Consider the following 487,587-nt stretch of genomic DNA (forward strand, 5'->3'; position numbering starts at 1 on the left):
AACAGAGCTGGAGAAACAAGTGTCAAGGTCTAGTGCCATCCAGTTCAGCTGACCTGTCACATCAAACTAAAGCTTCATTGCTTTTGATATAACACTTTCAAGGTATTTACCATGAGACCTGTTAGTGCTACTTAGCCTGTCTTTGCAAAAGATGCCAAAATTTGGCTCAAATACCTAATGTGTCTACCAAAGAATTAAGGTAATTCCTTAATTAAATGTATTAAATGTGGTTTATATGTGGAAAGGGAGGCCTCTGGGACAAACTGCAGGGTTTCTCAAAGGTGTCTCTAAGGCAAGGAAAAGGTGAAGGAGGAGATAAAGAATGAAAGACCAAGGATGACAGCAGGGTAAGATGAAAACATTAAACTTGCCAGATGACCTAGCAGAAGAGAGACAAGAGGTAACTGAATGGGATGTGGCTGTTAAAAATGCCAATTGATACAAAGGTGTTATGGCAGCTTGCAAAGGTGAACAACCTGACTCCATGAGGACAGGCTCTGTCAAAATTGGTGGCTGCTTCCTATCTTGTTCTTTTATCAACACAGAAGTTGTCAACAGGTCCCAAACCTTATTTGTGTCAGCATGTAAGTGATTAAACCACCAGCAGGTATTGTGCTGGCAAGACTCAGCTGTCTCAGCTGTTTAGATCGGAAAGTTGGGTTGCTGTCATCTTGCAGCAGCCCCGGGGAAGGCAGTCTACTCACAGTAGCTTTGACTCCATTGTGGTCAAGATATTCTCTTAAATTCTCTCTTTTCCTTAATTTGAACTTCTACTGTTAGCACAATGAATAATATCTGCATCACTTGATAACGCCTGTGCCGTGTACTTTAAGCATAAAGTCATGTCCATGAAATCCCTCCAAACAATTTCCTGGAGGAACACAACAGACAGTGCTGTCCCCTCTTACCAACACAAACACTTTCTAGTCTATTGTGGGACAGGCAAGAAGCTGTTGAGCTGTGCAAAGCTTTCATTCTCTGTGCTATGAAGCATATGCAGTCTCCCTCTCCCCTCAAAATCTTCCACAAGGAACCTGGTAAGGTCCCAGTTCTCGAAGTGGAGATCAAATTACAATTTACAGTAATCAACATATGAAATTCAATGAAAATACAAAAAAGTGCCCAGATCTACTCTCCCACTCGCCACCATATGCACACACACAAGCATTCACAATTGTCAAGTGCTGTTCCACCAGTTTAAAACTCATAAGGACATCCAGAGCATGAAAAAACAATTGCTCTACATCTCCTCCACAGCAGAAGTCCACTGTGCCCCATCCTCAGCTTATGGGATGCTGTTCTTTGGGAAGGGGCAGCTTAAGGCTGCTCCAAGTATCTCAAGGAGCTCTCCACAGTGGAACTGGGAGCTGAACTAGGGGTGTCCCTGCCCGGCACCACTTTTTTGCTCATCCACATCACAGCCTGGCACCCGTTCCCATATCATGCAGCTTCATACAGCGGAGGCTTCTTCAGGAAACAGCTTCATTTGCCCTTCTTGGGTAGTCTCTACTTGGGGGCTGTAGAGAGGGAGCCAGGTGAGCAGAGGCAGAAAGTCAGTGACAGGGCACTGTGGGATTGGTGCTAGCTGGCCACGCGTGCTCCTGATGCCTGCACTGTCCAAGTCAGTTGTGTGCGGGGGTGAGATGGACTGGCATAGCTTCATATCAGATCCATGAGCATTTTCCTGATAGAAGAAATACCTTTTAACTTATGCAGGACTCAGAAAAAGATCAGGATAATGCCCCTTTCCACTGTGGTTGCTTTTTTCCTCTTTGATTTGAGTTTAGCCTCCTTGCCAGTCCTAATCCTCTGCTGGAAAAGCTCCAGAGTAGTCTGATGAATGTGCAATGCCCGCTCTACCAGTCAATGCACCAGTCAGAGAAAGGCAGCAGGCAATTTTTTGAAAGAGAATATTGTTGCCATACTGTCATGACTCTTAGCCCAAGTTTGAAGAATGAAGCATTTGGTGCTCCTCTATTGCCGCGCCTCTGAGGATGAAATGTTTTTAATACTTTCAAGAGAAAGTGCAATGTGCAAAAAATTATAAAAGCTCAAGGGCTGTGCCACACCTCAGATTCTTCATATATGTGTTGATAAAAAATTCCCTTCTCTGAGCCATCTATAGCTGTAAACAGAAATCCACATATCCTTGGAACCATTCAAGGTCAGGTTGGAGAGGGCTCTGAGCAACCTGGTCTACTTGAAGATGTCCTTGCTCATTGCAGAGGTGTTAGACTAGATGACCTTTATAGGTCCCTTCCAACCCAAACCATTCTAGGATTCTATGATATTAAGGCAGTGATATTTCCTCTGCCCATAAATCCCAAGTATCATTACAACTTTTCTGTATGCACAGCTTTTAATTCGGTTGCAGAGCTGTGTAGCAAGGATGTTTTCTATCTGTTATTACAAATGCATATTTATAATAACATATATGTTATCTAAATGCATTTTCCTTTGGGCTTAAAAATCTAGGTTTCAGGTTGCATGTACCCCAAATTTCCATAGCTACAGGATAAGAAAATATTAGTGTCTTTCAAGCAAGACATCTGTTTAGAATGTTTTGTGGCTACGCTAAGTCTTAAATCAATTTGGTTATAAAAACAAATATTCTTTACAGTATTAAAATAAAAGAATGGGTATGATTTATTGCTTGTTTTGAGCAACTGACTTGTCTGAGGGAAGATGGAACATACGGAATGAACTGACTTAAAAATTCACTGACATGATGCAGCTATTTATTGATTTTTATAGACAGTAATGACCTGTAAGGGCTCTGCTGTGCTGTTTCCCTGTTGCTTTAGCACCCTCTTTTAATGCTTAAGGAAATCAAGTCCGTTTAGCTGTCTATGTGCCTTCTCACAATAAATGAATAATATGACAAATCATAGTCTGGTATCTCATAACATGCTGTTATAAATATTTTTTCATAATTTTCTTTCTGCTTACTCCCATTGGGAAAATACAATTAGAATTTAGATGTCTAAACATCCTTTCTTCTTTCTCGACTCTCTATACGAGCGTGCTAAACATTTCCCCCTGCATTTTGCAGTAATTGCCGGTTCATATTGACTTCTAGGTGAGAAAGGTCGGGGGAATTGCTAGAAACAGAATTGGAGCACACAGAAGCGTGCAAAAAAGTATGCAAGAAGTATCTTGTTATAAGCACTCATTCTTCTTTTGAGCTCTCTGCATTTATTTTGAAACACCTCATTTTTCTTTTCCATCTCTTTTTCTCCCATGGTTTGTAAAGGTGGTTCTGTTCCTCAGCCACCCACTGACAGTTTCTGGGCAAGGGGTCCTACCCCGGCCTGAAGTCAGCCTTCCCCTTGGCGGGGAAGCGATGACAAAAGTGACTGAGTTTCCATACCGAGGTCACTGTCACTTCCAGGGTGCTGTTATCTGAGATCTCGGATCTACCACTACTCCAGGCAGCAGCGAGTACGGGTTTCAGCCTTCTGTCCCCTACGGCTGCCAGCCCGGCTTCTCGCTGAGCAAGCAAGCAATCAAGCAGCAGCCCCTGCATGCAGGCAGCAGCAGCAGCACAGCAGTCAAAGTTCCTCTTTCCTCTCTGCAGCATTCAGAAGCCTTCGCTGAAACGTTAGCACCAGGCAGCCGTACCAACCTGCAGTCCTCTGAGCTGTAGGAAGAGGAGAATGGAAGCAAAAGTAGCTCAGAGGATGAAATTTTGGTTGCTGTGTAACACAGTCAGATAAGGTTAGTAGAGACGACCCTTAGAAGTATGCAAGTTTAGAGAACTACCAAGACCAGTTAAGTACATCTTGGAAAATTAAAAAAAAACCCAAACAAATAAAAAAACCCAGTTGGTCATCAAGATGCTCTTTTGAGCTTCAATTTGACTTCTGCATTTATTATGGACAGTTGATTAAATTAGGGCTAAATCCGGAGTGAGGACAGCTTGCAGTTTAACAAGAATGTTATCCAAACATCTTACACACCTTTTTTTTTTCCCCCTGTGAATAGGATATCATAGCTCTGAAAAACTCTGTTCAAAGAAAAGAAGGTAACCTGAAATTGCTAGCTGCAGCAACCCGGATACCTAGTGCAATTCAATCACTTTGGACTTTAAGAGTTTATAAAAGCAGTATGGAAGGAGTAAGAAGCAACCAGTATTGCTTCATGAGGAAATGCTTGTGTTTATGAGAATATTAAGAATGTCTGTCTCTTTTTTTCAAATAGTGTGTGTCATTTAAAGCATCAAGAAGAAAATTGTATTGGCTTCCAACTCCCTGCTAGTTTCCTGCACACGATCACCTCTTTTCCCGGTAGTCTAAAAATAATGGGAAGTATTAAAAAATGAGCAAAAGGATACAGTTGAGAAGCCAGTTACTTTCAAGAAGCAATAATACTGGAGATAAAATGAATGTTCTGAGTGTATAGGGGCTTGAAGTAATGATGACCATAAGAAGACAGATGACAATTAAGGTCTATAATTATTTTCCAGAAGTGAAGTGGCATTATGTGAGAAATTGATGGCATGTGATCTTGAAAATGAAGGTGTGGATAAGAGTCTAGGTTCAGTGTTCAAACCAGCCCTTTGAATGAACGTGCATTTTCCACCAAGTAGAGGGAGTCTGAGGTGAAAGCAGACTGATATTTCAAAGTTTCTGCTTTGAAATCCCATGCAGGCACAGATTTGCTAAGTGCATCAAGGGTCTATAAGCCACCTAGTACCACTATCAAGAACCTGCTCTCCTGGTCACACAACGAAGTTGATACTGCGTGGGTCTGTAGCCTCCTGCTCTATGTGCACTGCAACCGCAGCGGTTTCTGTGTCTCTACCTATAGGTGTGTGTTTGTGCATGTGAGTCTATAGATGATCACACTGCTAATATAAAATCAGTATGTACTGATAACCTTGGTCTCAGCCCTGCGAAACACTGAGCTCTGTTTCCAGTCCTGCAAAGCATCTAGATGCATTCCTGAACTTAAATGCTTATGCCCGTGGCTAAATGCTTTGACAGCTCAGGTCCCGATTCCTCCACATTCCCCTGCAGGAGGGAGCAGAGGAGGAGTAAGGAGGGTGCTGACCCCCTGCCTCTACGGTGAGTGATGGAACTTACTGTTCCATTTACAGTTCCATTTTAAAAATAGATGCTGGGCAAGTAAGCAATTAAAATTCAAGAAGGAAAGCAGAACTATCTGGCAGTTGTTCAGTAAGCCTAACTTGTATAAAAAAGATCTGCACATAGCTGGTATAAGTATAAACAGTCAGCAGCATGAGATTATGAAAAACAATTCTTGCCTGGCAAATGTAATTACTTTTAACAAAATTTAAAAACCAGGGAGTGAAGAGAACACAGCACAAATATTCTCTCTGCAGGCTGGGTCATTCAGCTGTACATGGAATAAGCTCCCGTAAAACATCTGAACCATCGTCTTCAGGCGTATCGATGCAGACAGGTGCAAAAGGGTCCAAATTCCACGCTGGACATATGCTGGCTCGGCACCATTCCCAGTCAAACAAACTCGCTAAGAGGTATAGTAGAGTGGCCTGAACGCCACATGGTGACACCGCTTCTGAGTCAGAGCCGGTTCTTGCCTGGTCAATGAGCTCAGACGTGTCTTCATGCACCAAGACACCTCCTATCTCCTCTGTGGCATTGCATTCACCAGGAGAAGTGATGAACAATAGCTGTCCCGTGACTGTCTCACCATTATCCAGCGCTTTCTGGGCTCCACCCCCTCCCCCTCCCCAGTTCTCTTCTGGGTAAATCACTCCCTGTCAATGGCCTGGCAGCAGAAGCACCATTGTTCCATCTAGTGGAGAGCTATTCAGTGTTGATGGCCTTTGATTTCTCTTTCCAAACATAGGCCTCGCCTCTGCCAGATAGGATTTTGCTGGTAGGGTTGTGCTGGCAAATCCTCCTAACATAAGCACAGTCTGCAGTCCCCGAAGATTTATTGTGGCCTGAATTGGTCTAACTTCCATCAATTCTGTGAATATAATAAGTGCAGACAATACCAAATTCTCTCAGAAAATGTCCGATATAAAATAGATACACTAATTTACTGTGAAGGTTACATTCGTAAATAGCATTCAGAAGAACAGTAAATAATGGCATTCATAGTTTGGCATGGACACGCTGCCAATGTGTCACATCCTGACGGATTGGGGATATGTCTGTGTCAAACTATGAATTCCGTTTTTGCTTTTTGAATGCCGTTTACAATTGCAACTGTCCATGTGGATTATTGCATCTATTTTTATAGCCAAGGCTCTGTCTGGGAAGATGTAACAGAGCAATCAACAACACTGACTGGTTCTATTTTGCTGGAACAATAGTGTTCCTGTGAGCTGGGCTCTTCAGTCTTCATGCACAGGACAGGAGGGCTGGGGTCCGGGCATCCCCTCATATTGAAGAACACGTCCAAAGAGGAACAGAAACGTTCTGTGGAGGAACATTTGCCAAAGTGAGGTCCCCCTGCTAAAAGCAAGACAAGAGCAGTCAAGCCAAAGACTTGACAGTGATCATGAGGTCGGGTGGTGGGGCACTGCAGAGAGATCCAGCTCTGAACTACTGGGGAAGCTGGGAAGGCACACAACTGCAGCCACAGAGACCTGTCACGGAGCTGGTGCCACCCTCTTCACTGCTGTCCAGGGTGGGAGGGGAGAAGGGGAGGCTCAGGTGCTCGCTCTCTAACACTCCTGTTCCTCTCCCCTCCCTCCCCAGTAAATTCTTGCCCAGGCACTGCAATTTCAATCAATCCGTACCACAAGCAACCTGCGAGTAAAGCTTCATACGGTCGGAACATCTATTAGCAAAAGTGCTATTCTTTGCTTTCCTATACATTATTCCTGTCACCTGTATCTTGATAATTGGGCTCTCCCGGAAGGATTGCCCTTGGATATAGAGCTAAGCCAGCTGGGGCCCGAGAAGGTGCAGCAGTGTCTGGGGCGGCAGTGCTGGATGCTGCTGTCTGACGGGTGGTACCTGCCACAGCGTCTGCATCCCAGGCGATACCTCAGCAGTCCAGGGCTGAGGAGCAGTAGACGGTTCCTCCCCACAGCAACCAGTCCCAGAAGCCTGCTGCGGGGGTTCAACATTTGCATATCCTTGCTAAGTGCTGGCATCCCGCCAGGGAGAGGACTGTTTTTCACTTCGTTACCTTGGATTTCCCACATCAGCCTGCTCAGGGTTTGTCTATCCTCTCCTTAAGCCTCCCGTGCAAGAGCCGCTTTAGGGGCTTATCTAACACCGGCATCTAACGCCACTCGCAAAAGGCCTTGCTGCTTGACTGGGATCCCTTGGCACTTCCAGTACGAACCAGAAATCCGTCGGCCAAACGTTCTGGGGAAAAACAGCCCCGCTAGTTAAAAAGAAAGATAAAAAAAATCGCAGCTATTACCCAGTTTCTCGGTGAAGCCGGTAAATACGGTGCTGAACTGAAGGCACCGGTGTGCGGAGGGAGACGTTCTTCTGCCACGCGAGGCGAAGAGGGCAGAGGGGGCCACGCCGGGCAGAGCCGGGGGCGGGCAGAGGGTCAGGTGGGGGGCAGAGGGTCAGGTGGGCGGCAGAGGGAAGCCCCCTCCGGAGGCACCGATGCCGGCGCGGGGGGAGGCTGAGGCCTTGAGGCTGCTGCAGACATCCCGGAGCCGGGGAAGTACCCGCACGGTACTTTTCCCTTCCAACTTTTCGGGAGAGCCGGGCTCGGCAGGTGCACCGGGGGATGGGGGGGAGGCGGGGAGAGGTCTGTGTGCCCGGTTCGGGCCCTCCCACACCCGGCGGCGGAGCGACGGGCGGCACCGGCGGGGAGCGGGGCTTCAACGCTGCGGCCCCGTCCGGCGGCTCTCGCCGGCCCCGGTCCCCGCCGCGGCGGCCGCCGCCCGCCCCCGGTCGCCGGTGCCGCCGGTGCCGCCGCCGCAGCGCCCTCTGCCGCCGTCGGAGGGGGGTGACAACGGCAGCGGCGGCGGGCCGGGGATCGCGTGCGAGCGGGGTAGCCGGCGGCTCGCCCTGTCACTCGGCCGCCAGCCCGCCACCTGAATCACGAGGGAAGCGGCGGCCGAGCATCCTCCCCACCCCCGGCCCCCTCCGTCCCGCTCCCGCCGCCCCGCTGCCGCACCTCCGCCTCGGCACTGCCGCTCTGCGCCGCGGCCGGGGGGCTGCTCCTCGCCCGGAGAAACTTTGCACCCCCCGGGTCGTGGCGGGGACCGTGGGGTAAGTCGTTGCATCCCGAGAGCTCGCGGTGGGCGGGCGAGGCTTCAGCCCGGGCTTTGCCGGGGGAACCGGGGGACCGCCGGCTTCGGCCACTTCGCCCCCCAAACCACCACCCCCCTCCCGGGGGTGTCGATGCTCCCCCCGGACGTTTCGGTGGGGACCGCAGCCGCGTAGGACTACCCGGCTTCTTCCGCCCAAGAGCCGGTGATGGTCCGCAGCTCCCAGGCGAAAGCCCCGGGGGGTGCCGGCTGCCCCGGGGGATGCCTGGGGTGCTGCCCCGCCGTCCCGAGGGTTGAAACCGGGGTGGGGAGGGGGCAGAGGGCTCTGCCGCGGCACCTTGGCCACATCTGGTTTCAGCCATCCTTCCCGCTGATGCCTCGAGAGACCTTCGGGGTTGGAAAGCAAGTGAAATAAAGTTTCACATCGCCACTTTCAAGCCCGAATCGCGCTCGCTTGGCGTGGAAGAGGGTGGGTATGCTTTGGGGTCAGTCGGGACTTCCCCTGAAAATCTTTATTTTCAGCGGTTTATAACTTCAGAGCTAAAAATTCTTGTTGTGTTTCACTTTGACATACTGAAGGGGGAAAAAATCAGTGAGAGAAGGACGAAGTGTGTGTACGGGCTCTGGTGCTTTTTTCGACTTTGCATTACTTTGTTTAGTAAACAAGAATTTTGTACGTCTTCGGGTGAAGCTGTAGTTCTATGTCTTTACTAAAGAATAATGCAAATAGTGTAAAACCAAGTTATATCACGTAAAAAAACTTTTTTTTTTTTTTCTCTGAAGACGGGCACAAACCATGTTTGTGCGTCATTTAGTGAGTTTCTAGGAGATAGACTATTAAGACCAAAAAAGAAAAAAGAAAAAAAAAAACCCACCAGAAAAAACCAAGAATATGCTTGACGTTGTTTGGTAGTTGGAGGTTTCAAAAAGACGACCGGGACTGGATTTAAATAAAACTGACTGATCTGGTTGGGCTCAGAAGTAGTCTGTTGAGAAGAATGTTGATGCACATATGTTTGCAGTAGATAAAATAAAACAGTTCTCCTTTATGAACCGTAGAGAGTGTTGCTATCCAGGGCTAAGACTAAATTGTTGCATTTAAGTGAGAGACTTAGTGACTGACAAGATCAAAGTCACTGGCAAGACACTTGGTTAACTTGCAACCAAAAGCAAGAATTTATTTCCTTGAAAAACAAAATACCTAATACCGTAGATGCTAAGATCCAGAAAGAGTTACCAGTTAAGTTAAGGTTTGGATAGTAACTTTAACGCCGCTGCTCCTGCCGCCACCCCCTGCCTGAGCACACACTGAGTCCTCACTTTTCACTGCGTATCCGCTGTGTCTCTCCACCAGTAGATATGTTTGTGACAACCTTTTTTTGTCTTCTTTTTTTTTTTTCAGTAGGTTACTGCAAAAGTGTATTTGGGTCTCGAGGAGAGGATTTAGTTTCTAGGGGCTGCCTTGGGCTAGTGTGTAAAAACCTCCAGCCTTCAGCTCTGGAAGCCCAAGGCTCCGCAGCCCCGTAGGGTGAAGGTGTACTGAGGGGGACTGTTTCGGCAAAGAACGGCAGGGAACGAACACTTGTATGCGGAAAAGCCGGGTTGTCGTGGTTTCAGGATTTTTATTCCAAGTGAGCCGTGGGAGGGGGAGGTAGGTTATTACCTCAACTTGTTGTCCATTCGGATTTCTGCCCCGGAATCGTATGGAGGAAATGCAGCGCTAGGGCCTGTTTGCAGTGGGGATGCTTATGAAAACCAGCCAGCCAGCCTGATATTGATTCATCGGCTTCAGTGTATAAACAGATTTAAACGCTACCATGGAGGATTTAGTAGTCAGAAATTATTTTTCCATTAGATTTGCCTTTCTGTAGGTATATCTGAAAAGAGAGTAAAGACACTTTCAGCATCAGGAACTGCCAATACGTAGTTGAACTAGACTGAGAACTTGGTACAGCTTTTGCCATCGTGTTTTTAAGGGGTTCGATTTAACCTGAGACCCCCACTAAACATGGGGGCTCTGGTGTTGAATAACCATGGTCCAGTGCCAAATCTTTCCTTAATATTCCTGGTAATTACTGCTGACTCATGCTGACATGTGAGTTCAATTAGCCCCAACTGGAATGTAAAGGATGTGGGAGTGTCTCTTTGTGCCCAGAGACAGCTAGGACAAAGCAGATTTTGGAGGAAAAATTAAGGAATTGCCAAGTTTGGGTAGGAAGTGTCAGCCAGGCCTTTTTTTTACAGTAATGTTTGAATAACCAATAAAGTTGAGTCCTGGGATGGGGGTGAATTTGGATAACACGGGCTTGTCTTCACTATGGAATAACTGGAGTCCTAACTCAGACATTGCTTCTAATTTGACTCATGTCCACACACACACAAACTCGTTGCTGAAGAGTGGTGATGTTTTCAATTTGAGTTGGCTTACCCAGGAGGAATAAGCTGTAGCTCAGATAACCACAATTCATCAGCTGCTAACACAATCTGCCTGAACGGCACAAGTGCGATTTCACTCGACTCTGGCTGCTCCCACTTGAACGGGGTTACCTGGAGAGCAGGCAGCACCTGCCTCCTTCCCTGCTACAGGCGCAGCAAAGACATCATCGGTTTTGACCATGAGGTAGGCAACAGCACGTTTGCTGATGGGAACGTTCCCACACCATTGCTGCCTAACTGCCGTGTTTGTCACAGCTCGCATGGCAAGCAGGACAGGAGGACTTTGCAGCAGTGCAGCGCTCGCTGATGCTCAGAATGGGGCACGGCTGCAACAAGATGTTAAAAAGCAAGAAATTGTCTTTGCCCCAGAAATACATTTCCTATCAGTTACCAGCTGGTAGGAGAAGGTCAGTTATAGGTCAGAGGTATATGCTAATATATATATATAAATAAATCCAGGCGTACTTGGCTAGCAGTAGAAGGGGTGCTGCTTTGGGAGAGGCAGTTTCTTTGTTGGCCCTCTATGCAAATTGCTACCAGGAAACACAGACCAGAATTTCTACAAACATTTTGAGGTCCAAGCAAAGAAGGTGGATGCAAGAGCAAATATGTATCTTAAGTGTACCAAGGGGATCCTTTTTTAAGAGGAAGATGACCCTAATGCAGACTCCTGGGTCTGTGTGAAGAATGCAAATTTCAAGGTGCTTTGCAAAGAATTTGACCCAGGGTTAGGGACCAGCTGAACATCCTGAGATGGAAATGCTTTAGGAGTATGTCTCTGTTGGTCCAGCGTTCCCACAGAGCTGTTGGCATATCATTTTGGATTTAGTTCAACTTACCTTCAGAGTCGTGATCTTTGAGGTTACTATAGCAGTTGTGGCTGTGCTGTGCTGTTGTCAACATAACAAATGTGACATGGGTAACTGCAGATTTTGAATGGATGGACTTACAGGATTGCACAGACGAGGTGAACAAAATGACGCCGACATAACGCCAACTAAATGCACCCCAAATACTTATGAACCCCCAAGGTCCCCAGTGCCAATGTGCTATACAACCATTTCAGTGTAGACAAGGTAGGATCTGCTCACTCAAGTGCAATCCTCAGGCACACGGAGGCGCAGCTCCAGTCACGAGAAACCCAGTGTATCTCTTTTACCTTTGTTTTGGAAACCTTATTCTGGATCTTACCCTTTCCAGCTGAGAGCTGCCTTCTGGTATGCAGCAGCAGGGCCAGTGCAGGATGGTGGATTTAAAACTGTGCAAGACAGCAGTGCTTAGCAGCCTGTGGCAGTGGGACACCTTTAATAGGAGTGTATATGAGTGAAGCATTTAGCGTGTATGGCATCACATTTGTCAGTTGGTGAGATTGCTTTGGGCTGGACCATACTGTCTACGGTTCTGAATGAAGGCTGCATCTTCAGACAACGAATAAATAATTTCCATGATGCAGTCTATTAAGCTGGGGCTGCAAAACATGTTGTTTGCAATAATGTATTTGACGTGTGCTGTGATTGCAGTGGTGCCTGGTGCACCAGAGTTATCGCTCTGTATTCAACAGCAATATCCATGCATGGCATTAAATATATTAAATATTTATTCCTTACTCTTAAACTTTATTTGTATTGATGCTAAATGGTGGTCATTTCAGTAGGTTGAGCTTGCTGAAAACATAATATGCTAACATAAAATCAAATTTTGTCACTTGTTAGGACTGTAAAAATCCACTGTTATTGGTTTTCTCCTTCTTCTGTAATACTGGAGCTGAGACAGAGTGAAGTTGAATTTGTGGCAGTTTTGGGATCATTGTCTTGCTTTCCTGGGAGCTGTTTCCTACATTTAATAGTATACTGATCCCTGGAAGTCATGATGCTGAGCAGCTTCTCGCACTTTTTCCTTTGCTGACACTTCAAATATTAGGCTCTCACCTGGCAGTCAGGGCAGCATTGTTTGGAAAGCGGGCTCTTCTTGGGCTCGTTGTCTTTCCCAGGGATTTGCTTCTCCCAAATGTGTTTTTCTGATGTCTGAGAGCTCCTAGTGCATTTGTCAGTTTGAGTCTTCCCCTCCTCATCCTCGAATGAGGAATCCTTCCATAAACATGGTGTTTTCTTCTTGTTTCGGGCCATTTCTAGAGAAGCAACATTTGCCGAGGTTGTTCTGTGGGCGAAGAATACAGGCACTAGAGATTTTGGAGGGGTGTATTGAAGACTGTCATTCAGATTGGGACTCCACAGGGTCTGTCAGAGCTGTTCCCTATTTCATGAGTGGCTCGAATGATGGGTCAGAGCATGTGGGTGTTCAGCCTGCAGATGTCACCAAGCTGAAACGGTTTCAGGCACCCTGGAAGACGAGAGGTAAATTCAGAGTGTTTTTTGACAGTCACAAACTCCAGAAAACCAAGCGGGGTGTGAGTCTGTAAGGTTTTGTGCAGAAGTTTATCTTTGTGCAGGAATAATCATGTATTCAAATACAGCATGGGGAAAGGCTGGCTAGGCAACACGAGCTAAGGAGAAAAGGATGTGGAAATTTGATGGATCACAAATTAACCATGAGTCAGTAGCATCGCACCGTTGTGAAAATGGTAAATGGAAAAATGAGGTGTAAAAATAGGAGTTTTTTTCTAAGAGATAAGAATAATCTTTTCACCTTACTCAGCCCAGGTAGGTCCTTAGCTGGAGCATTGTACTCATGTGGGAGCAGGGTACTTGAGGAAAAATACAGACCAAATTAAGCATTCAGAGGAGAGCAACAGGAATGATCAGATGCCTAGAAAACAACACTTACAAAAAACCACTAAAATAATTGTTTGCTGCAGGGATGGGAAGAGTAAAGGGAAAAAAAAAGTTAAAAATCTTTAGAAATACGGGGTTAGCGGCAAACTTAGTTGAACTTAAACTGTTGTTTTAAGTTCATGTCAGGGCAAGAAATTACGATCATACATTACAGTAAGGAAAATTTAGATTAAGATGCATAGGAAAAATTTTGAGATTTTAGTAATAGTCAAATGCTGGCATAAAATCTCTGGGGTACTCGTAGAAACTATACTTCTTCAGTATCAGCAGCTTTTGGGAGTGGTTTAACAGCTGTGTTGTTACAGCTATGATGGCCTAAGCCTGTAAGAATGGAAAAGACTAGAAAGATGTGGTGCTTTTTTATTATATCAATTGATTTAGCTAGAAAAAACAGACAAGGCTTTCATGTTCACAAGCCATTTCTCGGATCTGAAATCTCTGAATGGTTTTGGTACAGCTGCTTCTGTATGAAACAGGGAAGGATGTTCTGTATGATCTCTTGAGGGTTCTTACAGCCCCATTTGCAAAGATGTAATGATTAACAAAATCTTTCTGTCTTGGGATGGATGGGTGTTCAGGGACTGGGGAGGGGAGGCATGCTATGAAAGCAGATAAAATAGCTTTCCTCTACCCTGCAATTGGGGACATTCCCTAAAATTTTCTTTCTATGAAAAATTCTGGTTTATTACTTTTCAGAAGTGGATGAGAATCAGTAAGTGTTAAACTAGCTGCTTTATTAGTGACAGGTGGTTTTGTATGGTAGCAAATGCTTTATGACAAATTATATCGTGGTAGGATGTATCCACAAAATGTTTGCCTTTTTACCTTAGAGACTAAAAAAAATTCTGGGGGTTTTGAAGGCAAGAGGTCAAATTTCCCCTTACCTTTTACCCTAATTATATACAGTGAAATACTTGCAGCCGTTACTTGTTTATGAAAATGAAATTTAATTATTTTTAGAAAGTCTAAAAATACATGATGAAAAATTTACTGAGCATATAGAAATACTACTGCTGGGGATATTAGTAAGAATAAATTTGTATATATTGATTTCTTTGGGGTAGTAACAGATATAAATAGTATTAAAAGACACAGTTGTACTGCAGATAACTTGCAAAGGTTTTTAAATGTATTTTTTCCTCTGGAGACATATCTCTAAACCAGTAAAAGTATTTACAATAAAAAGTCCCCAAAATTGTCAAATAACATACAAAAAAAAGGTAGATATGTCCACAGATCTCAGAAGCAGAACGGGAATAGATATGCTATACTGATTATAAATGAGAAATATGTGTTCCTGGAGAGGAAATCGTATACTTATACATCCATAGTTAAGGACTTGCAGTAAATTTGAATATGGATCCAAACCAAGGTGCTAGAGTATTGCCTTGTCAGCGTAGCAGACAAAACTAGGCAGCCTTTCAAGCAGTATAACTTGTTTAGCTACTTTTATAATCTCAAAAATAATAGCTGCATCAGTTTTTATTTTTACTTTTGTCTTCACATTCTGTATCTGAAAGAACAGGAACTTTTGAGTTTTCATTCTGATTTTCATGTACTTCATTAAACTTGCAAGCACGGAGCAAAATCTTAACAACTTACATGCCAGTCTGGCTCTTGGTGTACATTTCTAAACTGCGACCTGCTGCTTTCAAATGCTGCAGTGTTTCTTACACTGTTAGCAAAAATATTTTACAAGACTGTATTGCAGCAATAAAAATAATATCAATGTCAATTTAAGCATCAAGCTAATGTAACTCACTCACTTCTAAGAGAAAATATTTCATCTTTCAATTTTTCTCTGCATTCCCATTTTCCATCTCAAACTTTGAGAAAAACACCTTCTTTTTTCCATGAAAGTTTTTGGTTTTTTCCATGAATCTTTAGACATCTAACCTCTGCTGAAGCTCTGTTATGGGGCACTTGGCATTTCATCCTCTGCCTCTCCTTTTGTTCCATGGAAAGACCAGGAAGGAGGAACACAAAAGACCAAAGCCAGGAGAAGAATGGGTTTGCGTCTTCCCAACAAGCTGATGTCACAGCACGGTTTATAAGTAATTTTGCTCCCTGCTCCTCTACTCCCATACACGCACATTTCATAATAACTTTTATAATAATAAAGATGTCAGTCCCCATTTTTTTGGCCTTAGATTGAGCCATCTTTTTCTTCTTTTCTTGGGGAAAATGCTGTGCTGTGTTCTCCTGGTGTCACAGAAGCTCCTCTGAGGACAGGCTGTGACTCTGAGCCAGAGACAACCACTTCTTTCTCTGTCCACAGTGTCCTGCTGTATATGGTGCTACAGAAATATGCAAATATATATGAAATATATACATATATGAAATTATATATATATATGCTAAGTATATAAGCTGTCATATATTTTTACTCCTATTCTGCACTGGAGTGCAACAAAAACCTTTTAAGAAGCCTTTTGTGGAAAAGAAGAGGGACATGAGAGTACAGCTGGATTTTGGCCGACTCGTAGTAGGGGTTCACCAGCTTATTGGCTACTGTGGAGAGTCTCCCTGATTTTCATAAGCAATCCTTTCCTGATAAAGATTCCATTTAAATTAGCACCATTTTGGCTTTACAGTAGAAAACTCCTAAGAATGATTCTTAATGTTTCTCTCTTCCTGTCTCCTCTGTTCAGTCCTCTGATCTATCTGTAGCCTCCCTTTGTGTAACTCAGGGTTTCTCATCATGCTGTTAGCATTTGCTCCAAAATTGCACCACAGTTCTAGTTTGGCCTGGTGGATGCACGATGATAGTCTTATCAAAGATCGTTCTTCTACTATTTCAAAGAGAATCCCAAACCCCAGACGATCAAAGTCTGATGAAATGACAAGCAAGGTATTAAAACATAGGTGGTTGGGAAACTGGTGAATTTGTAAGAGGGTTTGGAGGATCAGCATAGCTTTATAGTTCATAGTTGCACTTGCAACCTGTGGCTAGTTCTGCAACTCAAAACGAGGTGTCTAGTTCATACTGTCACAGTGGTGTATGGGTGCTGGACCATGGACCACCTTACGGTGGAACAAGGGAGTGGGGAATGAGGGTAAAACAACCCAAAAAGCAGCCAATGCAGGGCCACGTGTGTTTGTTGTGAAAAAAGTGACACAACCCATTCAAAGTTATGCTGTTTTCCTTTTATCTAAGGGCATTTATTCCTCACTTACAATTGCTGAGTAGTGTAGGCAAACTAATGAACTAGACACACCTGGTGAACTATCTAGCTCTAGCAGCCTTATCATAACAGCAGAGCTAAATCTGGGCAGAACCCATCTGAAAAGTTATATATACACTTGATAAATATGCTTGAGCTCTGTGTTGCCAGCATAAAGCTGCGCCCAGAACCTGAACTAGCTAAAGTCTGAATACAGCTGAACTAAAGCCCTGCTACACATTCATGGCAGAAATTGATCTATCTTACTGTCTTTGGTCAAATTTGCTATGGAAATGATGCTTATGCTTTCACAGCCTCTGCTTTTCAGTCTCCAGAAGTTACTTCTTTTGACCTGTTAGTCAGGTTCCTGCAAACATAACAGAGGGACAGAGATCTCAAAGATATGAAGTTCTTGAGAGTTTAAAGGTGAAACATGCTACACTGATATCCCTACTGAGGGCAAGATTGATAGGTAAGATTGAGCGTCTCGTTAATCATCAAATAACCCATATGGTTCAGACAGTATTTTAAATGCCCCAGCTGTAGCAAAGCTTTTCATCACTGCTCACACCTCAGTATGGAAAGGGTGATCCAGCTGCTGTGGCAACCCCATATTCTCCTCAGACGGTCTGTGGCAAAGACAACGGAGGACCAAAGTCAAGCCTGGTAGAAGAGATGCCACTTGGCTAACTATAAAGGATTATACCACACATATGCTCAATCTCATTTTTTTTTGTGTGTGTTTTTATACATGCTATGGTCTGTATCCTTCCTGAAGTGACACAGTGTACAAGTTAGAAGTTCCAAAACCAGCCTAATTTTTAAAACCACTTAAAAAAACCTCCTGTATCTAAGCTTTTTAAAGAAGTTAGTTATTTACATCCTCAAAGCTCAAAAAAAGTTTCCTTGAACTTAATTTCAGGATTTCTTATATAAACAAATAAAGAAAGGAGGGCTGATGACATAATTTAGTCCCCAAATGAACTTGTTTGTGAGGGAAGAATAGTGACTGAAATTATTGTTCTGCTAGAGATTCTTGAAGAGTGTAGCTGCATAGCCGCCCTGTAGCAGAGGGCTGCCATATTTCAAAGCCAAGCACTTGCAAATTAGGAAACCCGGGAGTTAAAGATGAAATGTGAATTCCTCACCTATGTGGACAGGCACTAAACTTAATCTCATACTAAAAATAGAAATCACATATTTTGTTTTTACCATCCTCATTCACCTTGTGGTCCCAGCTCTGTACGATGCACTGTTCAAATCCCTTCCTGAACACAGCGCTATTCATTTTGTTACAGACTTTTTTGTGATAATTGTGACTATAATATCTAAGTACATCAAAACCATTACTGAATTAATAATCTTTATTATACAGCTGAAACACATGGACTTGTAGATACAAATAGGAAAGACGTATTTTCATTTACTCAATGCCAAGCATTCAGGAGGTGGTTTTTCAGATGATGCGATGATGCAGCCTTTGGTGTACATTCATTCGGAGCACGGTTCCTGGTGCCTTCAGCTGCGGCACTCAACGCTCATCACTTTTAGAAACCAGACCAAGGCTCCCAGAAAATGAGGGTTGATGCTTCTGATGTCACTGGCCATAGTTTCGTGCCTCACATCACGCAGGCCTCATTCCTACAGCCCCTGCATGGCCCCGGATCCTTCCGTCAGCTCTCTGAGCAGGGCAGGGGTCTGGCTTCGCGTGCTCAGACTTCTTCCTGTAATGCAGGCAGCGACGGCAAAGGAGCCCGCAGGGGACCTGGGTGGGAGACTGCAATAGGCAGGTGCAGGCCACCTAATTTCTGGGAAATTCTCAAATTTTGGATGCTTATGTTGAAGTCCTAATGTTCAGTTTTGGGCCCCTCACTACAGGAGAGACATTGAGGTGCTGGAGTGTGTCCAGAGAAGGGCAACGAAACTGGTGAGGGGTCTGAAGAACAAGTCTTATGAGGAGCAGCTGAGGGAATTAGGGTTGTTTAGCCTGGAGAAAAGGAGGCTGAGGGGAGACCTTATCACTCTCTACAACTACCTGAAAGGAAGTTGTAGCAAGGTGGGGGTCAGTCTCTTCTCCTAATCAACAAGCAATAGGACAAGAGGATGCCTCAAATTGCGTGAGGGGAGGTTTAGATTGGATATTAGGAAAAATTTCTTCACCAAAAGGTTTATCAAGCATTGGAACAGGCTGCCCAGGGAAGTGGTGGAATCACCATCTGTGCAGGTATTTAAAAGACATGTAGATGAAGTGCTGAGGGGAATGGTTTAGTGGTAACTGGGCAGTGCTAGTTAACGGTTGGACTTGATGATCTTAAACATCTTTTCCAATCTAAATGACTCTATGATTCTATAATGCAAAAGCAGTGCTCCCCAGTGGTCCCCTTCTGGAATGTCACAAAGCACAGTGTCTATCTGCAGCTCTTAGGGATGCCGAGACTCAGGACTACAAGCACTCTGCTTCTGTCCCCTCCCTGCCTTGTCTCAACCTGCTTCCCAGTACTTCCCACCGCCAGCTCCTCATTCCCGTGCCTTATATTTGGAGTCCCTTCTTTCTGGGCTGCAGCGGCTGGAGGAGGGAGAGCACCCTGGGACGGGGAGGAACAGCGAGAGGGAAAGTCTGGCTCTGCCTTTGCTGCTCCGAGGGGAGGCATGTAAAGCACATGGGGATGCATATGTATAGTGCAGATGCCTGTGGGAGGAATGAAGGGGATGACGTGTGCTCAGCTCAGGCAGAAACTATAGATAACTGTCAGACTACAACAAGTCTCCCGAGCACACGCAAACTGGATTTTTTTTCCAGAAGCTCCAAACATAGCCAAATTTGTACATATTTTCTTGAGAAGAAATTAAAAAGAGGTTTTATATGTGCCATGTCAGACAACCTTAGCTATGCTGTAAGCCCAATATCTGATGCCTGGTATTTGCAGAACTACCCTCTGTAATTAAGTCAAGTGTTATATAGCTTTTTATTAGTCAATTAACATTTGTAACAGCTCTTCAGGTTTGTGAATTAACTTTCTTCCTTTTTCACTGGAGAGAAGATTGATGTAGAAAAGTAAGTTTTAAGGCCAGAAAGAGCCACTGTGATCTTGTTACGATCTCATGTATAACATGGAGCATCAGACGTCCTTAAACAAATTCTTCACCACACAAGTCTAATAGTTTTCTTAAGAAAAAAAAATCTTGATTAAAAAAATGCTCAGTGATGGAGAGTCTTCTACAGACCCAGGCAAATAGTTATCCTCATTAATTGTAATTTGAATTTAATTAGCCTCAAATTCTGCAAATTGGATCTTGTTAGAATTAGCTTGATCTCTGTCACGAAATGTTTGTTTCTTACATAATGTAGTTACTTATTGTGAGGAAGTTCTCCGTTGCTGTTCTTCATGATAACCCAAGCAGTTTGAGCTCCTGGACTCTGACTGCGGAGCTCATTTTCTCAGCTTTTCATCATTTTTGTGAGTTTTTGCTCCAGTTTCTCTTGAAGTGGGGCTGTTTCAGCTCATCATAGTATCGCACTCTATTTGTAAAGATAATGTATCTAAAGCCATTATAATCTTTTCTGCTAAAACATGGCTGTTCAAGTGGAAGTCTTTGTTCCAGAGTCGCTGCCTCCCAAGGTAGAAGTGAAAAGCCAAGCAGTACTTCAGCACCATCCCCTTCTTGCTTTGCTGGTGAAGCTGCTGGTGAAGCTCCACTGCGGTTCTGTGGTGGGGCAGGGATGAGAACACAACTTCCTTATTCCCAGGCTGCCTCTTCGAAACCTGCGCCCCTTCGAAGCTGTGGTCTGCGCAGCCCTTTTATGTAGTTCAGGCATTGAATGCATGGTATGTGATCACATTCGGTCAGGAAATGATTCATAAAATTTAATGAAAGGAGAGATCATTGGATAATGTAATTTGACCTCCTATAGCTACCAAAGCTACCAAGTTATTGTTTTTTCTGAGTATGCCTGCATTCAGCCCAACTGCTTGTATTTAATTTAAACATAACTTCTGTTAGGGTAAAGTGCACGTTACAGAAAGACACCTAACAGTGACTTCAAGAAAGCAGGAGGTGGAGGATCCATTAAATCGTTTGTAGTGTGCCCCAGTGTTTAAATACTCACAATGTTACAGATTAATGCCTTATTTTTTATTCGGATGTATCTGACTTCAGCTTCAGTTTCTCAGTGCTTGCTATGTTTCAGATCAAAATAATTCAGCACCAGTATCTTTCCCATGATACTACTTCACTTTACTCAAGTTGCCTAATTCTTTTTTCTATGCAAGGCAGTTTCTTCAGCCTGCAAGTACTGTTTTTAGCTTTTTTTCCTTGCCCTTTCCAATTTCTAACAGTTTTTGAAAAACACTTACGTGGGAACTGTACACGCTGTTCCAGCATCAGTCTCATTATATCTGTAAACAGAGGTAAAATCACTTCACTTAGGTCAGCAACTGCATTAGCTGCCTTTGTAGCAGCTCCTCCCTGGGAGCTAAGGATATGGATTGTATTCAATTTTCACTTTGATTCCTAATCTCTTTCAAGAATCACTGGCATTTCAGGGTGCAGTCCCCATTCCCTATTCTGACTTTTTTTTTTTTTTTTTTTGTGGTTGGACTTGATGATCTCAAAGGTCCCTTCCAACCATGAAGAATCTGTGATTCTGAGTGTTTGCATTTGGCTGTATTAAGATCCATAGTGGATAAAGAGAAACAGCCTACTGGACACTCCAGATTGCTCTATTTCACTGTGTTTTCTGCATAATTTACCACTTTTATAAGTTTGTATAACTTTGCAAATGTTATCACCAATGGTTTTGTATTGAACCTTGAAAAACGTAAAGTCTATAAAAACCTTTCTATCTAGCAATGATTTCTCTACGATTACTTTTTTTTTTTTGTCTTTCTATTGACCAATTCTTTACTTATGGCAACTATGCACTATAATACTTCATTGTAGCTTTTAAAAATCAGAATGTTGTGCTGCTAAGTTAAATGATTTACTAATACAAGTGAGTTCCTTTATCAGCTAGAGGTGATAACTTCTCCATGCGTAAGTTTCACTCCGAAGAGCATGATATTCCATAGAATTCTGCTAAGTGACGTCATTTGTCTTTCTTATCAGCTTTTCTGGTATTTTGCTTGAGGTGGATGTCAGTCTCACCATCCGGTGGTTAGCTGGATCATTATGTTTCCCTTCTCTGAAGATTGTCATATAGCAGCTGTCTTTCAGTCCTTTGGATTTCCCCAGTGTTCAGAGATTCATTATGACTTAATGTCAGCAGTGATTAAAAGCATCTGACATAAGAAAGTGGATGATCATGGCTCATATCTGCCCTTTCCCAGAAATTATGTTCTTTTCAGTTCTAGCTCCCCTTCTCCTGCAGCTCCTCAAGCTTGTAAGTCCCCTCTCCTGCTGCTGGAGGGATGGAGGGTTGCTGCTTTGGGTTCGTCTTCGTTCCCCCTCAAACAGGGGGAGAGCATGTGAGGACTCTCAAGTGTTACAGAGAGAAAGAGAAAGAGAAAGGAAAGAGCGCAATTGTTGTGAGCAGCTGAGTACCGTCCTCCCAACTTCTTCCTGTTTCTCATTCACACATGAGGCTGGTAGGCCCCCAGCCTCCTGCAGTGTTGGAGATGGGCTCTTCCTTCCCAGCAGTGGAGAGCAGAGCGCACAGATGATCAGAAGAGGGCACGCTCCAGGCGGGACCACAAATATGTGCTCTTCTCCAGATTTTGAAGGCAGTGTTTTCTTGGTGTATGGTCCTGTGCAGCTCAATGACTTCAAGTGCTGTTTTCAGCCATATTTTTAGAACCATTAGCCATGAGCCTTCTGACTTGGTTTTTATTCCTGTACATTCATTCTCAAATTCATTTTATCTGCATGCCACTATTGACATTGGTGGTAGTAGCAGAAGCACCTCTTGGCTGTATGCATATCTAGGACGTTGGTGTTCAGTTGCTGAGGCAGTGCTTCATACCATGTTGCTGTGGTAACCTCTTGTCCTAATTCTGTAGAAAGTTCCTGCAGAAAGCCTGAAGAGTGCATGGTGTATTATTTGATGCAAGTGCATGATTCTCCTTCTTTTCAGAGACTAGAAATAAATCTGTTGAACACTCTTACCTTTTATGCAGTTCTAGCATACAGCCATCTCCATATAGTAAGCACTCTACACACTTTTTAGACTTCTTTTGTTCACAATATTCTTCTAAAAAGCACACTATCTTTTCTCTTTAGCGCTGCAACTTGTGAATTTTCCTTTGGGCCTTTATCTTTCTTAACCAGAATTTTACACTTCATAAGTTCTAGCTCATATTGTTTGCTGTTTATTTCCTGGTTTTCAGTTGTTTGAATACTGGTCTTTTGATTTATTTCTATTTGCTGTCACATATTAATCAACTGAACCAGAATGGGTTTTAAAACAAAGTGGTCCTTTTGGGAAATTGAATGAACTCTTAACTTTCAGTTTTCAGTTGAATTATGCTGTCCAAGTCTTTCTCCTCCTTGTAATTTTGCTCATGAAGGCAAGAGAAGGGAAGTCTAGCATGTGACACTGTTTTGAAACATGAACTATGAGTCATAGATTCATATTATGGATGGGAAGGACTCAGAACACAGAAGTATTACAATATAAAGAAAATACCTTTTAATGTAAGGTCTCACAAGAAACTGCAGCAATTCTTTTGGCTTCTTCACACCATTTCATCTTCCCACTGGAGCAGAAAACACACCAGGGTAGATGAAATCTTAAAAATTGGGAGATTGTTGCAAAAAATGAGCTTGAGACTAGCCTAACCTAACAAGGTCTTTGAAGGTGGCAAGAAGGCTTTACTTAAGCAAGTCTGTGGGATAAACAAACTTTTTTAACCCAGAGCAGTATTTATTGCACTGTAGACTATCCCTCATAGACTTTGGCCAGGTAGTTCAGCATCTGACGTCTCATGAAATTGTCCCAGTAATAGTGAAAAAAATGATATTGTTTATTTCTGGGTGAACTCTATACCTGAAACTGCTCCAATTGGAGAGTGACTGGTGTTTCCACCATCAGCTATAACTGAGGCAACTACTGACCTATTTGTCTGATCTCTATACTATGCATCATTTTACAGTGAATTCTCAAGGAAAGAACCATTAATGTCTGTGGTTAGTTGTGTGATAGAATAAAAATGGAGTGTAGATTTACATGACTTTGAAAAAATAACCTGATAGCTTTCTGTTGATACAATAACTGATTTTCCAGATCAGGGAAATATGGTTCACATAATCTATCTGCATTTAGCAAAAGATAGTGTGCTGCTGAGGAGCAGTAAAGAACTTAAAGGGTTGGGGGAAGGAACTGGGTCAACAGCACACGCTGAAAGGAAAATGACTGATCAGAAGGGAAACAACAAGCAGAGTTATTCAACTCTCAGTTTGGAGACAATCATATTTTTACTAAGAAATTTCATGCAAAACCAGGAGTGTAGCAATAAACTTAGTTGTTTGCACCATCAATACTGAAGAGCATACAATTCTCACATAACAAAGATGAACTGGAAATTAATTGTATGAATGGGATGGCTGAAATACTTCTAGATTTCACTTAATATACTGTGCATGACTATGTGCTAGACAAATTGGTTGAAATGAGGTAGAAGAGGCTCCTAAGATGATGGGAAGAATACAGAGCTTGTAACATGAGAGACGAATAAATGAGTTTGGGTTGTCCTAGAATAGAAGTATGAAGGCTGACTGAAGATATGACTGATATTTAAAAATACACCAATGAGTAAACACAATGGAGGAGGAAGAGCTATTTAAACCAAAAGACAATGTTGGCAGAAGAACAAATGGGCATAAAATGACCATGAACAAATTTAAGCTGGAAAGCAAAAGGTTTCTAGTTATCAGAAAGCTGTCTTTCAATGAAAAGCAAAGTTCCTCTAAATGGTTTATAAATGAAGTTCAGTAAGTTTATGATTTGCATTATATGATATAGGTGTCTTCAAAAGCATAGGATTTGATTCAGTGATGTAGGAGTTCCTCTTAATTTTACATCTTACATAAAGCACCAAATACTCTTGAGATATAGTAACCTCTCAGGCAGCGTGCACCCACAGTTGAACAGCAACTCTAAAATACTCTTTCAGACAGAAAATCAAGAGACTTTGTTATTTGGCTAATCACCAGAAGATTTAAACAGACTGAATGCAAAGACTTTTTTTTCAGAGCTTGCAATGTATGTCCCTAGAGCAATAAGGTTAAGTTTTCTCTGAAAATCATCACCTCCATCAGCACTGCATTGGATCCTAGTGCTAACCACAATACTGTGTGTCACTTCTTGAGCTGCCAACAGATATACTTTCAGTCTTTAAAAATGAGGATGTGAAGACCAGGAAAAATGCTGATTTGAATAAATGCATCCTACTTATCACAGTGTCAGTAACGGAAGACAATATTTCTGTATATTTAAAAAGCTGTGAAATCCTCCAGCAGAAGATGATGGGCAGTATTGTTCATTCTTATTCGTTTAGCTGAATTTAAAAATGAGCCTAGAAAGAAAAAAAATTAATTTTTAGATATTGAGTAAACAGGATGTATTTTGTACCCATTTTTATACCATGTATAGTATGCTTAATTTGAAAAAATGAAAATTGAATATAAACATCAATATTCTAATAATATTAAGGTAGGAAATTGGAATAAGCCTTAAGCTTCTATCTTAACTAATGCCACTGTGCTTTTTAGTGTTGTTGAATGCCACACTGAAGGAACAAACATTTTCCTCAGTTGAACTTTCTTGGTGCTGTCATTTTGTACAGTGGTATGAAACGCAGAAACCTCTGAACTAAGAAATCTATTCCTTTTGTTTTTCAGCATCAAAACAATGATTCCTCCGGGGGAATGCCTATATGCTGGGAGAAAAAGGAGGAAACCCATTCAGAAACAGTTAAGTATCATATTCATCAGGAGACATCTTCCTCCAAACATACATGCTAGCAATGAGGTAGAAGAAGGAGTCCCTTCCTCCTATGGTCCACTGACACAGGAGAGACCTAATCTCTTTCTCTGCAGTGAGAAACCCCTGGTCGGGAGGCTGGCTCTTCATGGTTAAGACTGGTTCCTGAAAGGATGCTGAGCATGGGTCAAAACATCCCTACCCATCACTTGGTGTCCCAGGAGAAGGCCAGTGGTGGCTGTGGTGTGTACCAAAGTGTAGTACAGAGTACATTTCTGTGAGGAGTGGAGAGGGACAGTGCTTTCTCATAGGCAGGAGATACTGGTGGACCAAATGTCAGCTGGGCAATGGGCTGGAGGGGTGGCTTCCACCTCCGCCCTTCTGTGTTCCCTGCTGCTTGTTGAAGGAGCCTTTTGAGAAGCTGTGTGTCGAGTGGCACCAGTGCTTTGCGCTGGCCCCCTTCCCTCTTCCTTGGCTTAGCCTTGCTTGGGGCATCGCTAAGTCCACATGTGTGAGCCTGGAAAGTGGGTCAGTTCAGCCAACTGAAAAAGCAGGCTGGTGACTCACTTTTTGCATAAAGAACATATAATTTTTGAACCACTATTTACTATGGGATCACTTTCATTAGAAGAAAAATGGGAGAGAGGAATTGTATGTGTGAAGACAAAGCAGAAAAAGAAAAAAGGCAATGGGAAGTTGTTACTACAAGATGCATAAAATGGGAGGCAAGAAAGGTTGCTATCACTCAAATGTAAAATGATTTCCAGATGTCATAAATCACTCTGTGAAATGAAGCTTTTTAATATAATCATCCCACATCTTCTGTGTTACACTTGATTATATGGTTATGAAACACACATTTTTACTGTGTTAAAATTATGAACTAGCACTGGTGGCCTTCACAGACAATTTAAGGATGAGAAGGTAACAAAAATAGATTTCCCTATTTTCATTTGTTCAGACATTCTAAAAATAACCCACTTGGCTTAAAATTGTATCTAATGGTCTGAACTCAAAGGGAAGTTTCTCTGAATGTTTGGGTGAAATCTGTTGATTTTGTTTGGATTTTGGAGAGTATTTGCACATGAACCACTTGTTCCCACTTAAAATATATTTCTTTTACTGTAAAAATATATTAGGTGACAATTTCAATAGGCAAAGATAATGACATAAGAAAATGATTCTGCAAAACCTGAGTGTTAAATCCAAAACGTATGTAGTATTTCTGCACTGCTGTTCAAGTATGGATGTGGATATTTAACTTTATTACTGCATGAGATGTGGAACCGCTCCAGTACATGAAATTACCTCTGTGCAGAACAGTTTATGGATCATAACTTTTGTGAGAAAGGAGGGAGAGTTACAGTGGCTTTGAGAAACATTAAGCTTCATGTTTGGAGAGTATATAGCTAGCTAGAAGAACTTCTCTCAAAGATGACTTCTAGATAAATGCAATGGTTAAGGAAACTAACTGCTAACAAAGGACAGAAATGTCCTCATTAGCCTTTTTTGAAGTTCTGGTTTCAACAAAATCAGAAGCAAATTCTCACTTTGATGGAACCAAGTTTTTACCTTGGAAGCCATTGCAAGTAATGCTCCTTGAAAAGAACTTTGCGATGAGACTGTAGTCCGGGTACCTGAGCATGAGCGTGACCAGCCAGGACAGAGACAATTTTGATTAAGAAACTTAGTTTTGGTTCAAACAAAGGGAATCGTTTAGATTAGTAGAATCCTGAGTTCCCACACTGGAGATAGCCCTCTGTTTTCTGTGGTTAGTTACTTATCACTTGCTGAGGATGATTTCTTAGTTGCTAGCAACACTTCCTCAAACATCTGTTTGTGGGCTTGGTCTTTGGTGAGCCTTTCCTGTGCTCACTCCCTCACTTGGGGACTTCCTAACTCTTATCTAAAGGGGCTCTGAATGCCCAAGACCAACTGGCTGACAGAGCTCCTTTCACGGTCTATGTCCTTCAGTCCTACAGATCTTACTGACATTTCAAGACTCCGAGGTATCCTTACTGTTATGCTGCCTCAAATAATTTATCTTGAATTTAGAAGGGTAGACAAAGCCTATTAATGGAACAGTATATTTAACCATGATTTTGATCCATGTTGTACTGTATTTGTTATAGTTTTTTTCTCTTGTTTGATAGCAGAGCACATTTTCATTCACAGCCTTGTTCTACTTTTTCCCCTATCATTCTGGTAATGAATCACACTGTCACCTGCTCTGGGAGGGGTATTTGTTCTGTTGAAAAACCTAATTTTTCACAGGAAAAAAGGCTGATAAGAATTTTTTGGCCAGTCCTAGTGATGATTCCTCTCTTTTTAACATTAATAGCCTCTAGAATTTAACTTTGTCTTGGCAGAGGTATAAGTGAGCTCAGGTGCCAGTCTGAGGAGGATACTTGGATTTCTGTAGGGATTCATGGATTAGTGCTTTCAAAGGTCATGATTTAAAGGACAGAGGTGCAGCTTTCCCCTCTGCAGAACAATTGGAACGTTCACATCTACCCATACTTAGTGCATCCCAGAAGGCCAACTCTGCCTCTTCATCAGGTTTTTGTGATCAGGCTGTCAAGCCAGGTGGTGATCCTGCAGCTGGCTTTTAATCCAGTCTATCACAGAATGATATTGCTCATGAACATGATCATTGCTCATGTTTTTTTCAGGCACAGAAATTCTATTCTGAGGTAGCTTTATAGAGTAAAGATGAAAATGTTTGAAGAAGCTCCACAGGAGAATGCAGACACCCATAAGACTGTGGAAGAATGTGTGGAAAACTTGTTTTATCAGGAGGAGCTAATATGTTTCTGTCATCTTCTCTACACTCAACTAGGAGATACTATTTCATTAGGTTGCCGTTCTTCAGACAATACATTGGGTTCAAATTCTACTTTTACACATGCAAATAAATAAAATCCCTAGCTGTTCTCCTTTTGCCCCAGAAAGCTTCCAAACAAGCCTCATTAGATGTGGTCTGCACTAAAGAATTTTGGCTTTTACGGACTCTGTTCAAACACCTGGAGCTCAGACTGATTGAAAATTTTCCATCAGATATGCTTTTCAGCCAGAGAACTAGAGCTTTGACTAAAGGAAATATTTTCTACCAAGTGTTTGCTTCCTGTGGAAATCTAACATTTTACTGGTAATGCAAGCATCTGAAAACTAAAGAGATCTTGTTTTTAACCTCAAACTAAAATCACTGTGCTGAAATTAATATTTATACTAGAAACGCTAAGGCAATGCTTCAGGACAGTTACCATTTGAGAGCTTCAGCCACTTCTTCGTCTCAAACTCTGGCATCTTGTAAAACTCCCTCTCTCCACAAAATGTTTCTTGTAATGTTTTACAGCTCCAAACTGCCCACTTCAGCCAGAACTGTACCAGTGCCAGGGTAAACAGAGACCTCAGGAGGTGCAGCTCTCTTCTGCTTCGTAGTTCTCATTTTAAAGCCCTCTGTGGCATAGCCCTTCCTCTTACTTGGTATCACACTATCCTACCTCTCATCTGCTCTGCCAGTCTGATGTCTTGACCATTAGTTCTGCTTCCTCCTTTCATTGCTATGAAGACCCAGAAGAGTTAGAAGGTGGAAAAGGGCCCTCTTTCCCTCAAACAGCTTTCTCTCTTTCAGTCCTTTTCGCTTGTAGGAGATGGTGAACATCTGCAGATGCACAGCTGGCACTGGAGCTCAGCTCTGCCAGGATGCCAGTGCAATGCCCAAGCGCAGCTGTGTGGCTGCGGGTGCTGGTCAGTACCTTCATGGTAATCATCTTGCTGTTACTTAGCCTATCTGTTGCATCTCATGATCTCCCTCTTCCCTTTCCCTTCTTACTGAAACCTTGCCGTCATAGTAAATGATTAGATTTTCTCAGTTTAGATCATCTGCTGGTTTAACACTTCAGCATACTTTAAAAACTTGATTCAGAGTGAACTTTTCGTTAAGAGGGTAGGGCTCCCTCAGAGGGTAGTGAACATCAGAGAGATGTAACTGCAGGAAATTCCTCTGCAAGCTCACCAAACTGGTTTACACTAGTGGCGGGTCTTTGTGTCACACGGAATCATTAAAGCACAAATGGCTGAATGCCTTATGTACCACCAAAACAGAAAATGTTCTCTGCACCAGCTCCCACAAGCAGTTGCTACCGAACGGGGACTGGTGAGGTGGGTCTTGTACGGGTACAAGTACTTGTTACTGCAGAGCAGGATTTGGGTGGTTTAACAATGCAAATAAGGAAATGCCAGCTTTATTGTTTTAATTACATGTGCTACTTTATTGTAGTCGTGGTGCATGAAAAGCAGAGTAAAAGAGGTATTACAGAGTGCCAAATGGCTTTGCTTCCATCTGGTTTACACCGACCTGGTTTACACCGTTTGAGAATCCCTGTTTTAAAACAAACATAACAGGCACCTTCTCCTTGCAGCTCAAAATAAGGGCTAGAATTTCCATTTGCCTCAAAACAGCTCATTGAAGAATTTCCCCGCCTGCTCTTTTCTGTTTATGGATAGCTAAGCTAGCCTTTCCATGGAACTTACATTGTTTTAAATTGCATCCACTTGGCACCTAATTACCATTTACATCAAACCCCTGTTTGTTTGGATTCACTCCCTTACTGAATCATTTCCTTGAGTTTTCAGGAAGACTCTGTCCTGTAGTGTTTTTACACGGCTCCCTACAATCTCCAGAAAACTGTTCCTTATGCTCAGTACAAATGCAGTTCACATAATTGCCTCAAACCATACCTCTCTGGCACAGAACAGTCACTATTTTTGTGTGGTAAATAGGTTTGAACAATTTCTGTTTCTATTCCATGTTATTCTTGACAATTTTTAGCCCTTGAACTCATCAGTCTGATTTTCCTTATTGGAATTAATTTTTTTTCTGTCCTAAATTACTTCCATGCTTCAGCTGTTTTGTCAGATGTAAAAAGCAATTAGTAAAAGCTTATGTTCTTTAGCGTCTACTCAGCCATAGGCTATATTCCCACAAAATTACTGCTCTCCACAGGTCAGACACCCTTTTGGTGTCGTAGTGAGGATGACTGAACTTTGGGGTTTACTCCAAAAAACTTAGTGCCCAATATGTACTCAAAATTAAAATTATGATTGAAAAATATAGTAAATGTGTGGAGCATGGAAAACCAGTAGTAAAGTGCTACAAATAAATAGTTTTACTCTAATTCTCCACTGGAGCACCAGCTAAGCTACATAAGGTTATGACCCTTGCCTTTGGTGAGGTGGAAACTGTTAGCACACTCATATTTTCCTTGCCTACCATTTCTCATTCTTGAGTATTTTTCCGTCTTTCTCTCCTTGGTTTTTCTCTCCATGTGTCTTATTCTGGAGAAGGTGCGCCAGGAGGAATGTGTCAATGTGCTACACTAAGAACTTGAACATGGACATTACACCTATTTTAAAAAAGGGTAGAAAGGAGGACCCTGGGAACTACCGACCTGTCACCTTCACCTCTGTGCATGGCAAGATCATGGAACAGTTCCTTCTAGAACCTATGCGAAGGCACATGGAGGACAGGGAGGTGATTCAAGACAGCCACCATGGCTTCACCAAAGGCAAGTCCGCCTGACCAACCTAGTGGCCTTCTATAATGGAGTGACTACATCAGTGCTCAAAGGGAGAGCTATGGACTTCTGTAAGGCCTTTGACACGGTCACCTACAACATCCTTCTCTCAAAACTGGAGAGATATGGATTTGATGGGTGGACTGTTCAGTGGATGAGGAAATGGTTGGATGGTTGCATCCAGATGGTAGTGGTCAATGGCTCGATATCCAGATGGAGATTGATGACAAGTGGTATCCCTCAGGGGTCTGTACAGGAACCAGTACTGTTTAATGCAGACAACACCAAGCTGAGTGGTGCAGTTGATGTGCCTGAGGGACAGGATGCCCTCCAGAGGGACCCGGACAAGCTCTAGAAGTGGGCCCATGTGAACCTCATGAGGTTCAACAAGGCCAAGTACAGGGTCCTGTAGTTGGGGTGGGGGCAACCCCCAGCATCAATACAGGCTGGGGGACTGAGAGCAGTCCTGCTGAGAAGGACATGGGTACTGGTGGATGAAAAGCTGGACATGAGTCGACAATGTGTGCTTGCAGCCCAGAAAGCCAGCTGTATCCTGGGCTGCATCAAAAGCAAGGTGTCCAGCAGGTTGAGGGAGGTGATTCTGCCCCTCTACTCTGCTCTGGTGAGACCCCACCTGGAGTACTGTGTCCAGCTATGGAGCCCTCAGCACAGGAAAGACATGGACCTGTTTGGAGCAGGTCTGGAGGAGGCCACAAAATTGATCAGAGAGCTGGAGCACCTCTCTTATGAGGACAGGCTGAGAGAGTTGGGGCTGTTCAGCCTGGAGAAGGGAAGGCTCTGGGGAGACCTTAATGGGGCCTTCCAGTACTTAAAAGGGGCCTACAGGTAAGATGGGGATAAACTTTTTACCAGGGCCTGTTGCTATAGGACAAGGGGTAATGGCTTTAAACTAAAAGAGGGAAGATTTGGACTAGATATCAGGAAGAAATTTTTTACTTTGAGGGTGGTGAAACACTGGAACAGGTTGCCCAGAGAGGTGGTAGATGCCCCATCCCTGGAACCATTCAAGACCAGGCTGGACGGGGCTCTGAGCAACTTGATCTAGTTAAAGATGTCTCTGCTCATTGCAGGGGCGTTTGAACTAGGTGATCTTTAAAGGTCCCTTCCAACCCAGACTATTCTATGATTCTATGATTATGGGAGCAAATGGAGGACCAGCAGGCACAGCACTAAGTCCCCTGGGAGATGCTAGCTCAGCTATAGCGCTGGGCTGCTGCACTCCCTCTGAGATCATAGACCCATGTAGTTTAGGGCTCCAGTGGCCTGTTGTTCATTCCTGGGTAAAACATTTTTTGACTACTGCTGGGTCCAGCAATGGCTGTCTGCTGGAGATAACCACCTTTTCAAACTTACCACTCAGGTCTTGTTGCTTAATTGACAAGTCTGTGCTTCAGCACTGACCACCACTTGTGCTGGAAATCAAGTTCCCATGACTGTGTGCAAGTGCACCAGCTTTTCCTTTTCTCCCTCTTGAGAACAGCATCTTACATGTTCTGTAAGAAGTGAAGACACCCCAAAATTGAGCTTCCTCATTTGTGATGTATTTCATCTTAATGCATTTTCACAATAGGCCTTCTGAGGTATCTGGTCCTGTCCACTGCATGAGAGGGACATGAAGGGGGATGGACTAGGAGTGCTTGGCTTAGAAATCCAAGTAACATTGGTCTTTATGTTTTGAGAGGAATATCAATGTTCTTAAAAGAGAAAACAAATTCTTATCTTTGTTATTACTGATGTTGGAAGGTAAATGTGAGAATTTTCACAGAGGTTTTGAGCTTGAGGAAAGAATGTCTTCTCACCTTTCTTCCCATACTTTTTAAAATCATGTCTATAGACAGGCTCTTTTCTTAATTATCTCCTGACCCACAGGTTAACTTTGAGTCATTAAATGGAGGAAAAGAAGATGCTTTGAATGAATACAGTGGGTATTGAATGGGTTCATGCATTAGTCATGGTAATTTTCCTCTGCTGTTCTGACCCTCATTTGTACAACATAGATGAGGAATTGTTTTTCCTGGTATTCATTAGAACATGAAGACAGCACCCATTCCTCCCCTAAAGTGAGAGGGTCCTGAGTAAGGGATATTAGTTCTTGGTCTGTTTTTCACTGGGCAGATGTGAAGAGAAGCCAATGTCGGTGTCTTTGCACTATGGCAAATACAGTATGATAACCTCTTTTTGGCAGGGGACAGGAACATTAAAAATTTGCCTAGAAGCTAGGCTAAATATGCCTGTTGTCAACTAATTGCAGACATCATCTCAGTCTCCAGTTGTACTATGTGGAGGTAAAACAGGTAATCGAAAGTGTGTTCTCCACCACAGAAGGCCTGCAGTTGGGAATGAAAAATCAAATCCTTCGAAGAGACACAGGGACCGTCTGAATGCGGAACTGGACCATCTGGCCAGCCTCCTGCCTTTTCCACCTGACATCATATCGAAGCTGGACAAACTTTCTGTCTTGCGCCTTAGTGTCAGCTATCTCCGAGTCAAAAGTTTCTTTCAAGGTAGGTCTCTTTAGGATATCAATATCACATTAAAAGTCTCCCTCTAATTTATTGCTGTTTTGTACTAAACCTGAATAAAATTAACAAGCAGTATTATATATTGGTAAAGGAATTAGAAATAATCTATTATTGAACTTACTTTTGTGCATGGGATGTTGCGTTGCAAATTTTGTGCATTTCCTTCTTTGCCATTTGTGTGTTTTTCACCAAATAATTGGATAACCCCCAGTCTTCCTCAGCAGGCTTTAGGAAACAGGGAAACATGACTGTAAAATCCCTAAACCAGCAAAAAGTCTTGGGGCAGATGTAATGCCTGTAGATATTCAAAGGAACTCCCTTTTTGAAGCTATTATTGTGCATGTTCACAATGCCTGTTTAAATATGATGTGAAAGTCAAGCAACTGCCGTATTACCTGTGTTTGCTGTATGCCAAGAGGAAATGGGCGTGCTTGAAAGGCCAAAAAGATCGCTTTCTTTCAGGATAAGTGGGATCCAAAGGTTAAAGTGTTGACTAAAGCTGTACTAGGCTACACTTTGTTTTTGTAGCTGCCTGGCACACCACACAGTGAAAGCCAAATGTGCATGTTCAGATGTACATAACAAGAATTCTTCCAAATTTGCAGACATTTTTAGTTTCTTCTGTTGCTGAAGAGTTCACAAGAGGAAAATCCGGATTAGGGATTTAACAATGAAAATCCTCTCTAGAGTTGCTTAAAAAAAGAAAGAAAAATACCTACCTGAAGGAGTATAATTGAACAAAACTTCTCAGTGGACTGCAGAGATAAACAGAAGTATTTTTTTTTATGGACATTTTTCCTTTACTACTCTTTACTACTCCTTCCTGTTACTATTCCTTATTATGCACAGTGTATACAAGGGAGCCCTATATTTTTGGTGGGTTGACTGGAGAATAATATCTGTTGGTTAGTGTCTTGCTTTTAAAATATATTTTAATGTAAAAGAAATGCCAGTATGAAGAGGCTTTGGCAGACTGCAGAGCACTTTACAAGCTGACATCAGATTACAGATGGTGACATTACTGATAGCAGGAGCCTCCCATGTCAACTGTGGCAGCTGGTTGCCCAGCCGCCAGCATCCTGCAGTTTACAGAGTGCCTCTCTTTCCCTTTGAACACATACCTTAGTCTTACAGCCCCTTCCTCTGAGCTTTACTTTCATTTCTCGTGGATTCACAAGCAATAAGCTGTCTTCAGCTGCCTCTACTGCCCTTCTGCCAGAGTTCCTAAGATCCATTGTCTCCTTTTTTTTAAAGGGATGGGATAAGAGGAAAACAAGTAAAACCAGACTTCATTACTCTGAAATGTTCCATGTTTCGAGAGATTTCATTTAATTTAATCCCCAAATTACCTAACTGAACACATAGTTTGTGTTCCCTTCATTCTTATTTTTAAATGTTTATATCATGAAACTAAGGTTACAGAGAGCATTGTTTATAGTAAAGGAAGGAAACTACATGCCATTTTAAGATGAGAGAGCAGGCTGGAGCTTCAGAAGGGTGGAGTGGAGGAGAGGTGAGCCCTGGAAACAGAGCTGGGTGAGGAATGGGTGCTAACCTTTGGGTAAAAGCAGGATCTGCAGCCTCAACTTTATAGCACATCACGATCTACTTCCTCGTAGTTGTGGAGAAATAAGGCAGAATCTGGTGTTTTTTAAACAAATACTTTGGTAGGAAGTCACCTAAAAAAAGCAAACAAAAATATCCATCCCAATGTTTTGATCTTTGTAGTGATGAAAGAGGACAGAAGAGCAGAAATGGCTTGTTTGTGGCTTTTTAAATCAAAGGATGGTACTAAGTTGTGAGCTGTTATAAACACTGTGAGGATAGAGAACAGACCAGTGGCGTACAGAGATATTATAAAATTGGATAAAATAAAATGTATCTGGAAAAACTGACCTAGCAAATCCGTACTAATTCACTCAGGGAAAATTAATCCAAAGGAACTGGTGTTCAATAGAAGAGACAAACCTGGATTAAAAACAATAATCAAAGAGGGACAGTGGTCAGCAAATTGTTCTATGCTTGTAATACGATATGTTGACATAAACAAGAAATCCAAGTGTGGATTTTGGTCTGTTTGCCCAGAGGCAGCATGTCACTACACAGGAAGGTTATAATCCCTCTCTGCATGAGACCAGCATGACTCCATCTGGAATACAGCTTTCTGTTGTGGGCATCTCCTGGTCACAAGGGCATTAGTACATATTAAGGGGTGCGGAATAAACACAGGCCAGAAGTGACTATAAAGTTGAGTGGACAGAAAAAAAGAAAAAGAGTGAAATTAGCTCAAATGTGTACAGTTTATATGCTTCAACTGTTTGTCTTCATAGGAGAGAAAGACAAGAACGGAGGAATTGCTTCGGATATTTTACAGTGGCACAATAGAGGACCCAAGGAATGATGGTGGAAATTTGACTTGAATATCACGCAAAACATATCTGTAATGAGTTCTGTTCAGCTATCTGATATTCATAAAATTGATGCAGTGGGGATTCATGACATTGAAATTTGTAATCTATGACACACAGGCATGTGTGTCTTTTGTTTAAAAGCCTGTTCTGTGAGTTTTAAGGAAGTTAAGCTTAAATTCCATGTTTTTAAAAAGTGCTTGTAAGAATGCTGTATGCCATTTTTTAAAAACTGTGAATAGTGCTATTTGGCACATAAGTTCATATATGACATTTCAGGCAGATTTAACCCATAAAAGTTCAGCAATTCCCATAACAATTACCATTACACACCTTCAACAGTCCCCGCGGTTTCTAGACATACTCGTTTACTTACCACTAGGTGTCCTTTCAGTAGCTACACTGCAATACTCAGTGTGTAGCACAAATATTGTATTTATAAAGATCAATAGCCAATTGAAAGGCATGGAGTGACCTTACCATATTGATTTCAAATATGAAAATAATTTTGCAGAGAATTAGGTATTAGGGGATAGAGAATATTCATCAGCCATCTATTCCCTCTTTGGTGACCATTACAGGTTAGTACCTTGAAGCATGGGGCCAGTTCATCTTAGTTAAGTTGTTTAAGCAAAGCCGTGGTTCTTTTCCAAAATTTAGATCTGGTTTTTGAGACAGATTTTTCTAGTATTCGATTTAAGTCACTATGTTGGATTCCCTCCCTCATTCTTAGAAATGTTTTCCTTTGGCTTCAGAACAATTCTTCTGTCTACCTGATTTACAGTCTTTGTATCTCTGTTATCAGTTGGCAGTGGCTCTATTAATAGCCCCACTCTCCCCAAGCTATATGCATTTAGTCATTTTGCATTTTTCTGATAAGCACTTCAAAATGGCTCGCAGCAGTAACCTTCCAATCTCACCAGATCTCTTGTATCAAGCGGCACAGATCTGAACCAGCGCTTAGACTGAGAGGCGTCAACTGCTACAGGAAGCCGTGCTGGTCATTCGGCCCTGACCAAAATTTGCCGTGGGTGGGGCTCCTGTGGAAGTGGAGTGGTACTTAGTGGCTGTGACCACTTGAGCTTGCTGGGCCCCTGTCTTGGCCTTATTCCATCTTGGTTAATTGTAGTCTGTCTTCCTTTACTACTCTTGACAATACATCTTTAGCACCTCTTATTTCTCAGTTTTTCCACTGGTGGAAATATGTCGGTCTTGCTCCACTTCAAAACCAGCTCCCGTTTGTTGATCGTTTAAATTGTTCCCTTCTAGTATATGCATTAATTCTGTAAATTTATGTAAAAAGAATAGCACCTTGTTCTTTTAGCATCTCAGATCCTTTCTGAGAGACAGCTAACTTAAGCACCCCAGTACCTGAAAGAAAAATAGTTATGACAATTTAGATAGACCAATAGAGTTACAACTAGGGCTCCTCATCTTTCAGTTCTTGGTGTAACTAACCTTGTACTGGGAGGCCGCTCAAATTTTCCTTCAACATACCGTTCATTAATGTTAGTCCTTTTAGCCATAAGTATTCCTTATAAATGATAACTGATGTTGTTGAGTACAGTCTTAGATGGCAAACATAGACTGGGGGTATTTTAAATCCTTCACTACATAATTTATGTAAAAAGTAATTTCATTTAAAAACTTGCTATTTTTCCCATCTGGTCATTTTATGCATGCAGAAATGTGTATTTTGTTTTTATACACAAATACACATAGGCAAACACAGAGACATGCATGCACACACAAAAACAGTGTCATCCCAACAAAAAACTCCCTTGTAGTATTATTTTTACTCTCTGTGTTTATTTCAAGCTTCAGTGCTTTCTCTGTAGTTTCTTACTTCCAGACTTCATTTCATTTTGAAAGCTGAAAAGCTGATAGATTTAAGGATGACAAAATAAGGAATGTAGAGAGTCATAGATTAACTCTGTGAATAAATATATTCAAAGCTTCTGTAAATTTATTTTTAAATTGTAATCCAGTTCTTTCCAAAATTAATGATAGTCAAGCATGGAGATGTTGTTTGACCTGCCATTATACATGGATTTTAAACTGAATTACAGTACAGTCTAAGAAATTTGTCTACAAATGTTAGTTCATCTGTTTCCATGCAGAATTTAAGATTTTAGGAAACAGGCCTGTAATGGACTTTCCTGGGTAAAGAATCACCTGTGCCTAAACCTGAGGGTCCTTTGTCTAATGCTTTTGTAGATCTGCAACATGAGTGATTCCACATCTTCCCTGGCAATCCCCAACATCCAAGCTGGAGCTCTCTTACTGAGTTTAAGCCCTCCTTCTATGGAAGAACAATTTATTCCCTTTTCTCATGGCACCTGAGCTTTTACAGCAGGGAAGGTATTCCATGTTTCCCTCAGTCTTTTTTTCTTTAGACAAGACAGCCCTGCCTTGCTCCTTCATTTTTTTTTCTCAAGGGCTATATTTTCTTTAATCATTCTTGCTCTGTTTTTGTCTTGTTTTCAAAATTAATCCAGAGTACATGCAATGCATCCTTCCATTGTACAGCAAATGGCTGATATCTTTTCTCAGATGATGGTTTCTAAGTAAGCTTGGACCCCCTTCCAAAAGGTTCTTCATTTTACTTATGAAAACATTGTGAGACAGTAGGAATAGCTTTTTTAAAGTTATAGACATGTAATGTCTATTCTTCCCATCCACGTGTCCAGTTGTAGAAGGTAAATAATTCAGTGTAACATGGCAACATATCCTTGACAGATCTGTTGATTTCTACTTCTTTTTTATTACCTTTACATCTCTACAGATAGGCCGTCTGATATTTTTCTTCAGTAATTTTCCTAGGGATTAAAGCTCAGTTTAGTGGTCCTACTATTCTATGGTTTCCTCTTCCCATGCTTTCTAAAGATAAGCTCCATGTTTGCCCTCTTCTAGTCTTTCAAAATCTCCCCTTTCTGTCATGATTTCTCGTAGACTAATAGCTAACAGCTCTGAGCGTGCTTCAGCTCATTCCCAGAATATGCTGCAATGAGTCTCACCAGATACAACTAACTTGCAAATATTAAACTCATTCAAGCACCAGAGGTGCTAGTCTTGATGCTGATGTTTAGTGGCAGTATCTGTCTGATCCTAGCTGATGGGAGCAAAAAGAGGCAATAAACACGTAATCTTCTTTTTTCTGCATTATCTGGAGCTCCCCCTCTGCTGAATAGCAGAAAACTCTTTTCCCAACCTTGTATGGGCAAAGGACTTCCAGTGTGCTTTTTATAACCTTCCCTTTCTTGCTACATTTTATTTTATGCATTAGCTTTTCTATTTCTCTTCTTATACACTTGTGCTCTGTTTTATTAATTTTAAAATATATTTTCTGTGAGCTTCCAGTAATTGAAGAACTCAAGATTTTGTTAAGATGGTCTTTTCTTGTATTTCCCACTCCTCACTGCCACCAAGATAGTTTATGCTTAACCCCTACACATTGGTTTGTTGAAAGAACATCCAGCTCCTACTTTCCTTAGATATCTGAGGTTTTGCCTTCCAGTTCTCCAGGTGTCTCCCTTCTTTAGGTTTGGTGTCTTCATGTTGCTGTGCCTTGGATTGCTGCTGTGGAAGAACCAATGGTTCCAGGACTTCCTGGTCACTTTCACCAAGCTGTCCCCCCTCCTTCTGTTCCATTTCTCTCCTTCAATTAAATCTCTTTTATATATTTTTTTCCCCAGTTCTGTCAGGATAGCACACACTGTGTGGCTTCTGTCTTTCTTCTGATTTAGCATTTATATTAGTGGGTCATTTCCTTTTACTCATTTATGTGTTTGGTGTCATCCAATTCCCACCAATGTTTATCTTTAATGGAAATTGGATTTATCCCTTTTAAAACGAAAGAAACAAAGGATTCCTCCCAGCTGGCCTGATTTTCAGTATCCTCAATTACTTGTAGTCTGTTCCAGCTTTCATATCCTCCTACTGTGTCCATGGCTGTTGATCTCATTGCTCAATAACAAACATGCGCTTCTTGCTACATTGATTCAGATTCCTTAGGTTCATTCATTAGATTCTTTAGATTAGGCTGTCCTAAGGAAGGACAACTATTATTATTGTAGTATTTGAGTATTTTGTGCAGCAGTCCACACTCCATACCTTGCAGATGTGTTTCTGATGTGACACGCCTGTCACTCCAGTGACACTCACAGAAAATTAAGAAATTAAAATTTGAGGTGGGTGGGGAAACAAAGAATGATCTTGCTTTCAGTTTATTATTGGCACCATAATGCTATTCAACACTGCTTTATGAGTGCTGCTTACCTGAACCAAAGTTCCTGGTCTGAGCATCCAGGATTCTACTGTAGTGCAAGCAGAGCGGTTATCAGGCATCCTTTCCCCCCCCGCTGTCTGTCCCTGCATTTCTGTTTTTCCAGAGTTTTCTTTTCAAAATCTCTCAGCTAAAGGTTTTTCTCTGGATCGACAAGTTCTGCTCTTTTAGTATAAATATGTTTTTCAGATTTTACTTTATGTAAGCAAGGAAAATTTTTCCACAAGATTTAACTGATTTTGAAACTAAACTCATACATTTGAGTTTATTGTTACAATTATGGCCTATACTGGATACATTTCCATGGGAAAATTTCTTCTCTCATTTGTTAGCTGGTTCCAGTAGCCTGAAGCTTTCCCTTAAATTTAAAACCATTGTCTTAGTGAATCACAGAAGGTTTGAAGTGGGGAGGGACCTCTGGAGGTCATCTGGTACAACTCAGGCAGGGCCACCTAGCGCCAGTTTCCCATGACCATGTCCAAATTTGCTTTTGAATATCTCCAAGGATGGAGACTCCACAACCTCTCTGGGCAAACTGTGCCAATGCTCAGTCACCCTCACAGTGCAAAAGTGTTTCCTGATGTTCAGACAGAGCCTCCTGTGTTTCAGTTTGTGCCCATTGCTTCTGATCCTATCACTGGGCACCACTGAAAAGAGCCTGGCTCCCTCTTCTTTACACCCTTCCTTCAGGTATCTATACATGCTGATGAGATCCCATCTGAGCCTTCTCTTTTCCAGGCTCTCAGCCTCTCCTTATAGGAGAGATGCTCCAGTGCGTTCATCATCTTCATGTCCTTTCATTGGACTCTCTTCACGTCCTTTGTAATGGATATATTTAGAACAGATATAGGAAAGGAAAATAATAAAATATCTGAAATACAGTAAAGATTATAAGAGAGGCTACACTGAGAACAGGATAAAATGCCTAAATCAAAAATCATGGAATTATACTTCCTTGACTCCATCTCTTCACTTCCACTTATCTTTTCTTGGTATGATTTATATATTGGGTTCCATTATGGAAATAATAAGAGGCTTTCAGATTATCAACAAGCCTCTAGTTTTTGATGAAACCTGTACTTTGAATTATAAATCTAGGATTCCAGTTGTGGTTCTCTGCTTAACTAACGTTGAAGCTGTTACCTTGAGTCAAGAAGTCCCCAACATAACTGAACAGTTTAACAAATTTGTTTTTTAAAGACATATTCTACTGATTTAGAGCACTCCCGGTGCTGTCCCCTGAAATGGACTGCCTGAATGATTTATTTCTTGAAAGAGAAATAAGGACTTTTCTTTTTGCATGTACATAAAATGTCTTTCGGGTATGTGTTGCTGTAGTGCACAGTCATAGCTTATTAGATTGTCTATAAGCATTTAGGCTGTTTAAGTTTCTTAGGGCAGCATATTCAACAACTTGCATTGAGAAGGAATCTTCATGGTCAGAGTGGGTAACAGGTAAGGTTATTCCTGTGGCTGGATTGAATCATTGTATCCAAATTACCACAGAATTCAGAGTGTTTCAGCCAAAAAGGGAATGTTCATGAAAGAAACCTTTTCTGCTCTCTATTGCTCTCTAATTTTACCATCTTCATAACAACATAGCAATTGAAAAGAGGAAAAAGTGTTCTGGTGCATAAGTGGTACGTAAGTAAATCTTTGAAGGAAGACTTACTGTCTGCAAGTCATTATCTAATCAAGTGCTAAAATACTACATTAGTGAAATTTTTGTACAACTGTCAAGACTTTAGGCAGGCTAGCTGCATATATTCATTCCTAGGATCTGGCAGGAATCATTTCTGGAGAAGCAGCTGCACATTGACTCTCCCCTACGTTACCCATTTTCAAACAGTGGATTATTTTGACTAGATTTTTTTGACATTTTTAATTGCCAGAGAGACTATTTTATTGTGACATATTGCTTATACCAATGCTTCACATTTTTCTTTTCCCCTTGTTTCTTGGGGACACCATTCACTCCATGTAACAAACGCCTGAGGCTGTTTTGAGCTACATGTCCTCTTGGATAACCTGGAGATCTCTCTAACCCTTGGGATACCTTTGATGACTCTTGGAAGAGGACCATATCTCCTCTTTGTGCATTGTTGTAAGAGGATGGACCTCCTTCTGCTAGCTGGCTTTCTCTTTAGTTTCACAGAATCACAGAATCACAGAATGATATGGGGTTGGAAGGGACCTCTGGAGATCATAGATTAATAGATTCATAGATTGGTCCAGGCCAGAAGGGACCTCCAAAGGTCATCTAATCTGACCTCCCTGCAGTCAGCAGGGACATCTCCAACTAGACGAGGTTGCCCAGGGCCTTGTCGAGCTTCACCTTGAATATCTCAAGGGAAGGGGCCTCAACCACCTCCCTGGGCAACCTGTTCCAGTGTTCCACCACCCTCATAGTAAAGAACTTCTTCCTAATATCCAATCTAAATCTCCCCTTCTCCAACTTAAAACCATTGCCCCTCGTCCTGTCACTGCAGGCCTTTGTAAACAGACCCTCCCCAGCCTTCCTCTAGGCCCTCCTCAGGTACTGGAAGGCCGCTATGAGGTCTCCCCGGAGCCTCCTCTTCTCCAAGCTAAACAACCCCAGCTCCCTCAGTCTGTCCTCATAGCAGAGGTGCTCCAACCCCCTGATCATTTTAGTGGCCCTCCTCTGGACCCGCTCCATCAGGTCCATGTCCTTTCTATACTGAGGGCTCCAGACCTGCACACAGTACTCCAGGTGAGGTCTCACCAGAGCAGAGTAAAGTGGCAGAATCACCTCTCTGGATCTGCTGGCAACACTTCTTTTGATGCAGCCCAGGATGTGATTGGCCTTCTGGGCTGCAAGTGCACATTGCCTGCTCATGTCTAGCTTCTCGTCCATCAGCACCCCCAAGTCCCTTTCCTCAGGGCTGCTTTCTAATACCTCATCCCCCAGTCTGTATTTATACTGAGGATTGTTTCTTCCCAGGTGCAGGACCCTGCACTTGCTTTTGTTGAACTTCATGAGGTTCATCTGGGCCCACCTCTCCAGCCTGTCCAGGTCCCTCTGAATGACATCTCGTCCCTCTGGTGTATCGACAACACCACACAGCTTGGTGTCATCTGCAAACTTGCTGATGCTGCTCTCAATCCCTTTGTCTATGGCGTTGATAAAAATGTTAAACAGTACTGGTCCCAGCACGGACCCTTGAGGGACACCACTTGTCACTGCTCTCCACCTGGACTTCAAGCCATTGAGTACCACCCTCTGTGTGTGACCATCCAGCCAATTCCTTATCCACCGAACAGTCTACCCATCAAATTCGTATCCCCCCAATTTGGCAAGCAGGATGTTGTGAGGGACCGTGTCAAAGGCCTTACTGAAGTTCAAATAGATCATGTCCATAGGTTGTCCCTTATCTACTGACCTAGTCACTCTATCATAGAAGGCCACTAGGTTAGTCAGGCAGGACCTGCCCCTAGTAAAGCCATGCTGGCTATCTTGAATCATCTCCATGTCCTCCATGTGCCCAAGCATGGCATCTAGAAGGATCTGTTCCATGATCTTCCCAGGCACAGAGGTGAGGCTGACAGGTCAGTAGTTCCCAGGGTCCTCCTTTCTACCCCTTTTAGAAATGGCTGTGATGTTTCCTCTCTTCCAGTCTGCAGGGACTTCACCTGACCACCACGACTTTTCAAATACCATGGAAAGTGGCTTGGCAACTACATCAGCTAGTTCCTTCAGGACTCTGGGGTGTATTTCATCAGGTCCCATGGACTTGTATATCTTCAGATTCCTCAGTTGATCACCTACTATGTCTTCACTTACAGTGGGAGGGACTTTGTCACCTTGGTCACTAACTTGTGGGCCATCAACATGGGAGCTAGGAGGAAAGGGGTTGCCAGTGAAGACAGAGGCAAAAAAGTTGTTGAGCACTTCCGCCGTCTCCTCATCCATTGATACAAGTTCCCCACTGTTGCTCATCAGGGGGGGTACATTTTCTTTGACCCTCCTTTTCTGGTTAATGTACCTGTAGAAACCTTTCTTGTTCTTTTTCACATCCCTTGCCGAATTCAGTTCTTGCTGTGCCTTGGCCTTCCTGACCTCATCCCTACACAGCCGGGCAATGTCCCTATACTCTTCCCAGGATGCCTGTCCCTTTTTCCATTTTCTGTGTAGCTCCATCTTGCCCTTTAGTTTGACCAGCAAGTCACGGCTCAACCATGGTGGTCTCTTGCCGTCCTTGCCCAATTTCCTATATGTCAGGATTGAGATCTTTTGTGCTCTATAGAGAGTGTCCTTAAAGATCTGCCAGCTTTGTTCTGCTCCCTTGTCCTTGAGGGCCATTTCCCACGGGGTCCTATTTACTAACTCCTTGAAGAGTTGGAAATTTGCTTTCTTAAAATTCAGAGTCCTAATTCCATCATCTAGTCCACACCCCCTGCCAAAGCAGGTCCACCAAGAGCAGGTTGCTCAGGAACGTGTCCAGGCAGGTTTTGAATGTGTCCAGAGACGGAGATCCACCACCTCTCCGGGAAGCCTGTTCCAGTGCTCTGCCACCCTCAAAGTAAAGACGTTCCTTTTCATGTTTAGATGGAACTTCCTATGTTCAAGTTTGTGACCGTTACCTCTTGTCCTGTCACTGGGCAGGGCACTCATTCCTTGGGTACTCATGCCATGTGCTGTGGTTGTTCATATCATCAGAACTTGCAAGCTCAGATCTGTTAGGCTGAGCCAGTCATCTGCACGAAGGGGGCTGGACTCAATAGACTTTGTGCTGTCTTTGGGAAATACACCATCATGATGTTCTTGCAGAACTTCCTCTTGTGACTCTGGATCTATATCTTATACCACTTTTCTATTGTTGGATGCCATTCAAGTGAACATCCCTGTAAGTCTCAATGTTTCTCCTGGTATTGACAAGACTGATTATGAAACCAGGGAGTTGGAAATGACAAGTGATGGGGGAAGAATCTTTGACTGTTAGATTTCTCCTGTAGGCATTTGGCACTGGAAGAGTTCCACTGTTTCAAGCAATAGTAGAAGAACGCTCAGAACCAGACAACATGGTCACAGACACACACAGTGACTGGTTTTATAGGTGTTCCCACAAACCACAGCTGCTACATTTGTCCAATGCTAGGGGAAGTCCCCAAAATACTTTGAGTCATTAAGTGCAGGTCTTTAGCTTTCTCCAGCTTACTTAGTAATTTTTAACCATCCTGATTTGGTAGGCTTTTATGCTGGGTTGCATTTGGTTAGCTCACACTATGCATCTCATGTAGCACTGATGTAAATAAATGCCGGTATGTGGCTAGGAAAAAACTGGGCCCATCTAATGCAGTAGACTGATATATGCACTGTCTTTTGTATTCAGTGATGTTCATCTTGCTCGAGCACAGTGCTTCCTCAGTCCTTTCTCTGCAGCTAAGACCCTCCTTGGCCCAGCCTGGTACCAGCTATTGAAATGCCTTTATACTCCCCTGTGGATCAAATTCTATTATCCTACATTATAATGAACGAACTTTTACTGACCTCATTTTCTTGAGTTAAATTGTGTTTGGATGCTGGAGACTGAGGAAGAACTTAGCATAAGGTTTAGTTCGACTGCAACCCAAGTTTTCCTTGGATATGGAAACAAGATTGGTTTTCATCATAGAAAGATTGCATTTTTACTCCAGAAGTTGCTAGCAATTGCAGTGACTGTAGTCCTAGCAACAATTCTAGGCAACAATTCTGTCCTAAGCACTGCTGCAGTGGATGGGAAGTAGGAAAGCACTCCCTCAGACATGAACTTTGGCTTGGTTTACACTTGTTCTCAGCTTCATGAGTGATTACCATCTCTGAGAGGAAACGTGTTTCTTTACTGTCAAGAAAATGATTTACTTTGTTTCTTATTTTAAACATAGATATGTTTTAAAGGAAAGACAATACCTCTTATCCAACACAACAAGGAATTTAGCTGGGCATAATATAATTGCATAGGGCTTTGAAGACAAATAGGAGAAATAGTTCTAGGCTACAGAACAGTGTGGGAGACTGTTCTGGTTTCTCTTCTCACTTTGCTGCCACCTCACTTCTGGCTTACAGCAAATAGTGAAGCTCTCTTCAGAAAACTCTGAAACAATGCAGGTGTTAGAGCAGGTCCTATAGCAAGAAGCAGAGTGGCTATGTCACTCCGGGGATAAGCCCACATGAATTAGTCCTTCTGAGAGACACAGTTTATTAGAATATGTGCCTTGCCATCCAAATACAACCACACTGTTTTCCAAGCTCCTGTTATCTCTATGTAGCAGCATAAGACATGGTGTGCCCATACCAATACCCTTAGAGCTAGCTCAAAGACCTCTGGACAGCACTCCATCATGTCCAGTGCAGACATACCTCTCTGGTGCTTGCCAGATCAGGTAACTCTAATCTTTTGAATCTGTACAATTATATTTGCCATGCCAAAGTAGAGCTCAAGATGACACTTGTGGTCCATGGAGGTGGAAAGCTGCAAGTGTAGGCTCAGACCAAATGAGAGCACATGTTTCAGTGCATATAGGTCCCTCCTGCTTGTCATTTATCACATTTTCAGGCAAAACTCATCAAGCTGTCCTAAGACCATTTGCCAGTTAGCAGCATGGATGTAGAGGGTGAGAACCATATGACAGTATTATCACAGCTCCTGTGAAGGCAACTCTACCAAAGTAGTGTAAATATAGTCAGGAATTATTTCTGAAGAGACTTTTGGGAAGGCAAATCCATTAATATCTTGAATTAAGAGCTTGCTATTCAGATGTAAATCTAAAACACTGCTTTCTTTCTAAGACTTAAAAAAAATAATTTGAATTACAAGACTACTATTTAGCTTTTGGACTTTGTAGTGCTTTTATAGAGTCAGTTTGTGAAGTTCTGAAATGCTGCCTCATATGCCTCACTAGCAGTACATGGTGGTTGCTGGGACCCTGAGAAGTTCTTGAGATGCAGTCTGAAGGCTAAACATGGAAGCAGGGGAAATGTGGAGGTTGCAAAGATGTACCAAGACTAGACAAAATGATATTATTTTTAATTGCACTTACCAGCACTCTTCCCTATTATGATTTTCAACTGGATTTCATACCTAATATCGATCAAGTCATGTGTAAAGGTAGGTTTACTGGAGGTAATCAAGCTGGATGGGTGGAGGGGGTAGGAAGGTGCAGGGTAGGCTGGAGGGGAGAGGGTAAAGATTAATAGCCAGATCCTTAACTGGCTTCCATCATCTACTTACTAGATTTTCATATAAATGCTGTGTTGTTTCTGTCTATTAACCACTCACAGATGTTTTTTATTATCTACTTTCAAGAGTTTCATTTTAAAAAATGTCTGTCTTGTTCTACTCCCCAAAGTCCTGCTAATTGTTAGGCCACTGAAGCCCTGGGACCATTGCCTGCCATGTGCATCAGTGTTATCTCATTGGGGTTTTGTATTGCTCCCTCTGCATTGTCTGTATGTGTCTGTTATTTCCTGTCTCATGCTAGTGTTGAATGTACTTGGGGTGCATGGGGTTTTTTTTGCATACTGTGCTTGGAGTTTTAAATTATTTCAAAACAAGCAAATGAAATACAAATTAAATGCTAGCATTAAACAAAATAGCTCATTAGAGTTCAGGTAGGCAGTCCTGGTTAACCTGGTTACTACTCCAGAAAATGTGTCCCAGCGACTGGAAGCTCTTATTTTATGTCACGCAACACTCAACGGTGACATCTTCTCCAAGTAGCAGTCTGAGACATTTGTTCAGTGTTCACATGGAAAGAAGAACATTATCAGATGACCCACAGACACGATTTCTCAGGATTTCTTTAATAATTGATTGTCCACATTCTGATCAGTCCTCACAGTCTTGGAGAAGACTGAAGTCTTTTCAGTTCATGCCTTTCAGTCTTCCTTGTTGCATAATTTCCAAAACAGTTTGCCATAATTTTGTCTGAGTGTTGCCCATGGACAAGATTGGTGCTTTGTTCCTTTTCTCTTAAACCTCCATCTGTTTGGTTGCTGACATCGCTGCTGCTCCAGCATTCCCTGTCAGAAGCACGTGTCAGGGTGCCTTGAGCGATGGCTGCTCCAAAAGGGATGGAGGCTTCCCATCAGGTCCTCCCAGCCAGGGCCTGTCCCACCACCGCAGCCACAAGCAAAGCAGCCAGGGTGCACTGGGGACAGCCCCAGCCCTGGGCATCAGGCATGGCCCTGGGAATCATCTGGGGCCACACTCTGCCTTCTCTCTCTGTCTTACCTCTATAGCTGGGGACATCTTGTCCCCCTCCACCATTTCTGGACAGTAACTTCATTTCTGAACATGATGCAAAGACTGTTGTCCAATTCTTGTGTCTTCCTCATTTTGTAACCTGTGTATTGCAAGCCTTCCTGACATCACTGGCATTTGTGCTCCACTGAAATCATAGCTAAAAACTTCTCTTTCTTGCCCATTTCTCTGAATGAGCAACTTGCTCTACCACCTCTACGGGCATCTCTATGCTCAGATTTTTTCCATTAAGGACATGTAATTGTAATAATCCTTGCCTATTAAGTCTATATTCTTATCAGTCCTCTCTCCCCTTCCCGTAGTTTTGATTCTTTCTCCTACATCCACTGTTCCATTTTCTTCATGTTGCCCTTTATGGATGAAATGCCCTTCTTGAAAGCATGCCTGGATCACCCACCAATTCCTCCTGCACAAAAATATTCTTGGTTGTAAGCAGAGCTGCAGATGGCTGGGAGATTTATAGAAATATGGAGTATACATTGATGATTTTGTCAAACCCAAAAGTTTATGATTTATCACAAGATTTATACAGCTGAATCTGTGCAAGACATCTGTCTTTCTAAGCTGTGACTAGATCTTATTTAGATGCTTGGCAATCATAAAACATGAGATAGGAACTGGTATCTGCAAAGCTTACCTCATTTTGCTATATGATTAATCCTACAGTTTGGTTCACTGGTTTACTATAAAGGACTTGTTTCCATTTAATTATATTTGGTCTAGTGTCTTTTTTATGTTATCGGAAAAAAAATCCCAACTGACTAACAGAGATGCTTTTCTTCTCTATCTAGTGTAGCGGTAGCAAATTAGTGCGCTCTGAACATTCACCACCATGAAACGAAGTAATTTTTTTAGATGAGGCACAGCAGATTTCCCTTTATAAATCCAGTTTTCGTTTGATTATAATTTTTGATACAATCATGTAGATAGCACAATTGATACATTTTCTAAAATCTTGACATCTATATGACTACAAGTGGAAACAGAATGCATATCAATAAACTAAATTAAATGCTTATTAAGAGAAGTTAAAACATACTTTAAAACTTCCTTCAAAGAAGCTCATAATTTCTTCTGTGAAAGTTCGATGCTATATAACAGTCTTGCCAAACACATATCACATGGATTTGCTATGTCCCTAAAATTCCACTGAAATCCCCTCAATGCATTCCCTTTTTATATCTGTATGGAGTATATCAAGTTGAAGGTATATATAGGAAGTAAATCTCTGCCTGTGGTTTTTTGTTATAATAAATAAAGTGTCCGCTATTCCCATTTACCTCTGAACCTGCAACATGAATTGGCTACTTACATATTGGAAACAGCTGAAAGAAGCTGAGACAAGAGGATTGAAAACAAGCAAAGATCAGACCTAAATCAAAACCCAACATATTTTAAGTTTTCTTTTTCTAGTCCACTAACAATTTCATAACCACCTTACTAATTGTATAGTTGCAAAATATATGCCACCTTATATTAATTTTACATATTCCCCTGAGTGTTTCAACATCTGTACAGAAAATTACATCTTCTGTGTTAATATTATGTTGTATATCAGTGTCACTGAAAACTTGTCACAAAAACTCTGTATTTGTTCCCAAATAATTTATTAAAATGATACTGTGCCATTAAATGACCCCTATAACCCTTGTATGGGAAAATGGCCCAATAAATAATACTTTATGAAAACATTTCTTGAGAGAAGAAGTAATCTAACCTAGATAATACATCTTGAACTGATGAATGTAAGGATTTATGTGGAAAATATTCCAATATGTTATTATGAGGGCTAAGACAGTAAGTAGAAGAAAATGGAATTGCATTTCTTCTTTCCATACCTTTTTATGTCTTAATTTACATCGCTGCATATAGATAACAGCTGTACATCTGAAAGCAGCTAATATTTGTATGAGGAAATTAGAGATGTTTAAAATTGCAGGAATTACTTTAGTAGTTACTAAAGGCTCAGTCATGCAAGGTGCAGAGTGCTCTCAAATGACTATGTGTTCAACAGGAATTGATTGTTTTCAACACTTCAGAACCACCAGAACTGTATAATAATTAAACTCTAGCAATACAGCTCTATACACCTGTTTAAGGGAAGAGTTCTTTCTTGGAAGCCAAATATATACTTGGTGACATGGCAGAGAGTTTGAAGGTATAACGCGTTGCAACATTCAGTCTTCATTCATATTGATGCTAGCAAGCGCTTTAGAAATATTTAATATATTTGGCAGTAGGTGGCATATTATTTGGGGACAGTGGTCCACCCTGCATTTGTTGCTGCCGACTTATGTCTAGGAAAGAAGAGATAATGTCAGTTTGAAGGTTTGCTTTGCGATCATACCTTGTAAGTATGATGGAGGTAACTGATAATGTCTTTAAAACCAGTAGTGTGACTGAGACAATCACCTCGGGCAGAATGAGGTGGGAGGAGAGGTCAGTTTCTGGACAGAGGATGTGCCCCTTGCAGCAACACTGCAGGGGCACCAAATTCAAAGAGATCATTTGAAAAAGAGGAGTTTCTTTATTGTTTCTTTGTTGTCTTTATCTAGTCAAGTCACTATCTCCAGAAACAGGTCTGGAGCGTGCTTACTTTAGATATTCTAGCTTCAGCAGATATTCCATCTTCTGAATCTTTGAACATAATGTTCAACTAACTTAGTTTTAGTCCTGGAAATAAAGTAGAAGGGTTTTTCCAGCTAGAAAGAAGCTGCAATGGCAAACTACAATGTTTTAACTCTCCATCGCTCTTTTGCCAAATGATACATGCAGCAGCATATGAAAAACATGTTGGGGAAGACTTTAAACCCTGAAATGCCTGTAGTGGAGACTGAGAAATGCAACAGAAACTTTCCAATGATGAAGAGGACAGTGGGAAACCTAATCTTCCCACTGAGGCAATCTGCCAGGAGACACCTACTCTAGGCAAAATCCAGGCAAAAAGCCTGTTATCTGAAAATAACAGGTTTGGTTGGTAAAGGTAAAGGTAAAGGTAAAGGTAAAGGTAAAGGTAAAGGTAAAGGTAAAGACAACTGGTCAAGTCCTTGATTCCTTACTATGTTTCACTTAACTTTGGCATTAGTAGAGTAATGCAAGTCAGGCCTTCAGAAGCTGGCCCAGTGTTTTGAAAACTGCATTGTCTGAAGTTAAATGTATTTTTAGGAATCAAAGCAAAAATTCCATTGAAAAGGTTGAAGCCTGGGAGGGGTGAGCTCACACCTTCACCACTCCAGTAATTTGGCTGGAGAGTGTTTCGTAAATTGGGCACCAGCTAGCCATATTGCAGCCAGATTCACAGTGGTAGCAGGCTGCTGAAGGGAAAGAACACTGGAAAGTGAACTCAGATCTACACAGAGATAATGGGATACATGTGAACAATTGGGGCGATTTTATCAGTGTACTTTCATGTCAAGCTTTCAATTAAATCTGCCAATTTTATTTTTCCTGAATGTGCTTTTGCTGTTTACCACGGTGACTTCCCTTCCCTGTTTCAGTGTCTGTAGTTTGTTAATCTCTTTTCTTCTGAAACCTTTGAGAAATATTTTCCACCTATTTTTCTCTAGGGGCCTTTTTAGAGATAACCCACCACACCTCTTTTTAAACGCTTTTCTTTCTTGCACCTTCCTCATCTGTAGATTTTCTTGTTACCTCCATATAGGTTATTTTCCCCCTTTTCCTATCTTTGCTACAATATTCTCCCTTTTCCCTGTATTCTTCGCTTTATCCCCAAGCTTTTTCTTACATCTGCCCTCTGCCGTTGCAGAGCTAGATCTCCATCTCTTCTCTCTACTAACAGACTGACTTTGGTGGGAAAGCGATGCTCTCTCTCTTTTTTTTGCTAGTAAGACATTGTTCTCGTCTCCTGTTGGGTGAAAGAAGGACCAGGCAAACCTCTTTTCCATTCCCCTCCATGAGGCCCTTTTGCCCTATGTGGTCTGGGTGTGGTGAGCTCAGATAGCCCGCTGATGCTTTCATTGCATGGGCCACAGGGAGGGGATGTACCTTTCATTCCCTCCCCTACACAGAGCCCTACCACAGTGTCAAGATGATGAGAATCACTGCAGCGGAGGGATGAAGCCTTAGGGCGGGAGGGGGGAATAAATAATGGATTGTTGTCAACCCTCCCTACTGCATTAGGCTGCCAGATGATTGCTTATTCCTTTGCTCCCACCCACACGCTTCATGCCACCACCAGCATTCTTGGTCCTTTGTGGCTGATGTTGTGGGCTAGTCAGCTGATGAGTCAGCTCTGCTAACCAGTGCTTTTCCAGTTCCCCATGGCAGGGACAGCTTTGGCGTAAGAGTTTCAGCCAGGATTATCTCTGTGGAAGGGGAGACCACTTGGGCACATAAATTGATTTATTTAGAAGTTTTACCATTCTGCATATAAAGAGCAGGTTTCCAGGGGTGTGCAGCTCAGCTCATCTTGTTCTCTTCGCATACGCTCCGATGCAGGGAGTTTTGAAACTACACCCTGTATACCATCTGTTAGTATGGGAGTGTGGAGTTAATGGGAAATTCAAACTTTGAATAGGTCAGGAAATTCTAAGTTTTGTTCTCACAGCAATTAACTACATGTTGGTCTCAGATGGTATTTTAGCTCATTGGGTTAATGTACGAAACGAATCTTGCATCACAGCTGAGTTCCCGCACCACAGCTGAACTTGGCATGGGGACCCGAGTGGGAGAAGAGACGATCAGAGCTTCAAAATACCTTTGTGCCTCCTCGATGCCGGGCAAGCCTGGGCCTCTTTAGCGCTTCCCAGGGGTCAGAACACCCTCCGGGACTGGCGCATCCAGTGTCTCGCAGCTCGTGTCAACTGGGGAACATCTGGGCAGTGGAAAATACATCAGGCGTAAGAATGTTCCCAGCCTGCCCCGTCCTGCCTTGACTCCATCCACTCCTGGCTGCATTGCCTTGGCCGGAGCGCTACATTTAGGGACTGCAGCTCCTTTTCTCATCCTGCACATCAGGCAGAGGCTGCACCGTGCTGGAGGAGGTTGTATGGACCACCACATGCAGAAGGCTCAGTCACAGCAACTTGCTTTAAACTAATTTCTGCAGCTGCACTATTTGCTGTCCTCTTTAATCTGCCTTCGACTTAGATAGTGCCAGGTATCCTTCAGGAGTCCTCGCCAAATGAGAATTTCATTTATGTTGCAGTAACAGAACACTTCTTTCCTCCACTTCCAGACAAAAACTGGCTGGAAAGCACTGGGCCATTGCAGAAAAGTAGCTGAACTTCAAGTATGTTGGGGCAGCAGAAAGAGGGTGAAGGTTGAAGGGTTTTTTTGAGCATGCTTGCTATAATTTTTGTAACTGAGTTACTCAAGAATCCTTAAAGCGTGATTGTAATTACTTACTTAAACTTATTTCTAATGAAAGAATACCTCTTAGCAGCTATTTAAAGTCAATTCATTTATTAAATAATGATTTATATTTCACTAATCTGAAATTGTTTTATTTTAGATTATTGGAGTATAAGTGAGTTGGATTACATTTCTCTGGGTAATCTTGAAATTGAATAAACTTCACAAAAGGAATAAAAAAAATAATGCAAAGGCAGATTTACAGCTAATCCAAATTACTGTCTGCAGTACTGTTCTCGTATATATAGGTGGTGTACAGATCTTTGACTGTCAAATGCAAGGTTTTAGAGCTGTGGGGGGAACGAGGAAAGCTTGTAGTAATTATTTGGCAAATGGCATATCAGAGGTCATTGTTTGTCTTGATTTCACTATAGTAAAGTACCGACCAATTATTTCTCTAGAATTGCAGATCCAGTGACACTTAGGCACATATATTACATGCTTTCTTGGATCTCTTAGAAAATGGAGCAATTGACCACACTGTCTTTGAGCAGAAGAGATCATATTCTTGAAAAAAGATCACAGATATTTTATCTTCATATGATAACGAATATAAAACAGACTCTCAGTAAGGCAAGATGTTTTAGGTACCAGCTCTGTGGCCAGACTGCCATGCAGAACAGAGCTGAGCAGCAAGCATTGTAGCAGCTGTTTACCCTGATAGACCCATATGTAAACTCATTCCTGCTGTCACCAGTGACTTTTTCATCAACTGCCCCCAGAAGAACAGTATAATTTGCTTCTAAAGGTAAAGTAGCACAACAGCATTCTTATGTATCTCTTTCCATAACTAGAAAGGAAAAATTGCCATGTTAATTAAATACTTGCATTAGCATCCAACGCGCTTTCACTTTAGATAAACTTCTTGTGGTCTAGCCAAAGTTCATAAATAGGGACAAAGTCACATCTCTTTGTTTAAGTAGGAGTTGACCTTGTATGTCTTTCATTTCCATGGGAAGTTGTTGTAGTGGTAAGTGAATGGGCACAAGTCAGTTACTTCAGACTTAGGGCAACATCTTCAGAAATTTCAGAAATCTTTGAAACTATGGCCTATCTTCAAAAATGCCTGCGGCCTTGTCTACACTGGTACTGTTACCCTCAAGGTCACTCTGGAGACTGTCAACACCCTCCCTTTATAGATCAGCATCTCTGTCTCACCACCTCCACCAGCACTTTGTCCGAGCTGAGAAAGTGTAGTGATGCTTGGCGTCTGAGGTTGAGCTGGCCTCGCTGCCCTGACTTTCCATTCACGATGTCAGTGCACCAGGCTGTGACAGCGAGGGCCACCAGCAGTAAACTCATAATCCCTCGTCCAGTTTCCAGCCTAATTCCCCTCCATAAATATAGGCAAGACTGGAGCAGAGACAAGGCTGATTTTGGGGTGTCATTAGTTGCATATCAAAGCTAGAATAGGAGGTCATCTTTTGTGTAAATGGCAAACTGCAGTGCAGATGGGAGGGGACATGTCCCATGGCTTGAGGTGGGTGAAGATAAACATCAAGGTCAAGACTGAATATCCCTTTGGATGAAGCCAAGGGCACTTCACAACCTGTGGGTGCATCTCAAGAGTCCCTGAAGCTGTCTGTAGCATATGTGGGCGCACCTTTTCACCTGGCTAGCATGGCTAATAATAACAATGAACTTGCAGGACAGTGTGCAAACAAGTCATCTCGGCCCACACTGTGAGTCCTCGACAGGCTTAACGCTGTGTCCTCATTGCTATTGTTACTTATTTAAGCTGGATTATAAAGCTGGTTTGGGCAAGCCTGTTTGTGCTACCTTTAAATGAAATGTGTCTGTATACTAATCCTCTTGAAATGTCAATGAGCAATACATCCAACTTAATTTTTTAAATTGTAGGCTCCAAAGTAATTTAACAGCTTTTAGAAACTTTATTTCAGGTAATTAGTGCAAATAATTCATGATGGAACAACGGTTGCTTTCATAGTGCTAACTGCTTGTGAAAATAGGCCAGCCCCCTCACCCCCCTTCACTGGGCAGAGGTGACTTATATGAGGAAAGATATTTTTAACTTTTTTCTTTAAATTTCCACCTACCCCCATCAACCAAAGGCCATTCCAGCTACCACCTACAAGGCACGTCCATACAACAGATTAGTATGTGGCTCATTTATGGGACACTGTCAGCTAAAATATAAAATAGGCTTCTCTGTCCTAGAAACAACCTGTAACTAGTAGTCATTATTCTTCAGAATAAATTTTTGATACTAAACCCGTTTCCTGATCTACCATTTCTCTCTCGGTGATGTTTCCAACACTGCAGCAACGCAGTGTTGAATTCAGGGAAACAGTATCTGTTGTTTATTGAATCTAATGTTTGTTTGACTGTTTACCATGACTTCTAAATATCTTAATTGGCATAATTCGCAGTAGCACATGGTTGGCAGACATGGACCTTTAAGATAATAAAAAGGAATGGGCTGAATAAATATTTGAAAAAGGTGCCAGTATAGCTTAAAAGAATTTTAGAGCTATTGATCTTAACTTTTTATTTGATTCTACTCAGGCAACATGACTCCATCCAGATAAAACTCCAAGCCGTACATTTCTTCCCTGCTCTGACTGAAATAATATAGTCCCGTGACATGTTTGGGGGAAGCCTGTGCGTTGACATGCATGTGCCTTCTTTCTGCGTGGGTCGAAAGGATGGGCTGCCTCTTTAAAAGGTTTCCGTGAACCTGTATTGTTATAGTAAGCTCTGGTAGGCGAGGGGTTGCGTGACTGCAGCAGACTCATTTGTGACCTCAGAAAAGTGGTTATGAAAGTGATCTCTTGATCAGAGGAATAGAGCTCTGCTGCCTGCCAGACCAGCAAGGCAGAAATGAGTCTCCTCCCTGCAAATCTGCCCCGGCAGGAGAAAAAATGTTCCTCTTTTGGATGCAGCCTTCATAGATAAACTCTTTAAAAGATTCCTCTGAAAAATACTCAGCTTAAAACAAAATAGGGTCTAGAATATACATTTTCTCCAGTTAACTTGCACGTTTTTAAAGAATATCTGCAAAAGCATCTTTGCTTTCACTTTTTGCAATTTGCAATGCTCGTTTTCTGCCTTAAACCTTTTCATATTTTCCTTAGCATAGAGCTCATAAGTTTTGTTTCAGTGGTTATTGGACTAACTCTGGCAGCAAGTTGCAGTGTATATCCAATGAAGATCGTATTTTATATATATATGTAATATGTATAATATATATTGATAAAAAACCAACATAAATCGATATTTATGTCACATAATTAGTGTAAAATAGATCTGATCAGTCAGTAGGTAAGAAATCCCCAGTTTTGATCCAGAAGACCTTCACAGAACAAGAAGCATGGGAAGTCGTTTATTTATCATAATTCTCTTTATACATAGTATTCACCTAGTATTGATCACATGGTGAAAGCTGTAATTAACTCTAATTGCCTTGAATGTTGAGGCCACAATCCTGTATGTTTCATGAGTGGGAGACAAGTTCCCTGCCCTTATCCCATAAGGAATACTTGCTATTTCTTTAGTAGCTTGCTATGAGTCAAGGTAGCAGGCACCTTCACAGGAGTCAAGACTTGCCTGTTCAAGTCAATGACACGTATGCAGAAAGGTTGAAACTGGAGAAAAGGTTATATTTTATTAGCTAGAACTTTGTTTCTGAAATACAGAACATTGTTTGGTTGTTCCTTGTCTTCACATGGGACAAGTCTGATAAGAACTCTGTGGCTGCCTTTTAATTTTATCACTGTATGTAAGTAGTTTCTGTTTTTAAAAATTGAAAAGCAAATCAAAGCAGGGCCACAATTTACATTCTTAGAACTTTAAATATTATCCTTCCTACCTTTTATAAAGATAGTGTTTTTCATTATGCTTAGAAATTTTGAAGGTCCAAATTCTGGGTATTGACCTAGGGACTGTGACATTTTTTTAAAATCCAATTTCTCTAGTACTAAGGGGGAGAGAACGTGGAGGCCCACTACTGACCTGCTTAGGGTCTTTAGGATCTGCTTGGGGTCTTTAGGATCTGCTTGGGATCTTTTTCTGAGCATGGAACCTGTCTGTGAAAAAAGGCAAAGCAAAACAGTTGTGAGGAAGTGAAAAATGAAGGTTCTTGTAGTAATTGAACACATCACGTGCATGTGTTTTCTAATTCTGCAGAAGGTTCCTGTTCTGCAAAGCAATTTATTTTTGGACAAACCATAACGTCTTCCCTGCAGGCCTTCTGACTTACAAGGGATTCCAGTTGGGAGCAAGGTCTGTCTGTTTGAATAGCTTTTTAGGACTAGTCTTTAAATGCATCATTAAAAAATTAATGTGTATGAAAACACATTAAACGTATCCAGGGGTAGTAACATTATCAAGTTAGGGTTCCAGTAGTTCAGTTTTTGACTTCTGTTGTGGCTTGTACTTCATTCTGAGCTTTTAGGTAAGATTTTTGGGTTATTAATTTTCTTTAGCATTCTAAAAAGTTCTGGATTATAGTGCAGTGTTTTAATATTATCCTGAAAATTTATTCTGAATTTTTTTAAAAAAACTTTTAGATACTGTTGCTGATGTTTCATTTGCCTGTATTTTGTCTCGGCATATTCTTTTACTTCCTGAAGTAGAAAGGCCAAAGCTCAAGGACCTCCGCTCAGGCATATTTTTCCCGCAGCTCGTTAGGTTCATTTGACCTCTCAAGGCAGCTCTTCATACGGTCTATCTCATCATAGAAGTCTCCACAGATCGCAGAAAAGACCAAAGCAAAGCATGTCTGCCTCAGAAAGAGAGTGCAGCGTTCTGTGGGGTGTGTGTATTTATTGGTGATTGTGCAGCAGTGTGCTGTGGTATCCATCTGACTCAAAGGTGGAGATCCTTGCATTTACCCTGTCAAGTGTGTTTGCTTATTTAAAGTACACTGGAAAGCAAATGTGGCTGTGTCTTTGCCTTTAATAGCAGATGCAGTATAGCTGCTGTATAAAGCAGATATTAAGGAATTGTTCTACAGATATTTCTAACTCTGAAACTGATGAAGCCAGATTTGGTTTTCTGGGTAACATATGCACATCCTGTGCACTAAGGTCTCAGCGTGAATATTTTAGATGCAATGTTTATTTCATCTTAAAGGTTTCCTTTATCCTCTCCAGATCGTGTGTTTTGGCTATTTTTAAACAGTCTCTTGGGTGATATACTGGCCTACTGACACATGCTCTTTCAACTCTCTTCTAAGAGATAGTGACTTAAATTCCCTCTTGGAGCTAACAGGTATGAATTTAGCCTGTGCCATTCCATGCAGAGTGGTGCAAATGCAATTTTAAAGGGACAAGAATGCTATAGGAGCAGTAGAAATTGAGGAGTGGAAGCTCAGGAGAAAATCTATTTGGAAAACAGGCCTGGAAAAGAGGTTATCAAATCCAAAAAGGCAAGAAAAAATCATGTAAATCTCACATAACTCAGTCATTGTCAGGTTGATTTAATCAGGAAGGGGGGGAGATGCTTTCTTGTTCACTTTCCTAGTTGCGTTTATTTTCACGCTTGGTCTTTGATTTGATTTCAGTCTCCAGGGATTGATTTACTAACTGTTCTAAACTGTAGATCTAAATTGAAGAGGGTAAAATGGTGCACATCTTCTGCAGCCAATAAAGACTAAACATGTTCTGATATTCTCAAGATAAATCTGTTATCAGGACTTCATTGCGTTTCTTCTGTGAGATGCAATTCTTAAAGTCGCCTTTTTTAAAGTGGGGAAGATTTCAGTAGACTGTAGTTGCTTACTTATCAACACACATAGCTTTTCTCTTAGCTGTCTTTTCAGTAAAAATGGATTTTGGTGTCATTACTTATGTTTCTGAAAAATATTACAGACTCAAATTTATTTCAATAGGCTGTTTATCATAAAATAATTTTTTGTTTGTTTGTTTGGATGCAATTATTAGTCACAAGCTGGTCTTTCACCATATGCTTAAATTTAGTCACACACAGGCTTTCTCATAAGGTTCTGATTTTTCTTATTGTCGCTTCTGTGATATACTTTGTTTCGCGTCACAGATGCTGCTCTTGTTCATCTGTTGTTTATTTTCTGTCTGCAACAAATTTTGTGGACAAGGTTGTGGCATTGCAGTGAGAATACAACAACATAAGAAATACACTACTGTGTCACACCAGTGGTCCATCTAGTCTGGTACTCTCATCTCCAAAATTGCTTTCTTTTGTCTGCTTTAAAGCATTCCTGTACTGGTGTCATTGATCACTTCACTGTCCTCGTATTGCAGGGTTGGGTGAGCAGTAGTTCTGCACTCAGTTTATCCATTGCCTTTACAATTTTGTAAACCTCTGTTACGTCTCCCCTCGTCCTTCTCGCCTCAGTAAACAGTCACAGCCATTTCAGCCTCTCCTCAAAGGGCAGCTGCCTCTGCTGTGGACCCCAATGTCCGTCGTTGTATTATTTGCATTGGGAGAATAAAATGGCCTCAGGAAAATGAAATAATATGAGCCATATCAAAAGAGGACTACATTCTTGGACCATGGAGAGATGAAGTGCTAGGAATTCAGAGGCTATAGAGAGCCTAAATTTTATTTTGCCTGTACAGATTTTTTAAAATATCAGGACAAGGGCAAAGATGAGGAGCTATTCAGCCAACAAGCCATCATGAAGGACACATGGAAGAACTGGAAAACTCTGCAAGTTCTTTTGATAGGCCCATCTTCTTTTGATAGGCCCATCTGCTCCATAGATCCCAGAATCAATGTGTCCTGACGTGCTATTCCTCTGAATATGTGTGTATATCATGATCAGTGGGATTTGCTGAGCTCCCACTCAAACAATCAGGATGTGGCAGGTCAGAACATGCTACAGTACACTTAAGGTTAATGTGGATTAGTTTGGTGAAGTCTGAATCCGTCTACATTGGCTTAACATGCAGTGTTACAGAGTCTAGCACACAGGAAAATGGAAACTAGAGTAAAACAAACAAAACTACATTGGTTATACATTCTGAGGTCCTGAACTCCAAAACTAACCAATGTTAAGCAAGTTTCTAAATAAAGTTGTCTTAAATTTCTTTTTTTTATATACTAAACTTAGGCTGTAGATCTCGATTCTGATTAATGGACATGTAATTTACAAGCTCACGACTTAAGGGGCAAGGAATTTGTTGGAATCATCATAATTTTTAGGAGGCATGTGGGTATTGATTTGAAAGTGGACTAAGTGGTTTGCAGATTTCTTACTTGAGGTTGCCAATAATTCAGGGTTGCAATCCATTTTGTAGTTCAACAGAATAACCAGTTTGTATTTATCTTTTATGGATTTATTCAAAAGGGTGTGCAAGCAAATACACACCCAGACAAGCTAATGTATTACAGCTTAATTAAACTAAGACTGGAATAAAATTAAGGCCCCGGGACTGAATCTATAAAGCAATAGGTTCCCATCATCAAATCATCATATTTAAAGTAGTAGGTAATCAAATGGAATTATGAAGATGAAACATAATACCATTGCTTGGAATGTCTTGCATCTTGGGATAATTTAGGACTGTCTTTGGCAGTCTTATAGCCAATATAGTCTACCAGACCAACTGATAACTCAAATATTTACTCACCGTGATGCAAACAGATCTCTAAAATGTCTTCTTTGCCAATGCATAATGTGGGGTTGTCTGTTGGGGAGATCATCTGTTGAGTCATACAAAGAGGGAAAGGTTGCAACAGTAATCTGCAGAGAGGAAATGTACTTTCTAGACAAGTTCTTTTGAGTCTGTTGTTTGTATACTTAGTGCACAATCCAGTTTCACATGGAGGCACAGGTTTTCTTTGGATCTGTGATCCCTCAGAAGTCATGTGATAAGGGAGATGTTACAGTCCCAGGCTACATAAAAACGTGACATTCAAGTGTGGTTTCTTGTGAGCCAGTTGTGTGAGATATAGATAGAATAAACCATCAAAAAACATTATAAAAATAGCTAATAACTTAATTCACACATTCTCCATATACACACACTTTTAATGACAGCCATTTAACCATTCTCAGCATTTCTTAAATTATTCTACACATTTTAGAGACCAAGAATTGTGGAAACGGGAAGTGCCCCTCCAGAACTTTTCCTAATGCCCATTCACCTAAATCCATAAGCAGCTCTTACCTTACAAAATTAATCCTCTTTGTAATTAAACAATGAAAGTTTTCCTAGAGGGAATGTGAAATATCCATTACTGGGGATACTCAACAAAAACCCTGAGCAACCTGCCTAACTGAAGTCAGGTCTGTTTTGATCAGGGTGGGTTAGACCAGATGACCTTAAAAGGTCACTTCCAACCTACATCTTCCTAAGTTTGCGTGATTCCCTATCCCGACTCAATAAATAGGCCTGGGTTCCCCACAGGTAAAACACTTTTCTGAAGCTTCGCAGAACACATTGCACCACAGCATAACTGAACGTGAGCAGGTAATTGTTTTCAGCTTCTCAGCTTGCCTCATCTAAACTGTATTCCTTAAAGGCACACAGGTCTCTTTCTCACAGGCAAGAGAAAGTTCTTGGGGTGTCGCCACCCCAAGAACTCCTCGGTCTGTGTTTCTTCTCTTCCACCTGCACCCTGGCTCTGATGCTGCCATTTTGCTGGACACCAGTACTGCCTGCCCTGGCTGGGACGCCAGCTTCATCCCAAAGACTTGGTCTGTCCATCATGACCTCCTACCCTGAACTGATTCCCTTCCTGACACAACCTTGCTCAACAGTTAGGGCAAGAGGGAAAAGATAGGACTGACGGATTTTAGAGGGCATCGTGAGGAAGAGGGGGTTCTGGGAATGGGGGGACAGTGTATCAGGACTTGCCCAAGGCAAGGGGCTCACCCTTCTCCCTTTCTCACCTGCTGGAAACCCTCTCTGATATCTCATCCATATTATCTTGTCCGATCACCACTAAATATTTTAATGAGCCAGATCTCTCAGGGCTGATGTAGAAAAACTAGAGGAATGTGAGCTTTTTCCACCTTTTCTGTTTTTCTGTTGAAATAATATCCATGTGTACCCTTACAGACATAGACGGCAGTGGCAGCTGGATCGCCGTTTTAGAAAGTTTCTCTCATCTGCAATAATTTCTAAAAATACAAAACCGGTTGTCCAGTGGAATATAGCAAAACCAATCATTTTTATGATCGCTCCAGCTGCATTTTTTACCATTTGCAAGAGGATCTGACTTCGGGGAAACACTCCTCACCTCTCACACTGCGGGTTTTCTCTCCTCTCCCTGCTGCATGAGAGTTATTTTCTGATCCTTTCCTTTAAGTCCCTTTGCTTTTTTTAGGCGACTTCCAGATATCTGATACAGTATATAATGAGGAATTAGGTTCCATTACACGAAGGCTTAACCTTCTCGAAAAGCATTCAGCGCTTGCCAGGAGTCATCAATATTTAACAGCTGTTGTTATTATGAAATACTTCATAGGGTAATGCGGCTCCTCTGCTCGCACGCAAGGGTTTGAACGGGCGCCAGGCCCCTGTCAGAGCCGCTGGGGAGATTGACAGGCGGCGAGGCTTGCGTGACAGCGGGGCCGGGGTTAGTCAGCAGTCTGCCTCCTCCGCACCAGGGACTTCTCCTCCCCTTCGCCTCCCCTTCAAAAGGGCTCCTCCGGGCGGGGGTCCTGGGGGGGGAGAAGGGGGGGACGGGACCGAGGTGGCCCCATCAGCTCCCAGCCAGGGCGGTGGGGAGAGGAGGGCTGCTGGGCGGTGGCATCTCTTTCATGCCCCTCTCTCACGCGCCCGCGCCTGGAAAAATGGACAAGGCGCGCTGGGAATGGGGGAAAGCGGTTCTGAAAGAAAGAGGGGACGGGATCTGGAAAGCAAACAGTTCGGCTTGTACCTTAAATAAATGTCATGCTGTACTCGAGAGACTTCAAAGGGCAGTAGGATTTCAAAGCATCTCTTAAGAAGAAGCAGACTGAGAAAACCGCTAAGTTGAGAAGAAAAACTTTGCATTATTGCAAGCATAATTTCATCTGGCATTCTGGTAGCCTCCACAACAGGACTGAGCACCATACATCTTTTATTCAGAGGGTGCATTTTGGTGCTGATTTCTTTCCCGAAGCATTTGTGCAACCTGTATATTGTGGTATTTCAGAGTGCAAACATCCTTTTTATATCATTCAGCGACGTATAATAACTGTTCTTTATGTTCTATATGTTCAGCATCCACCTAATGAGCCCGGTCCTTATTGTCACTCAGTGTTCTCTGTAACACAGCAAGAGGAAACAGACCGTTTCAGTTCATGGCTGTAGGTTTGTTAAGCAGAATTGCTCATACTGAGTGTTTCCTAGTTGTTTTGTTTTGTTTTCTTAGCATTCAGGGTAGCACGCATAGCTGATCCTTCCTGCAGCTAGAAGATCCAGGAAGAAAGACCCTGTTTTCACTTCCTTTCAACTAACAGTTACCAAAAGTAAGACTTATATTCATAAAGCGGTATCTCTGAACCTGCAAGCTAGATTCGGGTATTTTCATCTGCCCATTTTAAGAAACAATTTATCCCCTGGGTAACACTGGAGAGACCTGGTCTCACAGGTACTCCTTGAAGAAGGACTTGAAACTGATACGCCTGCAGCATACTGAGTCTGAAAAAGACAGTACTGTCCCCTTCTTACACCTCAAATGAAACCCAGGCAAAGTGTTCAGATAAGAAACAGCATCCCTTCACTGCTCATTTCTTGCCTGTGCTGTTGCCTGACTCGGGCAGCCTGAACAGTGGAAGGTCCCTGGAGTCGCTGGGGTACATACAGTTTGACTGTGCGTTAGTTTGTTACAGAGCTGAGCTTGGCAGATAATTTTGCTAATTATTTTCTGAAGAAAGAAGGTTGTGCTTGTGTGGGAAGAAGTACAGAAACACGTTGGAGAGTGTAATTCCATGGGTTTAAAAAGTACATTTTTATGACAGTCCTGATATTTCCATCCCTCTGAACTAAAGAGTATTCTGCAACGAATAAATGTTCTGTTTTTTCTGGGGAAAAGAGAACGGCTGGTTTCATGATACTTCTATAGACTTTAAAGCGTCAGGCAGCTTTTCTCTTCTTTACAACATTCCAGATTTGATTTTCAAGCCAAGGGGTTTGCAAATGCAGATAGCAATGCTCATATCAGAACTGGAGGCTCAAAAGCGATCTCAGCTTTTTACAGTGTCCTGGGGAGAGACAGTGCAGCTGTGAGGGGTTCAGCAGCACCGTCTGAGACAGTCCCATACTCCAGTCAGCCAAACATATCATCCCTTTTGTAGACTTTTTTCCCTTGCATTAATTAGCTGTCAATACCAACTCTACATTATTTTTTGGTTTCGACTCCTTTTGCTGCTTTCAGATCAGAAAGTGGAACAATGTCCTCAGATCTTTGACATTTCCTTCAGGAAATCTCACTGGCCATGTTTCTTCATTTTTTCTCCCTGCTCTTCTTCCTCCCAGCCTCCTTTCCCCCACTGCCTTGTATATTTCCACAGTGTTGCCCTTCTGTAGGACCCAGCATTTCCAAAACTGGCGGCTTTTAATGCTGCCTGGGATTGCACCATGCTCACTAGATCTCATGACCGTGCAAAACTGTCAGCCCTGGTGCTTGTATATCTTGTATTTATCACCCTATTGTATCAATATGCTCATTCATCTTCTTTGGCAGAACAGCTCCATCTTCTGTTTTATTTCATTTTCTGGAAGCGCAGGCTAGATAAGTTGTGCTCAGAAAAAGGTCTCTGCTATTCCTGTTTCCCATCTCTTCAGCTTGCCATCTTTGAACCTAGTAGGTGAGGGCTCTATGCTGAATTGCTGACAATCTAGTCCAAAGAGTTGCCTCTCCCATAGAAAGCAGTCCAATGCTCCATAAAGCTGAAACTTTCCAGTTTTTTACAGCCAGCAGCATTCATCAGGCTGCCTGCAATATCAGTTCTTTTCTTGCCCCATTCTTGATATATGGGAACTCCAGCAGCCACAAGTTTTCCCCTCAGGTTACTGAGTCATGCTTTGCTGTTTGTTGTTCTTTATCTTTCCACACTTTGCTCCTCCCTGCCTACTAGACACAGTACTTCTGCATTCTTTCATCTTTTGTTTGTTTTCATCATCATGGGCTTCACCTTTGCTCCAGAAGGCTACCATTTAATGTAATGTCTAAGCTTGATCACAGCTGCCTTGGCATCAGGGCCCTTGCTATCAAGCCACCCATCATAGCCGATGCTTACTTTCCTTCAGTTCCCTCTCTTGATTCTTGCTGGTGACAGAGCCATCGTTAGGCTGGTCCATTTTCTTTCCCCTATTTCTCTGCCTACTCAGATAACATCTTGCTAGTTTCCCTCCTCACCCTGCCAAGTCTTGCTTTTCTTCCTCCTCCTCCTCCTCATTCATTTTGGGGATCTGTGTGGTTTTCTGCCTGTCTTGCTCTGCTTTCCCCAGGTGACAGGCTATCAGCAGCAGTGGTATCTCCTCTGAGCCGTCCCTGCAGTATCAGCCAAGGCCTGTGTGGATTAATGGAGTATTTCCAGGGAGGCAGAACAAGAGTGAACAGTGAGCAGCGGCTCTGCTGCCTCAGGTGCAAGGAACAAACGTCCCTGTCTCTGAGGAGCTCTTGCTTCTTGGCACGGAAGGGTGTCATTCGTCTTTGATGGTGCAATGGGTCCCCTTGCAGTCCAGGCCAGTGAGTAGGGTATGTTATGAAACGGATGTGTGTGGCCTAACATACGGGTAACTCTAGCTGGCAAAATAACATTAAAATACTTTCCATTTGGAGATGGAATTTATAGTAGCCAGACGAGCCGCGGAACAAACATCTCTTGTGCTTCTGCTGCTGTGTTTGTGTGAGCCTGAAGGCTAACAAACAGGCAGGGAGCTCTGGCTCGCTCAGTCGGGTAAAATAATAGTTTCCACTAATGATGAAGTTCGAACTGGTGGAATTTTCACAACACCAGAAGAACGCATCAAAAAAATAAACCTTCGTTTCCTCTCACCCCTCCCTGTCTGTCCTTTAACCTGTACAAAGACTACAAACCACTGTGTCAATAATTACAAAAACATCTTTTCTGAGGGGGGAAACTCTGGAAAAGACCATTGGAATAGGGGTTGGGCTTTTAAAAATTATTGTCACGAGTGCCCGTATGTCTGTTCTTATGGGCAGGCATAGCAGAAGTCTTGGCTGGTCAAGGAGGAAAAAAGTGACCTCTTCCAGTTAGTTCAAAAGGTATACCAAAATGAAAATGCAGATTGAGGAATCTGTGTATCCTGTGTTCGTAGCAGCCTAGCTTACAAATCTGAAATTACAAAACTGTTTTTGCTGGAAAACGTGGATAGGGATCTGGTTTATGCAGCTTAGGATTTTCCTGATGTGTTTTCCCATGCCCAGGGGAGGGATTTATTACATCTAATTATACATTTGAGATGATTGCTTTGGGGTAATGACCAACATTACCACTGGCGGCAAATATTTACAATGTAAGCTAAAAAACATCACGGATATTTAGTCAGTGTGGTTCTGCGTTGCCATCATCTGTTGTAAAATGCTGATGTATCTTGCAACAGTCCCTCACTAGGCTGTTAAATTGATAAGGGGCTCTTGCACAGACCTTTGGAAAGGAAGTGAGTCCATTTAGATCATATCCTTGGTCATTTGCAACAGATATTATTCAAGCCATTTAAAAATGTCGACCTTTTTCTTAATTTGGTGTCTTACTCAAAATTTAAATCCCATTCTCATGGCTTTTATGAACAAGCTCAGAATCATTAGAGGCTTGCTGGCTGTCTCCTCTTCTTATTCTGATTTGGTATAAACTATTCCTGTCCGTCTCAGCCCTTCTTTTTTTGGATTATTGACCATCTCTGGCCGTGGCTGCTCCAGCTCTCCTTTAGCTGGAAGGGACAATGTGTATCAAATGTCCCAGCTAATCTCGCTGGTATGTTCTCCTCTCTCCTCTCCGTGGAAAGGAGAATAAACAGAAAACAGAACCTCTGTTTGCTACCGGGATATTTGTATGACCCATCTCTGGGTGAAGCTGACTCCTTAAATTTTACTGACCAAATGATAAAGACAGGTTCCTGTCATACTCCCTAAATGATACAGAAGCCAAATGTATCAACTGATGTAAGCCTTCTCAGAAATTCTTTCATTATCCCCAGAGATGGGATTGTATTACAGGGGTTTTTCTATGGGACATATCGATATGAAAACTTTAATCTGAGTACTCAAAGATATTTCAGATCAAGCAATGATAACCTGTGTGCGGGAAGACCACTCTCCAGTTTTGACTCCTGAGAAGGTTTTCACTATTATCAGGAAAAATATATGCAATTTCAGTCTATAGTGAGAGAGCTTCATGGATTTCATGTAGTAAAACCTGCTAAAAAAATCTTTAAACTTCTGTTTAAAACTGAAACATTTTAAGAACATTCCCTTGAATCTTACAATCAGGCTCAGACTTGTAGAAGTGAATTGGGTAAAGTGAGACTGAAAATAATCTGCTGCCAAGAAGGTCAGCACTGAAAATAAGAAACTTATTTCAGTCCCTTGTCTTCTGAGCTATACAGGCATTTCTTTATATTGTCATAATACATATTTTTATAAACAAAACAACTTGCTAACTTTCTTTTCTTTCTTTCCTGTGGGTTTTGGATGTTGCTTTATGTAGAGTACACTAATGGAAAAAATGTGTTCAATAAAAAATGTGATAGATATTTCATATAAAAAACATCTGGACTGCCAAATATGTATCTATCTCCCTCACAGCAAAAGAAAGTTGTCAGTAACTGAGATCCAGACCACAAAGACAGTAACTCCCAATTAAATCAATGCATGTTAAATGACTAAATAAGAATTTTAGTCTAGCAGCCCTAGTCGTTATGATTTCTAAATTGATAATAACTCTTTCCAACAGCCATTCAAGAAAAGCACTTTAAGAAGCAAGTTGGCCCAACGATAAAAGAAGACAATGTATCTAACAAGACTGCTGTACAGGAAGGTGGACTTCTACTAGAAGTGAGTGAAAAAATGCTATCTTTTCTGGCTCTAACTTATTCAGTTTGATGATATATTTGGGTTAATGCTTTGTGGCAACTTCGAACAAATGGTCGGTCTTGGTGTAAGTCGTTCAAGAATCACACTTGTGAGTGCTTCTTGCAAGAGCAAAACCGGCAGTCGTGGTAGTCCTGCTCGGTCTCTGTTCGGGCAACTGCACCTTGCACCCTTACATCCTCGAAATTACCAGTGAACTCCAGTGGGCCAGTTCACAGCTCTTTTTCACTTGGAGTGGTAGCAGAGCTTTATTTTACTTGGCCCATATTCTGATGGTGCCAATGGGAGCTTGCCCGGTTACTGATCTGAGTTGAGAGTATTCTGGGATATTTTAATTTATCCTATTTCCTCAACTCTGTGCTGTGAGGGAAGAGGTGTGTGCAGAAGTTATTCCTTCTATGTATTTTTATCCCCTTCAGGATGACTTTATATTGGCAGAGCAGCATAAAGGGGCCATACTGTTACTGAGAACTGGATCCATTAATCTGTATGAAGAATTAATACTGCTGTGAACTACTGAACCAGCTAGAGCATAGCAGTCCATCCCAGATACATCTGCATTTCAAACACATGATGTAATAATGGCTTTTATACACTGAGGTCCTTGGAAATTCCTGTGTGATTAATAATACATATGTACAGTTGTTTTGGATAGGATAATATTCGTGGTATAAAACCTGTGTTTTAATGACAGCTCTGAAATACATGTAAATGTAAATTAAATAGTAGCCTCCAGCAAATAAATGCTGTATACTATTAAAGAAGAAGGACATCTTATTATATCGTAAATCATTCAAATCTATGGAATGGAAACTGGCACTCTGCTTTCCTTCCTCTTAATACTTTAGAAGATTTTAATTTTGTATTTCAAAGCAAGTAACACAGAGACATCTGATTAGTTCGTGCTACTGTAAAAATGAGATGTTTGGCTCTCAGGTATTATTTGCAATCATTGCCATTCTCAATGAACAGGGAGTACAGGGCGTACAATAAATGATAAATATAGAGAGTATCTAATTTTTAATGAGGCTTTCCTATCATTAGTTAGTGTTTTATTGGGTGTATATTACATGTCCACAAGTTGTAATCATTAAGGATCTTCAAACAATAGCCCTACCGCTACGAGCACATGGAGAGAACACTGATATGTAATTTCAGGTAGGTTACAAGAGACTAATAGTACTGTATATGCTAATGGCCTGCTCACTAGTGGGTCTATAGGAGTCACATTCCTTTTGAATATATGGGAGATATTATGTTTTTTTGTCCTGGATCATACATAATCTGGATCATTAACTAGATGATTAAGCACATTTTAACATGAATGTATTCACCAGGCTTTGCTTATGGGCATGCTTGACCTAGAATAAGAGGGTGAATTTTCCTTAGGCCTTGCTGGGAATGTTTCCTGGGGACTGAGTTTGGCTCAGATGCTCATTCAACGGCCATAACGTGAACAAAAGCAGGTTTTTCAGTTGTTCAACAAAATGCACCATGTTGGTTATTAGGGATTCTGGGGTTTTAACTAAATAGTTGCTTTTGTGATTCCTTCCAAGGAGAAGCAAACAACCTTGCTTTGCATATTGACTTTTGAATCTGGCCACTTTATTGGCTCTCAAAAGATATTTTTCAGCTGTCAAAAGCCGCTTTCCTTCTTGTGACACCACCTTGCATTGTGTAACCTCTCCTAGATGCTTTATATAATACAAACCAGAATAATCTGAATCACCAAAATATGTGTGAACAATGCTGTCCTTGACTGCAATGTTAATGAAAAACCAGGGATAATTGCATTTTTTTTTCCTAGTGGGCATGATCACTGTGCTCTATGTATAGATAGATATATGGAATAACAAGAAATCTAATTACTGGTAAATAATGTATCTGTGACTCTCCAGTCTTGGAATAATGCAGCACTTCTCCTTTCAGCTTAAAAGAAAACAGTGGAATTAGGCTGTCTTCAAAGTATGTTTAAAATGCTTTTTATTTCTAAAGGCCTCTGCCACAACATGTGTTTTTTATTTAAGATTTTATAGAGATTTTTTACAGCTATAATCAAATAGCTTTCATCAGCAATAATAGAATAAACAATGATACCAGTTTATCAAAGACTTCTTAGTGGAGCACAGCAGGTAACTAAATAAATAATTTCTTCCAGTGTTTTAATGTTTAAGATCACTTTTGGAGAAGAGAGCTTTTTCTTGCCATCTTTCTGTTTCCCTTTGGAGGGAAGACAGTCAAAGCTCTGACAACCAAAGTCCAGTTGGAGACTTCAGAACTGTTTGACTGCAGTAATGATTTTTAACTTTGCAATTTCAAAATATTTTCCAAGACAGGTGGTATTGCAACCCTTGTGCCACATGCCTTCTGGCAGAAAATGGCCAGATCCAGTTTCTGAAGCCTGTTACTGAACACTTAAAGAACACTGGGCCAAACCCGTAACCAGAAAAGTGGGAAAATAAATTGTATTGGCAGTCAATAAATCCAGACAGAATTTATGGGGTGATGGGGTGGAGAAACACAATAAAATGGTGACTTGGAAAAATAAGAATGAATCATTGGTGGGTATCTAGGCAATAGCCTTGATTGCAATAATCATTTCATGGCTGTTAGCCACCTCCTACTCTCCCCCCCAGCTATGCTGCACTCACAGTCTCAAGTCCAGACTCAGAGCCTACACTGTTGTGCAGGTAATTTCTCATCATGCATGTGTAATTTCCATGTGTTATACTATCCTATCTGAAGAATTAAATGTCCCTTGTTGAGAGGGAGGCCCTCTCTGGACTTGTTTTCTCAATGACATGCAGCCAGGCAGTGGCTCCATCATCATCACTGACACTGCTTCTTGTGTAATCGTCACCCACATATGAAGCAGTGCCCTGCTAAAATTGTCACTTGGACTTTATTGACCACCTCACAGTTGCTCCTGCAGTTGTTCTGCTTGTTATGGAAGAATCACTGATGTTCAGATTTCTGTTTCAGTCCTTGCTGCTGAAGGAGGTGTCTTGATGGTCTTTCCTTCCTTCTTTGTTTTGTCTGTTGGTCTTTTATTCCACTATTGTAGGCTGCAGCATAGGATTTATTTTATTTCTGTCTCCAGATGTACTGGACATAATTCTTTTCAGGTGTGAAAATAGTCAAATGTCACAACCCAAAATGTCACAAAAATTAGAATAAAATCTGGGTGAACCAGGCAGCTCTCAAACAGATGCTAATGGAGTAAGAATGCCTGGTTCTGTCATGCCACATCTCACTGATGAATACTGATAAAGGCCAGACCTGGCCTGTTTTGTCATTTCTGTGCTCACCGGCAGCTCATGCTCTTTCAGGGAAGGTCCATGTTGTTTTCAGGATATTACAAGCCACTCTTGCCCAGTTCACAGACAGATTTCCACATAAGTCTTCTTCTCTTAAGGCTTCAGGGCACAAGAATCACATTTCTGTGATTTCGTCTCATGTTGTTCTTTATGGCTGCACTGAAGATGTCAGTCATTATACTATCTTAGTATTTCTTATTCAGTGACACTGTACATTTACTCTTCCTGAGCAGAGGTAGTCAGCTATGCATGCCTGAGTTACCTTTTTCCTGCTAAAAACAAATAATGACATATGGTTGAATAAAAAGGTATTGGATTTGGTGGTTCTTTCACTATAAAACCCATGCGTGGGAGCGAGAAATGTGAGGACCTTTCAGGCATAATTTTAATTACAACTCAGAATGGTGGCTGCAGGCTCAACATGTCTGTGTGCTGAAGAGAAAAAAACCCATAGCCTATTTTTCTGTAAGTAGTTCAGAGTGATAACAGGCTCCCTTACGAAAGCCTCCACAACATTGCTCAGATGCTGAAATCACCTGCTCTTTCAGTGGGAACATCTGCACCTCCCTGGTTCTGCCCACCCCACCCTTCCGGAGCATCTGGTGGTAACTACTCTAATCTTTATTCATTTCAGCCTGTCAGGAGACTATGCCCAGGAGACCCGTGCACTCAGTGTACATCCTTAGCAGCAGGCTGTTGAATGCTTTGGAATCTCCTTGTGCATGTGAAAGAGACTTCATTTCTTCCGGCCAAACACAAGACAGACCTCTTAGTTTTCACCAATGGCAGAAAAAGCAAATTATTGACATTTTGTATATTAATCTATGGCAAAGATCTCATTCTCCACCCTTCCTAAACAGTACTACAGTTACAACTTATTTAAATTTTCAGGCAAAGACTGTCAGATGCCTGGCATCTTGAAAAGTATCTTAAAAACAAAGAAATTACTTCTTCAAAATCACATCTGTCTTCAGAAGCGGAGAAAAACAGTGAAAGCTAGTTTTGGTGGTGCAGCCCTTATAATTCTCCCCTGGTATCAATAATCTTAGCTTCATTACATTAACCACTTAATCATCTGAAGTTGGATTTTTTAAACTGAGCTTCTGTTTTTTTGTAGGCATACTTTTGTTCTACCATTTAGCAGATGAATTTTGCTGATTTGAGTTGTAGCTAACCATGTTGTAGGTGAAGAAACTCAGGTATCTAGCTACTGAACCTGCAGCATTTGTGCTTGGAATTGACTGTTGGTGCAAAGCGGTACCATAATCAGGTACAGGCACTTTATGACACGGACAAGTCCTTTATATTCTTAATTACATAACACAGATTTGGGCACTATTGTGAATAGTAAATTTTGATTCTTGCTTGGTAGTTCCCACTGAAGTCAGTCAGACTTTTTTTCATTAGCTTTAATACCAAATAGAGCCCAAGACTTCTTAATCAAAAACAATGAAAGTCAGACTTAGATTATCTAAGTAAAGGATTCAGGATTTGATACAATGCCAGCTTGAAGCATATTGTTTAACATTATGTCGTTACCTTAAAAGTGCCTGCAAATAATAAGCTTTCTGGGAGTTACTTTGGACAGAGAGGTGCATGTGCACATTTTGGCACTGAAAGGTATTTCCAGGTGGCCTCTACTAACAGCTTGAACTAGAGTTCAAGTTTCATTCCAAAGGAGTTGGAAAATGATACATTAGAAAACATCCTATTGGTGGTGTTCTTCACTCTGCATAAGGAAATAACATAGGAAACCCTTTTCCCACTTGGTTTCCTGTAATTTTTTTAAACTTGTTAGTGTAATTCCACTTCCTCCTTCCAAACTGATTTATGTAATCAGTACTTGATAAAACTGTGCTCTTGAAAAAGGTACTCTAGTTTGAATTTCAGTCTGAGAGCAAGAGATTTTACTCTTCCTGTTATTTTTTAATTTAAACTTGAAAAGGAAAATTGGGAGTCAGACAAAGTGCGTTGTTGACCAAGGCACAGACTTCAGAAATCAAAAGCTGGTAGAGAGACTTTTTGATTTATTCTGGCCTTGAATTCCTTTTCAGCAATGGTGCTGACTCTCTTAGCACAGTCCTCCGAAAGTAAATCCTGTTAGATTTTGGTACCATGCTTTACCCTTTAATGTACTCGTTTGAAACGGGGCCATCAAAATAGGAAGTTTTATAAAGAGCTCATAGTCTCAGTACATTTTCTTTTTCAGTTAATACAACTTTTAAAAGTTACCCAAACAACCCTTTTGCTTTCCTTTGTTTTCAAACATGAACCTTCTCCCAGTAATTCAGATGACATGATTTAAGCTGACATTAGTCACTTGGGATGACTTACAGAGAATTTAGCCATGAAAAAAAAGAGCCATAAATAGGGTCAGGAGTAACTTGCCATTTTATCACATGCGTACATTCACTTTCTTCTTGCCAGGCGCGGGCAAAACATAAAGGAACATTTCAGAGGCCCTGGTCCCTCTTTTTTTTTCTTTGCAAATAGGCATATTTCTAAAATCCAGACTTGAAATTTGGCATGGCCACAACTTTGTGCAAAAAATATCCTTTCTGTTGCCCTTTAAACAAATAACTAATGTTCTCGCTTATTCCTTTCTTCTTTTTTTTTTTTTTTCTTCTTCTCAAACAAATGCGGACAGAAAAGCCTGTGACCTCTAAATACCACTTGCTCTCTCCTCCAGTCCTTAGTGCTCCTGTTAGGACTGTAACGATCATGATGCTGCTACAGTGCTGAAGGTTCTGAAATACAGGCGGTGGCACCCTCCAGCTTGACAGAGGGGCAGAGCAAAACAAAAAGAGGTGATCCTCTCCCTTCAGGTTTGCAGCCTAAATATGAGACAGTGATGAAAGATGCATTTTGATGGGCAACAGAGCGCATGGAAATTATGAACAAAGTGGTAACCACAATTGCCAGTGCTCATAGTTTATGAGCAGCTTGACCTTTGCCAGGACTTCTGCAAGTGTTTTAACGAGGGATTTGAAGGAGAGGTCAGGTACCCCTGCAGAAGCTTGCAGGGAGGCTTTTAGCAAAATGGGAAACACTATTAAGGCGTTGTTTTCAAATCTTACATATGGGTGAGGGGAACATGTTGAACTGATGGGAGTTAGTACTTAGCTTCTCCAACATGAAATGACAGATGATAATTGAGGGGGGAGCAAGCTGTGAGTAGTTCGGAAAATCAGGACAAGCAGCTTATGGTTAATGCAATAGAGAAGGGGGAGCCACTGCCAGCACAGGTGTGCAGTGAGGAGAGACAGTTGGCATCCTCTGTGGTTTGCACTGGCATTGGAAAAGTTGGCTTCCATTTGTCAGGGCAGAGGCAAACCTGCTGTCATATGAGAAGGCCTCGCTGAGAAATTTTAGGCATACCAGTGAACGGAGAAGCTGTCCATCTTCTTTAAGGTAAAGAATCAATAAGCTGTGCCAGTCTGGCACAGAGCAGATGTGGATCCAAATTTGAGGCTGCTGTTGCTGTCTCCAGACTGTTCATCACAGCCAGCTCCACCCGAGCTCACTTTTCACAGCCGCTTCCTCTGTTTCTGCTTGGGCTATTTCGGTGCCTCTGGAGACGGTCCAGCGGCCACGTGACTTCCTCCCCAACAAAACATATTCTCCCATTTCAGCTCAGGTTTTTTTTTCCTCTCACTGACTTCAGAGCTAACCCTTGGCAACCATCGTCGCCGATCAATAGGTTCAATATCTGTATGTGAGCACTGTGTCGTACAGATGCACCGGGATTTAGTCTGCTACTGTAACTGGACTTCTTGCATTCAAGTAACAAAGGCAATGATAACACGCTGTTCCTTCCATACAAGTTTCTGCATATGCATTCACTTTTGAGTAAGCGTCCTGGTTTTGAAGATGGCAAAGTCATGTATTGTAAAAAAAAAACCCAAAGAAATAGAATTACACTTTAAATAGTGCCTATTATCATAGATAATTGCAATCTTACATTGTTTAACTGGTCTTCAACTGGTTGAAGTGAAATTACAAATTAGTAGCCTGATCTGTATTTACAGCTGACACTTGCTTCCAGTATATTCCTCATTGTCAACTCAGAAAAGCTAATGAGCTGCAGCTTTGCAATCTTCTCAGTAAGGTGAAGTGATGAGCAAGAAAGCAGGGCCAGACAAGACAAGACTGTGTGTTGTCTTAAGAATTTTTGCAAATTTGCAGTGATTTTGTTTTGTGTTTATGAAGGTTTCAAAAGAAAAACTTCCATATTTTACTAGAAATATTGAGTACATTTCAATTTTACTTTTTGCATACCTCAGTTAACAAAACTTGAATATACTGTTTGACAGGTTTGAACTGAAAAGAAAACTGCTATTAAAAAGCATGTTGCTGACCATTAAATATACTGTTTCCTATTAGCAAGGATATAGTATGGATTTGAGACAGGAGGACAGATAGGCAGCCTTCAAATAGGTCTGTTTCTGTTCCAAGAACTTCAAGAGAAATCACCATCGTCCTGATTTTAACAGTTCCTGATATTTTATGAGTAGAATAAAAGAAAACGACATAGTTTTTGTGTCCCATTGTAATTGCAGTTCTTCCAGAAACTCCTAGTTGCAAAAGCTGATGGTGGAACACAGCAGGCATTTTCCCTAATGTGTTTTGCACCTCCCAGCCTCCTCCCAGTACTGCAATGCCCCCAGAATTCTTCAGTAACTGAGACTGAGCTTTTTTAGCAATAAGAAAACAAACGAAATGTCAGCTCAACCTAAAGCAGGGGCTTGCAGAAGGGCCTTGGGGAAGGGCTCATCTAGTCTGTAACTCAGCCTAAGATCTGCAGTTGTTGCTGCTGGTTAGAGGAATTGTCTCTAACTTTCCATTCTCACCTCTTTCCAGATGATCCACTGGCATCCACTTGATATCTAGATTAGAGAGGTGTTGCTTGCCTCTTTGGGTCAGCGTAACACATTAATAGCAGAATTCACTCCTGCTGCCAGTGTGGGACGGTGTATTTTATACAGGATAGTTACAGGATACAAAACATGTATAAGATGATAACTAGCATGGTAAGACAGTTCCCAGAGTCAAATTCAGGAATGCCACACTCCCTAAAAACTCCACTGAGCTGAAATGGTGTTTTAAAAAGCTGTTTTAGCATATATTATTGAACAGAATGTGAAATACAGATTGTTTTGCTCTTCTCCCCACCCCCAGATATAGTTCCATGTTAGCAAATGTAACCTATATTGCTAAATACAGAGAAAAATAGTGCTCTGAAATTAGGACATCACATTCTGTTTACAGTATATAGACTGCAACATTGTGTCTTCTAGATTTTGATTTCTTACAGTAAGAGATGTCTGCCATTCATACTTGTAAACAGTTTGCAAGTACAAATAAAAGTCAGCTGTGGATGGAATATTATGATGGCTTCTTCTCTTCAGGACTTGATGCGCTTACATGTAAATAATGCCAGAAAAAAAATCCAGACATTTGGTGCTTACATATGTCTAATTGTGCAACATGTTGGATAAATATTACTTAAGACTCTTTTCAGTAAGTTATTTCTGTGGAAGATAATGGGTAATCTTACTACATTTGTTATTGCAAAGGCTACCTAACTAAATTTGTTATTACAAGTGCAGAGTAGCGAGCAATTAATGCTTCATTTTGAGTCTTCTTAAATGGAATTAATCAGGCTTGCATTTTCTATATTGAAATTGTTGAAGAGAAGACTGAAAAGCCCCGAGCAGCTGCAGAATTCCGAAAGAATGAAGGGCTGAACCTGCACTGAACATAAGATACTGCCCCAGCTTTGCTTCCATCTGTGAATACAACATCTGCTTTTGAGGAAGTGAAATGAGAAACTGCATAAATCAATATAAAGATTGTTTCTATTTCCAAGTGTAGTCCAGGGCATAGTATTTGTGAAAGAGCATTGACAGTAGGGTTCCATTGCTGGTAGAGCACAATTTTAAATTCAGCATCATGATTAATGAGGAGGCTAAAGAAAAGATATACAAGATTATGTCATACTTTAGTATCCTTTCATGATAATTGCTAAGGTAAATGACACGCTACTCATCCAAGCACTCACTAGCATATCCAGTAATCCTGATACATACATCTATGTATTAATAAAAAAGTGCTTTTTTTCTGACAATTTTAGAATTAATGATTTGAATATTCTTCTTCTTTAGATTACTATAAATAGTCTCCAGTACTTGTGTAATTTCCATTAATCTCAGGCAGTATTCATACACTCACTTCCCATATGAAAACCCAATTGGTGATGCAAACAAAAGAATAAAGGACTTTTTACAATTAGACATGAAAAAATCCACCAAACCTGGCCATCAATAGCAAGCATTGTTGGTGTTAATAATTTATTAAATTCTCATTTCCACTGTTTAGTACTTGTGAAGACAGTAGGGTTCAATTGGCATGTATCTCTTTCTAGAGTGCACCACATAACTTTCTGCACACGCAAAGTCAAATGATGCTTCAGCTCTTCTTTCTCAGTACCATCTTGGGCAGAGTGGTTGGCTTTGAGGCGGTGGGCTCATCGGAGGTCAGCCATTCATGCACACAGTAAAGGAGAGGCGCGCTATCCAAGGACTTGAGACAGACTGAGCAAGCTTTGTTACAAAAGCTTAGCTTGGAAGGAAAGTATAAGGGAAGAAAAACTACATTTACAATTTTGCATCATGCAATCAAAACAACTTTAAAGGCAAAGCTGTTCTTGGTTGTGTCCAATACTTATTACATATCAAGCGTATAAAAAACAACATCACCATGGTTTAAAATGCACTTACTTGTGTGCACACATTACAGTCTCACCCTCCAGGGAACTACTAAGTTTTCTTGAAAGTTTATAGCTCACAATTACCAGAGCCCAGTGACTTACATTTTCCTAACGGATTTCCAGGAGGCCAGTGTTGTCTGCTGCCTCTTGATGAGCCACAGCACTCCAGCTCCCTTGTCAGACTGAAGACACGTACATAAACAAGTATTTCCAAAGTTGCCGTGATTCCTCGGTGGAAGTGATGGGATACTGAAAAATGAAATAACAAGAAAATTCACCAGTTGAATGGCTCATAACCATCCATGATTTTCACATGGCACAGCTGTTCTCTCCGACAGAAAATGGGAGGGCCAGGGCTCAAATTCTTCTGGCAACGTGAATGATCTTTGAAAATTTTGCCAGGCCCTGCTCTGGGAAGCATGGCACTCGATGCTGAATTTCCATACTGTCTTTAGGGAGCCTGAAGTGATATCCAGGCTTGAGGAGATAGGCAGGAAAGTGAAATTCATTTTATCTGGGAACACAAGAAGAGTGAGATGAACATAATGATCATATATGCATATTCCTTTGTATTTGAAAAGAAACATTTCTCTTATGAAAACAAATCAATTAGATCAAACACTTTCCCTCCGAAAAGCTTCCCATATAAACCCATGGCTGCAGGCTTCAGCCTGTAGGATTTACTTCCTCCTCTGGCTCAAATGATGGGAATTCATCTTCTGTTTTGTTTCTCTTGCCTGAAAACTAAGCAGTACACACAAGCCTTTGATCAAAACTGAATGCTAAAAACAATTCTACCACTCCCCTTTTGCACGAAATAGTGCTTACTCACAGAAATATTCCTTTTGAAGTTGCTTTGTAGATACCAGAGAAATACACAAGAGTCCGGAGGGCTAAGAGATACTGTACTTTTTGAGCAAAGGCCATATTCTGATGTCACCAGATACGGTATTTCTGAATAGTCTTTTATGCAGGGTTTTATTTCAGGGTTCTGTAAGAGTTCTTTTTTTTTTTTTTTTTTTTTTTTTTTGGTTTATAAAGAGAACCTCAGGGATTCCAGAGGGATTTTTGAGAAGGGCAATTATGAGTCCTAAAAACACCAGTGGAAAGAAATACTGATTCACTAAACAATACAGTTAAAGACAGAAGACACATTAACTGTCTGCATTTTCCTCCTAATATGCATAAGACAAGAACGAGTATATCATTTCCAGAGTTTTTAAATAGCTACTTATTTAGATCACCAGAAAATGGCCCCATCCCACATAGGATGCAACAATCCAGTGATCCACTATTAAATGAAGCTGTTCCAGATAAACTGCGAGCCAACTGACCCTGGAAATTTAGTACCCAAGTTGCGTGACTCGAAAATCTGTTCAAAGCAAGGCATGGCTGCAGGCCTTGACTGTTGTACTTTAGTAACCATAGTAACGTGGTCTCTGGAGACCTAATGCTAGTGAATTTTCCTTTATTTCAAGGAAGAGTAATAAGAGAAATGTGGCTTGGAACTTGTTCTCTCTCTCTCTCTTTTTTTTTTTTTTTACCCCCCCCTCCTTATTTTTACTATGCCATGACCTTGACCAAAATATCTTTGAAGTATTTGCTGGCTGATTTTCTGCTATGGGACCAGAAAAAAATATCAGGATATATAAAGGTTCTTGCCAAAGGAAGTCCTATCTTCCTCAAAATATTTGCCTTCATTCCCAAAGAGAACCTCTTGACTAATAATGTTTCAAAAACTTCTTAATGGAAGGAACTGATAACTTTCATCTCACAGCTACTACGGGCACCAGAATAATGTTGTACTTTCTTTGAACTGACAGATTAATTGTTTTTTGTTTCAGTAGCAGGTGCAGCTTTTCGTGAGTACATAATTGGATGTACATGTTTTTTCAAAAGAACACAGGCCCCTGTCTGGTGCCAAGCTCTTTTTAAATTTTTTTTCCGTTTGGGAAAAAAACCCCACAATTTCATTTTTTAAGTACAATGTAGAAAACTCATGTAAGTGTTTTTAAAAAGCTAAATACAAACAAACAAATGTTCACAATACATACTTAAGTCTGTCTCACATGTTTCAGCTATTATCCTGGATTAGAAATTCCATCTGTCATTGAATCCATATGGTTTACCAAACGGCAGTTTACAACCATGTATTTTTTGCGATTCGAACTTAGTTGTTTTTTGTTGCAAAACTTTTAATGTCCATGCTAATATCTGTGTGTGTGTTTCTATGTGTGTGTGTCCCTGTATGCTCGTGTAAGTATATGCAAATTGCTAAAAATTCTGATAGGATGCAAATGGACTTTGTTCATTAGAACCCACCAGTTGTACACAAAGCAAATAACATCAACATTGAGCCACGGAGCTTGGTTATTCCCTCCTCTAAATCCAAGAACTCTATTTTAGGCTTTCCATTATTTCTACTGAAAATAATAAAATGAAATGAGGAGAGCTGCCTTTATTTCTCTGTGCTGTCCTCTCTGTGTTTTGAGCAGAAACGTGGCTACATTAGGGAGTGCAAACTGCACAAGTATGAGGCTGCTCCAAGTCCTCTTTCCCTTTTCCTTCCCCCAGGTTATCAATAACTCAGGCAGATGGCTGCTGTGGTTCTGACACAGCACACCAGTGGAGCCTCCTGTTCACTGGGAATGAGAGAATGCTATCACCAACAATTTTATTTCAGTAACTGGGAATGTTTAAAATCATAAGTGGAGCCATATACTTTGTTGTGCTGTTTACTGTGACACCCAGCAACTTAGAACAAAAAAGCTGGGAATATTTTTCGTTTGTTCTCATGGACTTAAGCTGTTTCTCCCTTCCACTCAGTCTAACAAATCACTAGGATTCTGGCCAGAATAATGTTAAAATCTCTATGCAGTGTTACTGTAAAGGGCTTGAGTATAGAGTTGGAGATGATACTTGAGAGATTTATCTGAGAGGTCAGAAGATGTCTTTTCCTACTAATTTGCACTCGCCACTACCCAGTTCTGGGGTACCAGACTTGTGGTAGCAAACACCCTCCTCCTTTTCCCCAGCTGTGGTAAGTAGGTAAGAAAAGTATAAATCTCAGCCCAACTCTGACTCTATTCAGAGTCCTCTGTGCTACAGATGTCAGATTTCACAATGAACTGCACTTTAGGGTAATATAGCGAAAACAGAAAAAATTGCAGTCATGGGTTAGGCTCGCTGGTTATGAAGTTTTACTCCATGTCCAGTTCGTCTCAGTGTGGTTGAAACAGCAGGTTTCCCAGCTAAAATGAGGTTTAGACACACAGAATTTGTGTTAATCCCCAATAGCTTCATGTGGCTCCGTAAAAGTTGTTGTTGCATCAAAGTGGGTTTTGCTTTCCCTGCCTGCAGGGCAGAGCATCTGATGGCTGTTTGGGGTCATGAAAACCAGGCAATGCTTACTTAAGAGATCTTAACTCAGAAAAGGACATCAGCATTTTGAAAACAAAACAAAAACAAAGCAGGGCAAGTTTGTGATTCTCTTCTTTTACATACTTCCCTCAAATCCATACTTGTTTCTGTCTTAACTTAAACACATGGCTCCTTGAACTTTTCCTCCACTTCTTTCCTCTTGCTCTCTTCCACCCTTCCTTAGTTTGTCCTCTAACCTCACAGATGTAGTTGTCAGTCCACTGATTTGAACCCTTAGAAATACACATGGTCCCATTTCCCCTTCCCATTTTTACAAAATGCTGCACCTGGTCCAGCCCAACTTTGGATTTATGAAAGAAAAACTTGTGTAAAGAAAAAGCTGCCTGTCTTCCACTGTGGGGGAGCAAGCTTTACATCTTAAAGGTAGAAACTGGTCTCTTAAGGCAGGTGTCTCGACCCAAAGAGTATGTAGCCATATGTTGGATGAAGAAGATTCATTTTTGCATAGGGGTACTTATTTCTTGGTTCATAAAAACAATCCTTGGCAAAGGCAGGTGCTCCCCCATCTATTTCCTACAGGGGCTGAACAAGTCCAGCTTGCCTGCAGGACAACAGAAGGCACATTTTAAGGATGTTCAGCATAATACTGTATGAGATTCTTTGATCATATTCAGATCTTGTGGTCATTATCTAAGCCTTCCCAGATAGGGATTGGTGCATGAATTTGTGTAGGTTAAGAACATTTCTTTATTGTTCTTCGTTTCTACTTGCCACGGCTGCACGGGCAGTCTTTTGGAACACGCATGGTCACAGCCCGAGACATGCGCATGAAGGAGCTCCCTTAAATGTTCTATCTTTGTGGAAATTTTTTAGTCTGTTCAAATTAAAAGGCCTGCCAGATGTTCAAGATGTAATAAAATTCCTAACATCACATCACTGATGGTTTCATTGCTGTGAAGATGAGTCCAAAGAGACAAGATGCCAAAAATGCTTTCTTGTCTCCACTCGACACTGGAAATGGGTATGACAGATACCATCTATGGAGGCTCCTCTCAGCACAATGAAAGGCACAGATATGAAGATGTAGAAATCTTGACACATCTTTTGGTTGGTGAGGTGCTGGGATGAATTTGGGTATTATTTAGAGCAGAAAATAGCACCAGTCCAGCAACTCCTTGTGCTTGAGAGCCGACCGGGATAACTAGTCTTCGACACAAACCCAACTAGGCAGAGATAATGCTTATTCTGGAAAGCATCTGTATCTATGGAGCTGACCTGAAGTTGAACATGGTTTGCCCTTGACTATTCTTAGTGATGCCTCATGGTTAGCATTGACTTGATTGAATCATTTGCTGCTACAGCTCTTTCCAAACGTAGGTGATCCATTGCAGTCTCTCCACTCGATTTCTCCAGTCACCGTTTCACAGGTTCTTTGAGGTGCAGAGCCCTTGGCTACGTATGGTCCCCCCGGGCCACGTTTCCAAAGGTGCTCCACATTTATGACTGGGGCCAAATCTTCTCAGGAGGTCAGCCTATTGTGCACTGAACTCTTGAAATTCTGCCCACCATTGTCACAGTGGGAACAGGCTTCGAGCAGTCTTGGAAATCTGGTCCTTATTTAGGAACCGAAAAGAGAACCAAGCTCACAAAAATATGTCAGTGTATCTGGTTACTGAGCAATTGAAAATCTGCCCTCATTGTGCTTCAGGATTAACTCAGGATTAATAGGCACATCACTACAACAGTCAGTTGAGAGAAAGGTGAAGGAAGAATAATAATAATATAGCAGTATTTCAGCAGCAGCTATTTGAACTATAATCTCAAAAGACCTCAAAACCATCACATGAGAGGATCATCTAAACTACCTTGGAATGCAAGCCTGCTGGAGTGAAGATACATTACTGAATCTTTATCAGGGGAAGAGAGGCAAAATTAGTCAGTCTGCACGCAGCTTGATGGATCTTAGTGTTTATGTCATGCATTTCATTTAATCCTTACTTTTATTTTTGGATTTCTCCGGTTGCTTTCCTTGCATCACTGAGTCTATGGGAATTAATTTAGCTTTTTTCTAGACTAAACACTGGTCTATATCAATGAAGTATTTATTGCCTACTTTTTATATTCATTGCATTTATGCAATTATGCTATGTATGTATTTTTATAGAAGCTTAAGAAAATAGCCATACTTTAAAATATACATCCAGTTTTAAAGTCACAGCTACAACAGCACATGTATTTGATTTTCTTGTTGGGAGGTCATTATATTATCTATATGTATCAATGCATATACTTTCAAAGCAATTATTATAGAATGTAATGTTCTAAAAGCAAAAAAGTAGTCAACACTTGTTATTAAATGTTTAATTATATGAACTAATGACAAAACAAAATTTAAAGTGATAACAAACTAGTAATATAATATGGTAGTTACACTGTAATTAGCTATCCTAACTTTTTTAAAAAAGGAAAAAAGCATGTTCCTGATTGTTGTTCATTTCTCACGTTAGGAAAAAAAGACTTCTGCAAAAATGTGATGTCCAACTTTTTTGCAGTGATTTTTTCATATCTAGAATATCCTTAAAATTATTACATTGTATACCCATTTTACTCTTTATTTTCTGATTGTATTTTTAATTATTTTCTTTTCCCTTCTTTAGTCACTGAATGGTTTTGCATTGGTGGTGAGTGCAGATGGGATGATATTTTATGCCTCATCGACGATTGTGGACTATCTAGGGTTTCATCAGGTAAATATATTAAAAAATATTTAGAATCCTTAGTCACTGTCATTGTAATGACTTTCTTGTAGTCACTCCTACTAACTGGCTTTGTAAAATGCATTTTGTAAAATGCAGCACTTTATGTTGTTTTGCCTTATCCTTCTACTGCTGATTAGACATACACTATTACTGAAATTAAGTTATTTCACTGTGCCATTTCAGACTAATGGTCTCTTTTTTGTGTATGTGTGATCTGACGGAATTCCTTGTAATGTCGACCCGTTTGTAAAGTTTTTGTTAACAGAAACATGATCCATTATAAAAATAATAAACTAAAAGTTTCCTTTCAACTTCAGTATAAGAAGCTGCTATTCTAGACTGGTTGCCTATGTATAATAAATATATTGTAAAGTCACAGAATAACAGAACCATGTAGTTGGAAAGGACCTCTGGAGGTAATCTAATCCAACTTCCATCTCAAAGCAGATCCAGTTAGAACAGGTTGATCTGGGAGTCATCTAGTCAAATTTAGAATTTCTATGACCCCTCTGAAAGATGTGTTCCAGTGTTTAACCACCTTGACTGTAATTTTTTGTTCCTTATATCAAGTCCCAGTTTCCCATGTTGCAAGTTGTGTCTGTTGCTTCTTGTCCTCCCACTTTGTTCTTCTGAGTCAGGCTTTGCCTTCTCTACATCTGCTCATTCAGTTGATGTAGACAGCAGTAAGTTCTTCCTGAAATTTTCTCTTCTTAAGGCAGAGCAAACCCTGTTATTCTCTCCTCTCCTCATATGTCACGTGCTCCAGCCCTCTTAAGTGTCTTGGTAGCACTCTCTTGGGCTTGCTTTGGTATGCTGATATCTTTCTGTCCTGGGGTACCCAAAATTAGAGAGAACTTTGCCTTTGTTGAACTTCCTGAGGTTCCTGTCACCCCACTTGTAGCCTGTCAAGGTTCAAGTAGCTGCTCTGCTCTCCCCAGTTGGTACCCTCCGCAAACCTGCTGAGAGCGCACTCTATCCCATCATTCACTAATCAAGAAATTAAACAGGGTTGGTCCCAGCGTGACTCCCTGGAGGATGCCACTAGTCATAGGCTGCCAGTTGGACTTTTCTGTGACTTATGTTTGCATATGCGCAAAAGACTTCAGAATAAAAAGAATCATCTTAGGATGTGAAGTTAAAAAGCAGATGTGAAAAACAGAGGCCTCTGAAATAACTTTCCTCAATCAATCTTTGCTCTGAAGGTATCTTACAGCAGTCACTATTTTAAGGAAAGTATCAACCTAAAGATAAGTGCCTGCCCCACTACACTTGCAAATTAAACATTTCTTGTTGTAATTGTTTCAGACTGATGTAATGCACCAAAACATATACGATTACATTCATGTGGATGATCGCCAGGATTTCTGTAGACAACTGCACTGGGCCATGAATCCTCCCCAGATGTTGTCTGGACAGCAACTACAGACAGAAACAGGTGGGATTGTATATGTTGATTGGAAACATAGGCACCACTGCATAAAGTTAGAATTGCGCTCCACCTACGCCCATGCCTGTTCCACATCAAGTCTTCACGGGAAAGCTGCATAGTGGCCATTTATAATGTTTTCATCCCATAGATGACAACTCTTCCCAATCCTTGACATGTGCAAGGTAGTATGTGATATTGAGGTTAGAAAGTTGATGTTTCCTTTATTATACCTACGGATATTCTTATCCATGCAGAATGAACACCATTGTTGCTCATGCTACCAACCTTTTGTTCCTACCGATCAGGACATTAGTATTGCTATCATTAATGCAAAACCCCCCATGCAAAACTTTTCTGTACAGTATCACAGCAGCCACGTCATTTTTTGCCATTTGTTTTCTCATGCAAGGTTATACGGATAGGAATTTTCAGAAGAACAAGTAGGTTTAGCAATGTATTTTTTCCTCTGAGGCTGTGAATATGGGTTCTTAGGGTTTCTCCCACATGAGTCGTTAAGCTGAAATCACGAGTACGGAAAATACAATGGGGTTAAAATGGTAAACTTTATAAAGAGTTATTGATCCCAGCAAAAACGTATGCATTTCACCAGAAAGTGAGGAAGTATCTGAGGAAAGAAATTGAGGAAGCACAGTCTCCAGAAGCGTGGGCATAAACTTGCAAGCAATCCTTCAGCAGTCTTTATTAAGTCCTCAGGAACATAGTCACGAAACTTTGGCAGAATCTCTTGCAGTTTCTGTGTTTTGCAAGAGTCTTAGAGATATCTGAGGAAATTTGCAAGATTTTGTAGGAAGTACACAGAAAACAATACAATGTGCATGAATATTTCAAACTACTAAAAGTTACAAACATTTGGATTTTTTGTCCTAATATATACAGTGGAGAATTTCAGTTCCTGAGTTCATACTTCTGCACAAATACTTGTGTCTTTTGGGAAGTAAGTGTTTCAAAAGCTATGCACTTGTAGTCCAAAACTGGAAAATGCTTCATTAAAAATCAAGGAGGCAACAGCTGAACTTTAGCTAATCAGCCAGTGTTCATTTGTTTGGTTTTTTTCTTTTCTTGCATTAGCACTTTTCCTTATTTTGTTCCTTTTTCTAATGTATCTTCTGTGATCTCTGAACTCAAAACCAGCAACATCTGTTACCCTGCTTTGCATCATTAAAAATCACAAAAACTCAGGAAATAAAAAAGTCAAAGTTTCTGAATAAACTCACCTGAATCCCATTGTAGAGCTTTTCTTTTTTCTTTTGGTAGACCATGTGCAGATGTAACTATACATGCTACAATTTAATATTTCCCCTTCCATAAAGTAATTTTTAGTGATTTCCGTAACAGCTTCTTCAATTGGCTACAGAACATTTTCATTCTTTCTTAGTGTGATCTGATATATATATTGCTTCCACTGTTGTTCCTAGGAGAAGAGTATATTCTCAGTAAATTGTTTAAAGCACAGGAGAATGACAGCACAACAGCAGATTATTCTTCCTTCCTAACTCGTTGTTTCATCTGTCGAGTTCGCTGCTTGTTGGACAGTACTTCTGGCTTCCTTGTAAGTATAATTTCACTTAGAGAACTGTAGTCATGACATACTAGATTTTAATTACTTCACATGAAAAATATTTCAACATAAATATTGTGGACAGCCACGGACAGGATACACTTTTCATTTGATGTGCACTAACACCTAAGGACATTTATTAATATGTATAATATTAATAAATATGTATAAAAATAGTATGTATAAAGAGTGATGGTAGAAAAGAAGGCTGTAATATTTGAAACTGAAAGAATCTATAAACTTCTGTGTTTTAAGCTCTTTTGGACAACAGCTGTCCTCGATTTGTACTGCGCCTAGCACAAAGGTGGCAAGCCTCAGTTTCAACAACTAACGTTTAAGCACAAAGTATTTGCTTTACGGAACAGGAATAATAATGATCCATTTTCCCCTTTTGTAAAGGGTCCTTTAATAATAAAAACCAGAATTAGAAAGTCTTTCACACGCTCCTCAAATATCTTTACTCGGAGTGGCTCATTTCTAGCAATCGCTTCCCCATTTGCTTAGTACAGACCAATACAGGTTCTCCATATGACAAAATACGGCGCGTGTGAAGAAAATGAGAGGATCAGCACGAGACAGGGAAATGCAACTTCTGTCTCAGATGCTCATTTGCTGGAAGACTATGGGTCTGAACAGCTGTACCAGTTAGTCATTTCTACATCCCTGTTATAATCTTGTAGCTCTGGAAAATGCCCAACTCAAATGGACTGATTTTTTTCTGGTCATTTTGTGGTAGGTAATTTTTTCAGCAAGAGGCAGCAGCTTGCTATTAACTTGATCTCTGCCTTCTGATTATATGGAGATTTGAGGCAGGGATGGATGGTTCCTTCCAAGCTACGTACTTTGAATCTGGCTGTCTTAGGTATATCATAGAATCATAGAATCATAGAATGGTTACAGTTGGAAGGGACCTTAAAGATCATCGAGTTCCAACCCCCCTGCCATGGGCAGGGACACCTCCCACTAAAGCAGGTTGCTCAAAGCCCCATCCAGCCTGGCCTTAAACACTTCCAGGGATGGGGCAGCCACAACTTCCCTGGGCAACCTGTTCCAGTGCCTCACCACCCTCACAGTAAAGAATTTCTTTCTGGTATCTAATCTAAATCTCCCCTTTTCCAATTTAAAACCATTACCCCTTGTCCTGTCACTACATCTCCTGACAAAGAGTCCCTCTCCGGCTCTCCTGTAGGCTCCCTTCAGATATTGGAAGGCTGCTATAAGGTCTCCCCAGAGCCTTCTCTTCTCCAGGCTGAACAACCCCAGCTCTCTCAGCCTGTCCTAATAGGGGAGGTGCTCCATCCCTCTGATCATCTTCATGGCCCTTTGCTGGACCCGTTCCAACAGGTCCATGTCCTTCCTGTGTTGGGGACTCCAGAGCTGGACACACTATTCCAGGTGGGGTCTCACCAGAGCAGAGTAGAGGGGTAGAATCACCTCCCATGACCTGCTGGCCACACTTCTCTTGATGCAGCCCAGGATGCGGTTGGCTTTCTGGGCTGCCAGCGCGCACTGCCGGCTCATGTTGAGCTTTTCATCCACAAGCACTCCCATGTCCTTCTCAGGGCTGCTCTCCGGCCATTCTCTGCCCAACCCGTATTTGTGCCTGGGATTGCCACGTCCCAGGTGCAGGACCCTGCACTTGGCCTGGTTGAACTTCATGCAATTTGCACGAGCCCACCTCTCAAGCCTGTCCAGGTCCCTCTGGATGGCATCCCTTCCCTCCAGCGTGTCGACCGCGCCACCGAGCTTGGTGTCGTCAGCAAACTTGCTGAGGGTGCACTCTATCCCACTGTCCATGTCTCCGACAAAGATGTTAAATAGCACTGGTCCCAGTAGCGACGCCTGAGGAACACCGCTCGTCACTGGCCACCACTTGGACATTGAACCATTGACCACAACCCTTTGAGTGCGGCCATCCAGCCAGTTCCTTATCCACCGAGTGGTCCATCCATCAAATCCATGACTTTTCAATTTTGAGACGAGGATGTCTTGCGGGACAGTGTTTTGGAAATGCTTTGCATAAGGTAGATGACGTCTGTTGCTCTGCCCTTGTCCACCAAGTCTGTGGCAGTATCGTAAAAAAATATCTTTTCCCTTGGTGTCTGCCTGCACAGCCCTTGGGTTGGGCCAGTCCATATAATTCCTACAGAAAGAGCAGGGCAAGAGGAAAGTAACTCAGGAACCATCTCACTGGCAAGAACAGAACATGGAAAAATAGCAGTTCCAGCTTCACAGTAAGGCATAGAGGAAATAGCTGCACCGCCATACGCTGCCTGTCTCAGCAAACAGAACATAATGCAGAACTTCTGCTTTAAGTACACAGGAGATAAAAAAACAAAAACCAGCCTCAAATGTCTCATTTTACTGTGTGTAGTACCTCCACTCCCATGCCTCTGAAATGGCATGGTTTAAATTATATGAAGATAGTGAAATTCCTAGGGTTTTTTCCCTATTTTAAAACTGATTTTTTTGTGTGAAAAAACATGGTCCTAGGTTGCATTTGCATTTTTAATGTTTATACACTAAATGCTTAAGATAATTCTATTGTTTTTTTTGTATAACAGACAATGCAGTTCCAAGGCAAACTAAAGTTTCTTTTTGGACAAAGGAAGAAGTCCTCATCAGGAACAGTATTGCCACCTCAGCTGTCCTTATTCTGCATAGTGGTACCACTTCTGCTCCCTTCCATGACAGAGATGAAGATGAAAAACCTGCTTGTGAAAGCAAAACACAAAGCTGATGATGCAGCAGCAGTGAATACAAAGTATTTTCAAATTAATCTTTTATCAATTAGTAAAGTATGCTATGGGCTTTACGTTGATTAAGCATGTAAAAAGTACAAATCAGGCTAAATAACCCTCCATTTTAAAACTGTTTCTTAGAAAAGTGAATAATTTATCTGGATTTAATGCTATAATACATCATAACTATGATAATATAACACAACATAACATAATATTTATATTGTACTTTATGTATAATACATATTAAATATTATATTACCTTATATATAATGTTACATACAGAAAAACTGGAAAGTTAGGATATCTTCCTAACCTTCAGAAGTTACCAACACAATAAGTCACTCTACTAGTTGTAAAAGTGGAAAAGCAAAAGTATTTTTACTGAGAGTTTTCAAATTTTAGTATCTTCAGGTAGCACAGTTATTTGGACTAGAGCATTTTGGTAGCAAATGAAGGAAATGAAAAACTTTAGAAAGCTGAATGTGCATGTGGGTGGGTGTTCATATAGAGTCAGATGAGATGTATTTGGTGTATGTATTTGTCTTACAACAGAAGGCTTATGAACACAAAAGTCTACAATTGCACTAAATGGCCTGGAGCTGATCACTCGGTAGCAATCACAGAAGATCAGGACAGATTGTGTTCAGACTCATTTCCTTCCTAACACTTATTTTCGTTACTCTTCTATGATTGGATTGTAGTCGATGTTTGGGGCTAGGGCTATGTTTTCCCTCATTTGGTTAAATATAACCTTGCAGCAATGAGGTCCGTTGGTGTGAAGCAAAATGCTCATCAGTGTGACTGACAGCATCATAATTTGGCTTTTAATTAGAATATGTTTGTGTATGTGTGGATTTACTATCCAGACGTGTAATGTGTTTCTAGCACATACAGCCTTTTGACGAGAATGAAATTACTGGAAGGCTGATATAATGGACTATGCAGGCTTTTGGAACAGAGTTGGAAAGTCTTTTCCACTTGCTAGTTTTTAGTGGCCTGAAATTAATTGATGATCAGACTTCAGCTCCTAGAAAGAGGTGTTTTACTTAAGTTTTATTAACTGACTGGACAGTGGCCAAGGATTTGACAAGAATTAAGTGGGCGTTTAACTTCAGCATTTCCTTTGGTTCAGACCTGAAGCATGCTGGCCACGGATGGCGGGCAAATTTATATAGTCATTTCTTTTCTGACGGTCTTAATAAAACGAAAAATTTGTAAAGCAGTGTTATGGACTTTGCACCCTTTCCAAGCCCTAATATACATTTTGAACTAAAGACTGGATGAAATTAATTCAAATCATATGATGATTATTGGAAATTGAAGTGATGCTAACTCTTAAGTGCATTACTGGTCAGTGTGATGTATGTACCTTGAATCTACCTTGAACGTACCTTGAACAGGGAGAGCAGACTATACACAGTGTTTGTCTCAATTCAAGCTGAAACTTATTATTCCAGATATAGTTTCCATGAGCAGAATATTCCTAAACATAAATATTCCTCTTAATTGAATGCAGAATTCCAGTCATACACTAGTTTGACCAAATTAATGATGCAGGAAACATAGATAATTATTTAGTGTTGGTTACTATATATTTAAACCGTAAGTCTTTGCTGACGGTCAACAGCTTGAAGATCACATCTTTCAGAGTTTGTCACTTTACTGTGTTGTCATTCACTAACAAGGAATTTTCTGTCCTCTACAGCTCCAGTTCCAAAGGTAATTCAGGTCTTTGTGAAGCGGCAGAATTATATGGAAGAAACAGTCATCATGAAGGTGCAGCTTTCACTAATGTGTTACAGATCGCTGAAAACCAAATCAAAGGTGTGTCTGCTAAGTACTTCAGGATTATATACAATTTATGGAGAAAGAATCTTGTCTTTTCTTTTCTCCTGTTAGGTTTTCCAGATTTTGGTCCAATGATCCCTTTTTTCTTTTCTCTAAAACCACTTCTGTAAAAAAATGCAAAAAAAAAAATTGACCACCTCAAAAGACAGTACTGGATTAGTCTGCTATTTTGGAGTGGGCAGAAATATTGTGATGCTGAGTTTACAGATACATAAACAATCATAGTAAATAAGAATACTCAAAGTATGCTTTCCTAAATATGGTAGCACTGAATTTAACAAGATTATGTGAAAGTCTTAATAATAAATGACTGCATCTATCCCTCTCTGCGGAAAACTGGAAAATATTTTACAAATGCTGGTTTTTCCCAAAGATCAGAAAACAGAGGAAAATTAGTATATATTGTCTTTAAAAATCATGAGTTGCTTTTCCAGCGTTTGCTGTGGCAGTATTATGAGAATCTATGCTGTATTACAGATTTTAAAATGGATAAAATTTTGATGGTGATTTTACCCCAATGGGCAACTTCTTCTGGAATAGAGTTGTACTCAGCCTTCTGTCATACCTGCTGGAAACCTTTATCTTCTTTAAAACCATTCCTCTGTCATAGCCCCATTTTTCATTAACATTTTCTTGTTAGTATAGTACTACTGCTGAGAGGAAAAAATTATAATGAACTAGTAATACTGAAAAATCTTTGGTTACAGTTTAAGTGCCTCATTAAGCTTTTCAAATTTTATTTTTTAAATGTTATTTGCCTAGTTTTGTGACATACTTTAGCTTGTACTTTCCTATGCTGATGGTTCCAGGGCAGCAAACCTGTGAACATGCACCTGTAGTTTAGGTAAGAAAAAATGCTTGTATTAAAATAGATTTTCTTTTAAATTGTACAGCGAAGAATAATGGAGAAAATGGCATTTCTCTGGTCAAAGTACAAACAAATGAAGATCACTGGGTCTGGGTTCAAGCTAACACTCAACTTCTGTATCGAAGCGGTTGTTCAGAGTATGTTCTTGCCCAACAGCAAATGTTAAAGTAAGTATATTTTTCAATGCTAAAAAAAAATCTATATTTCAGAAAAATGGATGTATTCTTTATGTATGAGATCTTTAAAAGGACTGTAGTGACCCAAGAGAAGAGCTGAATGAGAAGGATTTAGTTTACATACAAAACGTAAAATCATTTTTGTCTTGGATCATATGAAATGGCTGTTATAATCCTAAAAAATATTTATTTCTTCAGTCAGAAGTTGAGTGCACCTACATACTAAAACAGTATACTTCAAAACCAAAAATGCTTGATTATTAATACGTTTTGACTTTCTTGCACGAAAATGTATTTTGGGGGTTCATTTTACTTTGCAGCTGAAACTCTTCACTGGTTTAGCATCCTGTTTTTTCTATTTTTTTAGCATTTGAGTATGTTAAGCTTTTTTTCTTTTTTCTTTCTGAATGACAGTTGAGCTCATGTTTTCAGTTGTGGGTGTTCAACATAATCTGAACAGGGATGCTCATATGCATTGTATGTTTGTAGATAGATACATCTAGTCGGCTGTAGGCTCAACCTTGGAGTGGAAGCTAATCTCACAGATTTGCATTCAAAGAGGACCTCTGTGCTGGGTTTTAGCCTTTCCTCCCAAATAGGCTTTTCTTCCTTCCCCCATGGGATTGTCTGTTCTAGTTCCTGTGGGCCTTGTTGAGGTATCTCTTCAAGCTGGTCTGAGGGAAGAGATAAGAGAGTGGAATGAACGAGCAGGGGCCAGGAGGTGTACACAGCCACCATCTGGCCAGTGGAAAAAATGTGGCTGTTATCACTGTTTTTTATCTTTAGGGTGCCTCGCAGGTGGAAGAAATAAATGAAAAAGTCTTTGAACTTCTGGAGTAGATATCGCTTGCAGGCAGCATATCTCCCATGATCCACATGAATAGCAGAGGAGCTCCCACCTGAAGGTGGTGGAACTCTTCACCTTTACTGGGACAGCACAAACATCATTGTGCTGTGTGAGGGATTGAACTTCTATTAAGAAGCAGATTAAAAGAGCCTGTTTCTTGTATTCAAGTCTTCTTCCAAATTGTTTTTTTGTGTAATTAAGTGTGCACTTTGATGTTTATTTAGTTATGTTTTTACACTCTGAGTGGCTAAAATCCTTCCTTTGTGCTTGATAGTTCCTGCAGACTGAAGTGTTTCAAGAGTTACCCTTGGAGATTATGTTCAGTTCTGTCGTCCTGCCTGCAATAGACTTCATCTTTACTACTACTTTTTTTGCTAAAATGTATGCTCTCTTCCTCGAAGCATACATTCTTTTGGAGAATTTTCACTAGATACTATCTCATTGTAAAATTCTTAATTTGGGAGTCTAAGCTTTTGTGACTATTGCATTTTGTTCAGTCCATTGCTTCCCAATTACACCATTTCTTGAGAAGCTAGTTCTACAGCAAACTTATAGCCTACCTTTTGCATCTCAAGACTATAAATAATAACAATAAATATTTAGCAGAGGACTAAAACTATTTAATAACTCATGGAAAAAAAGAGAGAAAATATTCTCCTTTCTTGGTGTACATTTATTACAGTGGGATATTCTCTCTTTGTAACAACATGGACTCCCTCTACTGGAAAAATCCTATACTTGCACATTGATTCCATACCCAAGGGAAAGTTCTTAATAGTGAGCCTTCTAAAAAAGCCTTCTAAAAAAGAGAAAAAGCCTTCTAAAACTAGCTACCCAGATGTTCATGCTCGGTTTCTTATTGAGATGTCCATGTCTTGTTTGGGGTGGAGGGAGGGGCAGTGGGTTCATAGCACTGATCCTGCCTGGTCAGGAATCAGCATGTTACTGAATTCCAGACAAATCCTGAACCGGAAGATTTGGACCCCAAGTTCTGAAAACTGCTGCATTGGGCACAGAAATGATCAGGCAGCTTTCTCTGCCAGAGCTCTCCACTAGCGTTGAGTACTTTTTAGCTGGAGGTCATGGAAAGAGAATTCACTGGCCATCATAAAAAACGAAAGACAGCATGAATTAACTTAGACATGTAAAACAAACTTATGCCCAACATGAACGTCTGTGACTATTCTGGACACATAATTCGGGCATTTTATTTCCTCTCAGCTAACTCTGAATTCTCAAAATATAAGACGCCCTTGGTTCTCCCTCAAATCACTTTGATCAGAAAGTTCTTATGTGTCCAAATAACTCCTTGTTAACAAAATACATCTCATTTAAAATATTCTTTGCATTTTATCTCTAGATTATTCTGCACACAAATTTTATTTAGATATATTTTAAAGGAAGAACAAAAGTGTAATGTAGTTTCCATACTGTACTACAGTATTTAAGGTCTCTGTGAACTGTGTCCCTGAAATGGAAGAGTAAATGCAAGTCAGAATTTAAATGAAACAGTGCCACAGAAAGGAAGCTGTGTGCACACATTGAAGCCCAGATGCTTGTACACTTTTCTCTCAAACAAATGCAAATGGTGTTTGGACAAGAGTGTGAGAGTTCCATATTAAGGTAAAGACAAAGTATTGCTTGTAATATACATCAAGCGACTCCATTTGTGTCCCAGAAAACATCCATTTAGAAACTTCTGATTGACTTATTTTTTTCTACTGTTACTGAAAGGGAAGAAGATGAACAACTGAAGATACCAAGTGGTTTTGCCAGTTTGAAAGGAAACCTGGAGGGAATTTCCTATAACAGCGCCATTGAAACTCTGGGCCAGTGGAAGCATCTTAACTGGACAGCAGTAAAAAATGAACAGGATAATGTAAAAGTGAAGTTTGAGCCTCATACAAATGGTGAGTGTTTTATGCAAGAGGAACCTCTCAGTTCTAACACATCTGTTTTAGGTGTTCAGAACAACTGCACCACAAACAGTAGCTGGACTTTAAGAAACTCAAGCTCTTGTTCTATGAGCCAGCGAATGAACACATGTTCAAACAGGAGAGCTGGACCATTCTACAACAGAGACCAAAGTTTCTTAAATTTAGCATCAACTTGCCCTTCCCATTGGGGGAGTGCAGAAAACTGCCAGTCTTACTCGAGCGTACAACAGCGTTGTGCAGAGAACTATGCGACGGACCATCTGAAACTGCAGAGACCGTTAATACCCTCAGAGTCTCTCTATGACGCAGCCTTTCCCTTAGAGATGCCTGTCAAAACGGAATACGATTCCGATTCTGAAAACATTGCCGATAACTACCTGACGTCGCAAAACCGAGCCTGGTTGGATGAGAACGGCTCGGCAAGAAGGCAGGTGTTTAGCTACCCCAATAGAGTGCACCTCAAAACAGAACCGGACCTCTGTGAGCCAGCCTCACCTTGCCAGAAGCCAAGGCACTGCCTTTATACGCCGCATAATTGGCAATGCATCGTAGCAAATCACCCCAACAACCTAACCCTGAACAGATCTTGCAAGGGTTCACGTAGCAAGGAGGTGGCCCCATTTTGCCCTCAGAACTCCTCCGGGTGTTTGGAGAGTATGCCTGACCTGCCGCACACGGCGTGCTACGGCCACTTCTACAGCCCCAGCCCAGGGGAGGAGAAAGAGCAGAGTAACGAGGTTTTTAAAATGTCGTGTGAATTTAAAAACCCCTGCTTGGTTCAAGCAATCAAGCGTGAGCCCCTGGATTCTCCACCATTGTCCAGCAGTGGACAGAACAGAGTACATGTGAGCTTCCCTGAAAATACATTAGCAGGTCCTGTGCCTCATAAAACCACTGAATGTACATTTTTACAGTAGATTTAATAACATTTGGAATATTTATAATGTTAAAAGCAAGAAGTTGTAGATTCTCTCCCAGTTGGGTTAAAGGAGTTACTAAAATTAAAAGTCAGTGGAAAGATTTTGAGTGTGTGTGCATCCGTGTGTGAGAAAAATCAGACACAGACACACGCACCCTTCACCCCGCATGCCCCTCACTGCCCTGCTTTTAGGGATCCTTGGAAAGAAAGAAAGAAAAAACTTCAGGCACAGAAAAATAATCATTATTCACTGCACAGATATACCTGCTAATTTGTCTTTATCATTTTTCCTCTCTTGTCTACAGTTCATTACCAAGGTCTAGCTATTTCTATTTCCTGCCTTTGTTCTGTTTGTTTTTCTCAAGCTGATGTGATGCCTCTGTGCAAAGAGAAAATGTTTATGGTCTTCATTGTGGGCAGTTTACCTTATGAGTTTTTGTATTTTTGGTTTTTTTGCTGCTCTAATAAGAAGCATCAGCTATTCCTTTATCTCAACATAAACAAATGGCAACAGGCAAGGGCTTTCCAACACAACTTCTAAATTTAAAAGCATAGCATTAGTTAAAGCAAATGACTTCCATAAAATGCATTAGAAATTCTTTCACTTCAAACTGAAGTTCTTCCCAAGTTTCCTTGATAATACTAATGTTTTAGTTCACATATTTTTCCATTTTAAAGCCATCAGCCTTTCATGTTGCTGTTTGAAAAACTGAACAATGGGATGTTATACACTTCTATAATGAGTAACAAAGTGCTGTTAAATGTCCATGACAGGAAAATATTTCTCCAGTTATTTTCCTTGCCCTTACTTGTAACATCAACAAGGGAAATGCACTTTTTAATTTGATGGTATCTCATTGACTGCTAGAAGCTTGTTAAACACGACATCAAAACCAAGTCCCACACTAAGGTTCGATGTGTTGTTTTCAAAAGCATCCTAGTTTCATTCTCAAAACAAAAGCTTAATCTCACCGAGAGCTAACTGGAGGATGTATACCTTTCAAAAGCACTTTGGTGCACTTTGGCGCTTTTGGAAACAGGTTCATATGCTTTCCTTTGAACCCAGACAGTAATGTATTTTCACACAAAAAATAATCTACAACTTCTGTTTTGGTTTATGTTGTTGTTGTAGTTTGATTCCTGCACTAACTTTTGTTTGAAAATTGCACTATTTCAACTTTATATCAACTTCACCTATATAAAAACCACAGCATTTAAAAAAGGCTTAGATGTATATGTGCTTTCTGAATGAAGCCCTATAATGAATGTTTTCTTTTTCAAAATGTTATAAATAAATATGAAGTCTTCATTTCTATATCTACTAGCCACTTTACATGTCAGCAAAGTGGCATAAACTTCTCATGAATGCTATAAATAAGAAGGATAAATGTAGTTTCCAGGTAGGGGAACGGTTCTGCACCCGGGAGGCTGCTATTCTCCAGGACTGTCTTCTCCAATAGAAATTACTGCCTGTACGTTAGAGTTGGCAGATGTAAAGATATACATACTCTGCATGTCAGGTAAGTGCTTGTGAACAATGGTTTGATCTGAAATGCTGCACTTTACACTTAAATGGTTGAGATAACACAAGTCCTTTTTGATGACTATCCTGCAGAAGGCAGTATTCCCAGCAGAAGGGCAAGAGTGGACAGTAAAGAAGCGCAATAATGTCTTACTGTAGCTCAAGTTGAATCTGCCAGAGTCCAGCTGACCATACCCAAGTGATGAGAAATCTCTCTTTTTTTTGTATCTGAGGTAAATCAGCTCCCTGTTGGCTATGTGCTGCCTCTTATTTGAGACAGCCTTGATATCCTCGGTTTAATACTCTTACCAGTGGGTGCAATGCAACATTAGACCCTTTTCAGACATGAGACCGTAATGGTGGAATTTACACAGCTCTCTGGCACACCACTGTTCATGTCACTTAAATTTAATCCCAATTGCAAAAATACTTCTGGACAAGCAAACTGGGTAGTCATGTAGAGTGAAACTGTCAGGTATCAGTGGTAGTGCACAAGTCTGCCTTGTTGATTCACTGTCTACAAAAATAAGAGCAGCAGTTCCTTTTATACTCTCTCAGAGTAGTTCTCATAGACCATTGCTTGGCGTGCAGCGTGGCACTGCTTATGTCCCGATGCCAAACACTCTGCTGTGGCAGCAGAGCTGCTGGTACGGTTGTCCTATGAACCCTGCAATATTCTCCAGTCCAGCTCCCTGACAGAAATGGGATAGTGTGGAGGCAGGGCAGTGTGGGCACAAGTGGAGAACACACCAGCACGACTGCTGAAAAGCTGCTTGTTTAATTCCATGCTTGGACTCCCAGTCATACTGCTCTGAATGAGAGCACCTGGGCCTGGTTTCACACTACCTTGCACCTTCTCTCATCATTTACATTGATGCAACACTATTATCCCCATCTGGATGTGCTGGTACCATTTTGCATGGATGTAAGTGGTCGCACCAGGTGCAACTCTGCAGAGGACTGTGCCACTGAATGCCTTGTCTCTGCCTAGAAATATTTCCTGGCATGACTACAGTAGGAGAACTATATCAGCCAGATTTCTCTCTTCAGTGCAGAAGTAACTCATACTAACAACAGAAGTCCTCTATAGATCTCTCTGTTGCAGAACAAAGGCTATTTTGTTGACATAACTCTATCTACTCTCAGGCTTTCCTGATTTATTTCAATTTGGATGATTTTTCTCATGTTCCAAACAGAGCCCACCCACATTTTATGCATCTTAGTTGATATTATAGAGGTAGATGAAGCATCTGCATGTAAGAGAGTCTAATCTGATATAAAAAATGTAATGGCCTTCTAGGAGGGTGGATGAAAGTGTGTCTCAGAAGTGAGATGTCACCTTCTGAGTCCCCCCTGTGTAAATGCAGTCAGGTTTGCCTCCTTATTGTTCCATAAAGTCTGAACCCAAGAAAAACACACTTATTCTGTGCATCATGTTTGAATTTGTGGCCAAGTTGTTATTCCTGGTCTCACATGAAAAAATGTGGTATCGGTAGAATTCTTTCTAGTTTAAATTATCACACGCATGCAGCAATCTCATAAGAATTGTACTTATAAAGAGATGAGCAGCTTATCCTCCTTTTGGACAATAGCTAACCACTGTTGATAGTAAACAAAGACTAGTTCCTTCTAAGTCCTTGGTATATCACACCATTTTGAAAGAAGGAAACAAGCACTAAAAATTAACCTCTTGCTATCTGCTTTTAAGGCACATATATTCCTTCCATCTCTCGGCACATGTGCCATGGATTGAGTCTGGACTGAAATCTGACATTGTACTGTAGCCTGTTAAACTGCCACTGATTTAATCTTATGAAACCTTTTTGCATGTAGATATTAATGATCCCCTGACACTGATCACTAAGTAGCATGAAAGACAGAGCAGTTGTTTTAAATGGTTATGTTTTCTTAGTGGTTGTTATTGCTTTGGTATTATTTTAAAAACTAGCACTGAGAAGTAAGGTTTAAGATGTTTTCAATCACTGGTGTTTAGCTTTTATCCTTAATGAGCTGGTATTTGTATCCCCTAAGCACAGCCCTAAAGTCTCTTTTAGGAGCCTCCCAATGCATTTATTGGAACAACAGTAAAAAAAAATTATTCTTGTAGAAGAAATGCCTAATCAAATGGTTGCCTGATACGAACTAGGAGCACTCAGGCTGAAAGAAATGCCTTTCTTTTTCCAGTGCGTGCCTCTAACACTTGAATGATGAAAACATTCAAACTTCTTCAGCCATAAACTCTCCAGAGGCTGAGACAGAACGACCTCATGAATTCTAGTGTTCGGGGAGGGTATTGTTTGCATGGAAGGTGAGAAGTTCTAAAAGCTCTGAGAATGTGTCTTCCTCTGAGATGCTAGTTGGTGCACAGACAGCAGAGATGATTATCGATGCTAAAGCTGCTGATTAAAGTCATCTTTACTGAGAATGTGGCCTGATTTTAGCTATCACCGGACTGCTGCTGAGCACCATACAAATGCTAATCCAACTGAAGTACACCATTGTAAGCCACTATTTTTACTGAAAACCAACCTGATTTGAGCTAGGGGTAAACTTGTACACCAAAAATTTTCCTGCTGCTTCTAAGGTTTGCTTGGATGCAGTTACACCAGTGGCAGACCTCCACTGTGGAAAACACTACCAATAATTTATATTCACTTTTGATTCTTTATATACCAAAGTAGACCCTTGTTTTGAAAATCTGAAGTTGAGGGCAGCAGTGTGCAAGGGGTAAGCTTGTTTCAGTTGGTCCTCAGTTTGGAGATTTAACTAGTGAAATGAAAGATCAAGGGACTGTACCTAAATTCTCTGTAGGAAAGACTGACTTCCTGCTCCTTGATTGTAATGTGAAGTATCTCTATGTTTTAATCACCCTTCATTAGAACACAGTGATGTAGTCTTAAAGTCCTTAGAACTGAATCTCCTCTGGATGGCACAGGGAGGTCTAACCTTTGTGCATCAGCCAGGTTGGTAAGACTTTAGGTGCTGATCCTTTGATACAGTATTGAGATCAACAGGGCATGTGCAATTCTTCCGGAAATTCCTCGTACTTAAAATACTTAACTGGGAGACAACAAGCCTGAGGCCAGGAATATTCTGTGTGATAAGACCAGCTTCTGCTGTCTAGAAGCCTTTCTTAATTCTCTGTGTTGAAGCCGTATTGGAACTTAAGTAGGACAGCCTCTCCCACTATGGTTATTTCAGAAAAGCCATTAATTTTTCTTATATGTGTGATGTTTTAATTGAAATAGTTAAAAGACATCATTTTCCCTACCTATGAACACATACATTGCCTTAGATAGTGGGAAAAAAGTTAATGTACTCATTTTCTTTCATCAGTGTCATGTAACTAAAAAACCCAACCTCAGAATGATGGAGGTATAAAGCCGTTGTTCTATTTGTCTTGTATTTTCTTTCTGCTCTCTTCCTCTCTTTCTCTCTACTGTCTTAGTGTAAACACTCAAAATGGAGAGACTGTTCTGAAAAGAAATTCTTTTCCATGGAGTTTCTTCCTCTCTTTTATATCTTGTGAAGTCATGTGTCACAACTGAAGCAGTATTCTGTAACATGGGTAGTGAGCAAGGAGATTCCGCAGGTGGCCAAGCTCAGGTTGTAGTCACAAGGTTTTTATCTTGCTGATGGAGACTCATACAAGAGGGCTACCCGTACCTTATGTTCATAGACACTACCACCCTGGCAAACAGATTTTCATTGTGTTTGAATACTCGTGGCATATGTTCTTGTCATTATAAATACGCTTCCCTATCATGCTATCAGAAAAGCTTCTGAACAAAATCATCAGCGATAGGCTGAAAAAGATACTAAAACCAAAAAGTACTTTTTAAAAAACAACAACACATGGAGATCCTGAGCACTTGTGTGGGCTTAGGCAAAGATTTTCTTTGGGTGGAGGTTTGGATGGAAAGTAAAAAAAGATTGTTAAGACAGATTTTGGGGAGAAAAAAGATCACCTTGGTTGTCAAGGTGTTCTTTTTCTGTGACTACAGCATTAATTCTCCACCCACTGCTAATAACTCTGTGCTCTGAAATCATGTCCTTATTTTTTTCTCTAAAACTGAATTTATAACTTTTCAGGCTGAAAATAATTTCTTGAAGACAAGGATTGAGGTAATTCAGTGCTAAGCTCTACTTCTCAATCAGACTGAAAATATCATTCTAGGAGGCATGAAGTGCTCCTGTTCCTTTCCTGGGGCTAGCCTTTGAAACTCTGGCAAATTCAGTATCTGCATCAGTTCTCTTGCTGCTGGTCATTGTAGCTCAGCCGTGCAGCTGGTGCTCTAATGTGCAGTCTGAAGTCGCTCAGGATTTCCTTGATGCAACAGAGCTCCAGGGACAGCTGTGCAACAGCCAAAATTTCCAGTTTCACATTTGTATTGGTAGAATTATGGTATTCCAATGACTAATACAAATATGTGGCAGAAGGTAATGGAAAGAACATCAGCTGCTTAGCTAGTCTCAGTAATTGTATTTAACTAATTAAAAAGCTATGTTAAATCAGGCGAAGTTCTGGTCTAGACGTCCCCATTTTGCGCAGGAGGGTGTCAGGAATTACACTGCTTTTCTCCCTCTTCTTAGGTCACACCTTGGTCTGTCTCTTCCTTATCCCACTAACCACCCTTCTGAAACTCCTTTTTTTTCTTTTTCTAAACTTTTGGACTGCATATATACCCCCTTTGTTCATTTGAACTGTGAGATAAGGAGTTCTTATGATAAGGAGTTCTTAGTGATCTCAGTAACAGTATTCTACTCTTATCACAGCCAAAAAGATTCTTTGTCTACATGGTCAATGAACTTCCCTCTTCTGAAAGGGTCCTTCCTCACACCCCTTCTCCCCTACACAGCTTCTTAGCAAAACCAAAGAAGACTTCTTCCTTAAAGGCAGTTGTGTCCATCAAAAAAAACTTTTCCTTTTTCTTCCTGTAGCTTTTCTACCCTTTGGTACATTGTGGCCTCCACCCTTTCTGTTTTCTGCGTCTGTAGCTTTATTTCCACTTTAGGCGTACTTCAAAAGCTTTGCCAAAAGAACAGTGTTAGGCAGAAGTGCAATCGCCCGTTTCCCCCCTGCCCTCCTTAATAAGACTGCGGTACTCACTAATCACAGCTGTACTCCTAAAAAAGAAAAAAAGGACACTTTGGTGGTGAAACATCCTCTCTTCAGGAGGCTGTCCTGCCAAGAAACTCTGAGCTACCACCAACAGTTTAGTTCCACAAGTATATACACTGCCAAATCTTTTTGTGTTTAGACCTGGTCTCTCTTTCAAAAAATCAAGGAACCCATTTTCTCCATTTTTGCTTCTCTCATTTTTTCTACACGTGTTTATTCTTTCACTGTGCAATTGCACTTTTAATTTGTAATTCTTTTTTTTTTAAAAAAAAGAAGGCTATGGAAGCATTATGCAACATATACAGTGCCGTGTTTTCAATTAGTCCATTTTGGGTTTTGAGATGAGAGCCACAAAGAATTATCAAGCATTTTAATGTGATTCCATGTAAAGGCCTCTGACTGTTACAGAAATGCCCATTCTATGAAAAATACTAGTACAAATAATATCATTCATCTTGAAAAGGTGTATAATCCGCTGATAATCCTGTACTGAAGGTGCCATTCCTGCTCCTCCTAAGGAAACACAGTGGAGGACAAGATTAAAAAAACAAAGGTGCGTGGAGATCTACCAACAGTTCTGCCCAAACTGGTATAGCGCGATCCCAGGAATTTAAGGGCATGTTTCTGGAGGGAACACCGCAGCCACCTGAGCATTATTTGAAAACGTACCGGTTTGTGCACACAAAACTTCCCTGAAGTTTTCAGGCTGAAATTGGTGGCCCCAGCTCCAGCCCCGGGGGGACACCAACACGGCAGCTCCCGCGAAAGCAAAGGGAGGTAGCCAAAATACCCTTGGTAAACACGTAACCTAACCAATATCGACTCTGCTGCTTTGTATATGAGTATAATAGACGTCAAGATATATCACTAGCGGGCTAATTAAAAACGTGGGTTTGATATTTTGGAATTTTGTTAAAACCGGTGCACTTTTCTGTTGGTTTTTTTTTTTTTTTTGTACTGTTTTCTGTCTGCTTTTAGAAGGAACTTTCAAGTGTATTTCTTAAATTATATTTTACATTTATTACCAGTCTGAAGCGTAAAGTTAAGACATTTTAAAATAAATATTTGCATTTAAATTAAGACCGTTGCCGTGTGTGTTTCCTGCCCTTTTTTCCTCCAAGGCCCGGAGGTTGCAAACCCGGCAGCCGACCCGCCGGTCCCGGGCTGCCTGCGACACTGTACCGCGGCCGGGGCCGGGGCCGTTACTTTCTGCCCCGTTCCGCTATCGGCTCGCGCTGCCTGCCTCCCGCCCGCCAGAGGTCGCCAAGAAGCCACCGGGGAGGGCGGAGCTGCCACCCCCTGAGGGAGGGGGAGGGCCTAGCGAGGCGGAGCTGGCTTTTCATTGGTTGAGACGGGAAGCTTCTTGCCTATTGGTTGCTTGCCCCTCGTGGCGGGGGCGTGGCGCTGGGGCGGTGCTTGGTTTCGCTGTGGAGTAGCGGAAGTGACGAGTGTGGAGGGGGAGTTCAGCTCCCGGATGCTGTTGGGTGCGTGAGCTCTCCGACGCCGTTACCGGCCCGCCTGTGGCCGTGCCGGCGGGGCGGCGGGGGTGGCGCCGGGCCTGGGCGCCCCGCTGGAGCTAGGCGCTGGGGGGCTGCGGGTGAGAGCGACGCTGAGGTAGCGCCATGTCTTCAGCGGCTGGCGGGGGAGGCGGGAGCAGCGGCGGGGGTGTGCGCGGCCGGAGAGCTGCGCTCCCCGGGGGTTGGGGGAGGGCGGCTTCTCCGTGAAACCTCTCCAGAAGGCTTAAGGCTGTAAAGGTGCCCTAGTGACAAAGATGTGGTTTCGTCTGGAAATGCGTTGTAACAAAATGATCAACTCAATTCATCCGACTAGCGCTTTCTTCCTGCCCCCAATTGTTTGCTGAAAAGCATCCTATAAGCAAGAGTTGGATTTTATGGTGTTTTTTTTTTCATTGTGTGCAGTGAACCAGTTTTGCAGGATGAGCACTGTAACTGAAGAAGTTAAGCCAGAAGATGGCAAACCCGAATCTGAAAAGAAAATATTTTACTGTGAAGTGAGTGCGTTTCTTGATGCCTTTTCAGACTATGTACTAAAATGCAGGCCCAAGGTATTAAAAAAACACGCTCTTAGAAATGGAGACCTAACCTAGATGCAGTGTGGCAAACTTGTAAGTGAGAGGAACTGTTAATATGTGGAGAATCACATGATCAGTCCCTGGAAGAGGTGCTTGTTTTAGGATTTGGTGAATTCAGTTTGTTTTTGAGGAGTCACAGCTGCAATATAATGGTCCTTAATTGTAGTCTTTTAAATCTCTGGTAAATATTCTCATAGGTGACTGCAAAGGCTCATTTATCTGTAAAGTCTACAACTTTGGGTCAGAACATGTTAAATTTGTCAATCCTACTGCTCTGGCAGTAATTTTTTTTTTTCTGGTGCTTTAAACTTCTGGGACAATATGTCAAGGGACTAGACAATATTAGCATATGTTAGTCATCGCTTTTTTTAGCTAAAGATAGTAAGAAACAATTGTAGATCTGTATTGCCTTCCATTAATTATTGTAATGGTATATGTGTATCTGTGGAATCTTAATGAAATGCAGATGTCTTCATTGTTTTTTTGATCCCTTTGATGTAACAATGAATGGAGTTCCTGTTATTCTAGGGCATAATTTTGTCTCTGTGCCTTTTTAATCACTGCATGATCATCCCTTTTTGTTGTCTTTCCAGCCTGCACAAGTTTAGAAAACTTAAGAATCCAGGAAGCGCTGGTAGGAGGGAAGGGGGAGGCTCTTAAAAGATTCATACTATCTGATATATTTAAACACATATTTAAGTATCATTTGAACAGATTTGCACACTGATTCTGGTCACTTTAGTGGTGTGCCAATTGTACTCTTTAAGCCAAAGAAGACCCTCAGAATTATGCTGTAGAAATGGATGTATTTCCAGTTTTTATAACTCACTAACTACAGAATATCCATAGCATAACTGAAGATGTGCTTTCAATTTATCTTTTTAGGTTTGTAAGGTTCCGTGTATGAGTTCTATAAGTCTTCAGTCACACTATCGTGGTGCAAAACATAGAAAGGTAACCTTTTTCCATATTAAGTCTATATGCAAGTTTAATCATAAATCTGGGATTCTTGTAAAAATCATTAATTGATTTCATGTTGCTTCAAGTGCTTATCTAATTCTTTGATAGATCTGTAGCAGTAATTTGCTTGGAAATTCCAAGAAAAAGATGAAGTGTGAGTCTCACATCTCTGTTTTGTACAACATGTAACTTGAAATATCAACTGTAGGTGAAGGTAAATGTGTGTTAATTGTGAAATTAATATTTGAATTACATGGAAGTCACAGATGGTGAAGGAACGCAAACTTCTGTTTTGGATACAGTTGGTAAAAGTACTGCTCTGTTTTACAAGTCTACACAACTCACCTGTACTTTGAATAAAACTAGCTTTCCTGTTACTTTGGTAGTAACATCAATTCAGATTTCCTGCAGGAGTTACGTAGGCTGAGCTGTCAACTCATATGGTTCTGTTTATTTGAAGTATCTCAATAGTAACTTCCTGGTTTAGTGCCTTGCCTTGTTTTGTGCTTGAGTTATTAGACAATGTTCTGTGAGGACGTACTTAGAGCCGAGGCTTTTATAAATGTTGTTTGACAGAACTTTAGACTGTTGATTGGCTGGTGATTATCTTTTGTTAAAAATTCTACATTCTCAGTCTAAGAAGTTGAGACATACTCAGTTGTCTGTACTTTCCTCTGTTACTTATGATTGCTGTCAGCAGATTGTTTGTATTGTTGTGGCACTGAAGTGCCTCCTCTAATGTATTCTTAATGACATTTTATTTTTTCCTGGAACACTGAAGACTAACAGCAATCTTTAAGTGTGTGGGGGCCCCTTTTCTTTCAGCTGTAGATGAGGGGCATCTCCCCACCTCTTGGTTTTCAAGACAGATTAATAGCATTTTGTTACCTGTTTTATGATCGCTTTAATAGTGTTGACTATTATTTGAGTCATTGCCTTCACTTTCTGCAAACACTTTTTTTCCCCCGAGGATTCCGTCTCATTTCCTGTTGGTCCAGTAGAAGTGTACAGAAGTGTACAGTTCTCATGTCCTGCCAAATATGCAAGTTTCGTTTGGTTTTATGGTTGTTTCTTTTTATTTCCTAGCTAACCTTCATCGCAATCCAATTATTGCTGTTTCTTCCTTTTAAAGTGGAAAAACTGGTGATTATTTTCTTAGAAAATCTGTAGTTTTCCTTCTGTTTCGCTCTGGGAAATCAGTATATGCTAAGCTACATCTGTTAAACTTTGAGTTAATGAAGGACTGCAAACTGATAGTGAACAGGAATCAGGCAGATGAAAAACTGGATGCTTGTTAGATATTGAATGTTAGTGCTGGTGTGTGGAGTCCTGGTAAGTCGCATGACTGCATTTCTGTAGAAATAATTCTCCAAGATTGCATCATCATTGTTTTCAATTACCTCTAATTCCTCAGTTTAAATTATGAAATCTAGTGTATGTTTTGTCAGAAAAAGGACAGAATTGAGTTATCTCAAGAAGTTTTTGTTTTACCAAATTTGAAGTAACTGTAAAAGTTCTGAGCTTATGTTCCTTTTTGATGCAGGATGGGTGCTGATAGTGAATAGCTTAGTCTGCTCCTTGTCAGAGGAGTTCCTCTTCAAAATAATTCCAAAGGATGCCCTGACTGCGCAACAAAATGAAGAGGAGATACTAGTTCTTTGACTACATTGCAACACTAGCCAACCCACCAGCCATTTCTTATGACTTTAGTCAGATTACTTTTTTCTTACAGCTACCCATTTGTTTTTAAAATGACTTTCATAAAGGTCTTTTGTGCTTGTCCTCCACCAGAGGAAGTTTCAAAAACATCAGAAGTGATCCTTCATCAGGAGAAGGACAGTCACTCAGAAAATTCCAAGAAATAAGTGTAAACATTTGCTACGTGTGCAAAATGGTTCTCGTATCATTGACCTTTATTTCCTATAGCTATTCACAGTAAAATGTATTATTTTGAGTAGCTGTAGTAGTAAAGCTTGACTATCTGACAGATTTGTAGGGATTCTTAGGTGGACTTTGTGCACTTGGTTATTGTATCTCTTTCTTTTTTTTTTGGTCACCTGGGTGGTTTGGTTATTCTGGGTTTTGGATAGGTACAGAAGGTATTTCTCTCAGTTACTTCTGCATACCTTTATTTCTTCTCTATATGTTGATTGGTTTGCTCACCTGTATGTCAGTACCATTGACTCCAAATAAATTATGCAATCTGATACTATTGTTTAGACAGAGGCCACTTCCCAAACATCAAACATACTTTTTAAGTAAATTGTATCAAATGCATAGCTTCCGTAAAACTAGGGAGTTTTTTATTAGTGACCTACATATAACCAAGGAATTAAGACATCTGGTTTTTTTGAGGAAATCTAATTCATACGTGCTACTCTTTTCAGACTCAAGGAATATTGCTTTTGATGAGTTAGAGATATTTTTTTTAGGGTGTTTTTCGTGTGCTGACTATCAGCCTTGGTGTTTGAACTGACAGTGCCTAAATAATTTGCTGCTGGAGGAGAAAATGTAAGTAATAGCTGTCTCTTCATGGGACCTTAGGCAGACTACCCACATTTGTTATAAATTGGACAATTTTACCCAGAATATTTTACTTCCCAAACTAAAAGAGCATACCTAAAGCCTTGTGGAATTTGTTTGACTCTGTTGGAGGCTAATAATCTGGTGCATTAAGCTGAGTCTGTTCTTAAAAGAAAGTGAGTCCTGAGTTGTTTCATATATATATTTTCAGGCTTTGTGTTCTCTAACCCACTGGGTTGATGAGATTGTCAGTCTATTTCTCTCCCTTGAAATCATATTGCATCAGAATATAAAATAGAAGTAATTTTAAAATATTTCAAGCAATTGATTAGTCGGTGCAATGACTTTCTTCCTAGTTTGTTACTAGATTAGATTTTGTTTATTTGAAGCCTTTTCCATTTGCACTTCAAAGTTTATGTGAATTTTTTTCCAAATAAGTCTGAGTAGTTACTTTATTCAAATAATAGATGATCAGTTATCTAGTTAGATAAAATTGTTGCCACTTGCATTCTATATGAAACTTAAACCTAGAGGTTGTCAAGTCTTTGAATGCCTAATTTACAAAATACTATGTAAAATTTTAAGTCTATACGAGGTACCTCTTTAGAGTTCATTGAGTTTCTCTCCCTGAGAGTTGATTCTGTGTTGTGCCAGGATTTTCTATTTCTCACTGACTTCAGTGTTCATGACTATGATGCTTTGATGTCATTGAACTGGAGCTTGAGTAATAAGCACAATGCATATCTGATTTTTTTCTAGTGCTGGTAATTCATGAGGCCAACCCCCTGTAAACAGTATGGATGGACAAAAGATTGTGGGGTTGGGATGAGAAGGCTGTTTATCTCGTACATTTGGGTGCCTTTTGACCTTTTGCATACTGACAGGTTTTGTTGCTGAATAGATGTTGATGGGAGGTGTGGAAAATGACTTAGACAAAATAGCATTCATACATGTGCATAGATTCTTAGCTCTTCAGAAATAGGAATTAGCTTGTATTATATACTTGGAAAAACAATTGAATGTTACTTTTAGCCATTATGGTAAAATGGTTAGAAAACAATGTTTACATAAGTTCGTTAATGCTTTTCATTGAACCAAGTCTATAAGAGCAATGGGGGATATACTGCACGGAAGCTGGGTTTGGGTTTGGTTTGGTATGTTTTTTTTTTTTTTTTGACAGCTGAGTAAAAAGCTAGGCCTTTTCTAGGGAGCAGTCCTCAGATAAAATATACCTGCTGTGCATATACCTGGAATATGGTTGTATGTGGTATATTTTACTCTAATTTTGCAAATACGCATTAGCTTTATTGCTCAGTTTGCTAGAGAGGAAATCCTAGAGCGAAATATCTTTTTTTTTTTTTTTTTCATGTGTTTTTAAATAGCCCTTTGCAGGTATGGCACCAACAGAAGAGTGTTGCTTCTTCTGGGAAGTATATTTGGAGTACAGATGAAGGTGGTTCTGGTTTAGTCATGCATTCAAGGTTGCTTACCCTCCCTTCATATCTGGGGATGGATAGGGTAGAAATACCTATCGTGTTCCAAAAGGAAAGGAATTTGCATTCAGGGCTCTGCAACCTCGTTAGAAACAAGGAATGTTCAGATCTGTGAAGACACTTGTTAGTTTTTGTCTTCGCCGTTTCAGTGTTCTCATTTCTGCTATACCTCTTGCCCTGGTTGCTGTGCATCAGAACTTGTGGTTGAAAATACCTGATGTACAGGCAACTTTCTGCCCTTTTGTAGGGCATTAAAATCAAACATGGTGGAAAAGCATTTTAATTGAACATTTTTGTGTTGATACCTGGAATGTTAACATACTAGGTTTCAATTGCAGGAAACTAGCTTTGCTGTTGTCTTGTTTGTGTTTGGTCTCAAGAAGTTAGCTGTTATGTTCTGCAGGTCATCTTCAAAGAGGCTTAAACTATAGAACTTTTCTTTTGTGAAAAACACTTGATTTCCTTAGTATGAGCTTGAAGAGTAAAAATATATAGATTTTCTGTGTATGGGCTGCTAATGTCTACCTGATATGATTTCAAGAGTGTATATATTTAGAAACAACTAAATTCTGTGATTCTGTATTAACATAATACTTAATTATGCACGTGAAACTTGTCAGATAACCTGTGAACTTGAATTTTGTGGAAAGCTAATCTGTAGCTCTTACAAATCACAGTCTGTGTGGCAGGTTTGAACCCTAAAAAGCAGCGGTTTTTGAGCTTTGGCTTCTCAAAGTTAGATACTTTGTTAAAAGTTACTCTAACTTTTCATAGCCTTAACTCACAAACAGCTGTTCCAACTTGCTTGCAACACTTGACCCAGAACAGAGAATAAGTTTCTTACCTTATGTGTGAGAAACCTCATTCCTGATGTTGTTTTGGGGTTTTTGCTTCTTGCTTTTTTGGTTTTTTGTTTTTGTTTTTGTTTTTAAAAGTAACCTCAAGAAGGGTTCATAAGTAAAATGGATCTGTTAGCTTCAGTTGTTGAACTGCATTTCTAACATTAACAAGAGTAGTAATCCAAGTGCAATCGAAATCAAAGTTGATTGTCTGAAAATGGTCAGGAAGAAATTCTTTTTGAGCAGTAACTCACAGTTGCTAATGTTTTCTTTGTTTGTTTGAAAAATTAGGTATTAGCAGCTGTTTGTTGTAAAACTCTGTAGAATGACAAGTAATGAAAACACTTGCAGCAGCATAACTAGGAAGGGAGACTGTCTGTATTCTAAGCTTATAAAATCTTGCTGAGCTCACACAACACCACCTACTATCTGTGGTGATACTGGGATTTAGGTAACTTCCTTTTTTATAACTGCCATGAAAGAACAGTTATTTGGCTTCTTTAACTATTCTGTCAGTCTTGCTTCCTACTGAATTGTCACACTGATGTGCAGCATCTCTTTCATGCCACTAAATACTGAAAACAAAGGACTCAACTGCATGGACTACTCTGTGCAGACAGCTGCCTTACTGGTAGAATGATCACACTTATTTTTTCATTCTTGTGAACGGCAATTTGTGTTTATTTGCCAAAAAGTTTCCAAAATGAGTCAAGATTTGTTTTAGCCGTGTTCTGAAATGAGAATTTAAGTTCCTCTTTTCCTTAGATTCTGCCAAAAAGCAATCTTTTCTGGATTCAGCTGATGAAAGCCACTTTTGTTGTTCAATGATATAAATGAAGTTTCAGGAGATTTGGCTAGTCTGAAGGCTTAGCCAAATCCACTCAAAATAGTGAGAGAGCTGCTTTTTGTTAGTTTCCTTTGGGGGCGAGTTTTCTTTTTCTTCTTTTTTGTTGGAACCACAGCTCTTGAAAATGTAGGAGCTGCGATCATGCAGAACTCAAGGTGATGTCTGGCACCCTTGAGATGCTGTGTTTCAAGCTGTAATCATCTCTTTAAACTTCATTAATAACTGGGCTTTCTTGAAATTAACCTTGTATTAACTCTACATACACTTTTGTCTGTACTTCCAACTTTTGCAGAAAATCATAAGGGCCTTAATTTTTCCTATTTGACAATGGAAACTTTGGTCTGTAATGTAATTCATCTGCAAAGGCTTCTCGGGAAGTACAGGGTTTTTCCTTCAAATGGTGCAGCACATTAATTTCTTTTTCTTATTTTATTTTGGGATGACTTGCATCTTCATAATTAAAGAAAGAGAAAGCCCTGAGACCCAAGACTGTCTATTGTAAGTATAACCCTTTTTTCTTCCCAGCCTCTTAGGATAGATATTGCTTGGGGATTTTAATGTTTGTTGCTTTTCTAGTAGTTTGGGTACTTGCATTTGCCAGATTTATGTCTATAACTGTGTTTCTTTTTATATGCTGAACATTCTTCTGAGATTTTTATTTAGTTAAATGCTGAGCAAAGAAATATTTTTAGAGGGTGAAATCTTAATTATGCCTTTCCGTGTCTAAATATTTTTGTATCTATCTAGTGGAGGGATGGATAGCCAGTATTTTAGCTTCTTACTTTTGCAGGCTAAACCGTCTCCTTCTTGTCTGTCACCTTTATGCACTCACTGCTAAGCTTCAGACAGTATGCTAAGAAGCTGAATCAGCAGGCTAACACAGCACTGTTGCAGATGCAGCTCTGACAGTGTTGGAGTTGCCTAGCTGCATCACAGGAACGTTCTGCCCCTCTTTATTGTAGTGAACTTGGACTAGTAAAGACCTATTAAAGGTAAATTCAGTTGCTGGGGTATCTTTTTCCCCAGAACCTGAGAATGTGAATCCAGACTGTTGTATGTCAATGAAAATAAGAGTTGTGAAAGGATGAAAATGTGGGATATAACTAGCTCACAGTGGAAATGGAAATCTTGTTGTAAAGGCACTGATGATGACATACAAGATTTTTGAAGTACAGGAAGCAGACCACATTGGCAGGTATGGGTGTACTGATGAGAAAAACAATAAGAAGATTCAATCCCCAAATGTTTATACAGTCAGTCATCACAAGAAATAAGCCTTTCACTTCTACTTTGTCTTCTTAGCCTGTTCTCCTAAGAAACAAGGCTTATATTCTGGCTTTGTCATCTGTTCCCCAGTATCTTTTGAACCTCTCGGCCTTTTTGAACCAAGTTGATCAAGGGTTCCTGAAAATACACATCTGCGCAGAGAAGAGTGATGGTGTCAGTCCTCTACTGAGGGAAGTGCTGCAGGCTGAGCTTACCACTTACTGGACCCTGAAGAGTCAACGCAAGAGGAAGATTTACAAGAGCACTGGTCAGAGTCCATTTTCTAAGAGACTGGCCTTCGTTAGTTGCTCTCATTGTTTGTTGTTGACGAGAATATCAGTGCAAGACACATCATTCAAGCATGCGAACAATTCTGAGACATTTTGCCTCAGCAGACATGAGTACTGCGTGCAGATCTTCTCTTTTTAGAAATACTGGTAATGAAGTTCCTGGAAAGAATTTCTGCAAAAGTTCTGAAGAATATAGGTCTCCTGAAAATCCTATGTATTTGAGCAGTCCAAAATTGTATTTACACTTCAGCAACTACAACAGATCTGTTTGGCTTAGTGTTTTTAATGGATGATGATTTCTAGAGATTTATTTGTATTTCTTGTCAGAAACAGCCATTAACAGTAATACTCATTAGCTGAAGAGATTCTTTCCTCAAGACCATAAAATCTTGTTTTGGAGGAGTAATGTAATGGATACATGGGATAGAAAGTGAGACTTGAATAAGAGGACAGAAGGTGTGGCAGCAAGACTGTAAGAAGAGTAGTGGAATACAGGAGCCTGTTACAAAGACTTTGGAAAACAATACTACATATACTATAAGCTCAGTGTTCCGTGGAGAATTCAGGTTAAGAACCTATGGTCGTTGTTAACATTGCATGTCTGGAAATGTTACAAGTTAGAATCTTTCAACTGTGATGTATTTTATGGAACAAGAATACATAAATTGAAATATCTGATTATTAAAGTGAAGAATCTAGACATGAAATTTTGGTAAACAAGTTGGCTCTAACTTACGGAGGGGTCCCAGCGTCACAATGTACCATCATACGTCAGAAGCACTGCAAGATGTGCTTTAATCCAGAAAGTTCTGTGCCTCAGTAATCATTCTGAAGCAATCAACATCTTTTAATTCTAATATGAAATGATTATTTATACTATTGATGTCTCCTTTATTCTACTTTCTCCATAGTGAATTCCGCTTCACTGAAGATTCAGACATGGGAGGCCAATTTGCAAGCCACTGTTAGGGTTTATTTGTCCAAAAGAGACTGAAATTTGGCCTGATGAAGCTTATTTATATGTTTTAGTTGTGTCTTTTGGCCTTTTTTACAGATAGAAAAACTTTCCACTTGAGTAACTTTTTGAAGATGGCAATTCAGGTTTCATTTTGGGGACTGCAATGCATTGTATTCAGTATATATGTAGAACTTCTGGAAAGTCTCCCATGAACATATTACCAACTATGAAAATAATTCTCCCTCAAGAGCCAGCAGATCCAGGAAATTCATTGTATTCTGTCACTGAGACAAGAATAAATTCTGAATTTGCTTGGCCTGTGTTTTTTCATTTAAAATAGCTGATAATCTTTTTTGTACAGTATACAGTAAGCATGAACAAAAATTATACTGCCTTTGTGGAGTTTAGTGAAGTCTTGTGAATGAGCATGGAAAGCCTGGATATTCTTAAATTAGGTACAGTGTGTAAAGTATGAGTCTAGTATTATTTCAGGATATAAATGAGATGTTCCTGTTATTTCTGCTGGATCTGCAATCTTGTTCTAATGTTCGTGTTATCAGATACTCCGGTGAGAGTGAAATGTGGCAGCATGTTCACAGAGCTGGAGTTCAGTCAGGAACAAAAATATATGGATGTTACCAAAGTGAAGGATGAATTTTCTTGGAAATCACTTAGGACAAAACCTGACAAGTATTTAAAATGTACACTGTCTGAAGAAGAACAGGTACTTCAGAGGGTGAATTTTGACATATTTAAAATGTTTTACACCAAGATCTGCAATTTCTTCCTTGCTGCAGAAATAAAACAAAGTTCCTTTGCCAGTAGGGAGAGCACCATTAATCCTGCTATCATTTGTAACCCAAAATTTAAAAAGACAAATTATTTGGATTCTGAGTGTTTTCTAATGAGGCATGCCATGTACAGTATCCTCTCTGAACTCATCAAAAGTAACTGTTCATCATCCAGAAGTGATGAACGTGAGTAACCTGACTGTTAAACTGTAGAATCTTGTTGGCTTTGAAGTCAGTTAAGTCAGGAAATGCATCTGTTTCCAGATGCTTGTGTTTGGAGGAGTACCACTTTCTGTAAGAAAGACATCTGGATACCATGCAAGTTTCCATATGGCAAAACTATCAACAAGTTATTTTTGTGGTAATGACAAATTGGATATCTGGGGTGGTTTTTTGTCTGCTCTCCAGCGGTTCAGAGGAAAGCAGCTTAGTAGAAGATGTGGGAAGATAAGATGCTGAAGTTCTAGGACTTTACTCGGAGAGGTAAATCAAAGCTCAGTTAAGTATATACACTTCAGTTATGATTTCTTTGTACAATAATATAATTGGACAGATGGAAGATTTCTTTCAGCTCTAGTTGAGGCAGTTCATGTTCAGGGGTAAGGAGGGGAGGAGATTGAATTGAGATTGCTTTCTTTCCTGTGACCTTTTGTCCAAAGCAGACGGAAGTTTGAAAAATGTTTTGCTTTGAGCAAGAGGCATTAAATGATGGGGGAACGCCAATATACATGTTAGGCAAATGTTTCCTGGGCAACAGCAAAATACAGTAGTTTAATACTAAAACAAGGCAGCTCAGGTAGAAGGCATGTATAGAGGCAGTATAGAGCATGAGCCCTATAAAGTCCATTTCTGGGCTGCCTAGCTTTATTGGTGAAATTAATTTGGCGCAGAGTGGGTTAATGGATTTTTTCTGCGCAGCCTGTGGAATTTTTCTAGCATCACAGGAAGATACAGAGTTAGCTTGTAGTACTTCTCTTACACTACTACAAATGAAAAGTATTGAAAAGTGTAATGAGAGATGTTGTAGCTGTTTAGTTGCTGGATCTAGCACCCTGTGTCTACAATCTTCAGCTTAAAACCTCTAAGTAGCACCATGATTAAAGAAGGCTTCATTATGATCATTCTATGAGGTGTGGAATCAATGGGAGGAATCAGGTCTGAAGATAAACCGCATTTATTTAACAGCACTGGCTACAAGTTCTTCCAGTGAAAGCACAAATGTCATATATTCTGCCTTGGGTTCACCAATTGCAACCTTATCAGTACCTTGATCAGCATTTCAGCTTTATGATATAAGAAAAATTTTACTTATCATAACATGTCCCTCTGTGCTCAGTGTCTGTCAAGCATCGATTTGTACCCATGAGGTTTTGGGGTGTAAAACTACTACATTTTTAGAGAAAGGGAACCTGGAACTTCTTTTCTGAGTTACAGACTAGAAGAGAACATGATTCAGAAATCGTAATAGAGCTATGAAGATCGAATGCTACTCAAACTCCCATAAACACCTCTCTTTTGGAGAGTTCCCCTGTACAATGGAATATAGAGTCTTTGCGCACTTCACCTCTTGTGTTCAAAAGTGAATCTGCAATGCTGAGTCCAGTACCTCTTTGTTGCCACTGAATAACTGAATTGACAATGTCTGAAACTGTCCTGAAGTTTTGAAACATAGCTGTTTTAGTTCTGGCAGTCATTAGGAAGAATGTGTGTGCATTACAAATGCATGTATTGATGTAAAAGGTGGAGAACAAAGAAACATGTTCAGGACTGTGTCACTGAATATTGAAAGGAAAGGGTTTGTGGTTTTTTTTTCATAACTAGTATCTAGAAAATATCCCTTACTAAATAAAATCATTATTTGGAAGGGATTTCCTGATACTGATTAGGTGATTTCTGAACTTCCTGATTGAAGCAGGGCAACTGCCAGTGCTGGATCATCACTTGCTTACTGAAGCTTTCAATATCTCCCAGGGCAGAGAGCCTGCTACCTGTGTTTATCAGTCTGTAGTTGCTCCTGTCTTAAAGAAGAATTTTATACTAGCATTTAATCTGTGCCTCCTAAGCAACTATTTCTGGCTGCTGCTTGTTATGCTGTTGTCACATCCCCAAAGGGTTTGACTCATCTTTGTAGCTGCTATTCAGGTGTCTGTGCTATTAGGGCTCCTTTCAGCTTCCACTTTACCAGACTAAATAAGTCCAGCTTTTTTTAGTTTATTTGCCCTGGGTTGTTTGTCTTGATAGCCCTTCTACTGGACCTTATCTGGTTTCTCCACATCCCACTTGAACTGGAGAAGGATGGAACTAGATAGCCTCGCAAGTTCCAAATAATGGAGTATAAAATATTCTGAAGTATGTGGCCTGAGCCAGTATCTCAGTATGGGGTTTGCCTAGTTTATGGGAGATGTGCTCTTGACCAATATTTAGCTTTGCATTCATCATAACTCTGAGGTTTTTTGATAGTGCAGCTGTGCGGTCAGCCAGATCTCAGCCTGTACTCATGAATAGGATTATTTTAGCTGCAGGGCTCTACACCTCTTACTACATTTTTTGAGGTTTCTTTAATCCCTAATGTCCCTAAAGTCTTGCTCAATTGAAGCTCTGACATTGGTTGTATCCCCTAAATTACTGTTGTCTGTGGATTTGCTGAGTGTGTTCTATGCATCCTCAACCGGGTTATTGATGGTGATGTCAATTGTTGTGTGCCCTGGAATCAGTCTTGGGGTGCTCTGCTGCTTACTGAACAGCAGGAGGCTGGGCTATTGGTCGCTGCCCTTTGAGCCTGGCAGTCTAGCTGACTTTCAGCTCATTGATCAGTCTGATATGCTTTAAGGGAAAATACTGTTGTGTTTGGGGTTTGAGATGCTTAAGAAATATGACTTACACTGTTAATAGCGTTACGAAGCCATGTGGCTAGTGAATGTGAATTAAATGTTAGCCTGGAAACCTGCTGTTGCTGAATGGGTGAGTGTCTTCAAGATCATAATTGCTTTGTTAAACTTTTGCAGGCAGCAATGATAATTGCTAAATTCCTCCTCCTTTTTTTTTTTTTTTCTTTTTTATGAAAAAAAAATGTCAAAACCCCAAACTGCTACCTTTGGTGATAGTAGTAGCAGCTACATCTTGATTTTTAACTTGACCATATTGGTAAACCTCAACCATGTTAAGGCAGACTGCACTGTGAACTGAACTGCTTCTGGTGCAATTCTCTGCAAATACAATTTTTTCCTAGAAGCAGGCAGAAAATAAAGCACTAAAAATCTTATTTCACAGTGTCAAAAGTCTACTTGCAGAGTACCTGGAGATCATCTTTTGTTCGTGCTACCAGAGACTTTGCAGCTTTTTACTGAAAAAAGATGGATTGCTTAGCATATCTCCCTTGATTTCTTATTATTTCTCATACCCCTCTGCTATACTAATATAGCAGAGTTGTTTGCAAAATGTTTACAACTTTCATTTGATTTATGGCTTTGATACATATCTCTTAACTGCCTATCTTGTGCAGAAAGGAGAAAACCATTGATGTATACAACATGTTGTATTTGCCATGACTATGGAAAATGACTTCACTTCAAAAATAGAAACTACATGGACAAATATATAGTTAAACTTTCACTTTTTCCAGTAAATGAGTACTGGTGTGTCATCTTGTTTTAATCTTGAATGCTGCAACTTACAAAATATTGAGAACACTATTAAAGCGTGCTTGTGGTGTGTCTGTGTCTATGGATGTGAGGGAAGAGGGGGGCAAGGGAAAGGAGTTCCAAAGGGAAGGAGTAGAAGTACCTTTATAAAAGCATGTCTGAAAATTACTCCAAAGCTCTGAGTCATTAAGAATATATACAGAACCCTATGTACAAGAAGATGCAGTTTTAATGACTTTATGAATTGTCTCTGGTACTGTATTTAGGGTCTAAACGTTTAGACTGGAAGCTTTCTGTCAGGTGTCTGTAACAGATCAACTGTCGTGCGCAATAATGAATAGTTAAAATACTGCTTAGTTATTTTAATTATGAAAAGCACTTAAAAATCAAATAAAAATTGAATACTCTGTTTCTGTGACGTTGATGTGTTTGGTATATTGGTGGGGAAGGGGAGTGAAGACTTTTTCTTACTTAGAGCAGTAAAGTTACAAAAGAAAAGTGTACCAAGATGAAATACTGCTATTACTGAGCCTATATTAAACTGTAAAATGAAGATAACTGTTCAGCTCTTGAGCTTGTTTGGATGATCTGCTGGGTACTTAATAAAAGCAAGCGAGAGGAAGTAGTCTGACTGTCAAACTATTATCCTAGGTCCTACAGCTGCAGTCCGAACTCCGATGAAGTATGAAACACAGAGACCAGGTAGCTGAATATAACTGAGCTAATGTCCTTTTCAGGTGCAACTTTGAAATCAGTGGGTTCGTTTTTTTGGTGACCAAAGCAGGTGGTTGATTATGGTTTAGGAAGAAGCCAGACAAGTTACCAGACATTTGAACCATTGCTTTTCTTCTGTGCACTGGTTAATTTATGAAAGAAAAGATCTTGGGAGACTATGCAGTTTCATATAGTTTCTATTTTCTTGATTATCTGATATCAATTAATCTAGCTGGTGATGTCTTTAGCAGAAGATTTTGCAGCACATGTGTATATACATACAATACTGTCAAAGTCTGACAAAACAAAAGCATATAAAACAAGAACAGTATGGGTACCAAGAGTACCAACAGTATGGTACCAAGACAAGAATATTTAGTTGTATGTTATGCAATGAGGACAAAAAGGTCATTACCTTGTAGAGACCTTTAACTTCAGTGTGGCTCTTTCCATATCAAGCCCAAAAGACCACATGCCTATGACTGTCAGCGTGGGAGCAGCCAGCGCGCACTGAGAGCTATTGCACAGACACACAAATGCATGAGAACGGCATAATACGTTTATGTTTTGGTAAAAATCTCTCTATGGAAACTCGTTACATGGCAGCAACTTGTTATATACCATCTCTGTCATGCTATGCTACTGCTGCTGCATGTCACCTCAGACAAAAAAAACAACAGAGAAAGATTTTAACAAGACTGAAGGAGGTGCCACACCACCTATGGCAGGAGGTGTCCCATCAGCTATTTTCTACCACAATGAAATTAGAGATTTTCTGTATAAATTAATGCTTGAACTTTGTGAATATATATATTTTTTTTTTTGATGTGTAGCCCTGGAGTTTGGCTTAGTAGCAGCACGAGCATATTCCTAATGGAATAAGTATTCAGAACAAGCATGGAATGCCCTATCCTTCAGAAGTTTTGTTAGTTTTTTAAACCATAAGCTGGCATCCTAGGAGGAAAGAATACAGTAACATACTATTCAGTGCTTGTGGTATTTCTACTCGTTTGCTCCAATTTGAAGAAACCAGCAGTGTTTATGACTCATAAAATGCATCAGTCAGTTAAAATACAGCTGTATGTAATTAGGAAAATGAGTTTTATTTCTGCACACTTTTTTCTCAGATTAAAAATACATATTTTAACACTTCAGCGTGCTCTTTTATAGTGGCCAGCACTTGAAATACGCTGACTGCCTCTTTCAGATTATTTTGCAGATACGCTTAGCTCATCTCTGCTGGTGCTCCGAGTTGACCAGGAATACTTTAAAAATGTTTTAGTAGTGCAAAAACCAAGCTATTAAAACCCAGTGAGGAGCAAGACACAGCCCTGTTTGAAACACTTTTAGTTCAGGCTCACAAGCACACTAACTGTGGTTGTGCAGCTTCTGGTCTGCCCAGGGTACAAGAGGAATGTGCTGTATTGGTGAAGATTTAAAGTCGTCTTTATTAGACTTAAGGCAATATGTTTCTTGAACTTCAGTTTTCAAACAAGCAGTCTCAGTATGCTATATGAGTATTAGGGTTTTAAGAGGAGGAGATGGCTGGTGGCTTGGCTTTTCTTCTTTCCCCTTTTTTCCCCCCCTCTATTTCCCCCCTCCTTTTCCTTCCCTTTTTTGTCGTCCCCCCCCCCCCCTTTTCTTTTACCTTATTTTTTCCTTTTTCTCCCCCCCCCGCTTTTTTATTTTCCTTTTTTTTCCTTTTTTTTCTTTTTTTTTTTTTCCCTTTTTATTAATGAGAACTGACATGGTCTGTGATATGCTATGAACATGCTACGGTATCTTTCCTCAGTAAATTGGATTGTGTTAAAAGGTCTGTTTTGCTTATTTGGTTATCTTCTTGAAGACATTAATTCCTTGTGTGTAAAAGTGTTACAGAAAACAGAGAGTGTTGGAATCTTTTTGTGACTGAGATCTTGCCCGTTTTCCTTACACGTTTTAGTGTGGAAATCAATTTTGTCCTCCTAAAGTCTCCAGTCTAGTCTCCAGTTTCGAAGGAGAAAGTCCCCTTAGAAACTCCTTTAAGGTCATGGAAGTGATGTGCAAACTGTCTAATATCTCTTTGAATATATTTTCTGCTTTAGTGAAGAGAGGGCTCACAAAGGACATAACCTGTCTGAAGGATTTTATGAACGATCCCAAAAGAGAAGAACCTCTAGTTGGTATGTTTTTTGTTTTCTAAATGGTATGTCTTTTAATTTGTAACCAAATGGCTTTTGTTTTGAAATAAAAGGTGTAATTTTAGATGTTGTTTAATTTTCTGTAAATGTATTGAATAATTATGGGATATATCTTATCTCTTACACCTTTCTGAAGTTTAGTTTAATACACTGAGTGTTATAAAGGCTACCTCTTATAAACCTTAATTGTTAGACAACTCATTCCTGAAGGAGCCATCTTAGTAAAGAAGCTTTTCGCAGATCACAGAGTGGTTGAGGTTGGAAGGGATCTCTGGAGGTCATCTGCTTTTAACCCCCTGCTCAAGCAGGGTCACCCAGAGCAGGTTGCCCAGGGCCATGTCCAGATGGCTTTTTAATATCTCCAAGGTGGGACACTCCACGACCTCTCAGGGAAACCTGTGCCAGTGCTCAGTCACCCTCACAGTCAAAGGTGTTTCCTGATATTTAGGCAGCATCTCCTGCGTTTTAGTTTGTGCCTGTTGCCTCTTGTCCTGTCACTGGGCACCACTGAAAAGAGCTTGGCTCCCTCTTCTTTGCATCTTCCTTTCAGGTGTTTATACATGCTGAAGAGATCCCCTCTGAGCCTTCTCTTCTTTAGACTAAATAGTTCCAGCTCTCTCAACCTTTCCTCATAGGAGAGATGATCTAGTGCCTTCAGCATCTTCATGGCCCTTTGTATGTCCAAGTGTCTTGTATTAGGAAGGTGTAGCCCTACTGGCGCTGAGTAGAGAGGGTGGACCATCTTCAGCCTGCTGGCAACACTCCAGCCCAGGATACCATTAGCCTTCGTGGCCACAGGCGCCCATTGCTGGCTCATCTTCAACTTGGTGTCCACCCAGTTCCTTTTCAGTCAAGCTGCTTTCCAGCTGCTCAGACCCCAGCATGTACTGGTACCTGGGCCTGTTCCTCCCCAGATGTAGGACTTCAGTGATAGTTTATTTTCAGAGTTAAGATTTAGCAGTATAACACTGTAGTGGGTCTGAGATGGAGCTGAATTTCTCCATAGCAGCCTGTATGTTTTGGATTTGTGACTAAAACAGTGTTGATAATATACCAGTGTTTTGGCAGTTGCTGAGTAGCGCACAGCATCAAGATTCTATTTTTTTCCACTCTGGGTCCCTACCCCTCATCCCTTATGTAGGCTGGGGGGCTGGGCGAGAGGCTGGGAGGGGACACAGCCAGGACAGTTGACCCAAACTGGCCAAAAGGATATTCTGTACCACATAATATCATGCTCAGCAATCACAATGAGGTAAAGGAAGAAAAGGCGAGGGGAGCAGGGTTTAGCTTCCAAGGTGACTGTTCAGAGACTGTCTGGGTATTGGTCTGCTTGTGGGGATGTGACTGGTTTTCATGTGTGGGCTTTTTGCTTTTTTTCTCTCTTTTTTTCACCTATTAAACTGTCTTTATCTCAACCCGTGAGTTTTCTCGGTTTTACTCTCCTGTTTTCTCCCGATCCTGTTGAGGGGTGTGTATGTGAGTGAGCAAACAGCTGTGTGGTGCTTGGCTGCTGGCTGGGGTCAACCCATCACAAATACACAAATATTGGAACTTAGGATAATATGGAACAGCTGCAGGATTTTCCTATTTGTTTTAAGGTGGTAATTAACTTGTTGCATTTAAGCTGTTCAGAGTAAAACTTTCCATGCTAGTTATAAGCCTCAAACTTAGAGTAGTATTTCTAGGGCATAGTCTTTCAGTCATTTCTGTGAAAAATGAAGAAAAAATCCCATTTCCATTCCTGTAATTCTAAAGTTTATGGAAATTTTTTAGATTATGGACTCAGTTTTGTGAAGTGTTTATTGTCTTTCCTACAGGTGCTCTGTGCTACATTGACACTGTCCAAATTATGTTTAAGTAGTTAAAATCCTGCTTTTTAATACAGACATTTGTGTGGCATTTCGTGTTCTCATCCTCTTTTTTGTATGCACTTTTCCATGAATTCTCTTACATAACTGTACTGAATGGAAGGCTCTTTCTTAGTTTATTAAACATACTGTGAAATATTTTGTTTTGGTGGGCTTGCAAATCTGCCATAGACAGTGTTTTTCCTTTCAGAATAAAGCATCCTAAAGAAAGAAATTTCATACAGGTAGTAAGTCCTATCCTTGTGTTCCTGAAGACACTTGGAAATTCTGAAAATGGAATACTTTATTAATTTTGGCTTTTAATGAGCAATATTGAAGAGAATACATTTGTTTCTAGTACTCTATACTAAAATATAAATATTTGCAACTCTTGCTTTTACAGGTTTAGAACATGTGGTTGAAATCAGATTTGAAGGAAGAAAAGAGCCGCATTATGAGTGCAAGCTGTGTGGGTTTAATACAGAGATGGCACCTATGATAGAACATCTTAGTGGATATAAACACAGAAGAGCATACATTGTGAGTAATTTTGATGCATTTTGATCACAATTTCTTTATGATACTCCCCCCTTTTTTTTTTCTACAAATACTTGCATCAAGTTTGAAGTTTAAACCCCCATATGATAAATCACTAATACTTGTATGGCTGACTCTTCATGCGGCAGGCCAACATGAATAGCTGTGAAGCTGTGAGCTATTGAGGAAGGGCGATCCAGCGGTGCATGTCTTTATCTGCTCAAAATCTCTTCCTAAGTGTTTTGATTGGCTCGAGGATCAGGTTCCTAGAATGTTGTGGTTCTTTCTTATTCCTCAGCAGCCCTATAGCGTTGTTGGATATGGTACAGAGCATGTTACCTTTTGGTAGCAAGCTTTGCATAGTATCCATCTTTTGTTTTGAAGACTACTTAAAATACCTTTAATACTAAAATTTAATTAGTTATGTTACAGAGAAGAAACTAGCTCATAATGTTCAAAGCAATGTTTACTAGTCTTTTGGAAGCTTGCCTAAAAGGTGAAATGTGCCAATTTTTTAATATTGTGGTGAGTTTTGATATTGACCACTTCAAGCTGTTTTTGTCAACAGTCTAAAGAATTTCCAGATAAAATGAAGAGGAAGACAACAGATGTAAAAGAATGCAAAGTCTCATTTCTCAGACGAATAGCAGGAGAGCTAGAGAAGACTGAAGGATTAAAAATGTATAAGGTAAATGGAAGTAAATATAAAGTATCCAGTAATGTGTCTTTTATCGGTGTGTTTATGTTTGACCTAGTAAATTTTAAAAGTACTGGTGACAAAGCTTGTAAAATTTCTGTGTGTTTCTAGCAAGTGCAGTATTGAAGTGGACTAAGACTTAACTTAAAGTTGCCCTAAAAAATCTGAGGAAAAGAACAGTAGTCTTGAAATTCCTCTGAAAAACCAAAGTTGTTTATTTTTAAGAAGTTAGGTTTTTTAGGTAGAAAATGTCTAGTCCAAATTCAGTGGTTCAGAAATCTTATTGCTTTACTTCAATGTTTTTTAATTTTTGCAACTTAAATTTCCTCAAATGTAATTTTTCTTTCAAATTTCATTTATATTTGCAAGATTATTTATCTGTCAGATTATGGGCTTCACTGTGCTGGGATAAATAAAAGTACTTGTTCCGTTTCTGAAGGCAGTTGCAGTAGAGACTGTTGTTAGGAAATTTTAATCAGAAAATCTAATATGAACTATTTCTATTCCTAGATTGAAGGTTACGTAAGACCAAGTACCTCACGTAAGTCTATGAATTACCTGAATATGATAGATTTAATGTAATTGATATTTGACTAATTTGAATTAGTAGTTGAACTCAAAGGGTTTGGCTGATTTAAAACTTCCAACTTGTAATAGCACAAAATATTTTCAGAGATTTTCCAGTTTTTGTGAATTTGAAATGAGGGAAGAAGGTTAATTGCCAGACTTGCAGTGTTTCTTAGACAGTTTTTAACTGCTTGTTTCTAGAGGTATTTAAGATAACTGGTTTGCTAATCAAGGGAAGTGAAAAAGTATGGAAAAATGATGTTTGATGGATTTCCCTGATAAAGCCTTCTCCAACTCGTTTCAGTCATCAAAAGGTATACATGCTGAATCACTGGTAAAAGTGGAAGTTACAGTTCTTTAGCAAGTCCATTGGAACAAGCAATGAAACCCAAACCCTCAAGTGTAATAAAAGGATCTTACCTCATACAGTACATTTGAGTTATGTCCTGTTACTGTAGATGTGCTATTGAATGCTTAATGATGCCAACTTGAAGAAATATCTACTTGCTACTTTTTGACTCTGGTACTATTATCAGCGGGAAGGTAGGTTTGATTGAAATGGCTGAAGGTTGCATAAATCAACAGAGTTTGTCAGCGTGAATCCTGCTGTAGGTGCCTACTACAACAGTGCTTTTTTTTTGATTGATCGTTGATGGCTTCTGTGGATTGTACCTTTTAATGCTGGTCGGCAAAACAAGTTGGCAGAGACTCTTTTTGAGATCTGTGTGTCTCTCTTTTGAAGAAGAGGGAATGTGACCCAGTAATCTAGCTCAGTAATTCTCTGTCCAGAGTAAATTGACATCAACACTTGACTTCTGTAGAACCAGAAGACATGCTCAGATATCAAACCAGAACATCAAAAAGAGCGATCCCACCAAGTCCTACAGGGTATGAAGAATTGGAGGAATGGACAAGGGTGAAGTCAGCTGCAAAAGTGTTAGGTCATTCAGCATTAAGGTTTGCTCTGGTTAGGTGGTAAGGGCAATATCAAGTGAATTCCAAAATAAAAATACTAATTATTTAGAAGAAAATCGCGCTTACTGCTTTAGCAGCCGTGTGTCTTTAGACTAGATCATATTGCCAGAGAATGACTTCCAGCTTCAAAGCTCCCTTCTGACAGCAAGAGTGAGTTTGAGGATATAATTAAGAAAGGCTACTTGGTGGCAAGCAGGCAAGTAGTGGCAAAACAGGCATTAACACCCAATTTTGGCTGCTGCAGAGATCATACGCAAAACTAAGATAAGGTTGTGTATTCTCTTATATATATACACATACATATGTATGTATGAGAGGCCTTGAAGTGATTGATTTATTGCTTTTCTTAAGGAAAAATTGTGGTTTTTCTTTTTTCTAAGGAAGAGAGATTATCTGTATTTTGTCTTGGGCTTCAGATTAAAAATATTATCTTATTAAGGTAATTCTTACAAGCAGTTACTCAAAGTATGGAGCTGAGCTTGAAGGTCTTATGACATTGTGTATAAGCACAGTGTAGTAGTATAACATATGAAGGTCTAATTTAGTTCTGCCTGCATAATTTTTTTTTTTTTTCCTTTCTAAAAACTATTCTTAATGCTGCTACGGAGTAGAGCAGCAAACTGGAAATAAGTCCACTTTGCTATTTTGGACCAGCTTTTCAGCTTGAATTATTGCTTCCTTGAAGTTATAGCAGATACCTGGAGAAGCTTGTCTGTATCTTCAGAGGGGAAGTGATAACTCCATGCATCAGTACAGGATGGGAACTGACAGACTGATCAATCTTGCTAAAAAGGACTTGTTGGTTATGGTGGGTGCCAAGCTGAATATGAGCCAAGAGAATGCTCTCATTTCACATCAGGCAAATTGCATTTTGTGGTACCTTGGGAGGAGCGCAGGCAGCAGACTGAAGAACAGTCTTATCCCCTGCTATTTGATGCTGGTAAGACCAAACTTGGAATACTGTGTTGAGTTTTGTTCCTTCTGGTTCAAGGAGAACTAGATGGAGAAATCGGAGAGATTCCAGCAGAGGATTATGAAGATTCTCACGGGTCGAGAGCATGTACCTGGGATGAGGGCTAGAGGGAGCTGTGCTTGTTTAGAATGGGAAAGAGGAACGTAAGGGGGTGGTCTGCCCTTCAAGCATCTGTAGACAGCAACAAAGATGACAAAGCCAAAGTTGTTGGTAATTGCAGGCAACGTAACAAGAGATGGCAGCCAAAGATGGCAGCCTGAGAGGCTGATCTCAGGAAAAACTTCTTTCCTAGAGGGTAGTACAGCACTGGAACAGATTATCTGTAGGTAGTGAACCCTTCATCCTTGGAGGTTTTCAAGACCTGGCTATTCAAAACTAGAATCTTAAGTTGGCAGTAGTCATGCTTCAAGTGGGAGGTTGGACTAGATGATGGAACTGGAAGTTACTGTGTGGTCACAGAGCTATGACGTCATCAGAACTGCAGAGATGTAAGGCAGTAGCTTGTATGATTGGAGTGCTGTAATGGATATGCTTACCTTCAAAAGCAAAACGTGGCTACAGGCTGTCCCAGACCTTATAAAAAATTATGGGGCAAGTCTTCATGGACATCATTTAGTGTTGTGTGAAGGTCAAGAAGGTGACTGGGAATAGCCGATGTGGATTTACCAAGGACAAACTGAGTTTGACCAGCCTGATTGTGTTTTGCAATGACATGGGCTGGCTCAGTGGACAGGGGAAGAAGGATGGATGTCATTTTAACTTTAGCAAAGCTTTCAGCACAGTCTCCCATGTTATACTTCCAGCCAAACCGAGGAGATTAGTCTACAGGTAGTCTACAGGATAAAAGGTGGCTGAACTGTTAGGCTCAAAGAGTAGTTGTCGATGATTTTAAGTGTGTTGGCCAGTTAGTCGTGGCATTCCTCAGTGGTTTCTCCTGGGGCCAGTATTGTTTAACACGTTCATTCATTACCTGTATAATGGGATAGAAAACACCGTTGTCAATTTTGCAGATAATGTCAAATTGGGGTAATGCCTGGTATGTCATAGAACAAGACTGCCATTCAGAGGGATCTCAACGAGCTGGTGAAATGCACTGTCAGAAACCTCTTGAAGTTCAGCAAAGGTACATGTGAAGTCTTGCACCTGGGATGGAACAACGCTTTGCTGGGTACAGTCTGGATACTATTGGGCTAGGGCGCAAACCTTATGAACCTGCAGGTTTTGATATACAACAGTATGAGCATGAATCAAGCAATGCACTCGTGATGTAATGAGGCTGACAGCATACTGGACTCCATTAGCAAAAGTGTAGGCAGCAGGTTGAGGGAAGTGCTTATTCCCTTCAGTTAAGGACTCATTAAGCTGCTTCTGGAGTACTGTATCGTGCGTACATGAGAAATTTTGGCAAACCGGAAAGAGTCAGCAGGGGACTCGCCAGCTACAAAAGATCATGAGGAGACTAGAGCATATGATGCGGAGGATAACTTTAGGGGGCTGGGCTTGATTACCTTGGAAAAGGCAGCAGCTAAGGAAGGGATCTAATTCCCATCTTCCACAACTTAGAGCATAGCTACAGAGAAGGAGCCAGACTTCAAGGTGTGCAGGGAAAGAGCAAGTGGCAACATTTACAGGCTGCAATAAATGAAATGCTGATTGAACATTCGTGAAGTTCTGCACAGTGAGTGGTCAAGCACTGAAACTGCCTTCCCAAAGAGGTGGGAAATTGCCATTCTTGAAGACTTACAAAATTCAACTGCACTTGGGCCTACGCAGCCTGATCTAATCTTGAGGCTAGTCTCTGTCAAAGTGAGCAGAAAGCCAGTCATTAGTTTGAGTACCGCTCAAGTTCCAACCACTGAGTAACACTCCTTCACCCACCTTCTTTTCAAACAGGGAGGATTTTGGAGGCTTACTGGAAAGACAGCACAAATTGAATAATTCAAGGAAAATTATTCTAATTGTCAGTGTCCTCATCTTACAGTTAATTGCTTGGTTTCTGTTACTTACCACCTCTGTGGTACTTCTCTCTTACCTCTCAGGCTGAACTAGATGACCTCCAGAGGTCCCTTCCAACCTAAACGTTTTTATGATTCTGTGATTCTACCTGCAGAGGTCCCTCCCATCCTACATTTCCATGATTCTTGCTTCATTGGGTATCTTCTGTGAAATGGTAGCAGTCCTTTTCTCTCCTGACATTCAGAAAACTTTGGGTCCTACAGTGCAACTTTTTGTTGTGACACTCATGATGTGTTCAACACCAGGTGGTTAAATCAGTAACAGGAGTCTTTCAGCTCATATTATAGGGGCAAAGTTGTCATTTGTCCTGAGAATTATTTCTTGTCCTGTTGCTTATCCTGGAACACCTGTTCTGATAAATACTTAAGAAGTGATGAGTTACATACCATGCATTAGCTGATTCTCTGAAGCATAGCTACTGTCTTAAATGGATTACTTTGTTCTACTGAGCTTTCCCTCCTTCCACATGCTTACACACTGTACTGGCAGGAAAGATGATTAGACATTCAAATCTCCATAACTTCTTGTTGGAGACTAGTTGCACTAGAGCATGTGCAACTTTGAGGTACACTAGGTATGTTCACAGGAAAAAACCCAAAACACTTCTCACTTTTTGCATCAAGGAGGCACGGCCACTTCAATTCAGTGCATATTGACTTCTTGTGCGGGATTCAGCTGCCTGAACATAGATTCCATAGAGTACGCTGCAAAGCTGTTGGGGCACATCACCTGTAGACCTTTTCATCGAGGATGCCTGGTGGTTTCTAAAGTGGCTGTACATGCATAGGTTTAGGCTGCTGTATCCTGCCCTTTAAAAAACTGCAGCCCTTTAAGACCAGTAAGTGTTCTGTTTGTGTAATGCTTCTATTGCAATAATACAGTGGAAACCCTATGATGTTGCTAATAATTCTTTTCAATTTTCTAGCCCCATCAAAGAAGAAAGCAAGGTGAGAATATAACCCCCCCAGGGGAATCAAAAGAGATTTTTTTTTCTCTCTACTTACTATAAAGATCTTATTTTCTGTAACAAACATTGTCAACGTATGGGGAAATATTTTATATTGTCTTTCTACTGTACTTCTTTCTCTTGCGTAAGTTGTTCCTTTCTGCCTGTGAGGAAATAACCTGAAATAAAATTTGCTATTCAGTTTATAAGTAGTATGGCTTTTGAAATACTGCACTGGTTATGCAATTCAATAGCAATCTGGTGTACTCATGCACAAAAAAAATTGCAGTTCAAATTTCAAGGTGTTACGACTTTCTTTGGGATGTCATTGCCCAAGTAAGTTGTAGAAAAGGCACCCCTGGTCATACAGGAAGAAAAAACCCACCAGTACTTTAGTCATCTCCTTTAGCTGACCTATAAAGAAGTTCATCAGAACTACTGATCTCTGAGAGTCACTCAGAGTAAGGACCTTTAAGAAATATAGTATTTTAAATATGCCATAGAAAAAGATATCCTGTATTGGTAGGTGATATAAATATTGAAGATTAAATATTTTTATTCTAGATACTATGAGTAAACCTAACTTCGTAGTAATCTTCAGAATGCATCTTAATATTTTCATTTCTATTCTTTTAAGGTGGGAAGATGATTATAAGCATGAGGTATGTAGAAGTAGTAATTATTCTGAAAATGTCTTATGTTGTAACAGTTTCCTTATGCTTGCTTTGCATTTTTCTGAAAAAAAATTTCTTATTAGGCTTCATTTGCTGTTTTATTAATATTATCCCAGAAGCACAATAACTGATCTAATGACCAGAGTTTTGTGTTCATCACAGCAGAAGGGAAATGAATACTGTACATCGGGATGCTCATCCACCTTAGTTCTCAGAATTCCTCTTCAAAGTCACTGAGAGTCTCAGACCCGGTGTTTGCAGACCAGGTCTCCCAGCCTGTGCTGCAGTCTCCACTTCTCTGTTTTGCCCCTCTTCAGTTCAAACGTATTCTATGCTGAAGGTTTGGTTTAAATATAGCTTACCTTTTTTCTAACTCAAAGGTGAAACTCAAAATGCTCCCTACTATCTCTTCTGAATAGCACTGTGCACAAACACTGAGAACTGCCTCATTTTTATCTTAGTGGCAGAGATTATTTTTTATATCTAATGTATTCTGTGGTGGTGTCTTGCTCTTTTAGGCCTTGGGTACTATGCTACCCAAGCATGCAGGTGGGCACTTGACTGTTTTTTTTCAAAAGGGGTTGGACCTGAGAGAGGAAGGCCTGGAAAAGATTGCTTTTCCTGGTATTGGAAGTAATGCAGTTCTGTTTGTAGTAGCTGCTACCTGATTGCTATCCTAATGTTATATGTTTATGACTGTGACCTAAAAATTACTATCTTTTCTTTGTGTTGACTTTTGTTGCTGGATAAAAGATTAAAAGGTCTTGCTTTGTACAAGATGATGCAACAAATACTGTAGTATTCAGTCTTTCGATTTTTCTTCCCCTTTCTGCAATCCAACAGAATGATCCTGTTCGGAAACAGAAAGCTCTGGAGTTCTTGGTATGTATGTAAAATGATTGTGATAAGAGTCATGCAGTTTCACCAGTATGATGCAGTGAATATTGTGAAAGAGCCTCTGATTACTGATCAAGCTCATTTGACCACAACATTAATTTCTAAGTTCTATTTTAATGGACTTTGCCCTTTTGAGAAGCTAGTACAGCTGTAGCATAATGTCAGCTCAGAACAACTTGCTGGATTAAATGTGAGCACTCTGCCTGTTCTCTGCATCATTCTTCCCTTTGCTGAGGAGCTACCCTGACAAGCACCATTAGGAGCACTGATGTTGTTCATGTGCTGTTGGCTGCCTGTATCTAATGGGATCACTGATAACGCTGAATGAGAGGAGCCGGTCCGGTCTGGCTGCCTGTGGTGCTGTGGCCAGTGCTGCTGACGCAGGACCAAAGAGCCAAGTGAAACTGGCTGATACTAGAGCATAGCTGCTGATGTTGGACTGGAGAGGTTTTATCAGTTCACTTGCTGTTAGCAGTGGCATAGTAAGCCTCGGTTTGTCTTTTGGTTTTATGTTGTGAAAATACCTGTCTATATTCACCATTTTACTCCATTGCCAGCTACTAAGGCAATTGCAGATTTTCATTTGAGTCTGACTTGTTTAGAGACAAGTAGAGTGTTTTGAGATATGTGCTTCATTACCAACTGGAGAGATGTTTTTCTCTTTCAGTTTTTCTTCTTTTTTTTTTTTTCTTTTAAGCTGTGGTTACTTGTGACTTCAGGAGGAGGTGGAGAAAAAGCAAGTCTGGGGATAATCAGTAAACTACCCAGGCTGCCTATATTCTTTTAACTCACTGTAATCACTTAAACTTTATATACTTACTTATCAGTCTCTTTGGACGTTAAAAAGACAGCCATAATTGTTCTGTGCTTTATAGAATTATGTCAATGTCTTTTGGTATCTCTCATTCCCAAAATTATAAATAGGAAAGTTATAATGGAAACTTTCAACTTTTTGTTACTAAAATGGAGGAATCAAAGGCATTTAACGATGGTGCTGAAGCTTACTTTTTATTCGATTTTCTACACAGACAACATAAATTTCGGACTTGTGCCTTTCTCCATTTGCAGCAAAATGTTCATGATTGACAGTATGGGAGTGGCAAGGTTTTGTTTTACCTTCTATCAGGCCATAGTTATGTTCACAATTTTATTTTTTCATACATATGTGTGTATATGCGTGTTATATATGTCTTATATATAAACTAACAGTATAAACTTGGTTATACCAAAATCGAAGTGTAACTTTGATCTGTTTGTGTATATGACCCTTCAGCATCCTTATGACCAATTCGAACCATGTTTTTCAACAGGAGACTTTTCACATCACCTCAGACTCCGAAGCAACACTTGTTGTTCATATTACCCAGGAACTCACAGAAGCTTTGAAAGCCTTTTGTGAAAAGAAAGCAGCAGTAAGTAACTTAATCTTGACCAGAGTTGTTTTACCATTGGGAGGAAAGAAGTTGTTGAACTCATTGTGTTAACACGCTGCCAAACTGTAACAATTCAGGCATGGATCAACCCCCCTCTCCCCAGTTAAATGTGTGTTTTAATTTTTTTTACAATTTCGAAGCACCAAATACATTAATTGCATGGTGCATTTCTATTAGTTTTCCATTGTCTTCCATCTGTTTTGGTTTTATTTTGTATGCATTCTCCCCCTGTTTTGGGCACCATTTTGCTTCATGGTGTCTGGTTGTCATCCTTCCTTTGCAGTTGGTCCTTTGTGTGATACCTTTTCTTCTAAGATTAATCAGGCTTTAAGTGCTGCCCAAATGTGTCACTTCTTTCTTTTGTGGGCATGTGGATAAGTCTTTCTTACTTGTGACTTGTAGCTCTGCTCCCACTTGAGAGCTTTAATCTGTTCAGACTAAGGTAGACAAAATGTTCCTGTTTTTCTGTTGACCCTTACTAACCTCTATAGCTTTCTTGCATAAAAATGGAATACCTGTAGAAAAAAGGGTCTGAAGAAGGACCAGAATCTGTACAAAAATGGCTCATCACCTCTGGCAGCTACTAGTTTGCAAAATTCAGCATGTGTTTTTCTGAAAGGTATTTCATACTGGTTTCTTAGGGATTAATAATATATTCTATGTCAGCTGAGTTATGGTAACTGTCTTTGTGCAAATGCCACCACCTTTGTGAGAGCTACACTTCCAAAATATCATGCATTTGAGTATAATACAGTTCTCATGAGCTAGTTAAAAGTTGTTGTCATAGCTTAATCTCAGGCAGAAGCTGAACCTTCCATTCTGCATTCCCCAACTACGGACAGGGTTTGCATATGTACCAGTTTTATATTTCAGCCAGGTGTTGTTGAGGGATATGGGGCCTCATAAGATAAAGAAATTTGAAACGGGTACTGTTGTCTTCCTGAGACACCTCATTCTGTTCTCCAGACATGTACCTCTTCCAAATAATACTTTTGAAACTCGTGGTTTAATGTGGTAATTGTGAACAACAGAACAACACACCCTTCTATGGAGTTTGCTATCATCTAAAGTTGTACTTTGCTGACTTTCCATGGGGAACTTACTATTTTTTTTTTTTTTTGAATGCTCAAGATTTGAGTTTAAAAACCGATATTTTGATCTTTTGCTTTATCTAGGTTAATTATACTAACAGTCTGAGGCCACTGATGTCAATATCTCAAGGTGAATTTCCAGGAAGGAAAAGCATCCCAAAACACTATAAGCCATATGGAAAACCCAAAGGTAATTTAGACACTTTGTTCTTCTAGTTTAAGTCCACTCTTAACATTGCACAGATTGCCAAAATTTGGCAATTTGTGGCCAGCCATAATGCTTCTTTGCTAGAGTACTGTGTGTCTTTGCCCTCTGAGTCAGTTCAGGGTATCATTTTCTGAAGCCTTAATGACTTCAACCTTGACTGTCTAAAAGCACTTCTGTCTCACTGAATGATATTACAGCAGTAAAGGTTATTGGAAATCCAAGCAGTAACGCCCGCCTGGCTTCAGTGTGAAGACTGGTGTGCCAAGGTATCTTCAAAGGAGTATTTGCCTTTCGTACATTGAAAGTGAATGTACCAGTACCGCTAAGGGATAAAATGAAAGAGATTTTTAGCTTGTTTCCTTAGACTGCTGGCTTTCTAAGTAGTTGTCCCCCTGTACTTCCCATAAAACTTAGGATGAAAAGAAGCTCAGTAAGAAAGGACATAAGGATGAGCTGCAAAAGTAGAGCTTTGGCAACTTTTTGGTTGGCTGTATTTCTAAAGGATTTAAAGACTTTAATTTTGTAAAACTGTTGGTTTTTCTTTCACCCCCTGCGAACTGCATAACTGATGTATTTAATAAGAAAATAAGCACTGACAGGGAATTTTATGATTTAAGCGTACCCATTTTAGTTCATATCCACAGTGGATTAAGAGCACATGTGCTACCACCATGTGTCGATCAGGTGTGAACTTCTAGAGAGATGCTAACTTTACTATTTATAATGGTTCATATATACTGTTAGTGTATCCTGTTCTCCATGAACTCTTAGGTACATGTTACTTTAGAGGCCTTCAAATGGCCTGGTTGATTTTCAAGATGCTTTGACAGTAAAGCATAATTGAATTCAGATGATGTATTAGTTCAAGCGATTAATTGGTTTGAGTCAGTTGTTCCCCTCCTATTATTCTGTAATTTTATTCAGCTTCACAAATGCAAAGAAGTTTGCTAACACAGTATATATGCTTTAAACACCATATATATAGTCAGACAAAAACCAAAGGTTTATACCGAGTTAAGTTATTTTGCAAACAGTTGCACCAGTTGCATTTAACAAATTAGTAGTGCCCTTTATTTATTTGTTTGTTTGTTCAGGAAATAACTGGAATCAAGGTTTTTTGTCTCAGTATGAAGAGTGTTCTGCAGATGCTTCTTTTGCGCCTGCTAACTCATACGGTTACCAAATAGATGATGGATCATCTTCCTACGGACTGAGATCTAATGACTTTGCAATGATGTCTGCACTCAGGGACTCTTTTGCTCTTCAGACTGGAAGTCCTACCAGTGGTATCAGTGAGTGGCTGAGACAGTTCAGCCGATCTGCTTCTGGCAGTAATTCAGCTGGTGGGGCCTCTTCCTATGAGACAAGTCCAGTGAGTGAGTACTCAGCAGAATACAGGACCAACGATGTGCATGGAAATAAGCTCCCTGATAACAGAGTCTCTTATGGTGGGGAAAGTACAAATTGGAGGAATCAACAGGCATGTTCAAAAGCAAGGAGTATAAGTGATCAAGGATTACCCTATCCCAATTCTTCTGCCTCATATCCTTCATCTGGAAGATATTCCACAAACTATCCTTCACAAAGCTATTCCTCTTACAGGAATGATGAGTCTGTGAATACTTGTACCTCTCCAAATTCTGCTCCTTCAGGAAGAGGTGGCTCAAGGTGGAGTGAGGACTCAAGGTGGAATGAGGACTCTAGATGGGACGAGAACTCTAGGTGGAACCAGAGTTCTAGCTGGAGCAAGGAATCTAGCTGGAACCAGGAATCTAGGTGTCAAGGATTCAGGCATCAGAAGTCAGGCTACAGGAGTGATTGGGGTTCACAGCAGTACTCGTTTTCTGGCAGTGGTTTGTACAGGGATTACCAGCAATTCAGAAGCTCAGATAAGATGTTTGATGACGATGCTGTTGGTCTTACTCCCAACATTTTGAATAGACTGCGAGGAAAAGATATACCTACAATGACCAGGATGCTCAAACAGTTGGCTCCGTATTATCCAGCACTTCAAAGTAAGTTTGTGATTAGTTTTCATGTAAAATGAGTTACATCAACACAGTTGCTTTAACATAAGCAGGAGCCTGTGTGTTGCAGAGATAGTGCACTCCATTCAGAAGAGCCGAGTTAATTTTGCTCAACATTTATATCAGTTGAAGAATGGCATTAATTGGTTCTCTGAGGAGACTTTGCCTCTTGACAACTAAGCAGAGATGTGAGTGGGAGGAAATTTTGATAGCACAAAAATTTCCTGAATTGGAAGGTTTGTCCTAGGTCATCTTGCTAGATGATGGCATCTCATGTCATGATCAGTTTGTACTGTTTGGGTAACAGCTATGGGGAGAGCATGTATTGGCATAAAGAAAAAAATACTGGTATGTGTGCAGAACCAAACTTGGATGGCATTATAATATTGAAAATACTCCAAATGGATCAAACTCATTGGGATGACAAAAGAGAAATGTTATCAAAGAGCTGGTTTGTTATATGACAAACTGTTTTTTCCAATTATTGCAAAAATATTCCTTAGTGTTAAAAATAGTGACATACTATTCAAAATAAAAGATTCTCCTTTGGAAATAGATCATAAGAGGGATTTAAAGAGAGTTGGGCACATGCTACTGTACAGCTGTCACTGGGCGTGAGTTTGGACAAATGTGAACTGTGCTTATGGTACTAGAATAAGGACAGCTACTTAACAGTAAGACTTGCATTTTAACATTCTCTCTGCTGTATTATGTGAAATAACATGAAATAGAAGTAACTTCAAATGTTTTTATCTCCCCTTTCTAGAACTAAATATTCAGACATTAGTCAATGTGCTAGTAGGAACTAGAGGAAAAGATTAAGGAGCAACAACAGCTGAACTGGAAACAGATGAACAGATTCAAGAATCTCCATCTCTTGGCTTTCAGGAAAGAGACTGTGTTTAATTCTGTGTTTGACTGGTTTTGGAAGGGGAAAGGGAGGTAGGGTTTAGTTTTTTTAACATGGGAAATGTAGCTGGAACACAAACTTGCACATATCAGGGGTGAACATACTATTTTGTTTAGGCTTTTTTAATGTATTTGTTATATCTTAGTATATTATAGAAAAAATCTTTTGTTATTTTTTGAAAATATGTTAATGTTATTCTGTCAGCAAAAAGCTAATCACCCTTTTAACACCCTTCCCAACTCAGAGAAAAAAAAAGAAAGGTTTACTTTTGTGTTATTTACTTAGGAAGAATATTCACTGAAAATACAGGTCCGTTGCATGCAAATACAGGTTTACTTTTCTTCGCACAGATTTCAGGTCAGTTCAGTTATTTTAAGGCTTTATAATAAGGATATTTTTAGAAATTGATACACTACATTGCTGTTTAGACAAAGAAGGGAGAATGTCACAGCAAAGGTATTCTCTGGCTTAATGTGATGTAATATGAGAAAAATGTAATCTATTCTAGGGGATTGGTACGTAATGGGGCATATTACTTGCTTTTGTTTTCGCAGAGTAAAAAGAGATGTGAAATACATGCACGTTTTTTTATCATGTTGTCCAGAATGAAATTGTTACAAATCGACTTAAAAACTCGTTTGATTAATTGATCCACACTAAAATAAAAATTCTTGATTCTTTCTACTGGCAAAAGCATATTAAGAAATAATAGAACCTATAAGGCAATCAGATAAAAGAAAAATAAATAATCAAAATGACATATTAACTGAGAAATACCAGTTCATGATGTTTATCAATGGTCCTTTGCTTATGTTTTTTTTTCCCCCCATTTCCAAGCCACACGCTCGTGAATGCCTGGCTTTAGATGTCTGCTTTATCTAGTCAAATCCAGCTTACGTGGAGCCAAAGAAAAGGAGTAAAATGAAGCGAGACAGTTCACTCCCCAGATCCATTTCCCTTCTCACTGCTCTGTAGTGGACTATCATTCTTCTTCTCATCCGTACCTGAAATCTTTCTCTGTCTCTGTGCATTAAATATTTGTGCTAAACCAGGATTAGTCTTCAAGAGCTGTCATGTATCCTTTTGCATTACGTTTTCGTGTAAACTTTAACACAAAGGCAACAAAGCGGTTAATGATACAGCATATAAACTTGATTCCCTGAAATTCTTCTTCTGTAATTGTTTTGTTTGTGCATCAGAAAGGATCCACTTTCCTTTCCGTTCCTGTTCACTGTTTCCTTTTGTCCTTCTCGTGCTTACTGAAGGGTTTAAGCAATTTCTAATGTCCTGGACTCAGTAGTTGTTCCATACACTTTTATCCATTGTATTCCAGAGTAGACTGTCTTGCTTAAACGGGAAGAACATTATTTTCTACTGCAGGTGTCTGCCAGAATTTGATTTAAAGCTCTGTGGGACTGATCAGTTATTATCTACACTTAAAAGTTATCAGAAATTATTTCTACAAATGTTACTACCATAGTTTTTTCCCACAGAAAGTGTACTGCAACTGTAAGTCTGAAACTGTAGCAAAGTGTTACTAGAAAATGTTATTGCTACAACTCTTGTCAATTCAAATTAAGGCCTTTTCTTCCAAGGCTTTTGTAGAGAGCTTTGTTTATCCCATTCCTGATTCCCTTTGGGATTTTACTGCCATGATGCTAGGAAAATGAAAAGATACATCCACACTTCTGACCTTTTTGGCACCTGACCAGCAGTGTCCACAAAGGCCCCAGGTAAGAAGACCTCATGGACAAAAAGGTAAAATGTGCCTTGGAAGTTGTGTCATCCTACCAGTTACTTCTTCCACAGGCTTGCATGAGCCGAGACCTCCTGCTGCTTCTGTTTTCCCATCTTGGCCAATTTCCTTCAATCAACTTTTGGCTACTCCTTACTCCCAAGAAATCTCTTTGCGTTATCTTGCTCCCATGTAGTAGAGAACTGGAGCAGAACGAGTCCACTGCCTGTTCCTCTCTTTCTAGGCTCTGGTCCTTCTTCAGGGAACGACCTTCACAAGGCAGGTATCTGCTGCCTGCAGAGCAGCATCACTGTAAGTGCTTGCCATCCTACAGCAGCAATACAGCTGCACCACAAGCTCTGGCACTGAGGCGAGAGCTTTGAGGCTGCACCAGAACCCCTTGAACCAATTTCACATTTTCTTAAAAAGCCATTGATAAATATCCAGACTAGAACATGCTTTCGGGGGGGATAAACGGTCTACTTTCCAGCCAGTTTCTTGGTCTGTGGTGTACCTGCTTTCACACCTTCAGAAGCATCCATTTCTCACTGAGACAAGAGTCATTCCAGTCCAGAGCCACTTTGGTTATTTTCCGCAGCAGTAAGACTCCTTTAGAAAGTGCTGGAGCCAGTTGTTCTACACTAAGGACAGTGAAGTATAGTAAGGGTGACTGGAAAAAGGAGACATCCTTCACAGAAGGCACAACTTGGGAAATTTCTTGGGTTCCAGCTTTTTTTAGTTTTGTACCTTGAACCTATTAATGATCCTCAGAATGCTTCCCAGGATGACTGGATTTCATTTGGGTGGATGCATGATCCAAAGATGAGATTCCTTAGTGGGAAAGGAATGGGGAATCTGTTTTGAATGGGGCCATTTAATGGAGAAGCTCTTTTGAGCCCAGAACTCCAGGGCTCTTTTGTTTTGTTTCTGAAGAGAACATACCTAGTGATTGTCTCAGCCTTCTGGGGAGGTGAGGTCCAAGCAGGAACTGTTGGAAGTCTTTCCCCCTTGTCTTCTTCAACATAACTTTCACAGTTCATCCAAGGCTGTTGGGTGACATGGTCTCAGACATCAGTCATTATTGCTGCTCACCCGGAAACAAGGCATGGTCCTTTGGATGCTGATGCCCAGAGTGCCCTGGGAGAGCCCCTTGTTTCTGTGTGCTTATGCTCTGGAGACCATCAGTCTCTCCACAGACGTTTCACACCAGAAAAGCGTTTAGAAAACATTGTTGAACTGTCACTAAGGGTCTGCTTGCTTATCACTTGACAACTAGTAGCAGCTTCTCTGCATGACAGATGTTTAGCTGTTAACTGCATTTGCCCCTTGGCTGTCTGCACCCTGACACCAGCTACTATATTCTGGCTGAGACACTTGGAAATAACATTTTAGTGTTGCTTTTTTTCAAGCTCTGCATAATCTCTTGGAACACTACTTGGTATTGGTGACAGCATCAGTTTATGCGTAGGCACTCCCATCAACCAGAGCTTACTGGCCTGGGGCTGTGTGTGATTGCAAAATTTGAAAGAAAAGGGGGACTTGGGAATAAATCAGTATTGCTACAGTTTAAGAAAAAAGTCATTGGATAGAAGCTAAATGCTCTTGCCTGGAAATAATTAAATGAAAAGTAGCAGTTACAGGTAAGTAATAGTGCTGCTTGAATGTTTTTAAGTGCTTTGGATAGTGCTGGCGTAAGATTTTCTTAGAGCAATCTACGATAACTTGTTAACTTGTCATTGCTTCTTCAAAGTTACTGCAGGAGATGGTGTGTGACAGGAATGAGTCCCTACTTTTTTTGGTTCAGTTTTGCCATCAAGTCTTTCTCCATCTGCAACTGGTGAGTTGGAGGGTAAGGTTTTGAGAATGTCTTACTGTCAATTCAAGGCCACTTCAAGTGCTTCAGCACAAAAAGGAAGACTATGGGTGTTAAATGAGCCCACCGAGCAGAGTGAACTATATATCCACAGTAGTTTATTGTTGTAGGGAAGTCACTGAGGAAGATGCAGAATAGGACACAGGTGTGAAGAAGTTCGATTTGAAGGTGTCCCAAGGATACCCTGAAAGAAGACAGCAGCTAGAAAATAAAAAGATAAGGCAAGGGAAGTGGGAGGGACCCCTGAATCTTAGAAACCTAGAATACAGAAATAAAACCTCTGCCCTCTTAAATATGCTGTACAAAAATGAAGTAGACTAAAAAGTTGATCTAATAGTTTTACTTAATTTTAAATTCTGTATTAAAAATTAATACATTAAACTCTTATAAAAGTAAGGCACATGCAAAACATGTTGTGCAACTTCTGACTTTCAACTCTTATAAACTAACAAGCATTATTTTAATTTGGCATTTCTAAAGAGTCATTTTTCCCCATGCAGGATATGTGGAAGAAAGTTAAGTTTGACATCGCACCAGTTAAATCTAGAGTCTGTGCTTTCTGTACTACAGTAAGCAGAGATGGTCATATCGTAGTTATACAAAATAAAAACCAACTCAAGTACAGATTCCGAAGGTGACGACCTACATACAAAATTTAACGATGTGAAGTTATATCCATTATAATACATCAATAATCTTATTCAGTACAGGATGATTTGGCAACTCCAGTCTGTGTAATGCCAGTGTGCAATTCCTAGTTATCAGTGTCATACGATGCTGAAGACCATGGAAAGATATTGCTCATAGGACACCTGAATCCAGCCATCTTGATCAGTATCGTAACGCCGGAACACATCAGTCAGCCTCTGAAAAGGGAGGAAAAAACCCGGTTTTGCACATCAGGAAAATTCAGACTGCCATGTATTTCCCTTGACACTTAAGTTTCTGTAGCTTTATGAACACTTCCGTCCTATTTGTAGACACTTTACAGTCTCCTGCAAATAGAGGTAGCTCTTTGCCACATCTCACACCTGAGCTGTGTAGCAGAGCTAATCCTAAAACCGCCTTATGATACAACACCTAAGGCTATCTAAGCACTCTTTATAGACCAGTCAGCTTTTTATAACTGGCTTGAAGGGGCAGAGGTGGAGGGAGGAGACTGCCCAATTCTCATGAGACATTTGGGAGTCATCTGGAGGCAGAATCCAGCGAGTACCTTGTCCATTTCTCATCTTCTAGCCAAATAGACTTTATGTATCATCAGTATCCGAGTTGTGGGTTTATAACCCCAGAGCTGCCAGGCACTACGGACCGGAAGAACTACCAGCATGCTGTCACTAACACCACCTGAATGATACTCCATTTCAGAGCCCTCTTTACCAGAATTAAGTTTGTAACTAAGTATAATCGGCTTGTATTACAAATGAATATAAAGGCAATTGATGTTTCAGCAGACTCATGGTTATAGACGTAAAGCTAAAAGGAGGAGAATGAAACACCTGTCTGCGAATAACAGAGGTACTACTTTTACCAGGCACTGCTTTCTCTTCATGTTGCATGTTGGATGATATCTTAAGATACTGTTGCATTCCTGGCCAGTGTAAGAAGAGCAACCTTCTTCTATCCTACTAAAACTCAGCTTGCCCACTGCTACAGTTTCCCAGCTTTTTCCCAGTCTTATATAAATTTCAGAAAAGTCAGACACACTTAGAGAAACCTTAATGAGGTGAGGAATCATCCAGTGATTGATCTTCAAACAAAAAAATACACCTGTAAAACTACAGTTCTCTCTCTCTTTTTGTATAGATATATATATATGCATTTTTATTACCAAAAGGGGTTTTTTGTTTGAGATGAGAGATGTTTTACTGCCATTGCCCCTGCAGGAACAAAAGACTGAATAATTCAGCTGCTCACTCAAATTGCTTTTACTTTGAGCCTTTAACAGAGAGATATACAAAAAACTCACACTTCAGATTATGAGAACTGTGGGCACCTCGGGACGTGACACACTCCAGTTTTAACACCCACAAGATCCAGACGAAGTGCATGTATTAAACTAATAGAAATAGTGTTAAGTGTTTTCCTTTTAAAACAGACTATTTTACATTTTTTTGCCCCCTCGAAATTGTATCAAATTTGCTTGTGATGCAAATGGGTAACTAGTGAAGACCAATAAATGAAGCTGTTTCTAGCACCTCTCGTACATTTATTCAAATGTGTTATTATAAATTCATTATAAAATTGTAAAAGCAAGTTCTAGATACGGTATTATAGTTAAAATGAGAACCATAAAAGCTTAAGAAAAGGTGATTATTATTTTTTTTTACAATTGACATCAAAGTACATCTCCTTTCTTACCTGTAAAACAACACAGCACTGAATAAAGTCATCAAAAGCAACCTGTCCTCTTCCTTGTCTGTCAAATTTCCGAATGAGGATATCATAGAATTGATCAGACAGACGGTAACCTTGGAAAAAAGAGAAACGCTTTAAAAGGTTTCAATTACTACAGTCCTTCTATATAAAGAACTAGGCTGTTTAGCAGGTGTGTATAACAAAACCAGAGAACAATAACGAGTTAGAAGAGACATTTTTTTTCTGCTAAATATCTCTTGTATTTAAAACGCATGCAATAAAACCCATGCTTAATTATAGACAGAGTCACAGTAAATATAATTACTGATTAAATTAGTTGGTTGAGGGAATGGTTTAGGGCCGCAGCTCAAGTTTTTATAAGTGAAGTCAATTGCATGGAAGTTCTTTTGCTGTGAGAATGGTACCGTGGGGCAGACAGCTGCCTGCATTTTAAAGGCTGTATCAAGTACCTTGCAAGTTCAGACATTTTCCTGACATATTGGCAATGCTCTCAGAGCAGGTAACAGAGGAGACTGAAACTGGATGTGTCAGTACATGAGTGGAATGTTTTAATTTCTTCCATTAAAGGAAATAGCTTAAAGAAAAGTGCTTGTGGCATAGACATCTTTAAAAGGTACCTTATATCTAACAGGAAAATGCATTTTACCTGCTTCACTTTTACTCACATTTGTCAGAGCAATACAGCCCTAACAATAAGCTCATTGGATGACGTAGCCCAGTCATAAAAACTGTAATTACAAATGAATTACCAAAACCTGTTAGTGCTTGCTTTAGTTCATTTTTGTCAATCATTCCAGAATTGTCTCTGTCATACGTTCGAAAGACATTCTGCCAGTCCGAGATGTACTTCCAGACTCCTGTGAATTCATTGAAGTTCACACCACCTTTGTTTTCTCTGTCAAACATGCCTGAAATAAAAATTGAGAAACTTATAAAGCTTAATCACACTACTCCTCAGAAAGATCTGCTGATATTTCAAGAAGGCAGCAAGAGTGCTTTGTGGAAGGTACTGAAGACAGAAATTACTAAAATACTAGTGGTATTTTGGAAAGTTCTGCCAAAAAAAAGCAAGTAGTCATCCACTGAAGGAGGAAAAGATAAAGTGAGATAAAAGAGTACCAGCATGAATCACAGAATGTTTATTTTTCCTGGGTTTTCTTTTTCAGTTTGAAAATACTTAGAGCTTCATTGATCATCCAGTGACAAAAAGGGCAAGGGGGCGCGGGGGGAGAAATGTTCTTTTTTAAGGACACATGAAAAAGTCTGAGTCTATTGACTGCCAAAAGCACTGGGATATTCATCTGCATTTGACTTACTGACACTGTCATCTTTATACAAAAAGCACATCGCACAGCGATAGAACTCAGACTGCTGCTTGAGTATTTACTAAAAACAATGCAAAAAAAATAGTCCTTAGATTTATGAATGGTATGATAGAAAAGATGTTTTTTGTGCTCGAATTTTTCTCCTTTCCTACTACCATCTTCAACTACATCGCTGGAAAGCTATTTTAGGACACTAAAGAATTTGGACACTTTAAATATTGAAAAGCTTCTGTTTGGTCTTTTTAGAGCAGAATATTGGATTAAAATGCAGGACAGGAAAAACTAGTTACGAAGACAAGCTATATAATATCTTTTTAGATTATTTAAGCTGACAATTTCCCCACTCATAAATGACATTTGCTATCTATTCAGTTGTACAGTAACATTTTCTCAGGCTACTTTGACAAGCGCACGTGTGCATGCAAGGGACAGTCCTGTATTATTCAAAAGGGAAAATATTTGAGTTTAACTTACTGCTGGGCTGTCTGGAGGAAAAAAAAAAAGAACAAAGATGTTGAAACACACCATCTAACAGTGAAAACCCAGCTTGTTAACACTACAGCCAAATTAGTTCAAAAGACCTTTAAACAGGCATTCGTTATTACAGTAGAAATACACCTTGTATATGTGTTGTAATATTGGTAACATATTTCTCTAAAACGGTGCAGCAATCGGTAGCAGGCTCAATTGTCTGAACAGACTGCAAAACAGCGTTTTGACTATTTCACATCACACAACTGCACTCACCAAGAATTGACCTGACTGTTGCTGGATTAAACGGCGTCCACGTGCCTGAAACAGAAAGACTTACTTAGTTCCTCAATACTAGGCAACATTTTAAAAAAATGCAACCAACCAACAAACCAATCAAAAAAATAAGATAAGAATTTAAACAGTGAATTCAGAGCTAGAAGACATGGAGCTAGCATATTATAAAATAAGGCTGCTTTGAAGTAATTACGTTCTTGACCATTCAGAGATTACATCAGACCAATGCTTTACAGATAGATACTACACAGAAACCAACATTTTTTAGGCTGCACCAAAAAAACCCCAAAAAACTAAAACCTTGGAAGAACTAAAGGATTTTTTTCATCCCAGGTAGTCAAGAGGTATTGGATAAAAGGCAAGATCAAAACTGAAGTCCCATTTTTTCTGATGGGAGCAGAAGAGTTTTAAGTTATTACTCAAACAAGGTCTCATATCTATTACTCAGTAAAACCCCATCTGCTTATTTCCTGTTTTACAGGTGGATTATTCCAGGTTGTTTAGTTTCTTACAACTGAAAAGGTTCCTAACGTGGCACAACCACACAGTGCAACTGAGAGTTTAGTATAAATCCCACCCCACTGCTAAATCAATGGTTAGTTTAAATTAGTATTTTCTGACCAAGAAATGTTGCTGCTTAAAAGGGCCTGAGCAGTAATCATCTGATGAAGAGCTTTGTACTTCTCTGAAAATTTAGAGGCGAGGCACTTTGGAATAGTTTTCCCTTGGTTAGGAGCATTCCAATGTGCTAGGAAGCATTAAGCTTTCAATTAAGGGAAATACTGTGCCTCATCCAGAATTTCACTACCAATTCTCTAGAGCCTGTGAAGGAACCGGGAAGACCAAGCAGCATATATTAAATTAACTGTGGCTGAGTGCAGGGACCACAAAGGAACCGGTAAGACTATGGGTACTGTAGAGTCATTTGCCATGCTGCAGTTAGCTGACCACAAATACCTAATAGAGAGGCTGCGCTGGTATTAAGCAGGCTTTGTGAAGGCATGGCTGCTTTGCTGCATCAAGCTGCAGCGGTGTAAGTAATGCTTATACTAGTGCTGAGCTTCTTCCAGAGAAGGGAAATGGTACAGAGGCAGCAATGGGGAAACAACTTATACTGTGGGCAGGCCATGTGACCATTTGCACATACAGAGAAACATAAGCAGACAAAGAGTAAAAATGGGTCTGAAAATGCTTAAGCAGTATTTTAGACAGAGAACATCAGTACCTTAGAGTTGTATGTCTCCTGACAAAAATAAAAAATAATGGAATTATTAATAGGGTGCTAGCATTTAACTTTGAATAGAATAGAGGAAAAAGTGAAAATGCAGTTTGAAAGTTAACTTATTTCATGTTGACATTTTCAAGAAACTCATACAGATGCCACAGAGTGAAATCTGAGCAACTCCAGTGCTAAAGAACAGTACTGATTTCAGCCTGTTCCAATAAACAGTGAAAGACTGTTCCCTCCTCCTCCCCTGACTCTACTATTAACTTTACATGACAGCACAGAAAAAAAACAAAAAAAAAACCAAGAAGGAAGCATAGGGTTTTATGGTGCAAACAACTAGAGGAAGTGATGATTAGTCCCTCCCAGATAAGTACTCTGTTATTTGCATGAACTTGACATGTTGAAAAGCTGAACGTCAAAAACACATGGAACTTCAAATTTTGATGAGCACTATGCAGACTTTTAAAAATGTTTTACAAATAAACACATAACATTATTTTAGCCCATGTTAGACCGCAGGGCAGCTACACACAACCATCCACTAGAGGATATATTTTGAAAAGAATGTAGTGAATTGTTAGTGACTTTGGTGTACAAAATCTAGAATCTCTCAGAATGAAGGAAGCTTACAGTTCTGTAAATATTTTGTCTAATAGTGAATTCACTTGGTGTGGCTTCTTCATAACTGCAAAGCACTGAAACTGCTAATCTACACTGTAAATAAAGAAAGAGTTCAGATAGTCATCACTGCCTGTTACCCTTAAATTCAATCAGATGAGAAGATATTTAAAATATATGAAGTTTAAAACAGCAGGTAAAGCCAGTTTCCCACATTGACATAAACAGCACTGTAATCTTAAATGAAAACAGTGACTTAATCAATTTAACTTAGCTTTTGCTGAAGTTGTTACTCAAAATAGTATTTTAGGTATGGATCAGGTGCAGCAGCTACAATGTATTGCTTTTAATTTATCAGATATACTATTAAACAAATATTCTAGTAAATCCAGTTTAGTTTCAAAACCGCAATTTTACTAAATAGAGCCATCTGAATTTATTTCAAGTCAGGTGATTACTGACAAAAAGGAGCCTTTCAGTCTGCGTGCACTGCAGCTCACAACATCAGTGTAAGCCCTTCTCAGTCACAAAGCACAGGAAGGATAAAGGAAATAAACCTTCGGAGAAGGAGAACTTGATACAGACTCAAAGGTGCACAAATTGCTTCAATATGTGCTTTTTCAGATTTCTAAGTGGAAAAAAAACCAACCAACCACAAAGTACAACCCTACCCACCCTAAGTCACCAGAGGAAAGTAAAAATAGGCTACTGGAAAAATTTTTCATTTTTTATTTGCTTCCATGAGTTAATTGACCCCACCCTCATAACTCTTTAAGCATTATCACAGGGAACAGACAGACTGCTAGAAAGTTTTAATACTAGATCTAGAGTGCATCTTTATGTGGGACTAGAGAGCAACTTTGCCAGGGGAAAAGACTCCAAACGTGCCTCATTTGGGGAAAAAAAATATATCATATTCAATTCCTGCACTGTACTGTATGAAAAGATTTTATGTGCAGTAAAAAGGCTGGTTGTAAACATCTGATCTTTGTCCAGGTTATTCACTGATTCTGGCTAAAAAACAAAGGTTCAGTAGTGATGAGAGAGGAATACATAAATCACTACTTTTTTTCTTCTAGGAAGCAGAGCTGGAAAAAGATAAAGGGATGTGCATGCCTTCATTCCCCAGAATACAAACCAGTAATTTTAACAATAGGTACACAGTTTATAATGTATTATTACTAACATTCACCAAATTCAGAAAACTTCCCTTGAAATTCAAAAGAAACAGGAACAATGGTATCAGCAAAAAATAAATCAGGAGGACTGTCCACCTTTTTCTTCCCCTCCATCCTTTTCTTGTATATTAAATAGTATTAATTGGTAGTAGGTACATTCTCCCTGCCCCCAATCAAAGAATTATGCCATCAAGTAACCAGTCTCACATGAAGTTTAACATTAAGTTTACAATGTTATTAAACTTAACTAACAGTTACCTCACTGCTCATTTACACTTACCATTGGATAATGCCTGCTGAAGTTCATTATCAGATATTATTCCACTCCTATCTTTATCAACCCTGGGGGAAAACAAACAAACAAACAAACAAACAAAAAAAAGAAAAGTTTTAAATGGCTGGGCTGAAATTAACAGGTTCCACTGACAGAAGACTTCCAACATTCTGGTTCTTACTCACCAGATAAGATTAATCTTTTCCTGAAAAGTCACTAACTGCATTTTACTTGGTAAACCATTCGCAGTTTCTGCAAATTAAATGCTTCATTCAGACTGATGAAGACATTCTGGAACATGATAAAAGCTACAAAGAAAACTGCATGACCTGCTTAAGAGCGAAGAGACACACACAAACACACACTGGCAATAAAACAGTCCGGGCATAATCCACACACACAAAAAGTATTTTTATGTATTTATGTTTATTTTTAAAAGAACTGCAGAGCACACCATGCTGGTTAAATCCACAAAATGCCTAATGTCGCTGCAGTAAGCTGTTGGGCTCCCAAACTGGAGCCCTAACTTTGGCACCCAGTTTCTCTCATTAAGATGCTGGCAATGGAGAGAAAACCACTAATGTGACCAGTGCCAATACTGAAAGAATTGACTGCAGGGCCTTGACCCCTTTCAAAGGGGTTCAAAAAGTGAAAAAGTGCGGGCAGGTGCCAGCTTCCATTGAGCCTTCACAGTCTATTGTCTTACAGAATGGAGTTTTATCATAAAATTAATAAACTAAGTAGTTTCTGCCCAAACAAAGCAGAATTGTGCCTTCTTTAGAAGGGTATCTGAAGGTAGTGGGGATTTCCTTTATTTCCCTTCAGTTACTACCATTCCAAAGCAGAGTCCTGCTTAGTTGACCTCTCTGCAGAGGCTGGGCCCTTATTGTCTTTTTCTACACCTTTTCAGTTCATTCTACTAGATTCCTTCCCCATCACAAAACTTATATAAACGGCATACAATGTTCAAATTGCAAGCATAAGTTGCATAGACTAAAGTAAGGAAAAGATACTCCCCTTTTATTATTTATTATTTCTTTTCTAGGTATTCTGAGCATTTTTTACCTTTTATGAGCTGCTACTACATGCTAAGCTGATATTTTCATAAAACTGCTTATAACTGACTTATCTTGCTCCTGAGCACCATCAGTCAGTTTAGAGCACATTCATTTTATATACAAAATGATACAAAGTTAAAGCGGGTCTTTATCATGGACATCAGGTGTCTACTCTGGATTTCATCTGACTGTCCCAGGGCGATCATGATCTGGCCATGACAGGGTGATATGACCCAGTCATTCAGGACTCCTGAGGGGGTCCTTCAAGTCTTCATAGGCCTGACTTACTGCAGGAATTGGTCAGCGTAACCAACAAACTTCATCTGATCATTCACCTTCTTTTCCCTCCAGTTGTTCCTGAACATACTGAATGAAGATCTTGGAACATCTCCGTCTGTCAGTGTGGCAGATGACCACACACTCTTCTTTTTAGTCAGTTATCCAGCAAAGGACCTTCTCTTTCATTCTTTGTCTACCGGGTTTCTTCAAAGGCCTTTGATACTTCTGTATATTGAGAGCTTCTCTGGAAACTATACAGATTATATCAATGGCACCAGCTCTACCTATATCCATACCCAATCCTTATCCAACATACTCCAAGACTTACACAGTAGTTTGCCAGACAGGAATACTTTCAACAAAAGCCATGCAACGCTCCTGACTAGCTACATTATTTAAAATGGTTTCTACTGGTTTGTCTGGTGTGGAAGACAGATCTGTTTCTTTACAGACACCTTTAAAAAAAGAAACAGTATCATGTGTGCCTCCTCCAAGTTCGCAGATGAAGTGGTTTTCCAGAAGGCTGGGTAGGTAAGCTGCCACATTCCTGAGTCACTCCTGAGTAACTAAGTAAATACTATCCAGCTTTAGCAACTTACTACTGTTTGTCTATTCCTTAACCTCTTCTTGCTGTCACTTGAGTCAAGATAGATCCTCTGACGCATCTCCCATAAAAATGGAACCAACGTAGGAACCTCCCAAGTTTCCTCGACATGACACAAATGTGAAAAACCCCTTTGGCTTCTTTAATACTACGGTCTCCACAGCGTGCCTTTTTAACACAGGCCTGCTAACTTCCTTACAGGTTCCTGCTCCTGATGTATTCAAGAGAATATTTCTTGTTAGTTTTTAAGTTTTCCATTAAGCACTTATCAGATTCCTTTTTATAAGCCTTCCTGTATTGCTACATTGACCCTCCAGGCCTTACAATCCTTTATGGATTCCCAGGTCAAAAATGATTACAGGTTTTCAAGGTTACCTTCTCGCTTCCATTAGCCCCCTTCCCTTACTGTAAAAAGCAGCCATGCTTATTCCTCGTCAACCCTTTCCTAAAGCTTCCCCTCAGATTCCTCCTACAGGGATATAACCGCGATGTTTACCCGCCCGGCAAGGCCCCAAGGCAGCCAAGTCCTGCGCTGGATGCCCAGGGCCGGTGACAGGCTCCCCACATCACCTGGCCGTTTCCGTGCGCCTCCCAAGGCCCGCTGCCTCCCGGTGCCCCCTCAGGGAGCGGCAGCCCCAGGAGGGCCCGGCCCGCCCAGGAAGACTCGGCAGCGCTGCCCGGGAACGACCGAGGGTGGTGGCGGCCGCCTCGGCGCGGCGGGCAGGGAGTGCCTGGGCCCAGGAGGGCCCTGCGGTGGCTACAGTATAAGGGGAGCCCCCGTCAGCCCCCCCTTCCCGCGGACGTTAACCGTTAAGGCGGCGCGGGTCGCTCCCTCAGAACTCCCCCAGGGACGCGGCGGCCTCACCTCTGGAAGACGTTCCACAGGAAAGTGGGGTCGGGCAGCGCGGCTCCGCCGCCACCGTTGGGCCTGTACTGGTAACCCGCCGCCATGGCCCCTCCGCCGAGCCGCCGGGCAGCTCCGGCCTTCCTCACCGCGCTTCCGGCACCGGCCGCCTGACGCGGTGACGTCGCTGAGCCGGGCACGCGCAGGGGCCCCGCCCCGGGGGAATCCCCAGAGAAGCCGCTGCGCCCCCCGCCCGTTGCCGCGGCGACGGCTGCGGGGCTGGGCCGGGCCCGGTGGGGCGAGTCGCTCTCCCTGCGCTAGCCGGCACGGTGGGCGGTTGTCCCCGCCGGCACCGAGCCTTCAGGGGCTCCCCAGGAGAGTTGTGCGGACTCCGGCGGCAGGGCAGCCCCTCGGGACGCCTGAGGTAACGGCCGGCCGGAGAGCGCGCTGCGGCCGCTGCCCGGGGCCGGCGGCTGTGGCTCGGGCAGGGCACAGGGACCGGCGCTCGCAGGCCCACACAAGGCCTCACTCATCCGCCGTAAGGGGTGCTGCAAGGGCGTGAGCCTGAACGAGGGCGTCCCCGTGACCGTTCTGCAGGGAGAGACTAAGAGAGAGCGGGTTACTGCTACAGAGGGGGCTACAGGGAGAAACAGAAGCCCAATGAACTGACTTGCCTGGACAAACTGAAGATTAAAAGCACCTAGGACAAGAATTTCAGGTACGGCCCAGAAAACACAGGATTGAAATTGAAGTACAACCCAAATTTGTATCACCTCTGAATCACGGAATTGTCTGGGCTGAGGGACCTTTAAGATCAAGTCCAACCATCAACCTGACAAAATCACCACTAAACTATGTCCCAACCCATCCTTTAAATACCTCCAGGGATGGCAATAAGAACACAACCCTCCAAAAATCAGCCTAATTCCCCTTCCCCGAGCTGCAATTTCTAGGAATTTCTAGTGTAATAGGACCTGGAGTGGCTCCAGACCTTACTACAACTCCTCGAGTAGAACACTGTGCTCTACTGAACCATCCTCATCCTTTGGGACATGCTCCTCCTGTCAATGAAAAAAAGCCAGTCTTGGTTTTGCCCTTTGTCCAAACTGCTGACCTTGCATGTATCTCCTCAGGGTAAAGAGGAGTCTGTGAGAGGGGTCAAATGGCACAAGGTCTGGGTGTTCACAGGCCAAACAAGTTACATACACAAACTCCAGAACGTTAATTAGAACAAAGTAGGCTTGTGTCTTCCTTGTACTTACCTCTGACAACTATGTTCAGGTAGTAACAGATAATGCCTTGTGTCTTTCATCACATCATTTTAAATTCACAATTTTCTAGTAGTATTTTATAATTAGAATAGATAACACTGAAATTTAGCTTTAAGCATTGATCTGAAAATACCATGGAAATAAAAAACAGTATCTCATTTCCAGAAAACTATTAAATTCAGAGTTTATTCACACTTCAAACCAACCAACCAAAAAAAAATTACTTAAATCTACTGTAAATCTATAAGGATGCAAAGAATACATAGACGAAGGTAGCAATGATTTAACATTTTATTGAACTGGTGGTGCTTTATGTGCTGCTTTTAGTAAATCAATACAAAAAAAATAATTGTACCTCATGTGTCTTTATTCACCCTATAATCAAATTGCACGGTAGCAATTTCATTCAGTCCCTTAGTCAGGAAACTGATCTCATAATTAAGTTTTCTGCAATAAACTATTTTACACCAAAGTAAGTACATACACAAAGCATAATGTGAAAGTGGATTGAGAACGTTAATATATATGCTCAAATGCAGTGCCATACAAAGACAGTTCTAAAGGAGTCTGCTTAGGTATTGTAAGAAATATATGGTAGTATACCCAGCACTAATACAGCTCTGTTGGTTTTCGTATAAGTGTCTTTATACGGCACTGCAGTGCACCGTGCAAACATACTCCACAAGAAAAATGTATTTGCTGACAGCAAAAATGGCTGTAACAAATGGGTCAGTAAAAAGCCCATTGGCCATTAGAAGCTTCATTCTTCAAACATGACCTCTACATCCATCTTCTTTCAGAAATCTGATTACGTTTTCCCACATCCCAGTCTTTAGAAAGAAACATGCCTAGCAAGTATCAGTGTATATTGGATTTTACTCAAAATAGCACTGCCAAATTTGCCCTCAAATATTTCAAATCTGTTGATCCCAGACCAGTAATGACACACAGAGTTGTCAATTACTTAAGAAGTTTTGACACAGTTAGAGTAGGAACTGTAATTTCTTTAAAAATTGGCACATAGTTTGGATTCGGTTGGCTTGGACCTTGATCCAAAGTCTCAATGATAGTCTGCTTCATATCTCTGCTGGCATCGCCTCTCACTGTCAGCAAAGCTGCAATATGGTCATCCCTGCCAAATGAAAATGGTAAAACTGGCATTAGTAGGAAACTTTGCACAAGTAAGATTTTTCCAGAAATATCACTTAGTTTCACTCAGTGTCGGTATGTACTTTAATTCTTAATCAGATCTCTAGTCACTCAGAACTGGCTTCTCCAGCTCAATACAAAGCACTATTTTGGCTGCTCTTAGGACTCTCAAACATATTTTACCCTCCCAAAACACAGAATGGAAGTATTTTCATTATTGCTTTGCCATGCCACCAAGTACTGAATCACATGCACTTTCTAGTCCAGCTCACATACATTTTATATTAGCATTATTTTTTCATAAGAAAGTGGCTATGTTCTAAAATATAAAAAATATGAGCACATTCATACATTGTTTTAAAATTTGCCCAAGACTACAAAGAAACCGTGACGTTTTCTATCTATATTAACTGTGAGGGCAGAAAGAATTACCTGATATCTGGGTATTTACTAACTAAAGTTGAAACTTCCAAATAGAGCAGTGAAGGATCAGTTAGCTTGATAACCTCTGCAATGGCTTCAATGATGTCACAGAGTCCTTCAGTGTCCTCTCCAGAGCCCTGCAAGATCAAAAGTAAAAAAAAAAAATAAAAAATCCCCAAAACAAAAACAGTCCTCCCCCCCCAATATCTACAAACAATCCTTTAATTAGTATTTTGTCTGACAATGCTGTTGAATTGCCCAGCAGCTGGATTTTCAGACATTAAGAAAACAAAATATTTGTGAATTGTCACCATAAGCCTCTTCCCTCTTTCCCTCTTCTTCATTCAGAGACTTACCCCCAGAATATCAGTAAAGTCATGTCTTACAAACAATATGTTGTTTTTATTCACATAGTGATATATTCCAGTCTTTAACTTTTGATGATTTGCCAAAACCAGATCTCCTCTGAAACACTGCTTAAAAACTGATTCCGTGTTAGCTTCCTTCTAGTCATCTGGCCAGCAAGGCAGCTTTCAACAACTGATCAATTGAACTGTAATATCTATTTAATCTCTGGACTGTTTTAGTGCTTTTAGTTCCAGGTCATCCGGTCCTGCCAATCTGGTATTGTTCAACGCATTTATTCCATAACCTCTTCTATCAATGCCTTAATCTGAAACAAATCTAACACAAAATCCCACATAATGAAGGACTCTGATGCAGGAGTTGCCCCAACACCTGCTACACTGAACAGAGATGAACTTCCCCCTCCCCACCTTCCCCAGTTTTTCAGGCTTTATCTTTCTCCGCATTCTCTTTGTATTTTGACACCTGTTGGCCCTCTGAGCTTTCTGGCAGATTCCTGCTCCTTATGCAGTTAAAAAAAGATTTATGTATTCATTTCAGGCCTATCTTGTATGTTGTTTCTCAAAAACATTTTTTGGCTCGTCTTTTCTATTGGGGTCAACATACTTGTCTTGTTGATTCTAAACGAATACACTGCATGCTACTTAGGTAATAAGTAACTACCTCTGATGCAGTATTGCCCTTTCTTCCAGCCAGAAAAAGCAAAGCCCAATTATTTTTTAACAAACAACCACTTTTTTTTCTTTCACTTACTACTACAAATTCAGGGTACCTATCTCTGTGAGGACATTCAAACATTCAGTTGAAGAGAGCTGTATAAACACAAAGCAGTAGAAACTGGGGGTCAGGAACTTCAGCAGCAGGTCCATGTGTGTTCAGAAACTGTCTGTACCCTCAGCTGGCATCCTTGATATTCACCACGTCACCCAAAACTTTGGAGACATGGAGATCTAACTCCAGCCGTTTTTCCCAAGCAGTAAATGTGTGGTTTATTCTAAATTACCAGGTTAACAGCATTACCCAAAGCAAATACTTACAGCCGCAATCTTCTTAAACAGAAATCTGAACTGTTCTGCTTCTTTGATCATTCTTTCTGCACCCTCTTTTCTCTCTTCTGCGTTCTTGAAAGATATACGTTTTAACATGATTGCTCTGATGTATTCCACAACCACTCTTCGATGGGCCTCAGTAGTCATTGTCTGAAAGAAAAGAAAAAGCGGGTGGATTATGCCAGTGATACCTGCAAACGTAGCCATTATTTTTAGTCTTTGAACAATTAGGAGGCTTTGAAACTTGTATTTGCACTTAATCACCAGTGCACAATTTTTGTTAATGCTACACATTTTGAGTGGCTTTAGATGTTCACAATGCTAACAGAAATGAAACCCTGTCCTTCCTTAATGAAAAGGATGTGCCAATTACGAGAACAAGACAAGATATCTCTAATGACACGTCTGAACTATTTCTGAGGAGCACCAAAGATAGAAGAACAAACATGAAATAATTTGGATAAGTCTTTAGAACAGACCTATGCTTGGCCTTGCAGCCTTGCTACTTATAGATGGTCAAGGAATGACTCGCCATCACAGAGGCTTCTGCTGGAGAACTCCAGTACATTACATAAAGCATTGCAAATCTCGCCGACATTGTCTGTGCTCTGTGTCGAGTCTGGTAAGAAGCCTGGGGAGCAGCAGCAACCACTTTCTCAGATGTTCCTTGACTGGTTTGCTGTTCTGCACTTTTCTTTTTATAGGAAATACCCACTAGTGACTAAGTGAAGCATCTAGTATTGGTGCAAGAGTAATGCTGAGGTTTAGAAAAAAAGAAAAAACAAAAAATCCCACAACTTTATGTGTTTTTTCAACTCTAACATTCGGAGAAACCTTAAATTCCATAAGTCCTCAGGTGGTGGGTTGTTTTTTTTTTTTCATTTCTTTTTTTTTTTCCCCTCCCCCCTAAGCACAGTGGCTAAGTTACTTACAATTAAGAAAAACCCTGCATATATCAAACTTTAGTTTCATTCAATATGTTCTTCAGTCAAAATTTTGGAGAAAGATTCCAGGAAAGAGAGAAAAAAAAGAAACAAAAAGAAAAAAGAGAGAGAACACAACACATTACAAAGCATTGGAAGTCTCAGCTCTCATCCAGGACGTTAAAAAAACAAATGATTTTAAGTCCTGCTTTCAAGACTGTGCAGAGATACCAGAGTTTACTGGTTGTTCAGGGATGGCTTCTCTTGCATTGGTGGAATTGATGCCAATCACACAAAGGAAAATTAACTGCACAGAATAGACTGTGGGACACTGACACGTATGCCCCATCCCACTGAAAAGTAAGTGAAGAACAAGCTCTACTACAACTGAGAAAAAGAATGCTCAAGGAGAGCCCACAGTGTGACGACAGCGCATTCACTTTACATGAGAGAAGAATGACAAAGGAGAATGACTGTAAGATCCAGATCCTCCCTGTTTCAGAACAGTGTCCTTCTCACTGGGCTACAGTCTTTTTGCAGGTGCTCTGTTCGTGTGGCTTTTAAAAACTGGATTTTCAAAACAGGGTTAACCAAGATTATTTTAAAAACAGAAAAAAAGTCCACCCCAAACCAGGGAAACAAAAGTGTGTCCCAGCCAGTGCTAGAACATATGGCATCTTGTGTGGGAGATTTTTTCGTGCTGGGAGACAGTGGAATAGCAGGTACGATGAATGCCAAAAAATGTGCTTATCATCTTTTTCCCCATAAGGTGGCAATAAATGCTACATGATGAAACACATGGGATTGCAGAGATTGGCATTAACACTTAAAAAAACCTCATGGCGAGTACTATTACCTCAGCAACAAACCAAATCTGGAAAAGAAAGCTGTTCCATGGATATAGTTCTGGGACTGAGCTAACTTCCTTTGTGTACTTTTTCTGGATTGAAAACAGGTATTCACTTAGATAATAAGGCCTCCTGGATCTGCAAATACTGATGGTTAAGAGGTCATCAGAGGAACTTTGAACTGTCCCCTCTATCTCTTTAAGTGTCAAGGTAAGAAAGAATAAGTCTATGATTTTCAGACTGTCTTTTAAGCATTTCTTAGTAAGGATTTGTTAAAAAACTTCACCTAAATCCTGATCTTGCTAGCTTCAAATATATTTCCTAAATCTTAGGGAATCATTTAAGACATGCTATCTTAACTACACAAAATTGACTTTCATTCAATAAAGGATAAAAACAAGTACAATAATACTGAAGATTAAAGGATAATAGAGAAATCAAGGTATCATTTGACAGACCGCAGGAAAGAAAGAAAAGAAAAAAAGAAATGACCTAACCTAGCACATTATGTTTAAAGTGCTGTTACAGCAGCATGAGTTATGCATTTATTAAACCTTATGGCACCACTTGAACTATAACACATTGTACATTTTAAAGTAGGAATTACAGAACGTGCATTTATAAAAAAAGTAATTACAGGCCAGACTATTAAAATTAGTTTCAGAAGAGCTAATATTATCTGACTACAAGCTTCTCAGAAGAGGTAGAAAAGTAAAAGCTGGTAAGAGTACAATCTAATAATATGCCAATACGTTTTCTGGACTAAATTCTGCAACTCTGATCTGTCTCTGACAATATTATATGGCTGTGAACAAAAAAAGATGAGAGAACAATATTAGATTTGGACTTTTACAATATGATTATGAACATTTTTTCATTTCCAGTGACGAATCAATTCCAATTTCTGTATTCCAATTCTGAGTTCCATTCAGTGTTCAGAAATTCCAAACCAACATGATATTCAGATTACATTAGCACAGTATTATAGAATATTTTGCACCTACCTTTTTATAAGGCTTTTTTATTTTTGCAAAGTCATTGAAATAATCCTCTACAGTGACACAGATAGTCCCCACTGCATTAGAGCCCATCAACCACTTCTTTGTCATGAGCTCATTGAGATGTGGCTGAGAAGGTAACAAACAATTGATCAGAACAAATTTTTGACTCTTTCATCGTATCAGTGCAGTTACAAAAAAATAGGAGGCAATTTTAAGCGTCATACATTTCTAAGCTACACTCCTTCAAAAGGAATAAGCAATTAATGTAGGAAAATGATGCAATCAGTTGTCGGAATGATAGTTGCCACAAACTGCTACCCTAACATACACACTGGGTGTTTACGTAAACCAACTGCACTAATCTGAGCACTTGTTTCATATGAGTTCTCCAAAATCCTTTATTGCATTCTCTATTTAAATGTCTATGCTAAACAGAAAAACTAAGGTCCAAGGATAAAATAAGCGTAAGAGCTGATGATTCAAATTTTAAATATGAGGCAGTTTTAAACAGTTGTGATAATGCAACTTCATGTTTGATTTCTTGCACTGCTACTGGGCACTCAGTTGCTCCTCCCTAATGGCCCCACAAACTTCCTACACTAAACTTGGTGGCCTGTATGCTTTAGTCCTTTCCCAGAACTCCACAACGCATAATTGCAGTATTCTCTACATCTACGTACCCATCTTGCTTTGCTCTCCCCAGAGAGAAAAATTCTTTACATCTTAGAGCACAGTATTTTATCAATGATAATAGTGACGTGAAGCTTGAGGTTAATGAATTTCAAAGAATGGTGATTAGAGTAGATGGAGTGATTTCTCATAATCAACGAGCATAGTTAATGAGATATAAAGGTTTTGCTTAAAAGCTCCAAGTCTAAACACTGCTCCCACATCTTTCTTAATGCGAGTCATTCAAGGTGTTTACAATAATTCAAAGTATTATTACAAATCTAACAAGTCCCAGAGCATCTTTCTTCACCCCTGCTATTTCTCTAATTTCCTTGCCTCCCTCTCCATACTCCCAATTCCTTTTTAGTAATAAAAGTAATTATGTTTTTTCCTGAGGGATTCTGTACAAGAAGCTAGATTCTTAAACATGGAAAACTATCAGTCACAAAGGGTACACCTTTAGAATCAATTAGCTATCTTAATTATAGGAGTAATGCACCTGTACAAAGATCATAACTTAATATCAGCAGTAGTTTCCCAAGTATTTTTTAAAACTCAACTATGTAAGACTAAGTACAATCTGCTAGAAGATACTCATTATATACAAAGTGCCTGCCTGAAGTCATCCTGTGAAATATAATTAAGCAATCTTTCAGCCTCCTACATGCAAACTATACCAGTGAAGAACAGTACCGATATTTACTGGCATTTTGCTAGCACATCACCTATAAAATTTGTTTAGCAATCAAAAGGCTTCATGACTACTTCATTCCTGAATTATTTTTCCTTATAAAATAATATTTCTGGTTTTTTTGAGGGAAAAAGCTCTAACCTCTAAATCCATGAAGACTTCATCTAGCAGGCTAGAGCATCCTTCTTTGGCAATGATGTCTAAAGTTGCATCCATGCTTGTATGGCTGCTTGACAACGCGTCTTCCATTTCAATTTTCAAGTATTTTCTTTTCAGACTGATTATAGATTCTCTGTGACAAATAACAATGCTTTTCATCATCCACTGATGCACAACTGCATTGCTACTAAATTTTTGAAGTGCATACATGGAAAGAAACATACTAAACAGTCTTATTTTTGGCAAGGGGAAATAATGCCTGCAGCTAGCTTTGGAAGCCTTAATTTACTCTCCACATGATTTTAGAGTGATCAATCTAGACTGCTTTTATGTTGGTAACAAACTACTGCTGATCTGTAGACCCAAGAATGGCAGCAGGTATAGATGAACACGGGGTTGGATTGCTGACCACTAAAACATAAGCAATGAGGATTTCTTTCTCCTGTTTTGATATTCTCAACAGATCAAGCTCTACCTTTACTTTTCTCCAGTTCAGTTCACCACACTGCTTGAAGGTGAACTGTGAGAGATCAAATGGAAGAGAAGATGGCAGGCCCCAGACAAACTAACTGAAATGACTTCTTCAGATTCTGAAAGTTGAAGGACAAATTTTTCTTTGGCAGTGAAATTCTTGGAATAACAAGGACTTTCATCAGTGAGGGACAATGGCTTGGCTTACCAAAGGCAAGAGGAATCACAATATCTGCCTCTTAAAACAGTAATATATTTACACCTGTTATCTTTGTTTAGTCAGCTAAACTATCTTAACTGAAACTCTCTTTGTATACAAAAGAGGAGGAAGGTCCTGGGAACATGTAGTATTATAAATGAAATATCGATACTTATTTTTCCTCACAATATGCAAGAACATGCAGACTTACTTAAAGGTCTGACAGTTGTTGATGACTGCAATCATGTATTGAACATAGCATTGAGGATACTGACGATTTTTAAGATGTTCTTCTTTATAGAACTGTGCTTCATCTTTGTACCTGTAACATATACAAGGAATGGCATTAAACAGACAGAAATCTGTAATAACTTAAGTGCACCTGTAGGACCAAATGCTCCACGTAAGGGCCCGTCAGGTATTTAGAGTATTTTATAAAGGGCTTGTTGCTCATTGATATTTAGTTTCTCTGTTCTGGGCAGAATCAAGCCAAGAAGGTGTGTTCTGTCTTCCTCATGAGAAAGAGATATAAATTTGAGATACAAAAGAAAGTGGAACTAACTCCAAAATTTAGAGCCATTTGGAGAGAGGAACTGAAAATGCCACTCAATAGGACAGAAAAACTTCTGTGGTGAAACTGGGGAAGGAAGGAAGCGAGAAAAGGAAAGGTAAGAAAAGCTTGGTTGGCATGCATGTGACAGGAGAAAGAAAATAATAAGGAAACATCCATAGGAAAACCAAGTATTGGAACTGTAGGAACAAGGAGAGGCTGAGGCAGGATAAAGCATTTATATTTTAAAAATTATGTTACCTCGTTAGAAATGAATTCATTTGTTGAAGACATAGAAGGAGTACCTTTGTTTTCAAATCTTCGTTTATCTGAGCAGCCACTTGAAGATTCTGCTCAAACATCTACATCAAAAATGGTTCAGTTACAAAGAGAGACCTTTATCACTGGTAAACCAAAGACAGAACTATCCTGTTGGAGATTCTCACTAGCACCAGCTCTACATATGGTTTTTTGTTTTCTTTTTTATACAAGTCCAGATAATTGCTGCTGACTAAACCAGAAATCACTATTTTCACAAGTGTAATTAATAAATTATTGACAATCATTAATGTATGCTGCAGTTTTCTCCTGATACCGAAAACAGTTGCATTCTTTCTTCAGCAAAAAAGGTACCTTAATATTCTAATTCAGTCAGAATTTGGCTTTACAATGGATCAAAGTTCTTGGGTCAACTCCTGCAGCTAGTAATGAAAAATCTTAACTCAAATTCCTTTGCTTTCCCCATATACAAAAGTAGTAAGTTCACATTAGTGGAGTAGAAGGGACCCCTGAACTTCAGAAACACAACTAGGCACAAGACCTAGGTGACCTACAGAGAACGGTGTTTGTGAGGAGGGGAACTGGAAAGGAAGGGTACAAGGGAGGTGGAAACATGAGCTGCTTTTATGCTGAGGTGATTTTGAAAGTTTCACTGTTACATGAGTCTCAACACTGCTGCCTTTGATAGCACAACACTAGAGCCAATCAGCCACCAGTTTCTTTGACATTACACACTTTCTGAAAAGGACTAAATGAAGTCAACCTTGTTGCTAATACAAATGTGCGAGAATGTAGCAAAAATCCTGGTATAAGACAGGAAAAAAATGAAGTGTGAAACAAATAAAGGAAGAAGAGACCATCTATCTTTCACTGAAGGCACCTAACACAACATTTGTAAAGAAAAATTAGAAAATGAGCATAATAAGCTGACATTTTCTGGTTGATAAAGATTGCTTGAAAAACTTTCCATTTCTACTACCAACAACAGGGTGGTACAGGTTGGGTTCTTTTGTGGCTTTTAAAATTTAATGATCTTAGAAATATCATTTTCTGATTTGAGGCTCTTTAATAGTTTGGACAGGCATTAATGTTAGTTGAAGTAGTGTTTAAACAGCAACATTTTTGATCTTCAACAGAACTTTTCTTTCCAGTATTAAGGTGTTTGTATAATGAATAATTTACAGGAACAAATACATCCCTAACTACCTCAGCACCATATTAACAAACAATATTCTAATAACTTACAAACATCTCATGTGGTAGGCTTATACTACGAATTTACATGAAGTGACCTAAGTAAAAGCAGTTAACTAAATACAAATATCAACTAAATAGGCTGGGGAAAACAAAGGTTTCTCCACATAAATAGAACTAAGACTTTAAGTGTTAAAATGAAAAAGGCAAATAAAAACCTCAAAAGAAACAACCCCACCAACTAACAACTCTACAGGAAAAAAACAAACTAAACTTCAATAGACATAGAAACAATGGCATTCCGAACAGTTTGGTCGCCCCCCTCCCCCATCCCTCCATTCCCCCAAATTTATGTACTGCTACGCTCTGACATGCTCTGGGGCAATCCTGCTTCAGCAGGGGAGTTGGACTAGATGATCTTTATGGTCCCTTCCAACTCTAAAAATTCAGTGAAATTCTGTAGATTTTTCTAGAGTAACCAAATTCTCGTATACCTGAAAAACAATGGCTGGGAGCGTAGTCTGGTAGTAGCCATCTTGATCTGCTTCTGGTTCAGTTTCTTTTATCCAGTCTTTTTTATCTGTCTCCAGTGCTTTCCGTAGCCAGCCAATGATGTTTGACTACATTAAATAAAGCAACCAAGAAAAAGAAAAGATTTTTTAATTTAACACAACAACAAAAAAACCCCACTAAAATATTTAGAATAGCAGCCACTTCCATAATGAAGAATGGCATAGTTAACAGACAACGTTAACCACTCTTGTCATCCCTACAGAATATAGGTAGCTTAGACAAAGTTTAGTACTGGTAAACTAGCGATGTAGTTTCAATCAAGCCTAGGCATGTTTTGGGAGTGCTCCAAACACAAACAGCAAGTCAGTTTTGTCAGAGTCAACATGTTTACTAACTTTGGAAGCATTTATTAAGCTTTAGGCTTCAAACTGAGTTTTTCAACAACTGAAAAAATTAGGATAATACTTGATGTAGGAAAATTAGCATATATCTACTTGTAGTTCTTCTTACCCACATTTTAGGAAACTGATGCTTGGTACCCTTGGGGACAAAACCCCAGGATCAGATTAAATGAGTTTTGTTTCTTGGAACTTAAGTGCTGCAGAAAATAGTGATGGAGATGCAATAAATAGTTGGCTCTCCTTCCATCTGACAAGCATATTATACAGCAAACAGACATTAAGAACAACTGGCTTTAGAACTAGATTAAGTCAGTTTTCTGATCACTTGCATGACACAGATACTCTTGAAAATATGTCCACGGTAAGTAGTAAAGACCAACATGTTTGCTAAGTATGTAACTGGATTCTTTGATTTCTGTCTAACACATTATCCCCACATGTTCAAACGGTTTAAGTTTTCTGCCTCTTTTCTACTTTGTTCCCATTTAGTTAAAACCCCTAGTAATATAAAGGTTCATACTTCTTTCCAATGTATCCCAGGTGTATTAGTGTGTCCTACCATGAAAATTAAACATGACCAGGAGGCATGTACAGAAAGGGTAAAAAAGTCTAAAATACATACTTTTCTTTTTTAATGTTTACATCTTTTAATGAATTAAATCAGTACCTTTTGGTCAAAATTCCCATCAGCAGATAGGATAAAGAAACTGAAAGCTCTACAATCTTCCTGCACAAGAAAGGCTGTTGACCAAATGCAGACCTGTAGTTTTCTTTTTCTCTTTTTGACTACAGTGAATGGCCTGTCAAATGCTGTATCTGCCAAGTACATACAGTACCATCTGCAATTATGTGAAACAATGTACTATTTTTTCCTCATAAGCATGGAACTGCTCTGATGAGACATGATTTGTGAGGAAGAATGAATCTTTTAAGCCAGTAGGCCAGGAGACATCAACATTTTTCACCTTAAGATCATAATTTACAAGAACTTTTTTCCAAGTTGAGGTGCTTGGAAAAAAAAAAATCTATTAGAAATCCGTTAAAATGTATTAGTATTTTATTTCTCATGAAAATGAGACTTTTTTATTGACTTAAACATCAATATTTATTTCGTAATCGTGACTATGAACTTACTTTCATTTACCCAAACAGAACTAGCTACATTTTGTATAAGCAGTTTTAAACACAACATCAAAAGAAATAAAGTGTAAGTGGGGATGTGTAGAAAATTACATCAGGCTGAATCCTGTGAAACAAATAGGCAGTTTCAGTATTTTCTGCCTTGAGAAGAAGATACAGCCAAAAATCAAAATCAACAAAAGAAAACCACTGTGTTTAACAGAATACAGTTTTGCTTTATTTTATTTATAGAATATAAGCACAACAGTGTTCTGTATATAATGTTTTTCAGTAAGTAGGGAAAAAACATTTCTGAAAAATCAATGTACATACATTTTTTCATCTTAAGAGGGGACAAAATTAATTCAAAGGCATTTCCTGAGTCAAGCCAAAAGTAGCTTGAGAAAACAAACCAATGTTCTCTTATCCTAAAGGTAAGTGCAGAAAAATAAACTTGCATTAAAGTCCTAGTAAAGTTCATGTGAAGCAGAGCCTCTACTGGCAACTTCCTTGAGACAGAACAAGATCGGTTCATATTATTGTGATGAGCATCAAGTCCAAGCAGTTGCTGTTGCTGGACATATTTTAGTGGCTGACACATCCAAAGAAGCAAGAAATTTCCCTCCTCTGCTTGGCAGAGCTCCTAAACTTAGGAGGAATAGGAATTCAATTGAACAATGTAAGAACAGCAAATCCAATGTTCCAACTATCCCTATCCAGTCTCAGAGGCAATCTTTAAAGAAAAATACATTTAGAAACCTGACAATCACATACTGATTCCTTTGCCATGTAGTTGACCACTTTCCAGGGACTCTTCGGATAACCAAGTAGCAGTGTCTTTCTACTTAAGGTACACTTGTAACGGCATGCACAAAAGGAAATGATGCTCATGCAGTTGACAGGCATGAAAGGAAAAAGACTGTTAAAAGAATCGAACTGGCAAACGTGAACATCCTGATTACCTTGAAACTATGACATCTGTACCAAATGTTGGTGTAGTTACTGTAGGTACCAAGCTGCGTTCAGTGGCTTGTAAGTGCACTAATACCTAACATACTAGCACTATGAATTTAGATGTACAAACACTGGAATTCCTTCCTTTCTACTAAAATATGATTAATAGTGGTTAATACTTAATACCGAGTTCACATTTGTCACATTAGTTTCCTCTGATGGAGGAACAGCACTGAGGCACTAATGCAGCTATAAACTCATCTGAAGGTGTCTTTTTATTATTATTACTCACAGTAAGTGTTGACATATACTTGCTGAGCAGCTGGTCTACCACATTTTGTGAAATCAGGGGATTCAGAGAATTTACATCCACTTCGGGAGACAGTTCTGAATTTCCCATCATCTCTGCACTAAGTTTAAAAAAAAAAAAGGCATTGCAAATTAGTAAACAAAAATGAGATAAAAAGTTAAAATCTATACAGCTTTTATTTGTATGACCACAGTAAAGGGCAATTTTCTAATACCTATACGTTTCAAACAGTTCTTAATAGTAACTGCAACAATAAATGCATTTACAAGGAATGTAAATAAAACTATATAAAAGAAAGAACAGGATGTAAAAGCGATAGCCTAGCATATATTAAAAAAAACTAACCATGTTACAGACATTTTAAATATCCAACCCTTTCACGTGTTTAACTTTTATGTACAAGAATTAGCTATTGCTTAAGACTGAGTAAAAGCCAACTGGTTCAAACTGTCGGCTGTTAGTAGAAGACGTTTTTATATATCTTTTAAATTTCAGAGGTGATGACAAATCTTCCCCATTGTAACTGAGAAGGTGTAAGAGCAGTGAAAAGTACTAAATACTCTCCTTAGAGTTTCTCAAAAGAGCTTCTGTTTTGCTACTTGTATCAAATCTATATCAAAGCTAAAATAGATTAAAAGAAAATCTACTAATGATTCCTGTATTGGTAGAGAATACACTTAATATAAGATGAGGAGGCCAAATCAAAGACGCACTTCATGGGTACTGTATTATAACAGCACCATTAGCTACAGTTGCTTGCAAAAGCAAATTCTTGATTTTGTAGGATTAGAAAGAAACTAGAGCAACCCTCAAAATATTTTGACAAGGATTATATAAAATCAGAATGATATTTTGCATCTATATATAAGATTATATGAGTTGCTTGTGTAACTAAAACAAAAATAGCTATGCCAAAGCACAACATAGCAAGAACTCTAAATATTTCATGCTCAAAAAATCAATAACTCAAAACCACACTCTTCAGAGAGTGCTTTGTTAACAGTTGATGGAAATATATTCAATAACAAAATAAATTGTTTTGAATTCCATTTTTAGTATGCTTTTCAGAAGGAAACAACAAATTCTATTAAAAAAATCCTAAACAAATGTTTAGTTTGTATATTTCTGCCAGTTAAAGTTGTTTTCTGGGTACACTCAGTGAGTCAACACAGTGGTGCTTCCATATAATGAAAAAAAAAAATCTCAGAGCACTAAAAATATCAAACAATACTATGGCTAACTACTTAAGAAACAAAATGCTTGTCTTTGAAACCCTAAAAGCTACTGTAACTGAACACTTTACATTTGTAGTGTCTTCCTGAGCCTGTAGGAAAAGAGACCGAAGATATTTTAAGTGGCTCGAGCTATTCAGAAAACTGAATTCCATTCTGTTGCTGTTTACATAAAGAACACACGTACTAGCCGGACCTGCTCTAGGCTTATTCATGGGAAATGTGAGAAGCTGATTATGGCACTGTGCCAATTTAGAAAATATGTCTAGCCTTATTATACCATCATTATCTCTGCTTCACAAGGCCACAGAGACATTAAATCTTTCTCAAAGCTTATCAACTGAAACCCCAAAATAAAGACCACAAGGTTCTACCTCCAGCCCCCAAATACAAAAATTTTTCCTTACACAAGTTCTCTTTCCCAATTGCCACAACCAAAGTGTCGGGGGGAAAGGAAGTGATAGACAACCCTCTTAGAGGTGTCAGGAGCCTTCTAACTGTAGGGAAGAGTTATTTCCCTTCAACAGAAAGTTTATAGTCCAGTTGAAATTTCAACCAGAAATTATCTGGAAACTAACATTTTAGAAAGCTTCTATTCTGCCTCCTATGCCAGGCTCAACACCAATCCTGCTCTGTCTTGTAAAAAGAGGTACTGAACCCAGAGACAGCATTCAGCTAGATATATAGTACCATTCCTTCTGTTCTTCAGAGTGAAGATTGTTGACACTGTAGCAATGTTCTTGAACTCTTACCAGTTCTGTCAACACTTGATCAGTATCTGATAAAATGATGTCATAAATATGGGCATCAGGATCTTACAAGACTTGTATTTTCCCTGAAACACAGATTAGGGTCCCGCTCCCAAACCAGCAGTATGTTTTCAAAGCTCTCATTGACTTGAATACATCTAGCACAGTGAAAAGTGCATCCCACTCAAAGGCTATTATTCTACATGGAGCATCACTTTATTTCTCAGCTATGAGCTGAATACAGTTCTAAAAACAGCTTCCACCACATGCTCTGGTAAAGAACATGATTCTTTTGAAACTCCTGTCTTGCAAATACTACAAGCAGAAATTATGCATGGTTTTCTTATCAATTCATTACATGGAAAAAACGGTCAATGCTTCTCTTAATTGGCCAGTATTTTCCCAGCTGGTTTTGAAGTCTAGCTGTAATATACAAATAGAAATTTATATGTTTATATTCAATTACATTTAATAAAAATAGAGAAAGATTATAAAGGAAAACAACTATCTTCCACCATGCAATGTTCCATAAATGTGGACAAGGGAATATAACTGCAGTTTAGAACCTATTTTTCATACAGGGAAAAGAGGGCGAAATATCACAGAAACACAGTGCTCATGATGTCATATAGCTCATCCTCCCTCACAATTTATTATAAACACAGCCCTATAAAGAGTTGTTTATTGTGTTGTTAAGAAATGTCCAGCAACTGAGATTTGGTATGCTCTGCAAGTCTCCTGTTTGAGCACTTTTCTGCACTCACAAGCCTGAGTTTATTTCTGCTTCCGCTGTCCACTACAAACATACAGAACAGCTAATTATCATCCATCCTCTTTATAAAAGTTTATCTATAACACCACAATTACTGCACTGCCTTCCCAGGCTTTTTTTTTTTTCTTAAATTTTCTTTCAAGAAGACAGAAACTCAAAGCCTTAATTTTTTTCCTGAGATATTTCCTCTAATTCCCATCACACTTGCTACATGGATATATAGGGGAAAAGTGCATTTTCGGATACCTTGTGCTGTATCTACTCCTCTCACTGTTTCACTTCCTTTCCAAGGCTTCGCCATCAGATGCTACAGGCCACATAACTTTCTTTAGCAGAAGTGATTCCTTTCTGATTTGTTTGCTTTGTAAATAAATGCAACGCTGGCTTTGCTCCCTCCCTTTGCCCTTCCTACGATGGAGTACATTGAGAGATTTTTAACTTTTAATTGTTTAACTCAATAGCAATCTGCTGTACTTTCTGGAAGACGGGCAATTTTAAGACCAAGAATTGTCTTACTGGAACATCAGCCCAGGACATAAATGAAGAACCTGGGTACCTATGCCATGCCCCTATAGGTAGAGGGATTCACATATTTCTGATTATCATTCATTGTGGAGCTATTCCTCTGGCCTTCTATTAACAAAGAAGAAAAGGCCAATGAACTCAGCTCCTTTATCTGATCAGTAGCTGTACCCTTATTAGTGGCCCCATCTCTCATATACCCTGCACAGGTATGTAAGTATGCATTACTGGGTGCTTCTGATTGCTCCTTGCAGGCAGGAGAAACAGGAGAACTTTGCAGTGTAGACCAAAGAACAGAGCTCTAAACACAAAATGAATCTTAAAGCTGGTTATAAAAATTCTACAGAGGAGTATCATCTCCTACTTATTTGCTTTGTATATATATATATACACACTCTAAACCTATGAAGCATCCGATTTGTTGAATTAGTGGGATTGAACAATCGAAGACGACAAAAGTGTACGCAGACTCTGGGTCAATGCCAGCTATTGAGAACAGGATTACAGTCATGAGCCACAGAAAGGCTAGCATTACTTTTTCCCAAACAAATCAGTTGCCCTAGTAACTACATGCCAGCAAAAACTAAACAGTTGCCATTTGAGTAAAAAAAACCAAAACAACGACATAATGCTTGTTATCCCAACAAATCACACCACTCAAAAGAAAAGAGTTTAAGAGTATCACAGGAGACAACCTGCAAGCAGAAATTCTTCTAAATAAACAAATCACCACACAGTTCTGATAGAAAACCTGAAGGAAGTTACTACATTCTTTCCATTTAACAGTAATGAAGCAACACTGAAACAGTCCCAACCCCTGTAAAAAAAGAACAATAGAAAGTTAATAACCATACAAGTCTTCTGGGGCTGTGGCCAACAACAAACATTTTGTTCACACACATGAACTCTCAATCTCTTCTGCTCTTCCCAATACTTCAAACTGGCACACAAATACAAGGTGACTGTAGCTTCAAGCATGTCTTTAACTATGTTAAAAATTTCAGCCTTCCAAGCAACTCAAAAATCACATATTAGAAAATGCCAACAAGTTTTAAGGAGCAATTTCCAGAAAGCAAAATGCATAATAAATGCCAAGCCAGCAAGTTCTTACTGTTATTCCTCTTTTGTTTTATCTTCTTATATGTTAACAGACATACAAACACTAGCACATAGCTGTGTTTTGCATGCTTATTCTCAACTATTGCTTTGCAGAAAAGATAAGGGGACCTTACCTTTTGTATGTATTTAAAACCCAAGTTAGAAGGCTAACAATCTCATTTGCTTCCAGATCCTCTGCAGCAAGCTCTTGCATGCGGGTGGACAAAGCTTGATGGTACATGTTTAGCAATTTATTGAAAATGTCATAATGTGGAGGAAAACACTGATCCAGTAAGGTTTTAGCCACAAGCAGGTCATCCAGGACGTATTTACGTATGATTTCTAGATGGCGCACAAGCCACATTTTGTCAGATTCTCTAGTATCTGCTTGAGTGCCTTCAATTCGTGTGCTCACAGTTCTTTCTAAAATGTTGAACATTTTTTCTTTCCACTTCTTTGGTCTGCCAGGAGGTATGAACCCAGTTTGTTTTTTCCGGTCTAACATGCGCCTGTCAATTTTCTCCTCCCTCTCAATTATCCTAACAACAGAAACAAGCAAGGTTGGGTCTCGACGGACTGTAACAAGAGATCTTTGAACCACCATCCAAAGTTGCTTTGCCAACTCCTCAGAAAGTTTCTGCATATCCCCAAAGTACGTATGGATGAGGTTCATGTCATGTGTGTTTTTGCTGTCCATGCGATACTGCTCATACATCAGGTTATCACGAGAACACTCTAAATCCATCAGTTTTCGATGAGCTTGCAGAAGTTCCCCTCGCTCAATCAGATCTTGGGTCTCCCTGACTATCTCTGGAACTGAAAGAACAGCAAAAAGAAAAAAAAGAAAGTAAAACAACACAATCAAAATACAAAAAATAAATACAATAAATACAAGACAATAAAAGCACTCAGAAACAATCTGGGCTGTAGTAATTATTTTGAAATAATGTAAAGGAAATGATTTTTAAGTATTAAAAATGACTAGTAAATGCTATATATCTTCACACTTTATTAACTATAATGCTCCATTTTGATCAGTGGCTAAACAAACTAAGATCATAGTGTCAATGGAACATAATCTCCTTTCTCTCCCTCATTCCCCCCTTAAAAAAGTAGAAAAAAAAAAAAAAGGCCATGAAAGTCTATCACAAAAAAAATTGCAGTAAAAGCCTTTTGTATAAGAAAGCTAGTAACTTGCCTGACTAAAAGTCACTTACCCTGTTGAACCTGAGGCTGCATATACCCAACAAATACTGAATTTTACCTCCTTCTTGAAGAAACAGTTTTTGCCTGTGTAAGGCACAAAGGAAGAATAGGAATGATTACCTATGCTGCTAAACTAAAAGATTTTTTCTTTATTATTTTTCAGTATTTGAGGAATACTATAGAAGAGAATTAGGATCCTGTGGGGGAAAGAACTGAGAATCTCAGCAGAAAAACCGTCACTACAAACAAGGCAGCTAGTGATAAAACTGTCACCCCAAAAAAAGGTTTGAAGAGACAGTTATACACAATCATTAATCATGATGGAAACCACTTGGTTTATAAAACATTTGTTTTGCTCAGAGTGACGTTATCAACAACTGTACTGTTTAACAATCCTGGGGGCAGATGCTTCACACTAAAAATCGTTCATGATGCCAGAAAAGAAAAGGCTTATTGTCTCAATTACACTCATCAGCGTAAAAGAAAACAACACCCCCAAAATAAGTCAGCATTGGAACATAGAGAATTTTTTTGTTCTTTGTTTTTTATTGCTAGACATAGCATGTAAACAGAAATACTACTCTTAAGTTGCATACCGTATCCCACTTTGTTACTGTAGCAGTTAGACATACTCTTAAAGAGAGAAAACAAATCAGCCTGCTATGATTGGGAAACCATTTTTCTTCATAGCTACATTTTGTGAGTTACTATCAGGAGAGAAGAGAAGATAAAAGACTATTTAAATTAAATCAAAGGGGTATGATAGGTTCAGCCCCCATTGTGGGGATAAAATTCTTAGAATTACTTATAAGCAGGAAAGCCCTGGCAAGGAATTCACCCTGATTCAAGATGGAATGGAATGTGCACCAAAAAGCTTGCATAAAAGGACAGAGGTAATGCCATTTTCTTTATCTTTACAGTATTCATTATATCATACTAATATTATTTAATTTTGCAAACCTTCATAGTTATGCAGTCATGCAAGGAAGAACTGTATAACTTCTTTATGCATGCGATTTTGCTGCGTGATTCTCAAGCAAGGATTGTGCACAGTTGAAACTAAACTTCGAGTAGTTTATACTTATGCTTGTAATGTTAATGGAAATCCTTGAGGCTCTTAACTGTTGCGTGAGAAAGATGGTCAGGGAATCTTTGACTGGAGATCTTGCTGTTTCCTGTTTTGCCTTTGTTGGTGAAAATTTTCACTTCTTAAAATGATTTGGGACTATTTTTACACAACAGACCTGCTGTAAATGCCCAACTCGCAACATTCCAGATCCTCCCAAATTTTCTCTCTGCACGTGCTGCTTGTATATTTTATACTAAGCGTGTTATCCCTGCTACTGATTGTTAACAAGAAGCTTCCTTATGACTTGTGTCTGATGATGAGATAGCCCAGACTAGAAGTTTGTACAGTGCAATTTTGACTCGATGTATATTAAACGGTTACCAGCTACTTCCCTGAACATGACGTATAGGCGATTCTTCCTTAATTCTTCATTCCCAGTGAAGTTTTAAGTTCTTGACATTACTTGATAACCTTATAGCTGTCAGTACCATTTTAAAGTGTTTTCAGTATGTGACAGATTAAAGAGCATTACATTACCTGAAAAGATGTTCTTGAGATTTTCTACAGCAGCTGCCAGTTGGCTATGTTGCACTACAGCATCCTTAACATCCTTGAGGTTTTCTATGGTGTTGATGCTCTGTCTCCAGTCCTTATTGACGTCTACCAAAGACTGCTGAATGTCCTTTACATCATTCAGTGCATTGTGCAGTTGACTTAAACCTGTTCGTACTCCATCTAACTGCGACTGGATTGCTGCCTTAAATACAAAAGGCAAAGAAAGACCTCATACTACTCATTATGTACTTTCAACATCTCTCAAGAATTAATTTTCATTTTAGTATCTAACATATCTAAATGAAAAGGCAATATTATAGCTTACTAAAAACGTGTAAATTACTGTGTGTGCACACATTCTTTTTTTGAAGTTCTGAAGCTGTATCTAGTTTTAAAGGACCTTCACCCACAAAGCTAGCATAGGAGCTTAGACAGATCATCTTTATATATCTATATTAAACCAGGATCATGGGAACGCAGAATGAGATTTCTTTGCGTTTACTTCATAAATTCATTTCAAAGGGGGATAACAGAAGAAAACTGATCCAGATGTTTCAACAGTATGCTTAGTATGTACAGATTCACAACATATTTTACTAAAGCAATTACAAATTTTGACCAGCAACAGAAAATATTCTAAAAAAACAACAATTCTGAAGTGTTCTTAAAAAAACCAACTACCATCTAGCCTGTGGTGCCAGAAAGCCAAAATAATAAAAAGGTATCCAGTCAAAACAAAAAACAACAAAACCCCAAACAGAATAAAATTTTGACATTGTGAAACATCAACAAGCAGACCAACAATCCAGCTACTAGACTATTATGGCATAAAGAAAGGTTATTGATACAGATATCTCTTGTCACAGGTGACACTTGAAATAATGACTCTTCAAATAGGCTATTAGTCCTGAATATCATTCTACAGTCCAGACACCTTACAGAACATACATTATAGTGTGTACCTATAGGAAAGAAATCAGATCACATCCACAGCATGTCTTTTATGTATGTGTTTTTAAAGAAAAGTAACTAAGATTAAATCAGGTGAGTGGAAAATGAAACTGGAAATAGCAGACTTCAAAAGACACACCAAAGGCCAGACATCAGTGAAAACTCAGTTGCACACCTCAAGGACTTGAAATAACCAGCAAATAGATGAGGCACTAATGGTTTTGCTAAGCTCAAAACACATTTTTTGCCATACTTTAGAAGCCAAAAAGCTTGGGCGGTCATGGAACTTTCTGTCTGTTACTAGAAGCCAAAGAGGAAATCCTGGTAACTATGAACAACATTTATTGTGTTTTAAATGTACTGGGAAAGTCCCAGAAAAATGCAGTGATTCTTAAACTACAGCTATTTATGTACTTCCAAATTATGACATGCTGATTTTATTGATAAAAATGTATTTTCCTGTCAGACTCAGTACAGTTAAGCAGTGGTAAGACATTTTTACGCAACATTTATCTACAGAACTGCTGCAGTAACATATTTTTCTCCTACAAGAACTGAGGTAATTAGGATACCGAAATTCAATGATACTTAAACATTCAATATGATACTCACACACAATCTCCTGAAGCTCACCATTAAGTATTTTAAAGAACACATGACCATTAAATGTTCAACACTCATGATCTGATATTTTGATTTCTTCAAGGCAGATCTTCCAAGTATCACAGAATATTTTTGGTTGGATGGGACCTTTGAGATCATCGAGTCCAACCAACAAAAAAAAAACAACCAAACCCCAACAAAAAAAACCACACCCAAAAAATCCCAGAACACCAAACACCAAAACCAAACCAAACCAAATGCCCACAACCCCACCCCACCCACAGACACAAACCAACAATCTCGGGCACTAGAGCATGCCCTGAAGTGCCATGTCTACATGTTTCTTAAATACCTCCAGGGATGGCGACTCCACCACCTCCCTGGGCAGGCTGTTCCAGTGCCTGACCACCCTCTCAGTAAAGTAATTCTTCCTAATATCTAATCTAAACCTCCCCTGCCGCAACTTCAGACCATTTCCTCTGGTCCTGTCATTATTCACTTGGGAGAAGAGGCCAACACACCCACCTCTCTACAACCTCCTTTCAGGTAGTTGTAGAGGGCAATGAGGTCCCCCCTCAGCCTCCTCTTCTCCAAACTAAACACGCCCAGTTCCTTCAGCCTCCCCTCATATGACTTGTTCTCTAGACCCCTCACCAGCTTGGTGGCTCTCCTCTGGACACGCTCCAGCAACTCAATGTCCTTCCTGTAGTGAGGGGCCCAGAACTGAACACAGTACTCGAGGTGAGGCCTCACCAGTGCCGAGTACAGAGGCACCATCATTTCCCTACTCCTGCTGGCCACGCTATTCCTGATACAGGCCAGGATGCCGTTGGCCTTCTTGGCCACCTGGGCACGCTGCTGGCTCATGTTAAGCCGGCTGTCCACCAACACCCCCAGGTCCTTTTCTGCTGGGCAGCTTTCTAGCCACTCTTCCCCAAGCCTGTAGCGTTGCCTGGGGTTGTTGTGACTGAAATGCAGGACCCGGCACTTGGCCTTATTAAATCTCATCCCATTGGCCTTGGCACATTGATCCAACCTGTCCAGGTCCCTCTGTAGAGCCTGCCGACCCTCAAGCAGATCAACACTCCCACCTAGTTTGGTGTCATCTGCAAACTTACTGAGGGTGCACTCAATCCCCTTATCCAGATCATCAATAAAGATATTAAACAAGACTGGCCCCAAAACTGAGCCCTGAGGGACACCACTGGTGACCGGCCGCCAACTGGATTTCACCCCATTAATTACAACTCTCTGGGCATGGCCATCCAGCCAGTTTTTTACCCAGTGAAGAGTACACTTGTCTATGCCATGATTCGCCAGCTTCTCCAGGAGAACGCTGTGGTGGACGGTGTCAAAGGCCTTACCAAAGTCCAGGTAGACAACGTCCACAGCCGTCCCCGCATCAAGAAGGCGGGTCACATGGTCATAGAAAGAGATCAAGTTGGTTAAGCAGGACCTCCCTTTCATAAACCCATGCTGGCTGGCCCTGATCCCTCGGCTGCCCTGCACTTGCTGTGAGAGCTCACTCAAGATGATCCTCTCCATGATCTTTCCCGGTACCAAGGTCAGACTGACAGGCCTATAGTATTACATATTCAAATTTTTGCCTGTTTAACTTTTGCAGAAACTTGATTATGTTAAACAGAAACAATCACTAATCTTAGTCACTGACACAAAAGGCCAGGGAAAATTCAGAAAACAAACATCCACCCGTGTTCAGTTTGTCTCCTAACAGTCAGTTGGGGCCAGGGAAGGGGGTCGGGGAGCAAGGCATGTCCTAGCATTGTGACTTTGCTTCCTAGAATGCATATTAATCTTAAATTGGACTGACCATCCCTGTATTAAAAAAATGAAAACAAAACCAAGCCATGCTAGGAACAGGTCTCAAAACTTCAAGTTTTCAAGTGACAGACCTCAACACTAAGCCATGGAACCAGGATCCAGCTAGCAAGTACCACTGAAGGAAGAAAACACAGAACTCTGTAACATACAGACACTAAACACAGGATGACCTTACTCTGATTTCAGCCTAAGTCTGTGTGTGTGCATGCGCGTGCCTGCACTCACATGTACAATTGTGAAGGAGGGGAAAAATCATGGGGTACGCTTCTGCTACAGACAAGAATGTGACAGATTGTAGCTACCTTCCATGAACTCATGTAAAAGTCAGAGACTAAACTGACTGATCTTTTTCGGATGCAATCATCAATTCTGTGTTACAAGTTCAGTATTCAATCATTAAGACAAAGGTTTGTTGGCTGCCAGGCTGTAGCTGTCTATGGATAAACTGTGGAAGTTACAGGACATAACATTTCAAATGCTCGAATAAAATTTCAGTAAGATATATACATCAGTTTGTCACTTTCAGGATGCAAAGTTTCTTTTTTGCAAAGAGAGCAAAAATTAAAGTCCATGGTTTAAAACTATCTGGATGAAAATGTACAAGAAAAAAACAGAAGGAAAAAAAATAGAAAGTACATTCATGCTGACCGTGGACGCTCAGGTTTATCAAACTTTGTACCTTGAGTCGAGCTTCTACTGAAGCCTTCTTACGAGCTTCCCTCCTGCGATACTGCTCCACTTTATCCAGCTGATCAGGACGTTGGAGCATTCCCGCTACTCTCTGAACAGCCGTTGCAACTGCTTCCCTATCCGTTTCCTCCATTGTTGATTAGGACTTCAAAATGCCTTCATAATTTAACAGTACTGAAAATAAATATGACATTTTTAGAAAACATATTTTCATTTGATGGCTGTCATTTCAAAATTAACAATTTGAGAACTAACTTTGGCAATAAAAACTGCACCTTGACAGAAGCATCACTAGAAAACATTAGAAACAGCAGTAATTGGAATTCTAAAAGAATCACATTTGAAATCACTTAGCTTTATTTCATTAGTTTACCTGAAAGGTTCTTTTTTTTTTTTCATTTACCTTGCTCTCTGTAAGTTTGTTTCAAAAAAAAGAACAGCAGATCTTCATTTAAAAAAAGAAAAAAAAAGATTTTATCTTTCCCTAGAGTAGGTTAGCCTATTAAAAGGGGGATGAGATAACCATAAAGAAATCTTGTGGCAAGTCCAAGCAAAAATCCTAACTCTTCCTGAACTAAAATCTGGTGGAGCTGAGAGAACCACAGTACCCCTGCAATAGCTCAAATTTGGTACCAAAAGTGTTGAGAACATAGCTGTGAAAGTTTCAAATTCAGAGACTTAACTATAAAATATTTTCATTTACACTTTTCATGGATGATTTATTTTATTTTTTTTGTCCTACTCTTTGTTTTCAGTTCTTCTCACAGCATCAGTCTATCAGAGGTTCAGGTCTGCAGGGAAAAAAATTAATCAAATATTTCACCTAAGTCTCCAGTGGCATTTCTAGAGAAGTTGAGACATGCAGGCAAACTGGTATTAGATTTAAAATACAGAAAAGGTAAAATTTGCTGGCCATCAAACCAGACCCGATCTCTCAAGCTTCACTAGCTACTAATAGAAGGCAAGGAGGATCTCAGTCAACAAGGATGCAAAAACATGATGTCCACAGAACTCCAAGGGACACATCCAGAGCTCCTCGTTCCTTCCAAATGGAAAGGAACGTTTCACGTCTTCACTCATGGAATCAAATAGAACATTTTAGGTTCTACTGCCATGACTACAGAGTATACTTTATCATATCCATATGATTCCTTGGAAGTATCACTTTCAAAGCATCTCTTAGTCACAACAGACTAATTGTGTACCAGGTGCACAGAACTGGAAGAGCAAAAGCGACAAAACTAATGGGTCAAGAGAAAGACAGTTAATAGGTGAAGGAAAGATGAAACAAATAAACAAAACCCCTCAAACCAAAACAAACAAAACCAAAAAACCAAGTGAATCAAAGGAAATTGCTCACCAACCACCATACGCAAACCAGTGCCCCAGCCAGTCTCTGAACAATGGCCACTCTGGAAGCCACCTCTCCTGCTTTCTTCTTCCTCTATCCCATTTTTTATTGATGATCATGATGTTATATGGTAAGGAATATCCCTTTGGACAGTTTGGGTCAGCTGTCCTGGCTGTGTTCCCTTCCAATTTCTTGCCCTGCCCCAACCTACTCAAGGGGAGCGGAGGGCTGAGTAGGAAAAAAGAGAAAGCCTTCACGCTGTGCAAAGCAATCTTCAGCAACAGCCACAACACTGCTGTGTTATCAACACTGTTTTAGCTACAAATCCAAAATACAGCAACATGCCAGCTGCTATGAAGAAAGTTAACTCCACCCCAGCCGGATCCGGTACAACACTATCAGAATTAGTCATTTTAGAACTTAACAGGGTTCAAAAAGATTCAAGGCAATGGTTACCTGAGAGCTAGTCTGTAAGACCATAACTCTATCTCAAGTTTCTTCATCCTGTATCTCAAGATCTCTATCTCTAGTATTTTCAAAAGTTACACGCATAAGTATGCACTTATTCCAGAATTATGTCTACAGTATAAACTTTATCTACTTTATGGCCTACTTTACCTCCTCTGCTGTGCAGCCATACCCATCACTTCTCTACTAATGGACTGTTTACTTCAAATGAGGCTTGATCTCCTACGCTACATCGCAAGGACCATAATCTATTCCCACCACTCACATTTTTGAATGAATACTCTGGTTTTGTTTAGCTCAATCCATTTCCTACATCTACAATTAAAAGTTAGTTGTTTTATAATACGGATTTATTACAGAAATGGTGTCTTCAGCTGATAGTTTTATGCTGAATTACTGCCTTTATTAACAACTCTGGATATATTCAACAGAGTTATGAGAGCTTTAACTCATGCAGCCACTACCCAGGCCCATTAAGTAAATCCCATGAGCAAAGTTAGTCACTACACTGTAATCTCTTAACCAATTACATACTAACTTGCTGAGGTAAAGAGGCTGTTGCACAATTACTAACCATTCAAAAGGAAGCACAAACTTTAAGAAACCACACCAACTTTACACAGAAGCTGCCAGCCAACACCACAAACATCTTCAGAGCTATGCACTGGAAGATGGGAACAAAAGAAGAGTCCCGTGGAGTCTTGGAAAGGCTTCAGCTGCAAGTACACCCTCCTCCTCCTCCTCCGGACTCGAGCTCCGGCCGGGAGCCGAGAAGCGAGCCAGCGGGGACGACAGTGGGCGGCCCACGCCGGGACCCTCGGCGGGAACGGCCCCAGCCCCCTCCAGAAACGAGCCTCTGGGCTAGAGGCGCTCGGCGACACGCAGGTGCGGGGGCACAACCCCTCACAGCAAAAGTCCGAGGCAGCTGCGGCAGCCCCCGGCCGGGAGCCCCGGCTCCGCCCGGCGGCGCTCCCCGACAGAGGTGCCTCAGCTCGATTTACCCGCATCGACGCAGGTGCGCGTCCCTGCCGGGCAAAGGCCGGAGACCTGCCGCCGGGCAGGGAGGCAGGCAACGCTGCAGCCCTGCCACGCCGAGCTCCTTCAGCCCCGGCAGGGTCCCTCGGACAGCGGCCGCGCCGGAGGAACCCTCAGTACCCGCCTCGGCCCCGCCATTCCGAGGGGCTCCCCGGACCGGCCAGGCCCGGCCCGGCCCAACCCAGGCCCCCTTCGCTTCCCCGTTAGCGCCAGACTCGCGTCGCTACCGACGCCGACGGAGCTCAGCCCGGCCGGGTGGCGCTGACCGGCCAGGGCGCTGGCAGGGAGCCAGCGGCGGGGGCAGGAGAAGCCGCCGCCAGCACTTACCGGTTGCCGCCCGCCCCTCGGCAAGGGGAACTGACAGGCCGCCAGCGCGCAGGCGCTGGGCTCACACCGCGGCGCAGAGAGCGGGCGCGCAGGCGCAGAACGAAGCCGCTCCCGTCGCGCTCCCCTCCGGGGTCGGGGGGAGGCGCGCATGCGGGCTAGGTTCCCTCACCTGTGCGCGGGAGGCGGGCTGCGCATGCGCTTAGTCGGGAATCGGGGACGGGGGCTGGGGATCGGAAAGTCTGTAGAAGAGCGGTAGCGGTTCAGGGTGGTTTACTGGCTACGGAGCACCGCTGCTTGCTTCCCTGAGGAGCTTCGTCCCGGTGGTGGGGCGGCTGTGTACGCGCAAGGCGTTGCTGGGTGCGAGGGAGAGGTGGGGGTAGGGGGGAGGCCGCCTCTCCTCAGAGCGGACTCCGGGCCGCGGCTGCAGCCTGTGGGGATACCGGCGGCGCAGCCTCATTTTCCTCCCTTCTTGTTTTTTTTACAGTCCCTCGGTGTTGAGGGCGCTCTCAGTGCTTTTGGGGCCTGGTTTGAAGTCACTGAGATCGCTTAAAAATAATGCAGAAGTCCTTTGAGGCAGCAAGCCTTTGGGGTTTAGTGGTAACCTATTGCTGCGAAAGCCTGGTCACAGAATGGTAGGGGTTGGAAGGGACTGTCAGGGATCGTCTTGTCCAGCCACCCTGCCAAAGCAGGTTGGACAGGAATACATCAGGGTGGGTTTTGAACATCTCCAGAGAAGGAGATTCCACAATCTCTTAGGGCAGCCTTTTCCAGTGCTCTGTCACCCTCAAAGAAGTTTTTCCTCATGTTGAGATGGGATTTCCTGTGTTCCAGTTCGTGCCCAATGCCCCTGAGAAGAGTCTGACCCCATCCTCTTGGCACTCACCCTTTAGATATTGATAAGATGATTGTTGGGTTATCATCCCATTTTTGGTCTCAAAATTGGAAAGTCATGGGTTTGATGGATGGACCACTCAGTGGATAAGGAACTGGCTGAATGGCCGCACTCAAAGGGTTGTGGTCAATGGTTCAATGTCCAATTGGCGGCCAGTGACGAGTGGAGTTCCTCAGGGGTCGGTACTGGGACCAGTGCTGTTCAACATCTTTGTCGGAGACATGGACAGTGGGATAGAGTGCACCCTCAGCAAGTTTGCCGACGACACCAAGCTCAGGGTGTTCAGCCTGGAGAAGAGAAGGCTCTGGGGAGACCTCATAGCAGCCTTCCAATATCTGAAGGGAGCCTACAGGAGAGCCAAAGAGGGACTCTTTGTCAGGAGATGTAGTGACAGGACAAGGGGTAATGGTTTTAAATTGGAAGAGGGGAGATTTAGATTAGATATTAGGAGGAAATTCTTTACTGTGAGGGTGGTGAAGCACTGGAACAGGTTGCCCAGGGAAGTTGTGGCTGCCCCATCCCTGGAAGTGTTTAAGGCCAGGCTGGATGGGGCTTTGAGCAACCTGCTCTAGTGGAGGTGTCCCTGCCCATGGCAGGGGGGTTGGAACTCGATGATCTTTAAGGTCCCTTCCAACTGTAACCATTCTATGATTCTATGATCTGGAGAAAGGAAGCACGTTCAGTAAAGCTGCCACAGGCGAAGAAGCTGTGAATCATGCAGTGCCTTTCAGATCTATGTGGCAGTGGCTTTACCTGGTAGGGGAAGAGGGAAAATCCTTATTCAGCTTGTCTCGGCTGTTCGCATGTTGCCCAGAACCCAGGCTGCTGCTCTGCTGAGAAAGGCTGTGTTGAGGAGAGTGGTGTGGCCGCCAGGATGCAGCTCACTGCCGCCTCCCCTGGCTCTGCATGTCAGAAATGCTGAGGCTCAGGGAAGCTGGTTGCTTAGGATTTAATTTATATGTAAGGGAAAACTCTGGTGCATTTAGAAAGACAAGTAGTAGTTATGAGATTAGCACTGGGTTGGTGGATGCAGTGGGAAATGGGGACAGACGAGGTGTCTCCTGGGGACTGGGTTGTTAGTTGGGTTTGTGTAGGGGTTGCCATAGCAGCTGCCAGCAACTCCCGAGTGCCCAGGCAGACCGAAGGCTTAAAAACCCGCTTGAGATAAGCAAGTGTCTCAGCCGACACTCTGTGCCCAGCGCTTTGTGGTAGGACCTGCAGCTGTCCTGTGAGAAGGAACTCAACCTGTCCCTTAATGCGTGAGTTCCCACCTGCAGCAGCCTGATCAGAGAGAAAGGAGAGTTACGCAATTAGAAATAAAGTTTTGGTAACAGGTAACCTTAGAGGAGCTTTTATAATTTTGTAAACTGCTTAGATCTTCTCATTTTAAATTAGCAACCAAAAGTAGCAAATTTTTTATTTCTTTTCCTTCCTAGTATATCATTGGTGCTACAGCAGGGATAAAAAATACTGAAGGTGTGGTTGGTTGTTACAATGTTATGTTGCATGATCATTTTATGTATTGTTGATTTAGGTTCATTTTTGTGTTGTGGTGGAGATGGAGGAGACTGGGGGAGATGAGACTGAGTTAGGGGGAAGAGTCGAGCCTAGTTCTTCTGGTCACTCTGCACCACAGGAATCAGAACGACTGAGAGCAATGCAACTTTCTTCCAAACCCGACATTGATCTCTGTCCACCTCTCATTGCTATAAAAAAAGGTAAGGAAGAAAATAATGATAAGTACTTGTGAGTACTTCATGTTGGCTTTGTATGGAAAAAAAATCCAGGTACAAAATGATAAATCAATTATTAAGTAGAGTGTTTAAGTTTATAACATATGTAAATATACTGGGTGGGTATGTGCTATTCTGAATGTGCCGGTGTAGGGACTGCAATATGCAATTTTCAGCTTTATAAATAAATATGTACATATAAATAGACAAATGCATATATATATGTGTGTATTTACAGGGTCATGCACAATGCAACTGTGATCCCTTGGCAGATGTCCTAGCACTGAATCATAGTAACCTGATTAGAACCATTTTTCTGGAATTAAAATGAGTAGTACTCTATAGTACGGTATATAGTATGGTATCTCTTTTCTGGAATATATTAACAGTGATAATATATTGAATAACTAGTTCAAAGATTACTGAACATGGCTTTGCAGTGACATCAGCCAGCTCCCTTCGTGCTCGTAGGTGCATCCCATCAGGGCCCATGGATTTATGGATGCTCACTTTGCTTCAGTACTCTCTAACCCCATCCTCTTCCACAAGGGTAGGGAATACTTAAGCAAAGTGAGCATACAACATATGTTTGGTAAGGCTTTTGACATTCTCCTGTTGGGAATTTTTTATTGTGCTCCTTGAGGAAAATTAAACACACTTTTGTGCTGAAATATAAAAAAAATAATGACCAATGCATTGCACAGTCCTACAGCCATAACCGCTCTATAAGAATTCTGCAAAGATACTTCACAAGGCAATTCCTTATATACGCTTGCACCAGCACCTGTTCTGTTCCAACAGCACGGGGCACCTCAGTCCAGCCTTGTGTCCATCCCCCAGCACCAGCTCTTCCGCCTAAAGGTAGACCCTGAGCCTCAAATTCCAGGATGGTAAAGACAATGCTATGGCTGTTTCTTATCTCATCACCAAGGGAAACCACACTCCCTTACTGGGAGTTGTTGTTGTTTCTGGCATTCCTGCTTCCAGCCATCTTAACCCTGCCTGCAGTTGGGCCTTCTTGCTCTCCATGCTGGATAGTTCCTGTGTCACAGATTACCACTGCTGAGCAGTTAAAATTTGAATTTCCACTTCACTCCTGTAAGATCCTCATAGAGAGCTCATGAAGCGTGGGTTGGCTGAGCAGAAAGTGAGATGGACTGAAAACTGATTGAACAGACAAGCCCAGAGTGCGGTGATCAGTGACACAAAATCCAGTAGATAGTGGTGTACCCCAGGGGTCAGTACTGCATCCAGTCCTGTTTAACATCTTCATTAATGATCTGGATGATGGGGCAGAGTGTACCCTTAGCAAGGTTGCTGATGACACATAACTGGGAGGGGTGGCTGATACACCAGGGCGTTGTGCTGCCATCCAGATGGACCTTGACAAGCTGGAGAAATGAGCTGACATGAACCTCATACAATTCAACAAGAGAAAGTGCTAAGTCGTGCATCTAGGGAGGAACAAGCCCATGCACCTGTACATGCTGGGGTCTGACCAGCTGGAGAGCAGATTGGCAGGAGAGGATTTGGGAGTCCTGGTGGACACCAAGTTGAAAATGAGCCAGAATGGGCCCTTGTGGCAAAGAAGGCTAATGATACCATGGGCTGGATGATGAGGAGTTGCCCACAAGTAAAGGGAGGCGATTCATCCTCTGCGCTCAGCACTGGTGAGGCCACTCCTGGAGTACTGTGTCCAGTTCTAGGCTCCCCAGTAGAAGAAAGAGAGACATGGACATACTGGAAAGAGTCCAGACCACAAAGATGGTGAATATACTGGAGCATCTCTCCTGTGAGGAAAGGCTGAGAGAGGCTGGAGAAGAGGAAGATCGAGGGGGATCTCAACAGCACGTATAAATCCCTGAAGGGTATAAGGGGGTATAAATTCCTGAGGGTACAAAGAAGATGGAGCCAGGCTCTTTGCAGTGGTACTCAGTGACAGGACAAGAAGCAATGGTCACAACCTGAAACACAGGAGGTTCTGTCTGAACATCAAGAGATTCTTTTCATTGTGAGGGTGACTGAGCACTGGCACAGGTTGCCCAGAGAGGTTGTGGATTCTCCCTCTGTGGTGATATTCAAAAGCCATCTGGATATGGTCCTGGGCAACTGGCTCTAGGTGGCCCTGCTTGAGCAGGGAGGATTGGACCAGGTGACCTCCAGAGGTCCCTTCCAATCTCAACCGTTCTATGATTTGGTGAATAATACATTATAATCAGGGGAAAAGAGACACAATCTGTAAGAAAATTTATTAGGAAATCAGTGCCATTAGAATATTAATTTTAGGTAAAATCTCATAATTTATTTAGAACAGATTTAGCAGCAGTTCCTGAAAGTTTAGTATGCCGCTTATTAGCACTACTGTATGCTCCACTGAGGATCCTATTTGCTGTCAAGGATGGGACCTTCTGAGAAATAAAATTGTTGCTTTTTCGCGGGCTAAAAACAAGCTGTAGCAATTACAAATAGCATTGTTCAGTGCTTTCAAATAATTATCTTTTTGAAGCTAACTAAACCAGTATTTCTCTTAAGCAGCGATAAAGCAGTATTTAGGAATGCTTTGTAACTGAATTTTTTAAAATAAATAGCAGCTGGCTGGAGATAAGTTTTTGTACTTAGTATTGGGAAAACATAAATACTCTTACTTGTTACTTAAATTACTTAAAAACATTCAAATCTTAATTTCTGGGAAAACCAAAGGCATGTGATAAATTTTTTTATTAAATAACTTAAAGGGTTTCAAAAGCTCTTAAGGAGGCTTAAACAACCAACAGAAGATAGTTACACACTCTAATGATATATGTCCTGTTTTTATTGGAAATATTGGCAATTTTTATTCTTCAGATATTCCATGTGCTCAAGTTATCTTGCAAGTCTCTGCAAGTAGCAAGTTTGTCAGAAATGCGTGAGACCAACAATCAGAATTTAGATAAAGAAGTAAGAGAAAAGGAATAACTGTGTGACAATAGCAAGTGTGTAAAGTGACAATATTTCAGAGTCTCTATTTTTTCCAGAACTGATTTCTTCAAGCTAGGGCCTTAAATTGCTTTTTCTTACCTCTGCTGCTATCAGTAAGGATTGTTTGCAATTGAATATGAGATGAAAGCCATTATAAGACATCTTTCCCCCCTAACAGATTCTAAGGCTTTCTGCTGAGGCACAGGTTCTCTAATGTTCCTTTCATGTCTCATTTTCCCCAGCCTGAGAAGAGGTTAGCCAGCAGATATTAAGACACAATACTGCAGGTCTTGTAAATGCGTTTATTGTGCATATACCTGAGTAATTAGAACTTGTTGCTTCTTTTATCTAGACACAGAAAGTAAGTATCGTAGACGTGGAGGGGACCTGAAGACAAGGAGCACTGAGCTAGGGTCTGCTGTCACAGGATCACCTTTAACTCCTGTTCTTCCGGCAAGTGTTATGCTAAAATAGGTGGTGAGTAGGAGGCGAAGGTGGATGTTGGCCAGCTTTGTTTGTTTTTTTTTTAATCTAGGAGTAAATCAGGATTGACCATCTACAATTCAGTTCAGACTACTGGGAAGATTATGTAATTTATCTTTCTTTCTCTCCAATAAAAATTGTGAGGTATGGAGACACTCCAGACATCCCCAGACTCCACATACTCATGTCAGCGGGAGCGGTGTCTAGAAGGAAATCCTCAGTGTGATGAATTTTTTACCCAAATCTTTCATTTTCTGTATAGCTTCTGAAGATTATCTGTTGACTTAAAAATGTTATTCACCATATCTATTTCCAGTCTTGTTCACACTGTTATGAAGACTCTAAAAAATCCTTTGTCTGCATAAATTTCCTTCTTTATCATTCTGCTACTACCTTTATATGGCCTGTGTATTAAACATCAATTGTATACTTGTTCCAGTGGTGACTGATTTTAGAGTAGATTTGTTTTATTTATTTCCTTTGATAAAATAACTTGATACTATATATTAAAATGCTGACAGTATGGAGGTAGATCTGATCCCAAATCTGGAATATGGACATACAGAAGTTTGGAAGCTGGATACACAAAGTTGAGGTTTGAATTAGAGCCTTTATATTGCTAAATTTGTATTATGACCTTAGCCTGGATCCACATCTGTCTCTGAGGTCCTGATCTGAAGTTTCTGATCTGAAGTTTCCATCGTAGCAGCTTTATACTAAGAAATAATTCTGGCCTAACCAGTTAATTAGTGACCTTTTCCATCTGCATTCCTTAGATGTAATTTTTTTATGTTCCTGCTTAAAGTAGTTTATGACACCAGCTTAAAGATCAACAATATAAAATGCAATCCTTAACTGAGGAAAAAGAATCTGTAACAAATTTTTATTTTCTAGACAACTGGTAAGAAAAGTATAGTACTTTCCAGTGAAACTAGAAAAGAACTAGCCAAGCAAGCCAAAGTCACCAAAGAGGAGAGAAGAGCTCAGCTAGATGAAAGATACAAATATTTGATATCAAGATTAGCAGATGGTATAGGCTTAAGTGAGCAGCAAGTGGAGGAGGCCATTATTGCTGATGACAAGGTAAATATTAATGAAACTGTGATGATTAAATATATTTCCAAAATTTCCAGTCTTTTGAAACTGCTTCACAATTAACTACAATTGTAATTTTGTTTTTAGTTTCAATTTATAGAACAATTCTTTGCCCCTAGTGGACTTAAAAAGTTGCTCTTCTTTTACCAAGATGTACTGCAGGTATGTTTCTGTTATTACTTCTGCAAAAGTTGCATTTTTTTAAAATATCACATGAATGCTGCAAAATACAGAAAATCTCAACAAAGATTTTTTTGTTATGCATGCCAATGTGGAAAGAACTTGGATCTCATTCTTTAGATACTGCCATCTTGGCTTACATGAGAATGCTCTGCGGCATGTTTTGGTACTGTTCTTGTTTTCACAAAACTTTAAAAAAGCCAAGTAAAGTAAAAATTCAGATTTCAAAAATGATAAAAGTAATTGAGGCAAAGTGTTCCCAGTATTCAGAGTTTAAAAATACTAGATTAGCTAACATAAGTATTATAGAAATGGGGGGAACTGTCTGTATAATGACCATTTTGTCTTCTTTTGGTTTGAACTGCACCAGCTCCACTATGGACAAAGCACTGATTCAAGAGGGTGAAAAATGATACAATTTATTTCCAAATTAAGGTGGCTTTGTGTTCAGGTCTGTCCCATTCTGTGGAAAATAATCTTAAACTTGGAAAACTGTAACTAGAAATAAGATAGTTGTGGGTCCCAAGGTGTACTTCTCTCATTTCAATTTTGAGAAGAAGCCTCTTCATAAGAAGCAAAGTCATTTCTTCTACTTCCACTGAGTATGTGATATCAGAAGGTGCCAAGCGACTTTGAAGTTGCCTAACATGACTGTTGTGGGCTTCCTGGACTGCAGAAGTCCTTCCTCACTCCTTTCAGGTTATGCCATTGGGGAGCCGTATTAGGGTCAGCTAACTCACCGTGTGGTGGAATCTAAAATTCCACCTTGTTGGGGAGAAAAACTAATTAATAATGCTTGATCGTCAGTTAAGTGCAAGAATGAATTACAGATTCATTATAACCTAGATAAGTTAAAAGAAGTTCTGAGTGTTACTGGAATTGCTTAGAGACTTTGCAAAGCTCAGCTGTCAAAACAGTTTAATCAGTTTTTACTTTAACTGGGGCTGTGCGGGCACATTTCTGGGATGAATATGTTGTTCTCTGTCTTAAATCCAAAAGAAACTAAAAGTCTTGAAATGGTTTTCCATAACTGACAAGCCAGAAATAAACGCTCAGCTTGGGTCAAGTGAGACATTTCATTCCTGCATTTAATTTTGTTTTATTATGGTCTTTTTAACCATTAAAATATGAATTTATGAAAAATTAGTTGCAAAAGCAGGATAGGATAAAAATGTTTCTGGTGGAAAGTATCAATGCCATCTCTAGTATCTTCTACCCTGTTCTGATGAGTCAAGAGATCTCATTAAATTGACTGTTCTGTCAGCAGTTTAGTTTCAAACATATTGGAGAACTGGAGATTAGTCAGGGGCAGTATCATGCATGCTTGCCCTGTTGTTAACCATTTTTGGCCGTTCTCGGAGACAAAATACTGGCCAGGGCAGACCATTGGCCTGACCTAGTTAGCATGTTCTTACGAAGGATTGTCAAAGATTCTTTCTTCGGTGCTGCTTATCTCTCTTTTTCACCAGCTTGGGTGCGTGATGTTCACTTGAGACTCTGCGTAGGGGTTAGAAGATGCTGATTCGAGACGGAAGTGAGGAGCCACCGCTGTGTATCATACGTCACACATTTAGTCTGGCAGGAGCTTAACATTTGACTTTTTAGGAAGAGGTGTCCCCTCAACTTGAAAGAGAAATTTACCTGAAGGCTTCTTCCACATTATTTTCAGTTACATTCTTCCAAGTTTCACTTGGAACTTCCACGTTTCAACAGATTATTTTGCAAAGCATGTGACAGAAAATGAGAGGGAAGCAGGTCTTTATTAGGCTTAAATTTTTTGTTGCTTCAAAGAGAAGAGATTATAGATACATCTTAGTGGGGAGGGACCAGTGGCAGCAAGGCTTCTCAGAGAGAAAGTTGTTCAGTGGTGTATGGTTAAAGACACGGGCAGAAGACTAAATTTCTTTGCATTGTTGGCAGGATCTAGCTGACAGTGTTCCTTGCGAGTCCTGCTCACAATTACATTATAACTTTGAAGACCAAGCACATGACTCTTTCTCCGAGACATACAGTTTGTTTCCATGGAGGAATTTGCTCTAGGAAACTTCAGATTTAATTTCATTATATTTTCTGAGATTTTTTCCCCTCCTCCTTTGAGTGTTTTCTGAAAGAGCAGGGCTATGAACCTGTTTACTAGGGATTGTGAGATTCATGCAAAGCTTATTCTCCAGATAAAGCCAGCCTCACAATTTCTGTATGGGAATTACTGACTGATTCAGAATGACCTTAGTTATAGTTCAAATAAGATGACGTATTTGTATGATAATAGTTTTTATTTTATTAATGTCTTATTTATAATTTAATTGCTAACAGAGGTCGAATACATCATTGAGGTCAGATGGGTCAACGAACAGTTTACTTCAGAAGAAGTTATTTATTACCATGGGTTCTACTGAGGTATGGTTGAAAAATTCATTAGATGACATTTGAAAAGTAAAATATTAAAAAAAGGTAACAGTTGTGCAGTGTTAAACAGCTTTCTGTAATTCTTGGGTAGATATTTAAGCATTTAATCTATGATCTCATAATGCAAGATCTTCCAACGTTTCTTGAGCTGAGGTTGGAATTCACCAGTAAAGAAGTAGTGATTAATGGATTTCACTACCTGAGAGGAGAGCATATCAAATAAACCCTTGTTAAAAATCACAGATCCTAACATTTTTGTTAATGACTGCATGTTTAAGTATTTTCCAGTGCTTGTACACTTCTAGTTTAAAAGCGTAGTTCTTCAGAGGTTTTAATAATACTGCACATTACTCCAAAAATACCTTTAATAATTCCTTTGTTCTGTTCAAATTCTTATAACAACCTCCTCACTGTAAGGTCTAAGCATTATGCAGCAGTGTATTCCTAGTAGTCATTATGATTTCTGATTAATTTTCTTTCTTTTTATCTCTTTTTGGGGGAATCGTGTGTACCATATACAGTTTTATTTCAATAAGGCATGATGATGTCTTTTTTTTTGTTTTCCAATGAGCTTATATTAACATTGTTACGTTAGAAAACACATAGCTGAAAAATTCTTTCTTGCTTTCAGAGGAGAAATGAGGTTCATTCCTCTGCCAATTGGACCAATTGGAATGGCTTTTCAAATGTGTTACAGCTGAATTATTATTAGACTTGATAATTAGATTATTTATTAATTAATAATTTAATAATTTAGATTAGATTAAAAATAAGCATTGTTGCAGTACTGATTTGAAACTTTTACATTACTGCAGTGCATCAAAAAGATGAAAATACATGTCAAAAAGTATTTGGATCAGAAAGTTTTGGTAATTAAAAAAAAAAATTTAAAAAAAAAAAGTTCCCTTTTAAAAAAATGAGATAAATGTCATTATAAGATGAATTCATTCTGTTCTAAGTATCTATTAAAAGTACTTTAAATATTTGAAAGCTGAGGGTATCTTTAGTTTTCTTCTGTGAATTTATGTTGGCAGAGTCAGAAAGTGATTATACAGTTTCATGGATAGGTCCATAACTGGATACTGAAATGACTAGACAGGAGTATGTCATCTAACAGCTCTCACACAGCAGTTGCAGGTGGTCAGGGAATGCAAGAGGAATGGAGCCCAGGAAGTGGCCTAGCTCGCAATCTCTCCTGGAACTGTGCTTTCTGGGTAGAGATGCAATAGTGGACTGATCTGACCCGAAGGGTATTTTTGGTGTTCTTATGTCAGATGGAGAAAAACCAGTATTTGATTTGAGAGGGACAGGCTCAAACAGTTCACTCCTTTTTTGAGTAATTAATTTCTTACAATTTTGTTTTCTGCACATTTTAAAGTTGTTAAGTAAATTTTACTGTACACGTATTCTTTTTAACTGTATGCATTTTGTCCGTTTTACAGAATGCTACAGGGACTTGTGCATTTTTTCTAAGGACATCAGAGAAAGTTATAACTGCATCAAATATTTTCCAGGTCAGACCAAATTCATGCAGGTTGTAGTGTACTTAATATTTTCTTAGACCACTTTTATTCATAAAACTGGAGTCAGAAAAAGAAGTGGAGAGTGCTTTCATGAAATGTCTAGTTCTGTGTTTAACAAAAGTGCTTTTTCATCTGAATAAGTATTTATGATAAAGTAATGTTCTAATGATTTGGAAATTAGCTACTGCAATATTATTAAAAACAAGATTTTAATTAATTGAAATTAATTATTAATCAGTCATGAAAATATAATTTTTAATGGCAATAGGGAATAAAGACCTAAACCAGGAGATTTCCTTTTAATTAGTGAGGCTAAATTATGGAAATACTGCACTGTATCTTTTAAACTTTTAAAAATTTACAATAACTGTGAATTAGATACAATTAGATTTTAAAAAAAGGATAAAATAACAGTATCTTTTAAACTTCTAAAATAAAGATCATACTTTGAACTAACTAAAGTAAGCTTTTCCTGCCCTTTATAGCTTTACTTGTGTGTAAGAAGAGTCCTGTAACAGCCTTTCCTGACTTTGAGATACTCATGTTCTTGGGAACAATATTTTTTTACAAAGAGCATCCGGATACTAACATCTAAGAACAGACATTAAATAGACATTAAAGAAAAAATATAATAAGCCTTAAATCACATTCTCAGAAATATTGATGCATTTTTTTATACTGTACAGATTTTCTCTCTATTTGTCAGTAGTAGGTTGATGGGTTCCATTTCAGCAGGCCAAAGCTGTAGTAAGTTTGTTCTCCAGCTACAGTCATGGAAATTAGTACTTCAGTGTCTGTCAGTCAAGTGTAATGACATTTTCACAAATACCTCATCCAGGGGTGTGAAAGTAATTTCTAGTCTTCCTCTTCTCGTGCCCTGCTGCGCTGCTTCAGTTGGATACCTGTCAGAATGGTTGTCCAAACTCTTCAGTTAGCTGCCTTGGTGCCTTCTCTCTGTGGTTTTCTTGAGATCACCTTCTTTTGGCAGGGCCTGTCATGTAGCTTTCGTCAAAGTTCATTCTTTATGTGAGGCAATATTTTTAGATGCTATAGAAGGTAAAACAAACCCTACTTTTCAGTCAGCCGGTCTTCACACTGATGAGGCTTGAAGCTCAGGCTCAGACTGGTTTGACAAATTTTGGTTTATCCTGAAGAGCTGTGTAAGAACAGTTGGAAGGAAAATCTGAGAACCACCTAGAAATACATGGATTTGTCACCTATTTCTCAAGAGAAACAGCTGAATCTTCTGCACCCTGTGGAAAGAAATGGATCAGTTCATATGTCGATCTTGTCCTAGAGATTCTCACGAACAGACAGATTTGAAAGACTTAATTTTCCCTGCCTCCACTTCCTTCAATCAAGTGCAAACACTCTCTTATGGGAGTAAGTGACATTGTTAAAAGCATCTGAAGGGGAATAATAGCGGTCAGTTCCTTCCTCCATTACCCTTCTGTCCTTTCCTCCTGCTATTTCGCTAACACACCCTTTTGCAGAAGGAAGTATTTTAGGGGCATTTCTTTACTAAAAACCTTGTGGACATGGCCTCCCAGGGAGCCGGTTCAGACATGCAAAGAAACATACTTTCTTCCTTGTGAGCACTTCCTCAAGCATTTATTGTCATCCGTAATTCCTCTACTTTTTGAGAAGGGGCTTTCTACCTTCTTGTACTCTAGTGGGATTAGGAAACTTTAATATTGTTAGCAAATAGTATTCCATCCATGCGTAACAACTAATTGTCTTAAATGCTCTGCCTTTGCATGCAAGTGTGAAAGCAACTAGCAAGTTTTAAACGTCAGTGATATTTAGTAATCAAGATAGCCAAGAATGTCAAAGCCTCTACAAAAATTCATTTGTAGTTGCCTTTCCTAAAAAACTCTGGAATTGCTGTCTTTGCACAGACGGAAGCTGAGAGCAGAAGCTTCTAATGCAGAACTCAGTACGCTTTCCCCTGCATCAGTGAGGCATTCTTTATGATGTAGGCAAAATCGGTGTATATTTGTGCAGTTCAGAAGTTCTGAATGAGACTCCTTCTCTTCTAACAAGAAAAATACCCAGAGCTGAAATGGCTAGTCAGTATGGGTCATAGAAAGCACATGATCCATATTCAGAATGTATATATTTGTAGGCAAAAGGCCAGTAAGAGAAAAGCCAACCAGTCCATAAATGAATAGCATAGGGAAAAGATGCAATCCTTCACTTCCTCCAGTTTATGCTTCAAGTTCTGCAGTAAAATTCCACTCTCCAGTATTGTCTCTCCTTGTCCCCAGTTTCAGCAATTTACTGCTTCTTGCTTCACATTAACAATGAACTGGAGAGGACTGAGCAACTGAGAGAGGATTTTCTTGCCTGATACATTTGTTGTCATTTTTTAGGCATTTATGATAGATGGAAGCTGTTCCTCTAAAAGAGAAATATAGACATATAATTATCTTAAGATTAATTAATGCATTGATGTTAAATGGTTCATTTTAATCAGTTGCCGCGGTGTTGCTACAATATGAGAATGATGTTTCTGGTGACTCAGACTTGAGGGCAAGTCTTAGAATTTCCAGTTGACTTTTACTCTATGTCCAATCCAAACTCAGCAGCTGGGGGGCAATATCATGATGGAACCTATGTAGTTACGGACTGTATATGTGTCTGTCATGTGTCTGAATTTCACTCAAATATTATATTGTTTGCAGAAGTTTACATGCACTCTGCTAACTTGTGTTTCTTCCTGAAGGAGGTGAATTTTGGCATATTTGATTGTACTAATGGAAATATCCTTCAGGGCCTGGAATTTTTCTTGTCCCAAATCATGGTACCAGCACTGAAATCCCAACAGGTAATCTATTAGTTAGTCTTTTTCCTCAAGAACACTTGGAATAAAGGCAAGTGATTGCTGTAGTCCCTTTGTGCATCAGGTGAACAAAAAACAGAGGATACAAAAAGATACAAGTCTAATATAGGCCTTTATGAAAGTCATGCAATTTGTATATGTCTTTGAAATTCATAATTCATACAGTTATTTATTTTCAAGCAATAGCACCAGCTGTAATGCTCATCATAAAGGACAACATAGCATAGCAGCCATACTAAGGCAAAACTGTGATGATTTAATTAAAACTAGATTAAGCCTGTGTTGAAAGAAGAGCCAAGTTCTTCTGGCAGCACAAAAGATGAGTCCATTATTTTATTCTAGAGTGTGGACAGCGAGCAGTGTATCACAGCCAGGGTATCTAGCATCTTCAAGTTGTCCTTGCTCTGTGGCACTCACAAAGCATCACAGTCGCTTCTGTTGCCTCTAGAAGTACATGTTCAGAGGTAGGAAATATAATAAACCTCAGTGTTAGTTGAGGCTGATGGTGTCATACGCAGTTAACCATATGCTACCATTTTCTCTGACCCAGGAGCAAAAAGGGAGATTAGAATCTGTTTTCTCTGTTCAGTGAGAACCAAATCAGACTGGAAAAAAGACAACAATTTGGTGTGAGGACAGTGAGAGCAGGGAGATATTTTTATTTCTTGAGAGCCTCGTGCTTGTTTGTCTCTTCTTGTCCAACAGAATAATTAAATCAATGCACACTTTAATGTAATTGTGCTATAGTACTGATGAGTGTATTTTAAAGGGCATACTGGTAAATATATACTGCCATGAATAAGAAAGGCCTTTCTAATGAAAATAAAATACCTTTTGTGTTCAAAAAAGCAAAATGTGACCCTTGTTTTAACTTTTTTTTTCTTTTTTTTGGCATGCATCATAAAATAATCAGAACTGGGGAGCTGTGAAAGAAGGCTTGAAGAACAGCCAGATACAAGACTTTCTGTATTCAGTGGATAAATTTGTGGGTACTTTGTCATCATCAAGACAGAATATAGAAGATAAAATTCAGCTCACAAAAGTGGATATTGATATTTATATCAGCAACTTACAGAACCCATCTGACTACATAACTGCAGGTGAGTAATTCCTACCACAAAGCAAACACAATGATGCTGTTTATAAAATAAATGTTATGTCATTAGTAAAAATTTACCTTTAAGAAATAATTCATCTTCCTTGAGCTATATAATTTTTTCTGCTTACTCTTTCCAGGTTTCTGACTGTGTAATCATAAGGTCATCAATCATTTGCCTGTCCTTTAATTCATAGATCTTAAAAGATTAAGTAGTTCCTTGTCATATCATGTACACACCTGCTTGTTCTCTGAATTTGCTGGCCAAGTAGTTGCCGAATGACGCCAACTACTAGTGTGTGTACTCTTTGCTTTCTTTGATATTAGGGAAATCTTATCTAATATTAAGTCTGGCTCTGAGGGCTGTGAGTCAAAACAAGATATATTTATATAAATTTTTTTATATAAGTAAGAAAAAGAGGAGTTATGTCTCTTTGGACAGTAGCCTTCCACCATTTCTTACCACCACATGGATTTTCAGGCTGAAATAATGCCAAACCAGGCAATACTTCTGCAGTCCCCCTCAACCCTACATGAGCCTGTGGCAGGACAGCTTCCAGAGAAGAACCAGTGGCTCTTAAGATGAGGCTATAATGTTGTATAGCTGAACAAGTTCTTTAGATCCATTTAGCGGTGTAAGGTCCACGAGTCCTAAACATAATGCATGAAGCAAACTGGACTCTTTCAGCCACTAGGACAATCTAAAAGATGTGCTGACTTAAAAATGATAGGGTTTTTTTGTGACTCTTAATAGTGGTGTCCTTTACGTGATGCTTTCAATGTGGAATAGGCTGTAATGGCAAAAAGAGAAATGTGGAGTATAAGTCTTTACTTATCAAATACAGGCAGAAAAATACAAACATCATAGGTAATGTGTTTTTTGAACCTCTGAAACATGATTCTCCCAAAACCATGTTGCTGTATTTTTTTTCCTTATGAACTAACTGTATTTTTAACTGTTTCTATTGTAAAGCATACCCAATAGTAGCAGGGTAAGTGGATATAAGTTGTATGTGTTTGCATCTTCTTGCTATAGTCTTAATCTTTTCCTGGGTTTGGTTGGTGAATTGAATATACCCAGTTTACACAATCTCAGCTTACATCTGCCAATGACATTTGATTTCTGTAGTTAAAAATCTGTTTTTATTTCTTCATTCTTATGAGACTGTCTTATTCTGTGATTTTGAAGGCAGTAACACAGAGGTCATTGAGAAGCTTGAAGAAGCAGTAATGATTTGGATCAAACAGATCAAACAAGTTTTAGTGGAGAGTGAACAAATGAGAAGAGAAGCTGATGACATTGGTCCATTGGCAGAGCTGGAACACTGGAAATCAAGAATGTCATCATTTAACAGGTTAACTTCCTGCATTATTTCTCACAGAGTCTAAAAAAAGCTTTTTAAAAATAAATTTAAACTTTTATTCTAAAGAGATATTTAAATGTGTTTCTTTCTTCAAAGTCTTTTAGATGAGATCAAGAGTTCAAGAGTAAAGAAAATTATAAGCATTCTTCAGGCAGCGAGATCAAAGACATTAAAGCAGTGGAAAGAGCTGGTAATTACTATGTTTTAATAAAAGTTTAAAATGAATACAGTACTGTATTTGTAATGCACACAGAATTGAGCACACAATGATAAAAATAGTTTTGAGTGTTTATGCTGTTTTCATACCGTGGTTTATTAATTTGTTTGTTGAAATGTTTAGCACGGAAGATTCTGAAGTTAAATAGGTAACTTGAAAAGAAGTCAGTGCTCCTGTAATGTGTCTTTCATTAACATAGTGGGTGGAATAGTTGTGCAAAAGTAAAGCAATGCAGCAATACAACATTTGTCTCTCTCCAGCTGTACCCTGTGGTGGCCAACGGTAGAGATGCCTGAATTTTTATCATATTGCTTGTAGGATTATTGGGAGCTGGCTTTTTTAGCATAACTGCTACTTCAGATAAGTCGACATCTGTAATGTAAACTTATCAGCTAAAAATGTGGGCAGTCCAGAAAATTAGCTGCAGGCAAGGTACAGGCAGTTGGACCCCCCAAGCCACCAGAATGCAGATCTTATAGCAGTTACAGAGATACTCTGCTGTTTTGAAAATAGAATCACAGAATCACATGGGGTTGGAAGGGACCTCTGGAGATCATCTAGTCCAATGCCCCTGCCAAAGCAGGTCCACCTAGAGCAGGTTGCACAGGAACTTGTCCAGGCAGGTTTTGAATGTCTCCAGAGAAGGAGACTCCACCACCTCCCTGGGTGGCCTATTCCAGTGCTCTGCCGCCTTCAAAGTAAAGAAGTTCCTCCTCATGTTTAGATGGGACTTCTTACATTCAAGTTTGTGCCCATTTCCTCTTGTCCTGGGAGAACAGTATCATTTTACTGAGTTTTCTACTTTGTGCTTAGCATACTTGCAGAGTTTTATGATAAATGGAATTTGGATGATAGTGTCTGTACAGAGCCAGTACAAATCAGAACTAGATTCCTTTCTTCATACAGAATTCCTTCCTAAGTACTGCATAGTTCCATCTGTTTATTAATAGAAAGATGATACAGGCATTAGTTGTGAACTCCTTTGCCCTATTGTTTATTAAAAAATGATGAGAAACACTCTAGTATATTTCAAGGATCTTGTCTAAGTTCTGTAGAACTGCTAATTTAAAAAATAGTTGTGCTATGCTAAAACCATTCTAAACCATTCTGAAATCTAGGTTGGATTATCAACCCGATGCTATTGTACTTCCATCACAAATGAAAAACTTTGGGGGTCTGAGTGAGGAGTTCCTCTAAATCACATCCAAAATGTTGCTGATTGGCAGGTAGAGCTTACCAATTCTTGCATGTAACAGCAGTTATTTCTTAAGTGAAGAAGAAATGACTTTTTGGAGAGAACTTCTGTCAGAAGATGTTTGCAAGATGGAATCATAGTCTTGTGGTAGCATGCACTGTAAAAGTGCAACAGTTTTTACAGTAAATTTTAACAGTATGAATTCTATTTCCTTTCAGGATGGTAATATAACAGTTGCTGCCAATGAAGCTAAAGACAACGTGAGATATTTATATACATTGGATAAATTTTTTGGTCCACTTGCCAAAGCTTCACCTGTAAGTAGTACTCTAACAGCACTTAATGTGAAATTCAGAAAAGAAAGGAAAGGCTTTTGCTGCTGAAGTAAAGATATTTCTTCTTTGCTTAATGATTAGTGGACAACCTAAGTCTTCTGGCGTTAGTGAGTTGAGTTTACAGATTTTGAGTAAGCCAGAGATAATACTACCTTTTGTGTTGGAGGCAGTTGTCCTTCCAGAAGATAATTGAAGGACATAGGAAAAATAAGCAAAAGATGATGTTTTTCTAAAGCTGATATTGAGCCAAATTGTCTATGTGAGATTAGGCTTCACATATGGAACCTTGTCCTGTCTCCGTGCTTCATGTAGCGGTTACTCATGATTGTTTTAATGCAAATATCATAAAATGATCCTAAGCCTTCAGTTGAGCTGAAATTAGGGGTTTTCTTATTTTACAGTTTAAAGCTGTTTCTCTCTGAGGTGGCACATATTTACTTTCATCCTGGTTCAAATGATAAAACTTACTGGCATAACCGTGTGGGTCTCAGATTTCATTTTTTAAGTGACAGGATGAATTTTGAAGATACAGCCACCAAGCAAAGCTGTCTAAACTTATATGGTTCAGAAGATTTACACATAATCCAGCTGCTTACAAATTTTCTAAATGTTAAAGCTTGAACTCTGTTTGAATCCCTTGTGCTATTTTACATTGCTTTTGTTCTGCAAATATTCACTGTTCTGCCCTATTGGACTTGACTTTTAGATACCATATTTTTTAAATCCTTTTCCAGACCTGTCACTGTCTCTCCTGTTCCTGTTCCAAACCTGTCACTGTTCTAGGTTTTCAGTATATCTGGCTTGCATGCATTTCTGTGGAGTCTTTCTGTGGGACAGAAAATGCTATAGTTCAGTATTCTCATATTGTTGCCTTGCCTCGCCCTTCTGGGTTTCTCTTCTGGAGAGCTCTAGGCAAAATGAGCAAAGGCCAGCTTTCTTCTTGTCCTTCCTACAGCAGCCCAACTCTTTTGTAGCAGTGTATGACAACTGTTCTTCAGGTAGCGTATTCCTTTCCAACGCAGACTGCAGCACCTTCATATACTGGATGCCAAGGCTAAAAAGAGTACAGTCTCTATTTTTCCTCTGGAAAATCCCACTCTGGAAAAAGACCTATTAATTTCTCCATTACCTGTTCCCCATTTTTTTCTCTTGGTCATAGTATGTTAGGTCCCTGCAAATGAATTGGGTGGTCCACTTTGTAATGAGATGTCTACAAGAGCTATGTGTTACAATCAAAAAGATGCTTATCCCCCGAGAAGCATATTCCCAGAGCTGTCACATTTTCTTTTGTGTTAATTTTTAGGAAATGCAAATTGCTGACTTTCCCATTTTTTCCTGTTGTAGGTAACAATGATGGAACACGTACCCAGTTTAATGAATACTGTCTGTATGATCTACTGTACATCACCATACTACAACACATCAGAGTGCATGACATCTCTTCTTCTTAAAATCACTAATCAAATGATTAACACGTGCAAGACATATCTATGTGAAGGTGTTTCAAAAATCTGGGATCTGGACAGGTGATAGAATGTTAATAATTTCATTTTCTTTTGTTAACACTAGAAGTAAAATTGTAGATTAATCTTCAAGATTACTAAAAGCCTAGGAAGAACACACACTATAAGAACAAGTCAGTTATTTTCATGCAAAAAAGAAGGGGGAAACCACAGAGAGGGGTTAAGATGAGCATGACATCTAAAGTTATCAACTGGAAAAGTAATGATTGGAATAGTCTCTTGAGAGTATAATTGGAGCAAGATTATGGTTACTGAGGTGAGAAGGAAAAGGTGTTACAAGCTTCATCAAGACATAGACAGTTAGGGTGTCTGTGCTTAAATTCCAGGCAAGTCAAAGGTGACACTGAGGTAACAAGCTAGGAGACATAAAAATAAATCTAGTAAGGAATTTGGATTCCTTCTGTATTTTGGTGTGGCTACAGTTTGATTATCATTTTAATTTCTCATGATCTTTTTGGAAGATGAAAGACAAAGCCAAAGTAGAGCAACAGTCTTGGGTAAATGGCTTATGGCTAATTTCCATGCCTTATCTATGCATTTAATGTACCTCAGGGTTAATGAACAACTGTGTATAAGATGTAACTGTTCGTGGCCTCAGGAGCCAAGATCTTCCTGGTGTGTCTTTTTAAAGAAAAAAGACTTTCCTCATGCTTACTGTAGTCTGGAAAAATACATTTCTAGTCTTGTCTGCTTGGAAAAAGAAGAAACAAATGAAGGAAAACCCATCAGCCATACTGAGTTTACAGAAGATGAGAAATGCCCAAATTGCAGGATTCAGTAGCCAGGGTTTACCTGGTGTAAGTTTTTTCCAACTATGCTGCGAAAGTTTTGATTTGATGACAATAAAACATAACTAAAAATATGCAATCTAGGTAACAAATTTAAACAAAAACTTTTAGGGTAATCCTCATATTTTGAATGTTTTGCAGGTAATGTATAGTTTTGTGTTCTTATTTTGCGAAGTTGCATATGTGACTGAAATGTTCCTTTTTTATTTATACTCTTTTGAAGACCTCCTTAGGATGATTTTATGTCTTCTGTGTTTTCTTCCTCAGGGAAGAATTGCTAAAGAGGGTACAACAATGCATTTCCCTCAAAGAACAGTACCAAACATCCTTTCAGAGAATTAAGGAGGAGCTAAAGGAAAATCAAAGTGACAGGCAATTTGATTTCAGGTAAATAATTCACTCTAATATTGAACCATATTAATTTATACAATTTATGAATGAGATATCATTCTATCTGCTGGCTAGCAGAAAATACTAAATTAAATAGTATACTAAACACTAAATTAAATAGTAAAAAACCTAAATACTAAAAAATGGTAAATATTCAATTAAAATATAGTATTTATTATAATCAGAACATGACCTTGCAGAGTTTTTTTTTTTTAATTCAGGAATATATCAGTGACAGGTTTTTGCCAGTCACTTGTTGACTTTGCAGATGTCCAAGGGGACTTCAGGGGAATTTATGGATGTCTTAATTTAATACACCTGTTTATGTATGCTCTGAAACCCCAACAAATTTGAATCATGACTGTAAGTGAAAAGACTCAGGGGAATGTAGTCAGGTTGGAGATGGGTTGTCTATCCCAATGCCAAGGTAAGTTTTACCCATATTGGCACTTAAAGCATGGGGCATTTCTTAGTACGTTCATATTTTAATCTCCTGCAATGTCTTATTTAAAGGAGTAACTCCTGTGAAATGTGGTACAGGCTTTTAATTGACATATATAAGGATTAAACATTTTCTGGTTTATATCCATTACTTTAAAATGGTTTTAACTTGATTTATAAGTCTTACAGCACAGAATTTTTAAGTGGAACTTCATAGCAGTTCTGGTAGAATATATGTGGGTTAAATAGAAAAAATCCATTACAAATAGATTTGCATAACAATCTGTTGCTTTTTTATTGTTAGTGAAAACTACATATTTGGAAAATTTGATACATTCTGTAAACGTTTGGAGAAGATTTCAGATATGAGCAATGTTATGGAAAGTCTTTTAGAACTCCAGCGTATAAAAATAGAAGGTATCGAAGAGATCAGTACTCATTACCAGAGCATTGCTACAAACACCAAATCCAAACAGTATGATGTTCTGGATCACAGGAAAAAAGAGGTATATACATTCAGCACTTGTCTGACAATCACTCCCTTAATTCTATGCTTTTCACTGGAGTTATGCAAAGAAGATTAAATTTTATAACAATGCGTATAGTATTTTGCTGTAATAATAATACTTTCATATCTTTTAATAGAATTTGAAAACGTTTGGGTAAATTTAGCTTTTACTTCAAATGTTTTTGTTAATTTTTGATAAATTAGGTTTTGTGCGATTAGGTAATGCTACAAACAACTTTTCCTAAACTTGCTTGTTTTGAGATGCGTATGTTTTGAACTGCAGACTGAAAACTAATTCATGCAGGTCAATGCATTAAATAGAGTTCATCTGGTTGCAAGAGTTACTCAGAAAATACTTAGTGCAATAGTAAAGGCAGTATTATAGTAAGGGTAGTAAAGGCACTTCAGATCAACATTTTAGAGGGAAAGTGAATGATATCACCCTCAGCACTGAGCAGGGTGGTAGAAACTAAAGTGGCTTTTCAAATGCTTCAGACTCATGTTTTCATACATCTTCTACATGCTGGAATTGAGCTGCCTTTTTTTGAGCTGTAGCCTGCTTGCTTTGCAGGATTAATAGCCTCACAATAGAATGCTCTAGCAATACTGACTTACACTCATGCCTTCCTGGACTGTTTGCAACTGCCAGCAACTTTCCTTTAAACATTTAAGTGTGATGTACCTTTGGCTTTCTTTTAACTGGCTGATGGCTAGCTGTGTGGATCTTTTCTGAAAGAGAACATTTACTGTTAACTGGATTTTGGAGTTGTTTAAAAATTGCATGGCTTTTCCACACCTAAATGGGAGGAGCAATATGTATTATGGACTATCTTCCCAAGCTTGTGGAGTGCTTTCTTTTAGAGGAGGTTTGCATTGAACTCTTTCTGTAGGTCCTCAGTATTTTGGACCTTTAAGAAAAATCATTACAGATAAGTACCCAAATTACTTCTAATTAGGAGCTGCCAAATTTGGTAGCCCAAAAGCCCATGCAGTTCCATGTCCCCAGGTCCACTCAGCTGCAAAGCTGAGCATGTAATTCCCAACAGGCATGCATGCATATATACACACAATACAGTTATACACAGGTCTGGCCACACAGCTCAAAACAAGCTGAAAACACAGCAGTCATTCAGTTACAAACAGTATTAATGACCTCACCCTGGACCTCTCTGGCTGAGCAGGAGGAAAGTCTGTTAGTAAAAAATACAAATACATGTATCGTTCCAGTACCTGGTCTTACACAGTCGGTCTATTCAATAACTGGCCCCTGAATACCCAGGTCTCCCCAGTTTCTGGACTTAGAACCTCACCCCAGGGTCCACAGCCCCACTCCAGTTGCTGATACTCAGACCTATACCCCTCCCCCCCCCCAGACACGTGCACTATGGGTCCTTCCAGTTACTGGTCTTATGCAGTGTACCCTCCGCTTGACCCCTGGATCCCCTTGCTCTCCTGTTTGCTGACACACAGACACACACCTTCAAACAGTTCTTTCTTCTAGTTGGTCCAGACTTACAACCTTATCAATATTTGTCCTTCAGACCCTACCATCTCTCTGGTAGCTGACTTGGGCCTCCTGCCCCTCTGGTAGCCAACTCTTAGACCACCCTGGTCTTTTCAGCAACCTGTTCACATGTGATGAACTCCTTTTATCCCATCATGCCTCCATTTTCCCACACCACATTGATCCCTGCCTTTGCTTCATCCCTAACTCCCATAATATGTTTTGTATAGTCCTAAAATGCTCTTCCCTAGTGAACTGTAACAAGTTCCTTATCTCCTAAGCAATAACTTCCCTTAGTCTGTAAGGTGCTGTAGAGAGCCTGCCAGTTTGCTTATCTTGATGGGTTTCATACTTGGACAGTGAGCTGAGTGCTCTCCTGTGGCAGTGCCAGGAGCAGCTGGTGAGTGTGCTCTGTTCGCTCTGATTAGGTTACTAGATTTCGTTTGCCTGTCCTTCCTCTGTGCTCCTTTGTGTTCATGAAGATTTAATTATATAACCTAGCACTTTCGATTTTTTGTTTGCTGTGCTTAGAATGTAAATGCCTTTGTTACTGTTGTTGTCCCTGTTCTCTTTAGTTCGGTGCTGAACACATGTACAGGGCAAATAAAGAAAATTCCCCAAAAGCTTCAGGGAAAGAATTTTGGATTAAATGAAAGCAGCGCTATAGATTTATTTTTTTACCCTTTTCTAGTTTGAGAAAGATTACCTTGAATTTAAGAACCAAATTGCAGCATTGTACGAGTCCATACAAGAATTTGTGGATTCCTGGTTTGAGAAGACTCTAACTGTAAGTAATTTTACAAATGGAAACCTCTTTTTATGGTGCTCAGAAAGGCTGAGCACCCACAGCTCCTACTGGACTCCTTCATTACTGCCAGCGTTCTGTACTGTGCTGGTGGCTGCCTGAGATAGTGTAGGAGGACATCAGGCCTGTTACAAGTGTTCTAAAAGTCGCCTGCAGAAGCGCTGAAAGATGATGTTCATTGTTACTTGGTGTCAGTTTTATGTGCCAGTTTTATGTTCGATCTTTCCTACCAATTTTACAGCCCTATTATTTTGAAGTTTATTTTCTTCTTCATCCTGGTGTTCCCCATGCTTCCTGTTGCATTTCTAAGTTATTCCTGTTGGACTAGCAGGAGTTTCTGCCATCTCTTACATTAATGTCAGTACTGTTCATTGGTTCAGGCCCTGATCATGATATAAGATGTTAATGAAGCATGAATAAAGGTGTAGGTGTTTTACCACAACTGTTTGCAGAAAAAAAAGAGTGATGATTTGAGAGTCAGAAAAAAGTTAAGTATTCAGCTATACTGTAGTGGTAGCAGTTTCTTCATTCATACTATGGTAAATATATTATATACAGGACAAAATACAGAAGTAAAATTCACTGACTTGTCAGGATGGACTTTTCTGTATTTCTTAGAAAACAACTTACAATCTTACATAACATATTATAAATTAGAAATAACAGTTCATGAGCAACAACTTTCTGAACTATTAAAATTTTCTGTAGTAAATGCTCCATCTTCCTTTTTAGACTGAACAGATGCTTGGACTTCTGACAAAGCTTGAACAAATAGGAGAAAATCATATTGATCTTAATGAGAAGTATACCGTTGTCCTTCAGCATTACAGCCAAGACTTAGAGTTTGTTCGAAAACTCTACCAGAAGCAAAAAGAAAATCCACCTATACCACGTAATATGCCACCAGTAAGAATAAAATAAATGAGAGAGAAAAAAGACTATGCTTCTTGACTGTTTTTAAGTTAATGGAAATATAACCTCATGTCTTCTGTGTTTTAGGTAACGGGGAAGATTATGTGGGCTCAGCAGTTATACAGAAAAATTGACCGTCCAATGACATTCCTTAAAAAGAAAACCACACTTTTGAAGGTTGGAAATTAGCAGAGGACAATTTATGCTAAGCTTTCAAGCAAGTTATTAATGGACACAGATTTATTTTTATACTCCTAAGCTCCATTTTCTAGCAACTTGTATTCAAGCTCATCCAACAGGATAGGTGTTAGCGTTTGCTCCAGGGTTTGAATTCTTTTTTGCAGCTTTATTATTCTGCAACCTAGGACAGTTACTTTCCTTGAGACATTAAGCTGATGACTTAGGGTGGTCCCTTCTGGGGCTTGGCTCATGCTAATCCTGATAGCAGCACTGCTGGCGGTGTACCTAAGCTTAGAGCCTTCTGTCTGCTATGCTCTGTAATGAAGAGGACTGGGATATTTAACCTCAAACACTAGCAACGCTTCATGAAAGAATGTAATTTTTATAGCTTTCCCTATGGGACATCAGTGCCCTGTACAGGTCATAGCATAGTCTTTGTTTATGGGCAAGACTGGGAGGAAAATCAGGAAAAGAGTTATGTTGTTTAAAGCAGTTAAATACTTCTTAATAATTAAATTCCTAAATATATTTTTATGTTTCTGTGTCTTACCTTATCTCTAAAATAGCTTAACTAAAGCTCTCTATTTGTTTTGTTTTCCTAGTTCCTAGTGGAGTACATTTCTACCATGTTGTTAGACTCACTGAATTGATTAAATGCTGTTTGCTTTTTTCTTTTTTTTTTCCCTTGAATTGCAGACACTGGAAATGAAAAAGGTTGTTAAGAGCTACAATGAAATGGCTGCAGTTCTTTTGGAATTTGAACTTATTTATCATAGAGCCTGGTGCAGGTTTGCTGACCAGGCTAGAAATGCTCTGTGTGCTTCTTTACTTGTCAGGCACCCAGAAACCAAGGTAAATATGATTTTGCATAAATTAATTTAGTATTACACATGCTACTTTAATCATATCATGGAGTACAGCATTAAAATAATAGGGTTAAAGAAGTGAACTACTTGAATTGATACATATTTTTTTTCCTTTTTGTGTATATTTATGGTAGAGACTTCATCATGTCTCTTCTTTGTAAGGTTCCTGCCTCATTCAGGGCATAAAAGAGGCAGTACCAAGCAAATACCTATCTATTATTTACTTATCTACATCTTTTTAGATATTGTTTCAGGTTTTATTTTCTATGTTAACTAAAAATTTTCATCAAGGAAGGAATTTTTAATTAGATCATGGTGTTTTCTGTAGTGATCAACATCACTGTGTTGAGTATATATCAATCATTCATTAGTTTGCTTTCAAAACTGCTTGCTGAGACAGAAAATCTTACCATTCTTACTTCACAGATTGTTTTTCTGCTGTAGTGCAGAGAAATGATGGTTAAAATGTGGCAGTTTTTGAACTAACGATTCCATAATGGGCAACTAGAACCTATTTTTCAAATTTATTTAGCATCTTAATAGCATTTAGTGCCCAGAAAAGTGTACAGAGATTAACCTTCCCAACATGTCTCCCTAGTTTACTGATGGAGAAACTGAGATAAAAAGGCAAATTAGTTTCCACAGAGTGTAGCTGCAGAACTAGAATTAAACTTAGGAAGTCACAGGAGCCATGTGGTTAGGGAACAGTGAAGGAGTCGCAGGAAATTGAAATCAGTGCAAGATATTGGTTGATTGACACTTTAGAAAATCCAGATATTTGTAGAGGACAATGAAGATCTGCATAGAAACATAGGTATCCATTTAAAAAATCTTCTCTACTCGTCTACATCTTGTGATATGTTCCAGTTAAATGTAACCACCAAACTACTGCCTTATTTTCTATTTCTTCTTTTCCCCCACCGTACTGCTACATGAAGGAATTACTTGTAAACTTGGACCCAGTGGTCCTGGAAGTACTTTATGAAACAAAATACCTGAAAAAAATGCATTTTGAAGTTCCAGATGTTGTCTTTGGCTTATGTGCAAATGAAGAACAGATTAAAAGACATCAAATGGAGTGAGTGAACACTTTTTGGATTTGATTCTCATCTGCAAATGGGAATCCCTAGCTTTGAGTCTCTTGCATATGCTTTTGATTTATTATAGTTTTTCGCTTTGATGGAGTTTAATTGAAATTTAATTGCTTTCCCCTGCATTTCCATAGTAATATTGGTAACAAGCAGTTGTTCCTATTTCCACAAATACCTCATTACTAGAAAACGCCTACATGCTTTTGTTTTGTTGCTGCAACAGCTGCTCCTAGGTACTGCTAAGTGGGACTCCTAAGTAGTGCTAAGGCATCTATGCACTATAACATAGGCATAAATATTACATTTAATATCATAAGCTCTTTTCTGTTAGGAAAACAAGCTGAAATTTACCACTCGATTAAGCCATAACCCAAACATTTGTATAGATAATACATCACCTAAGTTATAATTTGTTCTCGTGTTGAATATCTGAGGTAACTTTTGTTAATTTTAAGTAATTTCTTTCTGCTTGTTGTAACAGTCCAATTTTGTGCTGGAAGAGTTCTTTTCATTCTCAGGGATGCTGATTATTAATTCTCTAACTGTTGTGGTTTAACTCCAGCTGGCAGCTAGAACCATGCAGCTGCTTGCTCACTTCTTCCAGTTGTGGTGTGGGAGAAAATTGGAAGAGTAAGTGAGGAAAAACTTGTAGGTTGAGATAAAGACAGTTTAGTAAGTAAATCAAAAGCCGCGCACAAAAGCAAAGCAGACCAAGGAATTAATTCGCTGCTTCCCATCGGCAGGAAGGTGTTCAGCCATCTCCAGGAAAGCAGGGCTCTGTCACGCATAATGATTCCTTGGGAAGAAAAATGCCATCACTCTGAACGTCCCCCTCTTCCTTCTTCTTACCCAGCTTTATGTACTGAGCATGATGTCACATGGTATGGAATATCCCTTTGGTCAGTTGGGGTCAGCTGTCTGGGCCGTGTCTCCTCCCAACTGCTTGTGCCTCCATAGCCTACTTGCTGGTGGGGTGGTGTGAGGAGCAGAAAGGTCCTTGATTGCTTGGCAGCAACCAAACCCACCAGTGTGGTATCGCACTGTTTCCATCCCAAATCCAAAACATAGCACTATAGCAGCTGCCAGTAAGAAAGTTAACTCTATCCCGACTGAGACCACGACACTAACTCACTAACAAGGATAATAGGTCTTTAAAAAGTCATCCTTTGTGAGGAGTGTTCTTTAGGTACATTTTAAATAGAAGTGGAAAAAAGGGAATAAAGTTCAAAGAGTTTCATAAACACTTGAATTCAATCCCTCCTCATTCTGTTGTTAAAGCTTTCAGTCTTTCACTTTTACAATACCATGTTTTTCATTAATTATCTATGGGGTGTTTTAGGACAAACTATTCTGAAATTTCTGATGTGCAAGGCAACCTCTGTGTGCTACAGTCCTCTAAAAAGCAACTGCCCCAACCTTTGCCATCCAAGAGAAACAAGAAGTACACAAAATGTTTGCAATAAAAAAGTAATCCAAACTTACTTTCTACTTTAAAAAAGACTTCACACTGATTCCCCAAGCAAAGAAGGAATATTCAGAGACTGTAGATTTTTGCTTAAGGAACACTGGAAAATGGTTTATCTCAGTGTACGGTTTGTAACAATGATGTTTAAAGTTGTGGTTTTAATCTGGCACAGAACACAGCTGTTACTTTTTTTGCGGCAGTTCTTGAACTCATTATGTATCTGACTGCTGAGTTGCATTTGCTTCTAATTCTTGTTTATGCAGCTTCATTATGTAGCTCCATTTTCATGGAACTATATTGGTAAGTCTTGATTCAGAATTTGGCCTCTTTTTCTTTGGGATTAGGTGTCCTGAGTGGTTTGGATCTTGCTTTTCTTATAAGCAGTGTCATTTCATACTATGTGTTGTGAGACAGGAAGAAGGGAACAAAAATATCACGTTTTCAATTTCCTGGGGATTTTTACAGTAATTAATTTTCCTTGGAAGGAATATTCTCTAAATCAATCAGTTACTTTACTGGAGGTACTTATTTCTCCAATCTGGTTCTGCTCTTAGTGGGGAGAAAGAGGCTTAGTTTGATCTAAGAAGAGCTGGGAAGAGTTCTTATTTTTAACATGGGGTCAGAACTTGCAAATTGTATTAACAGAAAATGTGTCCAAACTTCCATATGTTTCAAATATCTGAGTTAAGACCATTCTTAACATGATCATGTCTTGCAGACTCCAGAATCTCTTGATCAATTACAAAGAGCATCTGAATAGGATTCCTGTTATGCTGAAACCACTGATGAAACCATTCATAGGACAAGTTGAGGATGCCCTTTCTCCGGGCCTGATGCACCTGTCATGGACTTCTTTGAACATCAATAAATGTATGTAGTAGGAGAAGAAGTGGTGAACTGTTGATGCTGTTTGGTGGTACTGGCCAGATATTTCCTTGTCAATTTTAGGAAGAGATCTTCACATGTCAGGTCCCTCCGTCTTGATTATGGAAGTAAGTCAGACATGAGTAAGGTGAAACTGGTGGCCTGCTCTAAACTGTGGTGATCAAGTTAGGGCTGTTTGACAGCTGTCTTTTAACAGCCCTTGTTAAGTCATTTGCTTTACCAGACTTACCCTTTTTCCCCTCCGGTGATGCCCCTTTACCACTCTTACATGGCAAGATAAACAGGAGCAGAGGCAGCCTAAATGTGAACCTGAAATTGGGGCATGGGTTTGTGCAGCTGTTCATTTGTGACTGTGCCATGTGGCTCTGAACAGTGCTTAAGGCAGGGCTGGCTACTTTTTAGCTTTACTTGACCTTTGCCTGACCAGAGCACAAAAAACAATGGCAAGTGGTTTTTCATGTTTGTTTTATAGCTCTAAAATGAATTCTTGTGTTTGGTTTGCATGGTTTAGTAACACATCATAAAGAATGTCTTTACAACATTAGTAATTTATTTATTCATTTAGGTACTCTCTTGCACTATGTTAAATATCTGAATAACTATAATTCAGGTTTTAATTGTTCTTTAGATCAGTATTTGCTCTAGTGGAAACTGGCCTTTTTTACAAGGTAGAGGTTATGCAGCAAGGGTATCTAGGCTATCTCCTGTTTTCTGCTGCTGCAGCTGGAATGGAATCACCCCTGGAAAGGAATACTTTTCTTGAGTGTATGCATCATATCTTTTTGAGGATGTGCAATGTCTGGCACGCCCAGAATGTATGTTGGACACTTACAAATAAGCCGTTGGTTCAGCGTATACAAAATAACTCTGACCTGCCAGGGGTGCGCTGAGCTCACTATGTGTGAGCTTAATGTCTTAAATACCTTATTTCTGTATAATATGTAGAAGTATGGAGCCCCATTGTTGCCTTTTAGACTAAAACTCAGGAGAAAAGGTGAAAAAATGGATTTAGGACTACCTAATTTATATGTTAAAAAAAAAAAAAAAGCTCAGGAATTGGTTGGATTATCTGTCCATTTTAGTCAATAAAAAGACAAGCTCTATCGTTAATTTCCTAATAGGAATAAATGATGTTTTCCACTTAAAACATCAGCAGTTGGACGCCACTGTCACACTGTTGTGACTTAGTTATCATAGTGATTTCTTTCTACATACAGTAAGAAAGAGTGTTGGTGATTCAAATGATACTGTCTGGTAATAACAAAGACAAAGGTGTCAGGTGACATATTTCTTTCTTTTTTGCAATGTTAAGTATGAAGGACAGGGAAAGAATTTATCCACTGTATTCAGAAACAGCTGTTTTTACCTTGTTTAATATACACATACCTCTTTCCAAAGCAAGTTTCATATGCATGAAAGAAGAAATCTAGTGGTTCAACCAGTATGTAATCTTGGCTGGAGGAATTTTAGCCATTAAATTTATAAGTTAATTACAATGATATAAGTACTAGATTTCCCTGGGGATTTATGGAAAAGGGCCAAAATAGTTTTTGGTCAATTGTATTCTTTCTGTTTTCCACTATGTACATTACATTGTTCTTTAATACACAGAAGAAGACATATTTTGAAGGCTATGGTACTATTTATTGTAAAATGGTTTCATTTTATAATAGTAGATTATACTACTAAAGTGAAGTAAGTCCAACATGTTTTGGTTCCAGGCCTTTATTGCATATTTCACTGCCGTTAAATCCTCATTTTATTGTAATACCGTGTGTGTGGGAGGGGGCAGGGACAGGAGATGAGATTTAAGGGGTCTGTATTTTGCATGATTTGTTTTCATTTTATTTTCTTTGCTTAGTCATCGACAAAGTTTATAGTACCCTGAGGGAGTTGGACCTTGTAGTCAAAGAAGCAGCTGATACCCTGGAATGCAGAATTGAAAGAATTCTGGAGGATATGTCGAACACTGCTCTGATAATTTTGCCAGAAGATGAACCTATAGATGTGGTTTCTTTCCTGGAACAGACAGAAAAGCTTGCTATCTCTACCGCTCACAAACTGTCTCAGTAAGTTTATTCACTGCGTAGATTTGAAGGCCATATTTGGGAGGGATTATTTAGGCATAACTTTTTTATACATAGAGAGTTTACTTTTATAATTTTATTTTAACAGAGTACTAGTCTAAAGCAAAATTATAGTCTTAGGATCCAGGGAGAAACTGCCAAGTATCTTGAATACAGCAGATATAAGATTGCATCTGTAGTGTTTAGCATTTTGTATTTTTCTTCTACGTTGTTCTAGTCAGTAGCAAGAAAAATGAAGATGGGTAAGACTTGAAATCTCATCCCCATGTTAAATGCTTGATTCTTAATGCTAGTTTAAGACTTCCTGTTCTGGTGCTGCAATTTTTTTGGCCTATGCTTATTTTCCAGGTCATAGCAGAATAGTTGTTCTGATATCTATGAAGATATCTATGCTTACTGTGCAAAATAAGATACCTTCTATTTATTTTTTTGTTTTTATTTTACTAATTCTGATTTCACAGATTATCTCACTGTATCAGCGTGATAAACCTGTTTTATTAACTAGCTGGAAAATTCTTTTTCTTTAATTATTATGAAGTACAGTTGAATCAGATATAATAGTCTGACAAATTGACAGTCTGCATATCTTAATGTCTTACATTCTCTGTATGCCCAAGCAATAGGAACAAATTGAAGAGTATAAGGGTATTTCCCTGCACCTACAATTCTTCACAGTGCAGTGCGAATGGGGATTTGTGCCTGGAAAGTAGCAAAGAGTATTCTTTATGTTTTATTCCCTGTGAGTGACTGTGAGGTTGTTTTTGTAGACAGAGTCAGCAAGTGGAATGCTCTGTGTATGAACTGGTAGATACTCTTAAGCACAGGCTGAAAGCAGATGCTGAGAGAACTCTGGAGGTAAGACCCCTACAGTGTAAAAGGTAACCTTTTATAACATAGATACTTTATATTTTATTTACATAGTGGATAATATCATTGTTTTCCTAAGAATTTACCTTTAACTCTTCAGGATTCATATGCCTGTACACATCTTGACAAGAAGCAGAAAACACGCTGCCAAGAATGCCGGTCCTGTAGTTACTATAATCTTATAGGACAGCTTTGTCAGAAGAATACTGACTCTTTGGTCAGATGTGAGTCTGTCTTTTTTTGATATGTTTAATTTTTTAATATAATTTTAAGATTTTTTCCCCAAGCTTATTGTGGTAAAAAATATAACCTCACTTAAATATTATTTTATTTAGGCATGAAGATTTCTTTAGAGTCCTTAAGACATCGATTGCACGTTGTTGACTCTAGATACCAGGTGACCAAGTTTGTACAGACACAGAGGGTTCCTTTGTTCAAATCTGAAATTCAGCTGGCTATTCCAAATGTTGTCTTGAGACCAAGTCTTGAAGATATTCAGGTAACAAAATAATTGCACTTCTCAGTCATTTATGGTAAAACATTTGTAAATTCATTTTTTAAAAACAACATGTGCAAGTTTAATCTGGTATAAGAACTAAAAGGAAGGGGAAAAAGGGTTAAAAGTCACTTGATTTCATGACATCATTGGGTGCTAAGGACATGAAGCCACTGATGAGGTTTGTTATGCAGGCCAGTAGAAGCAACTGTTTTACTTAAAAGCTCAGTAACTCATGTTCACAACCCTCTACCTAGAGGCAGACATTTCAAAGTGAATGCAAGAATAAAAATGAATGCCATTGATACAGCCTGATTTGACTTCCTGGTCTCCTTAAATTCTTTCAGAGTATAAAATGATGTTATCAGTTTAAAATACCATTCATTCTGCAGTAATGAATTGTAAAGAAAAATATTACCAGCCTGAAGCTCTAAACTGTGGGAAAATTTGAACACTCATTTAAACTTATAGTAATTCAGCAAAATTCTTACACATATACTTACAGTCTCCTATGATGTCTGAAATTATTCACAAAATATTGTTTGTTTATGCTGTTGATTTATGGACTTTTCATTTTGCGTTGTCACTGTCAAAATTAGAAGTTGAATTCTTTTTCTGATTTCGTTTGCAGCCTTCATGGTGTTGTCAGTAAGAAATCAGACCGCAAAGCATAATTTAAAAATACCACAGACAGAAGAAGTTATTATATAATAATATATAGCTGCCTGTAGAGATTATAGACTATACCATCACAAATTCAGACAAATGTATTCAGGTGTTCTGATGTGAATGTGAAAACTATTATTATTAATAATAAATAACTATGTTGATAACCAGTTTAAGGGGAAATTGTACTGTAATTAAGTTATGATCCCAAATGATTCCTGGTTACTGTTCGTAAAGGGCTCATGTTCTTGTTTGAAAAGCACATGATCAAGCTTTATGGAGTACTTTTTCCCCTTACAAAATGTATTTTGAGTGATCTTATGTCATGCTTTTTTAGAATATTTCCTGTAAAGACAGAGGTCTAGTTTTTCCGTTTTGGTATTGTTTGGAGGATCCCTTTTTTTCCTTTTTTCTTTTTTTCTCTTATTTGTCATAATCTCTCTGTGTGCTCAAGATAAATGTTTTGCTGTTTTCAGAGTGCTGTAAACAAAGCAGTAAATATCATATTATCAATAGCCAAAGATATCCCCTTGTGGAAATTTGCTTACTTACATCATAAACAGCAGCAGGTAAGTATTTTATTTTAAATTTTAAAAAATTTTAGTATTTTGGTTAACATTTCTTAATCTCATAAGAATATATTCTGTACCAGTACTCTAATTTGTAATCTGCTAGATCTTCCTGTTAAGCGAAAGCCTAGTTTTTAATCTCTATACTAACTAATTGAACATAAGAGCAATAATTCATGAACCTTATCTTTGGTGGTTTTTTATATTAAAACCAAAAGTTGCTTTAATAAAAATATTTTAAAAATACTGTTCAGGTATGATGATATTGTAGAGAGTGTGTGAGAATTATCCACATGTACTACTAGCTGAGTATAGATTATTATCAGTCTTCCCAGGCAAAAACTTTATTCTAAGTTAAATTCCAGGCTGCATACAGCACCTGTAATGCTACAGTAAATACAATATAAATATTTTAACTGGCATTAAAATGAGCACTAAAACCTTGGGAAGGTCTGAGATAGATAGAAACCAAAATTTGTTGAAGCAGAGAAATGCACAGTAATGGTGTTCAAATGACCTTAATCCTCTCCTTTGGTAATGAAATACAGATCTGTGTAGATCTTTGCTGAAATGTGTCTTTGTAAATATATTTTCCTATTTTGCCAATCTGACATGAAAAACAGATCAGCTCATTTCAGTGAAGAAACCCCATTCATATCCTGAAAATAAATAATAAAAAAAAAACTAAAGTAGGAGAAAGGTTGAATTCAATTTCCTTAAGCAGAATTGTTTGCTTATTTCCAAGCAGCCAGCCCTACACTGCCCCAAAAATGAGTATGGATTGTAATTCCATGCTTAAGAAAGCAGGAAACAGCACAGCTGAATTTGTATATGATGGGTATTTGACAGATGTCATTCAGACGTGATTAATATAGGGCTCCACATGGCATTTTTTTATAAAATTGGCTTTAACATTAGAACTATAGTTCTGTAAAAATCCAAGCTAGGAATAGGGAGTCTCCTTGTGGATGCTTTCTCTGCACTTTCTATCTATTCTTAGAAGTACTTACTGTGTGTACGTTGTTGGGCATACCATAATTTAAAAAATTAAATAAAACTAGCAGACATATGTTTTTTCTTGTTTAATTTATGCCAGATTGAACAAGCTGCTGTAGAGCTAGGTGATGAGAGCAAACTCACCAGGATGGTGGCACTGAAACCTTTAGACAAGCAGATCATCGAGCATAAGGATGTAAACAAAGTGGTGATCCAACTAAATACAATTATTCTAGCTCTTAAAACTGAAACATTGGATCTTCTGAACAGCTTTTCTGAGTTTTCGGGCATCTGGAACAAGGTTAAATACATATTTAATAAAATATGTTGCTATATTGTGAAATCTTCTAAATAAAGTGTTTTGGGTTGCATTAGGAGACTGTGTGCTCAGTAGGAAGTATTAGTTACATGGTAGAATTCATATACCCATAATACTTCCTCTGTCTATTCTTGTGTTGACCAGCAGTTGTCATTCGTTACCAATTAAACCATCTGAGGAAGAAAGCGGAAGAACAAAAAATGTTGGAGCATAAACAAGCTTATGCTCTCATATGCTTTTGCAACTTTCTCACAGCACCTTATCTGCATAGGTTATAAAAAAGAATAATTTAGCAGAATCTACAAAAAATTGCAGGCTACAAAACTGCTCTTGAATATTAAATTGACTGCTTCCTTCTTCAGCAACCACTGCTGAAAGCAGCTTTTCTATTTCTTCACAAAAATGATAAACTAAATCTAAGAAATCTTTCCAGTAATAAGGATTCCAAAGCAGAAGAGAATCTGGGCTGATGGAGTTGTATCCATTAGGAAGTGGGTCCAGTCGCATAAATAGTAAAGATCCGTGGAGTGTTTTGGCAAGAGATATTTTATGAAATGAAACCTTACGTTCATTCTGACTTGTGAAATTCAGATCTGTGTGGATGGACAACTACTGGTTGATCAAAAGATCATCTTATCAAAGATGTTTTAGTCTGAGAAACAAGCAATTGAAACAACAGTAATCTTATCATTGTAACTGCTCACTATTTTTAACTTCCCCTTCCTAAACCACCTCATAGATGACTACATTCCCACTCTAAACTCTTTTGCGGTTAGAGTTCAGGCTAAGACAGGGAATTTTCACTTCTTCATGGCTTCTGGGGTTTCAATTCTTAATGCTTATTTACCTTAGTTTTTGGAGAGATTGTTTTGAGCTAAGCACGTATTGATCCCATGTCATTTTACTCAGACAAGGCGCAATCAGAATGTATGATGGAGTAGCATGATCATGTTTCCTTCTTATTAAAAGCTTCTAAAATTAATCTTAATCTCTTTAATTAATCTCCTCCTTAACCTTAAAATTCCTTAGGAGTTGGCACTGTTTCCCCTGTCTTTATAACTTCTTTGGGATCACTGGGAACTGTCACTGGCAACTCATTATTGGCTAGAGGAGCTGTAATAACTTCTCAGAAACCTCACAGTGAAGGCTGTAGGTGAATGTCACTGAGCCAGATGAAGATCGTTTGTCTGTAATTGAAGTGAGAATCTAACACATTTATTGAGCTGGTGACACTGAAGTTCTCACCTCTGCAGAGACCAGCCTACCTTTTGAAAAGGAAGGATGTGCAGTGCTCTGTTCCCTTTAAACAAGGTTCAACAAGCTAAACGCTCCCTCTTCCTTTTGATCCATCCTTCCCTGCCAAACTGTTTGTGTTCCAAATAGCCAGGCCATTTTTAGCTAGAAACTGCAGTTAATTAACATTGTTTCAGGAAGTGTGAAGATGGCTCTGAGTACAATTGCTACCATTTAAATATTTGTTAGAGGATGTAAGCTGCTTTTGGGGGTTTGCAGACGGAAGGTAGACTGCGAAGGAAATATTTCCAACGAAGTTTTAGCAGCTGCGTTGTAAATTTCATGTTAATATTTGGATAGATAAGGGATATCCTGATCTCTGTCAGTTTTTAAGTCATGGATAGATTTCAAGTCGTTTAGGGAGTACTGTGCGAAGAGTCAGGAAAAGCAGTTCAAGTGCAGTAATTTGATCTTAATGCTTATATCTTAAGCTCTTTTAGAGAGGGATAATTTGTGTTTGCACAGTACATCAGGCAGCTGTGTCCTCCATAGGTTATTGTAATACCAATGGTAAATAATAATTAAAATAAACTTCTTTTATATAGGATCCAGAGGAAAAAGTGAAGGAATTTATAGATACTAAACCAACAATGGCTGAATTCCAAACTCAAATCAGACACTTTTCTGTAAGTATTAGGTCTTTAATAAAAATGAACTGTTCAGAGAAATTGTAGTGTAATTGAAAGCTTATTGTTTTTGTTTGTCTTAGCAATTAGAAATGCAAATCAGAGAACTGCCAAATCACTGTGTACTGGAATCAGTGGATATTGCAACAGAGTCATTGAAAATAGCCTTAATTCAGGAATGCCGCTCAAGACAAAGAACATTTGGATTAGCTTTGAATAAGAAGTCTGCCACAGACATGGATGAAATTTATTCATTCATTGAAAATGTTAGCAAGAGATTAAGCAGACCTATTCATGACCTTGACGATGTACGGGGAGCAATGGAAGCCCTAAAGGAAATTCGAGAGAATGAGATTAAAATTGACATGACAGTTGGACCTATAGAAGAATCTTATTCTGTGCTTCATAAATACAATCTGCTCTTTCAAGATGGAAATACAGAAAGAGTTGATGGATTGGCTTATGCCTGGAAGAACCTAAACACACAGGTATCATAGGTATATTATTTCTCAAATCATGTGTATAGCAAAGTTATTGTCAGCCTTTTAAATGTCGAAATACTAGAACAAAACTATTTTCTTAAAAAGCTGTGATTTTTTTTTTCCTACCTCTTTTATGCCTGTTTTTCCTCTTTGTCTGCATGTAGGCATTGCAGGTTGAGGACTTGCTGCTGAAGGTACAGCCAGACATGAAAACAGATTTGCTGAGTGGTGTTCAAAAATTCCAGATGGATACTGCAGAATTTTACAAAGATTATGATGAAAAGTAGGTAACCTGTAGTGCAATACAATTATGCTTCATTAGTGATTGTTAAAAAATGATATATCTAAAGGGCTTCAAAAAATAAACACAGCACAGCCTCAATGTATATATGATAGCTGATAAAAAAGCCTGATTACAGAATAATATAAGATGTGCAGATACTCTTTCTGTCGCAGATTCATTCCCATAATTTCAATGCTGGAGTCGGTGAAATTCCAGAAGAGTTAATAGGTTGGGGGAAAAAAATAAAATTCTCAATCCAGGTCCAAATATAAAGTATTTTTGGGGTTCTAAACCCAACAAAGCAATTGAGTGGATATTTAATATTAAGTATATAAGTAGTGCCTTGGATGTGAGTGGAGATTCCAGTTCTGGGTGTTTCTAAGCAAGACTTGAGTCTTACTCAGTCTTACTTCTAAGCTTACTTTGGCTTATTTAAATTTGAATTGTGGGGTATGTGTGCTTCGTTGGACACTTCTACATTAGCAATGGAGGAGGAAAGACCAGAATTTGGATTCCTGTGATCTGTTATGGTTCTAGGACAATACATGCAGAGTGTGTGCTTTTTGACAATGAAGTTCACATCAGCAGCTGACCCTGTGCACCTATACCCCATGGACAGTGTGAAGCAGCTTTATGTACCCCCTCTACAGGCTGCTTTGCTGTTATGAACAGAATTCAGTGCGTGCATAGAGCACATACTCCTGGAGGGCCTTGGAGAATATATACTCTTCTCCCAGGGCAGATGCTTTTGCATCGGTGTTATAAATAGCGTGGCCCAAATGGTAACTGGGTTTTTGGCTTCAACCTTGGCTTCACCAGGAGTGAAGCTTGTTGAAGGCACACTAGCAGGGCATTTGAGTGCAAGCTCTTGAAGCTGCTTGAGTTCTTGAAGCACTCCAGCTATAGACAAAAGGTGAATTTGCACCTAAAAGCAACCTGCTAGAGTACCAAGTTGCCAATGTGGCCTGCAGTTCTGCTCTTGGAGTTGTTCAGAGGAATTAATGGAAACACCCTCTGACTGCTACCAGTTGTAGGGACCCTGAAAGCATCCCCTTTCCTGGAGGTTCAGCTGCCTGGTCTCAGGGCCCGCTTAGAGCTAGTGCATCTGAGGACTTCCCCCTTCCTTTGGTGGCAGAGCACTCTTACGAAGCTCTGCTGGGAGGCCTAAGAAAGGCTGACAGTCATTCCTGGGGGATTTTCTTTTAAGCTGAGACTTGACTGCTTGGTCCTCTGATGTACAGCTCCAGCTCTGTTGCAGCCATGCCCGTGCCTGGCCATGGATCCTACCGAGCTGAACCCTGATCCTAACACACAGACTCACTTCTCAGCCTCATCTCAGAATAGCCTGGTAACCACTGGACTGTGTCTCATCCTGGTTACCTTCACCAGACCTGATCCTGATCCTGAGTTGCTTGCTGAGTTGCTAATCCTGATCCTGACTCGCCTTTCCTGTTTGACCTTGGTCCTGTGTAATTATTGGGGGCTTGTCTAAAAATCTGGACTCTCGTTTGAACCTGACTACCATTGCCAGGCCTGCCCTGCTCTCCTTGCTCAGGTACTATTGAACCAGGCCCTGGCTGCCTCTGCTGACTGTGTTACAGCTTTTGTCTCCTGGTTCCACTTTCCTTTCCAAGGAGCCAGGCTGCACTGCTCTCTGATGTCCATGTGTCTGTATTTCTTTCTGGAAATAACCATGATACAACAGAAGATGACGTACTTACAGTTCTCATCACAAAATATTATCATGCAGCCAAGAAATGGTCCCAGGTGCGAGCACTGGGGATTGCACTCAGTCCTCCAGCTGAGATGTACTCATTAGGGCAAAATCATATTTTTTCTGTTATTTTTCTGAGTGCTTAATTATGGTTCTAGTGCCAGCTACCACAGTTTTAACCTCTGAATTATATATGTCCTGTCTTTCCCTTTTGAATAATGTAAATGAAAATAATCATTAAAATGTATTTTACAGGAGAAAAGAAATGGAAAATAACAAAGACAAAACATTTGTAGATCTTTTCAGCTGTTTGTGATATATATGGTAACCTGAATGAATTTTATTATTGGAAAATAAATCAGGTTTTCTTTCAAGAACTACTTGATGTGTAATGTTAGGACACTGAATATACTTTGCATTTTCTCTTTTAGTGTCTTTCGTGAAAATTTCCAGAAAAAATGTTAAAAAATATTAAATACTGTTCTGGTAGCAAAGTCTGGGTTCTGTTGTGCTTCTTTGTGAAGCCTGTATGGCTGATACTTGCACTGAATTTGTGTTGTTTTTTACAGGGGCCCCAGTGAGGAGAGTATTCTTCCCCATGAAGCAAGTGATAGGTTACAGATCTTTCAAGCCAAATTTGATGAACTGTGGAGGAAGTATATTTCTCTTTCTGGTGGGGAAGAATTATTTGGTCTTCATATCACAGGTATTTTCTCAGGGGATATAGATACCTGGTCCTAGGCTGTTAAATTTTTCTTGTAGGTCCTGCTCAATGCATTCAGTGATGGATTCATTGTAGAAAACCTCGTTGCAGTAAATTATTATTGTCTTTCCTATGAAAAGCAACTGTGTGAAAATGGTGCTCAGTCTGCACATACATAAACAACAGGTGGAAAAATATTGTGTTGTTCAGTGTATCTCAGAGTGCAGCTGCTTAGCTCTCTTGCTTTTTCTGTTCAGTGCTAAGTGCATCTCCTGTCTGTATTCTTCCATGTCCAAATTTGGGAAACGTTGCCCAAGTGCTCAAGTTGTCCCTGCTCCAGATATATAATGAATTCCCTTGGCCTGTGCAACTCATCTGTAATATCCTTATGTCTGCTACTCAGACACACTTCAAGTGTGGAAGACTGTGGTGTGAATTTAAGGTACAGCAGAATGTATGAGAAGCACTTTAATTTGTACAGACTAAATTCAGTATATTTTCCTGTCTGAAGATATATGCAATAATCATGATATATTTAACTAGGAATTCCTGAAGATGAGAGAAACTAAACAAAACATTTCTGTTAAGGAGGTCCATTTTAAATACTTTTATTGTGTAACATATTCTATATTTTTATTTTGAAAGCACACACCTCATCCCTGACCTCTGCTTCTTCAGTAAATAATGCAAATTGAGATAGGGGATATTTTAGTTCCTGTCTAAAACTATAGTGCGTTCCTTTGCCATTTCAGCTACTTTTTCAACATTAACTCCCTCACTTATAAAATTACATCTACCATTACAGAAGAAAGTTTATAAAAAAATCAGCAATCTAAACAACTACTGGGCATCAAAACCTGATGTTCTGACATAGTGTAACTAGAAATATTTGTCTTACTAGTCACTATGTAAAAGACTGCAAGTCTGATATCATACATTTATTGAATACCAATTTTAGAAATACATAGATTTTTATGTTCAAGAATAGTTGTACCTAATTAACATTCACAAATTTCTTTTTTTAAAATTTGAAACAGAGTATCCTGAGCTGCACAAAATTAAACGTGAGCTTTCATTGCTTCAGAAACTTTACAGTCTTTATAATTCAGTTACTGCTAGTATCAACGGATACAATGAAATACTTTGGAATGATTTAAATATTGAAAAAATTAACAATGAACTTCTGGATTTTCAAAACAAGTAAGTTATTGTTTGTTGAATTGGATACAATTTTTATTTCTCACCTCTATGTTAATTAGCTTGTGAAAATTGCTCTGAGGGGGCAAAAATCTGTTGGTTTATTTCAAGCTGAGGCTTGCTCAAATGCTTGGTACAGCTGCATTAGTTGCTAACTGTGGTGCTGGTGCGTGACCTTACTTAGCTCACTCTCTGAGTCACTTTAGGCTTGTTGGGGTATACCAACACAGTAGCTTGTAGCTTATTTAATTAATAAGGTGCATAAACCTGTGGCAAGGTGGTTGTAAGTATAAATAACCTTCAGAGCTGATGTTCATATATTACTTTCTCATTTAGTCTACAGCCAATGTGATGTCTGTGATGTTAGACAGAATTTTGATGTTAATGTCTACTTCTGCACATTTGTATGGATTGAAATTGGATAACAATATGGATTGTTACTAAAACAAGGGTAGGTAGCCACACTAAATTCTGAGGTGTTATTTGTAAGGTTTGAGAGGAAGAATATTTTCCACATTACATGCAAAATAACTGTTAGGTGAAACCATGCTTTGCTGAAGTCAGAGGAATTTTTCTGCTGTGTCGGTAAAGATGCACCTTTGGTTTTTCAACAGCTGTGGTTGGACCTGCAAGACTTCCCTGACCCAGTTTGTTGTTCCTGTCAGAGGCAGGGGCTCATGAACCGACAGTATTTGGATTGTTTCCCCTTTGCCAGCTTTCTTTGAATTCTTATTCCTGGCACTGGAGTATGGACAGAATTGCTAGAAAAGGGGAATATTGTTACATGCAAAAATGGAGAGTCTATACGCAGATCTTAAGTATTCTGTGCATCCATTCCTTAAAAGTAGTTACCTCTACCACTCTATGTTTTACTCAATGGAAATTACAGAACATACATAAGAACCAAATTACATGCAAAAGTTGGAAAATTAATGTGCAATATTTTAATCCTGTGCATATCTATTGGAAAAAAGATGTGAACTGTCCCTCTTTTCTTTGCCCTTTTATTATTTTTGTAAAAGCGTTTTCTTCATATCTTTACACAGTGGCTCTGATTGCTTTTTCAATGAGTTCTGTCAAGACCAGTTCATACTCAATATAAATAGCTTTCTCTTCTGCAGAGTCTTTCTTCTGGAACAGCCAGTGTGTGTCTCTCTTTGCTTCACCAGTAGTTCTGATCAGCTTTTGATTTTGGATTCTCCAATGTGACCTGAGGGAGACTTCACTTATATTTGGTATTATGCAAGAGACTGAGATCAAAGCTGTGTTTTTCATCTCATCCTGAATCTTTAAAAAGCATAGGAAAAGTTACTTATGCTCAGGCTTTTTAGTCATATGGTATTTTGAGTGTGTCACCATTTTAGCAGGGTCCATTTCTGTACACACTGAAGGAGCGAGGTGGAGATTTTCTTCTTTTTCTGGAAAAACTGAGTGAACTGTCTTCTAGTCATTAATTTGGAAAAAAAAAACCCAACCTAATTTAAAAAAAAAAAAATAACAGTAAAAATGAATGTATGTAAAATATATATACTTTTGCATTTGGACAATAAGTCTTCATATCATTTCAGTAGAATTCTGGAATCTGCATCGTCATTTTTTCTATAGTTAATTATATTTCACAAGTTAGTAGGACTCTCTTTATGCTTGCTTCTCCTAGAACTCTGAAGGAAGCCATTGTGTGACAACAGGATTTAAAGTTTTATGTATTTCTTTTTTTAGTTCATGTGTGACTTTTTTTTCCTCTCAAGTGTTGAGCTATATTTGGGGCAAAATGACCACCAATAGGCAGTAAATATTTCTTTCTAATAGAAGTCTAACCCAGTACTATCCTTCCTTTGGCAGACTTGCTTGCATTATTGCATCACGTTTAAATTGCATTTAAATTTCTCTTTAAAGCTGGAGAAATTTCAACACTGTATAGGGGATACCCACAGAAATAACTAAGATGTTTTGAAAGGAGCAGGAATACTGGAAATGCCATTAGTGGTTTAGCATAATTGTAAAGATACACATAATTCTTCAATGTTCTTTTTTGCTACCCCTTTTAAAAATAGTAATAGAATAAGAAACCTAGAATCATGAAAATAAGAATCATAAGAACAACCATAGGTGAAAATAAATCAATTTAAAAAGAGATTAAAAGGATAAATATTTAGAGAAAACACATGTAGTGGCGAACATTATAGAAGTTTATAATAACAGCTAGACAGAAGTTTCCCTTTATGTTTTACTGAAATATAGTGTAAGGAGAATGTCCAGTAAATTTAAGAAGGAAATTTAAACCTGACCAATGGAGTAGTATTTTAACATAGTATGTAGCTCATGAAACTTGCTGTTAGAAGATAGTACTGAAACCAAGACAAAGAAAAAAGGTATTTATATAAAAAGATTAGCAGTTTTCATTACCAAGCTAAGAGATCCCATTCCAGTTGCCAGCATATGACCAAGTTTGTAAGAATGTTACTTCTTGTACCTCAGCATAGAAGTAGCCAGGAACTGCCTCATAAAACCTTATCCATACATAGCAGGGTATAATTTTCCATTCCACAATGCTTTTCTCTGGCATATTTAATACCGTCTATTGTTGGATTCAAGATGAAAGACTACAGAGATTATTGCAGTGCTATGACAGTATGCATATGTTCATCTACCTGTTACCAGCAAGCAGTGAAGAATTCACACATGCTCCAGCATTATGTGACAGATCTGTCTGACTTTGAGCTGTGAAAAATGGAGAATTTCTTTGAAGGAATTTTTCATTATGGGTTGGTTTTATGCAGCTTTTTTGTTTCTGCCATTGAGCTGTAAAAGAACTGCTGTCAGTCTTTGGTCCATAGCTTTGGCAGATGAAAATTGGCATTACTTGTTAGAAGCAAGTGGAGCTGTGACAGTTCGTAGTACAAGAGGTTCTTACTTTTCAATTTTTTTTCATCTTGAAATTGTGCATAAAGGAAGATTTTTCTTTAAATATCTTTTGTACAAACTAGGTATAAAATAGGACTTGTTTGATTGAAACAGAAGTATTTTTCTGTTTGCAAGCAGGTCAGTTTTGTTTTAGGATGTACTTTATATTGCTTGAAAAAATGTATGTTGTTTAATGCTTTTTCCCCTTTACAAAATCGGGTGCATTTTCAAATTTTTGATAAAACAATGACACTGCAAAGGCTTAAGTTCAGACCTGAGTTTTCACATGAATTTAATCTCCTTTAATTCAAACTGAAATAGAAAGCAAACTATTCTAGTGTAATTTTTACTGTCGTTAGCAGTTTCATGCCTGCAGTCAGAAACAATAAGCTATATATTATGTTGCCAGCTTACAGCTGGATTTTTATTTATAGTCTACTGGTCAATTGGTTGAAAAATGAGAAGATATTGTACTATTAAACGATTGATTGTGATTATTAAGAATAAAATATTTGTTCTTTTTTTGTGCTTTTTAAAGAATCCGTAAGTTACCGAAAGCATTGAAGGAATGGCAAGCTTTTCAACACCTCAAAAAAAAAATTGATGACTTCACAGAGAGCTGTCCTTTGCTTGAAATGATGGCAAACAAAGTATGTTCAGCATAATAATTTGGAGATAAGATTCACTTGAAAAATTCTGTTGAAGACTATGTTGTATGACTATAAGATGCTTTCCATAATTCTTTTTTTATAGATAAAAGCAGCTATATTTATGGCAAAAATCTAGTTAGGCTTAGTTACAGAAGAGTAAAGCAAAAGACTTCGTAATGTGATTAGAAAAAATATTAATGCTTTCATTGGAATGAAAATCCAGACTCTTCTATTTGTTTAACAGAGGCAGTGCAAAAGTATGTGATCATTCTAGTCCTAAATATAATACAATTGAAAAAAAAAACTTCCCTAATTCCTATGGACTTTTCTAGGCAATGATGTCACGACACTGGGAAAGAATTGCACAAGTAACTGGGCATCACTTTGATGTTGACTCTGAAAATTTTGCTTTGAAAAACATAATGGATGCCTCTTTATTAAAATATAAAGAAGATATTGAGGTACGTGTACTTTTCTGTTTGTTTTTAATGAATAACTTGTGATCGGGAGCTCTGTGCTTTTGGAATCCTGTTTCTAGTCAACTTTGTAACACTAAAAAATTTGGCTTTAGTTGGAAAATTCTTTTGAAGAATGTACTTTGGTAGCTGGTATTAGCAGTGATGGTTAGTTTATTTCCTTTTTATTCTGGAGAAGGATTAAATGGATAGATGGTATTACACTAATCCTTCCATAGAAGGAGTTCGTTTGTTTTAAGAATACTGTGATTCTGTCATGCTTCTGGTTTAGGGTCTGCCTACTTACTGTTTTTTCTTCCTTTTAAATGTCTTATCAGAGAGAGAAAATAGTTGATGTAAGCCTGATCCTGTTTAGTGCTCAAAATCCTTGGAACATAGTAGAAGTGGAGGATATAGGATTAAAGGAGAACAAGGTTCTTTTGTCTTTCAAAAGCAATTCTTCACAAGAGCACAGAGTATTGAGAAGACTTACGTAATGAACACAAGCTACAAAGCTATTGCCTCCTCCATTTTGGGGACAGTAGTTACCTAGCAAGTACATTAGCTTTATGCTCGTTACCTTTTACAAGAGGAAAGTATAGCTAAAAACAAAGAAGAAAACCGCCAACAATTTCTAACCTCAGTTCTATAGTCACTTAGCTAAATCTGTGATCCCTCCATAGTAGTGACCTGATTTCAGGGCTTTGGGAGGGTTGGTAAGGGAATCTGGAGCACAGGTTATGTTTTTTTCTCTCCTCCCAGTTGTGGGCAGTGACATTGGAAGAAACAGATGAGCCCAGTCTATTAATATGTGGCTCTGTGTCTGGTGTCACCACTACGATTTTGAGTTTTCAATAATGGGGTGGCCTACACGGCACCAGGCCTGCTGGCATCAGATGGGGTTCACCTTTCTAAAAGGAGGAAGAGGGTCTTGGCTCATGAGCTAGTGGGGCTCATTGACAGAGCTTTAAACTCAGCTTGAGGAGGGAAGGGGGCAATATCAGGCTTGCCCATGACAAGCTGTGGGATGACAGGCAACGATTAAAGGGACAGCATGCTAGCGAGGGCCTGCAGCCTGTTGCTCTGAGACTTTGTGGCTACACTGCAGCACACTGAAAGTCTTATGGAGATGAAGCATCAGTGGATGATCCTACATCAGTGGACAAGGGAAGAGCTATGGATGTTATCTGTCTGGAGTTTCTGTAAGGCCTTTGACACAGTCCCCCACAGCATCTGTCTCTCAAAATTGGAGAGAGATGGATTTGATGGTTGGACTGTTTGGTGGATGAGGAGTTGGTTGGATGGTTGCATCCAGAGGGTAGCGGTCAATGACTTATTGTCCAGATGGAGATCGGTGACAAATGGTGTCCCTCAGGGGTCTGTACTGGGACCAATACTGTTTAATATCTTCATCAATGACATAGACAGTAGGATTGAGTGTACCCTTGGCAAGTTTGTGGATGACACCAAGCTGAGTGGTGTGGCTGACATGCTGGAGGGATGGGATGGCATCCAGAGGGAACGGAACAGACTTGAGAAGTGGGCCCATATGAACCTCATGAGGTTCAACAAGGCCAAGTGCAGGGTCCTGCATCTGGATTGGGGCAACACCCGGTATAGTGAAGATGGAGTATAGCCATAGAATGTTCCAGTTACAAGTAATACTATAATATAATCTAGTTTGTAAAATAATAATTTTGAGGTGTTTCAATGTATATTTTCATTAGCTAGATTATCTTTGTAAGCATGCATTATATTAGCCTTAGAGGAACGTAATTTACTAGTTTAATTTTACACAGGATATCTGCATCGGTGCTGTTAAAGAAAAGGATATTGAAGCAAAATTGAAGCATGTCATCAGTGAATGGAGTACTCATGCTTTCAGTTTTGGCCAATTCAAAACTCGAGGAGAACTCCTTCTGAAAGGGTCAGATATATTGGAGAAAATAGCTTTGGTGGAAGACAGCCTCATGATATTGGGGTCCCTAATGAGCAACAGGTACAAAACTTAATAAATGCACATATTCTGTAAATGTAATCAAACCCAAAAGTAAACGATTACCTTAGGTTCTTTTTCCCTTTAACTCATGTTCATACAGGTATAATGCACCGTTTAAATCCACTATACAACAGTGGGTTCAGAAGTTGACCAATACTGCAGAGATAATTGAAAACTGGATTACTGTACAAAACCTCTGGATTTACCTTGAAGCTGTGTTTGTTGGTGGAGACATTGCAAAACAACTACCTCAAGTACGTTGATTTGTGATAACAATATGCTAATAGCCATATGTTGTACCAAGAGAGTAGCCACATCACAGAGTTTACTTTCCAATGCATATAATGCATATAAGTTTTGTGGGCTGTGCATCGGGAGTTCAGTAGAAGTTTTGCCAAACTGAGGTCTGTCTGGTTGAACTACTTAGAACTTGGTCAAACCTACAGCAGCAGGATTGTTTGTAATTCAAGCTCAAATGGTCCTGTCAGCTTGCAATATTAGTGAATCATATGATAGCACAGGGCTTAGGACTACTTAATGGTACAAAACTGATGTATCCCTTCTCCCATATATACCAACATTCCTTTCTTCCTGTGCACACGTGTTTATAGGTTTTAAGTTATATTACAGTAGAGTGACAGATTTTCTGTGTGCATTCTGTACTTGCTAGGACTCAGTATAACTAAGTCCAAGACAGATGCTGCAAGACTTGGGCAGCTGCATATGTGCTAATCTGTGTGGACTATTGCAACCTCTTCAAAAGGCAATTAAGACCTTCCATGATAACAGCTGCAAAAGAGCTAAGGACTGATCTGACTTCCTCCAGGAGAGAAATACAAGAATACGTCATACTCTCCTTTGTGTCTCCTAATGAGAGATTTTCATACAGTTCTAGCATAGCACAGTTTAGTAGCACTGGATCAACCAGTGCTGTAACTTGGCAAAATCGTGATTATTGGGAAATTATTAAATATGAATTTATTTCAGGTCACATCTTTTATAATTAACAGCTTACAGTTTCCAAAAACAACATTAATTTTTGTCAGTTAAGTAAATCTTTCTTGACTGTTATTTAAGATAACAATACTTTTTTTTTTTTTTTTAGTTCATGAGATGTTTATATTGTTAAAGTTTATTAGAGAATTAATAAGCAGTTTTTGCAGATGAGCAAATGCTGCAGCACAGCTGAGGCATGTGATAACTGCTAAAGCTACTTCTTACAAGGATGATACATGAAACAGTATTCTGGAAACAAGCAAATGTGGTGACTGTCTTTAAAGAAGGAGGGGAAGGAACAGCTTGTTGGAGGAGTAATGATAGATGAGTGGACTTAATTGCAATTCCTGGATGAATACTGCAACAAATAACTGTCTGTAAGCATCTGGAAGTTAACAAGGAGATGAGTAACAGTCAGTGTGGATTTTTTAGGAGCAAAACTTGTCAAACAAATCTGATTTATTTTTATAGTGGGCAACAAGCTTTGTGGATAGTTGCTGTATATCTTGGATTTTCACACTGTCTCTTGTAGTAGTACTATCAGAAAATGAGTTTAAGATTGTTCATGTGTAAAATGCAGGCAGAAAAGTGGAATGCATAAACAGCAATAACTGGTAACTAGAATATTGTACCTGGTTTTGGCCAAATAAACACATAGACAAATTTGAGAGAGCATAAAAGAGGTGATAAGAATAAGGAACTATCTGGGAAGGATGACACGCAAGAAAGCTTCAACAAACTAGGCTTATTTGGCTTGAAGGACAGGAAAAACTGAAAAGAAGGGATGGTAAGTTTTAACAAGAATAAGGGTTGTTAAAGAAGAAAACAATATGTTCTCTGTATCTATGAATATGATGAGAAGTAATTGGTGTACACACAAGAAAGATTAAGCTTACATATTAAAAGAGTCACCAGTAGCAAAGATTGCCTAGGGAGGCTTCTGAATCTCCAGCATTGAGCATCTTTAAACACTGGACAGACAGGTGTTTTTCAAGAGTGGCATGGGTATGATCCTGTCTTGTGACAGGCAAATGGCTTTGGATCGTCTCTTGAGATCTCTTCTAGCTTTCAGATAGTTTATAATCCTATTAACATTTCATTTGTCATAGGTGAAGAAAGAGTTTTTAAAGTCAATATATCTACTGTAGAAAAGTATTTATTCTCCAGCTCCCAGTATTTGGGATTTTGTCTCCCTTTACCTACAAAAACTTACAAGTGCAGCAACTTCAGACTATTTATACTATTCTGTTTGTCAGTTATTACTACTAACAACTTACTCCTCGTAACCTGTGTGGAGCAGCCATTACAAGACATTGTGCATTGCTATTAGGAAGACTGTAATTTCTGAGAAGGCTGCACTTTGAGTTTTCTGGTGTATGCTGGAATCCTTTTATATGGACAATTTTGGTGCCCAACGTGAAGTAAAAGACATTTCCAGAGCTGACCTACTGCACTCTTTCTCTTGCAGTTTGAACTCTGGTCATTATAAGCACTGATCATTATAAGCATGTCTATAAATATTCATACACTAGTCCTGCAAAGAAGACTTGAACACCAAGGGAAATATTAAACTATTACCTTGTCTCATGGAATTCTTTAATTTTCAGAATTTGACAAACATGAGGAAAAGCTAATGCATTTTTTATGTACTCCAGGAAGCCAGAAGATTTCAGAACATTGATAAATCATGGCAGAGAATTATGCAGAGAGCCCATGAAACATCAAACATCGTGCAGTGCTGTGTTGGAGATGAGACTTTGGCACAGCTATTACCACATTTACTGGAACAGTTGGAAATCTGTCAGAAATCACTGACTGGGTATTTGGAAAAAAAACGGTTAATATTTCCAAGATTTTTTTTTGTATCTGACCCTGCTCTTCTGGAAATCCTTGGTCAAGCATCTGATTCCCACACTATTCAGGTACAAGTAATAAAAGAGTAAAGTTCTTATGGTCAATATTAGGAAGTGAGGACCATGGAGGATTTAGTTGTTTAGTTGAGGGAATTTCTTTCACTTATGGAAAGATTTGTAGAATCTTCTAATACAGAATTTAAAGGAAAAGTAATAATGCCATATCAGATCAGTTTATGGAGCTTCTTTTTTTTTCTGATTCTATTGTAGGCACATTTACTAAGTTTGTTTGACAATGTTAACCGAGTGGGATTTCATGAAAAAAACTACGACCAGATTTTATTGTTTGAATCTCAAGAAGGCGAACAGGTCAATGTTATTGAACCAGTTTTAGCTCAGGTAAAGTATATATTGCAGTTTTTCATGACTTGATTTAAAGTAGGTTTATGTTTCAGGGACAGACAGTATCGCATCATGCTATTATTTGACTACCTGAAGGAAAACCTTCCAATGTGAACAGCGAAAGCAAAGGCCCGAAAGGACAGGACATTTGCGTCATTCTGTAATGATTACTTTACCTGTTTTTTCAGCAGTACTGATGTGAAGTGCCAAATCCATCACGTATCTCTAGAAGGCCAGTGGAGCAGAAGGAGAGGAGCCTTTAAAAGATTAGAGAGTAACAAAGAGGGAAATGGGAGTACGAAGGACTGGGAAAAAAGTAGCATAGGGCTTTTTCTCCTTGTGAATTATTCATAAACTAATTATTTAAAGGTACTTTCTTATTTATTTCAGGGCAATGTGGAATTCTGGTTAGGTCAGCTGCTGAATGGGATTAGGAAAACAATCCACACCATCATTAGACAGGCATCAATGGCCATTAGCGATTCAGGATTTAAGCTGTATGACTTTCAGGCAATGTTTCCTGCACAAATAGGACTTCTGGGAATTCAAATGATCTGGACCAGAGATGCAGAGAATGCACTGAACAGTGCCAAAACAGACAAAAAGGTAGTATTTAATGAATCTTTGGGGATTAATTAAAAGCATTGTTTGGAACAGTGCACATTGTGGAAAGTTAAAAGTCACGTGTAGGAAAAAGCACAAAATACTAGCTAAGTAACTAGAATAACAAATAAGCTAACAGGAAAACAGAATGATAAAAAATGTGGTAAGAGGTCACACCTCTTCATCATCCCTCAGCATGTGCTTTAGAATCCTGTGATTTTCTCTATTGTTCTGTCAGTGCAGTCATCTTGGAAGGGACAATTTCTCAGTTTGGGAATATAGGGAATCTTATCCTATTACTTTCCCAAAATCAAACTTGGAAAGAAATAAGAGCTCCCAAAATTTTGGGAAATAACTGTGCTTCATGAGCATTGGTCTGCTGTAAGAGAGTGTATTAGATTCCTCAGCTGATGAGCTCTTTTTTTAGGGAAGGGAAAGAATAGAAGCCATTTGAGGAGGTGCTGGTTTAATCTCAAACACGTAGAGAAGATACTGTTAACACCAATGTGTTATTATTAACACTCAATCTATAAAGGAGGAAGGACAGGATGTGAACTAAAGAGTTTCAAATTACCATTAATCAAGAATATACAGTGAAATTGGACTAAGAACTAGTAACACCATCCTACCATGAAAGTAAATGCAGGGGAATGGTGCCATGCTATACTTTGGTACTGAATGAAAACAAAGACTTGAGACTATGAAGAAGATCACTTAGTGCTACATTTTCTGTGTTGTACGATTTTTTTTTCATTTTTTATTTTTTTTATTCGAAAAATTAGAAGAAAAAATGATGTTTGTATTAATAAGGCTGTTCTTGCTATGTGGAAAAGGTAATGCACGCAACAAATCAGAAGTTTTTGGAACTTTTAAATGATTTGATTGACATGACAACACACAATCTGACAAGAATGGAGCGCACAAAATATGAAACTTTAATCACCATTCATGTGCACCAGAAGGATATCTTTGATGATTTGGTAAGTTTTTGAAAACCTTTAAGGGACTTGCTGTATGTAAGTAAGTTTTTGCATCTATAAAAAAATGATAAACAAATCTTACAATCTATTCTCTTTGAGTAGCTCTGACATTAGTGCTGTGATACAGCATATCAGATTTTGTTTGATTTCTTCTAGATGTCATGCAGAGATAAGGGTGAATTATATAGAGGTATGTTCATAGGTTCAGGCTTCAGTTTTTAAAACAGCTGTTGATACCCATCGTGCACAAACTCACTGTGAGCAAAAGAGTTTAACTTTTAAAATTAAACTACTCTCAAATTGAAAATTTAATACATTATTTACTTGAAATGTAAATGGAAAAGAAGTCCATTTAGTATTGCTATCAATCATGTGATTTCCAGGCCAGCCTATGTGTTGATTTAAGGTAATAGTTATTAAAAGATTAAAGTGAAAAGTGTAGCAACCAGAACCAGAACAGATATTTTAAATGTTTTTATAATTGCATTGCATCAGACTTCCTTTAGATAAGTATCTTGAAAACTTGAAATTATAATTATAAAAATGGAAGTAAAATAACTTGCAAAAAGCTTGCAAGATACAAAGGTCAATAATTCAATACTGTGTTGTTTAATTTATGCATATATGTTAGAAAGATAAGAATTAAATGCATGTGTAAAGAGAGATAGAAAATCATAAAGAAAAATACTGTAATTTTGAAATAAAACTGCCAGCTTCTAAGATAGGCATGGGGTTTTATCCTTTGCCTGTAATTTTTAATTTATTTTCATAATTATTTTCTTAATTGAACATTTAGTCATCAATTAATGTAATGTCATATTATAATATTATAATAAAATTAAATCACAGAAAATTGGTTAAATTTAAAGGGTCTGTATGTGAAATAAAAAATCAGGGGCACGTCCAAAACTGGGGAAAGGATTCTTAATTGATACATATATCATCCTTTTCTCTCAAAACATGATATTCCCTGATAAACACGTCCTTTTGTGGTTGAGAGAAAGTAGAGGGAAGTGGCTGTGAATCCAGAACGTCCTCTTCATCTTACACCATGTCTGCAAGGCCGATAATTGGGACTACATATTCCATAAGAGGCCAGTGGTTTTGAGTTGAAGTGTCAAAAATAATGAATCAAGATCTATTAATCTGCCACAAATCTAAATATGTGTGTCAAGTTTATACTGGAAAATATATCCCAGATAAACACATAGACGTGTACAATGTATTCAACTGTTGTCCACGATCTAGTATTTCTGTGACTAATGGCACCAGATACCATGCAGTGTAACCAGTATTGTTACTTAGTTTTTTATGAAGTTTTCCATCACTGTTCTTCAGTATCTCTGTAAGACACAATTCACAATCTCTGTACACGAGTCAAAGGAAAACCAAAGTGGTCAAAAGGTTCAGAGCATGTCATAGACGGGTTTGAAAACATAATTCTGGATGTCTTGACTCCTGACAGATTCTGTGCTCATTCTTCCGGCTCCTGAATTTACGCACAGTAGGCTTTTTTCCTCTATGGAGTTTAAGATGAATTTGTAATACTGTTTCATTTCTGTATTAATGATTTTTCTTTTCCATTATAGGTCCGTATGAACATTAAATCTCCGTCTGATTTTGAATGGCAAAAACAGTCTCGATTTTACTTTCTTGAAGACTTGGATAAGTGCATTATCCAAATCACTGATGTAGAGTTCACCTACTGCAATGAATACTTAGGGTGTACAGATAGGCTTGTTATAACTCCCTTAACTGACAGGTAGTTATAAAAAGAATGCAGTGGATAGTACTGGAGCTAAGACTTAATTCCTTTGGCTTAATTCCTTTAACTTTCATGAGTCGGAATTCTTTAGTTGCAGTGTAATGCTGCAATATCACTGGTGAACAGCAGAGGCCAGTGCTTATATATTCAGCTTGTGAAAGCAGGCAACTCTAGGAGGGGTCTTGAATTCTCTTTGAGTGTTTCCTTGAGCTGTATGTGCTGTGGTAGGCATTGAAAAACGTACTTGTGCTCAAGATAAATATAGCTGAGTGCCATACACTTCACCAGCCTAAACCGAGTGGATCTGAAAAGCAAAATACTGCTGCTTTCAATAAGCTAATAGTTGCATGAGAATCTGGGATTATGGCGAGTGATTTGTTTGAAGTCACCACAGAGGAAAAAGCAGTAATGCAGGACATAGCGTTGAATAACTAGTGTCAATATGGTTTTAAGCAAGGCCTGTTGAGAATTACAGGACTACAAACACAGAAAAAGCTTTGAGGGCAAAACATAAGGAGAATTTATTATTGCTGGAGTGTTAGTTATACAGTACAAACTCCATTAGATGCGTGTTTTCCTAAAGTACTTGTTAGTGCTTCAGCTATATAAGAGGCAGATGTATTTGCTGTGCCGGAGCTTTTTCTTTTAAGTGTGGTAGAAATGTCAAAATACTATGGATGTTCAGTCATTTGCTGTGTAAAGAATGGCTGCAGGCTGTAGAATGCATGTTGGTATTGTCTTTGCACTCTCTGTGCAACTACATTTTATTTACTAGTGAAATTTCAGACATTTATCAATTTCTGAACCAAAATTATGCCCAGTGAGCTATTTAAGAGAGCCAAATCTCTGTGCTTGGATACCTGGCTTTTAATACGTAACACACATCTACCGAATTTTATGTTGTGTGCCCTACTATTCCTATGCTGGATAGAGATCTGTTTGCAGCAGTAAACGTGCGGTTGATTAGTGGGTACGGCAGCACTACCACACAGACAATATTTTTGGGAAAGACAATATCAATAAAATGTTGTTATTAAAAATTTTTTCACAGAATTAAATGCAGTCCAATTGGTAAGAGATTGATTCGGGGCGCTATGTCTCACAAGACTGAAAACTAGCGCAGGGTGACATTATTGAAGAAAGTAAGTCTTTTGAACAAGTTTAAACTGTAATGATAACAAAAAGGAACAGAGTTATCAGTCTTTGGGCGAACCTAGAAGAGCCAAACAGCTGCAGAGATTGGTGACTATACACTGTCATATACTGAAAGAGTATTTGAAGCAGAGATGTTTTCTAGTGTTGGCATGGGAAACTTATGTACCTAGGCAGCGTTGCATAAGAACAGATTTTATTCCCCTCATAGGCTTTTTCCATTTTAATACTGCTTTATGGACTTGTATGAGCTTCTGGCAGTTTTCAGGTAATGATATCTTTGCTTTCCATTAATCAGCTTGGAGTCAAGTGCTGTTTGGCTAATGATTTTGTGTTCAGAAAGATTCCCGAAGCACATGATAAATACACACTGGCAGTAGTACATTACATTACGATAATGGGACTGAAATTGAGTGCTCCTGAACATCATGTCAGACACAGACCATGTCATGGCAGATAAAAAGAATGAAATGCAAGTTCTATTTAGGATTTGTCATATGTATACAGTTTGTCCTTCATTTTCAGTAGCAGAATCGTTAGGAGTGGTATTCTTTCTGCATTAACCAAGTGCCTGTTAACTGATTAATGAGTAACAAGGTGATAAAGCATTATTACTGCTATCATATTAGAACGAGTACTGCATTATTTTATGGAAAGTGATAGTAGCCAGTATCATTTGGGTTATTTCAGTGCCCATTTTCTCTCCCCAGATATATCATAAAGCTATTGAGTTTCAGTGTTAAAATGGGCCTACTGGGATTTTGGAGGATTGTAGGTTAGAACAAGTCTTCCTACACCCTTGAGTAGTCTCCACACCGTCTGGGGAGGCTGAGACTTAAACTTGAGGATATCAATCCAGGATGGAGGCTGAAGCAGGAGATGGTCCTAGGATTCATGGGTTCCTCCTTTCTCCATTGCCCATTACAATCTTCCCACTCGTCCATTCTCCTCCTGGAACTCAAAGGTGTCATGTGACTGGCAGCACTATTCTGGTTTGGCATGGTGGTAGGGAAATGGCAAGAACAGGAGCTGCGTGCAGCCTCTGTGCCTTCATATTGCCAGGTCAGAGAGCCCATCTTGTGTGCCTCTGGGTAGAGAGTAGGAGGATGGGAAAAAAGGCAGAAACCCAGTGGGTCTGGGTGCTGCAGAATGAAGCTGAGTCATTGAGGGAGGTCGTATGATCAGTGTGAGAAAATCGCAATACCACAGTATTTTGGTATTCAGCATTAAGAATTGGCCTGGGTGTTTCCTGGGCTGTTGCAGTCATCGGTGTGCTGGATGCATGCTTTTCTGCAGGTGGAGCAAAGGTGGTACCTGGTAACTGAGCTTCACAGTGTGCAAAGGGGGGGAGTGAGGACTTGCCACATGGAAGCACCCTCGTTTCTGCCCCTTGGCTCATCTCTATAATACAACTACTGTGGTTACATTAATGGACTTAAGTAATTAATAGTAGAAAAAGATTAATAGAACTCTTTTTTCTGTCTCTAGGTGTTACATCACTCTGGCACAGGCCCTGGGCATGAGTATGGGTGGTGCACCAGCAGGACCTGCAGGGACAGGGAAAACAGAGACGACTAAAGACATGGGCAAATGCCTGGGAAAGTATGTTGTTGTTTTCAACTGTTCAGACCAAATGGACTACAGAGGACTTGGCCGTATCTATAAAGGTAAGAAATAATCTCGTGTTTTCATTTTAGAGTCATAAGTTTTTGTCTCTTCACTAGTGAGTTAGCAATGATTACTAGGGGATTTTCTTCTCTGTTGCCTCTTATTTCCAGATGCTCATCAACTTTTCCTGATACATGATTATTTCTCCTTATTTTTTCTCTTCTTCTTCTTGTATGCTTTCCAGTCTTTTTTTATATTCTGGGAGGGTATTTCCTATCTATGTCTTCTTTTCCTTTTCCCTTTTAATCACTTCTACTGATTTTCTTTATGCTTCTGTTCCACTCATCCCAAGGGGGAGGATATTTAGCCCACCTTTGCTGTTTTTTATCAAGCAAGACAAACAAATACAAAGCTCAATGATGTTGTGCAAGGCTGGGAAACATGCAAAGTGCTGCAGTGTCTTATTTCAAACTCTAGAAATTTTGAAATAAGGAAAATGAGATAGCGATCAAACTTTGATAACTTTTCATGATAAGCAGAGCTTTGAAGTCAGTTTTGCAAACAGTGATCAAGTCTGTGGACTCCATTATGTTTGTTTTCTAGTATGTAACCACTATTGGTTATAGGGAGAGGCAGACCACAGATCACCACCATTTTCTGTGAGTGATGGGCTCTTAAATCTAATACAAGGTATCATAAATATAATTGTCACTGTTTTGGTATCTTCTGAAGATTAAAATGTGACTTGGAGATCATTTCTAGTTTTAATTAAGAAGCCAGCAAAGCTGGCCAAGATTTTAATAGAAGTAACTTTTGTCTTTGGCTTCTTTATTTAAGAGTTTAAGAGTATCCAATTAGGCTTTGTAATAGAGACAGAAAGCCTGAAAGGTATGCCAGGTTTGGATTAAAGTAATTTTGTATTTAATTGTGAAAAGATTTTCCATATTTCTCTCATCTCTTCTGTGGTCTTACTGTGCTTGTTTGTGGCTGAGTTGGATCAAGATGACCAATAGTATGTATTTGGGAAGAACTGAGTTAAAAGCACTACTTATACTGACTTCATTTGACTACTGTTCTTCCTCCTAATCCTTTTGTACTTTTACAGATATTTTTAGGCCTCATTAACTTGGTAACTTTCTTTAATGGCCATATCAAAAAGAGGGAAATGGGAAGAAGTGGAGCAAAGAAAGAAAGAAAAAGAATTATTTAACCAGTCAAGTTTTGTAGTTCTCTGTGCATTCTGCAGAATGCCCACCTCACTAATCAAACACATTAGCTCCATTTGTAAGAATGTGAAAAAAGATAAGAAAGAAACATTTCCATTCGTGCTTTCTCTGCCTCAGCCAGCCTCCATCCCCTATTCCTCTGAGCCATAAGTGAAGAGATACACTGAACTTTGGAAAGGCACTGGAGTCTCTTACCTTCTCTCTCCCTCCTCTTCTCCTCCCCAGCCCCGAGGCATGCTCATGTCTGTTGCCTTCCCTCCCATTGGGGATTTTCCTAGTTGGAGCTGCAGTAAAGGGCCGACCTGCAGCAAGCAGGAGAGCTGGAGAAAACAGTTGAGGAGACACTGCTACAAAAAGAGAGGGTAAAGTGCTCCCTGCTAGAGCAGCCCTATCATTTCCATATCAGGAATCTGAGGTGGTGTGGTGAATATGGAAGCAGCAGATGGTAGAGCTAGTGACCATCATTAGCTCTTGTGTTTAGTCCCCAGTCCTGAACTGGTCCCATGAAGAGCCCACTCTTCTAGCTAGAAGTTCTGCTAATGCCACAAGAATGGAAAGTTTGATCACAGTCTTCATTTAAAGCATTAGACAGTCTTTTTAGCTAGTCCTTTAGCTTTATCTTTCATCTTCTTAGGTGAATGCAGGCATTCACTGCCTTGGAGAAGGCTGAAACTGGCTCGATGCTCCCATGAGCAGTGAGAACCGAAGACAGGTTTCATAGTATCCCATTAAATAATGCTGGGATGTGGGTTAAACTTTCATAGAGGCAGTGACTTCTTTACTGAATGTATTGTGTTACTGAGGTAAATGCTATGTTTATAACCAAGGCTAGATCTTTGCATATCAAGAGAGGAGATAATTTCCTAGTCCCTTTTCACTTCATCTGGTGCTGTGCGTCAAGTTATCAGATATTAGCAGATTTAGCAGCGAGGGGAAAAAGAGGGTGGGTGTGGAGGTGGTGTTGTCATGTCTGCAGCCATGTTTTTTCTGTAAGGACAAAGTTTGATCTTCAGAATAAAGAAATAGAAAAATATAGCATACTATACTATACATAACAATATATTGTATACTATAAAACTATAATTTAAAGTTCTTCTGATTGGCTGAGAGCTGAGCTTCTATCTCCCTGTTTCTCTGTCTTCCTGTCTCTTGTTTCCCTGTGCCACTCCAGCTATTCACAGGTGGATGGTCTAGTCAATACGTCCAAGGCCTGGGCTTTCATCTTTGATAGTTTTATTTTTGAAATTTGAACCAAAAAGTAGGTTCAGATATAACTGGTCATCTGAATTGGACCAGAGGTAACCCATGACAGTAGCAGAGAATTAAGTGAGAAAGTGAATTTCCAAGTTTTCTGTTATATCAAATTCAGTATTAAAATTGCCCATGAACAGCAAATCAGGCATACTTCATCACTGTTACTGAAAAGTGTTAGTGAATACCCTTTAGGAGACCTTTTGTCTGTGGTTATCTGTAAATGAATATAAAAGTTGTGTTTGCTTTTGTTCTGTTTTCTATAGTTACAGTCAAACAGCTCCGGTCTTACCCGAGGTACCTTTTTGTGATTTGTTATGTAATGCAATATTTAATATAAGGTTTGATATGTATCTTAATTCAGAAAGTGAATAAACGAGTATGGAGCCCTGTGAATTCTTTCAGGACCAACAAGTACCTTCTAGTTTACTGCTTCTGGGCTGCACATTGGCTAGACAAGAGTTCTGTTTTAGTGAAATTTGCTTTGAATTCTGGCACTATAGTTCTACCCCTATGTAAAATCTTAAAAGATGTGTCATTTCAATACAAAAGAGAGTTTACAGGTGCTTTGTCATAATTAATTACTGCACTGTCACACTATTTTTAGCCAGACCTCCCAGTGTTGAACAGCACATAGGGTGTTATCACCTGGCCTGCTGGATCACAGGGGCCCCAGTACCTGCACTGGGGGCTGTGGCCACAATGTAGTGTTCAAGGGTCAGGTCACCCATCTGTGTATAGATCATAGGGTCACTGGCACGGAAAGGAACATGGCACTGCATTGCAGAGATGCATTTTGAAGTCTTTCTGAGATGGAAGTAGCTATGCTGTTTGATTCTTATGTCATGTGAGGACTGGGTTTGTAGGATATCTGTACTGAGTGGGAGGGGTGGGTGGGTGAGTCTTAGACATAGTTAAAGAACTCTTTAGTCCTGTCCTTTATTTTCTGTTTGTACTCCATTTTTGTATTTGACTACCATACTATGTTCGGTGTGGGGACAGAAAGTAATGCACACTATGGTAGTGCACAACAAAATTACATTGTCTCTAAGCTGTTATGCAGCTGACAGTTTGCTTGCTGTGCCTTCGCTTATGTGTGTGTGTGTATGTGTATTTTCTTTCCTTTTTCTTTCTAAACACCACCAGAATGAAATAATTTTGCAAGAATCTAATTTATTCAAAGCTGTGGGGTATTGGCCTTGCCTGAGAGTCAGTTTTCTTTACTCCATGCAGCAGGTGGCATTACAGAACAAGTGATTTTTTTTTTTCCCTTTCCCAAGGAAAAATTGTTTGGTTAGAACCTCACCTCACCATGCTATAGAGAAAGTAATTTCAAACTCCTTTAATATACAGATAGTAAGTGTAAGAGACCGTATTATATGGAAATAGTCAAAGAGTTTTCTGCCTTGGTCTTCACTGGCAAGGGCTCTAGCCACACCAGCCAAGTTGCAGAAGGCAAAGGCAGGGACTGGGAGGAACTCTTTATCAGGGAGTGTAGCGATAGGATGAGGGGTAATGGTTTTAAAATGAAAGAGGGGAGATTTAGATTAGATATTAGGAAGAAATTATTTGCTCTGAAGGTGGTGAGGCACTGGAACAGGTTGCCCAGGGAAGTTGTGGATGCCCCATCCCTTGAAGTGTTCAATACCAGGTTGGATGGGGCTTTGTGCAACCTGGTCTAGTGAGAAGTGTCCCTGCCCATGGGAGAGGGGTTGGGACTAGATGATGAGCCAAGGGTGACCACCACACAGGCAGGGCAGGGACTTCACTGACCAGGGCACAGTCCCACAGTGCCTGAGTGGGGCAAATTGGTGATTGGTTCCATCAGCTGTCCGGTGACCGTTAGACAAGGTGAAATAACAAGCTGGGTTCAGGGTCCATCTAGGAAGTTCAGTCAGAAACAGTAGGAGGCAGGGGCAGAGGTAAGACTATGGATAGTTCTGGGGTCCTCCAGGAAGTGAGCAAGTCAGGGTAACAGGGGATAGGACTGTGCCCAGCCCCATGTACAGCATAGCTCAGGCGAAGACTGAAGACTCAGACCTGCCTGAGCTGAAATGGAGCTCCTGAACTGGAGGAGAGAGAGTATGGGTAGAAACTGCAGGTAAGGCTGGTCAACGCAATTAAGGCCTGTTGGTCCATCCAGGACCCTTATATCCCACATACAAGAGGGAGAACATAAGTTAAAGGACTTGCTGCCACACCACTGAAGTCCAGGAACATTCTTCATTTGTTTTTAAAGACAGTACGATCGAGACTTTCATGTTTTAAATTTGGTACCTATCTATAGAACTACTTTTATCTTTGCTTCATTATGGCATTGTGATATTTGTATATATTCCATTTGCTTTTAAATTTTCTAATTATGTCCATGTGACATTTTATTGTCTTAAATTTTTTTAATTTTTGGAGCATATTTTTCCTTATAGTATCACAGAAATTAATTAGAAGCAGTTTAGGAAAAAGATTGCTCTGCATATGAAATTGAACTGAATTTCATGGGAGATCTGCAGTATTGCCCTCGCCGAATCAAATCTTAAGGAGCCAATTTTGGCTGTGCTACAACTGGTTTTGATCTGTTGTGACTCCACTAGTTTTGTTTAAGAGTTCTTCCAAGATTAAATGGGTAAAAACGATGAATCAATGGAACAATATTAAAAGAAGTGGTTAATGGGCATGAGAAAAGGTAAAAAATGAATGTAAGAATTATTTTCATTTTTTTAAATCTTTTTTTCTGTCTGCAAACACTGACAAGTATTGATTTGGCTATGATAGCTGATCACAGTAGAAGATGGGACAGAGTAGAAGAGGGGCACAGAAGAAACATAAAAGGGGCCTCAAGGAGATTTGGGGTAAGATGAGAGTTGCTAGAGAACATCTTAAAGAGCAAGAGAAGATCAGACAAGGAACAGAAGGGACGAAGGATAAAATAAGCAGAACAGGCCAGAGCAAAGACAAGGGAAGAGAAAACAAACCGAAGTGAAATAGTATGTATTAATAGTATTATTATGGATTTTTGAGTATTCTCTTCCATTAGCTTAAATGTCTTAAGGAATTAATATTACACATAAACCACCCCTTGATTTATTTTACCAGTGCTATAGGCATTGCCATACAAAGTATGGGGATGCGGGGGAGGTCTGGTCATAGTTGTTCAACATTGCAAACACACAAATGCCTTTTCTTGGAGATGGGCTTTATTTCTGCATTTAGCACTGCCTTCAAACAGCTTAAGCCAAACTGACCTCCAGCAGTCCAGTGGAATGAATTGAACCCCTCTGAACATTTGTTTGTAGTACCAGTTAAAGTACTGGTTCAGGTCCTTGCTGCACCCAGGCAATAGGAAATACTAGTCCAGAGTGGGCTTTGGGAAGGGAGGAGATGGCACCCATGAAGTTCCTGCATAGACTTACTAGCTTTTGTCTCTTGTGAAATGGACGTGGAATAGTGGGGGATTACGTAGTTTTCCCACTACTGCTCTGGAAAGGTGCCACTGTAGACTCTCCTATGTCGATCCCGCTAACATGATACAGAAGGAGAAGTACTTGACTCTCCCAAAAGACATTAATTTCATGATGTTCATGGATAGTAACGTCTGTCTAGAACTCCGTGGCCTGTTCCGAAGAACAGTTGTAAGTGTGACATCAGATTCCTCTTTGTTGAACAGACGGATGTCATTCTGCAACAATTTTTGACCTATGAATTAATTGTTATAAAATGCTACAACACTTCTGTCACAAATGTAGTGATTTCTGAATTTGATTCTGTGCTTTTCATTTAGGTAGGGGTGTCTCAAGCTTATCATTGACAATTTCACCCCCTGTATAGATGAGTTTCCATGCTATATGCATGTTTATGCCACTAGGTGCTATATTGAACACTTTCTACCTCATGGTTGCTGTAAAGGTGTAGGATTCTTTATAAAGAAGTTTGTATATCTTTCTTCCAAGGGGTAATTCTTTTTCTGGGTGTCGTTAATGCACAGCCCAATATATTTTGAGTTTTTCTCATTTTACTCTGTGTTCATACTCTCTGTTCTTCTCATGTTACATTAACTTGTATAGAACATGCTATATTTTATATATAAATTATTCTTGTTTTATCTGATATTTTAACAAAATATTTTTCTTCTTGCTTTTTTTTAGGTTTAGCCCAGTCAGGTGCATGGGGTTGTTTTGATGAATTTAACCGCATTGAACTCCCAGTTTTATCAGTAGCTGCTCAGCAGATATATATTGTATTGCAGTGTAAGAAAAATAAGAAACCTCAGTTCACCTTCACTGATGGTGATGTTGTTGACATGGACAGAGAATTTGGCATATTTCTGACTATGGTATGTATGTGAATATGTATAAATGGCATCATTATGAAAAATCTTTCCTGTTTCCCATTGAAATTTCCCTGTTGAAATAATTGGAACTGTCTGTTAGAAAACAGTGAATACAATTTGAGCAATAATCAAATAATAATGCTGATGTACTCTCTTGCCCATATGTTTAACTGGAACTTAGGACTTGAGGTATGTAATTATCATTAACTACATATTTTAAGGGCTTTTTTAGTTGAATATTTGACAGACTTGAGACTAAACCAAACACTCTCATATTTTTGGTCAGAGTCTGTCAAAAGAAAGCAGAAGTAATTGACTGCTGTAAGGACTACTGCAGTTGTTCTGGTCGGTATTTCACCACCTGTGAAGAACTTGTGACCATGGTCCTTCTATATGACAGTATGAAGGAAACCACCCTCACTTAAGTGCTGGAGCATGTCCAGAGGAGAGCCACCAAGCTGGTGAGGGGTCTAGAGAATGAGTCATATGAGGAGAGGCTGAGGGAACTGGGCATGTTTAGTTTGGAGAAGAGGAGGCTGAGGGGAGACCTCATTGCCTTCTACAACTACCTGAAAGGAGGTTATAGAGAGGTGGGTGTTGGCCTCTTCTCCCAAGTGAATAATAACAGGACCAGAGGAAATGGTCTGAAGTTGCGGCAGGGGAGGTTTAGATTAGATCTTAGGAAGAATTACTTTACTGAGAGGGTGGTCAGGCACTGGAACGGCCTGCCCAGGAAGGTGGTGGAGTCACCAACCCTGGAGGTATTAAGAAACGTGTAGACATGGCACTTCAGGCTCTAGTGCCCGAGATCATTGGGCTGGGTGTTCTGTTTTGTGCTTTTTTTTGGTGGTTTTGGGGTTTGTTTTGTTTTGTTTTGTGGAGTTTTTTTGTTTGGTTTTGTTTTTTTTTTTTTTGTGTGTGTGTGTGTGTGTATGATTGGACTCAATGATCTCAAAGGTCCCTTCCAACCATGAAGATTCTGTGATTCTGTCTCAGTGAGGTGGGTACTGGCACCTAAGCAAACAAGCTGCACTTGTTTCTGTGGTACTGGTACCGGTACCTGAGCTGCGCTCTGGTTCACTGGCCTCCTAAAGGCCAGTTTGGTGTCTGTGGACTCCTTCTTGCAGTGCAGGAGGCAAAGAAGCAGGAAAGCGTAAGACTACCTTAAAAGCCTCTTTTTATCTCCCCCTCCTGTTAAGGCTACATACCCATAACTCAAAATGGAAGCATTTGTTTTCATTTTAAGGTTTCCTATGTTTGCAAAGTTGTTAATGTTATTACTTTAATTTGAAAAAGAGGACAAATTAGTGGCATACAAAGGCCAGTGAGAAGGCAGTTTGGAAACAGCTGGAAGTATTTAAGAAGTTATCACTGCATGGCCAGCAACTACTGTTCTCACAACTGAGCCATGCAGTAGTCACATGGATGACTTAGACATCTTCAGTGAAAGGTCAGATCCGTTAGTTTAAATTATATTCAGTAATGGCTTGCACTGCTTGACTGACTTTGCTCTGAAATGGTCTGGGAATGCTCACAAGGGACAGTAACCTCCAGCTCTGGAACACTATCAAGAGCCTGAAGAACTAACCATTTAAACCAGCTCCAGCGATATCTGTAAGTGATTGTCTGTCTTATGTCCATGTATCTTGGGCATCACATGTGATACCACATACTTCATAAAGTGCAGTATTTAGGCAACTGTGTCCTAATGTGTAATTGTGACATGCTCGAGTTACCAGATTACCATTGTAATCTGGCATGTGCTCCTGTGTTTGCCAAATAATTATCAGAAAAGATAAACCTTCCTATTCTGCTTTCATTATATAATATTTTATTCTATATTTTGAATTTTTCAGAACCCTGGCTATGCAGGACGACAGGAACTTCCAGAAAATCTGAAGATTCAGTTTCGCACAGTTGCTATGATGGTGCCTGACCGTAGCATTATTATGCGTGTCAAGCTGGCAAGTGCTGGTTTCCGAGACAACCAAGTCCTTAGTCGAAAATTCTATACACTCTACAAACTCTGTGAAGAGCAGTTATCTAAACAGGTAAAATAAATATTTGTCCAACCTTAAGCTGTCACTGGAAGGGAATGCAGAGAATATACTTTCATAGAATACATAATTATTTTAACACTCATGAACCTATTAATTTTTTAGGGTTTTCAGTTTCAAGTTCTAGAAACAGAGTCTGAAATCATCATGTCGTTTTTATTTTTCAAGCTAATTTGCATAGTAAAGGCAGTTTGATTTGTGATTTTTAAACAGCGTGCAGTTATTGGAGAAGTTATGAGAAACAGCGTGTATTGCTATGCTGATCTTTGTAGAGGACACATTTTTCAGTCTCCTCACTTATGAAGGCTAGATCTATTGGAGAGGCGGTGTAAGAATTGTAAATAACTGAAGAGTGCCTAGAAGGTGCTGTCTTGCTGAGTGCTACCAGAAGAGTGCTATTCTGGGGATATGGGATATTTAATTAGAAATAAAGGGTAAAGGTGCTATTAAGAGCAGAACTAGTTGTTGCCCTGTTGCATTTTTGGATGCCCTGTACTGGCTGTCCACTAGAGGGCCTCAAAGAGAAATCATATGAATGGTAGGTAGGTTGCAGCTCAAATACCTGCATTGGTTGGATCCTAATCAACCTAGACATATTGACTACGTTCTCCATTGTATTATTTCAGCTCTATACCACATATTTATTAATAACTGTTGAATTCTGTGTAGAAATCTTGGACTACACCAGAATGAGATAATGGCGCATCATGTTGCCTTTATTATTTCAGAATTAAAACAAAAAAGTACAGATTTGGATTTTCTCTTCCTTTCTCCATACATCTGTAATTTCACTCTCAATATATATAACCAAACTGGATTCCAATTTTAGTTTCTCTCAGGTTTCTTTTCCTGGGAGAGTTTTACTCGCCAGCTTTATGTTGTAGACTGGCTTCTACAGGGTAATATTTGTTACTGTCTTCCTTGTAGTATTGCTCAGGGTGTTTCCATTGGCCTTCAAATTATTTTTTAGGCAAGCTGAATGACCCTATATTGATCTAGCATCACTAGTGTTAGTCCATTTGTTGCTGTCCAACTTACTCTCCCAATTCTGTCATCTGCCTGTGTTTTATAGTTAGCAGGCTTCAGGCTGCATTTCTCAGAGGATCAGTTTCCAAGAGTTGAAACTGATTCCACTCTTAAGTGGAATCTGTGGACATTGTTTAGGAAAATTTGTGTATGCACAGTTTCAGCAGTTAGCAACATAGCTTGTCTCCAGAGTATTGAATACAGATCTCTCTTTTTTTTCCTCAGGCTTGACCTCAGTAGGATTACATTTTCTCATTACCTTAGTTTGCGTGGTCATTTTTGTCCTGGACATTATTCTTTCTTTCACGGTGGAAGAGTTATTTAAGCAGGCATCAATCAACCTAATCAATAAGTTATTTCTTCCTGAAAATTCTGGGTTGTACTCAATGTATTGTTCAAATTTCTCTGCCTGGGAAATAGGGGTGGGGGCTGGGGGGAAGGTATTGTTTTAATTTTGTCTTTGTTTCTCACCATCCAAATACATTATAGTTGGCCACAAATTAAATTAATTTTCCCCAAGTCAAGTCTGTTTTGCCTGTGATGGCAATCGGTAAGTGAGCTCCCTGTCTTTATATTGACCCATGAGCTTTCTTTTCATCTTCTTTTCTCCCTCTGTCCTGTTGAGCAGGGGGAATAGAGAGTGGCTGGGTGGGCGTTTGGAAGCTGGCCGAGGTCAATGCACAACAGATAGCGTAGAAAAGAGTCTATGCACTTGGTCTCAAAAATATTTCTGATCGATCAGAGGGAGCAGATATTCTCCAAATGTAAGAATATCTTTATTATCTCCTTCCATGGCTGTCTTTATCACTTAGTTTTCCAAGCAGCTGGCAGTAGTGGAGACTTTAAAACCTTTATCCTGGTAGCTTTGCTTCTAGGATTTGCACCAATGGTTGAAGAGGAAAAACATTATAGAACATTTGCCTATATTTTCAAATCTATGTTAACTAAGACAGAATTGTATGTTCAGGTACAGGTCCTAAAATTAATTGAATATGTCTGTATGGCTTTGCACGTATGCAGCTATGCTCGTAGTGAAAGGGAAGATATTTACCTGCCAAAGTCCAAAGCTGGTTAGATTCACCTCTAAGGTGCACGTGGCTATTGGAAGTAAATCCTTCCGTTCTGAAGGATTTGAGACCATCCACAGAGCAGAAGTACAAGATAGGATAGGCTTACACATAACAAATTGTATCTGAATGATTTCATTGTATTTCTTTATACCAGCCAACAGGATGCTAGTTCCATCAACAAGGGCATCAGCAGCAGAGATGAAGTAATTATCCCACTCTACTCTACTCAGCTCTTGTCAGGCCACACCTGAGATACTGTGTTCAGTTTTGGTCCCCACTATACAAAAAAAGATGTGGACAGGCGAGAGAAGGTCCAGAGAAGGGCCACAAAGATGATCAGAGAACTGGGAAGCGTGCCATATGAGGAAAGGCTGAGAGAACTGGGTTTGTTCAGCTTTGAGAAAAGGCTTAGGGGAGACCTTATCACCATGTTCCAGTATTCAAAGGGTGGCTACAAAGAAGATGGAGACTCCCTTTTTACAAGGAGTCACTTGAAAAAGATGAGGGGTAATGGGTGAAAGTTAGTCATGGGGAGATTGAATGAAGAGATTGATGAAGGGCTGTAAAATTAATCATCTTTAAAAGCTCAATAGCATATTTATTCTTTAATGAATTTAGTTTTCAGCCCTCTGTTGATTTTGAAGTGTATAATCTTTGTGATACCAATTGTGTTTTTGCATTATTTCAAGGTTCACTATGACTTCGGGCTTAGAAATATCCTGTCTGTTTTAAGAACACTTGGAGCAGTGAAAAGGTCTAATCCCAAAGAGCCAGAGAAAACTGTAGTGATGAGGGTTCTGCGGGACATGAACCTCTCCAAACTGGTACTGTAGCACTGGTGACTTTCCCAAAAAGAGTATTTTGTTTGCATTTTTAAGTGTATTTATTGTGCACTTTGAAAAAGATCTTTTTCTTCAGCAGTTGCATACATTATTTTGCAGTTTTTAATATGGTCTATCAGTGAGTTGAGAATCAGAACAGTTACAGTGTGAGCGCTATTTGTCTTTTAAAGAGCGAAAAACACATCAGAAGCCTTAGTTGAAAAAATAATTGGAAATATCATTAGAACTTAGGGGACCTAACCTGGTCTTCTAATTAGCTCTTGTTTTTTCTTCCTTCTGCCCCATCTATGGATTGAAAGGAAGAATACATTGTATTAACTTTTAATAATGGCATTAAATATCCTTCTTAATCCAGAATTTCAATTTATAAATTTCTTGGGAGTATATTGCCTTTTTAGAACATCATAAGAATTGCAATGAGTGAGGTAATAGGAAGCAGCTAACACCTACTTGTATAGTATAATCTCTTTCAATTTTACTATTTAAAGTATTCATCTTCCTTTTTATTGCTATTATTGAAAGGTTATAGCATGTCTAGACTGTGTGTATTTACCTTGGGAGCCAGTTTTGTGATGGAACCAATTACTTTATTTCCGATGTTAATCTATTCAGCATGTTGGTACATGCGTTCAAATCTATAGGTGTGCTTCATTGATTTACAGAAGGAAAAATAATAATTAAAAAATCCAAGGCAAAATACAATTTGAATACATCTTGCTGGCTTATGTAACAAATGAAGAAATGTGTGTGTATATATTGACGAAAATTGTATTAGGGTGTTAACATTTTTATAAGCTTTAAGTATTTAATTTAGATATTACTACTTGTGATTGCATTGTATGAAATTCACTTAATAAAACTGATTCATAATTATAATATTTTCTTTGGAAAAGATAAGGATTTCTACTGCTGTCTTTTAAATGGCATATTCTAGAAGATTGTTTACAGCTATAATAATAATTTAAATGAATAAATAATGTATTTTCCCCTACTTTATTCTTGACAGGTGGATGAAGATGAACCTTTATTTATGAGTCTCATTAATGACCTATTCCCTGGAATTACTCTGGATAAAGCTGGGTATCCTGAACTACAGTCAGCCATTCAGGAACAGACAGAGAAAGCAGGACTTATTCATCATCCACCGTGGATCCTTAAGCTCATTCAGCTGTATGAAACTCAACAAGTCCGACATGGTTAGCATGCTAGATGAGGTTTTGAGACTGCATAAAAGCAATAGTTTTCTATATTATCTACTACAGATTGCAGATTATTTTCACAAAAAATACATTTTAAAATTGAACAGATGTCATTTTTAAAGCCTATGTGGGTATTTTACTAGGAAACTGTTATGACTTTTTTTGGTGTGCAGTGCACACATAGTGAGATTTTAGCTTTGTTGTCTTGCATTTTTATGGGAAATATGAATGAGGTCTTCAGTGATTGAAATTTCTGTGGAACAAGTTAAAATGCAGTGGTCATGCACTGGTGGAGTTTGCAGTCCTGAGGGATATGGGTCAGGGGAAGAGTAAAGTCATTAGGAAAGCAAAATTCCCGCTCTTTGAGGAGTTAGTCAATAGGACCCTCTGGGAAGCTGCACTCAGGGACAAGGAAGCAGAACAGACCTGGCAGATTTTAAAGGATGCTTTCCACAGAGTGTAAGAGCTCTCGATCCCCAGGTGTAAGAAATTAGGAACAGAAGGCAGGACATGGGCATGGCTGAGTCAAGACCTGCTGGTCAAACTAAAGGGCAAGAGATGCAGAGGCAGCGGAAGCAGGGACAGGTATCTTGGGAAGAGTATAGGGATGCTGCCCAGTTGTGTAGGAATGGGGTCAGGAAGGCCAAGGTGCAGCTGGAGCTGAACTTGGCAATGGACGCAAAGAGTAATAAGAAGGGCTTCTACAGGTATGTCAACCAGAAAAGGAAAGTCGAAGTGTACCCCCCATGATGAGCAAGACTGGCAAACTGGTAACAACGGACGAGGAGGAGGATGAGGTACTCAACAACTTCACTGGCAACCTCCCTCCACACACCTCTGGAACAGACGGAACCACAAGGCAGGGACTAGTGTAGAAAAATCCATCCCACTGTAAGAGAAGATTGGGTTCATGACAAGATTTATCCCAGAGTCGTGAGGGAATTAGCTGATGTAGTTGCCAAGCCACTCTCCATGATATTTGAAAAGTCATGGCAGTCAGGTGAAGTCCCTGGTGAATGGAAAAACGGGAACATTGCACACATTTTTTAAAAGGGTAGAAAGGAGGGCCCCCTGAACTACCGACCTGTCAGCCTCACCTCTGTGCCTGGCAAGATCATGGAACAGTTCCTCGTAGAAGCTATTCTGAAGCACATGGGGGACAGGAAGGTGATTCAAGACAGCCAGCATGGCTTCAGCAAGGGCAAGTCCTGCCTGACCAACTTCATGGCCTTTCTATGATTGAGTGACTACATCAGTGGACAAGGGAAGAGCTACAGATGTCGTCTATCTGGACTTCTGTAAGGCCTTTGACGCAGTCCCCTATAACATCCTTCTCTCAAAATTGGAGAGATACGGATTTGATGGGTGGACTGTTTGGTGGATGAGGAATTGGTTGGGTGGTTGCATCCAGAGGATAGTGGTCAATGGCTCAATGTCCAGATGGAGATTGGTGACAAGTGGTGTCCCTCAGGGGTCTGTATTGGGATCAGTACTGTTCAGTATCTTCATCAATGACATAGACAGTGGGATTGAGTGTACCCTTGGCAAGTTTGTGGATGACACCGAGCTGAGTGGTGTGGTTGACATGCCAGAGGAATGGGATGCCCTCCAGGAGCTGGACAGGCTCGAGAAGTGGGCCCATATGAACCTCATGAAGTTCAACAAGGCCAAGTGCAGGGTCCTGCACATGGGTCGGGGCAACCCCTCGGTATCAATACAGGCTGGGGGATGAAGGGATTGAGAGCAGCCCTGAGGAGAAGAACTTGGAGGTGTTTGTTGAAGAGAAGCTCAACATGAGCTGGCAATGTGTGCTCACAGCCCAGGAGCCCAATGGTATCCTGGGCTGCATGAAAAGAAGTGTGGCCAGGAGGTCGAGTGAGGTGATTCTGCCCCTCTACTCAGCTCTGGTGAGACTCCACCTGGAATACTGCATCCAGCTCTGGAGTCCTCAGCACAGGAAAGACATGGACCTGTTGGAGTGAGTCCAGAGGAGGGCCATGAAGATCATCAGAGGGCTTGAGCACCTTTCCTATGAGGACAGACTGAGAGAGTTGGGGTTGTTCAGAAGAGAAGGCTACAGGGAGACCTGATTGCAGCCTTTCAGTACTTAAAGGGGGCCTACAGGAAAGGTAGGGACAAACTTTTTAGCAGGGCCTGTTGCAATAGGACAAGGGGTAGTGGCTTTAAGCTAAAAGAGGGAAGATTTAGACTAGATAGAAGGAAGACATTTTTTACAATGAGGGTGGTAGATCACGGGAACAGGTTGTCCAGAGAGGTGGTAGATGCCCCATCCCTGGAACCGTTCAAGGTCAGGTTGTATGGGGCTCTGAGCAACCTGATCAAGTTGAAGATGTCTGTGCTTATTGCAGGGGGTTTGGACTAGTGGACCTTTAAAGGTTCCTTCCAAAACCAAAATATTCTGTAATTCTAAATATAGAGTATACATTAAAATTCAGAAACAGCCGATTTTGTTCAGTGTTCTGAACACAGCATTGCCCTCAGACACAGTTCAGTCATGAAGCTCATGTTTAATGTCACTGTGAGATTATGATGCTGAGATTACAAAAAATAGTCTCTCAAACCTTTACTTTCATAGATTCTACCAAGTGTGCAGGGTAATTCCAAGTGTTGTTCTTTGTGTTCAATTATGGCCATTTCAACTGAGGAGAAATAAGTTTACCTCATGCTGGACCAGGGAAGTTGGACAAGATGGCCTCCAGAAGTCTTTTCCAACTTCAATCTTTCTGTGATTCTGTGAAAATACATTTTTACAGTGCACAAAAGGCTAATGAGTAAAGTTATCCTGTCTTAGAAAGTAAAGTACTATCAAAGACAGTAATAAAATCAGGTTTACAATTCAAAGCTAAGTGGAAAAAAAAATTCCCCTACTTTGAGATGTCCCCCACTCCCCCAGCCCCTTACAACTAAGGATTTTTTCATATGTGAAGGACAAAATATAAAGGAAATGTAACTTAAGTAGCAAAGATTTGTGAAGATGTCATCCTTTTTATTCTCCCTTTTAATGTCATAATAAGAGAATAGTAAGCTTAAACTAATAGAACAAATAAAAGGAAATATTCATTTACATAGCACAGTCTGAGACCTTAATGCCTTAAAGGTTTAGCTCAGATTAAGCCAAAGAACTGGTTAATGCTGTGCCGAGTTAGGAATTTACATCCAGATCACTGGGTTCAATATTCCATTTCAAATCATAACACCTACATCTATATAGGAACCATGAAAATTTTAATTATTTCAGTCACATGTCTCTTATTAGAAGAAGCTGTTTGGTCTGCAAGACAACACAGACCACTGTTTCCCCAAAATCTCATGGTTCCACTGTGATATTCTGCTTTGATGCCTCTTCTTTCCACACATCTCTGCTATTTCCAGAGGTCATGCAGCTCCGATTGGCCTAACACTTGGACACCCAGGGCCTTTCTATGACACAAGTTATTGCATAGAGGGGAAAAAGATCTCTCTTTTCCTGACTTCCATTTGTCCTACTCATGGACCCTTGGATTTATGGAGAGGTCACCATGGGATTTCAAGTAACGAGGAAAAATCTGTAAAATGCATGACTTCTCTTGGTTGAACTAGAGGCAATAGATGCAAATAGTGTGCTCATGCACGCGCGCGCACACACACACATATGCATGGAGATTTGGTGCATGGATCCTGAAATCTCTTTTGCATAACAGTTTTGATCCAAATGCTGTTGAAACCAGCAGAAAGGCTATTGCATTAACATTGAGGGGCTTGGATTAGATCTCCCCATATGCAACATATGGCATGAATAAGTGATTGTCTTGATGCCCAAGCTGTTTTTGGGAACATTCAGCTCCCTGTATTTTGCAGTCTGCATTATACTGGATTAGGTTTGTAACTTGGGTTTGTGATTGTTTGTTCCATACCTTCGTTGAAGAGGTTTTCAAAGCCAGCTAAGGATTATGTTGTCCAGTTTCCTCTAAGGTGAATTGGAGTTATCTAGCTCCCTTAGATGACTTTGGAAGTCTCAGTTCAAATGTCCCATCCACTTTTGGACAGACTCTGGGCCTCTTGAATAGTTGATTTAGAAAATATAACTTAAAGGATCAATTGTAGGCTCTTTTTTTTGTTGAAGACATGGCTTCTTTTCCTGAGGCAATATATGTACACACTGATAAAATTAAAGGTGTAGTTACTGTTAACAGTTTTTAAAATAAGAAAAGTGTATTAAAATGTCAGCATGGATGGATGCAGGTACATATTTTTGCTTCAGAAGTCACACTTGATTTTGTATATCATTGGGAACTACTCATTCTCATTAAATACATTTAGAAATTACTGGTTTTGTTTACTAGCAGTCATGTCAATGTCATTGCCTGCGAACATCAAAAGGCAGTTTTGTTTTCCAATTAGAAAAAGGAACAGAACTGCCTGAGGGAAGATACAGACCCACATAGGCTTGCCTATCATAATAGAGCAGACATTTATGGAGGCCTTTTAATAATATTTTTAAATTCCATTTCAGTCAACATTGAGTAAGTGAAGCAAGAAACATCTTTTTTGTATTGGCTTTTAATAAAAATAAAACAAGGATCATTGATGCAAAGAACCATTAAATGGTAGTGTGACATTTTGACATTTCATTTTAAACCATGTTTGTATTGTTTTAAGGTATGATGACTCTAGGTCCAACTGGTGCAGGAAAGACAAAATGCATTAATATTTTGATGAAAGCAATGACAGATTGTGGTGCTCCTCATAAAGAGATGAGAATGAACCCAAAGGCAATCACAGCTTCCCAGATGTTTGGTACCCTTGATGTTGCTACAAATGACTGGACAGATGGTATTTTCTCTACATTATGGAGAAAAACTTTAAAAGCAAAGAAGGTAATGGGTATTGCATCATGACAATTAATAAGGACATTTAATACTGTTTCTGTAAGATCTCACTACCTGTCATTTGTGTGAAAGATCTTCTATTATAAAATCAAATGGGAAAATACAGAGTTAGTTTTGCTTTGTATCTGAATAGCTCAGTGTATGCCAGAGTCACAATTCTGTGTATATGCCAGGGGGCACTAGGCTTCCCAAGCACTTGAGGTTCCAGAATTAAATTGGAAAAGATTTTAAGGGTTTTGCTTCATTCTGTAAATCAGTAGTCCTACCATTCAAATACAGAAGCAAGGGATGTTCATGCTTTGAAATGAGGACAGGAAAGTTAATTTTCTCCTTTCTGGTTTTGTGTCATTGCCACTCTATTTCACTAATAGTATCAGCATGTAAGAGGATCTGGTAAGAAATCTGTATAGTCATTTCCCAGTTCTCTTATCAAACCTGCAGATGATGTTTCATGGAATCATAGTTACAATTCAGAGTTTCATTCAGTTCTTGCTTGGAAAATGGGAAGCCTTACATGAAATACTTCAGTAACATCCCACAAGGACTGACTGTATGCCTACATGTGTCTACGACTATATTTAATGGGAAATGTTTTCGTCCACCTTGGTGATGCTGGTATGGCTGATGTACTTTTGTAGAAGAAAGAGACAGCCTAAATTAATTTTTGTCACTTTTCTTAATATCCTTTTTGGTGTGACATGGGATAATATAAGAAGGATTAAAATCACAGAGCAAATTATAAAAACTGTGGTTCATGCTGAGCTAATCAGCACCAAATTAAGACTCATTATTTATATCCTAGAGTACATTCTTTGAGATTAAAGAAATGTGTATTTTTGGTCAATGTGTGTATAGTTGCATGTGTGTGTGTGTCTCCTTTTTTTAGGGTGAGCATATCTGGATAGTTTTGGATGGACCTGTTGATGCAATATGGATTGAAAATCTGAACTCCGTTCTGGATGATAATAAGACCCTTACTTTGGCCAATGGAGATCGTATTCCGATGTCCCCCAGTTGCAAAATTATTTTTGAACCTCACAACATTGACAATGCTTCTCCTGCAACAGTTTCTCGTAACGGGATGGTCTTCATGAGTTCTTCGGTGTTAGATTGGAAGCCTATTTTAAGAGCTTGGCTGCAAACGCTTCCTGTTACATACTCTGATGTCCTATGGAATTGCTTTCATGCTGTATTTCAGGTACTTCATTCAACAATTTGAGAAAAAAAATATTGCATTTCTTATTCTTCATTTAATGAAGCATTGTTTCTTCCTCATTGCTTTTTCAATTATTTACTTCTCTTTGTTTATGTAATAAAATAAGGATGAAGAATTTAAAAAAGAGAGAAAATTATCTCTAACATTAATGAGTGAAACTATAGCAGATGAATAATTTGGATGCTTGTTTTGTCTGCATAGGTTATTTGGCAATGAATTGTTAAATCTGTAATTATTTTATAATGTATGTTGGCAAAACAGATATTCTCTTTGGCTGTAATTGTTGCTGAAATTTTAGTTCCTGTTAGGATACATAAAGGGATTGGATAAACTTCCGTGTTTTTTTTAAATATAAAGAAGTAAATTCAGAAGGAAATTAAGCTAGATTAACTATGGTGGAATCTTTCTCAATTTTGGCTGCAGCAGGATTGCATTTGGCCCATTAGTTATTTTTAAAAGACATTCTGTAGTACAAAATAATTAAGGGCAGTTCTGTGCTCTGTGGTGTTCTGAAGCTCAGCACAGGTGACTGCAGTGGTCTTGTCTTTATAATCAATTGATTTTATAATCAATGATTCTGTTCCAAAGGAGCAGAATTGTTTTGAGATGGTATCTCTTTGATACATTCTCTGACTAAATCAAGTTCAATCAGTAGATCCAAAGGGAGAATTCTGAATGTTTTTTCCCCTCCGTTTGGCCTAAGCATACCGAATCATTAAAAAGGTTTCATTAATATTATGGGTGGTTGTACTCAATAGCGGAGCTAAAAGCATAATCTCAGTATACTGTTTTCAATTACACTAAAATTCTTATTTTTTCTTTGGAATTTTTAAAAGAAATAGTTGTTACTTTCAGTCTTTCAGTGTTGTTATCTTCTGATTTCCTCAACATCTGTGGAACAAATGCGACTTCCTTATATACCTTGCTGTGCCATTGGCTGTCTCCTGCCAGTTTTCTTGTGTAGTTGGTATTGGATTTTGCAGGGGTTTCTCCTGTAATATTTTTCATTGCTGTTGGATTTTACAAATGCAGTTTTTAATGAACTTCGAGTGACATTTCAGAAAGTTTATTTATAAATCATGATAAAACCAATGATTAACATAGTTTTGGAATGCCTTGAATGTTAACAAATGTCTTCTTACAGATATGTTTCATTTCAGTGCCCATTTACTTTAAAGCCAATGTTTAACAAGCTATTCATTTTGTTCTACCTCCAAAACATAATGATATGACATAGTATTTACTGCAGCAGCAAGAGAAACAATTCTGATAATGAATTTTAAAATATGCTTCCAAAGTAATGTATATGTGGGTCAATTTACTGCTGCTTTGCCACAATTCTATTTATATTTTATGCTACAACTTACTCCGAAAACATAATAACAACATTTAAATACCCTTGCCTGAAGCAATAGCAATAAAGTCCAGAAAAATATGTATTTTATTAGATTGAGAGATGAAAATGCAGTGAAATATGAAGTTAGTTCTGTGCGGAAGGCTGCATTTGGAACTACCGAAATGTAAATGAAAGCTGTCATGCTGTCAGTTTTCTTTCACTTTTAATGAGCTATCTTTTCTTCTCAAATAATAGAAGCGATAACAGTGATTTTACAGATGAGGGTAGCACTGCTTTTGTATTCAGGTGGCTCTTTTCACAGTTGTTATTTTCCCCCACATTAAAAGAATGGGTAAATAAATTCTAAAAAAAAAATTGGTGAAATAAAATGCATCAACAGTGGTAGTCAAACTCCAAATACAGACTGGTGAATTTAATGCTAGTATTAAGAAAAGCATGGCTATAAGCAGCTTAAAAATATCTGAATTTTAGAAGACAATGAAGATTAGGCTATAGATGGATATATAGTAGGTAAGAAGAATCAATCGTTGAGTATACCTATAAAGACCTCTTGAAATCAAACCTAAATTCAACCAAAATAGATGTAAGACAACTGCGATAGTAATTCCAATTTGCTTACAATAAACATTCATTATTTACGCTAATAAAAATAGTACTTGTCACTGAAAATCTGCATGTTGGATAAAATCATTATTAATGAAGGTACATCAAGTAACAATAGTGTAGGAGGAAGTACCAGATAATAATAGCTGTGAATCAGTGGAAAGAATATTTTATTTTTTCCATGTATATTATAAATTCGACTGTAAGTCATTAGTTTTTATATCAAAGACAGGAGGTAGTCCGAAAGGTAAGGATAAAATAAAAAAATAAATAATACACAAAAAATCCCCCAAAACAACCACCCCAAACCAAACTTATTTTTAATTGAGATTATCTCTGAATCCTTTCTATCTCCACAGGATTTTTTTAAAACGGTGACTGAGTGGTTGGATTTTCACCCTCTCTTTCCCTCCTTAGGAGTAATTTCAAGTAAACTCCCCATCTAAAGTCTCTACTCTCTTAAATTTAGAAGCTATACTGCCAATTTCTTGTCTGTGAATGATGCTGCTACCTGTAAGCAACAGAGTTGCATAGCTGCTGGAAGTAACTATCTGAGACAGTTTCAAAGAACTGAAATAATTAAAATAATTACCTGAGTGATGTTATTTATTTTGTCTGCAAAGTCTGAAGCTTAAACTAGTGATGGATGTTATGTGAGTAACCTAAGTTTCAGCATGTCTATGTATTGTTTAAATGCAAAAAAAGATAGTTTTAAATCACATTCGCTTTCCTTTTTTTTTTTTTCTTTTTTTTTAAATAACATCTGGTGTCCTGGATCCCTTATTGACCTATTATGGAGACTTCACAGAAGTCCTAAAAACAGCAGAGTAGTCAGATGTGACTTATTCCTCCCTCCACATTAAATCTCACCCTAATCTTTTTTGGGTAAAGGCTGCTATTGCCCCTGGAGCATAGTGTTGAATATATCATCCAAAGAATTTCTTAGCTTTAATATTTAAATGCTGATCAAATTAATATTACAAATACTAATAACTTTGCATTATTTAATTGTTCTTGTGCTTGTCTAAACCCTTTGAGTATGTTGCCAATTTCTTGTCCTAAAGAGCATCCTATAGTCTGTGAGTTCCACAGTGACTGTACGCTGTGCAAAAGAGTCTTTTCTTATATGAGTTTTTACTGTCTGACTTCATATTGCAGTCTCCTTTTAAGGGATAGCAAATTCCTGATCCAAATTCTTTGCAATTTGTGTGTATTTGTCACGGCCCAGTTTCTCCAGACATCCTGTCTAAAAAAACCCACCATAATAAGTAGCTAATTCATGCTAATTGCTATCGTGATCTTGCATCCTTCTTTCTGCCAAGTATTGTTTTAAAAATAGTAGAAATAAAGTATTGGTGTATTTGAACCTGATTTTTTTTCATAAACTCATAGAACAAGAATGACACAAATCTCACTGGAATCATAAGTACTGTAAAATTCATTCTGGTGAAAATTGGGCTCTTGAAAGTACAGACTACTTTGACTCATGAAATATCTTTATTCCGAATGTCTCAAATCAATTATTAAACAATTTGCAGTGCCCCATGAGACATCTAGTCTATTGTACAGATGAAGAAACTGAATCTCCGAGAGATTTAGGTCCAAATTTTAAAAGTTTTTGGATTCAAATCTCCCACGCTGTTTTAAGTGACTTACTTCTACCCATTCCTTCTGGAACCCAGAAACCCCCAATTAGTCAGTTGAGTAGCCTATGTATTGCTTTGGGCAAAACACACATTTTAGAGGGTGAACCACAAAAAGCAACACACAGAGGTGGAAGCACTTTTGTTAGTAAACAAGAAATAACATAAAAAGGGATGTTTTCTAAGCCTCCCTCCTCTTATGTGCCCACATTCAGACTGTCTTCTTTCTGAGACCACTTAGCCGTGAGACTTATTCTAGTTTAAGATGCTTAGGTGAGTTTTTTCTTATAATGTTTATCTTTGTTGTGCGTGTTACTTACTAGTCTCGTGAGATGGAACTCAGGAGGATGGGAAAAAATCTTGATTCAGTTTCTGTGCCAATAAATACTCAGCATAGGGTATTTAGAAATTAATGGCAAAAAAAGTAAACTGAAAAAATTGAAACAAAGCTGGTGAGTGTGTGGGCAAGCAGCTCACAGATTTTTCAAAAATATCTATGTGATTGTTTACATCTTTGGCTGATTGAATGTCTTCGTTGTCTTAGCTTTTTCACTGACAGGACATGGGAGACATAAATGGAAGTCCTCCAAAATAGTCTACAGACTATAGACACTATCTCCCATAGTGTCCCTGTTGTACTTTTACTTCCCAGAATGAGTAGGCAGTGTTGATTTCCAAAGATTACGAAGGCAAATGGAACCCACAGGGAGGGAACTATATTAAAAATTGTTAAATGCAAGTGAAAGTAAGTTATAATCTACATCAGTCTGTACTAGGGATGGTAATTGATATTTCAAAATAGTTCTGTACTGCAATGCTCAGAGAGGACTTTACATCAATTTGAAACTTTGCTAAAGATGTTGCAGAACACTTGGCAAAGGCAGGCATGGTGGCCATCACTGTGGTGTAACCTGAGGAAAGTCCACATTCCATTAAAATCAATTGCAAAATTCCCTTTGGATCCTGCCAGGATTCTGCAGAAAACCAAGAGTATTGGTTTCAAGAGGGACAGGTACATTATGGTGCAGTCAGAACAGATCAGATAGAAATTTATAGTGGTGAGTTTGTGCATTATATACATATCATCACAACAATTCTAGTGCTTTTATCTTCCCACTACAAAAATTACAATGGTGGATTAAAATCACCAGTGGAGAGCACAAATGGAAGATCCCTGATGTAACTGAAAAGCAGTCTTCAAATTGCTTTTCAGGAAATTACTATATGAGCTCATATGAATAATTCTGCTAACTGTGGTGCATCAAAATTATTTTTCTAATATGTTATTGTTAGCAAAATTTCATGGTCTAAGTCTGAATATTTATAACCCTAGAAATGGGGGAAAATGTTGTTTGGAATGAAGTTTACAATATACTTGAAATTAAGAAACTGGTCTCATCAAGGAATAAATCATACCATTGAAACTGGTAAACAGATTCTTTAAATGATGTTTTTCCTTTCCAGGATGTGATAGATTTTGTTTTCTCTGCTGTGACACCAAAAATGCCAATTTTAGAATGTATGTACATCAAACAAGCTATTGACCTCCTACAGGTAGATATGACATTCAGTTTTTCTCTCTCTCATTCTGTTATTTGTGCTGGGACGTTATTCTAGGAGGGCAATAGTTACATATTGCATCTGCTTTGCAGGGTTTATTGTCTGACCGAGATGAGAAGCAGCTCAGCGAGGAACACATTGCTCGCTTATTCATTTTTGCTGTAATGTGGTCAGCTGGAGCTCTTTTGGAACTGGATGACAGGCTGAAAATGGAGCTGTTCCTACGGAAGCACTCTGCAGTGAGAGAACTTCCAGCTGTGAATGGAGAAGAAACCATGTTTGAATTTGGTATCAATGCCTGTGGCCAGTGGGAGCACTGGTCAAAGAAGGTTTGTATGCTGCAACATGCTAGGCTTTCTTAATAAGTATATAAGAAAGATATATTTGGTAAGAGGCATATTATTTTGTTATGTAAATCCTTGAATAATTTTGTTTGGGAGATTAATCTTTTTTGAAAGATTTATTTTCTTTTCTCCATAAATGTCTTTGGCAGAGGATAGGAACATGCATTTGAAATAGCTCTGAAAGTGAAACAGAAGTGATCTTAGTTTTGCCTACAGTCTATTGCCCTACTATTTAAGAACTCCCAGGAAGGAAAAGCTTTCTTCATGTGACAGAGAATAGTGGAGGGAAAATATCCTGTTAGTCTAACATCCTTTTAGAAAAGCTTGGCAAGGTACTGATTGGTTATAAATGGATGCTTGGCTTTCAGGAAGAAAAGTTTTGCTAATGTACATTTTGTAAAGTACTTTTGGTTTTGTGTTGTGATGCAAAGTGATTGTGTGGCCAGGTAGAAAGTCTCAAACTTTTTGCATGTCTTTCTTATGCAGGTCCCTGAATATATTTACCCTAAAGATTCAGTACCAGAGTATACTTCCATTCTAGTTCCAAATGTAGACAGTGTCCGAACAGACTTTCTAATGCACACTATCATGAGGCAAGGAAAAGCTGTTCTGCTAATTGGGGAACAGGGAACAGCCAAAACAGTTATGATTAAGGTAGGTGGAATGGAAAAACATGTCATATCTTCATATAATAACATTGCAATAATTGACATTGGCACAAATGTTAAATTGAAGTGTAAGAGTAATTTGATTTTACTTCAGATTACATACTAACATTTTTACTAAGGCATTTTGCCAGTACTCACATGGCCTACAAGCAAAAAAAATGTATCTATACTTTAGTATAAAGGGTTCTTTTAAACTTTGCTAACCATGGCCACAATGTCATGTGATAAATGCTCTTTCATATGCTTTCTTTTCTTTTGAGAAGTCAAACTGGAGATTTTGCTAAGAAAATATTGATCCTTGGAGGATTTTTTTATTTCCTTGTGCTTTGTTGGTGGTGCCGTGTGTGAACTGATTTTTTGTACACCCTTGTTACACAGACTTTCTTCACAAGCCAAACTGAAGAGAAATAAAGAACTTCCATCTTTACTCAGGGTGATTTTTTAGAGGGTAAATTTAGTGTTTATTGTCTGCTCTCTTAATTACTTCACTGAAAATGACATATTGTTCTTTCTGTAGAAGAAAATAATAACAGGATGTCTATTAAATTAACAAATTAATGCTTTCCATATTATAAAATGGTGCAGGTTAATTATAAGACACTTTAAAAAATTAATAACTTACTACAGAAGAGCTAATCATCAAAAGGCCGAACAAACTCAGATGTCATACCAAACTTGGCATCCCTTATTTAAAAAAATGCAAGTGTAATGGTTTTCGGCATGGTGTCTGTGATTTCCAGGGGAATCTGTAGACTCTTTGATCAATGAAAGGTACCTAAATAAAACTGATTGACTGTAGGGACAGCTGAATTTGCTGTACAGGCATCTGTACCTCCTCTGGCAGATTTGCAGAGGTCTTGAAACTGAAAATAACTAAAAAACACTGGCCTAAATTGACCTTTGGCTTTCTTAAAATCTGGAGCCATTTTGTGTTCCTCGTCCATCTGCTTTCTGAGCCCTGACATAAAGTGAGTTGTACCAATGCCAGCAGCCTTTAATACTACTTTTTCATCTTAGGTGTTGATGCCAACGTGCATGCCGGTGTAATGTCAACTTCTGTTCCTGGCACCAGCTGGCGAACTATTTTAGCAGAGTGAAGAGGCGGGGTCTGGGTGGGGGTCTTGATATTCTGCGTGCTGGATTTTGGCCATATACTGGCAACCTCCAGCCTTCAGCTGCCATTCCTGCCCCTAAAAATAGTTGGAACTGATTCTTGGGAGCTGCTTACCCAGTGTCTATTCTATAGAGCAGGGTATGTTCCTTACACAAGGGAGTTTAATGCCAGTAGATAGTTGATCTCATTTAAGGTTAGGAGTGAAAGTTAACTGCCTTCACAACTGTTCCCTTTCTGCTTTCACCTTCTGTAGAATTTTGCTTTACTACACCTCGTGGAAAAGACATTTCCAGACATAAGCAGCTGGTTTCATGAAAAAGTAAAGAAACTTGAGGTAGTAATCTGAATTAATCTGAAGCAAACTTCAGTGTTGAGTAAGATATCAGTATATATCAAAATAAAGAACTTAGAGTGTTATTTAAGACCTTTAGTCTCTGTATTGTTAATTTATGAATTGCAAAAAATCCAGAATTTAACATGAAACTGGTAAGGTAGAGTTGAAAATGGCACCCAGAATCCGACAGTTTAACTAACAAAAATAATCCCGTTAAATAACCTCTTCTTTTTCAAATATAGTTCTCTTTCATGTCCTGTGGAATATTACTGTTACCACGTAAAGTTTCTGAAATGCTCCAACAAATAGAACACAAGTGTATTTTGTGAATGGTTGTGTATTCATAGTTGTGGTGGGTTGACCTTGGCCAGCTACAAGACCCCACCCAGCTACTGGTTCCCTCCCCCTCCTCAATAGGACATGGGTTGAGAGAAGAACAAGGAGATCACTCACCCTCAAGTGCAAAACAGACTCAACTTGGGGAAAATTAATTTAATTTATTGCTAATTAAAAATAGAATTGGATGGTGAAAAACAAAGACAATACTAAAACCACCCTCCCCTCACCTCTCCCTTCTTCCGAGGCTCAACTTCACTCCTTCACTCCCGACTCCTCTACCTCCTCCCACCCTGAGTGACGCAGGGGATGGGGAATGTGTTGTGGTCAGTCCATAACAGCTCCTCTCTGCCACTCCTTCCTCCCCATGCTGTTCCCTGCTCCCACATGGGATACCTTCCACGTGATACTGTCCTTAATGAACTGCTCCAGTGTAGGCCCTTTCCATGGGGCACAGTCCTTCAGGAACAGATTGCTCCAGCATAGGTCCCCCACAGGCTGTAGTTCCTGCCAGAAAACCTGCTTCTTCATTGGCTCCTCTCCACAGGCCTCAGCTCCTGCCAAGAGCCTACTCTGATACGGGCTCCCCACATACTACAGCTTCCTTTAGAGCACATCCACCTACTGTGGCACGGGGACCTCCAGGCACTGCAGTGTGGATATCTGCTACAACATGGTCCTCCGTGGGCTGCAGGGGGACAACCTGCACCACCATGGTCTTCTCCATGGGCTGCAGGGGAATCTCTCCTGGACCACCTCCTGCCCCTCTTTCTGCTCTCACCTTGGTGTCTGCAGGGCTGGCTTTCTCCGATTTTTTCTCACTTCTCTCTCTCAGCTGCCAGGCAGTATTTTACCCTTTCTTACACGGACAGAGTGGCTCCGGTGGGTCTATTGCAACTGCTGGAACTGCCTATGTCTGACATGGGGAAGCCCCGTTCTCTTCTCACAAGGGGCAGCCCCACAGCCCCTGCTGCCAGCACCTGGGCACCTGCACCAGTACATTATTTTTGTATAAACTGTTGGAGCCCTGAGGAGAGGTCTGAGCAGTGACCTGCACCAACCCATCAGCTGTCAAGTGTATTCACCAAATACAGGACTATTGCATGTACATTTGCGTGTGTAGATGGTCATTTGTGTGGTGTCTGAGAAAATCTTATTTCTGAAGGGTACCTTTTCTTAAGTGGAGGTCATTGTATCAACAAAATCAACCATTTAACACTATTCATCAAAATATTTTGGGGGAGCTTAGCTGTATCTTCCTTGCTATTGTCACAGAGTGTATGTCTCACTGGAGTTGTTCTTAGAGCATTTAATCAGCAATGATACAGGTGTGTTTTTCCGAGGTACCAAAATGGGAACATTTCTAGTCAACCCTGTTATAAAGATAAGGATTTAAATTGTATTCAACTTTGTCATCATTGCACAAGAACTGAATCTTTAAAAAGAAGTTATGTTGGAAATCTGGAATTTTTAATACCATTTTTATGTCTCAGAACTCTTGTTAAACAAAATATTTTCCATGCTTTATATATATGCCTTGGTGTTACTCCAGGGTTACATCTTTTTCTTTCCGGTTCTGTTATAAAACCTCGCTAAATGCAGAAAGTGGAACTTCGTTGCTTCAGGGCATCAGCAGTAGCCGTGGGAGTTGTATGCATTTATAAAACCAAGTATTCCTTCCTTCATTAAGAAAGGATAACTATCAGTAAATGCAATGTAGCTGGGTTTAATTTTACACTACCGTTCCTTCACACTGCTTTTGTTGTAAGATATGGTGCTGTAGTGTAAACGTGAAAAAGGATTTGGTTTTTCACTTGTTCTTTGCAGACTGCTGTAATAGATCATCACTAACAGCTTGAATTTAGAAAAACCCTGACAATCACTGATGCAAAGTTTATTTGCATCTTGAGTTGTCACATGTCTACTTCTTGTAACACTTAGTGAAGTCTGTTAAAAGCTTACAAATTTTAATACTTTGAAACTTTATGCAAAGCATTAACTGAGAGTTTGTTTGAATTTCAGGTTAGAGATTGTATATTTATCTTGAACAAACTGCTGTTTGACATTTTGAATTTAATAGCAGGACTGAGATTTTGTATATGCCTGATTTTTACAGGGCTTCTGAGCATCTGCGTCTCCTTTTGGCTAAATTCATCTGGAGTTACCAGTGCACTTTACTTAAAATTGGTTTATCTTGCAGGATTACACAAGCAAGTATGATCCTGACGTTCACTTGACCAAATGCCTAAACTTCTCTTCTGCAACTCTGCCAAATATGTTTCAAAGAAGCATAGAAAGTTACATAGATAAAAGAATGGGCACCACATACGGTCCTCCAGCAGGGAAGAAAATGACTGTCTTCATTGATGACATCAACATGCCTGTGATTAATGAATGGGGTGATCAGGTAAAAGGAAAATGTTAACATTTGGGATTTGGTGGTCTTACCATTGCTGCTGATGGGAATGCTGATCTGCAGGTTGCAAAAATAGGAAAGTTTAGGAGAAAGGTATCATAATATGGACTAGAACAAGTACATCTACTAAAAATTATTTCCTTAAACCAGTTTTTCCGAGAATGATAAACTGTAAATACCAAAAGATTAGGGTCAGCCTCAAGCCACATGATGCAATCATTGTAGCTTTAATCCTTTTGTTTTGGTTACACACAGAGCTTTCAGAATTTCCAAACTAGTTGTACTAAGAACCAGTCTGGGAAAGGAGACTCCTTCCTTCTTCCATCTGCTCTGGGCTTTAAAATACATTTATTATTAGGTGAAATCTAACATCACAGTTGACATCCAAGACTAGTGAGATGTCTTGAGGTTCTATAAATGAATACTTGTAGACTTATACTCTGAAAATCTGACTTAAATTAAAAAAAAAATTACTGCTGAGAAAACCTAATTTCCCTGCTCCCAGTATAGCTCTGTAATCCTGTTCTCTCACTGCCTCTATACAAGTGAATGTGTGACTATACTTTGTGCTAAACTAACCATTCTTTGTCACTATCTAAGTGCCTGTGCCAATCTGAATATGTAGTCTGGCATGAAACTTTAAAGTACTGAATTTTCTTAGATTGATATTATGGAAATCCAGTGGAATGTCTGACCTCATGTCCACAGCTACTTAGCACGTGAAGCTTGCATGCAGCCAATCCACTGCATCAGATTGCTTCAAGCCATGTTGCAAGGCTTTATAAATTGCTGAAGCGTCCAGCACAATACCTGAAATTAAGAAAGATAAGGGACGTCTTTCCTTCTGTCTACTAATCTGTTATACATGAGATTTCCTCTTTTTTTTTTCTTTTTTTTTAAGTTGAGAACCCTGAAATAATTAACTGCTCCTTTTTTTTTTTTTTTTTTTTGGTGATAACTAGATCACCAATGAGATTGTAAGACAGCTGATGGAACAGAAAGGTTTCTACAATTTGGAGAGGCCAGGAGAATTCACAAATGTGGTTGACATCCAGTTTGTAGCTGCTATGATTCACCCTGGGGGAGGTCGGAATGACATCCCACAGCGCCTGAAACGCCAGTTCACCATCTACAACTGCACACTGCCTTCCAGTTCTTCTATTGACAAAATATTTCGAACAATAGCTGAAGGCTATTTCTGTGAACAGCGAGGTTTCCCTGCAGAAGTATGTAAACTGGCTTCAGCATTAGTATCTACAACTCGAAAGGTTTGGCAAACAACAAAAGCAAAGGTAAAATTATGTCTGTTAAGAAACCTTTGAAACATCTGTACAATGACCCAGGTCTGACGTACTGTCATGTGTGTTCATACTTCATGTTGTAAAGCTGTGACCTGTATGTATAACTGCTGGCTCATGCCTCTATTCTGAATTTGTTGCTATCAATACCCACTTAGCTGACTAAAAACACAATCACGTGCAGTGCCTTCTATAGCTAATATAAGAATTACATGATGGAATTATAATATATAATTGTAGCTGATAGGAAGATTTAGGTGTCTTCTGGTTTAGAAAATGTCAAGGGCATAAGGAACCATAAATTAAAAATTAAATAGGAATCCTCTACAAAGATGCTTTGGATTATGAGAAACTTTAAAGATCTGAATTAAAGGAAAGAAGTCCAATTTGGCAGAGAGGCAATCAGTTAAAAACAAATGAAATCTGGTATTTAGTAAATTCTAAATATTTACTACTTGCATTTCAAACAGATTGTAAAAACATTTATCTGCAATTCCTAAGCAAATGTTTCTTTGAAATAGAAAATAAAATTTATGTGTAGAATGAATTTTGAAGAGTTAAGAGTAAAATTACAGCATAGAAAAGTATGCCAAATTTTATCGTCTAATGAAAAAAGGGGAGGAAATGGTGGAAAGATAGGGATAGGCAGGGATTTGATAAATGATATTTTCTAGTCCAGAAATGGTTGGTCAGAATTTCCCGAGCAATTCAGCTGTAGACATAAACTTGGCTCATAGAGAAATAGAGAGAGTTCTAGTGAAAGTATTGATCGGTCAGCTGTTGACCAGTATATTCAACAGAAACGATCCTTATTACTGCTAATTAACTGCCTACAGAGAAAATACCGCTTTTGCCAAGTTGTTATTTTTTTTTTTAAATTCTCTTTCCTCATCTTTCTGCTCTCTTTTCTTTGCTTTTCCTCATCTACTTTTCCATGTGAACTTTTCCTCACATGTTCTTGGAAAGGACAAAAGAGTGACAGAAGTCATCTAGAAGAAAGGGCAGGAGCAACACCACAGGTTACTCAATGCTGACATTTTTACTGTGGCCTTTAATGCCATCATTAACTAACCTGTCTTGGCTACCCTTCAGTCCATGTTCCTGGGACTTGAAAGATTCTAAGAAACTCAAGTGAAATCTATGTGAAATTAAAGAGCTAGTCATTGCTACTGTCATTTCTTCACTTTTACCTTTGCCTCTTAAATGCCAAGCATGTATTTCTGCTTTAATGCAATATTGATTTTGAAGTTCATGAAAATTTCTATATTCATTGAATACTATATAGAAAATATTTTTATTTAGTAGTTATTTGAATATAGCTTATGACATTATTTTGTAGATGTTACCAACTCCAGCTAAGTTTCATTACATCTTTAATTTACGAGACCTCAGTCGTATTTGGCAAGGAATACTTACAGTTACTTCTGAAGTCTGCCAGAGCATCAGTGTTTTGGTAGCCTTGTTCCAGCATGAATGCAGACGTGTTATTGCAGACAGATTCATCAGCCAAAGTGATAAAGACTGGTTTGAAGATATGATGAAAAAGGTAGGCTGATAGTATTCAAGTATTTGCCACAGAAAGAGGCCAATGAAGTGTTTCATTACTAAAGTAATCCTTAATGTATTGTCATAGATTGCTGCTGCAGAACATGGTCAAAATCTATTTGAAGATGAATCTACAGAATTATACTTTGTGGATTTCTTGCGTGATGTTCCAGAAGCTACTGGAGATGAACCTGATGATGCAGAGTTGAAGGCTCCTAAAATTTATGAGCTTATCCCTTCTTTGGATTATTTAGCTGAAAGATTACAGATATTCATGCAACAGTACAATGAAACAATCAGAGGATCAAGGATGGATTTAGTATTTTTCAAGGTATTAGTGCCCGTAATTATATTAATACAAAATTTTTGTATTTTGCACTTACTGAGACATAGATCTTGAATGTTTCTATCAAATGATCTTGGAAATAGCTCATAATGGCTAGCCCTGTATCCAGCGAGCCTTACAAATAAACTCTGTAAAGCTATGCTGCTGTCTACCATCTGTCTTCTCTCCCATAAATTATTCCATCTCTTTGCAGTTCCCAACTTTTCTTTCTCCTGCCGTGCATAATGCAAAGCATAACTCGTTTGTTTCTACAGTGCACATTGTAAATCTTATCTTGCATCTCTGGATGTTACCTCTTTCTTAAACGTGTCTTGATGCATGATGCTTTCTTCAGCTTTAGACCGGGTGCTTTAACAGATTATTAGGGCATTTCAAATTACTTATTTGTCTATGATAAATACAGCAGTTGAATAAGAAATGTCTATAGTGTACTTATATTTTACTTTTGGCAGCCTATTTAAAGTGCTTGTAAATAGCTCAGCTAAAAGGTTGGGGAAGAATGTTAATCTACATCCTTTCTACTTTTCCTTCCATCCCCTAAGGGGCATGCCCTCAGCTCTGCCGCGTACAAACACTGCATATGACATTGCTTCATCTGACCTTGATACAAGGACATTTCTCATGTGCTAGCCCTGCTGCCCAGTGAAGTCAGGGGGAAATCTCTTACTGATTTTGATGATACAGCACTGACGCTTTGGCATAAGCTCCAGAGAAGGCATCTGGAAATGTCCAGATCAAAAAAAAGCTCAGTGATGTGCTTCCAGATGAATATAGATTATATTATTATTATATCTTTTCATCCTTTTTTTTTTCTCAATACACAGGATGCAATCATCCATTTGATTAAAATATCACGGATTATTCGTACTCCGCAAGGAAACGCATTGTTGGTGGGTGTGGGTGGATCTGGAAAACAGAGTTTGACCAGACTAGCATCATATATTGCTGGATACGAGACCTTTCAGATTACTTTAACAAGGTAACACAATGCAGCGTACATAGCCATTTGCTCCTTAATTTGCCATAGAACAACTTGAAATGCAAACCTGTCAAACATTTTATCCCTCATTGTAAACTACATTTTCAATCAAAAGCACCCATGTAAATGCAGTCTATAGATGACATATCCTTGGTCTTTGGTTTGGTGCCTTTATGCTATGGGCAAGAAATCTGCGTTTCCTTCAGCATTTGAATCTGCAATGTACCCCTGTGAAATCCCACTAAAAATACCATTTTGCACAAAAAATAACATGGTATAATCTGCTGATGTACTCTGCATAGTGGGGAAATGCTGATGGCCAGGGGAAAGAATAACTTTTTCTATAGCTGCTTATGTATCCAGACTGTGTTATTACAACTGGTATTAATTACTTAATTGTAGTTAGTGCTGGAATTTAATAATTTGTAGAAATTTGGGGGGGACAACTTTTTTTTAAAAAAGGTTAGAGCCCTGTATTTTAAGTTCCATTTACTTGGTTTCTTTTCAGAGAGAGAAAGAGTTGGAGGAAGACAAGTATAGAAAGAGGACAAGCACAAGAGTGCTTGTTTTCTCTGTCTTCGTACTCTGGATGTTGTTTTGAAACTGTCCCTGTCATTCCTGACAAGAGGACTGGAAGAGATCTCTCTAGGGCTTGGTCAGCATTGCCACCTAATTGTCTGGAAGGCATTATATTTAAACCTTCCTGAAGTGACTGAGAGTAACCACTGCCTTCCACCTATTTCTTTTTTGACATAGGGTTTACAGGGGTGAGCGCTGAGGGCTGGCAATGCGTATTTCACCCTGCAAACTACTCAGTACACTGTGAAACCTTCCTTAGCGAGATATATCAGGTCTTTGAACAATGTCATGAGGTTTCTGATGAAAGGAAGGAGAAAGACAGACATGTCTTGCCCTCTTCCTGTGTCCCAGAAGCAGAAGGAACAGTGGGAACAAAAACAGGAGGGAAAAAAGAAAGAGTAGATGCACAGAATACAGTCCCTAAACTTGCAGGATTCAAAATGCATTGATAAGGCAAATAATTATTTCTGTCACTTAGGAAGTGTTCATTTGCTGAAGCTTACTGGAGGTGGGCTAAAAGAAGGTAGCTGGAAGCGTGTCTTCACAAAACAGTCATCATTTGTAATTTGCCACAGGAGGCTGTGGAGGAAAACAATACCAGCAAGTTCATAAAAGGATACCGAAAGGACAAGATGGACATGCCTTCTAATATTCCTAATACAATGGCTGTGAACATGAAGGGGGGAAGAAAGAAATGAACAGTAAAGGGAGAATGCTGACTCATGTTTTCTCTCTAAGTAGCATTTCCTATTGCCAGTGTTGAGTATTGAGCTAGGTGGCCTACTTTTGACTCAGTAGACAAGTTCTTATGTTCTTGAGACTACCGCAAATCACTTTAATAACTGTTTTACAAGTTCTGCAGTGCTTCCTTTAGGGGTATCTATAGACCAGTGGTGAGATGGAGCTGGGACAGAACTGGGAGACTTTCTGTATGGCAAATTTAGTAGAAAAATTGAGTAGTGTCATGTGTGTATTGCAAGTATTACTTATGACTTTGAAGAGACTCTTGGAAATAAGAAACTCGTTTCAAAGAAAAGAGGTTCCTAATTTCAGCTTTAATTGGCTAAGAACTTAATGGACACAATTTGCCATTTTATTAACCTTACTTTACTTCTTTTTACATTCCATAATCTGAAATCTATAATTTAATTTGTGTGGACTTGATCTGAATCTTACTCGTGCACCAGCCATAAGCGGCATAATGACAGAACCAGTAATGGTGTCAATTTGCAGCAGAGTTGATCAGCCCAAGTGATAATGTTCAAACAGCATTTATGGGGCTTGATTTCAGTTAAACCAAATAACACCATAAAAACCTCAGTCTTGGTTATTCTTGCCTCTTAATGATTTCCTTTAACCTGCTGTCAATATCTTTGAAAGATAATGCAGCTGTATTTACATAAGGGTGGCAGGTATCAGAACCTACTTGACAACTTAATCCAACTGTATAACCTACAGTTCTAATAAAGAGTTTACATCTGCAAACTGTATGGATGCAAAGCAGCATGAAAATTCACTTAGACATAGTATTGTTTTTACCATCCTTTTTTCCAGCATGTTTTCCTGTTGATTTCACCTCCTTTCCCGTGATTTGTAGTACTGATCATTCACTTTGGGAAGACGTTTAAGAGAAAAACCCTAAAAAAAAAAAAGAAACCAGGAGATATGGTATTAATTTTTTATGTAGTTTTTTTCTTGCCTTAAGGAAGCTGAGCCAGATCATAGATACTTACTAAACTGATCTGTAATTTTTTTTTCCTCTCTTTCTTTAATCCTTTTCTATCCCAGAACATATGCCACCAATAACCTTTTGGATGATCTGAAAATCTTGTACCGCACTGCTGGGCAACAAGGAAAGGGCATTATCTTTATATTCACAGACAATGAAATCAGAGATGAATCTTTTCTTGAGTACATGAACAATGTTTTGGCTTCAGGTGAAGTTTCAAATCTTTTTCCACGAGATGAAATAGGTGAAATCACTCAAGATCTGATACCGGCAATGAAGAAAGAGTACCCAAGGCGTACTCCCACTGGTGAAAATCTTTATAATTACTTTCTTGCTCGAGTTCGTAATAACCTGCATGTGGTTCTTTGTTTTTCTCCTGTTGGGGAAAAATTCAGAACTCGTGCACTCAAATTTCCGGGTCTGATTTCAGGCTGTACCATGGACTGGTTCCAGTGCTGGCCTAAAGATGCTCTTGTAGCAGTTGCACAGCATTTTTTAGTTTCCTACCATATTGAGTGCACAGATGAAGTGAAACAAAGTGTTGTTAACACCATGGGAACATTTCAAGATATTGTAGCTGAAAAATGTGTTGAATACTTCGAACGATATAGGCGAAGAACATTTGTGACTCCAAAATCATACCTGTCTTTCATTGGAGGCTACAAAGCTATTTACAAAGAGAAGTTTGCCAATGTTGGAAGTTTGTCTGAACGCATGAGAACAGGTACTGTAAAATATGCTTGGTTTTTGTTTGATTGCTTTTAAAAAGGTAAGAAGAATCTGAGCAAAAGAATGTAAAAGTATAGATTCTTAGACACCCAGAGATTTAACTTATGGATTTAAATTGTGAGCTCACTTTCATATGGAAGCAGACTCCTATGTTTTCAACTGTGTTGTGTGTGGTTATATGGAGGTTTTGTTTTAGTGAACTTTGTGAATGTTGCAGATTGCAAGTGAGATTTGGAAACACTATTAGTTAGCGGTTAAAATTCCTGAAACTCCTGCTTTGACATGTATGCATACCAAGGAACTACAGAGATCCTGGTTTTCACATTTAAACATACTAAAAGTAGATATGAGGGAAGGTAAGTAAATGTTCAGATTCAGTCATTCTGAAGAATCTTTTAAATAAACAGTTATGTGCCAAATGTAGAATTTCCAAAATATTGCACTGCACAAGGTCATATGCAGTAAACAATTAGACAGTTTCTGTAACTGAATAGTGTTTGGAAGTGAACGTGAACTTAAATGGTTTCTTCTACCAATTGTAGAACTGAGTTATGTACACATGTTTCTGTAGGCAGAGGGTGGCTGGCTGCCTGGAAGGAACATATGTGCTTTTTTCTGAGGGTTAGAAAGATTTACATGATGCGTTTACATTACATGCGTGCATTTATATATAAAGACTTTTATACTTATAACTTTTCTAAGTGATATTCTCATCAATTGATAAAAGTGTTAGAGCACTGCACTACTCAAAAATCTTTAGTTTCTTTTATCCCCATATCATCTGGACATTCATGTAATGTTGAATTTAGAAGCTCAGCCTAGTGTCCTTGTGTCTTCACTTATTTTGCTCAGGATGCCAGCTTCCTCCTCTTTGTTTTGTACAAAGAGTACAGTCTAGTACTTCTTATGGTCTCACAGATTTCTGAAATTGAACACATAATTCTTAAGAGTGCAATTCACAATACTAATGCTTCTTGATATGTGTTTAATATTTAGTGTCCCTCTCATATATAAGAACATAAACAAGTGATCAAGTGTCAGATGCTGAAGACTCTTACCCATTTAAAAAAAATAAATAATGAAATTAAATAACAAATGGATATTACCCCTGCTAAGTTTTGGTGTTCAACAAATGGGATCACTCACTGGGGTTCCTAAACATGAACCTGAGTGACTTATTCTCACTATCCAGACTGCTTCACTGAGGTGTCTGAATAGGTCTTCCTGTTGCTTCAATGGAATTTGTTCAACACAGGTCTTGCAAAACTGATGGAAGCTGAGGATTCAGTAAATCAGCTCTCCAAAGAGTTGGTGATGAAGGAGAAAGATTTGGCTGTAGCTTCAAAAAAAGCTGATGAAGTTTTATTGGAAGTAACTATGAAAGCCCAAGCTGCTGAAAAAGTGAAAATGCAGGTGGAAAAGGTAAAAGACAAGGCTCAGGCCATTGTGGATGACATTGCCATTGATAAAGCAGCAGCAGAAGAGAAGCTTGAAGCTGCAAGACCTGCACTGGAAGAAGCTGAGGCAGCCCTGCAGGTCAGAATCAAAAATGTTCTGAACATACATGTAGTTAACGACTGTTTTTTGTAATAATGCTTATGCTTCTGACTTTAAAAAAAGTAATATTGAAAGGACTAGCATTGACCTGTTAATCCTTATAGAAAAAACCCTGAAAACTGAGGCAGTGCAGAGGCAAGATGGACAGTACCTCCTCTACTGTTGGGTAATAAAGCAGCCATTGAGTGGTACTACCTTTAAGGACTGCAGTACTGCTTCTCAGTGACCTGCCAAACTGCAGCAACTGCAATACATACACAGTCCTCCCAAAAAACATCTTTCTCTACCATCAAGTGATTGCTTAAATAAATTATTTATTTTCTTTTTTAATATTTCAGACAATAAAACCTTCTGACATTGCCACTGTTCGAAAACTGGGTAAACCTCCTCACTTGATAATGAGAATTATGGATTGTGTACTACTTCTATTCCAAAGAAAAATAGACTCAGTAACACCTGATCAGGAACGGCCATCTGTGAAGCCATCGTGGACTGAGGCTCTGAAGCTAATGAATAATTCAGGATTTCTTAGCATGTTGCTTACTTTCCAGAAGGTAAGAAGTTAATAGTGTCTCTGTTACCCCTACAACTACATTTAAAGATCATGTGAAAGTGTCTTCTACCTTTAAAGGTAGTTTGAAACAGATGAGACTTTTGTGTACCTATAGTTGTGTACCTTTGTGACTGTATTTCTCTTCATTTTCATGGTTCGTTATTTCAGTAATCTTTCTCCTGGGCCATGCAGTTTTCATGGCAGTATCTTGAGAAGCTTAGTGTTATTTTTATTCAGGCAGCTCCTGTTTCTCAGTAGGAATTTGCCTTTAAAAGACTCACTGTTGATTTTTTAAATGGCTTACCATCTCCAGTGCTACCAGGCCTTTTTGCATATAAGGTGCTCTAGAACTCCATCTCCAGAATTATTTGATGAGGAGCTAAGAGGAAATACAGAAGAAAATGAGCATGCTCTCAGGAAAAATATTGAGAGATTTGGGAACTTTTGGGGTTCTGTCACTAGCAAAGTAGTGAAATGTAGAATAAACTGAGAACCTTGGTATCAACCGTAAGAAAAATAAGCAAACACAGGTTTTTATTTCTGTCAGGACAGAAACTTGTCCTGTTTACAGCAAGATTCACTGAACTGTGAGACAAGGGAAGTTTCTCTGCAGGGAAGAGAAGAAAGGTGTAACAGGTGGACCAGAAAAAGAGCTTGGCTGGAATATGGAATGGCAGAATCGTGGCCCAACTTTGAAATCCAGAAAACCAAGCAGGTTTTGGCAAAACCTGGGTTTTCTGCAATGTTGCAGAACATACTCTTTCATATGTATACTGACTTTTCTATCTGCTTGAGCTGAGCGTTTTGCTGGTGCCTTTTCTAAGCTGCTGGAGTGGTTTTGTTGTGCAGATGGGGCTTTAAACCGTGGTTCTTGCTATCCCCACGAGCTACTTCTCCCAGTGAGCCATAGTGACAAGGCACCATGTGGAAACTTGCACTGCCTCTGTAGACAATCTCTTCCCGGGGCTGTCGATCTGTCACTTTTCCAAGTGCTATCTTCACTAAACAGAAAGAGGAAATTAGTTTAAAGATAATGGGGACTAATTATGCACCCCTTACTCAAACTTCTCTCTAATGAAGCTTCCAGTTTTGGCACTTATTAGTAGTGTATGTGTTCCTGCTGGTAGTTTGCAACACATTTAACTTTACTCAGAGGAATCTGAGTTCTTGCAGGAAGTGATAACTGATGAATGTGTTGAAGAACGCTAGGCTACCTCTATCCCTGATAAGAGGGATTTTCACATACAGTCCTCCTGCCTCATCTTGTTTCTGAGATTAAGTATATATGAGAAGAAAGTTCATCGTGTCTGGAGTTCTGAGTAGACTACACTGCTTACTTGTTTGTGAGATTTTTGTTCTTGCCTATTTTTTTAGGCAAGGAAGATTAGTGGATGAAATAGTTACTTGGTTTCAAAATTCATTACTTAGAAGGAAAAGCATGACATTTTTCAAGCTCTTGACCAGAGATTTAGGCCACTGCTGATTGGTCTTTGCTTCACCTTTGCCGTCTTGCTAGCTCATAATTTTGAGTAGAATGAAAAAGTCAAAATATTTGTCCAGCAGTATTTTACATTTTAGCATCACCATGTCTGATCTTAGGAATAATATAATGAATGCCTTTGTTATTACAGTAGCTAGGGATCAGACAAGTACAAGGCAGTCCTTTCTGCTATGCAGAAAAGCAGGAAAAAGGTATATCACTTGACTATGAATGGAGGATGATTTTCAGATGCATTAAGAGAAAGACATTAATACATTGCCAAAAAAAAGGATGATTCTTAATGCCTCTATTGTTAAGCAACCATTGTTACCCTGTATAAGCTCTTCTACTCTCTACGTTGCTTAAGGAGATGAATTGCATTTTCTTCTGACACTTACATGATTATAGATTAACACCACCATCAAAGATTTGGCTTTTCATGTTCTCAACAGGTTGGTTAGGGTGGAAAAAATCTGAGATTAGAATAATGAAGTGAACAGCTGAAAGAAATTACTTTTATGGTTAGGGAAAAGGGTTAGCTTCAGTGAAGTCAATGCCTTGCAGTTTCACCCTTTTCCTTCCTGAAGCTGCACGTTTGACTCTCTCAGCTGTGTTCACATTGGTGCCTGCTTGATGCTGTGGTGAGCTTGTTCAGGGAACTAGCCTAGAAGAAAACTAATCACTAGGTTGCTGAGTTAGATTTCTGTCATATTAGCTTCCAAACTAGCTCACTGAGCATTGGTGATGGTGTTAAAGGTGGGGCAAGAACATCTGGTTGAGGGGGAGAGGAAAGAAGGTAGGTACAGTGCTGCAGGAATAGCTTAGATAGCTTAAGTTGTCATGGAGCTACGAACACAAGTTATGTCTGTAAATCTTATGGGTCAAATAGGGATATTAAATGCAAACTCAAGTCAATCTGTTGTGATGCAAGTAGGAGTTATTTTCACTTGAGTTCACAAAAAACAACTAATCTTCTGTCCTTTGTAAGAGTGAAAGGCAATAGTGTTGTTTTGTTCGTTTCTTCTGTAAGAAGTGGTAGCACCATGTTTTTAAACAGAAAAGTGTGAAGCAGTATTTATTCTAAAATCCATTTTAAAAAATAATTTTTCCTTTCCATTTACTAGGACTCAATTACAGGAGAAACTGTGGAGCTTTTAGAGCCTTATTTGGATATGGAGGATTATAATCTTGAGACTGCTAAAAAAGTGTGTGGAAATGTAGCAGGTCTTTGCTCATGGACACAAGCAATGGCTTACTTCTATGGTATTAATAAAGAAGTTCTTCCTCTTAAGGTATTTCACATTACTTGTTTTATTTTTCTGACAGATGGCTGTAGTTGAGTGGAAAAAGTGTTGCATTATTTTGGCTAAAAAAGATCACGAATTACAAGAGATTCTTGTTTATTCACATCCAGTTGTGAAGTCAAGCACACAGAGGTTAAATGTCCTGGCAATTTTTTCCTCTTACACAGCTACCCTGTGGTACAGTTGTTAACTTGCGTGAACGATGTCAGTTTTCAACGGGAGCTTCAGTACACAGGTTCCTTATGGAGCCTGGCTATCTGCAAGTGCGAGATACCGATACTGTCTCTACTCTCGGACTTAATGCCCAAAACCGCTATGGTTTCAAGAAAACTTCTCCTCAGTCATACTGGCCTGGGAAGGACCATACTCATTGTGGTCTTGGTAGAAACTGGGAGAGGAGAGACTGTTCTTGGCACCGAGGTATTCTTTAATGAATTTAGCTGGAATTCAGCACTCTCAAACTTTGGAGTGTCAAACTGCTACATGTGAGTGTATGTATAGTAAAGTGGTCTCCTGGCATAGAACTCTGTTGTAACATGAAACGACAGTAGAAATGGATCAGCTACCATTGTCTGCATTCCTACAGATACCTTTATTGTCTTGGAAATGTTTCATTTATAAGCATATTGGAAAAAAAAGACTTTGAATATTTATATAGTGATTTATAATCGTTGCTTCCACAGGGGATTTTATGGCTCTTTTCTGAAGAAATATATTCAATTGGTTATGCTTCCACTGTACTTCTGTTCAGTCTCCTATTGTATAACCACTGTATCAATGGTATATTCAGAACTCTTGGCATATTCTTTTAGTATATCTAGGCAGATCTGATTCAAATTTGTTAAAAGCATGGTATTTTTGATTCAAGTAACTGATAGAGAAGACTATATTTCTGTGATATATAAGTAGCAATTCCCTTTTCAAATAATGGGCTGTTCACTAATGAAAATAGAATTTGAAATGTGGCTATTGAGAGCTATAAAAGAGAGCAAGACCTAGAGGAAATAGGGGCTTTATATGCAGATGCAACTCTGAAAGCTGCAAAAGCGCTCTTGCAGTTTTTATTTGAGTATATATGACTTAAGATTACATATAAATTTAACTTTGTATTCAAGTATTTATGTTCTTGTCGCACTGTAGCTGATAAAAAAACTGAACATCCATTTCTTGGCAAAGTGGTGCCTATTGTCAGGTATAGCAACAGTCACAAATATTTTAAAACTGAAGATGACAGAGGGAGGAAGTGTTTAAAGTACGCAGGAGATATTGCGGGAAGCACTGGAGTGATGCTAAGAAAATAATTGAAAATAAATGTACAATTAAACTGCATAAAGTACTAGCACAGGCTAAATCATCCAGTGCTAAAAGCAGTTTTACTGAATGAATTAATCAAGCTGCTTTATCCTAACTGCTGTTCTAGGACATAAACCCCCTTCAACACCTGCAAAATCCATCCTATATATATTTCTAAATTGCATCTTAACTGAGACTCAGTGCCTCATTTATCTTAAATGTGACAACTTGTGAAAACTAATTAATAGTGACTTATATTTTAGTAAATATAGGGTGCAAAAATGAACTCATTCCTAGAAATGGATACCTACATTCTTTAGATATGTGGCCTGCAGCCTAAGGGTCATTAGTTACAAATACAGACAGTATAACCAAATGTTGCCTGCAAATACAGTGCTGTGTTGTTGCTTATCATACTGTGGTCGCCATGTGTGTGCTACTTTCCTATAAACCTTCAGCACGACCATGAGCTGTTCCTCTCTAGCTTGTTACCTAGTAAACAAGCCTGCTAGATTAACCTGATAATGCTGAAACACCATCTGCTATTTATCCATTAGTTGAAGAATGAAGAAGCCCTGGCTTTTGCTGTGATTCTGGTAGCCTCCTTTTAAAATACTGTGCACAGGGGTACAATTTCCCTCAGAGGTGTCTCCAGTGATTTCAATTAAGTTCTTAGGCCGTTATGATGATCAAGGGAAGTTTGTTTATGCTTTATAAATTCTGTTTGATACTGGGGATTCTTCCTCTCAAACTCAGTTTTAAATATGAGACTTTATTGCCTTTTCTGCTTTCACTTGTCTCCATGCTGAACTAAAAACCACAGCAGGCAATAAGAGGAAATCTTGCACCTCAGAAAGAGGTAATAGTGAAGGAGTGTCAAAATTTGATGGTCATCCATTTAAATAAGTGTGTCCTTGTCAAGGTAATACCCACTGGGCAGGAAAACAAGCATTCAAGTCTGAATTCAAGGCCCACAATAATTGTGGAAGGAAAGCATATACCCTGGGGGGTGAAGGGGAGGATTAGATCACCTAACACAGATTGAAGTCAGGACATGTAACTGAATGGAAAAAATGGAGAATCTTTCAGGAGCTAGCAGAGGCTGCGAAAAGCAGATAAGAGGCATGATCTCTGTGTCTTTCAAAGGTTGTTTTAATCCCAAAGAATGGTCAGTGATAGCAAAGAAATTGAGGCCAATACTTTATTAATGTCACTCTGCATGGATCTGTTTGCAAGTGTTCATATGTATATATGTATACTTCTGTGTGTATATATATATATTTTAAATTGGTGAAGTGAAAACATTATTTTTGGAATGTCTGCAAAACCTGCGTATGCATTTGCCTCTCTTATAATGTATCCCCAAATAATGATGAATCCAAAGTAATCATGATTTTGAGGCTCTGAGGAAGCTGATACATGTGAAAAATCTGCAGTGATGGGGGACAGGAGCAGCTTGAGATTGCACTGCTGTGAAGAGTTGTCAGTCAGATGCTATGTGCCCAGGGCAGAATTGAAGCAAAAGGCAAAGGTGGTCACACAGGTCATCCACAGAGGTTCAAGAGCAGAGTGACAGTGTCCAAGTACTTCTGGCCTGGTCCAGCAGTAGTGAGTGCTCAATTGGACTGTAGGAGCAGTAAACTTGGAAAGCTAAAATTCCTGAAATGAGAGATGCTAGGAAAGCTCCAAATCTTCCTTACCTGTGATGGACTGTAAAGTTTCAGCTGCTTTTTTTTTTTCTTATGGGTTTTCCTACTTCTAGTAACATTTCCTGAATTTACTGAGCAACAGCTGGTCTTCAGAGTGATTTGGGGTTGGTCTGGGCATTAAATTCAAGAGCAGGGATAGCATTAAATATGTGAGGTTTTTTAATGGAGAAGGCATTTTTATTTAAATGCCTTCTTGGATCAGGGCCAGATATACTTGCTGCTTTGCAAAATTGAGTTTGCAATGAATCAACAAGAAACTTACGGCTATGTCAATACTAATAAATTAAACAGTGCTAGGGAATTTTTCTAGACACTGGAAAGTGATCATCTGCACTGTTAAATTGTTAGAATGATCCCTAGTGTGAATTTGGTTTTGGCCAAGCAGCATTTTCTCAGCAATCTCTGGGCACCTTTCAGGTACTAGCTTGGTCCGAGGGCCATTTCCATGAGGCTGTTTGCATGCAGCTGTACTGTTTTAGAGGCTGGGAGAGCTTAACGTGGGCTGCTTTATGCTAGTTAACCTCAGTGCCAGAGAAAGGTCCTGAGCATGTTTAATTTAATAGTATAGCTGTGGACTATAATTATGTGTTTATTTGTCCTGGTCTTATGTGGAATGCAAAAAGGTTAAAAGGGGCAGGATCATCTCACTACCTGCGATGAAGTCCTCTCTGAGGGCATCCCAGAAGAAGGCAAGATAGCTGCTTAACAATTTAGTCTGTGGCCCTGGTTGGCACAGGTACCATCTCCATAACGTGCCCCATGCAGCCAGACGCAGAGAGCAGGTAGAGGCACTGTGTGGTGCAGACGTTGAGAGGATTCTCTGTGTGGGTCCCCACAAAGCCAATGGCAAGAAAAGGCTGAAGCTGCTGCTCTCACACAAGCCTAGGCATGTTCTAGCGTAGCCCCCCCACCCCGTTTCTGGGAGCTCTGGGAGATAAGAGTGTGGATCTCATGTCTCGAATCCTCATGATTCATTCACATAAAATCCATTTATTCAGGCTTTCACACTGCATCCAACTGGAACAAATTGTGAATCCTTGCTTTGCTGCGTGACTCATAGGGATGAAATGGAGGGTGTGAAGCTTGTTCACATAGCAGTGCCACTAAAATTAGAAAGGCCACAGTGGTTCTTTGTGGTTGGGAGACACATTCTCTTCCTGCCTTTAATTGGCTGGAAATCTTTCTGTGAGGTTGCTTGTGACTGTAGTAGCCTTCTTGTGCAGAAGATTCTCCTTGGCAGCAGAACTCGCCTCCTGCTCTCATGGCAAAGCTCTGCAGAGGAAGCTGCCAGCCAACCTGCCAGTGCTGTCAATACAAAAGCAGTGTTTGTACCCATGTAATTTTGAAAAATGGAGTTGGAAAGAAAAGACAGGGAGAGAGCAAATAGTGATGTTTTCGTAGGGTAATCTGAAACAAGTAGTCTTTCTGCCTTTGGGAATCACATAGGTGGCTCATCCTGGTATGTTAGCAGTCATTCTTGTGGTGCAACCAACCACTATTCATCATATATTATTAAACAGCCTACAAATCAAACTAATACCAAAATGTATTGACTGTGTTATGATTACCCTAAAATTGGCTGAAAACTTTGGTTAAATTTTCTGTAAAATAATTTCTTATTATACTAGAGATCCCATAAAATCTTGTGTAAATAATTTTGGGTTTTTTTCATGTTAGAGTACAATATATTTTTTCTTTGTCCCTACGTCTTCAAAGCTGGTAGCCTTTTAAGAGCTTTTAAGAACTAGGAAGTCTTTTTACCAGTCTTTTGCACCTTTCTAGGTAGTTTATTGCTGCACAGAGGTCTGTTTTTCACATTTACAAGGCATCACTGGTCATATGTATTGGGGATTCACATGGCCACTCTTTTCCGTTGAGGTTCACATCCTGCTGTGATAAATGTCAAGGTGAAATATGAATTTACACAGCCAGGTGTAAGTTCTCTGTTGTTCCAGCTGTTCTGCCTACGCTGTTCTTCCCAACTCTCCAAGGATCTTGTTCGCTGTTTAACCTCACAATTTGCCAGCTGGGGGTGAAACAGTATGTCATAACTTGGTTTTACTCCTGTTTTTAGCGCTCACAGAGTTTAAGGATAAGAGGATGGTCTACCCTGGGGAAGGGGTGACAGGGGTGAGGTAGGAGAGAGAGGGCTGGTGCAGGGCTCTTTCTGAATCTCAGTAAGAAAGGCCTGACGGCAGTGGATTAATAAGGTAACTGCTTCAATACGACAAAATAGTAAGAGGAGTTTTTAAAGCTTGAATGCCCAAAAGAGAGAACTTTCTCTCCATAGACAGGATCTGCTGATTTTAGCATATTTTGATAAGAATTAAATGTATATTTTTAGTTAGGATCTGATGTAAAAACCCAACCCATGGTTATACTTTTTACTAAGAGTCATCCCAGAGATTCGTTGTACTGTTACTCTTCTGGTGTGATATGAGTGTCAAGTTTTGTATTTGTATTAAAACAGTTTTTACAGATTTTTGGTTCCCATCTGCATAACTCTTATAGCAGAAAAAAAATAGAAATAAGAAACATGATATTTAAACAAGTGTTTTAAATATTCAGAGTAAATGGAAGCAACCTTTATCTGTAAGTGTGAATTTTGTGAGAACTTTGTCAGTCTCTAGCCCTTTGCAAACATGTATTTGGAAACACATTCTGAATTCACAGAATACTCCCCCCTCCCCCCCCGTTAGGAGTATACAAGTTAAGAGACCATGTTTAAATGACTGACAACTCATAATTTTAATTTATATAGAGATGTGAGAAAAGTCTCTAGAGTTGTAGTTTCCAAAGGAGCAAAAAAATGCATTTGTTATATTTTTATTGTAGAAATACGTGATGGGAAAAAAGAGGAGAAGAGTAGTTTTCATTATCATTATTATTATTAATTTTCTTTTGGACTGAGAATATATTACAGAAAACATTGTAGGGATTGCCTCGTATATCTAGTATACAGCTATTTCAAGTGTATTGTGATTTCAAATCATTGATCATTGTGTGATCAATAGATCATTCTGAAAATATTATTAAAACATTTTGAGGTTGCACTGAATAACTTTAATGTTATGTTTGTGTTCTGGTTTTACTTGAAAAGTAATAAAGGAAAAAAATGCAGTAATCTTAAACATGTTGTTTTTAAAAGTACCAAATACAGTACAGTATATGCCATTAAATGAATGTAATTTGCTCTTGCTAAATAATAGGAATTAACTACTTTTTACTTTTAAATGTTTGTAGGCAAATTTAGCCTTGCAAGAGGGAAGACTTGCAGCTGCCCAAACGGAACTGAATAATGCACAAATTCGGCTGGATGAGAAGCAAATGGAACTGGATCGAGTACAAGCCATGTATGATACTGCTATGAAAGAGAAGCAGGCCTTACTCGATGATGCTGAGGCATGCAGAAGGAAGATGAACAATGCCACAGCTCTGATTGAAGGATTAGGTGGAGAAAAGGTACTAGAACATATGAGTAGGTTTCCAGCGCAAAGTAGGTGCACAGTTTTGAGAATACTCCATAATGTTCATTAGTAGCGCTCAAGAAATTCAAGGCATGGTGACATCTTAATATCATATGACACTTTGTTTTAGTTATATGTATGTTTTTTGCTTGAACTTAATGTATCTGACAAAGTAAAACAATTTCTTGTCTTAATTCTTCTGTATGACGATTTATGTCGTATCATACTGCTCATATTGGGATAAAGTTCAGATTTAAAGCCAAGGAGCCAAACTGCTTTTAGCTTTAGTAAGAAAAGGAATTAGGCTTAACCTAAATAATTGCCCTAAAATATTTATAAGAAGGATTACTCTCTTTTTCTCACCAAGTATACAAGAATAGGAATTTGAAGCTTGACTAATTTCCTGAATTATATTTGAAGTTCAGCTTTCTGTTGGAGCCTTTTACAGAATTATGAGCTAATCATTATCTTCTGCACTGAGCTTGAAATTTACCTTTTCTCTGCAGATTTTTCTGGCTTCAGCCTGAAGGTTTCCTGAGGAAGCAGGATACTCTTTTTTCTCATCTGATTGTTTGCTTTGATAATTCCTTGGTTGATATCACACAGAGTCAAAACTGATGAGAGTTTTGAGTTCAACCATTGTGTTCTGTGGGGCCAGGACTTTAGCATTTATTTGCATAGCTGCACTTCAAAACATATCAGTCAAAAATGTTTGATGCTTTATCATATTTTTCAGTGAATTTCTAAACTTAAGAGCAACACCAAAATAGGAAGTTACAGTGCCTTATTGTGGGTTTTCTGCAGCCTTGTGCTATGAGGTCTTGGAAGAGCTGTTATTCCATTCTACTTTTGAAAACTGAGACAAAAAATTAAAAGACTATATATGGCACTTGGAGCCTTGACCAAAACTGACACTAGGTCAAATGTGTATTTTCTAAATTTAAAACATGGAGGTCTTGACCAAGATTGCATGCAGAGTGATTGGAAGGGAACAGAAGTCTGGAGAGGAAGGAATGAATAAAGCTCAAAAAAAATATTCAGAAAATCACAGAATCATGGAATAATTGAGATTGGAAAGGACCTCTGGATATCATTTAACCTAAACCTCCCTGCTGAGAGCAAGGTCAAATAGAGCAGGCTGCTCAGGGCATTGTCCAGTTGGGTTTTGAATATCTCCAAATATGGAGACTCCACAACCTCTCTTGGAAACCTATTCCAGTCCTTGACTACTCTCACTGTAAAAAAGTTTTTTGTGTGTTTAATTGGAATTTTTCATATTTCAATTTGTGCTGGTGGCCCCTTGTCCTTTTACTGGGTATCACTGAAAAGAGCCTGGCATCATCATCTTTACACTCTCCAATCAGGTATTTGTACACATTGATAAAATTCCCCCTGAGCTGTCCGTTCTCAGGGCTAAACAATCTCAATTGTCTCTGTCAAGGCTGCCCCCAACCTTTACATCCCTAACCAGTTATTTCTTCTTTGCAAGTCAGACATTCAGCAAACCGCCTTCCCTCATTGGATCCTCAGTTACCTGTGCTAAGAATTTTTTGTCAGTGCACTCCTTAAAACCTCCTGGATTGCTTGTGTCTTGCTGTGTTGTCCCTCCAGAAGATATCAGAGTGGTTAAGGTCCCCTGTGTAGAGCCGGTCCTGTGAACGAGAAGTTTCTTCCCATTGTCTGAAAAAGACCTCATCTACTTCTTCCTGATCACATTGTCTGTAAGAGACACACACAGCATTGCCCATGGTGGTCTGCCCTCTAATACTAACCAATACACTCTCAGCTGGCTCATTGTCCATCCCAGAATCTCAGATGCAGAGCTCCATGCATTCTAACTGCTCTCTTGCATAAAAGAAAACTCCCCTCCTCACCTTCCCAGCCTGTCCTTCCTAACAAACCTGTATACACCTGCTGCAGCACTCCAGTCGTGCACTCCACCATGTCCCCCATGATCACCATGAGATCATGACTCTGCAACCGTATGCAGGCTTCTAATTCCTCGTTTGTTCTCCATCTGCGCACATTAGTGTACAAGCACTTCAGAGAAGTGCCCAGCTGTGCTAATTTCCTAGAAACAGTATGAAAGCTATCCCCATCGTTCTGTCTGGTAGGCACTTCTTTGCTTATATGGATATGCTTGGAGTGGTCTTCCATTAGTCCTGTTTTAATGATTACAAGGTCCCTACTGTTTATATCACCCCGTGTATTTTGTTTGCCAACCCTGTCCTCCACTTCCTCACATGATTGTTGATCATCCTCTCCCTCCCACTTCCTTTCTCCTTTAAAGCACTTCTTACCAGTTTGGCCAGCTTGTTGGCAAAGATGCTTTTTCTACACTTAGGTGGTTGCCACGTCTTCCAAGCAAACTTTTACTTCTGAGAAGAATGATTTAAAGCCAAAAATACTTCTGGCTTGAAGAACAATTATTTACCAGAAAGAGATAAATTCTTAAATTTAGATCTTCATGTTAGTTTTGTGTTTGCTTAATCTAATCTCTTTAAAATATTTTACATACAGCTTCGTTGGACAGCAAGCAGCAAAAACTTTCAAAATCAAATTATTAATTTAGTGGGGAATGTTCTTCTGGCCACTGGATTTCTCTCTTATTCTGGACCTTTCAATCAGGAGTACAGGAATTTGCTGCTCCAGTTGTGGAAGAAAGAGATGGACAACAGCAAGATTCCATACAGTAATGTAAGTGTTCACTCTCTGTCCTGATCAAAGAGTAAGATCTTGCAGAGAAATAATGTTCAGAGCATTCCGTTCCAGAAAAGTACATAATTGGAAGATTATTTACAGGCTTTCACATTCCATCAAATTATTAATAAATAAAAAATCATAGCAGTTGACAACTGAGCATCTAAAAAAATGTGGTTTAAGATCCTCTTTATACTGTCACGCATTGCAAGACTGGTATATAGGCTATTGCTCTGGCAAATCTGAGGGAGATGGTGTCTGAGGTCAGCTGCCCTGGGAGGAAATTGTGTAATGTGGGAAACAAAGTAAAATTTTCCAGCGTAGAATAGATTTACCTTATCATAAGTGGTTGCATCAGGTAATCACAGTTTTTCCCCACAGTTGGTGGGTTTTTAGCAAATGTCATGTTGTGTCCATAATTTCAGTCATAAAGTGAGGCAAATCAGCCACATTGAACGTTTACTGAAAGTGGAAAATATGTATATTGCAAAAAACAGTTGTAACTGTCTTCCTTAAGATTTTAAGTTACTGCCTTGCAAGGAATAACTTGTGGGTATGTGGTTGAGAACACCACCCCACAACTGATATTGCTGTGCCCCTAAGGTTTTCCAGGCAGACTTTGAAGGAGCAGCTCCCGAGTTAGTCTCACAGGATGGCACAGAGGCGGGGAGATTGGGCTGTGGCTTTTGGGTTGGGTGGGAGTCATAGCCCAACCAACTTCCAGGGATCCAGCAAGATTTACCCTATTTCCACTTTTACCACCTACAGTCTCATGGCGCTGCCACTGAAAATCTGCTCTCTCTCTTGATATTCCCTTTTCACTCTGAGCTGTAAATGTAGAATATAAAGGGTGAATTTGAATGAAAGGTTTTTCATATATTTTGTATTTCTGACATATTACATCATAAACTCTTTAACCTACTGTTCTTAATATATTAAATTTTGAACACAACAAACTAGGAATATAAATCTCCATTACTTTCATTTAGGATTGCTTAAGCAGAACTTTTTAATAATCTAGATTTGCTAGAAAATATCTGTAAAATGGAACTAAACAGTTTTTCCTTTTTAAAGCATCACAATTTTATTCTTAGTGTAGCTTGATTAATTCTTGATTGATATAAAAATACTCTTGCACCCAATTATAGAAAAGACCATTGCACATTTTGAACCAGGAAATATCACCTCTGCACCTCCATGTATTATCAATTAATACCCTTCTGTCATACCCTATGCTGTGTACCCACATAATTTAATTTAGTTTAATTTGAAGTGTCTTGTTGAAATGACGAAGTTAAATAAAATCTGGATTTTGTAAAGCTTGATGTACACCATTTCAGCTTGCTCCAGTCTAAGCTCTTAAATCCAAATGTCACCAGTGAGGCTGTTCTCAGTGAGTCTGACATTACAGCTTGTCCTCAACTGGCCCAAGTCTGTGCGGGCAGAGGTGGCCTAAAATGCAGCGGAGCCACGGTCCCATCATGCAGCTTCAGTTGCCTGCTTCATCATATACTACCTTTATTAAAGTGAGCGACCTGCATGCTGGGACTATGATCCAGGGGAGGTTCCTTTACATGAATCTCGTTCTTTCCTTTTACCATGATCTGCCTCCAGCGTGCCAGACTTGGCAGCTGTTCTGTTGCAGAGGCTTTGCTCGTGGCCAGCGGCAGCCTTGTTCCTATTCCATGATTTTTAGGAGGTCTGTGTAATATTCTTCCTTGCACCTTGAAGACGTTTTCATGCTTAAGGCAGAATTTTGGCCATAATAATCAAAACCGTCTTTCTGAGTAATCCGTCCATGTTGCCTTCCACTTGGTTTTGTGAATGCCTCTGTACATTTTCTCCAGCAGTAAAGGTTGGAGAAATAGTTCAGGGAGTCTTTCCTACTCTCAGTACAGGAGTGGAGGCATTAAGCCCAAATGGCTCCTGTCCTTGGCTGTCAAAGCTTTTGACAGAGCAGGTGCTGTTGGAAAGTGCTGGGAGCAAGTGAGCAACCTGTGTACAGCTGTGGCTGTGCCACTGTGAAGCAGTTGAAGGTAGATTAGTATCCCTGCTGCATCTTCTTTTCAGGTTCTTGGGGGATTTGACACTCAAAACCTGTATTAGGGAGACCTCTTTGCCATGAGAGGTTTGTCATGCTGTTCATCTCACAGAAGTTACTTTTGAAAGCTCCTGATGATAAGTAATATGTAAGGCCAAGATGGATTTATTAATAAAGTACCAGTAGCAGTACGGTCTCAGGCAAGATTCTTTACCCATGTGCTATGGGAGTTATCATACATACATTCATCCCAGAGAGGGTCTTTCTCAAATTCAGTGTACAAAATGTTCTTAAAAGCTATTTACCTTGGGGAATATCTGTCCAGATTCTTACCATTTAAGGATAAGAACTTGGATGTATAATATCCTTAGAAAGCAAGACATAAAGAACTAAAATTCTGCCTGTATGAAGATGTTCTGGCCGCATTACATCTCAGCTGCATCCTTCAAAGTTTGAGGAATACTTTTTGATTGTTTCTGTGTTGCTTTTTTCTTTCCTTTTCACATGGACAGATTAGACACAGAATGCCATAATTAATGCCATAATTAACAAGTTTCAAGCCATAATTACCATTCTGTTTAGATAGTTTTTGCTAAAGACAGGGTTAGGATTTCAATGATAGTGTGTGGAAGAGAGATTTAATTTTTTCCAGTGAATTAAGTACTCACAAAAAGCAGCATATGGGCTTCTCTTGATACCTCACACAGGAAAGAAAGCAGCTTTGCAGTTCAAGCAAAAGGCTTGACATCTGCCTTACTTTGTCACAGACTAACTGGCAGTGGGTGTATGAGTCATTTAGGCATAACAATTTAAAGAGAGCTGTTTAAAATTAGCTAGCTATCTGTGTAGTTAGGCACCTAAATTAGCTAAGTTTCAGAGTTGCATAGTGACTGATACTTCCTGCTGCAGTAAGAAAAAATTCAAAGCTGTGTAGACCCTACTCATCTGCTTAAGGAGCTAAATACGGTTTGAGGTTCCAATTGTTGAAAATTTGGCTATTAAGTCCTTTACTGTCCTTTTCACAAATGGAAATTGGATTCTTAAAGTTTCTCTGTCTTCTGAGAATGGTTTGTGTTGCTTCATTCAGATTCTTCAGTAATCAGAGTAGTAAAAAAATCAAAGGGGTAAAAAAATCTTTTGAGTCTTGCAACTGCTGGTATCACTAACTCTCATGATTGTATCACGTCTCACAGATTTTTAAATTTTGCTTTACACTTCAGATGCTGAGTTATGTGATTTTTGCAGGAGTCGCAGACTTTTTCTTTCTTTTTAAACACGTTTGTAGAGAAAGCTTACAATTAGGAATTCTTGAGTGAAAAATATAAGGAGCAAATAAGAAAAAACCCTTCATTTTATTCTTGTTAAATTCACATCATTATTAAGCTACTTTTCTGATTTGTAGAGCTTGGTTTGTGATTTTAAGCACTGTTTTCTTCACATACACATACTTGTGAGGCCAGTCACTGTTCCTAGTGAATAAAATAAAGCAGGTTAGTTGACATGTGCAAATCAAATTTCAGGAGAATACATTAGCTGGGAAGAGTTCTGACCATAGCAACAGTAGCTTTCCATGATAGTTCATGTTTATTGATCTGTAGTGCATCTTCTTTTCTCTCAGTCTCTCACAAGCCATCCTGTATTCACATACCTACTTGGAGGGCACTTTACAACTTTACAGCAGGAGGAAGCTCTTGTGACCAAAACAACCCTTCCTATTGAGCTAGCAAAAAAAGTTTGCAAATACCAAAATCAGCTTGTCATTAGATATTGAACCACCTTCAGAGTTTCTCTGACACTCTTTGATGAGCATCAAAGCCTCAACAGAATTCACTTTCGTTATTGCCCAACTGCAATGATTTAGGCACTGAACTTCAAAGAAAAGAAACAATAAACAGTAACTACCAAATGCATTCTATCATGCATTATGATCGGAATAAGACAAAAAACTTGCCATCAAACATTTTAGTATACCTTCTCTAACTGGTACTGATTTTGTAATTATGTATTTTCTATTAGGACCTGAACCTCACTGGTATGCTTGTTGACAATGCTACAGTGGGTGAATGGAACCTCCAGGGTCTTCCGAACGATGACCTTTCAATTCAGAATGGCATCATTGTCACAAAAGCATCTAGATATCCTTTGCTGATTGATCCACAAGGTCAAGGAAAGATCTGGATTAAAAATAAGGAAAAGAATAATGGACTCCAGGTAAGTAGTTCATTTAATAATTTTTATGTGTGTGTCACGTCACATCATAGTCAGCAATGCAAACTATTTTTTCTGCCATCATAATTTGGCCATATGTAATTTAAATCTGATGTTTATTACATCTAGTTAGGCAGAATTTAAAACAAGACTGACGCAAAATCTGTGACCTATCTGTATCAGGGTGAAATAGCTTGTAGTGCTTTGTCATTTCCCAGAAAGACAGTTTCAAGAGCAAATTGGAATTATATGTTATGCCATATGTATTTTTATGATGAATCTTTTAATTGCTTGTCATGGAGAAAGAGAAACATAGAGGGAAGTAACTGACTTGCAAAATTAAGACCAGACAGGATCAGGCAGTTGGTGCTGCATGGCAATAATCATTTAGGGTAAGCATTTTAAGAGGAAAATAGGGAAAAGGAAAAGAAAAAGGGAGGAATTGGAAAAAGAATGGAGGTAGAATGGAAATCTAGTGATCTTTGAGGAATATCAAACACAAAGCCCAAATTTAGGCTGCATCTTGATGATTAAATGTGTGTGATAAAAATATTTATTGCTTAATTTATTCACCCTCTTACTTTCTGTCTAGCAGTACATCCTGTTTGGGATCTGGGTCTTCTATTTAATTCAAAACTTTCTTTTTTTTCCCCTTCTCAGCAGCCTACCTTCCATGCTTTGTTAGACCAATAACGATAAGATGGGTTATGATAAAGATCTAAATACATGATAAATTTTCAGGCCAGATCAAGACTAAACTCACTAAAGAGTTAGTTGTTAATAAATCAAGTCTATCCTACAACTGTAGATTATTCCATGAATACCATGGTATACCATCTTCACAAAGGAGAGTGATGGGTAAGAAGAAGAAACTGAGAATGAAGGTAAGGATGGTGACATCCAGAGAGCTGATGACATCATGGTGATGTCATTAGCTAAATCCTTAACCTTCTGGAGTTTGATGTAGATCTGTATTTCCTAGCACTGTTAAGAAAGGGCCAACATTCAATCCCACACCAAATCCAGCTTCTGGTAAGTTGAACATGCTTAAAAAATGGTGTAGACACGCAGCTAGAAATGGCAAGTATTGACTGAGACGAGACAGAAAAACAATGTACAACATTCAAAGATCTTGGAAAAATGGATGCCTTTACTAAAAATATGATGAAAAGCTCTCCTAAAGCATATGAGTTGTATTCACAAAAGAATTTAGGCATTTTGTGACTATGTGAAATCTACTGTCTTACAGTAGATAACATGACTTCCTCTAAATTACATCAGACCGTACTTTACCCCCCCAAAACTGGATCAAGAAACGCTAGCGTGAGTAACCAACAGGAAACAATAGAGAGAAGGGCGCATCTCATATTCCACCCTCTTTGCGACTTGCATCTCTTACTCAGCATTTCAGAGAGCTGCCAAGCTGAGCTCAGGACTGGCAACATCGAATCTCCTTCAGTTCGGGACCGACACTGACTCTTTCTTCCATGCTGTAGCTTTTCCCCCAAGTAAAAGTAAAGTCCAGGAGGAACAGAGTTATGCCAAGACTCTAAATACCCAAGTGTTTACATTATGCCTTTACATCTGGGATATTGTAATTTGTTATGGTCTTGTTAGGGTTATATTGTTGCTCACTAAGACACTAACTGCATCCCTCAGTTTCATTTGGACTGAAAATGTAAGCAACATGCTCTTTTGGTGGATACACATATGCTTATATGATAACAAACCTAAAAGTTCTGAGTGGTGGAACATAGTATTAATTTTTAAATGATATACTGTTTTAAGACAGTGTAGTGTGCCTCTGGATACTTTAATTACACCTTTTTCAAAGAGCACTGCCTGCAAGAAAATGATTTATTTTAAAAACATGTCTATCCTAGGGTTTTTTTCTGGTAAAAAAAAAACACTCCAAAACCATGGCTTAACAGATGCCTGGAAAGGCTATTCAATTACCATCTCAAAGGCTTATGTTACATTTATTAAATTTAAATAAATGAAAAGGAGTCTATGTGATTTTTAGCAATTTTAAGACTTTATACTGTGAAATGGGAACTGAATTGGAAATTCAACCCCTGATATGAGACCAGGCTTTCTATGTAACACTGATTCCCTGTCTGAACCCTATAAATATTTCCCTACTTAATATTAGTGTTCTGAGCATAAATTCATTAATATTTAAAAGATTTTAAAATACTACAGTGATTAGATAGGTATGTAGATAAGTAAATAGATAGGAGATCACACTTCTTTATTGCTATTCTGTTAAGCTTAAAGCAAAACTTCCATCCATTCATTTCAGCAGAGGTGAGCGTTGGTCCCTACAATGTAATAATTTGTGTAGATATCTCAGAATGAGTATAATTTTTGAAAGTTGCAATAGATTTTATACTGTTTTCTATGTGCTTGCAAATGCATGCTATATTGTGAACCAATCTTCCTAGGTTACAGCTATGAACCACAAGTTCTTCAGAAGTCATATAGAAGACTGCCTGTCCCTTGGCCGACCTTTGTTAATTGAAGATGTTGGAGAGGAACTTGATCCTGCTCTAGATAACATCTTGGAAAAAAATTTCATAAAATCTGGTTCAGCACACAAAGTAAGATGAATTGTGAACATGAAATTAAAAAATAGGAAAGGTGCTGTGTATCTGGTAGTCTGGATACTGCCGAGATTCACACCTTTGCAACACTTAGGAAGATGAGTAGTGAACTCATGGGGTTGGGGTGGGTTTTTTTACCCCTTAAGCAGAAAGTTTTAGAAGTGTAAATGAAAATGTGAAAAAAGAGTTAATCTGTTTTTCACTGGATAAAATAACCGTTTTTCTGAATTCAGCTTTTGAAAATTGAGTAATATGTTTTATTTTCAGGTGAAAGTAGGTGACAAGGAGGTAGATCTGATGAAGGGATTTACCCTTTATATGACAACAAAATTGGCTAATCCTGCCTACACTCCAGAAATTAGTGCAAGAACAACTGTGATTGACTTTACTGTTACTATGAAAGGGCTTGAAAATCAGCTCCTTGGCCGTGTCATCCTCACAGAAAAACAGGTATCTAGTAGCTTGCAATATTTGTAGAGAGGGAAGGCTTGTTCAATATTTGCACCATGAGTGGATATATTCAATGTCTTGGTTGAAATCAAATGCAAGAACAAAAATGTGAATGAAAGTTTAGGGATTTGTGAATTTGCTGAAAGACAATGTGGAGCAGGTTTTTAATTGAATGGAGGGACCTTAACATTTATTTTAAGATCTGGCCTTGGAAAGAGAAGAAAGAAAATTATTCATTAAAAATACATCACAGGCATATACATGGCATACATAAAGCATCTTTATTCTTTTATATATAGCAAAGGCTCCATGTTCAGTCAGAAATCTCTTTTATTTCTGAATTCCTTTTTAAACTTAATTTGAATTACATGAAAAAATGCTTATGAACTCAAACTACTTTTACCAGCCAGGCTCTAGTGTGCAAGGAGATATCAGATTTTTAAGGAGCCCTGAACACTGACTTGACTCTGTTCTTACTAAAATTTCCACTGATTATGTGGAAGCAAATATAAAGAAGAAAATCCTTTCTTGGGAGTTTTATTTCATAATATTAAATCTGAGACATCATTCACAATAATTTAATTCCTAGATCGTTCCTATTTCTTTTTGTGTGATCTAATTTAACAGCCTGGTTATCCAAAAACTTCAGAGTCAATTCATCATAGACACTGGGGACAAAGGTGGGTTTTTTACTGTGGCAGTCATGCCAATAAATACATGAATGTTATTGCCCAATTACACTAAAATGAAATATTTTCTTCCTTTCTCATTAAAGTGAAAGCTCAGAAGTTGTATTTCACATCACATTGAATGACTTATTTATTTCAAATGGAACATTTCGTAATTGTGTCTTTGTGAGAATAGTAACAAAAATTAAGGTTTCGATTAGCAGAGCTGCTGTTTTCAGTAAGTAACTCAGGTTGGCTTGCCCATGTGAGAGCAATTCCCCACCTAACGGAATTCATTCTTTGACTTCCCAAAGCATATTCTAACCAGTGTGCTTTAGTGGTGCTTTCTCCAGCCAAAACCTTTCCACTTTGTTCAAACGAGCATTTGTTGAAGTAAGGACTGGAATTTAAGTGCCTTTCCTTCAGTCTGACAGTCACAACCAGAGGCTAGAAAGTTATCGTTATACCCAAACTTCCTGTGAATGGTTCCATGAAAAATGAAAAAGCTACAACAGTAGGTACTGAGGAAGAGCTATCCATTAGCAGGGTGGGACAAATGCTAGGGATGCAAAACTTTAACCTTTACTCCAGTAGATGTATGTTTATGTGAGCAAAATTGAACGATGTCAGCAGGAGTGGCTGGAACTATCCTGACTAACTTAACTCTGATGGGAGACAGAGGTTTAAGTCAAGATAGAAGTGAAATTGTTTTCTCATGACCTACATGTAAAACTCATCTCCTCCCACACAAATACCCTCACTCTGTGGTTTTTTTCCTGGACAAAACTGTTAGAGAATTCATATTGTATGTATGTAGCAACACCTAGACTGCATTTTGGGTCAAAAATATAGTCACTGAAAAATATTACAGAATCACAGAATGATATGGGGTTGGAAGGGACCTCCGGAGATCATCTAGTCCAACCCCCCTGCCAAAGCAAGTCCACCTAGAGCATGTTGCACAGGTTTATTCATCCAGTGCTGTGTCATCTGAAGAGAGATGCAAGGGTAGCTGGTTAGTATCAGCACTAGTTGTTGCACAGGGACATTCTTGCAGGTGATCAACATTTGTTAAACTTCTTCCCTTTAGCAGATATGAAGAAATGATGGGTGTTCTCTCTTCTGTCTCAATAAGAGATGAATGTCCTGGTGTGGATAGCCAAGCCAATGGAGCTCTGATAAATTTAGTTCAAAGAAAAGATAGAGCATGACAGAGAATCTGAAGAACAGGTTTTCTATTACAAACAAGAAGACAAGTTTATGATCACGAAGCTAAAGTAATAGATTAAAGGAACTAAGACATTCTTAAAGATTGCTATAGTGTTCAATGAAATATATGATCAAAGAGGTGTTTATTCTTCTCAGCTTTAAAGGTTGCTCTTGTAACTATGAAAAAAATTATCAGCATCTTTTTTTACTTTGATAATGAAGTTGCTGCCACTATTTGTGTTCAGAACAGCTATTTTTTGTTACAAAAGCAGTCGTGAAATTCGCTTGCAAACAAAAGCCTGGCATCTGATATATTTGCTAATTTTCTGAAAGACACTCTTTACAGGATTACAATTAGAATTGGTGTGGTGCCTGTTCTTAAACTAAGCATGGTCTTAAGTAGAATTTAAGCATGTACTTAAATGCAAATTTGAGTGTTCTGAAGAACTACTCATTTTGTGTAATTTTAATCTCTTTGGCATTAATGGTAAAGAAAGAGGAGAAAATGCAGAAAAATTGAAGCTGAATGATGGATGCCTAAGTCATTCTCCTCTGTTGGTATGCAGTTATTTGCAGCTTCCACAGAGCTACATTCTATAGACCTAGAATATACTACAAGCAGGTTTCCAAATAAGAAGTTTTTGAAAGTAAAGAAATTTGTCACTTCTTTGACATACAAGAGAGCCTCTCCTCTACTGCATAACACTGTACTTCTGCTTTTTCTCTAGTGTGGCATGTTGACAAGAATGAAAATAAACTGCAGACATAGGTGTAGGTACACTGTTCTTATTAACTACCTTTTTCTTACAGAAAGGTTGACTTGATTGATTAAATAAAGGTTGCCAGCACGAATATCCCCGGGCTCTGCTGGACTGCAGTATAGATACCTCATTTCACTTAGAATTGTGTTGACTTGTCTCTCATTGTTCCCTTGCCATTGTCTGTCTTGTAGAAATAGCATAAAAATTCCATATGACATAGATAATAATTGTAACATTCTCTATTTTGTAAACAGTAGAGGAATGTATCTTGCAAAGTCACAGAATAATAGAAATTAGAAATGGAAAAGGTAATTCAGTCAACTTCCCTAACAATGTAAAATCCATCCATACAATGCATCTTTCAGTCCTTTGTCTGATTTAATTTTAAGTCTTTAATGTAATGTGGCTTTTATCACTTCCCATTGGAAACTAGCTTTAGTTCTTTTTGCGTCTTACTGTGAGGAAACTTTTCCTGGTAATTCTGATGTGTTTTCACTCCTCAGCATGCTGCATTAATCAAATAAATGCGGTATACATATAAATTACTTTAGTATATAATATTTCTGAAAAAAGGCAGCACAGCTCCCAGTCTATCATGCATGAAATCACGTTTTCTGCGTCATTATAAAGAATCTTTCTTTGAATTAATCTTAAATATTCTAAGGAAAATTTCTGAATACAGGAACTGGAGGCAGAAAGAGTCAAACTGATGGAAGAAGTGACATTTAACAAGAGGAAAATGCAGGAGCTTGAAGATAATCTACTCTTCCGTCTAACCAGTACAGAGGGCTCTTTGGTTGAAGACGAGTCTCTGATAGAAGTCCTAAGAATCACTAAAACAACAGCAGAAGAGGTGAATTTTGAATGCATTGCAGATACATTTTGTAATTGTAATTTAAAGATTATTTGTAGACAGATTTTTTTTCTGTTTGTTTGTTTGTTTGTTTGTTTTTTTCCATTCAGAGCCCCTATATAGCATCTTGCTTCTTTACAAATAACTAATAGAAACACTGTCATTTTTTCTTCATAAAATTTTGCAAAATTAAACTATTATCTGGATACTACTTTATATTCCAGGCATAATTTGCGGGTGTAAGTTTGAATCAAATCCCATTGTACGGTGTTTGAGCACATGAAGACACAATGTCTATGTTGAAACACTGACAGAGGGAAGCAAAGCTTGACTAAAAATACCATTGTGATCTTAATCAAGACCTTTTCTTTTTGCTTGTGCAGTATAAATCACAAGTGACATGACTTAATCTTCATGGTCTTTTCCATTAATTTTAAGGTCAGTGAAAAGTTAAACATAGCAGCGGAGACAGAGGTGAAAATCAATACTGCACGTGAAGAGTATCGGCCTGTTGCTGGTCGTGGTAGCATCCTGTATTTCCTAATTGTGGAAATGAGCTTGGTTAATGTCATGTACCAAACATCCTTACGGCAGTTCCTTGGCATTTTTGACCTATCAGTGGAAAGATCTCAGAAATCTCAGATCACAGCAAAAAGGGTAGTGTATATAATTGATCATCTCACCTATGAAGTCTTCAAGTACACAGTTCGAGGGTTGTATGAAAATCACAGATTCCTGTTTACATTGCTTCTGGCACTGAAGATTGACTTGCAGGCCAAGAAAATTTCACACACCGAGTTCGAGACGCTGATCAAAGGTAATTTCTCTAAAAATGTTCCTGTTTCCTTATGTCTGTGAATGGCTAAATTCAGATTTTGCAGTGCTTGTACTAACAGTATGTTGTATTCAATGGATCTAAGGTTTCTTAACTGGTGAATGAAAGCATTTATAGCCCAAAAAGGAATTCCGAGACAAATTTTCCAAAACAAAAGCAGTGTAGATTATTTATTATCAAAATAATGTTTGGATGAGGATATTTAACTGCTTTACATTGCAAAACAGAGGAAAATGCCCATTACTTTTTAAGAGACCCTGTAGTTTTCTCCTGCGTGCCTCTTTTTCGAGTTGCCACATACCTAGGTCTGTGATATTGGAGACAGTCGGCAAAATCTGTTTTGTTGGCTGGTGAGCAGGCATGTGAACGCACAAGGACTCTGTACCACATTTAAGTGTCAGTATAAACCAAGTGGAAACCTGTTGCATGTTGTAAAACGTTGTTATATTGCATTGCATTATGCCACCACTCCCTGTCACTACCCAGACACAATGACAAAGAAACAAATTTAGTAAAGTTTATGAAATTTGATGGGGGTGAACCCCACTGTCTCCAAGATATGATAAATACAATCAGGTACTGACATAAGGTAAGAGCAGTCAGGTGATTGCCATCCAAATATCTCAGTTTGCTTTGCAACCGCTGATTTAATGTTCAGCTGTGAATCAGCTGTGTTGGAAGTGCAGATGGGCATGACAATGGAATGGGGGTTGAGCTAAGAGGCTGTTGAAGTTGCACAGTCCTGGAAATGAATGCACCATGTGCTTTCTTATTTTGTAGTCTAGGTGAAAGGAGATCAGATTAACCATATGTCCTTTCTACATCTGGTCTGAAGACTTGGGTTTAAGTATCCTTTTAGGTAGGAAAGTTTTATTCCAGCTCTACAGATGGAGAAAAAGCAGCACAAAAATTACTGGGATATCAGCTCTGAGACCACTTTCCCAATCCGTCTTCGTTAAGTGACTCTTCCATGCAAATTCTGTGTCTCCATGCCTGGTGTACAAAGATTTTTACTCTCTAAACTGTAGAAATAAGTATTTTTTATTACTTGTCATTTTTCTGTTTAACAATGGTTGTTTTCCTCTATAACGCTTTTCACTTTGCAGGAGGTGCCAGTTTGGATCTGAATTCTGTGGAACCAAAGCCAAAAAAGTGGATCCTTGACATGACATGGCTCAACCTTGTGCAGTTATCTAGCTTGTACCCTTTTAATCAACTTCTGGTGCAAGTTGTTAGGAATGAGAAGTCTTGGAAAGCTTGGTTTGATGAAGCAGCACCTGAAAAAGCTGTTATTCCTGATGGGTACGACAGCTTACTGGATCAATTCCGTAAACTGCTCCTTGTCCGTAGCTGGTGCCCTGATCATACCGTTGCCCAAGTAAGATATGCTTTTGTACAATGGTTATGCCACGTGGCATCTCCTGTAGAACTGCTCGTTCCAAACTTATGTTCTCTGAATTTGTTTTTATCATAATATTTGTTGCAGAGTGAGCTGTTTTTCAAATCAGACATTGAAATCCTTGTAATAAATATATGTGAAAGAAATATTAATTTATTTAATTGCAAGGAATTAGGAAGGGCATTGCAAAACATGAAATTAATTGTGTTGGGTCTGTAAGAATACCATTCTTTTGTGTGGCGCTTCTAAAGTGGAGTCATGAAACCTGTAAAGCAGTCACATTCTTCTGGTGAATCAGAAGGTCACATCCCTATTTTTTCACAGAAGTGGAAAGAGAACAGTTCACTTTGATGACATCACTAAATTAGCAGATAAACTGTTTACTTACCCTCCATGCTGAGTAAGTAATAGTTAAGACTGTCTCATGGCAGATACCGTAAAAGAAACTGCAACGGACTAGCAGTTTCTCCACAGTCTGTGATATTGGGATTTTTCATGGACCTCTTTTTCAACAAAACCCCCTCCATCCTTTTTCTTTTTCTTCTCTTCAGCTGGTAAATAAGAGAGAAGTACGGGAGCTCCATCTGCCACAATTTAAACAGACCAAAATAATACAGCTGCTACTGCTCATTTATCAACAGTCTTATTGTGTTGCACAACCATCTTTGAGAAAGAATGTCTCTGAACAGTGCCTTCAAAAACTGTGATTATTTTAATTTTTGAGGAAAGAGGGGATTCTTTTGGTTGTTATCTTCTTTATCTCTTCTTTCCCTACTGTGTTTCCCCAAGTGTTATAAAATTTTACCTCTCTTCACTAGGGCAGAAGTTACACTTAATAGTGGACGACTGAGTTATTTTTTCTGGCATTGGCATCTTCCTCAGTCCACTTTGTTCCTGGGTGTTTTTCTCTGTAATACATGCCTCAGAATCTGTGCTAGTACTTTAGACAGTTGGCAAATCATGTCAGTCAAAAAAGAGTTTCATACACCAGGATAGCTTTAGAAGTCCTTTTAGAAAATGTCTGTGAAAAGAGGACAATAGAGGCATAGGGAAGGTTTGACCTTTAAGGATGAAGTCTGAGCTATGTTTGTGTTTTGTAGAAATAGATATTGAGCATAAGAGACTTGAATTGGATAACCACTGGACAGGAGAATTTCTTTGAAGTTCAAACAAATATATGGAAGATTGTAACTGGGTCAGATGAAAGATCTGTCTAATCTGCTATGCTGTAGAGACAGTGTCAACAATACATGCTTAGAGGAGCTAAGAATGGGGCTGGTGTAGAGAAACTCTTTTGTTTGGCTGTCCACCAAGCTTTAGCAGTCAGTAATTTAGGGACAATATCTGGGCTGTCCTTAGAGCCGACAGTAGATCTATTCTGCATGGTTTTCTTTAGTTCTTTTAAAAAAACCATTTAGCATCCTCTAGCAACAATGTTCACAGGATGGCTGTTGTGTGAGTAGAATTCTTTCTTTTCTTTGTTTGAAGTTTGCTATCTGAGAATTTCAATGGTTGTCTCCTGTGGACTGTAACTTTTGTTACACCAGAGTTGAAAATGAAAGTTTAGAAAGTCATTGCCTTCCAATGTAGCTATTGGTAAATTCCACATCGGTGATGAATGGAAAAAAAAAAAAAAAAAAAAAGGATGTATTTTTGGTAATTTGTTTCTTTTTTTTTAGGCTCGACACTACATTGCAGAATCTCTTGGAGGGAAATATGCAGAAGGATTTATTCTTGAAATGGAAGCAATGTGGACCGAAAGTGACTGTCGAACACCTTTGACGTGCTTTTTATCAATGGGGTCTGACCCCGCTGAAAATATAGAACGTCTTGCAAAGTCAAAGGTATCCTCCCAAACTGAGTTTGCAAGAGCTGTTAAAGACATTTAAAACTATACTTTGAACTAGAAATGGTATTTCCACATTTTATAGAAGTTCAAATGATGACATTTATATTTATGCCATTGTTCTCTGGAAGGTTATTTTGGACCAGTAGCCAAAATGCATTTACTGAGGAAATGGAAATGTTACGTTCTTTCTTTTTCCAGTTGTTTTATTCCAGTGAGTCCTCTGTCTTTATCCAGCAGACTATGATAGTCCATTACTTGGTGAAAGTACTTAGGTATAAGAACAAAGCGATAATTGTGGTTTACACTGTGTTGCATTCACTGTAGGAGCTGATAGTAATGGCGATTACAGGAAGACACAAAAAAACCCATAAATACGGTGACAAGAGAAATTAATTTGGAGACCCTACCATTTAATCAGTTCACTTGATGGAGACGTTCAACACTTCTTACAGCGTAGTGTCACTTTAAAGGACTCTGTGCTTTATGTTTTATGGTTCACAATGTAGATGCAATTATAATTTTCCCAAGAAGTTGTTATTCACAGTAGATCTCCGTAAGTTTTCCTCCCTTATAGAATGCATCTTCATTTAGAGGTGCAGAATTTTGGTATGCACTAAGTAAGACTTGCAAAAGTGGGGAGCACCCACAAATCTCTTAACTTACTAATTAGAAAGTTTAGACACTTGTTCTCTTTGAAAATCAGGACTCTCTTATTTTATTTGTCTGACTGTGATAAAGAGTGCTTCAATTCAGGCTCTAACTCTCACTTGAGTGTTTAAACTTGAGAATCTTAAGTCTGAAGTTGTTGATGTGATCCTTGTCCCCAAAAACTGTGCAGCCAGATAGCCAGCCAATATACAGACATACAGAGGGAGAAGGACATCAGCTGGGTGAGCAGGATTTTTAGGTTTATTGGAAGTGATGCATTGGAAGAACAATTTTATTCCTATTCATAAAATATTCTATTGCCTTTTCCTAAGATATGAGAGACATTTTGAGTTTGTAGAAATTAATTGCAAGAATATTCATAGACTAGCAATGGGCAAATATTTTTAGTCCTTTTTCAAGTCCAGGTAAACACATTCAGTGGTTGTGATTGGTTTCCTGTGTTCATTGCCTATGGTATTAACGCAAATGGAATGTCCGCTTTGTGATGGTGTTTTCATTCACCTATCCGTCTCTTCAATGTATGTATCCTGCAAAATGGACTGCTAGATAGGTACTTACGCTGTCTTCAGTAGGGGTTAGTTTCTATAATCAATGAAGAGAAAGAGTGGCTCCTTTGAAAGCAATTCAGAGCACAGGATTGAAACTTAACTCTGACTCGCATTGAGGAGTTGATTATTTCTATCCCATTGGCAATACAAGGGGATGAGGGACACTAACCTCTAAGTAGAGTCACTTGAAGTCAGCTGGTCACTTAGATTCACTCTTGCAAGGAATGGAACAAAATGCTCTCCCATTCTGTCAAATATTAAGCAAGACCTTGGCCTGTCTGGGGAAGTGCTGGTGGGTAGAAGGTGCTCTGTAATTGTGTTAAAAGACAGCAGTTTTTGCTGTCATTCTGTATATTGCAGTGGGGAGTTGTGATATGTTTTCATGCTTTAAGGAAACACGTATAGAATAATAGAAAGTGAGGTTGCAGAAGAGCTAAAGGGATTGCCTTGTTTGTTCAACCAAGATTTATGAATAAGGCAACAGAAGTTTAACTGTAATGTCAACTGTAAATTTAAAGCTAAATGTAATGTTTTAACTGTAAACTTCTTGTCTGATCTCTTGAAGTAAAGCTCTTACCACACAGCATATAGAAACCTTTCAAATTTACAAAAGCCATCCAAATTCTGCAAGTCAGACTACAAACATAGATATTTTTTAAGTAAAAATATATATTAGTATTGTGTGACTGGAGGAGCACTTCAGTTGTTCTCTAGCTTTTGAAAAATGTATCTAGAAATCATTTACAGTTTTCAGAAACATTTGCAAGAGGGCTTTCTGTTTATTTTGCTACTTTGTCAACAAATTGTACTTATTTCCTATCTCTCTCTGGGCTTTCTCTGCTTTTTTCCAGAATAAACCTTTGACTTAACATAGGTTAGCCGCACCAAGGGTCTGATCTTGGTATATATGTGTTTCTATACCTCCAAAGTATCCCATTGTTGTTTTTTTTTTTCTTCTTCTTAACGATACAAAACTTCCAAAAGACGTGCTGGACCTATTTTTCAGTGATTTCCCCTTTACGGGCATGATTTATAGGCTTAAAATGAATTGTCAGTACTTATGGTACCTCTAAGTATGATATTAACAATTTAAATCAATTATCTGCAGTTGGAAATGTTCAAATTTGTGACCAGAATTTATATTTCACTCTAAAATTTAGTTGTTCAGATGGCCTTCTCCCAAAGAAATGGAAACAGTATCTGTGACTACTGAGCTATATAACCTTGTTTACAAACCAAGCAAGCTCTATCTTCAAACTAGTTGAATTTCTGCCCGCTTTACTTTCACGTGAAGATGGAGTGAAAATTTAACTTATGCCTCGCACTTTGACTTTGTTAAAACCAGATATTTTTATTATTGTAGACATAGTTTCTTCTTTCAGGGAATGATGCACAGAACCTTCAACAGAACTGTCAGGACCACTGTGGTGACTAAAATGATAGTATTTTCGTCTGGATAGCATTGTATTAAGATGACACAGATACATTGGTATGACTCACTATTGAGACAAACATTCTGTACACAGACATTTTGGTAGAGTTCTTTCAGAAGGAGTAAGATGAGGACAATCCATAGTGAAAAATATTTTTCCTTTTCTCGATGTTTCTATAACCTTTAATGATTGTATGTTTGAGAGGTAGCATTGCTGAGAAAAGCAAGTTATGAGCAGATGCTTTGTTAGGGAATAATGTAACAGCTGAGTATTTATGCACTCTGCAGGGGTAGTCGTAGTCTTTTACTGATGGGAGTGCTAGCTGTACTCAGCTACATCTTAGAAAAGGTAAAGTTTTTGATCCTCCAGCACGTAGCCAACTTCACAGGCTATTTAGCTTTGCTTCTTTTAGCTGCAATTTCAGGTTTTACTGACCTGGGAGCAGGATTTAACTGCTTTCTTATCTTTGGCGTTCCCTTCTCCTTAAATCTTTTGCCAGGATGTGGAGGATCATATACAGCAGCTGTATTTATACTGTTCAGTAAGATCAGGTCAGGGCCTGTTCTCTGACCCTAAGGCCAAATGACCCAGCACAGCTTCTGTCCATATGCTCAAAACTTTTTCTCCTGTAAAAGTGGGGCAGCTTCATCCATGCTGTTTAGGACTGGATGACTTCCTTCTTTTTTTGTTTCACAGTGAGAGTGTCCCAGTAGCAGGAAAACTTAAGACTAAACTTTGTAGCTCTCAGCCAGCTGAAGATAGTCCCAGTTTGGTAAGTCTTTATGCAGGAGGTTGCTCACAGGATGAGGAATACTCAGCTGTAGGTCTTGAACATGAAACTGTTCATGAAACTAAGTCTTTTCATCAGTTCCTTTGCCCTCAACATGTATATAGAATAATATGGTCAACTGGGTTTGTTAATTCTGGTAGGAGTCAGAGAGACAATCTAAGCCAAGGGGCTACTTATTTAATAAGAACAAGGGTAGTAAGAACAATAAGCAAGAGGGTGTCTACCTGCAGTTTACTTACAGACTTGTATAGTCCTGATCACAACCTTGTCAGCTTGTCTTTTTCAGATCCCCTTGGGAGAGCTTGTATCATCTCCTGTTTTTTCTGATCCACTGGCTTTCTTCTCCTATGGCCTCTCAAGGAAAGAATCCATAAATTTCCAGAATTCTTGTGTTTGCATTTATGAGCTTTGTCTCTTCTGAGTCCAGAAAACTAACAGTTAGACCAGCTAGAGATAGCTGGTCACCAAGCTAGAATCCTCTGAATCAGTGGCTTCACAGCTGCCATTTAACAATACAGGATGTTTGCTAAGGGATGACTTAATATGAACCAATCTTTCCTATCCTACCTGCTTGCTTGACAGTTCTCTGTTAAATGAAATAAATACGTTCAGACAGTAAAAAGACACCAAAATTGTTGCCTTTATTCTGTGCATTAATTATTATGTGGACCCTTAATATCTGTCCATCTCAAGATAGTCCAAATCATAGGAAAAATAATAGTCAGACAGCTATGTAGCCGTATGCATGTTCTACTTTTTTTGGGGAAGCAAGGAAAAGGGAAGATGTTTCAGTTGTCTTATCCCACTGACTTTGTCAGACCTGCAAAAAAAGATTATGTCCAGTGGATGTAGTTTTCTTTCAGCAAGTGGAAGATAAGAGCAACTTGGAGGGTGTTGGGTTTTTGTTTACTTTGTTTTAATATAATCAGTCTCCATTGATATAAGCTGTTTTCTTTGTGTCACAATGTGACTATACATGGACCTACAGAAGCAATACACCATGTATATAATCGTTCTAAAGAACTGTGTATAAAAGAGACTTTCTTTTTTCCTGCCAGAACATTCCCTGTCGTGCCATTTCAATGGGTCAGGGCCAGGAAGTCCATGCAAGACGCCTGTTAAATCAGTGCATGCAAGATGGAGGATGGCTCCTTCTACAGAACTGCCACCTTGGCTTGGGGTTTCTCAGTGAATTAATGGACACCATCACAACAGCAGAATCTGTGAGTGAAGGTTTCAGGACCTGGATCACTACAGAGGCTCACCCAGAGTTTCCTATTAATCTTTTACAGTCCTCTATCAAATTTACTAATGAACCCCCTCAAGGTAGGAAACCATGCTTTTTTGAGTTTTGGGGCTTGCTTTTTTACCCCACTCTGTATCACTATGTGCAGTGGTTTAGTTTTAATCTTAATCTCTGTTGTTTCAATAGCTAAATACAGCACTGTGCAAGTCAGTCTTGCGATGTGTAAAGCATGACTCTTTTGGGGAGAAAATGGATATTGTTTGTTTTTGTAACAGAAATTGGTAGTGATTTTGTTGTTTGTGTAGAACCTGTGGAGAATGCCAGGCCAGTGGCACTTTCTTAAACTTAGTACACTCCATCACTCTTTTCTTTCTGTCCTGTTGACTCCACCCAAGGATGCACAGGGGGGCTGATCCTTTGCTCTGCTGGGTTAGGAAAAGGAAGGACTTCTCTGAACACTCAGCCTCAACCTCCCAAGCTGCAGTATGTAACTGTGGCTGTTGCTTCTTGTTATGTCATCTGGCACTGCTGAAGGGGGCTGACCCCAGCATCTTTTTAATTGTCCTTCAAGTATTTGTGAGCTGCTGCTGAATCACCCCTTAGCCTCTGTCACAGGCAAGATGGTTAATAACAACCCACAATGGATCTGAATACCAGGGTTTACTTAAGAACCGATGACATTAGGGCTTTTGTGCTACTTCCTTATTTTGCACACTCGCTCTCTCATGTTCCCAGCCTCCTGTATTCCTTTCATTTCATCTTGACTTCCCTTCCCAATGGAGAGATCGCTGCTGGTCCGGGAAGGTCAGGCAGAAAGTCATGTTGGTTTGATGCTGTGCAGCTACTTACATCTACCAGTCTTGGACATTACTGGCCTAGGTCCATGGGCATCGCCTGGTATTTGCCTCCATGCATCTCCCCAACCTCCAGGATCTTTGCTCATTGCAGGGGAGGTTGGACTAGATAACCTTTAAAGGTCCCTTCCAAGCCAAACTGTTCTATCATTTTATGATCTTTCACCACTTCCAGGATGTCTCCTGAAGCTAGGATATTCATCTTGTGCTTTCTGGGCCTCTAAGCCCCCAGTTTTCCTAACCTAAGTAGTTTATGTGCAGAAGCACAATATGTGATCTGCATCACATTTGGCAGTTCTGACTCATGTTTCTGTATTAATTGGAGGATTCATAATGTTTCACTTTTTGCAACCTGTACCATTGGCAGCTAGCAAGTAGCAGGTTTGTCCTTGAGGGTTCAAAATTTCAGTTTTGGACAGCCACCATCCCTCACTCATGCACACAATTAGCTGCCACCTTTCAGTATTCACAATTTAAGCTGTTTTTTGCATACCACAGCCTTCTCTTCAACAGACTAAACAAACTCAGCCTTCTTGTCCTATCTTTCTAGGTCATGCACTCTCAATATCTGATCACCTTTATTGCCCTGTCCAGTTTCTCCATACCTCCCTTGTGCCAAATGTGGACAATATATCTAAGGGGAAGCCTGAACAGTGCTAAGTGGAAGGAAAGTGATAAGAACTTCCTTCAGTCAGCTTTCTAGTGGTTGCTGTGTTTCCGATTTGATATGAAAGGAATGTCAGTAATGCACATTGTGTTGGTCATTGCTAGGTGATGTTTATACTATTTTAGGACTTTTTTCAGCTTCCCACAGAACTGAGAAAGAGCATAGGCAGAACAACGGAATGACCAATGGAATATTCTGTACCATAGACGTAATGCTCAATATATAAATGGGGGTTGGCAAGGGGCCAGGAATCTGTGATCACTGCTTAGGACAGACTGGGCAACCAATTCACCAGGTGGTGAGAGTAACTTGTGTTGCATTACTTTATCTTGTATATTCTTTTACCATTATTATTATTATTATTGTTGTTGTTTTCATTTTTCTGTTATTGTTCCATTAAACTAACCATTTATCTTAACCCACAGGGGTTGCTTTTTTCCCTTCCCCTTCCCCTTCTTTTCTTCCTCTTGTCCCTACCCTTCTGGGCAGTGAGGGGGAGAACTGTGCAAGCAGTTGTGTGGTCTTAGCTTCCGGCTGGGGTTACACCATGACAGTGGTCAAATACTGGAATGGCGTGTTCAGTGAGTTTGTAGACTCCATCCTCAAAACCCACATGGAAAAGGCACTGAGCAATCAGCTGTAGTTGACCCTGGCTTGAGAAGGGGTGTTGTGCAAGGTGACCTCAGAGGTCCCTTCCAACCTGTTACTCTGTGTGATATGAAAACATCCAGCTTTTCTAAGTAGTCTCTAACCTGTTGCTCTCCTGCTGTTGAATGTCTCTCCCTTACCCAGACTATGCTACTACCTGCAGACATCCTTCGTATGTTTATAGAAGCAATTTACTACCCTGCCTTATATTCTACTCATGTACAATGACAGAAGGCTACTTTGTATTTTGAACTATGGCAGAAAGAAATCCCCAAGCCTGACACTTATTTTGTCTTTTAACTCTCTCATCTTTAACTAACTGTTTAATGCATTAACTTGCCCTTCATTAATATATACGTGCTGCCACTGATTTCAGTTAATGAAGTCAGTAGCAGCTGAGAATTTTTATCCAAGGTTGTATTTAATGTCTCAGTCATTTAAACCTCTTATTTCAGTATTCATCTTCCTTAGTAAAATGTCTACAAAATTTCTGATCTTGTGAAAAACATCCTGTTTCAGTGTATGTACTCCACTCTCAAGAGCAGTTAGTCAGGCTGCTCTTAAAAATGTCTTACTTCTTTTGCTTCTCCTCCACACCTGTTAATTCAGTGCTCAGCATCTTTTTATTGTACTGTGACCCCTCCTTATCATTCAAATGATAACACCATATAGCTCAAAGAGGCTATTTTATAAGTCAGGTTATAACCAAGTTGCAACTTGCATTTAGTAGTAGAAATACACCCCGTGTAACAATTTAAATCAGGTTGAAATAGAAAGTTTTATTTTGCCTGTCCTGCCACATTGGTAGCATGATGTTATAGGGCACTTTTGTTTGATTACTTTGTCCTGATTTTGGAACTCTCTTATGATACCCTTATAATATTTCGAAATGCTATTTGTTTGAATTTTGTTCTACAGGATCTTTGTGAAGTAGGAAAGGAGCAAAAGGGCTTTTATTGTGTAATAGGAAGTACGATGACTTGGACAATCTATTCACTGCACTTGAAATCTGTCTTTTTAAACTTGTGTTAACCTGATTAGGTGCAAGATGTCATAAGAGGGACCTGATGTCGGTAACTCATGCTCAGTGTTGTCTGCCAAAGACAGACGATGCTTCAGTAGCACTGCCTGAAAGCATCTGGGGGTAGTGAGGCTTACGTATTCCATGGAAGCTGAGATTGCATCAGTATCATCTGCCTAAAGCTGTTCCTGGGATTTGAAATTTCAGTGCTCAAACAAACCTCCCCAAGTACTAGTATTTCCACTGTGAATTTGGTTCTCATCTCATGAATTTGGTGCCTTTATGCCAGTTTGAGAAGCTGCATATAGAATTTTGAGATTGTTTGAGGAATGAAATCTAAATAAAATTGTCTTCGGTAGAACTAAAATCTCATTTTATTTGTAAATATTGAAACATAAACTCTTGGATATTCAGTGCTATATTTCATGTGACATTAGATGTCTTTTTGATTGCCGTATAGTTGCTGAATAGTTATGTTCATATTTCCATTGTTATTGATTACATTTAGAATATGATTACTTAAGTGTAATTCCTTCCAGATTCCTGAACTTAATTTGGTGTGTCATCTACCTGAAACAAAATGTAATTGAATTTTGACTGCTATGACCAGCTGAACAGTTAATTGATTCCAAAAGATTATTTGAAGGTATAAATAAGATGATACTGTAAATTGGAATAGAGAATTCTGCTTAACGGAAGTTGGAGTTATGGGTTCCATATATTTTTTTGCTCGTATATTACATTTTTATACTTATTTTCTAGGTGTGAAAGCTGGCTTAAAACGAACGTACTCAGCTGTTACTCAGGATCACCTAGAAGTGAGCAACATGCCACAGTGGAAACCACTGCTATATGCTGTAGCATTTCTTCACACAACTGTTCAGGTTTTAAAATACATTTCTTCTGTCATAAAGCCATGTTTTGTTTATTGATGCACCATGTTATTAAATGAAAAACTTGTTTAATTGGAAATCCCATGTTGGTAAATTAACAAATAAAATCAGAAAGAAAACAATGCATCTCTATTACTGCAGCTGCCTTAGAACTCTGCTCATGTTGATCTTGTACCTCCAACGGGGATGGTATTTCAGAGTGGAAAAGGACAGTCAACCAATGATCAATTGCTGTACTCTTCTGTTAAAGTCTTTGGGCATGGCTGTGTGATCTGTCTTTCAACTAACTGTTTTTTTAATAATATTTTAAATCATAAAAGCACATTAAAGAAATTTACAGCTTGGGTTGGAAAACCGTAGTCTTAAAACTGCTGCTTTCACAATGAGAAGGGCTAAAAGGGTGAATATAAATCCTTCCTGCACTGAAACCTGTAGGAGGGAGTGAAGGTGGAAGATGATTTTGGGTCTTGCCTTTCAGGAGTTCCATTAACGAAAGTGCTTTATGAATTAACCACAACTTTTCATCATTCTATTGATAGATTTTGCAATATCTTTAGTTTATATTTAGTGCGTAGTTAATTTTACTTTTACTCTGTGGCTTCTGTGCACTGATATGTTGTGGTCCAATGGAAACCTGCGGTATGCTTGTCTTTGGCCCATCACTTCTTTCTTGGTGGGAGTTAAGAATGTTTAAATATCAGATATTGGCCTAGCAACCACATACTGCCAACTGCACCTGTAAATCATTCAGTAAGAACCAGCTTTTGCTACTTGCATCTGCACCATGCAGAGACATCAGTGTTATGAATATACCTAGTCCATAGGAGGGCCACAGACAATGATCATGGCTGATGAGTCTGGACATCCGTTCATTTTTTAAATTAAAAAACTGTAGATCTAGACCCACAGATTCACTGCACTTAAAAAAGAGAATTTTTTCTTTGTGAAAATGTTAATATTCCTATTCTTTGTTCATATCTCTCTACTGATGATGATAAATGAGGAAATATTAAACTACTAGATAATTAATCAAGCATTTGGCCTAGTGCGTGTTAAGAGAAGAATTTTTTTTTTAAATTGGTGAAATACAGCCCCAGCTGGACTACTGCATTCTTAGCATATTTAATGTATTTTTCTGTAGTTAATGCTTTCTTCACAATTATTATCAATCAGGCTTTTACCTTTAACTCTGTCTATTTTACAGGAAAGACGAAAGTTTGGTCCATTGGGCTGGAACATTCCTTATGAATTTAATCAGGCAGACTTCGCAGCCAGCGTGCAATTTGTTCAGAATCATTTGGATGATATGGACATTAAACGTGGAGTGAATTGGAGCTGTGTTCGCTATATGCTTGGAGAAGTACAGTATGGTGGCCGTGTAACTGATGACCTTGACAAAACATTGCTGAATACATATGCAAGAGTGTGGTTTGGAGAGCACATGTTTAGTGAAAAATTTTGTTTCTACAAAGATTATGTTATTCCAAAAGCGAAGACAGTTGAAGATTATCTCCAGTACATAGAGCAATTGCCAGTGATTGATACACCTGAGGTAAAATATTGCAAAGTATTAAAAGGACTTTTTGTCTGATAAATAATTTAATCAGGCATCTTTTCCAGAGCCATGAATGTATGTGTTAACATTAGCAGGCAGACCATTGTAGTGAGTATATAGTGTAGATCTGTTGACGAGGAAGAGGTAGATGAGGCCGCCTTCAAACAATTGGAAGAAGTCTCACATTCACAGGCCCTGGTCCTCATGGAGGACATCAACGTCCCTAATTGTCTGCTGGAAGGGTCATACAGCAGGGTTCAACCAGTCTAGATTTCTTGATGCAGTAATGACAATTTCCTGGCACAGGTAATTAAGGAGCCAACAAAGAAAGGCACTTGGCTGGACCTAATACTTAAGAGCAAGAAAGAACTGGTCAGGGATGTGAAATCTGGATGTAGCCTTGACTGTAGTGACAGTGGTGGAGTTCAGGATCTTAAGAGGAAGGAGCAGGGCAAAAAGCAGGACCACAGCCCTGGAGGAGCCAAGAGGCCTGAGTAGATGAACAAGAAGCTCCTACCTGAATTCATACATAAAGAGGAAGTGTCCAACAGGTGGAAGCAGGAGCAGGTGACCCAGCAAGAGTATAGAGCTACTGTCCAATCTTGCAGGGATAGGATTAGGAAAGCCAAAGCCAAAGTGGAGTTGAATCTGTCAAGGAACATGAAGGGCAACAAGAAAGGATTTTACAAGTACATAAGCAGCAAAAAGATGACTAGGGAAAATGTGGGTCCATTGCTGAATGGGGCAGGAGAACTAGTGAGAAATGATATGGAAAAGGCTCAACACCTTCTTTGCCTCAGTCTTTACCAGTAAAACTAGCCTCCAGGAATCCCAGACTCCTGAGACGAAAAGTCTAGAACAAGGAAGGTATCCCTGGTGGAAGAGGACCAGGTTAGGAAGCATTTATACAAACTGAACATATGTAAGTTCATGGTACCTGATGGATTACACCCATAAGTGCTGAGGGAGCTGGCTGATGTCATTGTCAGGTCACTCCCAATCACTTTTAAGTGATCATGGTGATTGGAAGAGGTTCCTGAAGAATGGAAGTTAGCAAACATCACTCCAGTCTTCGAGAAGAGAAGAAGAAGGATCTGGGGAACTACAGACTGAGCCTCACCTCAGTCCCTGGGAAGGTGCTGGAAAAAATCCTCTTGCAAAGCATTTCCAAACATATGAAGAGCAAGCAGGTGATTGAGAGTAGCCAGCATGGATTTGTGAAGGAAAAATCATGCTTAACCAACCTGTCGGGCTTCTACAATGTGGAAGTTTTCTACCAGGTGGAAGTTTTTTACCTCAATTTTAGTAAGGCCTTTTGACACTACCTCCCATAACACCTTCATAGACAAGCTGGCAAAGTATGGGTTAGGTAAGTGTGCTGTGAGGTGGTTTGAAAACTGGCTAAATAACCGGACCCAGAGGGTTGTGATCTGTGGCACAAAATCTGGTTGGAGACAGGTCACTAGTGCTGTGTGCCAGGGGTCAATACCGGGGCCAATGCTATTTAATATCTTTGTTAATGACCTGGATTATGAGGCAGAGTGCACCTTCAACAAATTCACAGGAGATACAGAACTGGAAGGAGTGGCTGATAGACCAGATGGTTGTGCTGCTATGCAGAGGGATCTGGGCAGGCTGGAGAACTGGACAGAGTGGAATCTCATGAAGTTTGACAAAGGGAGATGCATATTCCTGCAGTGATTGTCCTGGTGGACAGCTAGTGCACCCTTACAGCAAAGAGGCCCACACTATCCTAGCCTGCATTAGGAAGAGGGAGGTGATCCAGCAGGTTGAGGGTGGTGATCCTTCCTCTCTACTGAGCACCAGTGAGACCATATAGGAAGTACCATGTCCAATTCTGGGCTCCCCAAGAAAGATAGGGACTTTCTGGAGTGAGACAGAGCAGGGCCATGAAGATGATTAACGGACTGGAGCATCTGTCATATGAGGAAAGGCTGAGAGAGCTGGAACTCTTTAGCTCAGGCAGGATCTTATCAATGTGTATAAATGCCTGTTGGAAGGGTGTAAAGATAGAGCCAGAGTCTTTTTGATGGTACCTAGTGAAAGGACAAGAGTTAATGGGCATAAATTAAACAACAGGAAATTCCATCTGACAACAAGAAAACACTTTTTTTACAGTGAAGGTGGTCAAGCACAGGAAGAGGTTGCCTAGAGAGGTTGTGAAGTCTTGGTCTTTGTAGATATTAAAATCCCAACTGGACAGTGTTCTGGACAGCCTGCTCCAGCTGACCATGCTTGAGCAGGTGGTTTGGATTTGATGACGCTCAGAGATCCCTTCCAAACTAAACTATTTTGCGATTTTGCGATTCAGGGATTGAGCAGGCATGTGAACTGAGAAATAAAGACAATAAAAAGGCCATATGGTCTCATTTTGCAAATTATTATTGGGAGATTATTCTGGTTTCTGGATGTTGCCATGACTTGATAGGGTAGGGTGCAGGTTAGCTCCTGGTTGCAACTGCTTTTACATGACCAGGTGTGTGTATACTGCAGTGATCATTAATTGGAGGACTGCAACTTTCTGCTCCCTCTAGTACAGGCACGTGTGATGAAGTTCGTTAAAACTGAAACAGTCTGGGTTTTTTCTCATTGCTATTAAGTTGATAAATGCCTTTGGAGGTAAGTTCTATTAAAATTAAATAGACAGGACTGACAGAAAAAAATAGTTTTCTGTTAATGATAATGTGCTGGCTAGAGGGCAAGAAGATTTCAAGGTCATAAAATAAACTTAAAGTTTTGAATCTCTGAAGGTAGTAAAAGCAGAATGCAAGGGTATTTGTGCTGGCAACGATGCACCTTTTCCAAATGACGGTAAATGCAGCCACGATAATGCACCAGTGGGATCCATTTGAGCCCAGCTCATGAAGTGGTTCCTATCAGTGTATGAACCTTGACTCTATCAGATTTCAGGTGCTACTTTCATGGATTTGCTTTTCTAAGCACTTGGGAACCTATCTCACAATGCTGCAATGTATTTTTAAAGTATTTTGTTGCCTGTAAAAAATCCATATGTATGGTTTGATGTAGGGGAATTTTACCTTTGACTTTTATGTAAATAGGATCAAGTTCAGGAATGCAAACATCTTTTTCTCCTTCGCATTTTCACAGGTTGGGAGAAGAGCTATGACTTTGTTCTGTCATTCCAAAATCTGTCAAAATTGCTCATGGAAACCTTTAACCTTTTAAGCTCCCAGTCTTCTTTGTTCCACAAAGGATATTGTGCTAGTCAAAACAGTATATCTTTGTTTCCTCCTCTTTCCATTTTTGGTTAAGAAAGAAAGACTGAATAAGTCTGCTGTATTTCTTGCTCTTTTGACGAAATTTCAATCTCTGATCAGAATAAACACTGACTTCTGAAGAGAGCTATTGAACTCAGCAATCCCTTTGAAAACGACTTTGATTTCAGAAGGGTATAGAGCTTTAGCAATTGGTTTTGAGGATTTATCAGGCTAAAAAAAAAAAAAAAAAAAAGACAGAATTCAACATCCCCTTTTGAATCAAAATTCCCAGACATTTTGGATCAAAAAGAATGAGAAATTTGGCTGTTTGATTCATTTTTTGATTAAAGGACACTGGTCAACCGATTGCTTTACTGCTCTGGTTTCTTTGTATTCCTTCATACATCATTTGCATAAAAACATAGGACCAGAGTAAACGTAGAATATGAAAAATATGAAAAACATGTAAAATATGAAAATGTGAAAAATTAGAAATAGAAGACTGCTTGGCTCAGTTTGAGGGCAAGACTTCCTCATTGTTGGATCAGTGGTTCAAATTTTGTAAGAGACAGTTAATAGCTATAATTAAATGAGGGCTTGTGAAATAAGTCACAGTACAATTCCTCCTGGAGAAGAGTTGCAGTTGTCAACCTGACAATTCCAGACTTACTGATATTTCAGTGGAAGTTTCTGAGAAAGCTATTATCATTCAGACAAAGGGCAGCTTTGCAGTAATTCTGTGCTAGCTGTATCTTAAATAAAATAATTCCATTTCAGAAGAAGGGGAAGTAATGAGTGGGAGACCTAAACCAAAAATAGCTAAACCATAAAATACCCTGAATATATTATCAGTCATAAAATCTTTACGTACTTCAAATATGGGCAGTGTTTTATTCACTGTGCTGCATCCCTTATAAATCTAAGAAACTGAGTAAAACAAAATGTGTTAGAAATGGCAACAGGTCTGATTATTAGGGGCATCAGCTTGAGCTGGTACAATAATCAATAGATCTGTAGAGACACAGAGCTAGTGGGGAAGGGTCAGTGTCCACATATGACATGTTTTCAACAAGCTCTAGTCTGATCTGTTGGAAAGAAATCAGTCTGTACCCCCTGATAGCACTCCACAGCATGATCCAAAGCCTGCTATGTGAAGATAATCAGAAGATCAGTTAAAAAAAACTCATATGAATGAAAATGCCATTGTATATGCAGCCTATGTTAATGTTTTAGTGTAATTTAGGCTTGGTCCTTGGCAAGTTAAATGAGTGTACTTACACTGACCTATTCATATCTATTTTTTTGTAGAGCTGAGGATTTTCTTCCTTGTTTTTACATTTTCATGGACTCTTTAATTGATACAATTGCATTTATTTTTTTTCTATTTTTTTCCCTTTTGCTTTAAGGTATTTGGACTTCACCCTAATGCAGATATAACTTACCAGACTAACCTGGCTAATGAAACATTAAGTACAATAGTGAGCATCCAGCCCAAAGACAGCAGCAGCGGAGGAGGGGAAACCCGAGAAGCAGTGGTGCAGCGTCTTGCTGATGACATGCTAGAGAAGTTACCTCCAGATTATAACCCTCATGAGGTATACGCTGCTTTATAGATATAGATGTTGTATGTATGTATGTATATGTTTTATTGTGCTGCTTAAATTTAGTTGGCTGTGTTTTAAAAAGCTCTTAAAATTATGCATAGTGTTCTGTAAGTCTGTTTTGGTTTATTATCTAAAATATTCCTACATTGGAAGCATGTATTTCAAATGCCATAGTCCACTTAATTAGTCACCTTAACTCAGAACAGCCATTAGAGACTTCAGAAAGTTCTTGCCATACTTAGTAGCATAGAGAAGGACACCAGTGCCTCTTTCTGAGGGATCAGTGATCTTGTAGTGGTTAGAGCTTTCAATTTACCTACTCTTACTGTGATACCACCATTATGAATAATGGATTTTACCACTGAGCTTTTCATGCCCCAGATTTTCTGGAGTTTGAGCCATAACATATATTTGTCAATCTTTTCTTGCATTTTTGATTAACAGTCTCATTAAACGGAAAAATCCAGCAGAAAGCACTCTTGCATCAGTTTGTAAGTAGAACCTTGTGTTTTGTCATGTGTTTCATGAACAGTAACTGTTGAAATCCCCTCATTTCCATGATTTTATTGTTTACAATTCTGGTTTGCCCCGATAGTGCTTTTGTTTCCTGGTTGCACTCCAAGCTTGTGGACTGACCAGTATGCAGTATTGCAGCTTGTTATGTTATACTTTATTTATTTTCTCTGGTCAACTTAGAATGCCCACTTAGGTTACAACCAGTAGTCTTGAGGCCCTGGCAATATTTCCTGTCTTCCGTTCTACTGTTCATCTCAGATTTAATATGTCTTGCATAAAAAGCCTCTTCTGTGCTGTCATAATTCAACTCAGAACAGAGTAAACGTTTTTCACGGACCTAGTTTCTTCTAGTTTTATTCAGCTCCTTAGAACTTTTTTTTTAATTTGCAATAGCAATAGAATACTGAATGCCAGAGTAGCATATATGATTTTGCCATATTTGTAATATGTATATTGAGCTAATTTTTTTTCAATGTATTTGCTAAATCCTCCAAAGGATTATTTCTTCATTCCCTTGCTAAACTGCCAACTTTTTTCCTCATGAAGAATTTATAATACTTAGAAGACACTAATAGTACTGGACTTTATATTGTAACCAGAGGGTATTCTTGCCCTCAGATTTTACCCCTGGGAAATTTATGCAGTGCCTTTTAGTCTTGTAAAATGCACATGTGCTTTTTTTAATCCAAATTTCACTTCTAAGTGGTTTGAATAAATACTGTTTTTCTCTGGTATTTCTTCTGCTTAATCTTGGTCTCATTCACTCTTGTTCCTTCTTGGTTTATTCACTCAGGTTATCCACAAAAACCACACATAGAGTAGGCCTCCTCTTTTCAGTCACCTCCTCAAGTGTCTTAGCTTTGGAGACAACCAGTTATGGAACCAGGATCTATAGTTAAAGACAAAGAGTCTGGAGGGTTTATTTTGGAAGTTCCAGCTTGCACTCTTTTAACTTGTCTCTATTTTACTCCTGTATTTGGGTAAAACACATACTTTTCCACGTGACTGTATAAAAAAATCACCACCAATTGTTTTCATTGCTGTTTCACTCATCATCTAGGAGTATGACAAGCTATTATCTTTTCTCGTGATCTGCCAATCATACATGCAGGGTTTTGTTTTCTTATAAGCAATCATCTTAATGATGCTCACAATTAGACAGTTCTTTGCTTCTGTACCGCTTCTCTGACATCTTTTCTGAGCTTCAAGAAAACCTCTTTTGCTTCAATTTGCTTGACAGCTGTTCTCTTATGATTCAGGTAAGGAGAATCATGTTTGTACAGGATAAACTAGTATTTAATACTTTTGCATCAGCTTGCTCCCTGCCTCTCCCCCTGCTTTGTTCTTATAGGCACAGTCAGAGGATGTCCTGTTGGATCTACCTTTTCCCTCTGTATTTCTTGTAAATGTTTTTGAGCTCAGGATATAAATTTGTTTCATTCTTTTATCAATTAAGTGTAGATATCACCTCTTCCTGGAGATTTCTAGTTTTCTCAGGCTCTGCCGTTTTCTGCCCAGTTCCACCTCTTTGCTGCAGTTGTTTACGGCCCAGGAGTGTGGCTACCTCTACACAATAAGAAAAAAATTTGTATCAAATGTGTTTCTCATCTGAACTGAAGTTCTGTTATTCTGGAACCTCTTAGAAGGGGTGGAGATGGCAGAAGTAAACTAAAGAAAGCTACATTTTTAAATGAAAGTTTGCATAAACTGACAAAAAAAGAATGTCTAAAAAAAAAGAAAAGAGAAAGAAAAAATATTATGTTCACTAGCATATAACCAAGAGTTTCATTAGTCAGAGCAGAAAAGAAGGGAGAGTTTAGATGTTCTCTGAGGGAAGAAGCAACAGAATTTAACAGAAGCTACAATATAGTAGGCAAATGAAATTAAGCTTGCAAGTATACGGAGTGAAATGGATTAAGCAATTACTTCCTGTGATATCTGAAAAAAAGGGAATGAGATGAGTTCTGTTGTTTGTCAATTTAAGTCAACATTTGGTCATTCACGACATTATTACCTATATTCAGGACATTATTACCTACTAGATGAGTTTAACAATCCTGAAACAAATAGAACTAATATACTAAATTGTAAGAGACTGAGGGAATGTGTCAAGAAGAGTTCCTGTGCACGCCTCATTGGATAAGAGCAGTAAAAAGAAAAACATTCATTAGTCCTAGCAATGCAGCTTGGATTTGCTTTTAGAAGAAAATTGAGCTCCAGTAAAGCCATGATGTGGTAGTCTTTGGAAATCAAGTTATAGAGATACTATCAGTGGAGAAAAGGAACAAAAAAATTAGGAAACAAATGAAGGTAATTAAAAGCAAATACTCTTCAGGGAAAGTGGCAGGTGCCTTTGCTATCTTTGATCAGTTCTTCTGTCTCTCTTCAGCAAGTGTGGAGTGAATTTGATCAGAGTTAAAGCCCCAACAGACTAGGTTAGGGACGGACGGTACTGAAACCAATTATTTGCTGACATTCAGAGCTCCAGATTGTACTTTCTCTTGATGCATTGTGAATTCAGAGAAAATTCAGGCTGTCACACAGAGGCCTTCATTTCTCAATTATTGGCCTTTGTTAATGACTTTGGAACCAACAACTTTCGAAACAGGGCAACTGCTTTACCCTACAAGATAAGCTGCTGCTTTTGTTGTACTTTTGTAACGCTTCCTCTCACCAGTCAAATAACAGACTCAGTGTCCACCCAAAAGACTATAAACAAAACAAGTCACCTTTGCATGCTTTATCAGACTGCAGCTTGACACAGGTGATGGAAAAGCAAAATAAAGCTTCCTCCTGACCTAAAACTGTCTTCATTTTTCTTACTCCGAAGTCAGAGGCAGAGTAAGCGTTCTGCTTTCATAACCGTTTTTGCTTCTGGGTCTTGGTAAAATGATTAGGTCCAGTCACTCCACGTGAGTGAAGACAGGTGCAAGAGTGAACGTCAGCCTGTCACACTCAGAGGTTTATAATGAAAATGATCCTTGTAGCTTGAAAAACAGCTTGCTAGGGAACAGACATAGAGACATTCCAAAGATACTGCACTTAATTGGAGGTTGGCTTTTAACATAAGTAGCAATAGGTTTTTTCCTTAAAATTTTTTTGTAGTATTGATTTCACCTTATCCTCCACTAAGTCTATGACTACATTAGCAAGTTTTGCATGGGAATAGGAGCTCATCTGGGGAATTTACTTTGTTCTAACTCTAGTCTGGCCTGTAGGCTGAACACCCATTAGCGGTTGGAGCATGTTAGACTCCCTGAAGTGTGCCTTTTGGGTTAAATTAATTTGAAGCTAAGCCAGTTTGTGCACCTGAAGTCTACATTTCAATGTAGATTTTTTGCTACAAAAAAAATTTCAGGATCTGAACTGAAACACTAACCTAGATACTTTTTAAGGTGTCTCTGGTTTACTTACCAACCCTACCAGATACGGTCATCATCCAGCTCTTGAGCTGCAGCTATTTTCTACATATTTTATTGCTTGCTTCCTTGTATGCCACAGAGAACTGACCCTTGACACCATTTGAAAAGAGCTTTGACTTAGACATGGCCTGAGCTTGTCTTTCTTATTCCGGCCTCTTATTTAGACCATCTCACAGAGTGATGGACTTCCCATTTCTGCTGACAAAGGGTATAGCAAGTAGGGAAGTCTAATTGAAAATGATAGCGTTTACTGAACTGTGATTCTGGGATTCTGTGAAAATGATAGGTGGTTACTACTACAGTAATTTGATCACTGATCATTAAATGACATGAGTTCAGCAACTGCTTTTCTGCTGAATGTCCTGTAAAGTATGTGGTGACAAAGGAGTTGGGTACCTGAGGACAGCTAAAAAATGTGCATAGAGGAATCCGACACAGTAGAGATCTGCATTGCAAAATCAGGTAGGCAAAGCTATTAAGATTATGATTTTAGTTGCTCCTTTCTTAAATCACCTTGTTTTATGTTAGATGACAGCTGTTTGCATAATGAAAAGGAGATATTGTAAGTGGGCTTTATGGAATTAGTATATTAATATCAGAAAGGCTATTTTGGTTAGTGAGTTTTGTCTTTTGAGGGTTTTTTCTGTCAGTCAGGATCCATCTCTTTATGTCATAATAAATATAGCACTGGAAGTAAGTAATCTGATTGCTTGATAAGAATTCTAATACAAAAACAGTCAATCATATCTCAGAGCTGGTATTTAAAACTAATCTTAATAGCAATGTTTTCAAGAAAGGCACTGTGTTATGCCTAGTAAATCTCACTGCAGATAAGGATTGGTTTGTACACAATAAAGTAGAAAGTATGTAATTTTTTTCAGTTTTCTTATATGATTGTGCTTGGTGGTCCAAGCTGAGCACTGTGAACACACCTAGGATTGACTAACAGATTTCTGCATTATTAGTTCACTCCATTATTCAAAACATTACAGGTATTTTTGTAGGTACATGAAAACAAATGAGAAGAATATTTAAATTCCGAGAACTCACTAGTTAATCAAATTGTATGATTATCAGTACAGTAATATTTTAGAATATTTATTTCATCTTCTCTTTGTAGATTCATAAATATTTGGAAAATAACCCCCTTAACAACATCTTCCATACAATTTTTCCTCAAACAGGAGAAATTCTTCCTCTAAATGATCCCCCAAAGGAACACAAACTTTGTAGACTAGAAAAATGTGTATTTCTTATTTAAAGGATAAAACCATGGAGTATATTCTATATAATTCCTTTCTAATTAGCGGCATGCACTAGACTTCTAAGTATTCTGGAAAAAAAAATTCAAACTTTTTCTTGCTTTTTCAGCAAGAGGGAGAATTATCAATTCCTGTGAAATTTCCAGAAAGCAGAAGCTGTCCCTGGATTTTGTATGAAAAAAATCAGAATATTTCATTGTGTAAATTATCCAAGAAGAGTTTATTATCTCAGTTCTAGTCTTGTGATAGCTGATTTTATTACTTTTTTCTCTTTTATAGGAAGAAACATTTAACTCAGTCTGTAAAATGAACTGTCACACTGCAAAGCATTAGCATAATTGGCTGGCACCTATTTGTTGGACATTCTGTCTGACAAACTCATGGGTCCTTGTGATTAAAAGATGATGAATAACCTTGCTGATAGCTGTCTCCCAAGGAGCATAGCATATAAAGTTGAAAAAGAGTATTTTATTTGGCTTGGAGTTGAAACTTGAGAATTGGAAGTTGTAAAAGCATTTACTCATTTATGCTAGCAATTATAACCCTCAACTACTATATTACATTCATCTTGCAGAAACTTACTATTCAGCGTAATAATAATATCTTAATAATGTTTACTATGTGTATATAATGTGTAGTATACATAATAATGTATACAATGAGATATATGAGTATATTGGGAAAAACACAAAGCAAAATCCAGTGGACTTCTGGCCTTGATGAAATAGCACACATTATAGAAAACCTTGTGGCTTCTACTTGCCTGCAGTAGAATTCCAAGGATATTCTGCTCTTTGAAAGAATAGACTTTGTAACTCTTTCTGAATCTTTTGTTAGTAAGCTCTTAAATTATTTTAGCAAACTGATCCTATGGGTCAGCTCTTTTATGATAAATTAATGGTCATATAGGTATCTGGATTCAGGATCTTATTTTACTGTATGTGATCTCTTTTTGGTTCCAGAGTTCCCTTGCAGAGGGAAGGAGTCAATGCGGCAAAGATCAGCGTTCAGGCTGCTTCAGTGTGAAAGATGATGCATGTGGCTGAGTGGTAGCGAGTACAGAGAGAAGTCCATTGGCTTTCCGAAAGCCAAGTCATAGTGGGGAAAAACACTTGAAAGCCTTTTTTAAGTGAATTCTGGTGCTATGTGAGGTATAGGCACCATGATTTCTGCGAGTGCCACTAAATGCTCTCTCATGCACTGTTATACACAGTCATCTTTGATATACATGAAACATACAGTCTATGTCTGACGCCTATCGTATATGCATCGTATGCTGAAGTGAGGCGGGGAATGCTTTTGCTACTGTTGCTGTCGCATGTCCTTAAGTAACATAGACAACTGATTCCATTTTGAAAATGTTCTCTGTTGAATATGAGTGAAACTGTTATCCTTAAAAATTAAGCAGGCCCAAAGCTTCTGCCTACAAAATGGTGCACCTAATGGTGTGACAGAATTCTGTGGCATCTACATTATTCCTGGCAATCTTGCCTCTCTTGTAATGCATACAGGAGCACATTGTCTTACGAGTGAGTCACGTGCTATTGGAAGTAGCAGCTTTTATCTATCATTGTGCTTGTTAAGTCAAACTCCATTTGTAGCATTATTTCAACTCAGCAGGGCAAGAAGGGGTGAGAAAGTTCACCTAGCACAATTTGGAAATCTGAAGAAGTTACCATCGAACATGCTTTTGTATAGCATGTGGTGCTTTTTTTTTTTTTAAGAACTAAGACCCTGCAGCCTAACAAGGAGTGAAGGAACTGCTGTGCCCCTTCAAAAAGAGGGAACTTTCCCTCTTTAAAATGATGGAGGAGCTCCTTTTGGTAAGCTAATGAGTCACACTGTGCTAAATCTTACAGTTGGCACAGGACTTGCACAGCCATCTGTTACATAAAAGTTTCTTTTCTCAGGAATTATGCGATACAATTGAAAAAACATCCTTTTGCTTTCAAAAATTATTGCATGGGAAACAGGAGATTAAATTTTATAATTGTGGCACTATTCTTGTTTAGGTGAAAGCCCAGCTTCAAAAGATGGGGGCTGTTCAACCCATAAACATATTTCTCCGTCAAGAAATTGACCGCATGCAACATGTTATATCAAGAGTTCGAACTACACTGACTGATCTCAAATTGGCCATTGATGGTAAGTTACAATATTAAAAATCATACTAATTAAGATGCAATATTTATTACTAGCAGTTGCTTATACTATATAACTAAATAAATATTTTGCCTCCTTACCTCCTTTTCTGTCTCTTTCTCTTTTGTTCTCTCCCTCCCCCCATTTTTGTCTTTTTCTCTCTCTTTATCATATGATGACTAATTCTAGCCCTTAAAGCATCCTGACTGCATCTCTAAGGACACTCTGCCTTAATTTATTCTGTATGCATGTGCTCCAGTATTGCAGTTCATGTCCCACAGCACTACTACACTTCTGTGATTCTCTCTAGGATCTCTACAGAGCTCAGAGGAGCTGGATTGCATGATTAGGTCCACAGGTCATGTGCCAGAGTCATTTATGAAATTAAGCTGAGACATAATGATATAGAACAAGGTAGAAGTGTTGCTGCTAAGTAATTGAGAGACAGGGTACTCAGGAGGCCAGATGGTAAAGACTCTAATTTAAGCATGAGATTCACAATGTTCATGAAACTAGTTATACGAAATAGGATGTCTCTAAATGGAAGCTGAAGTGAGTGTGAGTGCCAGTCAAAAGAGAATGATAGAGTTCTGCTTTTAGCCATCACAGGAGGTAAGTAACAGCACTCCATATCTCTCAGAGGCAGGAGTATTTGGCTGAAAGTTATTAGTGGTGAATGTAGTTAAGATAAATCAAGGGTACAGGCTACTAGAAGCAGATGGAAAATTTGATCAGAAAAGGAGTGAGGAAAAAGAAGAGATGATGATGTTACTGTCTACTTTTTGTTTTCACTTGCCATTTTGCTCATCTGCAAGAGTTGAAATATCCAAGAATGGAAGTATACTGTTGCTCAGCCAAGCTTCTTGAATTAACAACAAATGAAAATGAAGCAGGAATGATTTGGTTCCACTGCTTAAGATCTCACTGAGGTCTGCTGTTCTCCAGCAGAGGCAGAAAGTATCTGAGATAGCAAACTGTCCCCAGAGGGAGAAGGTTAGAGTGCCTCAAAAGTCCCTTCTGATATAGGTGATGGCAGTACCGTGATCTGTTTTACTGGCATTTTCCGGTCTTTTGACAGTAAGTCTTTCATGAAGATAGATTTTTTTAATTTGTATTTTTATTACATAACAATCAAAAGGGATTTTTCCCTATCATTTATGTGATTCACCGAGGCAACAATGCATGCTTCAGAAACATCATGCCTACAATCTGAATCTAGGATTCATGAATTCATGAATCTGAATCTAGGAAAGAGGTTCATAAATGTGCCCAAGGTTAATAAGTTTCCATATCATATAATAACCTACGCAAAGATCAAGCTTGAAGAAACAATTGTCCTCTGTTTCAATAGTGAGCTGAAAGTTCCTTTTTATATGTGCATAGAGTCCCTTTTCAAGTAAATTAAAATAGTGCTTTCCATCCAGGAAAGTATTAATCTTTCCTTGATTGTGACAGATATATTTAAAGTCTCAAAATGTACAAAATTCTGCAGAGGAATGGATGAATAACATAATTTATTTGCACTTAGTATTGAGTTTCACAGTGGGCACAGTCCTCTACCAGGTGTTTAATCAAGTTAATGCTGTAACTTTTGTACAATCCTCTAAAACATTATAATTTTCTTAGGAACAAGCAAGTTAAATATAGTGAAAAATTGCTCTGAAAACAAAATTGAATGTATAGTTAACAATAACGATTAATGGTTTCTGGCAGATTCATGATACATCAAGTGCATGTGATAGACTGTTAATTAGGGGATGGAAAGAACATTTAGACACTCTCTCTTGCCACAGCAAAGGGGAAAAACCCAAACTCTCTCATACTAGATTCTCCCCCAAAACTAATCAACTGCAATCTCAGGTCATCTGATGTGCTTCTTTTTCTTTACAATGAAGGAAACTGATCTGCCTGCTCAAACCGGTTTTGTGAATTTTGGCATCTGCCCTGGTCAGGCATCTGGCTCTGGCTTCATGAACCTGTTAAGGCCTGAGCACCCACTTATAGCAGATCTAAGTTTTCAAATTTTGTGTTTAAGAATATAGTGCATCTTCATGTTGTGTCATGTGAAGGAGCTCTGAATATTTGATTCTACATGTTGGATGTGAATAGATGGACCTTTTTTAAACAGTCATTTTACCGTTGCCCACTAAGCTGTATTCAAGGTAATATAAAGCCCTTCTCAGTGAGAGCCCACATGCAGCTGAACATGAGGGATGTTGAGGGAGTTAGCACAGCCAGTTTTGTCCCTCTATCCAGAAGGCAGATTAAGCAATGTTCAGGTTTTGGGAGGGGTGAGGATGCTCATCATGTGTCCAACATGTTTGTTGGCAGCTGTGCCCCACAAGCCTGCCTCTATACCAATAAACTTTGCTGCCCGGAGGGATACAGTTTTTGGATCAAATTGTAATAATTAGATTGTAGCTGCGCTTTGTACTCTCAGTTATGTCCCAACTATTAGTTCTGTTTTAATTACTTATTGATTGCCCAGAATTTATTTCACAGTTGGAATAATACAGAGCTTCACATAAATCACAAAACAGCAGTGATGACTCTCCTCTCAAATGACCTAAATAGAGGCAATGTTCCAGATAGAGGAATCTTTTTGAAGATGAGGAAAGAGCTGTTTTCTCATCTCTCAAGCAGTAAGACATGGGGTCTGAACCAAAACTCCAGATCCTAATGGATTATAAACATCAGATTTTGAGCCCCTGGCAGAAGGTGACCGTATTCTTTGTAGGGCAATATACGAGCAATAGAGTTCCTGTGTACGTGCCTTATCTACCTCTTGTGTAAGCATAAATTGCCTCTGGCATAGAATACTAATACCCGGCCTGTTTGTTGGGGAACAGGCACTTCAAACCCCCTCTCCCACTAATGAAGATAGTGTCTTTAAATGCAGTAAAATCTAATGATCCATTCAGTTATTCCTTGTCTCTTAGAGTTTGTTTGAGTAGAGGGCAACTGAATATGGCCTATCTGTGAGACTGAGGGTGGTTCTCTTTATTTCTCCATGCACTGAAGTAGGAGTGGTAAGCATTTTGATGGCACCCTGATGTGTCTTCTATCATTGAAGAAAATGAGAAGAGAAATTCCGTGGGAGTTATCTCTAGTCCCCCTTGAGTGGCTTCAATGAATCTCAGCAGTGGAGCATGCTTGTAGTGGCATTGAAAGTGGATATTGAATCCTTGGCAATGGAAATAAGCACAGCTTTTAATTTAGTTTTATTTCCTGATTTTTTTAACCTACTTAATATTCTGTTTATGGGTTTGTCATGAAAGAAAGAAATGTTTAACTCATTTACTTATGAGTTTATCTAGATTCTACTTTGGTGATAAAACTGCATCCACTTGGCATTTGTTTCTGGTACCTTATGGCTTTGTGTTTTCAAACTAAACCTTAGGAAGTGCCTACTTCATGAACAAGTGAAGGCCATACAGGAAACCTTGGATTTGTTATCCTTTCATGTCATACATGTGCCACATGATCACAGAACTCCCGCTGCTATTTGTGCAGTACTTGCAGAGTTAGGAGAGAGAAGTCCTTTTCCTGTTAACGTATTTCCTGAGAATATAGCAATCCCTCTAAAAGCGTTTACATGACTTGTAATGTGTAAAGATTTGTTTCCACAGGCCCACAGTTTTTGTTCCTTACATTTTTCTTAGTACTTGCAAGACAAGCACTGTGCAGATACCTATGGGAGCAATAAGACCAACACAGAAGGCAAAGAAGTGGAATACAAATAACTGTTTCAGAAGTCATCATGGCGTTTGTCATGGAGAAGCTCTACCAAGCTTAAGCAAACTTTCCACTGCAACTACAACATGGCAGCCCTCATGTTACAAAGCTAGCGTATTTTCATGCACGTAATGCACACCTACTTGCACAGGACTTGAAAAAAATCACAGATTACTCTTATCCTACACTGAAAGAGAGGGCAATCAGAGCTTTTGGAATAATAGGATCAGGTACAAGGATATTACTAAGGAGAGATGGGACTTTGCTAATTGTCTTCTTTTTACCCACACGGATGTATACCATGTTCTTTGAATGACACATAGGTTATATGCATGAAATCTAATTTTAGCTCCTCACCATCCTTATACTTCATTGCTAACCAGTGTGTTGGCCTTAGGTCAAGTAAGGTCCTTTCCTTATTGTCATTCATATAAGAACATTTTGAAACACCTCAAACTTCATGTAGATGTGAGGTAGCATCTAGTTCTACATATGTAATAGGAATCACTTAGAATTCCTGTGTCTTCTACAAAAACTTCATGTTAAACCCCTGAAAGAATAAGCAAAAGATTCACTATTTTTTTGCAACTTAGGATACCATGATATTGATGGTAGTGTTTGCATCATGTTGCTGCAAGGAATTTCTGCTCATTGTATGTAGCACCTTGCAAGAGGGATATAAATGAATTCCAAAAGAGGTAGCCCATAATTTATTCTAATCTACGTGGTGAAAAACTGAAGCTCAGGAAACTAGTCTTGCCAGAGTGCACAGGAAAGGTGATTTCCCATGAAAGGACAGAGCATGGACTCATTCCCACTGGCTGGCTAGGTTCTGTTTTCACTTGTAATGCTTTAAGACTGCTAACTAATACAATTTTGGTTTGGCCTGCTGACAGTGGTAACAGATGTTTGGACTGAAAGTTCTTGGGCTCTTACCTTACTGATTCTTACCGTGTGTGTATGTAAGGCTTGTAGGGATCATCTGTGTATTCCACTTTCGGATGAGGATTTTATTTGAATCTGATTAAGAGCATTCAGTAAGGGCATTAATGGAATGTAACAATGGGGAATTCATTCGAGGAATGGAGGGGATGAATCTAGCATGTCTTGTGGCATAGTTACTCTTGGCTCAGCAGCTCTCATCCATTATTTACTTCTCATCCTGAGAAGGATGCCAGAATGCCTCCTGTTGTCTTTTACAAAGTGTGGCATGTTATTTCTGGACTTCTAATAAGTGTTATGTCTGCTTGCCATGATGCTAGCCAGGACAACTATTTAGAAAAACACATTGCACATTTAGGGCAAACTGCAGAAAATATTTTAGCTGCCTATTCTATTACTTTAGCTCAGGATAGTGATTTGTATTACTTTTTGGGGGGTGTGCATTGGTTTTAATCTTCAAATTATTGCTTTAAAATTTTCATTTTTGGTTCTTTGGTGCATGTAGCCAAGTGAATTTAGTACTGGAGGTGGTAAGTTTTCAGAACAATTTGCAAAGTTACTTTCAAATTGCCTTCTTTCTGGTTTAAAGAAATTAGCTGTTGCAGAGAATCTGGGATTTGTGTGCTCTTCTATGTGGAAAAATTGCATGCTACTCAAGTTTCTCAGTTCCTTTCATCTCTCTTGACTTGAAGAATTAAATCAGAGGATTCTGCGCTAGAAAGGGAAGGTGGAAAACAAACAGAAAACAGAACTGGGCAAAGATTAGGTGCAGCTGGAGAGAATACCACAGTCTACAAGTAAAAAATGGAGAGATTGTTGTGCATTGAAGGGCTTGGCTGCCTGATTTACTCTTCCTGTTCTTGAGACCAGGAGCAAAGGGAGGTGATAAATTGTTGAGGTCATTGGGATTAAAACAGCATAGTGGAGTTAAATATGCTTCTGAGAGCTTCCTGGGAGTCATCTCCTAATGCTGAAGTGCCCAAGCGCTGCAAGTGAAGAAAGAGGGAAATACCCAAAGATCTGCCTGAAGCAAAGAAGTTGACTTCTTTCAGTGCAACAATGGTGGTCACTGAACTAGCAGAAACTTACTAAAGCTTGCAAAAAAAGATTAAGTTCTAGGTATGGGGAAACATATTAGCTTTTATTGTTTTTATCTAGTACTCTGTATACCTTGTGCCTTTGGGTGGAATAATAAAAAATGCACAAGGGAAAGCACAAGCAAGTCAGCTGTTGCCATAAGGCAGAAAGGGAGGAAAGCTTATGAAGTTATAAGCAAGTTTGGATTTTATCTTCAATATGTTCATCAAAGAAGAGGGAGTCGCAGTTTGGTGGTGGAGGCAAGAAGTGACTGGTCCAACAACAAACCTGGTTGCTTGGGAGGTAAACTTGAGTGGGGATTAAAGGCTGAAAATATCAACTTCTGTAGCTGCAACTGTGACAGTCAAGAATGGATTGATGCTTTCACTGAGCTTTTTCCTCTGTGTACTGTTAAGGCTAGCTTAACAGACTCATTGTCTAGCACGTATCTTCCTCAAGGGATAGTCTCCAATCCTATTATAATGATGTCAGCTATTGGCAAATTGTACTTGATGGAGAAACTAGTTTCTTCTCATCTCATTTATATCCTACATAATTATTCTGGTTATTCATGATTCACATCTGTGCCTGTGGGAAGAGAATCAGTCAGTGGATTGAGGCTTTTTTTGGTTCATGCTGGAGTTTAAGATCCTTCCTTTGTTCCTAACTTTATCCACTCATTTAAATGAGATACATGTGTTTTCTAGTCCAGATACAGGCTTTCCTAAATGTGAAATTCAAATTCCACATTTTTCGGATTCAGCTTGCGGTAGGTATGGTAGTGAAAAGGGGCAACTCTGTGAAATAATACAAGGTCCATTCAAAGCATTATGTCTGTTGAAGAATCAGCCTAAACCCAGAGCAATTGAAAAGAACAGACTATTTACTTTAATTCATAATAAAAACTAGTTATTCTTGGAACTGAGTAGCTTTATTTGGCTTATTCACTACACAGCAACTGGATAGATTTAGATGTGGTTTAGAAGTGAGACAGTATAAATTTAGGGCAATAAAAAAGGGGAATCCTAATTTCCAAACTGTATTCAGTGCAGACAGTATGGTTACAGTTCATATTATTTTTGAAGCATGGAAATTGCCTAATGTCTTTAACTGACCTGACCTTTCATCAGTCATTTTCAGATGGGCTTTACTCCATTCAAGAAATAGAATATCATGAAGTAATCTCCAAAATATCTGAGTTATAAACAGCTGGCCTGCCTGATTTATAGAACATTCAAGTCTGTAATGTTAAGTTCATAGGAAATTCATTGTCTTCATGTAGTAACTAGAACTTCTGAGCTTCTCAGAAGTTAGATGTGAGAAGCCTATGGTGTTATGCTACTCATTCAATTTATCAAATATAGTTTTTCAAACACCTGTATCACCTTTCTCCAGAAAGATGCCATTATTTTTCTCGTATGTTACTTATTCTATTTCTGACAATTTATTTTTTAAATTATTTGTATTTTTATTGAAGTCTTTTAGCTGCAGGAATGCATCCCAACACACACAGATGTCATTTAGTGCTGAAATTCAAGCACTGTATGCCTACTGCCAGAGATGACACCCACTCACTAGGAATATTTATGCAGCTACAGGGGCAAGGCCAGAACTGTGAACATACCTCATCCTCAAGAACACTCTGGCTTAATGTTCTCAGCAGCTGCTCTGAGTCATAACGGGCAGACGTCCGAAGAGATTTCACCATGCTTGGGGAAGAGACTGGCTTTATTTCCCTACTTGAAAACCTCCAGCCTGCCCACAAGAATAGAGAAGAAAATGTGGCTCCCTCACAACTCTTTTTGCAGGAGAAATTTGGCTGCATCAGCCTGAAAATGAGGAAGAAACAGAGATGAAAGTGTTCTTTCTTTCATAGTTCGGGTGCTAATGATCCCCAGGACTCCAATGCGATGCTCATTGCTTGCTTTCTGTCCTCACTGTGATTGCTCTGAAGTTGAAATCAACATGTATTGCATGATTTTTTTCCACTTTTTCTGCCACCAGAGGGTGAATAGAGTGTGTGGTCTAATATTACATTTTTCTAGGTAAAGTGGAGATGACACAGAGTGGCTTCTTTCTTAAATGTTGGTGCTCTTGGTTATATGTTAGAGAAGATTTATACTCAAAGAGAAGATTTACTTATTGTGTTATAAAAAGACCCTTAGCTATCCCAAAACATGATTCTGAAGCTGACTACAAAGCCATTACAGAGAATGTGGGATGGGCAGTATTTTTTAATATTTGCAGTTTTCTAAAAGTCAATAGTGTTCTCATAGCATTTGTTGCACAAAATGAGGTGCATATAAATGAGAGCAGGTTATTATCTGCTAGAAGAAAATGAAGCCTATTTGCCATTGATATATAGTAGGAAGTACCAGATTTGCACACACTGTTATACAAGTGTTCAGGGTAGCCACTGCATTCTTCTAAATTTAAAGCTCGTGTTTGGTTTCTGGATATTCTTCTCCTTCCCCTGAACTGGGGACCTGCCAACTTCAATGGAGGAAGGGCCTTGAAATGCTTACTTATTACAGATATGTAATAAGATATGTTTGGATGGGCCGCTGCAGCTCTTGTTTGCAGTCACCCAGACCACTTCTCTTTCCTTTACATCTAATTCTGTTTGGTATCTCATGTAATTCTTGTGGCAAGTACAGCAGTTGTGTGCATGGCAATGCACCAAATATTGGTATGACAAGAAAATTTAATTGTAACAGGGGCTACCAAGTCAGTCTATAATTTAAAATATTTTGGCTGGAACAGAGAAGACTTCTTGAGGCATGGCCATGTGCCAGCTGTCGGTACTATTGAGAGTACGAACTGATAAGATGTAGGAACTTCTTGCACATGGAATGGTGAATATCACAGAAAAATCGTTGTCTTAGTAAATGCTGGTATTTTAATGGAGACAGTAGTGCTGTGCATGGAATATGGGAGTATGCACTGCCACTGCCGAAAAAATATACAAAAAATCTTGCCTTTAGGTTTATTCTTCATGCTGCTTTCCTGCTGGGAATCTTGATAATGGAAATGTACAAAGTACACATCTCTATCGTTGATCATGTATGTGGGAACCATTAAAATATATTTTAAAAGTTTAAATGATTAATCATATTCCAAACACAGTGTGAATATAATGAATATAAATATTATGTGTGAGAGAGGAGTTGTTTTAAAAAACCTCTTTATCTCTGATCAAAATAACAGAAGAAATACATTTATCTTGTCATCTTTAACTATGAATCAAGTCTTACAAGTTGAGCAATTTAACTGCAAACTGATAACACTTTAGTGCAACAGGTGTGCAATTAAGGCACAACAAAAGAGAATTTATTAGACTCAGAATGTCATTTGGAAGTTTTAATTGCCTTTGCAAGCTAGGGGAAAGTTCATTCTGAATGTTTTACTTATCTTCCAGGAACCATAATTATGTCAGAAGAATTGCGAGATGCTTTAGATAATATGTATGATGCTAGAATTCCAAAACTGTGGTTTAGGATTTCCTGGGAGTCGTCTACTTTGGGATTTTGGTTTACTGAGCTTCTTGAAAGAAACCAGCAGTTCAGCAGTTGGCTGCAGGATGGCCGACCAAATCAATTCTGGATGACAGGATTCTTTAACCCACAGGTGAGACAGCCAGATTGATCTTTCTAAGTCCTCTGCAACAGTTAAATTAGACCATGAGAGAACTTCAAGTTGACTCAGTCGTGACTATAAAAAATGTAATCTAAATTCAATTTTTAGCATAAACATAGGATAAATTAACTTCAACGTATATTGAAGACATTTTTGCTAGACCAAAAAAATGTTAGTGCAATAATGGAACACATCTTCTGGTTGCTTTAATTATAGTGTGGAAATTGGGTAAATTCAGCTTTTTCACATTTCAAAATTGTCCTCCTTTTTCCCCCCTCCTTTGTCAGAGTAATCTGGTTTTCATTCGTTGTATGAAAATCCCTCTGAGTACAAAACAAGGTAAGTTTCAAAACTTTGACATAGGAAGAAGAGTTTTGGCCTTGGCTCTCAATCCTTGCAAATCAGTTCTTTGAAATGGAAGGTTTGTTATTTATACCACTCCAGAATTGTGCCAGACTTGGTCTGCAGAGACATATTAAAAATACAGCCTCTTGCCTGCACCATCTAAAATAAAAACCTGGCACAAAATGAAACAAAAAAAAAGGAACAGCTGAGAACAGAGTTAAAAGAAGTAAAGTATACATACCTAGGTGATGTGTAGTTTCTTTGCACAGCTATCCACATTCATTAAAGCTTTTTATGATTCACAGATGTTTGTGGGAAGTGTGAGTTGTGGAAGTGAGTCATTGTGAGAGTATCCAGCCAACAGGTTTCTGTGAAGCCTTAGCAAAAAGCTATTTTAAAGATCTATTTTAATCTCAATACTTGTTAGCAATGCAAAAGCTAGCTGAAACAGCTGCCTAGAATAGAGAAAGCAACAGTGGCAAATATTCTCTAGGACTACTGCTGGGAAATGTCCATCTATCATCTATCCTGGCTGTGTCAGCTGTTTGCTGGTACCGCTTTATAGCATGGAAGTGTGCTCACAGAATCCCTGAGCAAAGGCTTCCCAAGCAAAAGTATGAGGGAGAGGAGTAGGAGTTTTAATAAAATGATTATGCTTCCATACTTGATTTGTTAGCAGCACATTGATAGTGGCATTCTAAAATTTTCCTAAGTAACTTTTGCAATGATCAGGCTGGATGCAACCCTAATTGGCTTTTGGTTTTGTTGGTGTTTGCTTTTGCACTACAGATGAGCAAGAGCTGATACAGATTTTGTACTGGCTATTTTAGCTGGCTTTTTTTGTGCTTTGGGGTTGTGTCAGTTCTGAAAATTTGCCAGCTCAAATTGGGCATCCTATTTTATTTTTTTTTTTGAATCCGTACATCTGGATTTCTCAAAAAAGCTGCCAAATAATCAGAGTAAAATGTCCCCAAACAAGTTGTAATTCAATAGACCATAGCAAGTGAGAAAGCCTCTGGAACTACAAAAATTTAACCCTTCACAACAAGTAGTTCTAAAAGTCCCTAAATAGATAGTGTGAAGAGGAAAAAACAATCAGAGAATGAGAACTGCTTACCTGATTAAAAAAATTATTTCTGCTGACAATCACAAGCTTAAGAATAAGATGGTTATTGTTATAGTCTCCATTTTCTGTAACCCAGGCCGTGGGATTGGCTCATTCTACAAGAAATTCACCTGAGCAAAGAATCCTTTTCTAGTTAATTAACTATTATTTTGTTAATAGTCATATTGCTGTGTTTAAAATCAGTACTTCATATTTAAGAAAATTGATTTTCGTCTTCTCAAGCAAGTTGAGGTGATGAAGTATTAGTGCTGCAGTTCTAATGGCTTGTTTGCAATACCTGAGAAATTGTCAGAAAATTCCTTTCATTTGTGAGATGAAATGCAGCTCCTAGATCTCACTGTTTGCTTTATAGTCAATGGATAAATGCCATGGATAACACAAGACAATAAAGTAGATTTATAGCACTGGGAGAATGAGGCATTCTGGCCATAAAAAGTAATATAGGACCTCACTCTGCCTTCTCTTGGACTGTTTATACACTAGGATAAATTTAGTAATTTCACAGAAGTTAATCTTATTTATAGTGATACAAATGAGAGCAGGCTCAGGCTTCTATGTAAAAGAAACCTGATTCCCTGTGTGTATCTGCACAGGGCCAAGATAACTGGGGTGAACAAAACAAGAAGTGCCATGAATTTTCGTCCGTCCTAGAAGTCAATTTGATGTTTCTGGATTTTTTCCTGAAAAAACTTGACAGTATGCATGTCTCATTTCTACCTCCCTATTTCCATATTCTGGCTGATACTGTTTTATTATTTCCTTGTTTGCATCTCTGTATCCAGTTGCTGTCACTTGTCCTGTATATGGATTTTTAGCCCTGTGAGGCAGAACTGTCTTTCTGGTTGTATAGAACTTAGCATAATGAACCCTCAGCCTATTTCTAAGACCCTGAGATGCCAAAGCAATGTGAATACTAATAAGAATAGGAAGTAGAATGCCTCCATTCCTCAGTGCCCACTTAATTCTAGTAAAACTGCCATAATTTGCTCACTGTAGAAACTGCAAAATAAGTGCCAAACAAGGAACCTCCTAAGGCAAAGGAGAGAATACGACTGTGAAAGCAATAGACTTAACTGATTTCCTTATTTCTTGTCATAGCTTCTATGGATGCCTGCTTCTCCCTCAGTAGAAGGCTCACAGTTAGTTTGCATGGGTTGTTAGAAGGGAAAGGGACAAAGCTTTAGCAGCCTTCAGTGAGCAGGCCAGTGAGAAGTTCAGAAAAATGCAGGTGAAGAAAGAAGAAATAATTTTCCCTGTTTCTGAAATAACAACATACACACACCCCCCACCACCAAATACCCCACAAACCCCAGAACAAAACAACTCCACGCAAACAAACAAAAAAACAACAGGGCAAAGACTACCACAAATCTAAACAAATGTCATGCCAAGTGGTCCATTATGTCCCTGACAGAGGGGTTTGGGGGGAGCCAAGCCCTCAGCCCTACGGTGGTACCTCAAGTCACTTTATTCTTTCTTGCTGTTTATTGTGCCATTCACCCGCTCTGGGATACCCAGCTGGGCCTCCAGCTCACAGCTGTAGTCTTTAAACACTGTCTAGGATTCATTCAAATGAGCAGATAAGTGTTACAAGTCACTGCAGACAGCATATAGGTCCTGTCATCTCTGTAAGAATAGTCTGCAATCTAAAGCTTATCCCTGAAGACAACTCCCAGCTCTGAGCTTACTTTTCTTCCAGTGTTTCCACAGTGCCTTTGAACTGATTCCCTTAGCACAGTCTTTGCTCTGTCCTGTCCTCTTCAGGCTCTTCTTTCTTTAATATTTCAGTTTATCTGGGATCCAGTAGCCCTCTGGGGCCTTCTGGCAGTGAACACTTCGTGTATTTTAAACTATTGGTACTAGCATGTTTCTACAAATTAAAATTCCACAAATTAACTACAAGGATTCTGCTTTCATTTAATGGCATTTCTGATAGAAGAACTTGGCCTTTAATCCTGTCTCCCTTAGCTATATGCTAGAGTTCTCAACTACTTCAAACGCAATTAAAATTATCTGTGCTATCACAAAACCTCTTTAAAACACTTGTCCTAAGGTCTCTGGAATGATATTAATGAGAAGCAACCAATGTCAGTTAACCGAAACATCTGAGTTCATGAATGTCATCTCATGTTCTCATAATTTGAAGGGTATTGTGTAGCTACCAAGCGCTCAGCACATGCAACGAGTGCTCCAGTCCCAGCAGCCAGAGGCTGGGCCCTGCATTCAGTAGACCGATGTGCTAATGTTTCCGCATCTGACTTCCTTCCATTCACTTGGCCCTAACAGTAGCTCAGTGGAGCATCCTGCACTGTGAATACTGAAGAAAAGTGAAAAGCCTGCTCGGTTCCCTCATTGCTCCTGATTTCTTCCTAGCTGTGCTGTTGGCTCTCTGATACTCACCTTTGTGTGTTGCACATGTGGCTTTGTATTCCCCCATCTCTGTCTCCAGATACCTTCTTCCTCTGCTCTGAAATCTGTCCTAAAACTTCTTCCTGCCTAGTTGTCTTTCTCAGTAAGTCCCTCTTGCTCTGCATCTTCAATTTTTGTTTTTTATTCATTCATCTCACGGCTATGCAAATGGGTTTCCATAGGGTAAAATAAGGTGTACGTCCACAGCATGGCGACTGGAAGTGCAAAGAGGTCCGCCTTCCTGTCTCCTAGGGCTAAGGTACTTCCCACGTGTGCGTGCATGTGGTCAGTTAGTTATATGAGAGAAGTTAATCAGCATCTTCAGCCTGGCTTGGCTTGTGGTAGCTTGTAACCGTGTCGTGAGGTTGTAGCTTTTCAGAACAGAGAGTGAGTTTCATTCTGTGCTGCTGGAGGGCTGTGAGTTTGTCTTGCTGGTGTATACAATAGTATGTTGTCGTAGTATATTAAGGCTTTGCACTCAGCAAAGTGACAGGGGCATTTCACTATTTAATTGCATGATTCCAGTTTGTACTTTGTGTTCTGTTAAAATGCTTCATGATTTTTCAACTGAAAAGCATTTTTACAATGTTGATATAAGAAAAGGTGAGTAATATAGCACATAAAATACGAGTGTTATTGTGGCTTAGCAATTACCTGTATTTGGAACCTCACAAAACACATTAATCTGGCAGACTTATAAACCTGTCTCCATCTGGCTGCTTGTACAGTAGGTGTGTGAGGTGAGGTGAGTTATACTTCCAACTTCCGATATGTTAAATAAGCCAGCTTGGTGGCTTCTTAGCACCAACACATGCACACCAAGTATATAAGTGCACGGTACTGGGAAAGTGTAGGGAAGCACTGGATTTATAGTACTGAATTTAGTTTTATATGTACATGAGATTCTGTGGGATAAGGTTTTATTGTGCTGATGTGTCACATATAGGAATAAAAGTTGGAAATGGGTAAATTCAATTTTTTTAAAAACCCTCTATATCATATTCAATTTCCTTAGGGATTCCTAACTGCTATGAGGCAAGAGACAACTCGTATGAATTTAGCAAAAGGGTGGGCGCTTGACAGTGTTGTTTTACACAATGAAGTGACCAAGATGATGAAAGAAGATGTTACTGGCCCTCCTCCTGCTGACATCGGTGGGGTTTACATATACGGCCTTTTCCTCGAAGGGGCAGGTTGGGACCGCAGAAACAGTAAGCTGGTGGAGTCGGCACCAAAGGTAAGGATTAAGTGAGCATAGCTGACTGTGGCACAATATGGTGTGCTCAGAGAACACCAGGATGTATTTTGAGTGCCTGTAGCAGTGGTTTCAAAACAGATTTTCAGAGGGAAAAACACCAGCAGGGCTGGGAAGAGGACAGGTGAACCTGCCAGAACCAAACTAAAATGCTTCTGTTGGAAAATTAATTTAGGCTGCGCTGCACCGGAGCTGACCAGATGCTGGGCTTCCTGGCTTCAGGGGCCCTAGAAGCACAGCTATGTTTGAATAAAATAGTGTAACCCATAGTCAGCCTTCTTTTTAATGAGCAAGTGGGATCCTGTCACAATTTCCAGAGCCCAGGACTGGGTTTGATGACAGCCGCTGTGGGGGTCAGTGTTTGGATGACTAGAAATCCCTGGTATTTGTTTTTGAATAAGAGGAATAGTATTAGTTCTGGGCTTATGCTCATTTATCTATGCATGGAATTACATTTAATTGATGTGACTAAGCAGATGTAGAACCTAGCTATGGAGTAGTGATTAGACACTGTGGTCACTGCCCGGGGAAAGCTGCCATTGGCTTTTTGCAAACCGGTGATAACTGTCCTGGAATTGGAGTTGAGGTAATTCCTCTCCATAGGTAAAATACTTCTGTATGTGGCTGAGAGCAAACTTTTCCAAACCAAACCTTGCCAGCTGTAGCTTCTGGTGACAGCTGTTGCTTGGTTTGTCAAAAGACACCTTCAAAAATGGAGTTTACTCAAGTGCTCTGGAGTGTTCAGCAAGCCTCCGTGTTGCTCTTGGATTCAGGTCTTTTTTTTCCCCCCTGCCAATGAATATTGCTGGAAGACTTGAGGGAATCTGGTCTGGATAAACACTCAAGAGGCACCTTGGATCTTTGAAGCTCGTCTGCCAGCAGTGCAGAGCTATCAGGAAGGGTTGCTAAATACAGCTTGGCCTTTGTAGCTCCAGTTCTGCCATTCAGGGAACAGGAGGTGGGGAAAAATGGGGAACACTAGCCACAGGGGCAAAGGATGGGAAAAAAGACAACGGTCTCTCTCCCTCCTAGAACTACCCTGTTGTTTTTCCATCTACTCCCATGGCATGCAGTTTTCGAGGTTTCTGCTGCTTTCTTTTCCTTCCAGGCTCTCCCTGAGCTGCCATTGGCTTAAAGTTAGGGTCAACGTAGTAGCGACCACAGGTTCTCGCGTGTAGCTCTGCTGAGGTGCTTGTGCTTTTGCCGAAGGCCATCACTGAATGTAGTTCTAGCATTTGGAGTTCAGACACCCTGTCCTGCTTCTCTAATGCTGAGCCCTGTGTCTCTTTTTAACATTCTCAGGTGCTGTTCACAAGTCTTCCTGTAGTCCATGTGTATGCTGTTAGCACAACAGCACTACATGACCCAAAGAAGCAACAAGGAAGTGTGTACTCCTGCCCTGTCTACAAAAAGCCTCGGAGAACAGACCTGACGTACATTTTCTCTTTGTATCTGAAAACAGTGCAGAATCCCGACCATTGGACTTTACGGGGGGTTGCACTGCTCTGCAATTCAAAATAAGGACCAACAGATAGCTATAAAGAAAGAACCACCTGGGGAGATTAATCTGCAGCCATTAGGACTTCTCTTGTTATTGACAAAGTGGTGGCTACTTTCTCATAGGAGTATGGGAATTAATAAGTGACATATAGAGATTGTGCTAATTACACATAGATCAGTTGACTCTGTTCACAGCAAAAAACCTCACTGTATTTAACCTGGGAATATCAGAGGGAAAACAGTTGCCAGGTGTAAAATTTGGCAACTGTTATAAAGTAAGTGAGAATATAATCAACCGGTTTGCTCATAATGGAAACAGTAGGGAAGAAGTGCTTATAATAGTGATAACTGCTCTAACATTTACGGTGGTTCTTTTGTAGATGTTATCTTTTCTTCCTAATACAAGACTTCTTCCTAATATGATATAATTCTTTTTAAATTCAACTTTGTAGTTAAAAACTTATCATCCATAGCATTATTACAGCTGTAATGACAAGTGAATTAAACGTATGCTAAAACTTTATGTTTATCTGCATATATTCCAATGCACAGTTCCTTCAGTTTTGCATTTGTAAACTTACTGGGTAGTTCTACAAGTGGGTGCTACCGTTTCCTTGAATAGTCACTTGATTATGCAAACGATCATAGAAGTTGTACACACGGGCGAGTGTATCTTTGCTCAAGTAGTGGCCTTTGCACATATTAACTAATTTCTAAAGCCATATACCATTATAAGGAAGATGTGCATGCTCCCCCCTCCCCCCATTAATAATGAGAGAAAGGTTTTGACACTCTTCTCAGAGTAAACACGTCTGAACATCAGTTTGGCTTTGTTAGTATTCGCTCCATTGGCGTTATTGCCCAAATCATGTGAACTCAAACCTCTTAACTGCTTTTTATTCTGTATTTTGCATCAGTTCAGCTAAAAAAAAGTAAAAAACACACAGGACATTTCTGAGAGTAGATTCACCTGAAGTGGTTGAAGTAATTTTTGTGTGTTACCACCGTTGCTGCCTACCCTGTAATCGACGGGTGATTGCTACTTCTCTTCTCATAGACGGACAGCTATTGGCTTTTTTCACTAGCATAAATTCAAAGCAAAAGAAATTGCTGTGGGATGTTATGAAAGAAGGACTTGCAGTGAATGCGTTGTTAATCACTTTCTTTTTTTCTTGGAAACACTTTCAATTTTTGTATAAACACTTCCATTTCTTTTCAGCTGGCGTCTAAGGAAGTAGTTCATCCTTTCCCATAACCAGTTTTACTCTGCAGTGAGCAATTGCAGGGCTCTTCCCATGAGGAAGTTTGATATTCACACTCCCACACACAACGAAGAAGAAAGTGCCAGATTTCCTCTTGGAAAACAGAGCAGACAGGGACAGGGCCTCTTTCTCCCACTGAGCCGGGAGCGGCACTTGTTTCACACACAGCGCTAGTGAGATTATTTTACCAAGTGAAACCAGCTGTTCAAAAAAGATGCCCCAAACCTCCCTGCAGTCCCTGCAGCTGTACGTCAGCCGGTTTCATTGAGAATTTTGTTTCCGGGAGGGTGAAGGATTGGGCTTCAAGATCCTTGCTCTTGGAAATTATGAGAAAGGGAGACTTCAAGCAGCAAAAAGCTGTGCTGTTGTATAGAAATTGAGCTTGTAAACCATAGTGTTCTCCCCACCCCCTACCCATATGAGGGGATACAGAGTAAACTAACTTTGATCTCTTGGTACATGTAAAATTCAAGTCAGTAACACTGATAATCACTTAAGATGAAGAGCCTATATTGAAATACTTTGCACACCTGAAGAGCTCACTACTTGCTATGAAAACAAATCATCCTATGAACAACTGAAGTTAGAAGTAAACATTAAAAAAACATATTTGATAGAGGTTATATGCGGTGCTACGTGACAAGCTCCATGGAAACTGCATCACTTCCTTTCTTTGTCAAGTAAAATGATAAAATTAAATACTATATAAAGAAAATCTATAGGCAATTATGTTCCAGCACTTAGTGTTCTCCTTTATAAAAATGCAAAGAAATAGCTTCTTTGAACTTTGACATTTTCATTTCGATAACTAAACCCTGTTTCTCAGTTTAGGAAAACGTCAAGTCTTGCAGAATAGCGTGCAGCCCATATTAGAGAAGAACCAGACAAATCATACAGTGTTTGACTGAAGGTAGCTACAGTTTTATACAGAACTGGAAGAACACAGAGTCGCCTGGTTCCAGAAAACACTTCCTATAGCTGGGAAAAAAACAACCAACCAAAACCTCCACTCTATCCTATAAGCAACCCCACCTTTTGTTTCGTTTTGTTTTTGTTTTTTTAAATTTTTCACATGTAATTATGTTACAGTGGAGATGTACAATTTACCATTGAAAGAACTGTCTTCCTCTCCCTGTCTCCCTCCCTTGCCCTGTCCTGCCCTTCTATTCGGTGGAGTTGCTGCTTCCAAGTTGACAAAGTTAATTTGATTTGAAATGTCATTGACAGAGTATAACATTGACCTTCCCCAAGCAGTGTTCCCTAGTTACCATTGCTAAAGCTGTTTCACTTCAAATGTGATGTTCACCAGACTAAATGAAAGAACTGGCAGGCAGAATATTTGAAATCAAACCAGTTATATTTAAATTGTAGGTTAGCAATTAACTGGGAGTCCTCAAACAATGTATATAGATAACGAAGTTATGCTCTGCTGTTCAAATGAATCTGAGATATTAAATACAATCATACAGCTTTTGGCTATTATTGTACAAGTTTCACACAGATAGTAATGACTAACATTGCTTTAGATACGTGCTTTGAAGGCAACTCCGTTTAAGAATGAAGAGAGCAAATAGAGTCCTGCACCCCTTGTCAGCCCAGTGGCCGTGTTTACAAACGTATCTGATGTCAGGGCGCTGGCTCCCGAGTGTTGCAAATAAACAACATTCCATACTCCAAAGGGTGTCTGTCTCCTAATCCCTGAGGCTGTGGCTGGTCGATAACGATGACGATAGGAAACAAAGAATTGGGTTAGTGACTGGCCCTGTACTTCAGTGGCTTTGTAGAAGAGATTTAATTGCAGTGAAGCTCAGAAAAAGCACAGAGAATGGAAAACAAACCAATTCCCTTCTCTGGTCAGTTATGTTCATGAGCCCTGTGATCTTCTGGATAGAGTAGCAATTCTTTAAAAGATCTCACAGAAACTTCAGTTACAATATTCTAAATGTTTTTTTCTCTATTTATCCAGAACCCACGTATTAATCTTATTCCTCTTTCACTGCTTCACACCTTGCCTTTCTCATAATCGCATCTTTCCAAAAAACGAAGGTGATACCTCATTCTCTTTTCCTCCTGCTATTCCATACTTAATGTGTCTTCTGCTTTTTTATTCTTACTCCAGAAGTGCAGAAAATGCATTGCTTACATACATCAAACCTTCCTCTTCCAGAACTCTGGAAACAATCTTTAGTCATTTCAGGAGTTTCACTTTTCCACTGAGAAGAAACACAATTTACTCAAAACCCTATGATTCCTGCCACGTTTTGTCACACCCTGGGTAAAGCAGGAATTTCCTCCTTCTGCTTGTTCAGTGAGGGCCCTTAAACAAAAAGATTTGTATAGCTGAATGGACATGTTTCATAGTTTTTCCTTTTGCTAAGACGAAGTAATAGCTTTGTTATTGTTTTCCGATTACAGGAGTTGGTGTAAGATAATGGAAATAAGTTTTATACCATTGTACCTAAAACTAAAGAGAGTGATTAGGCCGCTGACTGCTAAATCGGTCTTGAAAACACAGCAGATTTCCATCTTCCTTTGTGAGTTCCAGTTGGGCTATCCATGGCTACCGGCTCACTGCAGGACAGGGGGAGCCCCTTCATTCGGTTTGCATGGCTTGGCTTTCGTCAGGAAGACAACACTACAGACACCCGTGTAAATGAGAGAACACCAACGCGTGTTTGGGGATATAACACAAATTCACACATTTTTCTAAAGCTGAGCGAATACATACTGTGTCATCTCTTGTTCAATAAAGGACAGTATGGTGTGTTTGCTACTCGATTCCTTATGCTGATTGTTTTAAGTCTAGCAAAGGGACATCATCACCTCCTCCTCCTCCTCCTTCTTTTCCTTCCTGCTTAAGAACAACTTCTGGGATCGTCGCTCCTTTTTCAGTTGACTGGGAAGCACCTTTCGTTGCACTATTCTTGTCTTTCTTTACCTTAGTGATCACTTCCGTGTAAGAGATTTCTTCAGTGAAGGGCTCTGCTGCTGCGAGCTCAGAGGCGATGTGCGCCCCGGCTTCCTGGATCCCCTCCTCACCTTCGGCTCCTGTTCGTTCTTTACTTTTTTTATGGATCTTGAACGTCTCCTTTGTCGGGGCGGCTTGTGAAATGGTTTTCTTGATCCTTATCCCCGATTGTTTCAGTCTCTCTCCTGACTGCCTGATCCTCTCTCTCCTCTCGGGGGTCACTATTCTAGTTCGAAGCCTGGTTACCTTATTGCCAAAATTCTGTCTCGTCTTTTGGATATTTTCCCTCGAAAATGCCTTTTTGATATCATCTATGCGCCTCATGCCTGATTTCTTGAACTGAGTTGCTTTGCTTTCCTCGATGTAATATTCTTCATCAGAGGACAGGTCATCAGGTGGGAAGAAATCATCCTCTAGAGTTTCGCCTGCCGTCCTCTCTTTGATAACGGAGAGAGATGAAGGACACTCGGTTTCCTCCTGTGAATGAAAGCACAGAGTCATCCTCCAGGAAGCGTGTTTTAAAAGGATGGTGAGTCAAGCATTTTTTTTGTTGGCTTGTAGTCAGTTAATGCTAACTGAAACACAGTAGTGTAGCAAAGATAGGCTTGTACCATTGTGTGTGATCTACACAGAGTACAAATGGCAGAAGAAACCTTTGCCGAGTTCTGTAAAGACATCGCACCTGCTTAAAAACTTCTTGTCAGTGCGGTTCTACCTGCAACTAATGAATGCCATGATCCTATGTTTACTGGCCCCTAATGATTTTCAGAGCAGATTTGTCTGGTTCATGGGGTTTTTTTGAAGCTGATCTGCTTCTCGGAGGTTGGGCCCAGATCCGTTATTCCTCACCAATAAAAGTAGACATCCTATAGGCTCCTGTGCTTGTGCTAGCTGTATGCTCTTCCAAATGAGTGCCTCAATGACAGCAGTAGCTTCAGCTTTTTACTCTCACTGAGACAATTGCACATTATTGACTAATTGGAACTTAGCAAACAATTCTGTTGCTGCCCTGAAGGGGATGAACCCCAACATACTAACGTATATGTGCTGGCTTCACAAGGGGACAAAGTCACTAAAGGAATGAGATGTTACTCGCTAAATCCAGTTCCATACAGTTCACCCAGCACCTGCACCATTGCTGAGATGAACCTGACTTGCTCCATCTGGAAAAATACGAATGAGCCAGAGCAAACACCTCTATCTCCTGTGGTGACTTTGGTGACCTGTATGAGCATGCACTATTAGATATTTATATTATACATATGATACATATTAGCCGCATGCTTGAAAGTGGTGACCATCTTAGGTATCTTAGCACTAGGAATTTATGTAGCCCCTCCAAAGAAAGACTGCTAGAGACTCAAAACTCAAAGACACACAGAAGACTTTCAAAAGCTGTCCATAAGTTACCAAGAATCCCTTAGTGGTTAAGGCCATGCAAAAAAAGGAAAAAAAGCTTATGGTAAGGGCAGTATTCAGTAGTATCTAAATGGGGAGAAGCTCCTAAGAGAGGCGATCTCCTGCTCTAAGACTGCTGTCTGCATGGACATTACAAATTTGTGGCTCAATGGCACCGAGTCGCTTCTGTCTAGAAGGACTAGTGTAAGCAGAGTAGAAACACCATTGCCTTGTAGGTGTATGAGATGGAGAACACCACCCCTTCTTTCCTACTAACTATTTACGTGCACGTGCATGTATGTGCTCTTCTCCCAAGAGGAGCAGTCCTTTAGGGTGCAGACAGGTACAGCAGCTGGATAGAACTTCTCTAAGCTATTTCCCATTAGTACCAACTACTTCAGCTGATTTCTGAGGCGTGACAGTGACTGGGCTCTATCCTTAGTGTTACTACCTTAATGCAGAAAATAGGAGAGAGATTAGAAGTTGTGAACCCGTGAAGGATGGGTCAGTCTTACTGAATATTTTGCTGTGAGCTGATTTCTGGCCAAAAAGATGTCTGTCATTTTTCACAGTAACTCATTAGTAGCAAATCATGTTTAATGTTGTTTTACAGAGTACTAGCAATATATAAAATAAAATACATTAAGCTATTTGGCAGATAAAGCTCACTTAAGAGTCTGTCATCATGTCTTGGCTTCATTAAAAACCCTCTAGTAAAATAGTTGTTAATGCTTAGATAAAATAGGGCTGAGTTATGTTGCATTGATTACAGCAGAACGTTATTCAGCGCATCTGTCAAAATCAGCAGGAACAAAACTACAATGCTTTGCTAATAATCATCTTCATTAACATGTGCAAATTAACATTAATTATATAAAGGCTTCTATATATAAACATAATCCCTTCTTTTCTGAAGACGAACTAAAACACAGCTGGATAATAACTCCTCAAAGTTTGTAAATTATAGCCCAGTCCTTCAGCTGAAATGGTAACACAAATGTTTCCAGAATGACTAGTCTGAAATTTCAGAACACACAGAAATGAACACAATGTGCTGAATAGGGCTTGCTGCTCACGTGAAGATTACTTTTTAAAAAGAAAGAAGGCAGAGAGATTATTTTCTCTGCAATATTTAAGATGTCTTCCTTTGGAAGAAGAACAAACTTTTCTCTAATTTTTGTCAATTATTTGCCAGATTTTTATTGTATTTAGCTTTATAGTTTATTATCTAGAGGAGAGCTTTAACTTTCATACACATGCGTTAGAATGATGACTTATGAACAATAACGTGTGAGATGAAGGCCTTGTCGACAAGACACAGAAACTAGAGCTGGAGGTCCTGAGGACCATTTTTCATTCTGCTGCAGACTCTGAGAATGATCTTTGCCAAATCTCCAATTTTCTCTTTTTTTCCTTGATTTCTGCATACATCTTGCAGAATCAAATGTGGCAAGGCTAAAAATTAGTGTGAGTTTCTCTCTTCTCTCAAGTTTTCTGGATGGAAGGCGTTACCAAAATGAAAAGTATTAGTGAAACTGGCTGGCGCGTTAGGGGGGGCTCATAATAACAGTGCAGTGATTTAGGCTCAGTACGAGAGCTTTCTCATCTGCTTCCTTTCTCTCTCCTGCCCCTCCTCATTTTTTCTTATCACTAGATGTCAGTGGTGTGGAGTGAAGGGAGGAGTTCATCCTTCCTAATGAAGGAGCGGTAAGTTTTAGCACCAGATGGGAAATTGATGGGGTCAAAGCATAAGGCTACCAGCTCAGTTATGGACTCACTAAAAGCAAAGACAGAGCACCTGCTGATTTCAGTTGCACAGGACAAAGCCCTAAAGCGAGTGACAGCTTTATTCTTGGCTTGAAAGCAGATGGGACTGGAAATAGCAGGACTGGGCAGCCCGGTCTTCTGGGAGGGCGAGATGGTGTTGAACAATTAGTGGTGCTACTTGTGAGGTTTTAGTTAAAATTCTACTTGAGTATTCCTCTAGGAAGGACTCTTATCTGCTACCACCACCTCACGGGAGGTCAGGGAGGATCTTTAAGCTAAATTTGTAAGTGCTGAAATGAAACGAGGACAGGAGGTTATTTCACAGGCAAAGATGATATGAAACAGTTCCGTATTTTTAACCTGATTTCTTGAGAAAAGCGGAATGCCATCGTATGGTCTGTCTATTGGTTAATACAACGGACAATGCAAAGGACATGTACTCTGTGTCTACTGGTAAAAACTAAGATTTGCACACGCCAGAACCAGACACTGAGAAACAAATCTGTGGAAGCTGATCATTCATCTTCCCTTTCATCAATCCTACAAGATGGAGCACCTGGAGAGGGCGCTCACACTGGTCCTAGCATGCTCACTGGCCATAATCTCCAGAAAACATAGTCCACTGCTCAGCACACTGAAAATAGACCTGAACCTCTCAAAACAAAACTTTTTTTTCCTTCTCCTCCAAGAAAAAAGTCAGAAAATGAGCAATGTGATTGATTGAAAGTCATCTTGGTTTTGTACAAGTGTAACATACACGATCGCGTTACGCAGCTCCCGCTTTCCCACCACCACGCAGCCTCTCAGCTAACACGTAAACATTTGGGCATTTTCCACCAATTTGAGAAGGGAGCTGGGCTCAGACGTGAAGAAACAAGCTCTCTGCCGAGGAGCTGGCTGGGTTGTGAGTCACTCTGTCTCTCTCCCACCTGATGTCTGTCCTGAGCAAACACACCAGTGGCTCAGGTGCCTTGCTTGTAGATCTGGACCCCATGTTATTCGCCGGCGACAGGGCGTACTGAGAAGAGAAGTTGTGTGTTATGAATGGGTGTAGGAGGGGAGAGGGCAGAAAGGAGTCAGATTAGATGGTGTGTTGTTGAAACTGGAAATATTTTGGAAAAATGCATGTGTGTGGAAGGAAATGAGGTCTGGAAGGAGAAAGGTTTCAGGTTCTGTGGCAACCGAGGAGGGACTGAAGGCATTGGCTGAATGATAAGGGAAAATCGGACAATCGTGCAATTCAGGAGTGGCTGGTGATGCCCCTGGCACGGTAAGTTTGCTAAGAAAGCATTTTAAACCTGAACGTTGGCTTTTCCTAGTTTTTGAGAATTTAACTTCTCACATATGCCTAGCCAAAGAAGTTTGCGTTTTTAAGGGCCTGGCTGAAAACAAAGTAGACACACGAGTAAACCGCAACTTCGGTGAAGGCGGCCAGCACAGCATTGGTTTGAATGGATGGCTCTGGGGACAGTGACTGTTGAAACCCAGATGTTTCTAACACTGCGTTTCCAAGAAACTCTGGCTCCATCATTGTAATTTTCTCCCTCTGCTACTATTTCAATTTAATTCACAATTCGAAAATTTTCAAAGGGACACAGGTCTTTTGCTGCCTAAACTTTTTGTTGGCTGCCGAAATTCTGGCTGTTCTGCACCAGTGCATGAGGGCACTGACCAGTTTGCAGGCACTGCTGGTGCCTGCTGGTCTCACGGAAGGGATCACAGCAGTAGCACTTTTCGCCCATAGCATATAGCAAGGCGTTTATGAAGGAAGGCTAACGCATCTGCTCCTTGAACTATGCAAAGTGCAAGGTGCAGGCTCTTTTTCACCTCACAGAAGCCTTAAAACCAATCGGTAAATAATCTTCAACGTGCCAGTGCCCCGAGTCAGTGTCAGGAGACTCTTGAGGTGGTGATGCTCAGATAATTGAAAATTACAGGGGAAAACAGGGTGTCTCAAAATGTTCCTCCTCGATAACCCTGCCTGCACCGTCAGGCTCTTCCCATCTCTGGGCAGGGGAAGAAGGGAAATGGCGGAGCAAATTGTTTAGTGATGTCTCAGGTGGTGGGACGCTGCAGTGGTGTCCTGGCAAAGATCACGTCGGCTCTAATGGCACCTTCCTCTCCGACTGCCGCACTACGGAGCAAATAAGCCAGAGGGGGCTGCTGGAAGAGGGATGCCGTGCCGTCAGGAAGGCTGTGCAAAGGTAAAAGGGTTATTAAAAAAATTCCCTCACAAACTCGTCAGCTAAATCTCCACTCTTCATCTTTGTAAGCACAAACGGGATCAATAATTAATAGCAACAATAGTATTATTTCCATTAAAAAAAGGCATGCTCCTAATTTAGAGTCTACTGGATTCACTAAATGAAGCAGTGACATAGTGTAAATGTACAACCATACTTAGGCTTTCAGTACATTAACACTTTTAATGATAATTTCAGTAGTAATTTAATTGTAATTCCATTTAAAATTAAAAAAAAAATAATGGGATATGAGGACATTTTAATGAGTGTAGCAAGTTGAAGAGCTTTATTCCCCTTGCCCTTTCATGTTTTTTTGCACACATGTTCTGGGCTTGTATTTCAAATCCCAGACTGGGCTGCTAGAGTGGGCAAGGAGAAAAAAAAATTTAAAAAAAAAAAATACATTGTCTTATGTGTAAATATGTGCTACAAACACTGTAAAACAGTTTTGCATTCTCTTTTGCAATAGCTTGAGAGTGTAACTCTAACAAGCTTTAATAAAGGCAACTGTTACCAGCTGGCAACTATTTTCTATTTTAGGTTAAAACCTGAGCAGAACAAAACTTTTTAAGACACAAAAAGCAATTGCAGAGAAAACCAGAATGACCGAATAAATAATTAAATTATATATATATATATTAAAAATCGTATATTTTATAGATATAATTACATTTTTTTTATATATATATAGAAAACCAAGACTCGAAATGCTCCTAAAGAAACTGCTCACAGCCAAAGACGGGAGGACAGGGAGAGGAAACTCCGTAACTGGGAGCCATTGTGTTGCACGGGGAAAAGGTCACCGCAAACGATCCTTCAGCCCCGGGGATGTGTGTGACAGGGAAGGTGCAGGTGATGATTAACATAAGCACAGATGGGACCGGTGGTCACCTGACAGTTCTGAAGCAGAGTACAAAGCCGCAAAATGGTCGAAGGCCACCCCGCGCCTGGTCTGGCGCCGCTGCCGTGTCTATGACAACTGGTGATGCAAATGACGGGCAGCGTACGGGCAGGAAACCTCACCGCCACAACGTTTTAAAAAAAAAAAAAAATCCTCAAAATTTGCATGTTAAATGAATGATTTGTTATTCAAACCGGCAGCCGAGGTAAATCACTAAAACATTTCCTTGAAATTGTTCTCTAAATCAATACGGAACCGCTGATGAATAACCAATTACAAATCATTCAGTACTTTTACTCATATTCTAGCAGTTAAGGATGAAGCTTTATAAATCTCAAGCGAGCCTTTCTTTTTTTTTTTCTGCAAATATGTCATTTCAAAATCTCCGCCGTCAGGCCAAAAAGCTGCTCAGATGAGTGAGAAATAGCATCATTTAAAAAGGGCACCTAAGGGATTTTACCCGGTGAAGTAGACAGAGAATAAACACTTCGGCACGTAGGACTTTATGGCCAAGTGCTGTTGCTCGTATTTAGAATTATTTCCACATAATGAAAGAGCAGCCTGGCCAGAGCAGTCAGCCCCCCTCAGTTCTCTTTTGTGAAGCCTAATATGCATCCCTTTTCTTTAAATTCTGACAGAAATTCATTAATTTAACCGGGAGCGTACAATGAGTATAAAGAAGCCCAGCTCATTCTCTCATTATCTGACCGCAGCAAGCTACAGACAACGAGGGAGCGTTACCCAGTTATACCCCACCGCTCGGAGAAGCCCTTGGCTCCTGGCCACGACATGCGGCATGGAAAGGACGCCTGCAGCTCCAGGGGAACATTAAAGCTTCACACTGACTTTGCTTTGCTGTTGTTCTGCAGAGCTAGCCCGGGGAAAAGTTTTGCAGGTCGGTCCGCAGGTTTGCAATCAAACTGGTGAAATTCGGCACTTCCAATTTATCTGTAGATACCAACCCTTTGTGAGTGGAGGAGAAAGAGCGATTGCAAGGTGCGCTAAGACAAAAAAACATGTTTGGTAATATTTCAGTTCGTTCATTCATCACGGGGTGAGTGCTCTTGCAAGCCAGCTAGAGCCGGGAACCGCTCTCAAGTACAACAGAAACTCAGCCGTTCATCAGGAGCTGCTCAGCACGTCTGCCCAAGCAACCACATCTCCGCACGAACTCGCTTCTGCACTCTCCTTCAGCTCAGTGGAGGGAACAGGTACTTATGTAGCAGAAACCGTGCCCAGAAGCAGATGTCTACAACAGGTCAGGTGAATCGGGCTCTATACGTTTCTGCTCGTTTGAAGGGAGTCTACAGGCCAAACGTACAAACCTCTGTGTTACTGATGCCTAATGCCTGGTGAGATGGACCCTGTCCCAAACCCTGAACTCGCTGTTAATGACTTCACATATCCCTCCCATCTCTGCCCGTGCTGTTCCGATGAACTTTATTCCTGTGCAAAAGGAATAACTGCAAGATTCAGCTCTCTTCAGTAGTGCTGACAATATAAAGCCCAACTGCACGTCCCCAGAGTCAAGTCTGTTCCTCAAGCTCGACCTGAGGCATGAAGGGTATCACTGAAGATACGTGTGTGCCCACAGCGGCCAGCCACAGCTCCTGTGGATAAGTCGCTCCAGGCAGCCCCTGGGACCGTGGGGAAGAGGCACGACACGAGAGGCTCCTGATGTAGCTACGCTTTTCTGCCAGCTTGCAGGCCAACCACAAGCAAAGCCCTGAAGAATGGCCTGCAGTGCAAATGTAAATTAACATCAGCTGTTTCCACCAGCCAGTGTTAATAGGTGGAGAAAAATCAACGGCAGCCCCAGGAAGATGACTGCCTGTCCCTCGTGAGTATCGCCACAAAGGATCTAGGGACTCCAGACCCACTGGTGCAGCATCAAGTTTATAATCTGCTATGAGCCCGGTCCTGTGAAATACGCAACCCGTTTCATTTTAGGAACACAGAAATGGCCCAACAGCTGCTTTTTAAATGTATTTTTTTTTCATTTCCCTTTCTTTTTCCCTTTTTCCTTGTGAACACATCCCTAGAAATATAGTTTTTCTTTAGCTGGTTGAAAGCAGTGATTTTTTTTTCTAAAAATCGCAGGCAGCTTCTGATCGTGGCTGCCGGCAGTACTTCGGCGCTGGCCCTGCCACGCCACCAGCGGCTGGCCACCCAGCACGGGGCAGCTCAGCCCTTTGAACTGAGGGACCGGGCTTGACGCTGCAAACAAAGGACTCCCGCTACACTCTCTGACACAACCGTTTGGATTTCTTTTATTCTCTGTAATCTCTGCGAAGGCAATTACCTGTCCCAGCTGTAAAAATATTTATAAGGTTTCTGCCACAGGAGTCCAACAAAGGCCAAGCGTCCTTGGGCTGCTGAGGCCTCTGTGTCTGAGGCCACTGCTTTGCTCTCACAGATACCTACAACCATCTTATTTTCCATTAAGTTTTCAGACTCCACTTTAATGGCAATTTAGGTTTTCTCCTCTCCCCATGGGTTCTAGCAGAAGGCTTTGTCCAGACCCTCATGTCTCCAGGACTAAGAATCCATTTCTGGTTTCTGACCTGAAACAACACATGGACAGTTTACACCCATTTCATCTTTTTGCTGATTGTCTTTACTGGGCTCCTCATCCGTGCCTGATCACGGAACCACGGAATTGTCAGAGTTGGAAGGGACCTTCTAGAGATCATCTAGTCCAGCTCCCCTGCCAAAGCAGGATCGCCTAGAGCACATTACTCAGGACTGCATCCAGGCGGGTCTTGAAAATCTCCAGAGAAGGGGACTCCACAACGACGTATGTATAAATGACAGCCGTAGCCTCTCTTAGCCTCTTTTCTTGCTGGACTAAACCAACCTAGGACATCCTGGTCTCAGCCCTGGTACCAGGGCTCCCCATTGCTCTGATTGGCCTGGTAGCTGTTCTCCAAACCTATTCTGTTTGAACGCGACTTACTTCAACAGGGGTGACCAGAGCTGTCCGTGGCAGTCTGGGTGGACTCTGAATTGTGTTGGACAAGGGCACTGGGTGTCTGTCACTTCTGGAAATCGCTTTCCTGAAGCCTTTCTTGCCCATATATAACTTTTTTAAGAGCCACAACATCAAGTGGGCTCTCAGTCATCTTGTGAGCACCATTTTCCGTCCTTTCCAAACTGTGGGGCCTCTGAAAACAAACTAACAGCAAGGGCTCCTTCTAAGTACAGGAGCTGACACTGTGTCCGCTTAGGTTACTCCAACGCTGAAGATGATTTGGTTTCTTGTCTCTGTTTCCTTCTCTGGACTGACAGCTTCTCCTTTTGAGCATATTTTGTTAGTATCCGTATCTTTTTCTGTGCCAAGATCTTTAATGAAAATATTACACGGTTGACAAAGTCTTAGAAGCAAACTCTTTTTTGGAACCCGTTACAAGCCTCACTTCCCATTTCAACACAATCCACTGTCAGCTGTTGTTTTCCAGACTATCTGTTAGGAGGTAAGCTATCAGGTACATAAACATGAGAAAGGATGAGACCTCTCCAAATGTGAGTTACCCAGCACAATCTGCTCTCGGGGAGCTATTTAACTCCATGGTACAAACAGTTCTGTTCTGCCGAGCCCCTTCTGAGCCTGCCATTCTTACGCCTGACTGGTATCACATGAATGGCAACGGTTCAGATAGTTTCATCTTTCTTTTAAAAAAAATAGAATTGTTATATTTGCTGTCTTTCATGTCACGGTTACTCTCACAGGTTTTTCTCAGAACAGCTGTAATTAAAACTCCCTGCTGATGGATGGTGAGTTCGTGCACCGGGTCTTTCAGAGTCTCTTGAGCTCGTGACAGCCTGATTATATTACCACTTCGGATGGAAGTGCTTCGACTTCAGATTTTCATATTATTGTCCCCGTTTCCCTCTCACCATTTTTATGTCCAAGTCGTTTTGCTGCAGATGGACAGTGGCCAGGAAAAGCCACTCGTATTTTAATTTAATTATTTATGCTTATTATGAGTGGCATCCAGAAGGCTGCTTCTGCTAGCCTCTCCCCATGCATGCGGTGGAGCAATCGCAGGGCAAACAATTTGGTTGTGACATGGCTGTGCAGGCCAGTCAAGTCATAACCTTACTTGGTTTCTGACACGTCCACTGTGACTGTTCACAAATCGTAAGTGTCAGACAGCAGCGAGCGAAACAAATGCATGAGTCCCTTCAGAGGAAGCTGTGACTCCTTTATGGTGCTTACGTAAAGTAACAATGGAAAAGAGCCCAGTAACTGTAAGGTGGACTTTCTGGTGCCTGTATGCTCACATCCAAGGAGGGGCTTGCAGAACGTGCAGAAAAGCAAATTAACAAGTTCTTTCAGGATTTAAAAAAAAAAGAAAAAAGGAAAAATCCTCTTTAATTTCTGAATAATTTAGTCAGAATGAGTTAAACTGTTAGATGCTCTTTGACTGCAGAGAAATGATAGCTCTCACAGATGGTTATTCAGAGTAACCTGAACAGAAGGGAACAATGACCTGCACAACTTACAATGTCCTTTGCGTTCCCTACTATACCCTTAGGACACGTAGCTCTCCTAGGTCAGAGACCTCACTAGAAAGTCTGAAGTAACCCAGCATTTTTAATCATGCAGTCAGCCTGGGGAGAACTGCCTGCTACCAAATCTTTTCCTCAACCACATGGCCTTTTAAAAATGAATGCTCTCCATTTCCTTAATCATTATGCTCATGGATAATCACTTTGTCTCTTTTTAATGCAAGGATATTGCCAACTCTTTTCATCATGGCTGAGGTCTCTTGGGACAATCTCCTCCAGCCAATGATCCTTTGCAACCTGCCTACTCCTTCCATCAAAGATAAGATCAAAGCTATCCACTTGAAAGAAAATCTTTAGGATTTAATTGGAGTTTCCTTCTTCCTCATATGCCGATGTTCTGGCAAAAGTTAAAACTAAAACCCACGTGTGGTCACCCACGTCGGCATTCAGCACCGGCTACACGCAGGTCATTGGCTCCATCACAATGTCCCGAATGGCTCACCAGAAAAACATCTCACTACAGATGAGCTGTCACTCACAACCACCAAGTAAACAACTTGGTTATACCCATTTGTAAAATATAGTGAAGGGAGTACGCTGATTAGTCTGTAGCTATTAACAGACTACCACTCATCGTAGCCAAGCTCCAGTCATTCAGGTCTTGGCACTCCTGCAATATGTTTACACTGGTGTAAATCAACAGTGTGAAAATCACTGCACTTGTCTGAAAGAGACTTTCACAACTGTACCTGTGTCTTAAAGCTTCAGTGCACTCTTGACTACCTAGCGTGTTCCTGTTCCTGTGGAGCAATGTGCTACTCCTCCTCCAGAAGAGTGTTAAATGTCAGATCCTAGAGGTGTCAACATATCTGTTCCTCCTTCTCCGTGCAAGAGAGAAAAGGTTCTTCAATCTACTTTACAAAAAAGATGGAAGAGGAAGTCATTCATATTCTCGCTGGCAGTTCTCAGGAACTGTAGGAAGAGGAAGCTGGAAAGACAGCAATCAAAAATGCCATTTCCCTTCCTGAAAATTTAACCTAAGTATTTAACATACAGAACAGGGTGCAGGTCATTCTTGTCTGGCAAAACCAGCAGGGACTTCAGAAACTCCTACTGAGGGTGGTTCTTAGAGGAAGTACTCATCGTGAGAGCCACCTTTTGTATGAAATACCTGAAAACAGCAACAGCTATTGTTTATAGCTGTGTGTAAATCCGTTTTCACCATATTTTACTACATTTTAAAATAAGCAACAACGAGTGTCTTGCTAGGAGAAAAACTTACATTATGTACTGAATACTGTTTTAAGAACAAATATTTTCAAAGCATTGATTCTGCTGCATTCATTATGGTAAAGGCCCATCAATGAAATGGCATTATGCCTTTAACCAGGGGAGCCAGAGATATTTATTACCTTTAGCTGGGAAATGATTTGCAAGGAAAAAGCAAAAGTGCCTGTTTCCTATTCCATCATGATGGTGCAGCTTGCAATAATTGTAATAATATGTCAAATTATGCCTGTGCTTTCTCTTGAACATCCATAGTAAGTCAGTCAGTCAGAAAATCTGGGAGGCACAATTTGGCTGCATATAGTACTAACATAACATTAATGAGGTAACATTTCCTACCTGCAGCTTTTAATCTTCTTTTCTTTTTTAGCTATTTTTTCCCAGCAGTAGAAAATGAAGTAGTTAAGAAAGCTAGATTATGCAGAAGAATGTAAGCTGTATACGGTGCTGAATAAACTCAGGGAAACACACAGCTCCATTCATTGCAAGTTATTTATGTACATGTTATTTATGTACAAACAGATGCAAGACCAGGGTGTAGGGCTGGGCAACGGGGTGCATTGTGTTACTCACGAGGGCTGGTATTTTCAAGAACGCCTAATGATGAATACGACTCATTTGAAAGCAGCTTTGCCGGTATGAAAGAGAAACTATGCTTCTGGCAAAAGATTAAACACTCTTACTTTCTATTGACTCGGGGAACCGGGAAGTTTCAGCAAATGGCAGGATCAGTCCATTAAACAAATGGGTTTCACAGCACTGGCTAGCAAGTGACAGACCCCCTGAGCTGCCTGCCCTCTCTACTTGTATGAATGTAGGCAAGACCACGCCGTTTCACGGAACTTCTCTTCAAACACAATTATTTATAAGAACAACGAACATCCTAGAATGAGGTCAATGAAAGAAAATGCATGATTTGCTTGCCCATTATGATTGGAAGAACAGTGCTGGGTCAAACCATTTCAAAGTTCCGAATGCAAGGGACTGTTTGCTTCCATGAAGGGTTTGTGGGTCTGGGCTTTATTTTCTGCACAGACTTCTGTAGATTAAGACAATGAAAAAAAAGCCCAAATTTGTCAGCACTATGAAAGCCTGGGCAATGCAGCAAGTTAAATAAGCCATATGTTTTAACATTACTGTTAGAAGAAGGTCTGTGTTCCAGGGAGCCTACAAACACTTTTGCTATTTGGACTTCTACCTAATATGGTGAAAAAAATAACAGGGATGAATGTCAGGCACGGTTTGTATGACAAGATTTACAGGGCCGGCCTCATATTACCTTTCAGAGAGGCAACAAATAGTCCTTGCTGATCTGCAGTTAATCTTACCCGACTGGCTCGGAAACCTACCAATGCTAATAATAGACTGTGTGTGCTGCCGTCAGTAGGTTCATGCTGAAAGGCACCGCGGAGCACAACCCAGTGTTAAAGAAAGCATAAAATAACTCTCATGTTGGACAGACTGCCTCTTTTGGCTCATTAAGCGACGCCCACCAGCAGCCACCAAAGAGGTGGCGCAATGACAGCGCTACAAGTAATTAGGTTTGTGGTTACCTGATAGATTACGACCCGGAATTTGTTTTTCCTCAGCATCTCCTGTTGTTTCGCTTCCACCTTCCGCACGCTGGCGCTCTGCCTCTCCACGCGTGCCCGCACCTCCTTCACAGTGGAGCTGACTTTGCGGGTTTTCTCCAGTAACTTGTTCACCGTGTAGCCGGTATTGCCGTGAGCCTGGGCAAGCTTTAGAATGTCGATCTGTATGGTCTTGACGGCATTCTCCATCTCCCTGTGCCTCTCCTCTATCCTCTTCTGGCTCGCCTGCACGCTGTCCACAATGTTGGCCACTTTGTCCAGGACCGTCACGATCGTGTAAGCCGCATCTTGTTCTTCCTCCTCCTCGGTGACGCTGGAGAGACGATTTTGGTGGGTTTTGTCAGCCTCCGGGGTGGTTTCACGGCGATCCATTTTGCCTGCCTTCGGCCGGGCGGGCAGCAGGCGAAGTTTCGGTGATCCTGCCAGGACGACTCTGGCGCTGCTGCAGGGAGCCAGGGCGACAGCTGGCTCCGGCGATGCTCAAAGCGGGGTGTGAAACTCCCCTCCTGGAGCTTGGTCAAATACTTCTGACTACAAAATATCCACACACGATTGTTCAGATACTTTCAGCAACATGAAACCCCTAAAATTAGGAAGCAATGTCTGGAAAGGAACATACGTTTAAAGGGTCACGCTTCTGTACTGATGAAGTTATTAGTGTTAATCCAGGAAAGTTAAGTAACTTACTAATTAAGCAGGAAAGCAAACTTGCATATTTTTAATGATCTAGTTTTGTTTTTGTGTTACTGGGGTGCTTTCCTCCGAGGGAATTCAAAGAGCCGTCAGGAAAATGAACACGGTTGTTTTTTCCAGCAAAACAACTTCAGGTCTTCAGCTTGCTGCATTTACCACATGGGCTAACAAATAAACACACTAAACCAGAGGCAATATAGTGAAAACGTTGTATTGTGACATGCTTTTCCAGTTCAAAATGTCGAAAGCATTATTTTTTTTTTTATTGAACAAATTATTAAATCCTACATGCAAAACTTTGATAGCCTAAACTACATGTTAAAACAGCTGAACACATCCTATTCACACTTTATCTCGGGATCTTTCAAACGACAACTAACAGTCTATTAATATAACTATGACCAGCAGACTAATTTGGATGGACTTGTTTAGCTCTTGAAAATACTCTCTACAAGAGCACTAGTAATTCATTCACTTTTATTATTTTTTTTTATTTTAATCACAAACACTATACAATCCTTATTGTAGGTGTTAAAACATGTATTTTCTTTAAAAAAGTTTAAGAAGTATTAAAACAGCTTTAACAGTGATAAAGTAGGCTTTATTCCAATTATTTGTGTTCAATTATTCAACACCGATTTTTACAATACCTAAATCTACTAAGACCTACTTCTGTTGCACCTGTGCCATCTGCTCTAGCAGGTAACCTCCCAAATTATGAAATTTATAATTTTCCTCTTTAAAAATAAATTGTTGGAATTATTTATGAAGATGGCAGTGCTTAGACCCAGTCCACACGTTTTATAAATATGTTACAACTACACACAGCACACAGCTTCACAGTTCATGCGATAGGCAGTGTCTAAAAAATCAGTTACTAACTTCCAAAAAACATTTAAATATCTACGGTATTTAAACACAGTGTTTTCTAGTTTCTCATAAGAAAAGTAAGCTGTAAACATTTTTACCTTTAGTTCATGCCTTGTTTGCTAGGTAATGTGGACTTTTTTGTTGGTTTGTTGTTGCTGTTTTTTTTAAATCTACAACCATTGGTGGAATAAATCTGTGTTCCCAAAAATATTACATTCCATGGATAAAGCACAAGTCTATTATATAACCATGTGATACAGATACAGAAAATGAACTACTGTATTCAAAAACGTAAAAGTAAAGATACTAAAACAGTCCATAGCTGTTAGAGCTGATGCTTTCAGAATATAGACCAACATTGTTACACTAAAAATGTTCAAAAATAAGGCCTCTGAAATAAATATTTCCATTCTTTAAAAAAAGATATAATAAAAATGTACATCACATGGTCAATGTAGGTATAAAAAATCACTAAGTTAAACCATTCTGGATGATGTATCTGAAGTAAAATGGCCTAGGTTTTGCTTCTGCCGACGTCCTCTATTGTTTTTGGGGCATTTTCTATTAAAAAAAAAAAGAGAGAGAGAAAGAAAAAGGAGGGCTGATTTTATATAGGTTGCATAAAATTAAGGCTAGCAATAACACATTGACTTCATTTTCTGTACTTAACAATAGCAAGGAGTTTATGAGCTGGGCTGACTGAGGGGATGCTGTTTGGTACCTGACTGTCACCTGGGGATGCCCATGGGACCTCAGATCCCTCAGAAGGGAGTTCTGCTTGAACTTGAGACCAAAACCAGCAACGTGCTACGACCTTCAGCCTTTGATCCGGCAAAACACATACCATGGTGAATAATTGCATTGGCTTTACTTTATACATATTTCATACTTAAAATCTGGTGGATGGTAAGACTGGATCAATCGGCCTTTTGAAGTGCTGGACCTCCAGGTGCCCCGCTGCTCGTGGCAGCCCCTGAAACACAACCCACCCCGGACTCTCTGTGGGGTGCCTCAGGTGATCCCTTCCTGGGGGATGGACACACAACTAAGAAAGGATTCACAAAAGCCAGCAGTTCTGAACAGGATGAGACATACTCAGCCTGTCAGACAGCGGCAATGTATGACGGAGCAGTCCTGCTGGGACACAGCAAGAGAGACTGTTCCCGAGGGATTGTGAGCTGGGGAACAGTCATAGGGAGGCTGAAAGAGGAAGGCTGCTGAAACACAGCCGCTGCTTTGGCCAGCAGGACGTTGAGAAAAAAAAGGATGACATGAATTGCATGAGCCAAATAACTTCTTCACATGTGCAGGAGGTGCTAGATATGTGGACTTGTACCCACTACGTTGAACCTTACAAGAGAGGTAGGGAAGGAGGCCTATATTTTTCGTTCATGGGGGTGTCACTCTACATCACTGAGCTTGGGAAACCATGCACTAACGCAGTAGCAGAAAGTTTTATGGCCCAATGTAACGGGAGCTGAAAAAGTGAAGGATGAGTTGAGGGGCAAAAGGCAAAGTGTAGCATGGATGCCCAAGTGTGGGACTTAAATGCTTCATGTGACTATAAGGTAACTAAGTTGCCTTAGTCTAACACAGAGCCCTCAGTCCTCATTGGGTTCAAGTCCTTGATGAGCAAACTGAATCCCTTGTCTTTCATCTCGGTTTCCATACAGGGCTTGTGCAGCTTTACATTTCATAAAATAGGTTCCCATGGAGAGTGCCTAATAACGGGACTAGCTCCACATTAATTTTCAGAAAGCGTATATAGTGTGAGGGATGCTTCTCTCTCTGTATAACGCCATTTACAGTGGTACTGCAGGGAACAGCATCTTGTCAACCTCTGGTTTCACTGGGCAGGAAGGGGGAAATCACAGCTTCTATAGGGTATCAGCAATGCTCGAATAACTCCAGTGAAGGTCTAACACAGTAGCTGACCTTTTGGATGTGTTTCAAGACTGATCTGTTCTGCTGGGTATTTGGTCTGGGGATTCAGAGTGATTACTGATGGTTTGTGAATTTAAATAAATGTGTGTTTTGTGGGGGGTGGTGGTGCGGAAAGGGGTGATAGGATGTTACGTAATCCTTCCGCTTCAGTCATTTGGTCTTTTTTATGTAGGTATTTTAGGATATATGTTAAAGCACATAAAATCTGGGGGGTCAAATATTTAAATACAGAAAAAGTATATCCATAGAATGTGTAATTTTTCACTGTTTTTGTCTTTACCTACCTTGTTATGCACATGACAATTGCAACTATAATGGCAATCTGTACAGCTCCAATTATTGCTGCAATAAGGACATGCGTAAGCTTTTGTCTACTTGGGACAACATAAAGAATACTAAAGTCTGTCTTTTCACAGTGCTGTCCAGTATATCCTGATTCACACCTGAAAAAGAAAAGGAATATTTCATGGAATCTGTAATTTGACAACAGCCCAGTCATTTTGCAGATGAAATAAGGAGTCCGAGGTGATTCCAGCTGAGAAAGAGCTGGTGAGGAGGTGGAGGTGTGGTAATGCTTGGGTTGGGGACTGGTTTGCATTTCTGTGGCCAGAGAAGAGACAGCAAATATGCTCTGCTTTCCTGGATGAGGTTACTCTGAAAACTCACCAGCGTGGTGAAGGTCCTGATTTGGCAAAAGAAATCTATGGGGTCATTATTAAATTGAGCCAATATTTAGAAAGAATATAGTAACGAGATGAAACAAGTAGACAAGGCTAAGCGAAACACAAAGAAGAACACAAAAGACACACGCCCACTAAGCTGCAATGTCAATATAGGATAGGAATGACAAAGAAGAAAAATAACCTTGAAAAATGGGGTGAAAGGAGATCTGTTTTCAAGCTGCAGCCTACAAAAGTGGAATCCTGCAAAACCTATTGGACAAGACCAGCATCAAATCCCCTCCTGCCTTGTCACCAAACCAAAATTTGACAGAGGTCAGGTTAGAAAACCCAGTGACCCACAAATGTTCATGTGAGAGTTCATAGAAGAATCCATAAAAATTGGCCAGGTGTGGGGGATAAATGGCTGGAGACAGAAGAGAAGCAGCTGCTCTAAATAGTACCTTGTCTGAGCAAAGCAGCAGTTAGCTCAGTGAGAAACTCAGCAGAGGCTGCTCCTGATTAGTGACATGAGATCAGGGAATGCGAGATGTGTTGAAGGTGGCAGTGGAAACACACTCTGAAGGAATTAATACCTCAAGGCAAGAGCGGCAGAAGCGCAATAAGGAAAGGCAAGAGCCACACAAGCCACTGAGCTGAAGTCTGCAGAATCAAAGCCCATAACTTACATCCCTGAACAAGTTCCTTGTACTGCCTCCTTTAGAAACAACTGATGTGAATGCATCATTAAGGGCAACATAATCATACAATTGGCCTCCAGCTCTGTAGTAGGAAGCTGGAGAAGACATACTCACACACAGGCAGAGAATCAATCCTTTGTACACTGGATCAGATAAGCCCGAATGCAATTGGTCTCATCCATCCAAAAGCTTTGTGCTAGGGTAGGAACTAAGTCTGTTTGGAGGGACGAAATAATTACTCCACAGACCTTCCTACAACTGCTAATGCAACTCCTAATCCCCCTTTGCATGCAGGGATAAGAGTTGGGGTTTACATGTTCATAATCTTGTGACTCTACTTTCTCCAGCCATGAGCTGCTCTGTAAAGAGTTTTGGTTCAGGCATGAAACAAGTTCCAGTAAGAGCAGAGTTATTAAAGAAAAGCTCCCATGTACTGTAAGTAAGCCCAGTAATGGCTAGGAAGGGAATCAAAAGAAACAGGCATTAGCATACAAGAAGGAAGAGGATGGGGAACATGTTGGCAATCACACAAAAAGAGGCAATGAGGAAGAGGACTCCTTGCTAGTGAAGAGGACTGAATTCTTATTGCTACTTTGCTTTTGTTTTCATTAAAGAAGGCAACAGTCAAAGTGTGATCAAGGTGAGAATTGCTTTAAGGCAGAGGAGACAAAAAAAAGCAGAGGAGGAACGTGTAAATTCAAAGATGTTGCCTCAGAAACACTGAAGTGACAGGAAATTATTTCTCAGAAATGTGCTGAATGGAGATTCAGGAGTGTAGAATTCATGCAAAGAAGTGCTTGTTTTAAGAACCATATAGGTGGGATGAAGTACCAGGCAGTACTTTAAGCTGCCTGGAACTAGTAGAACAGATTTGAAAGCATTCTGCTGCATTAATATATAGCAGGATAATATAGCATTAATGCAATAGCAAGATAAATAGAGGTCAGCATGGATTTATCAAGATATGCTGATCAGTCAATTAATTGAGCTAGTGTAAAGAAGTTCAGATTTCTTTGCAAAAGATTGAACTGTGCCTCCTTGATGCAGCCTGCCATAAGGACAAGGCAGAACTGCACTGCACAAGGTGGGGCAGCAGGAGATAGACCAGACCCTGGCTGCGCAAAGGCCACTAAACTCAATATTGTGCAATTGACTACTACAAAACTTTCCCACCACCTGCCTGCTGGCAGTCCCGGAGCGCTGCTCTACAATGAGCAAGGAAATTCATTGCTCTCGGTGAAAGCAAAAGTCAGAATTTGCTCTGCACAGGTATTTTCTGCAATTTTGTGTATTATCTGAAACCTCACATGTATCACTACTAGGAAATGAGGACCAAGTTAAACAATGTATATGCTAAATGTGTATGAGAATGCAAATAATTTGAAAATAACAGTCTGTCCCTGGTATTCATCATCACATCTTCCTTGCCAGAGAAAGAATTTTTTTCTTTGGTAGAAGTGCATGATCACTATGGGGGATTGCTGTCTGATATAAATAATTTGTTTCCTTAATAACTCTGCTCTAGCAGGAAACACACATAAAGTGCAAGATCATTAGTATTTAAATAGCCAAGAAAAATCCAAAGGAGGTTTGATACTTAGGGTTAAGAACTGACAGTCAGAAATTCTTGACTGGAACCATGTGAGGTTTGTTGTGCTAGGTCCAGTGCTGAGATACTGTTCAGTCTGTTTAAATAAATAATTGAAGGTAGTAATAGTAAATGTAATTATAAAATAGAATTTAAAGGGACAGTACATTAATTAAATTCATCAATACATTGCCTATCGGAAATTATTAGAGTAAAAATAGATATTTAAATGATTGAATAGTAATTGAATCATATATGAATAAATGACTGTATGATTAGTGCCATCCAGAAAAAAATTCTGACAAAAAAAATAAGTTCATTCATCCAGGAATATTTTCCTTGAAATATCTCTACTTTGAATATTTTGAGCACAAATCCATCAGAAATTTTGTTAAACACAGCTCTAGATCAAAAGAATACTGTAATCAAATAGTGCTGCCTAATGCCCATCAAGATAACGTTGGTGATGCACCCAGATTCCCAAGAGAAGCAAAGCCATGTTGGGCTCTCTTGGTTCTGGCCAAAGAAAAGAGAAAAACAAATAAGTCCCATTGGAAAGGTGAAAAATAAACAAGAAAGGGTCTCCGATGGGAAAAGAAATAATATAAGCTTTCAGGTGCTTATGTTGACGACCATACTGGCTCTGCCTTTTGGGTTTCCTGCTCCCTGATCAGTCTGGAAACCATTAAATCTTAGCAGTGGAAAAAACCCTAAATATCCTCAATCGATAAAGATCAAGAGAGAAAATGTGATAGTATCTAATGGATTTACAGCTAAAGTTTCCAAAGCAAAGGAAAGCAAAGCATTATAGCATCTTCAGCCAAATTAATCTGAAAGTACAAGCCTGCAAGATAAAAGTTCAGGAGTGAAACCTCCTAATAAGTAGGGCACTCCAAGTTATTAAGAAGTGGCTTTTTCTACAAACAACTTTTCAAATTATTTTTATTTTTTAAAGAAAACAAAGAGGCATAATTTAGTTGGTGAAATGCAAAGAAAAATATTATCTAGGAGCTAAGGAAATAAAATGAAACATTTAGATTTCCTGGGAAAAACTGAGTAGCATAATACTGAATGTACTGATCTGCTAGATTATACCACAGACAAAAAATTTGGGCCAAACAATATTTTGCAATTCTATACTTTCTAGATAAAGCCTATTATTGTGAAAAAGGGCAATAAATGTTAAAAATAAGATGTTAATACTCTAGAGAGAGTTTATGACAAGAGCAATAAAAGGTATAGATAGTGTAAGAGAAGACTGAGAGGTCAATGGGGAAAGAGCAGTCACACGGAGAAGCCATGCAAGACAAAGGCAGTTTTGTGGTTGGTTTTGTTTTTTTTTCTCTAGATAGGATTTAGCAGCTGAAAATAAGGAGACGACACTGAGGCCACAGTCCTCAGAGGGATTCAGCTTCTGAACTACCTGAGCGACCAAGCCCCTCCTCTGAGCACTGGCTCCCGCATGACTGGAGCAACTGGGTGCTGCCCACAGTGTGGGGATACGGCTCCTGTGCCACCACTGAGGTAACTGCAGACTGACACGGGCTGCAATTATGTCTAGAGCGCATTTTGATTAAGCTTTATGCAATTTCAAGCACATTTTGCAGGCACGCAGGACTTACCGGCAGGAAGCCTTCTGAGTGGAATAAATGAATTCACATTTTCCATGTATACAGTAGCCGTTGAAGCTTTCTGAACAAGGTATGTGGTTTCCGATGTAAATGTCTTCTCTTTGATCACTGGCATCTTGAAAAGAAATATACATAAACAATTATAAATGGTTGCATGATATTTATTAACAAAATCTCAACTGGGAACAGCATACCCTTAAAATCTTGTAGTGAAGAAAGGAATACAGAATAATAAAGCAGAGGCTTAAGGGTGAAGTTCCAGAGGCACCTACAGAGATTTGCTGGGATGTACTGCCCTGAAAAATGATCCTCAGAGGCATCTAAATATGCTTCTTATGTCAGGTTTCTCAAAAGGGGAAAAGTATTCATCACAGAAACAAGCCAATGCAGGAAGATCAGCAGAAGCTTTGTCAGTGGCACTGGGGCAAAGGGATAATACATAGATACACAGAGCTCTCTCCCATGTCTAAACAGAGGAAAAAAGCCCTGAAGGGTTAGAAAGAAGCTAAACCACGTTTTATGACTGATGGGTAGAAAACAACTTGATAAAGCCCTGACCTGGGCTGGCTGTGTTGGTTCTTGAAGGGCGTTTACACAGAGTCAAGGCTTTCTCTGCTTGTCACTTTGGCCTCTAAGCACATAGGCTGGGGGTGGACAAGAGGCTGGTGGGGGACACTGCCAGGACAGTGGCCCCAAACTGAGCAAAGGGATATTCTGTACCATACGACATCATGCTCAACAATAAAAAATGGGCTTTTGATCTTTCCAATGTGGTGGCTGTTTAGAGACCAGCTGGGCATCAGCCTGCTGGTCAGACATGAGTGATGGCTTTTGCATTGCTTGGTGTTTTTCTCCTTTTTTTCCCCTTCACTTCTTAAGCTGTCTTTATCTTGACCAATGAATTTTTCTTGTTTTTTCCCTTCACGTTCCTGCTGGGAGGAAGGTGGGGGTGAGCGAGAAGCTGATGGGTGCTTAGTTGCTGTCTGGGTCAGCCCAGCACAGGAAGGCAGTCCCTTCTGTCTCAACATCTTCCATGCTTCTATCACATTACTAAAACTATCTAAAACTGCATACATTTTCAACCATTCTTTCCCCAAAATTGTTTTGTAAAAAGTCCTAAATAGAGAAGTTGATATTTCGTAATAAACTTCTCTAAAGACCAAGGGTTTAAAGATGTGAATGTAATTGTGGAATTATGTTCATTTCCATGGCGATAGACTATAGCCTCACAAATACAAGATTACACTGAACTGCAGGTGCAGTTTTGCAGGTGCAAAAAGGGATTGTGAAGAAGAAATCTCTTCTACAACTGCAGATATTTGGAATAACACTAGCAAGAAAGAGAATGTATTTATACAAGAAAAAAAAATAAATACATGCTGCTGTTTTAGGTTTTCTCTGCACATTTTGTGGAATGTTTGCTAATTTGTTCCAGGAGAAAAAAAATGTATTAGAGGTCCAAGATATCAGGAAACTTCATAGTTCAGGCTATGCTTCAAAGATTTAGAAGACTATACAAGGGAAGAACATTGCATAATACCGACAATATGTCCAATACTGCCCTGTTGGAATAGTCTCTGTCATGGTAAGTCTAAGAGAAGAAAAGTGGGGAAGGCTCATCTCAAAACTATTGTCTCCTCCAGGCAGTTAATGACTGTTGTATCTGATCCCAATCAAAGGCTTTTAATAAGCTGCATACGATTCCCTTAGTCCGTTCAGATAGCCGCACCATGTCTGGCTTTAATGTATGTACTAATACAGAATGTGAGGCCCAGGGAAAGATGCATCCCCTGAAGGGGGGAAAGTAAAGTCAGAAGCAAAACTTGTATTAAGCAAAGAGACGTTGTTAAATGCAGGAGGTGATTCCTAATGTAAAATAGACATCTACCTGCCTATTGACGGGAATCACTTTTTATTCTGAGAGGCCTGCTAGGTTGCTTCAGAGCTTCAAAGTGAAATATTTAACTGGTGTAGAGGCCTTGAAAGAGTGATTGGATAGAAGAGTTCAGATACTTCACCAGAAGGAAGAGGCTTGCACAAGACCTGAAACCCTGGTGCCCATCTTGGCACAATAAAAGCAGCAAACCAGCTGAATCTGGGAAGAAACACCTTTCTGATGTAACTTTAGGTATACACTTGCACTGCAGGAGAAGGAGACTGTCAAGGTTATGGTTCTACAGACTAGAAGCCATTATACATTCAGAGAACAGGGAGTAACAAGAGTAACTCACAGGAATTTAAAGGAAAAGCAAACAGATAGAAGTGTGGACTGTTCTCATGGAAGAAAAAGTCATTCAAAGTAGTTCAGTTCAGGCTCTCAATGTCTAAAAAGACCTGACTACTGTACAAAAAAATTTCAAAACAATTTTTTTGCACGAGGCATACTCTCTTTGTGCACATCATCTGCTGAATTTTCAACTGCACAAGCTATACACATTAATAATGATAATTGTATACAATGTTTTTTCCACTAAATAGATTTGAAGGGCAATTTACATGCAATGGATAAAAGGCTGTAACCAATTCTGAATAGGAACTAAAAGTGGTGTTATATTACGTCACATAATAAGAAGTATATTCCATTTGGTGCCTTTTATGCCTTCATAATGTAAGTGAAAATTGACATTAAATCATTCCAACTGGTACATTATATAGAGTGAGAATAAGAGAATTTGTGAAAAAAAATATACAGAGCTTTTTGGTACTGAATGGCTGTTTTCAAGAAGAGCACAAGGAATGTTGAAAACCATGGTGGGATGGCTTCACTCTGGGAGGCCATGGGAGTGCAAAACTAGTGAAATGACAGAAAAAACTAAAGATAAGAGCTAACAGAGAAAATACCAACCCCTCACAACAAAACCTGCATTAAGACCAGCACCAAGAAGACTCAATACGAGTCACAACGTGTCCTGGGGTGCATCAACCAGAGCATAACCAGCCGGTCAAAAGAGGGGATTATCCGCTGGATTCAGCCTTGGTGCGGCCTCACCTTGAACACTGTGTGCAGTTCTGGGCCCCACAATTTAAGATGGATGTGAAGGTCGTTAAATATGTCCAGAGGAGGGCAGCAAAGCTGGTGAAAGGGCTGGAAGGAATGTCCTATGAGGAGTGGCTGAGGACTCTGGGTTTGCCTAGTCTGGAGCAAAGGAGGTCCTTATTGCTCCTACAACTTCCTGAGGAGGGGAAATGTAGACGGAAGTGCTGATCTCTTCTCCCTGGGATCCAGTGATAGGATGCATGGGAATGGTTCAAAGATGCACCAAGAGAGGTTTAGACTGGACATTAGGAAGCATTTCTTTAACCGAGAGGGTGGTCAAACACTGGAACACGCTTCCTACAGAGGTGGTTGATGTCCCAAGCCTGTCAGTGTTTAAGAGGCATTTTGGCAATGCCCTTTAGCTTTTGTACAGCCCTGAAATGGTCAGGCAATTGGACTAGGTGATGGTTGTAGGTCCCTTTCCACTGAAATAGTCTAGTCTAGTCCTGTTCTATTCTATTCTATTCTATTCTATTCTATTCTATTCTATTCTATTCTATTCTATTCTATTCTATTCTATTCTATTCCACTCAATTCCAGTAACAGTGCTATTATTTGTGAGAGAAGAAGAAGAAAGGTTAACACCTATGCAGATCTGCTCTTTGCATATTTCTTCTGAGAATGCACCTAACACACATGGGCTACTACCATGTAAAATAACTGAGCAGGAAGTGAAACGCTGTCTTATTTCATTTATGCTGAGGTTACTAAAGGCAAGATAAGGTTTGTATAGGTAAAACATTTTCAACCAATGTGATTAAGCCTATTAGTTTACTGAAAACATTTTAAAACAACCTAACAAGTTGTTGAAGTTGTGGCTGCCCCATCCCTGGAAGTGTTTAAGGCCAGGCTGGATGGGGCTTTGAGCAACCTGCTCTAGTGGAGGTGTCCCTGCCCATGGCAGGGGGGTTGGAACAAGATGATCTTTAAGGTCCCTTCCAACTCTAACCATTCTATGATTCTATAACAAATACAGAATCTGCCATTTTATTCAGAAATTAACAGAAAAGACGGGGTCATGGGGTAGGGGCCTTGTGTCATTTCATCAGGAATGTCACAGCTTGGTGTCTTGTGTCATTTTCACAGCACTTGGGCGCAGTCTAATCGTGTGACCGCTGCATAGGGTGGTGAGCAGCTGGGCATCTTAGAGGAACACAGCGGGCAAAACTCACAAATCATACACAGCTCGCTCTTGCCAGCCTTACAACGTCAGAGCTGTAAGAGAGCAGCTGCTCACAGGTCTGTCTCAGTTACAGAAATCAAAGCTGTAAGGCAGACGAGAAGGGACCTGTGTGCTCTCTTTTCTCATCTTGTGCAACCATAACCAGACAGCACAAAGTCAGCACAGTACCTTTCACCTCTGGCCGATACTGCATGCCATCATCTTTCTTTCCAACTGCGCTTGCGTCATCTGTTTCTAGATGATAAATACATGCATGGAGAGCTATTAGGAAAGGCTGATTTCCAGACCACTACATATGTGTCATTGAGAAACTAGAATGATATTCAAAGAAGTATTTTAATTGCAGTAAAACTGGACACATTCCCACATTGTTCCTCCCATACAACCAGGTTGGTAGTACACCTGGTCAGCAACAGTCAGTAACCCCAGCATCCAGACCAACACATGGCACCCCTCAAGCTGTAGGTTTTGAACTAAAAACTCTTTGGTGGAATAGGCCTAGGTCATTTTTGGTGAGAGTCTGTTTTGGTTTTGGAACTGTCCAAGTTACAGATCTAGATGGAACTGGCAAAGAGATGGTGGAAAGCTGCTATTCCCATGAGAAGGTCCTAACTGCAAGACCCCAGAACTGAAGAGTCACGCACATGATTAACTACAAGGCAGTAGGCAGAGGGTTTCAGTGGACCATTGCAACACTGGAAAAGGAAATGGGTAAATATTTGTTCAGTTTGGGCTCAACTTGACTCACCTTGGAAGTACATTGTAGAGCCCACAGTAGCAAAAGGGAATGTTTCCCACAAACTGGTATTCCTTTTGCTCTCCTGCTTCTTACCACCCGCTCATGTAAGACCCGTTGGACTATAGCTTAGATTCTCCTAAGAGCTTTTGCTGTCTTTCCAGGTAACGCCAGCCAAAGGAAGGTAATGTAAACATGGTACATATATATGTAGTGTAAACATACCTCTGCATGAGGAGCTCTAAAATATAGGTGGGGAGTTCACTGACAACTGGATCAGTGACTTCTGATGAAAAATGGAAAAGGGAAAGTTCTACCAAGCACGCTTATGTCACAATTTACATTTACCAGAAAAACAAAATTAAGCCTACCTGAGCAGTGTCCAAGATGCCTGATGTCGATCTGCTCTTGCCTCAGACATGATGCTTCTCTAACAAAGCACGGATTGTTATAGGAACTTCCATCAGAAGCACATACAGGATTAAAACTGTATCCACTGCAGTCTATATTACATACACACCTGTTAATTGAAATGTACAGCAAAACAAAATTGATAACCAGCAAACAAAAATTAAGTCATGTTGAGTCATGAGTAAACACTAGCTCATACACTAATGCCAGGAGAGAAGAGCATGTTGCATGAGGATGCTGAAGAATTCATTGGCGTTTCAACCTTCCAAGCAGAATATACAAAATTATGAATAGGGGCTTCAGTGTGCTTTTTAATAACGCATTGATGTTCCTTGAAGTTTTACTATGATATCAGTCTCATTGATTACAACCTCAAAATTGATAACACATCGCTAGGAAAATTTTCCACATTAATAAAACAGTTTGTGGTGTCTGTTCTTAAGTGTGAACAAAACCAGATGAATATTCTACTTTTTTTGGGGTGTCAGGATCCCTGAGAGGGGAACAAAAAGGACTCCCATTTCTATTAAACAGTAAAAGGAGTTTTTCTATTCCCAGTGCAGTACAGAATCAATATGCTTGGTTAACTCTGTCATTTCAGTAAGACAATCATCATACCTTTGAAAGTTAACAGTGGCTTTATTATGTTGTAATTAAAACAGGATTATGTGATCAAAATTATTTCATAATGCATCCAATTGACACTTCAGATGTTTAGACACAGCATTTTCCATAGAATTTGCAACCAGAGATTGTAAAACAAAAGTGGGGAAAATGAAGACCTAACACGTAGCTGGTTCCTAATGATCCAAATGTAGGACAGCCAAAGACTTAGATAGGGATATGACTTAAATGGTTTTGGTTAGATAATCTTGTTGCCCCAACAAAAAGTCCTGAAATTTTACATGTGTGAATGGCACAGGTAAACTTTCCAGCTTTCCAAGCCCCATCACCCTTGTTTATTTTAATCAATATTCTACTTTTTAAATGAAACACTATTTTTGAATGAAAGTTTATGTATGTGTTTCACATTGCACTGCAAGCTCTCCTCCACCTCTGGACTGGAAGAATGTGTGAGGAGTGTGGCTGCAGAAAGGGGGACGTGAGGAGCACCCAGTCCAGCTCTCCACTGAGCTCCTGCTGATGCCGTGAGAGCAGGAAGAGCCGCTCTGCATCTTCTGAGGAGGTGGCAGTGGACACACGGTCTTCTCTCTGCCAAAAAGCCCTACACAGGAGGCACATGGTCTGACTGCTAGGAGCTGCTGCTAGCTTCATCTTTGCTCACCCTTGTAAGACACGGGGTGGGGAAAAAAACCCAAGCTACCAACTTCCCAGGTTTTTAATGCTCTTTCCAGCTGCTGCAGATACAATTAAATGATTAAACAGACAGATGTGTACCTCAAGTCAGTGACAAATTTCACAGCAGAACCTAATTCCATGCTGCAGAAACACCGAAGATGGCCTGTGTACTCTCTCCCTCTTTTTCCATAAGCACCTTTTGTTACCTAAATTTAAAGACGCTAATTTTGCCAGCAATATTTCATGCCTGTGAACTGCAGATTGTTGCTAGAGCAAAGAACATCTCTAGTGCAAACAGGTTTCTAAGTGCAACTACTGACAGTGAAAAACTGCCCCAGTAATGAGTCTCCACACGTCTTAGGGACCTACCTCAAAGTACCCATGAAGCAACTAAATATCAACATGATGAATGTATGATAATTTTTCTTACTAGAAATGGTAATGGTTGTAAACCTTCGACCCAGGGAAGGAAGCACTATTTTGTTTACATGCTCCCACATGATTCTAAGCCTAATGAGGGGTTTATTAGTATTTACTACATGCAAATAAAAGGCTCACGGCTCAGCAGTTGTACACATTTGTTAACACGAATGAGTGGAGAACTAGTCCTTGTTTGTATGACACCAGCTGTGTGCTTACAGATACCTGTGCTCAGCCTTGGCTCTCAGGGATCACCACTGCCTGCGCGCACCCATCCTTGTCACGTTTGAGCACATTCGCATATATATCTCCAGAACAATTCCATCTGTATTTCTATGTCTAAACAGCTCTAATTCTGCCTACAATCTCCATCCAAGGTCTGCAGCATCATAATTACTGTTGTTTTCTGTCATTCCTGGTGACAAATAAGCTGACTTCTGAAAATAATTTTTAATTCCTCATGGTGACATTATAGGGTAGAGTTGAAAATGCTTGAAAACTGCTTACATTTTCATGCTGCACTGTGTTGAGATTTAACATCTCCCATTAAATGCTTACTTACTTGTTTTGGGGGTAGATGTGAATTCCTGACTCTTTTTCTGATAAACACTCTGAGCCTTAGCTCTAACCATCTCTTTGATGTACAAAAATTTCTTTTTATCATTTAAAATTTACATCTAAAAGCAGGAAAATAAAAAAAAAACCCAACAGCATACAAGAGGAGAGCTTGTGACACATCCATAAGGGCTGGTGCAGCACGAGGCAGCTGAATCCCACTGACCAGCTGCAATGGGCTGGCAGCTGTGTTGTGTCCTTGGAGCCGGACAGAACTGGCCACTGCCAGGGGTGGGAGCGAGTGAAACTCCCACCCCCGGCCAGTCTGGATACTGGGAGCTGCTGGAGGCTTGCAAGCACACTAAATCCCAAGTGCAGCCTTGCTGGCAGAACAGACCCCAACCAACTGGCAGATGGACATGCTTTCCGCCCACAGGCGTGTGGGCTGCCACACGCCACATCTCCAGCAAGGCCCTCACCGGACAGACCAACCCAGCCAGCTGGTGGGACACATGTGCATCTCCAGGATCTGCCTCTGCTTCCAGGATTGGTGGCATCTTCCTTCCAGGCTCGCTTCTTCTGTCCAAGGGCATTGCCTTTCAGGACACCTCTTCTCTGCAGAGCCCTTGGTTTCCCAGGCTCAGCAGTCTATCTACAGAAGTGCACTGCCTGACTGGCTTCCCAGCTGCTGACTCTGTCTCATGGCTTTTCATTAACTGGAAGATCCAGGACATGACACTTGTTCAGCCCAGGCATTACCCAAAACCTACAACCAGTCAGTGCTGGTTGCAACTTGGGAGTTCACAGGTTCAGTTTTGGAAGTTCTTTCCCCCCCACGCACATGATTATCTGCCTGATGCCATTAGCTGCTACTTCTCCTACAGCCATGATGCCAAATGGTATGTCTGGCCTCCACCTGGTCATTCAGTTACTGGTGTAGACGCTTTGACAGGGCTCCCTGGCACGTAAAAGCAGCTGGTTTAAATACACTGTGGAATAATGAACAGTTGAGCTTGACTGATGTACTTAAAAAAAAAAGAGACTTTTATGCTTCATAATTCCAATGTAAAAGCCCGAAGCCGTTCAGAGGGCTGAAGGGGAACGAGTTAAGGCAAAGACATGGCTAGGGCGTGATGCTGTGAAGGGAGCAGGGCCTCTGCAGATGCAGCAGGGTGGCAGCGAGGGAGCCAGGAGCACACATTAGAACCCTGCACCCCTCTGAGAGTCCATGTGGGGTGCAGTGAAGGTGTCCTCACTTATAGCTGGTGGGCACTAGACCCAAAATGCAGCCAGGCCTGCTGGAAGCACCAAACTGTGAGATGGGAGCAGTGAAACACGTGGAGTGCTGCTCGGGGTAGAAAACATGAAATGAAAGCTGTTTTTAACTGCTCAGTGTTTGTGAAGGAAGGTAAAACCGTGGGAGAGCAAGTTGCTGCTCTGATGCTGCACATCAAACACATCGAAACTGGCATCTGAGTCCCTGCAAGAGGACAGGACCACCACCAACAACAACAACTGAAACAAAAAAGCAACTCAGGCAAGTACTGGAAGATTCCCAGAAGAACCCACTATGAAATACAGAAAATATGTTACACCCTGAAGTCAGAGAGCTACAAAGGGCAGATAACAGCTTAATACTGAGGAGACGACAGAAAATCCAACCGCCCGAGAGCAGCCAGCTCACCCCACCAGCCAGTTTGAGCCTTAGAACCAGGCAGAACTCAAAGCCCAAGACTAACAAGCACAGTCCACAGGGCTGCACCTGTCCCACAGACCATAGAAGCAGCACATGAAGTATGGGAGAAGATGCAGCAGGCAAGGTTAATGAGCTATAGGTGGGGCCCCAGAGGGCAGAAATCTTATCGGGGCTGTGTTTTACAGGCAGGACAGCCTGTGTGAGGCATCACAGATGGTGGGCTTTGTTTTTCTTCACAGCTGACTGAAACTAGACACAACTAAAATCTCATATTGTAATTTGTTCCTTGACAAGTCCTGCTTACACTGGGGAGAGAGCACAAAGAGAGGAGAGGACAAAACAGAGAGCTGCTCAGGAGGAGAGGGCAGGAAAAACCTAAGATCATGAAGGGGGAGAAGGGGATATGCATGAGGAACCCAGGAGAGAGAGGAGACCCTAACTGTAAAATTCCTAATATCCCACCTTTAAGCACTTATTCTCACTTCTACCTTAGCTCCCACTGGCACTGTGTTCATGCACATTGGTCTGTGAGGCTAATGCCACGTGCAGCTCAGCCGTGAAGCTACCAACACTTTCCAGCATGACTTGGCCTCAATGAGTGATGAACAGCAGCCTTGGTGTGAGGCTGGACTCCTCTGGCCACCAGCCCGCTGCAGGCACTAGCCAGAAAACTTAGCTTCAGGGGCGAAGGAATGCAAAGGTTTTGATCATATTTCTAAATTAACATACCCAGCATAAAAACAATAGGCTTTACAATTAAGAGATATAATATAATAATATGCAACAGAAGAGAATTTTATAAAACAGGAAGCATTGGACAGCCTGTATCAGCAAGATTTAGGTTTGGATTTTAATCCATCTAAAAGAGGTGTTTTGAACAGAATTTTCCACCTTATTTCTACTCACTTTAAACCTGTATTAAAACACTATCCTGCATTTGTTGAGACAACATCACAGCTTTGATTCTAGCTTTAAATATTTTAACACTGATCTTTAGGTAACATTTTCATTCTATTCCTTTTGGGAAAGAACACAGGCAAGATGCATTTTCCCTAATGACCATCCTATTGCATCCTAGATGCATCCCTAATTACCAGTAGAAATAAAAAAAGAGGTTTGCTTTTAGCATGTCCTTTCTGGTGTGAGCAGGTAGGCGCACACTGAAATGAATATGTACAAAAATGGCTGGTTTGTAATGAAAAAAAAATTTAAAAAGAAAAAAGAAAAAAAGAAAAGAATAGTACCTACCACACAACAATATTTGTAATAGCAGGAAACTACTCAGATATAGTTAATTTCTCACATAAGAAATGAAGTTTCTATCTAAAACCTCTTAGACACTGATATTTTGGCTCCTCAGTATGTTTTCACAATTGCTAAAGGCTGGTCTGAGTTTGGCAGGCTGACGCAATCCTAGGAGACGATAGCATATGATGACGTCAGTCATAACTACAGAACAACATCTTGTATTTAACTTTCTAATGTTGAAAAACTGAAGTTCAAACCTAGGTCTGAGTTGCCTTCATGCTGCGAGCAGACCAGAAAAGTGAACATGGGACAACCGCCGCTGAGGTGAGCAGTCAGACTGCAGAGCACAGTCAGTGACACTCCTGGCATCACTTGTGGACAGACAAGGCAGAAGTTTGAGCCCCACCTCTCAGGCAAATACTGCTCTGACAGGTATCTCTATTCCTCAGGAGTGACTCCACAAGGAAATCAGGAAGGATCTTGCAGAAGAAAACCCAGAATCATGCAAATTTTCACAAAGGGAAAAGTAATTCTTTTGAAAGCTTGCAAAACAGAGATGTCAGAGTACTTCTAAACATCATAGCGTCTTCCTCCTAGCTCTCAATTATTTATTCCTGCTATTTGGAGTAACTTCCAGGAACAATTGCCTGAAGTCCAGCAGTGGTGCAAGCATAAATTATTGTGTGAAGCTGATCTTGACCTGCTAAAAGCGAGGATAAGCACAGCAAAGTCCACATCAAGAGAAATGCCCAAAACCTTACAATAAAAGGCTTCTTTGTTCCCTCAGTTGTTTTTCAAAGCGCCAGTCTTCCCTCAGGCTTGCCAAAGCCATGTGACATTGGGTAAATGAATCATCACATCCCAATACAAGTGAAGACTATGGAAAAATCTTAGACCTATACTGACACTGGATGTTTTGCCTCTGTCACTTGGAGCTGAGTGCAGACTCCACAGCTTCAGCCCCACCGCTGCTCTGCTGTTGGCTTTTCTATCTGTTTGACAACAAGGTCCTGCTTGGTGCCCCAGGAAAATAAAGAAAATCTATCAGCTGGTGCCTTCAGCCTGATGTGTGGCTACTCAGTGCAACCTTCAGAAGAAAAGAGTTAGTCACTTAAGGAAAAGTCACTAAAGAGAATTGTGTACTAAGGACATCTTGAAAGTGCTTGATGCTTCATACCGGAAAGAAGTGATTGAGTGCTTTAAGTTTCGCTGTAACAGCTTGTTGTAAAAGTCACACCAAGATAAAAGGAGTCAGAGCACTACAAGAGTTTTTTTTCACAATAACTTTCCTATTGGTTTTAACCAAAAGGATTGAAACAGGTAGTTAATTCTCCAAGTTGATGTCTGGGTTGCTGCTCAGTGTCCTCAACAGATCTTTTCTCTCACTTAGCCCTGGAAAGCCAACAGAATGTATTCAGGTGTTTTCCTGATGTACTACTCTATGCAGAAAAAAAGCCCTTTATTTTGTCAGAGTTGACATCCTAAGAAAAAAGGCACAGCTTGCTGTGACAATGTGCTTTTAGAAGTCACAGGAGTATTGTTCATTAACACTATTAGTTCAACAGAAAAGCATTGAATTTCAGGAAAGTACAAAGTGCTATAATTAAACTAAACAAAAATTTTAGCTGGTGTTAATAAATAAGAAATGAGAATGTACAACTCATTTATTAGGGGCTACTGAGTGTAACAAAGAACATGTGTTTAGTAAAATGATGTGACACGTTTGAAACGAGCCGAGGCTGTAAGAGCACTTGCTGCTATCAGTAAATTAATTAGATCCCCAGAGATCAGAACACATTTCAAGGCTCCTTTTTGTTTTCAGGTTTCAAGGTGTACGTGGTTTGTTGGAAGTTCTGTGTGCTTAAGAACGCGGTACATTCGAAGAAAGGAGGAAAAAAAAAAAAAGGAAAGGAAAAGCATTACAGATTTGCAGAGTGGGCTTGGCTATGGAGAGAGGCTGGAATTTCCAACCAACAGATCAGGATACTGCATTTGTGCCCATCTGGGAGCCGCTCAGGAATGTGTTTTTCTGGCCTGGCCTCCCAGAGGGTGCTGCTTGCTGCCCCTTCCCTGTAGCCGACTGCAACAGTAAGCTTTCTCAGTTTACATGCCCTTTTATTGGCACATCTGTTTACAAATGTAAAATGGAAACACTGGAATAAAACAAAGTGTGTGAAATGCACACAGATGGATAAGTGCATGCTTGATGGAATAAATTTAGGTGAATTGAAATAGCAGGGGTGTTGCAATTGCAGTTAAGAAGATAACCATGTCAAATGAAGGATTACCTCTCATTTGATGTTTCTTCCCTTGTGTGCAATTCTTCCCAGATGAAACCTGAACTAAGAAAATCTGGATTTCAAAGTGATTTCTCTACCTATTTGACTAGAGCTGAATCTTCATTAGTTTTTTGGCGTCTTTTTAAAAAATCCCTTTGTAGCACTGAGGAGATAAGGGCAAGAGAAGTAGATTTCAATTCTACGAGCTTCTTTGTGTCCTGCTTGAACTTCTGCCCAGCAATGCAAAACACCCTTTAAACACCATAAGCTTCAGCTACCTTCCAGCCACCCCTTCACTTCCTTTTTTAATTTCATGGCATGGCTTTCTCTGACCACTGTAGAAATTTAGTCTCTAACTGCAGTGAGTTTCTATCAGCATACATGGTAGACTGATGCTTGTTCTCACAAGAGTGACCAAACCCTCCCTCCACCCTCGACTAACAGAAACCTTCAAAGACTTGGCACACACTGCTGCAAAGATCGTTAAAAATACACATTAAAAACCCAGGCGTGGATTATTGTCCATCTAGAATCTATTCCATTTCTTAATAGTCAGTATAATGAAGAGATTTTTATACTATTCCTCTTGTACCAGGATTTCCTGTAGCCCAATTTTACATAATTCAGTAATCCCACAACACAATCATAAATCCCATGTTTAGGTTGATTTCCTCCATTGTTTGTGTGTTTTGTTTTACACACAGATACTTTGGATTTTTTTTTCTGCTGGACCAGACAGCTCTGAATTGTGTTTAGACAGGATTAAGATGCCCTTCCTTATGTATACCTACATACGATATCATACATTAAAAAGGTAAAAAAAAAAAAAATGTTGGCTATGGTAGAGTGAAAAAGCGGTCAAAAGGGGCAAGTATAGACCAGCATGCCATACTTCAAACTGACCACATCTTTCTCTGGAAGACAAATTAGACAGACAAGGCAGAGACTGGGACTTTAAAACATCCATATTGGTATTTCTAAGTGTTAATACTTATATTTCTCAATTTCTGATTTGGCCATTGTGAAAACAGACAGTATGTAAACTTTAGTCTGGCTGAATCTATATGTTGAAGAGACACATTTTCTTTCCAAAGTAAATCTCGTGAAATGTTAATCTCGAAAGGTTTACTTGGGGATCAGTTGTCAATCTTTCTTGAAAATCTACATTATGAGTCAAAACAGATCTTTGACAGCACACTACACTTATTAAAAAAAAAAACTGCATGTGCTCAGAATCTCATTTCCATATTTTATCTGTTAAAAACCAAAACGGAGGTAAAACTGAGAACATGACACATTTGAACTTTTACAGTGAGGCTATTTTTAAGTTAATGATTTCCTTATCAGAGACAAAAAAAAAAAAAAAAGAAAAAGAAAAATGATCTTTTAAACTAAAATTAATGAAATTTATTCCAGCCTTTTAGGTACCAAAGGAAAGGAACGTTGTTACTGAGCATAAGGGGGAGGGCAAGATGACCACTCAAATGGGGCCTCAACAAGAGGGAGGAACCTCCTGAAGTCTGAAGTGAAGGGAAAGCCACAGGAAGGACGTGAGGGTCCAGGTAACAGCAGGCTGAGGGGCTGCATCACAGGAGGGTCACCAACAGAGCAAGGGAAATCTCTGTTGTCCTCCACTCAGCACTCTGGTGCACTCTCTCCAGTTTTGGGGCAGCAAGTATTTGAGAAACTGCAGATGGTCCAGTGGCGAGCCACTGCCACGGGTAGAGGGCCAGAGCGTGCGCTGTGTAAGGAACGGCTGCGGCCATTGGGCTTGTTCAGCCTGGAGGAGGCTATGGAGGTGATTGGTTGCTGTCACCAACTACCTAAGAGGGATTATCAAGAAGACAGACGGAGGAAACAGTCACAAGTTGTGGCAAGAGAAAATCTGATTGAACATAAGGAAATTACTCCTCAAAATGACAGCAGTTAAGCCCGTGAACAGATGCCCAGATATCCAATCTCCTTTCATGGAGTAGATGGTCAGAGCTCTCCTGGAGAAGACCCTGAGCCACCTGAATGATCTAGCCCTGGCTGCAGTGCAGGGAGGGAGCCTGGACCTGACAACCTCCTAGAGATCCCTTCTAACCTAAATTGTTCTCCAGTTCACAATTTCACTCTGGATATTATTTTCCTGAAGTTACAGCATAATTGAAAATGCCTTTTAAAGCAATATTCCTTCCGACGCTTACTAGATGCTGGCATTTTGTTTTATTCAGGTATCTAGCAGTGCTTTGCCATCCAAGAGGCAAGAGACACACCACAGAAAACAGTGCAAGAGCAGGGGATATAACTGTTCATAAGTAATACAACTTTTTATGTTGGAAAGATAATCTCACATTTGTTCTTAGAATGTGAAGTAACCCCTTATTCTACAATTAATTTACAGTTTATTTTAAAAGTTAATAGTAAAATAGTATAAATAGATATTATTTACTATAAATATAGTATACATTAAATGTAAATAACATCTATAAGTATTAAAATGTTCTCCCTTACTCTGAGCATGAATTTTGATATAAGAAGAAACTTGTGGAATAAATGGCCAGATAATAGTAAGCAACATATGGAAATCAAGACCATTTGAAAATTGAAGTTTTATGAAAAAACATACATACTTAAGAGCCCACCTTTCTAATCACAATACAAAAAAAACCCAAACCACAAGTAAGTTTATGTTATCAGTTCCTTTGCCAGTGCTGCAGGTGGCTATTGTAGAAAAAAGATTTTTAAAAAGTTTAAAAAAGAAGTTACTCAGCTCTCAAAGGATTGCAAATAATGATTTCAGTTTCAATCACACGCAGTAAACTAAGCCATCATGTTGTTTAGAAGCTTTATAAAAAATGAAATTGAACATTATTTATCTGAGTTTAAAAAAAAAATAATCACTTGGAGACCTTAATAGACACCACATTATTACAAATATTTATATGCACTGCTTTCATGGAAGAAAGACTTGATTTAAGTGCTAGACTTATGAAAATGATTTTACAAGCACATCTGTTTTGATTCGTTGTGCATTCATACTGTGTTATTTTAAGTGTTTCAATATTATCAGTATACCATCTTCTGATTGTGTACTGATAGGACAATCTGTTTAGCTCTATCACATGAACAATCAGTATAACTGAAAAGTCCAGTGTGTACTATGAAATAAATGCAGTCTGGTTACCCCAGAGTATATCAATAGCAAACCATACGTGTTTGGGTTGGTGCCCTACAGGATTTACCCCATCAGCTTTAGGTGGCCCCAAGCTTTGTACTGCAACTTCCACCTCCATTTCTCAACCCGACTTCATTTCCAATTCAAAATTCTAGCAGAAATTCTAGCACACAAAAGTTTAACTTTACTGACCTCTTTTCACTCCCCTGCTACACGTTTTGCACCTTTATGTGTAATATGTTGCCTTTTCAACACAGCAGAGGAAGATTCTGGCCAGAGAGACATTTTGATGGGCAGAGTAGAAAGGGAGGTACTGACTGATTGGTGTCAGACAGGAGCTTTTCCCATGGCATATACAGCCTGTGTTTCAATTTTGCCGCTAAAGGGGAAAAAAAAATTATGCCAAATCCATGCAAAACCTGTTGTCTGCATCCTTGTTACCAGAGACCTACAGAAAACCACTGTATGGACAATATGGCTTAGTAAGCCTTCATGCAACTTCAGACTAGTGGTCCACAAGTGATTTTCTATACTCCTGAAAGGCCTGCCAATAAACTAACAACTACTTATAAGTTGTATGAGAAAAGGAAAAAAAAATATGGAAAAATATATTTCTGTGATGTTTCCTCAACTTGACTCCTTTTTGCATTTATATAAAGAAATAATGTACAGATTTGTATACAGTTGAACATTAGTTTTCTATATATGGCATGCTGTTTATGACAACCATCTCCTTAGACTTTATTTCCTTGTCTCAATCAGTCCACTTAAAATCAGCATTGAAAATTTTTGCAGAGGCAGTGGAATGATAAAGTTGTTTATATTTTTGCATTCAATTTACTATGCATTGTAACCACTTCTGGTTTAGATAGATAATGTTTTTGAGAAATCAAACAAAATGAAGATACAAATCTAAAACTCTCTGCAAAGCCAGAATTCTTCAGACTATGTGCGATCTTGTGTAATAAAAGCTTATGTAGCAACTTTGATCAGAGACAGCCATAAAAATTCAATGCCAAGCATGAAAACTAAAAATTTGTGACTTTTTCAAAAGGGAAAATACAATTTAAGTGCAACAAAAAATTAAAATCACTAACTTGTAACATGGAGTGCATCTCAGCTGTGTACAACTGAACTTCTTTAATTTTAAAAAGCACCAAGATTTGGTAGCTACACAGAATAATTTAGGCTTGAAGGGATATATAGAGGTGATCTAGTCTAACTGTCTGCTCAAAGCTGGCCCAGGGCTGTGTCTGATCAAGTTCAGACCTTCTCCACAGATGGAAACTCCACAGCCTCTGGAAACATTTTCCTTCATGCCAAGTCAGAATTGCCTGTGCTCCAACTCGTGCCCATTGCCCCTCATGCTATCACAGTGCACCTCTGAGAAGAAAGAACTTGCTTAGACATCAGCAAGTCCAACTCTAAAAATCAGGAAATGCTAACTGGTTGCTTCTATGGTCTGGCTCCTGCTTCTTTGTTATATCAGTCACCCTACAGTTTTGACTGAAACTATCAGGTGCCATGATTTTTTGTGCAGGACACCGACATCTTTCCAGGCCCAAAAGAAAAACCACAGCCTGTATGGAATAAAACTCTCTTTAGCAGGATCTTTCTGTTTTCAGGGAAAAATCTGCCTATTCTGTGGCACAAGCTGTTGTGGCTGACCTGTTGGCAGATCCTGAGATTTCTCATTAATGCTAGCTCATTTACCTCAAACCACTCAACACTTGGTGGCATGGTTGTCTATCCTTCCACCAATTCACTGTCTGTCCACAGGCTAGTTGTTTTATCCATAATTTAATTTCTCTATTCATAAAACAGGAGTACAGATACCATTTTGCTTCTCAAAAGCACTTGGAGCTGGAGGAGCTGACATTTGTAAGGTCTCAGATTGCATGACTTGGAAAAGAGGATGCGAAAACACATAATTGTACATTTACTGTAAGTATTAGACAGCATCTCAAGAATATGGCTTGAGATTATCTACTGAACATTAGGAGACAGTTCAGCTAACTCAATCAGTTACTATCATGAAGCAAAATCCTCTTAAAATGCCTCATGTAATCATATGGATCACTTCATCAACTTTTTTAACATCACAAACTCAAAGCAAGGGCTATCCAGGCCTAAGAAGTCTACTTGAACAAAAGTAAATGTACTTTTAGTTTGTGATTCAGTAGACATTACCCCACTATCGACAAAAGTCACAGTGGCCATTCTCATGCCTTAGAAAGGAAAATGAAGACAGAATATTTATTAAATTAAGGTCCTTGTGTGATTTGCTAGAATTAGGGCTGGTAATGGTTGTAATATGGTGCAAAATTAAATTAAATAATGATATGAACCTAGCAGTGTTTATACAAGTCTGATGAAAGGTACTTATGCTGCCAATAAAATTCTATCATGATATATAAAATTATGAGGTTGAAAAAACATGCTGAAATCCAACAGGAAAAGGAGTAAGAATAAGATGTAAAAAGCATTCTTAATAGATGCTCTACTAGAGTTTCCCAAACAGAAGATTTCAATCCCATCTTGTTTCTGCCAGGTACATAATTTCTTTGATTTTAGGAAAAAAAAATAAGCCAACTCTTAACTTCTACTTAAGCAAGTCTGTGACTTTCTACGTGACTTGTCAAAATTAACCTTGTGAAGGAAATCTACGTTAACAGAGATCAATGTAATCTAAGTCTAAACACACAGAGAATATCACTAAAGCCTATTATAATGGTCAAGACACTGGGGGGAAAAAAAAAAATTACATTTAGATTGGAAAACAGACAAAATTGAAAAAATAGTCTGATAGATTGTGACCAACCCCCATGGGAACATTTAAATATTTTCTAACTTCTGAGTATTTTCTATGTAAACATTTTTGTTTCCACATATTTTTTTTTAACGAGGACTAATTAAAGAAATCTTAGAGGCGAAAGAGCACTCTCGTCCTGTTGTTGAGAAGAGGGAGCATGGCTTCATTTTGTGCTAATAGAATGTAGGGAATAAATCTTCTACTCTCCTCAAATTTATCCTAACTCTATTCTAGATACTACATAGCTCCAGGAATGCCAACTCTACAAGTATACAATGAATAGGCAAGCTTTTACTAAAATCGAATGCTTCAGGATTTATGTTCCAAAGCCAAGAACACATCTCAGTGCATATAACAAACAAATCTATACCCATCTTGCCAGTCATAAATGAAACAGACCAAGGCAATATTGCAGAAAATTATTAGTATTATAAAAAACAGCTACAGCTCATTTGTCTCTCCACAAAGGAGCAAGTCTACTTTGGTACTATGACATTTTATGAAATGTGAAGTATCATGCTAGTATTCATGAGTACTATTACCATTTTGGTTTCCTTTGTACACTGTGATTTAATCTTGAATACATATCTTGTATATTAGTGCTAAGCCGCTTCACTGCCTGAGATGTCTGCATGCTGATATCCCATAATAAAATCTTGTGCAATTAAGACATATTTCAACATGAAATGGATTCCAGCTGGAAGACAGGAGAAGGGAGAGCAATGCTTCCCCTGATTAGTGATGTTCAGGCTCTGTTATTCTGAGATGCTCTTCCTTCCATGTAATATTTGCACATCTCTCGAACACCCTCATGTGCTGCCTCTGCAGCTGCGACCACAGTACCCACCACCAGCCCAGACTCTAGTTAAGCTTCTTTCCTACTGCCAGACACTGACAGGACAATGGCTGTGGGAAAACAAAGCCCCATCAATTAGGTGGGACTTCTTTTACTTTCTAACAAACCTTAATGCCTCACAGGGCTGTCTAAAGGAGCCCTTTCCTCCATGATGTCTCCGCCCCTTCTGACAGCCACCTGCAGAGAGCCTGGACAGCCAGGGTATACTCTAACCATCAAGCACCTAGAGTAGGGAAATTTGGGGCATCTGCTTATGCATTATGGATTGTCTATAAAATCCTCTTTTTTTTTCTTGATCGGTCATTTTGAGCTCTGACAACTGAATGGTAATTTTTCATCAGTTTTTCCCCTGGGTGCCCATAATCACGTGGCACAGTGAGTTTGGAAGAAGTGACTGGCTCAGGTCCCCATTTCAACTTCATGTTTAGATCCAAGCTTTGCACTGATGGAAAAAAACTACCTATAATAAATAGTTTAGGAACAAGCAGAACATAGAATTATCAGTATTTATTTTGCATTCCTGTTTGGTTTTGGTTTTTTTTGTTGCCAAGACTAAACAAATCAAGGCCCTTGATAAAGATTCTCCAATATACCTTTTGGTTTTTTCTCCCTTTACCTTGCAACTGCAGATGGTTTGTTCTTTACAGACACATATCAAATACATTATTATTGGACAGCATTAAAGCTTCAGTTAGTAGAAACAAACATGATCATGTACGTTTTCTTTTTTTGTAACATTTTTTCCCTTTTTGTTCACTGATATTGTTAAAGGAAAACTGATTACTTACCCAACATTTTCTGCATCTTCATCACACTCAGCCCTATATTTGCAAACTCCACATTTTGAGTGTTTTCTCTGAACTTCTGTCCCAGATCCTTCATACTCTACAAAAAATAAGGTATTGTTAACAGAAAGCATGACTTATTAAGCTCTGATTTTGCTTACCTAAATCCATTTGCCTTCAGGTATGTTGTCAACACGAAGTTATCATATATTGAAGCTATTGATCTTAATAGCGTTCCCTTTTTCAAAATCAGGTAATTGGAGGTTGGTAGAACTGTACCAGTGACAAGAAAGCATCCCTGAAAACACTAATGCTTCATTGATTGACTCTTCCTTTATTCTTATTTTGGTCATTTGTACTTATTCTCACCTCACCAGACCCACAGCTAACATGGACATGTGTCCCAGTCACATTTAATCTTGATTGGCACCGATAATGTGTAAACCCCATGCCTTTTAATGTCCTTGAATATTAGGTAGGGGGGATTTGAATGTTATTTTCTTTGACAGTCTTTAATTACAGATATCCTTATGCAAGGTTACTGCCTGTATTTTTTCCCCTTTATCTTTCCGATGACGGGATTAGACTGTGCTCATATCTCATATATGCTGCTGTGATATATTTTCCAGACTACTATTATTAGTTGTACAAGACTAAAAGAAAAAAGTCATCTTAACAAGAAACTGGTAGAAATGCTACTTTCCTAAAAAAAGAAAAATTAGTATTGCAAATATTCTGATCCTAAAAACACCTGTACCAATCTTACTGTTGACATGGACATCAAAACTCTTCACTGAGTAAAAGAGAAATATAACTATACTCTTATTATTTCACTACCATTAGTCACTCCTATTTTTTATTTTAACAAAGCCATAATGGAGAGAGAGACATTTGAAAAGCAGGAAAACAACCACAGAAATCTGCAGAGGGAGTCAAGAACCACTTAAGTATGACAGTATAATGGTGATGTAAGGCTGACTACACAAGGCTGTTGGATGGACATAGATCAGTGATTCTCTTTCTCATAGCAGCTTTATGTGCTGTAGCAACAGCTAATCAAACACCACCAATTAAAAAGCTGCATTTATATTCTTTAAATGTAAATAGGAAAAAGAAATCCACAAGAGTCCTTCCTAGTTTTCCTGAATCTTGGCTGAAGGGAATCTCTCCCTCCTACCTCTGGGGCTGGGCTTACATGGAGAATAGTGCTGGTGAGCCTCTCAAATTAACTTCTGCCTAAAACATGCTGTGCATTTTTCAAAGATTAAAACATATAAAACTTTATTACAAAATTCCCACTGTAGAAATTGTCACCACTCTTATTAAGTTGCAGTAGAGATCATTTGCTTTTATCTTTACAAATGTACATCTTATTTGATTTTTCCTTCTTTCTAGATACCATATTCCTGTGTCTGTATTTGGCGTCCTAAAGTGTCCTTTAGTGTCAGATTTCACTTTTCCATGCCCCCCTACAGTTTGAATAAGTTAAACAAACGGCACTTTCATTCATCGTATTTCCACTTCTTTTGCTGTTTTTATGACCCTCGATGCCTTTCCCCAGCATGTTAACATCATCTGGAGCTATAGATACAAGAGCTGGACACGCTGCTCCAGAAGTTGCCATCAAAGCCAAGTACTGTCTATGATATTCTTCAGTTAAAACATCCAACAAGCATATTAATTTTTGACCATTTTTCTGTACTGACTATTATTATCCACATTCACTTTATTATCCACCTTATTCCCCAATGAGTCCTTTTCAGGGTCATCAGTCTGTAGGAAAGGCTGACATCCATTGAAAATCGCCTAGATCCTGGGCTCGGTACATATAACTCTGCCCTCAGGCATTAAAATCCCACCTATTTGTGCATCCTGTTAGTGCAGTGACCTGTCCTCTGTCTTCCAGGCCTGATCAGTACTGATTGATTTGCTCCCAGGTCACCACTGGAAGGGGTCCCGAGGCCAAGAACAGTCCCTAGGAACACAATCATTTTGTAACGATTCCTTAACATTTAACGATCCATTGATTGGCAATACTCTCGCACAGTAGATGTGCACCGTGTGGATGCTGTGCCCTCTAGTTACTTAGACTTGTATGAGAGAGTGCCTTTGTCTGAGAAAGGTTATGGTCTTGAGGTGGTATGCTTACGTAAAATATTCTCTTCTACAAATGCCTTTCTTGGAAAGATAAAGTTTTAAAAAAAAAGTAAATTTCTCAATAAAGTTTTCCATGAACCCATGATGACTGGAATTAAATATTTTCCCCTCCCTTAATTCTGTACTCAATTGAATCTTCCACCTCCTATTCCACTGCTTTGCTTCTGATGGATGCCAGAATGAGAAGCTGTAGCCCACCCAATTATCATATGTATCTTTTCTCAAGATATTTGTACATTATTTCTCATTGTTCTACTGTAAAAAAAGAGAGACAAAAAAAGTCATTGTCAGCCCAGAGGATTCTTTACCATCCATTTTTAAAGCTTCCAGGTGCAAACCAGCCAGACCTGATGGTTACAAAACACCCGTCTTCAACATTTGGTGCTTAATATCTTTCTGCAGTACTGCTAGCATGGAAAATATTTCATCATATCCTATATATACTCTCTGACTTGACTACAAACACAACCAGAATTCTTTACAAAGCACTTTTGCTGCACTATTAGCATTTCAATTTTGTAATGGAGCTAAAGAAGCAACACATACACACACGCATACCCTTCCTCACCAGCTTTAGTTCACCTCCTTGTGGATGCCCCAGCACCTTTTCATTTTCATAAACAGTAGTCAACAACTACTTGTTCATTGCTTTTATATGCTATTCAGTGTAAACTTCTCACTCTCTCTCTTTCCCCCTGCCCACCAAATTGCTTTCTCTAAGTTTTAAAAATTACGTTTGTTTTAGAAAAAGTATAGCCTTTTTTCCTTGATAGAATTTGCTGGACCTCATGTTTATAGAATTATTTATCCATACTTTATTTGTTTGCATATAATAAATATGTGCAAGTCAAGAACACCTGCACCTCAGGTACCAATAATTTACACCTGTCAGGATGAGGTGTAATACAGATGAATGTGTATTGATGCAACATTTCCAAGTTTGGTGATAGTCATCTATAATTCTTAGAAGCTTCTTTCATTATTAGCTGCATGATGTTTTATACTAGCAGCATGAGACACTGCATAAAATTTAGACACAAGTCCTTGAAGAAAATGCAGCTTTTCCTACCAACACAGAATAGGTAAATACTGTTTTTCAGCCTGAATTGAAAGCATACATTTTCAGTATCCCACTTACATGCTGTTAAAATAAGTTAACCCAATAATATTTGAGAACATAAGTTTCTCTGGTGCAAATGTCTCCAAATAGGCAATGCATCCCTTGACAGATTGTCCCTCCCTCTCTTTCCCCCCCACGTTTGATTGTTCCTATATAGCTTATAGCCATTAATTTTAATATTCCAATCAATCAGATCTTCCCAGCAGGTTTCAGTAATATCAATTAGGACAAAATATGCTCCTAAATGAGCAATTCAACTCCTCTTGTTTATTATGCAGGCTTCTAATGTTGATGTATAGATGATTACAGAATTTCTTCTCCTCACTTTCATTGGTATCTTGATTAATTCTGTTCTTTGACATCTTAATTTCACTTTGAGTGAAAGCTCATTTTCCCTCTCTTTTCAGCTCCCTTTCGTGTTTCAGGGCAGCACCTCACTAATGCTCTGTCCTTTAAAAGAAATGAGGCACGAGGATGGGATCTGTGACTCCCAGTTGTCTCTGTGAGCTGCAGTGCTCCCTAACACTTCTCCTTGAGTCATTATTCCTCTGCAGAAGATGGCCAGCTCTATCTTAGGAGCTGCAGGGTAAGAGCCTGCAAATGGACAAGTAGCTCTAGAGGAATTGGTCAGCAGTAAATTGCTTCCCTCAGCAACTCATTTGTTTGTTCCTACAGCGGTAGTATGGCTGGGTTTCTGCTGTGGGCTTTCAATCAGGCTTGAAGCAAAAGCATTAGTCTATGTCAAGGTGAAGCCTGTTCTGCTCCAAGGCATGGCCTGGAAAGGGAGGTCCGCTGTATGTGTGCATATATATATATATATATATACACACACACATATTATATATATATATTTATCACTATTCACACTGAAGTGGGGGGAGCTTGTGGAGGGCTGCAACCACTCAGTAGCCATGTATAAGTGGAATAAAGATTTCCCTGTTTGGGAAAGACCCTCTGAAAGCCAATTCCTATCCATTTTGGGAGTATAGTGATTTTTACTGATGGGAGCAAGTAATCTCAAAAAGATTTTCAGAAAATAGGAAGAGCCACAGCAAATTCACTTCTGCATCCAAAAGTACAGAAAAACCCACCTCATGATTAGACTGTGATTCCCTCAGTACAGCTAGTACTGGAAATTCCTCTCAAAATACCACAGTCCACAGCATCACACATTACGGGCTGCAGTTCACCGAACAGTTTAGTGACTTATCCTCTCTTCCATTAATTTTTAGGGCAACTTTAATGACAGTTAAAATGGAGATTGTCCCTGTAATTTAAAACAAAGCCGCAAACTTACTCTTTTGCCTGCAAGTATATATTTAAAACAAGAGCAACAACTGCTTTTAGCAATCCCAAATTCTTGGCAAGCAGTGTCTTGAATTATTTGACCACGCTGCTGGATCTTACACAAAAGCATTGTTTACCAACGTGGAAGATACCCAGCTGGCTTAGAAGCAAAGCCTGGCCTGGTATAGCCAGAGATCTATACCTGGCTGAAAGATACTTTCGGTGTGCAGTATAGACCACACGCTGCAGCTGTAAACGTGCTCCAGTAAAGACACCAGCCTTTGAACTTTGATTTTGCAAGAAAGGGCGTTACAGGTTTAACACAAGGCTGCCTGGTCTATTTATGACTGAGGTGCCTGGAGGAGGGGAGTTTGATGTTTCATACCCTAATCACAACCCAGCCAAGGTGACATGTTTGCCCAGTAGTTACGATGATGATACTGTGTGCATTTTTAAGCAAACGACTCGAGGACGTGCACTGTTAAGACTCCCTACCACCACTACCCTTGTTATGTGTTAGGTATTTTACACAGCTGTAACTTCTATTTTGCTTCTATGCATATGACACCAGGGATAATGGTGGGGAAAGCTGGCACACTGCAAGAGCTGGGTCAGCTTCTACACTGCAGGACCCTCTGGTTGGAGAACTTGAATACTCGTTCACTCCACTGTCTTGCTTCAAATGCAACTCACTCCTTTTTCTCCAAAAGAAGACACAACAACTTCAGAGTAACCACCAGGGAAATCATGTACGAGTAGATGATAGTGGAAAACAGCAAGGACAAGACAGTCACCAGACACCGAGGGCGGTGTCCCACAAATTCATGGACATGCTGAACGCCATTCGCAGGGAATGCAGGCCCTATTCAGGCTGAATAAGATGAACCTGCCCTCATTTCCTGTCTGTTATCTGGTGCAAGAGGACTCTCACCTTCCATGCCCCTGGCTCCAGCATCCTTCCAAGCATGCTCCAGCCCCCCCGAAACTCCTGCTTAGAATAAGTTTTCACCGACAGAAGGCCTGAACGTTCCAGCCCTTTGCCTCTGCCTTCCTGAACCTTTGGTGAAAGCACAGTAATTCTTGCAAGTATTAGTTCGGTGTTAATTTTACCTACAGGGAGTAGGATCTCAACAGAAATAAATAGGGCTATTTGAAGCTAAAGTGATACTTGGTAACAAGGCACATGATGGAATCGGCACTTAAATCTTTCTAGGTTGCACACCATTATAGAAATATGCTAAAAGACATTATGTTACCTCCTATCCAGAGTGTTAATCACCATCAAGTTTCTGCAGTCATATTAAAATACATTAAAACAAATCAGTAGCATTATTACAAATTAAAATAAAAAATATTCAAGGTTCTAAACTGTGTCTGTTTACACCACCCTGACTGTGTGACAATTACTGGATAAGTGTTGTCCCCAGTGAGGGGAAGGAACAGATGGCAGCCTGCTAAAAAGCACATACTGTATATCAATTTATTAATTACTAAATGCAATCTGCTAGACGTTCATCACAAGATTCTTTAGCTATTAAATTTCAGAGGGATTAGAAATTCAAAACAAATTATTTTAATAATAATTAACTTAGCTATATGTATTGCAAGCATGTTATTTCCTTAGCTTAAAAGCCTGAAATGATTGGGTGCCATCTGTCTAACTACCATTACATCTTTTTTAATATCAAAAGTGCATTTTGCTTAGGTACACAGAGAAACGCTGAACAAAAAGAATAAAAAATTAATGTTATGGGCATAGTAGGAGACTTAGAAGCCTTACCCATGTCGGTTGATTACTAAACTACAGAACCTGCCTCTTCTAGGATACTGATTTGTCTCTGAGAAACTGGTTTAATAAGTCATTGCCAATTGTTAACTCTTTGATGGCGTACATAACATGTTGACGGTTTTCAGAACATCCTTGCAAAGGCCTAACTGTATCACAAAGTGAACATCACAGCTGCCGTTTGCTGGCAGTATAGAGAAAGTAAGAACTATCTGGAGTGAGAGGAAAAAGGCTTTTACTTGGAGGGACATGGGAAGAACAGCTCAGAAGTGCTTGTTTAACAAAGGTGGGACCTGGGAGCTCAGGAGAAATAAGGTTCTCCTTCAAAAGTTATTGTACTATGTCTGGATGCCAGATGGAAAGTACTACCAAAAACCCCCTAATGAATAAGGACTACTGCCAGAAGAACAAATTATCTTTGTCATCAATACCTTTGACAGAAAAGAAGGAACCGTCTTCTTCAAGGAGCTTTCATTTAAGAATTACAGTTCCCATCTGCAGTGGGCCAAAATATCTTCTAATAATGTAGGGTATAATTGTAAATCTGAGCAGATTTTAGACCAATGGCTCTGATTGCCCTTTCAGTTGTCTCACTACTAGTTGGGCAATGTCATGCTAGGATCTGTTTTAGAATATTAACAAGAATATGGCTTTACACAAGATTGAGGTCTTCTGAACATTGAATTTACGTCAGCTAAATGATAGGGCTTCTATCTTGCTAGGAGACCCGAGTGCCAGCTCTTTGTATAGCAAGAGGGCAAGAAGATTACTAAGATGACTGCTTATTTTTAGACATTCTTGGCTAGTATTAAGTTGTAAACTCGAGAAAAAAACCCCTATTTGCACATAGAAAGCACATTGAAGAAAAAGTTATAAAAGCTCATCCTTAGTCACATTCATATAAACCTACAAAAGTCAACCTTTCCAAGGCTACTTTGTTGGGATGACACAGTTCTTTTTACAGGAAGAACAGGGCAGGTTCCACCACATACAAAAATTTTAAATTCTTGTCAGAAAAAAAAAAATTTCATGCAAGCTAGCGATTTACCTCCTTTATGTACACATGACAGTCTGAGGATCCTTTCTCGTGCCCTGATCTACCAGTTGTCAAAGTACATCCAGCAGGTCAATTAGTGTTGCAATTTACAACTGGCAGAGATGAACATGAATCTGAGCCTATGACTTCTCGTTCACCAGTTCTTGTTCAAACTCTAACAAATCACCATTTAAACAACAAATGGTTTTATGACTGTGTTCTTCAGAACAGAGAAATTGCAGAATGATTCATATGAGATTACAGAGAAAAGCCTATGTCTTAAATGCAAATCTAAAGGATCCCACTGTCTTCAGCTGTGACCTCAGGTAAGTAACTTTTTTAGGTCTGAGTCCGTACTCTCTGACATTGCTTTCTGTAGGGGTGAAACATAATGGTAGAGTAATGAGGTTGTTGAAATTTCTCTAATTTCTGAATTAACAATCCATGCTCTTCTTAGGAGTGGCTTCAGGATACCCATTGCCACAAGTGATCAACAGCTTGGTTTCACAAGTGTAATTTTTATTATGCTAATTGAAGGTTCAGACTTCTGAAATGAGCAAAACAAGTAATTTTATTACAACTCTTTATTAATACTGTGCTGTCAGAGCACAGAAAATGGAAATTGCTTATCCAGAATGTCAGAGGGCAACTAGACAATTGTGTCACCCATAAAAATTATACTCCTTCATCTCATTCAGGCGTACTGAAAAAATTCTCCTATTCTTAATTCTTTTCCTAAAATCCAGTATCTTTGTAACAGTAAACATTATATGGGAGAGAATCTGGATGAGTAGTCCCACAGTCTTTAGAATTTTTGTGGCACATGACAACTTCTAAGGCAAGGCATTGTCTAAAACAGTTTTTGAGGAAGAGGATTTTTGTGGGTTTTTAAATTGGTCCTAAATCTACTCTGTTTTTTCTTTACATAAAAATGAATGCATTTAACATCATACAGTTTGGGAGTAGGAGGGAGAATCTGCATCAAGTCAAGTTTCAGAATCATTAATGAGCTGGTTCTGCGTCTGGAAAATGAAAGAGAACAGTGTGAACCACTAGCACAAACCTCAGCTGCACGTGAGGCAAGCAGCTAATTTCAGCAATGGAGTCTGTCACAGGCAGAGCTATAGCAACTGAAAAGCACAACTCAGACACTTTTCCCAGGATTTTTCTCCACTGTTAAAAATCTACCAGCAAACAGTACATCTCCTGCACAGCAATCGCAATGCTTGCTGAACAGATACAAGCAGCTGCACTCATCCATTCCGTGTGTGCAAGCATCACTGGTGCATACACAATCACACTAATTGTGTGTTTAAGAAACATAGCAAACACTGGTTCTGTGATTAACATCTGGAAATGCAAATCCTAGGAAGCTAGCATGCTTGCTCACTTGCTGGCTCTCTCTCACTTATCCTTGTGTTTTTCCACATCCACCGCTGCTTCCTTGTACTTAGAGCAGTAGCTTGCAGCAGTACCTAACCCACAGGGAACAGAAGCTCCTCATGCAACTCGGTTCCCATTTGTGCGTCATTGGCCAAAAGCACAATACTAAATGATCACAGTGATTATTCTGTCTCAGCATGTCCTGGCTTACTCCAGGAAGAAAATGGGGAAGAATGGTGCAGGAAGGAGCTGTGCTGTGCTCCAGTCAGTCCTGTAGCTGGAATAACCAGGGAGGCAGGACTGTGGTGTGTGCACCAGGGAGCACCCTGACCCTGCAGGTCACCCTCTGCCGGGGTTCCTGCCCTTTCCCTTTGTCTGGATCCTGAGCGACACGCCTCCATTGTCAATAGGTTCAGCATTCCTTTAGAAGTTTAGTTTTAATTCTAAATTCCCTTAATTTGTAATACATCTTTGATGTTTTTAACGTCTGCTTGTAACACTTTTACAGTTACTTGAATAATGGAACAAAATCAGTTCCAGACACAAAAATATTGTGAGTACAAAAATACTGCTCTGCCAGATCAGAGTTCAATAATCAAACCAACATTGGATTCCCTCCCTTGAAGGATTGCTTTCAGATGCAGAAAATGACTCAACATGCTGAAGACTAGCCAACTGTTCTGCAGAAGCACTACCCAACTTTAGTGACAAAGGTGGACGGGGACAGTACTAATTCAGTGTCACAAATAGTCTAGATGTATCCAAAAAAAGAAAAAGTGCCAAGCAGGATTTTAAATTTCTGGTTGTTTAAAATATTTTTGTTATCTAAAATTAACAACTAAACCCAATTGTTTTCATTTTGAAGAGAAGCAGGAACACTTCAGTTAGCTCAAAGGCACTTGGAAGAAAGCCAAATAAATGATGGGCTGATGTCACAAAACTGCTGGAGGAGGTAGTGGGTACGTTGTCCCTTCTTTATTCAATACTCGGGCAGAGCAGATATTCAGCAGGGTCCAAGGGGCCCAGAATCAATTCTTTCTGCCTGAAGTGAACTGAACCTACGTATTCCACCTCCCAAGACAATGCACTAACCACTGCTACAAGGTAACATGGAGGGACCACCAAATCTCCTCAGCTGACACCATTATATTTTGCATAAATAATTAAAATTCACTGGCACGCTGAGTCCCAGCCAACAAAGCCTTTCTATAGCATGCATACTCCCAACCTCCAGGCTGTAGCCTTCCTCCTACTCCCTTTGTCCCAGGCTCAATGAATATTTCAAGTGAGAATGAAAACAACAGCAGCGACCAAGAGAAACCCATTCTGGACCTCTCCTACCAAGAGATGATGGATCTGGTTCAGTCTCCTGCCCCAAGTCAAGCAACGAGTATATTTGAACTTGGATCTTTCACCTCTTCAATGAGTAGCCTAACGCAAAAAAAAGCAGCATGTTCTGTTGTACTTTTTTCCAAAGTGCTCCTAAAATTACCCAAAGAATCCCCACATCTGTCAGTTGGCTGCCAGTCTCTTCCAGACCAACACAGTAATATTTACAAGGGACTTTAGCAGGGATTTTTGTATCCAATTGGGAAATACTGAAAAAAACATAACCCCAACAGCATTCAAACATTTCTAAAACTGTTCCAAAAATAAAAGTCAGACATGGACTCAACTTCTATCATCTGTCTCCTATAAGAAGTGCATAGCAGTACTGAGGCAAGCAACTCTCGGCTTGCAGGGAGCAGCAGTAGTGGAATAACAGGTTGTGTATGGAAGGGGGAAGGAGAAGCAAACAGAGCTTCTGGGGAAGAGGGTGAGGCAATCTCAGGAAGAAGAGCTTCAGAAAAAAGTCATCAGCAAAGGCAACGAGGGGCAGTGTTTGGACAGAAAATTGTTCCTTCAGACACTGCTCCCAAAGGAAACAAAGGTGAGAACAGCCATGTCCTAGCAGCAGCCCAGGAATTTACTGATAGATTATTATTAAAGGAGAGAAGAATGCCTCCTTTCACTCCATATAGGAAAAAAGAGGGAGCTAGTGCCTGATTTTTGAAAAGTTATCTGTTGTGTTTAGCAACACAGTGATGCCATTGATTGTCTTACACAATTTTCATGTAGCTATACAAGATTTCCAATATTTCAAAACTCAGTATGAACTGAAACACTTCCTTAATACAAGTAAAGCCTAACAGAAAAATGGCTTTTCCATTTCTGCATATATATATATACTTCACATTTTTCGTCCTATAGGTATTCTTGCTAATAGTATCAAAGATAGAATTAAGATAAAATTACATATTTTTTTTCAGTCCCTGGAAGAAGGTTAAGATGTTCAAAGACAGGAACACTACTGTGCTACATCCCCTCTTTGAATATACAGCTTTCACCAGAAACACATAAAATAATTGGTAAAAATAGATCTCATACTGTAATCATTATATATTTAAGTCAACATGTTTGACCAAGAATAAAGTAATAACTAGACATTGTAGACACTAAGGAAATGAATGCAAGAAAAAGAAGGTAAGAAATTGGTTGTGAACAGCCATTTCCAGGAGTGAAATGCAGGTGAAATAGGGATCTAAATATTACTCTATATTGCTGGCAAAAAATGAAAAATGACACAGGTCAAAGAAGAACACGTGCACACTACAACCTATTCCTATACAAATATTGTTCTGAGATGGTCAGATAACACTACAAAGGTAAAGCTTATTTTCAAGTTGTCATAATTTTTCCTTAATTCATGTGGTATACAGCGACCACGTACATAGAACTGACACACATATAGTAAAAAAGAAAGACCAAAAGCAAGTGTAACAGGGATTTGGTACTCACCTCCTTCTCCTGACCCAGAGCCATTGTCTGGAAAAGAAACACAGGGGGAGAAAAAAAAAGAAACCAAATGAAAACATTGCTCCAGGAGTAACTTTACACAGGTGTTACGTTTCATGAGCCAGGTGTTAAAACAAACATCCCACATAAAGCCTGACATCCTTTAATACAGTTTGTGCATGCTTACTGTGCCCTACTCTCTCTCTTCCCGGTCAAGATACTTTTACTCAAGGAACAGCATCATTCAGTACTAAAAAACTAAATGGCTTTCTTAGCTTTTTTTCAACTGTTAAGAGATTCAAATCTGTTAAACCCAAACTAGATGAAGAGCAGAGAGACTGATTTTTGGAATATTTATGTTTTTACCCTCTGACTGTGGGGGTGGTACATGAAGGAGTAATATATAAATCACCTGACTGCAGAAGTAACTCCAGAAGACAAATGGTCCTCAAAGTAAATTTGGCTTAAGTCATCTAACTACAAAATAGCTCCTCTCAGCTGAGTCAATCACTTTGTATAAGGATGCTCTAATGGCATAGTTATTTCATTGACATTAGACTGACTGGATTAGCATCTGATGAGTGACAGCTTGTGGCTGCATCCCCTTTGCATTAGCAGTTCACGTGTCAGCAGAACTTGAGCTTCCTCATCACCCCAGGCCAACTAACTCCACTTCAGAGCATTACAGAGCTAGCTAGGGATTTTGTCTGGGGATGTGCATCCTGCTGGTCAGTGCTCTGCACAGCGTCATCAGCAGGAAAGACAAGCCCTTAAATACACGCTCTGAGTTACAAACCTCCCTTGGTCTTTCTTGCTCAAAGGAGGTGGAAAGGAGGGGATGGGATGGCAATTACTGTCAGTAAATTGCTCCCCATTCCTGTTAGCTCAGCTTCTCTAGAAGATGAGGAGAGGAGCAGAGCACACACTCTGCTCGTCCCACACCTCTCCTTTCATGCCTGCTTTGATGATGGAGAAGGCAGCCGAATTTATTTCCACAAATGTGAAAGAAGGAGGAGACCAGACAGAGGAGCGGGGTTCTTACTTCCACGTATGAACTTATTGTTCACATCAGAGGAAAAACCAAACCCTCTGTTTGCTCAGTTCCCTTCCCTCCTTTTTCTTTAAGCAGTTCTATTTCTAAGAATAATTCCCTCTAGTGCGTGGATTACAGTGTGAAATTCCACGTTACTGGGTCACTTCACACATTAAAAATAATCTCCTGTCACATGGAGTATCAGCAAGAGAGAGGTTTTTTTCCTCTGCCTGAATTTTCCTTTTTGTCCTCCTATACCACTATTCCACATCTAATAGACTGAGCTTATCACCTTACAGAAATGAATGCAAAAATAGAAGGGCTCTTGCTCCATCAGTTGTGACCCACTTTACTGACAAAGCGGACAATCCCATATAAAATGTCACCTTTGAGTCACTGGGAAATATGGCTTATAATGCAATATTGCTTCATTAAGAAATTTGAAGAAGTATAATTTAGTTATATGAGGTAAGTATAAAGGCTTATTTGTAGTGGTGAAATTTGTGTCATAAGCTGTTCTGGGGCAGCAAAGGCTGACATACAAACATAAGCAAGTTCAATGTGTAATTCATATAAAAAACAAAGGCTAAAATGTCTCAAAGAAACTTGACTTGTTCAATGTTTTTATTTCCAACTCTCACTCTCTGACTGCTTTCCCCTGTGTATTCAGCCCTGAGGTAAGAAATGCTGTTCAGGCTCCAGATATACCACGAGGTGCGTATGCAGCATGGCAGGGGAGGTACCATCACAGAGACAGTACGAGCTGTAATGAGAGAGCTGTGTAAATGCTCTCTAAAGGTGACGCTCAGACCACCCGTCTCTATAGATCGTTGGGTTGATATACATAAAGTCCACATGCAACTCTCTCTCCACTTGGCAGGACATGCTAGTAATGGGATAGATCCATTCCTATTTCTCTGGGCTTTCAAGTCTCAAGAAACCGTAAAAAAAAAAAAAAAAAAGTGTCATCCTCAATAACATTTTGCATAATTTTATAATTTTCAACTTTCACTGGAAGCTTGTGCCTCCTCTCTGAGCCTGGGAGCTGTGCTAGGACTCCTGTCTCCAGGGTAACCATGCTAAACTAAGCCCATGTTCCTGCTTCTTTCTGAGCCTTGGCTAGATTTTCCCTAAGCTGCTGCTGGTAAAAAAGGTAGCATTTTTTTGCAAGCTTACTTGGACAAGCAGCCCTGCTCTTTTCAGGCCCTTAACCAATTCAGGATTTCCAAAAGTGGTCTCCATGCACCAAGACCTGGCAAGAAAGATGCTCACACAAGTGAGGAAGCTGGACAGAAATAGCATCCCCCCCAGCCACAGGTCAGTAACTAGAGAGTGAGTTAAGCCACTCTTTTCCAAATAGGCTTGTGAAAATATGCTTATACACAAATACATAGGCTTCTGCTGTTAGCTGCCTTTATCTGTGAAGGAGTTTCTGAATAAAATACATATAGAAGCACTTGGATCAGACACAGCATCTGAGTGCTGTAAGCAGTAGGCTACAGTCAGAATCCCTGGGGTTTTTTTTGTTCTCTCTGAACAGGAGCCATTGCTATACTGTGGGTCTGCTTTGGTGCAGAGGCAGAAGGTACTCTATCCAAACCCAAAAGAGCCTGCAGGCTCCCTCATTCATGAGGGATGGTTTTTAACTCAAACTAGCATGAAAACTGAACCCATCTCTTCCCCAGTTAGGGCAACAGCTCCAAACAGCTAAGCACAAACAGGAGGACAAACAGTCCACTGACATTTTAAGCAAGCAGATCCTTCCACCTGATTCACATGGAGCAGGTGATCCAGTGGGCACCTCTGAAGCAAACCTGTCAGATCCTGCTCACAGAGAGGCAGGCAAAGAAATGCCAAAATGCTGAACCTTTTTTAGATCTATGTAAGAAACAGGTTGGCAGCTATTCAGTCACGTGCAGAACAGAACACCTCTTGACACACTGGAGGTAAAACTGTATACCACTCTCCAGGAAACAAAGAAAAGAAATTATGTATTTGAGGAATTTAGGTATTGCAAGGCTTAGCTGACAGCTGAGAAGGGATTTCCAGCATTTGAACTTTGGCACCCAATGGTTATTATACTCTCTATACACAAGTCCTGGATTTTCCCCAAAAGCTTTTCAGATACAGCTGGGGTGATTTTAATACAAAGACAGTATGTGCCACTTCTTTGCTTTAAGCAGAGATTGGTCTTCCTACACCAGCATTCCAGAAACTTCACTGAGCAAGTCCTGGATAACATTGACTCTTTTATTCAGTTATCTTCAGCTACTCATCACATCAAATGGAACTAGAAGACAGGAGAGCAACTGCTCTTCTCGTAGTCCCCTGTTAGCTAACTATATTCTGCCTGGATTTCCCAGTTAAAAAAGCAGCCCTCTCCATAGCGGGGCAAGCTTTCTGCAGGATACACAAGAGTGCATCTAGCTAAAGATTGGATAAAATTATCAAGAACTTGCTACCAAAGAAGACCATCCTGATCTACAGGTGGCACTAGGCACAGCAATGACAGCATATTGCATTGCTCAGTGAGAGCTTTTAACTTTCCCTCTTTCGTCAGCATGGTGCAATTCTCCATCAGCTCCTGCAGCAGCAGCAGCATCAGGAGAGACCTCAAAATCTCCCAACAGTGCTGCAACAGTCGGCATTTTGGAAAAGAGCCGAAATCAGCACAGCCCATTTCAAGACACCAGCCGGAGCAAAGACCAAGACAAGATCCAGCTTCCCACTGCTGGCAGGGCAGCAGAGCTCACACCACGACACAAAAGCTGTTTGCAAAGCAGCACACCATCTCCACCACCCCACACTCCCACACCAGCCATCCTCCTGCTGAGATCATATTCCCACCCTCCAGGAGCAGGGCTGCCTGCTAGCAATTACCCTTAATTTGGAGGGCAGGGGCTTTTGGGGAGGCAAGTTGACAAGCCTAATTGCCAGCAGCTGCAAGGCCCCGGCTGCTGAAGATAGGCTTTTAACCTCCACCTTGCTGGGCTGCATGTAGGCTATGTCCATTTGCTTTGACATCTTCAGAGGAAAGGCATTTACTATCACATTGTCCTGGTAGCCATTTCCTGCTTAATTACACCATAAAAAAAAAAACATAAAAAAATGTACAGGATATTAAATCCTGGCACGTGATGATGGGGTATTTTTGGGTATGACTTGTTCTTTGCTTCTAAAACATTTCCTAATGACAGAAGGGCAACCCTCTGCTGTTTTAAACCCTCCTCCCAGGCTGGACAGGAAAGCTCCTGCACTACACTGAGTCTGGGAGTAAGGGTTTCAGTCAGTTCTCAGAATGAATATATGTCTTTATAGCAGGTTTTCAGGTTTGTTATGGCTTTCTTGAGAGAGCATGAAGAGTTATTTTCACACTTTCTTAATCTAGAAGTGAGTTGTCTAGAATGTCTTCCTGAACTCCCTCAAAATAATTAAACTCAGCTTATTATATTTCTTTTCAGGACAATGTGTGCATCTAATTATGCTTCACTGTATGCCTCCCACAAAAAAAAAACCTTTTAACTTTAGAAATCCCCATAGAAAGAACAATGGACTGTACCTTCAAAATATAGTACACTGAGAATCTATAAGTACAATATATCAAGTATTATATCATTGTGTGGTTACATTTTCATGTGCATATAATATAAATCTGACAGCAGTCAAAATCATGGCTCTGTGTGCAGGCTAACAGCAACACACATTTTTAGAAATGAATTGCAAAGGTCTACTTCTTATTTACTGAATTAATTTATTTTATTCGGACTAATAAAACACAATAAATTAACTAACAAAAGAATGCAGAAGAAATCAAGGGACTTGGTGACACTCCTCCTCAGTGCTCTGAACATCCTGACCACCCTCTCTTCCTGGTTTCTTAAATCTGTTTAGCAAGCCGGTTCAGGTTAACCTCCGGTAGAGGATGGCATAACATGAATGAATTTCAATTTAATGTCACCCTTTTTGAACTGATCAAGCTTTCAGGTCAGCAGCAAGACCGCTGATGCTGTGAGCTTGGCAGGAGTCCTGGTGTAGGTATTGCCATCTCCCCATGCCCTGCTGGATAGTCCCGTCTCTGCATTTCCTTGTGGGCTGAACTGCAAACAGGGAACTGGTAAGGGTTAGAAATAAAAGGAAAAGGCTATTGTTCATAACATAATCCCACAGAGCAAGAAGGAGAAGTTGTGGAAGATGGGAATTACTATCAGCAAGGTCTTTGCTTCACGGCCCTGTTCACCTCCACCTCATCTCAGACAGGGCGATTGCTTCTTTACGAATGCAAAAGACCAGGTTAGGTGTAGATGAAAATTGTATACAGTTTGATTTGACTCATCATTTCTCAAAGGTATATTAAGGTATTAAGCAAAGAGAATACTAAAGCTGCATTTCACTCATTTTCCTAGTTTCTCTGTATTTAGTTACATGGTGCTACGTGTATTGGCTGAAACCCATAGACCCTCATCATCCACAACTGCGCCAGGGGTAATTAGGCATAGGAACACATCTGTAAACCAAGTTATTTGAAAAAAACCCCAATGTTCCTTCATTGAAAAATGAGCTTTGACAATGTTAAGACCTGTATATGTCTTAACATACAGCTGTCCTGAAAAATTGAGCTGTGCATTCTCTTACATTTCTCTAAAATACCATTTTTAATGTCAAAACTTGCACTTTGTTCATTCCTAAATGAACATGTTCATTCATGCCTATGACAGATGCCTTTTTTTAACATTGCTTATTTTATGATCTTGCAACTCTGACAGCACTCGGACAAAGGAAATAAATATATAAATATGCTGTTCAATTATCCATGACTGTAAAAATTTAATCAAACTGTTACCTGCCAAGAAACAGGTCTGACTAAATCACTCAGTATAGTGCGCTCCAGTGCTGTAGCTTCAGAAGGTATCAATCCCTAGCAAAAGGGAAGTATTTCATTCTTGTATGAGATTCAGATGTCTGATGTACTTTAAATATTAAATAGTTGTTACAATACCATAGGGAAACTTCATCCAGTTGTCTCAGGTGTATCCTGTCAGGATGAAGCTTTGCTTTGAAAAACCGAAACTCTGATAGGAAACCAGTGACTCTATACTTAGCTCCCAATGATGTCCCAGAACAAAACATTTTCATAGAAAATTAGGATGTACTTGGTGAAAATGAATGGAGGTCTATAAAGGATTTTTTAATTTGGGCATTTGATTCTCAACATATATGTGTTACAGATCAAGAGTACAAATACATTGACTTCTTGATGACCTATGAACCCCAGCAGGGCATGGACAGGTCACAGGGGATGGCTTTTATTATCCAATATTCTCACATCAGCCGGAGCACATCAAACATTCAAGGAGCAGCAGGTACCATTCTGGTAGAGCTCCACTTTAAATTGTGCCAGTGTAAATGCAGTATCTATGCAGCCTGAATCGCACCCTCAGTTTCAGAAATCTTTTTTCAGTACTTTCTGGCCAATTGTCTCAGCACATGTCTTGATCTATTACATGAACTGCTAAAAATTATGCTGCATTTCCTGGGTTCTATGTAGGACTTAAAGAAAAGGAAGGGGAGGTTAAAAAAAAATCTCAGGCTAGCTGAGTACAGCAGTAATTTGCTGCTAGCAACCTGAGGCTGAGAAGAATCAATTTTTTGTTTTGAAATGTCTTTTTCTTAGTAGGCTAGAATGCATATAAAAAGAATAACATTTTTTGTTGTTGTTTCCAAAACATTACCCTATTATTTTGTTTTATTGAGGGAAAAACTTTCATGTTGTGAGTGTTTCTTAAAATAATTTGGTCATGAAATTAAAAAAAATATTTACTTATACATCCTCAGTTCAAACCTTCATAATACTTCTTGGGTGTTGTTACAGGAATATGTGAGTAGTCCAAAACCATAATGCATTTTTTTCCTATTTCTTCAGTGTCTGGAGCTAATTTACAGGTGGGAGATTGAGAAGGAAGGTAGATTCAGTCATCTGCCTGAGGTTTGCTGGAATTATGCAGCTGAGCTGGACACAAAACGCAGGTTGCTTTCAGTTCTAGGACCAAAGTCATAGATCATTTTGGACCTTGGTGAACAACCCCAAATCTCAGTGTAGGTCTGTACTGCAGTCAAAAACATTACAATGGCTCGTTTAAAACACAGCCATGCTCCATTTAAATGAGGTAGCGTTGGGATTGGCAGCCGCCAGGACCTTGGCCTAGGTACACTGCCCAAATATTTACCCTCATTTCCAGGTAGGAGGTTGGAGCTACCAGTGCGTTCCTAGGTGCTACCTCTAAATTGTCATCAATAACTAGCCTTGCCATGGTAAACTTAGCTAGGAGAGTGCACCTGATCTCTGGTCATGCTTCTGGCTGCCATATAGATGTCACCTTGCTTAGGCTAATCTGAGTAAATATTATGTATCAAAACACAAGGGATGTCCCACAATGCAGGGTTTTTTTTGTGTTATTTATGTACCAAAGAATGAAGTTGTTGATGCTACTGAGTCATTCAATTTAATTCTGAGAAAGCCAGCCATGTGTCTGGTCTCACTAGCTTTGTATCTGTCCAGAGATTCAGAAGACCACTGGTGGCAGACGTTGCTGTGTCCAAGAGCATGTTGCAGTATTAGAGACAGTGAAAACCTGTCACATGTATTTTAAGCGTGTGGAAAATCTGTTTTAAGCATGTGGAAAGACAGAAAAGGTCAATCCATTAGAAATGTGAGGTGCAATGATTTTGTAAGAGTTGTGCATAGCTTCAAAGTAATGACCTAATGGGAAATTAGTCAAAGATCATGCCTTATATATAGGTAGAGTGGCAGTCAGGATGATCAGTGTCACTTGCTGGATGTCACACTAATTCTGTACACCCAGAAAATGAATCCTAAAGAAATGATTAATTTGGAGTCTGCTCCAAATTTCTTGCAAGCCTTTTGATGATATCAAGGCTCCTCTATACATACAACAGAAGCATTCACAAACTGTTCTCTCAGATAAAGTATTTATACTTCTAATGTTTATTTATTAACCTGTTAGCATACCAGAAGATATATCAGATTTCTTCTCTATAAAATTATTCCATTGCTCAAGAGGAATTTGGGTTTCCACATTATTTTATTCTATGAAAAGCGTGAAAATTAAAATCTCTGGAATTAAGGGCAAAACTAAAGAGTAACCATATAACATCATTCATTAGTGACACAAAGTGATGTTTTACGTACCAGAATAACAAGGTCCTCTTGATACCACTGTTATCTCTTTCTGATGCTTGCAAGAAGCTCTCCTGAGGAAGCATTCATTTTGGTAAGTGTCTCCATTTGATCCACAAACAGGAATATAGTTTGTGTGACACTGAAAAAGAAATTATCATAGAATCATAGAATCATAGAATCATAGAATGATTAGAGTTGGTAGGGACCTTAAAGATCATCTAGTTCCAACCCCCCTGACATGGGTAGGGACACCTCCCACTAGACCAGGTTCATAGAATAAATTAGAATAAATTATGAATTAACTCAGTCATACAAAATCATGTGATTAATCTCATCTGCATATTAATATACAGGAAGATAGTTGTGTAAATATGAATTACTAGCAGTAACTTATAAACCTCTCCACTAAAGGAAGATTTAAAATACATTAGTTTCTCAATGTCACTGTATCTATTCCTTTCAGATCACTGAACTAATAGTCCAACTCCTTATGGGCTGAACATAGGAATTTAGTAGGAAAGATTAAAAGAACAAAATAACTACAGTGGGATTCAGTAATGGCTAGAGGGAATATGACAAGCATCTAAAAGTATTGGAAGGATAAACACACTGACGAAAGAGAGAACTTCTTCAAGATAATACAAGAATGTATGACTAGGCACAGGGGGATGAAACTGAGCAAAGGAAAATTTAAGGTGAACAGTGCTTAAGGGGAGACTTGCTGATCTTTTCAGTCATAGAATGATCTTTCAAGGGAGATGGAAAACAATCACCATCCCCATTAAATTCATGAGCATCATGAGTCTGTTTTACTTGGTCAACAACTATAATAATGCTTTTGTATTACTATACTGAAAAATTTAAAGCTCAAAGTCAGTAGCATTCATACATTTAATAAAAAGCACAGAAGAAAGGAAAATTTGTCATTTGGAATGGTTTTGGCAGGAGCAGCCTGTATTCTGCTGTTTTCTTACGTTGTAAGCAAGATGGATTATGTACCCCTTCTGTGTATAATATGTATTAAAATGTTGGGAAACGCCGAGACAGGCAATCCGCCTAACACCTGTGAGTGCTGCACCACTCCCAGCTGAACTGGAGAAGGAGACTGTGTGGAAAAGGAGACATTGCCTTGTTTGGGGCTGTGATGATAACTGCAATTCCAGGTACCTTTCGCATCTTTCAAATCCCAAGGCAAAAAAAAACCCCAAATGACAAAAAGCAATGAACAAAGACACAGACTAGCCACCAAATTTCTTAACCATACAAAGCGTATGACTAAACTGGTGTAGTTCAACCAGTGAGTGTTCACACAAAAATAGCAACATTAGATAAGCTAAACTGCCCCAAAAGGACAAGAGTTTCTTCACCAAATTCCAAATGACAGCCTCTGTCATAAGAGTTTCTTTGTGCTTTAGTATACACAAACTCAAAATACTCAATTTTTAAAACATAATTTTGAAGGGAATTATCCTTCTTCCTTTGTCACCCTGCCATAGATGACCAACTGAGAATGAACTAAACATGCACGGGAAGAAATAAATCATGCTGCCAGCTCTGAAAATTATTTCTAACAGTTTTGTGATACTTTCCCATAGTGAGTAGCTTTCAGACATTCATCCACAACCGTCAGTCCTGTCATATCTCACACTGAACAGTCACTTCTAGAGAATAATTAAACTGGCAACTATTGGAGGGAACAATACATTCAATAGATAATTCTCTATTCAATATTAAAGTTGCTGTGTGATGTTTTAAAGCTGCAGGTTTCTGTCCTGAGGATAGAAAATGAAAGCAAAGTGATTCCTTTTTTACAGTTTGCTAAGACTTTAGCAATTTGGTACAGTGTAGCTAAAAGTTCTCATGCAAATGTCCCTTAGGAATAGTTGTTTCCTTGTGAGGAAATCCTCTAATAGCTTGAATGACCAAAAGGGAGAGCATCTCTCCAGGGACAGGACCTGCTCTGCACAGTGTCCTGAGGGAAAATCCATCCAGGCTCCATACGATGCTGCCTGATTGCGGAGGGCCCAGCATCTGAAGGGATGTAAGGTTTACTCCTTATCTATATTCCTTTTCCTATTCTGTCTTATTAAAGCAGTTATTAAACTATTTGTTATCAACCCTTTCTTATTGAGGTTGAAAAAGAGCCCCGTGCCAGCTCTCTCTCACCTCACCTCCCCATGCTGGTCCATAACACACTCACTAGGTGTTGGTCAGTTTTTAATTTAGGTTTTGTAAAACGTCATCCAAATTGCAGCAAAATATCTTTCCATAATTTTGGTGAACATGTGTTATCCTCCACCTCCATTATAATAAAAAGGAACGTATCCTTTTTCCTGACTAGGACTGCAGAAAGTATGGATATCACTAAGGTCATTGCAAGCAGAGCACAACTGAATCCTTCAGCACCTCTCCTACAGTCTAATTTGTAAATATGATTCTGGGGAATCAAACTTCAATATCTTGTTTTATGCTAGGTGACTTGGCAAGACAGAGAAAGCCTACAAGGTATTCAGAGAGGTCATGGCCTGCAGAGTTCTTGCTGCCATGACTTTATAGCTGTTTCAGTGACACACTGAAATTTGGCAGCCAGTCATCTCCAAAGGGGATCCTAGGAGGAAAAACTATGACTCATTAATATTTAAAGTTTTAGAAGACCAAACAGTTAAGAAATGCTGCCAGGTCTGGAGTGGTGGCAGATAAAGAGGAGGAGAAAGGAGTGGTGATGCCTGGAAGGGAACTGAAATCTCAGCGCATTTTCCTGAATCTAAGGGACGATTTATGCCAGCCTTGGCCTTAGTTCAAGGGTGGCTGTGAATAGCTGTGCCCCTGTGTGGTGGTGCTAGTTGCAGCTGAATAATTAAGGTTGAAGGTTATAGGAAGAATTCAACCTATGTGTGAAAAATAAAATACCTTCTCCTCATCCTTATACTTCTTTCCTTAGAGTACAGGATTAATCTTTCAAGAAGTACAGGTGAACTTACAATTAGCCTAAAAATAATACTGGTTTTAAAAATGGATTCTTCAAAAAAAAGTACCAGCTTATCACATGGGCCAGTTCCTTTTTTAGTCCTCGTGACCTGGATATTAGGAAGTCGTAAAGTTTACTACCTACAGAAAATAAATGAAACCTTTTCTTAGCCTAGGGTTGAATTTCTTTTTCTTTTTTTTTTTTTTTTAATCATTACTGGGTTTTGATTTTATTATTTTTCCTAAATAAAAGTTACAGCTAGAGTGAAGGTTAATGAATAAACCTCTTTTCCTAAGAATTTTTTCTCCCTTTGAAAGGCAGTCATATCCCATGGTTCTTACGGGACGTAAGCTGCAAGATGCCCCCACCATAGGTACCCACCTGAACAAGACCACATCAAAAGCCAGCTCTGAAACACTGGAATCTAAAACCAGTGTAAGATCACACACACACTGTTGCTATTCTGGTTCCCCTTCATTTATTATTTATTGGAAACAGAACACAAGATTATTTTTAAAACACTGAAGGATATCCCAACCTAGGGTTGGTTGATAATACTGCCACCTCTTGCAGTTTCACTGGGACTCTCATAATATTTGATATGTTTGTCCTGGCTATGGATTGCAAAAAGAAAGAACTTCAGTATTCAATTTTATCTAAACAGTGAGGGGTGGAAGGGGAGAAAGGACTGCCGTGATAGTTATAAAAACTGTAAACTAAAGGCTCAAAAACCAGTGAAGCAAATTGAACTTGCTACTTACTACTTTAAAAAGTTCAGAGGATTTTTCAAAATCAGATTTCCATACTGTATTTTTTCCTGAATGGGACTAATTCACTATTTTCATTCATAAACTTTATGATCACTGGTAATCCGGTTATTATCTGATTTTCAAAACACCTTAATATCTTCCCGGATCTAATGTACTACATTTGGCCACCAGCAGAGTGGGAAAGAACTCTACAAGTACTGGGTATTAGAGTAAGTAATCCATAATAAATACTGTGTTTAATTTATAAAGCTTCATCTGGTGTACATGACAATACTTGGCTGCCCTGCTCTGGGTCACCTCCCCTCCTGTCTTGAGTCTCAGGGCAGGATGAGGCAAAGCTGGAGGCACCAGCACCTCTGCTCATGCTGGTTGCAGGGGTCGTGAGAGCCCAGCACATGGTGGCCCTCTCTTCTTTCCCTCATCCGTCTGTGCTGCCAGCTGGCTTACCAAAACCATGCGGGGAGCTAACATGATGCTGCACTCTCCACTTGCTCCCTGAGCACACCCTGGTGAAGTTCAGTCATGTATCATCCCAAACAGTGCCATTAAAAGAGGAGCTTATGGTTAGGTTTATAGAAGCCTGCTGATGAGTGGAATTTTTAAAGCGGTGATTCTACACAAACTTCAATGCACCTGAAAGATTGGTCAAAAACGGCAAACAAGAAGGTGAGCAGCCCTTACCTGGAACTGACACGCACATTTCAAGCCATCGCCCTCTTCCTTGCACACTCCTCCGTATTTACATGACGATTCATCACACACTTTTATGTCGGATTCTCTTACATTTAGTTCTGTGAAAAAAATAGAAAAAGGAGACAGAAAAAAAGTTGTAAGATGAGTAATTTTGGGGACTGTCTTGTCCTTAAATCCACTGAGTCCCCCTGTTGCCTTATGCCCATAAAGAAATCAAAGGAAAAAAGCCAGGCTAACTGCCACTAAAAAGGCTAACTGCCACTTCACCATGCAAACAGATACAGAGCAGGCACGTGTTTGCACTGCCCAAATTCCCTTCCACGTCCCCCCTGCCGGGGATGCCCCCGGTACAGGACCTTCCACCACAGAAGTTGTTTCTAGCAGGAGTCAGGACCTTTACACAAGCCACAGCCCATGTTTCTCACCCGCTACCTCTTTTTGCATTACTCAATACAAAGGTCCTGAAGAAGAAAAAAACCAAAACCATCAGAATTTCTCTGCCCGGTTTTCCAGTCTCTGTCTTGCCCAAGCTCTTACTCTTCAGACTGAAAATAAACCAAAGTGTGATTAAACTATTATAATTTGCTTGCACTGTAGGAGCCAGAGTAATGAACCAGAGCCCTCTCTTAGTTGCTGCATAAATATATGGAGCACAAATGCAGCTCCTGCCTCAGTAAGCTGGCAGCGGAGGCAAAGGGGCTGTATGCATCAACTGCATAGGCCCTAGCACCAGCACAAAGGTTGCTTAAATGGCTCCCAGCTTTTTTGGGCATCCCATCCAAAGGTAGTTTTAAAGGAGAATAAATATAACCTTTGGAAATAAGTATTTGATTTGAACTATATATAGTAGACAGAGCAAAAGAAGGCACCGGTGGGGTAATGGAAGTCATCAGTGTTAGCCTAAATGTGACCTCGCCAGGCTGTGTGGGAATGGTGCTGTTACTATAGATTGCAATGAAAAGGTGAAAATAACACAAGGCAAGGGCTCTGGAAAAATCCCTTGCCACTGTTTAAGGCTGCACTGATGTCAAAAGATATCATTTGAAGCTGTCTGTGCTTTGGCTCGAGTCATAGAATCATCGAATCATCGAATCATTGAATCATAGAATCGTCTAGGTTGGAAGGGACCTTTAAAATCATCAAATCCAAACGTTGAGTTCAACCATTAACCTAACACTGCCAAAACCACCACTAAATCAAGTCCCTCAGCACCACATCCACACGTCTTTTAAATACCTCCAGGGATGGTGATTACACCACTTTCCTGGGCAGCCTGTTCCAATGATTGACTACACTTTCGGTGAAGAAATTTTTCCTAATATCCATCCTAAACCTCCCCTGGGCAACTTGAGGCCATTTCCTCTTCTCCTATCACTTGTTACTTGGGAGAAGAAACTTCCAGGACACTACAGCAATATGACCCGCTAAAAAATTTCACTGACAGTGGTCTGATTTAAAATAATGTCTGTGACTTTTAATAAGCAAGCCTTATCCAGATAACCGGCTTAAAGAAAACACTGAATACCAGCCATTCAGAAATGGGGAAAGATAGGTGAAAAGCAGAAGAAAATAATGCTCATTACCACTTGCATTCCTAAATATGCAGTCAGCCTCCTGCTCACAGCAGTGTCAACACTTTGGTGTGTCAGACAGACACATCGGAAAACTGCTCCAGTGGGTTTATGTAACATTATACACCCACACACAAATTTTATATAAATAAATATATAATTATATAATAAGTTGTGTAATAAGTTATGCTATGTGTCATATACTGCTGTTTAATATAGCATAATTACATATTTTTTCATAGCACTAAAGTTACAGGATTATAGCTCAACAGAAGGCCCAGTTATAACCCATACATTTTGTCAACTGTGATGAAAAATTTTAAATTTTTTTTTTTTTTCTCCCTATACGTCCATCATTCCTGAAGGTGTAAATGAGGAGGGCAATGTATGTAACACTGGCTAGTAAGGTATCCTGGTTGCCATCACAACCCCATGCACGTGCCCTCTAATGTTATTCTTAATGTTGCCATTTATCAAGCACGACTGCTGCATTGTAGGGACCGAGTTAATGTGACAGAACATCGCAGCTTTTCAATTTAGTGTGTTCATAACTCGCTCCTGAAGGAAATGTGCCTTTCTTTCTCCTCGTGAAGATCTGTTCTGCGAAGATGAACAAACTATCAGGATTAATTAAGGGGAAACGATTGTCCTATCTGAAAGAAGGATCCACCTTTAGGTGATACCGTATTTGAGAAAATGCAATTTATAAAAGGGAGTAACCAGATGATAGGCAAATTACAGCATGGACAGGTTTCAAAATCCTGCTTTCATCGGCTCAGGAAACTAAAGTGATGTGGGTCCCCCCTTCTCAGCTCTCCGCTGAGCTTGCTGGACTCGGTGCTTCGCAGCATCCCAGCCGGTACCCCCATCAGCAGAAGAAACCCCGTGGCAGCTACAACTTGTGCTTGAAATCCTGAGGGTCAACACGATGTCCAGCTGCCCAAGCAGCGTAACACAGGCTTTCCCCTGACATCTGTGTCCCCCAGTGTGAAGAGGCACACAATCGCCCAGGAAGAAGCCTCTTTGCCATGGTGGGGAAGGCAAGGCACCTCACTTTTCTGCATGGGAGGGGAGGGACCTGGGGGGGTCAGAGACTGTCCCCAGCTAGCAGTTCAGCATCAAGGCTGAACCAGAGATGTACTTGTTCCTACCTTAGCTATTGTTCTGACTCCAAAAGCTAGTGAGAAAGGGAAAGACTTCAGAGCAAAAACTATAAGAGGAGATGTGAAGATGAGAGTCGGGAATCAGCCCTTGTGAGGGCCCCTCACCCCAAGAAACTGAGACTTCAGTTTTTTTAATAAATCCACAGAAGGAATTAGGATGACAGAAAGCACATTGCTTTAGTGGTTGCTTAATTGTAGGAGTGGACTGTTTTTCTTTCTGCATAAATGATAAGTGCTTTTTTTGCATGAGATGAAGCAGGGAAGGTCATTCGGAGACCAGGAGCTAACGTGATTTTCCAAAACCATATGAAAGACAAGACACCCTGGTGACTGGCACTTGAACGTGACAGATGAACTTTATTCTATGACCAGATGTCAGCTAATCCCTGCTTCCATTCAGTGGCAAATTCCAGCAGCAGCGAAATCAAGCCTCTGACAAGCGCATGATTACATCTGATGGAATCACAAGTACCGAGGAGTGTGGTGGCCATAATGACTTCCACATCTATGGCGTTTGGTTCAAAAGCAAATAGATGAGGATGGATGCGAAGAGGAACCGCAGATATCTAGCATATCTGAAATATGCTCTCTCTTCTGTGGATTCCCCATAGAGAGAGAATTAAAATGGAGTTTCTGCAATTATTTCCAGAAGAACAGAGTCATTATCATTATATGTGAGAACAGATCTATGAAAGGAGTACGAACATGTAGCAAACGGTTTAGGGTAATTTCTTACATGTTTCTTTAATGCCTATCGCAACTCATTTCCTAGACTTTTAGCCATCATAAATAAGAGAAAGCCTCAGTGTGATTCATTACGTACAGCGAGAAGATGGTAAGTAGTAATCCATCAGCTCCCAGGAGAAAATATAATTAGCGCAATTAAATCAGGCTTCCAAATTTATGATAATATTAATCTCCAAAGACCTGAAAAGAGGTATTAAAAATGATTTGCTAGTATCAGTGCAGCCAATACACTTCCTGGTGGTGTGAGGGCTGACCAGCACAGAGCAGCTTGCAGGAATTTGGCTGCAAAGACCCACATCAAGGTCTTTTGGGTTTTTTTTTTCTTCTTTTGGAATGAATTCACCTTGTGATAACTTGATACATCAATAAAGACAAGAAAAGCCTTCTCCATTTTGACTCCTTTCAGAGAATTTGAAGTACAGCTCAATACAAGTAGCTGGAGATTGGCTTTTTGCCTGTGACCTCAAAATGCATTGCTCTGAGGTGTGAACCTCTCATTATAAGCTAAATTACACATGTCAAAATGCTGAACCTGAAGATGAAATCAAATTTGTAGGTTTAAGTACATCAAACATGTTGCTTCCATCTGGATACCTCGAGAATAAAATAAAATCTAAGACAGGCAAATCTGGTAACCTCGTGAGCAATTTGTTTTTTCAAAACTCTTGTTTCTCCAGGGGTTGGCAATAGTACACAGTAATGATGAATAAAGAACCAAAAAAAATACCTTTCCCATGTGAAAGTGAGCAGGTGGGTTTAGTAGCAGCGTAGCTTTGGCCCTCCTCAATATTTCAGCTGTGCCTGAGAAAACCCCTTCTGCCTGCTTGTTTTCTGTTTCCTATGGGTAAGACCCCAACCAGGGGAGGTGCCAGGACCCCTCACCTGCTTTTCCTCGTGACCTGTGGGCTTGATAGAAGATGGGGAGCAGCTTGCATCATTCTCACCAAAGGAGGAAAAGCAAAGCAGTGCAGGGCACCTCACTGCTGCTTTTCTGTCCTCCAGACAGTTTGTTCTTTGTGAAGCCAAGCTTTAAATTAGGATGTATGACCTCTAATGAAGGTCATATACAGAAACACATACACGGAGGTTCGTGAAAGTTCATAAAAGGTCTGCTATTCTACAGGTTAAAAGAACCCCCCAAATTGTAAGAATGGCTGAAGTGGGTCAACATTGGCTTAGGAAAGGGCTCTGAGGAGAAATTATGTTGTGTGAGGGTATGTTAGAGCCCACAAAGTATACTGGAGATAGTGGCATTATGACTGGATGAGCTCTCAGAAGCTCTCAGAGAACAGAGTAAAAATCTGATAAGAAAACTATATCCTACTCGATTTTGGAAGTCGGTCTTATGACTCCGAATTGACTTCTCTGGCTGGTGATTGTTCTGGTTTTGGCAAATTATTTAGGAATGACTGGAGAACTTAATGGGCAAAAAAATCAAAACAAAAGAAAAAAAAAAAGAAAACCTTTTCCTTAAGGATTATAAAGCTGAGCTGCTCATGGGACACGTACATTAATAACTGTGTCTTACATCTAACTCTTGAATAGAACTTCACCAGCCAGGCAAGCCCTTTGCCCCACAACAAAGATGACACTCAGAGAAGTCCTACACGGTAGGTGTTCCCAAGCACAGCCTGTCCGTTTGAACCACGAAGGTGAGTTTGGGTGATATCATAGGTAAATTAAATTGCTGCAAAAAAGATAGTTTGGATGAACCTGCAATACCTCTGCTCACCTTCAGCTGCCAGCTCAGAATGAAGCAGCACAGCTTTCCTCTAGATCCTACCAGTTCCATGCAGACACAGGAGCATCCCAGATGGTACTAGCTCAAATCACTTTAGATTACCATCACCTACAGTGGCTTTGACATTGGCTCAGACACTTAGCTCACATGTACACATCAACACCTAATCACTTACATTTAGGTGTCTTAATCTACAGGCTCGGCCACATTCCATTGCTTTTTCAAAGTCTGCCCAGTACAGCCATTCCTGCAGCAAGTCATGCAGTTTCTTACAGAGCTTGTACACACAGGCTGAGGACAGGAGGCATAATTTTGGGAGTCCCCGCATGTGATCTACTTGTTCTGACACTGGCAAAGTGCTGGCATATGTGTTTGAAGTGAGGCAGCATAAGTTATTCCCCATTTCATCCACTGGGTACAAATCTCACGGATAAATGCAAGTTACAGACATGTTCACCAGAACTTGTTTCTATTTATTTTACTGCAGGTCTTCACCTCCCCACTGGTTCCTACTATACCTACTACACCAGTTTCTCTCCTTAACCAATCTTTCTTTACAGGTCATCCAGTATATTTTCTCTGCCCCCTTCAAAACATCCGAGCAACATTCAAGAAACAGCACATTTCTGCTTTGCAAGTTGAAATAAGAAGTTTTAGGGGGAAAAAGTCTCTGAAGTGGGGGATGGTGGTGTCCATTTGCAGAGCCACTGAATAAGCAATGACCAAGCACCAGCAGAGAAGGAGCATTCCCCTCACTGGCATAACGCTACCCCAACAGTGAGATTAGCTAAGAATAGCCCTTTTTCTGGAGACTCTGTGGTTTCTTTTGAGACAGTGAAACCATATGTTGGGCTTCTAGTTTGCACAGTAGAAATGTGAAACAGGGACACGGACTCGGGTGCATGGACATACACACACATCTCAGTCTTTGCAGGAGATGGGAAGCAAAGTTTGTTTGTGTGGCAGATACAGAATGGTATTTTTATCTTCTAGCAGCTTCAGCGTGCCACATTCACCAGTGCTAACCTGACATCTCTTACCACAACTTCTGTGCTCTGTTTCTGTATCAAAAAGCAAAACTAGGAGCCAAACTCACCTAACACAAGCCAAATACTGAAGGCGAAGTGTTGTTCCCCCCGCTTTGTGCCTGTACGGTGAAGACAGTTTATTTTAAAACAAGCCAGCACGCACTGCTCAGATGTGTACCTGTACACAAACAGTTCCAGGGAAAGGAAGCCCCCAGGCTTTGTATCAATTTCTTTGACACCTGCCACCAATGCCATTTGAAGAAAACACCTGGTATTTACTCCTGCTTTTTCTTCATCTCATGTTCATAAAGTGTTTCACTGAAATATGGTTCATCCAAGCAGATAGTGAGCGAGCAGCCACTGCTGCCTGTCCCTTGGTCGAGGAGGACCCCTGGCTTTAGCGCTACAATCAAAGGAGCAAGTGTTGTTTCTCGCTTCATCAGTTAGAGCACAAAGTATTACTACACCATGGTGCCTTCAGAACATTCCAAAACAAGCATGTATCTTTGACAAAATCTGAAAATGGCATTTATTTGTAACTAATAATTAAGTTATCCATATCTTTTTGCTGTCCCCATTTGTTTCAGCAGTTGGGGATTATGAAAATCATGATAATTTGCATTCTAGAGTTTATGTCTGTTGAATCTTCTCAGAAACTGTCTGAGGTTATGGGAGAGGAATAAGAGAGCAGAAACTCCCTCAAAATTAGTAATTACTTGTCTAAATAAATAATACTTGCTCATGTCAGAAAAGTCAAAGCAAGACAGAATAGATCATACTATGTTGTTCATAGGAAAAATTATGTTTTTCAGAAAAGAAAACAGAAAATAAGATAAACTACTGGAAAAGATTCAGGGATACACAGGATGTCATTCAGACACTGCACATACTCTTTGAAGATGGCTGTTGTCACTGATTTGAGGTGACATTTTAGCAAGAAACAATTTACAAGAAATTAAGAAGGTGGGGAGTGTGGATACTGGAAAGATAAGAATGATGAGAAAAGCTGTTTAAAAGCAGTCAGAGAACAAAAAGATGAAAATTAAAATATGTAGCACAAGACAATCTAACACAAATAGGTTTTAAATAACTGAAACAGTTAAAACTGATTTAGGTGCCTTTTCTATGATGTGGTATCATTTTCTTTCATGCTTGCATTAGAAGAAAACAATTCACTGGAACAACCTAGAGGTTTTACTAAAAAAAAAAAAAATGAACAAAATTGTTAAAATGCACTTACCCTAAAAAAACATAGACAACTGTTGTCTAATAGAATTAAGATACTCCCAGGCTTTTTTTTTTTTTTTTTTATTTGGTCAATTAATAGATGCTTTGGGTCGCTGATGGCAAATCTGTTTCCAAAACAATCTTATGCAGTATTATAGGACTAGTAAAACCTGTTTTGTTGTGTCTTGATGCAATATTTAAGACTCAATTGTGCAGAAAAAAGCTGTACTTTGGCTCTTGAGAATGCTATCTGAGTGAATAAAGCTTGAAATATTTCCCTAAAACTACTTTTACAAGACTGAATTAACATTTCATTGCTTAAATGCCGTCCAATTTACCTAGGATGATTACACTTTTACATTTCTAGTCACTATAATCTCCTTTTAAAGCAGAGAAAAACAGAATGCATACGTGCTGCTAAAGTAATTAGTATTCTTGCACAATAGGAAAACACAGCAAGTTTTAACAACTAGCACTCACACAGCAAGGTAACAAGACTGGCTTTGAACCTGAGAGTCTCCCACACTGCAATTATTCTCATTACCACTGTGCCTCAGACTAACTCTGTTCGGTGCGAAAAAAGTAAGGAAAGTGTCATAGTGATGAGCGTTTGGGTGACAGTTCTGTCAAAATATTGGATTAAGCCCATGGTGCATTTCTGTTTCCATCATGCAAAAAAATAGTATTTGTAGAGAAAGTTGAGGTACTTTTTTGTTATATTAAAAGCTTTGACAATATTTCTGAAATTATGTATGTATGCATGTGATTATTTCAGCAATTGGTACAAATCGACTAGCTGTGCAATTGGTTGGAGACGGGGAAAGATGCAGTGAGAACTTGAAATGCTTTTCTGTCGTAAACACTTTTGTATCAAGGTTTGGGGGTACAGCAATTGGGCCTCCAGGACATGTGTCTGGGGTGCATTTCCGCTAGCAGCTATCCAGGACATTGCCTTCTAAACTTGCTCACAAAGCAGAGTCTTTTAGTCTTACTACTAAAAAATTATTGAATGTGATTATGCAAGGCTGTTATAAAGAAGTTAATGACATAGCATATTTTTACATAAAATTAAAATATAATATTAGAAAAGAAACATACTCATATAGCATAATTGCAGCAACATTAATTACAACACATATTATCAATCTTTAGTTACAAAGGAAACCAAGGCTGTGCAAGAGCAGCAAGTCTCCAAATGTGTCTCTGTTGGTTTCTTCCAGTAACTTTTGCCCTCACTGGGCAATTCCATCCAAATCTAACAGCAGTAGAGGCCTGGGACAATGAGCTTCCTACAAGTTCATGAAAAAACAGTGGCTGCTTGGAGCAGAGGGGTCCGCAGTCATGCTAATTGGAGGAGTTGAGGAATCAGGACAAGGCTCATGTGACAAAATCACAAACACACGCAATGTGGTTCTTCTCACAAACACATGCAAGTAAGTGGTTGTTGACTGTTTTCCACTCATGGCACTGTTACAGTCCTTGCAGATTGAGACTTGGAAATGTAGACTTGAATCATGTAAACGCCTCTAAACATATGGACTTTTTAGGATACTGGATAACTCGTGCTGCTGAATGCTAATGCTTGTACAAATGGATGCATTCTGGTAGGATAACTTCAAAAATTGTGCTCTTACATTGTGCCAGCCCTTTTCAACTAGTGGGATTCCTATACAATTTTTCACTTGCATAAATTACACCATTAATTCCTGATAGCTGTGCAACACGTGCAATTAGAGTCAGTATGAAAATGTTATTTGTCCCTGTTCTCTTAATGCCTACTTGCTCTGTCTCTCAGTCTGCAGAGTATATGGTCAAATATCCAAAACATTTCCAAGTGACTTGCTAAGAGTATGTTATATTTCTCTTCTCCCCCTGCCTCCAGATTGGGGAGTTTCACTTGATTTCTAGCACTACTGCCCATGTAAGAACCAAGCAGGCAAGCATACTGCTCCCCAGGAAGCTATAGCTTTGCTTAATGAATCCTTTTCCTGAAGAAATCTTTCTATGCCAATTACAAACCAAGGTGAACTCTTTGGTCCTGTTCATAAAGTAAATCTGATAGCTATTTCCCTCAGCCTGTAGAGGAACGACAAGCTGTTCAAACACTCCAACGGAGCTCTCATTTATAGTCCTGAAGAACCTCAAGGCCGAAGAAAAGTAAAACGGTGGTAAAAACCAACACCGAAGCAACTAATTAGCTTCCATAAACATTACGGGGAATTTCTTCTTTGATCTGTAGGTAATCTAAATTGCAAAATAGCATTGGCCAAATTCTGCTCCCATTTCTGGCACAAAAATTGAAGGCAGTGCTTTAGCCTGGGGACCAGCCTGCCAAATTAAGAGCTGGAATAGAGGCATCACGCCTTGTTGAGCCTCCAGAATTACAGTATTTATTTACAGTTGGGGGATGGATGGCTAATGGATCTGCCTACCCATGGAGCTAAAAACCCAGCTCCTTCTGTTGTCTGCTCCTCACTTCAGTCTCTTCTGTAGCGGAAGAGAAACAGTCCCTGGCATGAACAGCACTTTGATGCAAAGAAGACATAGCCTTTCTATAACTGTTTCAGTCATCTCCCCTCCCTGATCACTGCCTTCAGAGCTCTGTGCCGCTGTCAGAAAAAGGAGCCTTCGCCTCTGTGAGCAACAGTAAAGGAAGCAGTAAAAAGGCCTGATCGTAAGGTTTTTTGTTGTTGAAACAAGAGCTGAAGTCAGAGGAAGCTTGAGCACAACAGAAGTGTGCCCATTAGCACAAAGCCCACACATTTTCTTTGCTCTCAGGGTCATGTCAACATATGGTTGTCTTCAGCGCTCTGGAAGTCCTAATGTGAAGAGGGACTTGGGCTCTGTACGTGGTTTTACACTTTCCTCTAAGGAAAGTTATGGAAGTTGCTAAGGGTTTTTCTGGTTTTTTACTTTATTTTAAAGACATGCCAGGGAAACTGGGAAATCAAAGCCAACTATAAATGCTACATTAACCTTACCACCTTCCCTTTCCCTTATTCTACTTGTGGTTTCAGTGTCAGAGAGCAGTTTAAATAGCAGCTGAGTCTTGATCCGTCAGAGCTCCACAGGCATCTGTGTTCACAGCTGTGGAACAGCCTCCCAGGTCGTCAACTAATACACTTAGGGATGTGTTGTCCTTCTGGGAGCCATTTTCTTGTGAAACATTTCGAAAGCTTTAAAATTAATTTAATTTTTTTTTTTTTAAATATGAACTCTCCCAAAGACAATGGAAAACACTGGAGGAAACCAATGGACATTTGGGGATAAACAAATACAGTACTGATGTAGATCGTACAGCACAACTCAGATTATTATACATACTCTGCCTATTACACAGATGTATATAAATGCCAAAAATGCTATGTTTTACTGGAAAAATTAAAAATATTTTTTAAAACTTGAAATAAATATATATATACATACATTTCAAACTCAATATTTTCAGTGTTCAGTACTGGCTCCAATGCTACTCTCCTCCCTTTCTACCTTCCCATTATCCCAACATTCTTCCTTCAGACTTAAAAAGACAGAAGAAGAAGAAAAGTATCTGGATGGCAAAGTCTTTTCATTTCTCAGCTATAAAACTGAGAAAAACAGGTGGCGTTTTGTGAATTTTCTAGAAAAATACTATTTGCTACAACATGGTTTTTCATGAGGAACAACTCTATTTGAAAAGATGTTTTGACATTTAGCATATATAATCTGAGGCTCCAATCCTATAAATGCCTGGGCAGAGACTTAACCTTGGGCATCTGTGCTATCTAAATAAACTAAGTGGAACTGATCATGTGTAAGATTAAGAACACCTTTAAGTGCTTGGAGGATCAAGGACACAAGCAATTTTTTGAGGACCTGATTTCTATGCAAATAATAGGCCTTCTGTCTATTGGAGCCAAACACCTAGAATTAGAGTGTGGAGAAGTATTTTAAGACTTTGTTTGTTCCTCATATTTGAAACCTTCCCTTAAAAGCAACAGAAAATATCTGACAAAAAGTTGTCAGATAGTGTATTAATCTACTCCTAATTATTCACTCTCTAAGGGGAAAATGCTGCTGTCTGCAAGATGATTTGATAGCAGAAATCTAAAATGTGGCCTCTAAATAACTTAAATTTTAAACATTATTCATCACTTCCAGTCATTATCATTAACAGGTATGTGAAATACTGTCATACCTAGAGGCTGCAGTGAAGATCAGATCCCCCTTCTGAAAGACACGGATAAGAGCCAGTCCATGACTTACAGCATAAGCAGACAAATCACACAAACGGTGATAAAAATTAGATATTATCATGGCCATTTCACTGGATGAGGAAGAAAAGCACAGAGAGATAAAATTATTTGTTCAAGGCTGCAACGCAAGGCCAAGACAGAATGCCACAACAGAACTTGTCCCTGTCCTATTGTTCTCCTACAAGGTTATCTTTTCTCAGTCTCGTCACCTTCCCTTTAATAGAAAGGTCTTCAGTACTACACCTAGAAAATCATTATGATCACCAAAACCAGAGCAGGCACGAATAGTACCTGTTGGTCAATTTAAAAAGTGAGAGAAAAATGAATCCTAACTCGCTAAGGCTACTAACGTTAACTAAAGAGCTATGTTGATGCATTAATGCAGCTTGTAGGACTCATTTGCTGTATTCAAATAGCTGATATTCGCTGCTCAGGATTCAAACTGTGCCTCTGTGATAGAGCTTCATGCAGACAGCGCCACGGAAACCCAGGTACGTGTTTCATAGCCCTGCTGGGAAAAACTGTTGTTTATTCAGAAACACGTTTTCTATGGGGTTCACTCTTGAGCAGCAAGACACAGGAAGATGGAAGAGCCTGAACACACTTTTGGGTGTGCTTTGCCACGGAGGGTGAGACAGAGGGGGAAAGAAGACAAATAAAAGGAGGATAAGTTGAGCTTGAATCAAACATAGATACCATTTTTCAGAAAGGACACTGTCTTTTTGAGGGTGTGAGGAAAAGGATCTCTGCTCTGCGATTTCTCGCACTGTCAAGCAGCTCTCGCCCGTGTGGTTTCCTCTGACAGAGCAGTCATTTGTCCTTGTGCACCCAGCACTGGTTTTCTAACAGAGACGTCTCATCTCCAACCCCCTCTCTTTCCAGTCACCTGAGTTTTCCAGGATCCATTCCTTGGATAAACCATAAGAGAAACCACTTCTGCAAGCTTTAACTACGAGCATAGCTGAAGGCTGATTGGGCATGGGGAGAAATCTGCTGGTTCCAGGGTATCCAACTGACGTTTTCCAAAAATGCCAGCAAGTCACCTGCCATCTGAAGGTGACAAGGGCAACAAAGGTTTTGAAAGCCTCGCAAGATCTAGAAACCGTAAACTTGTCATAAAACTAAGTTTTTCTAAGCTTACAAAAGTTGAAGACCCAGCCAAACTTACACACAAATTTCTGAAAGAACGAAAATTTCATGTATGTATAACCTCCATGCTGTTGCAAACAGAGACTACAGATCAAACTTGATTATTCAGATTGTGGTCATGGGACAGGAAGGTCTTCATCCCATAACCAAATTTCAAATCTAATTCAAGTTAGTAGTAGCTGATACCCATCTTCTCTCTGGAAGAGTCTGACTTGCCTTTGTTGGAGAAAATTGGTAAAGTATTTCCCATGCCACAAGCCTCGTTCAGTGCTGCTTCTGAAAACTATTTTGGCAGCTCTGCAGAGGTGGGCCACCATCTCCAATTGAACACCTGAGCAATGTGGTATTTAACATTACAACTGCCCATCTGCACTAGTATTTTCAATGTTAATAGACACTGACAAAGCTGAGACAAAGAAAAACCTTACAGAAAACAATCTTCTTGCAATTATGATTATGAATGTTTTCCATAATCTCAGTCAAGCTCTTTGTGCAAGATCTCCACTGATGCTGCTGATTGATTCTTTGTAGACAGGATTACTGAAGGGCCTGTGAAAACAAATAACTGGAAACATCTTCCCTGCAACTCCCTAATGCTGTTCACAACAGTTTCATAAAAACACAACCTTACTTGTAACCAGGTGAGGGAAATCAGCAGGGCCTCATGGCCAACTCTTACATATTATATTCTGCTCCCAGCAGCTGTAAATTCAACACTTCGCTAGGCGTTAAATTTACTCTCAAGAAATATTTTCTAAGAGAGGTGACAGAATTATTGCACTGTTGCAGCTGTGGGGACAGATGGCAGTATGCCAAAACTCCAAGAAAATTTTAAATTAGAAATCTGACCATCTGCTATAGGTGGGAAAAAAAGGTTTTCATACCCAGGCTCCTCCCTCAGCCTTGTAATTTTCCTGGTACTGAAATACATGATATGATGTGCAATGGATGCAATATGCTTTCCAACTATTTCTCATTTGCAACTGATAAGCACTCAGCCTATGACAAACCAGGGTAGTACTTTGCAGAAACTTCCAGTTACTTTGGGATACTCCCTGCAACAAAATCTGCTTCGGTTTACTTACCTGTTACTTGAAACAGGGAAGGTTCAACAAGAAGAATGTAACATTTTTATCACCTTCATCCTAACTAGCTCTTCAATCAACAGTTATAGCTGGTGTATCTTTAAACATTAAGGTAAACAGTTTAACAGCTTTTGAAAGATGTATGGAAAAAAAATTGGAGGAGGACTCTGTTCAGATAGGTGTCGTGGTTTTGGCCGACTTTACCAAAACCGGACCGACAGATGGCCCTTTCCCCCCAGCCTTCTCCCCCCCCAAAAAGAGGAGAGAGGAGGAGAAAGAGATAAGGAGATTTAGAAGTTTAGAATGAACTAAACTACTTTAATGAAGAATTAATATTAAAATAAAAATAAAGAAGAAAATAATGAAATAGATACAATATATACAAAACCATATCAAGCTCCCAGGATGACAGTCACATCACCGGCAGGCACTGGGGAAGTCCCAGACTGGACTCAGTGACGAATGGGAACTGGATTCCAGCTCTGGAGTCAGGAACACACGGATCGGGATCAAAGGCAGATGAACAGACAGAGTCCTCTCTGGACGTCGGCCATCGCAGGAAGGGGCTGACCCTTTGATCCCTCAGCCTTTATACTGAGCATGGGGCAGATGGGATGGAATACCCCAGTTGGTCAGGTTTGGGTCACCTGTCCTGTCCACTCCTCCCCACTGATGTGACCTCTTTACGTTTTTTCCGTTTCCGACCCTCTAAGGGGGCAAATAATGAAATTGGCTGACCTTGGTTGTTATAGCAATAAGTATAAGCAAGGGCCTCTCTGCATACCATTCCTTGGCATGGAGCACAAACATTGGGCTTATCATTCTGAGAATGAGCAGTTTTCTCCACAATATGCCGTTAATTTCAGAGAGTTAGAGGAGGCCTAGGTAGGATGTAAAGTCACAGAACAGAAAATTGGTCCAGTTTTACTTCAAACCGGGACATTCCACCCCTTATTCCATACCATTTGCATCATGCTTAGATTACAACTACTAAGCTTAGATTACAACTACTAACTACTACAACTTCAAACCGGGACAATTTATCCCTCATATAAGAATGTTTTGAAATTCTCAGTAAGTACATAACTGGAAATTTTTTATTAAGGGTTGCATGAATATTGACTGTATTGCTTTTATACAATTCCACATTACAGCCTATAAGAATGATAGAAAAGTATAAAAGTGGATCTGGTGTATCACATCATACATATATAGATAGGAAAACACGTTATGCACAGGAACACAGATGAATATGGCAAGTCCTGCCAGTAAAATGTACACCCCACTAGTTCATTTAATCAACAGTGGAGATGACTACATAAAAGAATTATTCTAGTTAAGTGTATATACTAATACTTAATTTTAATTATATATATCATTATAATCCTCCCTGAATTATTCAAACTATCACTTTGTTTCTATTTTTGCTATACTAAGTAGGGGGAAGAATAAAGCTTCTGAATACATCTAGAGGCATGTATTAACTCAGAAGCTTCTTCAAAGGTCAGTTGCACTTGTGAATATGAAAAAAAAAATTGAAAAAGAACTTTCACAGATTCTCACAGCAGATAAGAGACCTGCAGACAATTCCCAAGACACAGGCTTTCTGCAGGAAATTCACACTGCCCATGGGCCACCTCTTTCTTTCCAAGTCTCTGTTTCTGCCTGTACAATGCTCTATGAAAAATGCCTGGGGCCTCCAGGTCCACTAAATGCACACCTTTAAAGCCGACTGGCTCATAGGACCCCATGAACAGGCTGAAGGAGCTCCCTTCTCCAATCCGAAATGACACCAGAGACACTCTAAAGGTATTTAAATCCGAAGCACCAAGTTAGCACCCTACCTGGGCCCCTTTTGCACAGAACAAAGCTGTTTGCAGTGAATATTTTTTTTCCAGAATGCTCTTTGCAATATGAAGATGTAGCTGACATACCTTCAGAATACTGAAAAAAATCACAAATACTATTATAAACAGACCAGATCGTTTAGGGACAGAGAAGTCACATTTCCACAACAATGACCTTTTTGGGATTACTACAGAGACATGCCAAGGAAATTTGGCCAAGTCTTATTTTTAGTACATGGCTTTTATAAACAGATCATACCTGATACTGGTGGGTAATTATGCAGTCACTTTATCAACTTTCTACTCCTGCTAAATTTTTGGAACCATGTGCAGGTTTCCCACAAAAACTGATTTGGGGCTATTCTCTCAGTGATTTGGTGACTGTGGAAAAACATTCTGTTTTTCCAACCAATGTGAGGTTGTCTGAAACAATAAGATATCAAACACTAGATAGATCTGATATTGCGCCACTGTAGGGCTTCACAACCGCTATCAATTTGTACTCCTGTAACACCTAAGATGTCCACAGGACTTTTAAACAGATGAACACAAATTTCAAAAGCAAGGTAAATAGTAATTCAGATAGATCAAAATGCAAAAAAAAATAGATAATAAAGAGCAGTGGAAAGAGTCAGAAAAAGGATGGCAGGCATTAACAATAAATAAAAACTCTTGGGAGGGGTTCAGTAGTTACACTTAGCTGCCACACATAGTAAGAGTTTTCAGCATTGCTTACTGGCCATGTAATCCTTTCAAAATTGATTTCAAAACACAAATTTAACACCTTTATTTTAAATTTAGACTTCAGACTTTCATTAAAAGGGCTCACAGCTGGGTGCTTTTAGAAGGTTTGGGGGAAAAGAGTGGTCTAGAAGCAGTTGCTGTTTAGAACAGCATGAGTCTTTTATAACATCTTTGGCTGGTGCCATGCAATTTTACACTTTTTCATGCATTTAGAACTTTATGCCTTTCCTCCCAGTTCATGCAGAATTTTGAAACAGTCATTAACCAACACATTAGTGAGAAAACCAAATGCTTTGTGCTGAATGCCATCGTATGACACTTATTGATGCGCTCATGTAAAACCCCACTGCAGATTTCCAAGATTGTCTTACTGTACATGCCCAAGCCACGGTTTTGTACTGAGAACAATAAGCAGCTTCTCCACTGAGCACATGAACCAAAGCTGCCCTGGGATCACCCCTTCAGCACACAGGGGAGAGGACTGGACTGAACTTTACCACTTTTAACTAGCTCAGAAAGCGTGAAGCCCTGGAGAGATCCAAAGAAATGTGTTTTCTTTCCTTATCCTATTCATTTCTTCCTTCTCGCTGTGGAATATTAACCTCAGTCATCCTGCATTGCTCAGCTGGACAGCATCCTTCAGTCGATGGAAAGGACCTTTAAAATAATGCATCTGGAAGACTTCACGATCAGCTTCACAGCTCACTCCTCCTCCTCTCTCTATTTCCAATTCTATTGTAAGGCCATGTGCATCTTCCCCATTCTGTATACACAGAAAAAAGTCCTTTGACAAAATCACATTTTCATCGATAATGGAGGTATGGTCTTGAATAATTAAGATGACTGAAAAGATCTATAATCCAATGCTAGCATTAAAACGTAAGATATAATCAAAATGGCCTGAAAAGTTCACCTTTGAGAAGCATTGTGTAGAACTCATCAACAATTTAAAACCTACCAGGGTGGGTGGGGAAATTTTATTGCATTTTATCAGTGAGCAATCACAATTTTATTCTTTCTTTGCTTACCCATTATCCTTTTCATCCTAGACTTGTCATCTCCTTTCCTAATTTTCATGTTAACTTAGTGTGAGCTTTCAACATGGAACTTATATTCAGGTTGGAACACATGGGCAGCCAACCCTTTGGAGAAGAAAATGGATATGGGTGGGTACTGCAAAAAGCATCATGCTCATTCAGAATGTGTAAAGAGTAAATATAACAATTTTAAAGGAAATAAATATGAAGCTGCATAAAAATGGATGATGTAGGCTATTGTAGGCTATTTTTATAATAGCTACCCTACAGTTTTAAACCAACTGGGGGGCAATTCTCATTGTAAATAAAGGTAGAGGATAAAGGCAGTAGCACATCTGAAGCAAAAAAAAGCAATCACATGAAAATGCAATTATGCAACACATAGCTGCTTCATGTAATCTTAACCTTATAAGCCAAGATGAGTCAGTAGATCTGTCTTCGGAAAGACTGACTACAAAGAGAGTGTCTTAGATTTTCTACATGAGCGAGTAAAAATTACGCTGGCATTGATAAGATTTGTTTGTATTACAGAAATGAAAACAACTTTTCTTGCCTAGGTCCAGCACGCGTTACTTTATCTGATTCTGTCTCTTGAGCCCTTTTTCTCACCTATTACATATGGTTCAAAAATTCTTTAAATAAGTTATTAAAAATAAATATAACATTTTCCTTCCTCTTCCCAGTATCTTCATTTGAGATCTAACTCTTTAATGGTCTCTGAAAGCAGAGAGCCATACAATATAGTATAAAACTCAGATACGAAAACATTGCTTCATTCATCATGAGAGTATTTTCTCTCTTTCAGAATGCCTGGATGTTGTACTTCTTATACCCCTTCCTCATCATTATGGCATTTATGCTTCCTGTGTCTGACATTTCAAATTTCTCTTCAAGGATCTTAAAGGTCTCATGCTCTGATTTTTTCAATGGCATTTGAAGCGGATTCTTTGAATAATGCTTGCTCAGTATTACAACTTTTTAACTGTATTATGTATATTTAAAATACTTTATTAATATACTATGTTAGGATCTTTTTGCAATAGCTTTCTACTCCATAACTATCAATACGTTCTATGACAAAAATGAAACAATGCATTTTTCTGATATGTGAGTAGGACATGCACTTACTACAAACTTTCCAGCTTCTGCATTGGAGTGAGAGCCCCTGACACGTCTCAAGCGCTTAAGAAGGAAAAGTGAGCACAGGACACAAAAGAGTCTCTTGGTACTCTCTAACCAGCCCTGCAGTCTAAATAACCAGGGGTTCACAGCTACAGAAGCTGTCATGACTGCTTCTGCCCTGTAGTCTGGATGAAAAGCCAGACGATCTAACCCTCCAAAAATCCCCTGGGACTTCTACAAATCATGGAAAGAGAAAATGGAAATGAATACTGGTTTTATACCTGGTTGCTATATTTCAGATTATCTTAGATCCAAAATCCATCGGGCGCAGATCCCTCCTGTAGGTTGTACATGACTCAGAACAGCGTATATGACAGAAGCAATGGGGAAACCACAAACTACAGCATTAAGATTTTTTTAAACATTACTTAATATAGCTACAACTGCAGTAGCATGAAAAGACCATCGTCATGTGGAAGGCACTGCCCACAAATACAATGGCTGACAGTCCATACCCAAAGAGCAAAAGTGAGCCTTTAGAAAAGATAAAATGCAACTAGAACTAAACATCTTCTTTGCCTCAGTGTTTACTGTGAAGATGAGGAGAGGTTCAGGTTCTCCTGTCATACAGAAAAGCTTGGCACTCGATGACTGGTAAACTTTGTTTCTTCATTTGTGAGGGGTTCCTGTTAAGTGTTCCCAGGCAAATCAGCCGAAAAGCATCAGAAGAACAAAATTATAGCAGAAAAAAAAAAAAAAAACACAAAATAAATATGGTATGCCATGGAAGACCCAGCATGACTGGGTCTGTGGCTTAGAAACCTGATGGAGTCCTTTGAAGGAATAAAGAAGCAGGTGGACAAGAGAGATCCTCAGATGCCTACATGCGCATTTGATAAAAGCCTTCATGAAAAACTCTAAATAAGCTAATGCACCAAAGGACTGGCCACATGCAAAATGGGTTAGCTAACCCAAAAGAAACATTAGGGCACAGATAATCACTTTTCAGATCAGAGGGATGTCCCCAGTGGAGTCCAAGAGAGGTCTGTGTTCAACCCAATATGAACAGTGAGGTGAGAAGACTTTCTAGTAGTATCAGGTTACTCAGGGTGCTAAAAAAGATGGCTAATAGAAACGTGGCAGAAAGACTTACAAGACTGAGTGACTGGGTTATAAAATGGCTGATGTAATTCAATGTAGATAAATGTAAAATAAGGCATATGGAGAAAAATCCAACTTTCTATACACATATATTAGCAACAGGTCCTGAGATTATTATTAACATTTAAGAACAAAATGCTGGCAATACAATAGACAGTTTCACAAAAATGTCAGGTCCGTTCTTAACAGTGATAGAAAAAAAAAAGCAAATTGAATGTTATGAATTATTAGGAAGAGAACAAAGAATAAACCAGAGAACATTTTTATGCCACCATATAATCTAGAGTGTACCCTGCCTTTTTAATAATGTGTGCCGTCTGGTCCATTATTACAAAAAGGACATAGTAGAATGGAAAAAAGTTCAGAGACGACAAAAGGAAGATGAAAAATACTGAATCTGGTTCTTCTGCAGCAAAAATGGAGTCCAAACACAGATTTTTTCCTTTTCAAAGATATTCCTAAATACGTAACAAACTTCAGCATGTTTTTCTGCAGCTGCTGTACAATGAAACTCCTGATGTTTACAGCTGTAAAGCAATTACAGACATTTGGGTGAAAATCATCATGTAGATAATAACATTATTATCCAGTATCCTTGAATAAGAAAGAGGAAAAACTTTCAGAAAACTACTGCAAAGTCTTAGAGTGTTGTGTTACAAACTAAATTTAAAGGCACAATCTTCTAAATTATCCTACGCAATTTGTGTTTCTGTCCACTAAGTCTCACATTCTCTAAAACTGCTGTTTAGCTTCCTCCTGAGATAAAGAGAAATCCCCAAACTGCTATTTCTATTCTTGTTCTGCTAAATGTACTCCTAGCTCCTAGCCACATCCATCACCATCCCTCAGCACAGCTCTTGAGAAAAGCATTTTCTCAGCATGGAAATTAAAGAGGAAAAGTCACTTCTAGGGATATAACCCATGTTGCTTTGTGGTCTCCACCTGGCATAATTTTGCCAGCATTTTGGCTGCCTCCCAAGAGGAACTCGGGTGGTTAATTTGGTCCTGGAGGAGCACAACATTCAAGGTACCATCACGCTGCTTTTTTTACTGTGCAAATCCCCGGTCCAACAGCTTGGATTGACAAGCGTTTTGCTTAAGATATCGACCATTTCATTCAGATGCATCTGATAACACTCCTGCCCGGCAGACGTTATACTCCCCTATCTTCCTACACCTTTCCCACCAGGAGCCCTGACACAACCCTCCCTGGTTCCTCACCTCCACTGGTTTCCCCAACTCAGGCCGAGATCCTCGCTACATGCTATAGCAACAGGGCAGACCCTTGCAGTCTTCTAGTACACTATCTTACTTTGACAGGGCATTACAAAAGGCAGGCAGACCGATTTTCCCTCGCTATGCTGATTGTGGCATGTCAGCATGATCTCCTGAAGCTGGCACAGAGCAGTCATCATGCCTTTTCTCTAGAGTGGCAATGAAAATGGAAGACTCTAATGGGAAGAGGGAGAGGTGAATTCTCAGACAGCTGAAGCCGCAGCCATGGATTCTCCTACTTCACAGCAGCCATGGCTTACCTGAGTCAGACCTGCAGGTGCCCTGAGCATTGGACAGCTTTTCTCAACCTCTGTTGCTATATTTCACAATAAAACTGAGATGTGCTGCTCCCAGTTTTAAGTGTTCAACTTTTGCATGAAGGCAAAATAACCAGTCCTATGATGCATGCATCTGAACAGCTCTTAGAATAATACTAAAGTTTTACTTTAGCCTGTTCCAAGAGGGGATGCTCTTTAGAAGTAGGGGAAGGGGTATTTGAGGAAATATCTGTGCATTTATATATTCAAGTCAAGTTTCCTCTGTATTTTACCTCTCTAAAATGGAGTCTGGTTGGCAAGAATGATAAAGTGACATCTTCCCTTTACCCACAGATAAAGACAGTATGACCAAAGTGTTCTTCCAGCATCGTAATAATGGAGGAAATAGTAAATAAGGCTTGTCTCCCCTTCCAACGTGGGGAAGAAGGAATTCAGCTGCACTTCCTTCTAGCGTTCTGCGTTCCCTCAGGTTCACCACCTTCAGTGTTAGGGATATATCTCCATGCCATCCATGATACATGTGGGCCATATGTTACATTCAAAGCTGAATACGCTATCTAAGGACTTTATATGGAATAAAATTGATGGGAAGAATTGAAGAAGAAGCAGGCAGCTACTATATGCAAAGCTGAAAGGTAACAGTAAGTGGCAAATGTGACCCAGATCATGTTTTCCTGAAATTCAGACAAGAGGTCTGAATTTTAGAGTCCTTAAGATTACAAATGCTTGTACTGAATTTCAGTATTTGAGGTGCTACACAGAAAAGCTTTCATATAAAAAGATCCATCAAAAAGTATCATCAGTATTATGTTACAAATGATTGAAACTACACCACTTCTCATAAGCAATGGAAGATACTTTCCCAGCATAATTTTTCAATTTAAGTTACCATTGCAACTGTAGTACGATTTAAAATTGTAGAACAGAAGGGTCAAAGAATATTATATAGTAAGACAGGTGGTTCTATAATATTTTCTTGGTATAATAAGGTACTAATGTACTAAGGTATTAATGAAGTCATATGAGATCCTTGCTATAAACACCTTTTAGCTCAAAGGTAAATTTTCTGAAGAGTCATAAGTGCCTGAAGACAAAGGGAATAAAATAAATAATGTCTCCTCAACCATAACTGTAGAATATTGGAGAGATATTAAAATAAAATGCCATGACAGTCTATCAGGTAAAAAAAAAAATGCATCCTTTATGTTTTCACCTCCTATTTCAATAGGAGCCTTCCCTCTGTGAGCATGGCAGTGGTTAACTTTCCCTGCTACCACTTGAAGACTTACTGCTACCCACGTCGCAGGACACTGAGCATCCTGTGACACAGCCCAGGCAGAAAGCAGAGAGGGCAACAGATGGGTAGTTCACTGGGCCCCACAAAAGCAAATGTTGAAGCCTGTTAAAGCAATCTGGGAGGGAAAAAGGATGCATGACACCTTAAGGCTGAAGTAGATGGGACCTGGGCAGAAAAACCAAAAGGGACGTCCTGGAAAGCCTGGGACACGTCAACCTAGTCACCTTAAGGAAAAGACTCTTACAGAAGAGGAAGATGGTCCCCACCTCAGACAGAGAACTTTCAGTGAACATGACACAGCTCAACGCTGTTCACAGCCCCTGGGCCCCACAGTGCCCCCCAGCTGCCCCCAGCCCAGGGACTGAGTCCTTTCTGAAAGACCGGACTCCTGCAGAAGTGTTTCCTGGATATCCTGAAGCAACGCCAAAACAAAAGACAGGACCTATGCTGCAAAGTCAGCACAGAAACAATGGGATTCAATGGAAAGTACCGAAATAAATAATGCCTTGCCTTTTTCATTGAGCAAATTGTTGGAGAAAAGCTCCATCTGGCATAATTTCTTGTAGTGTCCTCTTACATTTTTCTTTCATTCTTAAGTTTCCTTTCTTTGATTCTTTTTTAAATTGAAGAATTTGCCAGACTAATTTTCTTTATATTAATCAGATTGTTTGAAAAGTCACTTTCCTGTGGTGTTAATAGTCCCAAGACAGGAGAAACAAGCGAAAAAAGCAAAATAACCCAAAAATATTTCCTTCCCAAATGGTCATGTTCACAATCAAACTGTTGTCATCCAAATGAATTTGCATCTCTAACTGTATGCTGTAACCCAGGTGTTAAAAAGATCCTACTGTAGATACTTGTATTCCTTGAACAGTAAATCATTTATCACACTTCCTATTAGGAAGTGCTGGGGAACATTTTGTGTGTCCAACAAAAAATTTCATTGTATTTTTTCTGTTTGGGCAGAACTTTAGTATTAATCTGTCTTTGGGTTGCAGAGGGATTTTCAAGAGCTCTGCATTGGCCTATTGGCTCCCATTGACTTCAAGTGAAAACAGAATGATGAGCATGTTTGAAGATCTTATAGCAGAAGTAAATTTGAATAAAAGGGTAAGTTATTGACCCAAATTTGGAAGCTGTATCCACTTACAGTAGGAATGCATTTGACATCCTGATAACAATTATTTCCATATTTAACAGTTTGAGATGGGTGCTGGACTGAATTTTCTTTATGAAAGTATATGGGTGGATACCACTGAAAGTATCTTGGATGCTTAAGTCTGAGAAAAAGAGTCTAGAAGTGCACTGGTCTGTCTCAGGCAGGATGAGTGCCCTGCCTGCCACATGTATTGTTATGTGTAAGTCAAGTAAAGTACAAATCAATAGCGCCATTTTAAAGTCTCTAAGATGTTTGGCCTTGAAATCCATTTTTTTCTTTTGCCTGGCCAAATGTGGAAACAAAAGCAAGCCTTCACAGGCAGAGGTGAAAAGAAAGCATGTGTCTCCTTTCCCCTTCCCCCTTCCCTCCCCCTCATCCTCTGAAGGAGAAAAACCAGTAACCCACCTCTGAGGAAGCATCTGCACTCATTCCCATGCCTACTACAGCACAGCTGAGAAAAGACAGTGAGGCAGAAGCTAAGAAGAAAGTGAAAAAAAGCAAGAACATATTTCGTCTGAGAAGATCTCTTACCACATGGGTAACATTCGGGGGGAAAGGGTGGGAAATAACTAAGCCTTTTCAAAAGCCCAGGAGTTTAAAGAAGCACAGGTCATCGTTATTAAAAGGCTGAAGTGGATTGCACACTCTTTGAAAAGCTTAAGAAGTCTACTCATTTACAAGTAAGAACTACAAACGATCACAATGCTTTATAATTTGACCCTATCTAAATAATTCAATATTCACTGTGTCCAGTGTAAAGCAGGCTTCCATTGCAAATGTATTAAATTCAAAGTAATTACTGCTGAAACCTGTTCTCCAGTAGAATAATACCATTTCATTTAGAATCTTCTCCCCACTGAATATATGTTTATATTCTGGTTATAGACTGGTTATAGTCTTCCAGTGAAATCTAGCCCTCTGTTACAAGGTGCTGTGTCTGCAAGGTATGCTCCTGAAATCGGAAAACTAGCATACAATTCAGTGTGAATGTCAGCATTTGCTCAAGACTAGTAATAACAGAGATACTTGGCTGAACAATGAGATGCTTCTCTAAAGCTGTAAAGATTTAAAAGGAAACATTGTTGTTCTTCAGAGGAAATTATGATGTTCTTCTAAAATTCCTGGCTCAGAATTAAAACCTAATCCTAGTCTTGGAGTCAGACCCTGTGCTAATAGTGAGTGCTTTGTCAGAGTAATTGCCAAGTGGATGTTCAAACAAGGTAGCTTCAAGCTAACTCTGAGGTATCCAGATGTTAAAAATGGGTTTTACAATTCCCATACCTTTTTCCAAAGATATTAGGATCTAACTATTGTGTTTAAGTATTGTTCAATCTCAGCAAAACAAACTTATTTTAGATAACTAGAAATTACTATGGCATTATCAGTATTTAGCTTTGCTTGACCAGCGTCACTAGGAATAAAGCCATGAGGTACCCTGGCCCTCTGTAATCAATTCAATGTTCTTCCAGCTTTAAAGGTGAGGAACTATTAGCCAATCCTACACCCTAACTACAGACACAAATAGTCACTCATTGCTGCCACCATCATCATCAATAATTATTCAGCACTGCTGTTTGCAGGTTTGCACGGAAGCCAGGCCACTTGAGAATGCTCCATCCTAAGGCCCTGTTTCAACATACAGTAAGTCACTTTGCAAATCCATGTACAAGTTACAGACTGAAAGACAAAGCACTTTTGAGTATGTGACAAAGAAGTGATGGGGGTGAAGGTATCCCCTGTGTTTCCCATGAGGAGAGAGGGCAAGGAGAGGGGTCTGGGGGAAGACCATGGTAAAAGAGAAGGAGAGAAGAGATGGTGGTACTGGGTTCAAACGTGAAAGCCAGGCAGCTGGCATGAATTGCCATTTGCATGAATGGAGTCATGAGGCAGGGAACTAATGAGGATTAAATGAGTAGATGCCTCACAGCTTGCTGTCCTGCTTCCTCTAAAAACACAGAGCAGAGCACAGGCAGCATCGGCACTACCTAACCCTGTGATTAAAGAGCTGTGGCAAAAACTTTCAAAATGTTCTTCTAATCGCTTGTTACAAGAGAAACTTAAATTCTGATTGAGAATATGCTGTTGGCTACATTTAATGGAGAGAGAGAGCTTGCCAATTCTTCCATCAGCAGAGCGTTATAAAGCATGTTCTGGGGAATTTCCAATGGGAGTAGAAGTAGGCCAGCCAAAACGCCATAAATAAAAGATGAAGTAAGATAAAAAGCCCACCACTTGAAGGACACGATTTAAGTTGCCTTCATTGCAACTGTGATATTAAAATTTCTCTAAAGCGGCGTTTTTCCTTTGCTTAATTATGCGAAATAAGTTGTGTTGGGTGTGGGAAGAGAGAAAATAGGGGATTCCTTGTGTTTAAATCCAGACAAAGGGAACTGAATCCACCATTAAACAATAAAGCAGGTTTCTAAGTGTAGTATTTCAGTGATAACAGTGGAATAAGACTGGGACAACCTGTAAGGTTCCAGAAAGAGCAAAGGGGGCCCCGGCTAAGGCGAAGTTCTCTATTTTCTTGACTCTCCAGGACAAAGATGTATGCAAAGCTCTTGTGAAAAGTCGGCAGAATTCCTCACTCTATGTTTATAAAGCAAGAAGCTTATAGCAAAGGTAACATTTTCTCAGAAACATACAGACCTGTGTAAAGCAGTCAGGCTCCCAAATAAAGGACTTTAAAAAACATATTGGTTTTGCTAATAAATCATTTCCTTGTACATATATAGATTGTGCTTGATGTCAATGATTTTGAAAAGAAGAAATTCCTTTCACTTGAACCTCAGCCGATCTTTCTTAGCTTATGAAATATTTGTGAGTGCTGCTGATAGTGTTTTGCCACACACAGAGAGACTGGGAGCCCCTGAACTGACAAAGACGACACTGGCTGCCTCTTTGTTGCTCCTGGAGCACAATAACTGAAGCCACGGAAAATCTGTCTCCCTACAAATTGTCTTGTCAAAGGCACAGGCTCTTTCCTTTTTCAAAAAGTATAATTCACAGAATGCTTTTAAATTGTAGTTTTTCATTTCCATTCACATTTAACTGACTCGTGAAAGAACTGCCTCTGAATAACAATTTCTTTTCTTTCACAAATATACAAAACACTAATATTTTGGCTTGGTTTTAGTGTCCTGTTCCTCTGAAAATACAAATGGAAGGGTTAAATTGAAACAACTACGTGTCTATAAAACACCAGTGAAATTCATCAGGAATGCTCATGTTTACTTGTAAATAAAAAGACTCAGAGAGAGTAATGTCTTTTCATACAAAATCCCATCATTCAAGAATTATACTATTATATATTGTCTCATAATTAGAAAAGCATTCTTAGAGCTTACTATTCTATTTTAAAAGCAAATAAACATTTTTGCCATAATCATAAGACCAGAAAACAAATCTCTGTATTTTACAATACCAAATTTACCCTTTAATAATTACAGAAAAGTGAAAGAGATACTTCGTTCTTATCTCGGGTAAATTACTATAATCGGATTGAAAATGCAATAGGTTTTCCAATATCCATTTTATCCAGCTCCTCCAGAACATTACTTTAGTGCTAATTTGAAGTGTCATTCCCAAATCTAAATTTATTTATAAAACTAATCTCAGTACCAAAAGGATATCATTTTTGGAATAGTCTTTGCAGTTTGAAAATCACAGAAAATAGAGTTAGAATACAAACAATACCCGTATCTGTAATCTTCTATTATCATGTCAATTATCAGGCATTAGCAAATGCAACTAGAATTTTATTCAGCTCATGTCCCCATTGCTCAGGGCTGTGCATCTGACATTTGTGCATTTTGTCCATTTGTCTATAAGCTATTGAAATGTTTCTTGATATAAAATGGTGATTGTTGTTTTTTTTCTCGGGATGGAAAAATGGAACATAAATTATCTGACATTTTCTATAATAGCTATCAGATGTTTCGTAGTAAACAGATTACATTAAACAATCAGGGGCTCTGAAAAACTCGTCATTACGTCCATGAATAAGGATGGAGCAGCAGACATCCTAAATTTAAAATATCAGAGGCACAGACACATACTCTGCCAGCTGGCCATTTCTGTCAACAGCATACATTTGCATTGTGTCTGTGTATCAGATGTTAAAACAGGGAACCAACCAAACCACTCAGTCTCCTTCTTGCTGTGATGGATCCACGTCCTCACCCAGCATTCACCTACTTTGAGGACTGAAGCAAACCACAGACGAATCTTTATGGCATGAGATAAGGGGAATATTGTCATTGCTTTTCAAATCTTGTATTTTGTGGCGCATTTGGTACTACTTAGGCCAATTCACTCCTGATGAATAAGAAACTAGGAAACAATCATGTTTGGTGGTCGCCTTTATGTCTGCAGGGGCACTTCCCTGGTTTTGGTCCATCAGTTGGCCTTGCGATTGTGGCCAATAACATGCCCCAGACCTGCTCTGAGCTCCCTGGTGTTTCCAGGCATGGTTGATACATGGTACTCCTGATCTGCTCTTGCAGTGAACCACTGTGACTGAGGAGACCGTGTAGTCTAAGGTGCTTCAGTCCATCCTACTCACAGGTGATAGATGGGAAAGAAAGAGGGTAGGCACGCTCCCTGCATGGCTGCCATATGCAAGTCCCCTGATCTCCACAGAAGAGGGTGGGAGCTGCTACGTGACTCTTCTTCATCCTGCACAATGTCCTTGACAGCTGGGGAGAAACTCTGGGTGACAGGCTGTGAAAGACCTCAAAACTGAGACATTAAGGTCTCATTCAGCTGCTGGTCAAAGCTAGGAACAGCAGCTCGTGAGTTGCAGTCTGCTTAGGCCACCTTCAAAGAACACCTGCATACAGCTAGAAATAACAATAAAAGCCATATAGTTACTTTTCTGGAAGGCATGAACATTTTTTTTCTTTTCCTTTTCTCTTTTTTAATATTTTTTTTCAGAGTTTTCAAATTCCTTTGTCTAGATTAAGGGCAATTTCTGCTTCTGGTAACTCAAGAATCTCACGACCCTCAGGCTGTTACAGGCTCAGCACATACAGATAAATGTGTTTATGGACTTTAGTGCAAAATACTAATGCGTTTAAAAGTTACATTCCACCTCTGGTGATTTTCTAAACTGGGGTAAGACTGCTGAATTAATGGCAGAAATAAGCCTTCACTGTTTATGTTAGTAAGGGTACCTGTAGTGACGTAAACATACTTCACAATAGTTTCTCTTTCTTTCTGTTAAAACAAGCTTTGTGAGAAGTTGCTTTTAACTTTGATATATCTCAATTGGTTTTCACTTGTTTTCTTCCTTTTCACAGTTCAATAGTGTATTTTACATTCCTGGTGAAATTACTAGTGGTCTTTAGCTATCTTGATATGGTGTCAGATGATATTACTAATAGCACTAGCAGTAAAATGTTTTCTTTTGGGAGTGTATTATCATTACTATGAGAAACGCTATTTGTAAGCCGCATGCTCAAGAAAATTTAAGTAAATGCATGCCACTTCATCCTTATTTTAAGCTTCCTTTGATTTTTTTTTCAAGCTGACCACAGTTGATCTTTGAGATAAGACATAAGAAAGCTTTTAAATTGAGAAAATACATTATTGCTGAGCTCTATTGAGAGGATAAAGTGGGGAAAGAATTGTCAATTGTTCATGCTGTTCATAAGAGAACTGTAAATCTTGCATATTTTACAAGATACAGCTTAATTAAAAAATTAATAACACTTGTGAAAATCAAGATACTCATCTGCATAATTCCTTTCTTTAAAGGTCCATTTTGGTTTATTTCCTCTTCCTCTCCTTTCTTTCTCTATCACATTTGCATGAGATTTTTCTGTAAGGGCTAGAAATACTTTTTTCTCTTAATGCTTTTTCATTTGCCTCCTTATTCTCTGATACTGTGCCCTTACTAGTTGATATACTCTCTCTTCTACTTGTAAAGCAAAAGGAACATTAGCCAGCCTGCATATTCCCAGTAGCTGATGAACTGAAAGCCACAATAAAATGACTTTGTAAAGGGCAGAGCTGGCTTTGACAGGTACGCATGGAGAGAAATGCAGAGAAAGAAAGAAGTACCTTGAGGCAGTAGGTTGGTACTTAAAATGTTACTTCTGATGCTGAATGTGAATTGTATGCATTAAGGCATTCTCTTCCCTGAAATATGACTAATTTTTTGGCTCTGAAGAAATACAGGGATCTTAATTATGCACTCTTCGGGTCTGAGAGATAGACAAATTTGAAAAACACCATCAAAATAAGTGAGATAGAGAAGTCTTTATTAGAGAAGTCTTCATTTCTCTCCCCCTCTCTCTCTTTACACAGTGTCTGGGAACTTGCTTTGCAAAAATTCAAATTATCTTACATGTGCATTTAATTGCAAGTAAAACCTGTGGAATTTTCTAGTGCAAATCTAGACCCCCACCTGATTTCTAGCAAACATAATCAAAACCCAGTGGTATTCCAGTAAAACTAAGGTAGCTTTCTTTCACTTTCAAAATCAAACTATAAAAGACACATAAAGCAGCAGAGATGATCAAAATCAGTACTTTCTGCAAAACGTTCCTTCTAAAGACTTGCATTGTGATTGAAACAAAAGGGGTTTGATTTGCACCTACTGGGGAAGAGCACATGAATTTAAAATCTTCACTACGCCTACTTGAACCAGTGGAGTCATTCATACTCGGGTACTTTTTCCCAGGCAGACTCTGCAGTTGCCGACAGACCTCCCATCAATGACCCTGCAAAGCACACAAGGATGCTGTCGTGAAATAGCTGAACTGGGGCATGCCAACAGCGTGCTTAGACACATGCTCCATCTACTGCCATCTTTAACATTGCTTCCCTCTCTCACAGTCCCAGCAAGAAAACTTTTTAATTTTCAGACTAAGCTCTGCTCTTGCCGTTAATCTGAACTGAGCTACGAGACGGAGAGGCAAAGGCAGCCAGTCTCCGCTAGCGGGTGAAGTTACTGCTCTGTTTCCTTTGAGAAAGCACCATCTGCTCTTTTAGCAAAGAAACACTGTCACTTATTATGATGCCATAAAGTTAATTTCACCTAAAGTCTTGATATGCTGTATAGACCAACAGTATGTACAGGGGTTATCACACTGTGCATGATCCACTTGCAATGAATGAGCAGAGCTAGAAAGAGACCGAACTATGTAATGTCTGGGCAATTCAAGGATAAACAATATCTCCCTGATGATTCATGCACACCTTTGCCAAATGTTTCATCTAATATGGAACAGAATCTGAAGGGAAAATAATCACTCTTCCCTTTTCTCCTGTAATGCAGTCACCTTGATGCCCATCTCGGAAATCCCTGTGTTACCCTGCAACACCTCCCTTTCCCTGGTGCAGCTTAGAGATTCTGGAGGTGCTTTTCATCACCACCTCCCATGACAGCATGCTGGACTAAAGGTTTAGCTGCCAAACCACCGGCTTCTAGCACCATTTTAGATGCTATCCCAGATGCTATCTGGGACACCTGCATGGGGCTGAAATCAAAGCATGGGATTCCTACCAAAAGGGTGCAGTACATTAAATGCAAGGCAGGCATCCTGAGCTGGCACCACATATGTTAAAATAGCAGGCATCTGCTGTAATACTAAGATATCTAAATTTGCTGCTAAGTAGCGAGCAGGGTTGTTGTTACAACTGCTACAAAAATAGGCACCCCATGTGCGAGGTACTTGTCATAATTTTCAATATCTAACGGTAGGCAGGCTTCAGCAATGGATCGTGGAGAACCACTCAAGAGTCCTGAAATATGTTACAGCCCTCATACTGACAGTGAGAGCCAGTGAAAAACAATCACTCCCAGTAACGGAGGAAATATTTCATGCTGAAAAATGAACTTGTTATCTCACACAGAAAACGTGATAGTCATCCCATGTCTCAAAGAGTGCTTACTACAGAAAATGCCCTGTCTCTCCTGCCAGGAGCTCAACTACCTGTTCCAGGCCAGAAATTGCACAGAAAGTACCTGCTGCCCTCAACCAAAATATGACAATATCACAAAACTGCAGCCTACAGATCGGCCTGATAGCACTAAATGATATTGTCATATCTACATATGGCACTACTTCCGAGTCTGGGCTGTCAAACCTGTCTGCAACTTTCCTCATATTAAACCTGTTGTTCCAAAAAACACAAACACAAGACACAGCAAAGACAGATGGTGAAGCACGCTGGAAGCAAAATACTCTTTTACAAGTTCAGAACTCTAGAAATCATGGGTAGTACCTAGTTCCTTTTTATTAGATAAGACTGTCCTAAATTTCAGTCTTCCGGAGTGGCACAACAGGATAATCTGCAAAAAAACCCATTTGGTCTTGGGGACTTGATGCCTGACCATGTGTTCCTTGGAGGCACCATTTCAGACTACCTCTGGGCTGGCCCCACCTACTGAATGCCCATTAGCACCCGGAGCACGGTAGATGCAACCCTTAACTGCAGATTTCAGTTCAGTTTTCTCTGAAATGAATCCAGTGCATGTTCACCAAAACCATCCCATCGTGTAAATCAAGTGGGGTTGATTGCAAGTGGGGAAAACTTTGGACCAGAAGCCCATTTCTTAGTTCAGATGACGACTGTCAGAGGGATATCCTTGGCTGACAGCCTCGCTCTCTCTCCCTGAGAGTTGGATGAAACATCTCCAGCCTTTAGAAGGCTGCCTCAGCTGCCTGTCCTCTCTGGGGAGATGGAAGCTTTCTTCAGAATGGTGGCCTGTTGGTGGAATGTTTTGCATTCAGTTAATAATTTTCCAGCCAAAATCTATGCTGCTGAGAAATATCAAATCTACAGTGAGGAAGGAAAACAAAACCCCAAAACTCTGCAGCGAGTGATATTACCCTCTCTTTTCCAAAGCTGTCAGCAATTTTTGTTGTATTTTCAGACTTTCTCTTCAGAATCTCCAAAATAAAACCAGCACAGAAAGAAGGCACAGGAGAAGACCCTTCTGCTGCTCTGTGCCTCTGAAGGGCAGAGAGGGTTGGGAAGTTAACCACAGGCAGAGTACTGCTGATGTGCTCCCAGAAAGTCTGGCTTTTTATTGGTATTCTTGGCTGCTCCCGACTGTAGCAACTGATCAGAGAAACCGCACAATTCTAAAAAGCAATTCAGCCTGTCTGAATGGCAGGTATTCATACTGGAGAGGATCTATTTGTGCCCATTCATATCCTCATTCAAAAGCATTTCTTCGTCTCTAAAAGGCATTCTTGATAAGATCATTAAAAAGCAAATAATCAATGCATAAGACATTTACTTCAAAGCTCAATCAAAAACTACAGAAGCAGGTAAATTATTTGAACATTTATCTCCATCTCATTTTGTTATTTGCACTTATTTCTGGCTCCAGAAGTGACTTTGAAACTGAGCTTTTAAGGGACGCTCTCTCCTGAAAGGGACTGAGTTTCTCTTAAAATTTTGTTCAACTGCTCACCCCAAACTCAGGTTAGACCTAGCCCTTCCCTGAGGATTAAGGACACACCTGCCTGATAAAAGAAAGCTACTTCACCTTTTCAGAGCAGGAAACAGGCTCACAGAGTGCTCAGGATTTGATAAGAGAATGCCTTTGGGGAATACTTTACTATTCATCAATTAATTTTTACAAAGGCCCTTGCAGATGAAAATCAGTTTTCAAATAGTAAGTGTTATTTTAAGTCCTTATGAGGCAAGGAGCACTCAAATCCAGGAGCAGGGAAGAAGGCTGGAAAATTCTGAATGCATACCTCAGTTAGGGAGCAGAAAACAACAGTTTCAGAAAAGAGGGATGGAAGGTAACTAATACAGTTTCCGTAGGAACCGCTCACAGATCCGAGTGCAAAGGGAAACGGAGAAGGAGGGAAAAATGAAAAAAAAAACCTACAGTCAGTTAAGCCTTGCAGAGAAAAGATAAGGGCAGCAGAAAAGAAGAATGATTTAATGCTAGCTAAAGTGATTACAGAGAACAAAAAGGCTCTTATAAATATACCACGGCTGTGAAGGGGGAAGAAATACCAGTGAGAAATTATGACCGCTAATAAATAAGGAGGGAAACAATACAAAAGATTACCATTAAGTGGCTGAGAACATGATTGCTATCTTAAAAATCCCAAGTCATTGATAGAAAAATATTTGTCCAAGAGGCACAGGCAGTTAGGAAATCAGTAGATTCTTGTAAATATTATTTCCAATAAATGAAAAAAAAGTGTGTAGAAAACATAAGTAAAACTCACCTATGCCAGTGACTTAATGATAATTTCATCAAGGAACTCTTTTTGAATGAGCAGCTTCTTTTTTAGCTCTACAAAACTGGACAGCATCAATGTTTAAAGTGTAAAACTACCAATAAAAAATATATATATAAATCAAGAAAAACACTAGCTCGTCAATAGGTGATACTGAATGTCATCTCAAACTCCATTTACACTGTAAAATATAATTAGTTTTCAACATAGTCCGGTGGAACCTGTCGTTGAAGTCCTTTAAATCAGGCCTTTCAATACAGATAAAAACTAAACCAAAGAAGTAATCTGCATTTGATAAAGCATGAACATAATAATGTATTATTAGAAATGCAAAACATTAACAGTTTCAAAGATTCAGCCGCCCCAGTGAACTCAGACGATGCTCTCCCCTGGACTGCAAGCATGATGCTGCATCTGAACACCAAGATTTGACCAGGTTTTGTGTCTGGCCACTTGGTAGCCAGACGCTATGGGAGACTAAAACACGCAGGGGATTTCTCCATCCAGTGGACAGACACGCTGCCTGCGCTGCTTGCATATGGCGGCAGCCAACTCTCTGGCTGTGCCAGCTTTGCCAATGAATGGGCACCCACTGTCCACCTTGCGGCAGCTCTGCCAAGCTTTCTCCTTTGCAAGGCACACCCTGCGGGATTTGCAGACACAAAGCAGAAAATCCAGCTCAATATATCCTTACATGATGCCTCTCGGGCAGCAAAAAGAGACAAGTAGTTACCAACACTGAAATTGCAGGTGGCTACTGCAGACCCTCAGTGAAGAAGGTTAATAGGGAAGCTTCAGGAAAATCAGAAGCTTTCTCTCTGATTTTCATTCATTCAAAAAGACCAAATATATTAGAAATTACTTGAGGGTGCTAAGACACTGACTTCGGCCCAGATAGGGAAAGATAATGTGACCAAAAAGCATAATAAAACAGAAGAATATAAAAATATTGATTTATTTCAGCTCAATATAATGATCATCCATCACTGAACTCTGTTTCATAAATGCAAATAGAACAAACTACAAAACATGCAACACAATTAGTATACTTCAAAGCATACGGGAAGCCACTCATCACTGAAATAAAAGGCTTCAATTCGGGAAGTAGCACTCAGACATGGCAATGGTGTCCTGGGCCAGAACTCAGTGCAGATGGAGGGGAAATCAGCTTCCTCCTAGAGACAACTAAATACTCTGAAGCCAGAATAACCCCTGACATCTGTATGCCTGAATTGCCATTATTAATTATTAAAACTCCTTTCACATTGCCTGAGTGCCTCTTAGAGATCTCAAAGTGCAGAGGAAAAGAGACTTCCCTCCTCAAGGCTCCCAGCGCACCTTGACCATGAGGAGCTGCCAAGCAGTGGCAGATGAGCGACGGACAAGGTGACCAGGGCAAGCCCATAAGGAGCCTCTAGGCAGGGCATGGCAGGAAGCATGGAGGAGAAAAAAAGAAGTTTTTCTTCCTTTGTCTGTGAAAAAAAGCAGCAAGACTTCCTATGAACGGATATAATCAACAACAACAAAGTCAAGGCACTTGCAGCCTCGGACAAGAGGAGAGGGCTGGGCGAGAAGGAGAAAGAACAGTGTGAGTGGCAGCAGTGTCTGAGCAGCAGCAGGGTCTGAGCAGAAAGAGACAGGAGCAGGATAAAATGAAAGGGAACCCGCTAGGCCAGGGTAAGAGTTATGGGAGGCCTGAAAACAAAAGAACAAGAAATTTAAACTAGAGGCAGCCAAAGGTGTCAGCACAAGGGTTCAGAGATGGAGGAAATAAGGTCATCATGACAAGCAAGAAAGGGGATTTTGATGGCTGCCTTTCACAGGGCTTGAAGTAGGAGGTGGAGGTGGAGCAGAGATTACAATAAACAAAACAGGAGGCAACACATGCATCTTTTTTTTGTATTGTGATAGGGACAAAGGCCCGACAGGGTAAGTGTTTTTCAGGAGTAACTATCAGGATTTAAACAGACCCTAAATATGCAGGCCACGGAGGTGGTGGTAACGATGCAAAGTTGCAAATAGAATGCTAGAAGAAGAGAGAAAGGAACCTTCATTGTGCTTCCTGAAATTGGGTTTGGAGAAGGGTTTGTGCTTAAGACACAGCAACAGCGAAGAGAGGCCCACACCTACACCAAGCCTGAATAGACCCAGATATCTGGATATGACAGGCTGCCCATGAAGGTTCCCAGGGAACGCTACAAGAAGCCCATGCACAAACCTTTACTGCTTACCCATAGACACGTCCTGTCTGCTGCTGTCATTTCAAGAAAGAGCATCAGCAGAAAGCACTGGAGAACAGCAGAGAAAAGACACTAGATGAGAAGGAAAATTCAGTAAAGAGGAAGGACACTTGGTGAGAAAGAAAAGAAATCGAGCAGAAAGGAAGCACACTGTGCAACCCAGTGCCTGATCCCAAGTCCATTAAAGCGCAATATAAAGCCCACATGCAGTTGGCTGGAGGCAGGACAATAGATGGACCATTGACCAAATGATACTGCATGATGAGTAGAAGACGACAAAGATTTGGGGAGGAAAGAAAAAAAGAAGGCCATGCTCTGAAAATACATTTTTTTAAGCAAAGGCATGTGTTACAGTAAGTCTAAGCTCCCACAGTGAAGTAAGTGATTGCAGGTCCACAGCTTAGATCAGTTTTTTAGTCCAGATCATTAGAAACTTCAGTGAGAGAAAGTCACAAAGAAGGATGCAGAAAAATGATGTATTTGAACAAAATAAGAGTGAAAAGTTGAGGCAGCCATCAGGGTATCAGAGACCAAAAGGACTGTTTGCAGGGAAGGCAAGGGGTTTTTTTGAGGACAGAAGGAACCGGTGCCTGCTTTGTAGCAAGGCATGCAGACATATGACCCGAGCACACAGAAGACAAGCTGTGACAGAAGAAAGCGGAAAAAGCAAGAAAATATTTTCAGCAATGGGGTCCCTGAGTAGTGCCGAGATTTCTTCTGCGGAGGCACGTGGCTGACATGTATGCCGGGCACGAGCCCGTGCTGGATGCTCTGAACACACAGTGCCGAGAGAGGAAAATTGTAGCCCAGTGTTAAAGACAGAGCCGGTAGAAATGAGAGAAGCAAATTAATGGAGCTGGGAGCAGTGAGGGAAAGGACAGAGCTGGGAGGGAGGTGTCGGGGATTTTGACAGACGGGAGGTCACAGAAAGGCCGGGTGGGGACAGGCGAGTGGGAAGGGGTTGAAGGGTCTCGAAATAAAGGTGGTGGTGGTCAGAAAGAGGGAACTGGGTTGGTGGGAGGTTGGAAAGAGACTGCCTCCCCCTTCCAGAAGGCGGAAGGGGTGGGTATAAATGTGTCATTTGCTCAGTATTTCATGACCCTGTGTCAAAAGGGCAGGCTCCTTAATAGCACAAGCATTAAAATGTGTCACGGTTTGAGGTTTTTTATGATTTCTTTTTACATCCCTAATTTTTTTCAGTGATTTAATATAAAGCTGCATTTAAAAAAACAAACCCAAACATTTAACCAAGTTTACAGCTGAGAAAATAGATACAGCCCACCTTGATAGATAAAAGTATCACAGCACTTCAAACGCCCTTAAGTGTTAGTGTTAACAAGGGTAACCCGATTTTAAACTATCATTATTTTCAGCCTTTATTGTTGTGCTCTGTCTGTTTTTACTACATGTCTATTGCATTCAATAAAAAGCATATCACTTGTCTGAAATTTAGTATCTACGCACTTAGCACCCTTTTCCTACAAAGGAGATGGACTGATAAAACTACCATAGTAAGATTCGGATTTTGCACACAACCTCCTAGTTACTAGTGAGTGATTCAGGCACAAGGTGGTCTTCTGGCTGGTGGTCAGCACAGGTGGGGTGCACAGCAGTGTGATCAGGAGGACACTATGAAGCTCAGCTGCCACGCACAAGAGATTTCAAACACTAGTAACTAGATGCTTATAAGTATCTGAAGGGTGGGTTGAAGGAGGAGGGAGCCAGACTCTTTTCAGTGGTTGCCAGTGAGAGGACGAGGGGCAACGGGCACAAGCTGGAACATAGGAGGTTCCACTCAAATATGAGAAAAAACTTCTTCACAGTGAGGGTGACAGAGCCCTGGAACAGGCTGCCCAGGGAGGTTGTGGAGTCCCCTTCTTTGGAGATTTTCAAGACCCGCCTGGATGCAGTCCTGAGTAACGTGCTCTGACATGCTCTGGGCAATCCTGCTTCGGCAGGGGAGTTGGACTAGATGATCTTTATGGTCCCTTCCAACTCTAAAAATTCAGTGAAATTCAGTGAAATTCAGATCAAAAGCTATGGTTAAACTATCTATGAGGATAGAAGGAAACCTGATAGGGGGAGCTTCAGGAAGATATGGAAAACACATTAAAATCTGCCTTTTTATTCATACATGTTCTGAATTTTAGTGTGATTTTAACATTGAGATTTAACCTTCAAAGCCTTGTCTTTAAATACTGTTTGCTAAAACCCACGAATTTCAGATTACAAATTCACAGAATGGTTTTATAAATGCTCTTTTCTCTTCTTGTTTAGCTAAAGTTAATTGCTTAACTGAACGCTGAATTTCTCTTGCAATCCCCTCTGGCCTTTTTCTCGTAGTTGCTCCATTTTTTGAGCCACATCCATCACCTTCCCAAGAACTAGCACACAGACGCTCAATTCTGCAAATAATGACTAAGTGAAAATAAATAACATGTTAGCACCCTGAGCCTCCCTGACACACATTGCTCTGGCCAAAAGGGAAGATGCTGATCTGGGACTTCATGGTTGTGCTTCGCCCTCACATATATTTTCATGAGTTGGATTCATCTTCCCTGACTTCAAGGCAATTGGCTTGCCTACACTGGAAGAACTGCCACATCTACATAAACCCACCACTGCAAGCACTAACCATTTCTTATCAAATCCCTACATAGGAAGAAGAGCTCTGCTGCCTATTTGAAAACTTCATTCCCTTAAAAGTATACATTTCCTTCTCAAGATGTCAGCCGCATTATTAAGCCTATTTATAGATAAGCAAAATGAATAGCAGATGGCCTGTGCAGACTAGGATTTTCAGGCATGCTGCAACCCATAATATCTTTCTTGTCTTTGACTCAGCTCACGATGACCAGGAACAGCCATCTGTGAGCTGGAACATGCCTCTCTGAATTGTCTACAGTAGTAATTGGAGCAGTAGTGCTGGCTAAGAAGTATCGATAAGAAATCTTGATGGATTATTCTAGTTTTGATCAAGCCAGAGGGAGCCGCATGGTGAGGTAGTGGCACTGCTGGGAACTGAACCAATTCTGGCAGGTTTTCCCCTCCTCTGGCTTACAGATGACTCTTCTCATCTTCTCAGGTGCCCAGGCAGCTCTCATACAGTTTTTCCTGCCATCAAAAATTTCCCAGAAGAGTCTGCTTATTGAATGGATAGTTATAAACATCTTTGCTAGAAGTCCCCTCAAAGTAGCTGTTCCTCCTGTCTCACACAACTAAACTTTTTTTTTTAAAAGCCAGGGTGAATAGTTACAATGAACGAGAGAACAAAACCTTTTGAACAATGGTGTTCAATTTTTAAAGCAGAAATTAAAATGCTAATTCGAGCACAGTGTCTTCCTTTTATTGTTATTCCACTTACACACAAAACCCCTAAATTATAACTTGTATACAGGGGAGGCATTTATAATTAATTTATTTTCCTGACAGGTTTATTCTTGTATAATATCTAAATATTCACTTAAGACTAATTTCTGTGCTGTATGTGTCTACTAAGGCAAATTGATACAGAAGGCTGGGGAGGGTGGGTCTCAAATGAGACTAATAGTCACATTTTTGTTATGTGGAACAGAGGGAAGATCTGATCTGGTTCATCATTTCAGCTGGCTTTTGTATTTTTTATTTTTTTAGGAGAGTCATAATTACCACTTAGAGGAAGACAGTTGTATAACGGAGAACACTCATTTCACAGCCTTATTCCTTTCAGAGCCACTTTCTGGCATCACAAGTCTCAGATTGCTCTGAAAAGACCCCAAGGAGTTCATTTATTTACCATCAAAGCTAAAGGAAGAAAGCTAGAGAAGCAAAAGCCAATCTTCACTTAAAGGGACAACACACTGGTTCTTTACGTTTGTAAGACAGGAGCACAAAGACCCCCGTCACACTATGCTCAACTCAGACGTGGCCTAGAAAACAAAAACTAGTGATAAAGGACTTATGCAGGAAAGTAGCTATTAAAAAAAAAAAAAAAGTCCTAATTAAACTGACTTGCTCTCTTCGCAGTTATTTTCAGTAAAAAATTCTCCCAACCAGTGGGTGTAAGCAACTCTTCTCCTTTCCCATGTCAAATGTAACAGCTCATATGATATTCCAGCCCTGAAGATATTTAGCGGCACTGATATCTATCAGGACAGGAGTTAATTGGAAAATCCATTTCCCCAATTCCAGACATTCTCCAGTTTCCAGAAATAAGAATACATATTTCCTGCTATTATGAGACTGGTGAGAAAAGTAGGTTTCATCAAGAAAGATGACGGCAAAGAAAAATAGCAGCATTATCCATTATTGCCAGTAGTATGCTTATAAAAGCATTGAGGCAGGCTCTCCATATTACAGTCAAACTAAGAAAATGTTGTTTGGAGCTATAAATTAAAGTTCTCCACATTTTCTTTTGGATTTCTACATTCCCAAAGTTTCTCTTGGCCATTACTAACCATCTTGTCTGATTACTTACTTCTAAGAGCTGAGACTTTCAAAATCTGATTATCATAAACCTTGTCAGCATCACAGAGCTATAGCTTTCATTTTTAAGTGACAGAAGCAGTAACTGAGGATGGTCTAAATCTGAGGAAAGCACCTGTGTTGTGCTTATAGCAAAGGGACTTGGTGAGGCTGCTAGTTTAGTCTGTGGTTTTGGGGACCACATACTTAATTTTCCAGCCTTTGCTGAGGGCCAGTTTTTGGAAATCTTGACACGGTGGTCATTGCTGACTAGCTAGAAATGCAAGCTTATTCAAACGTAAATGTGAAAGTTAAGATGTGAGGTCCATATACTACCCAGGTACTAGGTCATGAAGAAATTCAGATAGGTTGTTGATATTGTTGGAAGAAACTGAAAACCATTTTTCATAAAATTTAGGGGATATATTACCTCGCTGGGAGATTTATTTACTTCAGATGCAGGGAAAGTCTGGATATTTTTTTCTGTTGCTCTCCTTGCTTCCTGGAGAGGTGTTCACACTGCACCATATTTTCTAGACATATCTGGTTAGTTATGTTACTTCATGCTGTGTCTTAATGTGTGCACTTCCTCAATGGTCTGCTATCACCCCTTTTTTCTCATTTAAATTGATGATATCTGTATTGTCACTTCCCTGATCGTGCTAGAGGAATTCTGCAGGAAATATTGATTTTCATCTGCTGGAATCAACTTGATGGCCAGGCTTTGGTTTCCACACACCTCCCCCCTTGAGCATTGTGCATCATGTACTAGCTGCTTCAATCGAGATGCTGACTGGCACATGAGTGATGTGCAAAACTGGACCCATTTGCTTTCCAGCTGGTTGAGCAAGTGTTGTTGCTGTTGTTCCATAAAAAACTATCCTAATTCTGTGAAAATTCACAGTGGCCTCTGATCAGGTCCTCCCTCAGCGTGGGGTATTGGCTCAATTTGCTGAGGCCAGGAAAACTTTGGAGAGTAATTTTGTTTCTCTCTGGCAGAATGAAGATTAAGGACAGGACAAGCTAATCAGGAGACACTGCATAATAGATGCAGCTCCTTATACAAATATACCACATCGTACACCCGTAACAATTCAAGTTAGACTGATGTTGATCCTAGGTAACACCACACAATAGCAGATGGTCAATGAAATGAGTATGCTGCTATCTTTGTTTCTTAGTTTATTTCTATTATTGTGAATCAACTGCTTATGACAGATGGAAAACTTGATATTGTTCTCTAGTGAGATTACTGTTTCTTTGTGAAGGGTAACTCTGTTGGTAAATAGACTTCTGCAAAGCACTTCATTTAGAATTACTGAAAAAAAAAATACGCAGATATCTGTGACACTTATTGACTTACAAATCAACAGTAATTGTAAATCAGGAATTGTGATTTCTGATAGGGCATTTTCAAAGAGATGCTCAGATACCTATTCTCAGCCTGACACCATTCAACACTTTTCTCAATGGTCTGAAAGAAAATATAGTCTTTACCCAAATAAAGTTCATAGGCCATACAACAGATGAAAGGATGAATGATGATGGAGACAGGCTGACCTGCAGAGCGATCCGTTTTGCCTGGTAGCTTAGGCTTGCTTGAACTCCCAGAGGGCTTTTAATACCATAATAACAAGTCATGACAATGGCAAGAAAAAGAGAAAGAAAAAACGTTGTTCACGTCTATAGAACAAGGAGCTTTGTGATGGTAAAACTCTCAGAAAAGGATTTAGACATCACCAAAATAAGTTTGAAACCTGTAGCTAACAGGAACCGACACTCCTCACTTCCCCCTAAAAGGGAAACCCTGTTGGAAGTCTACTAAGAGATTGGGGATGAGTAATAAACTCAAAATCTGCAAAGTAAAAATGCTGCTTAAGTCATTATTGAGCTGTTTACCTTACGCATTGCCTCCTAGTTCAAAAGGCGTAAAGATGTTCAAGACATGCGACCCGTCAGGCTGCCCTCCTGGGTAGCACTGGCCACAGCCGTGTCCCCGGTCAACCACTGCTCCAGCACTGGTGCGCTGCTTGGAAAACCGGCCGGCAGCGGTTAACAAGCATTTCCTAGGGGAGGATCCTATCCAGTACTTTTAAATAGTGGTGAAATGTCCCCATTTTCACTTACTACAGGTCATCAATAGTGACTGACACAACTCCTTGGTTCCCTATTTGAACATTATCAACAGGTACAGTTTAAAGTTCTCCCCAATTACTGCTGAAAGGGAAAGTATTTCATTCTCCTTCTCATTGTTTCTTGATATACATGTACCATTTGGCGCTTTTTTAATTCAGAAGAAAATATTTTTTAATGTTTCCCTGAGTTGAGCACTTTTCTTTACAACTATTGGTGATTTTCTACTCTTTCCATGCAGTAATGAAAAAATATCTTAGTAAAAAGTTTTTTTTCACTATACTGTACCTTGAAAACATTGCGTTATTCTTACCTCTGCTGGGCATTGAGTTCTTCTTATTTGTGTCCTCTTGCTTCCCCTTGCAACACACTACTCTTCTTAACATTGAATTTGTATCAACATCCTCATTTTTCATTTCATAACACATATGCATGTATATATACATCATATACACAAACATACACACACAATGGACTAGGTGACTTCTGGAGAGGGCTTGCAACATAAATATTGCATGACTGTGATTCTACACACACACACATATATTAATAAAAAAATATAAACAGACCTGTTTATATGCGTGTGGAAACTTTAATTTACCTGTTAACTTTGCTTCTCTCCCCCCTGCACCAGACTGTGGATGGATAACTATACTTGAGCATTTGGTAAAATATACTTGGATTTTAAACTTTAAAACAATATGAATGCACAATGAAAATATTTTTTCCTCAGAGCTTAATTAGCATTATCAGCTTTGTGAAAGTGGCCCTTTCAAAACCCCAAGTATATATATACACGTTATCCTCAGACGTACTCGTCTGAGGTTTATACTTTCATTGTATTAGTAACGTGCAAACAAAAATGATTATTTGTACCTCACCATCAACTGCTTTTGTGACGAGTTCATTTTCTCTGAAAAGGGCAGCTTTCCTCTGCCACAGCTGCCTGTAAGCGGGGAAACAGGCCTTGGTTTTCAAAGACATCAAAGCTCTGCTTAACATGGACTCTTCAGCTGCATCGATGACATTTTCCAGGCCCATGCATGGCCCGGAATCACGGGCATCTTCTTTCTGCCATTGTTGGGGTTTGCCAAAGCAGAGGAGACCCACAGGACCCGGCTTCCAGCCCTCTCCCTGGTGCCCTGGCCCTGCCACCATGCCGGTTCCCCCTCCTGCAGCCCCAGCCTGGCCACTGGCCACCGGCACCTGCCTCGGCTTCTCAGCCAGAGCCAGCCCACCCACCCCAAACCTGAGCAGCAAAGTGTGACTTGGAGGTTTGCAAAGGCTTTCCTCAAACAGGCAATCACATGCTATCACCCCATGCCTAGGACTGGTAGCCGAGGAACTCTGTTCTGTAGTATTTAGAAATTTGAAGGACAGGGCCTCCACAAGGCCCTGCTTGTGTTAGAAGAAAGCTTCGCCGACACACTGCACATGGCTGCTTAGTGAGGGTCTGCCATCGCGTCCCTCAGAGCCTTGTGGCCCTCTAACTGTAGGGCTTGGGACAACACCTCGATCCATGGGCACTGAAGACAACTTACATCTTATCTATCAGTCATCTGGAAACAGGCTATATAATTTCTGTCATGGAGCTCCAGCGGCCTCTCTCTCAGCTTGAAGCTCGGGAGCAGATCTGACAATGCTGTATACAAACAGCTCAGCAGAAAGATGGCTCCTGACGGTGGGGAGCATTTTAATGTAGGAAACAAAGGAACAAGGCTTGGCTGCTGGAAGCAGAAGCTTGAATGAATGCAAAGCCGCAGTGTGGAGCAGATTTCATACTGAGGAGGACTAACCACTGTGGCAATGTACCTGGGGGCATGGCGGATGCTCTGCCTTTTCAAGTCTTTAAAAATCAAGCTTGAGATGCCTTCCTAGAAGCCATGCTCAGCCAGAAATTATGGACTTTATATGGGAATTACTGAATGTCTAGGCCACACACATGCAGAGGTTTGGTTACATGCTCATAGCAGTCCCTTCTGGCCTTAAAATTGAATTTCAGATGACTTCTCCTCCCATTTTACATTTTGTGATGACTTAAAAATGTAATTTCTCTTGGCTTAAAAAAGGTAATACACACACCCATGTGCTTTGAATGAGCTTAACTAAGGTTAATGTTTGTAAACCAGCCTTAATCTGAATTACATTAAAGATGTTCAATATTCAAATGCTATTATTTGCAGGAGAATTTTGCAACTCTGCAATAAGGCTATGTTTCCATTTCACTGTATATTTTCAGTGACAGTATTTAAAAGACTACCTGCAAAAACCCAGCTTTAAAATATTATCCTCTGTGAGAGACTGAAAGATTTTATATATTTCTTCCACCTTAAATTCCCTTTGACTTTGTCTTTAAAGAGATAAAATAACAATAGAATATTAAGCAGGTTTTCAAAGACAGAACACCACTCTTTTTCCACAAACAATTAGTTTTACAAGGTCATTTGAAAACCAAGTGCCCAATAAAAATGCTTCGTATGCTTTTTGCAATACTTTCAATTTTGTAATCATACATTTAACACAACCTGCAGTATATCATTCAGTGAATATCCTTCCACATATTTTGTTGACAACTGAATTAATCTAATACTTATATATCAGACACAATGATTTATATCAACTGGAACTATATGTTAATTATCCAATAAATATAAGCTCACAGGATTGCTGTGCAATGTAATTTCTGCAAAAATACATTTTCCCCCAAAGTAGTTAGTAGACTAGCCATTTGTTACGTCATGAAATGACAACAACATTACAAGGAAGAGTTAGAAAAAAGGGATGCTTTGCTACACATATTTGTAAATTGAATCTAGGAAGTATTTTGATCTCGTAAGTATTTGTCTAGTTAAAAAAAAACCAAAAACAAAAACACTTTTTATAAAGAAAGTATTTGCATTTCTTGCTAAGCAAACATAATTTTTTTTACACAAGTCCTCTGTGGATATTTGCCACAACAGAATTAAATTCACAAATTGCAGTGTCTTATTTTTTTCCTCTGTTTATATAAATATGTATACATGAGAAAGCAAGTTTATTACTTTGTAAAAAATGTAGACAACATCTAAATCTCTCATCACAAACACAAAATATTAAAGTAATGAATGTCTTCATTTTAAAGTATGCTATCATATTTTAATCCAAATCTGTGTTTGAAATCTATGTCTGCTGGTACTCCCATCACCCCCTAAAATGGATTTTGCAAGATGGAAGATGGGTGATTTTTGCGGTCTGTGGGCAGGTTGATGGTTTTTGGGTAGAGTAGCAGGGTATTCAAAGCCCTGTCAGAGAATAGCCTTCAGGGTGTACATGTCTGCCCATTTGCCCCTTTGAGGAGGTAGAGGCACTATTCTGTGCTCTGCAATATTAAATTGAGACTGACATAAATTTTTATTTTGCACTTTTAAAGAAATAGCAGAGTGCTCAGAGCATAGGAACAAGCACTGTTCGGTTTTTGTTTGAAATAGGGAAAACTTGCTAAACTCATCACTAAATTCTTCATTGAAACTGGTCTTAAAATATGAAGAAATCTGTTACCCTCCTGTTGTACCCAGATAGAGCCTGTTAGTTATACTTGTACCAAACAGCTCTGAGCAGACAGGGAACCAGAACACCTCCATAATTAAGAGTCTGTGTCTCCAAGAGACGGCAACTCAAAACAATGGTTTCTAAAGTGGATCTAAGCAGTGAGTCAAATTTGTCTGGACCTCTCTGAGGTCTGGAGCAGAATGAGGAAGAGATGTAGCGCTTCTTTGCTCACAAGCCAAACAAGCTCAAGGAGGGAGCAGCTGGATATGGCTATGCTGGACAAACAGCTCCAAAAAATCCTATCTGTACAAACATCCTCCCCATACAGCCACAATCAATATATGCTGACTGCTGCAAGTATCTGCACATACTTCACAAACTTCAGAGGAGGATAAGGGATGTCAGTAAAAATGACTCGCTGCAGCTTGAGCAGTAAGACTAAAAAATGGCATCCAGAATGACTGAAGGCAACACTGGATACAAGTGATGGATCCAATCACAACTTTGCTTTTTCACTTGTCCTAGACTGAGGTTGCTTCTCAGAGAAGGACACAATGAGTGTGTCTTCCCCTTACTGCTCCAAGCACTGGGAAATAAAATCTTGCTTGAAATTCTTATGCTCTCCTGATTGCTGGGTCACTTTTAGTTAAACATAGAGTGCAAAAAAAATTGTTTCTGATGTAGTTCATGAACAGTAAAAGGTCTTTGTCCTGTCACAAGAAATTCAACCTGTGTGCAAGATAAGAAAAGCCCCAAAAAAGTAGAGTAACAGGAGTGAGCATAAAGCATGAAGAGTTCTTGGAAGATGTGAGTTTTGACGAAGGAAGAAGGCAGCACTCGGCTGAACACAGAGCATGCCTGAACACAGAAACAGTAGGAAATGCATTGTCCCTTGCCTATCCAACGATGATGTTTGTGATGGTCCTTAGACCCAGAAATGGAGTATTCCACCATCCCTGGGGAGGGATCCATCTCCCGCTGAGATGAGCTGTGCTCTGTCTCAGACAGTTTTACAGTGCCTGAGAGTCTTGACAAATTTGCTCCTCCAATTTCTTCCCTGTTTGAATCTTCCTACTCTTCAACTTTTGCTTCACTAATAAACTCATTAGGTACAGCAATATAATCAGCATCAAATTTTCCCCAGGGGATGGAGAGAGAAAAGGGAAGGATCCTACATGACAAATGCTATCATTCTGTTTAACGCACAGTAGGCAAGTACTCAAATACCACGGCTGTGGGCTTGTCACAGCAACTTATTAGCAGAACAGGATGAGGTGGAAAGGCCACCTTCACCTCCTCTGTTCATAAGCCTGTTATGAAATAATGAAATAGGAGAAGAGGAAGAGAAAAGCAGAGAAGACTGTCTACAAGAAGAATCTCAGAGAGGGAAAGGGTGGCAAAAAGCAAGACAGCCAAAAAAAAAAAGGAAAAAAAAAGAGAGCAAAGATCTACGAGATCAAGCAAGCAACAGACTGCAGAAGAAGTTCCTGAACTCTTAAGTTATGTCCACTGTGAAAAGCTGGAGATGATGGCGTGTTTCTCATGCACGAGGATGCTGCCAGAGGATGGGATAGCTGCTGAATATGGCAATGAGCTGTTTCCCAATGCCAGAAATATTCTTTCTCAAGAATATAAAGACTATATACTGTTTCTACCTGAGTAATTCTAGCATACTATTTCTACAGGAGTAAGTCTGTTAACATTACAGTAACACTAGTAATATTATTGCTATTCTAATGTGCATGAAGCACATTACATGGAGAACGTGCCTTTATAGGCACAAGGCCATGTGTTTTGTCCAACCTTAAAAAGAATATACACATAAATAGCACACAGGCACTGTGTCCCGGTGCTCGAATGTCAGACAACTTAGATCACGTTGTCCCAGGGACAACCTTAACATAAAAATCACTGGAAGTAGAAGATAAGCACACCAACAGAGCATTCGCTTGGTCATCCTCACAGTGCGGAGGACGAATTATGGGAGCAGAGTACGACCCAGATGGCCTCGTGCTATGGAAAGAAAAACAGACACTCGTTACAGCATCGTCTTCCTCTCTGCTTCCAGGATGGGTCAACAAAGTTTTTTCCAGAACTAGCAGGTCCTTTTTTAGGTTGGCAGGTGCTTTCAAGGGAGGAATATTCAGCTAGAAGACTTTCTGATGAATCAGTCACTGGCCTGTGCTGCTGCTGGGACAGCACACCAGGACACCATATTTCCCTTGGAGCTGAAAGAGAACCCAGAACTGTGCCTCCTGTATTTAACATATGTTTTTCAAATACAGCTGTAAAAATTGGGTATCACAAAAGGGTCTTGGTTCATACTGAAACATTTATTTTCACCATTTTTTCTCTAGCTAGTTTTTCTCCAAAACTTGCATTCTCTTGCGCCTGCACTATGCAACAAGGTGCCTCATTTTTAGTAAGTTACCAAAACGATGCCAACAGCATTTAATTATGAGCCACTTACTTATAAGACCTGTCAGAAAGCAACATTAATTTTCTGAAAAATCTTCTAACAAATAGAAAATTATAATAGTTTCTTAATTGGCTATCTTTCAAAAACAACTCTCATTTAAACTTCATATTATAATTTTAAATATGCAAAGAACCCACCTATAGGTAAATGTAATAATTTGAGAACTTAAATCAGGATACTAGATTTCATCACAGAATCTCTTGCAGGTGCCAAGATAAAAGTCAGTGAAGATCAGCATGTCTACATCAAGCTCTGACAGTGTAATAACATAACATTTATGTTGGATAATAACTACATAAAAGAAGAGAGGAATAAGACATATTTTTCTAAGTCACAGATATAAAATTACACCATCATTTGTGCATTTCGCCATAGAAACTATGGGATAAATGTTGGGTGATTCCATATTTATAAACAACAAATATTCCTCTAGGAATAAAATCAGTGTGCTCAGAAAACCTATACAATATAATTTAATTCTTTTTAACTTGACAGCACAACTAAATGTTCCAATGAAAAATCTCAATTAAAAATTATTAATCAAATGTTTTGAATGAATTATGTATGAATGTTAAAGACAAAAACCTGCTTGTGCATGTTCCATATTTCTGATTCCAAATCAGAAAAATGCATAGCCAGTTTTAACTTAAGACTTGATCCAGTCACTGCAAATCAGGTTCAGCATCATATATGTCTTAATTTAATTTTGGATTTGAACATACATTTTTCTGAAATTAATTAGGAGAAGATTTTCAAATGTACCAGTAAACATTAAGTAAGTAACTTCAGCTTTGAAAATCTCATGAATGATAAATATATGAAATTTACTGTTGTATAAAGATATCATAGCAAATTAAAAAATTACATGTGTCTTTCAGGAGGGTGGGTTTGGTTTTTTTTAAGCATTCTTGATCTAATACCCAAATCTGTTAAGTCTGAAACAGTTTAAATCCTTTTGAAAGTACCTTCATTTTCAATATTTAAAGCAGCTGAGCACTCCAGCTCTGATCTAACAAAAAAGTTAAGAACATAAGTATATGACTGCATAATTAAGCACGTGCATATTTCCAGGATTAGGGTTTTAATCTGTCATTTTTCCTCATTGTCTGTTAAACAGAATATATATATTTTAATTTTTTTTCTAGCTGGAAGCCACAATAAATGATAAAAGGATTTAGATCAAGATACACCAGCAGGGGGAATGTTTGTTTTTCTGGAGTTTTGTTTTAAGAAAGACAGAAAAAGAAATTAGATTTTGGATGAACTGATTTCCCCTCTCTGTTTTTTTCAGAAATCTTCAACACATTTCTCTTTCCTATAAATTTACTTTTTCTTTCACTGAGCCAGTTCCTCAGCTAGATGCAATACCATCCCTTACACTCTTCTTCCTCTTTCAACACTCTCTCTGGCTGCTTTTCCAACACCCTGGTTGCTGCCCACGACCTCTCCTGCCATGTCCCCTCCCTGCCCCCTGCCTCACAGCCTCTTCTCTCATGGCGATCCAGTTTTGCTCCCCAACAGCTAGGCAGGGTTCCTGTTCTCACCTCATGGACTTGTGTTTTCTCCTTTTTTGAGGCCAGCAAGATTTTTACTCTTTCTTTCTAAGCTGACTTTTCAAAATCCCCTTTTGCTGTTCCTTATGTTCTTATATTTCCCTTTTCCTCTTTCTTTAATTTTTACCTTGAACTCAAGCAATCTTAATCTTCATTCACTTCTGAACAAAGACCTTTCTCTTCTCGCTTGTTTTAGCCTGTCTCAGCCACTCGACCCAGACCTAATAATGAACTCTTCCTTCTGATCTTTTAATCTTCGAATTCCTCTTCTCTGAGGAAAAACTTTCCTCACCTGCCATCCTGCCACACCTTTTCTGACATCCAGCCAATTGCCCTCTCTATCTCCCCTTAGACACTAACCTTTAGCAGAGCCTGCCTATGCAGAGAGACACAACTTTTCCGTCTCCTCAGAAAGCTCTGGGTTGTTGTTACTTTTCTGCTGTCCTGTCCACTTTTGACTCCACACAGGGAATTGTGTATAACTGTCTCGGTAGCAATGTGGCTGCAGTAATACGAAGTTTAGCATGAAATGAAAAAATTACCGAAAAGCAGGCTGAACAGTCTGGCATTTCATCCACCCCAATCTCCTTACATTCAACGTTCTTCCCCTGGACAAATAAGGACACCACTACATCTTATTTTAAAGTCCTTGCCCTCATCTGCCTAAATCCATCTCCTTTAGAAAAGCCATTCAACAGCTGTATTTTTCATAAGTACACCTTTATACGGCTCTGACTATCCTCTGTCTTGAGTTCACCTTCCTGGCAGAGTGCCTGCTTGGCTGAGAAGAAGAGTCTAAATGAACTGAAAACACAAAAAGGGAGCACACAAGTGTAAATAAAGGTAGGCAAGGCAGGAGGACAATAAAAGCATTGCCTGGGCACTCTGGCACAAAAACAGGAAGGCAAAAGCCCAGCTGGAGCTTGCAAGGGACAATAAGGTTAAAAGGAAACAATTCTACCGGAATGCTATTTGCAAGAGGAAGGTGAGGAAAAATGTTGAGTCTGCTGATGCATGGGGAAGAGACAAGCAACAGGCATCAAAGAAGAGGCTGAAGCACTCAGTGTCCTTTCGTACATGTCTTTGTAGACAAAAGCCTGCTCCCAAGTACCAGCAACTATCAACCCCCTTCAGAAAACAGAGGGCCAGCCAACAGCAAAGTAGCAATAGGTTAGACGCTACTTAGAGAAACCAGGTATGCTCAGATCCATTAGGCCAGATGGGTTTCACCCAACGATCTGACAGAGCTGAGTGATGTGATTGTGAAGCTGTTGTCAATCACCCATGAAAAATCAAGGTCATAAGGGAAGTTCCCTGATGACTAGGAAAGGCTAACGTTATTCCCATCTTTAGGGAGGGCAGGGAAGAGGACCCACAATCAGTGGGTCAGCCTCACCTCAGCCCCCGGGAAGTCCCCTGGAGAACATCCTCTTGTAATCCATCTCTGAAGACAGACAGGAGAAGACTAGCAGGAGCAGCCAGCATGGGTTCTTCAAGGGCAAATCAAGCTCAACCCAGCTCTCTCTCTTCCATGAAGGAAGAGTCTGAAGGGAGAGCAGAAGATATATTTATATATTATTATTATATATATATTATATTATTATATATTATTATATTATTATATTATTATATTATATATTATTATTATTATTATATATTTATATATTATTTATATATATTTAGACTTCTGACATTTTCTCCCCCAGCAGTCTCCTTTTTAAGCTAAGGAAATACAGGTGGGACAGAGAGATGCGTGGCAAATTGGCTGGACTGCCAGGCTCAAAAGATAGTCATCAGAGGCATGATGTGCCAGTAACAATCTGAGTACACCAGGGACACGTACCCTTGAATATCTTCATCCATGGCCTGTGCCAGATAGAAGACACCATGGGCAAAGACGCCGGTGACTCCTGGTTGCAGGGAGAGGCAGGAGTAGAAGGATGGTACAGACACCACGTCCTCAGCTTCCCTACTGTTCAGTGCCTGGGAAGGCTGCTTTCATAAACACAAGGGGAAAAAACCTGTATATTTTACACAGTGTTTCAAATCAACTGTCTTGCTAAAGTGGAGAGGGTTCACACAGCTCTCTCAGAAATAGCCTGTTTTTCCTCGAGTTTTGCGCTCATGAGCCAAGTTGGCAGATGCAGATCTTGTAGTTCAGGTGATGAAGCAGACCCCGAGAGACGCAGAGTTTCAGCAGGTTAGAAATCATTAATATTTCTATTACTTGCTTGATTAGGCGATTAAAATCTCCCACCAAGCATGTTTCCAGAGAATCTAACTCTCAAAAAGAGGATTCCTCTGAGATAAAAGGTTTATATTTTGTTTTGTTTGAGGTTGTTTTGGTTTTGCCATTCAATGTGAACTTGATTGCTCTTTTCTTGATAGCTACCATCTTTGGTTTAATCCTGTGGGGTTTTTTTTCCCTACAGCTGTGTCTTGTTTTCTTGGCATGTTCTTGCTCCTCATAGAAGATACAGTAAATTTAATAGCTCTGTGAGGCTTATGTGTATTGCTATTGTTGTGACTGCATTATCACCAACATTTAATGATAATGTATTCCCACTATTTTGTTAGCCAAACATGCAACTGCTTTTAACTTGCAATAACTGCATAAGCTCATTAAGAGCTGCTTCCCATTATGCTACCATATTACTTTACAGGTTTCAAGTTCTTTCGTGGAATAAGAAGTCTAATTGCTCCTCGACTTCAGGAAAGACAGTGCTTAACATCTTGCATTAGATTCCTGCCTCATGTTTTGCCACTTCACTCTCTGTCTATAAAACCTTTCTTGCAGTTAAAATTCCTTTCTTGCAGATAAACTCTGTCATGTGGAATGGCAGAAATAAAAGTAAATATATTTAGTGAAGTGTAGCATGAAGAACAAGGCAAATTAAACAAGAAAATGAATCATATTCAGTGCTTCTATACTGGCTATGTAAGACTCCAGAAAAGGGAACGAACCTTTTCTGTCTGACAGACTTCAGACACGCTGGAAATCTGCAGGAAATTTCCCTGGCAATCCGATCGCACACCCCCACACACTACTCCCCATTTTCAGAAAGATCAGATCTTTATTCCACAAGATTTCTGCCCATTATGCAGAAAGAGAAATACTGAAATTCATAATTTCAGTGTTGTGATGAAAATCTATGGTATAAGACGTGTTTATGGCTGTAGCGAGTCTGTCCCAGCCAAGGAGATGTGCACATCTGAATATATGATGGGTGTTCATGGAGAAATACCAAGAACTCACTCAAAAGTCATTCTATATGTAAAATACATATATGGCCTCACTAGCCAAGCAAAGAGGTGCAAACCTTTTCCCAAAGACTTTATCTTCCCATTTGGTTAACCTCTGAAGTTTACGCTGTTCCTTCGGCCGGGCAGCAAAGCGTTGGCAGAAGCTCCTGCTGCAGGACCTTCTCCAGGTGCAGTAAGGGTATGGTTATCTGGCACTTGTCACAACAGTCAGTAAGCCAGTTATAACACTACGAAAAGAAAATATCCACTTTTTGCTGCATTAGTGTTCTGTCATTTTTTAGTGAGGTGACCCAGTTGAGAGCAGGGTGCCTTGAAGGCTGAGGTAGGACAAGGTCTGTGGTGGAATACACAGCGAGGAACCGGAGTGTGAAACCCCGGGCAAGGTCAATTCTCAATACCTCAGCTGATAAAACCATTCTTTAAATTGGGATTTCTGTCACATTTAAAAACCAAAACCAAACCTAAAACCAATCCCCTCCCCAAAACTAAACCCTGTAACTATCCCTTCCCGCTCTGCAGAAGCGTTTTCCAGCATTATCTGATATGTCAGATGATTTTTCTATAAAATAAATAGCATCAATAACTGTTACATTTGTATTATTTTCCTTTTCCTAACAAGAAAAAGATGGGCTTACAGAGCCTGGAAGAAAAAGCTGTGCACAGTTTCTGCAGACTAAGTTGTGAGGGAATCTCAGAAACATCCCCATGAAAATGAGGGTATTTGACTTATCTGAGAAAAATGAGCCTGATAGTCCAAAATGTTTGCATTTTCTAACTTCTGAACGACCTCTCGAGCAAACGTGGAGTTCTCTGACTTTATGCAACTGGCTAACTCCGAAGTTGCAATAATATACAGAGCATTTTTAGTTAACGTAAAACATTTTCCATCATAAGATCATGTTTTAAGTTGTTTATAACGCACAGGCTCATTGTTTCCATAGAAAATTTTCAGCTGTGTAATTTTTAGGAATGAAGTTGGGGTACATGCAGTGTTTTGTCTTTTTTTTCTTTAAGTAACAAAATTGCAACTTGTACCATTAAGGTGTTTGAGCTTTTCCATGTTTGCATGCAGGAGCTGAGATACAAGGTGCGTGAAGGAGGTATGATTTCCAAAGCTCGAGACCATTCTATTGTGCTATGTGAAAATACATCTGATCCACCTGGAATTTTAAGCTGCTAGAAGAGGTTTATCTGTTACATGCCAGCAGCAAAATTGGTCACAGGCTCCCCCTTCCATACGCTCCTTTTTCGTGGTGTCCCAGGTGAGCTGTGGCTTCAGCACCAAAAATCAGCGCTGGCAATCTTGTATATTTGTCATACAAATCTGACATGTATGGTCTCAGTGGTCTCTTTGCCCGAGAGCACAAAATGGTCTGAGTACAAAGCTGAGAACTGACTATGAAGGAAAGAAAGCCGGCAGGTACAGCAGAGGTGGAAAGAAGACCATGAGGAAAGTCAGAGGAGAAGGACCACAGAGCGGAAGAGGAAAGGATAGTGAAAAAACAGCTACTGGAAAACATGGGATCCAAGGTCTGGACAGAGAGCCTAGGGTTGCTAGGTCTTTGCTTTCCAGTAAGTATACAGAAAAAATTCTGTGTCTCTTTTTCAGGTGGCTGGCTGACAGAGGAGAATTACTTTCAGTGGTACCCATTATACCATTAGCCCAAGTGAGAGGTCTCTGTGCCAGGATATAATTGTTTTAACCTTCCTCACAGCCACTTAAAAATCAGTCCATCCTATGAAATGTTTGTATTTTCCTTAGCTGTTATTAGAGAGGGTTTTTTTGTTCTTTTTTTTTAAAGGAACTTATGTTAAACAAAGCCATAATAAAAGAGCAAATCAAGTACTCGGAAACAAGAAGATTCCTGAATTAATGTTATTTGAGCAAATGTAATTTTTATGTCCTTGTGCAATGCTAGACAATTTGCTCAAATCAGTTTTTCCAGACATATTCACTAATTGGGCATTTCTCATTGTCTAGATTCTTTTTTTCCTCAAAGCAATTCAAGCGGGATGCAATAATTCACAGCAGTGGAAGCTGTTCACTGAATACATCAAGTTCTATTAAAAAAACCCTAAAAGTACTCTAATTCACTATTTTCCTAACATCCAAATTTTCACACAAACTTAAAGTCTAATTAACAACAACAACAACAACAAAAAAAAGTGTAAAGCAGTTTTCAGGCTAGTCTGGTCCATGTGTAAGTTTTAGAGATCTTTGAAAACACATCCATAAAAGTTAATGGTTCTCTTTCTGAGCTGGGAAATTTGTGAACACAGAATTTATAAGAGGAAGATTATTGTAAGAATACCTGCAATAATGTCCCTAATGTCTATTCTCTTAATTCTATTTTTTTTAATATAAGCTGCATATTAAGCTTTTTAAATAAAGTTTTAAATTCCATTGGTAAGACACAGTTAAGCAAATAGTATATAGTGGGGTCAATCAGAAAGAAATGGGTGATTATGAGGAGTAGGCTTGAGTGCAGAAATAGTGACCAAGGAGGCTCGATGCCATGGGAGATGTCTTCCAGCCATGTGGATGACAGACTTTCAGCACGACAGTCAGCGTGTATTTCCCACAAGCTCTTTTGTGGGAATATTACCTTTATATTTAAAAGCACAGAAATAAATACCTATTTCTAAGTAAATCACAGAACTTGACTAGATATATAGGAAATTAAACAATAACTTAAAAAGGTGAGCTATCCAACGAAAAAAAAAAATTTCAAGGCTGTTGCCGTATTTGTGGTCTGAAAGATTTTACTGCCTGAACTGAATGTTCTAAAGCTACGGACCTTGTCAAGAAAGAAACAACAGGGATACACTTCAAAACTTATTAAGAGGGAATCATATTTCCAGGTCCCCACAGACCCTGCTAGTGTACATCAAAATCAAGAATTTATAGAAATATCTTAAGTAGTTACCGATTTCAAAAGAAAGATGAGGTACCTTTTTATTTTCAGAATATTATAAAGAAACTAATTCCAACAGGAGCGTATTTTCCATGTAAGAGATTAAAATGTAACAGTTAAATCTGGTAGTTTCCAAATTAATACAAAAAACTCCATTTCCCCTTGCAGTTCAGTCTCATTAAAATCCTCTAACAGATCTATACATTTAAAAAACATCGTGGTGCATTCTTATGATACACATACCTTTGTAAAAATAGCATTAGATTCCTATTCTGTATACAGAGAAAGAAAATAAATTAACTCTTGGGTAATATCCCTGAAACATAAGCAGTACGAATGCTGCTGGAGCATAATTAGGCTTGCATAAACTCTCTCCTCCAAACACCCATACACTATGCTATTTAGGGCTAGTTTTGAAAACCGTAATTAAACAGTCAGAAAACCCCTGGAAAGGTAACAAAATAACCAGCCACATAAAAGTCACGGAGAGAAAACAAACAAGCCAGCCCCTAGTTGATCATTCAGGTTTCCTCATGAATTCTGGTAATTCCAGTAAAACACAGAAACCAGGAAGGACTCAAGCCACCAGCTCCATTCCTTTCAAACTTTAACAACTATATTATGCTTCTGAAAAACAAATCACCACCGAGGAGTTGCTCAGCTTACTGAAATACGTTTTTCTCCCCTACGCATTCTTGTCAGCTAAATCTGTAGCTAATAATTCCTCTCTGCCTGCTCGTTTATCCTTACTGAAACACAAGGAGAAATACAATTCCCAAAGCTCCAGCTTAACCCCCTTTGCCAGCCTTGAAAGGGTTTTCAGGGCCCGGGAGTTTATAGCCGGGCTGCAGCACGGCATCCATACAGCAAGGGACGCTCTCCCACCTCGTTGTCATCTCTTACAGTGATGGCTGTCATAGGGCTGATGGAGCCACAAGGTTGGCAGAGAACTGATGAACTCCAGCTTGCTCAAAGACGACAGCATCTTTGCACCCCACCACACACACAAAAAAGCCACTAGAGCTGCGATGCCCAGCATTTCGGACTAAGAAACAAGCCTTATTTAAAGGATGGACAGGCGGCCACCTCTCCTTCAATATATTCCTCCATCTCTGCCTGTTCCCGTTGTGCCACTCAGGCAGCACGGAGCAGGTGGCAATTATTCACGGTTCCCTGCTGGGGATTCCCTCAGCAAATGTAACAGTGGATTAGCCAGCTCATGAGTTGTCTTCCCCACGGTTCCTGGGGCCAAGGAGCACAGCTAGCAGACACTCTGCCAAAATACGCCTGGTGTCAGCATACAGCTCGTGAGGGAGACTTCCTAATTGACATAAATTAGCTGCTATTAACCGCTTTACAGCAAAGAATCAAGGAACTTTGACTTGTTGGCTCTCATTTTGCCCTCACCTAGGCACTGTGAAGGACATCTTGACTTTGCCAGGTATCCTCCAAGAGTTGGCCAAGTGAGCAAGGGGCACCCCCATTACAGCCAGTCAGGCCAGGGGACAGGGCGAGGAGGGGCATGAAACAGGGACCACAGATGGGCCAGCACCCCTGCTTTGCATCAGCAGCACTGATAGACTTTGTGTCCCTGCCAATCTGAATTTTCTGTTTGAATGCAGGGCCGCAGGCACCCTCAGGCCACAGCCTTGGTCAGCCATCTTTCACAGTGTTGCGCACATCCAAAATGGCAGAAACAACAAACACAGCCAGCAAAAATCTTTATGTAAATACAGCAGGGGGAAAAAAAACCCTTACATGTAAATCGGCACTTGGCTAAATTCTGCCCTTCGTTTCACACCCATACAGCTGAAAAGAAGCAAAAGGCCAGTTTCAGCCCTGTGATACACAAACACCAACTGAGGTACAGTTCCTATTTACTCCAAAACTGAACTTGATTAGCACTGCAGCTGTGCAAGTATAATCCAGCACAGCCTCAGAAACTACTTTTACATGCTCAGCATAATTTTAAGGCAAACATGTCTTTGTGGCTTGGAGAAATACAGGCAATCGAGGCCATCACTTTGGTATGGGCTTGGCTGCAGCTCCTGCAAGTTTATGGAAGATCATTGTTTCTACAGCCCTAATCTGTAGAGCTCTATGAGACTAATATTTGCAGGTTCTTATTGCTTGCTCTGTACACAGAGAAATCTGTTTTTCATGGGGACCATGATCTAGGAGCTCTTGTTGGTTTTAAGCAGTGATTAGTGCTTCTGGAAAAACTCCTTAGGTAGCTGACTTCACTGTACTGTTACGGTAGACCATCAGCTCCTTTCCCCTGTGTTTCTAGAAATCTTTCTCCAGGAATCATTAAAACAAACAAACAAACAAAAACAAAACAACAACAACAAAAAAAAAAACCCAAAAAAAACCAAAAAAAGAAACCCAAAACCCCAAGCAGGAAATACTAAGTGAAAGACAATTTGGGGATTACATTGGTACAGGGACACCGGAGATTTTTGTTGTGTGCTTTGCTAGCTGTTCACCAACCTACCGATACCCACTCCCAAGAAAAAAACCCAAACCAAACAAGAAAAGGCCAAAATCTGAGAACAGTATGGCGTTAAGGTTTCCTATCTCCTTGCCTATTTTCAGAAATAAAAGTGGTTACTCACAGAAGACACACAAGAGCAGTTTCAGGTAGCTTTCCATAGTACAAAAGAGATGTGTTCCAACCTACTTCTTTCAGCTACCTGCAGTCACAGAAGTAACTCTGATGCCTCGGGCTTGAGAGGGGATCCACAGCTAGATTTTTCACCTGTGTCAAGTGGCCTCACCTGGGGGAGGCAGACCCTGCTGCTGCCCTTCCTCCCTGCAGAAGCAGCCAGTAGTGTCATTTCCCAAAGAGCCTAACCTACACCTAATCCTAAGAATTAAAACAAACAAACAAACAAACAAACAAAAAAACTTAAAAAGGGGAAATTAGCAAAGGAGCCACATTTTCTTAGTCTTTTCTAGATGGAGATTTAATGGCTTCCCAGGAAAAATCAGAGAAAAGTAATGAAGAGCTTTTGGTGGTGAAACTATTTTGATCTCTCGTAGCCTGAGTAACTGAAAGGGGCTAGGGACACATTTTCAAGATTTTATAGAAAGATATAATTATGGCATAAAGGTACTATTGGTATCTTAAAATCTTTCATTAGGTAATCCTGAATGCACTGTACTGTGACTTTAAATAGCATAGAAATATCTATTACTATAATATAGAATACTAATAAGTAATTCCTATGACAGAAGAACCTATGTATTTGGGAAACAAATGTGAAAGCAGTGAAAAACTTCACTTTCCAAAATTAACTCTGATTTCCAGATTTTTATACTGAACAGTTGTGGTCATTATGTTTGAGTAACAACCTGGACTTGTGCAAAGCATTTGACACTGTCCCACGTGACATCCTTGTCTCTAAAGGAGACATGGGTTTGACAATGGACCACTTGGTGTATAAGGAATTGGCTGGATAGTCGCACTCAAAGGGTTGCGGGCAACTGTCCATGTCCGAGTGGCGCTCCTCAGAGCTCGCTACTAGGACCAGTGCTGCTTAACATCTTTGTCAGCAATATGGACAGTGAAATAGAGTGTACCCTCAGCAAGTATGCCGACGGCACCAAGTTGTGTGGAGCAGTCAACACACTTGAGGGAAGGAATGTCATCCAGAGGGACCCAGACAGGCTTGAGAGGTGGGCTCTGCAAAAACTCATGAAGTTCAACAAGGCCAAATGCAAAGTCCTGCATGTAGGTCAAGGCAATTCCAGGCACAAATACAGGCTGGACAGAAAATGGATTGAGAGAGCCCTGAGGAGAAGGACTTGGGGGTGTTGGTGGATGAGAAGTTCAACATGACCTGGCAATGAACGGTTGCAGCCCAGAAAGCCAACTGTATCTTGGGCTGCACCAAAAGAAGTGCCATTAGCAGGTCAAGCGAAGTGATTCTCTCCCTCTACGCCACTCTCGTGAGACCCCACCTGGAGTACTTCGTTCAGCTCTGGAGCCCCAAACATAAGAAGGACATGGACCTGTTGGAGCAAGTCCAGAAGAAGGCCATGAAGATGATCAGAGGGCTGTAGCACCCCTGCTATGAAAACAGGTTGAGAGAGTTGGGATTGTTTAGCCTGGAGAAGAGAAGGCTCTGGGGAGACCTTATAGCAGCCTTACAATACCTAAAGGGGGCCTACAGGAAAGATGGGGAAGGACTGTATCAGGGAGTGTAGCGACAGGTTGGGGGGTAATGGTTTTAATCTGAAAGAGGGGAGAGTTAAATAGATGTCAGGAAGAAATTCTTTACTGTGAGGGTGGTGAAGCACTGGAACAGGTTGCCCAGAGAAGTTGTGGCTGCCCCATCCCTGGAAGTGTTCAAGGCCAGGCTGGATGGGGCTTTGAGCAACCTGCTCTAGTGGAGGTGTCCCTGCCCATGGCAGGGGGTTTGGAACTCGATGATCTTCAAGGTCCCTTCCAACCCAAACCGTTCTATGATTCTATGGTTCTTAAGAAACATAAGACAAGTTTTAACAAATAATTTGCAATTGTTTTGTAGATTCTACTCAGCTTGTTTGTTGCTGTTATTTTGGACAACTTGGAACCTGATGAAGATCTGAAGAAACTTAAACAAGTAAGAACATGTTTTTATTGTGCTTGGGAGTAGTTTCAATAGAACATTACTTTACTGGTATTTTTATGGTAAAAGATGGGAAACACCTTCATCAAAATGAACAAAACAGCAGATGTTGAAGAGAATAGCAGTATTTTGTTAGATAGTTGACATCACACAATGTGAGGTAGAAATTAAGAGATTGTAAAAGTGATTTAGAGATTGGTTTAAATATTTGATGGAAGTCAATTTAGATAGTCATGTAATTAAAATAACTTTAAAATCACAGCTAGGTCATCACTTTGCTTATAATCTAGTGAAAGATGTCCCTGCCCATGGCAGGGGTGTTGGACTACATGATCTTTAAAGGTCCCTTCCTACCTAAACCATTCTCTGATTCTGTGAATAATATTAGGGTTTTGGTATCTAATATACTGCTTTAGATTAGGCTAATCATGTGTCTAATAAAGCAGTATGTTCATCTCTTTTGTCTTCTGGGTGAGGACTCTTTTATTACAGTGTAGTATCTTTTTGTTTTAATGCTGCTCTGCAGCGGATTGCCAGCTCATTAATTTTTCTGCTATAACACCCAAATCCCTTTGCTGATCAGTGTGCTGGATGATTGATTCCCTGCTCCCAGACTAATTTTTTACATTGGACTGCATTTACCATCTGGTAGATAAATCACCCAAAACACTCAAATTCGGAGTCTGGTTCCAGTGATCCTCTTTCTTTGCTCAGCCAGCAGCACGAATATCACTTGCAAATGTGGAGGTTGTGTTCTCTCACCTGGATAACTCGTCTATATTAGAGACAGAGGTTTTAACAAAGAGCATTGAGATAATGATATGCCTCTTCTCATTTAAAAAAAAAAAAAAAAAAAGAGGCAGCTGTTCTTTGTGTTTTCTAGCCAAAATTTTTGTTTCATCCCTATCACCACCACTAGTTTCTGACATGAAAAAGAGTATTTCTTACAGCTCAGAACCAATTTTGCGCATTTCAAACACATATAACTATTTTCGCAAAGACATTCTTTGTAGGTGTAAACATCTGAGCAAGCAAAGAAAAGGACATCCTTTGCAGTTAAACAGAGAAGAAATACAACAAAATTTATTGCCTTCTCCACCTGTTTTATATGAGAAAAAATTTCTGTAACTTCAACAGGAGCCTGCCTATTTTATTTTCATTTTTATAACCTTGAAATTATACTTCCACAAAATTATACTTCCAATCAAGACAGGGAAAAGAAACTCTGCCTCACAGAATTGTCTAGGTAAACTTCTGTGAGAGATGGAGGATGAAGGAAAAGCTGCTGGAGGGACACGGTGCTTTAGGAAACTAATAGTTTATCTGCCCACCATTGCACAGGGTGGTATTGCTCAGGGGGAAGGGTGTCCCCTTTCTTTAGCTTTTCTAAGGATTTACTGCTGCTCTCCTCTGCCCTGGAGAACCCATTTGGCACAACACACTGACCTCTGCCTCTCCCAGAGGGATGAGGTAAAGGCAGCACACAATCAGAGTCAATACTAATTAGCAAAATGTAAACATTTAATTAGATCAATGCTTCCCTGAGTTTTAGAGCAACAAACTGCTATCCAGCCACTATTTTTTATCAAACTTTCTGTGTAAATACCTGTTGAAAACATTGTTTGAGCTGTCTCCATCAACCAGCTAAAGACTTTGTATCTTGGACCTGTGTTTTACGGACACCCTTAAGGATTAAAACCCACATTTTCAAAAGCACTCACTCATTTTGAATGCCTAGACTATTTTAGGCATTTTCTGCATATGCACTGACACCTTTACCTAGTCTATATCTCAAGCTTTTATGCTGCTTTTGTTAAGATTCTGGTTTGGTTTAAAATTTTAGAGGAAATGTAGCAACTTCTGCAAATGATGCTTATCTAATCACTCCTTCTTTGTAGTCATATGTGAAACCACATGTGAAAGAGTCTCTGAATAGGAGAGCAAGGAAAACTCTTGTAAGGTGGAACGAACTCTTCTGTACACTTCTGGTTTAAGCAATGGAGCACTAAATTTCTCACCCATTGCTGAAATACATGTGTTTGTAGAAGGTTTTCTATAGTCATAAGCAAGTAGATGTGACAGCATGATTTCATTGTGGTCTGTGCGTTTCTTCTTCCATCATCATATATAGTGCTCACAGGAGTTAGTAACTGAGACCAGTTAAGCACTGCTTAGAGCAGGATTTTTTGGTCAGCAGCAGGTGAACACTGAAATGTGTCAAACTCCTGAAGCTGGGTGGAAATGCATCAACCCGGGAAATAATCCAGGCTGGATCTGGGGTGAAGCAATTGGAGCTCCTAAAGTTGAGCATTTTGTGTTCATCTCGAACACGCTATGGTGACCAAGGGCAGATTAACCGGAGTTTGCACAGATCCAGCTCTCTGGCTCGCCCAGCTGCCCCTGTTTACCCCATCTGCTTCCACATTCATCCCGTGAGATTGGCGTGAGGCAGAGGAGATGCCCCAGGGCCTTTCCTTGAGGAACATGGCTGTCGCCTGCCAGCAGCCAGGCAGTTGGAATAAGGCTGCCTACCAAGGCTTCACGGCCAGGCAGTGTCAGATTTCAGGAGGTTTTGGCCGCCAGACCAGACCTGAGAGCAACCATTTCAAGTCCTGAACACCCTTTTGACTGTTTGTCAAGAACATCGTACCTGTTGTCTTCTTCAGCTGTGCCCCACGGGATGCTCTATGTGCCTTAGGAAAGCACAGAGAGCTTTGCAGCTATTTGAGACACAGAGGAGCACAGCGAGGGGGCCTGGTAGAAACGGGCTAGGGGAGGAGCCGGCAGCTACCGAGAGAAGCCAGGTCCCTTCAGAAAAGTTACTGACAGTTCTGTCTTGTTCCCGATTTTCTTCTCTTTCATTTTCACATGTTTTCCTGCTGGTCTTAATTAACACTATTTTTGAAGCGTGGATGAGGACCCTGTCAGCTTGAACACAGTTATATAACGTGGGTGTTTCAAGACTGTAATTGCAACTAAATTTATTTTTATAATACTAAGTCAAAAGAGAGGTATTACAAGGATTTAATTTTATTTTGAATCAGATCCTTTAAACACTGTTGCTGTAACACATAATCTATTATCAGAAAAGTCCTGTCTTTTCAGTCCTTAGAAATTGTCTACTATAATGAGAATTTAAATTATCCTAAAATAAATCCCCATTTGCAAGTCAAACACCACCTCCTCACAAATCGTGCTATGACCAATGAGGCAGTTTTAGAGCAACTTTAAAAAATGAACACTGATATCAGTGTAACATTAAATTGCTCTCTTAAACAGAGAAATTCACATCAGCAATATATATGCAAATGCATGCAGAGCCTGGTCAGTCTCCCAGCCCACACCCAGCCAGGTCTGGAGATGTACTGGGCAGCAGGAACAGAAGTCTTCTAGGTACTCTCCTAGCAAAGAGCTCCACTGTCCTCTTGCTCCCCACTCCAACAAAGACAAAGGTTCCATGGTAAGAATCTTTAAGAGACAAAAATGACCTGATATCTTTTCTTTTTAAAAACAAACAAATAAATAAATTAAGGAGCATATGACCATAAATCCCAAATATTTAGACAACTAATGGCATCACTCGATACCTATCTAATAATACAAGATGAAAGAATTCGCTCTCAGATCCCCTTGAAGACATCCGTGAACTAAATTAGAACTAAAGATACCTTGTAGCTGTTCACCAAGACAAAGGGACAGCTTTAAGGTTCTTTAGGAAACTTAATTTCATCAGATCACAATTTTGATTGCTGAACTTACTCCTAGCCAGATTTTGTCTGTATCTTCTTACCCTTTTCTGGAAGAAAAATACCAGACAGAGACCCATTTTGCCAAGAAATGGTTTCATAAAGTAAAAGTTACTATGGATTGATTTAGTCAAAGAAGTCCTTCTCTACACACTTAGGAGGTCCACAAAATGCAACTCCACTCTCTCACGCTCTTTCTCTTTTTCTTGTATTTCTCTGTATTTCTAAATTGTTAGAATTTCAAGATGATCTAAGAATAAATTACAGCAATTGGATTAGAGAGAACTATTTAGTTTGCAGCATATTACTTAATTATAGTTTTCTTATTATCTAAAGCTATTCTTGGAATAGAATGATTTTTTTAAGAATAATTTATGAATAACTTCCTTGGTCTTCAGCCCTATTCAATATTACAGACTGCTTACAAAAAGTTGAGCTTTTACCTCAAAAATGCAAACATGTCCTCTGTCTCCACTTTTGTTCCACAGCGTCTGTAGGGACTTATTAAGGAGGATAAGCAGTAGTCTAGAGTCAGAAAAATACATCCTTTTTTCAATATCCCTGGTGCTTAGCATTTTTTTTTCCCCAGATGCTACAGCTACCGTAGCTACCTGCTTTGTGGACAATCCCCAAAGTCTGACCACAGGCTGGAAAAGTCACAAGCAATTTCAGTTCACGGATCAATGGTGGAAAGTGATAATCTCATTATCGGAAAAGGGTAAATCGAGCCCCCTGTCGATATCTGTGGGATTCTCTGCCTTCATACTTCTCTACACAAAGACCTTGACCACAGCTTCTGCTTTTTCCAAGTCCAAGTAAATATTAACTCTCCCCTTTATCCAGTCTACTGTCAACTCCAGAAGAAAACCAACAGGCTATAAGTACAGAATATTTATCTTTACATCAATAGCAAGAAAAGAACATAGCTCCTCTTTTCTCCTTTCAAAAAACAATAAAGAGATTGGATTCAATCCAGTCCTTTCAGTCAAGCCTCGATTGTTCCATCACGCTACCAGTTCCCACTAGTGACAATGATGGAGTGACACCTGTTACTAGATGATTTTCTGCTATTCTGACAGTTTCAATTCTATTTAATTACCTTTTGGCTCTTTAATCAGCATAAGAACCTGTACTGCAAGGACATTTCATCTCCAGGTAATTACACTAAAGGGAAACAAATACACGCATGTTACTGTCTAAGCTTTAATTTCTCTTTTTAATCATTTTTACTTTTTACTTATAGTTGATTTATATTCATGCCTTGCGATAGTTTCTCAAAGTGATATGTAACCTGACTGAGTCTAGATCATTTACTTCAGAAGTTCGATCGGCACAAACACATATCACAGTTTATTTGGCTTGACTGTTATAATTCGTTTACGGGAACATAAGTCATAGTATGTTAGATAAAACAACCAATTATTCTAGTCCTGTATACCATTTCAGATCAAGTTTATCTATGCAAACATAAAAAGATGTCTATTTTTAAAAATAATTAGGCTAATTTACCTGAACCTGTACAACTCTTCCATCCCCTGCCTTTACATTCTTGCCAGCATGGCTTCATACCTTTAGCACAAATGGTTTTGGCCTTGTGTAACTTAGAATGATATACCAAAAAAAGCCCTCATCCACTTAATCTTCACAAAAACCACAAAGGGTATGTCTGTTCCAACAGATAAGCACGGATGAAAGCCAGTCTTGAGGCCATATCTGATTCTGGTTCATAGAGTCCCCACTGAGCCCAAGCACAAACCAAGGCCGAGCTCCAGAGACCGGCAGTGCCTGAGGTTTATATCCTCCCAAATCCACATCTGCCACATGGACTGGGCACCGGCAGGGCCAAGGGAGCTACATGCTTGTGTTCAGCTCTTCCCTATCACAGCAGGGACAGTCTGGACCCAAGCTTCAGACAACACACAAGCCTAGAGTGAGAAAGAGCAAACACAAAACTCATTTTGGCCAACCCACTCACAGCGTGGATGCACCAGATACGAGTAGCTTTAGACTCCTTCTTATCCTAAGGAAAGAGGTGAAGTTTTCAGCTATAACAGCTCACACATAATAGGTAACATGCCTCAAAGTAGTGACAGTTCATCCTGATCTGAGCCCTAAAACGGTAATCTGTCGATAACTCAGACAGCATTTTTAAAAGTGTGCCGCCTTCTCAGTGCTGAGGTATCTTAAATGCTTCTGAGAAAGAGACCCTTGTAAAGGTAATTGAATAATCCTCTCCCTAGGAAACTGCTTCCTTAGGCATTTAGAGCTTGTGCCCCAAATGTTGTGCTTCTAACCCTACTGTAGTCTTGTTCATTCAGGTTTTTAGCACTTTTAAAATTCTCGTTGCCTCACTGTCAAAGCCTTTTAGAAGGAAGCAGAGTTAGCAAAAGCAAGGGCAACATTCGAGCAGAAACAGTTTCCTGACGAGGCAAAGTATTCCAAGTGCTCCCCTGCTTTGGTTTGGTCCCTGTATCCTCAGATTTTGCCATTCCCCACCATTCCCACAAGGTGCCAAGCCCTGAACAAGAATGCACCACTGGTAGCCTGCACACAGAACGCAGAAGATAACATTCTTACTTTCTAGTTCTTGATTACAGCAGGTACAAATATGTTACATACATCATATCAAAGTGCTACACAGACAAGACTTAAGCAGATAAATTTTCTGGAAATATGCGTGCTATGTCTCTTCTGCTAGCACTGCTATCCTGCAATAGTAAACATGGGGATCCCTGCTACAGGGTCCAGAGAACAGACTCGATGGCATCTAACAAAGTAATGGAAACTAAGAGTCCCTAATCAAACGGCCTCCATTGCACATGAAGGATATGGGGGAAAGACAAACTCAGCAGGAGATGGCTGAGGAAAGAGATGTGCAAATTCCGAATAAGCCCATGTTCATCGATGGTGGAAAGCAGACAGCAGCAAGGATGAGATAAAAAGAGGAATTCTTTTTCTATGGAACCACATGCACCTCCAGGAACAGTGACAGTAGCCATACTTTAGATGCACTGCTGCCTCTTTGGGTGTGTGAAGTAATCAATAATTAATGTCATTTTTCTCTTCTGTTGTTATACTACACAGACTTATGATCACGCTCCTAGATGTTCCTGCGTTACCAGCATTTAAACCGCATCTCCTCTTGCTCGTCTCCCTCACTTCCTGTGCCCTTCCCCTCTTCTTCCTCTAAAACTCTATTCACACAAGAGAAAAGGGATGCTTTGAAAACAAAAGCATATGGTGTGGCCAGTTCTTGCCACCCTTGTCCATCTTCGGTGAGTTGCTCCCTCTCTGAGCTGTGTATCTTTTCCTCATACTGCTTCCTCACTTCCTTCTGCTCGTGTACCAGTCAACACCTTCCACTCCCATCCCTCTTCAGGACCCACTCTTGTTGTCCAGCCTTCAGACGCTTTTGTCCCACTGATGATGTCTACCCCTCCCTCCTCATCCTAACACATTTTAAAATACGAGAACACTTGAGTTTTGCTTCTGCTTGTTGAACTCCTGTTGGCTCACCATGTTCTCTGCTTCACCTCTCTCTTTGTTCTGCTGTTTCCACATTCTCTGTTTGTCTAATTTACTCAGTGAGTTATTTCAGGGCAGAAACCATTTCTCTAAACCATATTGAATGTTTAGATAATGTATATGTGGTGAAGGATGGCTCCACTATAGCTTTCTCTGCTGTTCTCTCTAAAAATTTACAAGCTTTTTGACAGCTTGTACTTTCATGCTCAATAAACAGCCCATCATAGACTCTGCCATCACCCTATCACTGGATGGATACTTTCCTTTGTCCCTTTATCCTCTTCCCTCTCCCTAATGGGTAATTTCCATTTACTTTTATCTACAAACTCTTTCAGGCATGTTATGACTGTGCAAAAGAAAAGCATTCATACCCCTCAGAAGAGGAATTCCATGAAATGTCCTCAATTTTTCCTTGACCTCATTCAATCCTCAGTAAGCTACCTCGAAACAGTTTTATCTTTACCCACTTCACTCAAAGAGAATTTAAGAAACCAGGGGCAGCATATGGCCTATGAGACTCATAGAAGGTGTGTGGAATTGTCCCAAACAAGCATATTTTATCACATGAAGGAACAACAAGCTGAAAGGCAACAGAAACACATCACTGTTAATTAAAATCACAGAATCACAGAATCACAGAATCACAGAGGTTGGAAGGGACCTTTTAAGATCATCTAGTCCAACCAATGACTAGGATTGGGCATACAAATCCAAACCAATGCACTGAGCAGTATCTCCTGTTAAGTGTGTGTACCTCTCACCAAAACCCTCAGTGTTTGGTCATTTATGATCAAATCGCAACTCCTGTGGCTGCCACGCGTGTGACCGGAGCATGTCTCATACCGGAGATTCAACTGGACTGAAACTGAAGATGCCCGCGCGGAGCGCGTGTCCCTGGAGAGTACCAGCAGATTAGGAGCTCATGAACTAACTAGATTTTGTACTCACCTTTACACTCAGGATGCTTAATAACCCCTTGTAGTTCACAGCCTTTATTAAGGACACGACTATCTGACAGGCTGAGCAGAGAAGCAAGGATCACACCACTCTGCTCACAGTCAGTCAGGGAGGACCAGAAATGTTACAGATGACTACAGGTAGCACTGGGAACAATATAACATCTCTAAAACATCGACATAAGGTTCTCTTTTCCAGAAAGAAACACCAACTTGGTCTTTACCCCATTCTGGGTAAAATGGGGCTATTTAATTTTCCTAGCTTAACGAAGTACAGATTGACAGATGAACAAACACATACAAGTCCATATCGTCAATTGACTCCTGGTACGCCTTACTTCTGTGTTTCCTGCTCTAATCACTTGATTATATGTTCTTCCCTTGGCTGGGGTGATACAATTATATCATAATTTAACAAAAGACTGAACTGAAATGCATGTGCCAAAGGGGCAGAATCAAGGCTGAAAAAGCTCTCTTAATTGTCATGTTGCCTGCCTGTGTCGTCCGCCTTGCAATGTTCTTTTGCTACAGCAAACTCTTTCTTAAGCAGTATATTCTGGAGAAATAATGGAGAGGAGTTCTGTATTTCCTAAAAATTTAACAAAAAATAGAGGTAGCTACATGATCTAGTGATGATAAAATGTTACAAGCTCAGGAACCATCTCAATAAGTGTAAGAAACTGTTCCAGGGCAGCAAGTCAACCGGATGCAAAAATCAAAATGACAAAATAATAGAGGAGAGAAGAATTGTGCTTCTCCAAGTATGGAGAGTAATAGAGAGTCCAAGCGTTTGATGAAAAAGTAGTAATAGTGTTCTTAAGTTTAACTTTCAGTATAAATAGCAATGTACATGGTAGCAGTCCGCTGAGAAGAGTGCTATTGCCAACGTCTGGCCCCAAGTGTAAATATAGGAAACTCATCTTTTGCAGGGAGTAGCTTATCCAGTAAAAGTTAATGAAGCCGTGCAGAGGTAAGTGAGGGGAAAATCTGTCCCAGATATTATGTATTGATATTAGTTCTTCCAAAATTCATGTTGAGAACTGAAACACTGCAGTTCTGCATGAAACAGTTAACACACAGCAGAATCTGACTACTACATTTTTAAATGAAATTTTCCTTCCGTATTTTTGTAGTTACACTAAAAGCAATGCCTGCCATATGTACATACATAGCACATGTATTTGCTTCAGCCTATTTTTAGTAGAACTGAATAATTCTGAATGTCTTCAATACAGCATACGGTTTTCTAATTCCAGGTTGGAAAGCACTCTTTCCGTGATGGTTTCTAAATAACAGCATCCATGCGTTCCACATTATCTTAGAAACTTCCTCATATATTTCATCAGCCTTCCATATTTAATCTCACCGATTTATGCACATGCCGTGGTCTAATGACCCACATGTCTCTTACGGGTAAGCCGCTAATGCCGGTGACACATTAACCTATTAACCTCTCTTTAAAAATAACCACGATATTCATACAAATAGAATGAAAAAGTCAGGCAGCAGTAAGAGAGTAGTATTGTGGTACCACACACGAACACAGTAGATGTCGAAACTGGCTACAACGAAGAACAAATGAGCGTATCGAGAGTGAATAGCAGTTAGATTTATTATATTGCAAGACCATTTTGCCACAGTTTGCCGGTCTGCAAATTTGATAGCCTGCTTTAGCAGCATTATGCATATTATAAAATGTAATTGGGAGGAATATCGCTATTCCATTCACTCATTTCCCGAAAGCTGTCGTACAGGTTGGGGACCCTTATCCTGGGAGGTAGCCAGAGCTCCCTTTCCAACGTGGAAATCGCCTTCCCAATCCGGCTGCGGACAATGGGAGCGGGGGGCTCTGAGCAGAGGGCAAGAAACGTTCATCACCTTGGAGAAGGCACTTTGTGCGGCGCTGGCTGCCCACCCTCGCGGCGGAACAAACCTCTCCTTTCAAAAAGCAGTGGGAGGCACACACAGCAATTCCACGGAGGGGAAGGGAAAAAAAGAAAATGCAAAAAAAAAAAAATAAAAAAAATGTTTACCTTTTCTAAATAATAGTTTTAGAAGAAAAGCAAGTCTCTCTAACAAACTGTAAACTTTACATTGCACGCATTTACTTTGTTCTACTTTAAAAACACTGTATCGCTCAAGATACAAGAAAACGTGCCACTGTCACGCCAAACCAATTTATCTATCTACATGAAAACTGTACTATATCAGCATATACTTATGCATAGGATGGGCAAACATAATAAAGCATTCTCCTGTCACGCAACCAAAGCAGGAAAAATCCCTAAAAACCGTATTCAGCCCCCAGCACAGAGTGTGTTGCCGTCTACACCTCATCCTGAGTGGATCTGCACAGGCAACCGGCAGAAGGAGGGATGGAGAGGCTCCCCCGGCTCCGGGCTGGAGCAGAGTGAGACCGAAGAACCAGCCCCGAGGGGCTGCGCTCACGGGTCCCCCTCCGCCTCTTCTCACTCCGCCCGCGGGGCGGCCGGGGCGAGCTGCGGGTGGCCCCCGGGGCGGCCGGTGGGCACCTGCCGGCACCGCGGCGGCGGAGCAGGCGGGGGGGGGGGGCGGAGGGGAACAACAAAAGCCGAGAGACGGCGGCAAACTCCTTCCTTTCGGCGGTGAGCCGCTGGAGAGGGGGGCTCCCCCCGCCACCCCGCCGCCGGAGAAGGGGGATCTCCCCGCCGCGCCCGGGGCCGGGGCGGCCGCCGCTCCTTTGTTTTCCGCCGCCCGCAGCGCCGCGCCGGGCCGGGCCGGGGCGGGAGGGAGGGAGGGAGGAAAGGAGCAAGGGCGCCGGGGGGGAAGCGAGGGGGAGCCACACTCAGCCCCCAACCACGTTCACGCGTGGGCTGCCCGCACGGGTGGGCGCGGGGGTCCGGCGGGGCATTACCTGAGCAGTTGATGCCTTTCCCCTTGCCGCCGGCCTGGCACTCGGAGGCGGGCAGGGGGTGGGAGGCGCGGCCGGCGGGCAGGGCGGAGAGGGCGAGCACCAGGAGGGCCGAGGTGTAGCACAGCGCCAGGGGGGGTCCCGCTCGCAGCAGCGGCCGGGCGGCGGCCGGGCTCTCTCCCAGCATGGCGAGGGGCGGCCGAGGAGCAGAGGGATGGCGGCGGCGGCAGGCCCGCAGCATCAACCGGAGCCCGCGGCGCCGCCCGGGCGGGACCGTCCTTTCTCCGCCGCGCCGCGGCACACCTTCAGCATCCCCGCCGCGGCGGCCGCGCAGACCCGCTGCTGCCGCCGCCGCCGCCGCCTCCTCCGCCCGCCCGGCGGGGGCTGGCCCCGGCGGTACGGCGGCCGCCTCCCGCTCCTGACCGCCGGCGGGGCCGCCTCGCCCCGGCCGCCCTCCTTTGTGCGCGGCGCCCGCTCCGCCTGCAACAAAGGGAGCGGAGCCGAGGCGGCTGCTGCTGCCGCCGCCGCCGCCGCCGCGGAGGGGGAGGAGGAGAAGGAGGGAGAGGAGGGGGAGGAAGCACACGTGATGGCAGCCCCCTCCCCCGGGACCGGAGGGGAGGTTGAGGGGCTTCTCCTGGCCCGGCGGGCAGGGCGAGCGGCGGCGGCAGCGCCCGCCCGCCCGCACGGCGGGGCCGCCCCCGCTGGGAGCGGGTGGGGGGAGCCCGGTGCGCCGGGGGGGCCGGGCCGGGGCCGGGTACCGGCCAAAGGCGTGCGGGGGTAATACTGATGGGTGAATGAAAGCAGAGCGGGTCCCAAGGCGCGGGGGGGGCGAGGGAGAAGGGCCGCTGGCACGTCGTTTGTCATTCCCCGAGATGGTCTATTATTCACTAATAAGCCGGCGCGAGTGGGGATGGGGAAGAAAGCAAAGAGACCATCTCTGCTATTGATTAATTGTAAAGGTTGCGTTTAGTTTTTACGGAACGGAAGCCCAGCACGTATGGCGGGAGCGTTTGTACAGATCCAAGTAAATAAATATGTTTACGGTGAAGGCAGTGACTTTTGTGACACAGTGTTTTTACTATCTAGCGTTTCTCCCGGTCCCTTATGTGGAGACGCTGCAGAGGGGGGTCAGAAGTACAGGGTGCCGGGCACGTGTCTGGAGTGCAGACCCTCAGCATCTTGCTGCGTGGCTGAAAGCTTTCTGTATATTGACGGCACTGGTATCAGTTTTACATTGGGAAAACACAGGACAA

General features: G+C 39.8%; 7 protein-coding genes across 10 annotated transcripts; 3 read left to right on the plus strand and 4 right to left on the minus strand.

The window, feature by feature from the left end:
- The first annotated feature begins 25,416 nt into the window (after positions 1-25,416).
- Positions 25,417-97,499, plus strand: AHRR (aryl hydrocarbon receptor repressor). Its single transcript, XM_074146770.1, has 10 exons — positions 25,417-25,478; positions 33,411-33,592; positions 68,792-68,892; positions 85,053-85,142; positions 86,460-86,589; positions 88,020-88,153; positions 90,727-90,926; positions 92,612-92,730; positions 93,648-93,789; positions 96,380-97,499. The coding sequence occupies exons 1-10, from the start codon at positions 25,417-25,419 to the stop codon at positions 97,497-97,499; spliced, it is 2,280 nt and encodes a 759-aa protein (XP_074002871.1).
- Positions 97,500-105,575: 8,076 nt separating this feature from the next.
- LOC141463632 (uncharacterized) lies at positions 105,576-139,587 on the plus strand. Of its 2 annotated transcripts, none has more exons than XM_074146138.1 (16): positions 105,576-105,629; positions 106,065-106,156; positions 107,123-107,191; positions 113,364-113,397; positions 120,497-120,547; positions 122,644-122,721; positions 124,990-125,126; positions 125,692-125,811; positions 126,331-126,361; positions 131,277-131,298; positions 131,935-131,959; positions 132,815-132,853; positions 134,179-134,280; positions 135,477-135,582; positions 136,695-137,615; positions 138,394-139,308. In XM_074146138.1, the coding sequence occupies exons 1-16, from the start codon at positions 105,620-105,622 to the stop codon at positions 138,447-138,449; spliced, it is 1,893 nt and encodes a 630-aa protein (XP_074002239.1). In that variant the 5' UTR covers positions 105,576-105,619; the 3' UTR covers positions 138,450-139,308. The 2 variants fall into 2 exon arrangements, with proteins under 2 accessions (XP_074002239.1, XP_074002240.1); XM_074146139.1 differs by having other exon boundaries at positions 105,615-105,759; positions 138,394-139,587.
- Positions 138,817-153,191, minus strand: PDCD6 (programmed cell death 6). 2 transcript variants are annotated; one of them, XM_074146142.1, is made up of 6 exons: positions 152,722-153,191; positions 149,922-149,983; positions 146,597-146,641; positions 145,280-145,432; positions 144,507-144,616; positions 138,817-143,011 (listed from the first exon to the last, which is right to left on the minus strand). In XM_074146142.1, the coding sequence occupies exons 1-6, from the start codon at positions 152,805-152,807 to the stop codon at positions 142,913-142,915; spliced, it is 555 nt and encodes a 184-aa protein (XP_074002243.1). In that variant the 5' UTR covers positions 152,808-153,191; the 3' UTR covers positions 138,817-142,912. The 2 variants fall into 2 exon arrangements, with proteins under 2 accessions (XP_074002243.1, XP_074002242.1); XM_074146141.1 differs by having other exon boundaries at positions 145,274-145,432; positions 152,722-152,858.
- Positions 153,192-154,134: 943 nt separating this feature from the next.
- Positions 154,135-181,784, minus strand: EXOC3 (exocyst complex component 3). 2 transcript variants are annotated; one of them, XM_074146483.1, is made up of 14 exons: positions 181,710-181,784; positions 178,518-178,702; positions 174,425-174,644; positions 172,830-172,902; positions 171,747-172,428; positions 167,222-167,339; positions 164,437-164,562; positions 162,731-162,831; positions 162,131-162,241; positions 161,232-161,382; positions 159,734-159,856; positions 156,947-157,108; positions 155,553-155,680; positions 154,135-155,103 (listed from the first exon to the last, which is right to left on the minus strand). In XM_074146483.1, the coding sequence occupies exons 4-14, from the start codon at positions 172,849-172,851 to the stop codon at positions 154,932-154,934; spliced, it is 1,896 nt and encodes a 631-aa protein (XP_074002584.1). In that variant the 5' UTR covers positions 172,852-172,902; positions 174,425-174,644; positions 178,518-178,702; positions 181,710-181,784; the 3' UTR covers positions 154,135-154,931. The 2 variants fall into 2 exon arrangements, with proteins under 2 accessions (XP_074002584.1, XP_074002583.1); XM_074146482.1 differs by lacking the exon at positions 172,830-172,902 and having other exon boundaries at positions 181,710-181,782.
- A 2,375-nt stretch (positions 181,785-184,159) lies between these two features.
- LOC141464169 (dynein axonemal heavy chain 5-like) lies at positions 184,160-343,729 on the plus strand. Its single transcript, XM_074146952.1, has 77 exons — positions 184,160-184,319; positions 187,645-187,745; positions 188,670-188,858; positions 188,958-189,032; positions 190,803-190,805; positions 191,364-191,447; positions 192,899-192,970; positions 195,705-195,806; positions 196,735-196,921; positions 198,107-198,272; positions 198,378-198,471; positions 199,912-200,010; positions 201,373-201,554; positions 202,607-202,726; positions 203,475-203,676; positions 205,874-205,969; positions 206,720-206,893; positions 206,987-207,076; positions 207,776-207,931; positions 208,884-209,023; positions 211,220-211,371; positions 213,248-213,455; positions 214,241-214,328; positions 214,441-214,564; positions 214,676-214,839; positions 215,979-216,071; positions 217,168-217,368; positions 219,225-219,305; positions 219,389-219,793; positions 219,952-220,070; positions 222,354-222,490; positions 223,525-223,687; positions 227,127-227,238; positions 227,571-227,699; positions 229,493-229,692; positions 229,793-229,946; positions 232,344-232,610; positions 232,812-232,940; positions 233,334-233,549; positions 234,380-234,526; positions 236,116-236,288; positions 238,932-239,110; positions 245,671-245,858; positions 247,712-247,906; positions 250,698-250,832; positions 251,857-252,046; positions 256,709-256,926; positions 257,825-258,136; positions 263,222-263,311; positions 263,410-263,646; positions 264,148-264,315; positions 268,314-268,520; positions 269,492-269,821; positions 271,167-271,373; positions 271,461-271,703; positions 272,543-272,697; positions 275,065-275,729; positions 276,990-277,270; positions 277,630-277,845; positions 280,449-280,616; positions 286,874-287,092; positions 289,618-289,794; positions 293,855-294,049; positions 296,491-296,646; positions 296,917-297,099; positions 300,420-300,590; positions 301,029-301,407; positions 302,532-302,803; positions 304,504-304,668; positions 309,172-309,439; positions 313,312-313,433; positions 314,647-314,994; positions 319,643-319,831; positions 327,053-327,185; positions 336,355-336,563; positions 341,468-341,689; positions 343,010-343,729. The coding sequence occupies exons 1-77, from the start codon at positions 184,160-184,162 to the stop codon at positions 343,226-343,228; spliced, it is 13,965 nt and encodes a 4,654-aa protein (XP_074003053.1). The 3' UTR covers positions 343,229-343,729.
- Positions 343,730-344,094: 365 nt separating this feature from the next.
- On the minus strand, positions 344,095-361,566 carry CAVIN4 (caveolae associated protein 4). The gene is made up of 2 exons (XM_074146568.1): positions 361,099-361,566; positions 344,095-347,914 (listed from the first exon to the last, which is right to left on the minus strand). Exons 1-2 carry the CDS (start codon positions 361,507-361,509, stop codon positions 347,252-347,254), a joined length of 1,074 nt encoding a protein of 357 aa, XP_074002669.1. The 5' UTR covers positions 361,510-361,566; the 3' UTR covers positions 344,095-347,251.
- Positions 361,567-363,176: 1,610 nt separating this feature from the next.
- TMEFF1 (transmembrane protein with EGF like and two follistatin like domains 1) lies at positions 363,177-486,575 on the minus strand. The gene is made up of 10 exons (XM_074146584.1): positions 486,338-486,575; positions 413,955-414,064; positions 409,545-409,674; positions 401,308-401,334; positions 389,704-389,800; positions 374,551-374,699; positions 373,612-373,677; positions 369,215-369,338; positions 364,929-365,087; positions 363,177-363,261 (listed from the first exon to the last, which is right to left on the minus strand). Exons 1-10 carry the CDS (start codon positions 486,573-486,575, stop codon positions 363,177-363,179), a joined length of 1,185 nt encoding a protein of 394 aa, XP_074002685.1.
- Between the last annotated feature and the right edge of the window lie 1,012 nt (positions 486,576-487,587).

This window comes from Numenius arquata, chromosome 4 (assembly GCF_964106895.1).
Source record: "Numenius arquata chromosome 4, bNumArq3.hap1.1, whole genome shotgun sequence".
Classification (NCBI taxonomy): Eukaryota; Metazoa; Chordata; class Aves; order Charadriiformes; family Scolopacidae; genus Numenius; species Numenius arquata.

Bases quoted from the DNA above. Each gene is read 5' to 3' on its own strand.
- AHRR (XM_074146770.1), top strand. From the start codon at position 25,417: ATGATTCCTCCGGGGGAATGCCTATATGCTGGGAGAAAAAGGAGGAAA. The intron at 33,593-68,791 runs GTAGGTCTCTTT...TCTTTCCAACAG, and splicing joins AGTCAAAAGTTTCTTTCAAG to CCATTCAAGAAAAGCACTTT. The intron at 85,143-86,459 runs GTAAATATATTA...TAATTGTTTCAG, and splicing joins ACTATCTAGGGTTTCATCAG to ACTGATGTAATGCACCAAAA.
- LOC141463632 (XM_074146138.1), top strand. The intron at 122,722-124,989 runs GTATGTTTTTTG...TTGCTTTTACAG, and splicing joins AAGAGAAGAACCTCTAGTTG to GTTTAGAACATGTGGTTGAA. The intron at 131,960-132,814 runs GTATGTAGAAGT...GCAATCCAACAG, and splicing joins AAGATGATTATAAGCATGAG to AATGATCCTGTTCGGAAACA.
- PDCD6 (XM_074146141.1), bottom strand. From the start codon at position 152,807: ATGGCGGCGGGTTACCAGTACAGGCCCAACGGTGGCGGCGGAGCCGCG. The intron at 149,984-152,721 runs GTGAGGCCGCCG...GTTTTCCCCCAG, and splicing joins CTGTGGAACGTCTTCCAGAG to GGTTGATAAAGATAGGAGTG. The intron at 146,642-149,921 runs GTAAGTGTAAAT...TTTCTGTTTCAG, and splicing joins TCAGCAGGCATTATCCAATG to GCACGTGGACGCCGTTTAAT.
- EXOC3 (XM_074146482.1), bottom strand. From the start codon at position 178,661: ATGGAGGAAACGGATAGGGAAGCAGTTGCAACGGCTGTTCAGAGAGTA. The intron at 161,383-162,130 runs GTAAGTCTGCAT...TATTTGTCACAG, and splicing joins AACAACTGTCAGACCTTTAA to AGAATCTATAATCAGTCTGA. The intron at 157,109-159,733 runs GTAGGTGCAAAA...CTTTTCTTTCAG, and splicing joins TAAAAAAGCCTTATAAAAAG to ACAATGACTACTGAGGCCCA.
- LOC141464169 (XM_074146952.1), top strand. From the start codon at position 184,160: ATGGAGGAGACTGGGGGAGATGAGACTGAGTTAGGGGGAAGAGTCGAG. The intron at 191,448-192,898 runs GTATGGTTGAAA...TCCGTTTTACAG, and splicing joins TTACCATGGGTTCTACTGAG to AATGCTACAGGGACTTGTGC. The intron at 201,555-202,606 runs GTGATAGAATGT...TTTCTTCCTCAG, and splicing joins AAAATCTGGGATCTGGACAG to GGAAGAATTGCTAAAGAGGG.
- CAVIN4 (XM_074146568.1), bottom strand. From the start codon at position 361,509: ATGGATCGCCGTGAAACCACCCCGGAGGCTGACAAAACCCACCAAAAT. The intron at 347,915-361,098 runs GTAACCACAAAC...TTTCATTCACAG, and splicing joins TCCGGGTCGTAATCTATCAG to GAGGAAACCGAGTGTCCTTC.
- TMEFF1 (XM_074146584.1), bottom strand. From the start codon at position 486,575: ATGCTGCGGGCCTGCCGCCGCCGCCATCCCTCTGCTCCTCGGCCGCCC. The intron at 409,675-413,954 runs GTAAGGGCTGCT...TTTCTTTTTCAG, and splicing joins AATGTGCGTGTCAGTTCCAG to TGTCACACAAACTATATTCC. The intron at 369,339-373,611 runs GTACTGTGCTGA...TTTCTTTTCAAG, and splicing joins GTATCGGCCAGAGGTGAAAG to ATGCCAGTGATCAAAGAGAA.